General features: G+C 38.7%; 2 protein-coding genes and 1 pseudogene across 3 annotated transcripts; 2 read left to right on the forward strand and 1 right to left on the reverse strand.

Moving 5' to 3' along the window:
- The first annotated feature begins 1,870 nt into the window (after positions 1-1,870).
- Positions 1,871-17,131, forward strand: Minar2 (membrane integral NOTCH2 associated receptor 2). Of its 2 annotated transcripts, XM_059246278.1 has the most exons (4): positions 1,871-2,171; positions 5,198-5,248; positions 12,723-12,947; positions 16,458-17,131. In XM_059246278.1, the coding sequence occupies exons 1-4, from the start codon at positions 1,995-1,997 to the stop codon at positions 16,635-16,637; spliced, it is 633 nt and encodes a 210-aa protein (XP_059102261.1). In that variant the 5' UTR covers positions 1,871-1,994; the 3' UTR covers positions 16,638-17,131. The 2 variants fall into 2 exon arrangements, with proteins under 2 accessions (XP_059102261.1, XP_059102260.1); XM_059246277.1 differs by lacking the exon at positions 5,198-5,248 and having other exon boundaries at positions 1,873-2,171.
- An 89,228-nt stretch (positions 17,132-106,359) lies between these two features.
- On the forward strand, positions 106,360-337,485 carry Chsy3 (chondroitin sulfate synthase 3). Its single transcript, XM_059246531.1, has 3 exons — positions 106,360-107,167; positions 109,874-110,157; positions 335,875-337,485. The coding sequence occupies exons 1-3, from the start codon at positions 106,360-106,362 to the stop codon at positions 337,435-337,437; spliced, it is 2,655 nt and encodes an 884-aa protein (XP_059102514.1). The 3' UTR covers positions 337,438-337,485.
- On the reverse strand, positions 173,167-194,669 carry LOC131896101 (elongation factor 1-alpha 1-like; annotated as a pseudogene).
- Positions 337,486-576,716: the final 239,231 nt, after the last annotated feature.

A 576,716-nucleotide genomic window follows, 5' to 3' on the forward strand; every position in this document is an offset into this window, starting at 1 on the left:
CACAAGAGGTAGGAAAGCCAAGGGAACTCTTGGATGCAAGCAGATGCTTGGTGTGATGAGGAGAAAGAGAGTCAGTAGGTGGGGAGGGGATAGTTTTCGTGTTCACAGCATATAGCCTTCAAGAATAGTGGTAAGAAATGAGAAGTGGTGGGGTTTAGGGTAAAGATAGAATGTGAGGCAAGATGGAGACCCTGGGACTAAATTTGCAACTGAGGAGACAATATACAAGCCTCCAGTGTATGGGGCAATGCAGAGAAATCTGGAAGAAGCCTAAGAAGAACCGAATACTCATTTCACCTACCTCATACTTTGGCTAAGGGAAAGGTCTAATCAAATCTATTTGGATATAAATTCTGTGTCTCCACTTGCCAATACAGAGAGCCAAAGACAAGTTAGGCTCTTCTCAAAGTTGTGTATTTTTCCCCAAAGAATACTTTAGGAAGAGCAGCCTGAGAAATACTCGTTCATTAGATATGTTCTGGCAGCAGCCAGACTATATCAAACACATGATAAGCACATAATAAACTTGATTCTTGAAACATTAGTGGTTTGATTATTTTGTTATTAACTGTCGTTATTAAGTGCCTACTGCTGTCTCTAGCATGTTTTTCTTATAACTATGAAAAAGCTATGCCAGTCATTGTACAAAACATTCATGTAGGAAATGTTCACTTCTTAATTAAATTTATGACTTTAAGTTGGTCAGGTTTGTGTCAAATCACATACCCTCATGATCTTTTTTTTTTTTTTTTCCTATAAAAGAGGTAAGTGCTCTCCAGTGTCTTGCTTGATTCAAGACCATCTTTATTCTTGTAAGCTACATGGCACTCTTCTGAAATCTATTCCTGATCCATTCCACATGTAAACTACCCTGCCCCTGGAACAGAAGCCTTCCTGCTACATCAGAGGGGTTTATAGAGATGGTGAAATAACAAACCATTGAAGTCTCTGAGAAGCCGTTGATACATCTACCCTTAACCAGTCTTGCAAGAGGGAAGGCTGCTTTCTCCAGATGAAATCCCATACTTTCTATATGAGTGGGTCAGCCTTTTGGAGTGTCTTGTGCTTACAGAGCATGCTTACATTAAATTCATCAGTTGTTGGCTAACGAGGCTGGCCATAAAGTCATCTTGACCTTGGCTGTCTTAATAACAGATGGGTTCACTTACAACACAGCCCATCATTCAAACTCAGCAGCCTGGTTACCCTCTGGTTCCAAATGTGCCCTGGGATCTCTAAACTTCATAGGTATTGCCCTAGCTAGGGATAGAGTCAAAGGATCCTGCATATTGAGTGGTCACAGAAATGTGTTAGGGCCTTGCTTACTGCAACAACCCACAAGACTCATGCCTGCTATTTCCCTACTTAGAACAAGCTGCCAAACTCAGAGGGGTTAAGATGACCTTGAGCTTGAGTCTGGGATTCAAAACCTAAGGAGGAATGAGATCAGGGCTTATCTCATGAGAGGTTGAGTAAGCAGGGCCAGGGCCAGAGCAGCTGCTTTAAAGTAGCAATACAGAAAAGAAAATCAAACAGTGGGTCTCTTCAGGTGACGATGCTGAGCTGCAAATGATAGATTTTCATACTGAGATTGTGGCAGCTTTAATATCCAAGATAGCCTTCTTAGACTCTGAATGGGGAGAGACAGCAAGTGCAACACGTATCTAATTTTTCTCATTCTATTAATTTTAATTGATGTACCCTTTTAGTGCAATTCAAGCATCATAATATGCATGTGTGTGAGGTGTGTGTGAGGTGTGTGTGTGTGTGTGTGTGTGTGTGTGTGTGTGTGTGTGTGCGTGCGTTGTGAGGTAGGAGGGAGGGCCCTTTGCTGCTTTGTTGTTTTGTTCCTGTGTACTGACGTGGCCTTTAGAAGGTGGCTTTTGTGTGCAGCCTAGAGACCGGGTTTCAAATGCCAGCAGGAGCATCTTCAGGCTCATTAATAATGGAGGCGTCTGACAGGGGCAGCTTCGCTTGCTTTGTTTCCACTGTAGATGAAAGGGGACATGGATCTTTCTGTTTTGCCCAATAACAACCATCCTGACAAATTCCTGCAGCTTGACGTGAAGTCTTTAATGAGGAACTCAACCCTTCTGCAGGCTAGCCTCGCGAGATTTCCGGGTGGGAATTTTCCTGCTACACAACACTGGCAAAACCTTGTCTACTCCCAGGTAAGATCGAAGGACCTATAACTACAGGTGGGGAGCTTGTTTCTTTCTCATTTTATGGCATTTTCTCATTCCTGCTTAGGAGGCTTGGGGTGGGGGTTACCTAGCAGCTGCTTCTTCCATCCCAACCCCTTCCTGTAAGCTCTGTGCCAAGAAGTGCAAATTCTCCCTCCGATTCACTCCCCTCCAATCCCTGACTGCTCTGCCTGTCTGTTATCCACATGTGCGTAGTAGCTCTTCTTTACTCCTTTCCTTCAGAACATTTCAAAGCAACTGTTTTCAAATAAGATTCGGGGGCGGGGGGGGGGGGCGCGGGAGAAATACTTAAACTGTGTCTGTTGCTGTGAGCTATGCATAAATTATCAAATGCTTACAGCAAGCAAAGGTGTACCTGCCTCTGAGAAAGCCTGAGCCTAGCCTCTGCCGCCTTTAGACCCCCCTTCCTTTGATACAGAAGAGTGAAGGGTACCAATGAGTGACGGAGAAAGATTGGCTGGGCTCCATCTTGGAAAGGAAATGGCTCTCAGCTTAGACGCGCCTCTGCCACAGGTGTCCGCATGGACCAGCCGCAGGAATAAGACCTTCCAGTCTCCTGCAGATTTCACCGCTCTTGTTCTTTCACAAAAGAATGCAGCTGATGGGTTCCATCTGCGGAGAGCCACACAATGGAGGCCCCTGCTGAGGCTAATCAAACAGGGATAATCTTGTTTTAAGATGTGGAGGCCAATGGCGTTGAGGGTTTACTCTAGGTAGCAAGAGGAAAGGGCATTTCATTTCAGAAACGATGGGACTGTGCTACAAGCCCCTGTTAAGTCCTTAAATCCTTTGGAGTGTTTAAATTCCGTGGACAGAAATGCGTTTGCTTTTAAGAACAGTGGCTACTCGTGAGTCCTGGTGGACAAGGCCTATTTCGTGCTGCGGTTGTGGGCTCCTTGGAACATGCGTCATGAGTTCATTCAGAGTCAGATACACTCAAATGATTATGTAAATTGCCTCTACTTTATAAAGGGTTCAATCTATTTCCATTATAATTCAGCCTGTTATCACAACTGAATGTTGTTGTTTTTAATTTTGCATACAATCTTTGAACTCCTCAAAGCCTTGTGGCTTTCTTCGCACACCCGCTTACCATTGTTTTGTGTTTTGCTTGGTTAAATGAAATAAAGTCCCTTCTTTATCTCATTTTTTTTTATGCCAGAGAACAAAAGGATTAAAATTATTTCAGAAAATCTTGCCCCTCCTCCACCCCCCACTCTGTGAAGTACCTTGTAAGGACACATAGCCAATAGACTGTTCTGGACTGTGACACAGCAATCTTTCTAGCATGTTTTGTTCCGTGCTGTGGTTGGTCAGCTGCCTCCATTTGGAATTTCACAACTAAAACTCAAAACCTGAGGAAATGCAAATTTCTGACAGGCAGCTTTTTAACCAGGCCCTTTTGGGCCTAAATAATTATTCCAGGAACAAAGAGATGTACTTCTGCATATGTACCTTTGATAAACCGCCAATAAATGATCTTTTTTACCCTAAAAGACAATGACAAGTAACTTAGGGAAGGCCAGTTTGCTACTGAAGTAATGAATCCTGGGAAGGAATGGTAGCCAAGTGTGAAATCAGCAAATGAGGAAGGTGTGCTTCAAACTATGAGCAACTGCATCTGGTCCTCACGGTCATCAGCAAACGCCTCGGGCAGATCTAAAAACCAAGACTGACATACTTGTGGAGTAAAAAGTACATAAATATGGAGAAATGGTAATATGAAATTTTGAAATATTCAGAATGATGCTTAAAATAATTCATGCATGTACCAAGAGTATCAAATGAGGTGTTAAGCATGTCTCAAGAGGGAGTTATCAAATATTTCTTAATTAAATTCCTGGATGGGCGGTGGATTAAGCAAACAGAAATTGTGTAAACACAATTCTTGTGTATGAAATTCTCAAAAAAAAAGTTCCAGGAAAGGCGCAAAGCTACGCAGAGAAACCCTGTCTCGAAAAACCAAAAAAAAAAAAAAAATTTAGGTTCAATCCACAGGAAGAAATTTTGGGATTCAGTATGATCTCTTGAAAAATTAATGTGACACTCACTTTGGTTTCTTAAGAAGTGAAAACAAATAATGTATAAGGAGAGGACAGTGGAGTCCAGTTTCCTGTAACAGTTTAAGAAGTAGAAACAGAAGTTGATAGAGTACCTGCCTGACATGTGGGAAGGCCTGGCTTTTATCCCACGCTCTGCATAAAAGATGTGCAGTATACACCTATAATCCCAGCACTCAGTAGGCAGGACCAAGAGCATCAGGAACTCAGGGTTCAGTTGTATAAGGAGTTGGAGGCCAGCCTGGGCTACCTGCAATTTTATCTCCATTTTGTTTCGTTGTTGTTGTTGTTGTTGTATTTATCTGTTTTTGTTTTGTTTTTATTTTAAAAAGGAAAAAAATAGTATCGAGTTTGGAAAAATAATGGATAATATTGCTACTTCCCTGGTGTTTGGTTTGGTTTTAAGGCAGGATTTCATGTAGCCTGGGCTGGCCTCAAGCTCAGTCTGTGGCCATAGGTGGGTGTCCTTAAAGCTGTGATGCATCCTCCTTCATGCCCTGAGGGTTGGAATTGCAGGTATGTGCCACCATACCTGGTTATTGAAGCTTTGGATATCAAATCCAAGGTTCCTGCATGCTAGGCAAACATTCTACCAATGCACTAGCAGCAAGCAAGCATGCACACACACACACCACACACACCACACACACCACACAAAGACACACACACACTGCATACACCACACAAAGACACACACACACCACATACACCACACAAACATGCACCACACACACACACACACACACACACATACATACACACACCACACACACACACACATACATACACACACACACTAAAACCTTTTTTAATTAAGTGATAAAATATTTAAAAGCATTCTATAGGGTGTTGGTTTTTCTGGGGAGCAGCTGGACTGCTGAGTCTATTCAAGTGAGCTCTGTCTATTCCTGACTCCTTTCACATTGGTTTCAGAACCCCGAGGCTTCTCAGAGGAAATCTGTGAGCTGGAGTGAAAAGCCAGTGGTGAGAAGTGGGCATCCTCATTTCTAGACAAGCTCATTCGCTGGTTTCATGTCCTAACCTGCATTCTTCACTGCTTTTCCATCCCACACCACTGTTTTTCTTAAACACTCCATGTGTTGTCCATTTATGCGCATGCATGTGTAAATATGTTTGTATGTATGTGAGTGTTTATTCTATGTAGGTGTGTATGCATGTGCATTTGTGTGCATGTGTGTGTTTGTATGTGTGTGGGTGTATGTACATGTGTATATGAGTTTATGTGTGTGTATCTGTGCATGTATATAAATGCGTATGTTTGTACATGTATTCTGTGTAAGTGTATAAACTGTGTGTGTGCATGTGTGTGTATATGTCTATATGTATTTGTGTGTATGTGTTTATGTAGATGTATGTGTGTATGTGTATGCATGCGTTTGCGCTTCAGCCTACCATTCTGTAACACCACGATTTACTTTCACTGTATCATCACTTACAACATTTCCATTGTTTTTATTTAAAACATAGTCTAAATGATTACAAAATTTGGATTTGGGATATGTTTTGGATGGTTTCTAGATTATTAACTAAGTCGTTTGTATACTTTCCTCTAGAGTCCATCACACGATCAATGTTTTGGAAATACTCAGAAAATGGAGTATTTCCAGTGTCAATTGATTACATTTGTTAATTTTGTTGTACAAACTGCCTTTGTCTTTGGGAATCTTTTGTATGGATATACATAACTTTAATGATTACTTTACATTTTATTTTTACAATAATTTTATAACATACATAAAATTTTATAGTTATTATCCTTTGCCAATGATGTTACTTTTATTCAAAACCTTCGTAGCTACCAAAGCTTCTTGCCTTGAATCTATTTTGTTTGATATATTATATTGTGATATTATTATATTATGTTATATTTTCTGTAGTAGTTTGCGATGTTATTTTATAAAAACAAACATCCCCAAATCTAATAACCCAATAGGGTATGTAAGGCATCTGTACCCTTGAGATGTTAATGCTGCACACATCCTGAGGAGCTTATCTAAAAGCAGAATTCAAATTCTTTCTCTGGAGGTTCTTTCTACAGTATCAGGATCTGCATTATGTCTGCAGACCGAGAAGACAGAGAGGAAGACACAAATACTGTTGGGGAGGTCAGTAGTCAAGCTTGAATTTCAACCCAACTGTTGTGTGTCTTGGAAGAGGAAATGGATTTGTTGTCTGTCTAGCCAGGCACTACTTCGTTCTTATCCTTTAAAATAGATAGATGCCATGTTTAAGATACGATGCTTGAAATATGCTGTAAATAATCTAGTGTGTGTGTGTGTGTGTGTGTGTGTGTGTGTGTGTGTGTGTGTATACAGATTCCTAAACCCTTGCCCTCCCCACAGAATTAACAACCGAGATTGTCTATCAGATTGAAGATTCTATCTAATCACCCGACTTAGCAGTAGGTCCTGCAAGCCATCCTAATTCTACAAATTCCCCTTTAAAGAAACCGGATTATTGCCCTACACTAATTGCTTCCTTTCTGAGCAGTGAAGAAGTCACTGTTTGAAAATCCTTCCGAAATCTCTCCAGGAGTGCTTATGCAGACCCCTTCCCTGGAGGTGAGGCAGGATCGCTTCCACTCTCTGTGAAGACCTCCCAACTTTCACTCTGCACAGCCTCATGCTCCAGGCTTGGGAGGGTCTCCAAACTTATTTCTACTCTCTTTTTTTTTTTTTTTGGGGGGGGGGGTTTCAAGACAGGGTTTCTCTGTGTAGCTTTGCGCCTCTCCTGGAACTCACTTGGTAGCCCAGGCTGGCCTCGAACTCACAGAGATCCGCCTGGCTCTGCCTCCCGAGTGCTGGGATTAAAGGCGTGCGCCATCACCACCACCTGGCCTATTTCTACTCTTTCTTATTCATAGGAATTTGGAGACCTATGCTTATTTTTGTTTTCTCAATCTGGGGTCTGTTGTTTTTGCAGTTGTTTTCGTTTTGATGTCTAAATGACTGGAAACGCAGACAATAGTGTTTGCCCAGAATACCCACGTGATTATTTTATTTTAAAGACTCTAGTTCCCATCTTGTAGTGTTTATTTCCTATACAATCTATTTAACGATTTGTTACTATGATCCTCTTTATTTAGCCTCAGACAGTTCTTCCTGACATAAAATACTCTTAAAGGCACTGTAAAGCATGGGTCTCCAGCTGGCCTTTGGAACTCGCTTTCCTGTTTCCATTTCTCCAACTTCTGGCTTAATGGCCACCAACCGAGACTTATAAAATCAGGCTTTCAACATAATCTTTGTCTTCAGTTACTTCATACAGCGGAGATATTTTCCTTCTCTTTGTATTTTTTGTTTGTTTGTTTGTAAGTAATTTTACATCCCAGTGTTTGGGGCCTGCAGTTATTACCCTAGGAAACACCACACCTTTAGACCCTCCTTGCACACTTTTAACCATGCTGTTGAATTCCTTGACTCTACTCACATACAAATGTTCTGAGAAGGTAGATGTGACTATGTAAATTTTTACATTTGCAACAAGTATCTGCTAGTTAGTAATAATTATCTCTCAAATTACCATAGTGGCATGTATACCAAATGATTTCCAATGTTGAATAACTGTCTTCAAGCTTCCAACATCAGGGGATGGGGATATGGCTTGGATGGTGAAATGTTTGCCATGCAAGCCTGATGCTGTGTATTTGGCTCTCCAGCATTCACATGAAAAGCTGGGCTGAGGGGCAGGCTTCCATAATTCCAGTGCTGGGGTGAGGTGGTGTTGGGACAGATGGATCCCTGGGGCTCACAAGCAGCCAGTCCAGTTGAATTGGTGAGTTCCAATCTCACTAAAAGACCTTGTCTCAAAAAATAAGAAGCAGGGTGGTTAAGGAAGACACCTAGTGTCAGCCTCTGGTGTCCACTCATGCACACATGTGCACTTGCGTGTGTACACACAAGCACATGTACACGGAGAAGCATGTACATACACTACTCACATACAAAACAAGTAAGAATAAAGTTCCCAGTGTTCCTTCCCAGTTCTGGCTGCTGCACAGTGGGACACAACTGTCCATTTCCAGTGGCTCTTCAGCACTGGAGAGGGAGGTCACCGCCCGCTGCTGTGACAACTGGCAAAGTGACAGTCTCTGTCTATCACGAGAACTCTTAGGAACAGCAGACGGACAGGGGGCGCTTCTCTTTTCCAAACAGTGGTCATGGTTTTGAGTTGCTTATTTCATGGTCCTACCATCTCAGATCCCTGTCTATAGGGTCAAAAAACAAAACAAAACGGAAAAAAAAAAAAAACAAAAAAACAAACGAATAGTGACAGAAATCATGAGGAAGAGTTTGGAAACAGCTTGGATACGACCTCAAGTCACTTCTGCTGTGCTTTCTTGGTTTCGAAAAGCCTGACCCCAAACGAATTCAGGGCAGATGAAAGAAGCTGGATACCGCGTGGTGTGTGCTCAACCAAGGGAACGAAACTGGTTGTGTGCAGCCAGGCGCCATGCCTGGGTCTCTGTGTGCGTGCGTATCCACCTCCTTAAATTTGCATCCTTCCCGAGTTCTTAAAGTCGAGGCACTAGATATTGAATCACATTTTGGAATCTGATCTACCAGTCTTGCTCAACTGAAATAGGAAATGAAACTTGCTTCTGTTTAATATGCTTACTTAGGACTTTTCCTTTGTGTGCTCTTGAGATAGCCTACATTTTATACCTGCGTCCTCTTAGGGATTGGCCAACTTGCCTTTAACATTTCTTACTGCTCTGGTAATTTGGAGATAAATCAGTTTCCCTAATGTCAACATCTCTATCCTTTCCCTGCAATTAGTTCTTAATTCCTTAATTAGTAACACCTGTGTTCAACTTTTTACTTACCAATTCTTTAGTTTACTTTAAACTCAAATTGTTATATTGCTTCCAATCTCATCGATTTCTGTTTATTTTCAGCATTCCTTTGTTTCAGTCTTCCTGCCTATCACCAATTTTACTCCCTCTTGATGTATATTTTTAGAGGTTCTCATTTTAATGGCCTGTGAGCTGCTAACCTTTAGAATGTGTTTGCCTGAATATGTCTTCTAGCTCTTTTTATTAAGTGGTATTTTACTTGCACATTAAAGTATTAGGATTAAAATAAATGGACAAAGTCTGGCTTAATATTGAAAGTCTAGTTAAACTTTGAAGTGTTACTTTAAATAAATAGTTTAAATGGAACTTATTTTACGGTTCAGTTGATTGAAATCACAGAAATGCTACTGAATTTTCTTCTTAGTATTTCACCTAAGATGTAGCATGCAATGTTGGACTTTGTATATGTTCTTTATTTTCTTAAATCGATTTGGAAAAAAAATAGTAAAATACAAATGAACCACAATTTTTTTTTTTTGTAAACCTCTGTTTGAACTTGGAGATTCACTCTTGCTAGGTAAGCATTCTGCCTTTGAACTATATCTGCAGCCCCAGGATTAGTATTTACTTTTATCTTGCCATTAGATAATAATTATCATCTGTTTGGCTGTCTCAGGGATGGGACCCAAGATCTCCCATGTGCTCAGTGCCTGAGCCACATCCCCAGTAATCCTATCAAATTCTTTTTGAATAATTTAATTAAGATGTAAAATATTAAAAATAATTAATTTCTTCAGATTAGTAATGAAGCTTTATATTAAGTTTTCTTTGGTGTGTCCTTCAGACATAAGAATACTGGGCAGATCAGAGACAAAAAAATCACATTTCAGGAAAATATTTAGCATTTTTCAAGGATATGGCCTAGACACAAGGCTTAAAAACTGCTTTACAATATACCTCTGACAGTTTTGATACCTTCACATATTAATTCTTCTAAACCTCTGACAGTTTTGATACCTTCACATATTAATTCTTCTAAACCTCTATATATTTTATAGTGTATATATACTTTCCTTGAGCCACGCATTTTATTTCCCTCATTTATCAACCCTTCTTATTTATGTGAGATGAGCAGTGGAGCAGGAAAAGAACCTAACAGAGACAGCTCATGCATGTCGGAAGAGTTAGCCCGCTTCAGAAATGATCAAAGCTGTCCAGGCTTGAAGAAAACAATAGAGTTCTAATTGTGTGAAGCTCCAATAACCTTAATTTCTTGTCAGGTTGTTTTTATTTAATTTAGAACAACACTTATGAATCTACTCATCTTTGAGCTAAATGCTAAGAAGATTTATTATACGACTTAACATTATAAACTATAAATTGACTTTTTAACAGACACAAACCAAATTAAAGTTTTTTTTTTTTTAAAAAGGGTCTCCAAATTGAGCTCTAAAAGTATGAAAGATGCATTTATTAAGAACATAATGGAAGGACTAGAGAGATTGCTGCTCTTCTTGTGGACCCAGCATCCACCATGTCCATAACTCAAGTTCCAGGAGATCTGATATCTTCTCTGGCCTTGGAGTACATCAGGCCCACATGCGATGCACATACATATATACATGCACACATACACACACACACACACACAAACACACTAATACATATAAAATACAAATAAAATAAATAAATCTTTTTTTTAAGTCACAGAAACCCAATGCCCAGGAGAACACAAATGGTTTTTATCTAGATTATTTTTCCCTTTACTTATGTTATTTCAGAAGGACATGTAATGCTAGTCCACAATTTTAGTATAAGTACATGTTTAATCTGTGTTCTAAGAGAAGCTGAGGCCATTGATGGATGGCCAGAGGTTATCATACACATGACTCAAAAGGACATGATTCCTATTGGTATATCTCCAAAGTTCTTAGGTTCAGTCACCAATATTACACACACACACACACACACACACACACACACACACGGGTTTGTGGAAAAAGCACATACATTTCTCATGTGTATTTTTTCTATGTTTCAATATCATTTTTTTTATTTCAAAAAGTCAAGAATTGATTACTCTAGTGGACAGCTGGTCAGTAGACACACAGGGATGAGTCGTGTAAATTTGGCTCAGTTGCTCTATGACTTTTCCTGGAGCCATGAACCATGTGACCAAATCTTTCCACCTTGGATAGGGTGCTGATAACAGACTGGAGAAATGATTCCACCCAAGTCTAGCTTAGTGGAACAATACATTTCTTACAGTGACTTAGAGGAGCATGGGCAACTCAAAGGCCAAATTATCCAATGCAGCACGGATGTGAACTCTCAAAACTCGCATCCCTGTGGCCCGCTTGTGCCAGTGGACAGCAGCTCCACCACCAAGTCTCCTATTCCCTAGCAACTGGGTGCCGCTTTAATGTCCATGGGAAGATGGCTTGTGAATCCTGTGACCTTGGACCTTCCTGAGAATTTAAGGTTCTTAGGTTTCCTGAGCCTGGTAAAATGCATTATTAGCTTCCTAGGTTTAATGAACCTGCCCTCTTTGCCTAGCATGCAGTGTTTCAGTTTGGGAGGAGAAACTAAGCAGTATCCCTCCTCAAAACTCTCTGAAATAGGAGCTGAGGATGTGTTTATAAAAAGCCAAGACATTTAAGAATGATTTAAAAGGTTTTTTTTTTTTACTTTATTTATTTATTCGTGTGTGTGTGTGTGTGTGTGTGTGTGTGTGTGTGTGTGTGTGTGTGTGCTTGTATGCATGTATGTTTATACACTTGCATGTGCCTGCCAGGACATATGAGTGTGGAGATCAGGAAAAAGGCAGTGCCAGTTTCAGGATTCCATTCTCTTCTTGTGCTGTGAGGGCTTGGGGATCAAATCTAGGCTGGCAGGTTAGCAACAAGAACCTTTACCTGCTGAGTCATCTTGTAGTCCCAGAAAATATTTTTAATCTTAAATTTGCTGGATTCATACAACAATATTAAATACTATTTTTATGGATCTTGGAGTACACTAAAATGCATAAAATGCCATTGAACTTGAATGGGTATGAGCTGGAAAACTGGATTTCTTCAGAATTCTCCCAGATGAACTGGAGAACTGTGGTGATATTTTGTTTGTGCTCTAACAAATAAAGCTTGCCTGGAGATCAGAGAGACAAGGGAGCAAGCCACAGCCACTTCTTACCTCGACAACTCCTCAGCCTGAAAGGGGGTGAGCTCCTGTCTCCTCCCACCTTATATTCCTCTCTCAGCCCAGCCATATCACTTTCCAAGTGCTGGGATTAAAGGTGTGTGCCACCACTGCTTGGCTTCTATGGTTAACTAGTGGCTAGCTCCACACTGTGATCTCCAGGCAAGCTTTATTTGTTAGAGCACAAACAAAATATCACCACAGAAAACACTATTCTTTCTTTGTAGCTGGAAAATGTCATTGAAATGGATATTAAACTGAACATAATAAAATATAAAGAGAGAACTCAATTAATGGTAGGATTCTAGATCAAAGTAGATCCTAAAGTCATTTTTGAATCTGTTGAATTTGAGACAGAATCCACAAATCTTCAGATACAGATCTCTGCTATTTGGCTTCTGCTGTCTGCCACCAGCAAGCCCATCTCATTTTTTTTTCTCCTAACAGGGAGAAAAGAACATGGCTTCTCAGGGAGCTAAGGGATTTGGCGGGGAGAACCCAGTCCTTCCTGACAATCCTCCACCGTCCATGTCTCCAGTCATGAAGAATAACCCGTTATATGGTGACATGAGCATGGAAGAAGCTATGGAAGAGAGAAAAAAGAATCCTTCCTGGACCGTTGAGGAATATGACAAGCACTCTGCGCACACAAATCTCTCTGGACAGCTGAAGGTATGTATACTAAGAATTCCCTTCAACTCTTCAGCCAGATCAGCTAGGTGAGCCTGAGAAGGTGTTGTAGACGTGACAGGAGTTCCTCACTAAACACAAAATCTCCGGACTACAGGTCCTCTGGGTCCTTGCACTGATTTCTCTTTTCCAGCCAGTATTTGGGGTTATTTGTTTTATATTTTGCACAGCCAATGCCATCTGTGTACTGCAGAGTGAAGAAAAGCAAGGTGACGATGACAGAGGGTCTCCTGGGAAGGTGGAAGTTGTTTTTCAGATTAATTTGTAAGGTCATATATGGTTTCCCTGGTTTGTAATCTGGTGGCTGTTTATACTCTTGATCATTTAGGAATGAATTTCTTACTCTACATTTTTCTAAAACAACTTAGGAAGTGATCAGACTTAGGCACTCTGAGAGGAAGTACTTAACAATGATCACTTCATTAACATTCTAAGACCACAAAATGATTTAAGATTGAATGTTTACATTTTGGTCATTTTTCTTGTGTCTCAAAACAAAACATTTCAACAAGGAAAGATATGCACGAACTCACTCACTCACTCACCTTAAGATTTTCTTCCCCTTCTTCTTCTGATGTCACCTACACACAGAAGACCCAAATACCTGAAAACCAGAGTGGACCCTCTGTTGTCTGAAAGGACTGGATTCCTGACCAGCCTCGGCTTGCCTCCACCTGCCTTAGGCCAGAAAAGCCTGACATTTCCAAGTACCCTTCATTTAAAAATGTGTGTCTGGTGTGAATCCATACCTTAACCACCTGCAGTGAACCACATTTTTTTTTTAAAGGGGGCAGTACCGTAGACTTTTATGTGCTGCACACAGGTTTTAAGACCTCGACTGTGCATGCCTTGAAATACATAATGGTCTGGAATCACTGACAGGTCTTAATCTCCTAGCTTGAAGTTTTCCCCTTCCCCTTTAGCCTCTTTCTGAGAAGTTTCCAGAACACACATTCCATGGCAACAACAATGCATTTCTTTTCCTCTTCTTTGTTTTGGTTTAATCTCATGCTTCTTACCAAAGACTTCATATCATTAAGTCTGTTATTGGGGAAAATGCATTGATTTATTTCACATACCGTCACTTATTGCTGGGCACAAGCTAAGGCTTGTTCTCTTGCCTTTGCTGTGTGCACATGACAAGGGGGTGGTGGGGATGAATGTTGCATCCTAGCCTGCACACAGATCCATCTAACTGAGCTAATATAAACAGTTTACCTGATTCGAAGGCCGTCATTTTCATCTGCCAATTAAAAAAATAATAATTAAATTTGTTTCTCAAAAATTTTATTTATTTATTTTTTAAGTTTAGATATCAGACCAAGGAAACTGAAGATCATTGGCAATTAGTAAAAATGTTTTAAGTTACATTTTCAAAGATCAAATACAAATCTATTGGATGCGCTGTAATAAAACTGCCAGTCCTCCACCCAGCTGACACACACACACACACACACACACACACACACACACACACACACACACACATTTCTCAAAGCAGTTGTGCTCTCAGGGTTGCCTGGGTACTGGTCCCATGATGCTCCTCCTCAGTGTTAACTTCCAGAAGAAACTTCCAGGAAGCTATGCACCCTGCTCTCATCAGAACTTCGTATATTCTATGACTCCCCCTTCTTTTGTCTGCACATCTGTTCTTATCTAATAAATAGCAGACAGGCTCCTGACTTAAATTTGTAACTTTTTTTGACCTTCAGTTTTTATTTTACCTGTCTGGGTGTTTGGCCTGCTTTGCCATGCATGTGTATGTGCCATGTACATGCAGTACTCTCAGAGGCCACACGTGTGTGTCGGGTCTCCTTGAGACTGGAGTTACAGATGGTCATAAGTGTGAACAGCCATGTGGGTTCTAGGAATCTAACCCAGGTCCACCAGACGAGCAGCCTTCCCCTTTAACTGCTGAATCCTCTTTCTGGCCCCATCATTTCTGTCATTTTGATAACAATATGGACTATAAACATCCTCGGTGCCTTCATATAGTACTATTTTTTTTTTGTCTAAATGGCCTAGTTATAAGTCACAAAAGATAAAAGAAATGATACACTTAATTACCAATGCGAGCTGAGGCAGGACTTTAAGAGAGGATTGTCTCCATGAGGGAAGCCATTGGTGAAAAAAATATTAAAGCACCAAGTGTGCAAAATGCGGGACTCTGGTTGGGGCACAAGCGAGATGCTAAACAAAGGGAATGCAGACAAGGGTTTTAAAGCCAGTGTTCTTCTGCACAGGCCTTCCAAACCCAACTGCAGTTCTCATGCACTTCTAAGTAGGTGGTTTAAACCCATGTACCACAGCCCAATCCATGCCCGCTCCTTATAGGCTTGTCCATGTCCCTCCTAGCACTATAGCCCTAAGTCTGAAACTAGTTCAGAGACCCTACAGGCTCCCAGCTACCGGGAATTGGTTTTATGACACTACTAGCTGACATATGTCCACTAAAACCATTGAGGGTGATGGCCTCTTTCAAATGCTTCAAAATATCCAGGCAAGAAAAGCAGAGGCCTGCAGTTGCTATGTGAAAGTGGTAACTCAGCTATCTTTGTACATTTAATGTATGAGAGACAGGACTGATTGCACTAAACTTATTGGAGATTAGAGGAAAGTGTTTTGTTTCCAAAAAGTATACAGAATAGTAGAGTGTATAGGTGACTTATTGGGTACTTGAGAGTAGAATTCTTAAAAAGAGTTCTCTGGCCGGGTGGTGGTGGTGCACGCCTTTAATCCCAGCACTCGGGAGGCAGAGCCAGGTGGATCTCTGTGAGTTCGAGGCCGGCCTGGGCTACCAAGTGAGTACCAGGAAAGGCACAAAGCTACACAGAGAAACCCTGTCTCGAAAAAAACCAAAAAAAAAAAAAAAAAAGAGTTCTCTGGCACTCAGAAGATGGAGCCAATGAGACAGACACCATATGGATAGGAGCTAACAGGAGCAAAGAAGCATCGCGTCCCCTGAGTTTCTATGTGGAAGATGTAGCTCTGACATGGAAGTAGCTCTTAAGACTAGCTCTATTCTTCCTTCCTGGAAGTCAGTTGGGGTTTCCTGAAACTTACGAAATTCTTATCCCTGCCACAAAGATGAGGTAAAACTTCCAAGGTTCATCTAAAGCTAGGAATTGTAATTATATTTCAACTCACTTAACTGGCTTATAGCCATTATTTATAAGAGGTTAGAAACATACAATTGGCTAGAAGATGACTATGATGTTTCTGACTTGGAAGTGTCAGGAACTTGATACAGGAATTGTGCAGGCCACCTAACAAAATCTGATACAGACAGACACATTTCCTACAGGTACCTGTGCTCAGCCAGGCTGTGGCAGTGTGTCCGAGACATTTAGAGATGTCAAGCCTACTGTTTGACCCCAAACAATGTGACTACAGACTCTCAGGTCCTCTGGCAGCATCTTGTTCCCAAGTTTCCGTTTGTAATGCTGACTCACGACCTATTGGTGGCATTTTCTCTGTGTTGTTTTCTTTTAGGAAAACCCCAACGACCTGCGCTTTTGGCTGGGGGATATGTACACTCCAGGCTTTGACACTCTGTTGAAAAAGAAGAAGAAGCGCAACAAGCAATCAAAATTATGTCACATGGGTATGATCTTACTCGTTGTGGCCTCCATCTTGGTTACCGTAGTGACTCTGAGCGCCTTGTTTGCCTAAGGAAGTTGCAAATCCTTCTTTCAAGCTTTAAAACGCCTTCTGAGTACTTACAGGAAAATCTGTCTGTGCATTGTGAATGTATGCGTCCGCCTTGCTAGCTGTGTGGCTTAAAACCCTTGTCCTTTAGAGTGTGGTCATTGCTTGTGGTATGCTGGCCCCTCTGCTCTGTTCTGTGAAACCTGCGTGTGATTCCTGGTTGGTCTGGGTTTTCTCCTTTGTGAAGCAGATATTCCGGAGGATCAGAAAACCAAAAGTCACATACATGCAACCACAATCAAGCTTTATGATAGAGAGCAGAGCATCAGGCGCTGACGGCCTCTTGCCTCAGTGCTCATCATGCTCATCCGGTTTATACCACACCACTCCCACCTCCTCTGGGCACTGCGGAAGCTCCAGCCAACCTGGTCCGCTGCTAGGGAAACTGGAAGACTTCTCCTGAGCCCAGGTCAATTTAGACCTGCTTTACCCTCCTTGATCTCCATTTGTGTTACGGAAGAGGAGGGAGATGTTCTATCCTCTTCTAATTTCCCCAGTAATCCTTTATAATGACCCACATTTATGTTGCTGTTTCAGCAGAGATAAACGTGGTCCACCATTGTGGTATGTGTTCGTGGGTTGATAGAAACCGGCAACTGTGACCTCTAGTGGCAGTGGGTACATATTTACCAGACATAGTGGGTAGGGCACTGGAGAGACCCCAGGAATGCTGCCACCCCTGAGTATTCAACTGAATGACAGTTAGACCTGAAGGAGAGATTATCCGAGGAGGGAGCTGACTTAATAGAACTGGGACTAGCTTTTCCCACAGTGTCATTTCCAGCTGTCTGCTGGGTGCAGATTACCTGGGAACGAGCGCATCCTCTCCCCATCCCAAGACATTCTCCCCTACGGCCCCCAGTGCCACTCCTAACGCTATTTAGTGTGTGAAACAAGGCTTTTCTTCTTTCCCAAGAGTGCCGTCTTCTCGTGCCCTTAGATAACGCCTTACTATTTCCCTGTATTGCTCATAAAGATACTTGAAGTAAAGTGTATAAAAATGAAGGTTTACAGGACAATAAATTATCGTGTACAAAGCAAATTCTGTCTTACTGATCTTTGCACTGTCTGACTTGTTATTCCTCTTCTTGCTGTGGGTCCCAGTCCAATGCGGAAAGAATGGCAGGGGGATGGAGGTGGGGTCCTCCTCACCAGGCTCCCTCCCACTGGGGCTGCCCTTAGATCCTGCCTGTCCTCACTGCCTTCAAAGCTTGACTGCCCCTGTGTTTGCCTCTGGGGACTCAAGACATGCTCAGGGGTCACCCTGCGTGGTACTTACTCATCTGTGCTGAACTGGGTTATTTGTGTCTGTCCAAGACAGCGCCCGCGCCCAGAAAGCTTTCTAAAGACGGGGTGGGCAGCCACAGAAATGTGAAGGCCACTTGTGTAAGCTCCTAGCCTGCCCCGCCCCCACCCCGGCTTCCCTTCCTCCTTCCAGTCAAGCACATAGGATTCCTCTCCTCTCTAGCCTTCTTCCTCTCCTTATATTTATGATACCTTTGGACACTCATTTCTTCTGCGTGAGTGGATTTATTGCTTTGCTTTTAGACCAATATCCACCGCTAGCTTTCGGTGTAACTGGATTCAAACTACAATATTGTCCCTCGCTGAATTAATGGTATGTGTCTGCACGTAAGGGAAAGTCATAATGGGAATGTGTCCTTGTTCGCATGCAAATTTATAACTTGCATGCGCTTCTAATTCCCTTGTGACAACAGCTCTAGAAGAAGAAAAAAAAAAAAAAACGTGTAAGGTCATGGAAAGGACAGCACTAATGGCTCTCTCCAGGCTTATGTTCAAATCTGGGCTTGCTTGAGAGTTTCTGATCCAGGCCCACTGGTTTTTTTCTTCCTCTCTTTTAAACTTTTTAAATACAGGGTTGGCACACAGCACTAGTCAATAAATACTAAGTCCCATTGTCACCAATACTATTTTAGTCTCTTTCTTAACCCCTAAGTTGGGTTAAAAAATCTGAACATCAAAATTCTTAGTAATAATTTTTTTTCAAATAAGAAAGTTCCTTGATTATTGGAAGGCGTCTCCATGAAAGTTTGCTTTCTTGTTGGTTTGTTCTTTTGTGCTTTATTCTTGCATATTAAGTTGGTGTGTTGAAGTCCTATAAGCTAATAATGTCACAAATTCCAGGGAAAAAAATCAGAATGTTTACACTTTTGTAAAGCGCTGCTCTCAAATGTAAACAGAAAGATCTGAAGTTGGTTTTTCACCTAAAAAACGGTTTTTTTTTCTGGTTGCTGCCACCTAGTGGAGAATTTAATTAGCGGCCTATGGGGAAAGCGAGGCCCCAGGCTCCATTTAACTAGAGTGCGCTCCTGCCACCTGGAGGCCACATTTATTATGCCTGAGCTTACACCGTGAAGAAACACCGCAGGAAGAAATAAGCTTTGAGCTAGCAGGATAAAGGGCCAAGAGCTCCTGTCTGCCCTTTGTAACGCTGATTTTGACAGTCTCATCATTCTAGAAAAGAAACGTGATTGGCTGTGAGTCACGTCGACAAGACCGAGCTAGAACTTCAGAATAAGCTCTAGAGTCCGCTGCACATCACCCGTGAACGCTGGAAGACTCCTCAGACGGTGACTCCTTCCTCGGGTCCTCAAATGGGTTAAACCTTTGCTGCTTGGCTTCAGATTTCCTATGGTCTTCTGAATTTGTATATTGGTAGATCTCGGTATGGGAGGACTCTTTATATTGTGTGTGTGTGTGTGTGTGTGTGTGTGTGTGTGTGTGTGTGACTGTAATGTGTGTGTGCATACGCAGCGAGTGTACACTTGGTGTACACAGGTATTTATGCTGTGAATATGTGTGTGTGGGGTGTATTTGTATATATTTGATGAGTGCGTATATTCAGGGACTGTCTATGTGGTATACACAGGTATTCATGCTCTGGGTGCTCCTGCATGCACATGAATGCATGTAGAGTACACAGCAGTATGCCCAGGCATCCTGCTCTATCACCCTCTACCTTATCCCCACAAGGCGTCGTCTTTCACTGAACCTGGAGCTAGACAGGCAGCCAGCAGACTCCGACGATTTGTCTGTCTCCAGCCTTTACAGCACTGGGTTTGCAGGCGGGGTGAGTGGAGGTTGGGGAGTTTGAACTCCACTGCTCATATCTGCGCAGGAAACACTTTCACTCACTGAACCATCTCCTCTGTCTAAATATAGTTTTTGTAGTTCCCTTTCTTCCTAACCATAGCTTAGCACCAGTTTTCAAGTTTTCCCCTCACGTTACTGAATGAATATAATTTGGTCATAGGTAAGAGGTACTTTTTCAAACTGTAACTAGACAGGGCCATTAAGTCTCAACCTCTCTACGTTCTTACATCAACATCCATGGTTTTTTTTTTTTTGGTGTTTTTTGTTTGTTTGTTTGTTTTTTAAGACAGGGTTTTGTTCCCTTCCACATGGTCACTTAGCCCAGACTCTGGCCCAGCTTCAGGCAAGACTGTTAAGCAAGAGGGGAGAGTTTCAGAGACTGGAGCAGTTTTCTGCCAGAGTGGCTGCTCTTTTCTCATTTTATGGATGTGGTGACTCATGTACCTGATCGAATTTCTCTCGGTGCAAACAGCTGGAAAAAGTCAGGGTGGAAATACTGCTCTCTCTTCTCCAGACGGTGTGTGGGACTTTCTTGTGTGCGTTAGGTGATCAGTCCCAACCTGGCTCCATGTTTCACTCTGTCCTTACTTCCTGACTCAAATATGCTGTTCCCCTACCTGCTTGATTTTCCTCTCCAGTGTGTGTGTGTGTGTGTGTGTGTGTGTGTGTGTGTGTGTGTGTTTGTGTGTATGAGACTCCATGTAGTCCTAGCTGTCCTGAAACTCACTGTGTAGACCAGGCCCAGCCAGGTTCGAACTTAACAGAAATCTTCCTGCCTCTGCCTCCTGAGTGCCAGGATTAAAGGTAGGCATCACCATGCTTGGTCCTTTCCTCCCCCTTTCAACTTACTGACAGGAAGTGAAGTCTACAGACACACAGGGGTAGATAATTGCATGTTTGTGCTGATAACGATGCACATATTCATATATAAAAGCCAGACACAGGGCTCGAGATGTAGCTCCATGGCATAATACTTGTCCTAGCATGCATTAATTTCTGGATTGCATCCCCAGAATAAGAAAAGAAAGAAGAAAGAAATCTATTATTTGAAAATGAAATAAAACAAAGTATACTTTTAAAGAAAGAATGATAAAAGTGCATTTTAAAGTAAAGACAATATTACTTTAATTTCAATTTGAATATGAAATATTCCCCATAAAGACTCATGCATTAAGCCCATTTCTCCAGCAGGTGGAACTATTTTCAAGGCATCTGGTCTACACCCTCAGAAGGTCACTGAGGGTATGTCCTTGAGGGGTAGCCTGTCCTTGACCACACCATAAAACATTGGATGTCTTCTTCTACAGTTCTCCGCAGGGTCTCGCATTGAATATGAATGATCTAGGGAGCCTCTAGAACTTGCCCATCTCTTCCCCAGTGCCGAAGTTACCCACATACACAGCCATGCCTGGCTTTCCAAACTTGGTTTTCTTATGCTTGGCATTGACCCATCCCGTCAGCCCTGACATTTTCCTGTTTTGAAACAAATATCATGAATAAATGTAGCTGGAGTTTTCCTGCCTGGCCCACAGTCAGGACAAATCTCTGTCACCCGCCAGTCCCACAGCCCCTCAGACCCAACCAAGTAAACACAGAGACTTATATTGCTTACAAACTGTATGGCCATGGCAGGCTTCTTGCTAACTGTTCTTATATCTTAAATTAACCCATTTCTATAAATCTATGCCTTGCCACGTGGCTCGTGGCTTACCGGCATCTTCACATGCTGCTTGTCATGGCGGCGACTGGCAGTCTCTCTCCCACTCAGCCTTCCACTTCCCAGAATTCTCCTCTCTCCTTGTCCCACCTATACTTCCGGCCTGGCCACTGGCCAATCAGTGTTTTATTTATGTAGAACAATATCCACAGCAGATAAATCTTTTTCTCACACTCCTAGAAGACATTCCCCTTGGACAGCAAGGTGTCACATAGGCCCACAGCTGACGTTCCTTCACCTGAACCACTGCATCCCACCTTTACCTACAGTTTCCCACAGTTGATAAGAATTGCAACAGTCACATTCATATCTTCTACATTTCGTTGTCTCAAAAGCTCCTCCGTTCTCACAACCTCATTTCTTTTCGGTTGTCATGCTGTGAGACACATACAGAGAGCATGTCTGCAGGAGAAGAAGTTGAATTTCGGACCTGGTGAAAGCCTTGCTCGAATACAAACTGGGGACACTCAAGCCCTTCAAAGTGTTTTGAGCGCTCCTATCTAAATTCTATTTTTCTAGTGGATGTAATGAGAACTTCATATATATCAGCTGCTGATGACAAGAGAGTGCTGTGGGATGGTCTGTATGTCAAGTGTGTTGCTGATTGGTCAATAAATAAATCACTGATTGGCCAGTGGCCAGGCAGGAAGTATAGGTGGGACAAGGAGGAGAATAAACTGGGAAGTGGAAGGCTGAGTCAGAGAGACACTGCCAGCCACCACGATGACAAACAGCATGTGAAGATGCCGGTAAGCCACAAGCCACGTGGCAAGGTATAGATTTATAGAAATGGATTAATTTAAGCTGTAAGAACAGTTAGCAAGAAGCCTGCCATGGCCATACAGTTTGTAAGCAATATAAGTCTCTGTGTTTACTTGGTCGGGTCTGAGGGGCTGTGGGACTGGCGAGTGACAGAGGTTTGTCCTGAATGTGGGCAAGGCAGGAAAACTCTAGCTACACCTATCTAAATTCTATTTTTCTAGTGGATGTAATGAGAACTTCATATATATCAGCTGCTGATGACAAGAGAGATGTTTATATCTTCTCATCCCCATAATTACTTACATACAATTTCCAATTCTTTTTCAGCCCCAACTGAAAGGAATTTGTAGAGAAAATAAATGAGTTTAATAGGCAGGAACCCAGTCACATTCAGAATGATAGCGAACCCGAATTCCGGCAAAGTGTGCCACTTCTGTTTATATATACTCTTTGCAAAGTGAAAAATAAACTCCAGACCTCACCATTAAGAATGCCTTTGGGTTAATTACTCTTTCTTAATAAATGGCGTTGGCAGAATTTCTGTTGTCTATCAGAGTGTGGAAGAGCACACAATCTAATTTCTCTGACTTTCCTTTATAATAACTTGACAATTAGATGCCTCCTCCTCTAGGGTCCTGTCAGGATCCTGGATAGAGGTGAACAGACATGAAAATCAACTCGAAAGAAAATCCAACCTCCCACATCCTGCATGTCCACATCTGCATTGAAGGCTTCCCAGTTAAGATGCCAGCTCTCACTGACAGGTAAGGCTCCAAGGCACTGCATCCCAGTAGAATTTGACCATGGACTTTTCCATCCTTGTACACTGCCTTAAAAAAACCCCACCTTTCTTAATTTGGACTAGTCAAACACTCAGACTTCCATCTTTACTCCCAAGAAAGCAGAACGGATCACTTTTGATTTCCCAATATCTTGGAGTTCTTTTCTCACCACCAGGTGGCAGCCGCGCGCCAAAAAGTCACACCACTGCCCGCGCATCCTCAAGGATTGTTCTGCCATCGTGTCTGAAATCATGGCAAATGACTGGAGAACTTCTAAGAGAAGAACGATAAATCGTGCTGATTAAGTCCTGGAGTGGGGGCAGGGGCCGTCCTGGATGGTCCGATGTGCATCAGCACAAAAAGTGACAGTAATTGGGGTCCCATACTGAGAAGCTTTCAGAGTCAGGAAGTGCAACCAGGGCACCAGCTCTCATTAACCAAGTCCTCAGCAGCGCTGTCTCTGGGACCTCAAGTGATGGCTGCTTTCAAATGCTGACTCCGAGACAGCTGAAATGAACCTTCGTGTTTAGCCAACTCCTTAGCTGATTCTTTCTGTCAAATTTGAGAAAAGGTATGGAAAGGCTTCACTCCTGTCTTTCCAGGCTGAAAACCAGAGCTGAAGGGCCCATGGTGGTTCCAGGGGACATAGAGATACAAGTCGCCACCTTATTAAAGCTTTTCCCTATTCTGTTTCACTCTCTGCGAGAGTATAAAATTCATGAGCACTTAAACCCTGACAATGTTTAAAGATGATCATTATTTTCTGTGTACCGAGGGTCTAAAACGTTGAGCCACAATTAGCACTGATTTTAAACGGAATCTTAGAAGTTTCCTATTGATGAACTCCACCACGATGGAGACCACAGTGATCTTGTACATCAGCAGGACTTTCATGTGAGTCTGCCTCTAAAGCTGCGTTTTACGATACAAAGTCAATTTATTAGACTTCAAATTTGTGTCAAAGGTTGAAATTCTAGTTGCTGACTTCAGTGGCAAGAAAAACAAGTTTCCTGTTCCTAGAAATACAGTATTCTGTGTAAATTCAGTTCAATCGCCATGTCTAAAGATCACCAACTCGGGTTCAATGAAGTTCAGATTTCACTCTTTGGCTTTTACCATTTCCCCTGAAGAGGGTTTGAGTCTAGGAAGAGAATTCCATTCACATAATGAACCAGGTATCCATGGTGAAGGAGGCAAGTCTGTCTACTCACTTTGTGGCATTGGTCCCTGTACAGTATACCAAGCTTCCTGCCAGCACTTCATATCTAAAGATCTGTATGCATCATAGAAATATACAGATTTTAGTCTGTTCTGTGCTTGGCATGGTAACCTCTGGGTACAGTCATTAGCCTAGTGTCCAAGCTAATACTGATGTCTGTTTTAGAGGCCACAGAATAGTAGAGAGCCCTCCAAAGCACCCCTCCCCCGACACAGGAAATCTCAGGCAAGGTTGGGTCCCCTTTTATCCAATTTTTATTATCTTTATTGTTCTTCCTGGAACTCGTGGTATGGGATTGCATTTCTGAAGTGTCTACTCTAAAACTCTTTAAATGCCCCCCTTTTATATTATAACTTGATAATTAGATGCAGTTATCACTACCACCACTCAACTGCTTAACTGTTACTGGGAAAGAAAGACTTTCACCTTTCAAAGAAGATAGCACACGCCCCACCAATAGGTAAATCGAAGGGGCAGCATGACTGGTACAATGTGGATGATACCAATGGCAGGCACCTTGGCAGCCTGGAAGCCAATGGAAGGACCCTCTCCATTGGGGTGGGTTCTCAGGTGAACACTGAAGACCAATGAGGTCTTCAACAAGAAGATTAGGAGAATGGATGTCCTATCCAAGAATAAAATCATCAACGGCACAGAGATAAGTTGCACAAACTGGAAATGGCTTGTAAGCAGGACATGATTCTTATTTCACTAAGAAAACAAAAGCATGCATGAGAAATTCTCAAGCTTTTACTACAAATTCTCCCTCCAAGACACCTGCGTGTTTTGTTTCCCACCATTCTGAATTTGAACTCTCTCTGGTATAACCCAGATTCAGTCTCTCCATTTGTAAATGGTATCGGTTCCCTCTGCTCAAAGACTTGTCCCTGCAGCTGACCCAGACCTCTTTCTTTCCTCATTCTTGCCCTGGTGAAATCACTTTCCTTCCTGGATCCTTCTTCGTAGTAGATGAGCATATCAAAATACCTTTTATCTTAAAAAAAAAAAAAACAAAAACAAAAAAACAAAAACAAAAAATGAATCAGCTAACAACAATAGCAAAAGCAACTTCATTTGCTCTAAATCCCATACCAGATAGGGCATATATCTTTGCTTTAAAAAAAAATGTGAATTTTAGCCACATCAACCCAAATCTTTTAAAATTACATGATCTTCATATTGCCCAGTGGGGAGGTGCTCAGTCACTCAATTCATCAAGATCATTTGCTAGCATGATTCTTCTAGAAACACTTTTTGATTTCTTTTATGAAGCCGACTGTCTGGTCCTTATGTGGTTTTGCTGGGCATTTAGTTTCTTAGCCTCCAAATGTGAGCAAGTGTCCTTCTCCCTGTATTTTTAACTTCTCATTTACCCCAATTTCTATAGTAATCTCATACAACATGATTCCACTTGCTGACAATTCCTAATGGCCGTTCCAATGCCTCTCCTTCCCTCCGGACCCCAGACTAGTATATCCATCTACTTCTTTTGAAACGGGCCTTAACTAACTGGATTCTGCTAGAGAACACAGACAGACTGCACACAGGTAGGAACTGCATCAGTATTTATGGCTGACACTTCAGATGTTAGAACACAATCTGCTGACATCCTCAAAGCAGTGCAAACAAAGGGGAAAAGAATCAAGCCAGAATTCTGAACACAGAAAATATCTTGGAGATAAAAAATGTCTTACTCAAATTACACAGAGAAAATGCATTGTCTTTCATTGAGACAAATGATAGAAATAGGAATATATTATCAACAAATTTCCTTTCTACATCTGAAGTATGGATACAAATCAAATATATATATATGTATGTATATTATATATACCATAAAAACATATTGTAATTGCTAAAAAATAAAATACAAAGAAAAAGGACCTAAAAGTGATAAATCAACACAGAAGATTGAGTGAGGGCGTAAAATATTCAATTAACACACAATAAGGTAATTCCAAAACATATTTTAGATTATTTTGAGACTCAACAGCATAATACCCGTGCACACATGAATGCATGAATGTATACATGTTCGTGATTCTGGTTTGTTTGTTTTTTTTAAGTGCAGCAGGTTCTTTCTCCACACCCTTGTGCTTGACCCAAGGATCTAGGGTTCCAGAAACTCAGTGTCATGAAAGATCACCCAGTGGCCACAGAGTTAATTGTCTCCTGTCAAGGAAGATTAACAGTGTGAACATCTGTGGGAGTAAACAAAGGGAGTGACAGCTTTACTAAGGAGCAAAACAGAGAAGTGGGGAATCAAGAGAAGGTGAGAAATTAAAAGAAGGCAATAAAGAAAGGAAAAGTTAGAGAGAGTCCCCCCCCTCCCAAGAGGGAGGGGTTCCAGGGAGGAAAAGTCATTAAACTGTACTGTCTAGGGGATTTTATGAGACTACAGCAGAAAATAGACAAAGGCTGTGGTAATCTCTCTGAGTTTAGTCAGATCTGCGGCTATGTGTGTGTGTGTATGTGTGTGTGTGTGTGTGTGTGTGTGTGTGTGTGTGTGTGTGTGTGTGTGTGCTGAGCCAATGGAGGGCCCACACACTCTATGAATGTCCCCTTGGCCCAACTGGGGAGATGATGATGATTCATAGGCAGCTCATGCAGTTAGGCTGTGAAGTCTCCTCTACTAATCTCTGCTCCCAACTTCATTAGTTACTGACCTCAACTGTTAGTGGTTAGTGATTGGTTGCTGTTGCTACACCCTGTAGGTCTCTCACTTGAAGTTACTTTGACTATGCTGGCTTTGTTCTCACATCTAGTCGCAAGCTTGTAACTCACATCACAACTGCTACTGATACAGCCCCAGTCATTCTTAGGTAACTCATTATGGACAAGGTGGTAGAGAGGGGAGAAGGCATCTCTTTCCTGATACAGGTGGCAGCAGAAGCCATTATTACTTCCATTTCTGTCTGCTACACTTAGCTGCAATAGAAACAAGAATATGTAAAAGAGAAATAGTACTTAGCATACATTCCCGGGGGCAGATTTCACGGAAGCTAGCTGCTGGCCTTGCTTCTCTGAACCTGTCCTTCTCCAATCAGGCCTACTTGGGTATGTAACACCTTCCTGCAAACTTTTTGTTTCTCCTCCCCAGAACTTCTAGTCTTCCTGTTTTAACCCTAACCTTTCTTTTTAACTCCAGCATCTATTTTCACTACAGCATACGTGACCAACTTACCATGGGCCCCTTTGCCTCCCTCCCTCCAGAGAGCCAGCTCCTGCATCATTTACATATGAAATTTGCCAAATGTGTGCTTTGAAGAATCTTACTCTAGTGTTACTCAGATTACGATTCAGGAAGAGAGTTCGGCTTCCTTCGGGGCTGGACAATTTAGAACAGCACTTATGTTTGACTTCTACTCCCTTGGTGATTGCTTCTTCTCTATGCTTCAGGGGTGGTGAGGATTAGAGATTAGAGTTGATACACATTGTAGTAAGTGCGCACGCATGCAGGGTGTGTGTGTGTGTGTGTGTGTGTGTGTGTGTGTGTGTGTGTGTGTGTTTTAAGTGCTTTTGCAAACCTTATTGCAAAATATATTAGCACTTGTTGTTGCAGGATATTTGGCACTATGAACTCTGAGACTGTGTTATTTACTGAAAAAAAAAAATCTGTTTCTAGTTGTAGTGTGGCTCAGCCCTAGCACACACCTTTAATCCAGGAGCTTTCTACTTATTGTAAACAGTATTAAATACAACAACATTCCATAGGTCAAGAGGTGGAGAAAGCAATCATTTGACAGGAAGTAAACATAGAGTAAGAGGTAGTCAGGGAGACTGCTAGGGAGACAGGTAGGAAGTAGTAGGGAGGGGCAATGAGTATGGTGGCATTTTGTTTTGAGACGGCATAGGAGAAAATGCCCTCTGGGATGTCTGTGAAGGAGAAAGGTCAACCAGGTGTTTTCTCTATCAGTGCACATGAAAACTCTCCTTTGCATCATTTCTTCCAGATGTTTTCCAAGAACCACCTCACATGCCCCTTACTGTCAAATGGACTATGCTTGTCTAATTGCTTATCTGTCTACGTGAGAAATGAGGCCACCAGACAGCTGTTGCATATAATATCATGCTCTTCAGTATTTACTGATACAGTAAGTTGATTTCTTCCCTCTAGAAATTCCTAATAGAATTTTAACTTTTGGCTTCATTGTTATTTATGATACTATATTACCCTTGTGGTACCTGTAAATGCAGGCTTCTAATTACCCTATCAAATACATCATTGATCCTCTTTGATGATGATTACAATGTATACATACTCAGAGTATATGGGAAACTGTGATCAATATATCATTTTTGTTCATGTTAAATATAAAATTTAAATTTGCATAACATAAAGTGTGTAGCATCTCCCACAACATTAACGTAAGCCACACATAATGAAAGTACTTCTGGAATGTGAGTTCTTTCACTATTTGCTACCCTCCCACCTTGTACACAGCAAAAAGAATAAGAGATTCTGAGTTGAATGAGCAGACTTAAATTTCCTATATCATTTTTAAGGGTGTTTTGCATTCTTAGACATCAATTAAGAGATTACTGAGTTCTGTGAAACAGTACCAAAAGCTCCTAAGTCCTCTGAGGAAACAGCAGATGTGGTGTCTCAATGGTGAGACTGCCAAGCATGCATAAAGGGTTGGATAAAGTATGACAATCACATGCTTGCTACCCTTGTGTGCTGTAGAGCAGAGAAGCTACCATGCTTGCTTTCTTAGTGTGACTTGAGAAACCCATTCAACTGCACAATGTCCTCAAATGCAGTTTAAGACCTCATGTTCTAACCTCTTACATAGAAAACCCCACAGACTTACATGTCTGCATACTTGGTCCCCAAGTAGCTGCACTGTTTGGAAAGGGTGTAGAAGCTTCTGAACTCTGCCCCAGCTGGGGATATAGGAACAAAGTGTTGAGGTTTAATGGCTATCATCCAGCCTGTGTCTGGTGAACTCTTTGCTTCCTGATTTACCAAGATGTGACAAGTTCATTGCCAGCTCTCACCACAGATTCAGCCACCAGCTGCCACGCATTCATCACAAGGGACCATGTCTCCTCAACCATGACCCCTGCTCCCTTCAGTTGTTTATGTCAGACGTTCTGTCCCAACCAGCAGAGGAATGGGTTACTATTATATATATATATACATATATATATGCATATATATATATATATATTCATATTCTAGGCTCCATGTCCATTTGTCTTCTAGTAACAAGATAAGAATATGAAAAATGTACTGCTGGGAATAGAAAACGGAATGATCCTTTTTCTTTCCAGTGACAAAATCAGCTGAGTCAAAACTTTAGGTCTTTAACTTTTTTTTTTTGAAGCACTATCTATTCTTCCTACAGTCACAGACTTAATATCAGTCTGGCTAGGTTAAATTTTCTGTCATCCACACTGTAAAGAACAAGGAATCCCGTGTTTTACAAATAAAAGAAATGCATTAGGAATTTTCTCCTAAAGCCTTAGTGTCCACTTGCCACTCACGTCTTCTCTAGCTGAGTCATGAATTTCTGCCTTCTGATTCTGCCCACTTCCATGTTACTGTAGAAAAGCAATTCAGAGTCTCTTACTGTTTCAAGCCACAGTCATAAATATAACTGGTCTCACAATTTCCTTGTTTGTAATGTGAAGTCAGGCTTCCTTTTTAAATTGAATATAGCAAAGTTGGTAACTAAAAGGTTCGCTTTAAAGTGAATGAAATATATTCTGTTCAGGTGAGCTCAGAAGAGAAAAACCTGCCTATCTCTTCTTGGAGCTTATATCCATTGGACAGTAAAAGAAAAAGAACTAAAAAGAAAAATACAGCCATTAATCCTTAACACACATGAGTGTGTTAAATATGGTGGAAGCTCAGAGATAGTAGGAAGAGAGGAATGTCTCATCCTGTATTAACAAGCTTTTTTATCTTTCCCTTCAATTATTTAGAAGATTATGCACCAAACAGTAGTGGTATTTGCACCACCCCATGACCTTGGACTATACAGCCCAAAGGGGCGGTGCAAATACCACTACACAGAACAGTAAACATATTTTTTTCCACTACTTCACTATTTTATTTTAATTTTTTTTTGTGTGGTTAGTCATTTTTTTTAATTTTCTTTTTCTTTCTTTTCTTTTCTTTCTTTCTTTCTTTCTTTCTTTCTTTCTTTCTTTTTTTTTTTTTGGTTTTTTGAGACAGAGTTTTTCTGTGTAGCTTTGGAGCCTATCTGGGAACTCACTCTGTAGGCTGGCCTCAAACTCACAGTGATCCTCCTGCCTCTGCCTCTCGAGTGCTGGGATTAAAGGCATGCACCACTACCACCTGGTATTAAGAAATTTTTTATTCATTTTACATACCAACCACAGATCCCCTCTCATCCCTCCTCCCACTTCTCCCCCAGCTTTCCCCCATCCCACCCTCATCCCCTCCTCTGACAAGATAAGGCCTCCCATGGGGAGTCAGCAAAGCCTGGTACATTCAGTTGAGGCAGGTCCAAGCCCCTCCCCCTGCATCAAGGCTGTGCAATGTGTCCCACCATAGGTAATGGGCTCCAAAAAGCCAGCTCATGCACTAGGGATGGATCCTATTCCCACTACCAGGGTCCCCTTAAACAGACCAAGCTACACAACTGTCTCACTCGTAGAGTGCCTAGTCCAGTCGCATGCAGGCTCCACAGCTGTCAGTTCAAAGTTCATGAATTCCCACTAGCTTGGTGTAGGTTTCCCCATCATGATCTTGATGCCCCTTGTTCATAGAATGGACTCTCTCTTCTTCCACTGGACTCCTGGAGCTTGGCTTGGTACTTGGCTGTGGATCTCGGCACCTGTTTCCATCAGTTACTGGTTGAAGGCTCTACGATGACAGTTAGGGTAGTCACCCATCTGATTACCCAGGGAAGGCCAGCTCAGGCACCCTCTCCCCTATTGCTAGTAGTCTAAGCTGGGGTCATCCTTGTGGATCATGTAATGCCTATCATTTTTTTTTTCTGAAGGAGTAAGAGTCAGAGCACCCCAGATGTTCATTTTCAGCAAGTTCAGAAGTGAACCTCCCTTAGAAGCACACAAGATAAAGCAGTGAAGTCCACGTCCAGCCTGAGTTGTTAGCACTCCATGCTTTTTCTCCTTGCAAACACTAGGGAGGTATTGTACCCCAGTCACCCACCATCTGTGATAAGCTCAAAAAGGACCATTCAGGACATCTCAGTAGCTGCCTCTTCCTGGTGAGGGACGATCAGCTAGAAAAGTTGATTTTACAGGTTTATTTTGCAGAAGGTGTTTGGGAAAGGCAGTGGGGACAGGAATTCTGTACAGTGTTTTAGAAGCATGAGAGATTTAGTCTACCATTTTTGGCTTCCAGATCCTTCCATGTATATCTTCAAATTATGCCAAGATTTTTCTTGTATTTCTTGCTACTCAATGTCTATGTTTATTAGAGTTTGTATTAAGGAAGCTAGATATTTAGATCTAAATGGAGCTGTCACATTGGACACAGAAACTCTACTGAGTTCGCTTACCCATATGAAAAATAAAATCACTCTAATCCAAAATCCTTATTACCATTCTTATTTAAGAACTCACAACATCCATTTCTATATACATTCCTAGGCACCTTAAATTGATGGAATTATGTGAAATATTTTCCCTTCGTTTTTCACTTTATTACCTAAGTGGAACTGGGTTTTTAAAGCCCCACTTAAGCAATGAGCAATAATGGAAGTTTTATTTCTCAAGGAAGCACATGCTATTTCATCAAGGCAGGGACAAGGCAAAGCACATCAAAGAGACCCATCAGTTCAGGTTGTCAGTGGCTCCAAACCATGTGAGAGTTCCTTGTTTCATGCATCAAAACCTCACTGTTACTTCATCAGAGTTCTTTCACTAAAAAGACTTGGAAGGTTTATCAAGCCAAAGATTTATGTAATTCAGTGACTCAAAAATTAAAAAAACCAAAACACCACCTCCTCCAAAAAAACCAAAAACAAAGAAACAAAAAACCCAGTGTTCCTCTTTAACTTTCAGTGATCTCTGGCCAACTGCTACCCTCAGTAACTTTCTTTAATTGCTGTCCAAGGAAAGATGATAACTTTGCTGTGCATCCTGATTAAGCCTTTGCTTTTTACAATGTGAACATGTTTCATAAACTTTAACTTACCACCATGTGGTGGCATGGGAATGGGTTAAATGGACCTCTCCAAAAGGCTGCTGTTGAAGACTTTGTCCCAAGGATGGTAGAATTAGGAAATAGTAGGATCATAACAGGCATGGCCTAGTCACAGGTCATTAAGTTAGCTGTGTGGATGATCTAGAGCACAATTACTCTCCAGCCCTCATGTCACACATACATGCACTGCTGTGATACTCATCAGTGCTGAGCCAATGCTCGAGCCCTGCACTAAATCTTCATAACTGCATGTTAGATGAGCACCATTACCTTATTAAGATAGCTTGCCTAGGGTGTTTTATGATAACATGAAAAATGGACTAACACACATCAAGATGAACTATTCTACCCCACCGTCTCACACCTTTCATCCCTTTTAGGTACTCTATCCCCAGGTCCATTCCTCCAGGTGACAGACTTGACCACTAGGAGCTTCCTCTTCATTTCTCTATCCTGGAAGTCTCAGTATGCTTATGTTGCCTCATTTCAACCCACATTCAGACAACAAACATTTCCTCTAAGCTCTTTTGTCTAGAACCCAACTTTTGCTGCTGATTTTTTTTAGATAACTTTGCTGATAACTGACAATAACCAAGTTACCTAACATAATGGAAAGATAACTTATTGATAGAAAAGTATGTATCCTGCAGCATCAAAAGAAATAAAAATACCAAATCTTAAATAATAAAAAGAAATCAGATTAGTTTCAGGTACATTAATAGCCGAGATTGGCTAAGGGGGTCATGGATTCATCACTCTGTTGATGAGGTATAGACTCGTGCCCATAATTTCCCCCAAAATTAAACAAAATAGGAAAAGAGCAAGGCCCATTCCATCCATCAGGAAGGGTTGATGAGACGATTATATACATTACTACAAGCATAAGCCTGCCCACTACAAATAAAAACGACCAAGAAATTTCACTCATTTACATAGCAGCTATGTAAATGAAATTGGAGTACAAATAACTTAAATAGTAAATGTTTTTATTTCTCTGGATTATCTAGAGGAGCAGGACTGATAGAATGAATCTGTATGTAGATATAGAAAAGGGATTTATTAGAATGGCTTACAGGCTGTGGTCCAGCTAGTCCAATAATGGCTGTCTACCAATGGAAAGTCCGAAAGCCCAGTAGTTGTTCCATTCTCCAGACTGGATATCTCAGCTGGTCTTCAGCATACACTGGAATCCCTAAGAAGCAGGCTCTAATGCCAGTGAAGGAATGGACTTACCAGCAAGAGTGAAGGTAAGCAAGGAAAGAGAGAGCTTCCTTCTTTCATGTCCTTTATATAGGCCACCACCAGAAGCTGTGGCCCAGATTAAAGATGGATCATCCCACTTTAAAAGATCTAGATCAGAAGTGGTTCTTCCCACTTCAAATGATTTAATTAAGAGCAAAAACAAAAACAAAAAACCTCACAGATGTGCCTAGCTCCCTGGGTTTCAGTTAATTCCAGTTGGAGTCAAGTTGACAGCCAAGAATAGTCATAGCTGAAACTCATACTTAAGGTGCCTTAATGCACAGGGTGAATGCATTCTACCACTGAAATCGGAGCTCAGTCAACCTAGCTAAAGGCATTTGTCAACAGAACTGTTAGGCCAGTGCTGGGGAGGCTAGCCCGCCAGATGCTATAGCTATTTTACAGTTCAATACATTACTGATAGTTCCATCAACAACTGCAAGCCCTGTTGAATTTCTAGGTTGGTGATTTCTTAAGTATGTACATCAGAAAGAGATGGCAGGCTGCAACACAAACAGCTATAGAAGCTGTTTTAATCTGCCTCCAACTTCTTTTGTGCTATGCATTTTGGTTGGTTGTTTCAATATGATCATTAGATTTTTCTGTCATGGGCTTTTTGTGTACAGGAATTTTTCCTACACAGAAAGAGAGCCCTGGCCACTCAAGTAACATATTTTCAACCTTGAAAACATTTCTCTCACGCAGAGCCACGTCCTCCTACAGTCACCCACTGTAGGAAGTGCCTAGAGGAGCTATCCTACAAGTGTCCCACTTAGAAAGCAGATTAGAGACAGAGCTTTAGGTTGCCCTTACATTACAGCCAGGGCATTGTGTGACATATGACGTGGCCTTCCCAAGGGTTCTTCTCTTTAGGTCATTTAGACTAACCTGAACAAAGTGAACCCTTTCTTTGAGTTATCTGGTTGGAAACTTTAGGGAAACAGACCTGAACTTGAACTATTCTCATCCATTAGATGGCAAAATGAAGTGCACTACTTGGCTGCAGATGCTTTTTCATCCTTGCATTACACACCTTGAGATTATTTTCAAATTTCAACAATATGCCCACCATATGTGGTGGTCTGAACAAGAATGGCCCCCATAGGCTGATATATTTGAATATTTGGTTCCTAGTTAGTGGAATTGTTTGGGAAGAATTAGGAGCTGGTTGAAGGAGGCATGGACTCATCCTCTGAAACTATAAACAAGCCCCCAATTAAATGGCCTTATTTGATAAGTTGCTTTGGTCATGGTGTCTCTTCACAGCAATAGAAAAGTAACTAGTGAACCATATTTAATATGATGGCCTTTATTGATACAGTAAAAATTCTTCCATTCTTCCATTGTGTGTCTTCATTCCTTTTTTTGTGTTTCTTTCTGCTGTTGTTCATTGTGTGCCCTGGATCTTTGGCACAAATGAATTGCAACTTCATTGTCTTAGCAACTCTTTAAGCTGTGGCATTATTTCTCCATCTCAACATGGCAGAGACAGTTTGTGACAATGTTCCCACTTCATCCTGTTCCTCTACTGCCTCAACTCTGCAGTTTACCTGACATTACCACATCAATAGTTTCTGCTGGCTGACTGCCTTTTTTAGCCACTTTAGACACATCCTCGTTCATCCCAACTGCATTTAAAAATTAACCCTTAATTTTATGTATGTAGGTATATTGTTTTCATGTGTATTGCATGTGAGCAGTGCCTGTGGAGGTCAAAAAAGGGCACTGAATCCTCTGGGACTAGAGTTACAAGAGTTGTGACACATTACGACATTGCTGGGAATCAAAGGCAGGTCCTCTGCAGTCCCCGCTTCATTTTTATCAGCCTTCTAAATTTATTTTGGCCCTCAGTTGCAAACCACCAGCTGATAAGATTAACATGTATCTAACTAGTTATTCTCCCTCTTGCTTCTTGTAGCAACACCAGCTCCTCTCAGATGTAATATGGGAGTCTTGGAAGCCATTCAGGGAGTCAATGAGACAAAAAACATAATGCTTGAGTATTATTTAGCTTTTGAATATCATTTATTTATAGTAACATACAGTAGAGTTTTCTATATTGAACAGAGAAACAAATATGAGAATCAGCTTGCCTTATGTTTATCCATATATCCATAAATTGGTGAAAAAAATTGAAAGATGGTATTCTTCTTGCCAGATGTCTTTATTTTCCACATATAGTTGTTTATAATAAGCATGTTAATATGTTTATTATTTTTTAAATGAAAGAATAAATGATTTAAAATTCTCAAAGCCTTTGTGGAGGGAATATAAAAGTTAATATGTAAGAAAGTCCTGTAGTATTATTAATTATTAATATTTTAATATTATTATATACATTTAATATATATAATAATTTAATATTATTAAAATTATTAATGACTCTAAAGCTGGCCATAGACCAAAAAACTTGAAAAATTACTATTCTGCAATAGGAGTCAAACTGTGACTATTTCAAGATGATGATGGGTCTGGTGAATCTAACCCTGGACAGCAATTCCCACATGAATGGGACATGGGACTGTGGAGCTCAGGGTGTAGATGCTCAAGGATGTTTCGAGTGGGGCTTTGTGAGTTTTTTTTTGTTGTTGTTGTTGTTTGTTTGCTTTTCAAGATGGGGTTTCTCTGTGTAGTTTTGGTGCCTGTCCTGGATCTTTCTCTGTAGACCAGGCTGGTCTAGAACTCACAGAGATCCTCCTGGCTCTCCCTCCCAAGTTCTGGGATTAAACACATGTGCCACCACCGCCCGGCTGTTCTGTGAGGTTTTTGCATGTGCAGTAGGAGTAGCTCAAGGTATGTGTCCTGAGGAAGAGGAGAGGTACTGCCCTCTCTGAAAGAACTGCAGCTTGAAATGATTCCTACTAAAAGAAGAACTTGTAAAGAATGCAAAAATGAGAAGTTCAAAGACAGAGAGCAAGAGAAGAGGAAAGTACCACACAAACCAAGAGAGTGATGTTTCCAGTGGCAATTGCTAAGGGGTGTCAAATGTTTAGGAAATATCATGTGGCAACAAAGGGCTCTGTTGATGTCAGAGAGACCCCAGGGCTGTATGAGACAGGCTGGTTCAGCGTGCAGTAGAAAATGAAAAGATTGAGACAGTTGCTGTTTCATGGTGTTTATGAGAAACAGAAAAGGAGATAATATGATAACCGGGATGGAGGTGGGCAAAGGGTGTGAGAGGGTCTTGTAAAAGACAGAATATTAATATTGATCTCACAAAGAATTGTCCTTACAGGTCTGGCTTTCTTGTAAAATTACAAATATGTAGAGTTGAATAATATATTTCTATATATACTCTTAGCAGTTGTTACTTGAAAACTCACAGGAACTTCTTACATATATAATTAATTCACCAATAACCTGTTTTAGTGTTTATTAATCTAGAACAGCACTTATAGTGTCTCATTAAAATGGGCATAAAGGAATAGCTGCGTATGTTAATAAGGTCAAGGAACATTGAAATCACATGATGAGAAAACATCACAGAAATTTTATTAAAAATGTTGGTCATTTTTAATCCACAGAAGAGTGTAAGTTAGGTGTTTCCCTGTTGTGGGATAATCTTTTTGTACATCGTGAAGATATATCTTTGTCAGGGTACCTTCTGATTGGTGCCACGTGGCAGAACGTAGATTAAAAATATGTGTAAGTTAATTAAGTTATAAGAGGTAGTTGGAAACATGCCTAAGCTAAAGGCCAAGTTTTCATAATTGATACGTTTCCGTGTCATTATTTGGGAGCTGGCAATCCAAAGATAGTCAGATGAGAAAGCTTGCTACATTTTCAATTAGAAGAGTGGGTGGTGAACTAACCATTTTATTTTCAAGGTCCTGGAAGCCAATAAAGCAGAGGAGAATCACAGCCTATGAGAATTCCAAGGAAGAGTAATTTGTTTTTCACAGCTAAGATGCACTCAATTCATTTGCCTGTGTGCACTGTGTCAAAAATCCTAAGTCTAAAGTGCATGATCTGTTAAATATCTATGAAGCATTCATGAAGTAAAATCATTGGAGAAAATCCTGTGTTCTCAAGGAAAAGGAGACGAGTCTAATTTAAAAGTATGCTGATTGAAATTTAAATGTCTAATTCATAAGTCTTCAGTTATTCTCATGAGGTTACTCAAACATCTGTGAATAGGAAAAAAATCACATTCCAAACACAAAACACACAGGATCCTGTATAGGCTTGAAATAAAGCCAAATTACTCGCAACTGAGAAAATAGAAGCATGCTAATGATCATTTGTTTTATCCATTTATGAGATGGATGGTTAGCAAAGTGAATATTCATTACCATAATCTTTCATTTAAGAACCATTTTTCATCCAAACCAGCAACTTATTTTAAATGGGGAAGAGCCAGTCATGAGTCTATAAACTTGTTAGTAATGGTATCTAGCTGTTTGCTAATGACAACTATTTGAGATAAGTAAACTATTAATTCTTCCAAAGTATAGATACAAACAGCACAGAAATCAAACTTTAACCTGTTTATGGTGAACATCTCTGCATTCATTATTGCCATTAACTCCATGTGGATATTTATGGAGGGAGGGGCTGTTGCCACTGTACTCCCTGGCCCTCTAGAGTGGCAATCAGAAGCCCTATCTTCGCTAGCAGATAGGACAGAAGAGCAACTGAACATAGCGATAAGAAACTTCTGCTGGGCCTTCTATGTAGAAATGAGTCCCAGAAGCCAATCATGCAGGAGGTGGGACCATGGGCAGCATCAGCTGGACTTTCTAACGCAGTGGGTCAGTGCTGCCAGCAATGTCAGTCTGTTTCCTCAACAGTCCCATTCTACATTATGCTTTGGAGTTCTGCTGCTAAAGACTTACTCTTGTGAATATTTTCCTGTTTTTTTTTCCAGGCATCCCAGTGAAGCTATAGCCACCTGATATGCTTAGGTTCATCAATAATCTGAATAAACTAGCCAGAGTAGATGCTATTGTTTGTAACTCAGGGAGCTGACTGATAACTCAGTAAATGAAAAAAAAAAATGAAATAAATTAAGCTCTGAAAGCTTCTTTGAGATAGTAAAAATACTTACTAAAAGAAAATTCATGAGAGTTCCCTGTATGGGACATTTAATTTTGAAAGGTTAATGAACCTAAGCTGGGCCTGGCCTGAAAAGCTTTGGGTTTGCACCTCACCATCCCCATGACTGTCTATAGAGACGAACCATAACCTTTTGATACTCAGTTTACCACCTATGATAGACGATAATGCTGCTCAATGGTTATAAGGATTTAAAAGAAACCATTTATGCAATACCAGTGTGAAGCTTTATACTTCAAATTGCCTAACAAATAGTTTTTTGCTGAGCTATTGTTGGTGCCATGTAATTTGAAGAATTTTCAGTTACAAGAAATATAATCCACTCCTGCAAATTCAAGCAGAAAGAGATCTATTTGGGAGATTTAAAGCACATTCTGAATGTTTGAGCTGAGGAAACCAAATGTAGAAAATTCTGGAAGCAATCCAGGGGATATGCTAACAAAGAAGCTTCCTTGGTTCTGTCCAGGAAAGCAGAGAATCAGGGTGCTTTGGGGGTGCCAGGAATCTGCTTCTACCTTTTCCTACTTGCACTGTGCTCAGGGAGCCCCCTGCTGAGTCAGTAGATCTTTATTCTTTTTTTTTTTTTTTTTTTTTTTGGTTTTTCGAGACAGGGTTTCTCTGTGTAGCTTTGCGCCTTTCCTGGAACTCGCTTTGGAGACCAGGCTGGCCTCGAACTCACAGAGATCCACCTGGCTCTGCCTCCCGAGTGCTGGGATTAAAGGCGTGCGCTACCACCGCCCGGCCAGATCTTTATTCTAATTTCTGTCACCATACTTTATCTTGTTTCAGTTTTAATCTTATGTGAACAGACTATTCAATGTTATTTTGTTAAATCTAAGCATGATAATATGTGTGGAACTAAAATAATTTTCTTTGCTTAGTAAGTAGTAATAGCAGCCCTCAATAATATTAATATCTCAAGTCCCATAAACAATGGGTGTGTTACAATACATGGCGAGGTAGAATTCATTTGTGTTATTAATCAGCTGACCTTATAAAGAGAGTGTCTTTGGGTGATCCAGGTGAATTCAACTGTAACCATGAGAAACGTTAAGTGGGAGCTTAGTGCAGACAATAGGTAAGATGCTGTGAAAGGAAGGATCCTGGCCACTTTCCCAAGGCAAACAGGTCTAGAAAGCAAGGGATAAGTATTAAATGCAGCAATGTGAAGGGACTGTCCTCAAGATACAGGAAAACACGAGGAAACACGTGCTTTCCAAGAGTCACTAGGAAGGAACAGAGCCCAGACGACACTGGGAGTTTAATCTTACATTGGACTTCTGATCTACAGATGCTTAAGACATCGTGCTTACATTGTTTTAAACCATGAAGGTTTTGGTCATTTGTAGTGGAGTAGTGTTTCTCAACATCTTGACTTTTAAAGAAATTTTTTGCCAGGTAGTTCATGTTGTAGGTACATCCTTCATGTTGTATCAAGTTTAATAGCAAACCTGGGTTATGCTCGCTAAAGGTGTTAGTTAGCACAATCTCTCTTTTTTTTAAAAAAAATTTATTTGTTTACATCACGACTGCTGTTTCCCCTCCACCCTCTCCTCTCAGTCTCTCTCTCCACCTCCTCTCTGCCCCCGCCGCATCCACTCCTACGTTTCTATTAAGAAAAGGGCAACCCTCCCATGGAAATGAACAAAACATGGCATATCAAGTCACGGTAAGACTAAGCACCTCACTTTGTATTAAGGCTGGACAGGGCAACCCAGTATGAGGAATAGGGTCTCAAAGCCAGCCAAAGAGTCTCTCTCCTTTTCTTGCCAATCATACTTTTTTCACATCTATCTCTTCTACTTGTTTTCTCTTTCTATAGACATCGATAAGAGTGATGGTTAATAACAGTGACCCAGCCTGAATGATATCCCTGCCTTGAAATTTCCCCTAAATAAATTAATCCAAGATTTTTTTCACTTTTTTAAAAAAAATTATGTTTTATTATCAGCTTGATACAGGATAAATTCTTATCCTAATTGTGAAGTGTTTCACTGAGGCTTGCCTAGTAATTGAGGAAAACCAAAACCACAGTCATCCTAGGGTCCCCCCTGCTATATAGCTTCCCTTGTTCTGTGGGTTACAGTCTGATTGTTCTTTGCTTTATATCTAGAATCCACTTATGAGTGAGTACATACCATGTTTGTCCTTCTGGGTTTGGGTTATCTCACTCAGGATGATTTTTTTCTAGTTCCATCCATTTGCCTGCAAATTTCATGCTGTCATTGTTTTTCTCTGCTGAGTAGTACTCCATTGTGTATATGTACCACATTTTCTTAATCCATTCTTCAGTTGAAGGGCATCTGGGTTGTTTCCAGGTTCTGGCTGTTACAAATAGTGCTTCTGTGAACATAGTTGAGCATGTATCTTTGTGGTATAATTGAGCATTCCTTGGGTATATGACCAAGAGTGGTATGGCTGGGTCTTGAGGTAGATCGATTCCCAATTTTCTGAGAAACTGCCATACTGATTTCCACAGTGGTTGTACAAGTTTGCATTCCCACCAACAATGGAGGAGTGTTCCCCTTGCTCCACATCCTCTCCAACATTGACTGTCATTAGTGTTTTTGATCATAGCCATTCTGACAAGTGTAAGGTGGTATCTCAGAGTCATTTTGATTTGCATTTCTCTGATGATTAAGGATGTTGAGCATTTCTTTAAATGTCTTTCAGCCATTTGTGGTTCTTCTTTTGAGAATTCTCTGTTTAGCTCCTCAGCCCATTTTTTAATTGGATTGTTCAGTATTTTGATGTCTAGTTTTTTGAGTTCTTTATATACTTTAGAGATCAGTCCTCTGTCAGATGTGGGGCTGGTGAAGGTCTTTTCCCATTCTGTAGGCTGTCTTTTTGTCTTATTGACCGTGTCTTTTGCCCTACAAAAGCTTCTCAGTTTCAAGAAGTCCCATTTATTAATTGTTGTGCTCAGTGTCTGTGCTGCTGGTGTTATATTTAGAAAGTGGTCTCATAAATATCCAAGATTTTTTAATTGAACCACACTCACGTTTTTAGGACATGGGAAGAATGCATCCAGTAAAGCTGAAGGCACCAAGTGGAGCTGTCCCAAGAAAGCTGTCACATGTGCTGTAATCTGCAGAGCTGGAAGGACAGGGGTTCCTAAGGTCTTTGAAGAGAAAATGATTACATCACAAGCCCATATGCAAGGCATAGAGATATAGGGTGTGGTGTTTGCCCTGTTGGGATTTGGTCATGCTTAATTTGATCTGATCTTTTCTTGTCATGTTCCCATTCCTCCTTTTTGAAATGTCAATGCTTATTCTGTATCACTGCATACCAGAAATATATAATTTGGTTTTTTACTCTGTTGTCTAGGTGCTCATGGTTAAAAATCTATCGTGAGTCTCAAGGAAACTGAGATTTCGCACTCCTGAATTGTTGAGACCGTTAATGAATATGGAAAATTATCAGATATGAGCTAAATACATTTTACATTATGGGGTGAAAATGAGACTTTAGGGTCATGGAGTCAAAGTTATGACTTGGAGTGATGTGTTTGGGTGTCAAGCTGGCAAAGGGTGATGTTGTCATAGTTAATCTTCATTGTCAGCTTGAACTGATTTAGAGTCAACTCAGCAGCAAACCTGAGTGTGACTAAGACCGTGTTTTAGTATAGTTTACCTGAGAAGAGAGGACCACTCCAAATGTGGGCAGCAGCATCCCATGGACTAAGGTGGTAGAATGAGGAAAAAGAAGAAAGTGGGACACTCATGGGCCTCTCTCTGCTTGCTGTCAGTTGATACACTGTGACAAGTCTCACAAGCCTCTACCACCACACTTTCCTTTCCATGATGGCATGATGGGGTCTCTCAAACAAAACCCTCCTCCTGAATTCGCTGTTCTCAAGTATACTGTCATAGCACGAAAAGTAACTGCTTCACCTAGGATAAGTCTTGAAGTTTTCCCGGGTAACAATATGAAATGAATCACTGCTTTTTAATTCTGAAATAATGTGGCATTGTGTAGGCATAAAAAATTTTAACTTACCAATGAGCACTACGTAATATATACTTATAGGGCTGTTATGGAAAAATGCATATTTTGTATACAGACTATTTATTTGCTAGTATTTGACACACCAATGTAACTATAACTTACCAAAATATTTTTTTTCAGAGGTTGTGCCATATTACATTCCCGCCAATGATGTGTAAGAGTTCAGTGGCTCCATCTTCTTGCTAATGTTAGTTATTTTCTTGAAAATAAAACAATAACAATCAAGCCAACAATAAATAGGCAAATTACTTAATTAAAATAGGCAAAGGATTTAAACAAGTAGTTCTTCACAGAATATATAAATAACTAACAAGTTCCTGAAAAAGTGATCAACATTATTAGTAGTTACAAAAATATAATTCAAAACACAAGATTTCACTTGTAGTTCTCTTGAACTTCGGTAAAATACCCTGTAATAAAAAAAAAATACATTAAGTTGTATTTTGAGGAAATCCATTGTTTAGTCTAGGACAACTAACATTACAGAGGATGAGAACCATAGCAACCTGTGGACACCTGTGAGGCATGATGAAGATCATATTGACTTGTGGTCACCTGTGAAGCATGATGAGGACCTTAGCAACCTGTGGTCACCACCTGTGAGGCATGATGAGGACCATAGCAACCTGTGGACACCTGTGAGTCGTGATGGCCTGTTTCTTTGCAGTCATAGATAGCCATGTTTCACTTGCACAGTTTACCACTGGCTCTGCTTCTTTCTTTGCATGTATTTCTATTTCAGAGCCTCTGGAAACTATCATAGTGAGTCTATTTGCTCCCTGTGTTTCCTGAGTCTGTGAAGCTGTTTCCATTTCAAAGGAAAGCCTCACCTCTCAGTGGTATCTCACTAGGTTGCCAGTCATTCCTTAGTTCCTACTCCAGTCTGCTACCATGCCATAGCTTAATCATTAATCCTCAAATTCTTCCTGTTTAAAAAGAATATATATATATTTCTGTAACTTTTTCTGTATGCTTTCGAGAAACACTTCTAATGTAGCCCCACAGGCAGACACAGGCATACATGTTCTTAAGGAAATACCAAGTGAATTTTTCCACATCAGAAGGAGTGACCTACTTAATCTTCTCATTGTGATCTGTCATTGGCACTATAAAATTTTACAGGTGAAAGTCTGGGGTAAAAGTAATGGCAAGTCTTTAGAACAATCACTCTGTGTGAATGCTCAGTTCTGTCTCTTCATGACAAGGCATAATTAGATCATTCTTAAGTATAAACCTATGATCATTTTTGCAAGCCAATAAGAAAAAAATAGTCATATAATTGCTTTAAAAGAGGTCATTAAAAGTTAGAAATACATCTTTGCACATTTTTTAGTTTTAAAAAACTGCATCATTTCCCATTTTGGAAGAATATGCTGAAGCATGCAGATAGGTGTCTGAGAATAAATTGTGAGGGATCATATAAGCAATACTGATTTTAGAAACATATGCCACTCAGTGGAATTTTGGTGCACACCTTCAATGCACATTTCCGCATATATTTTAATTCCTCATTGACTATAGAGCTACATTTCAAGTACTGAGTTTTAAAAGCAGGCTTAAAACATTTCATTACAAGTAACAGTGTTTGTCTTATTCTAGGCATGTGTTGGACCGTAATTCTCATGCTAGTTAGATCTGTATAGGTTAATGAGAATTGTCTGAGTTGTAGCTTCACGTCTCTAAACACCCACGATTCTTATGTGGTTGGAACATGCTACCTCCTCTTCACTGGAGTTTCAGTCTCTCGGTTGTTTTCTGTGTTCTGTCACCCATTGTTTCACATCACAAGCTGGAACCTTAATCTTAGAGAGTAAAGTGTCACCTGTGAGCTAGGTGGTTGCTTGTAATCCATTCTCCACCCACCCAAATGGGTAGTCATTGCTAGTATCAGATAGTCACGACCAGTACCTATGGCTCAAATATTCAAAAGATTTTTAAAAATCAGGTTGATTTATTTCTTTAGAAAGTGTTCAAAATGATCGGGTGGTGGTGGCGCATACCTTTAATCCCAACACTTAGGAGGCAGAGCCAGGTGGATCTCTGTGTGTTTGAGGCCAGCCTGGTCTACAGAGTGAGATCCAGGACAAACATTAAAACTACAAAGAGAAACCCTGTCTCAAAAAACAACAAACAAACAAACAAACAAATAAAATAAGAGTTCAAAACATAGTTTCATGTTTGTTTTTTGTTTTTTTTTTTAGCTCAGTATGTAGTCCTCTATTCCATATTCTGACTACTGATGATCTGCATTTAAAGGGGCATACAAAATATTCCATGAATATTTTCATCTATATTCACCTCTAACAATGAGAAATGACATATGCTTTTCCTATTACTGATCTTTATTGATTTCTCTATGGAAAATGCAAATTCTTATCTCTTAATCTTTAATGTACATCTCAACATATTTCTGTTTCATTTACCCCCTTTTATAAAGGATAGCTGAAAACAGATAGGAAAAATGTGTGCATGATCTCAACAAGGGATGAGTCAGGGGACAGTCAGCTCCTCTGAAGCATATTCCATATGTATAGCCCAGTTCTCCACATTATCCTCAACCCTGGTCATCCCCTGGATCTTCCATGATGTAGCACAACTCCCACAATTTGTTTTTTCTACATGGCTTCTGCAGTATATGGAGGGAAGTAAACATAAGCTAGTATGCCTGGCGTCATGGTATTACTAAAAGCCATCTTCAAAAGGCTTCTAAACATGTTCTCTATGAGATTTTAACCACTTCACCTGAATGTTCAACTTTCTAAAAATTAGAACTGGCTAACTCTAACACTATATCAATGGGGACATTAGCTGGATCCACAAATCATAGCTTCTGATGACCAGGACTCTAACCCCCTCTAAAATCAGATTTTAAACATCGGAATTTTTTTTTAAAAAGAAGAATTTTAAAGGAGTTTACATACAACAAATCTGAATTTAATGTAAAAGGGTCAAAAATATCAAACTGAAAAAATAATTGATCACAGACTTTTACATCCTAAGTCAATTATGATTTCTAACATCCACTGAAATCTCTTTATGTGTGAGATAATGTTAACTATTGGCATAATAATTTCATTCAGTTCTTAAAAGTTGATGGAATCAACAGTATCATTATCAGCATGTTACCGGACTTAAAAAAAAAAATGAGGACAAGGCCCAAGGTCATGTGGCAAGAGATAAGAGGCACTGTGACTAAGAAAAGCCCCCTGCTAACACAATACATTGATAACACAGACCTTCTGAGGTCTGGCTCAGCCTTCTCCACTGACTCTAGGCTCTGAGCCAGTGCTCTCCTTAGTTGAGCAATTCATCTTATTCACACGTACAACCTAAATGCTCTCTCTCTACCACTACCAAAGTTTAGATAACATCTACCTATTTTATCACAAAACATTGTGACATTGTTGTACTATCTGAATAACTAATGCAAAATAGCAACTTGTAAAACATTTTTTGAAAAATGTCACGGATGTATACACTGCATCTTAATCATATCTATCTACACGCCCTTCCTCTAAGTTCCCTCTGTACCATCCCTTCTCTCTCTTCTAGCTTCATGTCATACACACACACACACACACACACACACACATCACATATATACATATATATGTCATGCATACACACACACATACACACACACACACACACATCCCACTGAGGCAAATTATTGCTGCCCATCCATACATGAGTATGGTACCATCTTGGGCATGGGCAATCTTAGTGGCCATCCCCCAGAGAAAAGTGACCCACTCTTCTTCAGCAGCCATCAGCTGTGGATTATCCTCAGGGCCTCCTCCCTTCTCCATGCTGTAATTTCTTGTTTGTCTGAGAAATACAAAATATTTTCATGAATGTATTTCTAGAATGTCAAAAAAAGTTTAACCTTAAAAATTCTTAAAATTTTTTTTCTCAAATTATATTGGCCTTAACACAATTTTATTCAATTCTACACAAAATAGCAGTGTTTGTGGAGATTAGATATATTACCAAAAAAATATAAAGCTTATTTGGAAGAATTGTATAAGGCCACAAATAAAAATGTTTTAAATAACTGGTAAAAGTGATTTTTCCGTTCAGATACTTAGAGATACTATGTAGCAAGAAAAATGTAAACTATGTAGAAATAACACAAAAACAGTAGAACAGAAACTGCCTTGATCTTGTGAAGGTTTTGTACAGGTGGAACCACATTCCCTGAGTCCGTCCATGTAACACCCATGTCATGTCGATAGGGGGCATTACACAGCACTGCTCCCCATCCTCTGGCTCCTGGATTCTGTGGACTTCCTCTAGACTCATCCGATCATCTCCTGTAAGCTTTTCGGTTTTATGAGGTCCATGTGACAAGTATTGGTCTGACTTCCTTCACTTTTGGAGCCCCATTTAAAAAGTCAGTCCCTGTGCCTCTAAGTCAAAGTGTTCTCTCTACATTTTCCTGTAACAATTTCAGGGTACCGGGTCTTATCTTGGGGTCCTTGATTCATTTGCAGCTGAGCTTTACAAGGTGAAAAGTAAGGATGTAGTTTTATTTTTCTGGGTGTTGACAACCAGGTTTTCCTGAGTCATTTACTGAAGGCTGTCTTTTCTTCAATATATATCTTTAGCATCTTTGCCAAAAAATCAAACAGGTGCAGCTACGTGGAATTATGTATATCTTCTCTGTTCTATTCCATTGATCTGTATGTCTGTTTTGGTTCAGGTTACCACACTATTTTTATTACTGTGGCACTAATAGTATGAGTTGAAACTCGGCATGAAAATTCTCCCTGCAGTATTTTTTTTATTTAGATTTCTCTGGTTACCTTTAGTCTTTCATTACTCCATATATTTTTCCTTCCTTTCTATAAAGAAATGCTCTGATAGTTTGAGTAGAATTGCATTTGAATCTGGTAATAGTGGGGTATTGAAGTCTCCCGTTACTGCTGCGCTGTGATTGATCAATGTAGTAGTCTTTGTTCTATGAAATTGGTGCTCCCATGCTTGAGATGTTCTGTTTAGAATGGTAAAATCATCTTGAGGGATTGTTTCTCTATGGGTTTTAAATGACCTCTCTTATTTCTTTGGACTCCTTCAAAGTCTACTTTGTCATATAGAAATGTTACACATTTTTTTTTCTAATTTCATTTGATTGGGATATTGTCTTCTCCATCCTCTAACTCTAATATAGTGTCTGTTGTTGATGGGGATGTGTGTGGTTCCTGGAGGCAGCATAAAAGACAGATTGTTTTCTAATCCAGTCTGCTAGTCTCTGTCTTTTTGTTGGGGGAACTGAGACTGTTAATATTCAAAGTTATTGTTGAAAGCTGTGTATTACTGTAATTTTGATGAATTTGTGGTATTTTCTTACAATTCTTTTTATTAACTGTCCTGGTATTCTTTATTATTTCCTGTGACCTTTTGGATGTATTCACACCTCTCTCCAGACTGAAGTATTCTTTTTGATTTCCTCTGTAAAGCCTGTTGAGAGGTCATAAGTCTCTTTAATCTTTTTTTAAAATGTCTTTTTTAATTTTAATAGGTAGTTTTATTTAGTATAATAGTCTCGGTTGAAAGCTGTGATCTTTCTGAACTTGGAATACGTTTTCAGTCACTTTTGACTTCAATTTTTTTTTTATTGAACGTTCAGGTGTTATTCTGATGGACCTGCCTTTATCAGTGACTTGAATATTGGTGCAGATTTGAATACCCTCTCTTTACCTTATGCTTTTGATATTTTAACTGTAATATGTCGTGAGGAGTTTCTTTTTTATTCTGTATTTTTTTGTGTGTAGAACTTTTGTATCTTGGTGGGTATCTTTTTTTTCTCTTGATTTGGGGATATTTTTTATTATTTTGTTTAAAATATATCCTTAATTCCTTTACTCATTTTTATTTTATATGTATGAAAGTTTTGCTTGTATGTATATCTGTGCCCCACATGCACATAGAGCCAGCACAGGCCAGAAGAAGGCATCTGGAACTGGAGTTATAGTGATTATAAGTTGCTATGTGGCTGCTGAGAATTGAACCTAGGACCTTTGATAAAGCAATGAGTGCTCTTAACCTGGAAGCCAACTCTTCTGTTCCTTGGAACTATTTTCTATGCATTTAGTATTCCTCTCTTTCTATATCAGTGGTTTCAAGATTAAGCTTTTTTTTAATGGTGTGTCAAAGTTGTCTTATTTTCTGTTCATATATTTTTCCAAATTTATAATTGTTCATTACAGAGTGATCTAATTAAGCTACCCTGTGTTAGCATTCAGGCCTGCCCTCAGGGTCCTCAACTGCAGCTGCTAAGAGCATTCCCCATGTGTATGAGCTTGTTAGTATGCAGGCATCTACACTGGCCTGCTATCAGGGTCCTGACAGAATACATCATCAGCTGCCGCCACTACTTAGAGCTCTCCCTTTGTGCGTGCACTACATCCTCTTATAAGATGCAAGACCCTCCAGTTTGTCTTCCTGCCACTCTCCTGCCACTCTCACTGGTAGAGACTGCTTTCCTTCCACCCCTCAATAAACCTCCCATGTGAGTTCTGTTGTATGGTGTGACTTTCTGGTGCCCCTTGACTCCAACTCCACCAAATACCTTCCGCTGTTTTAAATTCTAACACCCTGTCTTCCGGACTGTTTTTTATAATCTTTTACTTTTTGAAGATCATAATTACATCATTTCCCCCTTCCCTTTCCTCCCTCCAAAACTCCCATAAACCATTCATCACTCTCTTTCTCATGGCCTCTTTTTCATTAATTATTGTTACGTGCTTATATACATGTAATTGAATATATATCCAAATCTGTAAGAATATTCAAGTCATGAGTAATATATATATATATATATTATATATATATATATTATATATATTCCTAATATAGCCTTCTCAGTCTGCATAATGTTACTTTTATGTATGTTTTCAGGGCTAACAATTCAGCATTGGATACATACTTTTTAGCAACTCTAATTCTTCTAATCCATGAACATGCAAATTCTACTCATGTTTTTGTTTCTTCAAGTTTTGTTTTTTTTTTTTTTTTGGTTTTTTGAGACAGGGTTTCTCTGTGTAGCTTTGTGCCTTTCCTAGAACTCACTTGGTAGCCCAGGCAGGCCTCGAACTCACAGAGATCCGCCTGCCTCTGCCTCCCAAGTGTTGGGATTAAAGGCGTGCGCCACCGCTGCCCGGCTTCTTTAAGTTTTTTATCTGTACTTTACAATTTACATGGTGAAGTTCTTTAACCTTCTTGCTTAAATTCACTCCTAACTATCCACTAATCCATTACTTGGTATCAATTCAAATAAATAAAATCACCATGCTAAAAGAACCTCTGAAATTGAATGTTTATCACAACAGTATTCAATATCCAAAGCATGGAATCAGCTTGGGCATCATTGGATGTTGAGAAGAGATAGAGGTACTTATTACTCTGCTCTGATCATTTCACATTTCATGTTAAAACAATACACTGCACCTCATATACATCCACAATGACATATAAATTTAAATTTTAAATACTAACAAACAACATAATTTTTGATATTTCTTGCCACAAAGATAAAACGGTTATGATAAAAATAAGAAGATAAGAAAAACTGGACTGGTTGAAAAAGGGGGTACCTGGATGAATGGTACATGACAGAGGAGCATTTCTTCCTTCTAGGAATAAAAGATACTTATTGTGAAACAAACAATGGACACAGAAATTTTCTATTAAAACAGTCTCATGCTGGGCTGTGGTGACGCATGCCTTTAATCCCAGCACTCGGGAGGCAGAGCCAGGTAGATCTCTGTGAGTTCGAGGCCAGCCTGGTCTACAAAGTGAGTTCCAGGAAAGGCGCAAAACTACACAGAGAAACCCTGTCTCAAAAAACAAAACAAAACAAAAAAACAGTCTCTGTGCAGATAACTTGTATATATATTGTTAGACAAACTGTGGCCTAACATTGATTATCTGAAAACAACACAGTGACAGTAACATTGGAACAAAACCTCTGGGAAAAGCACAGGTGTTGGAATCAGATGTCTGCACCATTCTGGATGAGAGTCTATACTGAAAATCCACAAGAAGGACACTATGTCTTTTGACAAAGTTCTGGAACCAAGAATGAAACTATTGTGTTAGAATCTGCTATGTGCAACCAGTATGGTTTTATTCACGTAATTATTACCCCAAATTCATAAGCTAAAGAGATAAATTTTTTAGTTTGCTGTAGGTAAATATCTGGAGTTTATGGGTCCTGTATCACATCTAAAATAAAAATAAGTGATGAAAAGTAGTTATAGGCATCTTGAGAATGCCTTGATTTGAGATGACCAAGTTGGATTGTGGTAGTTATTGCCCTTGATTGAAGTAGGTTAGTTTGTTTACCTGTGAGTGGCCTTTTACCATGGTCTGCAGAAGGCTTCCTTCATTGTACTGAGATTTGGTAGGGCTGAGGTGGGAATTGGCCACCCTGCCCACATTAGCAAGGACTTAAATTAGAACACACATTTATCTTCTTCCAGTTTTCAGCAAAAAGTTCTCTGGCATTAATTCATTCTTAAGTCCATTTGTGTATTATAAGTGAGGTGAATGTGTTGGATTTGATTTTCTTGAACACCAGAAAACAAACAAACAAAAAGATCAGAGAAGGACAAAGATGGTGTCTGTTGGATGTGTGTGTGTGTGTGTGTGTGTGTGTGTGTGTTGTGTGTGTGTGTGTGTGTGTGATGTATGTGCATACCTGGCACAACCATATCTGGATGGAATGGCAGAAGTCATAAAGCCAGCACAGCTGCTTGACAAAGATCCAGCAAAACTGATCAGCATAATGGCTGCCATGTCACCTTTGGTTTTCATCTCCACCTGTTGCATACTTGGGGCATTTTTAATATTTGTACAATTTGGGGATATTAGATTGACAGAAAATTCCTTATGAATCATTTATGCCTTCTCCTAGGAATGCTGCTTCTAAGCTTTCCCAGGACAATCCTGAACATACTATTCCCCTCGCTTTTAGGGAGATATCATTATCTACTTGAAGGTCTTCCTTATGCATTGGAGGTTGTGACAATAAAGAAGCCAGAGGTCTCTTCATGAGGTTATGAGACATTCTTGAAACATTTGTCCCTGTACTTACACAGGAACAAGGTATTTTTTAAAAAGTTGCTGTGGATATTGCTCTGTATAAATAAAATGCTAATTGGCCAGTAGACAGGCAGGAAGTATAGGCGGGACAAGCAGAGAAGAGAATTTTGGGAACAGGAAGGCTGAGTCAAGAGATGCTGCCAGCCCTGCCATGAGTACCAATATGTAAGATACTGGTAAGCCACGAACCATGTGGCAAGGTATACATTTATAGAAATGGGTTAATTTAAGATAGAAGAACAAAATAACAAGAAGCCTGCCATGGCCATACAGTTTGTAAGCAATATAAATCTCAGTGTGTTTACACGGTTGGGTCTGAGCAGCTGTGGGACTGGCGGGTGAGAGAGATTTGTCCTGACCATGGGCCAGGCAGGACCAGGAAAACTCTAGCTACAAAAAGTAAACTCAAAAAAGTCAACAAGATTTGATGGGGTAGAGGAGCTGGCCAAAGGTCAGATTACAAGCCTCTTCCCACTGTATGCTCATAGAATTACATGGCATATACTTCTGCTCTGCACAGAGACATATTGATGAGCAAAGTATGGAGTGGAAAGGTGATAAAAGTATGAGATGTCAGAACCTCCCTCTCTTAGAAGTTAGCTCATGCAGAGCCACTATGATGACATATGACCAAGGAACAACAGAATGCCAGGATTAGACATATAGACAAATTCTATAAAGTTATTGCTGTGGGATCTTCTGTATGGCAAATGTGTTGCTAATTAGTCAATAAATAAAACACTGATTGGCCATTGGCTAGGCAGGAAGTGTAGGCGGGACAAGGAGGAGAATAAAGCTGGGAAGTGGAAGGCTGAGTCAGAGAGACACTGCCAGCTGCCACCATGACAAACAGCATGTGAAGATGCCGGTAAGCCACGAGCCACATGGCAAGGTATAGATTTATAGAAATGGATTAATTTAAGATATAAGAACAGTTAGCAAGAAGCCTGCCACGGCCATACAGTTTGTAACCAATATAAGTCTCTATGTTTACTTGGTTGGGTCTGAGCAGCTGTGGGACTGGCAGGTGAAAGAGATTTGTCCTGACTGTGGGCCAGGCAGGAAAACTCTAGCTACAAGTTATAGAACATAAACATTGTATTATGCCAAAATTTAAATAATGACTGCAGCAGCTTTAGCCTGAGGATTTTCCCTAGGCACTCTAATTACTACGAGTTAATAATACACTGCTTGGGATATGGCAAAATGCTCAGGGTGGCTTGAAGATTTTGTTTTGGTCTAGTGTGTTTAAAGCAACCAGAGCTACCAACCTGAGAACATATCGTTTGCCCCTAGATTCTTAAAAATTGGGTTATGGGGTTAATGAGTAAGAATGATAACTATGTTTATTAATGATGTCAAAACTTGAGGGAAAATGATTGGAAATGATAACTTTGTTCTTTCATAGTTTATCAATGATGACTAAAAGATGAGCAAAAGGAAGTGAGACACATGTCCAAAACCAAAAATGATATGATCTATGTTTTGGAACATCATGGATGTATCTCTGCTAATTAAATTCTGTATAAATAAAGAAACATTCTGGCTGCTAGTCAGTCAGGCTGCAAGATTCTCCCCACCACCATGGCCTGGCTCACTTTCTTCTCCCACTGACTCCTTACATCTTCTGCTGGGGCCTATCCACCACTGGGGATGGCTCCTGGCACATACATGTCTATCATTCTCTGTAACACAGATTGCTAAATGGTCTTATTAATAAAAAGGCCAGAGCCAGATATTCTCAGAGGAATAGAACAAGCCAGCCACAGTTCTTACCACTAGAAAATTCTCAGCCCAAGGGAGAGCTACTTTCTGTATACCCAAGCCTTGTATGCCTTTCTGTGCCCTGCCATCTTACTTCTTCTTTCCACCCAGCTACATCACTTCCTCTTTCTGCCCAACTCTATCACTTCCTGTCGGTCTCTACAGACCTCCAGACCTCTATGGTTAACTATTGCTGTAACTAAAGGAATGTTCCACCACACCTGGCTCTGTTCCCAGTGTGGCCTTAACTTGCAGAGATCCGGATGAAGTCTTTTCCTCCCAAATGCTAGGATTGATGGTGTATGCTATCATTGCCTGACATCTATTTTTAATATAGTGGCTGGCTTTTTCCTCTGATCCCCAGGAAAGCTTTATGTGTTAAATCACAAATAAAATACCACAACTCTTTGCCTTTTCCCCTTAATACTGAGTCTCTAGTTGAACTCCAGCTGGGCTGGAAGGCAGAAAACCTCAGAAATCTTTTGGTCTTCACCTCCACAATGCTGTCATTATAGGAACATGCAATGCCATACCCAGTTTTGTTCTGTTAGATTTAAAATGAAGATCAGAATGGAACTGAACTGAAGACCCTGACATTAATCCGCACACCTATGAACATATGATTTTCAACAAAGAAGCCAAAACTGTACAGTGGAAAAAAGAAAGCATCTTCAACCAATGGTGCTGGCATAACTGGATGTCAACATGTAGAAGACTGCAAATAGATCCCTATCTGTCACCGTGCACAAAACTTAAGTCCAAGTGGATCAAAGATCTCAACATAGATCCACTTACTCTGAACCTGATTGAAGAGGAAGTAGGAAGTAGTCTTGAACGCATTGGCACTGGAGATCACTTCCTAAATACAACACCAGTAGCACAGACACTGAGAGAAATAATTAATAAATGGGATCCTCTTGAAACTGAGAAGCTTTTGTAGAGCAAAGGACACAGACAGTAAGACAAAAAGATAGCCTACAGAATGGGAAAAGATCTTCACCAACCCCACATCTGACAGAGGGCTGATATCCAGAATATATAAAGAACTCAAGAAATTAGACATCAAAATACCCAACAGTCCAATTAAAAAAATGGGCTATAGAGCTAAACAGAGAATTCTCAACAGAAGAAGCTCTAATGAAAGAAAGACATTTAAGGAATTGCTCAACATCCTTAATCATCAGGGAAATGCAAATCAAAATGACTCTGAGATACTAACCTTATACCCGTCAGAATGGCTTAGATAAAAAACACTGAAGACAGTTTATGTTGGAGAGGATGTGGAGCAAGGGGAACACTCCTCCACTGTTGGTGAGAATGCAAGCTTGTACAGCCACTTTGGAAATTAATAGGGAGCTTTCTTAGAAACCTGGGAATCAACCTCCCTCAAGACCCAGCTATTCCACTCTTGGTCATATACCCAAGGAATGCCCAATCATACCACAAGGGCACATGCTCAACTATGTTCATAGCAGCATTATTTGTAATAGGCAGAACCTGGAAACAACCTAGATGCTCTTCAACTGAAGAATGGATAAACAAAATGTGGTACATATATACAATGGAGTACTACTCAGCAGAGAAACACAATGACATCATGAGGTTTTCGGGGAAATGGATGGAACTAGAAAAAAATCATCCTGAGTGAGGTAACCCAGACTCAGAAAGACAAACATAGTATGCACTCACTCATAAGTGGATACTAGATGTAAAGCAAAGGATAACCAGACTGCAACTCACAACTCCAGGGAGGCTACCTAGTATAGAGGACCCTAAGAAAGACGCAGTGATCTCCCAACGACAGACAAATAGATGAGGAGATCTACATGAGCAAACTGGGGGTGGAGGGGTTAATGAAGGGCAAGGGTCGAGAGAAAGAGAGCTTAGGGGAGAGGGAGGTCCCAGCTGGATCAGGAGCAGTATGGGAGAATGGAGAGGGAGATACCATAATGAATGAAGACCCCAAGGGAATAGGAAGAAGCAGAGTGCTAGAGAGGTCTCCAGAAATCCACAAAGATACCTACACTGTAGACTACTGGCAATGGTTGAGATAGTGCCTGAGCTGACCTGCTCTGGTGATTGGATGGCCGAACACCCAGGCTGTCATGATAGAACTCTCATCCAGTGTCAGATGGAAACAGATGCAGAGATCCATGGCTGAGCCCCAGGTAGAGCTCCGGGATTGTATGAGCGAGAGATGTTGAGACCATGGTTGAGGAAGCACAGAGACAAATAGCCAAACTAGTGGAAGCACCATGAACTGTGAACCAATAACTGAGGGGCCCCCATGGAACTGGATCAGGCCCTCTGGATAAGTGAGACAATTGATTACTTTAATTGTTTGGGAGGCCCCCAGGCAGTGGAGCGAGGACCTGTCCTTGGTGCGTGGGATGACTTTTTGGAGCCTGGGGCCTATGCTGGGACACTTTGCTCAGCCTTGGTGTAGGGAGGAGGGGACTAGACCTGCCTTGGCTGAGTCTGTCAGGCTGGGCTGACTCCCCAGGGAAGACCTTGCCTTGGAGGAGGTGGGTGTGGGGGGTGCATTGGGGGGGAGGGAGGAGGGAGGACTGGGGAATCCATGGCTGATATGTGAAATTAAGTTAATTATAAAATAAAAATACTATAACAAAATAAAATAAAATGTGGATCAGTAAGCACAAACCCCATAGTAGACTGTTGTGGAATATTTGATTGCACAGTGATACTCTGAGGCTGTTAGTAAAATTAAACCTTGAATCAATGTGCAAAGTCCATGACTAGCTGACTAGAATTAGCCATAGAGATTTTAGAGGGCCCAGATAGAGAGGCACAGGAAGAGATTGGGAGGGGCTTGGAAAGATTCACAGCCTTTTCCATCTGGTAAAGTTGAGACAGGTCAGCTAGTCATTCCTCCACTGCTTTCTTAATCTATCAGGGTTGTACCCCAAAATCTGACTCCTCAGTTTTTATTAATAATAGAACAAGTTAGGTAAACACCTTAGTAGATAGAGCACTGATCATGTGACCTTAAGGCCAAATTGCTTTGGTATCTATTCTACCTCTCTTCTGGAGGAAAGCCAGAACAGGCCTGTCACTCTAGGCATCAGCCAAGAAGAGTTGTGTTGGGAAGAATTGTAATGATTGTTCAGAATGCTGGCAAAAAGCCTGGTAGGGAAAGAGCTTGAGAAAGCCATCTTTAGCTTGCTATCATGTTTGCCCAAGGAACTGAAGAACATTGAGTTGTCTCATACATACTCAAACTCACAGGGCAAACAAACAAGACAGGTTGCCAACACCTTAAAATCTTTTCAATTTAAACAAGGCCCAAGTAGCAAACTTCAGAATGCATTGATAAAAGGAATGAAAGTTTAATGGCTGATGGACAAAAATCCAAAACTAAGACTTGTGAACCAGCTCCACCAAGATCTTATAGACAGCCATTATAGTAAATGTTAAGGCAGAGAGAGATAAATTACCAAACAGGTTAAAAGACCAGAAAATAAAACACAATAATTTGTGGAAATTTTAAGAGATTTTTAAGAAAATTTTAACTGAAATCAGTATAATGCCACCTTTGAATGGTGAGACTGTGATTTTTTTTATGCTCTTTATCTCTATAACCTATTAATTACCCACAACAAACCAGCATTTTACTGAAATTAGAAAAAAAAATGAACAGAATGACTAATGTTTAAATCCATTTTCATCGCAGGTCCTTCCTCTTGTTGTTACATTTGATATATATTTTCACTTCCTTTATTCTTACCCTGATTGGTATATAGCGACTGAATTCTTACTCCTAATGAGCACCTAGAGTTTTCTGATTCTGGCATTAGAAAATCTTCCAAATACTTAGGTGTGCAAAAGAGAAGACTTTGACTCTTATACCTTCTTATCTGATGGTCTTAGTCACTGAACTGATAAATCTACCTCTTCCTCTATAAAATGTAATATTTAGGTAGTAAGATTACTGAAAGAATAAAATCAATGTACATAAGATAGACATTTAGAGCACTTAATTATTAGTACTTTTAAAATTTCCAATTCTTTTTTGTTGTTGTTGTTTGTTTCTTTGATTTTGTTTTTTTTCAAGACAGAGTTTCTCTGTGTAGCCCTGGCTGTCTTGGAATTTGCTCTGTAGACCAGGCTGGCCTCAAACTTTCTTTTGGGGTTAAAGGCATGCACCACCACACTCAGCTAAATTTCCAATTATTGACCCCAGTGGTTTAATCATTCTTGTGTCACAGAAGAAACTGTTTTAATTAACTCCTAAAATATGGTTGCTCATGGAAATTGATTACTTGGGTCTGTGCATCTGAATTTGGTGAAGGGCAGAAGAATTTAGTAAACTATTAGAGCAGGGAAGAAGGTTTTGCCTAAGATATTCATTGGAACAAATTGGAATCCTTTGGATGGCAAAGGGCAGAAGTGGAGGAGAAGGCAGGTAGGAGGTAGTGGGAGCTAGTGGAGAGCAGTCAGTAGAGGGCAGCTAAGGTTCTATCTACCCAGAATGTGAGAGTAAAGAATCAGCCATTGGTCTTTGAACCATTATAAAGCAGAAATTAACTAGTAAGCAGAGTCAAACATCTGGTTTGATTCAGTTCTACAGTTTCTGACTTTGCAATCTTCAGTGAGTCCCAAACTTTCAGATTATCATGGTTCTTTTCTCCAAAGTTCAAAAGATATTTATTCCCATGCTGCTAGAATTCAGAATGCGTCATTATGGTCCTACAGCCTGACAGCCTGTCTCTCCTTTGACTGGGAATTCCCAGGTTGTGACCAGCAGAGGTCACAACCAAACAGATCGCATTGGCAGAGACACTCATGTATTTATTTATTGAGTTAAATGGATGGTGTATGCCATACATTCTCGAAGGCACTGGGGCATGGTGGAAAATAAAGCAGAGATGATGCAGTTCCTCAAAACAAACAAACAAACAAAACTATACATGCTCTGGTAAGTGCTATGAAAGAAATTATAAGGTACTATGCAATGGGGACCAGACCTGATCAGACAATTCTCCAGGGAAGGACATTGAGGGGCTGGAGAAATTGCTCAGTGAGTAAAGTGCTTGTCACACGAAATGGAATCAGTGAGCTCCAGGTTCAGTGAGAAACCCTTTCTCAAAAAATAAGACGGAAAGAGGCTGAGAGTGAGGAATGCACCGGACATTGACCTCTGGCCTCTACATGCACACACAACCATAAGCACAAACACATACACAAACATATGAAAAAGAAGGGGCATTGGACCCAAGCATAAATAATAAACTAGACAAAGAGTTGGGAGGACTAGTCTTCTAAAAAAGAAAAGTGTACAACTGTCCCCTAATCAAACAGAGAGTGTGTATTAGAGGATCTGAAGGCTTAGTGCAGCTCAAATAAAGAGCTGCACAGTGAGGCAGGCCTAATAATGTCAGTGTCCAGTCCACATAGTCCACTGCAGGCCACAGTAGTATTCAGTCTGATGAGAGTGTCAGTATCAAAAGAAACAGATGTACTGAAAATAAATATGTCAAGGCAATACAGTTTTCTAAAGAGTGGATAGATGTACAAGCATGATAAAGTGAGGTATTAATGGGTGACTTTCTGTGTTCCTGGTCTGGTCTGTGTCTTTTGATACATAGGAGTGTCCTTGGTTGGGTTCCAGGCTGTGGGGATAGATCGCACATTCACTTTAGTCATCCTGAGTCCAAAGTGATTTTGTAACAACGACAGAGACATGCCAACTCGGTGGCGAGGATTCTGGGTCTGACATTCAGAAGAGATCTTGACAAGAATATTTGACCCACATCGAAGGGTTCAGAAGGCTGAAGATAGAGAAATATAAATCAGACTCCATAGGATAAAGGGTACGATCAAAGGGAAGGGACAAGTGTGCTGCACCTAAGATGAATCTTGTGCTCTGATGAGATACATGGACCCTGCCTACTCTGAAGATAACAGCTGTATGATGACCAGCCACCTCAATGCAATTTTCTGAAGCAAATTGGGTCAATTGTGCTTGGTTATAGCTTAGAGAAAGCCATCCTGTCATCATGGCATTGTGTGTTTCTTCTATTCTGTTGTTCTTTGCTAACACTTTAGATGATTAAAAAGAAATAGAGCCTATTTTAGAGAGCAGACCACTTACTAAAATTGTGCTTCAGTGCCAGAAATGTCATTTGGGAGAATAAATGGAAAATAATGCAGGGTGCTTTGATGTAAGAACTTATAAGCTAGGATAGCGAGGCAATTAGGAAGTGATCTGAAATGCCTTTTCCAAGGTGAAGAATTGAATCCCAGAGCAGACTCTGTAACCATTTAACATTGGAAATCATTCCAATAAATTGGTCCTAAAATGACTGTGTGTTCGTCTCTCTCTGCTCATCTCATTGCCATCCTTTCAACAGCAATAAAACAATGCCATTAAAGGGCCATTTGTGCATTCCTCCTCCTCCTGTCTCATTAACACCCCCTTCATCACTCAATCACCTAGTGAAACATCTCTCAGCTTCTGAACATCTCTGGTTTTCTTCTCTGACCTTTAACCTTCTGACCTCTGACCTTCCCTGTGCCACATCCCCTTTAGTGTATCTCACAGTGTGTGTGGGCACCCTCCCCTGGATCTGCTGTTCTGCATCTGTATCTATCATCTTGCTCAACAAACAACAAAAATGAACTCCAAGATACAGGTTTTTAAGAAGGTTCAAGGTGATAGATGTCCTGGCTTGTCATACTTAGAGCAGCATCAAGATAAGCAGAGAGATTTACTTCTGGAGTCCACAGCTATAGCCTGTTCTTGGAGATTTCCCAACAGGCTGAGAGTAGGGTCCTTGTTTCTTCACTCTGCCCACCATTTTTAGAAAAGCTACAATACAAAGCATTACAGTTTATGTCAAGAAATTTTGGGTCTGGATGCCAGAATTCCATCTTCTCACATCTCTTCTCACAAGGAATGTGATTTGAACTGTTGCAGACTCGGCAAGGACAGGTTTCCTCATGAACAGAGACTAGAAAATAGAGTGTTTGGTGACTTTGTCCCGGTAAGACTTTATTACTGTCCATCAGTGCCTGAGTCAGTCTCATGCAGGCTCCCTGACTCTTGGTTCAGTCTGTGAGCTCCTATGTGCCCAGGTTAGTTGATTCTGTGGGTTTTCTTGTGGTGTCCTTGACCCCTCTGGCTCCTACAATCCTTTTTCTGTCTTCTGCAGGATTCCCTGAGCTCCACCTAATGTTTGGCTGTGGGTCTGCATCTGTTCCCATCGGTTGTTAGACGGAGCCTCTCTGATGATAGCTGGGCTAGACACCAATCTATGAGTACAGCAGAATATTGTTAGGCATCATTACATTGGCTTTCTTTTCGAGATTCAAAAAAATATTTATTTTATTTTTTGAGATTATAATATAAATATACCACTTCCCCCTTTCCTTCCCTCCCTCCAAGATCTCCTATATACACCTCCTTGATATCTTTCAAATTCATGGCCTCTTTTTTCATTAATTGTTGTCATATATATATATATGTATACATATATATACATATATATATGTATATATATATCCATAAATACAACCTGCTCAGGCTGTACAATCTTATTTGCAGATATGTTTTCAGCATTGATCATCTGGTATTGGATCAATTGGTCAATTGGTGTGCTCTTTCCTGGGAAAGATGATTTCTCCCACTCTCCGCATTCCTTATTAGCCTGTACCTCTCTGGATAGGATTGAGGCCTTTGTTCTCCCTCCATCCCTTTAGCGTGTCTATTGACTGTGAGACTTTATGTCTCCAGTATTGACAGTAAAATTGAGGTTTCTAAACACAGTGTAAATGAGGACCAACTTTTCCTCACTTACATTCACATGCTCTCCATTTCCAACATAGTGTCTGAGCATCCTCATCCTGGTAGGTGTAAATCACACAGAAGGCAAAACTCTCTGACCACCCACGTGCTAATCTCCAGGGGGTGCTGGGCTGTGTACAGCACTGGCGGGCCTGGAACTCACTTTGTAGAGAAGCTGGCTTTGAACCTGTGGTGACCTTCCTGTCGGTATTTCTCGTATTCTGCAGGAGTCAAGTAGCATATTCGTGTCTCCATACTTTCTGTCAGCTTTTGGGAGCAAGATTCTCTGTGTCCTCTGCCATTTCTCGAACCCATTCTTTTGCTTTTTACTCTAGTTTACCTTAGTTGAAAACAGTATTCTCTTGACAGAGAGGTGTAGCTGTTTTCTTGAATTCTCCTACAGACAGGCCCGAAGGAAATCACTGTCATATGTGTGCCTCCTTGTGACTTCCAGATCATTCTTCCCCTATAAATGTGTCCAGGCTGTCATCTCACTCTGTCCAGGTATTTTACTCCTTCTTATTGTCATCTACCACTGCTGGGATGTTGTCCTTCATTCCACAAACATTTTATTTTTATCCTTCTCTGTACACACACACACACACACACACACACACACACACACATGCAAACACACATTTATGGCTAAATAAATATGATATGTAAATATATACATGGTTGTTTACACATTGATGTGTATATTATGTAACTGGATTTCTATCAAGAGAAATACTATAACAAGTGGAGAAAATATTAATTTAGAGGTGAACTAGAACATTTTAAACTGTTTTGGCAGCTTCTCTGTGGGATTGATTCGACTAAATACAAAACAAAGCGTAAAATTCTCACTTGCTTGTCTGTAATTCATTCATTGGGTTTTCCATGAGCTTAGTATTCTTACGTCTTTGACTTTGTGCTCACCATATATTTCTGTTTGTATCTGTCTTGCACTGTACTGGTGGTAGAGTCATAGTCAGGGTGGACACCCTGATTTCTGCATGAGAAAGCTGCCATCTGTGGTCAGGCTTCTTGATTTCAATTAGGTTTGGACACTGTAGACTGCTATCCGATGATTGAAAGGTGGGTGGGATGATAGAAAGGTGGGTGGGGTGAGAGATTTATTCACCATGCTCTGTCCTTGCCAGCCTGTATGCTGATAGTCTTCTGTACATGGCCTTGACCCTGTCTCTTCCACACTCTTCTATCCCACCAGTGGCAATTCCTTCTGGACTGTAACTTGGTAACTTCCTTTCTCCTATTCAAGCCTGGACCTCCTTGGAGGCCCCATCAATCATTATTTCTCTGTTCACATTATCAGTACCACTTTCAACAAATTCTCAGTTATTCTCTGAAATTGTCCACTTACCCTTCCAGGACCTAAGTAGGTACACCCACCTAACATTGGCTCTTGTATATCCCTTTCCATCTACACTGGCCTGCATGCTGATCCTTGGACCTGCCAGGCACAACTTCATCTGGTTCTCTCTTTCTCTAAAACATTCTTGCCCCAGGTGGTTTGCTTTGTAGTTTCAAATCTAAAGTCCTCTGCTTAGTGAGACCCACAGTTTCCACCCATGGCATTTCATTCTCCATGGTACTTATTCTCCACAATACATATTTCATTTATTTGCTCTTGGTATTTTGTTTTCCGTCAGAGAACAAGCTGCAGGGTAGCAGGAATTTCTGTCTATTTTTATCCAGCTGTATTTGAAGCACCAAGAATTTTCAAAATTTGTTAGTGAATGAATTGTATCTACTAAACTGACATAAAGGTAATTGGTTGATTGTTTGATGAATGACTGATGGCCACACTGACTGACTAAAATATTTAATACATGGAATCAGAGAATTTAATAGCTGAGTGAAACTTGAGAGTTCAAAGATCATTTAATCCAACCTTCTAATTTCACAGATGAGAATATCTGAAGCCAGGTTTTAGTGCCTTATACTGAGACTCTCTCATAGCAAGGTCAAGATGAATAGCCACTCCTTAGGGATATTTCATGCTTTGTGTTAGAACAAAAGGAATTATCCTTCATATTACTCTCTCTATTTTTTATAATAGAAAGCAACCAGACCATTGGAATAAAAGAACCACTCTGTATCTTGGATTATTGTCAACCTCATCTTCAGGGTTTAGGCACAGCAGGTCTGGCTTTAGGCTGTCTTACTGTCAAAGCTGCCACAGTTCTCCGAGCTGTTCCATGTAACTGGCTGTCTGAACTACAGAAGAACTCCCAGATCTGCCCAAACTTCCTAAACTAATAAAAATGCACAGTTTTCATAAGTGACTATTAGCTGTAAAGTAAAGGATAACTATGCTACAATTCACAGACCCAGAGAGACTAGGTAACAAGGAGAGTTTGTGGGAGACACCCAGATCTCCCTGGGAAGGAGAAGTAGAAGAGATTTTGTGAGTGGATTGAGGGCTGGTGGGGATGGAGACATGAGCAATCAGGTTGTGGGGGGAATGAAGGGGAGAGTGCTGAGGGGGACTGCTGAGGGGTCATTTAGGGGTCGGGCAGGAGTCTGGTACAGGGGAATCTCCCAGAAGTCTATGGATAAGTAGCTTGAACTGGCCATCTCCTATGACCAGATTGGTGCCTAGTCCAATTGTCATCAGAGGGGCGTCATCCAGTACCTGATGAAGGCAGATGCAGAGACCCACAGCCAAACATTAGGTGGAGTTCGGGAATCCTGCAGAGGAGGAGGGGAAAGGCGTTTAGGAGACAGAGGGGTCAAAAATACCCTGGGAAGGCTCACACAATCAACTAAGCGGGGCTCATAGGGGCTTGCAGAGACTGAATCAACAACCAGGGAGCCTGCATGGGACTGACCTAGGCACTCTGCATATATGTTACAGTAGTGTAGCTAGCTTGATCCTCTTATGTGACTCCTAACAATGGGACCGGGACTGTCTCTTCTCATGCTGGATCTCCTTGCTCAGTCATAACACATGGGGAGGTGCTTGGTCTTACTGCAACTTGATATGCCATGTTTTATTGTTAACTTATAGGAGACTAGCCTTTTCCTGGATGGAGATGGAAGAGGAGGGGATTGGGGATGGGGTGGGGTGGGGTGGGGAGAGGGATTGGGAAGGATGACAGGGTGGGGTGGGGAGAGGGATTGGGAAGGATGACAGGGTGGGGTGGGGAGAGGGATTGGGAAGGATGACAGGGTGGGGTGGGGTGGGTAGAAGAGGATGCTGTGGCTGGGATGTAAAATAAATAGATGAATAAAAAATGCAGAGTATTTCTCCCTTTTTGATGCAAAAGTCCTCTTGTTTGCTAATTATCCAATGAACAAAAACCTAAATAGCATTTCTGCCCAGAACTGGGAAAAGAAAAAAAAAATCTTCAAGCTTATTTGCTTGATTTCTTCTCTCTCTCCTCTCCCTCTCTCTCCCTCCCTCTCTCTCTCTCTCTCTCTCTCTCTCTCTCTCTCTCTCTCTCTCTTCCCCCTCTCTCTTTCTCTCTTTCTCTTTCTTAGTAGAGTTAATAAACAGAAAATCTTTTAACTCTGATCTCCCTGCATGGTTTCCTATATTAATAGGACTCATAAGAAATCTTTAATTTTGGAATAAGTGAATGAGAAATTCTTGTTCTTTATTATTTAGGTTGTTTAAAACAGAATACCTGTTAGTTTTCAATCATTGCATACTTTATAACCAGCACACGCTCTGTAGGCTCTTTAATTATGGTCGCCTATCCCTCTGGGGCCTCTAAGGTCCCCAGCTGGCCCTGAATTTGTGATCCCCCAGTCTTGGCTTCCAGAGAAGCTGGGATTATGGGTATGGGCCAACACTCTCAGCTCACATTTGAACTTTGCTTTGAAAACTAAGTCTAATGAATGGTTTTAGCTCAAGAAAGCTGGAATACTGAAAGAGTTTTAGTTTCCTGGCCTTGTGATCATGCTTTAGAGAGGAGGAACCTGAGCTAGTGCAGCTTGGTTAAGGACCGTCGAGAGTCACCTGGAAAAGGGGTCTGAGTCTGGGGGTTGTCCAGATCAGGCTGGCTGTGAGCATGTTTCTGAGGGATTGTCTTGATACTTAATCGATACAGATAGGCTGAGCCCATTGTGGTTAGTGCTGTTCTCAGGGAAGGTGGATGTGCACTGTGTAGGAAAGCCAGTTGGACAAGGCAGCAAGCAGCTTTCCCCTATGGTTTCTACCTCTGAGTTTCTGTCTGAATTTTCCTCAAAGATGGACTTCGATCTGGAAACATAAGCTAAATGAACCTCTTCCTCCCCTAAGTTACTTTTAAAGTGTCTTTTTTTTTTAATTACATTTATTTATTATGTATACAGTGCTTTGTCAGCATGTATGGCTGTCGGCCAGAAGAGGGTGCTAGATCTCATTACAGATGGTGATGAGCCACCATGTGGTTGCCTGGGAATTGAACTCAGGTCCTTTGGAAGAACAGCCAGTACTCTTCACCATTGAGCCATCTCTCCAGCCCTAGATACAGTGTCTTCTTACAGCAACAGAAAGCAAACCAGGGTAATCATCTAATCTGTTCCCCTCTCCTGGCAGCCTGAGTCTCTTTCACAGTATTGGGATAACTACATACTTTGTCTCTTACTGATCAACTCAGTCAATATGAGTACATTTTACATTTCTCTAAATACTAGAACTGTGACATGCCTTTTTCATAAATATGTGTTTTAATTCCCTTAGATTATATAATGAAACCAGGAGAGGGCGAGATATAAAACTTAACATTTTGTGAGTCTAAAATTTTAAAATGAGGATGAGTCCAAAATATCGAATTTTTAAAATGTGTATGTGAAGGGATTAACTACAAAGCATAATAATTTATTAGGAAAATGCAGCAATGAAATTTATTTCATTGTGCTAACCAAAAAGCTTAACTTGAGAAGGAAAGATGGTAGTAGGTAGCCAGTCCAGCTTTGACCTGGAAGTACTACTCTTAGTGAGGCTTCCAGTAACTGTCATGCCTACCTATGGCCTGCCCCTGAGGCAGGGCTGAGATGGGAGCCCTTAGGACCCGAAATCCAGATGTGCCAGCTCTCTTGGTTCCTGATAATCCTGCATGTCGGATGGTAGACTGAGCAGAGTTCTCCAGAGAACATGGCTGGACTGCACTTCACCTCTCCCGAATCCCATAACCTTTACCTGTTGTAAGTAAAACCCCCAAATAAACCTCCCTTTTAACTACGTGGAGTTGCTTTAATACTTCTACTAATAAAAGGCAATCACAAAAACAAAACAAACAATAACAAAAATACAGGAGGGAAATTTCCAAATCATTAGATAGCCGTGATGGCAGGAGTTCAAAGGCCAAAGGTCTGTCCTGTGATCAAATCACCCCATCCCTTATCTCTGCTTTGTGTTGATGTCATCTGGTAGTAGCTGGGAGGCAGGTGCTATCATTTGTGGGTGGGATATCTAACAGGGAGATTACGTCTACTAAACAAGTGTTGTGGCAAATTCTGGTCACTTCCAAGGGAAATAGAACAGTAATAAAAATAAAATGGAATAAGAGTATTTTTATGAGCATATAACTAAAGACCACCTCTAAGAAACTAACATGGAAGACCTAGAGAATTATGGGACTCTTACATGTAATTGAGAAACAGGAAACAGCCTATAGGAACTGTAGAAACAGAAACTAAAGAGGCTGATGGGGAGTCCATTGCAAGGGAATGGGGGTGGAGAAGTAACCAAACACCTGAACTTCCAGGGTCTTGCAAAGCTTTGGGATTATCATTGTGATGGGAAGCTGTAACGGACTACCGGAGGGCGCGATGTTACCGAATTAAATCCTGGCCTTCATTGTGCCACCTTAGAAATGAGGAAAAACACTGAAGCTCTGGGTATCTGCCTTGTGTTCAGATATCAGAGAAGAGAAGGGAAAACAGGGGTATGAAGAAACATGTCTTCCTTCCCTATTCTGTCAGAGTATTTATCTAGTTTCCTCTCTGTTGTGGACAAGGAAAGTGTGCCAGATGCAGTAAATTTAAAAACTAAAAACACAGGGTCTGACATTAACTCCTGATACCTGTGTCTGCTCTACCATTTATCAGGCAGGTTACATTTGTGCTTCTGCTCTAGAGCAGCAAAGAAAATAAAAATAAAAGTGATTTCAGAGAGTTATTAGAATGATGAAATGAATCCATATCTGAAAATGTTTAGATGGTGCTTAAACATTAGCCTTTAATTTTGTGAAAATGGGTATGCTTTTTAAAATGCTTCGAGCACATTGAAATTGCCACTGATAAAAGGTTATGTATTTAGAGTGCAAATAAAATAGAGCGGTCAACATTTTCTATCGACTACCTGGAGATGAGTCATTGCTGGAAATACTTTCTCTAACTTGAACAACCAAATTACCCCAATTCAGACAAGGGTAAGATAAAGAAAGTGAACAGTCAACTGAATGAAGACTTTTGATTTCCCTCTTTATCTGTTAAGAATTTAAGGGAAAACTCTCAGTAGATGCTTATCTGTTAAGAATTTAAGAGAAAACTCTAAGTAGATGCTTGGTTTTCTTCAAAGGTGGAAGTCTGTTGGAAGAACCTTGGCACTTAGGAGCATTTTGGCGCCTGTAATCAATAACATTGCAAATATAGGAATAAAAGAAAATTCTCTCTATAATAGACTTTTCAGTGACCTAGATACTACTGAAGACATAAACATTTGGAGACCCTTATGTGCACTGTTAAAAACAGTTTATGCAGGGCAACTGCTTGGGAGTAGCTTGCAGGAGTAGTTTTTCCCAAGATGGCACTCTGACTGCTTTAAACTAGCAGACCATATTGGCAACAGCCGGAACATTCAGGAATAACTGCTAATGGCATAGCCAGATGTGTCTTAGAAAATCAACTGTCTGGCCAAACCACCAAACCCTACGAAAAAAAAAATGCAGAGTGAGCTCAGCAGGTGGAGAAAAATTCCATCATGTCTCTTTCTCCCTGAAATATTAGTGTGACTCAATGAATAGCAGACTTTATTTCCTATTGGGCTCCAAAACTCATACTGAAGGCAGTTTCTCTCAGTGTGTCAGCAGGCTAACAAATAGTCATTTGCTAAGTCCTAGGCTTCCCTAGCATCCTGAAGGTATCCATGCATGGGCCACTGCTCTTTCTGCCTTCCCTGGTACACCAGACTCAGTGGGTACTTCTGGGTCATTGTTACAGAGCAGCAGGATGTAGCCATTCAAATGTGTCAGTATCTAGTGAGAGCCAGCATACTATGGTTTGCTTATTAACAATTAATTTTCAAAACAAAATATTGTTTGGAGATGTTAGAAACATTTCTCTCTCTTCCCTCTCTCCATCCCTACCCTAATTCATTCCTTCCTTCTTTCCTCTCTCTCTCTCTCTCTCTCTCTCTCTCTCTCTCTCTCTCTCTCTCTCTCTCTCTTTCTTTCTCAACCTCCTCTTCTAGTCCTTGCTTTCTGCTCTTACCCCTCTGATTCATATTCTCTCTCTCTCTCATTTCTCCTTTCCTCCCTTTACCTCACTCTCCCTCCTTCCCACCCTTGCTCCCTCTTGACAACGGAATATTCTCAGCTGTCCCTTGTCACCCACAGGGGCTTTTCTGGCCAGTGGGTATTTTGCAATCTCATCTGCTTTCTATCATGCAGTCTTCTCTTTGGCATAGCTTGTCTCCAGAAATTGGGAGTGAAGGGTGCAAGGGCTGTGGCAGTTCATTTTGAAGAAACAAATGAATCTAGCTCATAGCGTGGGAGTTAGGTCAGTTGAACACCAGGCCTTTAATGCTCATCTATTAGGTTCATGTGTACATAATGTTCATCTATTAGGTTCATGTGTATATAATGCTCATCTATTAGCTTCATGTGTATATAATGCTCATCTATTAGCTTCATGTGTATATAATGCCCATCTATTAGCTTCATATGTACAGAAGAATCTGTCTCAGTCATTCAGAAGTCAGGGAAGCAAGGAAGGATCTTTTTACACTGATTTCATACATTTTTCAACACCATGGGTGTTAAACAGTAAAACCACAACATTTTTGTTATGAATATATGTCCAAGTTTCATGTCACACTTTTCAAGAGGGAAAAGGTTTTGAACAAACTAAGTTCTTTTGGTAAAGATATTTAATAAAAAAAAAAAAGAGAATGGTTAGATAAGAGGAGATGGAACAGAGGGACAGAGGTGGGGGAGGAAAGACACCTAGTTTCAGTTCATGATCATTAGACTTCTGATCATCACAGAGCTGCCTAGCTGGAGATGCTCATCTCACCTACAATTTAAAAAAAAAAAATCTGACATGTTTTATAAACAATTCACATCCTTCCAAGAAGGAGAATGTGAACTGCTTCCTGTAAAAAATTGTTTCTCAAACTGAACTGTCCACAAACTCTGCCTTATTCCTTTCTATGTTAAAAAAGATCAATACTGAGATATTTGACTTTTCTTCATTATGAACTTTTCAATACCCTTGGTTCACTCATATCAAAACAGACTTCAAATAACTCTCATAAGGACATGCTAGGTGATAGGAATAACAAGCAACCATGTGTTAATGATTTTAAAATATTAATGGTACTTGTCTTTATGTGTATGCATATGCATCTGTATGTGGATGTGAGTGTAGATGCCTACACAGGCCAGAAGGGGGCAGCAGATCCTCTGGAGTTGGAGGAGTAGGTGGCAGTGAGCAGCCAGTTGTAGGTGCTGGAAACCAAACTGTGGTCCTTTGCCAAAGCAGCAAGTTCTCTTAACTACTGAACTATCTCTCGCCTTGCACCATTTAATTATTTAGTTTATTTTATGAAATTAAAATGTTAATACATCATTTTCTCTTTCCTGTTCCTTCATGTATCCTTTGTCATGAAATCCCCACCTTGCTCTCCCTCAAATTCATGGCCTCTACTACCTTTGTTGTTCACACACCCATATGTATCTAAATATATAAACACAACTTGATTGGGCTGTACACTGGTCACTTGCTAACCAATCTGGGGCATCTTCCCTAGGGAAGACAGTTTCTCCTGCTCTCTGCATTCTTTAATTGTCTGTATTTCCTTTCCCAGGGTTGAGGAACTCATGGGATTCCCCACTTCATGTTAGGATTCCTAGTTTTAATCACATGTTTGCATGTCTCTATGTGGGTGTATGTACATGGGTGCAGGATATCAGGCATTTTTTATGTCTCAGGTGGTGTTATAAATGTAACTTATTTAAGCCTCTTTATACTCTAATGTAGGCAGACTTTGCATTGCAATAGAAGTTGGGTACCTTCCACCTTTATCATGTAGATCTCTTTACCTAAAACTTTTTCTTCTACATGTTCTACATGAATGCTCTCAAGAACAGAGGCCTACCTTCTTTCTAGGCATCATTTGGGACAGATGAATATCAATATGTCAGAATCCACTGACTAAGAATGACATGGGCTGTGGTTGGAAACATCCTTTCTGATGTAGACAAGAATCTTCCATTCCAGGAATCCCTTCTGGATAGATGCATGTCAGTAAGTTGAAATCCTCTGACACAAATAGTGTGGTTGGCAACCCGTGGCCCTATTCCCACCTTTGCAAATGGCAGAGTTGGTGTAAACATAATACTCTTTGAATGTAGACATCAGGTGCTTCCCTTGTTCAAACAAGGCTGGAGACCTCCTGAACCAAGGAGGGAATCAGACCCAAAGTGGACCAACGTTGGGTGAAAACAATCATGACACAGCTGAGGAAAAGAAGTTGGAGGAATAACTAACTACTGCTTTAATGGGATTTGAGTATCTGCAGTCCAAATGTCCTCTCCCTGGTGACATTGTTCACGGACTTCTGTTGTTAACCTTCTCTTTTCCTCCTCTTTCCATCTTCCTTCTAGCAACATTTGTTAAAGCACTAACGATGTTTACCTATTTTTCTGTCGGCCTCCAATAAATCATCCTGGAATTCCCTTCTGAAACTGTTTAAAATTATTTTACCTATGAGACCAGGAACCTGCAAAAGGCCTCTGAATCAACTGGTTCTCCTCAGGTTCTCATATTTGCCTTAAGTTTTCCTAGATAACAAAAGTTCCTCTGGCTTTTTGTAATATCTTTCCTTGCCAAGATAACATATAAAGTATATGTCCTGAAAAATGATACTCACCCTCATTAAAATTTTCCTCAAACCCCCTTATTGCTGCTAGACCACTAATTAGACTTAGTCTCACTACAGGCTGCTGATGAAAATTCTGCTCCTGTTGGGAGGAAATAGAGTATCCATCAAAATCATGTCAGGACCAAAACATGCTATGAATTGAAGTCATCTTGTGGTTTAAAGGCTACTATCTTCTGATGGCATCTGTAGTCATTCTAATAAACTGCTAATACAGTGTCTGAAATTCAGAGAAGATGACAGCTGACCTCTATGGATGAATATTGAGGAAAACTTGACATTTAACAATCAATTTATTATAAACACAGCAGAATAATTGACTCTGTTCTCCTTAAGGCCACAGGAGAAATGCCCCCTGCTCTAACCCAGTGAATACACAAGTTAAAAAAAAAAAAACTAAAATTGCTGAAGATTTTAACGACAGACCTTCTCTTTGGGAAAGCTGAAGATTGCAGAATTGGGCTTGTTGAATGACAGGACCCTAGAATATGAGCCAAGGCCAAATTCAATACCAAATTATCATCAAGACTGATGCAATTATTGTGATGGGAAGTGCTGTGGGACAGCCAGGAATCTCTAGTCCATAAAAGTCAAGGGTAATGACCTAAAGACCAAAATCATTCTAGGTCAAGATAGGTGGAGAGTCAACAGTTCACATCTGTAACCAAAAAATAATGACAAATTTAGAAACAGAAGCTTTATGTCAGCCATAGCAAAGAAAGCCAGGTTCTTGACTAGTTTCCAAACCGGAACTCATTCTCAAATGTGGAGCTTGCAGATTTAAGAAAGTAAAACTAGATATTAAGAAAGGATCTTGAAATATCTACAGCATGCTTACACAGTGATTTCCCACAGTCCTGAGGAACTCACCATCATTTCTTCAGATGATGTACAAGACTTGAGGAAAATGAGATATTCAAATCTCAAGCAATTTAATATAGATTTACATCTGAGATGTCACCAGTACAAGCAACAGAACACTACCATGACTTTCCTGTAATAATGCAGAGATTGGTGGAAAATACTGCCTTGCTTTAAGATGTGTCTCATAGTGAGACCAATGTGTCATTTCCTTGGTTTGTGGGTAACTAATTTTGGTAGCTGAGAGTACTCTTACACTGATTCTCCAACTTATCTATGCTTTAAGACTCTGAAGGGGCAGGGAGGCCAAGTGAATGCTTTGAACCCACTGAACGTGTCTAAGATATTTAATCAGAACAATGCACTATTGTATGGAGAACATAAGATTCTTAATCAGTTCAACACACCATAGTATGGAGAAAATAAAGATAACGACGGTTCAGTGCCACACTTAAAAGTGTAAAAGGGCACACTATTGCTCCTATTACATCCCTCTGTAACTTACCACTCTGATCTTCATAAAAACAAAAGGAATTAGGGCAGATGGTATAAACTTATTGGGTGGCACAGAAGACTGTCAATTTTAGGTTGGATTCTCCAATACATTCAGGACATTGAAGAAGACTACTGTCATTTGGGGCAAGTGTCATGGTAAATCCTGCAGTGCTAGAGGTTTCTGTGATAATCAGAATTTCTAGTATGGTTTCTTCAAGCTCTGAGGAGCGTCACGAAGAAGAAACTCATTACAGACCCTCTACAGTTTTTAAGCAAGAAAATTCCACCTGCAGAAGAAAACTTTTTCAGCAACAGAAAATCAGTTTCTATCGTATTTCTGGGCCCTAAATGGAGCTTGTCATTTGACTATAGAACATCAAGTGACCACAGGTATGCACATCATCATTTGTATGTTGTCAAAACCACCATTCAATAAGATCAAAGAGTGATGCATTGTATAAAACTGACCCAATTAACATTAGGTTACAAGAGACCAGGGGCATAAGAAATCTAAACATGACTCACATTCCCTCCCCATGTCACCTTCATTACCCTAATCTCCACTTCCCAAGACCTTGCAAGGAATTCTCCATGATGAGTTGTCACAGTGTCATAGCTTCAGCTTGTCACGATAAAATTCTGTTGCTGCTATATTACAATCCGACTCAGGGTTGGCCCTGATAGCAGCAGTGCGATGAAATCTTTCTATGCGTAAAGTTTTGAGTGGCATACCTGGCCAAGAGTTAAATGTCGGAAGAAGTGGTCTGAGGTAGGTAGGGTATACTGTACTTGGAGCTATAAAGAATTGCTTGCAGTTACCTGGGAAGGACAAGGCTGCACACACTGCAGAGGAAGCTATGAACAAATAGAACAGGGTGATCTGGGGTTTTGTAGATGGAAAGGCATCCAGGTCCTGTCCATGGCAGCACAGTGCTTGAGAAATTGGCTTTTAAATGAAGTAGTCAGAGTGTCAGGCATGAAGACTACGTATGTGTTTCCTCTTGCTGAGGCTGACATATTTACTGCCAAGGATTAATGTTCACCTTTCAATAGGCAAGATTGATGCTGAACTCTCAAAATGGAACTATTCTTCAAGAAACAGCCACTTGGTGGCAAGCTGAGTAAATCAGAACCATTTCAGCCAGGAAAAAAATTTGCATTTACTGGCATTGATAAATGTATGGGTATGACTATTTACACCTAATTCCATAGTACCTTGGCTACCAATATTATCAGGTGGCCCAGAGTTTCTGATTTATCATCCTGACATCTCACATAACATTGCCTTGGATAAAGCAGGGGTGACAATGGGTGAATGTTCATGGATCCTAAAGCATTCATCACCACTCAAGCCAATGAATGACTCCTTAAAGGCATAGCTAAAGCAGTAGCATAGGAATGTCACCCTTAACAGTGAGAAATCAACCCTATATCCTTCAGGATCCAGTGGTCTCAACCCAGTGGTGCTGTGACCCTTTAATACACTTCCTCATGTTGTGGTGACACCTCCCTCAACCATAAAATTACTTTCACTGCTATTTCATGACTGTAATTTTGCTATTGTTATGAATAATATTGTAAATATTTGTGAAGATAGAGTTTTGTCCTATCTAGCCCTTGTCATGACTCACAGGTTGAGAACCACTGCTGTATGTACTGTGTAACAGCAGTCATTATGTGTTCAGCATTTTAAGTACAAAAATGATTGTATTCAAGACCTAAGACCCAATGTGAATCCATGAATGACTCCCCTAATCCTCACTCCCAATGATCCATTCAGGGACTTTGTGCTTCCTGTCTCTGTACTTAAAAATTCTCTAGATTAGAGCCTCTGGTTCCTTAGTAAATGAGATTATGTCTATCAGAAAATAAAGTCTAGTCCTACAGCTGCAATACCAGCTTAGCCACTGTAGGTATATCATACCTACTGACCATCAGGAAAAGAAATGATTCACTACACCAGATTAGTATGATCTGCTTTTCATAAAAAGGTAAGAGTTGCTGCAACATAATTGGGGTAATGTAGACTATTTGGAATTCAAAAGGCTCACCCACAAACCAGTTATTTACTCCATGATGTGATCAGAAAGCAAACAGTGAAGGACTATGAAGATCAGGATCTAGGCTACTCAAGAAGTAAATAACCTAGGTAACCAGAGACATTGGCCAAGGTAAAAGGTCTAGCAAGGGAGGTAGAAGAAATGATGAATACCAAATTATACCTCAACAAAGCTGTTCAGGATGCCCTAACTATGAGAAAATCTACTCTCTATTAAAGGTGATATAATGGGAAAATAAACACACACAAATGGGGAACAGAGTACCTCAAAGACGATGTAAGACTAGGTTTACCTGCTTATCTGGCTAGTGTGTATCTGCAGGATGGGCTATGGAAAAATTTAAGATTGTAATGTAGACTGAGAATCACACCAGAGGAAAACAATGTGAATTAAAGGATCAGATTGAACCAGTGTGTCTGCACATCTAGAAGGCTGAGCAACATTGTCATTGCTTTCCCATGATCTCCACTCAGTCTCAAGGAAGCACAACCCATGTGGTTACTGTAGTCACATCCTTCTATTCACTGATAAAGCCAGCAGGAAAAGAATCATCCCTATGGAAAAAGGAATCTTAATCCCCTCTTTACTCTTTAACAAATAGATTAGGTTCAGAATGCAGGTGATGCCTGGAATGGTACTTAGCCCCTGAGACCTGGATCTTCTGTGAGTGGGCAGCAGAAGATGGACCAAAATATTCAGTGCTCCTTTTGGCTAATTTACAATACTGCTTTGCAAGATGGTGAAAACAAAATGTCTATGTGAGACTAAGCAATGCTTGACAGGCTCATGCTCTCCAAGATTAACTTTAAGTCAACACCCTTTTCCCTGGTAGACCAAATAGGTAATTTAATGATGCAGAAAACTTGGGAAAACTTTGCTCTAGAATTTCCAGAATGAAGAAGAGGGTGGCAATGAAGCCATTTTCTGCATGTTGGACACAGCAAAATAAAAAAGAGAAGGCAGTCACCAGAGAAGCATTTTGAGAGGGAAAGAGGGGACTATAAGTCACCTCTGATCGACAGGCAAGAAGGAAGACAAATAACACTTGGGCATTTCTGTTTGGTGATATTCTAATTTTGGTGGCCTACTATAAATTAATTTTATGACCCCAGTTCAGCCTTTTGTTCTTCTGGTAAGCTCCATGTAGTGGGTAGCTGTTCCAGCTTTGACCTGGAAGTACTACCCCCACTGAGGCTTCAGGTAACTGTCGTGCCTATGAGGTGGGGCCAAGAGGGAGACCGTAAGAGCTGAGATCTGGATGTGCTGGCTCTCTTGGTTCCTGGATCCTGGACGCTGGAGGTAAACCAAACAGAGTTCTCCAGAGAACACAGCTAGACTGCACTATACCTTTCCCGGATCCTGTAACCTATCCCTTTACTTGTAAATTACCCCACAAAATAAACCTCCCTTTTAACTACTTAAAGTTGCCTTAATACTTCCACCAATAGCTCCACACTAAAACCTTTCTTGTGGGACACAAGGTGGTTTTAGTGCCCGCTGATATCTGAAGAATATCATGCTCATGAAACAGAGGGACATGTGCGTGAATGAAGTAGTGAGAGCCGGGCAGTAATACATGAGAGTAGTTATTCTTTCTGTATTTAAAAGTGCTTATCATTATAGTGATTTCATTTTCAATCATACACACTGGATTGATCTTTATTTTTCCAATCCTTTTATTCTTAGAGTGTCTTACTTCATTAAAGCTAATTTCCTGTTGTTAGGCTTTCCTATTCTATTTCATATTTTCCAATTAATGTAGCTAATATAAATAACAATGTATTCTCCAGAAATTAGCATACACCTAAGAAATACAGAATATTATAAGAAAAATCTTTAAAAAAACCTATACCATATCCCCTTAAGTTTGAAAATTTAAAAGACATGGATTAATTTCTTGATTCAGTTGTATATTTTTTTAAAGAAAGCAAAGCCATCATCTTGGTTATTATGATTTCTAGATTGAAAAACTCAAGGAAATAATTGATTAAATAGTTCACAAGTAACAGATAATGACATATATTAATATTTTCTGAGAAATGCAATAAATACATCATTTACTAAAAATTTCCAAAGGTAGCATGTAATCAACCACAGTGAAAATCTTATTAAGTCACAGCTATGGCTTTGTACAATACAAATATAGCACAAAATTTTCTTTATTAAGAAATTTTTTTATTAATTTTACACACCAATCACAGATCCCACTCTACCCTCCTCCTGCTCCTCCAGCCTTTCCCCCTCAACCCATCCTCCATTCCCTCCTACAAGAAGGTAAGTCCTCCTGTGGGGAGTCAACAGAGGCTGGTACATTCAGTAAAGGCAGGTCCAAGCTCCTGCCCCTGCCTCAAGGCTGATAGCACAAAATTTTAGGGGATTTTATTTTAACATAATTATTGTTCTCAATGTCTTTTAAGGGAAATATGTAAGCCTCATGGATTCAAAAGCTTGCTTTTCTTTCTTATTTTGCACACACTGTGGGAGCCAACAAAGGTTTTCTAGTGAGATCTAAGCTTGCTTTACACAGCAGGACTGCATTAGAGGATGGCTTGACCATGGGCAAGGTCACCAGGTGTTTGGGATGATCTGCACTTGGCTGTGCTGGGGGAGGTCTTTTGCTCTACCCCTTGGCATTCCTTTAAAAAGCCCTTTAATAGCGACAGAAGGGGCTGGTGGGTTGAGATCCAGGCCCTCCTGAGGCTGTTCTATGTTTTCTATCTGTCTCTCTCCTCTATCCTTCTATCTACAAATTCCTCATTTCTCCCTGCTCAAGAGTACCCTGGGGGAATAAGAGGGAGCTGGTCTTCTTCAACATAGACACACACACACACACACACACACACACACACACACACACACACTCACAATACACTCAATGTCTGCCCAGTTTTTTTCTCCATTGGCACGACTCACCCAGTTCTCACTTTGATCCTTATTATTGCCGTCTAGTGGTGGTGAATGCAGAGAGCCTGTTGCATGCTGTGTGTGTTTACCCAGTGTTTCACCAACCATGGCTGTTTGTCACTAACAAGAGGAGGAAATAACAGTGAACAGGCACCAAAGCTGCTGTGACACCAAGGTATCGGAGTGGAGGAAGTATGAAGATTCAGGAGATGACAGAAAATTCACCCAATGGATTGGAAAAATTACTACGAATAAAACAGCTTCTAAATAGTGTTTTTATGCAAATTCTTAAGGCATTAGGATTGTATGAAAGAAGATCCAAGTAATAAAAAAAATATAAAGTCATTTAGTGGAAATGCATTCATTATATCCCACAGTGGGAAGATAATTGGGGTTTGGGAAGAGTTAATAAATAATGTTTGTGAATATTATAGAATTAAGAAATAATAAGGCAAGAGAAAAATTATCTCTAAAAGCAACTAATGCATAATGATAAAGGGTAAATAAAATTGTATAATGAGTATACTTCAGGCAATATACTGTCATAACCCTCCGCAATTCAGACAAAGCCAGCATTGCCGCTATGAATATCAATGTGCTTTTACTTTACCGGCACTACTGTAATAATTTAAATGTAAGGGAAAGCAGCTTTGTGGAGTAAGGTATCTTGAGAGATAGAGCTATTTATTCTTGTGAAAGAGGAAGCAATTCTTCAAAATAAAATAAATGAGTGGGGGTGTGGAGGAGGGGAAGGCTGCGTTTCAGAGAAGGATCAAGACAATGATTATAAGCATGACTGAAGGACTTTTATGAGACCAAGCATACCTAGAGAGTTTACCACATTGTTAGTAGTCCAATTTCCTCTAATCTCACCAGCCAGTTTCAGCAGATTCTTAATTGCTCACTAATGCTTTTTCGTGAATGACTGTTTCCATGGGAGACTTAAAGCTTCATGTAAGAAAATACAATATATGAAAAAAAAAATCAAAATTCCTTGGTGAGCTTAGCTTACAATCACTGCCCAAACTCTGCAAATGCTTCTTTCATTGAAGTATTGACAAAACCACTAACTTCCACCTATTGTGTTCTTTTTATTCACTCAGCTGCTAAGTTATTGGGTTTATAGCCACAGCAAAGCTTTGGGAAACACAACTGAATAATTAAGTTTACTTAAAAGGGGTTGTGAGCAGCAGCAAGCGCCTGTAGACTCAAACATTAGAATAATTTAACGGGCATGAAGTATAATGGTCATGAAACATAAACACAGTAAAGATCACACTAAGGGAAAATGGAGGAAGCCGGAGAGAAGCGAGTCCCTGCCTTGCCTTGGCTGACTCCGCTCTCCTCACCTCTTAATGCAGTTCTCAGGATCAATATGCAGTGTTCTGAGATACAAGGAACCGTCTGGTCCAGACAGATCAGTGTCCACATCCCTTCTAGAATAAGATGCCCTTGCAACACTTTTAGTTTAGCAATTATTGCGGCTACTGGGGTAGAACATCACAGAACAAAAGATTGCCCAGGTCCTCTCAAACTGTGTTGCATGGAACAAGTACTTATTAAAAGTTCTGGCACTACTTGAGCCCTATGGGGTTGCATCTGCACACATAAAGAAAGGGGTTCTGTTGTCCCTAGATGCCTATCTGTGAATGATGAAGCTACTTCATGAAATTATGGCCTGTGTCAGTGCTCTGCCTCAGCACACTTACGGAGGAGGAGATAGTCAACCGCATATAGTGAACCTTCACAAAAGAAAGAACTCAAAAAGGATGTTAGATGTGAACTATATCATAAAGGTAGGTGACATTCCATATTAAAGAGAAAGATGGGGACACATTTGAGTAACAGTCCTGGGGAAGGTAAAGCACAGCATGCTGGGGGAACTGGAGATAAAGGTCTGGTGGCAGCCGAGATGTCAGGAGAGTACGGGGCACCAGTATTGTCTGGCTGTCACAGAGTCATCTGGGGTCTTGGGGGCTTTTTGGTGAAAGTATCAGAGTCTATAGAGGAGCAGTGTCAACCTGGGGATTGGAATGCTGGGTTTAGGCTGGAATGGATCTGAGAACTTGGAAACCACCCATCTTACAGAACCCGTTTTGTCAACAGAGATAACCCCCTCCACCTGCTAAGATGTACTGGCTCAGCTTTGTTTAAGGTCCCAGTAACAAACTCCTCTAAGGTTGGGTTCTTAAATTACTGGATCAGAAAAGCAGGAGCACAGCATTAGCTGGGCCATACCATACATGTTCCTGATGTTTATATCTAAATTAACGTTCTTGCCATTTTTTTTTTTTTCAGTAAAGCTATCTCCTGGAAATGTGCACTTAGTTTTCCTGTTCCTACTATAACAGATTACCACAAACTTGGGGCTTACAACAATTCAGATTTCTTTTTTAAGAGCAACAAAGATTAGAAGTCCTAAAGTACCAGGCTTGATCCTTTTCACAGACTCTAGGGAGGCATCTCTATTTTCATGTGTTTGGATTTGTCTAGCATTCCAAGTTTGATGATCTGTTTTAGCTAGGCTTCTCTAGAGGAACAGAGCAAACAGAATGAGTGTATTTAAAGGAGATTTACTAGGTTGGCTTACATGCTGTGGGCTGGATTGTCTAATTGATGGCTTCTTCACATGGCAAAACCGAGGGTTAGGTATGCTCAGTCCGTCAAGCTGGGGGTCTCCAGCAGTCGCAATCTGGTGCAGGACTGGAACATTTTTGGAAAGCCTAGGTCTTCAGTCCATGTTGGAAGTTCTATGAAGCTGAGTTCTGATATCATTAAAGGATAACCACAGTGGGGGCAGCAGCACGCTCCAGCAAGGGGTGAAGAGGAAGGGGAAAAGAGCAACGCTTTCCCCTTCGGTGTCCTTACATCTGGCTCACTGCAGGAAGATGCTGTCCACATTAGGGTGAGTCTTCCTGCCTCATTAACCTAATAAGAAAACCCTACATGTGCATGTTAAGGGGCTTACTTAATATATGAAATTTTCTCACTGATGTGCAGAAAGGCTTATATTATGGGTGGTTCTGGGTCCTGTTTGGCTGAGGATCAGTATCAACCATAGGGCCCCATTCTCCAGTTGTAAAACCAGCAATGTAGCATCTCCTTAGCCCCGGTCCAAAGCTGACCCTGCTGTCTCCCATCTTAAGGGGACCATTTGATTGTATTGGGCTCACCCAAACAATCTAGGATAAGTTACCCAGATCATTAACCTTTATTTAATTCTATATGCAGAATTCCTTTTTTCCACATAAGAGACATTTACATGTGTTCCTAGAATTAGGATATGGGCATCTTGGTGGGAGTACTGTTTAGCTTAGCACACCTCTAGCATGAAGCTATTTCATGTTAGTTGTGAGTTTAGAGCAATAAAAATGGGAAAATATCCAGGCTGTTCATGTAGATCTCATTCCATTTCTCTGTCATTGGGAGATCCCCGTGTCTTTCTTGGGGTCCTGTTTTCCAGGTAGCCTCCCTGGTGATGTGAGTAGCAGTCCAGTCATCCTTGTTCCACGTCTAGTATCCTCCTATGAGTGAGTACATACCATGTTTGTCTTTCTGAGTCTGGGTTACCTCACTCAGGATGATTTTTTTCTAGATTCATCCATTTGTCTGCAAACCTCATGATGTCATTGTTTTTCTCTGCTGAATAGTATTCCATTGTGTATATGTACCACATTTTGTTTATCCATTCTTCAGTTGAAGGGCATCTAGGTTGTTTCCATGTTCTGGCTATTACAAACAATGCTGATATGAACATAGCTGAACAAGTGCTCTTGTGGTGTGGTTGAGCATTCCTTGGGTATATGCCCAAGAGTGGTATAGCTGGATCTTGGGGGAGATGGATTCCCAATTTTGTAAGAAAGCGCCATATTGATTTCCAAAGTGGTTGTACAAGCTTGCATTCCCACCAGCAGTGGAGGATAGTTCCCTTAGCTCCACATCCTCTCCAGCATAAGGTGTCTTCAGCCTGGACATGAGTGGGGGTAGTGAAGGGCGAGGGTCGAGGGAAAGGGAGCTTGGGGGAGCAGGAGATCCCAGCTGGATCAACAACAGAGAGGGAGAACAAGGAATAGGAGACCATGGTAAATGAAGACCACATGAGAATAGGAAGAGGCAAAATGCTACAGAGGTCCACAGAAATCCACAAAGATACCCCCACAACAGACTGCTGGCAATGGTCGAGATACAGCCCGAACTGACCTACTCTGGTGATGGGATGACCAAACAACCTAATTGTCGTGCTAGAAACTCTATCCAAAGACTCAGGGATCTGGATGCAGAGATCCATGGCTAGGCCCCGGGTGGATCTCTGGGAGTCCAATTAGTGAGAATGAGGAGGGTTTATATGAGCGAGAATTGTTAAGACCAAGGTTGGATAAAGCACAGAGACAAACAGCCAAACGAACGGAAACACATGAACTATGAACCAATGGCTGAGGGGTCACCAACTGGATCAGGCCCTCTGAGTGGGTGAGACAGTTGATTGGCTTGATCTGTTTGGGAGGCATCCAGGCAGTGGGACCAGGTCCTGTGCTCATTACATGAGTCGGCTGTTTGAAACCTGGGGCCTATGCAGGGTCGCTTGGCTCGGCCTGGGAGGAGGGGACTGGACCTGCCTGGACTGAGTCTACCAGGTTGATCTCAGTCCGTGGGGAAGGCTTTGCCCTGAAGGAGGTGGGAATGGGGGGCGGGCTGGGGGGAAGCTGATGGGGGCGGGAGGGGGAAGAACAAGGGAATCCGTGGCTGATATGTAGAACTGAATTGTATTGCAAAATAAAAATTAAAAAAAAAATTAAAAAAATGGGAAAATAACACATGGAGAGAATTATCATCCCTTTTTATAGCATCTGCTTTAAGGTGGCTTTGACAACGACAGTGACGTGGTGATGGCTATGTTTCTAGAATTATGAATGTTGCCAATGTTTGCCTGAATGCTGGATTGCAGTGTCAGGAGCAACTTCTAAGTCAAAGTTTGGTAACACCTTTGTCCTTCATCTCTACCAATGGGCTCGTAAGAACCGAGGCACCTCTAGTAAACACTTTGCTGCTTGAAATGCCTAGGCCAGTTTCCATTTTTCACATGAAATCTTCATTGCTAGGACTTTAAACTAGTATACAAACATAACCAGTTCCAGGTAAAAAGCTATATTCTGAAAGGCAATTTCAACTCTGAAAACCTAGCCCCAATATTTAATGGCCATGTCATCTTAGGAGAATTACCTATTTTTCTGTGCCTGATTTTTTTTCCCTAGAGCACTGTTACCTCTCTGCCAATGATAGGCTACTTCATTATTTTGAGGCATGGTAATTAACATGTGTATGGCTTTAGAAAAATCTGGATTATATATTGTTATATAGAATATCACACGTTAAATATCCAGCAAATACTTTCAACCCACATATATGGACAAAATAATACTATTTTCATAAGTCTAGTGCTCTAAAAGAGAAATTTCATATTTCCAAAGAGAGAATTTTACAGAAATATTTTTAACTAGCCAACCAAAAGGAACACTAATGTATGAGAAGGATGTTAACTACAGGAAGCAGCTGACACCTCAGGATTTGGAAGACAAAAGGAATTTTAAAATTAGAAGCTCAAAGGGCGACTTCATTGAGTCTATTTCCCTGTGTCAGAGCAAGACACTGCTAGGCCAGTGCCAGAAGCTTGGAACAAAGAATAAGGCTGATGGAGGAAACAGAAAGTGATGGAAAAATAATAATAATAAAGTGATGGACAAAAACTGATTCAAATACTGGTATGGGAATTGTTACAGCCTTCCTATTGGACAGGAAGTCAGTACAGGTAAATAGCATGTGACAATCCTTTCTGCTACATTCTGTGACTTTCTCTCATGTCCAATTAAAGCTTATTGAAAATGAAGCAATTCTAAAGCAGCAGGCATTTCAGCCCCAATGTCCCAAGCTGAATATGGAAGAATGGGCTTTAGGGTGCTATTACTTCGTCCTATGGGTTCATGCACTGGACCCTTGGTCCCCAGTATGATGTTGTTGAGATTGCAGAACTTTCAAAGCTTGGTCTTAGTGTACCAGGACCAGATTGTGAAGGCACCACCTGGGATATGATTAGTGCTGGTCTCGCAGCATGAGTTAGCTCTTGCAAGAGCAAGTTGTTATAAAACAAGGCCACTCCTCATATTTGGTCTCTTTTGAATGTGGCCATTTAGCTTTTATTTCTCTACCATGTTGTAAAACAAACAGGCTAGCCTTTACTAAGATAGTGGTGCCATGCTCTTGAACCTCCAGATTTGTCAACTAAATCAACTTCTTTTCTTTATAAAGTACTCCACTTCAGATAATTGGCTACAGCGACACAGAATGAGCATAACTAGGAAACTCACATTCTAATATGGAACATGTGTGTAAGACTTCATGCAAAATTTTGAAATTCAGCCGGGCGGTGGTGGCGCACGCTTTTAATCCCAGCACTCGGGAGGCAGAGCCAGGCGGATCTCTGTGAGTTCGAGGCCAGCTTGGGCTACCAAGTGAGTTCCAGGAAAGGCGCAAAGCTACACAGAGAAACCCTGTCTCGAAAAACCGAAAAAAAAAAAAAAATTGAAATTCTCCCTTTCTCAACAGCACAGTGCAACTGTCCTTTATCTACTGAAGACAGTTCCCCACCACCGCCCCCAGTAACAAGATACTACATCTGAAACCACTCTTCCCCATATCTGGAAAATAGATGCATTTATGTGTTGTGTGGACTAATTTTTCACATTTATCATAGTTTCACCTGAGTATGGTGTTACTTAAAGATAACACACAAAATTATTTGTAAAACACTAAACACAATAAGGAATGGTTCAGGGAGAAGGAAGAAATTACTCCTGGTGAGCACATACTACAAAGTAGTCACAGTTTTGCCTGATTGGTTTGGTTTTCTGGGAAGAACTCATCCCATTTGTATGCCTTACTGAGACTTACTTACAAAATAAAATGGTTTATCCCATTATTTGTGCACTTTTTTGCTAGATACATTGGATATTACATTTAAAAAACTATTTTATGGTTACCATAATGCAGTATTTTTCCTAATGGTGTCCAGAATACAAGGACATAATTTCAAACTTTCATGAATAACATCTCTCATATATTCACTCTCCTCCTTTTCTATTTTAAGGTAGTTAAGCTTATGTTACAATTTTCACTATTTTTCATACTCCTCTATAAGCCTTCATGATGGGTAAACACATTTAAGTCCATGCTCCATTAATCACAACAGGCCACATCTGACCTCTCACCTTGGCATAAATGATGGACTGTCCTGTTCTGGCTGAAACGTGAGTACAGATTTTGAAATTATTTTGTATGTTTCTTTTTAAAATTCCTTTCATCTAATTTATTGTTCTCTATTTCTCTGCACATGTTTTCCCTTAGGGTAGGTTTTTACTGTTACAGGAAAAAAAGCTGAAGGAAAAAAAGGGAACCACCATTTAATTCTCCATATTCAGAAGGCAAATCCTAGAGAAGATTTCACTAAGATACCATGGGCCAGATTTCTGGACCAGATCATAAGAATGTTAATATTATGGGTACTGCATGAGAATGATGTAAGTATGGTCAATGTTGGAGGAAAAGGAGTGAGGCAGAAGCATAATCTTCTTCATGACCTTGGACAGGGGAAGATGGCAACAAAGACTGTGGCAGTGTCATGGTCAAGTGTCTTCACACCGACTTCATTTCTCTTGCTGGTGCCTTGGGCATCATAGGGATGCATAGGAGCCATGATGAAATGAAAGAGGAAACAGGACAGTTTTGCCTTGTTCTCTACCTGGAGTCCTGGGAGGCCAGATAGGCTGGCTTCTCACCACCTTGAGATGAGTAAAGCTTTGTGGAAAGATTCATGAAGAGGATCTAGACACCTTTCCTGGTCTTCTGTGATGGGTATTGATAAAGCCTAGGTAATCTGTGGTGGTCTCCCGCGATAGTGACACAATGGCCTCCCAAGTCTGGGTGACCCTTGCTCCATGCTGACGAGCTACAGAGTCTCCTTAAGCAAGAAAATGGAACTTTGTATTCAGCTTAACTTTTAATAAGAATGTTAACGTAGTGGACAGATTTTTAAAAGTTGAAAGAAACTGCTTAAAGCCACAGAAAATGGCCAGGCGGTGGTGGCACACTCCTTTAATCCTAGTACTCGAGAGACAGAGCCAGGCAGATCTCTGTGAGTTCGAGGCCAGCCTGGTCTACAGAGTGAGATCCAGGACAGGCACCAAACACAACACAGAGAAACCCTGTTTCTAAAAAAAAAGCCACAGAAAATGTCCCATCTTTAACATTCCCCTCCAATCACCTTTCATGGAGAGTTTAGAAGAACCCCAGGAAATGAAATACCTCCGTATTCTTTAGCCATCTGTGTATATAATGTGTGACACTAATACCACAGTCAGTATCCAGGGACTGAGGCACTTGGTGCTGGCGGCTTTATGCACATAATTGAGAATAATCCAAGCCTTGCATTGGAGAAAAAAATATTCCAAACAGCTGATAAACATGAGAATTATGCTGTTCAAATACATTTAAATAATTTGCTATGTTGATACTACAAGGTAAGAAATAATTAGTAACAATGATATTCAAATAATATTCAGTCACTTTGTGTATTAACATTCATGTATTATAAAATAAGGAAACATATGGTCTGTCATGATATCTTGTCTTTCCAGTACAAACCATACTTACTGTGATTCATTTTTTTTAAAATGTCAAAAATAATTTAAGATTTAAGAACATCCAAATTTGCAGAAAAGAATACTGTACTTCTAAGTAACTAGCAGTAAAAAACGTCTATCACCTTTCGATGACTTTTTTTCTAGTTTTATTGTGTTATTTTTAATCCATTTTATAGTCTTATATTTTGACCCAAGTCTAGGAATGAACTATACTTAAAGGAAGCACCACATTTTAATATGAGTTATAATTTTAATATAATAATTTTTTGCTATGCAATCCCTTTTCTTATTTTAATGCAGATAATTTGAAATTGACATTTTATTTATCTCTTCCAGTAAATAAAAGCTCCAGACTAGAACTGCATTCCATTAAATACCTGTTACAACATGTCTGTGGAAATGTCTACTATGTGTATACAAAACTCCAAGAAAACTGGAAATTTAATGTTTGAGTATTTTATATCCTGTTAGCACTACATCTAGAAAAAAAATTAAATGAAATTTATGATCAAGGTACTGAAACTGCTAACAAAAATTCTGCCAACTTCAAATATCTGCTGGTTTGGTTCTATGCAGAGTTCTTGTTTTAGTGCCAGAATCATAGATTCCATTTAAAAAGTAAAATAAATAGAGTGTCTGGGCCAGTGGCTGACAACTTTTGATTCATAGGCTTAGTAGTGATCCTGTCTTCAGTTTTTTGTGTTACTATTCTTTGAGCTCTGTTTAAGTCTTCTAGGTCCTCCCTACCTCTCCTTTGCCTTTAAAATTAATTTTTGATGTGTTGCCTGGCCCTTTTAAATCTATTTGTTCTTAACCAGTTTTGTTAGTGTGCATATTGCTTAGTGTATAAGGAAAACAACTTCAGTATTTATCATGGATCTGATATAGTTAGCGTCCAGCCCCCCTCTTTCTCTCCCTCTCTCCCTCAATTCTTCCCTCCCCAGTCTCTCTTCCCCTCTCTGTCATCTTCTACTCCCTGTCCCCACCCACACACAGTTTCTATTAATAATCTGCAATAAATGAGATTGCTATGCTGATTATGCCAGAGAAGGAAGCAAACTGAGGTCCAAGGTATTCAAGGAACATATTCATAGATAGGAAGAGAAAGATTTGAGGTCTGATTACTTACAGCATAAATAATCTTTAAATGACTATAATGTAGCCTTTTAAAAGGAGCCATATTTAAAGCGCACTTACCCCTGTTTTCTTGAAAATCCTACTTGTAATGAATGACACAACTCTAACACAATCTAGTGTTAGATAAAATACAGCATCAACTGCCTTACATCACAAAAATTCCAAAAGTGGGTTTCCAAACACTGCTAGATTTCCAAACATCCAGCTCCTCTCATCAGCATGCCTCCATTTTCTAACTGTCATGACTGAAGAGACCCCATGTGACTGAGGCTCCAGAAGTTCATAAAGAAAGGAAAGCAATGTTCTTCCAGCAATCACTCTTGGGAGGGTCATGGGTCACATGACTGAGGCTGAATGGTGGCCAGAGCTTTGCTATGGCTAAAGATAGTCAGCTCCACCTATGTCACAGAGACTGAACAGGAATACTGCAGAAGAAAGGTCGTATGATTTCCTAAAAGGATGCTAGTCATGCAATAATTAAAAATGTAAAAGCACTGAATGCTCCCAGTGTCTGTTCACATGTACTAACGTCATGAATTACTGTAGCAACCTCAGGAAACTCAATGAGATCAATGCTATCTTTGTCATTTCAGCTATCAGCAACAGAGACAGAGAAACATTCCTTAAATTCACATCATATGTAAATCATAAGACGTTTCACAAGTTAATTACATATCCGGTTGACTGGCATTAGAGGAATAATGTAAAAAGTCACACACTCAGATCTAAAGGTGTGACACCAGAACCAAGTATCAACTTCTAAGGATAAAATACATTAAATAAATGAAATCAGACTTCTCATTTAGTACTTTAGTGTTTGATAATAATTAATCTTTTAGACAATAGTCTAATATCTTATACATACTAACTCTAACTTGAAATTTCCTGAAAGTATAAAATCAAGAAGCAGAAAATCTATGTTGGATAAATGTCAGCTTTAGTCACATTGTTGGGTTGAAGAATGTGAAATAAGTTCAGAAATTAAAAAAAAAAAACTTGAATCAACAGCAGCATTTATTAACATTTTATGTAAATAGTATTGAGAAAATAACTTAATTTTAATGAAGTTATTACTGCCTATACATGGGGAAATTGTTTATGGCATAAAGCTTGATATGCATCAACATATATGTACCATGTCTTTTTTTCTTTTCTCTCTCTCCTTCCTCCAATCTTTCCTTTTGTTTTATTTCATAGGCAGGCTCACTGTCTACCTCCCTATCTGGAATTCACCATCCTCCTGTCTCAGCCTATGGAGTGCTGGGATTAAAAGCATAAAAGCATCTCCTATTCAGCTGATATTTATTTTATTTTTTTCCATCTTCAGGTCTCCAGGTGGTAAAAAATGAAACTCAAGGCATTTCCAGCATGTACCTGGCATTAGAACTGTGTGAATTCTAGGCTTGTGCCTCTAGCACCTGGGATGTTCCTAAAGTTATGTTGTGCACAGTGGTTGCTGCTGGCACAAATGTTTTGACACCTTGACGCTCTCAAACCTCTGCTCCATGTGTCTTGAGTCTCTGTAGATAACAACATAGTGTAGGGTGCATACGTCCTGGCAATTTTTCTTGGAATGACTACAGTAGCTAATGGTCATGGGACCCACAAATCTTGGTCCCATTTATATATACTACAAATGACCTTAAATCTACCTCCTTACCTGTTGGGAATGAGCCCAAAGGATCTTATTCATGAGGCAATATTTTACAAAAGCTAAGGATGACAGTTTTTCTCAAGAGGATTTTACTTCCAACTCTGCAAAATGTCTGGGATCAAGAGAAGCAAATAGGTTGACTCTCAGCTTGAAATAAGAGGACGGAGAAATACTGAAGATAAATAAAACATTGCCACAAAAAGAAAAAAAAAGCTTTCATATTGTATTGCATAATCAAGATCTCCAGCCTGAATGGGGGCAGGTTCCATAGAGTTGCCTCCAAAGTAAAACTGCAAGTGACAGGGAAATTGTGTCAACTTTAGCCTCTTGGAAGGGTACTCATCTGCTCTGACGTGAGGATGTTGCCCAATATAGGTGCCAGCAGCATCTGCAAGCAGCAGCTAGATATGGGATGAAGAGATAATCATTAACAAGAAAAGCAGAATAAATATTAAAAAAAAAAAAAAACAACCAACCAATGAACAACTAGAGCGGTCAGGCATCAGTAGCTAGACTCTGACCCCCATGGACTATTGGAACTTCAAGTTACAGATCTCTTCTCACTCAAGAGACAAGCCTGTGTTCTGTTGGTCCATCAGAGGGTCTTGGGGGTTCTAGGAACATTTGATTGTAATTCTACTTCTCAAGTAGTGCTGTTAGCCATTTTTAATACTCAGGAAGTCAACAGACACACTTGAAAGTTCTACGTCATGAAGGGATGTTGTGTGCACGTGCGCACATGCATGTGTGTATGTCTCTCTGTGTGTAACTTCAAGTAAGAGAGCACAGCTTTCACAGAAGCTGTAACTCCATGGGGTCCATTGTTTTGCAAGAATGTGTGGAAACTTGAATGAGGTGAAGCCCTGTTCTGTTCCAGGTCTACAATGTCCCCAATACAACAAACCACACATTTTGTTGGTCATTCACAACTAGTGTGTAATCCCATGAAATAAAGTCAAGGAACTTTGGTCTGCTTTACCTAGATAAGAATTCCTAGCACCCAGTGCCTGTGGTTGATATATTGTGCACCCCAATAAACTTATCTAGGGGTCAGAGAACAGAACAGCCACTATATTAAAGATAGGTTTGGGCAGTGGTAGCACACATCTTTAATCCTAGCATTCAGGAGTTCAAAACCACACTGGAAACAGCCAGGCATGGTGACACACGCCTTTAATCCCAGGAAGTGATGGCAGGAAGCAGAAAGTTATATAAGGCGTGAGGACCAGGAACTAGAGCCCCTTTTAAGCTTTTAGCTTTTAGCAGCAGTTCAGCTGAGATCCATTTGGATGAGGACTCAGAGGCTTCCAGTCTGAGGAAACAAGATCAGCTGAGGAATTGGCAAAGTTGGATGTGGCTTGCTCTCTTTCTCTGATCTTTCAGCATTCACCCCAATACCTGGCTCTGGCTTTGTTTTTATTAATAAGACCTTTTAAGATTTGTGCTACAAGTACCATGTAGCTAGTGCTTAGGAATCTTTACTGAATAAAGGACTAGGAAAAGTAATCCCTGGCATTGAAGTGGAAGTGCCACGGTTAGATCTTTATACAAAATGGTTTGTATGCACATGCACATTTGAGTTATATTTTAATATTCTAATATAAGGAATTTGCATCAAACACTTTCTGTTCCAGATCTGTTTCATGCTGAGAGTGTTTGTCTTGTTGTATTAACTTAAATAACATGATACCTTGCAAATATAACCTAATATAACCTATTTCAACCGAAGTTAAAGTAAGAATGCAACAAGCATTTTGGAATTTCCCCCCACATTCTAGTCACTGTGAGTATATGGTGGGTGCTCTTAAGGGCAGTGTTTCTACACAGCTGAACAAATGTTTTTGTCCTAGCTGAGCTCCGAAGTCCTTAAATTTCAGTGTGATAAAATGTACGGCATAGGAATGCATATCCAAGACCATGGATAATCTACTTTACAAAAAAATACGGGATTGTCAAGGGTAAATTTTACTGGGTTTTCAGTGTATTTTCAAACCTACCCTAATCTCTTATAAAATGTAAATGCAATTTACAAAAAAAAATGTAAATTACACTAATTTTAATCCAACCATGATTTTAATAAGCTTCAACTGCTGTACTTATGCACCTATTTAGACGTTTGAAGTTAAAAACCTCAAACAGGAAGGAGTTCTTCCTACCTCTGTTCACAACTCAAGCTCTTCTTTGTCCACCAACACAAGATTGTAGTAGCAAATTCGTCACTGGGTGCCTGCTCCTCACAGCCACCAGCCAGGAGTTCCATCCCAAGCAAACACTGGGCAGGCTAGACTATGCCCAGCTTTATCTCTCACTCCAAATTGTTGGTGCTGCTTGCCTGATTGCTGCATTTTGATGATGAGAGCTGTTTCTGACATTGCGGGTAAAATCAAAAATTTCTATTTCTCGTTATAAGTATTTGAATCAGTTTAATTTCAGAAAGTCCTAAGATTGCAAGGTGAGCTGTTAAAAAAAATTGCTGCTATTTATAATCACTTATCTGCTTGAAGCAGGATTTTATTTTTGAACCACTCCAACAAAAAAATATCCACATAATAAATTGTAGGCTGATTTTTTTCCCTAATACTGTAATTATCATCTACAATCCCCAATGTCAAAATTGTCACCCCTTCCTTAGTCTACCATGCTCATCAAAGCAGCCCACTTGTTCTGGATTGAACTTTACTAGTGAGCAACTTAAAAAAAATGAAGCTCTTTTAAATAATTATACATTCATTTGTTTTAAGTCAGAGGTTAGAATGGGATGTTTCTTCCTCTCTCTTCTAATTCTGCTACTGGAAATGATTTGAAAATCACAACTGTAGTTTGTGAGTCACTGAACTTTTTCTGAAAGAGCTAAATGTCGAATATTTTATGGTTTTTTTTTCAAGGAGGCAAAATCAAGGACCTTAAGTAAATATTAAAATGCAAAAATTATTAAAGTATAAAACCTTTTTGGGAACAAAGTGGGCCAAGTTCACTTTAAACTTGTAGACTGTATCAAATGAGGCGGAAGGGTGGTTTGGCCTGTGGGATGCAGTTTGTCAACCTCTGTTCAAGCACATTTAGTACTCACCTTCTCACTGTAAAGACAGTAGAGTGGAAATTCTTGCGAAGGGATCACAGGAACCATAGGTCTAGGAGGAGAGTATGGCTGCAAGGCTGGCCTGGTGATGTCTGACATTGCTGCGCCATTAATGAGCAAGAGGAAAAGAAGCACAGGCATTAGCAGCAACAGACAACCAAGCCACAGCTGAACTGAAAAATAAAACCACCGAAAATGACCACATGGGTGTTCACCGTGTAAAAACCACATTCAGCTGAGTTCTTCCTTTTTCAAATACAACTCTACCAAACTCTTCTTAAATGCAAAATGAAATATCCTTTAATTCATAATGATCCATACCTAATGTACTAGGAATTCTGGAGGCTGAGAAACAAAGAATGTGGAGGTGCAACTCTTCACCTTGACTCAATTGCACACTTGTTTGAAAATTTTAGAATTGTAATTTAAGGAATAACAAAAGCAAAATTTACAAAAGTAAATAGCTTCTTTTGTTCTTCCCAGAGCCACAACTCTACATGTTAAGATGTAGACTTGAATATAGTCATGCAATTTTGGTTAGAACAGCAGAAAATTAGGTTGCTTTTGGTAGGAACGAATTCTGTCTAATCTTGTCTTTTAAATTCTCTAGAGCACTAACCTTGTCTTTTAAATTCTCTAGAGCATTAACAATTAAGGTTGAGAGAGCAAAAATCTACCCTTTGTACAGATGGTCTGAGTAGGTAAATTTAAAGTTAAGTTTTTCTTGACAGAAGTATTTCAATTAGTAAAGGAAGAACAGTTGGAACATGTCCACTTGGAGTTTCTAATGAGATAACCATTAGATTGGTCAAGGAATCCAATATTAATTGGTGACAGCAGCAAAGGACAGACATGCACTGCAATCCTACTGCTGAAAGAACACAAGTAAATTAGGAAGTAAATTATGCCCCAAAAGAAAAAAGAAATGAACCTGTATTTGCAATCCTCTCAAGTGTACTGTCAATTTACCATTTCACAAGGCATAGTGACTACCTAGAGAGATGTGGTAAATGACACCCCACAGTGGGGATATGTACATGTTCTCTAGTTGTGAAGAATTTCAGAGGGCAAAACATCCAGTTTGTCTTTTTAAAACAAAATATAATTTGAGAAATGCAAGAGATGTAGACAGAACCCATTACGAATATTCAAGAGCCACAGAAAACAATACTAATTCTATGGGCTTGATAGGATTATTAGAAACTTGATAGTGCTACTAAACGATTATTGGATCCAGTAATTGATGAAGTAGGAAGAGACAAAACTAAAATACCTAAAGTAAAAACTGTTGAAGCTGGATATCCAAAACAGGAAAACAAGTGTTCCTTTGTAAAAGGTTTTTAAAACAGCCAAAGGGGATTCTCAATACTAAGCCTGGTTAGATGGCCACTGTGGGCTCCTTCCTGAAAGTTTAACATTAGTTTAACAAGAATGGCATTCAGGAAACACCAAGTCAAACAGATCCATTCAGATTGCTAATATAAGATCCATTCCTCAACTAAAAGAAATCTGAATTTGCAAGCAATGTATTTGAGCTGTTACTTGGGGTATGTTTGTAGTGCTGTAGGAATTCCAACAGTTTGGTTGTAGGGGTGACTGTTATTTCTAACTCCTGGATGAAAACTGAGATTGTCAGAGCTCTGCTCACATAACCTTACCCTTTAGTGCTGCCAACATTCTGTCTTCCAACTACCAGCCCTTTAACTGTTTTTCAAGAGGCTTTCACTGACAGCTGGGATGCACTGTGAACCCTGCAAGGAAAGGCTCCAAGTGTTGTGGAGTGAATATTCCTGGAAGCAACCATTAATTAATGACTGATTTTTTTTATTAATGAACACCCAAATTCCTTTTTCCTACAGTGGAATAACCCATATTCCATGTCCTATATTGTTATCAGAATCTTCAAATGGAATTAAACTTCAGTTATCCACTGTCATAGTTACTGTTCTATTCTACTGCTAAGAGATATCATGACTAAGGCAACTTAAAAAAAGAGTATTTAATTGGGGACTTGCTTACAATTTCAGAGGGTGAGTCCATGTTCTTCATGGTGGGAGCATGGTGGCAGGCAGGCAGGTAGGCAGGCATGGCATTGGAGCAGTAGCTGAGAACTTACCTCTGATCCACAAGCAAGAGGCAGAGACAGGGGTAGGGGAGAGATGGAGACTGAGAATGGTCATGACTTTCCTCAAAGTCCATGCTCAGTGACATACCTCCTCCAACAAGGCCACACCTCCTAATCCTTCTTAAACAGTCCACCAATTGGGAACCAAACCTTCAAACATATGAGCCTATTTGAGGGCATTTTCACTCAAATGATGACATCCAGCAAGGTAGTGGGCTTCGAAATCTGTAATCATTCATTTTCTTTCCTTATCACTATGTTTCCTGTCTACATTCCTTCTACTAATGTTTCCAAATATCCATTTGCCCTGAAAGCCTGGACTCAAAACCTGTTTTCTGGGAAGCCCAAATTAAGACACACAGAGATAAAAAACATTTACTTAAAAAATAAAAAGGAACGGTTCTTCTATGTTTTGGGCCTAGAGAACCTAGTATTTAGACATGGATCTATTTTCCCCCTGAGTGCTTTTGACTTTCATATTATCTAGTTTAACTTAATGTCTCAGGGTTTTAATTACTCCAATTATTAAGGAAAATGAACACAGTGCAATACAAACTTTGGTAGCTTAAGAACCATGTAAGTGAATAATGGATTCTTGGCTCTTGCCATCAGAGTTTCTGATTCAGTAAGAATTGAGATTCATAATTAGTTTTACCAAATCCAAACTTATAAATACTTACATAGGTATTCTGAGCAACAACCTTGGTACCAAGATTTTAATTACCTGTAAGATGTCATGACCAGTCAAGTTTTATATACCCACAGACAACCTTTTGAGTTGACTTTGATAGCTATATACCATGTTCAAGAGTTTAGGAGTCCCAATTCCGTGCCACTAATACTAAAAGCTAAATTTAATTTTAATTTGATTCAGGTGGCACAGTTACTATTCCTGTCTGTGTTTCTGTAAAGGTAGATGTGGGAAATTAAGGCAGGGGTGGGGGGAATCCTGCTCAGAATGGAGGGTGTGGTGAGTAGAACACCAGCAGAGTTGGGAGTGCTGTGCTCCACACCCTCACTCATTTCTGGCTGTGCCTCAGCCATTTGTCATTTTGCATCCCTTTGTGACTAGTTAGGAGATGAAACCAGAAAGTATTCCTGCTGAGAAGTCACATAACTTCCAGGCTCATATTTGCTCTTAATCTTCACTGGAAACTTTTTTTTTTTTGCCCCCTTTCTCCAGACATAAGACTCAAAGATGAAGCCACAGATACCAATAAAAGAATTACCACCACATGCCCTCTTCTTCCCTGCCTCATAACATTTTAATTAAAATAATTGTGTATATGTGCATGGGGTGTGTGTGTGTGTGTGTGTGTGTGTGTGTGTGTGTGTGTGTGTACATGGCTACACATGTGTGGAGGAGGTTAGGGGTTGACTGTGGGTGTTTTGCTCTATTGATTTCCAGCTTATTTCTTTGGGATCACGTCTCCTACTGAATTTGGAGCTTACTGTTTGGGCTAGAGTGGTTGCTCAGTCTTCTCTGGTGTCCTTCCTGTATCTGTAACCCCTTCTGCCCCAGAGCTGGAGGTACGGAAGCTTCTGCCTTTATGTGACTGCTGGGGATTCAAACTCAGGTCTTTTTGGTGCAGTAATCACTTTACTCGTCCCCTCACATCTCCAGCCTCCTGTTTCAATCCTTACAATCCTTACATTTATGGTACCCATTTTAAATAAGTTCACACTATTTTCTTTGGATTTAGCATCCCCCTCTATCGGAGGAACATAATTACTCCTTTAATTTTATTAAGATGGTAGTATTATCTTCCATCCTCAGTAAATTTTATGACTGTGTTTACTCTTGAAATAACCAGAGATTTTTTTTCTTTGATATGACAATCTAAATTGGCCCAAATTTGAGAGTGATGTATTATTATTCTTTTGTAGAATTGAAAAGCATGTCCTCAAATCTGTGCAAGATAGTAATATGTTTTCACAGTTTAATTAGACTCTCAGAGTTTAATTAGAAAAGAATGACATGAAACTAATGCTCCTGCAAATTCATCCTTGCCATGTCCTTTCAGTAGCCATCCACACAAAAATCAAAACAGAAGCCAAGCTACAGAATCCTTGAATGCAAAAGTAAAAATCTAAAACTGTGGTGACATAATGTTTTTAAAACACTAAAAACTTCAACAAATGCTAATTCAAGGATAGACTGCCATGTCAGCCAAGATTCTGAGTGTAAAGCTAACAACAAGGAATTCTAACTCATATGTTTGTGCTTCTTTTTTTTTTCTATTTTTTTTTTTAATACTGATGAGGACAGGAAATTTAAAAAATGGGATGGGGCCTCTATTCCTGTCTTTGACCAGAAGTCAAAATGTCTTTGGTCTTGTCTTGCGTGGAGGTCAGAAATGCCATATATATGCAGGCTCTGGTTCTTAAGCAATTTTAAGCTCTCTGCTCTTGAGGAGGAAATTTATGTAGCCTTAGAGGCCATCCAGGTTTGGACCCCACCTTCCCTTCCCTTGTAACATTAAAAGATTCACCACTGCTTTGACGTCAAAAAAGGGAATACCCATGGCCCTGGGTGGTGATGGGATATGTAAAGTGCTCTAAAATTAGACCATGATATACTGTGGCCTCCTCCACTCAGGAACACTGATTCAGAGACAGGCAGGCTAATTATTCTTCAATAATTATTCCCCTAATGAGATAATATACATATCCTCCTTTCAAGAAACTGCTTCTCCATGTAGACCTTGGCAGAGCTTCTGTTAGGTGGCACATGGAGACTGTGCACTCTTCTGAGTCTTCACCCAAAGAAGTATAACTTTTCTTTTTCCTTCCTTCTGTCTCCTCTTCTTTCTGATGCTCACCCAAGCCTGGGTCTGCTGTTCTGGATTCTGGCCTTTCACACTCTTGTCTCCTGAAGCTCATCTTCCTTCTGAGATGAAAACGCTTCTCCACAATGTGGCTACCTGCACATGATGTGGTTTTTTTCTCCTCTGTTCCCATGCCAGCAGCCACTGAGAATTACAGCTTTTCCTGCCCTGTTGTTTGACTCTCAAACTCTAATAAAATTGTCCTTGAGCTTCCTCCAAGTCTGTTCCTAAATCCCTTTATTAATGAGCCTAAGAATCAGTCAAAGAGAAGGAACCTCAGTTTTCTCCATGACAACACAGGGTTTCTCACTGAAGCCTAGGCTGGCCTCACACTTAGGTCTTCACAGCTGGAGTGTTGAGATTGTTGTAGTGGCATTTGCTCTGCCTATGACCTTGGGCTATAAGGCCTGATGCTTCCTGCCATTGTAGTGATCTCTTAAAAAGAGGGGGGGGGGGGGTCACATGCCCTTTCTCCCTGCTCCTCCCTGCAAGGTGGATTCGCTCAGATTAGAGGAACACTTACTTCAGCTGTCTACTCCATTCTGTATTCGTGAGTGTATTTCCTCAATTTATATCTTAATAAATCCCCATTACCCATTAAATAGACTCACCTGGATTGACCATAATAGATTGTGGGTATGAGCTACCAACACAAGTTTAGCCAGTTCTGAACTCTCTGGAGAACTTTTTTTGGTTCTCCCAGGAGAAGGAAAACACACATGAAGGAATTTCTTTAGACTAGTGTCCTTAAGTATTGTTTTAAAAAATGCTTTTTTACATTTGTAAAACATGATGAGGGGAGCCACATAGATGGCTCAGCAGTGAAGAGTGTGGCCTGCACTTGCAGATGAAAAAACTTGATCCCCAGCATCCGTGTTTAGTAACTCCAGTTCCAGGGGAAGCCAACGTCTCTGACCTCCATGGGCACATGCACATACCTATACACACACACACACACACACTTTAAAAATAAATGTTTAAAGATTGTCTAGGATTGCAAATATTACTTGAGAAATTAAAAATTAGAAAATCCAGTTAGTCATCTATTAATATAAAACACTCATTATGTGTTAATGTGAACAAATAAAATAATTTATGATATTAAAACATTTCCAAAACCAATAAAGATGATGATGATTTTAGAAAAAAATAGCTGACATCCTAGTGCTAACATAGTCATAAAACTTTTCAGGACTAGGAGACTTTTGGGCCATTGTTAGTTTGGTATGAAGTTAAATAAGAATCATTCTGTCTGCAGCCACTTTAAATCAATTATAAACCATGCCTGCCTCACTTGAGGTGTAGAATTTTGGGCAGAATATTCAATCTGCAAGCCTAAGGCATGACTCTTGACAAGCTATTTAAAGATGCGATACCCAAGCTTGCCTGCACCCTAGTGAAGTATTCTGAAATTTAATAATACTTGTGATCAACAAGGACAGTGTCTAATCCCCCTCTTAACACTTCTTTTGCAACAATAATGTGACAATGAATACAAATAATACCCACACACTCAATACATACACACACACACACACACACACACACACACACACAGACACAGACACACCACCTTGTTATGTATTCTATCAAATATATTCATATGTGCATATTTTAGAAAGCAGCACAATAATTTCAGAAACAGTTTCAAATTAATTTCTTAAAAACTTGGTCTTAAAGGCTTGCTCCCTAGAGACAGAATTATTGAGAAGACAAAAATGCAATATTAAAATTGATTTTACTTTTTCAAACGTGGCTACAAGAAAATCTTGATGACAAAATTGGGTGTTGTTGCTGCACAGCCTTGTCCCTGCAGAACAGGAAGACAGAAGTAACCAGCAGGGACTAAATACTCAGCAGAGGAAGGTGGCATGTATATTTTTAAAATACTAAGATTAATATCTGAATTGTAGCTTATTAATATCTTAGGAGCATAGTGAAGAGAGAAAATCAAAAGTAGAAATATTTTTAAGAATAAATTCAGATTTCTGATTAAGTCCTCTCTAAAATTGTTGCAGCTCACTATATAATGAAAAAGTTCTTTCTATTTAGAAAAACAATCCTCACATCAGAAATGGTGCCTCTTTGTGAGAATTCAGTCAGGCATTTTTCTTACAGCTCAGACAAAGGCAAAGAGGAAGACAGGGATATTTCTTTCATTTGGAATGTCTCTTGACCTCTTCCTAAATGACACTGTTATATGAGTTACCATTCTGTTGCCATGAAGAAAGCATCTTGATCAAAACAACTCCAGGAAGAAAGAGTTTATTCGAACTTATGGCTCCAAAGGGATAGAGTTCATCTTGGCAGGGGGTCATGGCAACAGGCAGAGAAAGCTTGGGTGAAGAAGCAGCATCTGGCTGATCCTGATCCCATTTTCATCCACAAACAGGAAGCGAAATAAGAAAACAGGAGGTGGGGCAAGGTCATGGTCCCAGTCTGTTTTCTGTTGCTTCGATAATCACCATGACCAAAAGCAACCTCGGGAGGAACTGTTTGCTTCCATGTCGGGATCACAGTCCATCATCCCATGAAGCCAGGGCAGAAACTCAAGCTTGCTGCCATGGCTCCCTAGGTTCACTTTTTTTATACAAGCCAGGCCCACCTGCCTAGAGGCGGCACTGCCCATATTGGACTGGAGTCTCCCACAGCAACCATTAGTCAAGAAAATGTTCCCCGGATATGCCCTCAGACCAATCTGTTGGAGTCATTTTTTCAGTTGAGGTTCTTTTACCCAGGTGTCCCCAGTTTGTGTCAAACTGACAAGAAAACCTAACCAGCAAAACCATAAATTCTCAAAAGTCCTCCCCCAGTAATGCATGGAAGACAGAAGGGTCCATAACCTGGTAAGGATCCCCCAACTGGGACCAAATTTTAAATACATGAACCTTTGGGGGGACATTTCTTAGTCAAGTCAACCCAAATGACATTCTTTCTTGCCACGTGGCCTTATCAGTGATCGTTTGGGCAGATTATGTTATCTCAGTCAGGTAAATCTATTGAAAAAATGTTTAACTTGCACTATTTGTAAAGAAATGAAACATTTTCTTTAAGCTGCATATTATGGAGAATTTCAAATTTCTCCGAAGGTACCCCCCCCCCCGCAATTCCAAGCCCCACCCCTAATGCCATCAAGCTTCACATGTGTCAGGATCCTGTGTCACCTCAGTGAGTATTGTTTGAAATCATCATACCATCTCACCTGAAAATAAAGATTGTTTTGAAAAATCATACCCTAATAGCATTACCATATGTAAAAACAGAATTAACAATTAATAATATCCTTCTAAAAGTCAAATGGCCAGTCACTGTAAAAAAAATTAACCACTGCATCCTCATTTGGTTACCCAAGTATAGATTATCATCAGGTCATGACCCACACAATTTGTAATCTGCTCTAAATAATTGCTTTTTTATATTTCACTACATAAACTTTGAACATTCCCTCCTGTGCTGATTTATGACAGAATAAAAGTATAAAAAAAGGGCTTTCTTATTATCCATGGCTATAACAACCCTCAATGTCCAAAGTCCTGATGGCGTAATTTATCTCAGAAGCAAACTGTGTTACCATTATGATTACTAACCACTAGATGACACAGTTGCTTCACACACATAAAATCAATTCAGTCTTGATCTGTTAAGGAAAAAAGGTACTAATATCTGAAATAGATTAATAGAATCCCAAATCAAAGGGCCTCAGAAGTATGTGTTAAACTGTTTATTTAAATATTTACCTGGAGCATAGCAATCAGAAGTAGGTACTCTTCCCCAAACTCACTTTTACCAGCTAGTGCTAACACTTTAGGACTACTTGTATACACAAGGGAACACCTCCGGAACAGGCACACCTTTGTCACACCTGGTCTCCAGTGGTTGATGATACACTCATACAACCCTACCCTTCCATCATGAAGAAAACCCGCACCCTGAATCCAGATGACAATATATCCCAATAACTTTTTTCTCTGAGGAGTTGTGAATGAATCCATATGTTACAACAGTTACCTCTGATCACCTCTGAAATCCTTAAAAGATGAAGGGAGGCCAGGGATTCAATTTTGTGATTTCCCTTGTAAAGGAATTATGATTTTCAGACATTTCTGTTCTTACTGCCTTTCTCAAAACTGGCCATCATGCTGCTTCAGGGAGATTTTACCTGGCGGTTTGCTAGTTCACATTCTGAGACATGCTTCTCAGATAAGAATAGCAAATGTACTGGGGACCTGCAGTCAGAGACTCCATACTCCCTGTCACATGTGTGTGTACTCTTTCCATTAGTGCTGAAAAGGCACTATTCTACCTTTTTTGCAATTATGTTTCATTTCCGACACATAATCTTTTACCCTTGGGTGATAGTTTCCATGTAAATATGCTGCTATTACCTCTTGTTCAGATAGCTTTCTTTTCCTTAAATTCTTCCTAGAAATATATTGCTTTTTTTAATTTAAAAAAAATCCCAGAAAAATATTTATTCTAAAATTCACGTATTTTCAAGGTTAAAATAAGTATGAAAAAATTGTTTCACTGGCTTTGGGAAATACCAAATAAGTAACTATAGGAATCTCAGTAAACATAATACTTACTCCAGATTAATAAAATTAATAAAATCACAGTGCTCAGTGGGTAAAGGTGCCTGCAGCCAAACAGCTTGGATTCACACCCCGACACCTACTGTACTGCTTCCTCCCACTTCTACATATGCACACGGCACAAGATCCACCACCCCCCATGAAAAAAGAAAATGTAATTTAAAATATTCAAAACATTAAAAAAAGTCTCACAGCTTCTCCTTAAAAATGAGAGGTGCAGACGCTGTGGGTGAAGAGCGAAAAGGTGTTTTACCTTTCTTATTTGCTAAAAGTATTTTTTTTTTTAACTTTGGCAGGCTTGTATTTGAGCTCATGGACTCACACATGCTAACTGTGGCCCCTAGCACTGGTATATACCTCCAGATGCTAGGAGTTTTAAATGCCTTCTACAACAAATCTCCCCTTCTCTAGATTTTTCTTCCCACAGGCATTAGGGTGAACTTATATAATTTTTTTTCTTCTTGTAAAACACAAATAACAACCATAAGATTACTCTACATAGCATCTTTATTGTGACTTAGAAGAAATCCAGAGATTTTGCAAATAGTTATAAGACACTAAATATACACTATCCACTGTTAGCCACTAGCTACATGTATCTATTAAACACTGAAACTGTGGTTCATATGAATTGTTATGTGCTATAATGGCCTTAAAAAAACAGTGTCACTAAAAGGAATATAAAACATCTCACTAATAATTTTACACTGATAGCATATTATAATGACATTTTGGATATGTTAATTTGAGAGCAGGAAAAATAATCAGACTAATTTATTTTTAAAGGTGGCTGTTAAACATTTTAATCACATATCTTACATTTGGAGTTCATATTAGTTCTTTTGTACATTTCTGGATATTTTTTTTTTCAGTAGGCCAACAGCTCCCTCCCATTTCCAACCTCCCCTAGCTTCTGGTGATCTTCAGTAGGCAGTGCCTGTCCCAGAGGCTTGGTGCCAGCCAATTCTCTCTGCTCAAAAGTTCTTCCGAAGCTGTGAGAAGAGGTTTTTAATTTTTTGAATATTTGAAATTATGTTTTACTTATTCACAGGGGTGGCATATTTTGTGCTGGGGAGTGAATTCAAGTCATTTGGCTGCAACTAATCTTATGGTTGGTTCCTTTATTTTTGCCTATGTTTGATAGAATTATAAAGAACTCTGGTTATACCACTTTTAAATTGTCACATTCCCATGCACATAACCACTATGGTTCTCTATTTTGAAGACATGGGTAGACGAGCCAGCATGTTTATTTATTTACATAGTTCTTATGTAGCACTGTAGATCTTCCTTAGTAGACTAAAGCTCCATGAAGCAGGAACCTTGTCTCTTTATGTCTGTTTCTTGATAACAGCATCAGGTTTGCAAGGGATGTTAAATACTAATAAAATTAATAAAAGAAGAAACATGAAAACAATGTTTGATAAGGTGTTTCAGTGGTAAAGGCTGCCAGGCCTGATGACCTGAGATTGATTTCCTGAGACTCATACAGTTGAAGGAACATACACACACACACACACACACACACACACACACACACACACTACACAAAAGTAAATATAAACAGGAGGTGATATGGAAAATTTTGAAGAGATCAGACAGGAGCAAGAACTAACATTTCCTGGGTCTACAGTGACCTACAGGTTGTACTAAACACATTCAGTGTGCTGGTAAACTCTCATAGAAATGTGATGTTCAGGTGAGACATCTAAAGGGCAAAGGATTTGAAGCAGGTTCCCTAAATCCCTCGGGTAGCACTGGATACTGCTTCAATAATACCTTCATTTTATTACAAAAAGCTCTTTGTGTCTTCCTGATTCCCAAACTGATGTCCTAAAGTACCAGAATACTCTTATAGGACTGTGTTTCTCCATCCTCCTACCTATCAGCACTGTGATACTTTGCACTGGGGTATTATGTTCAACCTAGGGTCCACTGTCAGCACACTAAACTCCGTCTTAGGAGGCAGCAATGATCTAGCTAAGTCTCCATGTCCAAAACTGTCCACTTTGACTGGTTGGTATGTAGTAGTGTCTTATACATGCTTGCTAAGCGAACTAATCAATGGAATTAACTTTCTTCTCAATCATTCTAAACAGGCCCTGAGTAGGTTATTTGTGCCTAATGAGAATTAATGGCTTTGTAGGTCAACCCATGGACAGCACCCACTAGAATGAAGAGCAGCTGAGAGCTGTAAGGGCGTGTTTGCTGATGTGTAAGCAGACTTGGTCCTCAATCACGGACCATACGTAACTGGAAACTCTTTGTAAATGTGCTGTCCACCACGGCAGCAGCTGACCACACGGGGACATTTAAATCAGAATTAATTCAAGTTATATACAACTGAAAATACATTTCCTCAGTCATACTAGCCACATTTCAAGTGCCACAAATTCTTACGTGGACAGCGGCTACCATGAGGGATAAAGAATATTCATTATGGCCAAAGTTCCACGAGATAACACCTGCATGAAAATTAAATTTTTTTTTTGTGAAGATATATTTTTAAGTCAGGATAGTCCTGTATGCTTGGCTAGGTTTGTTTCCTAGCTGAAATTCGACATTGAGAAAGAATCTGATCGTCTTCATTCCCATGAGTCCCAGGGCAAGCCTCAGATGTGGAAAGGAAAGGAGATTCATTGTCAAACAGAAGCAACCTTTAGTCATCTGGGCTCATGTACAGCCAGTGACTGGTGTGGAAAGAACCCTCCTGCAATGGCTCCAGTCAGGCTTACTGTTCCAGGGATGCTGCCAGCACGGTGCTCTACAGAGCCATTACGCCTAATGCCATTCAATATCATCCCCGTTGAGGCTGATCTATAAAGCAGAACACCGAAACTGGACAGAAGTCAAAGGTTTGGGATGTCAGACACACCAGACCGTCTACGGTTAGACACACGAATCTGTTCAGAGAACAATTTTGAAATGTCTCCTTTGAAAAATTACTTAGTTTCAGATAATTTCTTCTCAATATTGAAGTGATTTTGGCCAATACAATTTAACCATTTTGAGATCCCTCGCCGGAGAGATGAACCGTCTTCTGTCAGTGTCTCGGAATAGGCAAGAACAAAAATCACACCTTCTATTTTATTTTATGACTAAGTTCGTCGGGGATGATCTCCTTGGTTTGCGTCTTTGAGGTTTTCTGATTTGTTCGCATTTTGTAATCATTTGCCGGTCCTACTTAGTCTTCTTCCCAGACAGAAAATGATTCATGCTTCTTATTTCCACACAAGAGACTACCAGAAGAGCGGAGGAGGGGACAATCAGGCAGCCCCACATTTCCCAAGTCAACAGGTGGAGCACAGTCTTCACAAGTTCTTTGAGGATTGAACAGCCCCCTCCCGCGCCCCCCCCCCCGCCCCCAATTCACCTTCATCTCTCCAGGCCTTCGGAACGTGTATTTACAATCTCAGATTTTTTTTTCACGCGGCACCAAGTGTTGCTGATGCTCTGGCCGGGAGAGGGAGGGGGAAAGGTGCAGGTAGGGCAGCTAGGCTGGGACTGACCGTTGGTTTCCTGGCAGTTGAGTGGAGAGAGAGGGCGCGGCACAGTGGCAAACAGTAAGCGTAGCCACTGAGAACCCAAACCGCCAAAGTAGCTCTTCCGACCCTGAACTGGGCGCAGTGGGAGAGGGTCACGCCAGGACGTCACGGTGGGAGAGGGGAGCCCACCCACAGTAGTTCGCTCTTGCTGGGGGTTCGGGGATTCTAGCTCCGCGGGTCAAGCCAGCCGGGCAGAGGCACCGGGAGGAGCGCGACAGAGGCCGGGGAAGCTGGGTCAGGAGGGCGGGGCGGGGGTGGGACGGGACCCGGAGCTGGAGCCAAAGGAGGGGAGACCAGGGGACCGCCGCGCTGGAAGCCGGAGGTGGCCGCACAGGCGGCGTTTCTTTCCGGAGGGGAGGCTGGCCGAGCCAGGCGCTGGCTGGGGGGCGTCCAAGGGCGGGGGACGGGGAAATACCACGACCCGCGCGCTTCTCCACGCCTGGCAGCCGCGACGCGGGTGGCTCCTCCTTCGGGCCGGTCCCGAGCCCGGCAGCGGGTGGGAGGGAGGCGGGGAGCGAGGGCGGAGGCTCCGGGAGGAGGAGGGACCAGGCGCGCCTGTGACAGGGTGGCAGCCGAGAAGCGGACGCGTTGCCGCCGCCGCTCCTCCTCCTGCAGCTCCTCTCGCGGCCGCCGCGGCCACCTCCGCCGCTGCCGAAGTTTCACTCCCGACCCTCGGCGGGAGCCCCAGCGCGGCGCAGAGCGGCCGGTTCGCCTGGAGCTGCAGCGCACGGCTGGCAGCTCGGCGTGTGGCTCGCCAGCCCGCGTTGGCGCCCAGGCGGCGTTCCACGGCCCCGGCTGGGGTCGCGGAGACCCAGCGGAGGCGGCAGCCAGCCTAGGGGACCCGTGGCATCGCCCACACCGCCCAATCTGCGTCCGAGCCCGGTGCTGCCGCGATGGCCGTGCGCTCCCGCCGCCCGTGGGTGAGCGTGGCGCTGGGGCTGGTCCTGGGCTTCACCGCCGCGTCCTGGCTCATCGCCCCCCGGGTGGCCGAGCTGAGCGAGAGGAGGCGACACGGCTCCAGCCTCTGCTCCTACTACGGCCGCTTGGCCACCGGGCCCCGCGCGGGCGCGCAGCAGCCGCTCCCCCAGCCCCAGTCCCGGCCGCGGCTAGAGCAGTCGCCGCCCCCTGCCAGCCAGGAGCTCTTGGGGCCGCAGCGGCCGGAGGCGGCGCCCGGAGGTCCCAGTTTTCGGAGCAGCCCCTGGCAGCAACCAGCTCCGCTGCCGCAGAGGAGGCGAGGACACAAGCCCGAAGGTGCGACGGCGCTTCCCGTCGCTCCAGCAGCCAAAGGGGAACCGGAGGAAGAGGATGGGGGCGCGGCTGGCCCTCGGAAGGGTGGCCGGCCAGGGAGCAGCCACAACGGCAGCGGAGACGGGGGCGCCGCTGCCCCGAGCCCAGGACCCGGGGACTTCCTGTACGTGGGTGTGATGACCGCGCAGAAGTACCTGGGCAGCCGCGCGCTGGCCGCGCAGAGGACCTGGGCGCGCTTCATCCCCGGCCGCGTGGAGTTCTTTTCCAGTCAGCAGCCTCCCAGTGCCGCGCTCGGCCAGCCCCCTCCACCTTTGCCTGTCATCCAGCTGCCGGGGGTCGACGATTCCTACCCTCCCCAGAAGAAGTCCTTCATGATGATCAAGTACATGCACGACCACTACCTGGACAAGTATGAGTGGTTCATGCGCGCCGACGACGATGTCTACATCAAAGGTGACCTCCCAGTGTCAGCTGTCCCCCCTGCCCACCTCCTGATTCATTTCGCTTCTGTCAACCCCAGCCCCTCCACTGCTTCTCTGCCAGCACCTGCGGGGCTTCTGCAGCCCCCGACTCGCTATCCCCACCCTTAGCATCCTCCCACCATTCTTAGCCTGCTCCTCCTCTTCTGCAGCGTGGACTCGCCTCATACCTGCTCAGCTTTATTCACTTTCCTCGCTCTTGCAGTTGCTCCTTCCGTCTGGCTCGAAAGGTGAAGAAAAGGACCTTAGAGCTAACCCAAAAGCCATTCCCGCCCCTCCCCCAAGTAGGTGATAGTTTCCCAAATCTGTCCAGAGGGGCGTGTCCTGGCTCGAGGAAAAGAGATGCAGGATGCTGGCTTGAGCAGGACTGGAGATTTCACGTTGTTGCTTTACTCCATTTCTCCTTTGTTTCAGCCTGGTCTAGAGTGGTTTTAGAACCGCTGATGTTGAGGATAGCCATCTTTTACTGTCCCAGACCCGTGTTTGAACATTCTGTTGCCTTTAGAAACTTGCCCCACACTGAGAACCTTGGATACACCCACTAGCCCAGCATGCTAGCTGTTCCCCATTCTCTGCCACACTTTAATAAAACCCAGAGGCGATGAGTGGGGCTCCCCAAGGGTCAGGTGGAGAAGAGAGGTTGAAAGAGCTTTAGATTTATTTATGCAGACCCTGATCGCTGCAAGCTACATCATGCGCGCTAATGGTAGATCCTTTCCAGTTCATCTTGGTGGCTGCAATGCATGACAGAGTCTAAAAGAACTACCTAGAACCACATCATGCAGCCACAGCACGAGGAAACTTTGTCAGGGAAGGGGCAGGTGTGTGTGTGTGTGTGTGTGTGTGTGTGTGTGTGTGTCTTTTGTTTTTTATAGATTGTCAGAGGTTGTGGTCAGAGAATGTCTAAGTGCAATGGCTCAAAGTTCCTTAGAGTACAGAAGTAAATCTTTCTGGTTCAGAGAGTGGAAAAGGTGGGAAAAGACACCAAAGGAACAGGCTTACCCTGAAGAAGCAGTCTGTGCTCCCCATGCTTTCTAACTTCTTGTGCTGTGGAGGGCAGCCCTTCCTCAGTATGTGCTGGCTACTTGGAAAACTATGGCTTCATCATGATCAAGGTTAATATTCTTCACATAACGTACGGCCAAGCAAATCCAAAGGTCTTCTTTGGGACAAGGAGTTGACGTTAGCAGTTGATGTTCTGAGTTTTGAGTTGAGAGGAGCAGAATCACTGTGCTGGTGCCGTTTGAAATGAGAGATTTTGATATTAAGTGCAAGCAAGCCTATTGTGACTGCATTCCTCAAATACGGTATTTATGGTTGATTCAGAAAAAAAAATTTGCCACTTTCAAAAGTATTGACACTTAAGCTAATTTTGCTTTCTGTTCCTTGCATTGTGGTCCTTGGACTTTAGGATAATTATCTTCCGTTTCCCATCAAAAATCACAAAAGATTTCCTGGCAAGGGGGTCATGCTTTTCAGTGTACATTGATTGTACCTACTTCGGCCATTTGTTTTAATTCTTTGAAGCATTGTGCCTCATATTTTTGAAATGGCATATTCTGTTTCTATTAAAAATGAAAAGTGTTTTTTTTTTAAATAAAGAACTCAGTCACAGCTTTAAAAAAATCCGTTTTGAGAGCTAGAGGGTGAGAGATGGGATTGAGATAGGGGCCACACATGTCCTGTTAATCAAAAATGAGAGTACCAAGGCTGATTAAGAATGTGGAGGTTGACTACTTATTCTGATATATTGTTATATAGAATATCAAATGCTTTGAACTCTTACAGCTACAGAGTTTTATTTTAAATCCTTTATTTTGATCAACTTGCCACCCACAAGTCAATTTATGGTATTATTTTTATTGTATTGGTTATAACTTTTTCCCTCTAAAGTAATGCCTTCCCAAGTTCAGTTTCAACATGAAATTTCATTTAAATGTCCCCTTAAATAATGTAGGTTGTATGTGACTGAAGTTTAACTGATGAGAATCACCCAACCAAGTCAATTATTATAAAAAACATATAGTTGAATATTGGAGCTATAGCAGTAGCTAAGTTGGCAGAGTGCTTACCTTGGAGGCATTCGACCAGAGTTGCATCCCCAAAATCCACGTGAAAAGAAAAGGTTAGATGTGGCAGAATACTTTCTGGGGCTCTCTAGCCTGCCAGTATAGTCTACTTGGTGAGCTCCAGGCAAGTTAAAATGACATTGTCTCCAAAAACAAGGTCCCTGGAACCAGAGGAAGAACACCTAAGGCTGAACTCTGACCTCCTACCTGTAAGGACATAGACACAGATATGCACACAAAGAAGAATATTTATTGGCTATCAAATGATTACCCAAACAACACAAAACACCAGCATTTGATATTGTGTTTTATTTCTGGGAACTGTTGTCGCTTCAAATGGACTAACAAATCGTCTTTATTCCCTTTATCTTTATCTCACCTCTGCTGCAAATTTGATGATTGTTAGATTTGTTAAAATTGTATTAAGATTTAAGAAATAATCATAAGTTTGCATTTTAAAAAATTGTGGAAGGGAAAAGTGTTTCTTCTTCCCAGCGGTATAAGGTGTACGAGGAGGTTAGAAGCAATGGCGGAAGTCCTTCCACTCCATCGAACACGGTAATTGCCTGTGAAATGAGGAAAGGAGGTGACTCTTGGTTTTCTCTTTGTAGGTGATAAATTAGAAGAATTCCTTAGGTCTCTAAATAGCAGCAAGCCTCTCTACCTGGGACAGACTGGCCTGGGGAATACAGAAGAACTTGGAAAGCTGGGGCTGGAGCCTGGGGAGAACTTCTGCATGGGAGGACCTGGCATGATCTTCAGCCGAGAAGTTCTCAGGAGGATGGTGCCTCACATTGGCGAATGCCTCCGAGAAATGTACACCACTCACGAGGATGTGGAGGTGGGGCGCTGTGTTCGCCGCTTTGGTGGGACTCAATGCGTCTGGTCTTATGAGGTAAGCCCGGAGATGTGGCACATATGTGTGTATTACAGGTGTATGCCACTTCATGTCCTGGACCAGAGTCTTATCTCTTCTTGACTTCATTTACTTAAAAAAAATCACAGTAGCTATCTTTATGGATTTGGGAATGATTGTGGGATTTATCCTTCTTATTAGACCCAAAGCCTCTCTGAGGTTTTGTTGTTAGCATGAGTCTTAACTTTGGGCAGCCTTTTGGTTACGTCTCTGCTGGATAAAATTCCTCCTACCCCTCTGTATTTGCTTTTTCTGGTGTTTACATGCATGTGTGTTCATTTGATGTCTCTAACAAGAGGGCTGGTTTTAGTTCCTTCCCCTATAATTTTCATTATTTGGTACTGTCTCGACACTTGTGTTTCTTCTTTATTTACATGATCACAAACCTTTGCTTTCATATGACTAAAATTTGGTTTCCTTGGGAACCTTCAAGTGGGAATTGAACACTTACTGGGAGGTCAGTGATATGTCATTCATGATAGGTTCATTTCCAACACTTTAAACACTACTTGATAGTGTGTGAGCAATCTGGGGAAATGGCTGAGGATGTCACATAAGTGTGTTTTCACTGTTCTCTGGACTTCATTTATGTCTATTTTGGTGACAATTTATCAACAGTCAGAATTATTTGAATAATCAGAGAGATAGACTGTTATGACATTGTGACCATTAGCTTTGTGAACTTTTTTTCTTTAGAATTTGACTTTGAAATCAAATGAATTGTCCTTTAAAATAGATTTCCTGAAAGATAATCTTAGTAACAATTGATTTGACGTTTAAATAATACATTGCAGTTTTAATGCAGTTTTGTTTTCGGATATTTGGAGTTTAATCTTATTTTACCGACCCAGTGGATACTTTTTAAAACTGCATTTTAACTTCCTTGTTTATCTTAAAAACATTTAGAAATTTAGTGTGGAGGACATATTTTATGAAAATACGTTTCATGTGAAATGATTGTACAACAAGTTCCATGGTTCCTTTTATTATTATTTTTTTTCTTTCAGGAGTGTAATATCACATTAGTTTATTTAGATTTCTAAACAAAATATTTTGTGATACAATTCAAGGAGGTATTTTGAATAATTATTACACACAAGGAAACTTCCTGATAATTATGTATTTAGAATATGTGTTAGGCAAATTTAGATGATTATATAAGTAGTTCCTTCTAATGATGAAGTAGCACATTTTATTTTATAAATGTGAAACTGTCCTATAGCCTTTGCAAACCATTCCCGTAGTTCTGACACTTGCAAACCTGAAGAGGAAGGACTGTGAGCTTCAGGTTAGCCTGAGATGTGACATCGGACTGTCTTACAAACAAAACAAGTGACAGTATTTAGAAGAAGATTGAGGAAGCATTAGAGCTTTTATCACTAAAGGTAACTTCAGTGAACTCAGTAAAAAAGAATTCTCTCTGCTGTAAAATTATCTGTGAAAAGGCAATAGATGCTTGGTGTATAAAATACACTCAGTTCATCTCGTGGGAAGATATGCTACAGCCATTTGGGATGAATTAGTGAGAGCAAAAAGGGAAAACATGTATTTTTTAATAATTTATTGACTTAAGTTAAAGAGAAAGTTCTAACAAACTATCTTTTATTATTTTCCACATTTTCATTGATTCTGCTATGAACGTCCAGTCTCTACTCAATACTTTATCTGTTCATGTTCCATGACAGGAAAAGGTGCTTAAGTGATGTGTAAGCTCTCTTGTAGGCTGTACATTGGTGATATTTCTAGTAACGTTTGCAGTGTGTTTTAATTTGGAATGACACTTGTCCATCACTGACTTCAAAATCTGTATTAATGGATCATTTCACCATTTTGTTCTAGCTCTGGAAAAAAAAAAGTTTCCTGAATGAAATACTGGGCACCCCAAGGCCTTTATACAGTGTTTAGCCTGTGGCAGGTTATTATCACATACTGCCTATCATTGTTTCAGAGCGGTACACTGTACCTAATAGGATCAAATCAGGAGCTGTGTAATGTAACATGGATTCATAAACTTTCCTTACATGATGGTCATTAGTGATGTTGATTCATCTGTGTCAAAAGAGTCAAACTAAAAATTACAAGCTTTAGTTGCTGAGTCCATGCTTTAACGATTTTTTTGACAAAACATTGGAAAACTGTATTCTGTTTTATTTTAGAAATTATAAAAAAAAAATCCAATGATAGTCAACTGACCGTGAAACTCAAAATGCTTCTAAATTGCATTATAATGTAACCAAATTAAAGGAGAATGTGTGGAACATAGTATTTAAATAAGCATTGTTCAAGAGTCCTAAACAGGTTAGACTCTATCTACTTAAAGAAAAATGACTCAACTAATTCCTAGGTTCATTTCTAGATCTCTGTTCCGTTTTCTGTGTTTTTCTTAAAGTCTCAACAGGGAAGGAAGTTACCGCTGTCCCATTCCGCTGTCACTCCCACAGACACCTAGGGACTCTTCTCTTTCTCTCTCCCCTTTTATTACAGAAAAACAAAACAAAACAACTTTACTCTCAGAAAATGAAAACTTACATTTACATGAAACCTTCTATGTAAATGTAATAGCAATTATATGTAATAGCCCCAAACTGTAAACAACCCAAGTGGCCTTCAGTACGTCAATCTACTTAGTTTTCAGGAACTTCTTAAGGCAGCTGGAAATTTTTCTTGCTGTATCTTGGAACTCTGAGACACTAATGTGTAACTTCAGTACCTAGTAAGCAGATTCTGGTAGTCTGGGGGCATATGTTTGCCAGTGGGCCCCTTCTTCACTCCTCCATATCTACTCTCCAAGCCCCTTGTCTTTCATGGCACAGAAAGCACCAGATGCCACTGGAAAGTGTAGATGGATACTTTCCAGCTTGGGACTGGGACATCCATTTTTCAAGTTGTTGATATTCAAGGACTTCCAGGTGGCTGTTGTCCTCATGCTTGCCTCTGGTTCTGTGTATGGATTGAAGCCTATTAGTAGGTGATTCTGTTGTACTCACTGTGTGCTATGGGCAACTCCTGCTGGCTAAGATCCCTTGTCTGGTGGAGCCTTGATTGGGCTGTTGTTGATCTCTGTTGCTTTAGGAGGCTGCATATGGCTCTCAACATTGCCTTGCCAATGGAGGTTTTCAAGTTTTGTGTTTTCAATTCTGTTTTGTGATTCCTACAGCAAAGGCAGGCAGTTTTCAGTTCCCTTCATGTCTCATTGGACACTAGGATTTTTATTTTCTATGTCTGGCCCAAGCTGACCAAAATAATACCATGTTTTTTTTTTTTTAAGCCAGACAACCCTTGGCTACAAATTTTATGAGATTATTTTCCATAAAATGAATGACTTTTGGCAGTAAGAATAAAATTTATATTTTAAATACTTTGTTGGAGGATTATACGTAGTAGTTATTAACCCCAAGTCAACAATAATGCATGGATGTCACATTAAGGAAAGAAAAGCACTTCCCTTGGAGTTGATTAAACAAGAGCAAGTCCAGAGCTGAATTGTCCACTTCATTCTCCTTGTGTTTGTCTGTTGTAGGAGTCTGAATCTGTGCTCTGTTTGTATCTGTGTTTGTTTGGGTATGTATCTATCCCTAACAAGGGGTTTTGCTCTGTTTTTATTGAGCATCATAGAAAGCATCACATGAGGAAGGGATGGGATACTTTACAGAAAGCTTTAATAGAGTTTTTACAAGGGATTAAGTCTCTGGTTTCAACTGATCCCAAGTGACCCTAATAAAAAGCAACCTTGTTTACCAACCAATATCCATAAATGGTTGCTTTCTGACTTTATGATAGATTTTAGGGAGTTTTTTTCAGCTTCTGTATCTGCTGCTTTCAGCAAATGATACACATAAATGCATTATCTGGGTTGGGATCATGGAAGAGTACATAATTTAAGATTACAGCTATACATAATTTTAGATTGTAATAGTTGTTTACATGGGAACCCCAAGGCAAGTAAGATAGGTTCTTACACTAGTCTCTTAAAAGCAAGTTAAACAAACAGTTTGAGTTCATTGTAGGCTAGCAGCCTTAAGTAACTTTAAGGTGTATTATTGACTCTGACTCTGAGGTCCAGAAAATGTTCCAGTCTCTTAAAATGTTAGTGATGCCTTCATAATATTGCACTGCTACACTTTGTAAAAGAATCAATATTTATTTTCAGAAATTTCCATTAAAATTGTGTATCATATATACTTCTATTTTTATTGTAAATTAGCTTATTTATATATTTATATTTAGTTATTAGCAGTCTTGAATATTTTTATTTGAGTACTATCAATCATATTTAAGCATTAAAATAGTTTTAACTTCAGCAATTATTCTCACCCTGTGAGTTCTGCATTTGATCACCAAAGATCAATAGAAGAGAGTTAGTTTTTCTCATTTTGAGTTTTGCAGTAAAATAAATTCAACAGAAAGATATATAATTTAACTAAATGATGTTTCAAAAGTCGGTTATATGTTGGTAAAAATAAATTCTGTGGCTTTAAAGAACCATTTCCCATGACTAAACAAAATTGTATTTGATTCTTCATAGTTAATGTTATGCCAGAAGTCTGATGTTCACTTTTGGCTCATTAATGGCTATAAAAATCATAGTGAATTATATTATTTTATGTGAAGGATATATTTTGTGAGTTGTTCCTGGGCTTTTAAGTGAAACCAGAGAGCTGAGACATTAGACTGTGTATAAAGTCTTCATAGCATCTTTTAGGTTCAAAATATCTCTGTTCTTCCCATCCGGCTGCCCCTCATACTTCTTAGCTTCTTCCTGATCTTTGTGAATTATTATGTCTCCCCCCATCTCCTGATTTTCTTTGCCTTCATCTTTGTCATCTCTCTCTCTCTCTCTCTCTCTCTCTCTCTCTCTCTCTCTCTCTCTCTCTCTCTCTCTCTTATATGCATGAGTGTGTATAGGTGTGTACACATGTGTATGCTAGCCCCCTCATTTGAATGTCCTTATGTAGAGGCCAGTGGTTGATATTGGTTGTCTTCCTCAGATGTTTGCCACTATATCTGTATCTGTATTTCTATCCGTATCTCTATCTATTGGTCTGTCTGTCTATCTATCTATCTATCTATCTATCTATCTATCTATCTATCTATCTATCTATCTTTGAGGCAGAATCTTGCACTGAACCAGAAGTTCAGCATCTAGGCCACTCTGTCCCCCAGTTTGGAACCCTGGGGTGCTACCTGCCTTGTGTGGTTTTCATTCTGTGTCTGGGTGTCTGGGGACCTGAACTCAGTTCCTCTTGGTTGCACAGCAAACACTTTACTAATGGAGCCATCTCCCCAGCCTTGACAGGTGGCTCCTTGTTTAATGATGGTTAAACTCTGTTATCTGCATGTTTGATGTCCCTGGAAGTAATTCATAGGTGTGGTAAAATCTAAGATAAGGATTTTCACATAAAATCCAGTCTTTCAGAAGTGTTTTGGGTTTGACTCCATCACTATTCGTTTCTTTCCTAGAAGCAGCAAGCTTTTCTCACCCACTCTTTCCTCCCCCACCCCACTTGACAGATGAAATCATCCCTAACTGATTTCACTTGTTGCTGCCACACTGTTTTCTTCATTGTACAAAATAAAATCACCTCCCGAAGTGATGGGAAAACACAGTGCTGCTTTCCGTGCTTTGTAAGCTCTGTTTGTTTCCACGGCTAACTGGTCCCTTATCACCTGACTTGGGATAGTTTATGCATTCTAAATAGATGCTTTCCAGCCGCTGAAGAAGCTACTAAGTTTGAAAGATGCCTCCAGACACCTGGGAATAAAATGCATGATAGCATGACATTCCCGTCGGTCTTAAATGTGTTTCTTACTTAATAAGTCACAAATATTCTAATTTCTTGAAAAATAATCAAGTCCGTTTCTGGTTCCACTTTCATTGTGTTGTTGTCTAAAACAATATGTTCTTTGAGAAACATTAGTTCAGCTGTTTTTCTACTTAGCAAGTATTAAAAATACAAAGAAATGCATCAGATACCAGAGCAGTTTATTTGCGTTATACCATGTTTTGAGACATTTTGTTCAGGAAATTGAACTGATAGAAGAATGAAAAAGTACCAAGATGTGTGAGTCATTATTAAATGATGTCAAATAGTAAAACCAGTCAAGGAAGGTGGGAACTGAGGAGCTCCAGGGCCTCACAGGCCCATTGTTGTCCCACTTTGATCTCCCAAGAAACAATACGTCAATCCAGGCCATTGTCAGCCATCATGTGCATTTAATATTTTTCTGTCCTGGAAATGTATTGGACATTAACAGTTCAGTAAGTGTGTTACAAGTTTATGAATTAACTGAATAAAAAGATTTATTTTTTTAAAACCCAACAGACACTGTTTTGGCCTCAACAGACAATGAAATTGATTTCTTAGTTGTTTGGAGATTCTCAAATCTTTATTTACTGTTTATAATTTTGACAGTTGTGTTCTTCATTCTTTGTATTCAATAGTATCTGAAGCTTTTTTACTATCCTTTTTGTTTTCATTAGTTTTTATTGGAAAGCTATTTATTTGTAAAACTCCTATATCACTAAGAGATGGTTTAACTATACATATATAAGAAAAATAGCTGTTAAAATTCAAAGTAATCAGAGAAAAGGAAACTGCAGAAAATACACAATTGGCTATTATTTTCTGAACATTAAATAACATTTCTGAACAAAAAGTATCAAGTGAGGGAAAGGAGTGTGGAGAGTTAGCAGACCACGTCCTTAACACGTCAGCTATAAGAAGGTAACATGGATGTTACATATAACTTCCCTCAACAGTAGTCAGGGCTGAAAGGCAGAAGGGTGATTCTGCAGATGGAATTCCCTGTAGAAAAAACACACCTGTCATCAATTGCATCAGTGTTTGGTGTAGGGCTTGATTTTATTTTAAAACATAAAGTGTACTTCAGAGACTTCTCCATGACTACCACAACTGTCTCAAATATTTTTTTTATTAGCCTGGCAAACAGATAGTTTGAGAAATGTATTTTTTTTTGTTGTTGTTGTTAAAAAGACCGGAGTACAGGTGTTGTGCTTTTGGTTGAGGGACTGTGTGTGGTGACTTAGAGAAACAAGGGAAGGTGGGGTACCCCTGCAAACGGAGCAGTGGGCAGCTTAAGACAGGACAGCTATCCCACCTGAGGAGCTCAGCGGAGTGGGATTCCAAACAACTGGGCCTAGAATTAAAAGCGCCATTACATAACCAAGAGCTGATTATTAGGAATGTCTCTTTGCATTAATAGTCATTTAATTTTGAGGTAAAACACAAATCAAAATATAAGAAGATAAACACTTAAATAAAAGCTGTATTTAATGAGGTAAGAACATAATACCAAGATGAATTCTTAATGAAATGAGGATATTTAATCTACATGATAAGCAGATCTCCTGAAAATACATTTGTTAAAGCACATTTAAATGTTCTGCTCATATAGCCAGCTTTTTTCACTTGCTCCATATTCCCATGGAGCCTCCTCTACAGGCAGTGTGCCGTGAATCCACCTTTCTCATCTTATGGCATGGACCAGGAGAAGGACTCAGGCTTCTAACTCACCTCTTGCCTTTGGGTCTGACATAGAGTTGGACTCCCATCTCAGATATGTTTCTCAATATTACTTTCATTTTGCACCATGAGAGCTCCAGATGACTCCAACTGGGGTAATCTGTCTCATAATAAAGATAGTATCATTATTACTCAATTTTATTAGCTGTGGCATCTCTTAGCTCACAGAAGATATAAACAGACACATTTAGTAACCCTGTTCCCTATTAATATCCTTTATTGCCATTGGACACTGCTAATGGCAAATTACTTCTAGAGCTGAACTATATCCCCCTCCAGACCCTAGTTTGCCATCCATGGGCTGTGTGGCTGTGGACAAGTTATTGTGTCTCCTGGTTCTTTCACTTTCATTTCATCACTGTCCATCACACTGAATGGTATTGCGATAATACTTCCTTCAGAGCACTTCTTGGAAGGCTAAATGGCTTAATGTGTAGTGGCTTCAGAGCAGTGGCTAGAACTATTAAGCATTCTACAATGGTTATCTGTTTTGGAAGAAGCAAAATGCCATAAAATAGTGCCGTGTTTACAGATTCATTGTGCAGAATAAAAAAGGTCAATAAATTGAAAGTCTTTAGAATTCTGCTCGGCACCCAATAAGCCATGCATGTGTTCATGTTAGCTATTTCTAATATCCAAATGGTAGTGTTCATATGCTTTATCCCCCATAGGAAGAGGGTAATGTCAATTGGAAAGAGTTTACTTGCAGTGTCTTTCAAAGGTCTGCTTTGCTATATTAGGGAAAGTCTAGATTCAGCGTTTATTTATTTATTTACTATTTATTTATTTTAGGATTTATTTCTGCGTGAGTGTATAAACATGAGTGTAGATGTCTCCAGAGGCCAGAAGAGGGCATCAGATCCCCTGGAGATGGATATATGTGGCATATATAACCCATCTGATGTTGGGGAGATAGGAACCAGACTTGGGTCTTTTGTAAGAGCAGTATTTTCTCCTAACTGATGAGCCATCTCTCCAGCCCAATTTAGTGGTTCTTTATTTTGAGTACACAATGGTATCCTCTGAGGGACTTTGAAAAGAACTATGATATTGGAACCAACTACTGGTCTAACGTATCAGAATTTCTTACAGGTGATGCCTGCACTGTGGATATTGTTTGACATTTCCTAGGTGACTAAGGTGGTCATAGTGTCTTTTCTAAGTGACTAAGGTAGATGTAGTGTTAACATCACAGTACCCATTAAAATATTTGCATGCATGTTCATGTTGGTTCTAGAGATGGAACCCATGTCCTTGCATTTGCACAAGTATTTTATCCACTGATATACCTCCCCATTTCCCTAGTATATGGATTTTAAGTTAACTTTCCTCTTTAAAAATCCAGTCAATTTTGAGTTATTGTCTATTTTCTTTTCTTTCTTGGAAACATAGAAACTAACAAAACTTCTATATCATTGTCATTTGTCTGTTTAAAACAGTTAGTCCCCAGATTTTAAGGTAATAATATAAAACTATCACTTATAGCTACATGCCTTCTCATCTAAAGCCTATGCTCAAATATTGCTTTCTGAAAAGACATCAAAGAGTATGTTTAGACATTCTTTAAACTACCTTTACATATTCAATGCTTAAGGAATTATAGCCCTTCCTAATAACTGTATCTGAGTTATTTATAATAAGGGTTCTAACATACTTGTATACTGATTCCCATGACTTTGCTTTCATAATATTGACTTATTGCATTGGGCTGGTGCTGTAAAGCCAAAAGGTATTAGAGTTATTTGTGTGATAAGTTGCAGAAATGGTAATTTTATAGATTTAAAAATCTTTAAATGTATGTTTGATGTCATCTGCTTATCATCACCAAACATTTCTTTGCCCATCACTGTACTGACTTCTCTGCCAGTGGAAATTATACGATTTGTAAGAGAAAGAAATATCCCTGGGAATTGAATAATGCAGTACTTCCCTCAAACCTGTAGAAATGTACAGGGCAGTTGGCAGATGAGGAAGAGCATAGAAAGCTGAATAACAGCGAATAGTGGGTTTGGGTTAAGCATATCTTGAGGTAAGATAAGTGAGGATTAAAAGCTATAGCAGACGCCAGTTATAAAGTACTTATACATCATACTCAATGGTCCAGATATAACTGTAGATGAGTGTGTGAGTCTTAGATTTTCATGGAGTAGTGTGGACTTAGAAGAGAGCATCAGATTGTTAAAAATGTTTCTGAGTTTGTTTTTTTTTTTAAGTGAACAACATGTATAGAAGATCAGTCCTGTGGGTAATTGAAAACTTTGATGAGTTCTGAGTGGAGAGTATCACACAGAGGTTTTTGTTAATGGCTCTAGTGTGGGGGGATGCTTTAGAGGCCCTTGTGCTTAGGGATAGTGCCTTATGAGACTTAGTTGTAGCCGTTGACCATGTGAGATGAATCTTAATAAAAGAGCCAAAGAGGAAATGAGACCAATGATCTTAAGAGATAGTGAAGACAGAGAATTGGGAGAACTAGTGACAATCCAGGGGTGCCATAGTAGACTGGGGGAAGGGTAAGATGACTCCTGGGCCTTAGGCTTGAAGATGACAATATTCCCAGAGGTAGAGTGCATGAGATGAGAAAGTATGGGTGATTAATGAGTTTCAGGAATTGGCAGAACACAGGAGAATGTCTACTTAGGGCACATCAAGTTCTATTCACTATTCATTTATTCAGCCAACAGTCATGAGCATCTAATACCCAGGCATTCTTCCAGTTGTTGGTGTTTCAGCAAACATATAACCAAGTTCTGGCCGTATTTTCTGGAATAGGAAAGAAGGTAAATGCCCATGAAAAGGTTCAGGAAGGCATAGCAGGGGGCACACAGCTCTATACACAGAGTCAAGGTGGGCTTTACTGAGAAGACACTGTGTGAGTAACGCAGGTAACGAGGGACAACACTTTCAGCAAAGGAGCAAGCCGAGAGCAAGCCGAGAACCAGCAAGAAGGCAAGGGAAGCTCAAGGGGAGTGACAGACTGGAGAGTTAAAAAATGCAAGATCAGAATGGAGAAATGAGGGAGCAGACATCATGTATGGCTTTGAAAGTCTTTGGGAGGACTTCAGAGAAAATTGAGTCTGACGTACCTTGGACAACTTTGCTGTCTAGCAAGGCAGTGCTGCCAACCCACAGGGAGCATTGTCTTCTATTGAATACATGCATTTGTCTTAATCAAACTTCACTTCTAGGTAAAGCAAGTATTGTGTAAATAATCATTTTACAGCTGACTATGAGGACAAGTGCCTGTGGGTCCCTCAGTCAACTCAAGGATCTAACAGTACTTGATATGGGAAGTCTGAGAGATTGTATTGCAGAAGAAAAAAATTACTGTGTCCATAGTGTGACTGTCCAATTTTTAATTAAAATTTTACTTTGAAAAATCAGTTGTTTTAAACTTATTTAAATAAAATTTAATTAAAGGTAATATTATAAAATTGTCAGAAACTTATGACATACAAATATATATATATATATATATATATATACATATATATATGTATACACACACACACACATATTGTGGAAAATCTTTCTATTTCTGTTCTCCATCTGACTCTAGAGTTTTTCTCCCAATAACACATTTTATTCATTTTTTTTAACAACTAGGACTCCATTCTCTATTTGCAGTTTCTCTTGAATGTCAGAAAGCTTTGGTTTAGTTTCTCTCCATGGTTATTATTTTATTTTTTTTCATGAGAAGTAGAACATGTAATATACACATTGTTATTAACATTAACTTTTTTTCAGTTATGATCATTGCTGGGAGCTGTATTTTGACAGCAAGCAGCCCTCCAAGAGGCTCGTGTATTGTGTGCCCAGCTGGTGGCGCTATTGAGAGGTGCTTGGATCAGGAGGGCACTACCTCATTAATGGGTTCTCTAATGATGGGTTTGTAGCTGAACTGCCTGGAAGAGGTGGAGCCTAGTGGAAAAGGCGGTCACTGAGGCATGCCTTTGGAGGGTATTCCTTGTGGCTGGTCCCTTCGCCCTCTCTTCCTCTGGGTTGCTACCAGTTATGTAGCTGTCTCAGCCACATGCTCATACCATTATGATATTCTGTCTTGTCCTAGGCCTGGGCCATGGACTAGAGCTTCAGAAACTGAGTGAGCCAAATTCATCTTACTTTTAAGCCGTTTCTGTTAGGTAACAGCTAAAGTTTGTTTGTTATAGTAACAAAAAAGTCTTTTTTTTAAAAATTTTTTAAAATTCATTTTACATACAACAAAAAAGTCTTAACAGAGAATCACTCACATTGGTATCAAATACCTCCACTCTTTATTTTAATACTACCTAGAATTTCAGTATCATTGGATGATTATCTTTGGCATTCTGGAAGAATACAAAGAAAATGGACTCTACAGCACTCTCAAACCATGTGCAAATCCCTACTTTTGATTCCGGGATTTGATTTGTTTTTGATTCCTGGAAATAGTGTTGACTCTCCCAACGATTAGCCTTTTTCAATATGTCTTACTCATTTTGTCAAGATTTGCCAGGTACCTCCTGGGAAGTTACTTTGCTGTGTGCTGTGAGAGGTAAATTCTGTTCATGGAATATGTGGTTTCAGGGAGGGAGATAAACAAACAAACATGGAACAAATACATGTCTTCCTTTATGAAACTGACATCTTGATTTATGAGTATACAGTACTTTTTGTGTTGGTAACTAAGTTTAGGTACTTTTGCTAAGATGACTCTGAACTAATAATTTTAGATTAATTAAAAATTAATTAAATTACACAGCCTCTTACCATTAGTCTATTCTTGATTTCCTACCCACACAGTTGCTTCGATTAATATTTAATACTCACTTGATTCCTCTGCGGCTGTTTAACATTCTGCATTTCTCATAATTGACCTTCCTCTTCTTTGGCTTCCCTTTTCATTAAATAGTCAACAGTTTATGCAGTTGTGACAAATCAGATTCCAGGGAGAATGTCTTCTGACTTGTAAGTTGACAGACAGACCTACTGTGTGCAGTCTTACAATCTTTGTTGATCAGCACTTTCTCTTGACGACATTTTGCAGTAGCATTGGTAGAGGTTTTCTTTTCCTTTGGTTGTAAACCTGCTGCCGGTGATTGTTCTTCCTAATGTTTGTTACCATAGTGTTTAGATGCAGGTATATCCAGTGCAGTAAGTGTTTTGCATGGAATATTTAACGAAGTGTCAGTGGGAAAATAATTTCAAATTCACTAACATAGATTTGTCTCATTTGGAGAACATTTAATAACAAATTAGTGTGTTCTTTTTTTTAACATAAGTAGTCTCAGAAATATCAGTGTATTACTGAAAATATATGCTCATAACTATAGGATGGTGTAATTATGGTACTTCTATAAAAACAATATTAATTGATGATGACTATAAATTTAGATATTTATGAAGTTTTTAAGACCCTAGTTTGAATATACTTTAAAATTATATATATTTTAAATTTTAACTAAGTTCTACATTTTTCATCTCTAATTCTCACTTTGAAATATTTCTCTTTTATCAACTCTTAGTTTTTAGTATTCATACGTTTAAACTCCATTATTATGTTTAATTTTGCCTCTGTGTTTTTGAACTGACTTATTTGTTGTGAAATAAAGCTGCGTTGGGCTATTCTTCATATAGCATGTTGTACACTCTGCTTGTCTTTCCTGGAAAACTTCTGACAAATGGGTACGTGATCTAGTTGCAGTGTTCAGGATGCTGAGCTGATAGGTTCAGCACTGGTGTTCATCATTCAATACGTCACTTGAAATAGCAGATAATGAGTGAAGCTCCTGTTTTCCTACTGTGGCAGAAAATGGAAGTGTGCGTCTGAGAGTTACTAAAGGGCATCACATTTCATAGTTTTATAAGTTACTGTTTAGGAGTAACTCTACAGGATCTTTGTATAAGGTTATAAGTCACGACACTGACAATTACTAATTGCGGGAGTTTCAGGAACAAGTTTAAATTTTTCAAACGACACCTGCTTTCATCTCATTTTTCACTCCAAAGGTTTTTGATTTTGAAGACTGTTCTTAATTTTTTAACGAATTGGAATGATTAATGCTTGTTTATTTCCCCTTCTCCATATTCACGTTAAATTCTAGCGTGTTACACACATACATTAGGAGAGATACTCAGCGTGTCACAAGCTCCAACAAAGTCTATGCAAAACAAATCTGGTGTAGTGTTGTTGGCAGACAATTCTTACAGGGCAATTTATATAGTTAGTAGTCACTGATTTTAGAATATTAGAAAATGATAAACAGTATATTTTTTCTTAGCTTATTTGTATCATACTTTTCCACCTATGCAATATAATTGTTGTGGCTGAATTAATACAGATCTGATTCTAAAATGGGACGTAATAAATTTTGTTATTAAAATAATTAGAATGTAATTCTATTTACTGTATAAAATAGTTGAAAATTTGTTCTTTCTGCATGCTGGAGTTACAATTAATGTAAATTGAGATGAGACTGTTTCACCATTTTGACACTTAAAGTATCATGTAACTTTTTGAGACAATAGAATCTTGAATAATAACTTATTATAGCTTACAAAGCAGTACAGACAAATTTTCTAGAAGTCAGTTTGTAGCTTGATGTGGTCACACGAAGGTCTACTGTCTTTCATTGTAGAATAAAACAATGTTATTAACTAATTGAAAAGTCTAAAATCTTATTATGCTAATGATGAGCAGTAACCTACATTTGAACATTTATGAGTGTATAAAATGGTAATTATCATAACTGTTGAACATCAGTTACGTGCCTGATTCTTAATGGGTACTCTGTATTCTGAAGGTTTCTGAGCTGTGCAGGGGTTTGGGGAGGTGTTGTTTCCTGTATCTTTTTCTACAAGTGCTGGTACAAACTAGAAGTTTCACAAGTAGCAGACATCACAGAGCTTGAGAATTGGCAGAGTCTTGCATTGAACTCTGATTTATTTGATTCCAATGGCCATTTCCCTGTCAAATTGTTACACTGCCTCATGGCTATGAATTCAAAGAATGGCTTTGGGTTTTTAGTTTGAAAGTACTGTCACAGTGGACACTGTACATGGATGCACCATTACAGGAAGTTGGGAAGACAACACATAAAGTGAGAAAGATTAAATCACAAAGATAGAGTGAAGAGCAGTATCCAATGATTGTACTGTTCTCTGCCAGACAAGTTTACCAGTTGAAGATATAAGAAATACTGTCATTCCAAGACAGATCTGTGAGATGTGGATGCATGAGATCAAAATCGCTGTTCTCTTTCCAGCCCTTAGTAGGTTTCCAGGAAAATATCTAGAAGAACAAAATTTTCATTTTCAATAGAAACAAAAAATGCCTTTATTGGGCCTCAGGGCAAAAATAAGAGTGTATGCTGTCAGTTTTATCTGAATGACCTTTATTTCCATCTGCACCCTTTATGAACAGAGTGCATGTGGGTGTGGATATCACAGGACAATCTTGCTTAATAGGATTTATTCTGAAAACTCAGCATTTTACATGTAAAGTATCTCTTTTTCTGCTGCTAAGTGTGTATTGTCATGAGAATTTCTCATTTACTTCACACACACACACACACACACACACACACATATATATGGAGAAAGGTATCAGGGCTAGGTAAATAGTACAAAATAAAACAAAAATCTAATAACAAAGATGCTATACAAACTATTGTTTCAGTCTTTAAAATGGATATCACATAATTAATAGTTTTTAAGAATGAATGCCTTCTATTTAAGCTAAACTATTATCAAATCTTTGTGAAACTCCCTAAAGATAAGTAGGGTTATTGTGACCTTTATTCCAATCATTATTGCAAGAAGACTGTTGTGTGTGCTAGACATACCCTTAGCTTCTGACATAATGCAAAAAGAGAATCCAATACATTTATGCCCTTCACATAACTGAATGAGCAGTGTAAGCACTAAGTGTAAGATCCTACACTTTGTTGAAGGCACAGAACCTCTTTAGCTGAACAGTTAGCTAGGGTAGAGGACCAGTAAACAAGAATATAAGCAACACGCCACACACAGAGCTGGGCTGTGGATGAGTCATCACTCGGGATCATGGTTGATCTAAACTTGGAAAAGTAGGGAAACCTCCCAAGCAGAGGTGGCATGTGATAAGATAGATTGACTATAAAGTCCCAGGGCAGCACAGTCAAGGTACTCTCTAGATCAAGGCTTCTTAAACTTTTCCCACTCATCCATGTATGTCTGTTTATATAGTTGCATAAAACACAAAAATCGTGATAGTAAATCACAAATTAATTTTAAAACAATTTGTATTTGTATAATATTACCATTCATTAAAGATGAAAGCAATTTTGCACATTGAGATGAATGTGATTGCCAGTTTTTCAAACAACAGTTAACTGTTGGCTGAATATTTGATAATGCAGGATGTAGAGCATGTTCAATACTTTTCAGAGTTAATCAGTATTTTGATTTTATCATCATCAATACTGCTTTTTATTTATTTATTTTATTTATTTATTTATTTTTTAATTTTTTTTTGGTTTTTCGAGACAGGGTTTCTCTGTGTAGCTTTGCGCCTTTCCTGGAACTCACTTGGTAGCCCAGGCTGGCCTTGAACTCACAGAGATCCGCCTGCCTCTGCCTCCCAAGTGCTGGGATTAAAGGCGTGCGCCACTACCGCCTGGCTCAATACTGCTTTTTATATGTTGTACAAAATAGCAGAAGTATAGTCAAGGCAATTTCAGAAATTAGTCCCAATTCTTTCTTAAGCCAAATGAGTTCAATGATTTCTTATGATACTCAAATCACCAACTCAAACAAAAATTTTCAACCCCAAAAGTTCCAACACAGTATGATCCCAAGACAATTTCATAGTTACATTTGGAAGATTAAAAGTAGGGAAATGTTAAAAAGTCTTTGTTTCCAAAGCTGATTGTATTTCTATGAGATCATTAAAACCATTGCAATTCATATCATATGATGGTCTCTGAGCTAAGGTGCTGCAGTACAAAGCGTGAATGTTGTGTTTAGCACCAAGGCTGCAGTGAATTCCTTCCATGCACTGCCAGAAGCACCTCAGGTCCTTGTATTTCATTTGAATCAACTTGGTTATTACAGGTTCAGAAACATTTTACAATGGACAAATTATTGATAACTTCCACACTCCCTTATGATCCCATGTGGGGTTATCCCCCAATTTAAGAAACTGGTGTCTAGATCAGAGCTGTATAGGAGCAGGTCTCAACAGCAACAGGGGCAGCCAAGGTTCTACCTGTACAGAGGGACAGATGTGGTGACTACAAAGACCTGGGCAGTTGAGAGAAAGCAATGGTGGTCTAGAGCAGAGATGACAGCCACAACGGGTGCAGACAGCGAATGGGTGAATGGGTGTTCATTTACACTGTTTGGGGGAAACAGCTCTCGATCAAGGCTCTTCAGTTTCCTCATCCTCTTGAGTTAAGTTGTTTGTTTCATCTACCTTGGTTTTGTTGTAAACAGCCTTTAGCAGTATTTGTAGGCATGTGTGTTAATGTAAAGAAATCTGTTCAGTACAGATTCGTAAAGGATTTAAGTCATATTTGTTGTTTTGGAGGCCAAGTATTTTGTTCTATAACAAATCTGCATCTCTGGACAGACCAGCTTTTCTATCCTTCCACTGAAAGGAAGAGTTGACTTCCTTCACATACTTCTAACACAGAATTAAATTAAGGAAATCATTAGTTGTTTGATAAGATTGCCATTCCACATTTTAAATTTAGCAATTCAGTAGCTGTTTGATAAATTCTACATAGATTTTTCGTAGTTGTGCATTCTAAAATTCGTTTTTACTAGTTTTTCTATAAAGAAGTAAGTATCTATATGGATACTATAGATATTTGTGGATTTTTTGCTGTTGACATTTGATTTATAAATATTTGGTTAGATGCTTAGAAAGCCATTTAAGAGTGTAGTTGGCTACAGAAAAGAGAGCTTGGAGACAGTGGCTGTTGGGTTTTCCAGATGTGCAGGTGGGACAGGCCACAACAGATGTGGTGTGGTGATATTGTTACCTTCTTGCTCTGCAGAGGCTTCAAGTATTAGCCTTTATTCCTGTACTTGCAGATTTAAGACATTTTAAATATCTAATTCTACCTCCAGATAAGGATGGGAAAGATTTTTCTGCTACTCTGAAGTCTTGAGTCAAAGTATTTGCTATAGACTTCTGCCTAGATATCTAGTCAGAACTACATCCTAGAGTGACCCATGGTTGTGAGAGAGGCAGGGAAATTGAACGTTTATATTCAGTCTTCATAACAACAGGGACTGGAAAAGGAGCTCAACAATAAGCAGTCATATAGTTAATCCACTGTATTAATGAGTGTTCTCTGTAGGAGTAAAACCAGTCCAAAATGTTAGCCATGTATCTCTCTCTCTCTCTCTCTCTCTCTCTCTCTCTCTCTCTCTCTCTCTCTCTCTCTCTCTCTCTGTCTCTGTGTGTGTGTGTGTGTGTGTGTGTCTGTCTCTCTGTGTGTCTCTCTATATATAATCTCTATCTATCTACTATCTACTATCTATCTATCTATCTATCTATCTATCTATCTATCTATCTATCTATCAATCAATGTCTATGTGCATTTACAAGTATATACAGTCATGAACCACTTAACAATAGGGGTACATGCTGAGGAATGTAGTATTAGGTAGTGTTGTCATTGTGTGAACATCATACACTTGCAAAAACATGAGACTAAGTAAAAAGCCAAGATAAAGTGGTACAGTGAAGAGAGGCAGTACGCACAGGATACATGAGTCTGCCACAAGTGTGGCAAGACATTGAACTTTACACTCTGAAATAATGATGGAATGTATAGTGCAGTAAACATGTTGAACAGAACATGAGGTTAGTTATTACATCAAACTTTCTGTGCTGTGCATGGCTGTGTGCTCTATGCTTCTGTGTGAATGACAGTGCAGCTTCCTTTCCAGCAGCTTCCTTACGGATGCAGGAGCCTCGTGCTAGGCTGCTTTCTTTTGGTATCAGGAGAGGTTAAGAATTTTGAGCTCCACCATAATCTCTTGAAATTATTATTTTAATACTTGGCATAAATTGTGCAATTATGAATTTCATTATGTCATTTAGAACTTATGGATATCACACACAGATTGTGTCCTCTTTCCCTTCTATCTTCTGTTGTCCTTATCAACCCATCCTTTATCCACTTCCTGGTTCCCCACATAGTTCTTCACGTTAGGCCATGGTTTGCTTCAGTTTTCATGTATAAGACATGTGACATGTGACAATTGCCTTTCTGTATTTGGCTCTTTTCACTTAACATGTCCTCCAGTTGAACCCATTCCTGGAAATGACATGATTGCATTGTTCTTTAGAGTTGAACAATATTACATTGTATACATATACATACATACTTACATACATACATACATACATACATATCATACTTTATTAACCTGATGATGGACAAGTAGGCTGATTTTATAGCTTAGCTATTACAATCAGTTGCACAGGGAACATGGCCGTGCAGGCTCAGAAATGAGCTGCTCTGTGGAATGTCCGTCATCTAATTGACAGCAGTGTGGTTCTGTGGGGAGAAGGAACATTGCAGGCAGAATGAGGCATGCTTTGGTTTGGGTCGGTACTAAAGCTCTTTCAATCCATGCTGTTTAAACTCTGTTCTTTTAAACAGTCAATCAGCAAATACTAGGGAAATACCATCTAAAAATATTTGTTTTAATGATACTTACAAGTTTAAATGGTTTTTAAAAGCACTAAATGACAATGGGAATAACAGGAATGTTTTCTGTGCACATTTATTTTTATTTAAAATTTCCGTTCATTTTTATCTTACATGTGTGAGTGTTCTACCTGCATGTATATTATGTCTATGTACTCTGTGTGTGTGTGTGTGTGTGCCTGGTGTGCACAAAGACTGGAAGAGGGCATCAGATTTCCTGGACCTGGAATTACAGATGATTGTTAGCCATCCTGTGGGTGCTAGCAATTGAACTTGGGTACTTTGGAAAGAGCAGTCAGTGCTCTTAGCCACTGAGCCCTCTCTCCAGTGCCTTATGTGTGAATTTATTAAAAAAATACTTTTATATTCTCTGAAGTGAGGAGTTGCTCAAGGTCATTTTGCTTGTATGTACAATTAAAAATCACTCACAACTCAATTCACTGAGCCACCAATTTTGACATAATAAGTCTGGCAAAACTCCCACAAAGGAGATAATGAAAAATATATCCATAGAGTTGGATTTGTGGAACCCTAAATGTTTTGAAACAATGCCTCTGAATCTTTCATAGAATTATGAACTTCTTTGGGAGACTCAATCAGAAGTTCTATCATGCAATTTAACTCTTTTAAGAAGTATTAGTTTGGAAGTTTTGGATACCAACTGTTAATTCCTCTCCTGCCCCCAGTGTGTGTGTATGTATGTGTGTGTACAGGTAGGTGCACATGCATATGTGTCCATGTACATGTGCACTGGAGGCCAAAGGTCAATGGTAGATGCCTTTCTCAGTCACCCTCTATTGCAGTTTTGAGACAGGATCTCTCCCCAAACATGGAGCTCACCCATTTGCCTAGACTCCTGGGCCAGCTGGGATCTGCCCATCTCTGCCTCCTCAGCAGTGGGATTACATTGGACTTTATTTTTTTTAAAAAGTCCGGAGTGTTAGGGATCAAATTGATATCTCCAAGCTTGCATGGCAACAACTTTATCGGTTGAGCCTTTTCCCTAGCCTTGTAACTCTTTTATTTTCTATTTACTTCCTTTCAATTTTTTAATTTTTATTTTTCAGGATTTTCATACACAAATACTACATGTCATTTCCACCCTCCCCTTTTCTCACTCCAGCATCTCTCATGTGCCCCTTTTCAAATTGATGACCTCTCCTTTATTATTTTTTACATCAGTATACTTAAGCATACATAAACGTATTTTCTACTGATTCCATTTCATGTTGCTTATATGTATATGCATTTATAGCTTGGGATTTGATAATCTATCAGGAAACTCATCCCTGGAGAAAACTGATCCTCCTTCTCCCAGAAGCCATTAATTGTCTATAGTTCTTCATCTAGGGATGAGGTCTTGTGAAATTCCCCTCATCCATGTTGGCATGTCAACTGGCTTTGTCATTATGCATATCTTGTTTAGGTAGCCATATTGTTGAGATTTTACGGTGCAGCTTCCCTGTCAAGTGTAAAAGAAGCAGGCATCCTGGTCCTGTGCCTCTTGAAATCTTTCCATTCCCTCTTTTGTGATTTTTCTTGAGCCTGCGGTGTAGTGGTTGCATTGTAGGTGTATCTATCTGTTTGCGTTTGATGCTGGAGATGGCGTAGTGAGTTCTCTGAATACAATAGCCTTTCAGGGAAATAACCCAGGCAGTATTTAGGGAACATTCTGGAGGAGTAATTTCAGGTTTCAGAAGATGGGTAGGAAGTTTCTGTCAGCAGCATAGGAGGTTTATTTGAGATGGGCTGTCTAAAAGGCCCAATTCTGGCCTCAGATAGAACTGCTAATTGAACAGAGATATCTTAAGAATACTTAGTTTAAAGTGAGCACTTCAAAATTAGACAGAAATTTTCCTCATATTATGAATGAGACCTTCATATTAAGTGAATCGCACTGAAAGCTGGGATATAAAAGGAAGAAAAACTATTAAAAAGACCATTTTAATTAGTATATGAAGAAATCTTTCCTAAAGAGAAACACGATTCTTTTGGCCACCTTTTTTCCAGTGCAGGTATTGTTTTGTATTATTGTTATAATATTTTAATTTACTGATTTAAATTTTCATTTACGATGTAATGTTTCTGACATTTAAAGTATATATTCTTGTGTGTATATGTGTGCACACACATGCATTCTTGCTGTGGCGTGTATGTATGTGTGTGTGGGGGGGTCAGAGAACAATTTCATGATGTTGGTTATCTCCTTTGCCATTTATGTGGGGTCTAGGGGTCAAAGTTAGGTTGTCACGCTTCTGTTACAAGTGCTTTTCCCCACTGAGCCTTCCCTTTGACCTCCGACCTATTTTGTTTTGAGTGTACACCTTACTCAACTTGTTTGTATTGTAGACAAGATCTCTCTGTGTAGTCCAGACTTGCCTAGACCTCAATATCCAACTCAGCCTGGTCTCAGCTCAGGATCCCACAGCCTTAACCTCTGAGATTATTGGCATGTGTACCACAACTAGCTTAAGAAGTCCCCTTGCTATTTACATAACTGATTTCTAACTATAAATGTGAGAGTATCTAATTCTTCTAGTTATCACAGAAAGCCAAATATGAGTTATGAAGTACAGAGAAGTTTTTCCTGAATTTTGGGAGGCTGAGTATTTATCATGTGTTTCTAAATTAGAGTAACTCTATAACCATATCTCAGAATGTCTGTTTTCTTGTCTGAAATAAAAGATTGGCACCTGTCTTGTGAATGCTGTCTCATTAAATTGAAAAGTTGGTTCTTGGCACTCTACCATTGTGCCAAAGTATTCATTTGACACAGTTTGCATTTTCAGAGTTCATTCACCTACAACAAAAATAACACGTAGCTACCTGCAAGAAATTATTTCCAAGTGGAACTGACTGATAAGAAGAAAGAAAAAAAATATGGAAAAATAAAAACCAAGAATTCTTTATTTAGGGCTTAAGTGGGTATACTCTCCTGATTTACTTAGCCTGTATCACATTCTGGATACTGGAGATAGTTGTTTAGCTTGAACTGTTTGCTGGGCCCCCAGACAGGAGGATCAGGATCCATCCCTGGTGCCTGAGCGGGCTTTTTGGAGCCTAGTCCCTAAGGTGTGACACCTCGCACAGCCTTGATGCAGCGGGGAGGAGTTTGGACCTGCCTCAACTGAATGTACCAGGTTCTGCTGACTCCCTGTGGGAGACCTTGACTTGGAGGAGGTGGGAATTGAGGGGAGACTTGGGAGGGAAGGCTGAGGGGCGGGAAGTGGGAGGAGAAAAGGTCTGTGGTTGGTATGTAAAATGAATAGAAAATTTCTTAATAATAAAAAAAATTTAAAAATGTTTATTTAAAAAAAATTAGGAGCCCTACATGGACCTTGTAATGGTCATTAGATGTGAAAGCAAAATAAGACTTCTGAGTCAGGCTTCCATCTAGAGAATTAAATTGCCTTAATTGGCCTTTTGTTCTCTCTATTGTACTTCGTAGCAGCTTTGTGGTTTTCACACAGCATGTAAGTTTGGATCCTTGGTGGAAAGCAAAAGGACCACCTCTGGCTGATATGCACAGAATGAGACTGACTCAAGGATCTTGGGGCAGCTCATGAATGCTTTGTGGCTCAAGAACAAGGTTGAATACCAGTTGCCAGGACAGGATCCAGGATTAGGTTGCAGCTCATATTTAGCCCAGTATTGTTGCTGCTGCTGAACACCCAGCAGACTTCAGTTACCACTGCGAGGCTACTCTCAGAAGCCCAAAGTGGCCGCCTCTGTGGTCACCCCCCGCTACCAGGAAACCGTTAACACTTCTTTTGCTTCCCTGTGTTACTATTACTAGTGCCTGAGTGGGTGGGTCTGACGTACTTTGTCAGGTGAGATTTCTATACCGGAGCAATAAGTAACGCTGTCAGCGGACCACTACTTTCCATTTATTGTTCTATGGCAGACCTAAGATGAGTATTCCTCAAATAAAAGAATGAAGAATGAAGAATGGCCATCCAGGAATATTTATGTCTGACTCACAGCTTTATCATTCACTTTGTCCTCATGCCTTGCACTCTGTCCATAGCTTATTCCTCCTCCCAATGGGATATTTTGTTTTGGTAATGCTCTGGTTTCCTTAACCTTCTTACCTTGGTCTGAAATCCTTCTCCTCCCCATTTGTACAGAGAGCCCTTCACGTATCACCCACAAAGTCATTGCTTCCCTCTCACATGAAGAAACACGTCCCTTCATTTGGGATGCTCTCCCTCTCTTCTCCTCTCCTCCCTGTTTCTGAGCTCAAAGGGGGATGAGAGTCGATATCTCGCTCATTTTCAAAAAGCCAAATGAATCCCTTGAATTCCTCTCTCCCCTCTTTCTCTCTTTAGCTTTTCCCCCTTCCCAGTCTCATCCTATCTGTCCTTGAAGGCTGTGCCTCAGTCATAATTAACAACAGGCTGAATTCAACAATGTGTGCCTAAGACTTAATTGTCACTTTCAAATACGTACACTGTATTTTCCTCAAAAAAATTATAAAAATAAGTTTTTTTTAACTATGACTCATTAAGGTTCTAAGTTTTTAAAATATCAATGAATATTTATCCTTTTGTTTTATCCAAGCATTATTTTACACAAAACACTGCTGTGCACAATAAGAAAAAGAATCTAAAGTTATTTTGATTTTTTTATTCACCAAATAATAACATTTGATATTAAAAGATAGTATTTTTGTTTACGAACCAAGATGGCTACTTGCTTTTTTAGTAGGTTATAATAGATAATTTTTCAGATTAAAAACCACAAATAATTGTTGGGTTTTTTACTAAATGAAAAGTTAGAATATAGAAAGTCTTATTGGATGGATGATGCCCTGACTTTATGCAAATGAGACCAAGTTTATTTTAAAACGTGAATAATCTTTCCAGGTTTTAACTTGATGGGTTGAAAGTAAAGGTGCTCAAAGCTTTTCCCTGCAGAGTCTGTCCTTTTAGTTAGCAGGAAATCTTTTCATAAGTGTATCCTCACGATGAGATGAAAATTTAAAGCTTGAAGACTGAAGTATAAACATCAAATACATTCTCAGTCCTGACTCTTCAATTCCGTACAGTGGGAGACACCACCACTCCCTGGGGACTGTCACATTATCTGACTTGACGGAACTGTTGGAGACTTGTGAACTGGATGCGTGATCTTAGATTCTAATTAATGGATATGCAAATCTGGCTCAAACGTGATTGAAAGAGTTCTTGAGTAGAATTTTTCAAAATTCCCCTGCGCAGTTTAGAGTCCTACTTGCTGACCGCGTGGCAGAATAGGATCCTACTGTTGTGCCCTGCTTGTGTACAAACTGTAGGGAACCTAAAGTGATTAGAGCATCTAGTCATCTTTTCAAAGGCGGTGTGAATTCCTTGTTTACTACAGTGTGAAGTTGATTTCTGATCATCAAATTATTTAAGATGTGTTGGGCCTTCTTTTTGTCCTCATTAACTGAACTCACTCTGAGCAATTGTAATGATGATTTAGATATGAATAAGAAACTAATGTTTGCCCCATGAGGTAATTAACAAAATTATGTCATTAGATATCATAACAAGGTTTGTTTCTAAAAATACAACTTTTCAACATTATGATAACCTTTAAAATATATCCAAAATAAATTCATACACTGCTGAATCTTAAACATGTAAGACTATGCTTTTTATCCTTCAGAAAATTACATAAATTTGACCTTCCTCTTTTTGTAAATGCCATTTTTAGGTTTTCATTGTTACTAAAAACAGTACATTCATTATCTTATGTTTGTGAATGTGTGTGTATATATATATATATATATATGTTATAAATAATGTGTCTGTAGATTCTATGTATATATTGTATAGTATATATAAATTTATTATCCTTAGGAGACTATATTTATGCACATAGCACATATATTTGTATATATAAATATAGACACAATGATGTGTATTTACCTATTTAAATAAATATATATATACACACACATATATATACACGCATATCCATGAATTAAATATATAACTTTTGATACTTTATTAAATTCTGTGATATAAGGCTATGATAATTTCTTTTTCTCATTTCAAAGTCTGATAAAGATGGGTGTTTGAAATTCTTATGGTTAATTATTAAACATTGTCATAAAAATTAGAAAGCATTAATTAGACATCTCCCCAGATTAGATAAATTCCCAGTAAATTGTACCAATCTGGGAGACCCACAGGTTTGAAGATTGCAGGAAGGGTACTTTTGTCAATGTCCCTTCACTTTGTCCTGTCCCTCCTCTTCTCTGGTGGTAGGTCTTTCAGTGGAGCTTATTAACATAGTAGTCCTCTCTGAAAGAGATAGTTCATGGCGCTCTCTTGTTTACTGGGCTTCAGCTGTGGGTCTACAACATCTCTTGTGGCTCTTGGGAACATTGTCGTTTAATATTAACCCAAAGAAAGGCCACTAACTCTGACCTAGAGGTCAGTTTGCTTTCTTTTTAACTCATGTGAACACCCATGATAGTTTATTGGCAGTTGAGGAAAGGAGGATACTGGTCATTCCAGACTGCTAGTGAACATCAAGAATGACTCAATTGTAGTTTTCTTAAAAAGGGGTGTGATGATGGCCTTCTCAGTTTCTATGATACCAGAATGGGTCCAAGTGTGGACTATAGGTTTAGTCACACCATCCTGTATCACCTCCAGACAGCTGCTTTTTTAGGAGGAGATATGAACCCAGAGATCCTTCCTGGCACTAACTACCAGAGGACCAAAGACAGTTCTAGAACTGCTTTTTGGGGTCCCTTCCCTGAGTCTTTACCTAACCAGTTTCTATCCCTTCTTCTCACCATTCTCCCTTTGAACAGGTAACTCTGTCATTGAGTGAATGGGGACGTGGATTTATCGGACCCCTAGAGCTGTCAGGTTTGGCAGTGGGGTGACCCTCCAATGCAGTGAATTGGGGGATCCCAAATGTGTATCAGTGTTTCCATTTGTCTGACAGCTGAGTGTAGGGAAGAAAGAAAGTCTTTGACTGGTACCTGGATAGAGGTGAGGCAGACATAAAGGCAAGAGTTGTTAACAGTACCATCCTAGGCAGAGCACCAGATGATGCCAGAAGAGTGGTTACTTTAAAAGCATTGGAAGTCCAAGCCCATTAGAATCCTGTAACAGGCTCATAAGGGCATCAGGCCACTGCATTCCTCTTCATTTCCTCTGGCTTCTAAGGATGGACTGGAGAGTGATGAGCCCAGAACCAGCTTTCATGCATGTTTACCATCCTAGCTGGCTTCTAGACACACAGAGAATAAATTTAACCATCCTTTGAAAACAGTAGTGGACCTTTGTCTTTCGACTGCAGTTAGATGCTGCAGTGTGGAATTATACCAAGTTCACGATGTCTTATATCTGGACTTCCATGGGGAAGAAGGGTTCTATTCATCACACAATGCTGTGATTTTTAGAGTTATGGCTTCCAAGTGGGGAGGGTACAGTAAAGAATGGGACCTACTTCTGGGTGGAGACACACCACTGTTTTCTTTCCTAAGAGTTAATTCAGCTCAGCAGCTCAGTCACCTAGTCCTCAGGAAAGTGGATCCACATAAAGCTTGCTAAGGAGAGATGAAGAATAATGATGCCTTTTCTGAGACAATGGACTTTTCTTCTCAGAATTCCTGCCCTCTGTGTGGTTGATACAGGGCCACTACGAGGCTCTGTTGATCTGAGTCAGGACTCAGAAAGGTCTAACGTTTCCCCCTTTTTTTCTCTTCTGTCTTTCTTTTGGATGCTAGCCAGGGCCTAAATATTCCTTTTCTGGTCTGGTACTCTTTTTCCTCATCATGTGACTGCTTGTCTGCCTTGTGGCTAGCCTCCATGCCAGCTTAACTCAAACCACATGGCCTTTTCTTTCTCTTCTCGATCGTCCTCTTCTGGTAGCAATCCACATTTACAATTTGCTATCCTGCTGCACTGGACTTTCAAAATCTAATAAAATGGTCCTTGACTGTAAAAAAAAAAAAAATCCCCAGAAACATTGCTAAGGAGAGGGGCATAAAGCTATAAAGCTTCAAGTCACTAGCTAAATTCAAGTTAAATTCAAGACAATGAATTTAACAGTTTGAACTTTTGACTACATCATTTATCTGTAATTATTTACTGTCATTTTTATGATTTAATTTTATTCATTTTTTTTTGAGGCAAGCTGTTACTATGAAACCCTGGCTGGCCTGCAACTAGCTATGTAGATCAGTCTGGCTTTGAACTTACAGAGATCTACCTCTTCTGCCTCCCAAGTGTTGGGATTAAACATGTATTACACCATGTCCTACCCTGATGTCAATTTTAGGTCAATTTCCCTTTAAAACCATTATATGAAGACAAATCTTGTTCCCTACAGACAAAAGTTTCATGTTCTGTTGTTTCTCTCCCTTTAAAAGTTTTGTTCAATAGTGATGCCTCTTCTTATAGAGCAATAGATTGATACAAATAGGTAAGTATATGAAATGTGTTGACTAACTTGGTTGTTAACTTGACACACTTGGGAAGAGAAAACCCCAAGTGAAAAGCTGCATCTATCAGTTTGGCCTGTCTGTGGGGCATTTCCTTGATTGGTAATTGTCATAGGAGGGCTCAGCCCACTTTAGGCAGTGCCAAACCAAGGCAGGTGGGCTGCGATTGTATTACAAAGCAAGTGAAAAGTAACATTTACCTTTGACCTCTGCTTTAGTTCCTACATCTAGGTTCCTGCCTTGGCTTCCCTTCATGAGGGACTATAACTTGTAAGTCAAAGAAGCCCATTCCTCCCCAAGTTGGACTGGTTGTAGTGGGTAGCTGTTCCAACTTTGACCTTGGAACACTGCCCCTAGTGTGGAGCAAGCAACTGCTGTACCTGCCTATGACCTGCCCCTCTGGCGGGCCGAGACGAGACCCCCCTTAAGACCTGAGATGTGTATGTGCTTGCTCTCTTGGCTCTTCGTGGACCTGTAGGCTGGATTGCAGACCAAGTCAGAGTTCTCCAGAGAACTATGCTGGACTGCATCTCATCTCTTCCCAGATCTTGTAGCTGACCCCTTAGTGGCTATAAGTTATCCCTGAAATAAACCTCTTTTAATTACCAGATAAATTACGTGGAATTGCCTCGCTAATTGCCATTATAACTGGTCACTGTATTTATCACAGCAACAGAAAGCAAACTAGAATACAAAGTAACAGTCTTCTTTCTTCATAACTTTCACGATGTCCACATTCGTATTTTAGTCCAGACATGAATTTTAGATTACAAATGATTTGCATGGAACAAGGGAGGGTGGCAGTTAGAGGCTAATGTGGGAATGAACATCATTGTTACCTGGGAGGTTGTTTCTGTTGTCCTATGGCATGGGCAGCTGATCATTGTTAACAGTATAGAAGTGGCTATTTCAAAATGATTTAGAGGATTATCAGTGTTATCATCACAGAAATGTTCAGTTCCATGATTTGATTATAACACAGTATCTACATGAGTTGAGACAGCACACTATACTCTATAAATAGGTAACATGTTTATGTCAGTTAAAGACAAAATGAAACTGAAAAAGTGTGTGGCCTATTTTGTCATTTCTTTGGCAAGTGATTATGTCAAATAAAGTCATACTATACGAATATTGTCTGCAAGAAAATGCATTGTTTTAAAAAAATTTTATTGACCAGAATTAATTACATTGTAAATTAAAATAATTAATAATTATTAATTAATAATTAATAATAAACCCATGTGTTAGAGCAGTGGTTCTCAACCTTCTCCTTTAATACAGTTCTGGTGAACCCCCCAACCATAAAATTATTTTCATTGCTTCTTCATAACTGTAATTTTGCTATGATTGTTAATCATAATGTAAACATCTGTGTTTTATGATGGTCTTAGGCAACTCCTATGAAAGGATTGTTCGACCCCCAAGGGGTTGTGATCCGCGTGTTGACAACCACTGTGTTAGATCCTTTCTCACTAGTAAAACTGATGCCAGTTTAAGGACTGTATTACTTCAATAGTCAAAGTCAATCATTCTGTACCCACAGTGAGCTGCTGCCCTAGTACTTTAGGAAAGAAGGATGTTGAGAGACTCTTGGGCCCGAGTGGTGTTGAAAATGTAGACAATGCAAAATGCATGGGAATTTAGAAAAAAATATATAAATTAAAAATTGCTATTCTGTTCTTTGCCAATTGGTCTGAACACACACACACATACACACACACACACACACACACACACACACACACACACACAGCTTGTAGAATGAGCACACCACTGTTTTCTCAATTGTCACCTTTGCCTGAAGTTTTGAGAAAGAAAAACAAGTCAAAACAAACCAAACAAAACTATAAGTAAGGAATACAATCCATTTCTTAATTTATGAGACTTGGAGATTTTAACCTGAAGCATGGCTCAATTTTCAGAAATTACACTCACTTAAGGCAGTCTGCGAGCATATGTGCCTTCTCTTCCATGATAGGAGACATGTAAGAAACTTCTTTCTGGAAGGACACAGAAGGGAAGGGAATAACAGACTAATGGGTGTTTTGCTTTTGAAAGTATGGGGAGGTGACATGGGCAGACACAGTTGGGACTTTGCATTCATGCTTTGCTCTTCACAGTATTTAGCATAAAACTGTGGATGGTATCATAGCTAAAACAGTTTGTTTTTTATTAAAATTTTCCTCTTTTTAAGAAAAAAAAAACAATTATGTTGTGATGGCTACCAATTCCCCACTTCCCTAGCATTTGTAGTGTCTTCGGTTCTCTCTCTCTCTCTCTCTCTCTCTCTCTCTCTCTCTCTCTCTCTCTCTCTCTCTCTTTCTCTCTCTCTCTCTCTCTCTCTGTGTATGTATGTGTGTGTTAGTTTTAGTAAAATTTTCAACTAGTAAAGCCCTTCCTCCCTCCCTTTCTTCCTTTTCTTTTATGTAGAATCTACTTCTGATTTTTCTCAGGAAAAATAAATCCATGACTTTGAGAGACATGAACCTATAAAGGTATTATTCTAACCACAGGCTTATTTTTAACAGCCTTCCCACTCTTAGCATGACTTGAATAGCATCAGAGAAGAGCAGATTGATGAGCTCAAGTGCAATGAGGGACCAGCCTGGATTTCTCACCTTTATGAATATTCCTGTTTGATTCACTACCTGTGTTTGATAGTCTTTGGGTATACGGGTATGAGTGGATTTAGGAAAAGTAGACATTTTCAGCAAATTTTCTCATTTTATAGCTGCTTCCTAGAGAAGAATTTTGAGATCAGATTAGGGAATTGTGAAAGTAATCATGTTTCCTAGAGGATTTCTCTGTAAAGAATTACTATGCAAATTTGTATCAATTTAAAATTTACAGTTAAAGAATTAAGAACTTAAAAAAACTATTATATGCTTTTATTATTTATATTTTTGTGTATGGTGTATGTTCCTTTGTATGTGGAAGACAGAGTCCACATTAGGGTTGTGTTCCTTTGTTACTCCCCACCTTAATTCTTGAGACAGGGTTTCTCACCGAACCTGGAACTCAACTGTATGGCTAGATTAGGTGGCTAGCATGCCTCAGAGATCAGAGGTTCTCCTGTCTCTGTCCCCACACCAGTTCTGGCTTTACAGGCATACCCTGCTCTGTCCAACTTTTCCATGAGTGCGTGGGGATCCAAAATCAAATCCTCATACTTGTGTTGCAAACACTTTACCCACACACCCATCTCCCTGCACCCTAAAGGTCTACCTTTTAAATGTAAAAAAAATGTAAGCACATTTAGAAAGTTATACAACCTTTTTGTTTAAGTTGAAATAGTTAAGTAGTCATGGATAATTGGTTGTAATCTAAAGTATAGTCACTATGTTGTACATTATATCTCCAGAACATATTAGTCACATACCTGATGATTCTAACCCTGATCAGCATCTCCATAACTTGGCCACTATCTAAAAATGGTAACTGTCTTTCTACTGTTTCCATCAGTGAGACAATTTTTGATTCTGTATGTAAGTGGGATTATGCAGTTGGGTCATATCTCTCTCTCTCTCTCTCTCTCTCTCTCTCTCTCTCTCTCTCTCTCTCTCTCTCTGTAGATGACAGGATTTTCTTTATTCATAAGGCTAAATAACAAGATATATTTGGGATAAATTTTCATTGTACTGATTATTTTCCTTTGCTGTGAGAAACTTCACATGAAGAATGTTCCATCCAACAGTAGAATACACACGCCTCTCAAGCACATGTAGAACCTTCTACAAGATGGATAATATGTTAGGTCACAAAAATTCATTTTTAACAACTTTGAAACAATGCAAATATTTTACCAAATACAAAAAGCATGAAACTAGAAATCAGCAATGCAAGGGAGACTGTAAAATTTGTAAATAAGTGGCTTCTGAACAACCAATGAGTTAAAGATGTAATCCCCAGGGAAGTTGGATAGCTTTAGACAAACACAAACAGAAACAGTATGCCAGATCTTACTGAAGGATCAAGAACAGCTCTGAAGGAAGTCCATAGCTATGAGTGCCTAAAGGAAGGAAACAACTTTATACCTCAACTCAGTTCCAAAAGAAGAACTAAGTAAGCCCCAAAGTTAAGTTTTCTTTGTCTTTTTATGTATTTTAATTAAAATTTAATTATACCACTTTCCCCTTTCCTCCAGCCCCTCTCAAATCTCTACTCCAGACTTCCTCATGCCCCCCCCAATTTAAAATTTTGATGGCCTGTTATTCCCTTATTACTCTTATTATGTATTTGTGTGCAAAAATACACAACTTGCTGAGTTCATTTATGTCGTTTTTGTGTATATGGTTCCAGACTGACCACTTTGTATTGATTGGACAGCTAACAGGGGGACTCATCTCTGGGAGAGGCTAACTCTTCCTCTCTCAGCAGTCATCAGTTGCCTGTTCAGACGTGTGACCCTGGGTCATTTAACCCCTTCTCCATTACCATGTCTGTTGATATTGTTATCGTTCAGGTCTTGTTTATGCAGCTCTTTCTAAGAAAAACCATGCACAGAAGACCTTCTGGTATTCCACCTCTTACAGTCTTTCTTCCCCCTGTTCCATGATGGTCCCTGAGCCATAGATGCAAGAGTTGAGATGTAGATGTATCTGTTGGGCCTGGGCTCCCCATGATCTCTTGATCTTTGCATTGTGTCCAATGGTGAATTTCTGTTATGATCTCCATTTGCTGTAAAGAGAACCTTCTTTGATGATGGGTGGTAGCTACATAAGGTTTACAATTTAGTAAGGGATAATGCTAGTATATCAAAGTGGTAGTATTGGATTTTCTTCTAAGATCCATGACCACACTAGTCTTGGGAAGGTGACTAGATTTCTAATTTCAGGAGTGATTTCCTTCCTGTTGAGTGGGCTTTACTTTTAATGAGATGGCTGTTGGTTCTTGGCAATATGTGAGTTCTACTTTCTACATTCTTACAGTATTGCCATGCTAGTCATTTTTTTTTGTTTGTTTGTTTTTGAGACAGTGTTTCTCTGTGTAGTTTTGCGCCTTTCCTGGAACTCATTCTGCAGCCCAGACTGGCCTCAGATTCACAGAGATCCACCTGCCTCTGCCTCCTGAGTGCTGGGATTAAAGGCATGCCCCACCACTGCCTGGCATGCTGGTCATTCTTGTTCATAGGTGTTACAGATAGATAGGTTTTATTAATAGCTTCCCTCCATTGGCAGCTTGCATAGTATTTTCTGGTATATGGAAGTTCTACCACAGGAAGGAAGCTTTCAAGTTGAATAAGCCCTACAAATCCTTGTGTCATAAGTGTGTGGTGTCTTCAGCAATAGGGACTCACCCTCAACCTCTGAGAGGCAACCAAGAATCCCAGAGTTATTAAAATTAAGGAAATAACAACTGTCAGAGTAGAAATAAACAAAACAGCAGCCACAAAAAGCAAGATTAATACTACACTTGGTGTTTTGAAGTGATAAACATTGGTAAATAGGCCCTAGAGAAGAAAGAGAAGATTCCCATAAATAAACTCAGAAAACAGGAGACAGCTGCAGCCATTGTCACAGAAAATAAGGAATGTTAAATATATACCAGCAAATTAGATAACATTCCTAAACCCAGCATGTCTGAGCAATGAAGAAACAAAAACCGAGGTCAGTAACTACTATGGGGATTTTGTCAATGTCATGGTTTGAATGAGAATGGCTCCCATAGGCTCATATATTGGAACGTTTGGTTCCCAGATGTTGGACTATTTAGGAAAGATTAGAAAGTTTGACATTTTTGGAGGAGGTGTGTCACTGGGGGTGGGCTTCGACAATTCAAAAGCCCACACAGCCAATCTTGGTCTTTCTCTGTTATGGGTCAGGATCAGGATGTGAGCTCTTAACTGTTGTTCTAGGGTCAGTCCTTCCTGCCTGCCACCATACTCCCTGCCATGATGATCATAGACTCACCCCCTGAAACTGAAAGTGAGCCTCCAGTTAATTGCTTTCTTCTGTAAGTTGCCTTGATCATCGTATCTCTTCACAATGATAGAACAGCAGCTAAGACAACCAGTAACAAATCCTTTCATGATGATCTCTCTATCACTAATATAACTTTCTGTGATTTAGAATCACCTTGGAGATAAGCCCCTGGGCATATGTGTGAGCGACTGGCAAGATTAGGCTAGATTGGGCATAGCTGTGAGGGATCATTTAGATTAGGTTAATCGATGGAAAAAACCATTCTAAGTGTGAACAACACCGTTCCCTGGCTTAGGTCCTGAACAAAGGATTGAGCTAAATAACAATAACTGTCTCTTTCTACCCCCTGCTTGTGAATATAGTATAATCCACAACTTTAAGCTCCTCTGCCACGACTTCCTTACCATGATAGGCTATATCTTCCACTTGTCAGGCAAAATGGATCCTCCTTCTTCTAAGTTGCTTCTTATCATTGTCAAATTTGGTCATAGCAACAAGAAAAGTGACTAATACTTCTCCCAACAAAGAAAAGCAAAGGGCCAGAGGATTTTCTGGTGCATTCTACTAAACATTTAAAGACTTCTCAAACACTTTCAAAATATTGAAGAAAAAAATACTCCCAAACACATTGTTTTGTGTTCAACATTATACTTATACCAAAGCTAGATATGAACAATCTAAGGAGGACAATCATAGACGAATATATCTGATGAATATAGATGTAAAAATCTTCAACAAAACATTTGAAAATCAAAATTTAGTTGCACATTAAGAAGAGTAAATGGGATTTATTCCTGGAGTGCAAATGGTTTAATACACACAAATCAATAAATGCTGTATTCTGTAATAGCAGACTTAGGTACGAAGGATAAATTCACCATGAATAGTGATAAGGAAAACATTTAACTAAGCAGCATACTTTCATGATAAACACTCTCAGCAATTCATATATAAAGACAGTTTACCTTCTCATATTAAAGACCATGTCTGACGGCTGACATAATGATTAATGATTGACAAAAAAGGAAGACTTTCCCTCTAAGGTTAGGAGTAGGAATGGATGTCCATTTTCTCAGCACTTAATCATATGAGTTCTGAAAGTTCTAGTCAGAGCAATTAAGCAAATAAAATAATAAATAAGTTAGAAAGGAAGAATTAAAACTGACAGATGGTGTGATCTTACATGTAAACATCTCTGCAGATTCCACATAAAAAACCTGTTAAAACATGTGTTGTAAATTAAGTAGTTTTAGCATACAAAAATCAATATACTGTACACACACACACACACACACACGCACACACACACACACACACACACACATATATATGCTGTGGGATGTTCTGTATGGCAAATGTGTTGCTGATTAGTCAATAAATAAAACACTGATTGGCCATTGGCTATGCAGGAAGTGTAGGCGGTACAAGGAGGAGAATAAAGCTGGGAAGTGGAAGGCTGAGTCAGAGAGACACTGCCAGCCACCACAATGACAAACAGCATGTGAAGATGCCGGTAAGCCACGAGCTACTTGGCAAGGTATAGATTTATAGAATGGATTAATTTAAGCTGTAAGAACAGTTAGCAAGAAGCCTGCCATGGCCATATAGTTTGTAACCAATATAAGTCTCTGTGTTTACTTGGTCGGGTCTGAGCGGCTGTGGGACTGGCAGGTGAGAGAGATTTGCCCTGACCGTGGGCCAGGCAGGAAAACTGTAGCTATATATATATATATATATATATATATATATATATATATATATATATGAGGTTAAGGAAACAACTGCATCTACAAAAACATAGAAAATAATAGTTAGGAATAGATCTTACAGGGAGTTTTGTAGACTTGCCTTCTAGAAAATATAAGGCATCGAAGAAGAGATGGTAAGCTGAGAGTGACCCTGTGCTCATGCCCTGGAGAGTTACCATGTTAAAATGGCCATTTCACCCCAAACAGTCTGAATTTAATGTACTCCTTGCTAAAGTCCCAGTGACACTTTTCATAGATACAGAAAAATTCACGTAGAACCAGAAATGATCCTGATGCTAATGCAATCTTAAGAAGAACAAAACTGCAAGCATGCCATTTCTCGAATACAAATTCTATTATAAAGTTGTGTCAATCAACACTCTACGAAACAGTCATAAATACAGGCAAGAGACCAGTGGACTGGGGATAACAGAAGTTATTCCAAACACTCATGGTCAACTGTTCCATGGCAAAGATGCCAAGACAGCATTTCTCTTCAAAATTTGATGTTGAAAATACTGGATGTATCATATGGAAAAGGATGAAATGGGATCACTGTATTTTACCATACAGAATAATCAGCCGAGAAGGGACTAAATACTTAAACAAAAGCCTTAGGCTATGAAACTCCTAGGACCTAGCATAGAGAAAGGCTTGCTATATTTGTCTTGGTACCCTGAGTTTTGGATCCTGCCTCAAGAACACAGTTATAATCAAAACAAATAACTATAGATAGCCACGTAAATTATAATGAAATGATTCTGTATTTTGTTAGTATGGTTTGTATTTGAAATTAGTATGGCAATATGTGAACATTTAATCTTACACTGAATGTGAGTTGTATTACATATCAAACACTTGTGTGTAATACTTTTAACTACTTAGTAACATGATTATCAAATGTATAATTGTATTTAACTGAAGAATGTCTATATAAATTAATGAGACTAACTCAAAAAGTAGTGCAAATGAAACAGCTACAGCGTTAAAGATTTCTCTTCCATATCTGAAGGGCTCCTGTCATTAATATTTCTCCAGTTCTTTCAAATCTCATCTAAAACTTAAACATGCAGTTTTATTGTGTTATCATGCAGTGTTTCCCCTCTGGGGACAACTTTGAGAAACAATTGGAAGGGCATAAGTAGCAAGCAGAGCAATTCCATAGCATTGAGTTGATATCCAGATAAGTTGGAGGACCTTAAAAATTTGGGGAATAATTTTTAGAGTATGTCACTGCTCAAAGATAATTGAACAGAGTATATACTTGTTATGCTCAGAATACCATTTCAAACTCACTGATGTCTGTATTCAATTCCAAACTTTCTAAGATTTTCAGATGTTTACCATGGAACAGTGAGACACCTTTCTCCCTAATGGTTCAATTTGTGTAATCTGCTGTAGCACAGCTGAGAAGGCACAACGATACTTGCTGGATGTGCCCACAAAAAGAGATTGCTTTTTAGGGCTCTCTTGACAAGGTAATTACTGTCTATACATCACAACTTGCTTTGAACTATTTTCTGCTTTACATTTGCTAGCACTGTTTTGCATGGTACATCTACATTTGCTAAGGACTGGGTAAACAAGCAGAATAGGTATACAACCAATCTGGTGCAGAAGGAGGTATCCACATAAGAAAACAGAGCACAACATACTAAGCTTAAACTGACATGCTCTATGTGTAGGCAATGCCATCCTGTAAGCATTCAGTGAAAGGAGGAAAGGCAAGGAGATGAAGCAATTGGGGTTTGTTAAGAAAGAACAATTGCTTGAGTGAAAATGGAGAAAGGTGGGGTCTGGAATATCTTTCTTGAGCAACTATAGAAAGAATGCTTACCTTAAAACAATAAACAGAGACCTCGTCCTGTAGGCTTGACAGAAGTGACCAATATTCAGTTAGAAAAACAGTTTAATCCAAATTTAATAAGAAATGATTGGGTCATGAAGACTCCTGAAATGTGTTTTGAGATCATTTAATACCAGGAGATTGAGGGTTATTTTTATTAACACATAACTGAAATAACTATCAGCATGATTATAAAGCTCAGTTAGACTCATTCTGACTTTATGTTTCAAAGTATTTCAAACTTTCAGTTCTTTCCACCATTTACATATCTTCTTGATGACTTTTTTACCTTTCCTGACAACTATCATGTATCCTCAGCTTGCAATTTGTGTCTGTGATAATCTACATTTTTCTCTTTATGCTTTAAAATCTCTCATTGGTCACATTTGATGTGTTGTGTTTTCCATCTGGTGCTTTTAATGCAAATTCCCACCTCATTCTTTAAATTCTGTAATTTCTTTTTATGGGGTATTTCAAGCTTATTTCCTGAGAGAGCATTTTATTTCTACTTTAGCTCTGATAGTGACATATCTTTTGCATCCTCTGGGAAGAGACTTTGGTATGCTGTGGTAGTTTCCTTGGATACACCAATAAAGGTAGGATAAGTGTTAAGATACGAAGAGAAGAAAAGTAACACATGTCTACTAAAGTCTGGGTCCAGGGCTGGGTTTTTGGGATATATTGTTTCATTTAGTCATCAAATCCTGGGAAGTGAATCTACTTAACTGTGGATGATCTTAGAGTTTAAATTACTTTAACATGGCAAAAACGGCTAGAAACCAAATATCAGAGGAGCTGCTCACACTCTAAGAGTATACAGTTCTTAATGAATTCAATAAAAGTGTCATTGTATACTGGGGGGCTGTGCGGGGCAGCATTGCTGTGCAATCATCATGCATTTGGCACTGCTTTAGGATGCTGTCCTTTGATTTCTTATTATAACAATAGAAACTTCCTTGGCACCTGCTTATGAAGAAGGTAAGAAGTCCTGGTATCTGAGAAGGGCCTTCTCTGTGAGTCAGAATATGGTAGATAGCAAGTGAGCATGCAGGACAGGATGGAAATCGGGCTGAATTCAAGCTTTCCTCAGGATCCAGTCACACAGTAGCCAACTCACCCCGGCACTAACACGACTAGCTCGTTTACGATGGGTGAGCCCTGTGACCTACAAGCTTCTTAAAGTTTCTGCCTCCTAAAACTGTCAGGATGTGAGGGAATGCAGACATACTTATAAGCAGTAGTACTATTACTCTGTATCAAATTATCTAGAGTACATCGTAGAACATTGAATTCTAAGCTTATTTGCACAGTATTAGATAAGCCCATGCTTCAGAAAATGTAGAATTATAAGGAATTTGGAAGGACAGGGCTTTGTTTTTAAGTGAACAGCACTTTTTAAAATTTTAACTTGAGTATTTGTCTCAATCTCATCTTAATACTCATCTAATTAATTTCTTGATCCAAGTGCCTTCTTCATTTTACAGTCAGACTTTTACCTGGTTGAACTTTTCATTTGGGGAATCTTTGCTTTTTTTCCTCTTTTTTTTTTTTTTTTTTTTTTTGTGGTGTGAGGATTGAACCTTATACCCTGATAAAGACAGGCAAGCGCTCTTCCATTGATCTACTGCCCCAGCCCTCTCTCTGATTTACATTTTTTGAAAAGTCTGTTGCAAACTTTTCTTCTTAATTTTAGCAAAAAACAATTTAGAATGACTGAAAATTATGTATTATGTCTTCTTAGATCAAAATTAAGCGGCTAGATTCTAGAACTATAATTCAAATGAAATAACTTATATTTACATGGATTTTTAACTACCTGGTACCTCTCTCCCTTTAAAAAATAGTCAAACATTTGAACATAAAGTTATATGGCAGGTAAAATGAGTGAACTTTTACAAGTCTAAAAAATACCTTTCATTTCAGAAGAAAAAATTACTTTGATTATTATTCAATAAACATTCAACAGAAATGAGATAGGACCCAATTGCAGTCTAGGTTCATATCCAGGTAATAGGCATGTGCCTCACTTTAGAAACAAGACACTGTTGTGTACTGGGACTAACCAGCTGCATCTGCACAAAGCAATTTAAAATATGTCATTAATTATTGTCAGCCATAACTTTTCCTCTTTCCTATAAAAGGTTAGAAGCTAATCTTCAAATACAGCTGTGCCATTAACCACTTTCTCTCCATCCATCCTTCCCTTATACCTGTCTTGGACCAAGTATCTCGTCTGTTCTTTACTGTGATTTCAGTGTAGTATCTGTTTTTCAGTGCCCGAGTTATTATTTCATTTAATATTTCCCAGTTCTAACCACAAAAATATTTGTTCTTTTCACATACCTGATTAACATTTTTGTTTAGCAGAGAACTTCAAGCTTAATAATAAATTTCTCGGAATGTGAAGTTATTTTCCATCTATGTCCTGTTATACCATGTGAATGACGGTCTGGTTGTTTGAAATTGTGCTTTCCCCATACTACAGGCCCTCAGGAGGGCTTGGATTGTCCTCTTCATCTTAGATGCTCTGAAACTTTGTGATCACATCTAAACATGGAGGGTTCCTATTTATTTCATTGTAAACACAGTTTTCAGATAAAGAATTTTCCCTTCTTTCTTTCGTATGTAATTTTAACATTGATAATGTTTTCACTTTCTATTTCAATGTTCATCCATTGCTTTTCCTCAGAGCATCCAATTGCCTTTACAGAAGCAATGCCTTTCTTAAGTATTGAAGGTTCATACTTCGTCGTGTGTTTAAGTTTTCTTCTCTGTCCTGGATTACCAGTGCTTCCTATTTCTTCTTCATGGTGGCTTAGATATTTGGTGGTATTTGCTTGTCTGCTCTTGTCTGAATGAAAGCCTTGTTTGGTTATCTAATTATACAGTGTGAATTTTCTCCAATGCTAGACCACTAGACCTACTTCTTCTTGGGCCCTTTCCTGGAGTAAGATCTTCCTGGGACTCTGTAGAAGGAGCTGTGGAGGAAGATCTTCCTGGGACTCTGTAGAAGGAGCTGTGGAGGAAGATCTTCCTCGGACTCTGTAGAAGGAGCTGAGTGGATTGAAAGTGTCACTTATTAAGTATCACTTAACTGCTAGTTCTTATTAACTAATTATCCCGATTATCAACAAATGAGACAATTACTTCTAATCTACAAAGAAAAAGTGTAAAGCAAACAGTAACAACATTAGCAACAAGAGTATGTGATCCTCAAGCATCTGTCTCAAAGGCCTAGAATAAAATAAGAGCTTCATTCCTATTCTCTATATAAGACTTAATTGGTTCTTATATTTCTCTGTTTTTCTATTGTGATTCTTTTCTTTTTCATTTGCTCATTTTTTTAAAAAAGGATGGGCAGAAAAAATGTGAATGAAAAGATAGTTAGATGCTGGTGATCTTTAGACAAATCAAAATAATGTCATTTAATCTCTCAGTTAACATGTGCTGGGTGCTTTTTGTTTAGGAAGTAGTTCCTTTGAGGGTGAGATTATTTTTTGAGTGCCAGAAGTTTCAAAAAAATTAATCCCTGAAGGAATGCAGTACAGGATTCGATATTTTTTCCTGCTAGCCTAAACAAATGACTAGTTACTAAAGTTTGTTAGCTAAACAGAGCAAAGATGTGCTCTTCATTCAAGTTCCAGCTTTTAATGAAGTGTTCTTGGATAAACTCCAAATGAATGTGCTCACATTTGCACAGCATAGATTAATTCCCCCCTCTCCTATGATAATTACTACGTTTTTCTTCATGTGCTGAGTTGAATGCTATTGTTAGTTATTGTTAGATGTGGCTCTTGTCCTGAAGATGGTTTTCATTTTTATTTATATTTGTTCATTTCCTGGATACCTTTCCCCTAAAGACTAGGTAAACAACATTGGCCAGTTGACTAAACCCATGTTGACTTCATCACCAAATTCCAGTTGCAATCTGTTACTTGCTATCTGAGCCAGAATTTTATTCATATGTCCAAAATATTTCTCCTCTGTCACCTTTCCAAGAGCTGTCTCTGGGGTTGAGTTTGTATTTATGTTTATGGCTTACATGTTACGATATTGATATTATGGGAAAATTGAACACAAATACTATCACCTCCTTTTTTCTCAAATTTATGTTTATTATAATACAGTATAACTAAGAAATTTACATGTGAGAATGTGGTATGTCAGTTTTAATGCTAATAGATAGAACTAACAACATATATATCATCTGGAATACTTGAACTCAGTGTTACTCATTTGAATATTTAGCTAAAGGTACCTGGGTTGTAATTTTCTTTTCTTTCTTTCTTTTTTTCTTTTTCTTTTGGTTTTTTGAGAAAGGGTTTCTCTGTGTAGCTTTGCGTCTTTCCTGGATCTCACTCTGTAGACCAGGCTGGCCTCGAACTCTCAGAGATCCGCCTGCCTCTGCCTCCCGAGTGCTGGGATTAAAGGCATGTGCCACCACCGCGTGGCTGGTATTTCTTTTCTTTATTGCACTTTTTTTTTTAGAATGTTTTCAGTTTAGTAACAGCTCTTTCAATCTTGATTGATACCATATTTGCTAATTATCAAACATTAATCATATCTCTGCTTTGAGTAGAGTTGGGAACTATTGGACAAATCTTAGAAATTCCTTAGTTCTGTGAGTTATTAGTCTTAAACAATCATTTGACAACAGATGATCATAGCATGACTGCCTCATCCTGTGAGGCTCGGTACTGGAAATCTGACTGGAGCGATGAGGGAATGAAGAAAGGAGAGTCACATAGACATACGTGCAGAAAAACTAGAATCAAGTGTGCTGTCCTGCTCTGATGGAGGGCACCAACTGCATCCCAGAAACTCTGTGATTTTGTTTTATATATCTGAATGGAGGAGGTGGGTTGGTAATATACAGCTGAACAAGGAGGTGTGTTTATGGTATACAGTTGAATCAGGAGGCAAGTTTAGCTAATTCCTGGAGGGAAGCAGTCTCTTGTCGCAGCCATCCCTGGGGAGGGAGCTGCAGTTGATAACTTCTGCATACACTGTCAGCATTGGCACTGAGACCAGAGGAAGCCTTTGCCATCCCTCTGAACCTCATTCAGGGGAGGCTTGGATGCTCCTGTAGTTCTAAGGTACTGCAGGTCCTAGACTAGACTCTGCTCATATCAACAACACACATTCACTCAAGACTTCATCTGCTCCTTACACATTCACTCACGGGTTCCTTCACTTCCTACACTTGACATTATAAGGAAATGTTTGTCTGGAACCCATCTTCCTCTGTTTGCAAAGACCCTGGCCTATCATCTCAACACAGTCCTTGAGCTGTCACTCTGACTTTGCAGGATTCTCTTGCTATTTAATCCACACACAGAAGGGGTTGGCACTTAACAGGTACTCATTAAATATAATTGAATAAATGAATAAAGGACATTTGAACATTTTTCAATTCATATTACATACCAATTCATATTACATACATACAGCAGTTCCCCCTCTCTCCTCTCATCCTGCTCCCCCTCTCCCCAACCTACCCTTACCCACTCCTCAGAAAGGGTAAGGCATCCCATGGAGAGTCAAGGTCTGGCATATTCAGTTGATGCAGGATCAAGCCCCACACCCCCCATCAAAGCTGAGCAATGTTATATGGAGGTTTTTGCTCTGTTTTACTCTTTTGGGGGGCTCATCACCCAGCTCCCAAATAAACCACATACAGAGGCTTATTCTTAATTATGAATGCCTTGCCTTAGCTTGGCTTGGTTTCTAGCCAACTTTTTTAAATTTTTTATTTTATTTTTTTTTTTTTTTTGGGGGGGGAGTTTTTGAGACAGGGTTTCTCTGTGTAGCTTTGCGCCTTTCCTGGAACTCGCTTTGGAGACCAGGCTGGCCTCGAACTCACAGAGATCCACCTGCCTCTGCCTCCCGAGTGCTGGGATTAAAGGCGTGCGCCACCACTGCCCGGCCTCTAGCCAACATTTTTAACTTAAATTATCCTGTCTACCTTTTTTGCCTCTGGGCTATTCCCATTCTCTTACTTCTGTATGTTACTCTTACTCCGTGGCTTACTGTGTGTTTAGCTGAGTGGCTGGCCCCTGGAGTCCTCCTCCTTCTCTGACTACTTCTTTCTCCTTTTCTCTCTTTCCTGGTTTCTCCCTCTATATATTTTCCCTGCCTGCCAGCCCCACCTATCCTTTCTCCTGCTTTGTTATTGGCCAGTTCTTTATTAGACAGGTACAGTAACACAGCTTCACAGAGTTAAACAAATGCAACATAAACAAAAGTAACACACCTTAAAATATTCCACTACAGAGCAAGGCATCCCACTGTGTGGAATGGGCTTCATAAAGCCAGCTCATGCACCAGGGATAGATCCTGGTCCAACTGCCAGGGGTCCTACCAACAGACCAGGCTACAAAACTGCCCCCCACATGCAGAGGTCCTAGTTTGGTTCCCATGCAGGCTCCCCAGCTGTCGGTCTAGTGTCCATGTGCTCCCACAAGTTTCGGTCATCTGTTTCTGTGGGTCTCCCTGTCATGATCTTGACTCCCCTTGCTCCTATAATCCCTCTTCCCTCTCTTTGACTGAACTCCTGTAGCATGATCTGGTGCATGGATGTGGGTCTCTGTATCTGCTTCCATCAGTTACTGGATGAAAGTTCTAGCTTCTCTGGATCTGTGGATTGTGGTCTGGTTATCCTTTGTTTTACATCTAGTATCCACTTATGAGTGAGTACATACTGTGTTTGTCTTTCTGGGTCTGAATTACATCATCCAGGATGATTTTTTTCTAGATCCATCCATTTGCCTGAAAATTTCATGATGTCATTGTTTTTTACAGCTGAGTAATATGGAAGTTTGAACTTTTTTTTAATATGGAAATTTGAAATCCATTTGAAGGTCTTTGTCTAGAAATAATAAAATGATGAAAACAATGTCTTCAAAATATTTATTTCCTGGTACACTTTAAAATGGCCTTTAATGCTGGGATTTTATCAATTGGCAAGTTTTTTTTAACAACTAAGGAAAACAAATCCAAACATGGATAAGTTTTATTATAGAATGGACTAAGACATTTATATTTGATTTTATAAAGATGTTTTATTTGTATTTCATTTGAAAAAGACAATTGTAGTGAGAAGACAAAGTATTTAAATATTTGGCAAGAGTACATTAAAAATAGAAATTATGGAAGATGTCTTAAAACTCTAGCTCAAGTTTTCATTGTATTTATTTGCTTTAAAGTAATAAAACCCTCAATGAAACAAGCCAACGATTTTGCAAATAATAAAAATTGCACTGTTAGTGTCTTAATAAGCCAATTGTTTCATATGCCAACTAATTCTTTTAAATAATAAATTTGTTTCATTATTTTAAAGACAGGTAATTTTTACAGTTTTCTAATTTATTTCACATATTTTTAGGAAATATTTTATAAATACCTTTTCCCAAATATTAGTATAGACAGGAAAGCATGCAAAAGTTCGCCTTTGTAGTTATATTACTTGTGTCTAGTATTCTGTGTTATTGCATTGTAATTTATACTTTCAAACCACTCTAAATGCTGTGTCCACCAGTGGGTATGAGCAAACAGTAGAAACTTTCCACAGCATGCTAAGTTGAAATGCTTCCCAGAGTGACTTGACTTGGAATGTTTGGTTGACTGTGGCAAAGCTGTCCTGCTTTTCACCATAAATGGTACAGACACAAGTTTTCAGAAAATAGTCAATGGAAATTTCAGCTAATGCAAGAAACACACCAAGGAGTAATTGCTTCCTTCCTTCCCTTTCCTTTTAAATTGGGTATTTCTGACAGGCCTGAAGTTGTTGAGAATGCTTGACTTCCTAATCACAACACATAAATGCAGAAAAAGATCTGAAACAGTGATAAATGGATTTGAACTGAGAGAAATAAAAAGTGTGGTCACACTGGCCTCTAAGAATAGCTTTGTTGGGCTGAGGAGATGGCTGTGTTGGTAAAGTGCTTACCATGCATTATAGATGGTTTTCATGTCACCTTGTCCCGATTAGTATCACTTGCACAGGGAGACTGACCTGAAGAATTGTTGATGAGTGCCTTAATTGATGAGTGCCCTCCCACCTTGTATGTTTGAATACTCAGTCCCCAGTTGGCGGAACTATTTGGCAAGGATTAGGGGCTTGTTGGAGGAAGTGTGTCACTGGATGGACTTTTAGGTTTCAAAAGAGAGAGGCAGGCAGATCTCTGTGAGTTCGAGGCCAGCCTGGTCTACAAACCAAGTTCCAAGACAGCTAGGGCTGTTACACAGAGAAACCCTGTCTTAAAAAGCAAAACAAAACAAAAGAAAAACCAAAATAGGCTTATGTTACTCTCAATGACTTTTTCTGCTTACAACTTCTGGATCAAGATAGGAGCTTGCAATTGTTCCTCCTGCCATATCTTTGTTTTGCCTCTTGGGACTCTTAACCAACTGAAGCCATACTCCCCAAATTAAACACTTGAAGTTGCATTAATCATGGTGTTTTACCATAGCCATAGAAATTAAGGCAGAAGTTGGTGCCAGGAATGGGGCATTGCTGTGAAAGGCCTGGCCATACTGTTCTTTGGAAGACTGTCAAGACTTGGGGAATTTGGACTCGGAAAACAATTGGACACCGGGGCTTTGCAGGCCCATCTCAATAGCAGCTTAGAAGACTGTAGTGCCAGGAACAATGTAGATTATGGGATGCCCAGGTCAAGAGGTCTCAGGGGGAAGCAATATTAGCTACTGGGCTAGAGATCATTCTTGTGATATTTTGACAAAGAATGTGGCTCATTTCTGCCCTTGTCCTGAGAATCTGCAGGTTCTATTATAGAGCATTGGATTCATTTCCTTGCCAGAGGAGGTTTCAAAAGAGCCTATTATTGGCTCTGCTGTGTGGTGATTAATACTCTTATGCAGGTCTAGATAAAAAGATCAAGGCGTGTATCCGGAAATATAAAATGTACAGTTTGAAGAGGAAAAGAGTACCAGGAAATTGAATGTTGGGGTGAAGTTTAGTGCTGAAAGAAATGAGAAGACTAAAGAAAGTCTTGTTCTAAAATGAAATAGAGGGAGGAGTGCCATCAGGGCAAGACCCCACCCAGACAACCTTCCAGCTGGTAAGGAGGAAAGGACTGAGGAGTTTTCTATTTCTAAAAAGCAAAACATAAAAGTTTATGCAAATGTAGCAAGTCAGGATCCACTTCACACACAGATACACACAAACAGACACACAAACACACACACACACACACACACACACACACACACACACACATATACACATGCACGCACACACCCCAGGCCTCAGAAGCTCTCCTTAAATGTAGAGAACCAGTACATGAGCTCTTTATTCGTGTGTTCTTCGTAGCTCTAAAATCAGACAACATTGCCAAGTTTGATTGCAAGCCTGAAGTGAAGCGATAGCAAGAGTGAGTTTATCCCTGTGTAGAGGCCCTGAGAGGCTGTAAAAGTGAAACCTGGATTGCACTGGGGATCCCAAGGTGTTGGAAATGCTAGAGTTGTGAGATATCAGCCAAGGAAATATGCACACAGGGAGTGGAACCAGTCCAAGAGAGATAAGTGTGTTGCAGCCAATAAAGCCAGGAAGGGTCATCCAAGTCCTTTGACATCAGCCACAGAGCTATAATATCTTGAGTTTGCCCTGCTGAGTTTCAGTCTCACTTTGATCTAGTATTTCCTCACTATGCCTCCATTCCTTCCTTTTGAAATGGTAACATATATTCTGTGACATTGTATACTAGAAGCATGTGATTTGCTTTTTATTTTTATTTTAGAGAGAATGAGAGTTGAGAAATTGCCTTGACCCTCAGAAGAGACCCTGGACTTTGGATTTTTAGACATGTCAAGACTGTCAAATATGATAGAGATTTTTGAAGTTAGACTAAATCAATTTTGTATTATGATATGGCTGCAAGCCTATAGAGGGGTAACATGGAGAGGAATGTGGTGGTTTGAAAGAGAATCGTCCCCATAGGCTCATATCTTTGAATACATGGTTGCAAGCAGTTGGTGGAACTGTTTGGGAAGGATTAGGTGTGGCCTTATTGAAAGAGGTTTATCACTTCGGGACAGGCTTTGATGTTCAAAAACTTGTACCATCCTCAGTGTCTCTTTTTCTCTGCCTTGTCCTTTGTGGATCCCCATGTAAGCTCTCAGCTATTCCTGTTATCACACCTTTGCTCCACCATCAGGGACACCAACCCTCTGAAACCATAAGCCCTCAAGTAAATGCTTTCCTTTATAAATTGCTTTGATCATGATGTTTTATCACAGCAGTAGAAAAGTAAAGAAGACACACTATAACATGCAAAATGGTGAGAGGGACACCAGAACATTTGAAGAGCTTTGTCATTGCCTTTCTCCTGTGCCAGATCTTGGGGTAGGAGATGCTGCTGTTCAATTGGATGAATTAAATGTAATGGATTTCGTTGAGCCTCTAAGTGGCCAGGGCTGGTTGGCAGCACTGACTCTCCAAAGGCAATGTGAATACAGTTATAATGAGAAGCACAGGTAAAGTAATATCTATAATGGTCTGACCCATAATTGTCAGCACAGGCTATGTGATTTTTATGGTGGCATGACTTGTATAGACCTTTGAGACCGGGTAATCCATCATGATGTTTTATCACAGCAATAGAAACCATAAATAAGATACCATGCAAGCTTGAAGACATGAGTTAGGATTCTCAGAACCCAAGTAAAACACCAGGTGCTACAGCAAATGGGTAATCTTTGTGCTGGGATGGCAGAGACAGGAGAATCCCAAGGGCGTGATGGTCAGCCAGCCTAGCCAATCTGTATATTCCAGGTTCAGTGAGAGAACCTGTCTCAAAAATTGGGGTGGAGAGTAATCAAGAGAGAAATCGGCCGGTGCACATGTGTACAAACATACACAAACACATTCATACATCACACATACATTAAAAAGAGTAGTATGTGAAACTGTACTAGTATAAAGAAAATGACTCCTTGATAACGTGACATTTTCAACTTAAACCCTTTTACTTGAAATGAAAACATAGACTGTATGCTGCTCCTTTTCAGGCATGATGGTTGGAATGGTCTCTTCATCTACCATCTGAGCACAACCTAGTTACATTATATTACACTCCCATGCTCTTATGTAGTATAGGCCTTATGTACCTATTATCTTAATTTCAACTACTGGCTCAGTGTGCTCGGTATCATTCATTGATACTCTAAATTTCTTATAGAAGCATAACCTGAGATCTACTTGCACAGCAGTTGTACATTTTTTTTTTCTCTTAGGGCAGCATACATTTGAATAGCTTCAACAACTGTTGCAAAGTCCCTTTACTCTTATACTTGTTATTTCCTACCTTATTATCTACAAAAGACCCTACTTCATTCATGACAATGAGAATAAAATTTATCAGTTGGAAGTTCTCAGCCTCCTTCAGTTCAAACCATGAAACGCTCCCTGTCTGCTTCTGTCCCTTCAGCACTGTCCCAGGTCCCACATGAAAGGAAGTCTGTTCCTCCCGCAGCAATGCCTGCATCTGAGTTTTGGTTTCTATGTCCTCAGTCTGTCGGGTACTCTGGCCTGTTTTTCATCTTAGATAAACCATTCAGCTGGGACTCATTTTCACCATCACAATGAATGACTGATTGCATAACCTTCAACACCAACCCTTTTCCTTGTACCTCTTATCCCACTGAATGGCTCTCCTATAGAGTCAGTTGCATGTGAAGACACCAGAGCCCTCTGGGAGATGTTTTCCTCTTCCACTCCGCAGATTCAACCCATTCCACATTTTGTTGATAAAGTCCTCTTCTGCTCTTGCTCCTCCAATTACCCTTACACCAGACAGATTTTTAAAAATCCCTTATTCAACAAGGCTGGTTTGGGAATCACAGCTTCTCTTCTGCTTAAGCTCCTTTGTTGCTTCTAGAACACACAAGATGGAGACAAAACTTCTCTCTGTATGTTGTGAGATCTACGTCTCCCTCCCCTGTGTGTATCTGAAGCTTTACCTTATTCATACTACCCTTAACCACTAATCATCCCTTCTTTTTCTATCTAGTGAAGGAAAGAAATCCTCCTGCTTTTGGGTGACACTATGTGTCTAGACTCTTGGTGATTTAATTCAAGAACTACATTCAAATGCCAATTCTTGCAGAAACTTTGGAATCATATAGAAGGGTCAAAAAAGCCTTCTGGAGCATTAGAACATATTGGTTGGTTGTGGTCATGTGGAAATACCTGCCCTGTGTGTTGGTAACTCATTCTAGGGAAGCTAGTTTCTGTGTGAGAGTCAACTTGTGTTGTACACTGCTGGTGGTAGATACTTTATAGACTTCAAGAGTGGATGTCAGGAAACTCAAGGTCACCTCCAGGATCGCAGCTCCAGTGGTGAAGCAAGAATGACTAGAATTAATTGTTATTTATGATTGATCTATCAAAATTAATGATGTGAGGAAGAGGCACAGGCTCTATGTATTCAATGATCTAAGAATGCGAATCCTACTCACTATGAAAGGGAGCTCTGACCCCTCTTTCTTTCTCAAGTTAGAGAAATAGATAATACCTTGTATGCCCACATTTGTTTTAGTGTGCATGAAACTATTTCCATCTACTATGTGGGTTGATGTTTAATATTTATGGTAGAAGTGGTCACCATTTTTCAGTTTTGTTTTTCTGTGAATTAAGAAGCAAAATGAAAGGTTATGATTTGGCTGTGGTGCCTGAGTTTCAAAGCCAAGTGAAGCAGCCACATCGTCTAATTTCTGTACTGCCCTCATGAGATCCATTTAACATTTAACACTATTCTGGTCACAATGTGTACTATTAACATATTAGTGAAGTGTGATTTAGTGGGAAAATAACTAGCATATGACATTGAGGAGTTGATTTTCAGCTGCTTTTCATAATGTAGCCCTCTGTTCAGCTGTTACAGTGACCCGTTCTTAGTTGTGTTTGGGATGCATCCCAGAGCCGTATGTACAGAGTCTACAACCTTCCTTCACTGTTATTTGCCCTTCGTCATCATCCCAGTATTTCTAATGTTATCTGGCTCAGAAAATCCACATTTTAATTTTCTGCCACAGTGCTGGCTAGGGTGTTTTGGGTCCCAAGTAGTGTCATGTTTGAAATGTTGATTTTTTAAAATTTGTTTTGTTGTTTTTTTTGGGGGGGGGGAGGGTTCCTGCTAAGAGTTAAAAAAACCCTAAGAAATGTTTGCCTGTGTGTGCTGGAGTTCATTTTTGATGATGAATGTCTGAGTCCTGGTAGCACTCACTCTCTCCATTTGCCTGTCTCACAAGTATGTGTGCCAGTCAGGAATAGACACACTGGCTTGGTGCGAATGGGTTGTGGTCTGTCTCCTTTCCTGTAGCCAAGCTTTTTGTGTGCACTAGAGGCTGTTTATTACCATGTGATCCTTGAATAGCTGAGTGATGAGCCAATTATTTTACCCAGACTTTATGTATGTGAGTAGAATGGCAGATAAACGAGGTGGAAGTCCTTCTGGCCACCATAGGGTCTTTTGTTCTTTCAGTTGGGCTCTTTCCCAGCTTGGGATGAGCAAGATAAGAGAAAGTAAAGATAGTTCAAGGAAAGAAGAGATTAATTTCAACTCATCCTTCAATTGGGGCTACTGTAGCTGAATCATATACCCACACATTAGAATCAGAAAACTCTCGAGCTACCCTGGCTGGTATTATAAAACTGCAAAGTTCATCTTCTTGTTTCAACATCCAGTGGCTAACACTCTGGGACTGAATTATTTAGGATAACCCCTACAGGTGTCTAACAAATAATATGCATAGAATACCAATTACCTTAGAAAGAACCTTAATTGGCAACACAAAGCCAGGTACTAGTAATGGATATGTTTAGAATTCAAATTAGGAAGAACTCTTAACCTCTGTAGATGCCTCCCACAGTGTAAGCCTTCTTTGTGTTTGTTTTTGGCTTTGAAGCTATGCTAAGCCTGAAAACTCGAAGGATCTTGAACTTTCCTGTTTTCCTTGATGGATTTTCTTTCATTTGGACGAAAGTATCATATTTGATATATGTTTATTCTGCTTCTACACAACGTAGGTTGAATTGTCTATAGCCGTGGTTCTTAACTTTCCTAGTGCTGTGATCCTTTAATACAGTTCCTCATGCTGTGGTGATCCCCCACCATACAATTGTTTCATTGCTACTCCATAACTCTACTTTTGCTACTGTGATGAATTGTAATGGAAATACTTGATATGAAGAATATCTGATACGTGACCCCCCCCCCCGCCCCCCCAAAGGAGTCGTGACCCAGAGGTTGAGAACCACTGGTCTGTAGTTCCTTTCATTCCTAACAATTTAGAGTTTCAAAAATAAAAAAATAAATAAATAAAGGCACTTTGTGTGCCTCACAAGTGTACTGTCCCAGTATCTGCTTCAATGCAGTGTAACCACCATGGACAGTGGTGGTACCTGTCTCCAGGACCTGCAGAGATGTTGCGCCATTGTTACACCACTGAACTTTGGGTATTTTATGGGTGCTTCAGGTATTAAAAAAATGGATGCCACTGAGATGGATGCACAAAATTGGGAGCATTTGTGTGGGGTGTGTGTGTGTGTGTGTGTGTGTGTGTATGTGTGTGTAACATGGAAAGTAGGTAGCAAAAACATTCAGGTTACTAGGCCACACAGAAGTGGGTAACCACCTTAGCTACCTGTTTCTGTTCTATATGGATCTTTTCAGCTGAAAAAAAAAAAACAGCACCCATCTCATTGGAGATATGAGAGATGAGGATTTTTGACTATCCTTTAGTATATTTATATAATATGAAGCTTTGACAAGAGTTCTTTTTTAAATATGCTCAATTTATATCTCTGTAAAGTATGAGAAATAGCAAATGATTATTGAATAACTCCTCCTAAACCATTAAGGAGTGAGAGTATACCAGAACAAAAAGAGTGGAATATGTCCCTTTTATTTGACCTGGTGATTCAAAGGAGTTTGTGTTTGGAGTAACTTGGTGTCATGTGAGCAAGTGGAGCTTAGGAAACAGTCGCTGAACTGCAGTAGTCAGTGCCCAGCAGGCAAATAAATCATCCCAGGAAGCCCACTGCCTGCCCAGGCCAGAGTCCTTATCTCTAGTAGATTGGCCAGGTAACATTCTCTTCTGTGAGCTTCTGTGTGATCATAGAATAGAGTGAGACCCAGGTCGCTAAGAAATTAGAGTAGATATTAACTTGCTTATGAATAGTCATTTTAATAAATACAAACCATACTCTTTTTTTTTCTGGCTTAACTTATGTTAGAGGTGCAGAATGGCAGTCATTACATGATTGCCCTTTCAGCCACAGTGTGGGGCTTGTAGTCTTCATGCTGCAAAGATTCTACCCTAAGTGTGGGCTTTTGCAGCTCTGTAGAAGTAGTCGGGTTTTATCCAGTGTCTACCTGAGAGAAAGAAAAACAAACAAACAAAAAACAAAACAAAACAAAACAACAACAACAAAAAAAACCCAAACTCTAACCTACTACTGGGGATTAGTTTTCTTGAAATGGTTTTATTTCTGTCCTGAAAAGGGAGATGAGAAAAAGCCTTGAGAAGTGACAATGTGGGAGCCAATTCCTGGCTTTACTCCCCTTCTCAGCGACCACACTGTCCCTCACACACTGAGGACACTGTAAGTCACTTTATACGTAAAGTCAAAGGACTCCTTGTGTAGTGTCTCAACGTGTCTAGTGTTACTGCTGCCTAAAGCAATTTAAGAAGGCACTAGATGAATGACTCTGACCATCTTCTATTTATGTAGCCAATGCAGAGTGACCGGGTTGTAATGGAAAAAGCACTCAGAGTCAAAGGCCCTTGTGTTTAAAGTCAGATTTCACTACTCAACCAACTTCAGTGTCCTCATCTATAAAATAATACCACGTAGCCTCTGAGTGTCCAGGACATATCGATAGAGGCCGAGAAAGAGCTCAAGGGAAGAAGATTGAATCAGCAAATAGTCTTATACGTTTATCTAGAAAGTTAATATGTGATCCAAGAGGAATTAAGAAACTTAGGTGAGGATCACTTCATGTAATAATGAAATACAGAGTTTTCCATAGAGTTCTTAGATATGCTTGTCTGTGTGTGTGTGTGTGTGTGTGTGTGTGTGTGTGTGTGTGTGTGTGTTGTTCTCTTTCAAATATCCTCTAAAGAAAGGAAAACAAATTTACTTCTGTACACATTGAATTGTGACTTTTGCTGTTTTGTTTTGTTTTTTTCTTTTCTGGATAATATGACATTTATTTAAAAGGTCTGCTATTTACCAGTCACTGCTGCTATTTGGTTCCATAACAACCTCACTAATTATCTGAGAAAGCCAAATGTGATCTGGGCTTTCTTGGCAAAGGGATATTGACTTTCATTAAGGCTGAATTGCAATACAGACCTTTAAGCTTTTATCTGCATCCCATTAATTGGCATGTGATTTGGGGAAGTGGCTATTAATTATACAGAAGATGATGAGTGAATAGAAAGAATCACTCAGAGACAAACCGTGCTTAAACCTGACCATGTCCTCAGGCATTATACACTTCGTCTGGCAGCCATTAATTTGCCTAAGTGTTTGGAATCAACTATGGTAAGGGGTTTTAAAGGGCACATCTAGAAATGACATTAATGTCTCGATTTTTTTTCATTTAATTGAATGCTAAGCCATTTTATTAAGTTTGTATGACTGCTTGGTTGAGGTCACAAGAAAGGAGCACATATAATGTAATATGAATAAATCTTGAGAAATTACAGATTGGTTTATATGAATTAAATCCCCTTCCATTAGTAAGATATTGGCTGCTCTTTTAAAAAATCCATTGCCGGTTAAAATAGTATGTTTCCTAAATATAATGGCTCATGAAGAATCAGTCCTCATACCTGTTGTGAGATTTCAACAAGTCAGTTGTGTCTTGTTAAATATATACTATTTGGAAATCTCCTTTCACTTTCATTTGAATGATACACTTTATTAAACCCATATATAGAAATAGCTGAAAATTTACACGCAATAAATCTGATTGAGCCCTCCTTTTTCAATTTTATCTGTATAACGAGTGCCTTTATAATTTGCCCTTTTAAAAAGCGTTCTCCAAATTTTTAATTGTCACCTAATGATCTCTGTATAAAGTATAATGTGACTTTTAAGTATAGGTACCTAATGAACAATGATCACACCCATGTAATTGTTATAGCCATTATCCACTGAAAGAATTAACGTATTCTCCCCTAGCCATTTTGAAATGCTCAATTAGTTGTTTCTGACTGTAATAATCCTGCTATGCTCTACACCATTAGAATCAGTTCTCTTTTCCAACTGGGCCTCTGTGCCTGTTAACTGTCCTCTTGTCATCATGTCCTTCCTAGAAGAGTGCTCTGGTGCCCACCATTCTACTTTCTGCTTCTATGAGACCACCTCCTTAGCTTCTCTATGTGAGTGAGATAATGTCTTCCTCTTTCTCTGTGGCCTGTTTATCTGTGCGCGTATGAATGCATGCCTGCATGTATCTGTTTGTGTGGGTGCATATTCGTGTGTGAGTATGTGTACACGTGGAAGCCAGGCAGATTTCAACTTCAAGTACCATTGCTCAGGAATCATATACCTTCTTATTCGGGGGGGGGGGGGGGGGAGTCGGGGTGGAGGGTCTCTCATGGGCATAGAATTTGTTAAGTAGAATAGGCTGGATGGCCAAGGATCCAGAGATTCCACTTTCTCCACCTCTCTACCACTGGGATTATAAATGTGTGTTACCACACCCGACTTTCTGTTTTTCGTGAGTTCCAGGGAATTGAACTCATGTCGTTGCGCTTGCAGACTGAGCCGTTTTCAACCGCAGTCTCCCTAACCCCTGTGTGGTCTATCTTTGAAGGGAAATAATTGTATGTAATTGTGTTCCATCACTGTATAATTTCCAGTGTTAAATCTCTGTTTCTTACAGCAATTCAGCAAACTGACATTGGATATTGAGTGCGAGCTGCATTGTGGTACTTTAGGCCATTTCAAAGAAGGCAAAGGGCTGCTACTCTTAAAAGTTACCCTGGGAAAGGAAGCCAGAGGATTTTCCAGCTCCATCTGTGGGATGGCAGGTGTTCAGTAATGTGGTGTGACTGTGTTCTTACTGGTTTTCTTGAAATTCCGTTACCAGTGTGTCTATGGGGGAAAGGCATTTCTCACAATTTCGTGGATCACAGCAACTGAGAAGCAAACACGGTTGTTTCTATTAATTAGTGGGCACTCTGTGACAAAAAATCCCCCAGTGAGTCGGCCACTGTGAGTTTAGAACCTTTTCTTGAGGTTTCCTAGATGTGAAGAGCAGTCAGCACTTGCCCTGTGGTAGCAGTGTTGTCCGCCTTAATCTGAAAAGTAAGGTTTGTTACTGCCCATTTCCTAGCAGTGCTCCAGACTTCATGTCAGAATCTCCAGGAGAGCCCGTGACCCTCCCTGCATTTAACTCAGTTTGGGGGATCATTAACCTTTGACTTCTCTTCCTGGCATTTTAGATAGTGAGTTATTTCTATGAATATTTTATAATGAATGGACATGAGACTAAGTCAGTGTTGGTATATACTTCTCAGCATTATTATCTGTAGGTCAATGGAAGTCAATGGATATTTTTGATAGGTCCTTTGTTTTCTACAATAATACTTCAAAAATTTATCTGTGCCTAAATACACACAAGAGACAGACAGACAGACACATATGCACGTGCAAGCACACACACACACACACACACACACACACACACACACGCACACACACAGACTTGAGATGGAGTATAGGTAGAATTAAATAAGTGGGTACAAATTTGGAACCAATTTCTGAAATCAACATAAATACTGCTTTATTTAAAGTGGTTGATACAGTTTCCATTATTAATGCAATGATTTATTCATTAATGGTTAATGATGAGGCATTACTTAGTATAATTAAATGGATCATGTTTTATAATGCATATTTTCTTCAACTAAGCATTAGCTAATTGTAGTTAAGTCATTAAATATACTGATTGCACACTACACTCATTTTCTTGCTCTTTACAGACATCTAATTTGAAATACTTCCTATGTGAATATCAGGGGATTTTTTTTTTTTTTTGCTTTTGAATGGTCTTGAGCTTAAATTAAAGTCTTTTTCCTTCTCTTCAAAAATTTAATTTATATTTTTACATAAAGAACATGTCATTTCAAAGTACATTGTAAGTAGTTTTGCAATACATGAGTAGAAAATATAATCTTCACCATCTTAAGCACTTTCATTTTTTATTCAGTTACACTCAATTTGGTAAGGTACCAGTTAGTGCTATTTCTGTAGTAGTTGAAGGTCAGCCAGAAATATAAGCTGGAGCACAATGTTCTGTTTTAATTAATGCATTAGGTCAGTTTCTCTTGAATCAAGAAGAAAATAAGAACTTTTCAACACAAACTAGGGAAACATTGTGCATATACTTACTTGTAGGCTAAACAGAATGCATACTTGACTTTCTTTGAGTTTCCCCATCACTCTGAGACATATCCTAGCAAAGGTTCTTGCCATATACTACCTGTCTGCTTGTAAGGATTCCTCAATGTTTCTCTGCAAAGATATACCTTTCTCATCCTTTAGGTTTCTGTTGAGGGAAGTCTTAGCTCATCTTGGCTTTACTAGCGTGTTTAATGTAGGGCTTCACCTCAGCATTTTGCTTACTGCTTTCAGAAGTCTTATCACAACTTCTAAATCACATGGCTGTTTAGTTACTTCTTGTCTGTCTTTACCACTGTATTGAAAGCAAGTTGAACATATCTGTCATGCAAACATTTGCATAAGCAGAACATAATGGAATACCTGGCCCTCCCATAAGATGTACTTAAAAATATGTATCCTAAGGGATGAATGGATGGAGAAATAGATAATAAATGCTCTTGAGTTGGGGGACATGGAACTTACAAGGGGTGATAATGTAAAATAATACCTTTCTGTGCTCAGTAGCAAGGAATGGATGAGTCTTAGTACCAACTTAACTTTCATTTAAGCATTATAAGCAGAATTGATGAATTGGACCAAAGGATAGTGACTTGTGTTGTTTTCTGAAATGGTTGCACTTTGCCTACACTGTATGTGACTTGGTCAAATGCCATTTTCTCTCTATAATTTTGAGTATATATATATTTTTTATTTTTACAAAATATGATTTCTGAGTTTAATTTGGTTAACAATGTCATAATCTACTTTAACTTTTAAAAATATGCTGCCAGAAAATATATCATGATTTGAATTTGGTAAATGCCAAATCTGATGAACTATTTGGTGGCATTAGGGATAAAAAGGAGTTATTGTGCTCAGTTCTAAATTATATAGTTAAATGTCAATTGAAATGCCTATATTAGATCAGTTATTCATTTTTGGTGGTGAGCCTAGCCTTTAACAGCTGAGCCATATCTCCAGTCCTAAATCCATTATTCATAATGCTAGAAGATTAAACTTGGCTAATATTTGTGCTTAGACATATCTGCTTATCAAATTCCTTAGTATTCTATTTTTAAATATAAGAAAAATATTTTTGGGAAAATTAAAATACTTTTAATGTAGAGGGCATGTAATGATTATACCCCAATAATTAAAAGTAAGAGAACCCTCAGGTATCTGTTCTCTAAAACATAATAAGATAGAAATAACTTTGCATGTATTTGAATCTTCATGACAACAATAAATTTTGTGATTGCATTTTAAATGTGGTGCAGTTTTAGAGTGAAAGAACATTATTTTTCAATATATCACTTAGCTAGTCAAAACAATATAAAGCATTCTATTATAAATATTTGAAATAATAAAATATGGACTTAATTTCTAATTTTATTGTCTCATACTATTCATTTAGTTTTGTAAGTTCTCTAGTCATTGGGTAACAAGACTAACATCATAAAACTAAATGCTGTTGATTATATTATTTATTTCATTATATTACTAAGCAATAATGTAGGCATTTTAAACATATCTATCTATACTTTGTAAAAGAGCATTATTAACCATATTTTACAAATGAGAAAATTGTGTTCTCAAGATGCTGGCCCAAAACTACATTGCTATAAAAAAAATTCTAGGTTGGGTTGATGTGTTTTTAAATCCTAAATTCTTTTTATTGAATCACATAGTTTCTAGAAAACACCATCTTCACATAAAATAATATTCAGACACATTCTTAGTATAGATTGCATTTTCCACTCAGTAAATCAGCAAGCATTTATGGGGGTTACAGGCACTATGGCTAGTTGAAAATTATCCATGAGCCTTGTCTCCAGAGACCTCATTGTGTAAAGGAAGATTGTTGCTGGCAGCTGTGAATTTCTGCACATACTTTGGTTCTACTGGGACTTCAGCCGCACTGTTTTACACATTGCTTCATCTCTAGTTAATTCAAGTGTGAATGGGTTACTTCCCCTAGAGCAATCCTCAGTGAACCTTGTTTAACCAACATTTTCCTAAACTGTTCTGGCAGGAGACACAGTTTCTCATATGAATCCGGTGGAAATTTTGACTGAGTTCAAGTAGGTGATTAGACTTTATAGAATTCAGTGTTGTCTGATACTCTCAGAATATGTCAATTATTTAAAGTGATTAAATATATCGTCTTCCGTCAACAATATTAAAACTATTTCAGATTATCTCCAGGTTTTCCACTCTGACTTTAAGTCCTAAAGATGAGTTATCTGATAGAAAGTCCTAGTGGTCCTTGATAATGTGTAGATGGAGTTCACTGTGTTTGGAGTGATTTTATTGTCTTGGCAGATCTTAATCATATTGTATGTCTGGCTCAATATGCAGTATGATCAACCTCACTGCCAAAGACATTCTCAACAATTCCTATCCCCATTAGTTATGGCTCCTATATTTTTTTTTTACAGTTCTTTGTTCTCCAAGCCTTGGTATGATCATTTGTCTTTATTATCTTTATGACTGTATTTTCATATAGATTGTAGGCATTCAATAATCAGGGTTCATATCCGACACTCATGGGTTTTCTGTAGAAATATATTTTGTCTACCCACAAGTGGTATTTTAATGTCTAATTACACTTAATAAACTCAATTCCCAGGTAAAGGTTATAGTTCCTAGGTAACATTAGTTGTAGTAATTTAACTTCTTTCAAGGTGAGAGCTTGTTAGACAAAAGAGAGAAACTACTTTTGAGAATAAGGAAGAATCCTTAATCAGAGATGCCTACTTGACAATCATAAGAAAGAGAGCTAAGGATAAAAACATTCTACTTGGAGTGAATCTTCAGTGTGAGAGTGTATCTTACACTTGATTTCATGTTTTAATATTGATAATCCACAAAACTCTATTGATTCCATTTTTTTTTAAGAAAAAGAGCTCAGATTGAAATCCATTAAAAGCTTAATTGAACATGAAATGTACATATAACACTGTTAATAAAAGCATGTGCACTGTTGTTTTTTCATTTAGCCTAATTCTCTGTTTTGGTTGTCACCACACACTGTACACTTTTGTTTTTCTTTATTACTTACTCTGAGCAATTGTAATGATGATTTAGATATGAATAAGAAACTAATGTTTACTCCATGAGGTGATTAACAAAATTATATCATTAGATATCATAACAAGATTTGTTTCTAAAAATACAACTTTTCAACATTATGATAACCTGTAGATGTAACCAACCATCTTATTAAATAAGAAACACAGAGCCAATGCAAAGAGGAAAGCCAAGCGATCAGAGCTAAGAGCCTTACCCGCCTGCTGCAGCTAGCCTCTTCAGCAAAAAGACCTCTCTGAAAGAGACCTACTTCCTGTCTGTTTGTCTTTATATAGACTTTCTGTTCTGCCTTCTCATTGGTTGTAAACCCAACCACATGACCGCCTCGTCACTGCCTGTTTGTACAGTCCTCCAGATTTTCTATGGTTGGTATTGAGATTAAAGGCATGTGTCTCCAATGCTGGCTGTATCCTTGACCACACAGAGATTTACCCAGCTCTGCCTACCAAGTTCTGGGATTAAAGGTGTGCGCCACAAATGCCCAGCTCTGCTATGGCTTGCTATTAGCTCTGACCCCCAGGCAACTTTATTTATTAACATACAAATAAAATCACATTTCAGTACAAATAAAATATCACCATACAGTACTAAGTTTTACAAATTACTCTTAGCACTAAACAATGTCTGTGGATGAAGGGATGTCTTAGTCCATGTCTGGGGTTGATAGCTGTACTTATTTGAATGAGAAATGTCCCCATAGACTCATGTATTTGAACACTTACCCCACATTTGTGGGACTCTTTGGGAGATGTTATGTAACTGTTAGGGGATTGAGTCCTGCTGTCACTGGGGAGAGCTTTGAGAGTTTATAGCCTTACCCCACTGCCTACTCCACTCTCAGCTTCTTGTTTGAGGTTGAAATTGTGACCACTCAGCTTTATGCTCTGGCCACCTGCTGCCATGCCTACCCCACCTTTATAGATTATTCCTCCTTATCTGTAAGCCGGATAAACTCTTAACCCTAGAGTTTTATCATAGTAACAAAAAGTAACTAATACAATAGTGTTTTCCTAATCTCTGCCTTTTATTTCACTTTCCAGTTGGAGTGACCATCTTTTTGATCTGTAAACAGAACTGTGCTAAAATCTGACACTCAACCTTTTCCAGAAAGGCGGAGTTGCTTCTTTGCCTAAGTATTTTCTTTGTATTTGTATTTGAGTATATGGCCACTCCACACCTCCATTTTTTGCTTCAACTGGGAATTTATTAATGATCTGGCCATTCCGAGACCAAAGCATTCTAGATAACCCCACCATCTAAACAGGTTTTTAGAGACTCAGAAAGATAAAAGGATAAAAATCCATGAGCATGGAAAGGAGCTGTCAGGAAGACATTGAATTTCTATTTCTAGAATGCTTTCCTTACTGATTTCAGTTTACAGTGTTTCAGGATCTGTGGAGGCCAATCAAAGCCCTCAAAGGGAGCAGAGACACAGAGAATCACATGACCTATTTAATCCTCTCCACCTGCATGTGTGGAAGGAAGCATCCTCGTCTCTTAATATAATCTACATATTCTTGATGATAGTGGGCCCCTCTTCCTCCTGCAAATATCCTAGTGTCTATTCCAGAAGCTCTTGTTAGAAAAATACAGATGGTGAACACAGCCCCCAATGTCATCTCTGCTGTGCATGGGTGTTTGCGTGTCTGTGTCTAGATGAATATTAAGAGATACCCAGCCCTCTCCCATCTGCTCACCCAGAGTGCTCTCAAAACCAGACTTGTAATAAGTGAACAGTGTGCAGAGAAGTGCTTCTCTGTTTGTCCAGAATGCCCTGCTCCCACACAGTGCCTCTTCCAGTACTTTCTGCTGCCTGCGTCTTGTTTCTATACCTTCTCTTAACTCACAACTGTTGCCAGCCTTCTCTGGGCTCTTCAGCGCTCTCTCTCTCTCTCTCTCTCTCTCTCTCTCTCTCTCTCTCTCTCTCTCTCTCTCTCTCTCCCTCTCTCTCTCTCTCTCTCTCTCTCGAACTTTAGCCCACTGATCAGGTCTTATGATGAGTCACTCTTATTAGTCCATCTCATGTTATGCCTCATGCCGTCTGTTGCTCTAACATCTTGGTTGTAGAGGTCATGTGATTCTCTGTGTCTCTGCTCTCTTTAATGGCTCCTTAATTGAGTGTAAGTTAATTTTTAGCTGTGGTGTTTTTGAAACCTTTATATCATACATCCTGTCTCTGCTGATTATGCCTTATTAGGAATGTAGTCCTAACAGCTATGATTTCTGAAACATATTAGTACATCACCTGGTTCTCAGAAATAACTCATTCCTCTTTTATTTATTACACTTTTTTAATAAAGTTAGAAAATCCAGAGCCTCATGAAGAGTCAAAGCTTAGCTACCTCTAACTGCATATTCAAATAAACGAACAACTTTTCCTTCTTTTTATGTCTCTGAATTATATTCCCACATAACTAGCTACTTTCTGCATGTAAAATTCTTATTCCTGTTCTAATGAATACAAAGTGTTTCTTTTTAAGTTACTGCTGAATTTTAAGGGTAATTTTAGATGCAATTTACTTCATTCATGATTTGAAAATGATTATATACATTTGTACTCCCTGATACATCCTATTGTTTGATTGCTGTTAGAAATTGTCAGTAGTCTCTGTTGTCCTTCTATAAAACCTCCTTTCCCTAGTTTTTTTATGCAGAGCCCTTATCAAGGGCCTCATTACCTCTCCTGGAAGAATGATGAGCTGGCTCTTCATGCTTATCCCCCTTGCCAAGTGAACACTTTCAGAGTTATCTTTTAAAAATATATCACTCCGGATAAGGTACTTTTATACTCATAATCATTCAGTGTCTTGAAAAATAAAGCACAATCTATTTCTGCTTACTTTCTCAAGAAAAATTACCCGACTCCCCCGTAAAACAAAAGTACTGTGCTATTCCCTAAACTGGCACTTTGTTTCACGACACGCTGATTTCTTATGCTTGTCCTTGGTCTGGAATGCTCTGATTTTGTCTATTTTGCAAAATCCTATCTGTCCTAGATTCTTTATAGATTGACCACTTTTCAATTTCCTGTATTCTTAAAATATCTTATTATCCTATATTACTTAATATGTAAAGTTCAGATTTCATCGAATGTATTTGAGGGCAAATCATAGTTCCCACTAAGTGTAGCAGCTTCTGGGAGCTCTCAATTTCTCTGGATGCCTTTGAGCAATTGAGCCCCATGATACTGAGTTACCTACACTCTGGCCCTCCTTGTGAATCACCTACAAGGAATGGAATGTACCACTCTGGGTGTGTAAATTATCACCACAGTACTGAGAAGTTAAATGGCTGTGATGTGGAATTGTCTTGGCACGGAGATGCTGTGAGTTTTCACACGAGTTTGACCTGTCAGAAGAACAGTTATTCTTTTAGCTGCTGACTTTTGAACTGGAAGAGCAAAACAGCAGAACCATTCAAATTGCATTTGGTGAAATAAAAGCATTATAACTGAGAAGCAGTGGCAAGACCCCGCCTCCCCCCACACCCACGCAATTCTTACATTTTTCCCAGGACTGTCAAATGCAGATGGATAGGTGGTACTTTTGCAAATCTGCCTTTACCAGAAGTGAGAGGTAGTTCAGAGAATGAAATTCAGGAGCAAAAAACTGTCCTCATGTTCCCTCCATTTGGTGTCAGGAAGAGCAGCAGCAGAAAGATTCACATCTTCTTTCTAGAAAGCAGGTGATCTTAGTGTACCCTGAGCTCTTTTCCTGTACCATGAATCTAAATCAGAAAATTAAACCAAGATGCACATTATCAGCACACAGAGCGGGGAAGTAATGGTACACGTGCTGAGAACTTAAACTGGATGAAAATTGTCCTGGGCTGTCTCTGTCCCAAAACTTAGCAACTATTTACCCAGTAGACATTTATCCAAAGTGGATTCTGTGGGGAAAATGATTTAGATTTATTGTGGAAGCTGTCCTCCAAAGACAGAAAAGAAAAAAAAAAACCACAAACAAACCCAAGAAGATATATTGGTAAATTATACAAAGATGTGTTGGTTACTTTAGTGGTTGTGGTGACAAAATTCCTGGCAAGAAGCAACTTGGAATTTGTTTTGAAAAGAATTTTGTTTCGACTGGGATAAGGTCTATCTAGACAGACGGCATGGTGGTAAAGACACCAACTGGCTGCTCACATTATGTCTGTACTCAGGAAACACAGAGGTGGATACTGCCTCAGCTAGCTCTCTGTTTTTGTTTTGTTTTGTTTTGTTTTTCTGCTTTATTCATTTTAAGACCCAAACTACAGGTAGATCCTTCTTCCTAACTTAAAACTATTGAAACACCCACATGTACCCACCCAGATGTACGTCTCATAGATAAGTCCAAATCCAGTCAGTTTGGTGATGCAGAGTAGCCATCATAAAAGATATTCCAAAGATGAATGATATTTTTAAATGCTAAATAACTACAATGTAATGACATATAAGCAATGTCATGTGAATGCTGTATTTGAGATCAGCTATCCTTCTGAATTTTAGCAGCTCAGAACCCAGCAGCCCTTTGTGCATATTGATGCATCTCCATTGAAGAAGGTGAATATATATTCATCTAATGTCACCCAAAGCTGATTTAGATCATCTATAATATAGTTTTTAAAATGTAGATAGGCAGTATAGGAGCATGTACACACACACACACACACACACACACACACACACACACACACACACAAATACACCCACAGAAGTGAAACATGCTTGTTAATTATAGAGACATATTTTAAAATGTTATAGTTAGTGATCAAAGTAATTAAAGAATTTACCAGGTGTATAAATTTCTGAGGTAGTTACTTCCTCTAAGCAAGTTTTGTTTTGTCTTGAAGAAATAAAAGATTTTACAATATAAAGTTTAACTATAACCATAAAAGTATTGGTAAAATGATCCAGACTACAGTTTTAAATAAAAATAAGTCTTTTAAATTAATGTGGAAATACCAAATAATTTACTTGACTTGGTTGGTCAATATGCCACTGTAGTCATAAGTAAAAGACTGAAATAGCATTCTTCAGCAGGAAAAAAAATATGATGGAGATATATTTCTGAATAGGGATTTTAATATGGCAAGATGGGAAGAATCCACCTAGAATTTCTTTCCATCAAATCTCAGGGATTTTGTTTTTGTTTTTATGTTGTTTGTTTTTTAGTTATGTGGTGTTTATTTTCATTCAAGCACAGCATTCTTCTAGAAAATTTACATGTTCATTTCTTACACAGAACTTTACTGTGCTATGAATTGATTGTTAAAGTAATTTATTCTTAGGTTTCCTTTTATTTCCAAGACTGGAATTCCAGTTACATCAATGGCTTTTAATGGTCTGTTTTGCACTGAAAAAATTGCTGTAGTTCCCTCCTGGTGACATATTTCATATATTGAACTATATTTGATCTAAAAATATTAGTAATATATTAAAATACTAAATAAAAGGATTCATTTTGGGGGAAACTGGTCTTGGTGTCATTATAATCAAGAATTTCAGAGGCTGAAGCAGGAAGATCACCAGTTTGATGCCAGCCTTAGCATTCTTTGGATGTTAAAAGCTGTCCAAATAGTATAGTGAGACTTTGTCTTCTAAAACAAAAAAAGGACTGCAAAGAATGTTTTGTTTTAGTAATAAATACATTATTTAATATGCATATATTGCTGATGAAAATAATTTTGAGTATTTTAATATTTTGATTCTTGTTTTCTTTAGCTACATACATAGAAGAACATTTTACGTATACACATGCACATATAGAATACTCTTATGACTAATATGTGATTCACAAACATTTGAGAGTCAGAAGTATTAAGAGAGGGCTCACTGCTTAATCTTACATGTGATTCCTGAGATAAAGCACTTTCTAGTGTATTCTGTTCACTTGTGTGTACATGTAGTAATGAAGGTGTTGATATTTTCTTTCTTTTGTATTCTTTAGGAGCTTTCTGCAGTAAGTACATATAATATCAATTTATGTAAATATGTTAAAGTGTTTTAGCTTATCTGGACAATGCTGAAGATGTGGAATATATCTGATAATTTATTTTAAGCTTGAAATTAGGGCTAGCTCAAGTACTACTGAAATTATTTATTTATGTGTTTACTAACCGACTAACTAACTAACTAACTAACTATATATATATATGGATTGTGGATACCTATTAGTGCTATATTATCATTAGAAAAATTATCAGTAGCAGTGTAAATAAACATTATTACATGAATGTATTTTGAGGCCACTTCTTGCTATTTTTCTTAGGGTAGTCTTGACTCATGCTATTTTTCTAACCCAATAAGATTCACACACTCATCTATCTAGGCTAGAATTAATTTAATAAGGGAAATTATATTGGAATATTAAACTCATGAATGAGCTTTTGAAAGTTAACATAAGATTTTCATAACTTCCTTATATATTATATGATACCATATAGTGTTTAAACTTTTCAATTCATAGTAAGTTGTGAAATTAAGGCGAGATTTTGACTTGCCTTTTACCATAAATAAAATAATAAAACTTTACTATTTTGTGAGAAGAATGGTATTGAGCATTTCACACACTCCCTACTCCATGCATGCTTAGGTTCCTCACTGTCAGCATCTCCTCCAAGAGAGTGTATTTTTACAATGAGTCCAAACAAACACATACTCATCTCCGGCCACCCAAAATCCATAGTTTACCTTAGTGTTCACTCTTAGTATTGTTATCCTGTGAATTTAGCCAAGTGTATAATGGCAAATTTTAGAATCTTCTGAAGCTTTTCATTACTTTAAAAACCCTCTATGTACTTGTCTTCCTCTCCTACTCCCCAGTCTGGAAACCTCTGATGAGCTTTACTGTTTTGAAGCTCTCTTTTTCTAGCCCATAGCTGTCTACAGCATGGACCTCATGGAATGATAGCGTACATATGGCCTTTTCATATTGACTTTTCTTTGTTTACTAATGTGCATTTCAGAGTTGCCCATGTGTTATGTCATTTCTTTTCTTAGATTGATAACATACTTTCATGCTTATTGAGACAGGGTCTCACATAACTCAGACTGGCCTTGGACTTTCTGTATAGGATGAGGATGATCTTGAACTCCAGTCTTCTTGCTTCTCTCTCTCCCAAGAACTGGGACAATAGGTGTGAAATACAATATGAGGCTCTAGAGCACTATACTTTTTAGCAGTTGATATGTCCCACTGCTAAGTCCCTGTTTACCCATTTGACCAATGATAGACATGGTTTCTAAGTTCAGATAATTATGCAAAGGGCTGCTTCAGTCACCAACTGTTTTATATGAATGAAAACTTTTAGCTATAACAGGTTGTGGAGAGCAGACAAAGCCCGAAGTGAGTGAAGTCCTGAGTGAATGTGTGTTGATATGAGCTGGCCATGTCAAAGACCAAAGAGCCTCAGACTCATGGAATAGTGACAAAGCCTTCCCCTATGGTGAGCTTGAGAGGCAAGACAAAGCCTTCCTTAGGGGTCCCAGTGTGAGTGTTGACAGTGTGTGCAGAATATGTCCACTTTAGTTTTCATTCTCCTCGATGTTTACAGCCTAAAGGCTGCTTCACTATAGACACTACTCCTATGAAGATTATCCAAACCTGCTTCCTCATCCAGTTGAACACCATAAGCCCTGCCTCCTTGTTTACCTGTATTTAATGACCCTGTCTTCATGTCCAGTTGTATATAATAACCCTGCTTTTCTGTTCAACTGTGTATAATAAACATGCTGAGCTGTGGTGTCTCAGAGTGTAGACCACCAGATCCTAGCTTTCTCTCTGTGTGTTAGTCTGTTCCCTTTTCTTCATTCTTCATTTGTCATCCCAGTCAGGTCTGTCCCTGGAGCCATTTTGGATACCACAAAAGGTAAATGTTAAAGAGTGTGATTGCTGGACCCTATGACAAGAATGTGTTCACCTTCTCAAGAAATCAGCAAGTTATCTCTCCTGTTTGTTTTGCCATTTTGCATCCCCACTATAAATTACAGGATGTTTTTCAGTGGTGTGCTGGATTCAAGCCTTTGGTCATACACAGTAGTGATATAACTTGATCATGTGGTAATACAGTCTTTACTCTTTTTAGGAACTCATTCTTCTGACTAATCTGTTTTTAATTTGCATTGTCTTGCTTCGTTAGTAGAGACTGCCAATACGTGTCAAAAGGCAAGTCATCTGTGACCAGATATTTGTGAGAAAGCCTTGAGTTTCTCACCATTGAATATAATGGTTGGTGTGTGTTTTCTTTTATCCTATTACCTTTATATCAGTTAATATAGAAGGTTTCATTGTGGGGTTTTCATATGTATGTATCAGACTTGGTTCTGATTTGCTTCCACACTGTCTTCTCCAGTTACCACTCTTCATTTCTGGTCCTGCTCCACCCTCCAAATTGTTCCCTTTCTGCTCTTCAGTCACTTACATTGCTACTCTTTCATATTCCCCTCCTGTCTTCCTAGCTGTCTTCCTCTCATAGCTCTGTCATCGTCCATGTCATTGGTATGAGAGAAAAATGTGATAGTGTTTCCCGAGTCTGATTTACCCTGCCTGTTGTTACGATATCTAGCTCCATTCATTTTCTGAAGATATTATAACTTCATGCTTCCTTACTTAGATTTATTATTTTTAATCATTTGTAATTAAATGTTACTTCCCACTTCCTTCTCTCTCTCTCTCTCTCTCTCTCTCTCTCTCTCTCTCTCTCTCTCTCTCTCTCTCTGTCTCTGTCTCCGTGTGTGTGTGTGTGTGTGTGTGTGTGTGTGTGTGTGTGTGTGTATGCACAGATATATAAATGCAACCTGCTGTGTTCATTTTTGTTGCTTGTGTGTATATGGTTTCAGGGATGACCACTTTGCATTGGACAAACAACAATCCCTGGGAGAGGCTAATTTTCCCTTTCCCAGCTCTCATTAGTTGCCTATAGTTCTAGGTCTAGGGGTGGGAGTCTGAAATTTTGTCCCTTCCATGTCATCATGTCTATTAATTGAGGGTTTCTAGTCTTGTTTAAGCAGCCATTTCTGGGAAATACTGGTTCACAGCCAATTTCCTAGAATTCTAGCTCTTACAATCTTTCTGCTCTAGCTACCCTTAGCTGTGAGTATAATTTAGAATGCACTAGGAGTTACGTTGGTCTAGCAAGGTGGTGGTATTCTTCTTTATGTCTAAAAGACATTTGATCTTATAGATTAACCATGTTGACTTTATACATTTATTTATTAATGGACATCTAGGCCAGTCTTCATCTTATTTATTGTGAGTAGTGTTTCAATAAGCAGGATATAACTTGAGCATACCATAATATGGTTTTCACATTTCTGAAAAGCCCTCTTACTATTTTTATATTGTCTGCAACAGTGTGCCTTCAAACCCTGTAAAGGTTTCTCTTTCCACATGATTGCTAGCACTTGCTCTTTTTTTCCTTCATGATAGTCATTTTGACTTGCATGTTATGGACTCCCAAGCAGTTTAACCTGCATTCCTTAATGGCTTAGGATGTTGAATACTTGTTGAAATATTTGTTCCAATGTATAATTCTTTCTTTGGGAACTGTTGGTTCAATCCATTACTAACTACATTTACAGATTAGATGGTGAAGTATTTGTTTTAAACATTCTACATTGAGTTAAGAAGTTTGCCTCTGATCATATCTATTTATCTATCTATCTATCTACCTATCTATCTATCATCTATCTATCTACCTATCTAACATCTATCTATCTATCTATCTATCTATCTATCTATCTATCTATCTATCATCTATGTATCTAATTCTTCTCTCATACAATACATCCCTACTGCAACTTCTTCTCCCTCCATTCCTCCCAGATTCTCCCATACTTCCCCTCTCCCCCAGATCCACTGCCCCCTTTCCATCTAAGAAAAGAGCAGGCCTCCCAGGGATATCAACTGAACATGATCCAGAAAGATACAATAAGACTAGGCATAAGCCCTCACATCATGGCTGGTTGAGGCAAGCCAGTAGGAGAAAAACGTCTCTCAAGAGTAGGTGAAAGAGTCCGAGACACCTCCACTCCCACTGTCAGGAGTCCCCACAAAATACCAAGCCAACAACCATAACATATATGCTGAGAAGCACAGACCCATGCAGGCTCCATGATTGCCACTTGGGTCTTTGTGAGACACCATGAGCCCTGCTTGATTCCATGGGCCATGTTCTCCTAGTGTCCTCAGTCCTTCTGGCTCTCATAATTCCTCATCAACCTCTTCTGAAGGGATCCCAAGCTCCCAGGTAGGGACTGTATGGAGACCTCTAACTTAGTCTCTCTCTCTCCACCTAATGTTTGACTGTGGGTCTCTGCATCTGTTCCCATCAGCTGCCGGAGTAAGCTTCTCCGATGAAGACTGAGCTAGGTAATGGTCTATGAGTATAGCAGAACATCAGTAGGAATAATTCTATTTATTTATTTATTTATTTATTTATTTATTTATTTATTTATTTATTTATATTATTTTTTTTGCCAGTCATGTTTGGTTCTACCCTAGGTCTCTGGGCTATCCTGCCTCTGGTTCCTAGTAATCCAGGTGGTGTCAGGGTAGTCTCCCTTTCATAGCATGAGCCTCAAATTAGACTACTTATTGGTTGACCACTCCCACGATTTCTGAGTCACTAGTACCCTAGAACATCTTGCAGGGTAGACAGACTGTAGGTCGAAGATTTTGTGGCTGGGTTGATGTCCCAGTCTCACCACTGTTTTGCCTGGTTACAGAAGATGGCCTGGTTTAGGCTCCTTTTCCTTCATTACTAGAGGTCTTGTCTAGGGTCATCCTTACAGATTCCAGGGAGTTTCCACTGCACTAGGTTTCCATGTTGCTCCTCAAATGCTCTCCAATTCCACTCATCTCTCTCTGTACTCTCTCCCTCTATCCCCTGGCACTGATCCCTTCTATTCCCATTCTCACCTTCTCCCAGTCCACCCAAAAAATCTATTTCTGTTTCCCAGGGTGATCCATGTATCCACTACTAGAGCTTTCCTTGTTACTGCACCTCTCTGGGGCCTCTGTTCTTCTTTAATTGAGAGCTCTTTATCATAAATGAATGTTGGAGTTTTTGTCAGTTGTTTCTTCTCCAGCTATTAATATGGTTCTATAGTTTTGTTTGTTATCTGGTTGTCTTAGATTATAGTAATGGATTCTTGAATCCTCCTTATATATCTAGGATAAATCTTACTTGGTTGTGGTGTATAAACCTTTTAGCACATTGTTAGTCTCTATTTGCTAGTATTTTGTCAAACACATTAGTATCTATGTTCAAGAAAGGTAATGATCTGTAGTTGGCTTATGTTTTTTTTTAATAGGATTTAAATGCCAAATATATTCTTCCTTTCACTGATGGGTTTAACACTTACTGTTAGTTTCTTTATTATTTATGAGGTATTCAGGAGCAGGAGATAGAAATTCACTCTTCAAAAATACCCCTCCCCCATGTCCCACTATACTTGACGATTTTTTCTGATGTGAAAACAACCCACCAATTAAGTGTTCTAAAACTGTTGTCTTAGTTTCCTTTATAATCACAAAGTGTTTAAAAGTACAGGAGAAGCAAGAAATGCGTCTTTGTTTCCCTTGTGTTCAGTGCATGCTTGGACAAAGTCCTGAAATCATTTTATCCCTTTGGTGAAAATGGAATAATGTCTTAAAAGCAATTATATATAATTTGATCAAAATTTTCATCTTGGGCTGTTTTCTTTTGGACAGTTCTGAGCTATATTTAAATTCAAAGGTCATGAATAACTACTATATTCAATACATTCAGTTCCTTTCATTCTGTCTTAGCAATGTATGTTAGCACATCATCAAATTTGGATGAATGGAAGAGAATGAAACATTCCATTCCATTTGTGATGTCCACATCAATTTAAATACAGACTCAAATTAGTGTCCACAGCCAGACCTAGAAACACCAATACAGTTAGAGTTGATCAGAGCACACATACTTTTAATTTTCTATTTAAAGTATGATTACATCATTTCCCCTCCTCTTTCTTATTAAACCCATGTCCTCCACATCCCTGCTTCCTCCCAAATCCATTGGGCTCCTTCTCTTTTAACCATTGATTTTACATATACATGTAAAATAATAAAAAAAACATATAAATACAACCTACTGAGTCCATTCATTACTACCTGCATGTATATGGTTCTAGGGTACTGGACAGCCAGTCAGATGGCTCCTTTTCCCTATCTCAGGAGTTGTTAATTGCTGTGTAGCTCTTTAAGGATGAGTCCCTGTGAGTTTTCTCTATCTCTGGTGGAATGTTGACTCCTGTTAGAATTGTTCAAGTCTTGTTTAGGCAGCCATGTTGTTGAGATCATTCATGTAGCTTCCCATCACAGTAGAATTCCTGGTCCTCTGGTTTCACCCCTACTTCCATGATATTCTGTGAGCATTAGGTGTAGGGGTTGTGTTGTAGATTTATCTATTGGAGCTGAGCATCCCATAATCAATTGATCTCTGCATTTCACAAGTTTTGGCTTTATTTAATAGTCTCAATCTGCTGCAAAAAGAAGTTTCTTTGATGAAGGCTGAGATATTATGCTTATCTGTGGGTAGAAGAATAAGTACTAGGAATGCAGTTAGGGATTATACCAGTTTAGAAAAGTAGTGAACATTGTGTGGATTTATACATGTTGCTTCTGGTTAGGCAAAGGTAATAGGTATACAATTATTTCATTAAATAGATATCATTTTTAAAGCTTCCAATGTTCTTGGAAATTATATTATTAGTTATTATTAGTTATTATTGGCATACCTTCACCAGAGTAGTTTCCTCAAGATCTAGGCTAGGGGGATAAAAATGCATATATTCTTATAATTTACATTTAAAAACTTAATCCACTAACATAACTCCATGTACAGTTTAAGAGAAACAATGAGGGTTATTTGGAATTTTGCCAGTTTTCTTTATGAAACCGATATGTAAATTACTGTTAATATTTACACCCAGGTTGTTCTAAGCCCATATTCTGCATTATTGTCGACTCATGACTTTTGCCACAGGTGAAATTTTGTTCCCTGTATATGAAGGTGGTGCTTGGTTGGCTTCCTTCTGTGTCCATATGCTGTTGCTTAGAAGAATCATAAGATTCCACTATTTATGCCTAGGAGTTCAGCATAAATACTAGGAGGCTCACAGTGGTAAGAAGTAAACTTGTTTTAATGGGTCTCAAAATTCCATGACAGATTTGAGATGTTTTCCATTTAAAATGTTGATTTAAAAAATAAATAACTTAAAACTCATATACACACACACACACCAAAGAAATACACAAATAAATAATAAATGGTCCACAAAACGTTATTTCCTTCTCAAGGTTTTATAGCATATTGCTATCATTAAACAATCTTTTACTAGTAAACCTAAGTAGCCAATGTAGGCAAATGGCTTTAATACCTTCTTCCACCATGGAGTAAGACAGGTGGCAGGTGTTGGGGTAATACTTATTAGCCTTCTGCACTTTCTGGGCAGACTTGAGGATCTTTGTAACTCCAGCAGCCTTCTTGTCCACAGCCTTGATGACACCCATAGCAACTGTCTTCCTTACGTCACATGCAGTCAAAACGACCCCATGGAGGATAGTCAGAGAAGCTATAGACACACATGGGCTTGCCTGGGACCATATCAACAATGGAGCACCACCAGATTTTAGGACTTAGAGTCATCTTTCTAGCTTCTTACCAGAATGGCAATCAGTTTGGTGTGTGTGTGTGTGTGTGTGTGTGTGTGTGTGTGTGTGTGTGTGTGTGTTTTGTTTTGTTTTGTTCCAGGACAGGGCCTTGCTATGTAGCTCTGGCTGTCCTGGAACTAACTATGTAGACCAGGCTGACCTCAAACTCACAGAGATCCACTTGCCTTTACCTACCTGGTGCTGTGATTAAAGGTGTATGTCACTGTACTCAGCAATCAATTTTTTTTCCCCAAAGCTCAACAAACTTGAAAGCTAGGTGAGATGTGTGATAATCCAGTTTAGGACCATATTCTTCACCAGTTTTGCCTGGGTGTTTCCGGATAATCATCTGTGCGGTGATACCATTGGCGGGTCATTTTTGCTGTTCCCAGCAATGTCACCACATCTAACATCTTCAACAGTCATGTTCTTTATGTTGAAGCCTAGGTTGTCCTGTGTAGCATGAATTGTTAGACAGTCTTATTAATAAAAACAAACCTGGAGCCAGGTATTGGGGTGAACGCTGAAAGATCAGAGAGACAGAACCAGCCACAGCTAACCTCACCTGGCCAATTCCTCAGCTGATCTCGTTTTCCCAAACAGGAAGCCTTTGTGTCTTCATTTGAATGGATCTCAGCTGAACTGCTGCTAAAAGCTTAAAAGCTTAACCATGCTAGTTTCCGGTCCTCATGCCTTATATACCTTTCTGCTTCCTGCCATCACTTCCTGAGATTAAAGGTGTGAGTCACCATGACTGGCTGTTTCCAATGTGGCTTTGAACTCACAGAGATCCGGATAGATCTCAGCCTTCGGAATGCTAGGATTAAAGGTGTTTGTAACACCATTTTTCTGGCCTCTTTATCTAGTGGCTGTTCTGTTCTCTGACCCCAGATAAGTTTATTAGGGTGCACAATATTTTGGGGAACACAATATCACCACAGTCCTGGAAAGAGCTTCACTCGGAACTTCATGGTGCATTTCAGCAGGTTTTATCTCAGTTGGGACAGTGGCATGGGCAAATGTAACCACCATGCCTGGTTTGAAAACACGTCTCCACTCAGCCCACAGAGACAGTGTAGGTACCATCCATATAGACACCCTAGGGGGGCGGTTGCAAAGGTTTGTCAGTTGGATGAATTGGTGGCAGGATACAGTTTAAAGCTTCCAGCAGTATGGTCCCACTAGCATGTCCGTCTCTACAGGTGACTTTCCATCCCTTGAACCAAGACATATTGACACTTGTCTCCAGCATGTTGTCAAGGTTCCAAACAGAAATGGGCACTGTGTCAGGTTTGTAGCCAGTCTTCTTGATGTAAGTGCTGACTTCCATAACCATTTCCCCTCTTTTCTGCCTGTAGGGTAGCTTGGTTGAACCTGTTTTTTTTTTTTTTTTTTTGTTTTGTTTTGTTTTGTTTGTTTTACCTTGACTCCGACCATTAGCTGTTTCACAGTCAACATGTAAGCTAGAATATGGCATGCTCACAGGTCTGCCCATTCTTGGAAATACTACCTTCAAATTCACCAGCACCAGCAAAAACATTTAGGCCATCACAGTCAAACTGAAATGTGCCTGTAATGATGTTTTCCATAAAAATCTCTGGTACTCACACAATATTTGGTAGTCTCAGATTTCCACGGGGAGATGTAATAGTGATACCATACATACTCATGCTCAACTTTAAGTTGGTCCAAGACACAGGCATACTTGAAGGAACCTTTTCCCATTTTAGCAACCTCCTTTTCAAACTTTTGATGGGATGGGCTGTTTGCCAATTCCACCACAATTGTAGATCAGATGGCCAGTTATGGTGCACTTGCCCAGATCTACAAGTCCAATGATGACAATATTGATGTCTTTTCCTTTCCCATTTTGCTGCAGAGTTAGTAATGGTTTTTATAACTCCTGTGTTCTGATGGCAAACCCATTGTCAAAAAGCAGTAGACTTCACTGGAAAAACATCTATAGAGCCAAGGATCAGCAAGAGAAGAGAATGTGTGTGTGCTACTGATCCTGCCATGATCTTACAGGGAAATTTAACATGCCCAGGATGTACAGTGGGGGAGCAGGAGCAGATTACTGAAGCTTAGTGTGGGATTAGTGGTTGGCTATGTAGATGCCTTGTTTGAAAATGTCAGCAGCTCAGCATTTGCAGAACTTATAACTCATAGGATGTTACAGTTCCCTCTGTTGGTGAGAAGAACCCTGAGAAGCTGAGCCTGGGTGGTCCCTCCTCCCAGAATACTAAGAAGTCCCTATCAGCTAGCCTTCTCTATGACAAGCAGAGTACTACCAGTTAACCTTGGAGAGACTTGTGCCTCATATTACAAAAAAAAGTGGCCATTCAGAGAAAATTAAACTATAATGAGACAGGAAATCTAAGTAAATGTAAATGTTTTTCAATAGTTGGAATATGGTATATTCGTTGCCTTTGTCAAATCACAGTCACATTTCTATACAGTTGCTGCTACGCTCCCAAATGGCTCTGACAATGTTTTCATTTCTTTGTTTGTTTGAATGACTGCTTCTGTTTGCCTTTTAGAAACCTTTATGGCCAGTGCCCAACCTTGGGGTTGCTTTGCTTTGAACCTGGATGCTGTCAGGACTTCTCAGATGATATCCCTACTAAAAATGTTCAGTCTGTGCTGTACTTCAACAGCTGACTATCAGATGTGTCAATTGTTATAAGTGTGTGCGTGTGTGTGTGTGTGTGTGTGTGTGTGTGTGTGTATGTGTTGCTTAAATGTTGTGTGCATGGTTGTTGCTAATTAGATTGTGAAGACTATGTGGGATATCAATGGCAGCATACGTTTAAAGTTCTTTTCTAGACAATTTGAACATTGGAGTCTAATTTTATCTGAATTTTCATTAATGAGCAAAATCAATGTGCAAAACTTAAGGTTGGTCTTTGGTACTTCTGAAGGACACAAAGCCTGTTTGTGTCCCTATATTTTTGGAGAGTAATCACCTCTGCAGATAGCATTAATCAATTTTAAATCTTATCATTTGGAATTGACCAAGACATTCCATTTTAGATATTAAGGTATTTTAAAAGTATCTTCATGGGTAAAACCATATTTATTTTCCTAAACTTACCTATTTGAAATCTCTATCTGGAATACTGAAAAACACCCATAAATTGGATACCTTTCAGAATTTATGTGACTTTTAAACTGGCTTTGATTATTATCCCCACGGTTTGTAAAGTGTATTCAAATTATAATTCCCAAGCAGCTAAAGTGCTGAGAAGTTCTCTCTCCTGTGCTATGGGATCCTCCATACCACACTCACACTGAAGACAATGATTTCCTTAACCACACAACATGAAGCCACCTAGTGAGTGGCAAATCTTCTACCAAATATGCTTATTTTTATAATATTTGAGACCTTTACATATCTGAATTTCAGTGATATAGTTTTATTTACTTTGAAATGTATAAATCTTTTGCAGTAGAAATGTATATTGGAACATTTTCATTAATAATGAGTAAATCATTTTAAAAGCAAATCTATGGAATATTGTTACTTGACTATTTATATTATTTTTGTTCATTAATAATATCTGTTTGAATAAAGAGACAAAATAAGGCAAAAACAGAAGGTTTGGTTAGCATAGGAATGAGAAACGAGAGCTCTGGATCTACATCCCTCTGATACTCAAGGGAAGCAAGGGGCCTTAGAATGCCTGCATTATAGAGATCAAGTTGAGCATTCATTAGACCAAAATGTTCTATTATACCTGGAATCCCAGATTTCTGTGTTCAATGAGTGCATCTGTTTAAGGCATCTGAGATACGGGTGAAGAGGGAGGTGCTGATGAAGAGAGGATGACCCCCACAGAGGGCATGGTGCAGGTGATGCTCCTGAGGATCCAAGTATGGATCTGTGTCTTTCAGGAGTCTGCTTTTATCATCCAGCCATGAGGTGAGGCCCAGGATCAAGATAGTAGTCTTGGGGGTTTAAAGAAACTCTAAAAGCTAGACACACAAAGGCTTTGCTTGATACTGGTTAGATGTGGTGCTTTGGGAATCTAAGAACATTTGGCACTTTGTCTGTTCATGTGTTTATATCCATGCTGTGCAGGTGTGGAGCGTGGGGAGTGCTCAGTGAGTGTGTAGCATGCTGCCTGTTTCCAGACATATTGGAGATCACCAGCTGCATGATGATTATCCCCCTGCTGTTTTCCCATCTCTAAACTTAGGTCCCCTAACAAGCTAGTCTCTCTACTGCCCCAGGCTTTCTCCAGTCATCAATGTTCCTACTGCCTTTCTTGTAGCTCTTTAATAGTTTGTGCCTCTTGAAGCAGGAATTGTTTTATTCCAATGGTGGTAGCAACTAATGAAAGACAAGTAACTTGCCTGAGAAATTTTTTACTCTGTTTTCTCTAATAAGAAACTTTGACAGGCTTTAACAACCTTTTTTGTTTGTTCGTTTGTATAAAATCTTACCTCATATTTCCCTCTATGAACACAGTTTATATTTGCTTGGTTTTTTTGTTGTTTCTTTTAGACAAGTTGAACATCAACAGGCTGAGATAAAATGTTTCAGATAGTCTAGGAGCTTTCTTTTGTTGTAGAACATAGGGCTTTGTACAACATTTCATTAAAACATATTTAAATGAAGTATGATGGGCTAGGAAGGTGGCTCAGTCGAGAAAGCACTTACCACACAATCATGAAGCCCTGCATAGGAGTACATGCCTGTAATCTCAGCAGAGATGGGAGAGTCCTTGAAAGCTCTAGGTCTAGCTAAGGTGGGATATGTAGGCCTGAAAAAAAGACTATAGTCTCAAATATGGTGGAAGATGAAAGCAAACACTTAATTCTCTCCATATGAGATCCATGGCACACATGTCCACATACACATATCAATACAAATACAACACAACATATACATATAAAGAGAAAGGTCTTTAAAGAAAGTGCCTTGAAGATGTGCAGCCATACTGTCAATTGGGTTTAGCACCAGAACTACAGGAAATCACAACAGTGCTGTTTCTGTTTGGTTTAGGAGATCTCTGGGATAGAAGAACTTCAAGTCAAATTCTCTTGAAATCCCTTGACCACAGAGGCTTTTCTTGGGAACAAGAGGCTGAAGGACACATGCTTCCTTTGTAGTAGGTGCTGTTTCCTGCTGGGTGGCTCCCAAATTTGGTAGTCTTAAGAGGGCATTGCTGTCCTGTCATTGAGGTATACCTTTAAGTCTTTTGATCTTCCAACTGACAATATGCCAGCCCAACTATTTTATTTTTCACCCAAAGGGAGATTATGATTGCATAACCTTATGTGTCCAAACAAAATTGTATTCATATAGGGGAAGTATAGTATGCTCTTATTTACCAAAGAAATGTCTGCCTTTCTTATTTATATCTTGCTTTTTATTAACAAGAAATCTTGACTGTTATGATTTAACTTAAAAACACCCATGCATTTCTAACCATTTAATAGACTTAACAGTAACTGTGAAAAAGTTTTCCTCCAGCACTGTGCTCCTCAGTCTCCCTAAGCTTAACATTTTGTCATTCTGAAGAATTTTGTCAGGATTATGGGTCAAACATATTTCTTGGACTTCTCTTCATGAAATGGTGTAACACCACAACTGTCCAGCTTTCTGGATATCATGGTCCCATCACCTCTGTGTGTTCTTTTCTCTTTAGATCATAGCGTTTTCCAGTGAATCTTGTGTCCTGTCTGTATCTATATCCCCATCACATACAGGAGTTTTTTTAATGTACTGTAGTCACATTTGAATTAGTATTTTGCACTTGTTGGAAACGGTCCTAATAATTACTATTATAACGGAAATACTATCAAACATTAGCATATAGTCCAAAACAGCCCATTTTTGCTTCTTCTCATGCATTCTTTATCTTTATAACTGACAGCACCAACTGTCTGTTCCATTAGCCCAGATACCTAAACAATTATCCTCTGCCTCCTCTTACTCTTTCTTCCTCATGGCTCATCTGATTGATCCGATCTCTTTACTATTTTGATCCTATCACCTCTCTGCCTCTCTCTCCACTTGTCACCCCTCATATTTCGTTCAAGATTTTATTCCCTCCTCTTTAGATCATTGCATTTTCTAATTAATCTTGTGTCTTATATCCCAGATCCTTATACGCATTTACAATATGTAACAAGTGATTTGATATCTTTGATAAAGTGTTTATTGGATACTCCATGTAAAACATCATAAAATTATTTTCTATAGGTTTTTTTAAAAAATAAATATTGTGCCATCTGTTTGCACAATGCCTAGAGTATTTGCAGTCCTGTTGTCACTAGCCCTACAAGAAATCTTGTTACTCTTCCCAAAGCTCTATGGGTTAGCAGTTAAACCATTTGAGTAGGAAAAACAGACATTTTAGATATGTACTAAAAAAACAAAACAAAACATAAGGGGTCAGGGATTGTGATTCTTTCCACTTAAAGTAATGGACAGTAAATTTAAATTAGCATTCTGCCAAAGAGCATTAGAACATTCTGTTTCTGTGAATTGTTAACATTAGCAGTATGTTGTGTATACTTTCTCTACATTGGTATTTTACAGAAATTCTTATTAAAACACAAAGTTGGCATACCTACTTCTCTGAATATTATTATTAGTGTCTTGTTCATGTACCTCCTTCTGATTAAAGTCCCAACTCTTCTTTGCTTGGAGAAAGCTTTCAGTATCCCATGTGATGTTTCATGCTGGTTCTCTGGCCTTCTCTATTCAGTATCATGTGTATCTGAACCAACCAAGATGCATATTTAAAATTTAATGACCTGAGGAGATGGCTCCTTGTATAAAATTATTGACATGTAAACATGAGAACCCAAGTTACAGTCCCCAAAATAGACATAGAATATGAATAAATAGCAACAGAATCTATAATCTAGCACTCCTACAGGGAGATGGTAGGCAGGCACAGGAGAATCCCTGGAAGTTTATGGGCCAGCTAGCCTGGCACACACAGAAGAAAAATAACAAAAGAGCTCTTGTCTTAAACAAGGTTTAAGATACCTGATATGGACCTCTGGGTTCCACACATACATGTTGTGGCATGTGTATACTCCCCACCACACACACACACACACACACCTCACACACAAATAATAAAATAGAATCCGAGATTCTTATTGGGGTGGGCAGAGTTTTGGATTCTGGACCTTCATTTGCCTAAGCTCTTAAGCATGAAATCACATTAGCAGTGGCTTACCTATTTGATGAGGTGCTTCTGTTATTGTTGGGAATCCTGTTTCCATTTCACTGTCTGCTACTCTGTCTGGTAAGATATACTCTAAATCTTGATCATATTTTTATTTTTATACCTTTATCTACTCCTCTTTATCTTACAGTGTTTCTAGTCATGTGCATAGTTTTCTTTTCATGTCTGCTGTAGATACTCAAGAGACAGAGCCATATTTACACAGTCTTAACTCTTCAGTATTTGGTTGTCATAATTACTTTTCTATGGCTATGAAGATGCATCATGGTCAAGGCAAATTATAAGACTTTCTTAAAGTTTCAGAGGATGAGTCCATGGCTATCATGGTGGGGAGCATGGCTGCAAGTTGGAGGCAGAAAGCAAGAGACTGAGCCTGGTGAGAGCTTTTGAAACCTCAAAGCCCAGCCCTAGTGACATACTTCCTCCTACAAGTTTATACCTCCTAATCCTTCCTAAAACAATTCCACCAATAAGGATCAAGAATTCAAATATATTAGCCTATGGGGGTCATTCTCATCCAAATCCCCACATCAGTAGAGAACATGTCAGTGTGTTTGTCTGGCAAATGAATAGTGGTATGTATTTCAGCCATGTTTATGTATTGTTACCTCACTGACATCTCTGTAGCACCCATTTTTAAAATGTATTAGTTATATATTTAGGATGAAATGTTGAGTAATAAGAATCTCATTCTGATTCACCAGTAAGCAGATAATAGCACAGTCTTTGCTAAGATGGGGGGTCATGCCTAATGCAGGTTTTTATGGCTACACCTGTACTTGCTTTCTGTCTTTCTACCACCATAGTTAATGCACCCTGAATCCCCAACCAGCAATGCTGGAGAGCTTTTAAAACTACTGATATTTTCATTTATACTTGAATCACTGTTTTAAGTGCATCAGTGCAATTTGATCTTTCCTCTGTAAATGTGGGGAGAAAACAGACAGGCACATGAATTGCTTTTCCTGCCAGTTTCCATGGCAATGGAGCTTTCTATTTGTTTAGCCAGGATGGAACACTAGCAGAGTCTGGTTTGTTTCCTTAGCACATGAAAGCAAATGCACACACACACACATGTATATACACATGCAAGCACACGCACATGTGTACACACATAAGGCCTTACTTTCTCAAATTTTCCCACATCTTGACTCAACCTTAGTGTTTCTTTCTGCTCCAGTTAATTTGCCCTACCTCTTATCTTTCCTTCATCAGAAACAAACACTCTGTAAACTCGTATGTTTGAGAAATCCTCACAGAATGCGAAAAGAACAAATGTGTTATGATTTCAAGATGCAATGCCGCCTTCAGGATGCTCCAGACTTTTCTAATAGCTGGGATTTCAATAAGTTTAGAAGTAAGTCAGTCTTCGTTTCTATTTTTACCGGTTGTCTTGCCTAGTTATGTAAGTGTGTGGCATCCACGGAAGAGGACAAGATCTCAGCACCTTCCTTTTATTTCAGCACCGATCCACACACAAGAGTGATGGGCTGTCAGCATGGTTTGTTATTTGGATAAACAAATTGGATCATTTACTGAGAAAACGGATTAAATCTGTCACCTGAAAAGAGGAGTTTTCTTTTCAAAATATTCCTCAATGAGAGCTGGATGGATTTGGTTCTGTGATTTACAGTATGATATAGGCAACAATTCTGTGCTCATGAGTCACAAATACCTATTTCTACCTATACCAGCTTATTATTCTCAGCAATCTTGAGTTTTCCATGACTATTCTCTGACTTCCTTTTTAAGATTTCATTTTATTATTTTTAAGTGGTGTGTGTGTGTGTGTGTGTGTGTGTGTGTGTGTGTGTGTGTGTTGCAGTTATGTATGTGTGAGTGACAGTGCCTGCAGAAGTTGCCCATGGAGATCAGAGGTGTCAGATCACCCTGCACTGGAGTTCCCGAGTCATGAACCTCCCAGCACAGTGCAGGGAACTGAACTCCAGTTTATGTTCATGACACATGAGTCATCTTCCTTGCCCGTGTTCTTTACCTATTCATGTTTGTGAGCCGCATCATTCTATAGCATGTCTACATAGTTAATGCATATTACCTTAAAATATTATGATGAGAATTTCTCTTGGATTCTATGTCCAAACCTTTGTTTTGTTCATTGATATTAACGTCAACCCTATAGATGTGCCCCAGATGGCAAATGACCAGTGATGCATCTGCTTATATTTGATCCAGCATATTGAAAATGTGAAAAAAGTCTCTGAAAGCAAAACCAGTTCTACTCTTTTTCTCTCTGCTAATAACATCTGACCTCTTCCTTCTCCTCCTCTTCTCCCTCCTCCTCCTCCTCCTCTTCCTCCTTCTTTTTACTCTGTTCAGTTAACTCTCATTTATCAGTTGCTTTGAAAAGTACATTTTACTAGAGAGTAAAGTGACAAACTTAATGAGTGACATCCTCAGTGTAGCATTTGATCCTTCCACCTTCAGGGCCATTTGTTCAAAGAAGCGTTCCACGGAGTCACATTATTTAAACATTGTTTCCTTAGCTTCCTTGTCTCCCAGCATCTGTTTAAAATGAGTGATAAATGCATTACATTGAGTTAAAGAATGAGTATTACTTTTATTTTTGCTTTTGTGTCTTTCATTTTATAGAAGGATTCTGTGAACTTCCAGTGAAATATGGAATTTTATTACTTGACATCCAATATATGAAACTGTGTTTCATATTTGGTAAAGGAGAGTTCTGAATTAAAATGGTGATGAACTTGAGAATGTCTCCTTGACTGTCATTGCACAGTTCTAGAGAAGAACTCACAAAATTACTTAAAAACATCCTTTGAAGTGTCCAGCTCAGGAGGGTTTTTGATGTTATACTCTTCCTTTAGTAACGGGAGACTCTCTACTGAAGAACATTTACATTTTGATTTTTAATTTTTGTTTTCTACACTTCTTATAGAAAACAGAACAAGTTTCAGGTACTATACGTGTTTATAAACTGAATTATAAGGAGTCTAATAAGTAGAAAGAATTTGTGTGTGTGTGTGTGTGTGTGTGTGTGTGTGTTTGCAAAATACACAAGGCAGCAGAAATCATGTGTATAATACAATTGTCAATCATGTTGTAATTGTCTTTTTTTCCCCAGAGATTTACTTCCCCATTAAAATACTGTGAAGGTGAATATAACACAATAGTACCATAAAAATAGGATGAGAAATAACTTTTGAATGAACAAGGAATGTTTATGATAGTTTCGTTACTAATTAAAAGCAGCATGATTACTATTTAGAGAAGAGGAGACCAGCCGCTATTGAGTGTGAACTAATCATTGTGCCTTATGCTTCAGACTTACACACTGTCAGTAAAATGTGTGTAGACAGTGAGCTGAGGAAGCTGAGGTCTCAAGTCATCATCACAATGTGTCTTTAGAGAGTCAGAGAGCAGCAATACAGAAATCAACACTTGAGCTTGCCTTGTGACACTCCACATCTCCCCAACTTCTTCAGCCAGTATGGTAGTAAAGTGCACAAGGACACAATGTGAGTCAGGGTAGAGATGAGTCTCTGCAGGAGGAACTATGTTTTCCCTCCTCAGCATTGGAACAGCAAATCCTATTATGTTTTGAAAATAGCTCTTTAGAGGAAATACTCTTTTGTGGGGGGTATGAGCAACTGTCTTACATTTTCCTAGTATAGTGGCATCTCAGTTTTTGAACATTGTATTCACTCCTGTGTGCCATTAAGGGTAAGGATTATAGGTGGATAGTAGAGATCTTGGCTAACCAACAGGAGATGGCCACAGACACACATATGCACACAGATGTAGTAATCAGTGTCCACTTGAGTGCTATTTATACCTCCTGTTTAACCATCCATGATGTCCCCACCCTTCTCTGACATGGTCAAATCAATTCAAATACTAGTCTTCTGTTGGCCTCTCTTTACCAGCCCCATGATTGTGCAAGTGTGTGACCCCTCCTTAAAGAACCCACAGAAATCTAAATTATTTCCACATTAGAAATAAACTGTCTTCAAGATTTTCTCCAGATTTACAATTCTAATTTAAGTGAACATGATGGTATTTTATAAAGTAATAATTTAGCAAAAGCAATTCAATACCAAAGCCTACTGGAACAGTTTTTATTGCACTGAGCCTTTACTTAATAAAACTCAGAAAAGGGATTTTTTTTTTTTGCTTTAAACATAGAGTAATTTGTTTGAAAGTGCTTTATTTGAAGGAAAAAAAATACTGTACAGATCATGAACCAGTGTTTCATGGCGTGGAACAGTGAGGCTTCACAGTGGCATCCTATCCCATTTTACCCCTTTAAAGGACCCAATAGAAGATAGTCTTAATTCAATGGTGCTCATAAAATGCTTCTTATTGACATTTGTGAATATTAATTTTCTTTTACATGCATGGAAAACTGATACAAAGTCAGAAATTCTTTGTAACAGTGGATAGTATGAACACAAAATTAAGCAAAATATCAAAGCACCATTCAGAAAGTCGCTGAGATATGAGATAAGCAACTTTGAGTGTTCCCAAGTGTTGTTTTCAGAATTACTATGACACAGAAGCTAGTAACAAAACAGTCCAACAGGTAAATACTATTAGAAAGCACAGACCTCGCCTTTCTCACCTTGAATCTGATCTTGCCTTAGACCTCTGTAGGAATTAACTGCACCAACGACTCAGACACAAAAAGTACTTAGTTGGGTAAAGAATATTTTTATCTCATTTCAGTCTGTGAAAAACACCATGAACAAGAGAAGATAGGTTTTATTTCAATTCCAACTTTACACATAAGTCATCTGAGTTGGACAACGCTGCAGAGGACCAAACTAGACTGGCAGTGCTGGCCTGAGCTCGGTGTCTAACTGCTCAAAGGTTCAGCAAACATTTGATCAATCATTCATTTGTGGCCTAGAGCAGCTTTATGTACTAGAAAATGAAGACTTCCTCCCTTGGTAAGGATTCTTATAAAACACATTTTTTTTCCCAACCATGGGATAGTCATTTCTAGAGTACTCCTCTCATAGCAGAGCCATTTCTGGCATTTTATTACCATGTGCATCTTTAGTTGTGGAGTTTCCTTTAATTTGACTTTGCATGAGACCGAATCACAGGAGGCAGCCATTTGGATATGAAGTCGGGATCAGTGAAATCCTTCCTAAGGAAATAACTTTTAGATCGAGGGCTAATGAAATTAGCGTTATTAACATTTTTGCAAAGTATCTGCCAGGGAAAGAAGGGACTATAAGGGAAATATAAGGGAATATAATATACCAGAAAGAATCCATATGAGCTAGGAGGACACAATGGAGGCAACTGGCTAAGGGAAGCAGAATAGTGTGGCTGGAGTGAAAACAAGAAGGTAGACTCAACTAGGCTACAAGCCTGTAAAATTCCCATCATGTGTGGCACTGTTGGCCTTTTAAAATTATCGCTCCATCTTGCACAGGGTTTCCTGAACCGTACCTTTAGGAGTTGCAGCATAGATGGAAAGGGTGACAGGGGAGGAGTTAGAGGAGGAAGAGGGAGGACTTGAAATAATGTAAACACGGTAATTAGGTAAAATCCTGAAAAAAAAAAAACACTTAGAATTTAAATAAAAAATGACATGATATTGGGAGGGATTGAAGGTAGATCTAGAATGATTTGGAGGGAAGTGTGATCAAAATACATTACAAGCATGTATGAAATTCTCAAATAGTTAATAAAATATGCCTTTGAAAAAGAAAAAATATCTAACCATCCAAAAAATATTTGCCTTTTAATGAAAGAAACTGAGGAGTTAAACAAACAAAAAAATGATATTATCGTAGGACATTCGTACTGCTGCAACCAAAAACCGTAAGCTACACAGGTCATAGAATTAGGCATTGGCTTAGAGTTTGAGGCCAGAAAGTCTATGCCAAAGGGCAGGGGCTCCTGCTTTTTGGTTGGTAGGCAGCAGACTTCTTGTGGCAGAGGGCAAGGAAGATCTCTGTGGTTTCCTTTGTATGGGCACCAGGTCCCTTTTAAAGATTTCTACGCCCTTATAACCTAATCTTCTTCCTGAACTTCCACCTCCAAATACCATCACTAGTGGGTGTTCAAGTTAAATGTATGAATTAGGGGAGCATTATATTTATTTATAACATATAGTGTCTGGATTATACTTTGAAAGATCATTTGGCTGACATATTGATGCCGTATTGAAAACCTGGGGTGGAAATAGCTAGAGCATTTTCATCACCATCTGTAGCCTCTTACAGACACACAGGTAAGGGATGAGTTAGCTCTGAGAACCAGGATAGTGTAGAGAACTGATGTAAAGAAAATCTTGCAGATTCATGTTCTCTCTCTCTCTCTCTCTCTCTCTCTCTCTCTCTCTCTCTCTCTCTCTCTCTCTCTCCCTCCCTCTCTCTCTCTCTCTCCCTCTCTGTCTTTTTTTTTTTTTTTTTTGAGACACGGTTTCTCTGTGTAGCTTTGGAGCCTGTCCTGGATCTCACTCTAGACCAGGTTGGCCTTGAACTCACAGAGATCCACCTGGCTCTGCATCCTGAGTGCTGGGATTAAAGGCGTGCTCCACCACTGCCCGGCTCATGATATCCCTCAACAAGGGCCAATCATATTTTATGTTTCTGCTAATTAGTTTCTGAAAGTCATGACCAGCACGGATCCTGCAAAGGTAGAAATTACTGCTTGCTCATGGCAACTCCTTTTGATTATTCATCCCCATTTTGACAAATATTGTGCTTTGTTTGGCAAAGTATTAAAAACTAGCAGTGAAGTAATTAAGATGTACAATGTACACTGCATTCACTGTGGTTAAGTACTAAGAAGATAATCATTTGTTAAATAACTTGACTGCCCACTGAAAACACTGGTAACAGGATTTCCTTCAGCTGAATTTATTGTTTCATACCAGCGACAAATGTTATTATAGACTGTCAGGTGGGGATCTATAAATAGCAGTGATATGTTTTAGTTTTATTGATGCAAATGGATTTGTGCCTCCTAATTTGTGTGCCTAATTTGCCAATTTACATTCTTACAAGGAAATTATGCTTAATAACCACGGTCTCAAACCAATCCTTTGAAAATGGGATCCGGTGCCTCTTAAAATTGGGAAACATTTTAACTAGGTTATGCTCTAAAAATTAATTCATTTTCAACAAATTTTTAAAAATTGCCTTGTTTCGGAAAATTTAGTAGATTAATCTGTTCAAATTTGAGCTAAATAATGACATGGTGAATTGAAATGCTTTTAATTTTTATTCTACTATCATCTTTTAAAAAATGCTGACAAGTTTACATTTTTTTGCTTATCATATGAAGTATGGAAAGCATTCCTTTCCCAGTGGCTGATTGTATGTACACATACACATACATGAGTGTGCGTGTAGGTAACTTTAACTGAAAACTGATAGTAGTGGGGGTAATTAGTGAACTCTTTCCTTGTGTCTATGGGCATTATTATTGGGGAATCAGGTCTCACTCCCTAGGAACACTGAGTAGATGTGTCTGTGGGTTGTATACAATGTGACCATCCTGAACATTGTTTTATCCAATATTGCTAACACATTAATGGCTAGGTCATTCAACTCCATCAAACATGTAACACTGTAAATGAGAAGAAATTACCTTCAGCTAAGGTGTAACCTGATAAATTTGTATTTGGATGGATCAGAGAGAATAGATAACCAGTGAAGCATTGGGCTAATTCAAAGCTAATATTAGCCTTGTGTTTCTTTCATGCTGACTCCTTTATTTCCAGGATAGGTGGTCAACAACAGCATGTATATAGGATTGGAATATATCTGTTGCGTCTCTGTATTCTATTCCTTTTACTTATGGTTTTTAGCTTTTTATATCACCTCCCCTCCTTCCTCAGACAAGGGTGTAAGAGAGCTCAAGATAATAAGAAGTATTTTCATTCCAAGTTGTTTATTGCTTGCATGGTAGAACCCATCACATCTAGATGTCTAAGTATTGTCACATTTTTACTAATATAATAGTATTGCATTAGACTGGTATCTGTGGAATAAGGCATTAAAGTGGGAGCATATTAAATAGGAATACTTTTTGCTTAGCTTCCTTTAAGAAGAACTCTTCTGTGATACAATACCTTTTTATTTCCAAAAGGAGGAAGTAGGGCACGAACACCCACTCTAAGCCTGGCAAGAGCATATTCCATGAGGTTTATGAGAAAATTCCACTCTGTGTTCGATCCCTGACTATCTACTCAGAAGTGATAGTCAAATAATGAGCAAGGATATTTAAAGAGCCCACTCTGAGGGCATAAGAGGGGTTCCTTAAGTTCAGCCATATGCCTGGGGAATCACAGATGGGTTGACATGAACGAGAGAGGTGGGAGTTTCTGTGAGGAATCCCAGAGATTTCAATTCATCTATAAAACCTGTGAAAGGAGAAGTGAGTGGGGCCAGGAATGTAATCTGACAACCATGCAGACCTGACAATTATTGCTAGCCCAACCAGGGGCTGGGTGCAGAGTGTGCCTTGGAAGTTGCCTGGATCTTGTGGCAGTGCTCATTCATGGACTGTGCTATCCTGAAAAATTGTGCTATTAGCCTGAAAGCCAAGGCAGACTGCAGGAGGCTGTCTGCTAGCTACACTCTGCACAGATGGGCATTCCATGCACTCCTCAGGATAATCTGCATGTGGCAAGTCCATTGAGAAATACTCCTGGCATTTCTGCTGATATGTATATAGTATTTCAAGTGCTTTTAGTCATTAAATAGTCATCTTTAACTAATTAAAATGTTCCAGTTTGGTGTAATCATTGAAATCTCTGTTTTATTCATTCCCTCTCCAACTATGGCACATACTTATTCTGTAAATTATGACATATTGCCTTATTTTGTTCTTAAGTTCATCTTTCTTTCACTTGACACAGTTCTAATTTTTCTAGTTGACACTCACAAAGCAGAAGCATTATGGGTAAGAAAAGAAATAACGGGGCCATAGATGTGCTACTACCTCAAGACCAGTGAAACCTCAAGAATAGTAAAATTGATGAGTGCTTCCTGATGTTTTTGTTAATAATAATAACCACAGTTTTTACACATACTTTCACAAGCATATGGCTTACAAACTCCAGTGATGATTCTTAAACCAGCTCTTAAACACAGGAAATAACTTCACTGGTGAATGGAGGAACTAGAATCCAGACTTTTGAGGGTCCTAGAGTTCTAGAGTCTGAATAGCTGAGGATTCTAGAGATCTAGGGCCTAGATAACCTGAAGTTCCCGGAGTTAGTTTCTAGACTGCCTCAATATATGAAGACTTGGGTTTTAGTGTGTTCTGTATTCTGTGCTTTATATTTATTTGCTTTTAGAAAATATTTTTGCCTGTGAGTTGGAAGGTAGCTCAGCATGTGAAAGTACTTGCTTTGAATACAAACAGTCACTGGGACCCATGGGTGAAGAACAGAATTGATTATTACAAGTTTTCCTCTGACCTCCACATATGAACAACCCCAAACACACAATAAATAAATAAATGTAAGGAAGAGTGAAAAAACATGTTTACTCCTCTAAAACTTGTAGCTGTGTTTACGTTTGTCTAGTACTGGTGTTACCATTAATTTAAAAATTGTGTAGATAAACAAAGCAGAACAAATGAAAGTCCAGCTTACCACTTCCTAGATGCTTTTAGTTAATGTAAATTGAAATATGAAAATGACATAAACTTCATTGTGTGCGTGAACCATATTTTCATTATCCGTTCATCAGCTGGTGGGCATCTATACTGACTACAGCTTTTGTGACTAGGATAGTGGTGAACGCTGATGTACAGGTACCTCTGTCATCCTGTGCAGAGTCCTTTGGGTGTATGCTCACTATGGTAGTTTTAGTTTTAGCTTTCTGAGCCATCTTCCCACTGATCTCTGTAGTTGAACTAGTTGTCACTACCATCAACAGTGTATAAATATTTCCCTGTTCCTACATTCTACCTAGCAGTTGTAACCATTTGTTGTCTTGACAATGGTCATTTTCACTAGAATCAGACAATAGAATCTCAAAGTAATCTTGATTTGCATTTCCCTGACAACTAAGAATATCACAGAGTTTCAAAAATGATTATTAGCCATTTGTATATGTCTTTGGGAAACATTCTATTTAAGTTGAGAGTCAATATTTTGATTGAATTGTTTATTTTCTTGGTGTTTAGTTTTTTGAGTTCTTTGTATAGTCTACAAGTTAATCCTCTATCAGATGCATGGGCTGCCAAAAATTTTCTCCTACTCTATAGGTTGCCTCTTGGTTGTAGCCACACCAATAAAATAAGCAGCTTCAAAAGCTTTCCAGCCTCCACTGACAAATTATTCCATGCTTCAAATGCTTCTTTCTCTCTTTGTTCACTATATTAAAATACTCTTGCAGAGACCTCACTCAAAAGTCATCTCTATAAGCTTTCTCTATCCCTTTTCTCCAGCCAGGCAAAAGCTTGTGATATTTTTAAAAGGTACTTCCCATACCTGTCCAGTTGCCTTCAGTAGTATGTACTAGGTAAGTGTGGATATGGCTGACTCAGATAAACCATGATTCTCTGTTAGGTACAAGACAGTGTCTTTGTTCATCTAGTCACAGATGGTGCTAAAATATTTCACTTAAGAACTTCATAAATTTTTTTGTAATATAATTCTTTGAGATAAAAAGCCACATGATTTGGAATTAGAGGCAATTTTCCCCTATCTAACTGTATAGTCTGAGTCAAGCTCCTGGAAACTTCAGTTTCTTAAGCAAATGACACAGTGGACCATGGACACTGAAGTCCCTTCTTAATTTGCATCATTATTTCATCATCATTGTATTGTTACTTGGCCTGTGCCTTGCTACTAAAGTCACTGTTGTTGATAATATCACCACTACTACCCCAATGAGCTGTTTGCATCATTGAACATAGAGATTTTGCCTTATGAAAAAACATTTTCAATGAATGTTTTACAAAGGATAGATTTACTAGAGAAACAGAAGTCAAGAACTTTGCTTTTGGCTCAAGTATACCTACAGAAAAAGGGTCACAGATGTTAACTTGCAAATCACTCTGATATTGATCATGCTTTGCTCCTGTGAGAACAGAAATGAAGATGGGGAGGTTTTTAAACCATTGTTTATGAATATCATAAAGAAAATGTAATCAGATTTCATTTCTTTACACACTGAATACTGATAGACTTTTAATGTTTAATCTGTGCTGATTTTCCCTTAGGAGACTATAAACTTCTCAAGTTACTTAGAATTCATCTTTTTCCTTCTTTGAAGAGGTACAACTTTATATTTTAACAAAGAATGATTCATTCTCCTAAATAGGAATCTGAGAACGGCCAATTTTAGCAACATTTTATTATGCCGTTGTCACCATTTTTATCAGTAACATATACTTGGTTTTCTTTCAAAGTCAGAAAAAAGAGATCCATTCAACAGGAATTTGTGGTTCAAAGATAGGTTTTTTTTTTCCCCAGCCAGGATTAAACAGTATACAAAATGAACAAACCCTTCACTCTGCAGAGATCATATTCTGGGAAGGTTAGGTAAACAAAAATGAACAAGCAAGAAACGTAACCAGCATATCCTCTCTCAGTAAGTTCTACAGTGAGTATACAAAATGAAGCAGGGTGCTAGGACAGGAAATGCTGAGGGGGCAGAAGTTCCCAATGTACTGTACTGTAATTTCATATCAGCAAGTTGTCACTAAGAAAATAACATCTGACTGAAGATCCGATGACAACTAACAAATGAGGAATAAAAGTGTCTAAGTGATGAACTTCTCCAGTAGGGAGAACAGAGAGTATGGTTGTCCTGAGGGGGCGAAAAACACTGCTCAGCATTCATGAAGAAGGTTAGTGTATATGTGGGGGGTGGAGGTAGGGACGGTTGCTATTAATATGGCAAGGTCAGGGTGAACCAAAGAAAGCAGAGAGAAGATGAGGCTAGAGGTGTAATAGAAAATTATTCTTATGGGTAGACTTAGAAGTATTTGCATTCCTAGTGGTGGTGTGACACATATTGAAAGTCCATTGTAACACAATAGGGGAAGAATCCGAGAGAGTGGAGGTGTAGGCATCTTTAATAAGAGTCCAACTGATGACAACCACCTCTACCAACATAGTTGCCAAGGTAGAGGATAGGGGCAGATTCCTTTGTGCTTGAAGACTGCCCGTGGGATGTCCCAATGGATGGGCAATGGGAATGGAAATATTCGGGATCTGTGATGTAAACAACCAAAAGGATAGAGTTAGCCTAAATTGCAAAGAATAGTTACCCTTAATTGCAGTACAATGAAAATCAGGTATACTTTTTTTTTTGTTTTCACAGTAAAAATATTTCAAAATTGTAACTCGAATTGCTAAGCGGTCTTATTAATAAAAAACCCAGAGCCAGACATTGAGGTGAAAACTGAAATACCAGAGGCTGAGCAGCAAGCCACTAGTTCTCACCTTTACAAAATCCTCCACCAAAAGAAGTGAGCTCCTCTCTCCACCCCGCCTTATCACTTCCTCTCTCCGCCCAGCTCTATCTCTTCCTGTCTATCTGTCTGTATAGACTTCCAGACCTCTATGGTTAACTAGTGGCTAGCTCCTCCTTCTGATTTTCAGGCAAGCTTTATTTGTTAGAGCACAAATAAAATAACACCACACAAAAGAGTAAAACTGCAAACAGCATTATTTCTTTAATGTAAAGCAACATGGATTTTATAGATGGCCTAGGGCTATATGTAACATTATAAGAGTAAATTGAAATGAGTGATGTGAGGCAGATGCCTCAAGACACAGGAAACAGAAAGAAGCCAAGGTCAGCAGCAGAGCAGAATTACTGTGTGACAGGAATAATCAACACTATTCATAAAAATTCTAATATTTAGGTCACATCTTCAGTCACTAGGAAAACAAACTATTGATTTCAATTTCTTACCTTTTCTAAATTCCACTGACAGCTTAAACTCTCTGCATTAAAATTAAGAGCAGGTATGTAGCTGATTGGGATATTGACATTCTCTGGAGCAAGTGCCTAAGCCTGATTGTTCATTTAGTGTTGCTTTCACAAGTAGCTCATGAACGTCACTGTGTCAGACACAATCATTCTTTTGATCCTGGACAGTAAATCTTTGGTTACACACACACTGATTGTCAGGCAAGATGGATTAGCAGCTCACAGTTGATGTACTCAAATATAACAATGACAAAAATGTGGAAACACTTTCTTTCTGGAACACGATAGAGAATGAATTAAATAATGCTTATAACATGTTCACTCTGGGGAACAGAGAGTGAAAAGTGTCACAAAAATGCTCTCAATCCTGCGGTAATTACATCTTATTTTCTCTACTCGAGACAATTAGCAAATTTAAAATGTGTGCGCATTTAAAAATATCTCAATACTTTCCTTGCATACCTTATGCATTTTTCTACTCACATATAAGTCCTCTTGTGCCTTGAATTTTAAAATATCTAAAATACACAGTTGCTTTAGAAATGTGTACTGATTGCAGAGACACTGGCAAGGTATTCACTTTACTTTGTAAACAGTGTTTTGTTTATTGTTTTAAAATCTCGTCCCCTGTTAAACTACTAAAGGTGGTTGAAAAACTCAGAAAGCCATGCACATAGACTGCCAAGATGAGAAGTCAGATCCTGGAGGCTTCAGGCTGCATCCTAGGCTGCCTGTTCTGTTGCAGATCCTTTGCCTCTATAAACTCAGCTTTCTCCTATGCACAAAACTTTATTGAGTAAATTGGTTATTACCTATCAGAGTGAAAATAGTTTTATTTTCTTCCTTGTTTTGGAACTGATTCTATACCCCCTAAAACCCATCCTACCCCCGTGTGTGTGTGTGTGTGTGTGTGTGTGTGTGTGTGTGTGTGAGAGAGACTCTCTCGCTCACTCTGTATTAGAGAACCTTCAAAATGAAACATGAAGAAATAACTCCATGCTTCCATTTTCATTGCAATAAGTGGAGAGCCATTGTCCAAACCATGGACTTGACTTCTAACTAAGTAAACTAAAAGCTAGATCAAGGAAATATACTAGAGGAGAAAAGCAGCTCACCTCCCACAGTTGGTCACTTCTTCATGAGTGGGCAGCCCCTCTGAAAGACCCAAAGCTGTCTCTTGCCAGTGGGAGACATAACGGTTGTAGATGCTATGGAAAGAGTAAAGACGTATTTACTGGGGATGTGACAATGAAGGCAAACTGAACAAGGATTCCTCCGAGCACACCATGTTTAATTTCTAGAACCCTCCTGACAATATGAGGCAAATGAACCATGGTGAACCTGACTGCCCTCCAGGCTGAGGACCTGGACAGGCAAATGCATCCAGGTTTTCTCCACTTCACTCCCCTCCTATCAAGGAAGGTGCAGAGACACTGAACATGAAGGTCAGTCAGAGGGCAGAGGCTGCTGGAGTTGGTGAGAACAGAAAGGAAAATGACAAAGCCTTAAATAAAAAGATGTGAAAAGCTTTTGGTTTCAACAAAAAATCTTTTTAAAATTGTGGATTTTTCTTTTCCATTAAAGCTTTTAAAAATGAAGAAAAGAGGTATCTGCCTAGGTACCCAGGACAGTGCTGGTTGAATTCTTGGCAAGGCAGCAGGGTCTCACCCTAAGGAGAAGAGAAAAGTAATCATTGCCTCCTTTATCTGTGCAGCTAAATTGTTTGAATCCTGTCATTCCATTCAAGAAGCCATTTTCTTGTGTATAGAGAATAGAATGTAGATTTTTTTTCACCCAGCAATCATTGTTATATTAATGATATGTTTAGTTTTAGAATTATGTATCCTTCTGAACTTTATTTTTGTTTCTGCTATCAGACCACGAAAAATAATTGTGAGAGGATATTAACTTGAATTTAATCTTCCCTGATTCTTGTGGTATACAATAAGAGTAAATCCAAAAGTCCTACGTTTCGCAGGTTGATGTTATCCCCAGGGGGCGTAGCTGAAGTTTGTATTTACTTTGTATTTCCTCATCTATAGGAAATGGCTTTAGATTCCCCTTCCCAGAAAAAGAGCAGGGTATTAACGTTTAGTAATTGTCTTCTCCTTTGTGGACAGGCTTCTCTGAGAAAGATTTAGGAACAGTGAAAAGGCGTTTTATGCTTGCACAGGAGAGCATGTGTACTTATGTGTGTATTTCCCTCTGTAAGAAGTTAAATACCAGCATTGTTCTTGGTAATTGAAGTTCTCATTCTCGGTGGGGGAAAAAAAAAATCACACCTATATCAAAGATTCTACTAAGCTTCGTGACTCATTAGAATGTCCTGGCAGCTGAGAATTGAAACATTGCATTAGAACTTCATGACAGTCGAGAATTGGAACGCTGCTGATTGAACAAAAAAATGCTTGAAAAGAAGCCATGTCTACAGAGACTGACAGATGGATTTGAACTGCAGTGTTGCAGAATGGTTGGAATGTTGCAGGTCCAAGGCCTACTTGCCTCATTTGGGGGGAGCTTTAGCACACAGAATTCCTTGCCCACCTCTGTGTCTCTACCAACATCCCCAGTGACTGATAGGTCAAGATCTTTGGAAGATACTGACTTAGCAGACCAACTGGCTTCTGCCAACCCAAAAGATAAGAATGTCATCAGATGGCATCTGAGGCCTTAAGAAAAACTACCCTCATCTTGCTATAACAGCCTTTCTTATGTACCCACCAATGTATTTGAAAGTATTTCCACATTGGAACATGAAATTTGAGGTAGCCTGTCTCTGTTCCTGGGCCATGGTCATTCAAATTGTCTCCTGTACAAGCTATCTCTTATTCCCTTTAAGATTAGAGCTGGGTTTTTTGCTTTGACAAGAACCAGAGTCTAATATGGCCATGCCTTTGTCTGCTCTAACACCCAGAGACTGGCTTGTGAGACCTGATGAGATGCATTAGAGAGCCCTCACCCAAAGCTGAGAGAGCCATCAGCATCTGAAACTTATTGCAGAGATGTTCTTGCTTTGCTGTGACCCATTACCCTGATATTCTTACCAAGATACCCAAGGAGTGCCTTGATATGACATTATTTAGTCTCTGTTTATTTAAAAAAACTTCATCAAACCATTTCAGTGTTGGAATATGGCATTTGAGGGTAACCTGGATTCATGTTTCTGGGCTGTAATCACTCATATATGGCTCAAGAATAAAATATCTCTTATTCCCTTTGAGGTGAGAGCTCTTCAGCATGGGCATTCTGTGACCCTCTTGAAATAGTAGAACTGTTGTTAAAATTAGAAGCAGAATATTTAACGTTCAGAATGTTTATACCATTTAATGTTGATCAGAGTGTCAGGTAGTATTCAGGAGTGAGTAGCTCTGGAGACCAGTGAGGACCACCCTTTTCTCATAGTCAGCGTTGGACCCCACCTCCTGTTTCTATGATAGCAGTAGAAAGGCATTGCATCTGCTCCTTCTTAAGGCTCCTAGTCAAAAGAATGGAATACCTCTGGCCCTGGGTGGAAACATGTCATTCTTTCCTGCTCTAAAGACCAGAACACTGCATAATTTTGTCTCTGCTCCTATCCCTTCATCCCCAAACACTGATTCATTGAGAGCACGCTAACAGGATGGGAGGCATAATTATGCCCTCTAATAAAATGATGTACTGTCTTTCTCAGAGGGCCCTCCCTCATTGCACTGGCTTATGGAGCTTTCCTCATGGCCTCACTGCTAAGCCTGACCACTCTGAATCTGAACTCAAAAAATATAACTTTTCATTTTCTCTTTCATTTTTGGAAACTGGGCAAAGCCTAGATGTGCTTTTCCTGACACTCAGGGCTCGTCACTTTTTTGCTGAAGCCCATTCCACCAGGCAGCTCTTTGCAGAAACCCATTGTTGAGCGTGATGGCTTCCTTGGATCATAACTCAAAAGTCTTGGCTTCCTCTCTTCCTGGTCTCCATCTCTTTCCTGCCAGCAGCTGCTGAGATCTACAGTTTGTCTGCCTTTTTTTTCCTCCTCTCAAATCCTAATGAAATTGCCTTCCATCTTCCTTCCAAGTCTGTTTCTAAATTCTTTTTACTAATGAGACTAAGAACACAAAAGGGAAACCTGTTTTTCTCTGTAGAGTCACCGCATGTTACTGAGGAAGTCAGGGTACCCGTTGGGAGCCACACGATGGATCCACACCCACCTGTCTTCATCTCTGTCCTGCATCCTGTTGGCCCCAGGATGGTGTGGTGCCTTTCAGCAAAAACAAACTCTAAGTGCCTGTTTAAATTGAATTTCTGACATTCTGTTAAAAGCTTAGATTCTTTGCATTACTACTTTATGCTCAGTAGTCTTGCTGCCAAAATTCAGATTCAGAGTGTTTTCACCTTGAGAGAAACATCCCCTGCCCCACACAACTAACAGTTGAATTAATAGGATTTTTACTCACCAGAAGGAACTTTTTAGGGTTCTTTAGCTTTTTGTAATATTTCATGTGCCAACATTCTCTTTTTGTGTGAGCTAATATAAGTTGCTCAAATGATGTCATTTTAGGGAAATGAGGTAAATTTACTTCGTTTCCATGTGGAAAGTAAGTGATGTTACAAGAAGCACTCTTGTGTCTTGAGTTCTGTGATTTTGGGCTGTTGGCCACATTCCTGGTGTTCATTAAGCATCTAGATAGTGGGGAGAGGGAGAGCTTTTGTGGGGTTTCTAAGATAGAGCCAGTTTCGAAATAAACTCATTTCAATTGCTGATCAGTGGCCATTTTCATGGAAACCTGAATCACCATGTAGTATTGAGAGTCTAGGAGACAGACTGTAGTGATGGCTTTTTGTTGTTCAACTATCAGCTTCCAGGGTACCAATTTCCATGCTGTGACAAGGTAGTCATTCTAAAATTTGCTCCCCAAATTGTTCATACCTGTAATACTATGCATTTGAAATTGCGAAGACGTTTGAAGTGTCAAAACTGTCTTGCTTTGACCATTGTTAATGCTAAGGAGATGGAGATGTCCCAGCCTACCTGGGAATTTACTCATTTAATGGTCTATGGTAAGTCTTCTGTGGCTCAGATGTTTTCAATAGTATGTCACAGAAAGCTGTGTAATATAACAGCTATACAAGGGAAAATCAGAATAGTAAGTCGTTTCAAACTTGATGGACATTCAAAATAAGCTAACAGTTAGGTTTCCAGAGGAACTGATGCTTATGCTGTTTTGTCTGCCTTCTATTGCTGTGATCAAACACTGACCGACCAAAAGAGCTAGGGAGAGAAGAGTTTGTGCTCAGAGTGCATCATGAGGGGAAATCAGGGCAGGAACTCAAAGCGGGTGGGTGCCTGGTGTCAGGAACTGAAGCAGAGGCCCTGGGGATAACAAGGCTTCCCACCTTGCTCTTTTGGCTTGCTTGGTTTGCTTTCTTACACATGCCAGGACCACTGTAGGAGGGTGGCAGCACCCACAGTGAGTTCATCCCTCCCACCCTAACCATTAATGGAAAAATGCTCCACTACAAGCCAATCGAATGGGAACATTTTTCAATCGATGTTCTCTCTTCCCAGATGACCCCAATTTTTGTGAAGTTGATTAAAAAAAAAAGTAAGCAGCACATACGCTAGATGCTTAGCACACAGTTTACAGCTTGCCCTCATTGACAGGGGTTCTTAGGGGAAGAAGAAAGGCAGCTCTTTCTGCACATTGCTGTGTCTGCTCCATATAGTGCACTCTGGAAGTCCTTTACTAGAAAAAATACAAAATGTCAATGTAGTTTTTCGAAGGAAATAATATTATGCTCAAGCAGTAAAATTGCTTGCCTGTTTCTTTACAGGAGCAATTATTATAGAACACTGGGCTATAGCAGTTAAGGAAGGTCTGTCCTGTTGTTGGAATGAATCTCAGACCCACACCTGCGTTGTCAGTGTGACCAACACCAGGCTGCTATAAGTGTTGCTTGCTAACAGCTCTGAAGCTGCCTCCTACTCTGCAGAGTTGTGCTGGGCCCAGTAGGAATTATCTTAGCCATAAAGGAAGTTTCACTCTTTCCAGTATTTCATGATTGACAGCAACCGGGAGACAGTGGGAGTCCCCTTTGTCCTTGGTGGAATAATGTCAGCTGCCAATTGCACCCAATGGTTCTCCCAAGCTATCAGGCTGACATGAGGTGAGAGGTAAAACCACACCAGAACACTACATCTGCTTTTTATCCCCTTTGTATCCTGAGAAGGATCCCTTGAGAAGACAAGAGCAGAGGACCCAGCATCCAGGCAACCCAGCCCAATACAAGTGACTGCTGCTTTCCTTTGTCTGTGCTGCTCTGCTCCTAATAACAAATGAAAGAGATAAAAGAAGCACTAGAAAGGTATGTGTGTGTGCACACGCATGTATGATAGAGAGAGTATAAAATATTAGTGTAAAATTGATTTCAATGTGAGATGGCCCCTGCAGGTACATATATTGAACACTGTGTTCTGATTCCATGGTACCCCAGCAAGTGTATGTATTGGATCCTGTGTTCTGACTGGTGGTATTAGGTTAGGAGAGAGGATCTAGAAATTATAGGTGAGGTCTAGCTGAAGGAAATAGGTCACTCAAAGAATGACTTTCAAGGTTGTACATGGTTCCAGTCCTCTTTCCCCAGTTACTGTTTCCTGTCTATTATGAGGTGACAACTTCTTCCACACCTTCCTACTGGCATGAAGTTCTGTGCAAGGGCATGAGGCCAAACAACAATGAACTGGACCCTGGAAACCATGAGCTAATATTCCTTTGGGGTTTGGTCCAGTGATACAAAAGTACCTAATGTTTAATAGGTAATTAAATATTCACTTAATGATTTTTTAAAATTTATTTTAAAAGTCATGAAGTTACATCTTAATATTGGTGAAAGATAAGCAGTGTTATATTGGTCATTAAACACAGTGATCCTATTGTTTTATGAAAGTTAAAAATATTTCTTAATATATCCATTAAAGATACTTGTCTATTCATAAATTCTAGTGCGTAGGAAGTTTGGAGAAAGGTAACAATGATAGAAGATAAAAGAGCCTCATAAAAATCTTTAAAGAAAATTTAGGTTTAATATTTAAAAATCTCTGCTAATAAGAGATACCATTTCTATCTATCTTTTACTTTACTATGAATTTATTGTACCATCTCATCTCACTAATACATGCATATCCTCCAGACAGTAATTATTCAAGCAAATCTTTAATTAGATCAAGGCAAAATAAATATTCATACACTATAATCCTGGATTATTTGCAGCTTCTTTTGCATTTTAAAAATAAAATAATTGCCATTAAAACACTAAATCCTTTTGTTGACTGCTTTTAAATTGCCAAGCCAATCATTTTGTTTGATTATATCCTGCACATATGAAGCAAGATATCAATATTTATTTGATTTTTGATTTTATGTTCTCAGCTTGATTAAAAGAAATACAAATTTATTTTTAACATCTAAAATGGTTTGTGTTTGAGATCTACTCAATCTCTTTCTTATCAGGTACAGATTCATATGAGAGTTATATATATACTATTCTAACCTTGTTCATTCTTCAGACAGCAAGTAAACATTATTTTAGTATTTTTTTCCAGTGTGGAATACTCCCAAAGAGTCTCTGTTTATTATAATTCCACCTGTTATTCAACGATCATTACAAAAAATACTCAGGAAAGTTTGACTTTCTGGTTCCTCAGTGCAGTCATGACAGGAGCTTGAAGACTTTTGTCCCATGGTCTGACATAGCCAACCTTGATTACCAGGGTATGTGACAACCTCAGGTAGTCATATTAACGCCTGAAACATGTGCAGTTACTGTCAGTTCAGTCCGAAGGCTGAGCTGCATCTTTCTGTTACATGAATTCAGTGTTTTTCCCACTCGAAGTCTGCCTTTTTGTCTTGTTTTGTTTCTTCACTGTAATGAATTACAACTTCACTAAGTGTTCCCAGTGCTAGAAGAAGTCATCCATTTGTCAATATTGTATTTTATAATACTAGATGGATGACTTCTTACTCCTTTCTCCAAGGAGAGAGCTGAGTAAAGTAATAAGAGGGATTTGAATGAGCTTGGATAGCTGGAGACCATATGCCTTGGAAATTAGAGGTGAGGTTCAGGCTTCATAGGCGTGCCTGCATAGATGCATCTATATTCCTTCTCAGCAGCTAAGAATAATGCAGATCGTGCTTTTTATTATGTGCTAGGAGATTATACTAAAGAAAGGGCATGAATAACAGCACAGCTATTCTCTCTAGTATTACTGTCCAGCATTTGCCTTGTATAGTGAAAGTAACTCGTAATTTTATTCATGTGTTGTATTTACTGTCACATCATAGATTTAGCTTAACAACTCATTAGAAAAGCATAAGAAGTGTGCACTCATTTTTGTTTCTACTAAGGATAGTAGCCGAATAACAGTTTTTAACTTCTTTGGTGACTGTTGGCTTTTTATTTTCATAACTATTTAGATATACATTCCAGAAGAGATTATTTTTTATGCTGAACAATTCCACACACCGTGCTAGACATCCATTGCCAGTGATATGGTTAGGTAACAAACGAGAACATTGAACAAAAATTGGGTTGTCTATGTATTTTTTTTTCATTTTTTATTCATTAAGTATTTATTGAGTATTCATGTTATGTGCCTCCCTTTGGTAAATGCTGAGGACACAGATGTAAAGAGGAACACAAGATGCTTCCATTGTGAAACTTAAGTCTTATTAGAGAAATTAAAAACCTAAGAAATTAAATGAAGATAATTGCAAATAATGATAAGTGTATAGGAAGGAACAAATGAAATCATGAAATAGAAATGTATTGTGGGGGTCCAGGTAAGTTGTTTAGTAAGGAACATATAGCAGCAAGGATAATGGCTGACATACTCAGGTAGAAGCAAGATGGCCATGGCCCTTGGGGTGAGCCGAGAGCTCAGAGGGAGAAGTCTGAAGCATGATGCTAAGCACATAGGCCCACATCTCACAGGGCCTTATAAGCAAATGGAAATTTTCCTGTATGAGCAGTGGGAAGCCACTTGCTGTTTTTAAAGCAAGAACATAAAAGATTTAGTTGTTTTTGAATGGCTTCTCTAGAGAATGAATTGTAGGCAAACAAACACAGTAACAATGTGATTAAAGAAAACAAGTGATTTACTGATACATTTTTGGACAGAAACGGATTAAGTTTTGGAGATAGAAACAGTAGGACTTGCTGTTTAGAAAGAGACAGATGAGAAATTGTTGAGAGTCTTTTCAGTTTTTCCTTGAGTGCAGTGGGTGGATACTGGTGTTATTTGTTGTAATGATGGAGGCCAGAAGATTAGATTAGAAAATGCAACATTCGAGTGAAATCAGGATTTAGATTTGGCCACAGTGAGGCTAACGAGCAGGTCAGACCTCGTCATGAAAATGTCAGGCACGAAGCTGAACTGAATCTGGAAACAGCATTTGCAATCTGAAAGCCTTGCCCTGAAAGGCTGTTGTTCTTAGAGCAAATGTAGATGGCACTTAAAGGCTTGAGAGTAAATACACCCTCCGAAGACAATGCTCATGAAGAGAACCTGGGCAGCCCAGGATTAATTATCAAGGCATTTCATTATTTGGAGGTCAAAAGAAAGAATGGGGAAGTGATGTTCAGGAATCAACAAGACAGTAATATAAAAACCATCAAGGTGAATGACACAGATCGAGAAAGAAAGAGTCGAGGAAGGGTGTAGGTCAGCTGCGTCAGCTGTAGAAGAAATGAAGGGAGAGGACTCATGACTGAATTGGGCAGCCAGGAGCTTGAAGGTGACCTTGATGAGAAGTTTCAGATGTTTGTTTGAGAGACATCAGATTGGCGTGTACTGAACCGTAAGAGGGAGAAGGGAAATGATTTTTAGATAAAATACACCACAAGAAACTTTTTGTAGACACTTGCTTGTCTGTGCTTGTACATATATGTGTGTTTGCATGCATGTACGTGTTTAGAAAAGCTCTTTAGCATACTTTGCATAATGAATAGAATAATTTATGTTTCATGTATAGAATTTAATAGAATAACTTTGGATTTCATGATTTAAAGATACTATCTTGTTACAGGAAAAGCTTAGAAGAGAAAAAGAAACAGAAGGTGGAATCCAGAGAATAGTGTAGAAATTGGTCTTGTTTAAAAGAAGATAATTCACCTCCATTAAGTGAGGGAACAGAGGGAAGACTGGGAGGTGGTAGATATGTGGACAGATTGACAGATTCAATAATTGGAAGGTGAGAGAATTCTGACAACTATTATATTACCTAAGTGAATTGTGAAATCATTATCTATGCACTAGTAGGGGAAAGAAATCAGTGCACTTTGGGGAGATGTGCTAAATAATTATTTGGGGAGTAGTAAACTGAGTTTATTAGGAAACATAAAACCCAATTTTGAGTGTCATGTCTAGTTTATAGTATGGGGACAGTTTACTGTATGCTTCTTCCTATGAAATTAGATACACTGATACATATATAGATAATGACAGAAACAAATATTCTGACTGGGTTAGGAGTGTCTAGGGTGACCAAGAAATTGGAAATACGTTTAAGGCAGTGACTATAACAATTTTTCATGTAATCCAAACAAGAGATAAGCAAAGCTAAGAGAATGATGATTGGTGTGCAAAAGGACACCTTCAATGAAAGCCTTTAAAAAATAGTTGATGTTATAACCTTGTGTTTGAATAAATGGAAAGGAGATGCAGGCACAGTAAGAATACAGTGTTGAAGAACACGAGGAACTACGTATAGTGAGAGTGGAGACAAAGATGAAGTGCATATTTCTGGGTGGAAGTTAGAGCTAAGCTTTTATTATAGCAGTGACAGGCTGTCAGGGAAAATTAATGGGGTTATTAGAGGTGACAAAGTCAAACAATTAAGGCACCAGCATATGACCATTTGAAGGATATGCATTGTTTAAATGAGGTTGATGTCATCCAAAAGAAGGACAGGGAAGATAGTTGTTTCTTCAGCAAATAACACAAGTTAAATAAGTGATATAAAGAATAAGTTTGAGGCAATCGTATTTGGATGACTTAAGTGGCATTGGTTTCTAGGGGAGCTAAATAAATTATGAATAAAAGTAGCAAGACAAGAAAACTTGTCCCACCTTCTAGAGCTGAGGCACATAGAGTATAATGTAAAGATACAAATGTTTTCACTAGAGTAATTAAGAATCCAGTGTGTTCAGAGTACTTTCAAATTTGGCTTATAGCTTATTAGAGGAGTGATTAAGAAAAGATTGAGTTTAGAGCAATGTTTAGTCATGTTAAGCTTAGTTGGAAGGAGACCTTCAAGTGTTTGGGATAAGTGTAAGGCAGCCTTAGATAGAGAATGTGTACAGAAAGATGCTGGTGATAAGTCTGAGAGGAACTGATGTGATCTTGGAGACCTGGTTTGTGCTGGTGACATGGATATGGGTGATGAGGAATCAAGTCCTGAGAAGATGAAAACGGAAAGAACACTAACCAGTTCTGTCTGTGTTCCTGAGAATCACAGTGATGGAATAAAACTCTTCTCCATGGGAATACTGGAGATGCCAGGGCACAGGACTGCTGTTCAGATTAAGGGGGCTGAAGCACCCTTTAATTTGTCTTAATCTGTGTCTATCCAATTTTGTGAGTCTTCTGTGATTGAATATCTATTACTGTGTCAGGAATTAAGGAGACTCAGAGTGGTTAAAAAACTCTCAGACCTTCCAAAGGGTGCTTGAAGCCTGGTTGCTCTCACGAATTCTCTGTGCTTAAGGGAATGAGTTCCTGTTGAGTGTCTCGGTGTCACTACCTCTTACTGTAACTTCATTCTCCCTTTCTTCTCACTTTTAAGTGATACTTTCCACTCTCCTAAGGCTATTAAAGCTAAATGTCAGGAAATAACTTTATTAATCATGTCATCATGTCCATACCTACAACACAGTAATGGTAAAGGGGAAAGGCACTGACCCAGGAGGCCCTCTGTTAATATTACATTGATTAAGATAGGAATGGTACATGTTTGCATTCAGATTTCTCACATCCTATTCTGTTGAAGGTTAGGAAGCAACTCAAAATACGAATGGAGGCCAATTGCTTTGTCTATGACAAAAGTTAGGCTGCTTTATAGCAAAGTGCTGTGCATTCTATAACTATGCCAAAGAAAAATGTTGGAACTCCAGGAGATGCTCAGGAGATTGTCCTCTTGAATAATCATTTAAAAACTGGCTAGTTATTAAATTGTTTCAAAACTTGACATTTTCCTAATGGTTGTTTTGATCATAAATGTGTAGAATAATAGATATAATATTCTGATTATCTCAAATATATACTTATCAGTTATTTCAGAAGAAACAGCACCTGTTGATTAATATGTCAACAACAGTTTATGGTAATAGATACAACACACTTTATAGCACTTATGATTAACAGTGAATTGGCATTTGCAATATTGTAATCATCTACATGGGAAAGACGGAAAGCTCTCTCTTGAACATGTGCACATGTGTGTGAGTGCATAGTGTGTGTACATATGTGTATACATATGTATGTGTGCATAGTATATACATACTCACACATATATATTTATGTGTATGTATATAAATATATACAGATGTTGTGTGAACGTGTGTATGTATGTTTAGGAGAAAGAGATGGGGGCAAACCTGAAAGGGGATCGTGAGAGAGGAGGAGGAGATCTTGGGAAAGAAGGGATGACAATGAATACATGTGACATAAGGGAAGGAAGGGAACTAGCTAGATTTTGTAGGGACATGGTGAAGACAGAAGGAGAGGAAATTGAATTAGAACAAAGTACAATAATGCATATTATGGAGACCAAAACAAAACCCTTCATGTATGCTGGTTTAAATTTTCTTTAAAAATTTGTGTATAGAAATCAGAATTTTACAACATGTTCAGTGGTGGCAAGTGAATTATAAATAAATTATATTCATTAAAATTTAAATGTTTTTCTCATATTCACTTTGAATGAGTGTATTTATTCACACAGCATTGGTAAATGGAAGAAAAATTATCATACAATTTAGAAGTATGTTTGATAAGTTGTAAGATCTGATCCAGTCAACCACACAGATTTTGAAACTATTCTGTCATCTAGAACAAGTCAAATACTACTTGGTAGGAAAAAAATCATCCTTAGGAATATTTTAAACTGTAGTTCATTGCCTGCCTAAGAGACCACCAAAAATCCATGCAATTTTCCCTGAACCTGATCACACTCTTACCTAATACAAAAGTTCTGTTAGATGCAGCTTGATAGCTAAGATGAATAATCAAAGAAAGCAAACGTCCTTCGTAATATGCTCTAAATAGCCTCAATAAGAACATAGTGAGCTCCCACTAAAGCCAAAACAATCATGTCTAATTCCATTTTAACTGTAAAAGTCAGGGAACAGAGATGAATATTTTACACTTTTATCACTTTTACTAATCAAACCAAACCAGATAGAGTATTACTATTGCATTCTGAGTGTAATCTGAGTACATACACTCATATTTTTGCCATATGTATTTTTGAAAATTATTCTTGACTCCAGACTTTCTCCCTAATTTCATTTAGCTAATTCTCCTTGTCTCATGACACATCTCCAATACTTATTCATCTCTGAACTTAACCTAACTATTTTCCATAGAAATCTTGAATAAAGACTAGTTATTTATGTCTTGTATTTATTGAAAGGATTTGCCCGGGGCTTTTATCTTAAGATTCATATCTTAAGACAGTTTTTAAAAATCTCACCTTAAAGAAATTTTTATAAGAATTTAAAGCCATGCTTCCTTAATAAATGAATACAAAGTTCCAAAGTATTGCTACTAAGCCATACGATATTGTAGGTCATTGTTTCTTCTACCCTTCATGGACACACACTTACACACACACATTGTTTCTTCTACACTTCATACACACACACACACACACACACACACACACACACACACACTGTTTCTTCTACCTTTCATGGACGGACACACACACACACACACACACACACACACACACACACACACAGAGGAAACTGTAAGGGGATTGTAAGTAAATAAATAATTATTTTTTTATTCAGACATTCCTTTTAGCATTCATAAGTCCTCAATGTTGTATTTTCCTCTACTATCTCTTCTTGCAGATTTTCTCAGAATAATTCATCATGACCATTTTTTTTATTTCCTGTTTAAAAATCCTCTAAATGTCATTTGAGGAATCTTCAAATAATATGTTGAATTTAAAGCAGGGGGTGGGGGATTTACAACTGACATTATCTGTTTACTAGAAGATCACACATTATCTCCACAAAGAGGATAATGTATTATGTTGTGAAATCTTGAAATAGCCATTTGTTTTTATGAATACCAATAATTCCTAAAGAAATAAAAATTCATTAGTATTAAACAATTATAACTAGTCATATACCAATAGTACTCATTAGATAAATTTAAAAAGCACCATAGTTAGTTACTAAAAATTATATTTAAAAATAAACCCAAAGAAAAATGAGCACTAGAATTAAACACTTGATTTCAAATTCTAGTTTAGGACCTGTCTTTACCATTAATATATGTCTTATGAACAATCTATGGGTAGATGATGGTAGATAGCTAGGTAACAAGGTAGGTAGGTAGGTAGGTAGATAAGTAGGTAAGTAGATAAATAGATAGATAGATAAGTAGATAGGTAACTAGATAGATAGAGAAAATGTTGCTATCTATCCAGCTGTCTCAAAAAACAACAAAAAAATTATTAGCCAAAGAAAAGTGTAGAAGAGTATTTATGAACATAAAATTTTCTTCCTCAAAGGAAAAAGGTCATTATTAGCTATATATCAGTCTTTGAAAGTGTTACAAAAAGTTTTAAAAGACCTTTTATTTCACTTCTATAGTAGTATGTGGCTATAATGTGTGAGCATTTCCATTAATAGGAGAGTATTGATTTTTTTTCTTGGCAAGCTGGAGTTTTCCTTAATGAATTTCAAGTAAGAGCTGTAAATATATGGAAAGTAACAAGAATATGTGGCTCTTCTGTACTTATTAAATATTGCAGAACATGGAAATTTTCAGCCATTGCTTACATGATCTGACTTAAATATTTTCATGGGAACAAATGACATATTTAAGGGAAGAAGATGAGAAGGCACAGGCACTCTAGAGGCGAACAGTCAATCCTTTACCCTTCAAGGCTATGGGTGCTGCTGATGAGGTAGTTACCAACCCTGGATTGAACATAGTCTAGAAATATCGCATTTACACCTCATGAACCTGTAGAAATCCTTTCCTTATCTTCCTGTAAAAAAAATCAGTATAACTTCCATTTACACAGCATTCATGTTGCTTTGGGTTTGAGGGAACTTAGACATGATGTAAACACACAGGGAAGTAGTTGGCAAACACTAGGGCATGTTAAGGGTCCTGAATATCTGAAGACTTTTTTGTGGCAGTGGGGGTTCTGGAGCCAGCCCCCATGGATTCCAGGAGATAATAGTGTACAATTCTCATAGCATCCCAAACAATACTCTGAGTAGCAGAGCTGAATGCTGGAAGTACTGTGGACTGCTTTCCAGACAGAGTGCCAGTGATGCCTGGTCATTTAGGTTAGATGACATATTCAATGTTGGAGCTCATGCAAGGTGACAGCAGTGGCACCTTGGTTCCTCTCATTGCAGGGCTGTCACTGTGTCAACTATTTCCCATCACCAAGGGACAATGTATATAGGAAATAATACTAATAGAAAGGTTTAGAAAGGGATGAAAATCTATTGTGATTTTTTTGGGGGGTTTTGTTCTTTAAATATTAACATTGCCTAGATTTTGGTAAATATTAAGTTTCTCCTGTGTGGGAGAAGGTGAATGCCTATAATGTTCCACCTAAGTACTGAAGTTTATGGAGCATTCCTTGAAAACCTCAAACTTCATTCTCTCCTCTGCACATCCAAACCTGTTTGGGTTGGATGCAATTCTTTGACCCAGAAAGCATCTGATAACATGGGTTTAGCACTTTGGCTCTCTCATTCAGCTGAGTAAAGAAAGTTCTGGTTCATCAGAAGTAGAAAATTGAAAGAAAAGAAAACAAGAAGAAGCTGACACACCCATCTGACAGTTCACTGTCCATGCCAATTTAAGACACGCCGCCCTGTTGTGGAAATGATGCCACCCTGTTTGCAATGGTCCCTGTCTTTAGAAGGATTCTGAAGTTGCAGTACTCGAGGATGTTAAGAATAGCTATGATTCATACAAAAGGAAATTTCAGAACTTACCACAATGCATCTTCACTAATCTCAGTAGAGCAAGGGTTAAAGGAAAGGCTGACTTTTCCATTTGATCTTTTTGTCTCACAGCTTCTTTGCACTTCCATGGAAAATGAAGACTTAGGAGCACTAAGTAAAGAATGCTGAATAACCTTAAATAACTCATCACCCTCTTCACAGTGGGCAGAACAGAGGGTAGTGTATTTTATGATTTGAATTATGGGTGAAATTCTGGTCCAGCCCATATTAGTTGTGTGGTCTCTGGCAGATTCTTAACAGCACTTTAAACACCGTGACTCACTATCCCCTTCTGTAGAGCTGGATTGGGGTTTTTAAGAGGACTGCATGAGTCGATACTCAAGGAGCACAGGAAGACTGCTGGCTGCATGGAAACATGATGTGTGCTGTGGCCATAGTCACCTTCTAGCGAAATCACCCAGGAGTATGGGAACCTTATGCTCTTATCGCTCCAAATGAAATTGGTTCTGAAGCTGTTTTCAGAAATATCGATTGATCCTGACATCATGCAGGGTGGTTGCTAAATAATTTCTCCAGTTACTATTAGGGGCAATGATAGTTTTTAGATACACTTTGGTTTCTAACACTGATCATATTTGTTTCACGCAGACAGCTCAATATAAAAAGTACAGATAATAGGATCTGCTACTTAGAAGACAGTGCTATCTATGTCCCCATAATACTATCAATGAAGTAGCTCGACATGTATAAATTGGACATCGATATTCATTTTCAGACCTCATATCAAAAGCATATTCTAGTGATAGACTCCTCCATAATTGTTGAACTTGTTTTCCATTTCTTCTCTAGCAGTAACATTGTGTTGATGAAAACATTTTGTTTACATGTAGATGCTTCACATCTCAAGTTCAGTAAATTCAGAACTTAGGCCTTTCTAATTTTTTTACTTACTCCTCTCTTTTTTGATCCCCATTCTTTCCCACTGTCTCTTCCTTTTACCTACAAATTATGCAAATATATACATGCTCATGTAAGCACATGCACATGTGCACATGTGTGTATACACACATGCGTGCACACACACATGCACACGCGCGCGCGCGCGCACACACACACACATACACACAAACTCACATAGTACCTCTATTCAACATTCTTCTTAGGTATATCTTTGTTTTGCTAATCACTTTATCCCCCAATTTAATTATATCTGATTCATCATTTAGCAAAGACTGAACATTAATGAATCTTTCCTTTAAGTAACTCTTACTTACCTTAATTTTCACGAAGTCTTATGACTCAGAACGAAACCCTTAATTTCAGAATTTCTCCCTCCACTATCATATCCATATTTGAGAAACTGTATCTGTTACTCAAATTACTACTTTATATCATGAAATCTAGATGCAAGGTGTTCACTGCCTTTAACATACTGCAGTAATCAGCTGTCCTTTAAGTACGGATAAGTATGGTGAAAAGCACCCATGGAAAGTTAAAAACCATATGACCATAAAACAATACAAAAGAGAAATTTAATAAAAATAACTAAAAGCAAATATATAAGATGAAGTGAACATGGATTCTTTTATCATGTATTATATCAGCTTTAGTCTATTGTTTAATTATATAATAGTTTTGTTTGTTTTTTAAACATCAGGAACACATTCTTTTATGGATCTGGAGTCCAGATGTCTGAAACCAAGGTGTCAATAGACTCCTTAGTCTCTAGGGAAGAAATGGTTCTTGATCACATCTTTCTACCTGTGGCTGTGGCTAGGTGGTTCTTGGATAGTACCGGTAGTAACCATATCAGTGTTCCACTCCTTTGTTTGCCTTTTTGTCTCTAGCAAGACACTTTGCCTGGTCTCTACTTGGTTAGGACACTTATCTTCTTAATGAAGTCTAGATGACTTGGGGACAGTATTTTGCAGAGGTGACTAATGTTATGGTAAGGTAGGTTGCTCTCTATAATCACAGTGGACCTCATGCATTTTACTGAGGACCTTAAGAGCAAAGTATGATGTTTCATGGAGAAGAAAGAACTGTTTTCACATTGCCAACCTTTTACAACTGCGTACAAACTCCAGTCTCAAAGCTGCAATATCAATTTTCAGCCAAATTGCAAGCCTGCCTCGTGGATTTCAAACTTGCCAATAACACAAGGCCAATTCAAAAAAAAATTCTGTTTAAACAAAACAAAAACTCTCTTCTCTCTTCCTCCCCATCTTTTCTTGCCCCTTTTCTCTTTCCAGTCCTCTCCCTCTCCCTCTTCTTGTGCTTCCTCCATTCCCTGTTTTGTCTAACAAGAGAACCCTGACCAATGCAGGGCCCAACCTAAGCAATCTAAGATGATTTCATCTCAAAATGCCTAACTTGGCTACATCTGAAGAAATATTTTATCCAAATAAGGTAACAATTACACATTTCTGGGATTTGAGGTACATATTTTGGGGACGGAAATGGCCATGTTTTTGCCTACCCTAACTACCTTATAAATGAGGAATTCCTGGTAGACATGGCACAGGGAATTATGAAGTATAATGAGCTGCCACAGAATTCTTAATACAGTAATCAACAACAACCATGACAGAAAAATAATGTCCTTCACAGCAGAGAATTAACATGTTGCCAGAGGGAATTTAAGACAGAAGAGCATCACAGATACAATAAATACAATGCAGCTAATTGTAATGTTTTGAATGAACCTAAAGTCTAAATCATGATTAAAAATGAAGTGAAAGCAATTTCTCAGCAAAGCTATCTTCATAGAAACCAGAAACTTAATTTTCGTTTTTTAAAAACTCGATTTCATAATTTTAAGTTATCTAATGTGTGTGTGTGTGTGTGTGTGTGTGTGTGTGTGTGTGTGTGTTGGGGGGATTGAGCGTATGATTGCCCTTACCTATGGAGTCCAGAGGTATCAGATACCTTGGACCTGGAGTTGCAGGCACCTGACGTGGATGATGGGAACCAAGCTCAGGTCTTCTGCAAGCTCAGTGCAGCTCTTAACTGCTTAACCATCTCTACAGCCCAGGAGCAATGCCTAAGCACTGGCTACAGAGGTTAGCACAGATTATATTTGTTTTAGTAATTTTCACATCTGTCAGACTGACCTCTGTAGTTTTTTCCAGTGAATAATTAATTTGTTGGAAAGTTATGTTACAACTTATAACTCAACCCTATTCTGTGGAAAATAAATAATGACTACATTTTAAGGTCTGTATTAATTCCCCCTAGTCTGTCCAAGTTTTTAAAAACACATTGTGAAAACATTTCTAGATAGAATTTCTCAAATGAAAACCAGAATCCTATTTAAAAATAATTTTGTGTTCAGTAGATAATCATTAGCTCCTGGGTTTTGTGAACTGTACCTTCTCCTGGCTTTCTTTCCTTCCTTGCATTTCAAAAAATCTCAAGATTTGGTGAATCAGCAGTATAAACTGAACTTGTATAATTAACAGCTGTATTTCTTAACTCTCCCTTGTTTATGAACAGTATAAATTTTTAAAGATGTTCTTATATGCATGCAACTTGAGGGAACATTCTGTGACTGTCTCCTTGCATCCATCTGATAAGGCACTTGATGCAGATAGAGGATGAAGAGGAAAGCTCCGGGGACAAGGAGGAAGGTGGCTCCATAGAGCTGATTACATATTTGCAGTGTGTCCACCAGACCCTACCTTTCACTTACAACCCGGGTGGGCACCAGCTGTGAGCAGGTGCCCACACCTGACCTAATGACAATGTGTACTTCCAGTAATACAGCTCCCACTGCACTAACATGTCCCTCTAATTGTTTTATGGTTGTGACAGCTCAGACATATTTTTGTAGTAGCCTGATGTCACTCATTTATCCCAACTTCATTCCTTTGGAGCTCTTCCATTGGTATTGCTGTCTTAAAACGTTGGTAGGACGTGTCCCTTTTATGAATAAAGAAAATCAATAATCTCACTTCTAAGAGGCTGGGTGATGCCTTTGTGCCCTACAACAGAACAATGCAGACTAGGTAATTTATTATAATAGAAATTCATTTGCACATCTCTGGGGGCTTAAGGGTTCAAGGTCAAGGCTTCAGCATTTGGGGAGAAGGTCTTGGTTGTCAGAGCTTGAAAGAACGTGGAAAGACCAGAAGGAAAAGTAGTTCAAGACTAAAGGAAACTTCTTTTATCTGAATTTTAATCTTGTTCACAAAGACCAAGGGTCCCAGTGGCATAATCAGTTCTTTTTTTTTTTTTAATTTTTTTTTTTTTTTTTGGTTTTTTGAGACAGGGTTTCTCTGTGTAGCTTTGTGCCTTTCCTGGGACTCACTTGGTAGCCCAGGTTGGCCTCGAACTCATAGAGATCTGCCTGGCTCTGCCTCCCGAGTCCTGGGATTAAAGGCGTGCGCCACCACCGCCCGGCGCCATAATCAGTTCTTTAAGGCCCTAATGCCATAATGCTATCAGGTTGGCTCCATCTGAATTCAGATGGAGGCATTCAAATCACAGAATACAGGAATTAAGAAGGGATGTATTGGTCACTAGGATTTCTAAAAATTAAAATCTTGTCCATATAACAGGAAAATTCTCTCTTCCTGACCTGTATGCCTCTTATTTAAAGAATAAAAAAGCAGAGTCTTTAAGAAAATGATGGTGTTGTCATTTGAGCTACAAACAATTCTAATTAAAATACTTTCATTTTTATGATATGATAGATATCTATCTAATAATAACATTACTGATTTGTTTTATATGCAAGCTCTGTGTGAGAAACATGCCTAGGGACATGGAAGCAATCTCTTGTTCCTGTGATGGCCTGGTGTGTCAATACAAGGTCCATTTTACACTGAGAAATTGAAGCTGACAGAAGTTAAGGAATTTTTACACAGTTCTATAGTGGTTGTGGCAGACTCAGAGACAAGGTCTATTTATTGCTTCAATTCTCCATTGATCATCCCTGTAGTATTTGGATAGGGAAGGTGGTTTTGAAATGATTTTCTACTTGCTTTAGGCAATTCTCTGAAGCAGGGCTATTTCTGAGGCATATGTTAAGAATTTAGAAAAGTCTAAATAATTTTGGTTAATTTGGGAAACAGATGAAAGGCTTGTCTGCTATTCACTGACTTCACATTTTGCATAATGAATCTATGATGTTTAAATCTGCATATATCTGATTCTTCATCTGGAGCCAAGTCTAAGAGAATTCCCAAGAGCCAAGGCTGTTCCCAGAATTCTTTTAAGTAAATTGCAAAGTCTAGAAAGTCCAAACAAAGTCTCTGGCCATGAGCAGAGAGAAAAGTCAGAGGGGTTACCAACTAATTGTACTGAGCATGAGACACTGTTATTGTTTCTTATATTGATGCTGCCTTTGCATGGAGTTGAAGGTTGTGGCTGAGTAGCTTCTTAGAGAGAATATTCTATTACCAATGGCCAAGGATTGAGGTATAGTTAGACTCTGCATAAGTCAGTTTGCAGAAACAGTTTCCCTCAACTCTTTTCTTTACCATGTTTGCAATGATTTCCTGCATATGATCTCAATAGAACTTTCTTCCTGTAACTCATTCATTTGGAAGAATCTTAGTCTTTTGCTACTACTTTGTCAACAGATGCAAATGCCTCTGAAAGATTGAATTTATTTGGAAATCTGTTATTATTTTGTGTGTGTGGTGTGGTTTGATTCTTGCCTTTCAAAAATCTGAACCTAGTGTTCACTGTTCTAAAAAATTGCCAGCTCATTTTGAAGCAAGAACACTTGCTAGCTAATAAAAACATTGGCATTTAGAAGCAGCTTAATAGAAGTCCTTTCCTAACAATGCTTAATTAAATATTCACGGAAGAATTAATGACAGTCCTCAATATCTGTTTACTGTACATTAAAAGGTTATTTATTATAATGTGGTCTAATGGTTTTTATCTTTCCATTTTCCTAGAAAATTCTGATTATTTGGGCTTTATGATACTTATGAGTAGGCTTGCTGATGTCCCTGTGAAGTACTTCAAGGTTTCCCCTTCTTAGGTGTTTTTTCTGTTTCCTGGAGTAGCTTCTTGCTTTTAGCTAGATCACTGTAATTGATGGGGCTCTACCCAAGACATGCTCTGAGATGATTCATAGCACATGGCAAGCTGTCTGAGTGTGAATATGTAAGATGATGCTACTGTTTTCCTAGTGTAAAAGTATCAAGAGAAAAAGATGTCCTTCTAGTCTGACATATGATCGAGTGTGTTAATATGCTCCTAAATTTGCTGTCTAACATTATTTTTTAATTGCATCCATCCATCGACTTTTGTTTGGTGAGATGCCAGCTTTCTAAACTCAACTGTCTGCATCACAGTTTCCTCTCTTGTCACATTTATTTAGCACCCACAATTTTCCTAATCCCAAACAATGTCCTTATTCATGCTGCTTTGTATTATCTCAAGATCCTCCCAATATGCTTTCACTTACATGGCATTAACACATTGTTCCATGGCTCCTACCATGGAAAATAAACCCAAACTTGGATACACATGTCTTGAGACTACACCAACAAAAGAGGCCAAGTATCTGCTCTCATTTCTCCATGCTTCTGCAGACCAGCCTTTCTTACTGTTTCCATCATATATTCTTTTCATCATAATTTTTTTAAATATTGCTAGCTGTGTTTCTCTTTAATCACATTCTCCTAAGTGACTGTTGGGTCTCTGAGCAAGGTCTTCTCTTCCTGTTGATTATATATACTAATATACTGGGTGTTTTCCAGAACATTCCAAGTCTAATCATTTGCTAGACTTCAAATAATAAAGCATGATGGGACCAGAGAAGCTCTTGGCTAGGCACTAATCTTTTGAATATTAAGAGCTACTGTGGAGCCACAATTAGTAACGGAGATGAAATCTGAACTTGCAAAGCCTTCTTGTAAGTTCAGATTTATTTCTATGCTGTAATTTTCTCCAAAAGAAACTTGAATTGGAATATTTAACATAGTAGGAGTTAACTACCCTAAGGGAATATGCTGACAAGCCGAAGCATAGCACATCTGAGAATTCCAGCTGTTAACTTTATACTTACTCTTACCCCTTTATTTTATTGTTTTCATTTAACTTCTGTAAACTTTGACATTGGGTGATTTGCATGCTACAATCCACAATTTCTATGAAGAAAATGAGGAGTCATTTTTCTAAATAGTCAAGTTCAGCTTATTCACAGTAAAAACCAGAAGTCCAGGGCAAGAGCAAACCACACTGTTCGGACACTCTCAGCATCATTTAGCACCTGATGTCTAGTATAGGCTTAGAGTGTCCTCTTTGTCCAGTTGTTGAATGAGGTTGTGCCAGATCCATTGACAGCATAACCAGGGGTGCTGAATTCCTTTTCTGGACCTGCTACCATAAAGAACTTGTTTCATTGTCTTGTGCCAGAACTTTGTGTATTAACACTTATTTATCTTCCTGCCTGCATTTCATTTTTTGTTCTGTTATCACAAGCTGTGCTGACTGTAGGTGTGAAATGATTTTTCTGTTACTTTTATTATCAGTTTATGAAAACTCACAAACAGTGCTTTCCAATAACCATTCAATAACCTCCTTCCTGAAGCCATCTCTAATTTTCCTAGCTGAATATTTTGGTTTCCTTCATGTTTTACAGTCACGGATTATTTCAGCTTCTTGATTTGCCATGTGACCATAGATTCAATACCATATTCAACAGCATATCCAATCTGCCATTCTGTTATGAATGCAGGAACTCGTCTGAGACTTTCATCACATATTCTCAGTCAGAAATGGAAATCACCTTGAAGACTGATGAGGCAGAAGTCACTAGCCGTCACTACGTACACAGGACTTTCGTTACAAGGGGACTTTTGCTTGGGAACTCACTATAGTATGAGTTTGGGACTTGTTTTATAGATTGATGTCAGTGGTTAGTCAGTTCCTTGATGAGAAATATTTTCTTTGAAAAAACTGATAATGTATATTTAAGAGAGACAAAATTTCAGCTTACAAAATGTCAGCATATACATATCATGATTAACATACTTATATTATTAAGAAGCACATTCTTTGCCTATAAGCCAAACCCCAGATTGCTGAATTATAACAATAATGGTGACATATTAAAATATGGTAAAAGAAATGCATTTTGCAAGTAATCTGGTCAGTGTCTAAATGAGTGCTTTAGGGACATCGAACATATACTGGCAGATGCTTTTATGGAAAGCGTGAATTCTGAAGTTGGAAAGCCGTGTGACTCAGACATGGAGTGCCATCTGATCTGACTCTGAAACCACTGGATCCATCTGTCTGTAAAGATGTTTCTTCTAATTAGAGAAATTTTCACAGGCATTAACATGATATTCTTCTCCCTGAATTTTTCATAGCTTTTTACATCTTACTTGGTCCTTCTGCCCCTTGTGTTTTATTCTCACTAGCTAAATAGACTGCCCACATGTACTTCCTATCTGTCACTAATTTATTGGGTCAATTTTTTTTAATTATAACAATGTAAATAACATCTGGCTTGTAATATAAACCATGTAACTTCCTAAGGATAGACATTCTAGATCAAAGAACATGTCGAATGTTATGGCTTATTCTTCTCTTATTATAAAAAACAACAAAAATGCTATTATGACTTATGGGCAAATAGCAAGAATAGTGGTAGGTGACGATATGTTGAAGATAGTGAGGACAAAGGAGGAAGGAATAGCTACCCATTAATCCTTAGGGAACATGACCATAGAGTGTGCTGGATGGATAAGTGGTAAGAAGTGGTTAACTGTGGGGGATTTGCCTTAAAGAAAGTCAGTATAATTTGCTGATGGATTGGATAAGACATGAAAGCAACAGAGAACTAAAATTCAGTTCTGGTTGGCCTGATCAACTAGAAAGATAGAACGGAAGTAAAAAGAAGATGTTGGAGTGGGGATTTGGTGTGTTTTTGTTGTTGTCTACTCTTTTATTCTCCTGTACCAGGAAGTACGTGGACAATTGGATTTAGTCACAGATATTTAATAGTGAGAAGATGAATCAAGAGATTAGATGTAGCAGGAGGGTCTAAGACAGAGACTGTAATGATGGGCCATGGGTTCTGAAACATTAATAGAGTGGTGATTAGCTTGACTGGTTGTTGATCCTAGAAAGGCTGACTGATTTTGACAAGATGGAGTGAAAGAAGTTGATGGTTGTAGGGCGGGCTAATGGAAACAGATCATGGAAAGGATACACTGACTTTAACAAGGCATAGAAAATGGCCTGGTAATGAAGAGCTGAGGTTACACAGAGGGAAAGCTTGTTAGATCATGAGAGATGGGGAGATTGAGACTTGAAAGTACAATGTTGAGAGAATGATTGGTGCGTTAATAGGTCAAGAATTGGGACTGTGTTGAAGATTCTTAGCAGCTAGGGTTTTTTTTATTGAGTCTTGAACAATACAGTCTCAGTTGACATATTGGACAGTGATATTGGAATTTTAGATATAATCATAATGATATTGGGATTTTAAATATAATTCGAGAATATAGAATTCAAAACTGAGTATTTCATGCCGGAGGGAATAAGATTAGCTAGAAGTGGCAAGAAGGATACTCATGTTTGTACTTTGTGATACTAAACTTTAGGGATAAGGAACAGCCATCCTGGAGAAGGGCCTGGGAAAATATCATCCTCAGAGGAAACAGGTTTGAACAAGAGATGCAAGGAATGGTTGGGACAAAGGGTGAAGCTAAGTGAATGTGGCTGCTTGTATATCTGATTCTTATGTCTTTTATTTGATTATGATTTCAAAGACACAGACTATATTTGACTCCTTTTTAGGTTTCACTCATATCATAATGCAACTTTATGGAATGATTTAAAGTGGCACAGGTGCCTACAAATAATACAAACCTTTGTAGAAAGTGAATTCTAGTTATAGTTTTAATCGGTGAAAGTGCAATGCTCACCACCCTACATAAATGTCCCAATAAATAACTTAATTCTCAGCACTTAATGTCCAGGCAACTATAAGAAATATATTATGTATAAATTTAAATTGTCAGCACTCATTCCTACCCCTTCCTCAACTTAACTTGTATTAATATTCAATTAAACTGAATTTGTATTTCTGTAGACAAATTTCTAAATGGTCTTATTAAATAAAAAAACGCAGAGCCAAATATAGGGGTGAAAGCCTTAGAGAGATCAGTGAAATAGGGAAAGCCACCAGCCAACCTTACCTCACCAACTCTTACCCTTCCAAATGCGAGTTACTTCCTGTCTACCCACGCACATATGCCTTGCTGTTCTGCCATCTGATTTGCTCTGTCCAGCTACATCACTTCCTTTTCCTACACAGCTCTGTCACTTTCTGTCTGTCTGTACAGACCTCCAGACCTCCATGGTTAACTAGTGTTGGAATTAAGACGTGTGCCACCACACCTGGCTGTTTCCAGTGTGGCCTTGAACATACAGAGACCCTGCCTACTAAGTGATAGGATTAAGGGTGTGTGCTACCATTGCCTGACTTCTTTACTTACTTACAATGGCTGGCCTTTTTCCTCTGATCTCCAGGCAAGCTTTATTTATTAAAGCACAAACAAAATATCACCACTTATTTCCTTATTGGTTCTTTCGCTAGGATTTGGTATGACTGTCATATACAGAGAACCTGTAGTTACTGCTAATGAACCCTGTAATTGCAAGTAAAAGAACTGAATATACTTGAATTTTCCATGAAATTTTAAAAATAAGATGGAAAATTCACTAGGTGTCTATTTTATTTTCAGAAGATATTATATTATTAAAGTGTCTCTATGATGCAACAACATGGTTCAACTGCTTGCAGGATGGGCTGCCTCTGTTCTGATACTTTCCTGTTTATCAGGAAGAACACTCAAAAAGCACACTGCACTCTTCAAGCTCAAAAAGGGCTATGTAGCAAAACTGCTACTCTATTCCTAATATGGAAGACTGTGGCAAGCTCCCTGGACATCCCTGAGTGATGCAGTGGGGCAAGGGAGTGCCAAACCACAGAAGTCTAGACAGAAAGTATGGAGCCAGTTCATAGAAAGTAAGTACCAGTGTTTCCTTATGAAGGACAGACAGCTTCTGAACAGCTTGATGCTAGACTTGCTTTCTAAAGGCCTTCATCAGCTGTGGCATTGTGGGATGCCTGCAGTCGCTTTGTTTATAAAGCACCACTCTTGTGTTCTGGCTTAAAGACCCGATCTTTCACCTACTTGCAAAACAAGTTCCAAAGCTACTATAAAACAACTCTGTTGCTGAAAGAAACTTGCGTTTGTTTCTTTGACATCTCTAGAGTCAGCTGCTAGTCTACAACTCAATTAGTTTCTTTTAATAAGTGAATAAGCAGGTGAACTATGCCAAGTATGTGTATACCTTCCTATCTGTAAACATCTTGTCATAAAAGATCCATACTTTCTATTAGTCAGTCTAGGCCTTAATTAACCTTTGGATGGAAAATGTAATTGAAGAGGCAGCAAAATCCGAGGCGAGGTTTCCCTGATGCATCTCAATAAACTTTCTGTGGATTTTGCTGACTTAAAACAATAAAACAAAAACATTTTCCAGTTGTAAAAGTTTAATTAACTATGGAGTTCATAGTTTAGCCCTGTAACAGTAAAATGAGTAAACCTAACTGATTTACTAAGAGTTCAAATGAGAAAATAACTCTAAGGCCAGTGTTTAATTATGCAACTAAATGCCTGCCTCCTGACATAGAAATAAATTCAGCTATCACTTTTTTGATAAAATTACAGATGTTCATCCTATTGAAGCATTAATAACAGTTAAATAAACCTTGGAGCTGGAGAGAGAACTCAGTGGTTCAGAACATAGTTGCTCTTCTAGGGGACTCAGGCTTAGTTACCAGCATAAATGTGTCATGGCTCACAACTACCTGTAACCCTAGCTCCATGGGATCTGACACGATCTTCTGGCCTTGGCTGGCACTGTAGTCACCACTCACTTGTACATATTCCCCCACAAACACACACTAATTAAAACGTTTTAAAAAAGACTTTTTAAAAGTAAGATAAATCTCAATAGCAGGCCAAATGAAACCGGTAAGGAATGAACATAGTTAAGTACTGCAAAACTCTGGCTGCTCTAGTTCCATTCTTAATTGCAAGGGAAATTGTCTGAAGGCTAATAGACATAAGTGCATTGCTCATTGGGTTCATTCATGTATATGTCTCTGCCATTGAACATCACAGAGAGACAAGAGGGACTTTTAAGATAATAGCTTTGCTGTGCAACGTGCAGTCTCCTGTCCGACTTTGTCAATCAATGAAAGCAATAAAGCAATATTTTGTTATAACAACTTTGAGACAGCATAGCTTTATAAAGCACATTTATTTATTAACTAATTGGGGAAGTAATAAAGGCACATTTTCACAGCTGTATTATAGAAGTCAAAATCATTGTTTAAAATATTAAGGAAGTTCTCAGTACCTATAACTTTACATTTAGAATTTTTCATACAAATGAAGGTGTTCAAATCAATTTCCAAACTTGATATTCATATTCTTAATTGAAAATAAGTGGATGCATTCTCTGAACATTTTGGACACAATAAATAAAGGAATAAAAACCCAGGTCTGTTCAAGGAAAGGTGTTTAATTTAACAATATAGAAAAGAACAAAGGATGGCTGACTAGACAAGCCTCTCCATCTTGTCTGTATACACATGCACACCACGTTTTCTTCATTTACTCATTCTCTCATGGTGGACCATGGGAGCAATGATGAATGAACTTGGTGTACAGATGGCCCTTCAGCATCACATACCTGATTCATTCTTATTGTCTGCATCCCAAAAGTCTGCCTTCTGCATCTCATGGTAAATCTACTTTAAGGTTTTTGAGCAATCCCTGTATAATTTTCTAAAACATCTATACAAATTTACAGTCCCAGAAGCACTATAAAAGTCTTTCCCTTTCCCCACATCCTTGCCAGTCCATGTTATTACTTGTGCTTTCTATAATACATTCTAAAAGATGTAACATAACATGTAATTTTGGTTTTAATTTTCATTTTACTGATGATTTGAGCTACAGAACACTTTCCAAGTGTCATTTCAGATCCTTTGGTTTCATTTTCAATCAGGTTATTTGCTTTTTTGCTGCGACTCAAGTTCCTCATGCATTAGCCTCTTGTCAATGCATTAGCATCTTTTCAGACTGTGGTTTGGACTCTTGCCTCCTGCTCCAAGGCTTGTGCCTTCACAGTGGTAGCTGTTGGCTTTCCAGAGGGGAGCTTCATAGTTACTCATGTCTTCTTTCATCAGGTTTTACATTTGTGTCTATACTTTTGGAGTTATTTTCAAGAAGCCTTTGTGTACACAGATGTCATAAAGCCTTTTCTGTATTTTTTAGTCTAACAGATTCAGGTCACACATTTGAATCAGAATCCACTGCTAATTGTTTTGGATGTGTAGTCATAGGTAATGTTCTAACTGCATCCTTCTGTGTCTGGATAACTAGATTTCCAAACACTTATACTGTAGAAAATATTGTTTTCCATAGCTTTTTCTTGGCTTTTATGTAAAACAGAATCATTTGGTTATGTATGTGTGGATTTATTTCTTGGATCATTATTTTACCTAATTGGTGTTTGTGTCTTTGTACTGTCATTAAGTTTTTAAATTGCTATGTCATTATAATATAATATAATATAATATAATATAATATAATATAATATAATATAATATAATATAATATAATATAATATATATTACTTAAAATATTAATTTCATAGTAGGTTTTAAAATCATGCAAGTTAGTATATCAACTTCACCCCCTCACAAGATTGCTTTAGTTATTTAAACTTTTGCATCTCCATAAGAATTTTTGTGATTTCTTTTTCTATTTACATAAAAATGTCATTAGAATTTTATAGGAAGCACACAAAATCTGTAACTTGTTTTGGATAGTAGAGCTATTTTAACAATATTAATCTTTTTAATCCATGAAAGTGGAATATTATACAAGTTTAAAAGTGAAGTAATAAATAAATAAATAAGTGAAGTAATAAAAACGTTTATCATTTGTGACAACATGAATAGAACAATGTGCTAAGTGAAATAAGCCAGAAACACGAAAGTAATACTGTGTGAAATCAGTTCAGTGTGGACTCTGAACTAGTCTAACGAACAGGGGGAAGGAAGATGGTTGTCTGAAGTTGATAGAAAGCAGAAGCTGTAGGGGAAAGAAGTGTCTTAAACAAGGGGTAGACGGTTTCAGGTAGACAGAAGGAATTCTGTCAATGGTGGTTTATAGTACAGTGTGAACACACTTGATAACAATGTGACATGCATTAAAAACAATATACGATATCCTTGCTAAAAGAATAATAGTAAACTATCCATCCCATCAGAAATATAAGCTGATGAAATTCCACGGCATGTGCGGGTACAGGGATTGAAACATTGTATCTTGCTCCATAAACCTTATCTATTTATTGTTTTTCTCTTTGAAATGAATACAAAAGCATGCTAGAGAGATGGCTCTGTCAGTAGTGCTTGCTGTGAAAAATGGGAGGACTAGAGTTCAATCTCCTGAACCCACTTGAAAAAGCAAGGTGTGGGCATTCACTGATAAATACGTTGGGTAGGTACTCGACAAAGCTTCTTGGCCAGCCAGCTTAGCTTAGCTACTACTAGTAACCTAGCCTGCTTAGAGAGCTTTAGGCCGAGTAAGAGACCCTTTTTCAAAATAACAAGGTAGATGACACCTGAGGACAGACACACACACACACACACACACACACACACACACACACACCCTACCCCCACCCCTGCCGCATGAATATATATATATATATATATATATATATATATATATATATATATATACACACACACACACACACACACACACACACACAAAGATTGTAAGAAAAAATACCACTCTTACCAAAATTACCAGTGAAACAAACCCTTATACTATCCCTCCAATTTTTCTTTTTTCTTCTTCCTCTTCTTTAGATAGGGTCTCATGTGGCTGATATTGTCCTCAAACTCACAATGTAGCCAAGACAGGCCTTGACCTCTTGATTCTCCAACTTATAAGTGCTGGGATTACAGGCATATACTACCATGGATTGCTTTCCTGGATTTTCATGTTAAAATATATTTTATTTAATTTTCAAGGAATTTTCACCATTATTTACTATATGACTTTCACGACACACTTCAGAGTAGAGCCCATCTCCCTGGTCAGAGACATGAGGAAGAAGACACGGAATCTAATGTAAGTTCCAGTTCTCAAGAGCTAGTTTGTCATAAACAATATTCCTTTAAGTTGGAGCTCAGACTTTTTCACTTGACCCTGTGCATTCTTGTGAAATGTTGTAATGTTGGACAATTTAACAGTTTTTTTTTTTAAGGCAAGATGTCCTATTTTGCTTTTTATTGCAGTGATAAATCACTATAACCAAAAGCAACTTGGGGAGGAAAGAGTTTATTTTGCTTACATGTCCCTATCACAGTACATTTTTGAGGGAAGTTGGGGAAAGAACTGAATCAGTGTCCGTTTAGGGACCTGCTTACGAAGTTTCTCCTCAGACACATACTCTGATATCTTTCTTATACCTCTCAAGACCACCTTCCCAGGGGTGGCACCACCCAAGTAGGCTGGACCTTCTCACATCAATCATGAATCAAGAATATGCCCCACAAATTTGTCTACAGGCCAGTCTGATGGAAGCATTTTCTCAATTTAAGTTCCTTCTTCTCAGACTCTTAGATAACTGTAGCTTGAGTCAAGCTGACACAGACACACAGAGCAAAGAATCGGCATGCAAGCATCCATACTGTAAGGCATAACTCATTGTAAAAAAAAGAAACAGTGTACTACCTACCAGAGAATATGGTATATATTCTGCTTATTTGTATGTGTACCTGTGTGCAGTGCCCTCAGCTGCCAGAAGAAGGTTGGGAGTCCCCTGGAACTGGAGCGAAAGAGAGTTGTAAGCCACCTGACTGGGTGATGGTAACTGAACCCAGGTCCTTTGCAAGAGCAGCAAGTGCTCTTAATGACTGAGCCATCTTTCCAGCCCCCAGTGTTGTAAATTCTTGTTAGGATCATATAAATTAGAATAAACCATGGGGAAGTGAGAGGATACATTTATCATTATAAAATTAGCTGGCAATATCTAGGTGATAATAAAAATAAAGTCTTGGCATTTTATAAAATATAATTTCCATGTGATGTTCACAGCACCAGAGTATCTGAAATTTAAGTATTTGCTAGTTCTAAAAATAAATATTTTCTGGTAATGCTCTCAGGAGAAAAAATAGCTTATTAAAGGTAATAAGATTGTTCTTTCTTCACTTTTCCATTAACCTCAGACTCACATAATGTACAGTGCTACTGCACAACTGTAGCATCACTATATTTAGAATTCAATACTTATTGAATGGAGCTGGAATCCTGGCTTGAATACCAAAGACAGAAGAAAGTCACGTTTCTGAAAATGGACATTTATATTTAAATAAACAGATACATGATGAAAATAATCAAGCTTTAGAAAAGTCACATGACTGTGTACATTATCTTTATTTTGATCATCTGTAAATGGAATCAGAATCTCACGCTTACTGGAATGTCATGAGGATTCATCAGAATAAAGGGTTTGGAATTGTAGAGTCTTGCACTCCTTCAGCGTGTTGCATCATTTGTTGTAAAATCACTGTTCTTTTGTTTTGTTTTCAAGGCCAGAGGAAGAAAATACTAGTCAACCTTACTATATAATGGTGCATAAAAACATTCAGCCCTTGTGATAACACTCAAGTACCTTTATTACAACCCTGAGCCAAAATCATTTTAATAGAAAATTTGTTTGTAGAACATTCATGTATTCAGAATATTTTACAACTAATTGAAATGTAGTGCTAATACAGAAGAAGCAATATGAAATTCAGAAATATTGGTGTGCTCACATGCACTTTATTTACTTCAGCTTATGCAATTGCATTCAATCTGCCAAAATTACTACTGTTCGGCCATGTCCAGCACCTTCTGCTAATGTTTCATAAACAATGTAGTTAGAGTTCTTTCCTTTTTCCACACATTCAAACTGTTGCTACTCAAGTGGCTGGTACTTAGGTGAGAAATTCTGTAGGCATTATGAAGAATACAGAGTCAGAATTCTAGAATTTTCTCTCTCCTTCTCTCTCTCTCTCTCTCTCTCTCTTTCATTTTGATTTTAATAGAATCAGACCATTCACCCCTTCCTCTTCCTCCTCCAAAACCTCACAACCTCACATGTACCCTTTCTTATTCTCTTTGAATGCCATGGATTCTTTTTTCATTAATTGTTGAAATTGCATATATATCTATATATACATATATAGATATAGATATGTATATATGTGGAAATATTCCTAAATAAATACAACCTTTTCAATCTGAGAGTCAGATTTCTTTTTAAAAATCATGACCTCAAATTGTTTAGCATTTTGTTCTATAAATAAAATTAAGATACATACTAAAATACAAATGGCTTGGGAATGATAATTAACAACATCTCCAGGAAGGAAAGGACCATGTGAGTGACATAAGATCATGCCAGGCACACACTTCCTGAGATCATTGCTGACACCTGGAATCCACTCATATTATCTGGGATAATTTCTACTGCTTATTCCAGTACTTCAAATTCATGATACACCACCAGAATTTTTTTTTTAAGATATCATTTTGTTTTACCTCATCTTCTTGCTTAAGGGCTTCATTAACTTCCCAGTTGTCAGTGCTTGACATCTTTGTAGTGGGTAAGCCTTTCCTCGTTGTTCATACAGTTACTGACTTACGACATGCATGGAGTTGTACAGTATTGTTGTCTTCCTTCCTGGAACTCACTCCCCACCTCATGCAGATCCTCTCTGCAACTCCAGCCCTTCCCACAGGCATGCCTGCTATTGTCCAGAGTTCCTTTCATCCCCAGTCATTCTGAGATCTATGAGGAGATGGCTTGGGTGCTGCCCACTGTGAGTTATTTTTCATTGTGTGCCTTCAGTCCCATTTCTGAAAACCAGCACTCCCAACCACATTCAAATCTCCTTGTGTAATCTCAGGACTCTCAGTTTTTATATTCTCTGTGTCTCTATCACACTCCAAATCACATTATAATTATTTGAGAACAAACTTGGATTCCTTTTTTAGCTTATAAATCCCCAAGGAAAAGAACTATTTCTTTTCATTTGAGTTTCCTGAACCTTGTGGGGTAAAACAGTAAGAAATGTTTGTGTATAGGCGATAATGAATACATGAATGCTTGATCTTAATTTCACACTTAAATGATTTAACATTTCTTTGAGATTAATATGCTTGGAAGTGTTCCGACATGCATACTTAAAAAGTTCTCTAAAGAAATAATATATATTTAGTTGTACAGCTATGACTTTTCTTTCTTTCTCTCAAAGTTTACACTTGGAGTTACCAAAGAAGCATATCTTACATTACTTCTGCTGGGATTTAAATGGAACTTTGTGGAGAAGTTTTTGTGGGGTGGTCAGTGTGGTCTTTTCTTGTAGTGAAGCTTTTGAAGTAGAAAAATGCTCATTAATATGGATGAAAGAAACTCATACAGAGTCCCTGCATGAGGCTGGAGTGTATCCTGAGAATATGAGAGGAAAGTCGATAAGCACAGCCATCTTCTATGTTATTAGCAGTGAGACATCATAGGATAGCTACTGGGTGGCAGAAGCAAAGATTTTTTTAAAGGATCCTCAGGACCCTCTCAGTGTGGAAAAGATGCAGTACTGGTTTCCCGCATGCCCTCTGCAAGCTGAGAGAGTGCATCCAGCGCAGTGAAATAGGGAAGACAGAAGTTGGGACGATTTTTTCAGTGCATATTTTATTTTGTTTTCTTTCTTTTCTCTATTTCCTTATACATTTTCCATTATATTATAACTGCATCACTTTCCTACTTCCCTTTCCTTCCTCCATCCCCTTCCAAGTCCCCTCCTGCTAACTCCTTCCATGTCACTCATCTCTTTCCAATGGATAGCCTCTTTTTCTTGATTATATATATATATATATATATATATATATATTATTTGATGGATCATATATATATATATGATCCATCAAATAATATGCTTACACAATATACATGATATATACATATGTTATATATGTGTGTGTGTTGTGTGTTATCCAATATATATGTATTATATATATGTAAGTATAAGTATGTACAAATATATAAATGTAAGTTGCTAAGTCCATTTTTATTGTTTGTATGTATATGGCTTCATGGCTGACTACTTTGTATTGGATAATCAATTAGGGGGCTCATCCCCGGGAGAGGCAATTCTCCCTCTCTCAACAGTCCTCAGTTGTGCATAAGTCTTTGTCTAAGGCAGGAGTGGGATCCCACAAGGTTTCCCCCGTTTGCGTTAGCATGTCTGTTGACATTTTCCTTGTTCCAATTTTGCTTATGCATCTCTTTACAAGAGAGGCAGTCACACAGCAGACTCCATGGTCCTTTGGCTCTTTTGGTCTTTCAGCTCCTGTTTGTTGATGTTCCATTAGTCATAGATGCAGGAGCTGTGATATAGACTTATCCATTGGGGCTGGGCCCCACACAATCTGTTGATGTGTATAGTGTCCAGGTGTGAATTTCTGTGATGGTCACCAGTTGCTGTAAAGAGAAGCTTCTTTAATGAGGGGTCGTAGTTACACATATCTATGGGTGTAATGAGAAAGATTTAGAATGTAGTTAGGAATTATGCTGGTGTAGAATAGTGACAGTAGTAGAATCTCTTCTAAGATCTACAGCCCCACTAACCCTTGGAAGTAGGAACTACGACCAGGGATGATTTTCCTCCCGTTGAGTGGCCACATGTTCTCTACCGTCTGCTTTTGTAGCTCCAGATGTTCAGATCTGAGTATACAATAGTGAAGTAACCACCAGGAAAGCATAAAGGGACTGTGTAGTGGGGAACTTGAGAGAGAATTAGCAGGATCTGGGTAATATGAAGGGAAAATGGAAGAATGGAGAGAAGGGTCCAACTGGGAAGAAGGGAGGAACATCAATGGAGGAAAAGAGGGATGCGGGGCAAATAACATGATACCTGATGAAGCTCCAAGTATATTTATGTATGTGCATATCAGAAAGAGTTATGTCACTTGAGCTGGCAATGACTCTCATCTGAACCATAGACTGACAAACACCCCAGGCACAAGAATCACCCTTTTAATGGTTGGTAGGAATAGTTGAAATGGTTCCCAAAACATTACAGGCTGTTCCTGTTGACCTTGTTTACCTCCAGAGGTTGAAGGTAAGTTCCTATTGCTGAATACACCACATTCCTAGGACACAGGGCTGGGATTATTTAAGCTAAATCTAACTTGAAATCCTCTATCTTGCAGTCAAGATTCCATGGTACCGGAAAATACTACCCAAGCTACCAAGAAAGGGAAGAAATTAATAGTCCTACCCAGCTGTGACACCTATGAACCACAGCAATAATCAATATGGCAAGGTATTTGTAAAGGTGCAGTAATTGGTACCTTAATATTGGTGATAACAAAGGACTGTATATTTGGACTCAACACATATTATATTTAGATATAAGGAGCTCCATACTGGTATGATGAATAACCTCAATTCTCAACTTGATATAGCATCTAGATTCTTCTGGGGAAGAGAATCTCAATAGGTGATTGTCTAAATCAGCATATGAACATGTCTTTCAGAATTATCTTGATTACCTTTTTGAGAAAGGAAGAGGCATCCATTGAGGGTGACACCATTCCCTAGATAGAGGATCCTAAACTGGTCAAGAATGGAAAAAGAAGTTGAGTGTAAGCATTCATGGATACCTTCTCTGCTCTTGACTATGGGTGTGACTAGGCTGCCATCTTAACTTTATAATGATGAACTGTAACCTGGAATCATGAGTTAAAGTAAATCCATTCTACCCTAAGTTGCTTTTGTCAGGGTACTTATCACAGTGACAGGAAAGGAAACGAAAGTAACTGGTAAGTAAAAATCAAGATTATCACAAAAGTCTCAGTACAGTGAAGATAATTCAGAAGTATCCTACTTTACTAGTTTGTGTGTGTGTGTGTGTGTGTGTGTGTGTGTGTGTGTGCAAATTTAATGCTAAAATTTACATTGGAGAAAATTTTATAAGTGCTATTGTATGTAACAAATAGAAATTTCCTAAGAAAATCATTTCTGAGGAAAGCAAAAACATATGAATACAAACTTATAACAATTATCATCTATTGACTAATTAATCTTTGTTAGTCACTAGGCCAAGCAATTTCTGTGCATTTGATCTCTACCACAATATGTTGAAATATTGTTTCCATTTATAAGTGAGAATGCTGAGATTTAGAAACCGTAAATAAGCCATAGAAGTTGAAATTGTTTGTAAGTGGTTGTGGTGGGACCTTAAATGAGGCTGTCTAACATCCCAGATATGTGATGTGGGAGGCCATCATCAACTTTTGTCTGGTGAAGAGCCCTGGGCTCCTGAATAGCCCTTAAAAAATACAAAATACAGAAGGCAGTAGACAGTGGTTCCTACTGATGCCATCTAAGCTGACATGATGCTTTTACTCGGTATCCTGGGGTTCAGAGAAGAACAGAAGACAGATGGCTGTAGAAGTCAGCTGTGTCTGTTGGGGGCCATCCAGAGGTGCAGAGGCTAAGGTGGAATCCAAGAATCCAGCAGGCTAGGGCCTGCTCCCAGTCTCTCACAGCCCACCTCATCTCTCTTTCATCATCATCCCTCTGGGCTCGCTTGTCTAATATGCTATAGTCTTCAAAGCAGAACATTAAGTGCCAAGATTTCTTTTCCTCTCAAGGTTGTTATGAGGATTGATGGGATTATGTTTGTTAAAGATTCCTGCGCACAGCAGAGAAAAGACGCTGCCTGAATATCAAGCGCTGCTGTGTCTGAGGCAAACACCATTCTTTGCTACTCTATTGTCTGCCTCAGAGACCCTTGACAATAGACCTTCTACCACATCCCCAGCCAGGATGTCAGCTGTGAGAAGCACAGGATTCAAAGCTGAGGTCACAACTGCTTTCCATAGACATTTAAGCCTGAGTGTTGCTGTCACTTCTGAGGAGAACATTTCCTTTCAAATCTAACTTCGACTCTTATGACTGCGGTTTTTCAAATGGAAATTTCCTTTTTGAAAGACTCAAAGGCAAATATCGTGACAAAAACCTTATTCCTGAGTTTGATACTTTTTGAAGTTTAAATGTTTCGTTAAGTTCCAGGATATATGTGTATGAGGAAAATAGCAGCATATTGTCTTGTCGAATTCAAAAGCAAGTATTTCATTTTCTACTTCATTTATGATTTTAGTGGTTGCATTATTAGGTTGAAGTTTGGATTTTTATAGGAAGTAGCTTTGTGGACAGTTAAAATAGAATAGACAGTTTTACAGACTTGTGATGGAATAGTGCCTGGCTCTTCCCTCTTCCCCGACCTCAGGCATATTGTACAATTTTTAAAATCTTTCTTCTTTGTCTTTAAAAGTAGAGTAACCTGATACTTTTGATGGAGCTGTTGTGAAGCATGTCGAAACTATGAAGTCCTTGACAGGTTTTAAGTGGTCTCAACTACTTAGCTTTATATATTTTTAAAATCCATAGAAAAAGCAAAGAGGTTGGTCAGTACCTTACTCTGGGCATTGGAAAGCTGACATTTGTCCCTGACCTAACAATCATCATGGTTTCATGACTTCCGAACATTTGTTTTTCTGACAAGCTTAGAGCCTTGCTCAACTAAGTACCCTTAACCCTTCAGAAATACCTCTGTGCACGTATATTCATGCATATGTGTATAAGGGTATATACGTATACCCACACATTTGTATTTCTCATGCCTATGCCTATCCTCTACCACACGCCATGCAGCTATTTCTGCAAGCCCTGTTGAATCCCATCTACTTGCTGTGTCTTCAGGTGGAATAAGGTCATTGGTTCTCAGTGTAGCTGTCTTTAAAATGAAGACAATGGAATCGGTGACCTCTCAATTTTAGGTTCTCAAGCTTGGACCTTATTTTTTTTATTTCTATCTTGACCTCTGTAGCATGATACAGTCTTATAATACGTAGCACTTGACCAAGAAAGCCTTTCCTTGCCCACGAAGTTGAACACCAACACACACTTTCATTGCAGCATGAACTCAATCCCTGTGCAACCAGGGTTTCTCAATGGGCCGGTTGAATCTGTGCTTTCCATTCTGTCCATCATTAGCACTGTATCTAGCCATAGGATACCTCCCTTCCCCCCCCATGCTCAGTGTGGGCTAGTTCAAAACTAAGGCAGTCAGAGGAAGCCCACTGGAATCTCTTTCTGTTCACAATGTATTTTTGCAAAGCACAGTGTTTAATAATAAATGTGTTATTTTTGTTCATAATACTTTTCTTGGGATATTTGTTAAAATTTAGGAATATAAATGTAATTATCTGATTCTTTAATGTAAATCATGGCCAATAACCCAATGAAAAAATCATGTTGTATTAACCTTAATGTATTTGGTTCTCTTTTTATTTTCTTAAAATTATAATTAAATGAGTTTATTAATTACTGCTAGTAGGCCAACAACAGCCTTAAAGACAAATCAAGGGCTTGTCACACAGAAGAGACTGGAGAAGGGGTGTTTAAGGTGGGCAGCACAATTATCCCATTTGTGTGGCTCTCTTTTTATAAGACACCTATAATCATTTGTCTTCTTCAGTGAAGGTGTATTTAATTATGATGATGAATTCCAATTAAAATCCAAGTAAAACTTTGGAACAGATTGATAACCTTTTACTCATATGTTCTATAAAAAGAACTTTGAATGAAGAGTAACAACTTACTGATAATTGCATATCATTCATAACTTTCCAGAAACAGGCGTTCTATATAGAAAATTAATAAAAGGGAGTCTAGATAATGACAAGTTTGAGAAAGAGTTTCTATGGCTTTTCTCACAGCCAAGAAATCCAAGTCACAGCATATAATTTGTTTCAAACAATGTATTTGAACTATGAAATATTTTAAGCTTTATCCTGCTTTGCCTTCCGTGATGAATCATCTCCTTATTGTTACAAAAGCTTATCTGGATAAATTTCATTAGTGCTAATCCCTTAGTTTAGAAAGAAAATCTGGTCAAGAGGCTGGGGAGATGGCTCAGTCAGTAAGGTAAATGGCATGCTACACAAGCACAAAGTCCTGATTCCAAATCTCCACCGCTCAGCTCACACAAATCCTGGAGAGGCAACTAGCCTTTAATCCTATCAGTGAGCAAGCAGAGACACGAGGAGGATCCCTGGGGCTTGCTGCCCAGCCAGGCTAGCTGAACCAATTTTAGTGAGAGACCTGGTCTCAAAATATAACGTGGAGAGCAATAGATGTTTGACATGGATGCCTGGCCTACACACACACACACACACACATACACACACACACACACACACACACACACACACAGACACACACACACACACAGACAAGCACATATCCCACCAAAATCTTTTCCTGGTGAGTTTTTTAAGTGGCTGTTCTCCCCATTAAGCATGTCATGTTTCATCACCGGTGCTTGATTGTATTTATAAAAATGACTTCAGGAAATATATGATAAGCAATTTCTCAGTTAAAGGAGTGGGTGTATTTAATTACTGACCCGGGGCCTGTGCAATAAGACTTCAGAGATATTGAAAAAGTTTGCCAAAAGGACTGTGTTATGATAGAAATAGAGGTGACTAGAGTAATGTTATAAGTTCCCATTGAAATCAGTGACAGGAGCAATGTCCGAACCCCCACTCCCCATTGAAGCAGTGGCATGTTCTAAGTTCCTATTGAATGTAGTATAAAAACATATCTTCCCACCTTCCCCTCAGATGAGACTTTTTTTTTTGCTTTTTTTTTTTTTAATACAAGTGACTTCTGTGGTTCAAAAATACTGCTTGGTTTCCTTTTGATTATCTGATTTTACATGCAAGAGTTACACATTTGATGAGCTGTAAAATTGACTCAGTTTTTAGTATGTGAAGGTCAGAGGACAACTTGTAACAGTCAGTTCTCTCTTTCTACCATGTCTTTTTCAGATGTCAAAATCAGGCCATCAATCTTAATGGCAAGTGCCTTTTCCTACTGAGCTATCTTGTCAGCTCCTCTTCTATAATTTAAAAATATATCTCAGCCCCGTTAACATTTTATGAAAATGTATGCATAGGAAAATGCATTCTATCTTTCCCTGTTCTCAAAACTCATTTCCACTGCCCCAAGGCTGACAATCCCATTTTATAAGCAAGTATTATTACTTAGGCATGAATACAAGAAAAATGTTAAAGCCAATTTGAGTCATTACATGTGGTAACATAAAATATATCTGTCAATAAAGAATGAAATGAGAAGTAAAAATTACTATTTTCAAAAAGACAAATTGATAATCAATGGTTAACTTCTCTATGTACATTTTTATCTTAGCAGATTTTTCCAATGTATCTTTCTAAAGGGTATTCATATTTTTATGAATTATTGAAATATATAATCCAAAAATGTATTATGGTTCAAGGTCATTATAAATAATTTCTGAATAAATAAATAAATAAATAAATAAATAAATAAATAAATAAATAAATACAAACACTAAAATAGCCTGGCGGTGGTGGTGCACACCTTTAAACCCAGCACTCAGGAGGCAGAGCCAGGCAGATCTCTGTGAGTTTGAGGCTAGCCTGGTCTACAGAGTGAGATCCAGGACCAGCACCAAAACTACACAGAGATACCTTGTTTCGAAAAAATCAAAATAAATAAATACATAAATAAATTCTGGGTTTTTGTTGTTGTTTGATTTTTTTCCCATATGGAAATACCTCAGACATCTTTAAGTATATATTTTGACCTTTTCATAAACAGATTTATGCTAAGATTTGTTTTCCTTTCTACATTGTTTTTTATTGATGGGTGGGAAGTGGCATGTCAGTGATTTTTTTCTTCCTCAAAATAGGAAGTGTGTATTTTTGTTAGCAGGTAGCCCTTTTGCTCACCCCTACAATTTCTTATTCTTTACTCTTTACTAAACAGCTAATATTAAACTAGTTAATGTAATTTATCCACAAAATCATGTCTGTGTTCAGAAGCATATTCTGTTGCTGCCTTCAGAAAGTTGATGTTATATTTAGAATATCTTCGATGAAGCATATTGTAAGGTTTGTAATTGTGATTTTAATATCTGAAACTACAGAAAATTTGCTGTCTTCAACAGATGAGAAAATTCTTATTCCAAACTTTTAAGTAGTGTCTATGATTGAGATTATTTCAAACTAGCTTAGATGTTTTAAATGTTCTTACCATAAAGACATGAAAAAATGTTTGAGGTGATAAATGTGCTAATTTACCTGATTTCATCGATTCACAAAATATACATGTGTCACAACATTACAGTATGTTCCACAAATACATATACCGATTGCTTAAGAAAATATATGATTGTTTCAATGTTTAAATAGAAAAAACTGAAACATACTGTTTTTCCCAAAAGATATGCATTTATAACCTAAAGTGTAGCCTTGAAAAATGTAACAAATAGATGAAAATTAATCAAATTGATGTCAGAAAAAGACAGTCCATGATTACGAAGTTTTTTAAAAATTGGAGTATTTTCTCTTGGTTGACATGGAGTTATTTTGTTTAACTACAAAATCTCATTTTTAATAGAGTAAACATCAATCAGGAGAGAAAAATGATACCTTTAAGTTGGTATGGCTCATTTGCTAGTCAATATTCTTTATATTTGAATGACACAGAAATATATCCATATGTTTAACTCTGACTTAAATTTGCAGCATTTGATTTACTTATGACAGCGAGTCACAAACATTTATCTAAATATCAACGGAGTTGCTGTTAGATTAGCAGGCATCTCTTAACTTTGATTTCTTTTTACGCATTATGTATTAGAAAATAAGATTCCGCATGTTTACATGCATGTGAATTGTGTATCTTTCTCTTTGTGTGGATATATGTAAACAGACAAATAAATGAAATGCATAGCTCTGTAAATTGGCACTGATGAAGTCCCAATGGCAAGGGAAATGGAGGCGCATTCATGCTGGTATATATCCAGGTAACATCTGGGGACTAATGAAGCCATTCACCCAGTGTTTACACTTCAATGTGAAAATGCAGCTGTAAGTGATTTATTGAACTACCTGAACACAGCAGGGCGAGCTCTCTCTCTCTCTCTCTCTCTCTCTCTCTCTCTCTCTCTCTCTCTCTCTCTCTCTCTCTCTCACACACACACACACACACACACACACACACAGACACACACACATTTTTGTGCTTTCATTCCATTATCTAGCCTTTGTGCTTCTGGCTAGAAATCCATTAAGTTCTCAGGACTTTTCATCTTCACTCCAAGTGTTACTATCAAAATTTCAGTGTCTTGCTAAATGGAAAGTTCTGTCTTCTGCCTAGGCAGCCTTGGATTTTCCTTCCTTCCTCTGTTCTTCTCTCTCCATGTTTCTTCTGCTTTGGGGGGGGGGGGGTGGTGGTTAGAAGAGCAGAAGAGAAGTAGCAGAAAAGAATAGCCCTGTGGTGGTCTTGGTGCCTTCTTGGATCTGGGTATTCCAGTGGATTTTCTTTCTTCTATGAGATTTTGTTGTTATCTGGGAAGAACAGTGTGCTGTGGTGCTTCCCACCCTCTGACATATGAAAGTGCATCCAGTGAACACCATACAATGTACTCCCTGGTAGTACTGGTTGCCCAACAGTATCTCTCTGTCTCTGTCATTCATGTGCATGTAGTCCCATTTAGGAAAGCAAAATTGACCATTCCTCAAGGGTCTCCATCCAGTCTCTTTCCTCCAACCACATTTTTTTGCTCTCTTGCCATGCAGGATTTTGCACAGCTCTGGAGGATTTAAATATTTATAGGCATGAGACAATACCCGTCTGCACATTCTTTAAACCCTGGGGGACTTGTAAATCACTGCATTACTCTCCTCTTTCTTTTTTGAGTTGTTATAGCCAACATACATAGATGTTAGTGTACACCATTCATTTACTCAGCACACATAGTTCTAAGTTGTTTCTGTTTAAGTATTATACTCGTTAGTGTGATAGCACCAATGGAGAGAAGGAAGAGAATACTTAATAAGAAAATACTTCCTCTTCTCAGAAGCACTTAACATCTTTGAGGTGGACTTCCACTTATTTGCCTGTGGAACAAGTGAGCAGATACGCTATTTATAGCATTCTTTGGTATAGTCTGCTCAGTGCTAGTGACACATGGGTTCTTCCTATCCTTTCAGATCTGCTTAACTTTTTTTTTCTTTATAATTGGAGATATTCTGTTTATGAAGCATTTGTAATTTCTGTTTACCAGAACTGTGTCTGGAGTAGTGCAGCATGCTTCAGATTGGCTGTTTCTGAACTTAAAAGAATCTTGCTTTTCTTATGTTTAATTATGTAAGGTTTTGCTTTTCTCCTGTCAGACCATGATTCAGCGCTTTTAAGTGTGTAATTATCCCAATGTCTTCTCTTTGAAATGAAGAATAATATCTATTTTTGTCTCAAAACAGCATCTTGTTTTTAGTCGTGCCTTTGAGATACTAAGTATAAACAAATGAATTTGAGTTCCTACTTAGTAACAAGAATTACTCTTAAAGTAAGGGAGAAACTAGACAGAATTTTAAGTATCTATTGTGTTATCTGCAAAATAGCTATGAATAGCTTAAATGTTGGTTATCAGGATCATGCCAAAGAAGATATCATTAGGTCTAAATACAATTTTGTAAAATAAGAACATGGGCATAAATTGCTGGGGAAGAAAAACACGATCACAAACAAAACAATGCTTCTTAAATTTCCATGTTCTTCATCTGTAGAATCACAGAAGATGGTTTAATTCAAAAGTTCATGAGATTATTATATGGTAAAATAGTTTCTGATACAGTATCCATGATAAATGCCCATCCTCTCTAATAAGAAGTATTTAGATACGGGAAAATAGCATTAAAAAAATTCCAAAAGAATTTTTGTGGTAAAGAGTATATTATGGGAATTTTCATAAAAATTCCATTTTCAGCAGCCAATTTGTTAGGTTAGCTGAGACATCTAGACCTCATGCATCACAAGGTTAACTAGCCTTGAGTTTAAAATGAGGTCACATTATGGTGAAAGTTTCCATTTTTGTAACTCCTTCCCATCTCAAACTGTAGAAAAGGCAATTGGTATTCTCTAGACAGGAATCTGAAGCAGTTGTTCTCCTAAATAGTCCCAGTCAGTACTGGTTCTGGACCATCAGTTTCATACTCTACTCCATCTGCATTGACAGACATCTGTCCCTTAGCCACATGAAGACCCACTGTGTTCCCTCTGGCCACTCTGTATCTGTACTCAGACCCTCAAAACACTGAAACCACACCTGATTCCTCTGGGTGATCCTAGAGAGGGCTTATCTTCCACCATGCCTTGTTGTGTCACACCACAAAAGCAATATTTTGGGAGATAAATCCAAGTTATAAATGCTAAAATGCATAAAGTGTTGGCAAGCCTGTCCTATTAGTGAGCCATAGCTGAAGAAATTCACCAAGCCCCACTGTTGATTTAACATACACTTGACCTGAGGCCTCTACTCTAGTGATGTCTGATATTCCACCTGATATGAAATTTCTAGAAAGACAGACTCAAAGAAACCACTCCTCTGTTATTCCTAAAATCAGTGTTCTGATTCCTTGAAGGACTTGAAATGTAGATATTTTCCTTTGTAGGTTCTACTTAGAGAGTCTAAGATGTGTTCAAAACAACGTATACTATTGTGGATACCCTTCTTTTCCTCCAAGAATTTGAAGGTAAGACATTTTTGCTAAAAACACCACATTCTTTAGGACTAGGGATAGAGATGGAATTGACCTGGAACCCTCATCCCAAGACGTCTATCTCTCATAGTATCAGAATAGTCTGCAAGCTGCAAGGGTAGAAAAATAATCAATAGTCCTACCCAAGTGTAAAGCCTAGGAACTGCATCAATGACCATATCAACAATATATCACCAATGCTGTGATAGTAGCACTATTATTTTGAGGGTAACCAACAACTGTCTAATGTAACTTAATGCCCACTCAATAAGAAGGGATTCATTCCTCATACCATAAACCTAGCCACTGTCCAATACTGGTGAGGTCATGGATCCTAGAAGATAATGTGCTATTGCAACTTTTCTAAACCAGTATAATTCCTAACTACATTTAAAAAACCTATTCGTCTATGCACAGATACATGTAGCTCTCACTTCTCATCTATGAAAGAGTGTGGTGATATATTATGTCCCCCAAAATGTTGTGCACCCTAATAAAGCTTATTTGAGAATCAGAGGAAAAAGACAGCCACTATATTAGTCACAGAAGTCAGGCAGTGGTAGCACACACCTTTAATCCTGGCATTTGGGAGGCAGAGATCCAGCCAGATCTCTGTGAGTTCAAGGCCACACTGGGGAACAGAGACAGGCATGGTGACACATGCCTTTAATCCCAGCACTAATCATAGAGGTCTGGAGGTCTGTACAGACAGACAGGAAGTGATGCAGCTGGGCAGAGAGAGGAAGTGAGATGCGGAACAGAAAAGCATATAGGCGTGGGTATACAGGAAGTAGGTCTCTTGGGGGGAGGACCTCCAAAGTGGTAAGAATGTTGCTGGCTTCTTTCTGCATTTCTGATCTCTCAGTTTTTACCCCAATATCTGGCTCTGGGCTTTATTAATAAGACCGTTTAGCAATTCATCTTACAAAAGAGCTTCTTTGTGTAGCAGATGGAGACTATTATAGTAATATATAATTGGCCCAAATACAGAGAACAACTGACCATGGGGTGTCCAACCCTGTGGTGATATTTTATTTGTACTCTAACAAATAAAACTTATCTAGGGATCAGAGGACAGAGCCAGCCACTAGATTAGATATAGAGACCAGACAGTGGTGGCACACATGCCTTTAATCCTAGCACTTGAACTTTGTGAGTTCAAGGCCACACTGGAAACAGAGCCACGTAGTAGTGGCACACACCTTTTTCCCAGGACTTGAGAGCTCATGTCTTTGCTTGGGAAGGACACACACCTTTAATCCCAGGAAGTGATGGCAGGAAACAGAAAAGTATATAAGTCATGAGGACCAGGAACTAGAAGTTTTTCAGCAGTTCAGCTGAGATCCCTTCTGGGTGAGAACTCAGAGGCTTTCAGTCTGAGGAAACAAGATCAGCTGAGAAGCTGATGAGGTGAGGTTGGCTGTGGCTTATTCTGTTTCTCTTATCTTCAGCTTTCACCCCAATACCTGGCTCCATTTTTTTTTAATTAATAATCACATTTAGCAATTTGTCTTACATAAACCCAGTTGATAATTCCATGGAACCCTTTCAAATAAGTCTCAGACAACATCACAGAAAAGAGGGTTGAAAGTCTGTAAGAGCCAGAGGACCAGGATGTCTGCCTCCAGATACTGATTTCTATATATGTGACAGGTGTCTGCACCCATGAAATCTCAACCACATGGTTGCCTAAAGAAGACATGCAAAATGATGCCATTCTAACATGAATGAGTGTAATCTTGCAAGGCCCCATCCCTTGGTGAATTGCTACAGGCAATTAATGGCTACCAAGTAAGGAAGAATCAGTCTTCTTCAGTGACCAGCCTTTTGAGAGGCTATCTGTCCCAAGATATCAATCCTGATCAGAAATATAAAAAAAAACACCAAATAGACTCACCAGGTTGTATAAGTGTAATGATAATAAATAAGATATCAGTAATTTGAAGAGTAGGAGACATAGGAAGAGTAAGGGGGAAGGTAAAAATGATATACAGTACTCATGTATGAAATTCTCAAAATTAAAAAAAAAAAACCTCAGATATTTCTGGCCATTTGGCACTTTAAATAGATTCTTATTTAATATATATATATACATATATATGTATATATATATATATATATATATATAATTTGGTTGACTTTGAGGATTTTCTTTCTTCTGAGATTTTAAAATGTATTTGTTATTTTATTTACCTTTGAGAATTTCATACATGAGTACGATATTTATTAATGTTTCACTCATCATCTTTCTTCCAGTTCCTCCCATGTGTCTGTTTAACTCCTTAAATTTATGGTCTTTTATTCCTTAATTATAATTGTTGTATACATATATCCACAGATGTTGAAATCCTTTTGCACTTCTCATGTGTGTTTAGTCATGTCCTCTTGGGACTGGCTAACCCATAGAGGGTGCTGGTCCCTGAAGAAGACCAGTTGTCCTTTTCTCAGCAACCAAATGCAAAATTACCTGTTGCATTTCTTCTAGGGGTGGAGCCTTGTGAGATTTTTTTTCTCTTATGCACATTGACATGTAAATTGGTGTCATTTTTAAGGTCATGTTGAGGCAACCATATTGATAAGATTTCCTGACATATGGGTGTACTTTCCTTGTCACGTGTGGAAGACACTATCTTGCAGAAAATGTCCCATCCTGGTCTTCTTGCTCTTACAGTATTTCCAAACCCCTCTTCCTCAATGTTCCCTGAGCCTTAGGTATAGGTGTTGTGTTATAGATGTATCAACTGGGGCTGAGCATCCTATAGTTAGTTGTTTTCTGTGTTTTGACTTGCTGTGCTTTCTTTAATGGTCTCCATCTATAGCAAAAAGAAGCTTCTTTTGTGAGAGTAGAGATAAGTATGAGTATAAGGATATATATTTAGAGTGCAGTTAAAATCATATTGGTGTGGTAAAGTGGTGGTAGCAGATTCTCTTCTTGTGTGCATGACCTCACCAGTCATGGATATTTGGCTAAGTTTACAGTAATAGGCATGAATACTCTTCCATTAAGGAAGGCTTCAGTTCAATTAGACTACGGATGGTTACCTCCAGGATATAAATATCATACTAGTCATTGTTGCTCAGAGGCATTACAACTAGATAGGGATATTAATTGCCTTTCCCCTTGGCAGCTTGCATCGCTCTTTCTGGTATTTTGAGAGCTAGTCCTCAGGGAGGAGGCTTCCAAATTGGGTCCAGCTCTACTTCTCTAAGTTCGGGTCCAAAGTATGTGATGTCTTCAGCAATAAAATCTTACCTTCAATTTCTTGGAGGCAACCAAAGGCAACAACAACAGCTTATATTGTTTTGAGGGTCTTTTGGATCCCCCAACCAACAACTTAAAATGAGATTTTTCTATATCTGGCACTGAGGTTTTTAAATAACACTGAGTATGGTTGAAGAATACACACAGAATACACACAGAGTCATATAATTTTATGTTTCATTAAGATTATACATATGTGAGTATATATGGATACATAGTTTAAATGAGGTTGTCCTATTTAGGGTGACAGTGATCTCTAAGTTTTACAGACTAGGATTTTCTTGTTACTGATATCTGAAATGCCTAAAACAAACAAATAAACAAACAAAAATAATATTGATGGAGACACAAATAAGCTTTGTGAAAACTTTCAAAGTCTATTAAGAGTTAGACACAAAGGAAAATGTAGACATATCAGAAGTTTGTGAGGCAAAGAACTGTTTAGTCTATATGACTATTCTGATCATGCTGTGCTCTTTGAAGTGATGGCTATTTTTATTCATGATTATAAATATTAAAACTATGATTTCTATTTTACCAGATTTTTATTGCAACCTAAGAAAATATGCATAAACATTATAACAATTGCTATGGTGATTGTTGCATACTTACTTATCTTAGGCTCTTCCTGGCTTCCTACTTTTAAAATTCCTGACTTACAGTAACTTTGATTGTTGTATATTATGTGGCCTACTTGACCTAGAAAGGAACTCATGAGAGATATAGTAGTTTACACAGAGTCACCCAGTAGTTGGCCCAACAGGACAGTAAAGCCTCTCCTTGGGTAACACCTGCTCTGGTTGGTTACTCTTTCCAGAAAGAACATCTTCTCAAAGAGGAAGTTCATATTCACCTCATGTGTTTTTGAAACCCTGGCATTAACTCTAGGAGTGCACCCTTGGGAATGACTATTTGACACAGGAAAATTTTGGATACCATTTGACCATTGAAAATCATTTTAATTTTTTAACTACCTATTTTCCTACACATCTTTTAATTTCTTCTTTTAATGTTCTGATAACCATTGTCTTCCATTCCACATAGGATTATCACTGCTAATATAATATCACTGCTAACGATAAAAATTGGCATATTGAGTACAAAAATTCAGTAGCCCTCTGCAAGAACCCTTTGTTCTTCACACCCACCAAGGTCCTGGTATGGATGCATAGTGGCAGCCCTTCTATTGGTCTTTGGGAGATTTCCAATGCATTTGTCTGAGGGATAATTGGTCACTTGTAGCACATAGGAGGGTGTGAGAGGAGGCATGTATTTCCTTTAGTTATTAAATATGTGACACTGGACTATCGATCACTTAAGAAATTCTAAATGCAAACCCTCCAAGAAAGGAACACTACAAAGAAAAATATGTACTGTCTAATTGAAAGACAATTTAGCTAAGAGAATTTTTAAAAGCCAGGTCTGAAGAATAATAAAGTTAAAAATAGTATGCACTTATAGCTCTGTTGACTGCTTTCACTATAATGACTTTGAGATACATGGTTACTGTAACATGACTAAAATATTCTGTGTTCATTTCCAAGTGCCATTCTGCGATGAATAAAACTTGGAGTCCTTGGAAAATGGTTTGATTCTAGACTCTTTGTCATCTTGTAATGTAAAATGAGGGGTGGGAAGCATGAGGACAACAGTGATGCTGAGTAAGTGTGTTCTGCATATGCCCTGCTTTAGAACACAGTTCATGTAGACGCGTGCAGTACCTGCTTGTCTCCCTCTGTGACTTGGCTTGAGTGGACCACCACAGCTGGGACCGACTTCAGAGCCTTCTGTCTGCTTCCACATCCATGAGAATTGTCATACTTGTGCTTTCGGTGGTAAAGCCACAAGCCAGGCACAAAGCTACGAAGGATTAGAGTTTTACTGAGTGTGCAATGCTCTCTGTGACCTTGGACAAATCAGCAGACTTTTCTGAAATGAAGTTTTCAGGAAAAGAGAGGGATAAATAATGATGTTTACCCCAGAGTGCTTAAGGCAGAACTAAATGAGATGATTTCATATATTAGTCAGCAGAGCATCTGGTACGTGCTGTCACCTGGTGGTCCTGTTAGGACTCAGAAGGCCTGGAAAAGTCAGCGGCTAGCTGAAGCTTCAGATTCCTAACTCTACCTTATCAGGAAATAAGAGCATCAAAGTCATATGGGATTTTTCAGCAGAAGAATGCATCAATCGTTACAACATTCTTGAAGTGTAAAATCAAAATTCAAATTAGAAAGCATTCGTTGACCATATTTTAAATCTGAGTAAGAGGGAATAGTGAATAATGAACATTTGATGTTCATTCTTGACTGTAATTTTGACTGTAGGAAATGCCTTCATGATATTGTGTGGGCATGTCTGGCAACACCTGGGCAGGTTTGAAGCCCTTGTCTACTAGACATGAAGATAGAGTGGAACAAAGCAACGTCTAATTGATAGAACATATTGGCAAATTAACACATTTATTTTCCTCATGCAGCTGTATACACCTAAAATAAACCATAATTCTGCCTCCTACAAACCAGTTTGAAGATTAACAAATAATGTTTCTTTGACAGTTGGTAAAAATGGACTAATTATGTTGGATTTGTTTTTTCTATCTGGCATTTACAGTGCTCCTTTCCAAACAGATCTTAGAGAGACCATGTGGGAGGGAGTGCTTTCTCCTTCTCCACATCACCTTGACTGCTGGCAGCAATGCAGAGGCAAGGAGATGTGTTGACTGCTAGTGATATTTTCTTTTACTAAGGCTGAGGCACATCTTAACATAGATGTCGTGGCTGTGTGAAGTCTTACAGAATTTTCAAAAATTCTTTGGTTTTAAATGGAAGTAGTCAGAATTCCCCTTGTCTTTGAGAGTGCAGTAATGCATTTGTTCATACACAAATGTGTGAAAATGGTTCTATTTTGTAAGCAATTTATCCTCTTTCTATAAAAAGTCTTTACTTACAAAGGTGATATTAAGAATTCCACTTTTTCATTTGTTTTATACCTGTGTGAAGAGGCATCAACTCCAATGATTAAATTTTTTTTAGCCCAGGATTGAGGCAAAAGTAAGATATGATATATTTCTAAAGACAATTATTGGCAAAGACCCTTAAATGAAAATCATGAAGTAAGCTATAATACAGTCCCTCAAAGTAGACATTGCCAAGCCTCAGAGTTGGCTGATGATTACTGCAGAATTTCCGGCAAGCTGGTTCAAAATCAGGCTATCGTTAATAGAGGCAGCCTCTTGTAATGAATGTGCCCCACCCATAATGGACTCTGGGCATGTTTGAATTGTGATTACTACAAGAAATAAAGTTCCACACAAAGATTTTAAAAATTTCACACTGTATTTGAAAGATATCAAAGACTGATGACGGAGGTTCTTATGAGCATAGGAACAAATCATGGGACTACAGGACTGAGAAGAAAAGAGAGTAGTATACCCCTTCCATTTGAGTAGCTAGACTTCTATTGTGTTTGTATGTTGAAGTAACAACTAATTATGGGAAACATTGCTTTGTTGTATTTAAATGGTGTGGTGGTTTTTTTTTAAAGATGTTAGTTATACATTTACAAGAATTATACTCCATAACTACTATGAGATACATCCTTACATATTCTTAACTGCCTGTGTTGACTTATTAGTGACAAATTGAATTGAGAATCTAGCAATAAAAATTCCGAGGAAGGAAGGAATTTGATACTACTCTCCTGCTATAAAAACCAAAACAAATACAAAAACAAAACACTAAAATTTCATCTGATTAAGTAGCAGCCAATCCTGCTGTGATGTGGTCCAGAGAATGAGCACAATGAAGATAACTTTCCTTCAGAAAGGCTTAATTAAAGTTTCATGTATATTCAAGCATATGCCCAATATTTCATCAGATAGGTATGATCATGTGACTAATAGAGTGTAAAAATATAATGACCACACATAGTCGTCACAACAAAACCCAAAGTTGGAATGTGATTTAGCTGACATTGAAGCTCTTAAATATTGGCTGAGTTGTGGAGAATGTAGGAATGTGTGCAAGAATTCTAGCACCTGCTGCTTTAAATCAGTATTCTGCTGCCTTGTCTATTCACCTTTTCCCCATACATTTTTCTTAGCAGCTTGTTCTTTGAGAAAAGGTTATGAGTCTAGCAGAGTATCCTACTTGAGAATAAAAATGTTTACTTGGTAGCTCAAAGGGCGAAAGAAGAACCAGTTATTTGCCTGAAAACAACATCAATGGAATCACATACCCTGTTTAAAAAAAAATAGGACTGCTTTACAGCCTTGTGCCTAGAGGTGTTGCTGTGTGGGATACAACTATAGATTCAGCCAGATGGAACATATGGCAAAGACTAATTAAAATGTTCCAACTGGGAACAAGCCATGCACTTTCAGAGCCATTTCTAGAATGTTGAAAATTTCTAGCAACACTATATTCTATGGTCGTGTTAACCCTCTGGCCAGATTTCCTAGCTGTATGAAAAACCTACTTATGTATAAGATCGGTTGCACGCATCCAGAACTGAAAGGACCTGTGAAAATCTAGAATTAACATGTCTTGAGTTTGTATTAGAGTTACTCTAAATAAGCTTTTTTCCTGAAGCGTTGTATCACATTGGGAACAGAAAGTAAGATAAATGTGTGGCTGCTATGTGTGACTTATAAGGTTTGCCTAAATGTTATCTTTGTGAGCATCCATTTCATTTTATTGTAACTATCTTCTTTTTACATTTTAGCTTATTTGAATTTCAACATTTTTATGAGTGTACTATAGATCTAAAATTTAGGTAGCATTTTCTGTATCAGATATTTTAGAGAAGAATGTAGGCATAAAAACCAGATACATGCATGTGGACGATGTATGAAATAATTTTCATTGAAAGTGGAATAATTTTTTTAGTGAATTAATTTAAAAGTGAAAAAGAATCATTTTACCACTGAAAACATTATGCACAATTTCACCTGAGGCACGGGCATTTGAAACATAGTCAAGCCATGCCTTTTCTCTGCATATGAAACTCTACCCTAACCTGACTAGCTTTCACTTTCTATATGCCTCCAGGACTATTGCCTGATTTCATGGAGATAGACTGTTTGCTCTGTAATGATTCCTTAATAATGTGTTGCCTCATGCTGTTCTACATCTTTAACATGGCTTATAATTTAAAAACAGGTGCTTATTATAGACCCAGAATAAATATGTATCAATGGACTTTGAACTTAAAGAATATTTCTTTTACATATACCTAAATGCATTTGTTGCTTGGTTGCTAAGTTTTAAAAAACCATTTTCATTATTTTAGTTTTTGGGAGACTTTCTTGTAACTTTAATTTTGTTTCAAGTTTTGTTAATTCATTAGTAGCCTATGAAACTCAATGGAAGTATATATAGCCTGATTATCCACATCGATTAAAAAATGTTTTTACAATGTTTGCCAGAGGATTAAAACTGAAGTGTTGATTAAACACATATTTCAATACTTTGAAGCTGAAATATTTTCTTAAGGGAATTCTTTTTTATTTCAAATAGCTTTCACAAATGCATGCACAACTTCAGGAATGAATTAACACTCCTGACCAAATTAATTGATGTGTTTTTAGATATCCCATTCAATCACAGTAGTGCACTTCAGTAGCACAATATAATGTAACTCAGAAAGAAAAACTGAAAGGTTGAGGGCTGGTAGAGATATGACCCATTTTAGGAGAGGTTTATTACCATAAGTCAATGACTCCTGTTCTCATAGGGTAGGATGTAGAGCAACTAAAAAGAAGGGAAGACTTTATGTGTGACTTAGGATTTCTATTTTTGCAATGAAATACCATGATCAAAAGAAACTCAGGAAGGAAAGGGTTTATTGGCTTACACTTCAACACTGTTCATTATCAGAGGAAGCCAGAACAGGAATTCAAACAGGGCAGGAATCTGGAGGCAGGAGCTGATTCAGAGGCCATGGAGGAATGCTGTGTACTGGCTTGCTTCCCCTGGCTTGCTCACCCTGCTTTCTTATAGAACCCAGGACCCCCAGCCCAGAGGTGACATCATTCAAAATAGGTTAGACCCTCTTCCATCAATCATTAATTAGGAAAATGCCCACAGGCTTGCCTATAACCTGATCATGTGAAGACATTTTCTTAACTGAGGTTCCCTCCTCTCAGATGACTATGGTTTATGTCAGGTTGACATAAAAATATCCAGCACAATGTGGAAGAGCAAAATCGTAAGGGGAATCATTTTGTAAAGTGCCATTGAGGACACTAATGTAAGACAGGTAATGTCAGGCCATCAGAGCCTCAACTGGTAGACAGAGGGGCTTGTGTGAGATTCCTCAGGTCAAGGAACATATTCTTGCTGCTTGGAGAGTGTGGCCTGAGTATTTTGGAGGTGACTAATGTGGCATCAGTGTGGCAGTAAAGTATAAATATCAGAGTAAGGAATACGAGGTGTGAGTCACTTCTGAAAGATAGCCCTGAGTGTACATCCCCTCCCTGTCCCTGTGCCCTGCTCTCCTCTTCAAAATAATATAAATATGTAGATATTAGAGCTCTGAGGTACTGCTTTATTTGAAATAGCAATTGTTTAGACTAATATTTTACTCTCACTAGGAGGGTGCAAATTTGGGATAGAAGTGACTACTGAGTGAGGAGCGCTAGCTACTAGCCTAATGCCTTGCACTGGCATTTGTACTTGATAGCAATTCTCCAAGTCACTTGAGGCCAACTATATGCAGAGATGACAGACAGACTTCTTATTTGTCTCTGAAAGGCCTGCATAAAATAGCATATTCCTGGAATAAAGTGCCATGGAGTTTAGCATAACTTCTAATCTCATGCGCTTCTATTCCGAAAATAGTTTGTAGCTATGCTGTCATATCATGCAAATTTCTGTGTAATAGCTACTAACTGGGTATTCTGAGTTATATTTACATTTAAAGCAATTGGACTCTGGTTATAATTCTGGTAGAGTTCACTAAAGTAACTTCAATCTCTTGTTTTAAGTTTTGTTAGCACCATTGTGATGATCATTGAATCATAGCCAAAATATCCCATGTAAAGATCAAACATAAAACTAGTCTTGGCCATATGTAAATTATTAAATTATTAATTCAGACACTCTGTTGATAAAGTGTCAGTAATTGCCCACATATATTTAACTGTAGGGTGACTTTTGTCCTGATAATGAGCATGTTGGGATTATTTTTTCCAGATAAACATTTAAACAAACTTTATGTCAGTATTTTCATTGTGAAACTTGTATGTAACTGAGACTCTTCTTTCTCATCTCAAAGCAAACAAGTCCAAGTGGTGTTAGCTCTGAGAGTCTTCAGGATGAGTGTCCATCTTCTGTTAGCAAAGAGCTCTTGATGATGCTGTTGTATGGCTCCGTGGGATACATGCCATCAGTTGAGTATTGTGGGATAATTTTGCATCGCACTTAGTTCTGCGATATCTTAACTAGGTGGACAGCAGCCAATTCACATAAAAGTAGTTTGTGAATATCATTTTCATTTATGTATATTCATTAGAGGTGGTACTTGGTCATATATCATTTTACAAGTATAATCCGTAAAATGAACATGTTCTCTCACTCTACCCTACCCTTCCTCAGTCCTCCTTCATTCTTACACCCCTTGTTCTACTAGCCACGTTCTTTTCTACTTTCAACTCATATATACATACACATGTAGCTAGAGTTTCCCTGCCTGGCCCACAGTCAGGACAAATCTCTCTCACCTGCCAGTCCCACAGCCACTCAGACCCGACCAAGTAAACACAGAGACTTATATTTGTTACAAACTGTATGGCCGTGGCAGGCTTCTTGCTAACTGTTCTTACAGCTTAAATTAATCCATTTCTATTAATCTATACCTTGCCACATGGCTTATGGCTTACCAGCATCTTCACATGCTGTTTCTCATTGTGGCGGCTAGCAGTGTCTCTGACTCAGCCTTCCATTTCCCAGCTTTATTCTCCTCCTTGTCCCACCTATACTTCCTGCCTGGCCACTGGCCAATCAGTGATTTATTTATTGACCAATCAGCAACACACTTGACATACAGACCATCCCACAGCATACACAAATTTATGTCTTTATATAAAATCATGAAATGACTGATGTCTCTTTATGTCTGAAAACAATTTCTGTGTGTGTGTGTGTGTGTGTGTGTGTGTGTGTGTGTGTGTGCGCGTGCGCGCACACACACGTGCGCACGTGCACGGGCTTGCACATGTTCCTTATGCATTCTTCTGTTGTTGGATACCATATGGCTATTGTGAGTAGTGCTTCAATAACCGTTGATGAGCAAATATCTCTGTGCTATGCTAATGCGGAATCCTTTGAGTATATACTCTGGAATATAGCTCAGTCATGCAGTAGCTCTGTTTTTATTTTTTAAGGAATCTCAAAACTGATAGTGGCTAGACTAGATTAGATTATGTCCTTGCCTGCAGTGTAGAAGAGTTCTCTTCAGTCTGCATTTATTTTTTGTTTTCTTATTGACTGAGATTCTCACTGAGTGAGATATGTCTGTGCACTTTTGATTTTCATTTGTCTAATGGCTATTTTTTTCATGTTTACTGACTCTTTGTACTTCGTCTTTGAGAACGGTCTTTGTGTTTCATTAGCCCGTCTATTCATTGTGTTGATTTCTCCTTATGTAGTTATTAGAATCCTGTGAATCATTAGGTATTCATCCTCTATCAGACATACAACTAACAGGGATTGTCTACTAATCCTCTATCAGACATATAACTAACAGAGATTATATACTGTTCTGTAGGTTGTCTATCTCTTCACTTGATTGTGTAGCAGCTTTTACATTTCATAAGATACCATCTGTCAGTTGTTGGTGTTCTTGAATGACTGGAGTCCTAATGAGGCAAATGATCAGTCTTATCAGTGAATCATTTTGTAGCTTTGGCATCTCATCTCCTCCAGCAAAGGAGAAGAATCCACACCATTTCAGCATGGCTTTGTTGCTATACTTGTTCGGGTCATGAAGCAGTTATGTTGGTGAGAATTTATGAGTGTATCTCCTAACATTAATAGGAGACACAATCTCACAGAAAACTCCGTGATCCTCTGGCTTTTAGAGTCTTTCTGACTTCCTTGGAGTTTCTTGAGCCTTAGTGTTACAGGATGTATCCTTTGGGACTGGGTCCCACAAGTCTGCATTTCAGTTGGCTGTAATATTAGGTCTTGGTCTCTATTTATTGCAAAGAGAAATTTCCTTCAGTGAGGGGGTGTGAAAATCACAACTGTTGGTGGATATAAAGACAAATTTTTAAAATGTAAGTAGGGATTATGCTGTTAGTAAAGTGGGGGTGGTTGTAGGTTCTCCTCTAAGATCCAAGACTTCTCTAGCCCTGGGTAGATGCTAGGCCTTCAGTACCATTGGAGAGTTGTTGGTTACAACCAAGGTATGCCTGCTACTACTGCATCCTTTGGGTTATCATGCTGGTTTTTGGTTGTTGCTGAGGGTCACAGGACTGTTGGTTGATTCCCTCCTTTGGAAGAATGGCATGGTTCCTTCTGGTACCATGAAATCTAGTCTGTTGGGAGGAAGCTTTTGGATCAGTTCCAGCACAAGGAACTCTGGGATCTGCATCTGAAATGTATGATATCTTCAGGAATAAGGACTTAACTTTCACCTTCTGCGGGCAACCAAGGGCAACAGCAATAGCCTGTAATGTTTTGGGATTCTCTTAGACAGTTCTGACGAATAACTCAAAAAGGGCTTTTCATTCTCAGTGTTGGAGTTTATGTTATATGATCTTTGGTTTTTAGAGGGAGCATTATGAGCACAGATGTGAAAATTTCACTCCTCCCTCACTCTGTGTTATAGGGTTTTTATGTGTATCATAATAGTATGATTCCTTATTACATTTTCAGACATTTTTACTGTTATTTTGCCATCCTCTTCTTAATATATATTTATCTCTCCATTTTCTAATTAGAGCACCCCTATTTTTCCCATTTCCTCAGTAATATCACTTATATCCTGCTATTCCCTTCTCTATTGCTCCCTCACTCCCACATTCTGCCAGTGGTTCCTTTTACTTTCCTGGTTTCTGAGGTTATTCTGGGATATGTACTCACATCTGAAGACTTGGAGCTAGAAGACTCCAGTGGGATCATGTGACATTTGTCTTTCTAGGTTTGGGTTACGCTACTCAATTTGGTCTTTTCTAGTTCCACCCATTTACCTGTCAAGTTGACTTCATTTTTCCTTATAGCTCAATAGTATTCCAAAGCATATATGTGCCATATCTTCATTATCCATTCATCAGTTGAAGGTCTGTTGTTGGAGAATTTCTCTCCAGCTCCCGCCATCAAGTCCCGCCAGTCCCAGAACCCATTTATAAAATAAACATACAGACTCTTACATTATTTAAACTGCTTGGCCATTAGCTCAGGCCTGTTATTGTCTAGCTCTTACTCTTATATTTAGCCCATTTCTATTAATCTTTATTTTGCCATATGGCTCATGGCTTATTGGTACATTACATCTTCCTTGTCCTGATGGCGGCTGGCAGTGTCCCTCTCTCAGCCTTCCACTTCCCCGAATTCTTTTCCTTGTCCCGCCTATACTTCCTGCCTAGCCAATGGCCAATCAGTGATTTATTTACTAACCAATCAGTAACATGCTTGACATACAGACCATCCCACAGCACTTCCCCTTTTCTTTTGGGATGGTCTGTATGTCAAGTGTGTTGCTGATTGGTCAGTAAATAAATCACTGATTGGCCATTGGCTAGGCAGGAAGTATAGGCGGGACAAGGAAAAGAATTCTGGGAAGTGGAAGGCTGAGTCAGAGAGACACGGCGAGCCGCCATCAGGACGAGGAAGATGTAAGGTACCAGTAAGCCATGAGCCATGTGGCAAAATAAAGATTAATAGAAATGGGCTAAATATAAGAGTAAGAGCTAGACAATAACAGGCCTGAGCTAATGGCCAAGCAGTTTAAATAATGTAAGAATCTATGTGTTTATTTTATAAATGGGATCTGGGACTGGCGGGACTTGGTGATGGGAGCTGGAGAAAATTTCTCCAGCAACAAAGGTCGTTTAGACTACCTCCATTTCCTGGCTATTGTGAACAGAGCAGCAATAAACATGCCTGAGCAAGTGTCTGTGCAGTAGATGTAGAGTCCTTCGGGTATATGCCAAAGAGTTGTATAGCTGGGTCATAAGGCAGATTTATTTTTAGCTTTTTGAGAATTCTGCACACTGAATTCCAGAGTGGCTGCACCAATTTGCAATCCCACCAGCAGAGAATGAGGGTTTCCTTTACCTCATATCCCCTCTATATCTGCTGCCAGTTGTCTTGTTGATCATTACCATTCTGAATAAAGTGAAATAAAATCTCAAATTCATTTTGACTTATATTTCCTTAAGTGCTAGAGATAATGAACCATTTTTGAGATATTTCTGTAATCAAACTTTATGACAGAAAACAAAGTGTCATGGAGGTGAGAAAGGGTTGGGAGAAATTGAGCACAATTCCCCATCATTGGTATGACTTAACACCATTTATTTAAATATTCACATTTTCGTGATTCATTGTTATAGTTTACCCAAGTCTAAACATGGATTTGTGATCTGTGTAGTCATTGCTCTAAACGTTATATCTACCTCTAACTGCATCATATACATTCTTTGTTAGTAAATGGGCAGGGACACCTGGAGATGAAACTGATTAAAAAAGCTCCTGGTCTGTGTACATAGTGACACATGGTTATTGTTTTAGTTCTGCTTTATAATCTCAATGAGAGATACCACGATAAATGAAGACACCGTGGGAATAGGAAGAATCAGAGTGCTAGAGAGGTTCTCTGGAATCCACAAAGATGACTCCACTGTAGAGTACTGGCAATAGTCGAGAGGATGCCTAAGCTGACCTACCCTGGTGATCAGATGGCCAAACACCCTAACTGTCATGATAGAACCCTCATCCAGTGACTGATGGAAGGAAATGCAGAGATCCATGGCCGAGTCCCAGGCAGAGCTCCAGGAGTCCAATCAACAAGAGAGAGGAGGGATCATATGAGCAAGAGATATCAAGACCATGATTGGAGAAAGCACAGGGACAAATAGCCAAAATAGTGGAAATGCATGAATTGTGAACCAATAGCTGAGGAGCCCCCATGGAACTGGACCAGGCCCTCTGGATAAGTGAGACAGTTGTTTAGCTTGAACTGTTTAGGAGACCCCCAGGCAGTGGGACCAGGACCTGTCCTTAGTGAATGAGCCGGCTTTTTGGAACCTAATGCCTATGCTGAGACACTTTGCTCAGCCTTGGCGCAGGGAGGAGGGGATTGGACCTGCCTCAGCTGAATGTACCAGGCTCTACTGACTCCCCAGGAGAGATCTTGCCTTGGAGGAGGAGGTGGGAATGGGAGTAGGTTGGGGGGAAGGCTCGGGAGGTGGGAGGCAGGAGGACAGGGGAATCCGTGGTTGCTATGTAAAACAAATAGAAAACCTCTTAATAAAAAGAAAAGAAAAAAGTAATCTCAATGAGCCTTTAAAACAGCTTATGGCAGCACATGGAGTAATAGATGTCATCCTGATATCCTCACCTGTGTACCAGATTATCTGTCAGTATACTTACTTCTCATTCATTTACCTCCCTCCTGGTCCTTGGTCCCTTCCAGATGGTTTCCTCTCTTCCTCCAGTTGCACCCCATGTTCCAGCCTCTATTTCCTACTACTTCAACATTGCTTCACTTGCATTATCCTGTTAACAGTTTTGTGACCTACAAGCATGCATGCATAAATGCATAAACACAGAGACTGACACAGCACACACACACACACACACACACACACACACTCATGCACAATTTTAGGGCTAGTTTCACATATGAGATAAAACGTGCAGCACTTGTTTTTTTGTGTCTTGTTTACCTCACTTAACATACAATATCTACTTAAATCTATTGGACTGAAAATATTATGATTTCATTTTTCTTCTGGCTGCATGAAATTCCATTGTACATATGCACCATATTTTTATTTTTTCATCCGTTTACACTGTAGTCAGGCTTTGAAAAGTTAATATTGAGTAACAGTTATGATCACTTTGTCCCCCTAAGGGTCCATTTCTGGTTTTATGCCAAGTTTATTGAAGGATCTGATACTGCTTATTAAAATATTAGTAACTAAAAACCAAAAAAAATTAGTAATTAATGTTATAAGTATGGTTCTATAACATAATCTTGATGATGGCTTTCAGTTAACATTTCACTCTCTTAAGAAACATTAGTCTCAATGGGCAGTGGTGGTGCACACCTTTAATCCCAGCACTTGGGAGGCAGAGGCAGGTGGATCTCTGAGTTTGAGGCCAGCCTGGTCTACAGAGTGAGTTTCAGGACAGCTAGGGCTGTTACACAGAGAAACCCTGTCTCAAAAAAGCACAATAAGTAAGTAAATAAATAAATTGAGTAATTAACTAAAAAAATAAGAAAGAAAGATAAGTCCCACTCATATAAATTGTGGGATCTGTATAATACCCTTGGTTATTTAATGCTCTTTCTTTAGAAACAATTATTAATCTGATCTGAATTAGCTTTACCATCCAAATATTAAATAAAAGGTAATGTCTCCTGTCCTTTTCACAATGTCATAAAAGCTGTGTTATCCTAGTAACACGCAGCTCCTCCTGGCTCATGAAAATGAATATTGTATATTTAAAAATGAAGGTGACTTACGTGGTGTCCTTTTACATCACTTAAACATTTCATAGTGGACTGCTGTGCTGCTAAATAAGCAAGTAATTGGGATATTAAAATAAAATTGAAAATGAGTTGTTTTCCTTCAGCTTTATACACATGTATTTTGCCTTTTTTTAAATGTGGGGTCAGCTTAGGCAGCCCCTGGCTTCACCCCTTACTAGTACTGCAAATGTACGGTTGAATTTCACTTTGCCATAGAGACAACAGATCTCAACTGAGGAAACAGACAAAGCCTAACACCCAAGGATATTTAGCCGGTTGAGTCAGTTCAGTTTGATCACTAGCTCTAGTTGCTGGTATTCTGCATATCAAATACAAAGCATCCCCATCTTCTACATTTTGTGCAACTGTTTCACAAAGCACTTGGCTACTTCTGTCTTACAGCTGCTTTCACTTTGCCAGATGAAGAATAGCCAAGTTATTGTGTACTTTCAGTATCCAGCCAGTATTCTACAAGGTTGGTAGGATGTTTTGGCAAATAATAAGGAAAACCATTCTTATTGTCAAAACTACTCACCATCGGACTGTAAGCATAATGACACCTGACAATTTTGTAATTATTCATAATTGATAGGGAACTTTCAGATACATCTTTGAAATTTTTGTTTTGCCCAAATAAGTAAGACATATTAAAGTAAGAAAGATGGGGCAAGAATTAATATTGTTGACTAATTTAATTATTGAATTCTTCTAGTTGATGGCAATTTACTTTAAAAATTCATGACAAACCTTTCATTTAACCAATTACACCAGGGCATATGTATCTAAATCTGTGACTAATACATTTTATGTTTCTGGTGAATACCATGTGCATTCTAAATCTCTAATCATAATTTCAGAGAACCCTTATAAATCACATTTTGCATTCATCGCTTACGTAGTTACATTACTGTGCATATGGTACATTGTACACTTTATGGAATAATCCAGAGGCTGTATAAGATATAAGCAGTTTTCTCTTTTTAAGTGGTGATTTTCCATTCATCTTAGTTTGTTCTATTTTCAGTAGCAATATTTATAATGAAAATTGAATGTGTGATAGAAAAGTACATTGATTAATTTGGTCTGTGAAACATTATTAAAAAATATATCTATATAATGTTATATAATGTATATTATAAAACGTGTATTATACTTATGTAGAGTGGTGACATATTAATAGCTGGCTTGATTAAATTTATTATTTGTTTTGTAAATGTGACAAAGCTTTATTACATTTTAAAAACTATCACTATTTAAGCTTTTGTTAGGACATTCATACACGTTATTAACTTGGAAGTGGATTCATGGAGAGATAATAATGCAGCACATTAGTATACTTAAAGCTTATTAGTGTAATAACATTTCAAGCATCAAGAATGAGCTTAGCATGCAGCATTTAATTACCATGAGGCAAATATTAATATTTCATATTTTTGTACAATTTATTATACCTATAGACCCAAATAATCCAAAGCATGGGTTTTACTCTTGTGTATTATGTGCCCAACATTTTTGGATAGAAAGAAGATCGAATCTACCACATATATATTCTATATTCTATCCTAATTACTATATTATGACCTGAAAATAAAATTTAAATATAAGGTTCTTAAGGAACTAGTTATTAACTTAAGTCCAAGGAATACTACAGTTATTAATCTCTATGTTATTAGGGACTCACTGTAGCTTAAAAATCCTTTGCTTATAAAATCATCTCTTTGTTTGCTTTGGGACATAAACATTATCTTAAGACATTTAGATCTCCATTAAACTTTGCCCAGCAGGGCACAGGAACACCCTAGTATGTATTGCATTTCCACTAGGGGGTGATCTCTTATTGAAAGTAATAAGGAGGACATTTGAAAACATAAGTTCTTGACAGTCAAAACACTTTCAACAAAGTGTTTTAAGAAAGAGAAAATTAAATCAATGCCTTTGAATCTGGATCCAGCCAAGAGGAACACTGAGATCTTTATTACAAACACTTGTAAATTTCAAAGGCAGTTATGTTGGTCAAACTTTTTTCCCCTCGATTTCCAAATTTCAGTAGTCTTATTTTTCCTCATTAATTGGAGTATAAGATGCATTTTATGGAGCAGAGATGTGCATTGGTTTCTTTAGTAAAGAACGGATTTTTCATATTCTAAAGAAAGGAATACTTTTAAAAAACACGTACATACATACTTTGTGAAACTTCCTACATGTGTGTGTTGGAAAATATTAGTTGGGGATTTGGAAGGTGCTGGACTCTGAGAGATAGTGTGTGTTCCCTCAGACTTAGGTTCTGTCCTGGCTAAGGTTCTCACATCAGCTCACTTCATAACAACAGTGTTCTTTTCAAACTATAGGTGACTTGAAAACACTACAGCGCATGCTGGATGTTCGGTATTAGGTAAGAAGCAGGGATAATATAAAAAGGGGGAAGTCTGCTTATGCTTGTAAGACTATATCTTCCAAGATGTTAGTGACAACGTACATCAATTCAAGAATTGGAGATCCCAAACAACCTGTGCCTACTCTAAGAAAGAGAAATGTGCCACCAGGTGTGGTGACACAGGCTTGGAATCCCAGAATTTAGGAATCTGAACCAGAAGGATTGTCATGAGTTCAAGGCCAGCCTGCACTATATAGTGAATTCCTGTCTCAAAATGCCAGGAAGAAGGATTGGATCGACGGCTCAGCTGGTAAAGCCAGTAAGTCTAATAACAGAACTCACATAAAGAAAGGAGAGGATCAACTCCAACAAGTTGCCCTTCAACCTCCACATGTGCTTGGCATGCTCCTGTACACACACACACACACACACACACACACACACACACACACACACACACAATTTAATTAATGCAATATTTGAAAACAGGAAGAAGGAAGGCAAGAAGGGAGGAGGGTGAGAGAGGGAAAGAGAGAGGGAAGGAAGTGTTATTGTTATTAGTGGTAAAACTAGCTGTTTTGGATTCCCCCCACACACACACACACCGTGGGATTTGCAATGACTTTGAATGTAAACCATGACTTGGGGGGGAGGGCTTTATATAGTTGTCATTATTTTTTCACTTAACTTCTTGGTACAAATTTGATTAAAGTATTGTTTCTCCTCTACTAATGGAAGTGAAGTGGGTGGGCAGATGGGTTACAAAGCATTAACAAGGACGACCAAACCCGCCTGGTTGTCTTTTCTCCTGTTATGTCCACTGTAGTACATAAGAAGAGCAACTATGGACAGCTACTGCTTCAGACATATGTGTGATTGCTGAGAAAAACGTTCTAACATTCCCCAAAAGTGAACCCACACAAACCACAGTCTAATCTGTGGCTTTCGTTTTGCCCAGGAGCTTTTACAATGACAGTCTACGAAACCTAGCTCTTAAAAGATCTGCTTTGAGCCTTTGGGAGATTATCTCCATAATGACCGTATATTTATATATGTGTTTTTCCCAGGTTAGTTGAAAGATATATTAATTTCATTGATTATATATATAATACTACTAATAATATGTATATATACATATATATTACTACTAATGACATATACTTCTTCAGCACCAGATTGGTGAATGTAAAATAGGTCATCACTGGTGTTCTATAGACTTCTTCACACTTCATTAACATGGGGAGATGTTAAACCTAGATAAAATGTACAGTATTTAAAAAAGAAGTTTAAACTTTTTATACAGTATCTTCAGTAGGAATAGTTTTCAAATCTTTCAAAGTCTCCAAGGTTAACAACAGGAAGAAATCCTAGTAATTCTGTTGTTCCTTGGGGACTGGGTTTGTGTCATGGGTACATTGATATGGCAACTGTCTCAGCTTTCACAGGAATTGAATTTCTTACATGTTGGCTGTTATTTGTATACAAACTTCCATGTTTTAAACATTGAAAAGATGATGTGTGCTGGTATAAAAGTAGGTTGCTCTGTGAGCAAGACCCACTCATCGATGTATGCTCAGATATCATTTTTGGCCCCTATGTCCTGAGTCCTTCAAATATGTGTTTCATTAAAGCACAAATCCACATAGCCATGGACCTGATGGATGAGAAACCAATGTTAACTCCTCAGTGACCAGAATCTCCCATACTTTATTTTTAACAGCATTCCCAGACTTGAAGGATCAACTGTTAAAGCCTCCAGTGATTTCAAATTTTTTACACACTACACTGTAGTGGATTGCTGATAAATGTACATTTTAAGAACCTTATTATATGGCGTAGGGATTGTCCCAAGGTCTTGGGTATGCCAAGATCCAGCTGTTGCAAAATTTGTGAACACATTTGACAATCAGCTCAGGTGTTTAAACACCTCCATATACGGTAGGAGGGCTTTGATTTATTCAATGATTCCTTGTGTTGTCTGAAAAATGAACATGTCAAGTATGACCATTATATTTTGAAAGCTGATTGTCTACTCATAGGTTAAGGTGAATAGTTTCTGTAAATTGCCTAGAAAACATTTAAAGTACTCTAACAAATAGACTTCTAGCTAGAACAAGCAAACCAAAGTGAAGAAACCAGTCATTTTTAACTACCAGGTGAATCCAATAGTCTATCATGTTCAGGACCTAATACATTATCATGATATTGTTCAGCTATCAGAAAGAAAGTGCTAAAAGATACCACGTGTGCAATGGGATTATGGTGGATAAAATACAGCATGTAATTGATTTTACACGTTTTCTTTTAATGAGCACATACATGGGATTACTAGGTATCTGGAAGCATATTAAATATTTGACTCAACTGTAGCTCACCAGTGTGCTCAGACCAGAGGACTTGGAAATGTTTCAAACCCTTAGGCCTTGCACTAAGCTACTGAAGTGCTAGGAGTCTGTGTATTTAAATCTGTATTGTAGCAATTTCCCATGTGAAACCCTTCCATGGGAAGGTGAAAGTCATTCTTGAACTTACAGTAAAATCGCTTTCTTCGGCGTTCCAACTAGACAAACTTCAAGAAAATGTTCAGAACCTCTAGGTGTGCTGTGGGCATCCAGAATCTTCCAACATGTCCCTTTCCTGAGAAGCTTGGGAGTAGCTCCATAGTTCCAGTTCTGGTACTCACAAGCCTTTTTGTTTAGGAAATCACAAGTGATGGTTTCTAAGGAATCCCATGCAGCTGATTCAAGGAGCACACTTGGAGACTCAATGGCTTGGCAGACATTCTGAGGCTCTGGTCTGCTGGAGGAAAGTATTTGGCTCAACTTTCTCTTCCTTAACTGGGGATGCGGTAGTGCAAACCTCATGAAACTACTATAAGAGTTGAGTCAATGACTGAGCACAACCCATCCTCTGTGTAAACTTGAAGAAGTTGCTACTGCATTCTGGAGGAGAAATTGAGAACATAAGAGCAAAGAAATAAATCAGAGGAAGTGATAAAATGAGATTATGGAGATACCACAATCAATTTTCACTATTATTTCAACCAAAATCCCAATTGTTTCACCTTTTAGGTCCCTTTGTTAATGTATCCTCATTGCCTTTTCCTTCGAGTAAGTCGCACAGTAGTTAGCAGCATAATGCAGGTAATTACTATCGTGGAACCATTTGTAGCTAATATTTAGAGTTAATTAGAAGTCACATTTTAAGCTAGTAGTGTTAGTCCTCCCGCAGCTGTATTGGGGTAAGAGGTATATTTAGAATTCTGTAATCATGAATCATGCTATTAAAATCTCACATACTTTATATCAGAGAATTTGGTATAAAAACATGGGGTAGAATATCAGATGGTATTCATAACAGGGGAGATAACAAGTGATGAAATCATACATTATTCTTATAGTGAATTTAAGCTTTAAAATCTATGTAAATCAAACATAATATCCTAACATATTTCTACCCCCAAATCAGATTGTTCCTACATCCTTATTAAGCACAAGTGTTTCAGCCTCTATAAGAAAATAAGCTAAGTGCTATTCTGTGTGCTTTGCAGTATCTTAGAGAATAAATAAGAATTGGCATTTAAACTGATAAGTCAAATAGATTTATTGAAATAACATTTTAAATACGGTCAACAAAAAATTGCTTTTAAAAATAAATAATAACTCAGAACGAAATAAAATCAAACACTGCCCCGGCACTTAGGAATCAGGCACACTCTTCTATATGAACCCTGGCAGAGTAGGAATCCAGTGTGTGGATCCAGTAGGAATCCAGTGTGTGGCGGAATCCATTCCTACTGCGTTACTTGTCTGGGTATGGACTAGCCTCTAGCTGAGCCATAAGTCCTGTGCATCCTGTGGGTGGGGGGTGAGGAGGAGAAGAGCCAGACCTGAAGGAGAGCCCAACCAACTCAGTGTTTCTCCAGCCGTGATTGATAGTTACTGTCTTTTTTACAGCAGGTACATATGAACACCCCATTTGTACTAAAAGTATGCCCCTGTTGGAAAGTATTTCTAAAAAACAGGGAAGTAACATCAGTTTGCTCTATTCCTTGAACCAGCATGAACCAGTATGTAACTGGTGCCACCACAAGGTTGACATTATGTATTTGGACACAGGAAATGGTCTTCTCTCTGTGTTTTATGCTGAATCATTTTATGATACCTGATTTTTATTCACATTCTTTTTTTTTCTGCAGTGAATGATTTTCCTAAAAAAAAAAAAAAAAAAAAAAAAGCTCAAACAAGCACATTTTTATTGTTGTAGGATTGTTTTTCCAAATATAGTTATTATTGTAACATACATTATCCTAAATTACTGAAATATGTTAATGAGCACTGTACTTTTTATCCAATGTGATTAGAACTACACCAGAAGATTATAGATATCCCCTGGATAAAACAATAAATATGGATTATTAAACTTAGGCGATGTATTTTTACTTTTTATTGGCCTTCTACTAGGAGACTGAAAAATGGTCTTAAAATAGTTTTCCCAGGTAGCCGAGATTGCCCTGGAACTTAAAATCCTCTTTCCTTAGTCTCCTGAGTGCTGGGATTGCCAACACACAGCAGTACAGCCAGCTTTCAGTAAATGTTTTAATTGTGATTCTTGATGCTAGCTTATATGGACAATAAAAAGCTTGAACATTTCCCAACTAGAGAATTAGAAACAAAGTCATCCAGGCGATGGTGGTAGGAATGCAGAGAAGGCATGGGAAACATTTCTAATGATGGACAGTGGAATGAAGGTCTGTTGGACATTTTTGTCCTTCTGACTTCTTAGGGAGAACAGAGCTTGTAGGGGGAATTTAGAAATGTGGAAAATAAACTTTTTATTTTTTATTTTGAATTTGCATAATAATAATAATAGTACCCATCCCATGATGAGGTTCTCAAAACTGATGAGTTAGTATGTATAAAGTAACTGGCACATATCTAACCAGAATGCCATGGAAGTGTCTGGCAAACACAATAATAAATTAACTAACCAGAAACCTATTCATTTAAAGCCTCGCCATATAATGCTCCTGAAGCAAGTGCCGCCCTCTAGATTGCCCTTGCCATTTTCAAAATGTCTACAAGTATTTGTATGAATGCCTTCTCGTCATCTGTCTGTCCCTCTCACACTTCTAGGCTTCATTACATAATCCTTTTGCTTCCTCTCTGAGCGCCTGTCTACGTTCCAGCATGTTGTTCTACAGAAACCTCTGTCCTTGGTTCACTCCTGAAGACACAGTCCTCCCTGAACTCGATCCATTAACTCTCAGCAGCTTCTGTAGATATCACTCAGGAATGTGTAACTGAGACATTTTAAAGCTCTGATAAAGAATTTCACCTTGTATGCACAGTGTTATTACAACTATGCCAAAAAAAAATGTAGAAAAGTAACAAAAGGAACATTAAGAGGGTTTGGTAGGTTTCAGTGGTTTTGTTTTTAATTATCAGTCTTACACAATGATATTGGCATATCATAATGGGAGGGCTGGTGAGAGGGCTCAGTATGTATAGTTGCTTGCCGTACATATTGGTGAGCTGAACTCCATTCCCAAGAACCCATGTAAAGATGGAAGATGTGTACTAACTCACAGAGTTTTCCTCTGTCTTTCACATATGCCCTGTGATACACACACACACACACACACACACACACACACACACACACACACACACACTAAAGACATATGTTTAAGAAGAAGAACAATTACAACAAGAGAAATAATAGAGGTTTGGTTTTTTGTTGTTTTTTTTTTAACTGAAATCTCACCTCTATTTCTAAAGCAAAGTTTAAACATTTTATTTTTGTTTTGTTTTCTTCCTTGTCTTTATTTCCATAACCAGAGAGTACATAGTTCCGGACACAGCTGAGGTTTGTTGTTTTAATTGTAATGTATTTACATTCCTGACTGTGGTGTCATATCAGAAAAGGTTCCTGAAAGGCATTGCATGGATTTTTTTCTTTTCACAATCCACACAGTGTTTCCTGCATACTTTCTGACATTCCTCTTACATCCTGTGTCTCCAGAGGACCACGATTAGAATCCCAGATTCTTCCCTTCTCATTATCTTGGGGAAGAACTCTCTCTCAGCATTGTAGCAAGGCCAGGACGTGACACCTTACTATGCTGTTGTTTACTTATCTGTCAATCAGTCCTCAGCCACCATCTCCATTCCTGTGGCAGTTCCTTCCCCAAGGCCTCTGTGCAGACTGCACTAATTTAGAGACTGACTATCCACCCTAGGTTACTGTCCATTGTCTTTTCCTACTCCCTGCCTGTGACCAGCTGTCCTAGTGAATTTCAGGTTGCCATGAACAAAGCGTAGGAAACTCCTGGTGCTAAATAACACCCGTATGGGTTTAGTCACACTATACCATGGCAGAACTACTCTTCAGAATATTATCCTTGGCTCTTCTTTGGAAGGGCAGTCTAGGGGATGGCAGCATGCCCCATCCTCCCTGAAGCATCTGGAAGAGCATCCTGTCAGCTTCCTCCTGTAATAGCTCCAAGACGCTCCTCCTCTCCTCTGTGGGCTCTAGAGCTTCTCATGTTTGGTTTAAGGGACTGTTTCCCGAGGCTTAAGTCTGTCAACATTCCTTTCTTCTCCAGAATTACTCTAATCATTCCCTTATTTGTCCCCCATGATTATTTTTGGAAATTCCTTCTCAGAAGTTTTAAGACACTTGACCCCAATGGCAAGAACATGTCTAACATTAAACAGGAGAGTTCGCTTTAATAGGTCGTAATAGTTCTCAGAAGAACTCGTACATGTGGGGCAAAGATGGAGTATGTAATGTGCCTTTTCTGACATGGTGAGGCTATAAACACTATCTTCAAAATTAGGATAAGCTCTCCCCCATTTCACAGCATATGTATTATTTTTACATCTGGTATCTCACTCTTGCGTTTTGCTCCTATAAGCTGTATAGGTGCTCAAACGTGTCAAACAGCGGGAAGATGTGTGAGTAGCGTTCATGCTACCACGTCAGCAGGATGAGCAAGAAGCTTAATAGCCTCCTGCTTTCCTGTCCTGATTCTGTACGTCAATGTACTGGCTGTGGAGAACTGTTCTAGCTCAGCGGGCAGTTGATTGATGTGAACAGGACTGATGCTTCCTGATTTCATTAGCTCATCACCTCTTGAAATGGACAGCTGGCTACTTCACAGATTTCCTGTGGCAGCCTGAGCCAGCACAAGAAGTGAAGGTCAGGGACCATGGCAGGCCTCTCCAAGCCAACACGATCTAGACGTTGAAAGGCTGGGTCAGCAGAATTCCAGGAGACTTGGCTGCTTTACTTGATCGAGAAATCACCTCTCCAGTTTAGCATAAATTATCCGAGAGTTAATGAGTTATTGTACTAAAAGTTTGACTTGTCGACTGAGTATGGCCACTTGTCTGGAAACCAGGCATCATTTTGGGGTTGGCGGGCCTAGGCAGCCTTCAAGGAAGAGAGAAGGGAGTGAAAATCATCCTAGTTCTTGTACGATGTATTGGTTTTGATGTTGAGAAGAGCTTAGAAATCTACCGCAGTCGTATGAGGCATGGGTATCTACATTGGGAGAATGTAGAAACTGAGGCCGATAGTGAAACACAAGGAACTGTTAGGAGTGGGAAAGTGGGTGCAGTGACCGGAAGGCAAGGGAACACAGGAGACACGTCGCAGGTCAGCATTCTCTAAGGGACCGTGGATGGAGAGATGATGGTGATGGAGGAAGGTTGTAAATGAAGGCTTACAGATCTCTTAGTTTATAACCCAAGGGATCCCCTTGAGATCTCATTGCCTGCCTGCTAGGAATACAAGCCCGAGTTTCTAATTCCCAATGGAGAGCCTTTCTCTTGGCTGCTTTTACTGAAATCACTGACTAATGTGCCAAGCCTTCTCTCAAGCAGCTATTTTAGCTGGTTGTTTCTCTCATAGACAAGTTATCTTGGCACATAATAAACAGTCTTGACTCTCATTCATATCTTCCGTGATTACAGAAGCTTATAAGTATATATTCTTAACTCTTATTACCAAAACTTCTGTTAATGAGGATGGATGTCTAACAAGCTACTTAGTATCAAACATAACAGACACCTGCTGAATATTGATGCTTCCAGATCATTTTTTCTTAGAGCTCAGAGAAACACTGCTGTATTCTACTGACTTCTGGTCTTAGATTACTAAGAAGTTGTAGCTTTGCTTTCAGTCTGGGTAGTTCAAAGCATGTGTAGCGTTTTTGGTAGAGGTTAGATTTATCAAAACCATTTGCCAAGATGTTTTATCAATGAACACCATTACTCTGTGTACGATCGGCTGCACCCTTGGGATCACTACTTATGCTAATTACAGCATCAACACTGACCTGAGGCTACTAGTCTATATGCAGAGGACGGAGTGGAGCATGAGCAACAGAGTATGTTCTTGTTCCGCACTCATTTCGCATATTCCCAGCAGTTTCCTTTCCTTGAATGTAAGCTTAAAACAGAGAACCATTGCTTTGCTTTAAAAGGGGGTGGCGGGCTCTTTCCTAAGTCACACTGGGTAAAGGATTTGCTAAGGAGACTCTATAGCTAAGATTTCACAAAATAGGAGTCCTGTTGTGTGCGGGACTAGGACTCCAGCTTTGTCATTAGCCAAGTCTACAGTAGCAACTCACCTCTCAGGTCCCCATGCTCCCTTCATGTGAGCATAAGAGGAAGGGAAATCAGATGACAAGCACAGTTGGTGGCCTAAACATGTCCTTAGATGTCCGGAGGACAGGATACAGACTATTTTTCACTTTCAAACTGGAACGATGTTTGGATGAAGCAGACACTTAAAAATGGCTCATGGGGAATGAAGGTTGTCCTGAGTCCACCGGGGAAAATGACCAACCCACTGGGGCCTCCTTAGAAAGGGCTTCTCATTGTTCAGATAGGAAAACTGAGGTTTCAAAGGTTATGTTTAGAAAGTGGACCCTAATGGAGCTCGGGATTGTGCAGCTGCAAGTAGACTGCTCTCTGCCACTGTGTGTTATCCCTGTGCAGCTAAGAAGTTTCTAGATCGTTGGTACAGGCAGCCGCTCCGCGGCTGGGGTTGTAAGCAGAAGACTTAGAGCTTGAAAATGGACCTGACTAAACATTAAATTAGCAGCTCTCAACCTGTGGGTCCCCACCCCTTTTGAAGGGGGGAAGATTGAACAACCCTTTGACAGTAGCAATATTACAGTTATGAAGTAGCAATGGAATCATTTTATTTATGGTTGGGGGTCACTACAACATGAGGAGTTGTATTAAAGTGTCTCAGCATTAGGAAGGTTGAGAACCACTGCTCTAATGGCTTCTTTGTGTTAGTGGTTGTTACCTGGGCATCAGTGTGTAAAATGTCTTTAGATAACTTCTGGCCTCGGGGAAATGCCTCCCTTGCCACCCCCATATCATTCCCCTTTGTAGCCCACTGTTCCCTGAGATCTCGATCTCATCTCTATCCCAGGCTTGTCCTTCTTCCATCTTCTGCCTGTGCATTTACATGGATTCTCTCAGCATTGCTTCTTATATTCCTTGTTTCCACCACTAGCTTGATACCTCTTTGTAGGTAATGCCTCAATATTCCTTTCTTTAATCTTATGTATTATTATTTATGTGTGTGTGTGTGTAAATGTGGGCCCAAATGTGCCATGGCATATGTGTGGAGGTCAGAGGAGAACTTGCAGGAGTTGATGCTCTCCTTCCACTCTGTGGGTCAGGAAGGTTAAACTGAAGTCATCAGGCTCAGTGGTATGTGCCTTTACCCACCCAGCCTTCTATCTCTCTAGTCCCTATGCAGTGTTTCTTGGTATTGCTACCAGAGTCATAGTCCTGAAAAATAAACCAGATAATAGCATAATTTTTTTTTGTGGAGTTCCTTGCCTCATAAGGTGCTACTTAGGCTTCCAGGGGTGGGGGTGAAAAGAGGGAAGTGAAGGGAAGAAGCGGGAAGAAAAGAGAGGAGATTGAAGGAGAGAGGACTGCTGGAGAGGGTGGAGATAGGGCTCGTCTTTTGACACAGTGTACAAAGCTGCCCTGGTACTGTTTTCTGTATCTGAGAATCCAGGCATGTAGATGTAACTGCTTAAAAGAAAAGGTTCCTTTCTCTATTTGGACAAAATCTCCACTTGTCACGCCATCTTGGAAAAAATACATCCATCTGTTCTGTTTGGGGTAGCCATCATAGTTAGGGATTCCTTTAATAGCCTTTGTAAATCTTAAGGGTGGGGCTGTCTTTAGAGTGATTTCCCAAACCTTAGTGCATACAAGTGAGCTTTTGGAGACTTGAAGAAATGGATTCTCAGTCAGCTGCTTCCGGTTTGCAATGCTGTTGATCTCTCCTTTAAACAGCCAGGTCCTAAAGCTAAGTGGCACTCTCAGCATACAGTAGAGGCTGCATTAATAAATATTGTCTAAGTGGAAATAGAAAGGGGAGGATGAAGCCATATTTCATAGGTAGCAAGGAACTGGAGATTCATTTATCTAACATATTTAGAGAAAAGACGCTGAATGAAGACAAAAATGATGGAAGAGAGTTGTGAACATTTTTACATAGGTAAACAGTTTTAACAGTTTAGAGCTGGACAATAAATCTCTTAAATGAGTCCTCTTCACTTTCTCCCAGAGCTTCCTGTAGCTCAAATTAAACTTTAAAAAAAATCACAGCCTCCATAGTAATGATACTAGGGGGACATCTCATGTTAAACAACCACTATTTGATGCTTATGAACCCTGAAGTTTTTTGCTAATTTTGAAGGATTTAGGGCAGTAATCTTGTTGACTAGATTTAAAATCATTTCAATGCATGGTTTCCACCAAAGAAATGAAGGAAGGTACATAATCTGTCAGTGATGATGGGCAGGTAAACACCATTATTGATTGATCTATGAATGTCTCCGGATTGCTTATCTTGCGTTAGAATTGGAGAAAGTGATGCAGCTGAGATGGATGAGGCTGGGAACAAGAGAGCCTGCTTTGAGGTTTTCATCATTAAGTAAAGAGCAGGACATTGGCTCCTGTGGCTTAGTGCCTGGCAGACCACTGGTAGTTCTCCTAGGACTTGGCGGCCCAGGCCTGTTCAACCATAAAGCAAGCCTTGATCTTCTTGAGGCCTTACTTTGGGGAAAGACTCTGTCACTGAGGGAATATGGGGTGACCACCCACACTCCTATGTTCAATTTAAATGTCAGAAAGGTTTGAGATGTGACAAAACACACATGAGTACACAAATGAATAGATAGACAAATGAATTAATGGAAAGGCTGTCTTGCCCCCACCCCACCACACACACACACACACAAACACACACACATACACAGGCAGAAAGTGAACAAGCAAATTAATAGGCAAGTGGGCGTGCCCACACAATGCACATACAGTGTGTTTGCAGAGGATGTGGGTAGTCACTGTTCTCTTTACTGTTTCCCCTTCTCTCCTATGATTTTTACACTGCACATGTTCTTGGAGTTGAATTTTACCCTTTGCAGATGTTAAGGCACTATTAGGACAAGGCAAATGGGTAATATAACCAACCAAATCTGTCCCTGTGAATGATTCTTTACTTCTTAATAACAAAGATGCTTAGGTTTTCTCATGAAGCCTTTCTAGGAAAAAAATAAATCCCAAAGCAGCCCGAGGCAAGTAGCACAGAGGAAGTACTTAGCTTTCTAATAAGACCATCTTGAAGCAAGTATTTGTGTGAGATTTCAAAAAGAGGCATTGAGACAGCCCTCTAGTCACAGGCACACAACACCCACTGTTTTCTTCAGAGTGAATGGGTGGCCTTGTGTAAGTCACTTCCAGAACCAAAGAGGATTGTTTACCTTGGACAGACCGCTACATGTTATGGACCACTTCAATTTTCAACAATGAGAAATTCATGTCCAATAAGGAAAGGGTTATTTAATGTTTTGGTTGTTTTCTTTTAGGTCATTTATAAATATTGCCTGTATGGTGTACGAAGAAAGAAAATTATTTTGAAATCCACCCAACTGGCATTTGTTTGTTTGTTTTTAATTGATAGGTGTGACCTCCACCTTTTAAAGTGCAAGGGGAAAAAGGTGTCATTGAAAAGCCAATGGGGTTGGAGAGATGGCTCAGCACTTAGGAGTACTGGCTGTGCTTTCACAGGATCTGGGTTTGATTCCAGTGCCCACATGGCAGCTCACAACTGCTTATAACTCCAGATCCAGGGAATCCAAAACCCTCTTCTGGCCTTCATGGGTACCAAGCATGCGTACAGTACAAGAACATATATGTAGGGAAAACAGCCATACAATAAAATAAAATAGTAATAATTTATTTGTAAAAAAAAAACCTTAAAATTAGAGTCATTATATAATTTTAAAATGCCATTAATTATATACAGTTGCTGCTGTGTTAAAAATACAGTTACCACAATTTGAAAACATTTATTTTTAATTCTAAGGAAGAACAATGTTTAAGATTCTAAATTCACTATTTTCAACTTCATAAATAGGCTAGGTGTTTCAAATAAAGCTGCTAGGGCACATGAACTTCTGATCATATTCTTTCCTTGTACAAATTTGCACACATGTGAGGCACAGATGCATACAGTCAGCACCCTAAAGTTTTTCTGTAATAGAGAGTGATTACTAACACAAAGGAATGAGTGACCAGCCCTAAGAGCAATGGAGTAAAAGCATAGAGTGGATTATATAAGATACAGAGGATCTTGTATGAATCCGAAGGAGGTATTTTCTGGATGGTTCTTAAGTGATGTTGTTAGACAAGTCCCAGTGGCAGAGTAGTCTTTGAACTGAAGTTGCTGTGCATTCTCTAAGCCAGTCTTGTCACAGGAGGAGCTCTTTGTGTTTCTTGTCTTCCTTCCTTTACCCCTAAATCTTCCTGGAAATGCTCCCACTGAGGATGAAACAATAGGGGGAATCTTCACAATCAGCTTGTGAGATAGAATAAGTGGTTTCTGCATCTTGAAACTGTCTCGACATTTCATTTATTCTTCAAAAGTACAGCTCAATAAGCTTGACTCCAAGCCACTTTCCTTATTTTGAAGTTACCTTTGGCATTTTGCTCTCAATACCAGTAAAAATTCAACACGGAATGTCAGTTGATTCTCCCTTTACAGCCATTCCCAGAGAATAAGACAGACTAGCAATGGAAAGTAAATGCTCAGCTAGAGATAATAAATTTCAATGGAGAAGTTGTGATGAACCTAAACTTAACCTTGAATTTAACATAAGAATATGAGGATCAAAATTGAGCACCTTGTTCCCATTCTGACCCCAGATCTTTACATCACTGTAACAATGCCTTGGAAGCAGATTTGTTGGATTTAAATCTGTTGAATCAATGGCAGGAAACAAAAACTGAAGGATGAAAATGCTTCTGGAGAAAGGCTCATGCAGGGAAATGCTGCTCAAGACCTTGTATAGGAAGCTTCACGTTTACATTTAGTGAACTGTTTTTTTTTTTAAGATTGTGCCAAGCAATGCCAAGACTTTACCTCTTCCATAGCTCATAAAATGGACATAATTATTCAGGGATTTTCACCTGAATACAACTTCCAAACTCCTGGTTGCTTCCTTCACACGTTTTATTTGGAGATGAATCTGATATTATGATAATACCTTGAATTTAAATTTTGCAGAACCTTTCATATACTTGTTTCTTTGTCTTTTGGCAAATGCTAATTAATAATGACATTTTGAGGTTGCTGAGAACAGATTTCATATCACGAGTCTAGTATGGCTGTCTCATCAGTGCTCTGTGGATATTTGATGAATATGCGTGCATTGATTTCCTGTTGAGTAGCCCCTGCTGGTCTCATTGACCTTACCTGAGGAAGAAAGGTGAACCATTGTTGTTTCACAGACTGAGGAAATCATGTGTTAAGCACTAGCAGGTCATCTTGCTGCCCCACCTCTGGATCCTTGTGTATCCAGTTGGACTTGTGTTTATAGTCATTAGGATGCCAACTCACAGTCAAGAAAAGCATAGTTACACAGATAGTATTAGTACTTTCTGGGTTAAAGGCTGTCTGTATTTTTTTTTTTTTCATAATGGTAAGATCAGCTTGTCATTTTGATGTGGAAGAGAAAGCAAAAGCAGGAATTGGGGAACTATAAGCTCTGTTTACAAACTAAGAAGTCCACATTCATCCCATAAACACAGTACTTCATAGTTTTATTCTCTGGTAGGAAACAATTTAGATAACCAAAACTTTCCTGTTTTGTTTTTGGCTCTTTAGGTCCTATAATTTAGTCATAGCAGGACAATGTAATCATGCAAAGCAGAATATGTCAAAAATTTAAAAAAAGGTAAATTTACAGCTATTCACAACAGTTCAAGAAGAGAAGTAATAAACTCAGATTGTATGACCACAACCTCATGCTTTTTATTCCCTTTAAGCTCTAATCTTACAGGGAGCTACCCATGCTATCTTTCAGAAAGGACCTCGCTGTGGTTCTGTGGTCCACAGAAGGTGACAGTGTAGCCAGTGGAGCATCTTTCAAACAGTCATGAAAGATGATGGGATCTCATGAAAGGCAGTGCCCTGTTTTCTTCTGATATATGAATGCTGTGATAGAATCTAAACCAAGCAGTAACTTTGTGTTCTGAGTTTATATTTTCAACTTACACAACGGGCAAAATGCTCTGGGAACTTGGGAGATGGCTCAGTGGTTAAGAGTGTCTGCAGTTCTTCTGGAGGACCTCAGTTTGGGTCCCAACACCCATGTCAGGCAACTCACAACTGGCAACTCAGCTTGAGAAGATCTGATGCCTTCTTATGGATTCTGTGGGTTCCTGCACTCACCAGGCATATATCCCCTCATAGACATAATTCAAAGATAAAATAAATCTCCAAGTTACTTCAGTGTAGTCTATGCTGCCTTCTCTTGGGAGCCCATCATCACAGATTTGCTTTCTCCCTTTTCTCAATTTCAATGTTTAAGTAATAACACTAATATTAACACTCCAAATCAAGCCTCTCTTTTATGTCATATGCTGTGCCAGATACTTCTTAACATTATTTCTCATTATTAAACAGCCCTGAATCTTAGTGTTATGTGGCCATGTTAAATATAAAGAGGAAACAAAGCATACTTCTTAACATTATTTCTCATTATTAAACAGCCCTGAATCTTAGTGTTATGTGGCCATGTTAAATATAAAGAGGAAACAAAGCATAGAGGTAAAAGATCTTGCCCAGTCAGTAGCATCCTAGATCTGGCTGGCTTGAAGCACATAGATCTGATAAATCCTTACGTGTCTTTAATCAGTAAATCCCTGAATACAGCAAAGCCTTTTCTCACTCAGCACCTGACAGTGGCATCTGTTACCATACAAGAATAAAAGCACTTTGGTTTGTTTGTCCTGTTTTTAGACTATTGTTAAGTCTAGAAAAACCAGACAGTCATGAAGTCTACGTATACTTGTGACTTAAAAATTTACCTATGGTGAAACATCATGTTATTGACAACTTGAGAGTTCACGTGTTTCAAGTGATTTTCTTTTCCTGTGATAATGAACGAACAAGGTTTTATACTGTTCTAAAGATTATTTCAGAGTGTGGGATGCTTTATTGTGATTATACAATATTAGTGTTCTCAATTCTATAAATACAGGCTTTAAATTATACCAGCGAGACACAATTTCAGCACTTATCAGACAAGTTAGGCTGTATGTACTGAAAATATCTCCTCACTGACAATATGTAACCTTAAGTTATTCAAAGTTTGAAAAGAAATATATACCAACCTTGCAAAAAATTTAATACAAAATAATGTTTTTAGTTAGAACCAAAAATCCTTTTCCTTTTCTGAGAGTGAACAAATACAGGAATGACAGTACTACAAATCCCATAGACAAAAAGAGTTTTTCCTCCTCACAAACCCCATTCTCAAGAGGTGAACAAAATTTTTAAATGTATTTTTAATAGTCGAGATACGGGAATAATGTAAATGTCCATTAGCAGATGAGTTAGGTGAAATCAATATTGTATGGATACACAATATTGTTTGTCTTAGCAGAAAAGGAATAACAAATTGGTGACATGATTAGAGCTGGAGAACATTAAGCCACATGAGGTCAGCTTGGAAGAGCGGGACGATATTGAATGAGTTCCTTTCTACGTAAAATTTAAAATGGAAAAACTCATGAATTCTGGAATAAAGCAGGTAATTATCAGGGTCAAAAGACAAAGAGAAGAGATAAAAGAAAGTGATGCCCCATATATTGGGAGTGTTAGTCATGCACATTAGATGTTTGTGAATTCTACTACACAGCATGATGTTTGGAGATAACACTGTGTGCTCACATTTTTCCGAGGGTAGATCTTAAGTTAAATTTTCTTAATAAATACAAATAAAACAGAGGGCTTAGTGAAAAACTTTCAATGATTATGAACATGCCAATAGCCTTGAAATTGGTGCTAGTTTTACAAGTGCACATGTTCCTATATATTAAATAGAACTTGTAAATGTAAAATCTAATATATTACAAACTATTCTTCAAGACAGTATCATGAGTACATGTATGTTGACATTATTGTGAGTTTGCATCTCTTTCTAACACCTATGTATAGAGAATGCTCAAGCAAAATGATGGTTATCGTAGTTAGCCAATAAATTGGAGAAATTCTTACAAACACACATTTTTCTATTCTCTTCTAGTTATACATGTGAACTGGGCAGGGCGAGGAGTTGCATACAGGAGCTTGCTGTGCCAAGTTTCCTCAAAACAATTGGCACCAATTTTTTTGAACAGCACATATGGTTTTTGTGTTTGGGTGCAGAAAACCCCCATTTACTAGACAAATATAACATAAAGAAATTATTAATTTAATGTATACCTTTTTTTTTAACTGAAAAGCCATGTAAAAGTAATGACTGGTGAAATTAGGATAGCTACAAAGAGCTCTGGTTCATGAGGAGCTCCGTCCATGGTGTGCATCTCATTGTACACATGTAAGAGTCCCCAAGTTGTAGTAAAGCAACTGTATCAGTTGGCTTTGTTACATGGCACAAATTAGTGGATAACACATAAGATTTCCTTATCCTGTGAATTTTTCTAACAGGCAAGACAGGAACCAAGTATCTCTTATTTAGTTAAATTCATGAAAATAATAATGTGCTCAGCCCTCCATTTTATGTGGAAAACAAAGATGTGCATGCACACAAAAGCTTCAGAATTTCATAGTAAAATATGACTTTAAATGACTAACTTTCCTCACAATACCATTGTAATGCAAAGAGCAATGGACGTTTTTGTCAAAAGCTGTACCTTGCAGCAGACCCTTCCACTTTCCAGCAGAGTAACCCTAAGAGAGAGCTACAGTGGCCACAGTTCCTTTTCTCTTTTGTTGATGTGTTTATGAAAGCACATGGGGTGATGTCTAATTCCAAAGGGATCGAGGGAACACATATAAAAACCCTATAGGGACTACAAGCAAGGTAAGTATAGACCCATCTAATGTCTTTGAGGGAGGGAGGGAGGGAGGGAGGGAGGGAGGGAGGGAACAAACACAAACTTTCAAGGGTAGGGGTGGGGAGTCTGGGAGGAGTCTGGGGAGGGGAAATAATTAAAATATATAAACATTAATAAAATTTGTATTTTGAAAATAAGTTTTTAATATAATGCTTTTTAATCTGAATCTTTAATAAAACAAAACTGACTTTCAATGGTAATATTAGGATGCCAAGAACAGTCAGTTTCACTGCCAAAACAATTTTGTAGGAAAGTGGAAACAGACCAGTTTAATTGTGTTCAATAAGATCTATTATAAACGCCTGTCAGTGTATCAGAGTTTATATACAGATTGAAGGTTCACATTTTCACTTGTGTGATTTAACTTTTTATTTCTTAGTTATACCGTATGTATCCTTAATTAAGTTTTCTCTCCCTGCCCCCCCTGCCCGCCGTTTGTCTCACCATCTCTTATCCCCTCTCTCTTGTCCTCTTTTTTTTCCCTCTAACATCAGACCTAAACCTAAGTGAGGCAGGATGATATCCTGCTAGCTGATATGTTCTCATGCACCACTTACCCCAGAATTTCGTGGCATACAATAACTGTATGGGTATCCTTCAGTCTATTATTACTTAACAGTCCTTCCCTCGCTTTTAGCTCAAAGGTGGCACCATAATTTATCCTGATGTGCTTGTTACTCCAGATAGTCTCCGGAGAATTAGGCTTGCAGCAGCCCCTCCCCCAGGCACATCATTCTTTGGTAGCAACCCTTCTCTGTCTTTGACAGTGCTCCAGAAATTATCCGACTGTTCAAGCCCACGGTCCTCACTGCTGCCTACACGTCAGCTGGTGAGAGAAATCCCATGCACATCATGCTCTCTGCCATCCTGCCCAGGCCATTGTTCAGTTCCCTCAGCATCGGAATTTTCTCCTTCTGTGTCGTCCTTAACAAACTGCAACTCCAGTCTTTACTCCTTCAAATCCATGGGCCTCCTCCATGCAGCTGCCCCTTGTCTTATAAAGTGCACATCTCCAAACCACTGCTGTCAGAAACGGTTTCTAATGAACATTACGCCCCTGTGTCATGCTCCTCTCCCTTCTGCCAATGTCACCTACAGGTTCTGTCCTTCTCTTTCTGTCTGGTACAGTTCTTCCCACTCTCAGTCCTCCTTGACCATTCTCCAGTGGTGCTCTTTGGGCCCTGATCTTCTCCATCTTTCCCAAATGACCTCTGCCACTCCATCAGCTCAGATTTCTCCTGTTGCTACCACACCAACAGAGCTTAAGAGTCCCTTCTAGAGAATCTCCCCACATCTGTTTCCTCGCAGTCTTTTTCAGTATTGGAAGTCTTTGGCAGGGTCAAATTGGAAATTCTAGAATATTCCTGGAGCTTTCTGTTTCATTTCCCAAACTCATTGTCCCTAACACCTTGTCAATTGGTGCACATTTCTGTGCCTATAGCATGATCACCCTTCACTAGAGCCTTTTAATCTGTTCCTGATGCACGAACTCAGGTTTCAATGTAGCAGCAAGAATGCCTATAAAACTGCAAATCACACCATGCCTCTTGACTACCCAAATTTTGAAAAGACTTAACTTTGAACTTAAAAGCTACTCTCTCCCAAGCTTCAAATTAAAAAATATTGTAGTTAAATGTATCATTTTATTTAATCACAGCAATATTGTTAAATAAATATTATTAATATCCCCATTCTATAGATAAGGAAATCAGCCCAAAGCCACTTGGGTAAGACTGACTGAGTCCAGGTTTAAATTCTGGCAGTGGTCTCTGAGCCTGTACTATAAAGGAGTGCAAGCTGTTGTATTAAAAGGCTCCAAAAAATTGGGCCATTGCCCATCCTGTCAACCTTACCATGTCCACTAGAACATAATGTTCACAAAGAGATGTTTGTCTGTTTGGCTCACTACTGGTCCCCAGAACTTGAGATAATGTGTTTACTAAGGAGAGGAGCTCACTTCTACCTGTGGACTTGGTGCATGCTGACCTCCTTCACCTGCATCACACTTCTAAATCCTTCTGTAGAAAGCACATCCTTGTCTTTAAAGCTTTCTTAAGCTGTCACTCCTATTGCCGATATTCCCTGACTACTCATTTAAGGCAAGGCCCACCTGAATGTTCTTACCTCATCACTGAGTTCAATTTTCCTCATAGCAATTTCCCAAATTGAACTTATTATTAACCAATTTACTCTCTTCCCATTAACTTGCCCACAAGGGCACAAGAGCTCAGACGCATTTGTTGTTGCAAATTCAGTTTCCATAGCAAACATTCAGTTAAAAAAAAAAATCTTGTTGACCGAAATAGCTTTTCATGGGGAACATTAAGCTCAGAGGCAGCTTCTTAAAAAGCAAGATTATTCCTGTTTTTTTATATAAATATTAACTCGTGTAAATATTTAGTCATTTACCTTAAGGCTAATCTTATGCTAGGAACTGTGACTACTATAGTAAAATTTAGGCTTGGCCCTGAAGTTTAGAGTTCAGTAACAAGAAGAAATAAAAAAAGTCACATCAGCAATAAACCATCATAATGTAATATGATGTGATAACCATCTACCAGCGGGGGGAAAAGCTTCTCTAATGAGTGTTAAGGATATACTAATCTATGGTTATAATGATAAATTATTAGGAATCAGTTTAATAGTATGCCAATTTAGCAGGATAGTATTTGTGCCTCTAGGGCTTAAGACCTGTCTAACCATAGTTTCCTATCTGTATAATAATACCAGGGGTGGGGTTCATCTTTTGGAGTGGGACTTAAATCCAACTAGAGAGTGGTTGGTTTTTCCCATGATGTGTATGCCACCACTGCAATCATGGGCATGTGTTTCCTGTACAGGCCAGACGTTCCTGTAGCTCAAAAGGTTTACAGCTGAATAACATTTATCTTTACTTTTCTCCTCTGATAGTATGCATAGTACTTTTCAATATTATGAAAGCTAGCCAGTAGGGATGAAGCTTCCAGGTTAGAGGTAGGTCAGTTTCTCAGTGTTCTGTGACGCATGTATGTGGTGTCTTCAGAAACAGGGTCTTATCATCAAGGTCTGGAAGGAAACCAAGCACAACAATAGCCTGTAATTTTGGGGGGCTATGGGACCCCGCTGGCCAACAACTCCAAAAGAGGTAACCATTCCTGGTACTGGTAGGCTATTTGTGAGCCTGTGTCATCTACTAGAAGTTCTTCATTTTTTTTAGTTTTTTTTTAAAATTTTATTTAAGAATTTCATAAATTGAGTACTGTATTTACACCATTTTCACACCTGTTTCTCTCCTTCAACTCCTCTCATATCCCCTCAACTCTATCTCAAATTATTGACCTTTAATAATTGTTATATACACAGACATATGCACTTTACTCAACGCATTTAGTATTGCTAGTATTTACATGGGCTGATGCTGACCAGTTGGGACTGGATGAGCTATCAGAGGACTTTCCCTGATGCTCTCTCTCATTAACACTGATTATCTATCAATCTTCTCCTAGGGGTAGGAACTTGTGAAAATTCCCTTAATCATCCTGGAATGTGGTCTAGTGTTTTCATTATCCAAGTCTTGTTTAAGCAACCATATGGTTTGGATTTCATGGGATCAGCTTCCCTATAATGCCTTGAAGACACTATCTCACCTCAGGAGGCCCATTGCTTCCATTTTCCTAAACTAATATGATTTCTAACTGTGTTCTAAATACTTTTCCTTATATCCACAGGTAAGTGTCACATTCACCCCTTGTCAAAGAAGCTTCCTTTTGCATCAGATGGAAACCATTACAGAGATCCACAAATTGTCAAAATGCAAGGAGCAGGTGCAAAGAGGTGCCCAACCCCACTTGATGTATTTGAAACACAGCCCTGATACCTAAAGCTCAGGAAGATCACAGAAGAAGGTCCAGAAAGATTGGAAGAGCCAGGGTACCAAGAAACTTGCTTCAATTAGTTTAAAGTTAGCATAAAATGTTGTGTGTTCAAATGCAACATTTTCATGCATATACTTCGTAATGCCTTAAAAAACATGTGTTACCTGTCTATGCCCCTTTTCCTCACTGGTTCCTTTCCCTTGCTCACCCCGTATAATATTCACTCCTGCTCCCAGGTCCACTATCTTGTCTTTTCTCTCCTTCCCTTAATATCTCTTCCTTCTTTCTCATGATACCCTTCATAGTTTTGTGACCTATCAACATACACACATGCATGCATGCACACAGGCACACACACACACACACACACACACACACACACACACACAATTTTTCACAATTGAGGAAAAGAGAGACAATTGAAAGTTTAATTGAAGTGAAATTATTAAAGTATTGTTCTCTTGCCCTTATCATAATGCAAAGATAATGAGTTCTTGTGTATACCAAAGGAGCTTTTAATAAACTGGCAACTAACTATAAACCCTTCACATAAAAATTCTAGGACACATCTGTCCAACAAAGCCAAGAAGAGGCTTGTGATTTCTCATACTCCTGTAACAGAACAGTGCAATATAATAGATAATATGATAGATATTTTTGACTGAATTACATAAAGTAAAGAGGTTTAGACAATATTAACTGGAGATTTTATAAGTTTGGAGAGACTACAAAAGTCTGATCCTTGGGCTATTTGAAGGTTTCTTAATCTTGATACTACTGATAATTAGGACAAGAAAAGTATTGTTTTGTAAGTGAGGATGTGCATCTTGCTCATTGGAGGACATTTGGTCACTGCTATGACTTCTTTCAACTAGATGCCCTCTTTCTTCAACTGTAGTAAATTGTGTATGGGGTAAGGGTTATGAAATTAGGGAAGGATTTTAAAAGAGGGAGGGAAACATAATATTCCCTGTCTCTCAGTAGACTGGGATGGACCTCTTGTTCAACATTGACATTCATTACCACCTGGTGGTCTGAGATACCATCCAGGGCATAACATGTGTTTCTCTCTCTCTCTCTCTCTCTCTCTCTCTCTCTCTCTCTCTCTCTCTCTCTCTCTCTCTCTCTCTCTCGTGTGTGTGTGTGTACATGTATATGCACATGTGTGCTTGCCTGTTTGACCACATGTAGAGGCCAGAAGTCAAGTCACTTGTCTTCCTTGGTCACTCTTCACCTTATAACTTCAGATAGGATTTTAATGGCCAGTGAATCGCCAGGATTCTCCTGGCTCCATTACTCTAATGCTAGGACCAAAGGTCCACACTGCCATAGGTCCTTGTACTTGCACAGCAAACACCTCACCTACAAAATCATGCCCCCTGCCCCTCAGATTTACACTTTTACCGGCACGATCTTGGTATCAATGGGAGATTATTATTTTTTTGATATTGAAAAAGTTGGCTTTCTGGAAATATGAGATCTGTTTATAATGTAAGAAGACAGTCAGTAAACACACAGTCATATAACAGAGTGTCAGCATACAAGATCATGCAATAAAATCAGATGTAGGTTTGCCCTGAGGTGTGGACTCCCCTGGCTGTGATCGCTTGTGTTCCTCATCTCACTTAGTCCTGCTTCTTAATTTTTCTCTAGCTATTTCACAAAAGCTGCATCATATTATTTTAGAAGCTAGTATCACATGTCACATATGAACATTTGAGTAACAACTATGTCATTTACATTACTTAACGTGCTATTCACACCTGAACACTAATCTTTTAAAACAATCCCTTGAGATTTATTTGCTGTTATGGAATGGGACAATGAGGCTTGAAGAAACGATGCTGCTTTTTCAGAGTTAAAGGCCTGGAAATGCAGACTTGTATCTGAACCCATGTTTGTCTAATTCTATGCAGAGTTCATCTTTGTCTCTCCATATCATTACTAGGCTAGAATGTGTGGTGCTTAATTTTAATATTTGAACAATTAAATTTACTTTTCTTCTGTTCATACTCAAATTTTATAAACTCAAAAGGGATATCTTATACAATAAAATGCATTTTACAAGTTGCATGTTTTGGTAACATGTATAGGCAAAAAATTATAGAATCCGGACTGTGTCAGTGGCAGGGTTCAAGAACATGCTGTTCTCAATCCTGCTGCACTTGCTGACTATAGTGCCACAATCCCATTACACCCAGGGAGACATGTATTCTCTCCAACAGGGGTTTTACCAGGTGATTGGAGAATTCAGCTAGTTCCATTTAAAAGCACATTTCCCAGAAACCATTGGAGAACCTTTCAATCACTAATTACTGCATGAATTTCATCAAGATGTTCTCATTGAATGTCACTTTTTGTTTTCAAGATTGTAGGCCTGTGCTTTGCTACCATCATTTGTTTGCTTGCAAAGGGATTGGATGGTTAGGAAAGCTACAGCATGAAATTTTCTTAAAGTGTATAGCTAAGTTGCACAGTCATTACTTTGATTTCATTTTTCTGTTTTACCACGTAACACCGGACTCTGAAACCTGTTCCTTCCGCGTACTGTAATGTTTCCATAGATACAGATAAATGTATAGACACTTTGCATATAAGCACACCTATGCCACATATACACATGTATAAATACTCATATATCCAAGTACCTGTTATGTGTAATGTCTTATTTTAGGTTGTCAGTGGGAATATATACATAAGTGTGTATGTATGTATGTATTATGTATGTATGTGTCTGTGTGTGTAAAAACTCTTAAAGTTTTTTGTACTCTAACAAGTACACATGTACCTTGTTTTGTGTGTTTTTTTTTTTCCTTTGAAGATGGGGCTTCTCTATGAAGCTCTGGCTGTCCTGGAACTTACTATGTAGACAAGGTTGGCCTCAAACTCACAGAAATCCTCCTGCTTCTACCTCCTAAGTGCTGGAATTAAAATGGTGCCCCATCACACCCAGCCCACTTGTTTTTTGTTTTTTTTTTTGTTTGTTTTTGTTATATTTAAATCAGATGTTGAAGTTTGAGTTTAAAAAAAAACATGAAGTATCTTAACCATGTGAAAAAATGTCAGTTCATTTGTCTTGTAGTATTTTCATTTTTTAATTTAACCTTGGAGCTGATGCCAGTCATGTTCTTTCTTGACTCTTCACACTTTTGAATTCCATTTTATTTTGTGTGAGTTTTTTTCCATCATTTTTTCCACTTCTCCATATCACTAGGAATTGATTTCCTTGAATGTCAGAACCATCACTGAAATATTGCTTAGAAATCTCTTGGGCTTTGTGTGCAATTGTGATTTCATTATTCATTTCTCTGTAAAAAGCTAGCTTTTCTCAGGAGAAATTACCTCTTGAATATATACTTCCTAATAAAAATAAGAGACAAAAGATTATTTGGACACCACAGTTAGATCTCAGGCTCACAGAACCACAAATTCAGCTGCTATGTTGCTTATATAATTATCTCAAGATTTTAGATAGCTGATAGAACAAAATTAAGGATTGTTTCTTGTTCTTTCAAATAATAATTTAAGGTTGTTCACTTCCTGAGCATTGTGCCATGTGTTTAGAATTCTTTAAGAAAACTCCCAGATCCTTTCCTTCTCTCAAACAGTCAAAAGAGAAAAACCAAGTCACTTCAGTGAGAAATTTTAGGACCAGGATAACCCAGTTGTGCATTGGATACTGTGGAGTCCAAAAGATGCTATCTGCCACAGCCAGACAGAGAGGAAGATGAAGGCTCCATAAAAAGAATAATTATTTATTAGATTCTTAGTGCTAGAGAAGATGAAGTCACACAGAGAAAGAAATGAGGTGGTGATATATCCAGCCAAGAATTGGGGAGAGATCCAGGCGGAGGAATAAGTTAATAAAGGCAAGAAGTAGCATAATATAGTTGGGAGATGTAAGTAGTTTCATTTCGTTGGAATAGACCACCCATATGCTTGCAAAGAATCTAATGATCTACGAAGCCTGATACCGAGGAATTTTGAGCAACTGTGTTTTAAGGTAGGGAAGTAATAAGTAGATTCTAACTCAGGCAATTGTATGGCAGATGGAGTTGAGAAAGATGAGAATGGGCAACTTCAGAAGCTGCTTGAAATAGTCCAGGCAACAGATGATGGAAGACAGACTCAGACACTGGCAGGGACAGTGGAAATAAAATAGAGTGAGGTTTATCGAGAAACGAAACAGACACAACCTAATTCAATGCTGAGTCATTCAACACAAGCATCCTTGGGACCTACTGACCAGCAGACTCTGTCCTAAATACACAGAATTCCTGGAAAATGTGAAGAAAGGAGACAAATTGCCAGAAAAGTTCAGTGCACAGTCTCCATATTACAAAAGAAATTGATCCAGATTCAAAGGAGGGTGTTCTGTCTGTGAACTGCCAGGTTCAATCCTGCCAGAGCCCTACATGTGAGTGGCAGGCAGAGTATCAGGGAACAGATCCCAGAGGCCTCACATGCTTCATGAAGGATTTGGACTCTGCCCACTGGGAAAGGAAAAGAATGGGCAGATTTTAAACTACATGGGCCTTTAAAACAGTTTACTGTAAAAATCATCTGGAATGTGGATCGAAGTTGTGGTAAAATATGAGACAGAAAGAATGACCAAAAGGCCATTGAGCCTTAAGAGGTTGGGATTGCTAACACAATGGCGACAGGGGAATGGAGATCCTAAGTAGGATTTGGGAGTGTGCTATATGCCATGAAAGGGATGGGTTCATGAAACACTGGCCTGGAGGATGACTCCCAGTGAACAAGGACAAGCCACAGCATGAAAGAGGCTACAGTCAGAGGAAGCAAATCCTGTTGGGTTTGAATCCTAAGTTTTAAGAACTGGTCATAGTTGATAGCTGACTATATGCGACTGGATATTGGCATTGTTGCCTGGCATGAGAAAAGAGGTAAAAGTATGAGTATGATTGTTGATATCCATGAATATTGATCTCTTTACAGGTAAAATATATTGACAGGGAATAGCAGATATTCAATAAAATTCAGAGGAACAATTCTTTATGGTGGGAAAGGCTATAATATCTCCCCCTGAAAACATATGCAGCTTTAGAGCTTCATCCTGTTGGTCTGGCTTTTGTTTTTCTTCAACGCTTCAGCCTTCCTCACATTTAGAGGCCTATCCCTGGCAGTTTCTTCTGTAGAAATGTTTTTTACTGGCTACATCCTGGGTTACCTCTTTGTGTTAGGTTCAACACATCGATACATTCCTTTCATCTTGATAGAGTTCTCTTTAGCTTATCACTTCATGGCATGCAGCACTGAGAATTTATCTGATGGATTACATAGTCCTCGTCCCTTCCCAATAGCCTTGATCTTGAAGCTCTGAGAACTGGCCTCTTGGCCATTTACCATTTTTATTTCCATCCAACCCCAGATTTGTGACTAAAGTGTCATGAATGCTTACAACACATTTGAAATTTGAAGGTGCTAAACTCAGTAGTCCAGATGTGACCTTATCGTTGCACGGCTGGGATAGAACCCAGGGCCTCATGGATGTTAGGCAAACTCTCCATCACCGACATCTGGAGCCAGATCATGATGTTGTTTACATAGCTGTAATATGTAGCTTTCTACTTTGCTTCTACTATCATAATGTAAACATATTTTCAGGAATTTTGCAAACCCCCTCTTTTATTTTGTTACATTCACATACCTCATATGTTTAGTTCAACAGCATGTATTACAACAGTACTCAACTTCAAATATCTAGAGTTATATTTAAAGTTGGTAATCCCACTTTAAAGATTTAAAGATTTTAATTATCTTTAGATTTCAGTCTGCATCTCATTATATACAATGCTCGAACAATGAATCTTTGGAGATTTTCATCAAAAATTAATTTGATTTAAAATGTTGTTTTCCCCCTCATATTACCTGCATAAAATACCTACATAATACTCCTTTAGAATATAAAATTGTATTAGTGACCATTCTGAAGGTCACCCATGAACTAGATCATCATCAGTAATCTGATCGACAGGCTAGAGATGAGGCTCAGTGGCATAGCACTTGCCTATGATGTGCAAGGCCTGCATTCTATTCTGAGTACTTGAGAGAGGAGGAGGAAGGAAGAAAAGAGAGAAAGAAGAAATAGGAGAAAGGAAGAATGGGTAAAAGCAAAAGAGGAGAGAGAGAAAAAAAAGGGGGAAAGGAACTCTACTTCTCACCTATTCTAGTCTCTGGTGCAAACATTAAAAAAGATTCATTGACCTTAAACAATATCTGTTCAAAATTGTTGTCCACCCTCATTTATTTGCCTCATGTACATCTCTCTAGTCTTCAGAAAAACACTGGAAATAAATCACTATTTTGAGTGTAGTGACTCATACCTATTTTAAAAGCATGAACATTTAAAGCTGATAGGAGTTCCCATAGGCTGTATTCACACCATCTGCAGTTAGGGAATATTTTACAACCTGTTTGCACTCACAAATAACAGTGTCTTTCCTTGCAACTCTTTTCCTTTCAGACCTGTGAAGCCACACAGAAAACAAAAGTCTTTAGAGCAGTTCGGCATATGTGAGATTATTGTGGCCAGCTAAAGTTTCCTGATGTTTTCTAGTTTAATCTTGACTTTAAATCCTTTGACATCCAACCCCACCTTCCAAGAACTCTATCATAATGTGTTAAAAATCTCAATACCGATAGAGATCAGGCAGGTAATGTGAATGCATGAGTTTATCTAGGGCTGTAGCAGACATGTACTGTAAATATCCAGTAAGAAATATGTGCCTGAGCACATATATGTTTCTTTCCCTCTCTGCCTCCCCCGCCTCTCCTCCTTTCCTCCCTGTCCTGCTCTCCCTTTCTCTCTTACCCTCTCTCCAAGTACATATATTTAACATTTGGTGATATCAATCCCTGCTTTTCTGACTCTTTTAGTGGTAACAAAAGAATGTGTTAGCTTAAATCTTAAACCTAAGGTTTAAATGTCTTCTTGTTCAATTTCATCTTCCATAATGAAAAAGTAACAATGCAAACATAATAATATGGCTCAATTTTATATGACCTTACCAAGTGGGTGAAGTCTATGATAGAACTGCATTTTCTGAAAAGATATTAGCAGCCTGAAGAGTCACAAACACTGTCCTGTGGTGACACAGACACAGTATTGCTACAGCCTCACTTTCAATCCAACCTAGTCATCCAGGTTTTATATATATATATTTCTCATTTTTAAAGTTTGATAACCAATAGAAACAAACAAACCAACCAAAAAAAAAAAATGGAGGGAGAGAAGGTAAACACTCAGTGCATCAACAGTGTGCTAACTAAGCAAAATACACAAACGCTTCTGTAGGCCAGGCAGCAGACTGATAGTACTTTCTCAATAACAGCACCTGATGCTGTTTTCAGAATTGAAGCCCCTGTGGTAGAAGAGGGGTGTGAGAGAGGCACAGCTGGGGTGAAGAGAGTGTATAAGAGCTGAGCCAGCATCAGGTGACCATGCAAGATTAGCCAAGGACAGCATCTCAGCATGAGTTTGAGGGAAGGCTGAGGCTGGAGGTAGACACACAGTCAGCTTGGAAATGCCTCAAGTAGCAGGCTTTGACTGAAAGACCGTGAAACAAACCAGAAAAGACTTTGGCCCCGAAGGAGTCATTGCACACAGGCCAAGAATTCAGAGGCAAGGCAGCCACATGGATTGAAATCTGAAGTAGAATCCAGTTCTATGGTAGGAGGTAGGCAAATAGGTAAGACAGATAGCAGACATGAAATGAGGACACCCAGCATGGCCGCCTTAATGTTGAATTCATCTACATCCTCTATGCCCATAAATAGGACTTGTTTGAGGGCCAACTTGAGGCTGAGTATGAGGAGTAGGAGGTGATACATGGTGTAGGGATGAAATGGGTGGGGTAGAGTGTGGTAAGCGATGTTATTGTAGACACAATATTATTCTTTGCCCAATAATTCTAGAGACTACTATTTGAAATACACATGTGTATCTGTATCATTTTTGTTAATGTAAAGCAATGAGCAAACTATCAAAGAAAAATATTCAAAATATTGATAAAACCAAGGCTAGGCATATGCTTATATACGCATATGTGTATAGCATATTCATATATGACATATATCTTATATCGTTTTGATCATATTTGTGCATAACACTCCTAAGGTGATATTTCCTGAAGATACTTTCATTTTTATTCCTGTTAAGTCCAGTCTTTAAAGTCTTTTCTACCTTTAAAAGTGTAGATTTTTTTGTAAGAAAATTTTGAATTCTGGAAAGGAATAAACATTAGGGAAAAGCAGTCTTACAGCAAAGATGTCTCCTGAAGCAATAATTCCAACAACTCGCCCCAACACACAGCTGTTAATTTTCTCTTAGTAAGTATACCCAATGGAGCTATTAGTATAGCTCAGTTTTGAATGGAATACACTCCAAAATTTCTACAGGGTTAATTACATGCTCTTATGTATTTTCAACAGTTAAAGACAGCAGAGATGATGGGAACTTTATAGCATTTAATCATTATTGCCATCATCCCAGATGGTTGGAAGCCAAAGGATAGCAACAAAAAAGCTAATTGATTTTATAATTATCATATTGATGACTCTGATGAGGTTCTGAAATAAACTATGAAGAAAATAGCCTAAAGAAAACTCTGGAGGACAGGAGACACATCACTGAGACACACATCACTGAGCTTGCCTCTACCTCTCTGATCTCATCTGGTGTCCAGTGTATATTGGTGGTTGATTAAGAGTTCTGGATGAATTAGTGTTTTATAATATGAAAAATAATTGTAGGCCTTCTAAGAAGATGTGAATGAACAATTTTCTGGACTTGTGCTTTATCTAAGGGTATGTTTCTCTTTAGTATTCTAATCAATATCAGGTTTAGAAGATTTTGTTTATGGTAAGCAAATAATAATAGAGCGTTTATTATTTCTACTTTTAAATCTGAAGAGCCATCCTAATTCATTGAGATGCATAGTATTAAACCATAGTTATAAATCAATTACTTTCTTAAAGTGCTCATCTTTGGAGAGTAATCATATATAATATACAAAACAGATTATTGAGCCAGTTTGGTGCCATTTTGTAAGCACTGGCATGGATAATACATATATAATAGAGACACGTAGAGAATATAGCCTTAATCTGATTTAGCCATCAACAAGAGATTGGCAAAATGATGTTGAGTGATGGGATAAGAACATATTGACCTAAAAGCTTAGACAATTCCAACAAATGGAACCCAAGTTCTTTTTTTCTTTTCTTTTTTCAAGTAGAATGATGATGAGACAAACAAAAACAAAACAAAAAAAACCAACAACAACAACAAAACAAAAAAACTTCAATTCTAATAATGAAGCTGGCCTAAGTAGTTCTTCTGGGCAAGATACTATTTAAACAACCAACCTTGAAAAGAGCAGTGATAACAGCAGGGGATGGTGTTTTCCCACCACAGGAAGCTCAGGAGCTCAGAGTGAGCTGTTCTGGCTTTGTCATGTGTGAGCAACACAGAAAGCCTCCTAGTGAGCTTGAGGTTAGAATGTGCATAACCTACACTGAAACTAAGTCTAGACAGCTGGGAAGGCACTCCCCTGCCATTCACAGTAGATGAAAGCAACACTTTCTAGAATATCAGACAAAGGCATTAAAAAAAAAAAATGGGAACTCTTTTATTTTAAAGTCAAGTTCTTTTCTTCTATGCTGCTGCAGGAACACACGGCCACCCTCTGAGTCTTCACAAAGGACTATCAGAATGACGCACCTGAACTCCCAGAATTCTAAATTTTAAATATGATAAAGAATATCCATAGGGACTGGAGAGATGGCTCAGCTATGAACACCAGTATTGCTCTTGGAGAGGATTCTAGATCAGGTGGTTCACAATTGCCTGTTACTCCAGCTCCAGGGAATCCAGTGTGTCTGCCCTCCATGGACACCTGCACTCCTGTGCACATACCTCCACCCAGCCACAAATGCACACACTTACACATAATTAAAAGTAAATCTACAAAAAGAATATTTACAGCCGGGCGGTAGTGGCGCACGCCTTTAATCCCAGCACTCGGGAGGCAGAGGCAGGCGGATCTCTGTGAGTTCGAGGCCAGCCTGATCTCCAAAGCGAGTTCCAGGAAATGCGCAAAGCTACACAGAGAAACCCTGTCTCGAAAAACAAACAACAACAACAAAAAAAGAATATTTACAAAATTCACTATAAATGTGACTCTATCCATTGAAATATTTCAGAGAGATTGAATGCATCAGTTAATATTTAAGACATCCATGTTATTATATTGCTTAAAATATAATTTTTAAAACTATTTTAAGCGTGATTTTCATAACACAGGTCTTACTTCATAAACTTATTTACTTCTTATGGCAACGTTGGTTATCAAATTAAGTACAGTGATGAGATTTTGAAGCCCATCTTTAAAATCCATAGTAATAATGTGGTTTTCATATAACTAGACTAGCAGTCATTTGTGTTAAACTGGATCAAAAGGCCAACACTTAACATCACAAATGGAAGAGGTAGATATTTTAATAGAGAACTTTAAAATTGCACATGTAAATATGGACTGACTTTTTACAGTAAGCCATAATTCTGTTTGGTGGCAATGATTTCATATGGGCCTAAGACTCTTTCTGCAATGTGAGAGGATAGGTGTTTTGTTTATAGTTTTTCTTCTCAAGTTGGAACATCAAAACCTCACTTTTATGAAAAGTTCTTAGCTAAAGAGAAAATAAAATATTCCAATATGATTGTGTTTGAGGGGACTGAGTTAAGACGTGAAACACAAGCTTTTTTCTTCACCATCATCATCATAGGTTCATAGATGTTAGTAATATAATATCAGAAAATAAATGATAGTGTAAATTTCGATTATTAAACTTTTGAGGTTATCTCTAAGCAAAAATTATCTAAGTAGTTGAAGCTGCTTTAAATGTGCAGGGAACCATACTAAAAAATCAATTCAAGGTCAAAAGAACTATGAAGGTACTACAAGAGAATCTATGGGAAGCTCTCGAGGACACTGGTCTGAGCAAAGGTTTTTCTTGGCTATGATACTGCCCCCAAGAGCCCAGGTAACAAAAACAGCTATTAACATGACACTCTTCTGCACAGCACGGAGCCAATAGATCTAAGGAAGTGACAGCCAGGGGAATGGGAAAAAATGATCAAGAACTATTATCTAACAAATGACTACAATACCGATCTATGTAGGGAACTCAAGCAATAGAACAGTAAACACATGATCTAATTAATTGACATTTCTCAAAAGAAGATATACAAATGTCCAAAACGTCCCAAGCATATGGAAAAGAAATGTTCATCATAGTGCTCAGTGACAAGATTAGTTTCACATGTGCTAGGCAATGTGAAGCTCTTACTTCATGCCCAGCTCTATTTACACACACCAAAAAAGTCACTAATCATCAGGGAATGAATAATTAAAGCCATAGTGAGATGAATATATGTGTGTGTGTGTGTATATATATATATGTGTGTGTGTGTGTGTGTGTGTGTATGTGTGTGTGTGTGTGTGTATTTGCACACACACATATCATTGGTTCCATTCACAGATGAAAAATCCACAACCTTCATCTTCACAGCAGCCTTTGTGAGGGTTCAGTTTTGATTGAAAGATCTGTATTCCAGAAACATAGGGCAGTCAGGTGAGCACACACACACACACATACACACACACACACACACACACACACACACACACACACACACATAATATTATCTCCAGTTAACTGATTATTTAGAGGGTGAGAGCTTTAGTCTATATAAAAATATCTAGTATGACAAGAGTCAGATATATTCCCCGGGAATAGACAGAGTTGTCACCTGTACATTTATTGGTAAAAAACGCTAGTATCTACATCCCAATTTATTTAATGAAATATAAAATTGAATAATTGTTAAAATATAATTTATGCCTAAAATTATTATGAAAGTGTCAAATGATGTTGATCTTATATCTGGCAGACAGCATTTTATAGGCCTTCTCTCCATCCTCTGGCAGTTCTTTCCACCTCCTATTTTATAAAGTTTCCTGAGTCTCCATGGGGTGCTGGTGATGATGGTGGTTTTGATATGGAAACCACACTTAAGACTGAGCACCTAACAGTCACATAATCTCAGCACTTTGAGCAGTTACAAATTCTGTCTTCTGGTTGTATGCGGCCATGGTCTTCATGATTTACCATACAGAGCTATGGTTACCTGCATAATATCAAGCCAGTCAACATACCAACATGTATAGGGAAAGAAAGTCCGAGGCCTGCTCCTAGCTTTTGGCATTTAATGGCCGGGGGGGGGGGGGAGGAATCATTAATCTTCAGTGGTATAGCCACTATGAAGCTGCCCACACTCTAGTAAATAACCCTGTGCCTATGTTCATGCAAACAATTCTATTTAAATTCAATGATTCATTAAGTTAACAAAAGACATGTAAGCAGGGAGAAGTTGTTAGGGAGAAGGGTCCAGAGGGAGAAAAGAGAAGTTCATAGGGAATGAATATCATCAAAATATACTATATTCATGTATGAAGTTGTCATCAAAATGGTTATCAAAAGTAGAATATGAAATTGTTTATGACTTTTAACAATAATTATGTACAAATAACATAAAAAACCTGAAAGTTAGTTCATAGAAATATTAATCATTGCTGTCAGTGGTTTTGGAACCCTGAGTATATTTTGGCATCCTTTTTATTTCTGTTTTTTTGTTTTTTTGAGACAGGGTTTCTCTGTGTAGATTTGGTGCCTGTCCTGCAACTCACTTTGTAGACCAGCCTGGCCTCAAACTCACAGAGATTCACCTGCCTCTGCCTCCCAAGTGCTGGGATTAAAAGTGTGCACCACCATCGCCTGGCCTTTGGCATCCTTTTTATATTCCCAATATTTTGTAAAATAAGTATTTATTCCTTTAAGTGAAAAAAGTTTGCAGAAACTATGTGTTAAAGAAACCATTGAAAATATTGTTGGTAATCAGAGAAGCATCTGACAAGCCCACATTAATTAGTATCACAGAACACTTGAATGTAGAGTATCAACAGATTTCTAATCACTACACAGTCCCAGTGAACTGCCTTAGGAGTTATCTTTGTCATGGTGCCCAGGGTTGTGTGAACTGTTCATTCTAATTGTGCTAGGTTGAAGAATGAATAAGGACCTCAGAACTATAAGCCACATTTTTTCCCTAGGCCAATGAAAGGCACAGTGGAAGAAGTGCTGGATTGCTACAGTAGCTAGAGCACAGGCTTTTCATCTTGTCTCCAAGTCTCTTTGGAGGAATAAAACTTAGAGTCTGAGTTTTATGTACTTTTAAATTGCCCTAAAATATTTTCATGCAATCTAGAGTTTGTGAGAAGTTTCTTCACAGAAAGCTTGTGTTTTTGTGTCTTTCTGCCCATGGCCTCTAGCTGTAGTTGAAACATCACACAGGATTGGTCTCAGAGCATGACAACTAATACAGAAGCGTTTCACAAGGTTTTGAGTTCCAGGAGTGGGACTTCTCTGTAATTCATCATGATTTGAAACTTCATGGCGTTTGAAGGGACTAACTATTGGTATCATAGTTCTTTCATGTGGTAACTTAGAGTAGATACATGAATATACCTGATTAGTCATGAGCAACTAAGATATTATAACCTCTACCAGTAGTTTCTTAGTTGTGGGTAGTAAGAGAATAAAAATCCCATCATAATGCTAACATCAAGACAGCTAACAATTTTGCATGCTATCATCATTGGAAGCCCATATGTGACATTTTTAATTAGCAGATTTTTCCATGGCTGACACATGTCCTTCACTTCCATCGAACAGAAGACCAAGTAAACTACATGAATGTCAGTAAACAAGTGCTGACATGCTCAATTCAGATTTTTTTGTTTTTTTTGTATTTATTCAACAAATACTATCTGGGTAAGCCTATGCCAGGTGTAGATGTGAGTGTAGCTGAAAGCTTTTCTGTGTTCTGCCCGGTCCACAGCTGGCTCAGACCCAAGTAAACACACAAAGGCATATATTAATTAAAACTGCTCAGTCATTAGCTCAGGCCTACCACTGACTAGCTCTTACACTTAAACTTAGCCCATTTCTGTTAATCTATATGTTGCCACATGTTCTGTAGCTTTACTTGTGTGCCATTACATGCTGCTCCCTGGACGGCGGGCTGGCATCTCCTGACTCAGCCTTCCTCTTCCCAGAATTCTCCTTGTCTGCTTATCCCACCTATACTTCCTGGCTGGCTACTGACCAATCAGTTTTATTAAACCAGTGTACAAAAACATTATTCCACAGCATGTGAGCACTGGGATCATGGCAGAGTACAAATCAGGCAAAGTTCAGCATACACGAAGCTGCATTCTCCTACATTACCATGGTGCATATATCTCACAAGTTTAATTTTCTTGAGGACATAGCTATGGTTAGTTATGGGTGTCCTTGAGTCAACCTATCATAATGTCCAGCATCATTCAAAACATAATTCAGAGACTACTCCCAATAGTATTACTTCAGATACCTTTAAAAAAACAGAAACCAGGCTTACTCTTCATAAAAAGCAGGCACACTGCAATGTAGGAAGCACCTCAGCTTCCTTTCACAAGATGGAACCACAACCATGATGAACATGGCATGTTATGCCCAAGCATGCAGTAGAGCACTTACATCTTAACCAAGAGCCATCTAATTGAACTTAAGTCTTAGTCAATAGGACAGAACCCATGCCAAATACTGTAAACCTAGCCAACTACTCACAGCTGATGAGAGCATAAACCCTAGAGGAGGACCTATTACTACCATTTTCTTAAACCAATATAATTTCAAACTGTGTTCTAAATACTTATTGTTATGCCCACAGATAAGAGTAGCTCTCGGTTCTCATTAATGAAGCTTCCTCTTACAGCAGATGGAGACCATTACTGAAATCCACAACTTGTCAAAATGTGGAGACTAGGTGGCCACACGATTCCCATCCCCAATTAGTACACCTACAGTGCAGTCCCTAGACCTAAGGCTCAAGGGGCATCACAGAAGAGGGGATAAAGGACCAGGATCTGCAAAAGAGCATCTCCTATATGTGATGTAGATGCTGCACCCATAGAATCTCAACACTGTGGGTGCCTAAACACAATCTGCACAATTGCAACAGCAGTTGATATGCCTGTGCTGATGGAGAAAATCTCACAAGGTGCCATCCCTAGGTGATAAGCTAGATACAGGCGATTGATGACTGCTGAGAGCAGGAGACTCTATTTTCTTCAGAGATGAACCCCCTGATAGGTTTGATAAACACCATGACCAAAACCTACTTGGGGGTGGGGAGAAAGGCTTTTTTTTTTTAATCTTACACTTCCACAGCCCATAATGGAAAGAAGTCAGGGCAGTTACTCAAGCAGGAGCTGAAGCATAGACCATGGTGGGATGGCCCTACTGGTTTGCTCTCAGGTTCATGATCAGCTACCTTTCTTATACCTCCCAGGCACACCTGTATAGGAATGGCACCACACACATTGAGTTGGACCCTCCCATATCAATCATTAATCAAGAAAATGCTCCACAGCCTTGCCTACAGGCCAATCTGATGGAGGCATTTTCTCAATTGTCATTCTTTCTTCCCAGATGAGCCTACCCTGTGTCAAGTTGACAAAAATTAACCAGCACAATACTGTACTCATGTATGAAATTCTCAAAACAAAACAAAACCCAACCAACAAAACAAACAAACAAACCAAAAACAACCAACAACAAAACCCTTACAATTAAAAAATTAACCCTGATGTTGAAAAAATGTCTTAATGGGTGAATGCAGTTGAGAACCTGAGTTTGAAACCTGGAACCCAGGCAAAAATCTGTGCATGCCTGTAATCCTAGCTTTAGGTTCATGGCCAGGAGAACTTGGTAGCTCACTGACCAGCCAGCCTGACTGAAACAGTTCACTTCTGGATCACTGAGGAAAGAGAGTTGATGTCAGATTTTGATCCCCACCCGTGCGTACATGGGAATGGGCATCCACTCACTCAAGTACATGCACTACACATGCGCATGTGTGTACTCACACACGGACAGATAGGCAGTCAGAGACATAGGCACCTGTGCCTAATTCTTATTATGAGGAAATAACACAAAACATTGAGATCCAAAATAATTTACATTCCTTGTGACCACAGCCAACATTGTTGGTATGACACAAAGCTTCAGTTTGCCCATCTGACACTCCGAGTTTGGAAAGAACAACTATAGATTGCATAAATGAATGACTTCCAGAACACAGATGGGAAATTTTAATAAAATATGCCTAACAGGATGTTTTAATATTCAGTTCAATTTCATCATTTCTCCCTTGCCTATAATTTTTAGAGATATTTTTGCATTGGCTATTTTTCCTTACCAAAGAACATTTAAACTTCTTTCCTGTCAGTTCCATGATGTGGAAAAGAGGTTCTTAATCAATGTTCTTTTGCTAAAGTTGGGAGTAAATAATTAAAATCACAGATGGAATACCTCCGATTAAATCTATAGATGAAGCAAGAGACACAGTTTCCTTTAAAAGCAACCCAGAAAGAGGCACAGCTGTTTTTCAAGGAAATATGAAGTCAGCTTGATTGATAATATTTAATGCCCTTTAAACATCTGTTAAATGTCTTTCATTTTTGGTAATTTCTGAAAAGTGAAGAAATTATTAGAAACTGCTTGCTAGCCTAAGCAATAGCAGTTTTACATCGGGTGAAACACAGACTTCTTACTTTGTGTTCTCCTATTTCTCTGGTCCCAGGGAAATCAAAGGCAGAGCATATGAGAACAACTATTTAAAGTGAAGTTCTCTGTTTCTCCCACCGCAGCCTGAACCTTGGTCCTTCCTAAGAAACAAGACAAATGAACAAACAAACAAACAAACAAACAATAAACAACTTTTGTCATTGACTCCTTAAAGCTCAGTCAATGATGAAGCCTTGGGCACTCTCCTAGCTGGCCCCAGCCAGGATGCTTCATCCAAGCAACACTCTCCCTCAAGCTTAGCTGGTGAGGTTTTCTCACCTGCAACACTTCCTCCCCCTTCTCTTCTTTCTCTTTTTTGCACTTCTTGAAACTGAAGTCACAGCCAATATTTCTGAGTCTGGGAACGCTCTCTCTATCATCCCAGCGGTTTGTTCTCTTCTCACCCTCAGCACCTGAGTGGAGACCCACCTCCCTGCACATCCCATTGTGACTTCTCTTACTTTCTGCCTCTGCACATCCTGAAAGCCACCAACTAGCCTCTGGGTGGCCACAAAGCTCTAGACCAGTAGTTCTCAACCTGTGAGTCATGACCCTCCTGGGGTCAAATATTGGATATCCTGCATAGTTGCCTTATAATTCATAAGAGCAGCAAAATTACAGTTTTAAAATAGCAATGAAATAGTTTTATGGTTGAGGGTCACCACAACAGGAGGAATTGTGTTAAAGGGTCATAGCATTAGGAAGGCCGAGAACCACTGCGTAGACTTTATGTTGAGGTTGTAGAGTACTTGTTCTTGGCATATTTCATCTCAGAGAGGTTTTCAGTTCTGGTTCATTCAGTTTTAAGCATGTGTGCTTGGTTATTTTTATAAGTAGTAACCTTTTCTTAGACATTAAAAGTGGCTTAAACCATAAAGATACAGAGTCTTGACTATATATAAAAGTTAGATGCGATAGCAACACTGAGCCCAATATCCTGGAATTTCAGAAATTCCTTTTAGGATAAATACTTCTCCACGAGGTCTCTGAAGTGCATTTGCTCCTGGCCCTTGTAGATATCACAATGTGTGTCCTACCCCGTGAGTTAGAACTCTACAAGCCTTACATTAGAGAACAAAACATCATTGTAACTGGGACAAGGTCACCTTTCCAGCTCAGCCCAGCCACCTGTGCCCTTAAGACTCTTCTTTCTCCCTTCCAAGACACGTGGTGCCTTCCTGAGTTCAATTTCTGTCAGTCCATCCATCCGTCAGCACGTGCATGTGTAACGAGGCACTGCAAGATCTGTGTACTCTCTTCACTTCTGAATATTATATAACACACAGAAGTTCAATAAGGAGTGACATCGTCTTCCCTAAATCTGATATAGAGGTGGCTGAGATCAAACACTTTGCCATTCAGTTTTCTTCTGTACCAGGAGGAGTGAAAGTTTCTGTGCTGGCACTGGTCAGGGTACCAGAGGTCAACCTCCAGAAGCAGAGAACTAGGCAGGAACTGTATGCAGCTCCTTGGTGATGAAACTTTAATTTACATTCACATCATCTGGGATCTTATTAAACTTCAATTGCTGATTCATTTAGTCCAAGAGAAGCCCACATCTCTCACAGGTTCTAACAAAATTCCCCAAAAGACACCTTGAAGAACAAGCCCAACCCATCCGACTCTTTGAGAGCGAGTCTGGCGTCGGTTCAGTGGTAGATTGCTTCGCTCTGGGATACATTACAATTTGAAAATGAGGTATTTCCAAGAGAGTTAACTTTGATTTTAACTATTCAGTATACCAAGAAAACGGAATAATGAACTCAGCTTGAAGAGTTTGTAACAGATCCACAAATTTCCCTTGTATAATAACCAAAGGGACGTTACATATTTAGGAAGCACCCGCTGCAAATAAAAGAAGGCCCTTTGATTTCAGTTCAAGGGCAGGCCATCTGGCCCTCTCCTTGTGCAGCAATCAGGCTAATGTTAATGCTAGTAGCTCCGCTGGAGAAAGCATAGAACGGCTCTTTAAAATCTGGCCCACAGCTATTTTTAGGTTGGCAGCACCGGAGTGGAGTGTTTATTTCATGTTTAATGCAACCCTCCACTTCAAAACTGCTTCTTTCCCTCTACCGAGTTTCTATCAAGTCTCTGAAGAAACACTGCCAGCTTTGCACATCCCTATCCTCTAAGATGATTAACTGTTGAAAATTGAAAAGCCTTGAAAATGTAAATCCTGCCACAGGCCCCTGGTGGGGTAAAAAGACAAGTGGAGTAAAACGGTTCCAGATGGTTTAGGCATTATGTTCTTTATGTCCTCAAAGCTTGGGAGGGTCCTGTGATGGACTGGTTGGTACAGGCACACAGAAGGCTATTTGGCAGGCTTTTCCCAAGCTTTGGAAAGCTAGGACAGGGTTCTTGGGATAGCATATATTAGGGAGACTCTGCTCAGCAGCTGCTGGCTCAGCTCTAGCACCAGCCGCCTTAGCACTGGGCGGGGTGGTTCTGCCTGGCTTCCGTCTCCGAATCCTTTAACAAGTCTCATCCGTGGTACAATTGAAAATGTTTTCTTCACTGGGAAGTTTGCAGGTTGAACGCAGCTTGTCTGCGTTAATCCAAATCTATCGATCTTCCTGATTGAAAAGGTTGCAATTATCCCTTTATTGGCAACATTGAGTTTTACAGAAAAGAACTGTCAGTCTTCTTACTGTAGCATGTACCACCAAAACTTATTTTTTAAACCCTAAGCAATTTAGTTACTTAGCTCTCTAACAACCATTTAAAGTATATCTCTGCCTTGTTAGAAGAGAGACATTCAAGTCATTGCTTATTTCTAGCTTTCAGTTACAAAATCCACACCAAAAAAATGTGTTGCTCAAAGTAGAGTGGGAAAGAGAGTATGAATTTCGAGCAGGTGTTAGGCTGTTTGTTTGGTTTCTACACTTCATGTAAGGCATTTCAGCATCTAGGACATGCTAATCCCAAGGTACACTTGGCATCTGTTGAATACACATATTTAGCATTTAAATGGCAATTTGTGTTTTCAAAGTGTTTTGTGAACATTAATTAGCATTTCTTCACAGCATGCTGAGGAGATGGGTCAACATCATTATCACCATTTTATAGATCAGAGGGGTGGGATGACAGAGCTGAATTATTTGAATGAAAGCAGGGCAAATCAAAAGCAGGCAGGAAGGGTCTGTGGCACCAGCCTGGACAGCAAATGTGTCCTGGTATCTGGGAATCAGCACTCAATCAGTACTCAAAGAGTCTTATATTAGTAGTTGCAACAGTTGTTTGGCTCAGCCTTCATAGGCACTAGTCATCATAGTTAATGGATTGTTGCATAGACTAATTGTCTACATGTAAGCAAAATGCACCCCACAGTAGCACTCACCTACAGAGAGCTCCTGACTAAAAATTGTAGGATTAGGTTTTTGACACCTACCTCCATGAGAACAGCCTGGAGTTGTTTTTTATCAACATGAAAAGACCTTTTATTGAATATTCTATGAGAAAATAATCATTGCTATGACAGCTATACAGACACATTGTCCTCCTTAATTTGGAGATTAAGAATTTAAGCATATGGGTTAAATCTCTTAGCTAAGCCACTTATCTGATTCAAAGTAAGATTCAGATTCAAATACAAGTTCATGAGTGACTAACTTGTTTGTGGTCTCCAAATGTGAAGGAAATGGGGTAAAGCATCAACCTGGGAACTCTATCTATTATCTGTCTGTCTGTTTGCCTATCATCTATCTATTCATCTATCATCTATCTATCTATCTATCTATCTATCTATCTATCTATCTATCATCTACCTACCTATCAGTTTATCTATCATCTAGCTAGCTAGTTAGTTACCTATCAGTCTATCTATCATCTTTCATTTGCTTCTCCCTTCATTTTAGCAATAACTTAGGTAAAGATATAGACAATGATCACACCATGTAGAGGTAAATAGTATAAATGTTGGTTAAGAGAGTAGAGTCCTTTGTTTACAAATGGCCTAAAGAATGACCCAGCTGTGCTCCTCTGGCCATATCTGAAGCACTGTTATGAATTTGGTTTTGATTATTATACACGGAGAAGACTAAAATCCTACAGAAACCTGGGAGATGAGAATCCTACCAGGATTTCACAGCAGCCAACCTAAGTGACTACAGCTGTCTCACATGAAGGGAAGTCATGAACAAATAAAATCTGAGTTTGGCACTACAACACAAAGCGTTAGAATTAGTACCAGGGGCTAAAAGTTAAAGGACTCGATATTTTAATCAAGTAGAAAGAAATAGCCTGAAGCATACCTCAGAATGAAGTCAGCTGAGCAAAAGTGCTAAATCCAACACTTTGGTGTTACTTGTCAGGTCTAGTGGATAGCCGAAGCGTGACTCTGGAGACCGGGTACATAGAATCAGAAGCCCAAGCCTGCTTCCCTCATGTTTTCCTATTCTTAAAGAACAAATGGAACTCATATTAGGATATAGTAGCCTGAGCTAAATGCCCTAGAAGACCTTGTGAAATTTCTTGATTTAAAGATATCCAGTAAAATAAATTTTATAATCAACTGGGGGACTTAGATGAGAAATACCTAAAAGTTCCTCACATTGTACCCTGGACAACCTTTGATGGAGTAGTTGCTAATTGAGGGAGTGAATTTTGTCAATGGTGACATTCTCACAGGAAGCAAGTTTGGGTGGCTTTAAAATTCATCCCAAAGTTCTTGCAGCAAGTCTGAAAGGTACTACTTAACTGTAAGGTTAAAATTTTAGCCACAAGGATTTTCTGTATAATAAAAACCATTATTCCTTAATTCTCTATTCAGATATTTAAAAGCAATTTTTATCCAGTTATACCTGAAATCATACTAAATTTAGTTAGAAGAAAAGAGTTTCTGTCTTTGCCCTTTTGTCTTTTCTAATCTTTCTGATGGAGCCATCATAGTAAGTTAAATCAGATGAATATAAACATCTAATCTAGTACATGATTATGCACTTTCTATGTAAAATGCAAATTGTGCCTAATAACTTTAAATGGTAGAATTAGCATATGTCAATTATTCCTATCTCAGTAAATTTGTACTAATGACTGGAGGTGTGAGTGGTGGGGGATTTTGGATCTTGATAATAACTGAATGGACAAAAGCAGTAATGAGCATACATGCTTGCTGTCAATCAACTACTGAACACATCAACACATCCAGTGCAATCAGCTCCACACAGTCATTTCCATGAAGCAAGCTGGGTAGCAATCCCTACCTGGCACAGACCACGTTCTGCTAAAAGTTCCTCATAGTAACATTCTTGTGTGTGGACATCAAAGGATGCATGGTGTTTCTGGAACATAGTTCTGAAACTCCTTTGCACCATTTAAAGATATCTTCATCTTAGATTATTTCTGTCAAATCTTGCATCTCTATTTGGATCTAAATTAGGAACAGATGAGTATTGTCATCCTATTTTCAGTCCGAGAAGAATTTTTAAATCAGAACCACAGATTTACACATTTCCATTTAGCAGAGTTAAACAGAGAACAGAAAATGCCTTGTCCACTGAGTTCCAACGCCTGCCTAACTTAGTAGTTACTCAGAAGTCTGAGTGTAGGAACCACCTTGTCTCCTTGCTACCAAAGCCTCAGCTCATCCACACAGGCATGCATCTCTCCTCACCCTGCCCTCCCACTGTAACAGAGGAAATACTTTTTCTCCTACCAAAGGTTCCTTGTATCCTCTGATGTTTCAGATCTTTTTCAGAGGCCTCTCTCCTTCCCTTTGTAAGTCTCCCCTTTTGCTTATGGCTTTCTACTTCCCTTTCAAATTCCATTCATCTGTTTGCTGGGCTTTTCTGCAATGTCTGTATTTAGAGGTACTTCGAGTCTCTGAATCAAAGAGCATTTTGAATCTTTTATCATCATAGAGAAGAGGTTCCTGGTAACCTCTTTTCCATTATATAAATGCAATGTCCTGTCTACCCTGAAGGGACCTGTGCAGCATTCCACTCCACACCTGCAGGAGTATGTCTCCTGTTGTCAGGAAGCTTCTGACCCATGAAATGCTGCTCACTCAACAAATGGTGAAAGAAAAGAGAGGAAGGAGGCCTGCCCAGTAGAAGGTTTTAATGATAGCCAAGGCTAGCCCTTTGGAAAGACTACCAAAGAATAGGATCACAAAGTGGCACCAAGTTCTGGTCTTTTCTTTTCCTGCCTCTCCCTCCCCTGTCTCCTTCTCTCTTTCCTCTCTCTACCTCTTTCCTTCTCTAACACTCTATAGACTCTTATTCTGCTTTCTCATCACAGCATTCATTTCTTCATCTTCACAACCCTTTAAAGACATCCCTTCTCTTCTCATGATCCCCTCAGAGAGGCTAGTCAGCTCTTGTAGTAATGATTATTTTGCCAGTTGTCTTGCTTCTCAGTAGACCATTTATAAACACTTGTACAGTATAATAAATGCCATTCACTGTTTTGTTGAGGACTTTTAACAAGTCTGTCATTTGAACTGAGATGTATTTTTGTCATTCCTTTTTTTTCAAGATGTTCATTTATATACTATATCTCATGTAAATGTATTTTAGTTGTCTCATTTAACTTTCTGTATGAATATACTACTATTTTAATTATATTTTTAAACACCAGGCATCAATTGTACACAATGATTGAGTTAATTGTAACAATTGCATTCATAGCTTACATTTGACTTTTGTTCTCCTCACTTCACAAGTAAGATGATAACAATGTCTGCTGTGTGTCCACTATCATACAGTTGATCAGTTGACTTCCAGCCTAAGGCTCTACCTTATAAAATCAACTGATGCCTAACATTCCTTCTTATAAATTCCCTAGATTCCTAACTTTATTTTTTATGTATTTGTTTTGTATGGTATGGTATTCCTCATTATCAGATACCAGTTGTCTCACAGATTACACAATGCAGATGGAATACATTTACATAGCTGCAATCTGCTCGGATCTAAACTCGGGTGATGTGAATAGAGCAATATTGTGCCTTCTCTATGTAAATGCATTACCTTCCAATTTATTTTGTCATCAAACAAGCAATTTTTCAATCAGTGCAACTTCTGCAAATCAGCACTCAGAATATGAATTAAATCACTTAGCATATATTTTAATGCCCAGCCCCTTTCCCTGGAAAAGAAAAAAAATTGGGAGAAAGATTACATGAAACTAGATTTGTCAAGAGGAAAAGTAATGGGTGAGTTGAGCTTCAGTCTAAAAAAAACCCTAAATAGGAGGAAAATAATGGCACATGTGTGTGATTCCATCTTCAGAAGGCTGAGGCAGGAAGATCCCCATTCAAGTATATCCCCAGGCTACATAATGAGACCTCCACTCAAGAAAGTGTGCAAGTATTGTGTGCACACGTGGGCGTGTGTGTGTGTGTGTGTGTGTGTGTGTGTGTTTCTGTGTGTCTGTGTAATTAGAGTAAAATAAATGTATTAGCAACATACATGATTTTGTCAAGTACAGCAAAAAAATCTGCCAAATATATAAAATTTATTTTATATTTGTTAATTATCCTAATTTGTTTAGAAACAGAACACACACACACACACACACACACACACACACACACACACACACGAAAAATAAGACATTTTAGCAAAAGAGGTCGCTTATGTTTTGCTCCCTGACAAAGGGACACAAGCCTACTAGGCTGGCTCAAGGCCAGCTTGTCAGCTTGTCATGTATCTCGCTTCAGCTTCTGGATCTTTCTCAGACTTGGAGCTCTGCAGAGCTGCTTCCATTTGTTCTAAATCCTCACCTAAAAAAACTCAATTCATTGGTTCTAAGATGACACCATGTTGTTTTTCTATGAAACCACAATCTTTTAATGGGTTCTGGCCATCCTTAATAACCTCAGCACCAGTCGGAATGAGATACATTTGCGAAAATAAGATTTTGATGTAACTATTGTGCAGGATTGAAAAGAACTAATAAACAATTAGCTAGTTAAATTGCCATTCAGTGATTAAACCTATAATTTGTTAAAGGGACACTCAGAAAGCCAAGCACTGTAGTAAACACAGGCTATGTGGTATGGCTGGCTTTACGATGCCTTACATAAAGCTAAGATGCCCTAGAATCTGGACGTTGCAACTGTGTGATAGGAAGATACATAGACTTTAGAGGACAACGGGAGAGCTGGGGATACAGCTTAGGGGTTGAGAACTTGCCTCGGGTATGTGAGTCTCTGAGTTCAATTCCCAGCACCACACACATAAATAATTTAAAGAAATGAAAGGAGGCCCTTTGAATTGTTAGAGCTTTAGAAGAAAGGATTGAGAATAATGGTTTAAAGCATGTTTTCCCCATTTACAGCTATTGCTTGGAAACTTAAACTCTATCAGCTTTTAAAACATAACCTCTTTGATGGAAGGGAAGAAGAAAATGGGATCCCAGAGTCCTATTAACATCTTTCCCAGTTTCTCATGGCCTCTGAGTTAGCTTTCTCAAAATTACCCATTCTGTTTTATTCTGTTTATCTGTATCCTCAGTGAATTCTTTGAGCATTAACATCTTAGTCCCATAGAAGAGATGTGTATAGTAATTCATGTTTGAACCAAAGTCCAGGTAATAAGAGGGAAGAAACAGATATAATTAAGGAGTAATTGGGGGGAAAAGAAATAAAGAAAAAAGAAAAGTAATAAATCAATTGTGATTCTAACAGATACAGGAACCAAGTCTGAGAGGTCATTGGACTAATGCATCAGCCTCAGGAAGAAAATGTTGTTACCTGGTTTGAATTAGGAAGCCAGAAAAAAACAATCTATAGATTTTTAAGTATATTCAGTTTTATTAAATTTTTCATTGGTTTCCATATATCACTATGTTATGGCTTATCAACGGTTCCTAAGGACGACAGTTATTCTGATTTGATCTTTGAGTATTCATCTTTCCTGAAAAGCTGGTGTCTGTTCACAGGCGTGTGGTATGCACTGATACACTACAGACACCCATTCCCGCACTTACACCATGTCAGGCTATGGGGATCGAACAGAGGAAAGAAGACACAGCGTAAGCCTTTGGAAAACACCAGTTTTTGAGACTGGAAATGGATCTGGATAAATAAAAAAAATGGAAAATTAACCCAGAATTAGTGAAGAATTAGCACCCGCTACCTAAGAGGATGTGCCATTCTTAATGAAGGCAGAACAGTACTTTTGACATAGTAGTATTTGAGCTGAATAAGAGATAAATAGAGAAGTGAGATTGAAGGAAGGAAGGACGTTCAAAGTAGAGGACAAGGCTTGTGCAGAGGCATTAAGAGGAAAAGACATAAGTGTGGCTAGAGAGAGAGAAGAGAAATCTTCATAGAAAAAAACACAGCCCAACTCTGAGTGCTGTGTTCTATGATCGTGGATGGCACAGGCAGGGAAGGAAGGCCAACCAATCACACTCACTTGTTGCCTCATGCAGAACAGATTACAGAACGTTTCCAGAAGACCCGTGACAAATAAGTGGTTATTAGAAAGAAAGGTTTTGTAATCTTGGAACATTGTATCTGCCCTGAGTATATATGAATAGTTAGTTAGAAAGGCAGGCATAGTATAATTATAGAACTTGGAAGTCTGAAGCAGAATGATTTGAGGTCAGCTTGGCCTAGACAGTGACACCCTGTGAAAGAGAGAGAGAGAGAGAGAGAGAGAGAGAGAGAGAGAGAGAGAGAGAGAGAGAGAGAGAGAGAGAGAGGAGCTGGTAATGAAGATTAAAAGAATAACTAAACTAGTGATTTAGAATGAAGTACTAAGTGTAACTTGACATAACATCTCTACTCTGCAAAAATCATTTTCATAATGTACTGATTGTGTTTTTATTTGTGGTATATTTTTTAAACGATATTTTTACTTATTCTTTGATAATTTCACTTTTGCTTGTTAATAAAACACAAATTTTTGTCTGGGTGTGGTGACAAAGGAGGATCTCTGTGAGTTTGAGGTTATCCTGGCCTATATAGTGATTCCAAGACAGCCAGTACTGCATAGTTAGACCTTGTCTTAAAAAGAAAAAAAGAAAGGAAGAAAGGGAGGGATGGAGCATGAGAGAGACAGAGACAAAGAGAGAGAGAGAGAGAGAGAGAGAGAGAGAGAGAGAGAGAGAGAAGGAGGGAGAGAGAGAGAGAGACAGAGAGAGAGAGACAGAGAGAGAGAGAGAGAGAGAGAAATCCAACCTAATGAAAATAACCAGCTATTGACTCCGGCTGATTCATTCCCAATCACACACTGCCTCAGTCCCATCAGCTTTCTCTTGAGAGTCTCCGTTTGCTTTTGATTACTAAAAGTACTTCATTTATTTCTTCTGGTCAACTGGAAATTAGAAATTCTTTCTGTGTGATTAGAAGATAATTCTGTTTACTTAAAACTAAATTACCCATTACTCTTTTACCATAGTTAATACAGAAAATTTGTGGTCAGTGTGAAACCGGCTGGGTCTCACGAAATTGTTTTATTAATCTTTGACATAAATTATGTCTTTTTGTTGTAAGAACCTTATACTTGAGAGCCTGTAAGAATAAACTACACATACTCCCTGAGTAAACATGCATCAATATAATGAGAAAGGTCAAATTCAACATGACTCAAATTGTAGTTTTACTTCCAAAAAACTTTGACACTCAGATTAGACTTCACTTATTTTTAGTTACCGCCATCTTGGAAGGGCCCACTTGTTAATTAGAGTCTCGTCGCCATCCTTTGTGGCCCTGTAGAAGTCTACAGCACCATAATTAGGACTTTTCTTCTGAGGAAAACATTATAACAGACATCCCACCATGCTTATGCTATTATAATTGCGTGTTTAGCTCTAGGGATCATTATAATTTATCATAAAACTTTAATGTTAATAAAATCAGCTGGAAGGAGGCACTACTTATATCCTTGATTACACCATAAAGAGCTGTATCTTAATTTGAGCCTTTCTTTTTTTTTATTTTATTAAGTTAATGTGTGCAAGTTTTAGGGGCATCAGGGGATTTAAACACTGTAGCTCAGTACGTCACCAACTATTGCCAATGACCTACATTAAAGAAAAATTACCAGAGCCCGTGCTAAATAGGCAAGAAAGACCTTATTCAAGGCTGTTAGAATAAGGAGAAAAATTGAACTCAACTTCACTGAAATAAAAGTCAAAAAAAGGTGTTGGGGGGTTGTTTGTTTTATTTATTTGTTTTGCTTTTTTTCCTCCCCCGTCTGGATTATGCACATTTAGAGCATACAGGATGCTTTTCTATGCATATACACAGTGAATTGTTTATGCTAATTTTACTTTTTGAAATTACAATAATATCATTTCTCCTTTCCCTCTCTTCCCTCTATCCTCTCCCATGCAACCCTCCTTGCTCTCTCAAACTCATGGCATCTTTAATTTTCAAACACACACACACACACACACACACACACACTCACTCACTCTCTCATACACACATACACACATTCATAAATACATATAAATGAATATGGCCATGCCTTCCTAAATACATAAATATCCATATCCATATCCATATATGTGTATATCCATATACATTCCTAAATACATAAATTTGTATAATGTTGCCAGTATGTATAAGATGGCAGGGCCGACCACTTGGCATTGGGTAACCAACTGGGAGGTTCTTCCCTGGGGAAGATTATTTGTGCCCTATTTTTTCATTTGCCTGCAGTTCTTTGCCCAGCTTTGAAGTGCCTAGAGCTTTCCCCTGTAGCTAGAGTTTTCCTGCCTGGCCCACAGTCAGGACAAATCTCTATCACCTGCCAGTCCCACAGCTGCTCAGACCCGACCAAGTAAACATAGAGACTTATATTGCTTACAAACTGTATGGCCGTGGCAGGCTTCTTGCTAACTGTTCTTACAGCTTAAATTAATCCATTTCTATAAATCTATACCTTGCCACATGGCTCGTGGCTTACCGGCATCTTCACATGCTGTTTCTCATCATGGTGGCTGGCAGTGTCTCTCTGACTCAGCCTTCCACTTCTCAGCTTTATTCTCCTCCTTGTCCCGCCTACACTTCCTGCCTAGCCAATGGCCAATCAGTGTTTTATTTATTGACTGATCAGCAACACATTTGCCATACAGAACATCCCACAGCATTCCCCCTTCCATATTAGCATGTCCATTGGTGTCACAGCATAGGTCTTGTTTAGGCAGCCATGCTAATGAGAGTTTATGGGTAACCTCTCTGTGTTTCTAGGAGACACAATCTCACAACAAACTTCCAGTTTCTCTGACTCTTTAACCAGCCAAGTAACAAGACTCCTAGCGTACTTCATGCCAGACAGCTTTAAGCTTGTTTCATACAGGATAGAGAACAACCTGGGAGTATTTCTGTTCCCCAAAGTAGAAAACGTGTCCAAGGCCAAAGAAGAATGAAAAAGCAGATCTCAAGACCAGACATGTGCCTCTATAGCCAGGGTCTTGGTTCAGAATAGGCATGCATAAACAAAGACTGATGAAAGAACAGGGTAATGTATGGAATTGTTGATTTTTCTTTTCCTTAAGCAGCGTAAATACTCCCCCAAAGCCAGTAATAATGCCACATCACTTTAAGTCTATCTACAGAAACCCCATTTTTCTGCTGATTCTTAAACGGAAGGTTCTTGGCATCCATGCACATGATGAAGGCCTTTCAACCAGCAGTCGTTCCCATTCAATGTGTTTTTGCAGCAGTCCTTCATTTATTTGTGCAGGGATCATTAATGTTTTGGACTTGGGCCGCATTGTAGAATCAGTTTAAATTCTGAGAAGCTAGTTCACATCGTAGTAGCACAAACTAGGAAGGACAGTGGCTCTCTAATACCTTTCTTTGCATGTGGATGGCTGCATCAGTTACAAAAAGAATAAAAATATGTACAAGTCCCATCAGCCTTGATAGAAGAGTAGTAGACGACTTAAATAAGGCATAAAAGCCTTAAAATATGTGCCATGTATTTACAGATGCATTAAGTCTAATTCTACATTTTTTTTAAACTTGAACCTTTAGAACAGCAGTTCTCAACCTGTTGGTTGCAGCATAATTACAGCTTTGAAGTATAAATTAAATAATTTTATGGTTTTGGTTACCACAACATGAAGACCTGTATTCAAGAGTCTCAGCATTAAGAAGGTTGAAAACCACTGCTTTAGAAGCCTGGAAAAATACCAAATTACGATGTTGAGAATTGTCCTTTGTGTCTGGAGATGTGGCTCAGATGGTAGAGTGCTTGACTAGCATGCCCAAAGCCCCAGGTTCAGTCTTTAGCACTGAATAAACCAAGCATGCCTTTTGATTTGTGAAGGAGTTGTCCCTGGAGCAATCACTGCATATCAGCACATCTCCAACAACTTACAAACTGGAAATTCAAAGGACTGGAGTATAGGAAAGCATGTTTTAAATAAATAACAAAGACAAAGCTTATTTCTTCTACAATTTTCTAATTTCTAATACTGCAAAAATCTATGACTTTATTGTATGGTAAAATAGAAAGTACTGAATGACTCAGTATAAGAATCTATTCTTTGTGGTAAGAAATGTATACATACATGTCAATCATGTATAAATAATGAATATAATAACATTAGGAAGAAGGATTCAAGTTCAATTAGGCCATCGAGTCCAGGGCATAGGCTAAGAACATTCCAGCATGTGATGACTGCTATAAGATTAAGTCCTATGGTGTGGAGCCATTTATTTAATGAAAAAGTAATGCAGGGCCAATTACCTTTCTACTTTAGAAGATTCTATTTTGCCTGTAGAGTTTTATTAGTATAATATGAACATAAAATGCCTTTGAAGGGTTGACTCATGATGTCAAGTTAGAAAATAGCAAATATTAAGAAAGAAAGGCTATTAAATTGGCTACGGTTTTTTTTTTTTTTTGAGACAGGGTTTCTCTGTGTAGCTTTGCGCCTTTCCTGGAACTCACTTGGTAGCCCAGGCTGGCCTCGAACTCACAGAGATCCGCCTGGCTCTGCCTCCCGAGTGCTGGGATTAAAGGCGTGCGCCACCACCGCCCGGCCTGGCTACGGTTTTTAAAACGGGTTATTGTGTTTTAGACATTCTGTTCCCTGTATTCTTTACAAATATTTTTGGAGGATATGCATTCAAACAAATTATAAGCATTTTACAAAGTATCAAGCCTGTCCTACCTTCTAGGAGCTGGTCAGCTGGAAATGCATGTGGTCATTTAAAGAAGCAAGTGAGGTTTGCTCAATGAGTAAAAGGACCACCTATCAAACATATCCAGCTGCTTAAGCATATGTGTGTGTGTTGCTGCATCTCATCCTAGAGAGTTCCACGAGGGCAGGAACCGTATTTGTGTTTTTGCTGTTTCCTTATGTGTACTAAATGACCCCTTTATAAACTAAATAACTGTAAATAAGCGAATGACTATAGCTGCAAGGGATACAGGCAAGCTGTCAGGAAGACTGTTTCAGGACAAGTTTGCAAATAAAACCACACATGCAAATCCACTAACTGTTTAAGAAGACTACCACCTCAAGAACAAGTTGTTGGTTTAAAGAAAGCTAGCAACCCAAAGAAGGGGGGCCATCAACATCAAAGACCACCTTGCTCAGTTTTGAGATGTAAGATTTATGTAGGGTGTCCTAAGAGGCATATCAGATGGGCAGGTACCAAGAATGTTGCAAAGATGGAGTGCCCTACATTTTCAATCTCATAAATCTCCATCATTAGTTTTATATTGTTATGCCTAAAGAAAGATTACTAATTAGAAAGTCATATGACTCATATCTTTCTAGTTTCATTTCCAAGAAATAGTTCTGCAGCTATTTTTTTTTAAATATAAAAGGTATCTCATTTTATAGGGTGGTATGAAAAAAGAAAGACAACTTTACCAGAGGCTTGAGGGACAGACAAAGGCAACTTTCTCCCTGGAAGTTATGAACATAACAGAAAGGCACCTCTCCTGTATCAGATAATGAAATGCAACTTTTCACAGAACATTTTTATTCTGTTAGATGGAGTGGTGGTTCGAATGAGAATGGCCCCCAGAGGCTCATATGTCTTGATACTTGCTCTGCAATTGGTGGAGTTGTTTGGGAAGGATTGGGGGGGTGTGGGCTTGTTGGAGGTGTGTCACTTGGGGCAGGCTTTGAGGTTTCAGAAACCCTCACCATTCCCAGTTAGCTCTCTCTGTCTTGTGTTTGTGGATCAAGGTGTAAGCTCTCAGCTACTAACTAATCTAACTCCATACCTACCTGCCTCCTGCAGTGTTTGCCACCATGATGGTCATGATCTCAGACACTGTAAGCTCCAAATTAAACACTTTCCTTTATATGTTGTCTTGGTCTCAGTGTTTTGTCACAGCAGTAGAAAAGTAAGCAGGAAACCAATGCTATATGCTTCTGCTGCCAGGACCAACTGAATCAGTGATGCTAAAATTTAACTAAAAGCAATTTTGAATTACAGGGTATACCCAAGTCCTCTTTCAATGATATTCAGGCAAAAGGGGCTGAAATAAATTGTGACATTATCATCAAATCTACTATTTCATCCTTTTTATGGAGTCTATATTTATGTAAATTAGATTATTTCTATTATAGCCTCATCAGCTTTATTCTCCTGCCCTCTTTCTCCTCTTTAGCCCCATCTCTTCCTCTCCCAAGCAAACCCCATCCTTCCCTCCATATTCCTACTATTCCTTTTCCTCTTCCTCATCTGAGGCACAGTTTCTCACCACGTAGCCTCACTGACCCAGATTTCTTGGGAGCTAGTATTTCAGACACACACCATCACGCCACACCCGACTTCCATCTTTGTTGACTATCTTCTGTGTACGTGGTCCTGAAGTTTATCTTCCTAGGTGGCTTATTTAATAATACTTTATGTCTGCTACTCTGTAATATATATCATGAACATAGAATATTTGCTCTAAAATCTTGAAAATATATCTTGTTTCTATTTCAGAATATATTTTAATATAAATATAAATATAAACTTTTTCTGCAGGCACAATTAGACATAAACCTGTTGCACTGAATAATGACCCTCTTTCTGCTTGGTAAGAGGTGGCTACATTTTGTTACTCTTTGTGCAGGACTCCAAGTTTCCCCTGAAGTTCACTACAGTATCACTAATGATGCTTACTAAAGACTTAGCATTTGCAGAAGCTAATAATGCAAGTAGTCTACGCCTACTCTACATATTTTCACTCTTAAAAGCCTAGTCTGGAAGTTAAAGCCACTTCCCTTCCCATTGTCTGTTACTAGTTATGGTGGGCATCAAACATTTAGAAGAAAATAAATTCACCAGTGAAGGCAGATGTTATCTTAATATTACATCAGTCACTGGTAGGTAAATGTTACAGAATGGCACCTTGAAAAACACTTTTTACCTCTTTTATTATAACTCATGGGTAGATAAGAAGTCTAAAGGACAAAGTGAATGGGAGATTTTACTTGACAATTTATGAAGAAAGAATTAAGTGTCTGCAGGCAAAGTAAAGTCAGTGGGTTTAGATAACCAATCAGTATTTCTTAACTGTGCATCAGGAAGTGTGCATATGGCATTATCTGGATGTGTGTCAGGTATGTAGGGCATAGAGACAATCAGGTAAGTTCAGTTACTAATTTTGTGACCATGGTTGGTTCTAAGTTTACGAGAGTGATAGCTCACTCCTAACAAGGATAGTTTTAATCATGGAAGGGGAAAAGTGTTTCATTAAACTAACAACAGATCATAGTAGTTGCCATATCCTTGGTAGATGCATTGGAAGAACAGTAACAGTGGCCACCAGCACTTTAGATGGCCTGAGTTCACGCTCTGATGCTGTTTTCATCATAATAAAACACTCAGCATTCACTGTGCAGTGGCAATACCTGCACACATGTCTCTTTTCCTTCTCGACAGTACCGTGTTCTTAGCATATCTCCTAACAACCTCGTCAGGTTGTCCCCTTTTAGTATAAAGTCAAAGTCATTTATCTTTTCATGTAAAGGAAGTGCTCCATGGCTGCTCTCTGTCTCATGCCATTGCCAGTATCTCTGCTCTTGTGCCCTCTGTCTGTGAAGCACAGGTGCTACTGAAGACCACCATTACAAAACCATGAGGCTTCCTCTTGTAATCCAGATAGCTGCTGAATGACTGGCAGGTCAGTAGTATGTACCGTGTGGCTCTGCTGGACAAAGGAAGGATTCTTATCCCAGAGAACGTCATGAAATCTCATCATGCTACTTAGTGTAGCCTTCCAACTAAAACTTATAAATTGTTTATTTCTTGTATTTTCCATTTAATATTTTTGAATTGTGGTTGAACACCTATGGCAATTCAAACTGTGCAAAATGAAACCATTGGCCATATGGTGGTGGCGCACTCGGGAGGCAGAGTCAGGCAAATCTCTGTGAGTTCGAGGCTAGCCTAGTCTACAGAGTGAGATCCACGACAGGCACCAAAACTACATGGAGAAACCCTGTCTCGAAAAAAAAAAGCAAAAACCAACCAAACAAACAAAAAACAAAGAAAAGAAAAAGAAGCCAATGTACCATGAATATGAGTTATTATAAACAGAAATATGATTAATTTGGTCATTCCTTTATGTTTTTAAATCTTTGTATTTGCCCAAGGTATCAGATGTCCAGAACATACCTCATTGAGGGGTCTGCATTAGTTATTGATAGTTAATAGCTGTGAGATATTTTCTGTGTGCCTAAAGTGTTTCCCTGCTGTATTGAATATATACTGTGTAGAAATCTATGTGAAAAATCTTCTAGGCATATTTATGAGCTATTTTGCTTATTACCTAACAGCTGTTTTTCTTCTAAATTCTTTTAACTTATGAAACTAAAATATCTAGCAAAATAAAATGAGATATCTGTTTTAATGGCATAAGCCACCCATGTGAGTTCACAGTTTGGATTTCAAGCAAGAATGAACTAGCTAATTAAACAAACGACATACCCCCTTTAAAATCATACAGAGTTAGCACAGTTCTCACCCTGAAATGGATCAGAGTAAATCTTTTTTAAAGGAATTCTTGGGTGCAAGTGACAAAAACATGGCTTTATAGCTGTATTGGAAGAGCCACAGCCCTGGTACCCTCAGAGCTCTGATGTAGCTGTCCAGAGGTACTGCTGTTTCACGCTCTTTAAAGCAGTTTTCTCTATCATTGCTTTGTCTGGTTGGCAAAAATCTCTTTTTCTTTCTCTGAAATATAGTGTGGAAAGCTTAACCAATGGTTGTAGAAAACCATTTCTTGTTGTTATTGTTCAGGTGAGAAATCTTACCCATATACAAAACTGACCCAAGTGTAAATACTTATGACAGAGTTATAGTCGGAGCGTGGTGTGAATTGTCTTTCAGGAAATTAGAGCATCATGCAAAATAAATGGAGCTGCTTTTCACATGTATAGTGTACAGTACGGTAATGACAAGGGCACTACACGTGTTACACCTCAGGTCTCTGGAATCCACCTTGCAAACCTGGATCACTGTATCCAATCTATATCAGCTCCCTTTCCCCTTCCTCCAGTTCCTGGCTTATACCAGGAACTTGCTGAATGTATGTGCTTAACCTGATTACTTCAGATAATTCCAGTAAGAGGAATCATCAGCTAGCTAATAGGTGTGTGTATGTGTGTGTGTGTGTGTGTGTGTGTGTGTGTGTGTGTGTATGTATAGCTTATAGCATCCAGTAAAGTGTTCTCAAATTTAATTCATGGTGTAGCAGTCACATGATTTCTAAGGGGAAAAAAGTAAGTTTTGTGACTTTAAAATAATATCTAAAAACACAAATGACTTTAAGCAAATTAGAAATATAAAACAAACATGAAGAAAGTTGACAGGCCTGAAAATGTGCTGCCCACTTAACATTTTTCAATTTAAAATTCATTCAGAGTGTTGGACTTGCCAACTAAAGTGAGACAAAACACTGGAATGATTACATGTGCAGCCTTGGGGCTATCGCTTTTCAAAATCTGCCTTTACTACACTGTATAGTGATCTCTTTCAAGAAGAGGAAAAATGTAAAACACTTTATTTCAAGTTTTGAATTGTAGTTGGTTTTTCTTAGCTTTCTGAGATAGTGATTGAGTCACACACGCTCATACAAACAAGACACAGATCCTCTGTACCCACTCTCCAGTGCCCTCCTACTGTCGCATCTGTCCTGGTTATTGGGGGCAGGGGGTTGTGTTACTGTTGTTTTCTTTTCTTTGTGTTTGTGTTGTCAACTTGACACTAGGTGGAGTCATCTGGGACTCAGAGAACCTCAATTGAGAAAATGTCTTCATCAGATTGGCCTATGGGGCATTTTCGCAACTGGCGATCTATACGAAAGAGCTAGCCTATGTGGGCAGTGGCATTTTTGGCAAGGAGTCCCAGAGTACATGAGAAAGCAAACTGAGCAAACCAGAAGAAGCAAACCAGTAAGCAATGTTTGCCTACAGCTTCTGCTTCAGTTTCTGCCTCCAGGTCCCTTCCGTGAGCTTCTGCCCTGACTTCTCTTCATGATCGCCTGTGATCTGTGAAATGAAATAAACCTTCCCCAAGTTGCTTTAGTATTTCATCACAGCAGTAGAATGCCCAACTAAGACAGCATCTTTTAGCCTATAGCTAAATTTCATAATCAGCACGGTGAAAGCCGCTCACCTGACTCAACTCTCTCATTTGGCTTGTGTGTATGTTTGTGTGGGAGGGTGGGTGTGTGGGTTCTCATGGGTTTTTTTGTTGTTATTGTTGTTCCATGCAGTCTTATTCCATATTGTACAGTGAATTTTAAAAGCATAATTCAGAGATTAATTGTGCTTATTTGCAAAGTGCTATTATTTTCCTAAATCTCTATGACAAAACAATGGCGTGTATAAAAAAACATAAATGATGTGTAAAGGGGCATATTTTGTCGTGCTTACACTAACTCATTGCTTTCAACTGCTTCTTTACTGTGTACATCCCATGACAACTTTAAATTATTTTCTGTAATTATGGAATTAAATGATTTTGTCTAAAATTACTTCTCCTTAAGATTTAAAATCAAGCTGTGCCTTCTCTGTGGTGTCTTTGTCACAGAGAAGTAGGACACACTTTCTGCACATTCCTGTTAATGTCTGAAGACAGCCCTTAAGGAAGAATAATGGTATTAATTGGAGAAACCACTGTTCCTCTTAGGACTTCTATTCTCTCTAATATTATAAAATAAAAGAAGCATCATTAGGCATTTGCATTAGGGCAGTAGCACTCTCCACTTAGTCACCAGTATTATTTAACTAAATCACAGAAAATGACACAAGTTTAAATATTCACAGGGCAAATTACGAAGTCTTTAATACATAGTCACTATTATGTTTTACACTGTGTTAATGATTCATTATTGTCTTGTAAGCCTTCGTAATCATTCTAATTGTGGAGTATCCACTTCCTAATAGAAGAACACCTCCTTGCCCCAGTTCTCCTTATTTTTATATTAAAGAAATATATGCAAATGCTTGCAACTTAGAGGATCATTTCTTTTCAGAAAAATGTGGCATCTGAGAAAAATCAGCAGAAATGAAATGCTTTCTTACACAAATAAATTAAGGAAAATTTCTCTTTACTAGAGAAAAATTAATGCCTTTGTTTCTCCTTAATGGAGAACATCAAAGATGTTCACAGCCAGCTTTCCCAGTCAAGGCCTGGTCTCTCATTTCTCCTTTATCTCACCAAAGACTTCATGATATGAATTGTTAGTTTTCTAATCTTCAGGTGATAAATCAAATGGTAAGTGAAATTTTCTAAAGAAAATTTGATGAAGGGCATTCTTATTTACTTACTCAATACTTTCATTAATAATATCACAATAAGCAAATGACTCCAGAAGTGAGTACAATAAAAATGGTGACTTCTATTGCAATTACTATGTGACATGTTCTTTTCTAAGCACTTCAGATAAACAGAGTATTCTGTGAGCTACACACTCTCAAATGCCTGCTTTGCCAGGTCCATCTCGGATGGTCCGGCTTCTGTCTTAGTGCTAACTTGCAAGGTACATCCACTGGCTAAGTTATGGTGAGACAAACAAATAGGAATCCATCTTTTCTTCAGAATATTTAAAATCTCATAGGAAAGAAGTAGCAAATGTTTCTACACTAGAGAATACTATCAAAAAATGCAGGAGGAGAATTTCTGAGTTCTTTGGGGACTGGAATTTCTTGCATGTGGTTTGCAAAGGTGACCTTATGGGTGATGTTCTTTGGTTTACTGAAGGAAAGGAAGAAAGGGAAAACAAAATTGCTAGCTGGAAAACAGAGGAAAAGATCCTTGGAAAGAAGTATGTGAGCTCCTTGTAGAGGGAATGGGTGATGGAAATAGTACATGTACATGCTAGGGCCATTTCCTAATGATAAAAACAATATAAACAGCAAAAAAACCCCACTAGTACTTCTTTCAGAATTTTATAAAAATGTGTGTTGGCAAATTCAACCCTCTCCCAACCCCACCCAGAGCCATGGCTACCCTTTCCTGCACACCCAACATTAAGTTTTGTTTTTTTGTTTTTTGTTTGTTTTTCTTTTTCTTCTCTCCCCAACATCAATTAAAACAAAATTGTTCTGCCCATATAATCTTGGATGTATGGCCTCTTGACTGGAGTGTGATCAACTCCTCAGGGCTACACTCTTATCTATCTCTTCCTCACCAGTAACTATAAGTTGCTAGTAGCTCCTTGGCTAAGGGTAGGACTTTGTGCTCACCTCCCCTTTCATGTTGGGATTTGGTCTTCTTTGAGCTTGCATAGGTCTTGCTTGTGCTGTTATAATCACTGTGAGTTCAAATGTGCAGCTACCCGTGTCTAGAGGATGTTCTTTCCTTGGAGTCATCCACGACCTCTGACCCTTACACTCTTGAAGGTACCAGAAGATGGAAAGATGCCCCATACTTGTGGATTGGCAAGATTAGTACTATAAAAATCACCACCCTATCAAAAGCAATATTCAGATTCAATGCAATCTCCATCAGCTGACTACAGGGTAACAGCATTTTCCAGACACATTGTAGAAAAGATGCCAACAAATGGTGCTGGTCAAACTGAATAACATATGTAAAAGAATGAAACTAGATCCTTATCTCTCACCCTTCACCAAAGTCAACTCCAAAAAGTTCAAGAAACTCAACATAAAACCTGATACCTTTCCTAATATGTTTTCTAACAAAGCAGGTGTAGCTAATATTTGTCAAAAACGTATATGTATACAATTAGTTATTGGTTTAAATTCACTTATACTAAACCTATATGCAAAGTGGTTGAAACATCATGTAATGCTTTGAGATTTATAATGAAAAGTGAAAGACTCCTGCCTTTTCCCAACTAACGATTTACTCAACAGCGTTTTTTATTTCTAAGAATGTTTTTTTTGTTTTACATTATCCAGTTTTTATTTCTTTATTACAACCCCTTTCTCTCACTCTCTCAATTTTATGAAGATATTGATAGGATTTTCTTTTCTCTATCTTATCCATTACCCATTGGGTTTATGTTGTTTTTTTTTTTCTCTTATTTCCCTTTCATTCAAAAGGATTTCCTCAAACATTATTGATCTTTATAAATTAATTCAAAATTAAATTATTTTACAACATCTGTATGAGCTTATTAAAATCTTTGTATGAATGGACTGGTCATCACCTTTCACAGGGAAATTGCTAAGGAAAGCCAATTTTCCTGTAACCATCCAATTGTACACTCCCAAGGATCAAGGCTTACTAAACAAGGTAGAACCTTCTCTCAGCCACTGCACAAGTACATCTTGCCCTGTGTCCGTTCATAAAGGACATATAATATTTACAATTATGTATATGTAGTTTCCTCCCACGAACTTCTCCATGATAATCAGTCTAATTTTGCTTGCTTTTCATGTCCCTGATTTTACAAATGTCTTCTTTTTTCTTGTTTTTTTTCCTCTCTGTTTGGTAAAACAGATCAGTTAACAGTTTTCTGAGAAATGTGCTAGAGATTTTTTTTTTTAAACTAAGAACTTGACCTTATTATCTCCTGCTGTTGAGACAGGCAGTTCAGGGTTGACATCCTTGTTCCACCAAATTTTGAAACAATCATGATCTTGTTTCTAGTTTTCTCTTTTTGAGAAGTCAGAAGACATTCATAAGCTTCTTCTTCCTCTTCTCCTAGCAAGCTTCTAGCACATTCTCTACCACAGGATCCTAACATTTCATTGATTTACATTCCATGAGTTGGTTCATCTTTATGGTTTTGATGAATAAGTCTTTTCAATTTGGGAAGACCAGACCTTCATCTGTTGCATCTGGAGGGAGTTTTCATGAATTATTTTGTTGATAATTCTTGGCCTGTTTCTTTGTTGACTCTTCTGAAATGACTGCCCTCCGACAGCATACAAACCTCCCAGATGGATCTGTTCATTTTCTAAACTTCTGTCCATTAATTTTTTTTAAATTTTATGTCTTTTGGTTTAACTTTCTAGATTCTTTAAATCACCTTTAATTCCTATCTCTTTTTCTTTAAATTTAAGTTTCTACTGTTTTATTTAATTTTTGCTGTGTTTGTTCTATGAGGGACCTTGGTTTATATATAGAGAGAAGTGTAACAGAGCATTTGATGATGTGTATATATCTATCAGCATGACCTTATGTCACAATAATACTTTCAATACTTTCCTTCATCCTTTTGATGACATTACTTTTTTTTCTTGTTTATTTGTTCCTAAAGTCTGTTTCTATAAAAATGGCTGGTGTCTTGAACAAAATGTTTAAAATTATGGGTAAGGAAGTCTGCAGAGATAGCTCATTCAGTACAGTGCTTGCTGAGCAACCACAAAGATTTGAGTCTGAGTCCCCAGCACTCATGGAAAATCCTAGCTGGGGTACATGTTTGCAGAACCAGAACTGTGGGGATCATAGACAAAGATTTATGAAGTTTATTGGCTAGTCAGTCTGACCAAATCTGTGAGATCCAGGTTCAATGAGAGACCCTGTCTCAAAAACTAAGTATACCCCCCCCCAATTCTGTATTCTGTTGCAGAGATATTTGCACAACTGTGTTTCTGGACACTGTATTCAAAATAGCAAGGAAATAGAACCACCCTAGATGTCGTCATCAGTAGAAGATTAATGGCCAATGAAAATGTGGTACATATACGCAATGGGATATTTTCAGCTGTAAAGAAAAATGAAATCATCAGATTTTCAGGAAAATGGATGAAACTTAAAAGTATAATATTAAGTGAGATGATCAAAATGCAGTATGATTAAAAAATGTTCTCCCACATATTCTAGCTTGTAATGTATATGTGTATTTGTGTAAACATGTGTAAGTGTGGGTAAAGTCTAATAATCTAGAAAAAAAGACCCCAAGAGTAACACTGGGTCATGAAGAAGGATGAAGAGTAGACAAAGGACACTTTTCCATGAACAAGGAAATGAATATGGGGACTGGGAGCTGTAGAAGAAGGGAGTGGAGTAGCAGAGGGTAGGAAAGGTAGGGGGAGAAGAGTTACAAAGCACACCTGTTTAGAAAAATGTCACAATGCTATCTAACACATTTTATACTGATTGGACTCAGGGGCTTATTAATGGTAATAAAAAAGATATGAAGTTAGGAGAGAAACTGGGTGAGGAACATGAAGAGACTAGAGGTAGGTACTGTTGGATATATATGTGATCAAAGTATGTTGTGTAAATGTATTTTTAAAGAATAGACAAAAGTACTATTTAAAAAATACACAAGACCAGTTAAGTAAGACACCCAGTACTGAGCTCTGTCTCCATATGCACAGGCACTCACATGTACACTCACACACACTTTAAGAGATGAGATAACTTAAGGTAAATTCTGATTAGGGTTTCTGGAAAACATGAATGGCTCTTGTCTGCTGAGACAAGAGTATCCACTCCACAGATCATATAAAATGTTTTTAAACACCTATTTTGGTACACAAAGGGGCTGTTGTCTGCTCTGTCTGATGACATTAACACTAGCTACTTTCTCTATTTTTCTACAGATTCCCATTAGGGTTCTTACTCAGGTTGATCCCAGTTCTTTCCACTGCAATTTTTGCGAGGCAGTTTTCTATGACACCCTGAACCCATTGTTCTTTATCCGTGCAGTTACGGTGTTCCTGCCTTTTATTTACCTTATATGCATATATTTGCAAAATCATCTCATTGTCAGTGTTTAGTTCAGGAAACATCGCAAGCACCGCTAAGGCTGCCATTTTCACGAGCAGCTGCCTAGAAATTTCTTCTTTCTCCCAAAGGTTTTGTTGTTTCTCTTTTTAAAACTATTCTTAGTTAATTTAATTATGAATACAGTTAAATGAATTTAGCATATAGATATACTTTTACTTCAATAGCACTGTCTCTTTTAAAATTGGTTTACTGTATTGTTTATTATATTATTATTTATAATTCTATTATTATTTATTTATCTTCCGTGTGTGTGTGTGTGTGCGTGTGTGTGTGTGTGTGTGTGTGTGTTATGGGGATTGAGAGAAGTGGTATTTTTTCACTTTAGTTTTTTAAAATGGGGCTTTGTATTTTGTTACACTATTTTTCTTTCTTAGAAAAATGACTTATCTCAGAAAGAAATACTTTTAACCAGGCAAGATATTTACCTTAGATTTATCTTGGAAGTGTGTTCAAAACTGTTGTGTACTTGCTAATTTCAACAAAGACAAGACATTGATTTTCTTTGCAGCCTAATACTAAATCTGTTCCATGGGAAAACTTGTCTTTTTGTGCTTCATACCTCCCGTAGCTCTGTATTTTCTACTTCTTAAAACAGATGTTGAATCCCTGGGGTTGATTCTACCTGAGTTTCTCATGTGAGTGTCCACATCCAAGTTATAAACTAGGGCTTTTGTGCTCAACGTTTTTAGACCATTTCTTTTCCTAGCATTTTGTGAACTATGCTGTCTGTGGGAGTTTTCACCACAGGCAATGCCCTGCATGGCCTTCTGGGACCAGTTGCCTTCAGATGGACCTTCTCATCCTCAGCAGCCCATGGAAATCCCCAACATTTTCTTAGTGACCAATATCATTTTAAATTGGAGTTGGGTGTATTTTCTTTTCAACATTATATTTTGTAAATAACTTACATTCTGGGAAATGCTTCTTTTACAGTTGTATGGCTTAATGGTATCTAGTAAAAGGATACAGTTGTATAACCATTTTAAAAATCTAATAAATCAGCTTTCTGCTATTCTTATACTGACCTTGTGTCTATTTAAATACTCAACTCCTTCCTGTATCTAAAGGATTTTAAAGTTTTTCTTTTGCATATCTATGATCATTCCATAAATTATACATACTATATTTCCATTACTAATAAATGTAAATGCAGACAGAACTTAATATAGTAAAGTGTAACAATAATTCATATTGAACCATCTCTGGACATTTGTTGTTTTCCTTTCTGACTTTTCCTAATAGGATTTTTTTATAGCCTCTCAGACACTGAGGTTGTGGGTGACTGGAGCCCTTGGCATCAGTACAGCTGTGATTTTGTTTTTGTAACATGGTGATGCCGCAAATTCAACTGATAACTCTTTGAAGAACAACAATTCAACTCTAAGTTGTAAATCACCTCAAGCAAACTCCTATAATTTCCAAGTGTAAACTTTATATTTTTTTCTCAACTTTTGCTGTACTCCATGTGAATATGATATCTACCATTTAGTTTTAACTCTTTTCTTCTTCTTAATGGACTCTTAATTAATCAACCTAACACAAATTTTAATTTGGTGAAATAGTCACAATGTTGTCTTTTTTTGTAATTTAATATGCCAATAGTACATTAAGTATCCTGAAGCATTGACTATATGTAGCCAACTTTCAAATTGCACCTTGGTAAGCATGAAAATAAAGGCATGTGTTAACTGAAGGTACAGTCTTAATTCTCTGAAGAGTCCTAATTTAAAAACAAGCACAATTATAAAATAAAGTTGCCATGTTCTTGAATAGTTATTTCAATGTAATTATTGTTTACTGAATACTGTCTACTAGATAGACCACAATACTAAAAGTCATGCATGCTTTTATCTTATTTAATGCAATTTCAATAAGCATTGGAGTTGTTGACATTTCTCCATTGTATAGAGGAAATAAAGGATTAAACAGACTGACTATAGACATGATAGAGTCCAGTGTTCAAAACCTATGTATACTTATCCTAGCTGGTTCCAAAGTATGGTTCTTAGATTAACTGTCCATCCTGTATAGATTGATCCTCTTTAAATATGAAAGTAAGAAATTTGAACAACAAGCTATATGCTTCTTAGTAAAAAATATATTGAAGATGCTATCATAATTACTATATTACCTGAAGTATATATAAATGAGATATTTTGAGAATTTTTACTATCCCCAACTAGACACCATATGCTACCAATAAAACCCCCAGTACAGGAATGTATTACCTCTTTTTGAGTCATTGACTAATAAGGTCCTATTGAATTCCCAAATACTGTGGTTACCCTCCACAACATGTTGGTCATATCCTATTCCTGAAGTCATTACACATTTTCAGTATAGAATATGGAAAAATCTAGCTTGTACTCAACAGGAAGCTTACCCCCTTTTGCTAGCATTCATAGTGCTAGAAGGTACTATACATGCTGCCAAAGGAGAAAAATAATAATCAACCTTACCTAACTATGAACCTTGTGAGCTATAATAATGACCTCGCTGCAAGATATACACACTGGTACAATCATGGCACAGACGTCAGGGGAGTGACAACCACTTTTCAATTAGATTTAAGGCCACCTCTATGAGATAGAACACATACCTGATATTGCTAATGAGATCAAGAATCTGAGACTAGATAGACAGGTTATGTGCCCAGGGGAAAACCTACTACTATTATTCTGATAAGTGAACATAACATGACTCCCAATGATATATTACTATATTCATAGATCAGTGTCTTGTTCAACCCTCACTAGAGAAGCTTCTTCTTTGATAGTTCTTATGCTGATGGGTGTGGTAGAATGCTTTTGATTCCTGTCAAAGGAAGAAGTGTGAGCTGCATTGAATGCTGAAAGAAGTTTGAATGCTGATTTTAAAACTATGTATTTTCACGTGGGTTTCAGGATTAGTAAATTTGTTATAGATGAGCTGAAAGCTTTCCTGGTTCACAGGGTATCAAGCATGTCTAACTGAATATAACTTGACATGAGCAGTCTACCTTAGCTTCTTACCAAGAACTTCCTCAGTGAAACTGGTGTGCTAGGACACTGAATGATCATCTGGCAAAGAGCCTATTCCTGCCATGCCAAGCAATAGGCTTTTTGTCTTACTTTTCAATGAACATTCTCTTAGAGATACCCATGGGATGTCCACTGTGCTTCTAAAGGGTCTACTAGGAGATTATGGAAATATTTGAAAAATCTGGGGCTAGTTTCTGGAAAAATAGAGAAACAAAATGTTTGAAAATACGTAAAACATTGGTTTACAGTATTCCTTCCTATGTTCTTGGCATTTGTTACCTGAGTCCAAGTGGAAATAAAATGTTGATGTAATTAGCAGAAAGTAAAATAGTGGTTACTAGGAGAGATGAGATAAAAAGTTTCATTGACACACTGTGGTCAAGGGCTCTTCTATATAAAATGGAGGGTGGGGTCAATAATAATGCATAATGTGCTTAAAGGATGTATTTCATGAAATGATACCTATGACATAGCAAATATGCTAGTTAGCTATGTTTAGTCACTCCACTAATTTCACATACTTCAAAACCTCATATTATACATGATAAATACAACTTTATCTGTTGGTTTTAGAAATAAAACTTGTGATTTCATATAAGTATAAATCTATGAAGCATATTAACCACAGAGTGCCAAATTGGTAAATATTTATTAAATATTTTCATTTAAATGTTTGGTGTTCGTGCTAATTTTCCTTTCAATCTTACATTCTGGTTGCCTTTACTTTTCAGATGCAACAGCTGTTCCATGAAAACTACGAACACAATCGCAAGGGTTACATCCAAGACCTTCACAACAGCAAAATCCACGCAGCCATCACACTTCATCCAAATAAAAGGCCCGCGTACCAATACAGACTGCATAATTACATGCTTAGCCGCAAGATCTCCGAGCTCCGCTACCGCACCATCCAGCTCCACAGAGAAAGTGCACTCATGAGCAAGCTCAGCAACAGTGAAGTGAGCAAAGAGGACCAGCAGCTAGGAGTGATGCCTTCTTTCAACCACTTCCAGCCCCGGGAGAGAAATGAAGTCATCGAGTGGGAGTTCCTGACTGGGAAGCTGCTTTACTCAGCCTCAGAGAACCAGCCTCCTCGACAGAGCATCAACAGCATCCTTAGGACAGCCCTGGATGACACCGTCCTGCAGGTGATGGAAATGATCAACGAGAATGCCAAGAGTAGGGGCCGGCTCATTGACTTCAAGGAAATTCAGTATGGCTACCGCAGGGTTGATCCCATGCATGGGGTGGAGTACATTTTGGATCTGCTCCTCTTGTACAAAAGGCACAAAGGAAGGAAACTGACTGTGCCTGTGAGGCGCCATGCCTATCTTCAGCAGTTGTTTAGCAAGCCTTTCTTCAGAGAAATGGAAGAACTTGATGTCAACAGCCTGGTGGAGAGTATTAACAGCGGCACTCAGTCATTCTCCTTAATATCCAATTCTCTAAAAACACTCTCTTCTCTTCAAGAGACCAAAGAAATAGGAGGGCACAAACAAAAGAAAGTACACATTCTTGTTCCCCTTATTAGAAGGTATGATACTTTCTTGAGATTCATGGAAAATTTTGAAAGTACCTGTCTTATCCCAAAGCAAAATGTAAAGCTGGTCATCATCCTTTTCAGTGGGGATTCTGGCCAAGAGTCCAACAAGCACATTGAGCTGATACAAGACTATCAGAACAGGTACCCTAATGCAGAAATGATGCTGATTCCCATGAAGGGGGAGTTTTCCAGAGGTCTTGGTCTTGAAATGGCTTCTTCTCAGTTTGACAATGACACATTGCTGCTATTTTGTGATGTTGACTTGATCTTTAGAGGAGACTTTCTCCAGCGATGTAGAGACAATACAATTCAGGGACAACAGGTATACTACCCCATCATCTTTAGCCAGTACGACCCAAAGGTGACCCACATGGGAAATCCTCCCACAGAGGATGACTTTGTGTTCTCAAAGGAAACTGGATTTTGGAGAGACTATGGCTATGGTATCACTTGTATTTACAAAAGTGATCTACTGGGTGCAGGTGGATTTGATACCTCAATACAAGGCTGGGGACTGGAAGATGTAGATCTCTACAACAAAGTTATCCTATCTGGCTTACAACCCTTCAGAAGTCAAGAAGTGGGAGTGGTGCATATTTTCCATCCAGTTCATTGTGATCCTAACTTGGACCCTAAGCAGTATAAGATGTGCTTAGGATCCAAAGCAAGTACTTTTGCCTCAACCATGCAACTGGCTGAACTCTGGTTAGAAAAACATTTGGGTATCAGGGACAATCGAACTCTCTCCTGACAGTCCAGGCAACACACATTGCCTTTTGGAAGGGGAGTTTACCTCAGTGTTGGCTGTTATTATTTTTATTTTATTGTTGTTATTTTATTGTTATTATTATTATTGTTGTTGTTGTTGTTATAATTTTATTTTGTTGTCATGGTCTTAAAGTACTCTTGGTTGTCTTCCAAAGGGTGTTTGTTGACCTCAAGCAAGAAGAGTCTGAAGTTCACTGATATTTCACAGTCAGAGTTCTACTGAAGTCAATAAATGTATTACTTTTATATAACTTTATTTGAGATTGAGTTAAATCATGGCAATCAAATGACTTTGGAAGCTCATTCATCACAAGAGACAGCTTAGAAGAATGTTCTCTTAGGGCTTAAAGATGCAATATTGACTTTTCTTTTGTTTGTCAACTTCAATGTGATACAAATATTTACTGGTGAAAGGTACCACAAAAGTGCTTTATGCTTCCTATGGGGAAGGGACTCTGTGACATAAACTTGAGTTTTGTAATTTATACAAGGACTTAAATATATAAACAATAATTTTGTTCATCGTTAGAATTTTTAAAGTAAATGAACACCTATGATTGTATGTTTATTTTTTAAGAAAAAGTTTTAAAAATTGAGGAGTACTGTTCCACAAGCAACCGGTACTGGCTACCCTGGTCTTACAATTACAAACTCCTCACAACAGTCTGCTATAAATGCGAAGGAACTTTATTTTCTCAAGGAAATATGATTTAATGAAATATTCATGTGCATTTTAGAAGCTTTATGAAACAATGTCCTTCATTTGCTGGCAAGAAGATAAAACATGACAGAACCTGTTTATTTATAATAAAACACAGGTATAACCGTATTCTTTTTCAAAAACATTGTCAAAGCTGTGTTGTTTCCTTTCTGTCTTATTTGATGTAATTTTCAGGGTGGTGTTCACCGAAAAGGCTGACTTCACTAAATGGGACAATGCCGGCTTCACTATGGGATCATGGGAAATGCATTGTGTTCTGCTTTATTCCCAGCCTTCGTAAGTGATTCATAGGAATTAATTCTAAACTCAATAATGCAACATCTGAAAGGAGACTGGTCTCAGTCTCTGAAGACTGGGGTTTGTCCAACCACAAAAGAATAGTTCAAAATCTGCCTTGGAAAGTATATAAAAATTTAACAATCCTGGGGGAAATAAAAAATAAGATTAATCTTATAATTATAAAAAAAACCTAGGGAAATATCTCATCTCTCATGATGGTTTTTCTTTTGACTGAATCTATGAGATCATTTCTAGAAAAACACTGTCATATTTAAGAAATGTAAGAGAGAATGAATACCTATATACCTATGCAAGGAAGTCTCATGAAACTTATTTAAAAAAAATTCTCCAGACAGGTAATATATTTATACAAAATTAAACAAAACATTTAAATATCTACAACTATCTGGCTGTCATGCATTCCACTCAGACCTTCTTGATACAATACAGACCACGGTTTTGGCTGAAATGTATCTTCATACCTGTCTTTACTTTCTAATGAAGAAAAGATATATCTTTTATATTTTACTCTTTACGAACAAAGTGAAGCAAATGACTTTCATTTTTCATTGAAAAAGAAAACAATTTGTGTCAGTCAATTTATCTCACAAATTATTGGCCTCATTTGGAACAGACGGCCACAAGGCCACCAAACTATGAAGGGTCCTAACCTGGTAACAACCTTTTTTTTTAACTGAAAATATTTCCAGGGCTTCAAAATAACATTACTTGGTATTGAGAAAAACAGAATGGAAATTTCCCTCTCTAAACATATAATCTTAATAATTTTGAGTCCACCAGAAAGGAATTAATGACATTTTCATTTTTAAAATGTTCATCTTGACAGGGCCATCAATTTAAAATTGAGCTCTGCTCTTACCTTGTCTTGGGCTTTCACAAATAATTATTTTAATAGCTTACTTTCTTATATTACATAACTTAGCTCTTTTGCATATTTTCTTTTCTTATAAAGAAAATGGATTAACATTTAGTCAGTCATTTTGGATAATTATTACCAAATGATCATGATTACTTTTTCTTTATTAACAGAGTCTACTCTTTTCTTTAACACAAATGAGTGATACAAAAGGTTTTTAGTAAATAATAATAATAAACATAAATGCCACATTTCAAACATTCTAAGTTGTAGAGTTAACCAAGGGACAAAGCACTGTTTTAATTTTATTATTTTGTTTCTTTTATTTTTGAGATTATAATAATATAATTTTACCATTTCCTCTTCCCTTCCTTCCCTTATAACCCTCTTTACTCTTTCAAATCCTTGCCCCCCTTTTTTATTAATTGTTGTTACAGTCATATGTCTTATATTCATATATTCCTAAATATAATCTGCTCAGTCTGTACAAGGCTACTTGCATGTATGTTTTCAGAGCTAAGCATCTGGTATTAGGTAACTAATTGGTGTTCTCTTCCCTGAGGAAGACTATTTCTGCTGCTCTCACTGTTATGTAGGTGAACATAAGTCTTTGGGTAGGCTGGAGGCTTTGTTAATTTATGGAACTGTACAGAAGGGATAAAGGGCTGCAGGGATCTCCTCTGACTGTAACTCTAAACCAGCACACCACAGTGAGCAACTAGCATAAGTGCATCTAAAATCTGTTTTGTAATTTGACATGAGTTTCCAACAATTTCTTTTCAGGGAATGCAATATTCCCTGACTGAAGATTTAAGGGTCATGGTGTTAGTAAAATTGACTTTGTCAGTCTACATGGTATCTGTTTTCTCAGTGTGTTAAGGTTTAAGGAAAACACAATGCGAATGTGGTCAGAACCAAAAGATAGGTAGTCTCACTAATACAAACACCACATTCTGTCATTTGGATAACTGTGAATTTTTTTTTTTTTTTTTTACGAACATCACCCTAAAAATGTTCCGTGTCCTTCAGCTTCACTATGGGTTTCTGATTACTCACTCAACAACATGCAATGTATTTTGCTTGAATTTTCCTAAGTACAATCCCCATAACAGCTCTCAAGATTATTCAGAATATTTTATATATTCAACAGAAGAAGAAATGGAGGTCTTCATCAACTAGGGGACTCTATAGAATGCACGTTTAAGCTAAAGGATATTTGAATGGGAAGCACCTGCCTCGCGTCTCTGCAGAACATGGCTTCTCAGGTATTGGGCAGGATATAGAAATCAAAGGAGGGCAAAGGTTAGCTGTCACCATAGATGTATTTGATCCACCCTTGAATTTGCTTCTTTTTGCCAAATGCTGTTCTGGAGAGCGCTAAGCTTGCTGTATCCTCCAACTTTCTTCATAATCCTCTCCCACTTTGTTGAATCCTTTGTACAGGGCTCTGCTGTGGGAAGAGAATCATTCTGCTATCTACCCATGTGTGTGCCACTGGACATCAGCAAAGAAAAAAATCTCAAAATTCATAATGCCAGTAGATGTCTTTGTTTCATCTTGGCCAACTAGGTGCAGAAGTATTCCACACTGATGAAAGTTGGCATGTTACCATACAGACTTGAAATAAGCACACTATCATTAACAAAATGTTTCTGGATCTAAGAGTTGAGCCCATTATAAATAATTAATAGTTTGAGAGCTAAGTACAGGAATGAAATATTCAAATATGTGCTCATAATCCAGACAAGTAAATAAATGTTCACCAGAAACTCAAATAATAAAGTAACATTTTAGTATGGGAAGGCCCAAGGCAGCAGCACCATGGCTGGAACAACTGATTAGTTGCCCAGTTTAATGAATACTTTCTTCTTCTAAGAATAGGGCTCATTGTACGAGATTCCTCTCTATCAGCTTGATTGTTCAGAAGTTCATTCATCTAGGGCTCATTACATTTTCCTGGGGAGAATACTGTAGGTAGACCTTGATCTGAAGATTTTCTGCTTTTCTTCTCTCCCACCCAACAGCAAATTGGTTCATGCAAATAAATACAGACATGCAAATCTCCAGTAGGCCATAAAATATCTGTGGCTTCATATTGGCCTTGATGATATGATTTGGATATGGAAACAAAGCTTTCTATACATTCTGCTTATGTGGCCAAGGTACCACTGCTTGGCCTGCTGTCTCTTGCTTTCTGACACTTGCCTGTGGTGCCACACACTAAAGGAAGCTAGTGTGCTTTACTCTACTAGCATCTCTACTGCTAACACTCCAGAGACTTCTACACTACCTTTCTAATTATTGCTTAATTACTAAAGGCATATCATTTTCAGAAAGTACCCTGGGTTAAGGGATGTTACAGGATAAACTGACAAGATGGTGTTCTCAAGGACAATAAAGGGATTTTTAACTGCTGAGGGCTTGCCTACTTTCCCCTGCCCCCTTCCTTTCAACATCTTAATCACTTTTAGCATGCCATATTAGAGGCTTGTGTCTGTGCTGACTAACAGTCTCTGTACCCTTCAGGGACATCAACAGGGCATGGAGAAGCCTCTGTAGCCAGTGTGGTCCAGCTTCTTTCAGCCTCACAGCCTCACTCAGATGCCAGTCATGCTGCCAAGTTTGCCATGACAGATGGTAAGGATGATGTGAGACACCAGCAATGATTCATTCCCCCAGATGGTGACGAAGCCGCATCTGGATCAAGCCAGAAACCACGCCGCCTGCCAGGACATTTTAGTGTCAACTTCAATTTCACATCCAATTGGCCATGTCCCTCTTCTTTCTACAGATCTACAAACCCACCAACTTTTGAGCCACATGCGGGATTCTACTCCATACTAAGTTTTATCTTAATAAAACTCAATCACTATATTAGTTCTACAGGTTGACAAAAACTGCTCATAGAGTTTGTTGATATATTATGTATACTTACACATTTTGGAACTCTACTGTAACATTTTAGAGAAATTGAACTGATAAAATGTTATATGAAGTGCTCCTGTTATGAAAAGAGACACTTCCAACATGAACATAAATCCACAGCAGCACCAACAAAGATGCTAACACTCATGCTACCCACCACATTAACCAATTAGCAATTATTTATTGAGAAATTATTTGGTAAAAATATTCTCCAGTCAAAACTCTAAAGCTGTGAAGACATGCAACACTAAACATTGATCAAATAAACTGAGTGCCAAAAGTTTATATAAAAATGAAAATAAATACCCTCAACCTTCAGGTCTGTTCCCACCTCCAAGAATATTCTATACCTACTCTAGTAAGCATTCCATCACCAAACCACACTAAAATTTATCCCCACTCCTCTAAATTTCTCCAACATCTGTTTCTTAAGCAAAGTTCAATTGAAGGAAAATAAAACATTAAAGATAGAGTGGTAATGAGGTATATTATTTTCATCTTTTCCACTTCCCTCATACGTCCCATGATATTTAATCATGCTCAAGGCTGCCTCCACCTTTCAGTATTTTACTTATATTTTTGTCTTTCACACTCAGGAATGACTTGATATAAGCATTATACAATTTAGAAAATAAGTTGAGGAGATAGTATTGTGTAACTCATGAGCTTGAATGATGATATTCATATGATATTTTCAACTTTCTTTATTAGCAATCCTGGTCTATTGAAAGTATGCTGGAAAGCACTTTTCCTAGGAAGCTGATTGGAATCCCAGCAGATTTTCTATACCCCGGTGAGCATTTAAACTAGAGACTGAAGGCAGAGATAGCTAGAATGCTTTGATCCCCCTCAAATACTCATCATTCCTTAATTAATCTGTTCAATATTGAATCCTGAATTTAATGGAAAAAGTATTGCATCAAAATATTTCCTGAATAAATTTTTCATTAAGAAATGAATTTCATGAATAAATCTTAGTGTGTAGTTTTAGTTATTTTGCCTTTGCAAAGCAATCATATATATATGTACTTATATATACATATATATATAATCACATATAAAATATGCTTTTTTCTGAAAAGGTACTATTGTATTGGAAATAAGGTAAAACCTTGCTTTTTATATAGTTACCACTGCTTTCTTGATTATAATGCTTATATTGTCATATATTATACAAGACAATCAGACTTCTTTTAATGAGCTTAAAACTCAAACAGGACTTGTAATAAAAAGGAAGGACATTATTATTGTTCATAAAGCATTGATATTTTCCACACCTAGTCCCCTAGCTAATGTGGAGTTAATCTAACAAAGTTACATTGTCTCCAAGTATTTCTCCCCTTTGTCATTTCATGAAAGGTCATTTTAATAAGCAGGACAAGTAAAGAAATCTGTTTATGTTATTTAGTATTATTATAATAGCAACTAATGCTTAGTGCATTTTACTTAACACTTTTATTTATGCAACACTATCTCCCTTCAGCCTCATAATATATAAAATAGGCACCACTGTTCTCATGTTACAGACAAGCAAAATTAATCAGAAACAAAAAATTCATTGTGTTATCAAAAATATAAATATCCAGGTTTCACGTGGGACTTCATCGGTTCTAAATGAATTTCATTCATCTTGCAACAATATATCCAAAGCACATCTTTCAATTTAGAACAATTCAGGTAGTAGGAGTGTCCACTTGCCCTGCTACCTTTAGTGACTCCTGCACTCCAAGCAGGATGGAGATACACTGATGCCAGTAACAGGCCAGCATTTATCCTTTCTCTCAATTCTTCCCTCCTTATTTGTTTCCTTGAGTGTGCACTCATGTCTTACTTGGGACTGTGTGCTGGGATAACATCTCATTTTGTTCAAATCATTGTGTGGATAGTGGTTAATGTTAATCTGCTGTAGAGTACTCTCATTCAAACTGATTTCTTCAGAATCTTCAGAAACAGATGACATGAGGAGAGTTTTGTGTTTTTACTCTACATTTTGAACTTCTTCCCATGGCTATTTAACATCATCTGTAATTCGTCAATTAATGATTAGTCAACACACAGCACTTAAGAGAAAAGTAGTAGATCGTGAAAAGAGTTTCAGAGATAAATTCCTGTGAGACTTAAGAGAATGCCTGTCTTTTGCAATGAAGTCCACATATTCATGGGCTTCTAAGATGCAAAATCTGCAGTCTTTACTTATTAAATATAAATAACTTTATCAAAGGTATTGCTTTATTTTTCTAAGATGTATGATTCATTGCTTTCACCCTCCTAGGCTCCTGAGTATTTCTTAAACTTATTTCATTATTATGTTTAATGAATTTTAATTTGACTGAGTCATGTGGGAAAATGTCATTGTTTTTGAAACAACAAACATTCTTAAAAAATTTACAACATCATACTTTATGCAAACGAAGTTCTTTTCTGAGTCAGTTTCTCTGAACATTCTCCACTTAAAAAGAGTTATTTTATCTTTAAATCTCTGTGGCTGCCAGATGTAATAATTACCTAATTTGTTCCAGTATAATAAAAACAGAAATTGAGATTAAGATCTGATAAATCGAAGGAAAATGGAACAATTGCCTGACCCTCTCTCCATTTTTTTCCTGAACCACCATGCCTGGAAATTCCCCAGAACTCCTCCCTCCTTTCCTCCTGTGCTCTCTAGCCACCCTCCTCAATCCTCCAAGAACTTTATGGCTAATCACAGTCAGCCAATCACTGACTCTATCCTTTGACTCAAGGTTGCTTTATTGGCACAGTAGATTGGCTGCATGAAAATTTCTCCCTCAACATTTCCCCTTTTTTATCTAAATAAAAATGAAAGGTTTTAACTCTAACAATGCAAAGCTATATGTAATAAGAATAGTTATCAAGTAAGAAATACAATCACAATGTCCAGTCCATTAGTATTTGGAAAATTCAGAGAAAAAACTCTGTTATCTATATCATCTTGGTGGGTCCAAAGTTTTACACTTAATTTACTTTCTATCATAACCAAGGAAAACTATAGTAAAACTATATAATCTTCAACACCATCAGAGACTCAAGAAAGATATAAGATTACCTCAGTAAACAGGAAGTGAACAGCAAGCAACTTCCAAAACTAAGAAATGACAGACATCTGGCTGCCTGGAAAGTCACCCCAAGGTTCCTCTTTAATATCAGGGCATCCATTTTCAGCCTATGGGCCTAGAATAACTGGCATACATTTCTGTGAAGCAGGAATTTTGTAGGACTGTCTACCTTGCCTTGGCAAAGTTTAGCAGTTGCCTTCTTTTGTGTCCTGCTTGTCTAATTTGGACAGCATACTATCAGCAGTTGAGGCAAGGGTAGTTTCTTTGCCCAGTGGCTAACTTTGCCACAAATGAAAGCAAATGGAGGTTTTTCAATTTCCATTATCCTCTTTTGAAATAAATTGGTACTGCCAGGAGCAGATGTACCTCACTGTCAAGAAAAGCCTCATGTTATTAAAACATTAAAATGCCATATTCTGTAGGTCTCTGAAGTGTTTGAAGACCATCTATTTAAATATGTCTGATTGACCTTGAAAACATACTTAATATAACTATAAATTTGATTGTTATCAATGACTAACTACTAACCTGTATTATTTTAATATCCTAAATGGCTTTCAGTGACTAGAACTTTATATTTTAAATGAGCTGAATAGGTACACTACCTTAAACAAGAAATAAAAACATATAATACAGTATAACAAAAACCTTAAATTTCTACCAATATATAAAAATATCTTAAACAAGAGTAGAAACATATATACAGTATAACAAAAATAACCTTAAATTTGTATCAATATAAAAAAATCCATACCAATATAAAATATTTGAGACTAGTAGTTGCTTTAGTTTGAAAGTAGATACAACAATCTACCCTTTTATTCTATAATTCCTATATCCCCTTTTTTCTTTTCAGAACAAGATCCCTGAATCTAATTTCCTTTGCTTAGTTTCATCTAATAACTATGACCAAGAACAACTTTTGACCAACCTCCACCCCAAATGATGACAAGCATCCATGGAATGATAAAAAACCTTCCACGCTAACTCTTGGGAATATGGGTATCCTGTTTTTAGAATTAATTCCTGTTGTCTGGAGATGATGGCATCTTTAGGGAACCCTGAAAAAAAAACTGAGATAAAGATCAAGTTCTGGGAGAGCTAGCTGTTGTCCAATCTCAGTGTGATGGGAGGGTGCAAGGTTTATTTGAAGTCCTGACTATAGTATATGAAGCTAGACCATCTTAGCTAACTGCTTTGAATTTGTCTTGAGCACTTTGTAGTCCAAAGTTGACCTTTGGCTTGTGTTTGTCAGCTTAGTGACATTACTACAATTCAGGTGGATTCAGCATTATAAGGACTCAACATTGTCAGGTCCTGCCTGACTATTGAACAGTCCTTGAAGGGAAGAGTGAGAACTGAAAAATAATAGATATGAAAAATAGAGATGTAGACTAAGAAAAAGGCAGAGACACAGAATAGCAGTGAACTTTCCCTTTTATTCAGGTTGAACTGCCAGGCTGTTTGTTGAACTATAGCTTCTGCTAATCAAAGGTCTCTTGTTTGATTCTAATATTTATCAGTGTTGGTGGTATCCATATGTGGTGATATCGTGTCCCCCAATATATTGTGCACCTTAATAAACTTATCTGGGGTCAGAGAACAGAACAGTTGCTAGATAGACATAGAGGCCAGAAAATGGTGGCACACACACCTTTAATCCTAGCATTCTGGAGGCAGAGATCCATCCAGATCTCTGTGAGTTCAAAGCCACACTGGAAACAGCCAGGCATAGTGACACATACCTTAATCCCAGGAAGTAATGGCAGGAAGCAGAAAGGTATATAAGGTGTGAAAACCTGGAACTAGAGCCTGGTTATGCTTTTAGGCTTTTGAGCAGCAATTCAGCTGAGATCCATTCAGATGAGAACTCAAAGGTTTCCAGTCTGAGGAAACAGGATCAGCTGAGGAATTGGCAAGGTGAGGTTGTATGTGGCTTGTTCTGTTTCTCTGATCTTTCAGCATTCACCCCAATACCTGGCTCTGGGTTTGTTTTTATTAGTAAGACCTTCTAACAATTCGTGCTACATCCATAGCTTTTCTTCTCCTGTGGAAACAAAAGAAAACCTCTTCCCCAATGTGACACACACCATGGTTTCCATTTTGAGGTCAACACATCCTTAAAGTATATAGGCTGATTTCATTCAGTGTTTTTTTTTTTTTTTTTTTTTTTTGTGCTCTCTGCAGCTGTTGTTCCTTTCCCATTAGCATTTAAAAAAACTTAAAGGTAATAAAGCATTGTGTAATCTATCTCTGGAGGTCTTTATTACCTCTTTCTGTTTATTAAGCATATCTTTTAAAGTGTGATTAGATCTTGCTATAACTGCTTGTCCTGTAGGATTGTGTGGCACACCCATAATATGCTTTATGTTGTAATATGCAAAAAAAAAACCAGCTTCATTTTACTAGAGACATATGCTGCAGCATTGTCAGTCTTGATTTCCACAGGTATTCCCATAATGACCATAACTACTAATAGATGTGTGATTACATAATCAGGCTTTTCAGAACTCAAAGCTGTAGACCATTGATATCCCGAACTTTTAGCTACGGTGTGGTGCACATAATTTAGTTTTCCAAACTCCGCAAAATGAAATACATCCATTTGCCAAATTTTATTTCTTTGAATACCCTCAGGATTATTTCCTGTAGGTAATAGAATATGGTTATACAAAGAACAAATAGGACATTCCCTTACAATTTCCTTGGCTTGTTGTCAAGTGATAGAAACATTTTTCTTCAAACTCTTGCTATTAATATGGTGTTTCTTATGAAATTCTGAGGCTTCTATCACATTTCCTACCAACGACTGATCAATTTAATCATTACCTAGTACTGTAGGGCCTGGTAAACCTATATGGGATCTGATATCTATTATATACAAGGGATGATTTTTATTTCTAATTATTTCTTGTAATTGAGTAAATAACAAAGTTAGTTCTGAATCATCTGGAATAATTTCAGTGGTTTCAATATGTAAAACAACTCCTTCTGCATATTGAGAGTCAGTAACTATATTAAGAGGTTCTGGAAAATCTAATAATACCATGAGAATAGCATATAATTATGACTTTTGAACAGAATCATAAGGGCTTTGAGCCACTTTACATTTTATACATTTAAGTAATCTCCTGATTTATAACCTGCCTTTCCTGATTTATTTACATCAGTACAGAATGTAGAGGCACCAGAAACTGGTATTCCTTGCACAATGTGAGGAAGAATCCAATTAGCTCTTTGTATAAACTGAAGTCTCTTGCTTTTAGGATATTTGTTGCTAATATTTCCCAGGAAATTACTGTAAGCTCTTTGCCAGTGTTCTTTTTCTGCCCATAATGAGGATATTTCAGCATTAGTAAAAGGTACTAAAATTTTGTAGGATCTATTCTAGTTGATTGATGAAGTCTCAATTTTCCTTTCAGAATCGATTCAGAAAACATTTCTACATAGGTCTTTAATTTTTTACTCTGTGTGACTAAAATATCCAATCTAAAATATTATCTTCTCCCTACATAAGAATTTTTGTAGTAGAATGTGTAGAATGTAATATGACCAGGATGCAATCAAGCTCTGGATCCAAGTGATCCACATGTGCATCCTGCAGTTTCTTTTCTACCAAAGCCAATTCTCTCTTAGCAACAGCTGGTAATTTTCTTGGACTATTTAAATCCTTATCACCTTGTAAGATTTGAAATAAATTACTTAGTTCTTATATCTCAATCCAAGTGTGGGCCATAGCTGCTTAATATCTCCCAGCAATTTTAGAAAATCATTAAGAATTTGTAATTGATTTCTCCTGAATTCTAGGTTTTGTGGTAAAATGTTTTGCAAACCTATCTTATATACTAGGTAATTAATAGAATCTCCCCTTTGTATTTTTCCAGGAGCAATTTGTAATCTCCAACAAGGCAAAATTTTCTTTGCTTTTTTAAACTTTCTTTCTAAGGTATTCACATCTAAATCACGAGCCTACGGGAGGCCCTTCAGGGTGTTTCTCAATGACAAAAGGTTACCTTGTTTGTCTCTTTTTGATCTACATTTGTTAGTTCAATGAAGACCTTTAGCACACTTTCTACATGCTCCAGAAAGCTGGAGCCCTGTGTTTTGACTATCTCTAGAAAAAGCATTGTTTCTAGGAACATCTTGTCTACAATTCCTTCTCAAATGACCTTGTTTACCACAATTAAAACATCTGACATTTTGATTTTTCTCAAAATTTCTAGAAATTACTTCTCCCATCAGAACAGAATCATAAGCATGGGATCCAATATCAGCTGTATTTCTAATCTGTTCATTTATTGGCCGATTTTGCCTTTAAAAGCCAAATCACTCGTTTGCATTCTGAATTAGCATTTTCAAAAGCCAAAGATTCAATTAATATTTGTTTACCTTCTGCATTCTGATATCATTCTATTTGCAGCTGAAGTCAATATTTGTAAAAAATCAGTGAGGGCTTCTTTTTGGGTCTTGTATAATTTTAGTAAATGACTCAGTCCTCTTTCTTGATTCTTCAGCCCTGTCCCAAGCATTCAAAGCTGCTATATGACATAGAACCAAGGTGTCATCATCAAATCTAGACTGTTTTTGCACATCAGCATACTTGCCCTCACTGAGAAACTGGTCTTGGGAAATTTCCATATCCTTATCCCTACCTCATTGTTCTATGACCCTAGCTTTCTCTCTCAACCATGTTTTCCGTTGTAACTTAGGACCAGCTTCCAATATTGCTGTAACTAAATCTTTCCAGTCTTGTGGAATAATCCTGTTCTGAATTGCCCATGATTTTAACTTAACATTTGCTTCACAAAGGGTAAATGCATACCGTATAAAGCAACTGCTTCCTTAAATCTCCTCAAATCTGTCATTTCTACAGGATCCCAATTAACTTCTGCATAGCCTTGGGGGTACCTATCATTTGGTGCTTATTCTTGTATGGTAACTAGGTGGATTAAGATTGGTTTTCTAATAAATTTAGGTCGCTCTTCTTCAGTTTCATAATGTAATGGTGTGGCAGGTTCTGCTCTAAATTCTTCTGTGTCTCAGTATTTTTCTTATTTTCATTAGTAGGTCTTTCTAAGGCTTGTATTTTATCAGTAGTAAGTCTTTCTTAAGCTTGTATCTTATCAATAATAAGTTATTCTACGGCTTGTATCTCATCAGTCAAAGTTTTCCTATTTTTATTAATAAGTTTTTCTAAGGTTTGTATCTTATCAGTAGTAAGTCTTTCTAAAGCTTGTATCTTATCAATAATAAGCTTTTTAAGGCTCGTGTCTTGTTAATAGTAAGTCTTTCTGTGTCTTGCGTCTTTTCAGTCAAATTATCATATTTGGCACAGTTGTCAAACCACTTTTTTTAAGGATAAAATATGAATTACCAAACTGACAATAATTATAACTGACGTATCAATCCCAGCTAAGTTGTTTATCCCCTCATTTATTTTTTTCCATATGCAAGCCATACATAGTAGCACTAAACAGGATCCTACCTCCCTGCATTGTGATATTACCAATTCTTAGCAGTGGCAAGATTACTTCCTCCTATATAACCTAATCTCCATTTAAAAATTCCCAAGTGTCTTATCACATCTGATGATGATGACAGCATAGGCAGAGATGTGTGGAGGTGGAGGGTAGGGGGTGGAGTATCCAGTTGTAGTGGCACCACTCTGGGGTGCAGGCACTGTGTCCAGGCAGCCAGCCTAGCCTAGTGGGCATTGGGTTCACAGCAGGCTGCAGCTGTGCTTCACAGGCCTGGCTGAGGGCACCTGCAGCTGCTTGAGTGGAGGGTATGTGGCAGAGTGCCCTAAGCTGTGCTAATTGCATGCTTGGGCTGAGGGCCAATGTGGCTGCTCATGTGCTATACAGGGAGGGGTGTAAGCTGTATGAAGAGCTAATGAAAGGAAACCAGGTGGAGAAATCTGCACAGCTGGGATGCAACATGAGATAGGATCATCCACCTGTTGATAGTGGTGGTGGGGTAGCTGACCAAAAGTATACTCCACTGGCTACCACTGTACTGCAAGGCTGGGCATGGCCAGACCCCTCAGCATTTTGAGGCAGCAACAGGAAAGCATCAGTAAAAGCCCAAGCCTTGAACTGATCTCAAGGCAGCTGAGCTGGCCTGAGTTGGCCGTCCAGGGAGAAAGACCCCGGGAGGAAGACCTATGTTGTAGGAAGTGAGCTCATGGGCCTGTGGTGAGGTGGCCAAACCCAGAGGTGTTGGAGAACCAGAGGCAGGCAGCAGCTGAAGGCTGTTGTAGAAAGAGTGCAACAGAAAAAGCCTGGACATGGAAAAACAGGTTCAGGGGCCTTTGGGAAGGGAGACAAAGCCTGCTGCTGCAGTGGCTGGCAGCGTGATGGGTTCACTGACTTGGCATGGTTTAATAATGTCACAAGTTGGGCACCAGATGAGGCTGCCACATGTAATGATTACCTAATTTGTTCCGGTATCATAAGAACTTAGGAATCAGAAATTGAGATGAAGGCCTGATAAATCCAAGGAAAGCAGAGCAATTGGCTGATCCTCCATCCATGTTTTTTCTCAAACCACCAGCCCCAGAAATTCCCTGGAACCTCTTCCTCTTCTTTCCCTGTCCTCTCTAGCCACCCTCTTAAGTCCTCCAAGAACTTTATGGCTAATCTCAGTGCAAATTGCTGACTCCATCATTTGATTCAAAGTTGCTTTAATGGCACAGTGGATTCACTGTACAGACAATTTCCCTGAAGCAAATCCCATCATACAGAAAACAGTAATAAGCATAGGAATTGCATTTCTTAAAGGAGAATTTCATAAGAATCTAGTCTCTTCCTTCTTTCTATGTATATGTATCTAGATAAATAGATAGATAGATGGAAAGAAAGGAAGAAAGAAAGAAAGAAAGAAAGAGAGAGAGAGAGAGAGAGAGAAAGAAAGAAAGAAAGAAAGAAAGAAAGAAAGAAAGAAAGAAAGAAAGAAAGAAATTATATTAGCATTTCCTTTATTTCTTAATGGCTTTTGATATTAGTACCTCTCTTTATGAGGCAAAATATTCCAAAACCAGGACTGTCACCTGTAGCTTTTTTCTTTCTCCTGTTCTGGAACCCATGTCTGATTAAGACAGACAGAATAGCTGAATTAAACTCCCGTTCACTTTGATTTCTTCAGAATCTTCAGAAACTGAAGACATTAGAAAAGTTTTATATTTTTACTCTACATTTTGAAATTCTTCTCATGGTTATTTAATGAAACATAAGTTATATATTTTTTAATTTTTAACTAAAAACAATTACCTCAAAACTAGATAAATGATGTCCCATTCTGTTATGGGAAGCCCACCAGAGCTGACCATTCAGACACAGTTTGCAGCCAATTGAAAGTCTTTGTTCCGGTTGGCTGGGACTACACTCAGGTATGCAGGACCTAAGTATGACCACAAGCATTTAGAGGGAGGGATTTTTAAAGACAAAAACCACAACCTGATAACAAACTCTGCAGCTTCAGGGGAGGTTTTGCACAAACAGGCAGTTTAACAGAAGATAAGTTGGCTGGAGCATCATGACCTCAGTCAGGTTCCTAGAATAAAGGTGGGTAATTTTCCATAGGATTTTCCATCAAGGAGATCAAATTCTAGTTAAACCAGAAATGGCCTCAGCAAGAATATAAGATGGAGGAACCTCGGCAGTGTCTCCCCCTGTCACATTCCCCACTGTTTCTATGGGCATAAGTCAAATCATTGACTTGCCCTGTCCTAGGGGAGCATAGTAGTTGCTAAGGAACAGTAGCTTGACTGAGTTTATTCTCTGTTTGATATAGGTGGCCATGCAGTTGAGGATGCAAGTTCCCACTGTTAGCCATATCAGAAAAAGAACCAACAGTCCAGCTAATGCTGACAATAAGGTGTTCAGCCATGGGGACGAGGTTAACAGAGACTAATACCAATCATCCAGTGGTTCTCATTATGTGGGTCATGACCCTTTTGGGGGTCAAATGATCAGAAAAATATCAGATATTTACATTATGATTCATAACAGTAATTTTAAAACAAAAAAATGTTTTATTGGGGTCACCACAATATGAAGAACCACTGTGAACTATCTGATCTAGGTCTCCTTTCTTTCTTCTTGTAGTTTTTAACTGACCATGCAAGGTTTTCACTAATTACTACTAATTGGTTGGCATAGAAACAGTAAATTTCTTCTAGGGAAAATTTCTCTTCCCTGTTTCATAAAAAGGAGGTCCATCTCCTCCAGTTCTATGACTACTTTTGCAAGGGAGTCAACTTGGCTCTCCAACCTGGAAATAGATTTGTTCAAATGACCTAACCTAAGTCCATCTGAGAACCGAGTTTCCTAAAGTACTGGTTCCCAACAATCAAGGCTGAGGTGCCTATGGTGTTTGCACTGACTATTCTTGCTCCTACTAGGATTGGAACCAGAATTGAGGCCCATTTGACCTTCATTAACTTCGAGTCAAGGCCAATATGAGTTCTCTCCTCTTTTCCATTATGTTCATGTACCTGGGGCATAACATAGAGCAGCATACTTAGAGTGGGGATGTGACTTCCCAGTGAGTTGGAGGAGGCACATCTAGTCAAGCCATTAGTATAAATAAGCCAGGCAATTTGAGGACATGATACAGATACCTTGTCCTTGGCAGGGAAACTCACCTTTGGCAAGGCATGCATACATTTGTAATCCCTAGAGGCCTTTTTCTCTTCAGTCTTCTCCACAACCTGATTTGCTGACCTTCATCTCTCCCCTAGACCAATATAGTTCCACCCTGGAAGGGATGTGAAAGAACAAAGGTCCATCTGAAAGACAGTTTCTCATCACTATTTTTTTTTTTTCTGAATCCTCATGGCCAGGTTTGGATTATGTAACCCAGGTTAGTAAACTCTAGTCAGTCTTATTTTTAAGGAGTCCAAGGTCCAAGTGACAGCCCATCTTCCTGAATGGTCATTTTTCCAGAGCATGATACCATCTACTTTGACAGCAGTTGGAGTGGTGAGGATGACTGAGCAGAGTCCCTTCCAGACAGTTTCAGGGTCTATGCAGGGATCCTCTTTACCTAAACCTAGTCTCTTGGCTGGAACTGGTGGATGGGTTCAGAGGTGAGAGATGAAAGGATTCCTTTCACAGACGAGTCAATGGTATGGCGAGTTTCCCTCAAAGCCTGTAAGGACATGAAAAGGTAGTAATGAGCAAACATCTTGAAGTTTGGGGAGGACTGGAGGCAGTCTCCAAACATAATTTCAAAATGAATATGCCCCTCCAAATAAGAAGTAATATCAGGTCCTGAGCAGGACAGAGGAAGGAGGGCAGTCCAATTTTTCTCCAGTTTCCAGGACCAATTTGGACAGAATCCTCTTCATCCTTACACTGACCTGAACTCAGTGGCCTTAAATGCACAATGTAATTTCCAATTAATACATAATACCTTTGTCAGATTTTGAGACACCTTGGCTGTGAAGGCCTGGCCATTGCTGGACTCCAAGCTAAGAGCAGCACAAACTTAGGAATTATTTCCTGAAGAAGTTCCTTAGAAACCATTGGTGAAGAGGGGCAGTGGTGGTGCACACCTTTAATCCAAGCACTGGGGAGGCAGGGCCAGGTGAGTCCATGTGAGTTCTAGGCCAGCCTGGTCTACTGAGTGAGATCCAGGACAGGCATCAAAGCTACACAGAGAAACCCTTTGTCAAAAGGCAAAAAAAAAAAAAAAAAAAAAAAAAATTAAAAACAAAAATTAAAAAATAAGACAAAAGAAACCATTGGTGCAGTCTCTGTTTGGGTGGGGTAGGCGTCTTCCATCTTGAGAATGTGTCTACAAATACAAGAAACAGTAGGGATGACTTCAGTAAAGTCCTACTCCCATTGCTCCCCAGGCCCATTGCCTCAAGCTCAGATGCCTTGTGGGACCTTCTTTCCCCCTTTAGGGGTTCACTGGGCACAGGTGGGATATCTAAAAGTAGGTGTCTTTAATCAGATTTTCCAAATATAATAATAAGTAATAAAATACCTGGGCTGAAGGAGTTCAGCAGTTTATCTGGCCTATGAATCAGTAGCTTGGTGGAGTTCTGTAACCAGTCTCTTTTCCAGACTTGTGGGAAGATGGGTCTGCCATCTGGCAGCATCCTTCGTCCTTGTTTAGTTTGTGTGGGTGGCCATTTCTTGTTTCACCTAGTCAGTCTCCCCTGAGATGTGTTCCATGTGGTCTGGTCAGCTGAGCTCTGGCAGGACTAACGAGACTGGAAAAGGTTTCACTGGTTCTAGGGCCACTTCCCAGGTATCCAAGTCAGCTGTTCTATTGCTTTTGGCTTCAGGGGAACCCCCCTTTTGGTGTCCTTCGCAATGGATAATGGCCACCTTCTTGGGTAACCAGATAGCTTCTAGTAGAGTTAAGATTTCTTTTCTTGCCGGGCGGTGGTGGCACATGCCTTTAATCCCAGCCCTGGGGAGGCAGAGGCAGGTGGATCTCTGTGAGTTCGAGGCCAGCCTGGGCTACCAAGTGAGTTCCAGGAAAGGCGCAAAGCTACACAGAGAAACCCTGTCTCGAAAAACCAAAAAAAAAAAAAAAAAAAAAAAGATTTCTTTTCTTCTTTTCATTTCTTTTCCTTCTGATATTAGCAATCCTCTTTCCCTGTATAGATCCCCAGGGACATGAGCCATGCTGAAAGCACATCTTCTGTCACTGTACATGGTAATAGTCTTGTCTTCCCCTAAGCAGAATGCTTAAGTCAATGATAAAAGCTCAGATCCTTGAGCTGAGATTCCCCTGCTTAAAGACTGTGCCCACATAGTCTTAATCTTGGTTCACCACCACTGGTCCTGCATACCTGATCCTGTTTTGGGCAAAACTGCTCCCAATCTGTGAGCAATACCTCCTCTGGTATCAACAATGGGACATCTATCAGCCCCAGTCAAGCAATGAGCCTGGTAGACTAGATCAGGCCAATCAATTCAAAACAATCATACAAGGGATCCACAGAGGGGATGATCTGGCAGCAGACTGGCAGAGTTGAGGACTGACTTCTTATGGAACCAAATGCAGAGTTGATAAAGTATTAGGTCAGCTAGATGTTAGACATCCATCTCTCATTTACCCCTCCTAAAGAAGACCTTAGCAGTGTCTAACAGCCTCAGGGCTGTCAGAAACAGTCTGTGTCCTAAAGTTAATTTGTTAGCTTCTTTTACCAGCAGGGCAGTGGGCAGCAACTAGGTCAAGTCTCTTGGACAGATATGCACTGTTTTTTTTTTTTTTTTTTTTGGTTTTGGTTTTGGTTTTTTTTTTTTTTTTTGTTTGTTTGTTTCTGGATCCCGTTGTTTGTAGAAGAACTCCTTACTCAATGTCTCAGGCCTCATCTGTATACAAGCGGAATGGATTAGTAATGTCTGGGAGGGCCAGGACTGCAGCAGACACTGAAGCCTTTTTCAAGGCTGTGAAGGTCCTCTGTTGAGTCTCAGTCCATTCCCAAGGCTGCATGAGTAATTCTTGCTGGCTGGTCTCATAAGAGGTGATGAAGCTCCTTCTCTTCTGGCTCTCATTTCAGGCTCCAGCAGATCCTTGTTTCTCTATCATGACATGCCTTTGTGATATTAAATGATGTTGATTTTTATCTCAGAGGTATATTTTAAGCATATTGCATTAACTTTACTAAAATGTTCTTATTTTCCAGGCAGTATGAAAAAATGAATAAAGATAAAGTTGTGATTCAGTAGACTTGAGGTGTACCAAAACCAAATCCACCTCATATTTCCCATAAGGGTAAAGGTTTTACTATGTAAACTATTCTCATGCTTTCTTTATATCGCTATGTATCTGTACTGTGGGAAAGCTTGCAGCTCCTGGCACAGAACGTAGACTAGTTACCTCCTTACCTTTCATATTGGTTTCCCACAGTCTGACCCTACTTGAAAAATGCAATGTATCCAATGTGTTCAAGACAGATGGGAGATCCACATCACAGGAAGGCCTACATGGTGACTCTTCCACTTTGTACAGGAAGTCCATCACAGTTCATTTGCCTTTCAGGAGAAAGAACTTATTTCTCTTTTACAAGGGTTGTTTGTTTTTGTTTTGTGATGAAAAGCTTCCAGAACCATTAAACTTGGTAACCCATATAACTTCAGGATAGGAAATTGTCACTATGGTTTTAGAGTATCTGAATTTAACTTTCTATATGTCTGTTGTTCATTTATCTTGAAGCTGGAGTGCTTGTCCTTTCTGCTGAAAAAGCTTAGCCATGGAAAACATACGACCTCTTCATGAAACATTCTCTGCTGACACCCCAGTGGCCTCCCCAAGGACAATGTTTAGTGACTTAATAGTGTGTGGTGCGTTATGCAACATCCAGAAATAGAGCCAGCTCAACACTAGGTAGGGACTGACTACACCCTCTCTCAGTTCCTATTGCAGACACTTTCTTTTCTCTCAGTTCCAAATTACCAGGTGGTTGTGTCTCCCCTTTCCTTACAATGTTCTATCTTTATAATGATTCAGAAAACTGAAAGTAGTAATAAAATATATGCTTTAAAAGTAAAAGTAGAAATTACATATGCTTTAGCATTTTTTTCTAGGAGACTATTGGAACATTTTTCTTATAAAGTGTGTGTGTACGTGTGTATGTGTGCATATGTGTGTATGTGTTCTTTTCTGCCTCACTTTTCAGTACACAACCATTTTTAAACTTGTATTGTTTAGGAAAAATCTGATTTTTAACTAAATATCCATGTTTATAAATTTAAGCAATTATTCGATTCCAAAATAAAGTTAACTTGATAATGCTTACTTTTAGTTTTAACAGAATTTCAGCATTAAGACTATCTTTGAATTTCTTGAAATGAAATTGTTTTCTCTACTAACAGAGAGATTAATACATCCCCAGTGACGAGTCATCTGTCATGTTTTATGACTTTGATATTTTCTCTCATCAGTTCTCAGCCAGGTGAAGAATGCACACTTTCTCTGCAGAGATGTTTAGGTATCCATAAATGCTGACACTTTCTCATTGCTTGGACAGAAATTATGGATGGGTTATGTAACAAGAGGGCTGGTTGTCACCTAGGGGATTGCTGACTCCATTCTGTGTCATAGACAAATGAATGGCCAGGAAAGACAGAAGACCAAGCCTCAGAGAAAGAGATAGTAACAACTTTCCATTTGGGGATAGGAAAAGCCTAAGGCTGGAAGTCCACTGAAAGGACATTGACTTTAGTATTTTTGGGCCTTTGGGTCTTTCTCTTTCCACTATTGGCCCTATTTCCATACCTATCCCCATGGTCTCCTTGTTTTCCTTCTCAAAATGTCTTCTGGGGAACAAGAAGCCTCCATCCAAGGAAGCTCAATTCTGCTTTCTTTGTCTTCCTATGTCCCTCAAACTAACCCTTATCTCCCCATCTCAAACAGTGACTTCAGTCAGGAAAGGCATAATGACTGCTCTAGCTGTTTTATGCTGAAAGGAAGCAGAGTCTAGAGGGTGTAGACACCAGAGAGAGGACTTACATAAGGCAGTCTCATAGGGCTGGTACGAGGGCTGCAGTAAAACTCTGGCAGGCAGTACATCTAGAACTCTATCTGTGAGAACAGAAGAGATGAGGGAATGGAGAGAATGATAGAGGTCACCACAGTATAACTTAGAGTAGGGTGGCCATTCCCCTGCAAAACCACATAGTTTTTAGTCTATAGCTGGTCATTAGAGTGATGAACTCAGGATCTGATTTCAGTCACTTTGATGGCTGTGGGAGTGGCTAGAATCACAGCATGAGGTCCTTCCCATATGACTTCTAGGCAGAGAAAGAAGAAATGTTACTTTTTTTTTTTTTTTTGGTTTTTCAAGACAGGGTTTCTCTGTGTAGCTTTGTGCCTTTCCTGGAACTTGCTTTGGAGACCAGGCTGGCCTTGAACTCACAGAGATCCACCTGCCTCTGCCTCCCGAGTGCTGGGATTAAAGGCGTGTGCCACCACCGCCCGGCATGTTACTATCATTTTATTTTTAGATTAAAATAATAATGGGCCTGTCTCTCTTGGCTGCAGGTAGATGCTGAGGTGTTGAGTTGGGCCAAGGCCACAATGATACAGATCTGGGCAACATTTTTTTCTTATCAAGAAAAGATCATTATTGAGAAGTAGTTAGCTAAATAATGTCTTATCTGGATATAAGCCTGGTGTCTAGGGAGTATGATCCCTCAGGCTTTGATTACATATTCTTGTTAGGTGCTTAAGACCATGCAGGTGGCCAGAATTAACCACGATTGTTTTTTACTGTCAAGGTAGTTATAATCTAGTTGTCTAGGGTCACTTGGGCTTGAGAGGAACTCCAAGATCCTCTAGCCTTCTCTTTACCAATTGTTCCATCTATTGAGGATAAATCAAAGACTTTGTCTGACCATGGCTTCATTTAGAAACATATGGAAATTTTTCCTGTCTTGGCCCTCCTTTTGTAGATTGAACACTGACTAGAATTTACCAGGTGAGGTCTCCATGACCTTCCTGAACAATGGGACATGTGATTTCCCACATTATTCCTCACAGTCTCTTAGTACTTAGTTGACCTCGGAGGCCAAGGTCAAGAGGGAAACTCTTTGTTTTAATGCCTTTAACCACACTAGAAAAGCCTTAAAGTGTGGTTATTGAATACCCAGGAGGACAGTTACACTAGTCTGTTACTTTTACCTACTGTGTAATAGTTAGATAAAGCTTGGGGAAAAACCAAACACTTAAATAAATTTTAATTGGGCAAATATTTTTGTTTTTCAAGCCAGACCCTGTAACTGTTATGCAGAGCAGATCAAAAGCTCTGTTAATATGATCAGAAGTTTGAATTCAGTGTATTGAGGTTTGACAGTTTGCGTACTTTACTCAGACCTTTGTAACTTGCTTTAACTTTCCACCTTTCTTTTCCATATTGGAAAAACATCCACCATTTTAAGAGAGAAACTAACATAAACAAATCTACAATCAACAAACCTAGCCTTGATGATCCATTTCTTTTTTTTTCTTTTTTTTTATTTTATAATTTAATTTAATTTTACATATCAGCCACAGATTCTATTGTTCTCCCCCCTCCTGCTGACCCCCCCTTCCCCCTAGCCCACCCCCCCATTCCCATCTCCTCCAGGGCAAAGAATCCCCTGAGGATTGAGTTCAACCTGGTAGATTCAGTCCAGGCAGGTCCAGTCCCCTCCTCCCAGGCTGAGCCAAGTGTCCCTGTATAAGCCCCAGGTTTCAAACAGCCAACTCCTGCACTGAGGACAGAACCTGGTCCCACTGCCTGGATGTCTCCCAAACAGATCAAGCTAATCAACTGTCTCACTTATCTAGAGGGCCTGATCTAGTTGGGGACTCCTCAGCTATTGGTTCATAGTTCATGTGTTTCCATTCGTTTGGCTATTTGTCCCTGTGCTTTTTCCAACCTTGGTCTCAACAATTCTCACTCATACAAACCCTCCTCTTTCTCGCCAACTGGACTCCTGGAACTCCACCTGGGGCCTGGCCGTGGATCTCTGCATCTGGTTCCCTAGTCATTGGATGGGGTTTCTAGCACGACAACGAGGGTGTTTGGCCATCCTATCCCTTTCAAGTTGGTAGAGTGGATAGCATGGCAGTTGTTTGACTTGGGAAATAGAGCTATGTAACACCACTGAATGAAAGAGAGGTGAATCCACACTGCATACGTAGTGAATTAATATTAATCATGTGTATATTGTTAACTATGGGGCTTGGAAAGTTCCCAGGTAAACCTTATAGAATACACAGGGCAGTAATTTATATAGTACACAGTGTTCAACCACAGCTCTGCTTTCGGTTCGAAATGTAAGGTTCGGGTGTAAGCAGTGAATAGAGATACAGGATAAATAACTGCTAGGCCTTTACTCTTTGCCTGTTTTATTGTTCTCCTTTCTTCCTGTCACAGAGTCATGGGGCTAGCCTAACTCTGGAAAGAGGACTTTGGAGAGCATTTTGGGACAAACGTGCTTGGGTCTAAAGTGGAAGAACCAAATTCCATTTCCAGAGTCAGCTTCTTTTTTTTTTTTTTTTTTGGTTTTTCGAGACAGGGTTTCTCTGTGTAGCTTTGCGCCTTTCCTGGAACTCGCTCTGTAGACCAGGCTGGCCTCGAACTCACAAAGATCCGCCTGGCTCTGCCTCCCGAGTGCTGGGATTAAAGGTGTGCACCACCACCGCCCGGTGAGAGTCAGCTTCTTAATAAGCTCAAAGTCCATAGAAATTTGCACAAAGGGTGTTTTCTCCCCTAAAAAACTGAACCTACTGGTTTACAATGAATAGAAAACTCACTATTGAATCCAGTGACAACTAGCTGGACCCAAAGTCCCTATCCTCCTTTAAATCAGTGTAGATTTGTCCAGATGAGTCTTACCTATTTGGCCATGCCTTGGTAAAAAGGACTGACAGGACTAACCTGTACAATTTACTTTTAGAATCTTTAAACATTAAAAGGTTAAAAACTCATCTCAAGTTAGCAGCTGAACTCACTAATGTGTAAGAGTCTCCCATGTGGTACAGGTTTTGACAGCAAGGATTGAATGGGCCAGGGAAAAAGCTGGGCCTATGTACCAGCTGGCAGGGTCCCTGAAGAGGGCAGAAAAGGCCACTGATGAAGGGGCATCCTTGGTTGCAAGTGAATACCCCACCAGATTGGAGATGTCAGGGTCATGGGATGACTGCCAGAAACAGTAGCAGGTATGGAGTGGAGCCTCCTACAAGAAATGCTGTATTTATTAGAAATGGGAGAGCCAGAGAGGTGTGGCTACCCAAACAATTTGGAGCTCAGAAGATCATGAGTGAATTCCAGATATCAGACACTATGCTGTTTACACAAGTGGACTTGGATTTACTTTGATTTGATTGTGACTGTGCCCTGGCTCTTCACTCTTGGGGTAAGAAAACATTTAACTTGCTTTTTATTTTACAGGACCCCACAGCTGATAGACTAAATTTTTAAAGAGACATTGGGTTTTAAAATGGACCTTTAAAGAGTTGAAAGTTTTAGAGACGATGGGACTCTTAAAGTTACAGTACATATTATACTATGATATTAACATGAGATGTTGGGGATAAATAAGAAAGGAAAGGTTGTGTTGTGCTTCCACGTCACATTGACAAGAGATCAATTGTACAGGTTAGTTCTGCCAATCTGAAACAAACTAGAGTCATCTTCAAAGAGAAAATGCCTCATCAGATTGTTCTGCAAGCAAATCTGCAGGGCATTTCCTTTGTTAACAATTGATGTGGATGGGCCAAGCCCACTGTGGACAGTGCTACCTTTTGGCAGGTTGTCTAAGTAGACAAGCTGAGCAAGTTAGTAAGCAGAATTCCTTCGTAGTTTATGTCTCTGCTCCTGCTTGAATTCTGCCCTGACTTCCCTCGGTAATCAAATGTGATTTGCTTATGTATTACAAATAAACCCCTTCCTCCCCACGTTAAGTTGCTGTTGGTCATAGTGTTCATCACAGCAATGGAAAGCAAATTAGGATAATTTACTAATTTTGTTTGAAATGCATTCAGATGTCCTACTTAAATGTTTGCCTGATAAAATGCTAGCGTACAAAAATAATCTAATAAATATTCAAGAATTTTCACTAGACTTTATTTTGTTCTGATTAACTCTTGATATATAACCTACTGTCTTAGTTCAGGTTTCTATTGCTGTGAAGAGACACCATGACCATGCCAACTCCTATAAAAGAAAGCATTTAATTGGGGCTAGCTTACATTTAAAGGTATAGCTCATTATCATCATGGTGGGAAGCATGTCCACAGGAAACCAGACATGGTGCTGAAGAGGTAGCTGGGAGTTCTACATCCAAATCAGCAGGGAGCGGGAACAGAGTGATACTGGGCCTGGCTTGAGCATTTAAAACCCTAAAGCCCACTCCCAGTGGCACACTGCCTCCAACAAGGCCACACCCACTCCAACAAGGCCACACTTCCTAATCCCTGTCAAGTAGCACCATTCCCTAATGACCAAGAATTCAAATATATGAGTCTGTGCGGGCCATTCCTTTTCAAACCACCACATGTATCACTCATTTGATATAAATAGAAAGTTGTTTCATCTCTTCTCCTTAACACTAGGAACTAAAGCAAATCTAGATGTACTGATTCTTGGGCTAAATGAAATGGTTCAGCAGGTAAAGGTTCTTGCTGTCAAAACTGACAACCTATGCTCAATCCTGCAACATAGAAGGAGAAAACTGATTCCTAAACGTTGTCCTTTGAGGTCCACACAAGTACCATGGTATGCACATGTGCGCACATCAAAAATAAATGAATGTAAAAAAATGCTGACTCTCTTCAAAGCTTGAAACTTCAATTCCAATATTAGACAATCCTGAAACAAAATGATACACTGAACTGTGGAAGGCAAGGACTGAGTGTTGCTTATTTATTTATTCATTCATTTTCCAGCAAAGGGCTGATGTACTCAGGGAAAGGGGTTTGAAACAGCCCTTCAAAAACTCTTTATAAAGTCACCTGTCAACCCCTCCTAGGAACAAAGGATTCCTGGCAGGCTGCAAATGCTGTGGTATGAGGATCTGCCTATCAAAATGTCTGATTACACAAAGGTTTTAAGTTAATAGAACATATAAGTCTCAAGAATGTATTTAACTAGATGCATTATGTTTCTAGCGATTGTTTAGGGAAACTGAAAAACATTAACAGTTTTACATAGAAAAACCAGCATTGTTTTTAAAATCACAGATCCCTAAAATAACCCAAAAAAGAAAACTTCAGTTTATAGTAAAGATTATTTATAACACATCCATAAGACTCTTTTCATAACCAATCAAAGTCAATGTTACTTCAGTGAATAATTCTGGAGGGTTTTTTTTTAAAAAATCTATCTTAACTTCTCTCTAGATTTTTATTTGATTTTCATAGTAAGAATAGTATTAATTTATGTGTATTTTCAAAGTTGCTGATACCTCAAATTTTAATTTTTTGTAGTAAAATTTTAGAAATAATTTGGTTTCTTTCCATTGTAGTAAAATACTGGTATTTTTTTTTTTTTTTTAAATCAGGAGCCCATGAAAGTTCATCACTGAAAGAAAATGCTGGCCGTACTTTCAGGAGGGAAGGCTAAAATCTTTTTAGATTATGGATTAGCCTACAGAAAAATGTCTGCTGTAAATCAAACAGTGAAGGGGAAGATGAATAGGAATCTCACTTACACAACTTAAGTAAAATATCGCTCTCTGAACAGATGAAGAAAGGTCTCTTCTGTATCCCAGAATCTAATCAATATTTATATGTATCATTCAGCTATCATTTGGCTTAAAAGGCCTTATTGGGAAATGTCATCATTTATACTATTTTCTACAGAGAAAATATTTTACTGTTTAAAATAAATAAATTTAAAAAAGAAAAGAAAATATAAAAAAAGGAAGTTCATTACAGTTACCTTTCCTCCGTTATGTAACCTTGGGTGAATGACTCTAAAGAGTTGCTATCACTCTGCAAATGGATACGTGAATTTGATGCTGTGTCTACTGTAGTCCACATCAACCCTCAAGCAAAGGTTGACTTCCCTTGTATTACATACTGGATTGAAGAACATATGAGGATTCCAGTTATTTCAGCCAGCTCTGCATTCTCTGATTTTTCTGTGTTCTCTTCATTCTGTACTATGAAATGATTCATCACTCTGTAAATGGCTTCAGGATGCCCACTACATTTCCTAAATCAATGCACTAATTTCTAAAACAAAGTTAGGAGAAAACTATGTGTGACATAACAGAAGTGGGAGTGGCTTGGGGACAGGAAGGGAGTCAACAAGAATGGGTCAGGAGAAATTGGGAAGAATAGTGAGAAATAAGAGACAAAAACAAGAACAAAGTATATTGATGTGTGTGCATGGAAATTCCATAATGGTACCTAGTATTCTGTATGTTAACTTAAAAACTTATCTTAAAAGGGAGCCAGGAAGATGACTCAGCAGGTAAGACACTTGCTGTGCAAGCCTGAGGACCAGTTTGGATCTCTAGCACCTGTGTAAGCTGCCTTACCCAATAATGACAGCATTATTGACATAATGACAGAGGAAGAAAATGTCCCCATCAATCTAGCAATCCATACTAGTCAAAAGGAGAGTTATTGTTATTGTTATTCAGTGGGACATCTTGCCCAAGAAAGTAAAAAGCAATCTATGAAGAAAGACACCTTAGGTCAACTTTAAGTCTCCACATGCATGCACACTTTCCTTCACACACTTGTGCCCTACTCTTTGGAACATACATATATACTGCACACAAACATTTTTAAAAAAGATTGAAAACATATTGCCCTGAAGGAGTTTGTACCCCTTCCAAAGAGGAAGAAGAGTGAATAACTATAACAAAATACTTGGTACTTCAAGCTAAACATATTACTCCAAAGCTTTGAAGCTGGATCCACATATGAAAGAGAACACGTGACATTTGTCTTTCTGGATCTGGATTACCTCATTCAGTATGATATTTTCCAGTTCCACCCATTCATCTTAGAATCTTATTTCAGTATATTTTACAGATGAATACAAGTTCATTTTGTAAGTGTACTACACTCTCATTACCTTTCATCATTTGATGGGCACCAAGGCTGTTTCCATGACTTAGCTGTTGTGTTTGATTAAATCTCAAAGTTCAATTTTAACAATAAAGACTCTGGAGCCAGATGATGGAGTGAAAGCTTGCTAGCTCAGAGGGGCAGAGAAAGCACCCAACTGCCCTTCCTCCTCCACCGACATTCGAGAAAAGGTAGACCTTTCTTCTATACCATCTCAAACAAAACTCCTCCAACTCAATGTCCCTCCCTGCTACTTCCTATATATCTCTCTATCCATTCTCCTGACTCCCTCTTACTCTCTATGTTCTTTTTTTCCTGTTCACTTCCTGTCAATTAGTTGCTTGCTCTGTCTCTTGACCTATGGTTGACTTTATTTAATCCTATTTACAATAAGGAGAAAGGTCTTGGATTAAAGGTGTGTGCTAGGGCTGAGCCATACCACAACTAGAAACAGATTTTTCCAGCGAATAATGGAATCTCAGGGTTCAAATATCCTGCAACACCTAGCTACTGTGATTAGAGCAACAATGAATATGGAGGAGTAGGCATCTCTGTAAAATATAATCTTTTGGGTATACTCCTGGGAATGGTATGACTGGGTCATTTGCTATTTCCACTCACAGGTTTGTGAGGATCCTCCACTCTTACTTCCATAGTAACTATCAGTTATACTCCCACTAAGAGTGAATAAGGATTTCCCTTCCCCCAGACCTTCGCCTTTATCCTTTGCTTCCTCATCTCAGCTATTCTGACTAGGGTGAGGTGAAATCTCAAAGTAGTCTTACTTTGCATTTCCCTGATTGCTAAGAACGCTGAATGATTTTTAAAATGCTAGCTAGTTTTTTGTATTTTTTCCTTACCTTCCACTTCACTCAGTTATAATGAATTGTGATATAAAATGTAGATAGCAGTATGGGGAGAAAAATATCCATTGGAATTTTATTTCAGATGCTCAATTTAAAAAAATTAAATTTCTAACTAAAACTATTTCATATTGCTAGTATTTGTATTAAATTCCAGTAACATATTTATTTAATGTATGTCTGTTTCTATTCAGTAACATATTTATTGACTATATGTCTGTGTCTATTCATTTTTCCTCTTAATACTAATGGCATTGTCCTGCTTCTTCATGCTTTAACATTGTTTTGTTTTGTTTTGTTTTGTTTTTCATGTTCTGTGACTTGCATACAGAAGAACACTTGGAAACAAAAACACTTACACTCTATTTATTTCCAAAGTGCAACTCATTTCCTGTATCAAGCAGCCTGATTAAAAACTAGTCATTCAGATTCCTCTTCATAGACATACCCAGAACTAAGGTGAAGCTGAAATGGATTGATTTAATCTATGATTAACTCAAACTGCAACACACCAAGGTGACATCTCTTTGAAAACTCCATTATTTGAATTAGAATTTGATTGAAGGTAATTGTCCATATTTTAGCTTCAGTTTAAATATAGTGGTAGTTGGGCTACAGTGTCGCCTTGATAATGCACGACAGATTTTTTTTTCCTCTCAGCAACCTCTCCTCTAATGTGTTTCTAAGAAACTAAAGGAATGAGGAGAATAACTGTCCCATTTATTTACCAGTTACCAGCCTGACCCATATGGGCAAAGGCTTTGAAAATTTCCCATTATTCCAAGGCCTAGGTCCTTATCATGGCTGTGTCCATATTAACAATATATATCCACTCAGGACCTCACACACTCAACATTTCTTACACTTCCTACATTCATATGGAGAATAAAGGACCCAGGAATCTGCCCTATAAGCTCTCTGCCTAGACCTCTGCCCCAGCTATTGCTTGGTGCTGATCATAGTATCTGCCCAAGACATAAGAACCTCAGACTGTACAAGACATAGAATGCACAGATTTTTTTGTCCTCAAAAGACCTATGTAAAGTTTCTTTCAGTTATTGCACCGGAAACTCAGCCCCACAAGGAACAGAAGACAGGAATTTCATGTGTGTGTTTCTCTCCTTTCTGCTTCTAGCAGATGTCTGTCTCCAAAATACCATCTCCTCCTCCAGGGATTCAGCATACGTTTCCTCCCTCCACGTTGGCAGAAGGCCTGTGCTGAGATTATCATCTGGAATGTTTTCCAACCTTATGTGTTATGTTATTGACCCTGTATTTTTAGTTCTCTTCTCTTTGGCATTTGATAAGAGAAGTTCATTTAGAATTCAGAAAAGCTCCCCCCCTCTTTTTTTTTCTGGCTCCTGAAATTAAGAATTGTACCTGTAACGGTTGTCATTTCTGCTAAGCGCTAGTTAACTTCTTTGTTCTGGTTATAATTATCTTTCATTACATGAAAGTCAGGGTAGTTTTTGGTGCAATTATATTTGAGAATATGATTAATAAAATCTCTACATGTTAGCCCTACTGGCCAGGATTCTGTCACGAAAGAGAGAGCATACTCAAAATGCAAAATAAAGTTCTGAGTTAGGGACTTGGCTCAGTTTTAACGCACTTGGTTAGCTATTATCAAGCTCTAGCTTTTATCCTCAGTAACACACACACACACACACACACACACACACACACACACACACACGCACATTTAAGGAAGAAACTGCTTATTAACCACAGACCTAGTTGAGGAAAGCTATTAGAAGTGATACAACAAGGGGAAATTGTCACTTCTAGAGAAATCATAAACTCACTTTTAAAGCAAAAAGGAGCTATATATTTTACATAATTATATAAACCACAAATCTTTCCATATTGCCATAAGGACATCCCCCAATGGGATTTGTAAATGATTGGCATCATAGCTGGCCATGAAAGAACTTACACAGAGGAAAACATAAAATGACTTATTTCAATACCCTGAGATCAGAGTATGTCTGTCTGTCTGCCTGTCTGTCTCTGTTTCTCTTTTCCTCCCTACCTATTCTTCTTCTCCTCTCTCCACAAACACTCTCTTTGACATGAGGCTGATTCTTCTGAGAAAATACCTTCTCCAAGTTCTCAAGGTAGATGGAGAATCACTGTATTATCATGGCCTGGGTTTAATTTCTATGTATTGTTCATCAGAGGAAAACAATTTTAACTAAAATACTTCAGAGATTTTCCCAGGACATTGTTACCCTGAAGGAGACAATTACCTGTGGCTTTTGAACACGTCTGCCATGGCTTGACAAATGAGTCTCTAGAAGAGGTAAACACATTATGGTTTATTTTTTTTCTTTTATTGAAAATAGGCTCTTATTTATACAATATATTCTGATTGTAGTTTCCCTCTCCAACTTCATTCTTTTCTTCCTCCTGCCCCTTCCACCCATAACCAACCTTTTCTGACTCTCATTAGAAAAACAAATAGGCTTCTAAGTAATAATAATAAAATAAAGTAAAATTAGATAAAACAAAAACAAATAAATTGGAGTAGAACAAAATGAAACAACAGAAGACAAAGAACCAAAGAAAAGCATAAGAAATCTGTATAGACATAAAGGCGCACACATTATCCATTGGCACACAGAGGAATAAAACAAACAAGCAAACAAACATGAAACCTTAATATCTATAGGCAAAGGACCTACTATAAGTTTAAGATTTAAAAAATGCTCTGACACAACATTATAATACAAAAATCCTCCATAGATGCCATTGGGTTTGTTTTGTGTTAGCTATCTGCGGCTGGGCACGGGGCCTGCCCTTAAGAGTGGTTTGTTTCTCCTAGTGAGACTCCCTTGGAGAAAACTAATTTTTTATTTGCAAGAGGTTAACAATAATAATAATAATAAAAACAACAACAACAATATTAATAATAATGTGTTCAGAAGGCCTTGTTTCCCTGGTGTTCTCTATCCCTCTGGCTCTTACACTCTTTCTGAATCCTATTCTGTAGGGTTTCCCTGAGACCTGAGGGGAGGAATTTGCTGAAGACATCTCATTTAGGACTAAATGTTGTAAGGTCTCTCACTCTTTGTATAATGTCTGATGGTGGGTCTGTATTTGTTTCCATCTGCCATAGGAGGAAGCTTCTCTGATGATGGCTGAGCAAGACACTGGTCTATGAGTATAGCAGGTGTCATTAGGAGTCATTTTATTGCTCTATTCCTTTAGCAGAACAGTAGTATTTGGTTCTCCCTTAGGTCTCTGCCCTATGGAGTCAAAGGTTCATGGTCACCCAATCAGTGTTATGTATGGGTTCCATACAATGGAGTAGACCTTAAATCAAATTAGATATTGGGTTGTTACTCCCATATCTTACAAGCAAGTCATGATTATAGATCAGTGAGTATGTAGATATTGTCTTCAGCAATGGGTACTTACTGTCAGTTTGTGGAGAGCACCAATAACTTTGGCAATAGCCTGGGTTGTTTGGGGGTTCCTACAGAACCACTTTGGCCAACATCTGGATTAGATGTAACCCACTCCCAGTACTAGAAGGTTCATTTGGTGACAAGAGATGTCCAGTCAGTGTTCTGTTTCACTCATTATTTGGCAATTTCATTTAGATTACCTTCCTATATACATATATCTTAGGAAGCTTCTATTGTGTTAGGTTTCCATATAACCCCTGAAATGGCCCTAACTTTTAGTGTACCTTCTGGCTATTGTGAATAGAGCATCAATGAACATGGTGGAACAAGTGTCTCTGTAAACGGATGTAGAGTCTTTTGAATATATGTCCAAGAGTAGGATATTAAAGTAGACCTATTCCCAGCTTCCGAAAGAACCAGCACACTGATTTCACACTGACTATAATAGTTTGCAGTTCCACCAGCAATGAATGAGTGTTTGTCTTACTCAACAACCTCACCAGCATGAGGTTTTGCTGTGGGATGTATGGCAAATGTGTTGCTTATTAATCAATAAAACACTGATTGGCCGTTGGCTAGGCAGGAAGTGTAGGCGGGGCAAGGAGAAGAATAAAGCTGGGAAGTGGAAGGCTGAGTCAGAGAGACACTGCCAGCCGCCACGATGAGAAACAGCTTGTGAAGATGCCGGTAAGCCACGAGCCATGTGGCAAGGCATAGATTAATGGAAATGGATTAATTTAAGCTATAGGAACTGTTAGCAAGAAGCCTGCCACGGCCATACAGTTTGAAAGCAACATAAGTCTCTGTGTTTACTTGGTCGGGTTTGAGAGGCTGTGGGACTGGCAGGTGAAAGAGATTTGCCCTGACTGTGGGCCAGGCAGGAAAACTCCAGCTACAAATGGCGTCCAACGTGGTGGCAAGAGTTTCCACCTAAAACCTGAAAAAAGATTCTAAAACGGAGCTAAAAACAGTTCCTAATTGTCTCTCTCAAATGAGCAGCAGCTGCCAGTTTGAGCTACTGGTGAGTTCCTAGCACGTGTGCTTGATCTGCAGTAGGGCGGAAATGAGGCCTCTGCAAGTGGCACATTAAGCTGCATGGTGGATTTAGACTTTGCTAATACAAAACAAAAAAAAAAAGAAGTTTCTGGGCTACACGCTGCTTGGATAAAAGCATAGACCCACGATAGCTCCCAGAGCTGGCGGTAAACGTAGCCATAATGGGAAGCTGAGGTGGGCGGAGCCAGCAGCCACAGCTGCTGCAGTTTAAGGCAAGAGATTCACAATAAGACAGATTCAGATGTAATAGTTTACAATGTGTGTAAAATATACGTAGGCTTGGAAGAGAGAGAAAAAGGAATATATACAGTTATATAAAGAAATAAATAGTTTTTAAAAATAAAGTCTTTAAAGAGACAGTAAAGGTAGTATAAAAAATAAGCCACGTAGAGATGGATATTACACAGAGAATCTGGATTGTATTGTCTTTGAGATTTTTAACTGCAGAAAAACATTTGATTGTAAAAGCTGTTGAGTTATGCCAATATGTATACTTTAAAGATACCTTAACTTCAAAATTTGAATATAAGGATATGTTGCTTGGGAAAGGAGACTCTGCTTTTGTTCCCACAGAAAGCCAAAGGCTATGGATTTGTTCCAGATTAAGATACATCAGGTTTGACCAACCAAGACCCCCTGAAAGGTCTCCGATGACACCATGGCCAAGATGATCCAACATCCAGAATGGTTTGAAGGCATCTGGCTCAGACGATACAGCCTCATGGACTATTCCATAATTCTAAAATTTTCTTTGTATCCCCATAAGATACAGCGCCCCCCTCCAGCAGGAAGTAGTAAGAGAAGCTACGTCCAAATTCCCAAATTATATGTAATTTTACTTTGTTAAGGTTAAAACCTTCCTTTTTGAAAAAAAAAAAAAAGGGGAAGTGCTGTGGGATGTATGGCAAATGTGTTGCTTATTAATCAATAAAACACTGATTGGCCGTTGGCTAGGCAGGAAGTGTAGGCGGGGCAAGGAGAAGAATAAAGCTGGGAAGTGGAAGGCTGAGTCAGAGAGACACTGCCAGCCGCCACGATGAGAAACAGCTTGTGAAGATGCCGGTAAGCCACGAGCCATGTGGCAAGGCATAGATTAATGGAAATGGATTAATTTAAGCTATAGGAACTGTTAGCAAGAAGCCTGCCACGGCCATACAGTTTGAAAGCAACATAAGTCTCTGTGTTTACTTGGTCGGGTCTGAGAGGCTGTGGGACTGGCAGGTGAAAGAGATTTGCCCTGACTGTGGGCCAGGCAGGAAAACTTAAGCTACAAGGTTTCATTTGTGTTATTGATCTTGGCCATTCTGACAGTTGTAAGATGAAATCTAAAAGTAATATTGATTTGAATTTCCCTGATGACTAAAGATGTTGAACATTTCTTTAAGCTTTTCTCAGCCATTTGAGTTTCTTCTTTTGTAAATTCACTGTTTGGATGTGTACACCATTTTTAAAATTGAGTTATTTGTTTTCTTGTTGTCCAGTATTTTTTTTCAGTTCTTTATACCATTTCTACAGTAGTCCCCTTTTGGATGTGTAGTTGATAAAGAGGTTTTCCCATTCTGCAGCCTGCTTTGTCAGAATGATGGTGTCCTTCACCACACAAAAGCTTTTCAGTTTCATGAGTTAACATTTATTAATTGCTGAACTTAGTCCTGTGCTTTCAGTGTTCTGTTTAGAAAGTCTTTTTCTGTGCCAATGAGTTCAAGACTATTCACCACAGGTCTTACCCTGATGTCTTTGATCCATTTGGGTCTGAGTTTTGTGCACAGTGATAGATATGGATCTATTTGCATTCTTCTACATGTAGCCATCTAGTTTGACCAGCACCATTTGTTGAAGATGCTTCCTTTCCCCTAGTGTGCACTTCTGGATTATTTGTAAAAACAAAACAAAACAAAAAAAAACAGGTGCCCATACATGTGTGTACTAATGCCTGGGTTTCAATTTGATTCCATTGACTAATGTGTCTCTTTTTGTGCCAACACCATACTGTTTTTATTACTGTAGTTCTCTAGTACAATTTGAGCTTGGGTTTGATAATACCTCCAGAAGTACTTGTACTATTTATGATTGTTTTTTTTTAGCTATCCTAGGTTCTTTTTGTATTTTGATATGAAGCTGAAAATTGTCCTTTCAAGTTCTATGAAGAATCATGTTGAAATTTTGATGGGGATTGCATTGAATCTGTAGATTGCTTTTGGTAGGATGGCCATTTTTACCATATTAATCCTACAGGTCCGTGAGCATGGGAGACCTTCCATCTTTTGATATCTTCTTCAATTCCTTTCTTAGATGGCTTCAAGGTTTTAATTATACAAGTCTTCCACTTGTTTGGTTAGAGTTACCCCAAGATATTTTATATTTTTGAGGTTATGGTATGAGATACTGTTTTTCGGATTGCATTCTTGCTCCGCTTGTTATTTGTACAGGGGAAGGCTACTAAATGTTGTGTGTTAATTTCATGTCTTCCTACTTTTCTGAAAGTGAATATCAAGAGTTTCCTGATGGGATTTTTCAAGTAATCATGTGCAAATAAAGATACATTGAATTCTTCCATTCCTATTTGTATTCCTTTGATCTCTTTCAGTTGTCTTATTGCCCTATCTAAGACTTCAAGTACTATATTAAATAGAAATGTAGAGAGTGAACAATCTTGTCTTGTTCCTGATTTTAGTAGAAATGTTTTGAGTATGTCTTCATTTATGTTGATGCTAGCTGTGAAGTTGTTCTAAACTGCCTTTATTTTATTATATTGAGAGTTCTATATAATTTATTCTATTGAGGCATGTTCCTTGTATTTCTAATCTCTCTGGGAATTGTATCATGAAGGGGTCTCAGAGTTTTTCAAAACTCTTATCTCCATTTAATGAGAGGACCATGTGCTTTTGTACTTTTGTCTGTTTATATGGTGGGTTGTATTTATTGACTTACATATGTTGAGCCATCTTTGTATCTCTTTAATGAAGCCTACTTGATCATAATGGATGATCTTTTAGATGTGTTCTTATATCTGGTATGTAAATGTTTTATTGAGACTGTTTTTGCATCGATGTTCATAGTGGGAAATTAGAATTCTCCACTAAAATCATCTGGCCCTGGGCTTTTTTTATGCAAGACATGAATTTAAATCCCTAGTGCCAAGATTATTTTTAAAGCCAGCTGCACATGTCTGTAACCCAGTGTTAGGGAGTAGAGGAAGGTAGATCCCAGGAGCGTAGCCTACCAGAGACAGTGATATTCAGGTTCAGTATGTGAACTGTCACAATAGAATAAAATGAAGAATGATAAAGCAAGACACGCAAAGTCCTCTACTGGCATCCAGAGGCACAAGAACCCATCTTCCACATACACACTCATACACATGCATACATCACACACACACACACACACACACACACACACACACACACCCTCCACAAAAAAAAAGAAATGAAAATATCACACCCCACATGTTAAAGGGTATGTTTTAAAATTTTGATCCATACTGCAATCTATCTTTGCAAATATTTCTCCTGACAAATTAAAAAGCAAAAGAATGCAGACATGTGAAGTATGTAATATTAAGCCACGATCTCTAGACAAGTAGAACATATTCTGCTAGTTAGAAGTCAAATCAATGTGTCTGGGAATGTAGTTCAATGCAGAGTGTGAAAATAATTTAGCAGCCATACATAAATAATGGGGGCTAAAAAACAAAGACAGAACACCCTGTACGCTCACACACAAGCACACCTACAATAACTGGTCAAAAAATGGCGATGTAGGTATGTTAAAATGAACAAGATCTTTTACAATTTATAGTACTGAAATTAAAATATAGAGGGAACAACTGAGCATCATTGGAAAAGCAACAGAATGTTGATGCTTTCACTTTAGATATCAACAACTATATCAAAAGTTTAATTAAACAATTGTATCATTGTCTACTATGTTAAACAAAACATTCAAACTTCTGCATTCTAATTCATGTTATTAAAAGTGTGATATACACATAATAGAAATGGCTCTTCTCCATTGTTTTCTACTGACTTTAAGGGACATCATATAGTGAAGGTTGTTAAAAGAATTTCAATAATATTATTTTCATTATTGTATCTAAGCATAACATGTTTTCATTCAAGATATATCAAAGCTATAATTTCTAGATATTAAAATTGCCCTCTGTGTAATGGGATGTACCTTCTAAATTAGTAGAAAAGGTATCTTAACCCTCTAAAGCATCTGTTCTTAACTTGTGGGTCACAATCCCTTTAGGGGCTAAATGACACTTTCACAGGGTCATCTAAGACCATTGGAAAACACAGATATTTACACTACAATTCATAACAGTAGCAAAATTACAGTTATGAAGCAGCAATGAAAATAACTTTATGGTTGTAGGTCACCACTACATGAGGAACTGTACTGTCTTAAAATGTCACCCTGTCTCAAAAAAAACAAAACAAAACAAAAAAAAGTCACAGCATTAAGCAGTTGAGAACCACTGCTCTAAGGTAAATAGAAACACAATGCTTAGTGGAATATTTGGATTTGTTATGTATCAGATAGCATATTCAATATAACAATCACCCATGAGTAACTCATAAATGAGGACTCTGTTTCATTAGCTTTATTACCCTGACAAACTAGTGCTGCCTAAAATGTCTACACCAGTTAAGGATGACAGAAATTTCTAAAGATAATTAGCTCATAAATACTTAAAGTTTTAGAGTCAGGTCATATACTCTTGGCTATCTATCTATCATCTATCTATCTATCTATCTATCATCTATCTATCTATCTATCTATCTATCTATCTATCTATCTATCTATCTAATGTATCCCTACAGCTTTCTCTCTCCTTCCCTCATCTAGCTCCTAGTTTCCAACATCGACATATGCTATTGTACTATATGTATAGTAGTGAATGACATAAAACCATATTATGTTATAAAATAATCACACATATTTAGCCGTTCTTCATGAATGTATACCAATTCATATATAGTAGCTAAATTGGGAGTAGAATGTTTATATAAATAGAAGAAACAAGACTTAAATATTAGAAACAAGATTTTACTGCATTTATATATGTTACTTTAGAATTGGCCCATAGCATAAGAAAATATGCACCCTATCCAAATGTTAGCAATGAGACTTACTAGAGACAAGACTGTCAATAATCAGGCAACAACAGGACACTATTTACTTGATGGATAGATGGGAAAAGTGGCCTCAGAAGCAAGGCTTGAAGTCATATGTAGGCTCAGCAACCTTGCTTCCCTCTACAGAAGCTGATCTCATTAGCCACACTGCTAAGTTTATTACTAGCACAGACAGAAATTCAGCTATATCATCAGTTACAAAAGCCTGCTGAGTTATCATAGATGGGAAAAACTTACACATTACTTGAGACAATCCTGACTGCTTCATATCCCATGACTAGATCCCTTGTATACCACTTTGACAAAGAAGTTTTATTGTGAAAATTAAAAACAAACAAACAACAATCACTTAGAAATTCAGCACAATTGGCTGGGAGTGGTAGAACACACCTTTAATCCCAGCACTGAGGAGGCAGAGTCAAGCAGATCTCTGTGAGCTCATAGCTAGCCCGGTCAATGTAATGAGTTACAAGATGACTAGGGCTACACAGAAAAATCTTGTATCAACATGCCTCCCCAAACAAAAGAAGAGAAATTCATCATAAATTGTGGAATTAAAAATAATTTGCACCAACTATGTGATAACAATTTGATTTGCAAATGAGCTGTTATTCATTGAGTGCTCTCTCAAGACTTCCTGCATCTGAATTTCTTCTTCCCTTAGGTAGAATATAAAACTTGGGACTTTTTGTACAAGATTTTTCTTTCATCAATTTTATTGCTTTTGGACAGTTTAAAATTCTCGCTTTCCAAAGTAACAATGCTTTCCCAAGAGCTAAAATAATGGTTAATTGCTGAGGCTGCTGATTAGCCATTGGCATTCTTCATGTCCCTGAACCAATGAGTAGAGAAGGGTTTGATAGACTTTGGTGACAAATCTCACAGTGTGACTATGACTAATACTATAGCACAGAAAGGACAGCCAGTATCTCTGAAATCCAGAGTTCTTTTATCCAACCTCCACATCCAGCTGGATATATTAATGCTGATGCTGTTTCAAAGAGTATTAGTTAAGAAAAACTACTAATATTCTGTCCCCATAGGAGGAAAAGCTTGTGTCACTCAATCTAAATAGCTGAGAAGCACATGGATTGTGCATGTCAACTTCAATCTCATGACCAATTATAGAAGCAACTGTAGCAATATTTGTTATTTGCATATTTATGTATATTAATTTCCACATTTTTCTTTCCTTTACTATTTTACCCAAATGTTTTAGTAGTGGTTATTTAGACATTAGTTGTCTGTATATTAGAGTTGAGTTATGTTTAAGTGAAAAGAATGGAAATAGTTACCTGTAGATGAAGAATGTATTTGGATGCTGAGCAAAAAGCAGAAGGGGTGAATGATTTTTTTCAGGAAAAAAATATTAAATAAAAACAATCTCATCTTTGAATTACATAACATCTGACTCAAACAAGAATAATACTTTCAAGTGACTTTGTTCTCCAACTACCACACCACAAAAATACATAAATCAAAAAAATTCTAGTGATATGTCAAAGAGCTGTAGGTGAATATAAATAAACTCTCATCAGTTCATGATTGATGAGGTAGATAAAAGTATGTAAAACTGTGTATTCCAATATATCATAAGTCAGTCTAATCAATATATTTCAAACACAACACTGACAACAGACAACATAGTTTCCTTCATATTCACATAAACCTCTTACAACTGCAAATGAATCAAGCCATCAATACATCTCTATGAGTTTAAGAGAAAAGTTAAAATCATGTAGTTCACACTGATTTCCTTTCCAATATAAATAATCTAAATATGTATCTTTACTCATAATTTATATTTTCCTTGCTTTTCTCTTCTGGAACATTCTGCTGGTAAAATACTTTATGGAAGACTTGGAGGAAAAGAATGGAAATGTTTATGAGGAAATTACTTCTGGCTTCTACAGTGGAAAGGGCAGAATCAAGTTGCTGCATATTTTTCCTCCAGGGAATAAAAGCAACACATTCTTATTTCTACTTAAAACAAACAAACCCAGTTACAGATCTTTCATTTTCTCTTAATAAGCTTTCAGATCAACTTAGGCTAGCACTAGCAAGCAGAAGTTTCCCTAAGGAGAGAGTTAGAGAAATTATGATTTCATTCTTTTTTGTTTCTGCATTATATAATCATTATGGAGCAGGTTTCTGGCTACGCTAGACAAAGTCTAACAAGTTTCCATTATAAAGATAGAACATTCCAGCTTCCAAGTCTGGGTCGATGAACTGCAAACACATCACGGTGGCTAGCAGAGTAGAGCTTAGTAGGTGATTTCATTTTGAGGTACTGATGAAGCTGTCTTGGAAAAGCAGGTAAGTTTTGGTTGAACATTGCAACATCTTGAAATCCTTGAGTATTTCTTTGCAAGTTCTTCAAAACAAGTTATACTAATGTATGTTTTATTTTTCATAAGCTTGGCAGTGTTGTAACTAATGAGTCCACTTGGCAGAACATAAATAAGCCTGTCTGTTCTCCTGAGCTGGAGTTGTTTTCAACACGAAAGCAATGTCTTTAGCCCAACACAAAAATTGGAGAATTAAAGACCAGATATTTTCTTTATTTCTTTTTTCCAAGCACCTCCCCACCCATTTTTATTGAAAATATATTCTTCTCTGATACAATATATTCTGATTGCAGTTTTCCCTCCCTCTACTCCCCCCTGTTCCTCCCTACCTCTCCCTCTATCTGTATCCACTTCCTTTCTGTCTCTCATTAGAAAAGGACAGGCTTCTAAGAGATAACAGCAAAATATAACAAATTAGAATATAATAAGATAAAACAAAAACCATCATATCAAAGTTGGGCAAGGAAAACCAAAGGAAGGAAAAAGAGGCCAAGAGAAAGCAGAAGAATCAGGGACCCACTAGTTCAGGAGTCGCACAAAAACACAAAATTGAGAGCCACAATACATACACAGAGGACCTGGTGGAGACCTGTGCAGGCCCTGTGATTGCTGCTTCAGTCTCTGTGAGTTTATACGAGCTTTGCTCAGTCGATTTAGAGGGTCTTCTTCTCCTAACGTTCTCTGTTCCCTCTGGATCTTACACTTATTGCTTTGTTTGCAGATTTGATAATGATAAACTGAAAATTTCCACTTCATGTATTTCCTAAAATATAACAGGTGAATAAAGCCTAATAGTGAATATTATTGAACTACTGAGTAAAACAATATTAGAAAGTAGAATTCTACAAATACATTAGCAATTGTTTCCTTAAAAATAAAATCAATTCAGCAAGATTGTATCCATCTTCCTGAGTACCTTTATTTGGTAATTCCAGAACTCATAAATCAAATTTTTAAAAATGTTTTTCAAAAATAAAAGATACAAAATGATGGGGTTAGGGAGATAGCTCTGTGGTTGAGACCACTTGCTCTCAGAGAGGACTTGGGTTCCATTCTCAGAACCCATATGGTGGCTTACAACTTTCTATAATTCCAATTACAGGGGATCCAATGCCCTCTTCTGAACTCTGCAGGCACCAGGCACATACATGGTGCACAGCCATACATATAAACACGCATAAATATAAAATAAAATAAATCTAAAAGAAAAAATTAAAAGATGCAAAATGAAATAATTTCTAAATTTTATCTGCTATTACTGAAACATGTTAGATCTCAGACTGCAAATAAATTGCCCGGCCCCGCGGGCCAGGTTATTTGATGAGACTCGAGGAGGCACCTCCTGAAAGATCAATGGGGGCGAGAGAGAAAGGAGACCAGGCGCGTAAAGGAAGACAGAGACATTCTGAGTTGCGTCGAGGTCTCCGTTTATTGACTGGGTGTTGAGGCTTATAAACAGGGCTTCAGGCAGGGAGGGGGAACAGGGAAAGCATGGAGAGAAGGATGGAAAATTCCTAAGGGAGGGTGAGGTCACTTTGGTCCCAGGCCCCTGCAGCTGGCTGATTAGCAGGTACTCCAGGAAGTTGTACAGCCCGCGGGTTAGGCCAGGAACTTCCTGCCTTTGTAAGGTTTGATAAAGTAAGGACACTGCTGTCCGGAATCGGTCCCCAACAGTTCCCCCTCTTTTCTCAAAAATGGACCAAGTCCATGTGATCGGGGTGGTCCGAGAGAGTCCCTGTCTTAGGCTACACAGGGGGCTTCCCACGCTCGGCAGCATGCCATGTTGAGCCGGTCTCGGGCGACCTCTGTATGCTGTTGTCTCCGGCGTGGGCCCTGTACTATTCCCGTCATTGGGTACCCTCTAGCAGGACTGTGGAGACGTTAGGGCCTTAGGACACTGAATCTGAGTCCTTGATGGGGCTCCTGGCCGGCCTCCTCGGAATCTACTCTGATAATGAATCGAGACGTGTCGTGGTAAGGCCGAATCAATCTGATTTTTGATAAACCGAGTCAACCGCTGAAAGGCCCAGGGACCAAAGGTCAAACCACCCGTGCTGATTTTCAAACTCCCTTTTTCTTTGAGCCAGCCTTTCCCTAAATTTTTCCATCAATTCCCTGACAATACCAGTATGGTCAGCATAAAAGCAGCATTCTCCCTTCAAGGCTGCACATAATCCCCCCTCCTTTAAAAATAGTAAATCCAGACCTCTTATGTTTTGTAACACAACCTCAGAGAGCGAGGTTAAAGATTTCTCCAGAGCAGAAATGGATCTTTCTATGGCCTCTAGGTCAGTAGTCATAGCCATTTGTAACTGCATAAGGTGGTTGCTCTGCACGAGGGCAGTAGTTCCTGCACCAATCCCTGCAGTGATGCCCCAATACCTAACAAGAGGGCAATAGTCATAGACACAGGTTCTCGAGTGTATCTGCCTCTCTGCTCAAAGAATTCCATATCGGAGACTAATTGGACCAGAACATAAGAGTTTTCCCATTATCAATGGCAAAGCGAGCTTCCCCTTATTCAGTTTTTGCCATCTGCAAGTGTGTCATGGGTTCAGAGGTGGATATTGGAATTCTAGCATCCTCAGTTTAGTGGTACCCAGACATGAATCATCATTTAGTTAAGACAACAGTGATATAAGAGCCAACAGTAATTAGCAGAAACACAAGGCCAAAAGCCTTATGATGGCTGACAGAGTTCCTTATCCTCAAGCAACTTGGAACTTTATCTCAGGTTCCCTATGACAAGAAATTCCCTTTTGAGCTAACATTCCAGGGTGGGGGGGAAACAGGGGCGAAGTTTTCTCTCTTCTATAATTACTTCCTGCTGAAATTGGGACGTTGTTGTCAAGGCCCTGGAAAGCCAGAATGTTAGTCAAAGACAAGAGGGAACGTTTTATTGACCAGCTGAAGAGATGGTATGCGTATCGGCTGAATTGGTCCATATCAGCTTTCAGCAAGTTCAGGGCTCATAGTCATTTGCAGTAGGTTGTCACCAGCAAATGATGCTTGGATGTATCTGTCAGCCAAGTGGAAACCTGTTGAGACAGATATAAACTAGGAACAGGAGTTAAAACTTATGAACTTATTTGGAACTTTTAGACCCATAGTCTTAGTAATTTTAGTATTATCAATTTGCCCTGAAATCCATAGTGTCTTTTCTATCTAGAGAACCAAATATAGATTGGACTGAAATTTCCTTGGCCCAATGAAAAGCATCTGTAAGTCTATATTTAAAATCTGTTTATCTTTTTTAAAGAGACTTATTAGCTTTAATTAATTAATTCATTGATCAATCAATTACTAAGCTGAGAAAGCTATAGCTAGTCCAGTCATCAATGTCATCAAAGATCTGAGAAGGATAAACTTTACCTGAGTGCAGACTTTTAAGTCTATTTAAAAAACAACATAGACTATCCATTACCCAGACTGCCATCATCCCAGGCTCCTATAGTCTTCATAGTGTTGGCAGGACAGGTGTCAGGACAGCATTGTCCACAATTCAGGTGGCATCTTCTTGTCGTTGTTCCATATCTTTTTTGGAGACCTTGGGAGTCATTGCTAGGAGCTGGGGAGCTCAGAGTCTCTGTTTGCTATAGTAAGCTTTTTATCAAATAATGTAAATGCCATATTCATCAGATCTTTCACAGGTTTGAGGACCATTATCTATTAAATGTATCTGAGCCAAACAAATCTAGGCGTAATCTTGAAAATATCTCTAAGTTTGGTAACAATAACCAGGGCAATTTGTTCTCCTATAGATATATTAGTCAAATATACCTCTCAGTTTTTTTTTATATTAAAATAAAACAGTTTATGCTTTAAACTAGTATCTGAATAGCCAGATGACTAGTATTAACTTGTATTCCTTAACACAAAGGACATGCAAACTCAGACATTCAAAACCAAACATACATGTGGCCACATTTTTCATTCATACCTGTAGAGTAGACAGACATTTTTACAACTATGACCCTTTGGAGTCTCAATGTAACAGCAGAATAGCAAGACAAAGAAATATGAAACATGTTTTTGTTTTTTTATATATATCTCAAGTCATTTTTTATAAAATATTATATTTTATCTTAACCAACAATAATTTGAAACCAATTCTCTTAAATGATGGCAAGTATTTGTAACCCATTGAACTCAAATGACCAAAACCCATGTAAATTTTTATTTTTCCTGTGGAAACAAAAGCATAATTTTCCCAGTATCTTGAACTGGTAATTTAACATTTCTTTTTAAGCAATATCAGGACAGAGAAGGGTTAACAAGAAAAGCTGCTGGCCGGCAGAAGAGACCTTGAAGTTATCACAGTAAAGGAAGGGAGGGTCAGATTCTCTCTTTAGTGTTCACACAGTTTTTGTCAATTGCAGGCAGTCCCCATTGCCCTGTCCAAAGCTCCCATCTTTGCCTGCCTGTACGGAAAGCACGCACCCCACCCTCCTGAGAGCAGCCGGCTGGCTGCAGTCCTGATAGCAAGAGAGCTAGGGAGGGACGGAGATGGCCTTTGTTATGCCTCTCTTTCCTCCTCTTCCTCTAGGAAAATAAGGGAGGTTAGTAGACAGAAACAAATAACATTTACACAGACAATCCAAGAACCGGAACATCAGCACTGAGACAAGGGCCTCATTCATAGCCAGCAAGCCCCTCTTGCAGTATGCAAGCCCCATCTGGCAGAAGCTACCTGTTTATCTCAGTTCAATCAGGGAGCGGGGGTGGGGGACCCAGTTCCCTCTATTGTGGCTCACACATCCTTCCAGTGGGCTAGGCAAAGGTCTAGTAGAGAAGAAGGGAACTGTCCCATAGCGTCCGTCACAGTCAAGTCAACAATGAGAACAATTAATACATTACACAGAAGACCAAGGGCACACGAAAAAACTTTGCCCCAACAAGACAACCAACAAAGCTCCAAGAACAATGACAGCCTGACGTGCTCTGGGGGGGGGGGGTAAACCTCCAGGCTCAATCACACCAAAAACAATCCAGACTCGAGGATCTCTGTCCTTGATCAAACAGACATCAGGGGGCTTCCACATCCCTGTCAGTCAGACATGCATCTTTTTTGTTTTGTTTTGTTTTGTTTTGTTTTGTTCATACACTTTATTATTCTGTGACAGTTCTCTCTCTACATAGCTTCTATTCTGCTCTCATGTCTACCTCCTTTCTTGACTGATTTCTCTATATTTATCTACCTCTAGGTTCTATCTTAATTCCTTCATATAGTTCTGACCCTTCTAGGTTCTCATCTATCTAGTTCTTTCCCCTATCAGCTCCTCTCCCATCTCCTTCTCTCTCATCTGGCTCTTCCTCATCTTGTTCTTCCCCATCTGGCTCTTCCTCATCTTCCATCTCATTCCTCTAGTCCTCTCTTTTAGCCCTTCGATCTAGTTCTTCCCCATCTCAGTTTGTTCCTCTCAAGTTCTTACCCATCTAGTTCTTCCATTCTCTTTTTTCTTTTTCTTTCTGTGCCCTGGAAGTCCCGGTATATAAAAGGGAGGGTCCAAGCTAAACTGTGTAAAGCTATTACTTAACATCCACCTCTCCTAGGCGGTGTCTCCTTGTGGAATTTACCTTAAGTCAGGAGACTTGTATGTGGGTGGTTATCACTGTTAGTCCTCGGAAGTTGAGCGACCACCTGGGCGGTGTCTCCTTGTGGAATTTACCTCAAGTCAGGAGACTCGCCTGTGGGTGGTTATCACTGTTAGTCCTCGGAAGTTGGGTGACCACCTGGGTGGTGTCTCCTTTAGTCCTTGAAAATGGCTAGGGGAGATATCTGATTCCAGAGAAAGCCTTTCCTGGGGCTGTTCTCCAAATGCCTGGAATGTGTATGTCTAGAGAGTGATCAGTGCACATTGTTAGCCCTTCTTAGGGAAAAATCAATTGGGAAAACTATGAAGGCACACATGATTTTTATAACAGAATACAGCTGATATATAACAAGCCAAGTAACATCAAAAACTCCTTAGGATTTGGCTTCCTCTGGAGGAATTCCCTGATTCCTCCAGGTAGTGACTTTGCCATAACCAGCTGAGTTCTTATGATATATTCCTACGGCCTGCAGCAGTTCCCCTTTTTTCATTTAGTTAAAAATTTTTTTTTTCTTTGAAGAGAAGGAGAGAGTAAAGTAACAATGATCACAACAAAACATACAAAAAAAACTTACAAAATGGCTCTGACAAATTCCCGGGACAAAATACAAAGTGGCACTTCCTCCCACTGTGGGGGAAGATACCCAAAGATGCTCCTAAACCAACGTCACCTCTGAGGTGGCCTTAGGGCTCTGGGACGTCTCCCTTCGCCGCCAGGTTCACTGTCCGGACACGTCTGCCCCAGTGAGAGCCTGCAAAGTACAAATCGATCGACCGGTACAAAACAAAAGTAACATGACAGAGACACAGACAGGACAGAGAGCGCTCTTACCGGTAGATGTCAATAAACCTCTGGACCCTTGGGTGTCAGGCAGGGGGAGTTTGAGAGAAAATCCTCTGCAAGGGCTAGTAAATGTGAAACACGCCCATCTCCCTCTGCTTTCTTTAGAACATCTCTAATCACACCATTAAAAACTAAAAAAGGCATCCGGGACATTTTCCCCATCTCTGATTAATTTGTTAATATCTTTTCCAACCTCGTTCCAAGTCAGAGGGTGAATTCCTGGTCCATTAATCACTAACCAGGGACATTTCTCCTCCGCATATTGGAAGAATTTTATCAAATCCTTTTTCTTAACTCTTATTCCTCTCTCCCTAAGATTACCTTTTCATCTCCTTTAGAAAAACAGCCTCTTTAGATAAATTTTTGCCCATGATCGATGGGACGACATACTTACCTCAAGACTCTCCCGCGTTGCACGAGTGATGCGGTCCGGGCGTCTCTACCCTGATCCTCTCCGGGGCCCCTTCCGTTGTCCGTCGTCCGGCAGGTCACCGTTCCTCGAGCCCCACGTTCGGGCGCCACTTGCCCGGCCCCGCGGGCCAGGTTATTTGATGAGACTCGAGGAGGCACCTCCTGAAAGATCAATGGGGGCGAGAGAGAAAGGAGACCAGGCGCGTAAAGGAAGACAGAGACATTCTGAGTTGCGTCGAGGTCTCCGTTTATTGACTGGGTGTTGAGGCTTATAAACAGGGCTTCAGGCAGGGAGGGGGAACAGGGAAAGCATGGAGAGAAGGATGGAAAATTCCTAAGGGAGGGTGAGGTCACTTTGGTCCCAGGCCCCTGCAGCTGGCTGATTAGCAGGTACTCCAGGAAGTTGTACAGCCCGCGGGTTAGGCCAGGAACTTCCTGCCTTTGTAAGGTTTGATAAAGTAAGGACACTGCTGTCCGGAATCGGTCCCCAACAATAAATAGGAACTTGCTTAAGAAAATTTAAAATTTAATATTTAAACTACAATGTCCAATATTACTCATGCTTTATTTTACAAAACATTTATACTGAGATTACATGTGTGGTAACTGGATTTTTTTTTGAACAAATACTCTATTTTTTGGCATTTAAGTTATGTGTCAGTGTTATTTTAATGTTTATTAGAACTAAATGAATATTTTTTTCTTAAAACTATCTAAAATTCTGTGCAGAACTATGAAATAGATTGCTTTCATTAAATATTTGTTTTGTTTTTAACATGTCTATGTGTATGTCTCTGTGTGTGACTATATGTATGTGATTGCTGGTATCCACAGAAGTCAGAAGAGGGCACCAGATCCCCTGTATCTGGAGTTTGATGCAGTTTTGATCTACTAAATGGGGGATCTGGGAGCTGAATGTGACTGCTCTGGAAGCATAGGGCACACTCTCAATCTTTTGAGCAAACTCTCCATCCCCAAGGATTCCTTTCTTAATCCTTCATTTGTGTGTGTGTGTGTGTGTGTGTGTGTGTGTGTGTGTGTGTGTGTGTGTGTTTGTATGTGTGTGTGTGTGAAGTTCTTCCTTTAGTTAGTGAGTATGAGGGCAATTTTAAATGGTCATTTGACTTACAGCACCATCCCCAGATATTGCACATTAATCTATGAGGATAATTTCTGGATGAATTGAGCATTTGAAGTTAGATTGAGTAGAACATATTCCCCTCCCCAGAATGAGTCTTATCCAAACCACTGGCTCCCTTGAAGAGCTGACTAGGACAAAAACACTGGGTAAACAGGATAATTCTCTTGCCTGGATGCTTGAGCTGGGACATCAGGTTTTAATGCCTTCAGATTGAATTGAGACTCCTGCTCTTCCTTGGGCTCAGGGTTGCCAGCTTTTAGAAAAGAACTACACTGTCAGCATCCCTGGGTCTTTTGTTTGCTGACTATAGTGCAGGGGATTTGTAAGCCTTTATAACTCATACTAACAAATCTTTCTCTTTTCATACACACACACAAAATAAAAACACACCTTAGGGGTTCTCCTCTGGGGCACACATAAATATGCTGGAATCTAGTCTTTGAAATACCCTTATGTTTAATAATATATTTATAATATATGGCACACACTCATGTAAATAAAAATTATGATATTACTTCCTTGTTTATTTTGCCTTTAACAAGACCAATATTTCTGTTTGATCTATTAGAATACTTTCTTTCACGTTTGGAGATTGTTATTAAACACATGCTGTCAGCTGATGCAGGAGCACAACATTAAACTCCATGTTCCTGGTGAGTTGTCAGCTGCTGAGGTGTGACTGCATAGGAAGGGATTTGACAGCTGTAAGGCTTTCATCCTTTGACCTTCTACTAAACTTTGATGACACACTGAGGATCACTTCTGCGGTCACTGTTCCCAGAACTGTATCATGACATTGGAATACAAAACTTATCTGTTCTTTTTAAGAACCATCTATTACTATCCAATGACAGTATATAAGCAGATTTCCACAGAGTAACTGTTATACCCTCTAAGAAAATGCTGAGAACTGTTTCCATAGATGTTTTGATCTATAAAAGATTTCAGACAATTAAAAACACTTCTACTCTGACTGTTACACATTTTTAAGATTCAGTTTTATTTTTAGTTTTTTTTTACCTGATATACACATGAGAACATATGAATTTATATGTTACTATGTGATGCTTCTGATGTTGCAATATATGTATATGTCATGCAATATTCAAGTTAGGGTATGTGTATGGGTTTCCTCAAGGATTTCTCACTCCATAATGCTGAGAAATTTCTAAATATTTTCTCCTCTCTATTTGAAACATGTAGTGAATTTTCATCATCTATACTCAACCTGCTGTGTGGTAGCACACTAGAACTACCACTGCATGAGGAAAATGAAATTAATTCTGGTTCTGGAGTCAGACACAATTTAAGAGAATAATCAAACTTCTTTGAACTTCATTTCTCATGTCTTCCAATTACATAAACTGCATAAATAGTCTTTGATTAGAAGTCCCAATTCAAAATATAGATCTGCAAAACAGAGGAGACAAGTAGTTGTCTAGTACTTGGCTTGCTCAGGAGTCCCAAACTGGCACTGGAGTCTTGGGGAAGAGCTGCTGGTCTTAGGTCTACATTGGAATCCTGAAGAAGTAGGTTCCAAATGTAAAGAGAGCTTCTTATACCTGATGTTAGGGTTCTTATTTGGTTCTTAAGGGAAGCATTGTGAACTCAAATGGGAAGATATTATTTATTCTATATATGTACACATATACACCTACTTGAATGAATTTTAGACATTTTGATTAGTTAACCCTTATGGTACTTACAGACATTCTTATTGTTATTTTACTCTCCATCTTCTGTATTTATCATGCTCTCCCATCCCTAGTAAAAGCTCCCCTACTAATTTCCTCTATTTCCCTTATCAGGTCACGTGTACCCTGCTATTCCCATCTTTATTGCTCCCCCACTGTCCCATCTCAGCAAATGATCCCTTTTTACTTTCTTTATTTCTGAAACTACTTCAAGATATGTACTCACACCTGAAGATTTGAAGCTAGGAGTCTCATATGAGAAAGAACATGAGATGTATGTATTTCTGGTTCTGGGTTACCTCATTTAATTTGATGTTTTCAAGTTCCATCTATTCACCTGAAAAATTCATTATTTAATTTATAGTATTCCACAGTGTATATGTACCACATTTTCATTCTCCATTCATCAGTTGAAGGACAGTTAGGTTGTTTTGATTTCCTAACTATTGTGAATAAAGTAGTAGAAATTTATTCTCTCACAGTCCTGAAGGTTAGAATACCAAACCCAAGGCACAGGCAGAGCCATGATTGCTGTGGGATGTTCTCTATGTCGAATGTGTTGCTCTGATTGGTTAATAAATAAAACACTGATTGGCCAGTAGCCAGGCAGGAGGAAGTATAGGCGGGACAAGCAGAGAAGAGAATTCTGGGAAGTGGAAGGCTAAGTCAGAGAGAAGCTGCCAGGCACCACCATGACAAGCAAGATGTAAGGTACCGGTAATCCATGAGCCACGTGGCAACTTATAGATTAATAGAAATGGGTTAATTTAAGATAGAAGAATTAGATAGCAAGAAGCCTGCCATGGCCGTACAGTTTGTAAGCAATATAAGTCTCTGTGTGTTTGCTCGGTCTGAGCGGCTGGGGGCTGGCGGGTGAGAGAGATTTGTCCTGACCGTGGGGCAGGCAGGACTGGAGAAAACTCCAGCAGCACATGATCCCATGGAGGTCTGGAAAAGAGTCCTTTACTTTGTTCTTGCTTCTATGACAGCTAATGATCTTAGGTGTTCCTGGCCTTACAGCTTCATCATACCAGAATCTCCTTTTTCATATGGCAGCTTCTCTGTGTGCATCTAAGTCCCCTAACTTTGTTTTATGATGTCATATGAAGACACCAGTAACTGGATTTATGATTCCAGAACACGGTCCCATTCTAAGAGCGTGTGTGTGTGTGTGTGTGTGTGTGTGTGTGTGTGTGTGTGTTCATGTTTTTGAGAGGTCCTAATTAAGCCACAATAGACACTCCACCTGCTATAAAGTTTTCTTATTTACTTAACATGTATGTTTGATCTCACTGATAACCCCAGTAAATGCTGTGTTGAGGACACACTGAGTAAAATTCCAACATGGCCCTTGTGAGGATTATGGTCAAACAAAATTTTCTTTGAAACAAAATGCAATCACAAGATGGTATGATAGAAGAATAATTAAGAGTTGAAATTCTAAAGTTTGAATTTAGATCCAACAACATGATATAGGCTAAACACCCTCTCTATAATTTATAAATCATAATAGATGAAAAATTATCCCAAACCACAGTTCTTCCTTACTATGACATTATGGGCCAGCAGTGACTTTGAATGAGTCCTTCCATATATCTCTACCCAGTATTGATGTTTTGTTACTTAGTCAGATATACACTGTAAGAGTCCATTAATCACAAGTATTTGGGAGACTGTGCTAAATGGTATCTGAATTTTGCTCTACATTTAATTTCTATGAAACCATCTGATGTTTTTTTCATTTTTCCTTTGTGTTCACCAATTCCCAGTCAAGACTTTGTTTATGCTCTGATCTAGGATGTACAGTTGACCTATGGGCATGACATGCTTGCCTAGTGACGTCTCAAAGCAGTGGCTAGCTTGTTCCAGAGGTGGAAACAGTTTCCTGTCCTCAGGGAGCAATCTGCAGAAAGGTTTCTATAATACTGTTTCTTATTCCTAAGGGGTTAGATGAAAACAGCCTTTGATTAACTTCATTTATTTCCTTTAGGCATTGGTTAGGTCCTCAGGGGTCTGGGCTTTGCAGGCTTGTGTGGTCAATGGCATGTACTATGTCAGGTTTGGGGAGCTTGATACTGAATCTTTCACTGTGGTAGTTTCTACTGTGGCAAATTAACACTCCTCTTCCAAGAATTTCATTTTACTGGTGGTTCTGAAAAGAGGTTGGCTACAGCAGCAACTGACAGATTTGGGAGGTGAAAGATTATTAACAGCCATGAGTTCCTAAGGTGATTCATAAGAAACTAGATGTAAGCATAGTTATCACACATTGCCACCAATCTAAAGACTTGCCTTAGTAGGAGGGGCCAGGGGAGAAGGAACCAGATATGCTATGACCTTGAGTACCCGGCAATGACATAATCAGTTTGCCAGCAGAGGAATTCTCTTTTTACTATCTGAGGAGTTTTTGTTCCAGGTATTGACTTTGAACAGTGTTCCTCAGAATCCATCCTTGAATGAGCCCTAAACTTACAGCCAGACTGAAGCTCCCATAAAGCATAAAGTCAAAAGCATGATCCATGAGGAATAACAATCTACATCAGATAACCTATGATCTTTACCATGTCATTTTATAACAAGGCTAGAGAAAATACACAGGAGTAAACACAAAACGATCCTGAACCCGAAGAAAGTTGGACTTGGATGGATTTGTTAATATGGATGAACTAAACAGAGACTTTGGATTTAACGTTTCAACTTGTGTATCTCAAAATTACTCTAAAAATTTGCCTGACTGGTTGACTGAGACTTAGAAACAAAGTTGACCCTGACGGAAAACAAACAAACAAAAGCATTGAGTTCCAAAAGTGCTTTAATGTATCACCAAGGAAGGCATCCAAACGTTCAAGATACCAGAATTTAAAATGAATTTATCAATGTCAATCATGTACCTATCTCCAAACTATATGATTCAGAAAGGTTCAGAGTACAGTTCTATCACCAAGTAAATAAGTGTGAGCATCCTTGATAGGCTGTCATGGCTATCACTGCTAGGCAAAAATGATAGTAAGAACAAATAGAATTACAAACGAAAAGTGGGGCATAACAGCAGACACTGAGGAAATCCAGGGAATCATAAGGACATACTTTAAAAGTCTAGACTCTACCAAATCATTGGAAAACCTAAAAGAAATGAATCAAATTCTTGATATATACTACATACCATAGTTAAATCAAGATCAGATATGCAATTTAAATACATCTTAACAGCCATGAATTCCTAAGGTGATTTGTAAAAAACTAGACGTAAGCATAGTTATCACACATTGCCACCAATCTGAGGACTTGCCTTAGTAGTGAAATAGAAGCAGTAATTAAGTCTTCCACCCAAAAGCCCAGGGTCAGATTTTCAAAGTATTATTAACACCAATACTTCTCAAAATAGAAACAGAAGGAACATTGTCTAATTCTTAATATGAGGCCAAAATTACCCTGATACCCAAACCACATAAAGACCCAACAAAAATAGAATTACAGATCAAATTCCCCTATGGACATAGATGCAAAAAACCTCAATAAAATACTTGCAAATACAAGAACACATCAAAAAACATCATCCATCATGATCAAGCAGGCTTCAACTCAGAGATGCAGAGATGGTTCACCATATGTAAATCGATAAATGTAATCCACCATAAAAACAGAAATCACATGATCATCTCATCAGATGCAGAAAAGGCCTTTGACAAAATCCAACACTGCTTCATGATTAGTGTCATGAAGAGACTAGGGATACAAAGGACACACCTTTAATAAAGACACACCTGTAATAAAGATAATTACAGTAAGCCTACAGCCAACATCACCCTATACAGAGAGAAACTCAAAGCAGTATCACTGAAATCGGGACCAAGACAAGGCTGTTCACTCTATATATACTTATGCAATACAGTTATTAGTGTCTTGGTTGAGCAATAAGACAAATGAAGGAGACCAGGATATAGAATTAAGAAAAGAAAAAGTCAAAGTATATTTATTTGCAGGTGATAAAATTGAATACATAAATGGCTCTACAAACTTCACCAGGAAACTCCTACAGTTGATAAACACTTTCAACAAAGCAGCTGTATACAAAATTCACACACAGAAATTCGTAGCCTTCCTATATATAAATGACAAACAGATTTCAAATGACAAAAAATTCTTAAGAAAAATTCAGGGAAACAATATCTTTTACAACAGTCTCAAAAACATAAAATATCTTGAGGTAACTTCAACAAAGCAAGTGAAAGCCTTATATGATTAAAAACATTTAAGACATTAAAGAGAGAAATTAAAGATGATATGACAGATCTGTGTAAGAAGAGGAAGTGATGCAGTTGAATGGAGAAAGCAAATCAGATGGCAGAAGAGCAAGGCATATAGACGGGGTTAGACAGGAAGTAACTTACACTTGGAAGCTACAGAGTTGGTGAGGTAAGGTTGGCTGGTGACTTTCCCTATTTCCCTGATCTCTCTAAGGCTTTCACCCCTATATTTGGCTCTGTGTTTTTTATTTAATAAGACCATTTAGAAATTTACCTACAATGATATCAGAAGATGAAAAGATTTCCCATGTTCACAGATAGCTAGGATTAATACAGTAAAAATGGCCCTCATACCAGAAAACAATCTATGGATTTAATGCAGTCCCCATCAAAATTCCAACACAGTTCTTTCTTCACAGTTTGCAGCTTCATATGGAAACACATAAAACCCAGCAAACTAAAGCACTTCTGAATAATAGAACTGCTGTAGGGTATGGCCACTCCCAAGCTCAACTTGTACTACAGGAGTTCCCTCTAAATCAACTGACCAAAGCTAACATGGACTCACAGAGACTGAAGCAGCATGCACCAGGCCTGCATGGGTCTGCACCATGTCCTCTGTTACATACATATATATATTATCGCTTCCATTTTAGTATTTTTGGGGGCCTCTTCAGAAGGTTAATAAGTGGGGTCACTGATTATTGTGCCTTCTATTAAGCTCTTTTCCTTCTGTTGATTTGCTTTATCCAACTTAGATGTGATAGTTTTTGTTATTAAATTTTATTTTATGTTATGCTGCTATCTCTTAGAATCCTGTTCTTTCCTAATGAGAGAGAGAAAGGGGATAGATTCAGTTAGGAGGTGAGGTGGGGAGGAACTGGGAAGAGAAGAGGGAGGGAAAACTGTAATAGGATATATTGTATGAGAGAGAGAAAGGGGATAGATTCAGTTAGGAGGTGAGGTGGGGAGGAACTGGGAAGAGAAGAGGGAGGGAAAACTGTAATAGGATATATTGTATGATAAAAGGAATCTATTTTCAATAAAAGGGGGAAATTCTTGGCATAAAAACATTCTGATCAAAGAAACCAAATTTAAGACCCATATGTAAGTTCATATACCTATGGACACCTGGTTTTTGACAAATAAGCCAGATACACACACTGGAAAAAAGGGACAGCATCTTCAATAAATGGTGCTGGTCAAACAGGAAGGCTGTATGCAGAAGAATGCAAATAGATCCATACTTATCACTCTGCACAAAACATATCTCAAAATAGATCAAAGACATCAACACAAGACCAGATACGTTGAGCGTGATAGAAGAGAAAGTTGGGAATAGTTTTGAACTCATTTACACAGGAAAAGTTTCTGAACAGTGTGGTGATATTTTATTTGTCTGAAATGTGTTTGCTATTTCTTCTGATCTCCAGGCAAACTTTATTTATTAATCTACAAATAAAATATCACCACATTTCAGACTGCTTAGAAATTTGTCTGCAGAACAGAACACCGTTATCATAGGCACTAAAATCAACAATTAATAAATAAGACCTCATGAAACTGGAAAACTTCTGTATGGCAAAGGACAAAATCATTCAGACCAAGAGGCAGGCTACAAAATGGGACAGATTGTTGCCAACTACACATCTAATAGAGGGCTAATTTCTAAAATATATCAAGAATTAAATAACTGAAATCAAGAAAACTAATCACCCAATTAAAAATTGTATACAGGTCTAAATAGAATTATCAAGACAGGAAACAAATGGCTGAGAAACCCTTAAACACATGCTAAATATGCTTAGTCATCAGAGAAATGTAAATGAAAACTACTTTGAGATTTCATTTTATACCATTCAGAATGCCCAAGACAAATAAATAACAGTTTGTGCTAGCAAAGATATGGAATAAAGAGAGCACTCATCCACTGCTGGTGGGCAATCAAACTTGTACAGCCACTATGGAAATCAATGCTGTGGTTCTTCAGGAAGCTGGATATATGTCTACTCTAAGATACAGAGACACATATTCACATACATAACTTCTGTGTTAGCTGTTTTGTCTTCTATAAGCAACCTACAATTCACAGAACTACAGAGGTTATGTAAAGAGTAAGAGACGATGGGGGCCTGCACAGGTCTAAGCCAGATGGGATCCCGGCTCTGAAAGGAAAAGTGGACCCAAGCCCTCATTCCTAACCTAGAAGCCTTCTCCAACTGAAAACCACTCACAAAGGAAATACTAGTTTTCTGCAATGGAGTCTCACAGGGTATGCAAGCCACACTTAAGGGAAGGTGTCATGCCCCGTAGTAGATGGCCAACACAAAAAGATCTCAATGCTATTTTTGGAGGGTTTTTTTTTTTTGTCTCTTAATGATTTGTTCAGACATTTCCTTTTTTTCCCATACAAATTCTTTGCTTATACATTATAGTTTCTGATTTTGTTTTTATGGGATTTCTGTGTGTGTGTGAATATGTGCATCTTTGCATCTATATGTGTTTCTTCTTTGGCTCCTGCTTTCCTATTTGTTTGTTTGTTTTTTACTATTCAGGTTTGTTTGTTTTGTCCTATTCAGCTTAAAAAATTATCTAAATTTATTTTATTTTATTAGTTTTATTCCCTGCTCCCATTAGATGCTTGTTTGTTTTCTAATAAGAGAGGGCAAGAAAGGATGTGGATTTGGGGATGGAGGAAGGAAAGGAGAACCTGGGAGGAGCTGGGGGAGGGAAAAACATAATCGGAACATATTGTATGAAAAAAGTATTTTCAACTGAAAAAAGTAAAAGGAGTGCACTTACAGTTGTGTTTCTAACATAGACGTTCTTTTCTCGGAAGTGCAGGGTGCCTTTGATTTCCTGTCTATAAAGCTTCCCAAGTGTGTCACAACAGAGTGCTGCAGACTAGCTGTCTTCAAGAAATAATATTGCTTCACCATTCTAGGGGTTTTCAAACCAAAATCGGGCCACTGGCTGGGATTCATTATTTTCTCCTTCCAAACTTACAGTGATTTGCCAGCAATATGACTTTCTTTGGCTTATGGATACATAATTCCAATCTATGACTTCATTCTCCTATGTCATTTTCTCCCGTGTGTGTGTGTGTGTGTGTGTGTGTGTGGGTGTGCGCACACGTGTGTGTTCATCTTCTTACAAAGACTCCAGACACACTAATTGCATCTGCCATAATACTGTTTCCAAATACAATCTGAGGTGCTCAGGGTCAGAACTCCATCCTTTTTTTGAGAAGGCATGGTTCAGCAGAGAGCACCCGCATTTCTAGCCTCCTCTGGCTTCACACATGTGTAAATGCTTTAAAATGTGATTGCTCTCTTTAACCAAAATAATCAAACAGGTTGGTTTTTTTTTTTTTTTTTATCAGAATATGCTCTAGGACCTGAACATGGTGCCTCGCACCTGTAATCCCAGGACTCAGGAAGCTGAAACAAGAAGATTGTAACACATTTGAGGCCAGCTTGGGCTACATACTGAGTTTAAGGCTGCCTTAACTGTAGGTTGAGCCCACACCTCAAAGAAAGTAAAAGAAGAAGAAAATGAACAGAGTCCAGTAGAACTACTACTTAGAAAGTCAAAGTGAAGGAGAATATTACTTTGGTCTGTGATCATGATTCTCTTCATTTCACCATCAAAAATATATTAATTAAGCTTCTTTTATGTGACTCACATTCTGCTTGTGATAAGGATACAGAGACAAACACTTTGTCTTTATGGAGTTTTAATTCTTATTTGGAGAGGTAGCAGTAAACACCTGCAGTGCTGATGTTATTTTAGCGACCTAAAAGGTAGAACAGAACAAGATGGAAAGAAGTGTCAGGGGGGGTTTTCAGAAGGGATTCACCGAGGGAGCAAGAGAAAAAGCTGAGGGTAGGAGAGATTCGGGTTGATTTAGAATACAGTGAGGAAGCCAGGAGTTTGGAGGAAATGAAGGTGATGTGGAATTAGGGAAGAGAACAGTCACAGCCCAGGGCAGGGTTCTGCATTTTATCCAAGGAACAAATTCAGTTGGAGATTTTAAACATCACACATTGGATAAAAGGGTGTGTTTCTGCTCTCTTAAACATAGATGTCTATGGAACATCAGCAAATAATGTGCAATGTTCTTTGGAGAAAGTAAGGTACCATCTGTGGGGGGGCCATTCCTCACCCCCACATTTCCCCAGAGTACTCTTGAGTAGAAGCAGCAGGAAATATTAGTTAGAAAAATAGAGGGGAGAGAAAAAAGATAGAAAATACAGGACAGCCTCGAGAGGGCCTGGATCCTAATCCACCGGCCTAGAACTTTATTCTAAAGGGCTATTTATAACAATGCCAAGGGGTGGAGCAAAAGACCTCCCCCTTGCTAGTTATAGCCAAGTGTAGACCCTTACAAACACTGGTACCCAGGCCTGTGGTCCAATCATCCTCTTATGCAGTCCTGCTGGGTAAAGCCACTAGGAAACCTAGTGGACTCCACCAACCATGATAGCATAAAGTAAAGATTGCAGAGGTAGGAATGGTTAGATAGAGTAAGAAATTTAGGGCAGAGATGTCCCTGATTTTATGAGGGCCAGAGAATAAAGAAGGTAGAAAGATGAGCTAAAAATATTCCAGTACTTATAAGGAAAAGTCCAGAAATGACATTGATTTGAAGTAGCCTGTGAGATAGGAGGAAGGATAGGAAGTATAAAGGTGGGGAGGGGGGCAGATAGAGGAGATGAAGATGGTAAACAAGGAAAACAGTTCAGAGAGGTTCAGTGACCAAATGGCCCAATGCTATGGCTGAATGGAGCAGGTTAGGGCAAGCTCTGACAGAGGTCATTGGTGAGGTGAATCTGAGCTCTCCCACTGGAATTTCAAGGAACAGCCTGAGCTGAGACCAAAATGTGAGGGAATATAATTCTCTTCTTTCTTCTCTCTCTCTCTCTCTCTCTCTCTCTCTCTCTCTCTCTCTCTCTCTCTCTCTGGGGGAGGGTATGCTTGTGTGTGCATATGTGCACAGGTGTTTCAGCTTGTGTGTGCATGTGTGGAGGTCAGAGGTCAAGGTTGTGATTGTTTACTGCTTTCCACCTTAATTCTCTGAGACTGGATCTCATGAGACTGTAGTTCATTGTTTCTGCTAGACTGGCTGAGCAGTGGGGCCCTGGGACTCCTCTATCTCCCATTCCCAGAACTGACTTTCAGACCCTCCATTGAGATTGGCTTTTGCACTGGTGATGGAGTGCTGAGCTCAGATCTCAGGCTGGGTAGGAGATGCGTTTACCTGCAGAGCCATCTTACTGGCCCATAGAGACAACTCTTCTTCCAGGCACTGTACAGCAAGCATCACTGAGTCACATGCTGACTATTTTCATTTCTAGAAGTCTACTCTCTTTCCAGATTCACCAGCTGGTCCTCGGGCTTTCTGGATGACCAATGTGCATGCTCCTGGGGGCGGGGGGTGGGTGGGGGGTGGGTGGGTGGGTGGGTGTGGGGGGGTGGGGGTGTGTGGGGTGGGAGTGGCACTTCAAAGGGTTGTTCACTCACTGTCGTTATCTGGTCTCTAATGTCAGTTGTAAATATTATGACAAAATCTAATTAAAACAGCTGATGTGCCATTTTCTTGGAAATTAATAGGAATTCTAATAAAAAGTAGAAAGCTCAGTTTGCCTTTGCTTTCTTTTTTTTTCAAGATCATATCATAGAGGGTAATATGTAACTCACTTTAGGAATTTCATGGTTTTGGTCATTGCTTTATAACAGTCACCAAGAGAATATTGAATTTGAGTCCTCATTACCTTATTCCCCCGGTATATGTATCTGCTAACTTTGCTTTAGAGCAGCATGTCTTATGCAAGCCTATTAAGTCTTATTTTCTTCCTTTGGTTTTGTCACTGTGATTATTTGAAACTTAGGTATATCAATAAGCTACATTTTTCTGTTTTTGTCTCAGTGTCTTAGGAAGTTTTGTTTTAACAAGTGCTTTGATAAATTAAGATAAAGCAATTAAAGTTATCATTGATTTGGATTCCTCACCCACCATAAAACTCTGAGGTGTTTGGTGATAATGTATCCTTTCCTAAAAGGTTTTAAAGCCAGCCTGTTTAGTTTTTTTAAAACAACTTCAATTAGTGACAATTTATATACTGGTCAAACACAGGGTAATATTTCAACTCATGTATACAATATATAATGATCAAACAAGGGCAATCAGCATGCCCACAATCTCAAACACTTATCCCTTTCTTGTGAAGCATCCATCTTCACTTCCAGTTACTCCAAAACACACAATAACTCTATAACCTCCCCATTCTGGTGCAGAGCACTAGAACTTAGTTTTCTAACTTGATTTCTGTATTCATATTAACCAACCCACCCCTATTCTCTTTTCTGGTCAGCTTCCTAAGCCTCTGGTCATCATTATTCTTTTTCTACTGCTGTTGAGGCTGACATTTCTTTGCTTCCAGGTAAGTGAAACATGGTAACTGTCCTTCCTTGTCTGACTTATTTCACCTAATGTAATGTCCTCCAGTCACTCAAATTGATGCATATGATGACATGGCTGATTATATTACATTTTCTATAAATACAACCGTTTAAGTATTAGTTTATCCATTGATTCCATGTTTTAGCTATTAAGACTAGTGCTGTAAGAAAGTGCCAACATCTTCTTCAACACACTTTTTTTTCCCTGGCTTTGTATATACCCAGGAGTAGGATTGCTCTATCATGTGGTAGCTCATGCTTTATTTAAATTTTTGAGGAACCTCCATACCACTTTCCATAATGACTAAGTAATTTACATCTTACCAAGAGTGTGCAAGTGTTTCTCCTCCACATCTCCATCAGAGCTTTTCATATTTGTATTTCTGAAAATATTCATTCTTATTTGAGTGAAGGAGTATCACAATTCAGTTTGGACTTGAAGTTCCACATTTTTTTAGCATACTGGACCACAAGTCAATAGCTTTTTTAAAAAAAAATATTTATTTACTTATTTTTTCTATTATCAGCTTGATACAGTACAAATTCTTTTCCTAATAGTGAAATGTTTCACTGAGGCTTGCCCAGTAACTGAGTAAAACCAAAACTTATTATAAGCCACAGTAATCCTAGGGTCCCCCCTGCTATATAGCCTCCCTGGTTCTGTGGGTTGCAGTCTGATTGTTCTTTGCTTTATATCTAGTATCCATTTATGAGTGAGTATATACCATGTTTGTCCTTCTGGGTTTGGGTTACCTCACTCAGGATGATATTTTCTAGTTCCATCCATTTGCCTGCAAATTTCATGCTGTCATTGTTTTTTCTCTGCTGAGTAGTATTCCATTGTGTATATGTACCACATTTTCTTAATCCATACTTCAGTTGATGGGCATCTAGGTTGTTTCCAGGTTCTGACTATTATGAATAGTACTGCTATGAACATAGTTGAGCATGTATCTTTGTGTTATGATAGAGCATTCCTTGGGTATATGCCCAAGAGTGGTATGGCTGTGTCTTGAGGTAGATTGATTCCCAATTTTCTGAGAAACTGCCATACTGATTTCCACAGTGGTTGTACAAGTTTGCATTCCCACCAATAGTGGAGGAGTGTTCCCTTTGCTCCACATCCTCTCCAACATAGACTGTCATTAGTGTTTTTGATCATAGTCATTCTGACAGGTGTAAGGTGGTATCTCAGAGTCATTTTGATTTGCATTTCTCTGAAGACAAAAAGACAGCCTACAGAATGGGAAAAGACCTTCACCAACCCCACTTCTGACACAGGACTGATCTCCAAAGTATATAAAGAACTCAAGAAACTAGACATCAAAATACTGAACAATCCAATTAAAAATGGGCTAAAGAGCTAAACAGAGAATTCTCAAAAGAAGAATCTCAAATCGCTGAACGACATTTAAAGAAATGCTCAACATCCTTAGTCATCGGAGAAATGCAAGTCAATAGCTTTTAATGAAGATGCCAAGGACATGTACTGAAGAAAGATGCCCCCTTGGTCACTGGAACTGTAAAGCTGGATACTCACATGCAAAAGGCTGAAATCATAACCCACCTCTCATCCTGCATAAGACTAATGTGATAGGCACACTAATTATTTGTATGTATATATAGGACTTGATGCTATGAAGCTTACTGGAAGAAAATAGGGAGGAACTGTTCAGAGCATTGGTGTGGACAATTATTATTTGCATGTGGCTCCAATAACATAGAAAATGACTACCACAAAAGGATTATGTGAAGTCGAGAAGCTTATGCCCAGCTGAAGAGACCTGGCAAAGGGAAGGGGCACTCTGCATAATGCAAGGAAGTATGAACAAACTAATCATCCAATAAGAGATTAATGCCAAGAATATATGAGGAACACAAAATTTAAAAGACAAAGCAGATTATAAAAATGAGAAAATGATCTGAACAAGCTATTTGATGTTGAATTCTAGGGTTTCATTATGAACAACATGTTGGATGAAAGTTTCTGGAAACTATTATCACAATTTAAAAACTGTAAGACTTTCTGGAACTCCATTTTTAAATATATAATGTGTGTGTGTGTGTGTGTGTGTGTGTGTGTGTGTCTCAGACTGGCCTCAACTCTGCTTTCTGGCCAAAGCTGTCCTTGAACTCCTGACCCTCCTCCTTCAGCCTTGCAAGTATTAGTATCATGTATGTGAGCCACCACACTTGGCTAACTTCCTTTATCTCAATAGGAATTTTAGAAGCAAGCAAAGATTGGTAATTACATCATCCGATTCTCCCACTGCTCTACAATAGAATTTGGAGAAAGGTCACTTTGACTCTGTAAATTCATCCCCTTTCAACGACACTTTGCTCTTTACAGCAAGTTCTCCAGCATTTGGAGGTTAAATATGGCTCTCTATGCAGAAAGGAGGAATCAAAGGGAGAATGGAAGAACTAAGTGTCACTTCTCCATCCACTGGAACACTGGTATAAGGAATTGTCGTGGATATGTGTTGGCTTCTGCCCTGTGCCGCTCACTCTTCCCTCTTCCTCCCCCATATGGAATCCCTGTGTCACAGTGCATGGCGTGCTTTCACCTTTGGCTGTATTCCCAGGGCCTGCATTAGTCTCAACCACTGCTGGGAGCTTAACAAAGAAAACAGGACAGAAATGAAAGATGTTGGAGGTATGATCTGCCAATGAGTAGCCTTCTGCAATCGTTTTCTGAATTTACTATGCATTTGGGTATACGTATTTATGCTTCTGTAGAAACATACATATGTAAGAAATTTAAGAATAATAAAATCTTAATATTTCTTTTGTTGAAATATTGAAACATTCAACTCTTACTTATACTAGTTCTATATTATAATCATTATATGTGAGTTTCTCTCTCTACTTAGTATACACTGATTTTAAAGGATAAGCATATGAGGTTATAAAATTAATCCTCTTAGATTTTTAAATGGACAATTTTAACAGGATAACAAAAATACTTCAAGTATTTAGCATTTCAAGTGAATTATATAGATCTTCACATTTCCAGTGCCTACCAATTATTTTTAAACATCACATCCATTATCTATCGGAAGCATATTTACAACATGAATCATTGTTCATGCATTCAAACTCTTTGTGAATTTAATTCTTAATCATATTAGTAGTCTATTTTATTTCTCTATGATAGACAATTTTTAAAAGTCTGGATATTGATAACTTTAACAGAGTGACCTCTATGGGAGTTAGATAACAAACGTTTGATTGATCTTAGCAATTAAACATTCTGTGTGACAGGCATGTCCAATACAGTACTGATAAATACACACAAGGTGAACGAGAGTAAATTTTCTTCAGTTTTCATGTCTTGTTGTGCAAGAGTTTTGGAATTTAAGACTGACTACATTATTCTCATTTATATCTTTGGACACTGCTGTGGATGATTGATTGATAAATGAAACGCCAACTGGCCAGTAGCCAGGCAGGAAGTATCGGCAGGACAAAGAGAGAGGAGAAGTCAGGAAAGTGGAAGGCTGAGGAGAGGAGATGCCAGCCTGCCATCCAGGGAGTGGCATGTAAAGGCAGCAGGTAAAGCCATGGAACAGGTGGCGACATATAGATTAACAGAAATGGGCTGAGTTTAAGTGTGAGAGCTAGTCAGTGGTAGGCCTGAGCTAATGGCCAAGCAGTTTAATTAATATGAGCTTCTGAGTGATTATTTTATAAGGGGTTGTGGGGTCCATGGGGCTGGGCAGGACTGGAGAAAACTCCAGCTACAGGACACTGTAGAGCTACTAACTCGTATATCCTATTAAGAGAAATTCCAAGAACATTGGGGTCCTTACCCATCTCTATATGGCAAATATTGGTAAGATACTAAAAATAATTATCTTTTTTATTTATATTGTTTTGTTAAGTGTTGTTGATCAGTGACTTTATATAGACTCCCTATTGAGAATAATGGAATCTTAAATATTTCCCCACTATTGATTTTCCCCCAAGAATGTAATTAAATGAGAATTAAAGAGAACATACAGCTAGCCTGAATATTCACAGATTTAACCAACTGTAAATCAAAAATTTATAAGAAATAATCTTATAGTGAACATTTCTTTTTCTTCTTATACCTTCTAAAACAAAGGAGCATGACAATTTTTATAGGGCATTTATTTTTATATGGTATTATACATAATACAGAGATGATTTAAAAATATAGGAGGTGAGTATGACTTAAATTCAAATAGTATGTCTTTTTTATTTTAAACTAAATTCCCTAGGATCTCAGGAATGACTACGATGGCTTCTGGGGTAGAGATAAATTTGTTTAATTTAAGGGAAGTCTTTTTACATTGGAGATATTTTGTTAGAATAGCTTGGGTTTGTAAAATTGTGACCCAAACAAAAAAGTATCCTCTTAAAAGTGGCATTAGCTTTCCTCAATAAGCAAAACCAAAAAACAGTTAAAAGCATTTGGGCATAGTAGACTGATCTGAATGTTTGAGAGAAGAATGATATGATTGCTCAATATATAGAGAGGAACAAAAAATCGTAACATATAAAAGTTTAGCTTTATGTCAAATTCCTGATCCTCAACAATGTCATGTCTATCAAGAATCTGTCATAAGAAAATGATAAATCCATTTAGCTACTTTTTAATTGCTGTGATAAGACACTGTGACCAAGGCAACCTATTGAAGAAAAATTTATTTGAGGCTTATAGTTTCAGAGGGCTAGAGTCTACGACTGTCAGGGCAGGGAGTATGGTAACAGGCAGACAGGAATGAGGTTGGAGCACAATTTCACTTGATTCACAAGGCAAAGAGAGAGCTAATTAGAACGGTGGGTACTTTTGAAACCTCAAAGTCCTCCCCCAGTGACATACCTCTTCCTACAAGGCCACATCTAGTAGATGAGGAAATGTTGGATAACTCCAGTTCAGGTTTTGCTGTGTTTTTTTCCCCTAAACCTCCCACCCATATTACTCAAAAAAAGGGGTTCACTTTGTTCAGCTTTGTCTAAAAGACCTAAAAAGAAGAACCCTTGGGAAAGCCACATCATACATTATACAAATGCCCTGGCTGTAACACAAGGGGCAACTAAAACTGTCTCTGATCTGCTTTCCAAGTGGTATGCTTGCAGGATGCTGGAGTAGTAGCTGAGATCTCATATCTTGTTCCAAAGTATGAGGCAGAAAGAGAGAGACAGAGACAGAGAAACAGGAAGAAAGAGGTTGAGAATGATACAAGTCCTTTGAAATCTTAAAGCCCACCCTCAGTAACACACATCCTCCAATGAGACTGCATCTTAAGATCCGTAATTCTTCCCAAACAATTCTATCAACTGGAGACCTAATATCCAAACATATAAGCCTCTGGGAACCATTCTCATTCAAACCACCATATCTGGGGAGAATGAGACCATATCCAGGTTCTAGCTGTGTATTTCATGTTCTCTACCAAAAATTTGTCTTCACCTCTGTTTTCTCTAAGAAGATGGAAAAAGAAAACAAATGTGCAATTTAATAAGAATTTTCAAAGTATATGCATATTCCCATAGTATTCTTCAGGCAAGAAATTATTCATCTGTTTAGATTTTGATTGTGTGCCTTCAATGATATATTATCTTAAACCCTTATCTGTGAATAAGGATTTATGGTAATGGATATTTGTGGATGTTGTTAAGATTGTATCATTAAGGGGGACCCTAACTCAAAATTACTCTCATCCTTATAAGAAGAAAGAGACAGAGAATATGCTAAGAGGACAGGATATTTTTGCAATACTGAAGCACAGATCGTGGTGATGGATCTACAAATGAAAGCATGGAAAAGTATCCTGTCAAACACCAGAAGTTATTGAAGTCAGAGAAAGATTCCCCTTTACATGGCTCAGAGGGGCAAGGCCTTAATGATACATTGATTTTAAATATCTACCATCCAGAGCCATGTAACAATTAAATTCTGTGGTTTCAAGAAAAAAAAAAATCAATATCTGTAATAATCCACAGGAAAGAAACTAAAAAATAGACATGAAACTAACAAAAACAAAATAGAATGAGCCACTTGCCCATGTTTTTAAGCATCTCATGACATTACTATGTCAAAAAAAAAAAAAAAAAAAAGAAAAGAAAACACCCAGCAGAGATTTTGTTTTAATCCAATATAGTAGCCCAGGATGTGCAGGGTCTTTAGTCAGAGTTACCTGAGAATTCTGTTTGTTTTCTAACCTGGGCTTTAACATGTTTCCAATGCTTTCCTTGTCATGTTTTTTCTCTGACAAATTTTTGTGAATCAAGTATATAACAAGCCAGTGTATTAGAGGTATTAGAGGTATACCAGTTATTTAGACCACTTATAAAAAAATCTTCAAGCCGGGCGGTGGTGGCGCACGCCTTTAATCCCAGCACTCGGGAGGCAGAGCTAGGCGGATCTCCGTGAGTTCAAGGCCAGCCTGGCTACCAAGTGAGTCCCAGGAAAGGCGCAAAGCTACACAGAGAAACCCTGTCTCGAAAAACCAAAAAAAAAAAAATAAATAAATAAAAAAATAAAAAAATCTTCAGTTTCACTGTGCAAATTCAAAAGTTTCCTCCTTTTTTACCCATTTTTTTACTCCATTTTCTGAAAATACAGAAACATGAGTAAGACATCTTTTACCTAAGTCTATACTTGATGTATAGTTTTGTATTCTTTGATTTATGTTTGTATTTGTAAATGTTTTCCTGCATCTATTTTCACACCTAGAATCCTTACTTTCTTGCTGATTCAAAAATGTAGAATCTCTGAGTTCAAACAATAAGAAAGATCTACTATGTCTTACGTGTCCTAGTAATGATTTTTCTTCATTCCAAGACACTCCAAAAACAGGATAAAGAGGAGAAAGTGAGAAGCAGGAACTAATTAGCACTTTTTGTGCATGTTTGCTTTTTGCATCTGTGTGACAGTTAACACCTTCATTATTTAAAATGAAACTTGAGAACTCTAATCATTTAGCTAGCTTTGTCTCAGCTCTCCAAAGGCCCTGATTAAAAAACTAGATTAAGGATATCGAGTCAAAAGAGGCAATACCTGTTGGTGTTGGAGCTAGCCTAATCAACCACAAGCGATGGCTTCTAGGAGTTCTCTGGGCATTAATATTAGGAAGCATTTTGTTTTCACCCAGGTTAGTTTGACATCCCATGTTTGTCTTTGTTCTTCTCCGGTGTTTGCCTCCTATCAAGCTCTCCTCTCCATTCCTCTTGTTACCAATTTCCAGATTGTTCTTACTTTCCCCACATCTGTTTTCCCCAATCCCTGCTTCCCTGTCCTCAAGTACCTGTACCTCACTTCCAGCCCAGCCACTCTTAACCTGATATCATCATGCCACCCACCAATGGCTCTGGTGGTTCTTTTCTCCTTTCCGAAGCAGAGTCAGACTTTTCTAACCAATTTCATTAGGATTTCTCAACCTCCTCACAATTTACATTTTGAACTGGAAAATTCTTTGTAGGAAGGGCCTCCTACTAGGAGGTGATGGATCTTCTTGACTTTTCCCTAGTATTAGCCTCCCATTTGAACACCCAAAACATCTCCAGGTACTGAGTAATGTTTGCTGAAATACGAATTGTACCAAGTCAAGCACTCTTGATCTGGACCTGCCCAGTTTGTGAAGCTCGACACCTCGTCTCCTGCTACCTTTGCTTCCCTAAGCTGCTGTGCCTCTTCCTTGTTTCAGATCTGGGAGTTTCATCGGGGACTCCTCTTCTCATCCTTTCCCGCATGTACACACGCTATTCATCTGTTATTTTCTCCCACTAGCACGGCAGCAAGGATTTAAACAGATACTTCCTAGCACTTGCAAATACAGTTTCCATCAGCAGCAGTTGGTTAATGCCTTTTAAATTAGTTCCCTTCCTTCACCAACTTCAATAATCGTGTCTTTTCAGTTAGAAATTTGAGCTGATGATCCAATTGTTATCAATATATTTGTTTTTTTTAAATAAATACTGATTTTTAACCAGTGATTCTGAAAAGGATCACCTATGTATTTTTATTGTTTATCCTGATTTATTTCAGAACAATAAAATGATTATCCATCTGAGCATTTCTATTCCTTCATTTCTATTCCTATTTGTATTATTTTTAATTTTATTTAAGATACTGATACAACTGTCTGGACTATTTTCTAAAATTGATTCATATAATTAAAATTGGGGTCTGAGCTGAAGTCTAAAATTTGATAAATTAATAAAAGCCATGAATACCAAATCCTTTCTTCTTGGATCTACCAATATTGCTTAAAAATTAATTTGATCACTTTTCTTGTGAATCTCTTTTGACTATCTGCAAAACAAACAAACAAAAATCAAAACATGAAAACAGCCAAAACTGTATTTTCCTTATCCTCCATCCTCTTACTGCTCTGTACCATTAAACTTTGTTGAAAGACAATGTACCCTACATCCTGTCATCTACTTACTGAAATATTTTTCACTGATATAAAAAATATGTCAAATAAAATAATTCTCCATCCACCACTACAGAATAACATCCTACATGAAACTAATTTTATAAAGATGACAAAAAACTCTTAATTGACAAATCCAGTGCTTTTTTCATAAATTCTTCTTATGCAATATAATGAGGGACAACTAACACTACAGAACTTTTGAAAAAGCCACATTAAAAATACTAATATATAGGCTTCTAAAATATGTAAATATACATTTTAAAAAGTTTAAATGGAGTTATCCTAAAATGAGGGGCAATATCTCAACTAGAGGCCATATGCAAACAAATAAAAACCTCTAGCACCAGAAATGGATTTCTTCTTTTTGAGTTGTCCAATGGGGCTCCATAAAACACCCCCACAATCACCAAACATTCCAGGATATTGCCAATGCTATTAGTTATTTGCCAAAACTTTATGGTGAGACCCTATTGCTGAAGACACCATATATTTGAGTCTTAGAACATCGAGATAGTGAGCTGGTACTCAACTGGAAGTTTCATCCCCACGGCAAGCATTCATAGCTCTGGAAAGTGCCATGCATGGTACTGGATAAGGAAAGTAATCATCAGTCTCATCCAGCTATGAACCCTGAAAACTACAATAAAGACCTCCCTTGCAAGATATGCTCATGTATACAATAGTAGCTTCAATGTTAGGGGAACAACCAACCACTTTTTAAATTATTGGATGTAATGTTCACTCCAAGAGTTAAAGTGTGGGTATCTGATACTGTCAGTGAGGCCAATAACATGTCTCCAGCTAGGTTATGGGCCCTAGCAGAAAACCCACTAAATAGACACATTATTACTAAAGCCAATCCTAACGACTTACTGTCATAATTATAGATCAATATATCCCCTAACCCTCTTCAGAAAAGATTCTTTTGACAGTGTAAAGCAATTAACACAAAGACACAAAACTAATCAATGTGAAGAAAAAAAGACACCCTGTAGTACTCATCCCTAAATAGGATATTTGTATCACATACCTCCTGTCAAGGTCATGGATCTATGTGGGAGAAAGTATGAAAAGATTGTAGTAGTCAGAGGTGGTGGATGACTTCAACAAAGACTCTAAATCATCACTTTCTTTTTCTTTTATAATAAAATTATATTTTAGTTGCCTCTACATGCCAAATTTTGAACAACCAGTTGAGATTTGCTGAAGAGATTTTTTTTTCTGTCTTTTTGGAACAAAGTAGAAACTAGGAGCTTAAATAACTTAAGGGTCTTAGGAAAGGACCTTTGTTCCTTGACTATAATTGACAATTGTCACCATCCACAGTTTTTTCATGCTTGATATTTAATACCAGAGTAGAGTTTCAATTTCAATTTTTATGCTCAGTTCATAAGAATTTACCTCAGGAACTACTGTACTTTATATCTCTATTGTGCTCTTAAATTAGGTCATTATTATCTTTTTCCTAGACTATTAAAAAGTTCTTTTATGCTCTATTTTTACCTATTCTGCCTGACCTGTGTCTCTCTTCATGCAGTTCACTTTAAACATAAGTGTATGTACTTATCCTTATCCTTGAATATTCTATGATTTTAAAAATGCAATGGTTCCTCCACCTTTTGCTTCTACTTCACAATTCACTTGATCCCTTCTGACCTTTATTTGATCACACATCTACAATAAGTTAGGATCAACAGACTGGTGCATTCTTTTATCCAAGATAGAAGAAGCATGGGATCTCAAACACCCCAGGTCTAGAAACTCTGGGAGGCACAGCAAATCTCTAAAGCCTGTGCTCTGAGGGCATCTGATATGACACTAAACAGAGTGCCTGTTTATTAAATCCTGGGCAGGTCTGAGGGCCTGTTTTGGGGGAGGGTTCATTAGTGATGGACTGATTCCAAATAGCAGCATTAGTGTAATAAAGAAAATGTATAAATAAGGGGTGCATGCCCTCCAGAAACCAAAAGGACTTTAAAGTATTGGATTTGTATGTCCTGAATGAATTCATTAAATAAAGTCCATGCAGAGGGTGTCTTCAATATAATATCACATTGTCTTAGTTATTTTCTATTGCTATGAAGAGACATAATAACATAAAACAGGTAACATAAAACAAAGCATTTAATTGGGATCTTACTATTTCAGAGGGTGAGTCCACGACCATCATGTCAGGAGCAAGGTATCAAGAAGGCAGACATAGTGTTGGAGCAGTAGGTGAGAGCTTACAGCTTATCCACAAGAATGAGGCAGACAGCTAAAGAGATTGGGCCTAGTGTGGGCTTTTTAAACTTCAAAGTCCACCTCTTCAACAAGTTCATACCTCCTACTCCTTTCCAAACAGTTCCACCAACTGGGGATCAAGCATTCAAAGATATGAGCCCATGGGTGGTGTTGTTATTCAAATCACCACACACATCTACATTTCCAGAGTAGGTTAGAGGTTAGATGCACTAAGACTATGCAAATATATCATGTGGGGTCAAAGGTGCTGAGTTCCTTATGGTATTTAGTAGATGAGTGTGTGTCCCTTCAGAGATGAAGACAAACTGTGGTTAAGAGGTTGTTGACAGCATATTAATGTGTGGAGCGTCCCCACAGGCTTTATAGCCAGCAAGGACAATGATCAGGGTAAGGTAAGAATGAAAATCACACCACCCTGATTTAGATAATCAGTTCCGGGCCAGGACTACTTGGAATCTGACATCAACTTGTATATTTTTTGCCTTATTTAAATGTAACACAATTTTGGAAAAACGTCTTTAGATAACAACTAACTGAACCATGTGAGTACAACACAGCTTAAGGCATGTTTACATTCACACACTTTGCAAGTGGATATGACTTCTTCCATTAGACGGGTTCTTCTTGATTTAAAAACAATACTCAAGATAATCATCTAGGGAGAATGACTGAGGTAAGAATAACATCTGGACGTCAGATAACATAGAAGTCACTTAGGATGTTGTAAAGTACAAATGACATTTCTCACGAGGATGGGTTTTATGGCCTAGAAACAATGCTCAAGGTTTTTGGGGAAAAGGATCTAGGCTAAGTAAAACATAAATTCTGGGAAATATGGGAGGAACCTCACTCATAAGACAGTAAAGGAAAACCAAGTTGTAAACTACATCTTTTCCTAGCATTCCAGTAGGAGGACAGGATAAATATCTCTTTCCTTTGAAGGATGCCTGCAAGTTTAACTTTCCTGGCTTCCCTAATGCTTATCTGTGTGCACAGACACTTTAAGCCCACTACATTAACAGAATCAATAACAGCAAAATACTTAGTGGTTACAGATTAGGTGGAGATAGTAATTTTAATAACACTCAATATTATAAAACAAGTCTGTGTTTTAATGAATCAGGAGCTATGATTGTTGGTTTTTATGGTGCTCTTACCCTGTGAGGAAAAGTCACAAAACACAACAGAATCTACTAAGAAGAATTTTATTAAGATGAGGAGAGAGGGATAGATGTGAACAGGCCTGTAGAAAGACACCTGTGTGAAAGGGGCCAAGGAAACATGGCACAGGCTTATAAAGGCTGAGCTGTGCCTGTGCACACAGCCTTGCTATTCCACGCATGTGCATAGATCATGTGGTTGTGCTGCACGCTTCACACAGCCACGTGGCCACGGGGTCGTGGGTCACACAGGACGTTTGACCAGAAAAATGACTAGGCAGAAAAGACTAAGTGTCCTGCTGGGCATGCGCGACCATGCCTGACTGTGGGGGCAGGTTGGGAATTTCTATCAATGATGATTAATTTAATAGTCAACCTAACATAATCTAGAGTCACCTGAAAAATGTTCCTCAATGAAGGATTGTCAGGTTGGTCTATGGGAATGTGTGTGGGGGATTGTCTTGATTATGTTAACTAATACAGGAAGACCAAAAATGCTCTTCTCTGTTGTGTGGTATTTTGTTTGTGTTCTGACAAATAAAGCTTGCCTGAAGATCAGAGCTGTCTCTTAATTATCTACCATTTGGAGCCTGATATGATTAAAATTGGTATATAGGTCTCAGAAAGTGAATGCACAGCGGTTTGAGTCTAGATGTAATCAGCTGTTCAAAAGGTGAACTGACCCATTGCTAGGTGAAAATAATACTCAAAACAAACAAAACTTTTACATTTGTTAAAAAGACTTGGTCCTAAGCTACATGCCAGTGCTCTGAAATAATTGTCTTGGGCAGCAGTCTGGGAATCAGCAGGTCTCCAGGGAAGCCTGTTTGTAGTAAGGAGTTGGGATCATAAGCTAGGCTCAGGAGTGTTTGGTTTGGAAGGATAAATCTGGCAGCTGTAACCCTGTACCCCTACATTACCTCTTACATCCCAGCCTTCTCACTGGGAAACTCGCTAGAACAATAGCATGTAGCACAAATCTTAAAAGGTCTTATTAATAAAAACAAACCCAGAGCCAGATATTGGGGTAAATACTAAATGATCAGAGAAACAGAACAAGCCACATCCAATCTCTCCTTGCCAGTTCCTCAGCTGATCCTGTTTTCTCAGACTGGAAGCCTCTGAGTCTTCGTCCCAATGGATTTCAGCTGAAGTGCTGCTAAAAGCCTAAAAGCTTAAAAAGGCCAAAAGCTTCTAGTTTCTGGTCCTCACACCTTGTATACCTTTCTGCTTCCTGCCATCACTTCCTGGGATTAAAGGCATGTGTCTTTCCTAAGTAAGACATGAGATCTCAAGTGCTGGGATTAAAGGATGTGTTTCACCTTGCCTGGATATTTCCAGTGTGGCTTTGAACTCATAGAGATCCTGATGGATCTCTGCCTCTGGAATGCTAGGATTAAAGGTGTGTGTGCCACCATTTTCTGGCCTCTATATCTAGTAGCTGTTCTGTTCTCTGACCCCCAGATAAGTTTATTGGTGTGCACAATATATCAACAATATAGCACCCCTGTCCTGAACTCTAACTAAACATTAAGTGAGATAATGTATGCAACATATATAGTATATATTGTATATAATTGTATATATATATATATATGTATATATATATATATATATATATATATATATACACAATTGCTTATTATAACCTTGGACATTCATGAGCTTTAAAATACTTTTTAAGAAGAGGATTGAAGAGAAACAAAGGCTGTCTGTGTAAGTTTGTCAAGATATTATGGCCCTGATACAAATACCAAGCCTAGGCCAAAATGGCTGATGCTGGACATCAGGTGGGCACAACATGGCTGATGTCAGATGACCAGAGAACCTAAAAGTAAACAGTGACATAATCCATTATAAATCTTTTCCTGAAAGAATGCTTTTTTTGTGTGATTTTGGAGAAGTATGACCATGCATCTGAGCTAAGTTCCTGGCCTTAGCCCTCTACCTTTGTCAGGAAGCCTGTGTAGGTCAGCGTGTGCCGACCTACATGCACCCTGTGTGTCTGTGCCTGTTTGAATACAGCCCATGTATGCCAGCATGTGCTAGGTGCCTGCCAGGATCTGACTGCTTAGCATCTCATGTGCTGGTAAATAAAGATACTTTATACAAATTCTCTGCAACATCCTGAGTGCACAAGACCCTTCTCTGTTCCTGGCTTCAGAACTTGGACATTACAAAGGGGAATCTAAAAATTAAGTATTTTAAAACAGTTCATTTAAAAAAAGGATTGTGATGTTTCATCACATTTAGAGAAATGCTGATAGTATCCAAACAAACACGTATGGCACTGGTGTTTATTTTAGCAGTCCCTGCTCAGCATGGCCATGAACAACCTGACTTCCTTTTTATTCCATTCTTATTTCAAATAAGACACTTTGATTAGGGGAGGAGGAGTGCACTTATGTCTTCTTAAAATTTTGAAAACTTCTGATAGTCCATGTTTTATAAGGTAAAAGGCTTAATCTTCATTCCATCAGGAGGGAGTGGACTGGCATCAGCCTGAAAGCTTCGACACTGAAGAGAATGTATTGGCATTTCTAAGATCTATTTTCACCTTTTCACCTCTTTGTCACAGTGAAAGAAAAAATTACCTGATTATATGTTAGTGGTCTGCAAGAAAATGTCCTTTTCCATTTACAAGAAAATTAGATTATTTTATCTTCTCATAGGATGGGGTCTTGTTGACAATTGAAAAACTGATATCCTCTTAAAATTAAATTTCTAAATTTTCTGAGTTCTTCTAAGATAAATATTAAAAACATAATTGTATACAATGAATGTGTGCAAACATGATAGTTTGATATATGTAAAAAAATTGAAGTGATTGTTGTACTCCAACTAATTGCCATGGCCATTGTCTTTCATTTCAGTGTTGAGAACATTTTCCTATACTGTTAATACAAATTAATTTTAGATGCCCTCCCCCAAGCTTCATACTAAGACCCATAGCCCCAGAAGCTGTATCAGAGGCCAGAGCAGTCCTAAGGCCCCATGGAAGACAATGCTCACTACTCACAAAACCCCTTTAAAGCCTGCCTGACAATCCCAGACTGCATGGCTCCCCACCCCAGGCTCCATATCTTGGTCTACAACTTCAGAAGAATACTTTAGCTTTATTGGTGCACAGGCCAGATTTAGGGACTCCAGCAGCTTTACTGGATTTCAGGCTGGTCCTAGGGACCCCAGAGGCCACACTAGCTCTAGGGACTCCAGTCTGCACCCCCTCCCCTGGGCTCCATATCCTGGTCTACAACTTTGGAAGAAGAATTTGACTTTACCAGAGACCAGGATGGGTCTAGGGACCCCTAACCCCAAAACCCCAAATGGGACACACTACTGGAACTGAAGACGTGTTAGTCACCAGAACACTTGGCAATTTAGGCCAGAAGACCAAAGAGGAAAGAGAAACCAAGGAACAAATTGCCCATCTAATAAAGACAAACATGGGAATCAACACCTAGATCTATAATTATCCCAAATCCAGATGCCTAAGTGCCAGTGTAAGAACACAATCAATTACAGAAAAAAGGCAATATGATATAACCAGAGCCCAGCTATCCTATAAAAGCAAGACATAAACAATCAGCAAAACTGAAGCACAAGAAAATTACCTTAAAAATTACTTTAGGAAGATGATAGAGGCCATTAAAGAGGGTATGAAAAAATCCCTTAAAGAAACTGAGGAAAAGACAAAGAAAAATTGGAAGAAATTAATAAATCTCTAAAAGAAAGCCAAGAAAAAAAACAAGTAAATAAAAAAACTGTCTAATACCTGAAAATGGAAATAGAAACAACAAAGAAAACACAAACAGAGGGAATCCTGGAAATGGAAAATCTGGATAAGCTAACAGAAAAGCAAGCATCATCAGCAAAATATAAGAGATGGAAGAGAGAATCTCAGGTGTTGAAAACATGATAGATGAAATAGATTCATCAGTCAAAGAAAATGTTAAGTCTAAAATATTCCTAACACAAACCATCCAGGAAATCTAGGACACTATGAAAAGACCAAACATAAGAAAAATAGGAATAGAAGAAGGAGAAAAAACTAAGCTAAAAAACCCAGAGAATACATTTAACAAAATCATAGAAGAAAATTTCCAAACCTAAATAAGGACATGCCTATAAATGTACAAGAAGCTTATAAAACACCAAATAAGTTGGATCAGAAAAGAAACCCCCTTGTCCATAATAATCAAACCACTAAACATACAGAACAACAACAAAAAGAGTATTAAAAGCAGCAAAGGAAAAAGGCCAAGTAGCTTATAAAGGAGACCTAGTAGAATCACACCCGACTTCTTGACAGAGACTCTAAAATCCATAAGGACCTGGACTGATATCTTACAGACTCTAAGAGACCACAAATAGCAACACAGACTGCTATACCCAGCAAATCTGTCAAGTACCATAAGTAGGGAAAACAAGATATTTTATGACAAAGTCAAATTTAAACAATATCTATTCACAAATCCAGCCCTACAGAAAGTATTAGAAGCTCCAACCCCAGGAAGTTAACTACACCCACAAAATATAGGCAATAGATAATCTCACACTAGCAAAATCCAAAGAAGGGAAACACACACACACACACACACACACACACACACACACACACACACAACAACAACATAATAACAGGAATTAAAAATCATTGGTCATTAGTGTCCCTCCATATCAATGGCTTCAATTCATCAATAAAAAAGACACAGGCTAATGGATTGTATACTAAAACAGGATCCATCATTCTGCCACATACAAGAAACAACACCTCAACATCAAAGACAGACATTACCTCAGAATAAAGGGTTGGAAAAATATTTTCTAATCAGATGGACCTAAGAAGGAAGCAGGTGTAGCTATCCTAAGATCTAACAAAATAGATTTCCAACCAAAAATAATCAAAAGAGATGGAGAAGAGCATTTCATATTCATCAAAGGACAAATTCACCAAGATGATGTCTCAGTTCTGAATATCTATTCCCCAAACGTAAGGGCACCCATATTTGCAAAAGAAACATTACTAAAGTTTAAATCACACAGAACTCCACACAATAATAGTGGGAGATTTTACCACCCCACTCACCAATGGACAGGTCATCCAGACAGAAACTAAATAGAGAAAAAATGGAACTAACATAAGTTATGATTCAAATGATCCCAACAGATCTACAGAACATTTCACTCAGCCACAAAAGAATATATCTTTTTCTCAGCACTGCATGGAACCTTCTCCAAAATTCACCATATACTGGGCCACAAAACAAGTCTCAACAGATAAAAAAAAATTGAAATACACCCTGTATCTTATCAGACCACCATGGATTAAAGCTGGATTTCAACAACAGAAACAATAGAAAGCCTACAAACTCGAGGAAACTGAACAACTCTGTACTGAGCTACCACTGGGTCAAGGAAGAAATAAAGAAAGAAGTTAAAAGGCTTCCTAGAATTCAATGAAAATGAATGCACATCATACCCAAACTTATGGGACACAATGAAAGCAGTGCTAAGAGGAAAGTTCATACCACTAAGTGCCTTCATGAAGAATTTAGAGAGATCTTATATTAGCAATAACAGTACACATGTGAGCTCTAGAACAAAAAGAAGCAGACATACCTAAGAGGAGTAGATGGCAGGAAATAATCAAACTGAGCACTGAAGTCAATAAAATAGAAACAAAGAGAACAATAAAAAAAATCAATGAAAGAAAGAAATGATTCTTTGTGGAAATCAACAAAATAGATAAACCCCTATCTAAACTAACTAAAAGGCAAAGAGATAATATCCAGATCAACAAAATTAAAAACAAAAAGGGAGTTGTAACAACAGACTCAGAGGAAATGGAGAAAATCATTAGGTCGTACTTCAAAAATCTGTATTCCACAAAATTGGAAAATCTAAAAGAAATTGACAAATTTCTTGATAGATACCACTTACCAAAATTAAACAAAGATCAGATAAACAATTTAAATAGATTGATAGCCCCTAAGTGAATAGAAACAATCATTAAAAGTCTCCCAACTGGAAAAAAAAAATAAAAGCACAGGGCCAGACAGTTTTAATGCAGAATTCTACTAGATTTTTCAAGGAAGAGCTAATACCAATATTCTTCAAATATTCCACAAAAGAGAAATAGAAGGTACATTGCCAAATTCTACAGAGCCACAGTTACTCTGATACTCAAGCAACACAAAGACTCAATTAAAAAAAAGAGAATTACAGACCAATTTCACTCATAAACATTGATGCAAAAACACTCAATAAAATACTGGCACATTGAATTCAAGAACACATAAAAAAGATCACCCACCATGACCAGGTAGGCCTCATCCCAAAGATGCAGAGATGGTTCAACGTATGAAAATCTGTCAATGCAATCCATCATATAAACAAACTGAAAGAAAAAAAAAACACATGATCATCTCATTAGATGCTGAGAAAGTCTTTGACAAAATACAACACCCCTTCATGATAAAAGTCTTGGAGAGATCAGAGATACAAGGGACATACCTAAACATAATAAAAACAATATACAACAAGTCAACAGCCAACATCAAATTAAATAGAGAGGAAACTCAAAGTAATTTCACTAAAATCAGAAATAGGCCAGAGTTGTCTACTCTCTCCATATCTATTCAATATAGACTCAAAGTTCTAGATAGAGCAATAAGACAACCAAAGGAAATCAAGGGGATACAAATTATGTTCTCATCCTCCATTCTTTGCCCTCCATTACCCCCCCCCCCACACACACCCCCACACACACACTCCCAGTTTGCTCATGTAGATCTCATTTATTTCTCCTTCACTGGGCTATCTATATATTTCTCTTAGGGTCCCTTCTTGTTAGCCAGCTTCTCTGGAGCTGTGGGTTGTAGTCTGGTTATTCTTTGCCTTACAGCTAGTATCCACTTATGAGTGAGTACATACCATGTTTGTCCTTCTGAGTCTGGGTTACCTCACTCAGAATGTAATTGTTAAGACAAAAGTACAGTTTTGTGAACTATTTTCATTGTAGTATCCACTAAATAAAGGAAACAAAAAGCTAACTGCATTCCCATCTAAATGGTTAGGTTCGAAAGAAACTTTAATAGAAACTTCTTTATATCCTTCACTAAGAAGAAGTACCTTCAGTTACCTTAATCACTGAAATAACGAAAGCAGTTGGTAATTGATTTTTATATTGTCTCTCAACTCACATAGTTGGTAAAATGCTAAAGAAATTTAAAAAAATCATCAACAATCTTTACTTTCTTCTTAGTCGTAGTTCACAAAATTTAAAAATTTAAATTTATATTTTTAAAGTGTTTGAACTGCTTCTTTAAAAGACAAAAGTTCCTTTTTAATGTTTCCATAAATATATGTCCTGAGAGTTTCCTTGAACCTGTAACACTTTCTGATATCAAATTTCCTTTTCTTAAGAAAATACAATATTTTTTACACATACAGCACAGTGCCTGGAATGCGATAATTGTCCAAAGAGTGCACTTTATACAGAATGTTCTGTTTTCTTTGGTGTTTATCATCATTGATTATCTAGTGCCTTTTGGTGTCCAGTTTACACATGCCAGTAACCACAGCAATCTGCATACATACAGCACACCTAACAGTCTTTGTCTATGGGCTATGCAGAGGCAGAAGCCTGAGGGGTTCTGTGGTGTTTATTTCATTTTGTCCCCAGAACCCACCTATGAAGAATAGCCAAGACAGTCCTATCACCATACTCAGGTCACCACTGGCTTTTCAACATTTATGGATCAATGACTTGGCTGTCTTCCAAACTGGCTTTTTGTGCATGCAGCACAGTCAGTGTTAGGCATTATGTGTGAAATATTAAGAAGAAAATTTGTTCTCAAATAACATTTTATGTGGAGATCAACAATCTGACAATTCATGTGACAATAATGTTACAGACATCTTCCTCTAGTACGAAAACTCCAGATGGCTTCACCATCCTTAGTTTATTCTTTTTGTTATGTAACATTCATTAACCTTCCCCTATCCAAAATACCAGCTCCCACAAACCATTTGAGAAATGCTGCACCACGGAATTTTGGAACTTTAATTATTAAAGATGCCTGTGATGTGATCTGTGTGACTGGCTGGAACCAATTCGAACTGAATTACATTGACTGTCATCACTTTATCATAGTCACTTCTGAGTGCCAGCATATTGGTGTTCCACATCCTTGTCTTCCTTGTTTAATTTGTAAAATCCAGTAATCTACCACTTGTACCTCTAGGGCTTAAACTTTAAAAGGCACGTATGCAAAGGTAGTAAATTTTTGAAATACTGAAGAGAATATAAAATATTTACCCTAATGACAAGTTAGTCATTTTAAAGGAAAATAGCATGCCTGATTTCCACATTATTATTATTATTATTATTATTATTATTAATTATTATTATTATTATTAATTATTATTATTATTATTAATTATTATTATTATTAATTACTATTATTATTTTACATTTTATGCCACTAACTATTGGAGTTTTATAGTCCTCAATTTTCCCTTACTTCTTTTTACCCAGAGAAATCATATCTGAATTTTAAACAAAATAATACACCATATATCAAATGTATCTGGAACAGATCCCCACACATTTCTTCATCTTACTTTGTCCTGTGACAGAGTTTTCCTGTATTGCGCAAAGGGAGCGCAATAGTGAGTTTCCTTAGGAAAAAACAATTCTTGCTCATAGGAACAGAAACTGCATGTGATTCAACTCCCAGGGGGCCTCAAACTCATGATCCTTCTGCATCAGCCTCAAAAGTGGTAAAATTAAACATATCATCATACACAGTTCCTTTTATTATTATTATTATTATTATTATTATTATTATTATTATTACTATTAAGAAATTTTCTATTCATTTTACATACCAACCACAGATCCCCTTCTCCTCCTTCCTCCTGCCTCTCAGCCTTCTTCCCCAACCCATCCCCTTTTCCCACCTCCTCCAAGGCAAGGCCTCCCATAGGGAGTCAGAAGAGCCTGATACATCCAGTTGAGGCTGGTCCAAGGCCCTCCCCACGGCATCAAGGCTGCACAAGGTGTCCCACCATAGGCACTGGGCTACAAAAAACCGGCTCATGCACCAGGGACAGATTCTGATCCTACTGCCAGAGGGCCCCCTAAACAGTTCAAGCTAAATAACTGTCTTTCCTATGCAGAGGGCCTAGTCCAGTCCCATGGGGGCTCCACAGCTATTGATTTAAATTTCATGAATTCCCACTAGTTTGGTTTGGTCATCTCTGTAGGTTTCCTCATCATGATCTTGATGCCCTTGCTCATAGAATCCCTCTTCTCTCTCTCTTCAACTGGACTCTGGAGCTCGGCCTGGTGTTTGGCTGTGGATCTCTGCATCTGCTTCCATCCGTGGTGGAAGGCTCTGTGATGATAGTTAGGGTAATCACCGACCTGATTACTGAGGTAGGCCAGTTCAGGCACCCTCTCAACTATTGCTAGTCATCTAAGGTGGGGTCATCCTTGTTACACACAGTTTCTTCCTCCTTTCCCCCTCCCTTTTTCAAGATCATCATAACCATAGCAAATTCTCCTGATTTGCTTTAGAGCTCATTCAGTGGTTATGGCACAGCGGGCTTTCAGGAAACACTTGTGAAATGTCCAAGAGTTTTGTGAGACAGTTGTTAAGCAAAGCCACAATGAAACATTAAAATGTAAAAACTAATAAATTTTATAAACCACAAGTGTAATAGGTACTAAGAAACATGGTCTAGTGATCTTAGGATACTTTGTATTATCTAAGCTGGAGATTGCTTACATGAACCACAGGCATGTGGTGGCAATGCTCTGTACTGTTGAGTCTCTGGGTAACTCTCCGTAAATCTGCTTCTAGTGACACCATGATAAGGACAGTGATAAGGGTGGAATAGTCACAGAATATAAGTCAGCAAACTCCACAAACTGGGACCTTCCACCTCGTACCTGGACAGTCACTTGTTACATCTTATTTGTGACAAGAAATTTAAAAAAAAAAAAAGTGATCTTGGAGCATCTGATCATGCTGGGGACTAAGGAACTATTATGAAAAAAAAAAGTCCCCTAAATCACAGAGTATGTGACAGTGTCATAGGAACCACTCACTAGGAGAGCTCCTAAGAGCCAAAAGCCAAAAGCCAAAGCAATTCAATAAAATCACAAAATAATAGCATAGCTTCTATTATGAAATATATACATTTTTACAATGTATTTTGATCATACTCATCCATCATTGCCTCCCTCCACCTCATCTTATTGTCCCTCACCCTTTCATCCTTCTAACTTCATGTCTTCTTTTTAAGGTAATATTAATAAGCCCTTAAATTCATTCCATGCTTTCATATGTGCATAGATGTTTGACAATCCACTGGACAATCCACTGGAGCACAGGCAACTTACCAGAGGCCAAGTCCTCAAAAAAGTATGACTCCCTCCCTCAGCAGCCCCACCCACAGCAGAGGAGCTGTGGCAGTTGATAGGGTACTCACAGTTAATTCTACATGGTACTTTGACCAGATATGAGTCTCTGCATTAACCACTTCTCACTCTAAAAGGAAGCTTCTCTGACCAAGGTTTAGAGTAGTAATAGCTCCCGGAGTAAACATGAATATTTAGAAGGCAGTTCAACAGCATGATCATTTAGTAAATTAACAACAGTAGGTTCCCCATAGGGCCTATTGTCTCTCTAGTCATGGGCTTTTGACCATATTTATTGTACCAGTTATGAAATTCCTCCTGCGTAGCAGGTCTCATCTCTAATCAGATTGTAGTTGGTTACCCTATAACCATTATGCCATGAGTGAGCCAGTAACTACCTCTTGTCAGCAGGTTATTATAGTAATATGCAGAGTGTGGTGCTAGATAAGGCCATTGATGTCTTTTATCCTCCAGCATCATGTATTGCGCTTCTGGCTCTATGAAGCTAGGAAGCAGGGAGAGAGTTTCCTGGTCAGGTTGAGATTTATTTCTCTATGGCTTGATTTTAAAAAAAGCAGTAGTTTCTGCAGTAGGGCATTACCATCTGTGCTGGTTTTATATTAACTTGACACAAGCTAGAGTCACTGGAAAGGAGTGAACATCAATCCACAAGAACTGGAAATAAGGCATTTTCTTAATTAGTGACTGATGGGAGAGGGTCCAGCCCATTGTGGGTGGTGCCATCCCTGGACTGGTGGTCCTGGGTTCTATAAGGAAGCAGGCTACACAAGCTATGAGGAGCAAGCCAGTAATAAGCAGCACCCTTCCATGGCCTCTGCATCAGCTCTTGCCTCCAAGTTCCTCTGTTTGAGTTCCTGTCCTGACTTCTTTTGATGATAAAAAGTGCTATGGATATATAAGCCAAATAAACCCTTTGCTCCCCAGCTTGCTTTTTGGTCATAGGGTTTCATCACAGCAATAGAAACCCTAGCTAAGACATCACCTGTACATGATGGGGAAACCAAGAGCAACGGCAATAGCTTGGGGTGTTTGGTGTGCCTCTGGAGCCTCCTTGACAAATAACTCACTTAGGAAGAATGCTGTGTTGGCAGGGATTATCAATGAATAACCCTTGTCTATGGGGACAGTATTGTCCAACATTGCAGAGTACTTCAGTTCAAACCCTCTATATCTCTCTTCCCACACATATAATTATATGTAATTTTAATTATTTTATTTTATTTAAAATACAGTTATATTATTTCATCCTTCTCTTTGTTCCCTTACAACCCTCCCCATGTCATCTTTCTCCAACCCCTTTATGTCCTCCCTCATATTTCCTCTCAAATTCATGGTCTCTTTTTCTTTATTATTGTTACATATGTTTATTCATACATATATAAATACTACCTGCTGAGTCTGTTTAGTATTGCTTGTGTGTGCATAACTGAAGGGCTGACAGCTGTTATTAGATAACCTATTAGGGGGCTCATTTCCTGGGTAAGACTAATTTTTCCTGTCTCAGAAATCGTTAGTTGCTGCTGGAAGTTCTTTGTTTAGGGTTGGGGTCCTGTGAGATTTCCCCCTTCCACATTAGCAAGATTTCTTGTCAGATTATCTTTGGATTGCCAGCCCTCAAATAACAGTGCAGAGACTTACTAATTATGAAAGCTTGGCCTTAGCTTAGGCTCGTCCCACTAGCTCTTATAACTTAAATTAACCTCTTTTTATTAATCTACATTTTGCCATGCAGCTTTACCTCTCTCCTATTCCATATGTCCAACTTGTTCTGCATTTTACTGGTGTCTCCCATATGCCTAGATTCATCCCCAGTTCTTCTCTTTGCCTGGAAGTCCCACCTATCCTCTCCTGCCTGGCTATTGGCCATTCACCTCTTTATTAAACAAATCACATCTTCACACAGTGTTTACAAACATTCCACAACACATGTTTATTGGTATTGTCATTTAAACATATTTTTATCTATTTTCTGAGAATTATGTACTATGGAAATAAGTGTGGAAGTTTCTCAGTGCTGAAAATAGTTCTATCACAAGATAGAGCTGCACTATTCTAAGTTAAAAGACTACATGTTACGACAGTGGTATTTTCTCATCCATGTTTATTGATGCTCTATTCCTAATAGCCAGAAATTAGAAACAGACTAGATGTCCTCTAAGTGTTGAAACATTTACACAATGAAAAACTATTCAGTTGTTAAGAAAAATGAAGTTATGATGATATTTTCTGGTAAATGGAGGCAACTGGAAACAATCACCCTGAGTGAGGTAATCCGACCCAGAAGACAAACATTGCTTCCCCTCACATGTGGATGACAGCTTTTATGCTTTAGATGTGTGTGTTTTATTTAGAGTACCCACCGAGGTTAGGGTGCTACCAAAGACCAGGGGAGAGGAAGGAATTTTCCAAGAAAGAGAAAATAGAATGTAGTGTTATAAAGGGATAAAGGGAAATAAGAACAGGAGAACTAAATGGGGTTCAGGATGGGCTGACAGGGTAGAGGAGAAAAGATGAAGAAGAACTAACAATGAGGGCCCTTTGAAAAGCCATATGGAAACTGGGAACTCAAATTCACATCTTTGTGACCAGTTTCTCTCACCCACTGAGCCGTCTCCCCAGCTTGGCACTGGGTACCTCAAAAAGACACCCACCACAGTGGCTCTCAACCTTCCTCATGCTGCGACCCTTTAATATACTTCCTCCTGCTGTGGTGACCCCAACCATAAAATTATTTTCTATAGATGCTTCCTAAAATATAGAAATATTTTATATGAGTTTAAATTGAGTCACCATATAGTGGGCGTACAATACCCAATTAGATATATGTTCCTCAGTGAAATCTCCAGTAAGAGAAAGGGATTGCCACATTTTGAGTCATTGGCTAATGGAGTCCCATAGACTCACCCTCCAAACATTACAGCATATTGCCAATGCCACTGGATACTCTCCACAACTTGACAATAATTCTGTTTTTTAGATTAGCTTGAAAGCTAGGGGACTTCCATAAGATTTACTCATACAGTCCTAGTTTTGGCTAATCTACCTCCTATACGCTCATCTCCCTAATCTCACCATGCCCAATTTAATCTCAAGCTTCTCCCTTTGCCCTTTACTTCTTCTGTGTTCTACTATCAACTTTAACTAGATTTTTTTTCTCTAGGTGTCTAAGCTATTGTTCTATTGCTGTGAATAGACAACATAACAAAGAGAACAACAGAAGAAAATGTTTAAGTAGGGGCCTGCATATAGCTTCAGAGGGTTGGTCTGTTGCCATCATGGTGGGGACCATGGTGGTGGGCAGAAAGGTATGCATAGTGCTGGAGAAGTAGCTAAGAGCTTCATTCCGATTCACAGGCAACAGGCAGAGAGAGCAGGCCTGGCATGGACTTTTGAAACCTCAAAGACCACCTCCAGTGACACACCTCCTCCAATTAGACTGTATCAATTCCAGTAAGGCCACACTCCTTAACCCTTCTTAAACAGTTTAATAACTGGGGACTACGCATGCAAACACAGGAGTCTACAGGGAGCATTCTTGTTCAAACCACCATGTGCAGGTTAGAAGATTTCAGTATAGTTTTCACATGCCCTTCATTTTGATTGACATTCTGCTCTTCTCTCACTTCCCTACACTCAACTCCAAAAGAAGAATCTTTAACTTCAGGTTTTTATTTAATTAAAAAATCTCAGGCCGGGCGGTGGTGGCGCACGCCTTTAATCCCAGCACTCGGGAGGCAGAGCCAGGCAGATCGCTGTGAGTTCGAGGCCAGCCTGGGCTACCAAGTGAGTTCCAGGTAAGGCGCAAAGCTACACAGAGAAACCCTGTCTCGAAAAACCAAAAAAAAAAAAAAATCTCAAGATATCTACATCAGCAGTTTTTGCCAATCGTTTTCTCATAGTGAAGGTGACACCTAATCTTGTGGGTCAACTTGCTGTACCTTGGAAGAAGAAACCTAAGTTGAAGAATTTCCTCCATGGATTGGACTCTGGAGGTGTCTATGTCATGTTTTCTTAATTGCAAATTAGTTCGGCAGAGCCCAGTCCACCATGGGCAATACCAACCATAGGCAGATGGGCCTGAACTCTCTAAGAACGGTAGCTGAAGAAAGCTTGGAAGCAAGCCAGCAAGCAACATTTCTCCATGTTTCCTGCTCCGTGTTCTTGCCCTATCATCCCTTACTGATGGGCTGTAACAGGTAAGATGAGATAAGCCCTTCCTTCCCCAATTTGCTTTTGATGCTGGTGTTTATCACAGCAACAGCAAAGCATACTGAGACTGCAGACTGCAGAGAAAGCCTGCTTCTCAGAGGCTGGGTGTTTTACAAGTCTTGGGAAAAAAAATCTCATTTTAAAGTATATAAAAAAGATACAAACCAAGTCCTGGCTATGTCACCAGGAGAAAAATAAGAAAAATAAGGCTCTCTTGTCTTTAACATATCTTACTAATTCTCTCCCTAAGAAGTAATAAATACCCAGAAAATCTGAAGGTAGATGAAGGTCTTCATATGAAAATTGTTACCATTCCATCTCCCCAACCATACCTTATACTGGAATTGAGACTATCTCCATCAAAGTTCAGAAAACCCTAATTCTCTGCCCACTACGAGGTCTTAAAATAGTATCTGCCTTATTAAGACAAATTTAGATATGATGATTCTGATATAAATCCATTAATGATTATCATCTGTGCTTATGCTCTCAAAGCCCAAATATTCTGCAGGAAATCTGCACATCAGATTCTCAGTCACTGTTCTACCTCCAGTACAATGCTAGAGGCTTTAAGATGCCTGTCTGTTTTTCATGGGTGTATAAAAACGCAAGCTGTTTTCACTGCTTTAAAAGCCAATCACTTCACCTTGCAAATATCCATTCTTCCTCCGCAGGTTTAGCTCATGTATCTTCTGTTGTGAAATGCTCTCTTACCTGAGCAACAATGGTAGAAAGTGTTAGTCAATCTCACTTTCTCAGTGTTCTGGGAACTCTGAAAATGAATCCATGTGTAGTTATAGTTACCATAATACAACTTATGTGCATGCCTTGTCATTAGATTCAGACAATGTCTACTGAGGAAACTGAATGATATGTGTATTCCTATCTTTAGCATCTTGTACAATTCCTGCCTTAATATGGGTGCTTGATAGACTGGTTCTGGGTACATGAGTGATGCTGACACGATAGGTGGAGTAATTTTGTTAAGTTGCTCATCAAGAGAATCTATTTTAAATAATTCTGTTGAAAGTATACCTTAGTTTGCATAAGGGTTTTCCAATACAGTTGTTTACCATTTAATAGTTCTATAATCTGTAGAACGCTGCCCCTAAATAAAGGACCAATTGTGCTTTGGTATAAATTCAACACGTGACTGTGTCCTCTGCATGGAGAAATAAAATGTGCATGCTGGTGCTTTCTCAAAACAGATAATATCTTCTCCTCCTCTCCTCATCTTTTCCTCTTCCCAATTTCCCCTCTCTTTCTTTTTAATGCTTATTATTTCTTACCAAGTGTTTTGTTTGCAAAAAAAGATCAAATGCTTAAAATTAAGAACAATTCCTTTCTTGTATTTTTGTGTCTCTTTATTGAAAATACTACGCTAGATATAAGAGTTTAGCCCCTAATGTGCTAATTACATGGATTCTATAATTTCAATTTAATAATTCTTCTGACATCAGATGAGATTGGGTGCATTTAGGTAAAGCCAAGATTCCATGTAATAATTCTATGACAAAGCCAAGTGATGACTCTTTAACTAATACTAGCTATTATTTGAAATGCTTCACATGTTGACTCCATCTGTGTCTATACTGAGGTCTGTAAATTGCAATGCCTGTGTCTTTGTGGATCCAAACCTTCCCCTGATCCTCAAGTTCTGAAATATATTGATCATATTTTTCATACTATGGTTTTCTCTGCTGTAGAATGACATATAAAAAGGATTTATACAGAATTCAGGCTTTCTCAGCATAACATGCTTTCACCAATCATATTTATTGTATCAGTGGTCAGTATACTTCCATTGTTGAGGAACAAGTTAGTTCATTAATCTATTAACCAAAGGACATTTGTATTATTTCCGAATTTCCACAGCTATGAATAAGCTTACTCATAGATTTTTCTGTGAATATACATCTCTTTTCATTTGAATACATGCTTGGGAGGCATGGATAGAGAGTTCAGTATATATTTAATTTGCAGGTTGTCAAGCTGTTTTCCATTTGCTGTCTCATCAGCAATGCTGGGCAATTCTAGTTGCTTCTTCTGAAATTTATTATGCTGGTTATACTGTACTTAGTCTAATTTGGACACAGTGGTGTGCATCACTGAATTTAATATGCATTCCCTTAGTGTTTAATTTTACACATCATCCTTGCTAGTGCTGTTTTGCCACTCTTATTTTGTCTGTTCACATAGCTTGCCTAAATTTGAGTTATTCACTTATTGAGAATTTGATAGTTGTTTGCATTTCTGCCTCAGTGTTTACTTTTTTCCAAATACATTTTCTCACATTCTGTGGCTTAAATGGTCGTTTTCCAAACTGTTTTTAAATGAGTGTATTATATCTACAAACTAAGTTTTGCTTCATCTTAGTTCATTTGAGAAATATACATTAATGATCTCTAACATTGGGGAAATAAATGGAAACATTCTGGGATCACTAAGCTACTATCATAAATGTTAACCAGATGCTGTAGATGACAATTCTATTCTTGTCTCTTGCAATGGCTTCATGAAATATATTTTAACTATTGAAACGGATGTAGTGGGTAGCCATTCCAGCTTTGATCTGGAGGTTCCAACCCCCATTGAGGCTTCAATAACTATCATGCCTACAAGGCAGGGCCAAGGGAGGACCCTGAAGACCCGAGATCAGGATGTGCTGCGCTCTCTTGCCCGGACGCTAGAGGTGGACCAAGGAGAGAGCTCCAGAGAACACCGCCGGACTATGCTGCGTCTTTCCCAGAACCCTCAACCTACCTATCCCTTCATTTGTAAGTTACGCCATTAAATAAATCTCCTTTTAACTACTTGGAGTGGCCTTAATAATTTCACCAATAAACAGATTTTTATTTTTTTCAAGTGTATCATTTTTAGTTGGTAAACTATCAAATTATCTAAAAAAATGTGATGTTTCAAATCACTACTTTGCTTTTTGAAAACATACCTTGGTATCTGCTATAAGGTTTTGCTCCCACTGTAAATGGTGATACAGAATATGGGCATACTTTTTAAATTCAATACACACCAGAACTTCTGTATAAAAATTGGAACAATAATATTTTTAAATATTTCTGTATAAAGGTTAATGGGAAATATCTACATATAAAAATCAAAATAGTGTAACTGTTCATGGTTTGTACTACAGGCTATTGAGAATACCTTTCATGTTGTTGGTGAAAATATGAAAATTGGCATGTAAATGTCATATATTGTTTTGCACCACACCAGATATATAACAGCCTTTATTAACCTTTATTTAGCATTTTGAAGCAACTTTCTTCTGCTTTAGAGAAATGTCTTCCTAGATCTGCATTTTGTGAACTTTCCTCAGAGAACTCTATAATGAAGTGGCAAAAAAAATCCCTGATGGTGCTGAATAAAGATTGCATTGTTAGGGCATTCTTTATGGCTGATTTTCAAAAGGATTAGCTTGTTCTAGAAGAGAAAACTCAAATGAATGAGATACATTTTCACTTCCTTGATTGTATTTATAAATCCTTTAAAACTATGGACATATTGTTGGCCTTGACTCCCATTGGGGGATTTGCGTACTGCATGTTAATAATGAAGTTGTCAACATTTTCTTACAAAAAGGTTTTTTGCTCCAAGAATCCTCTGCAATGCTGTTGAGCATCTTTAGTATTATCTCTTAAGTCTTTTCCTCTACATTGTGTACAGAAGAGTCTTTTGGATGTTTTGCTCACGAGAAGTGCCATATTTACACTGTGAAGTTGGAGCATTGGAGTGGGCATACAAAGAAATGCACTTATTCTTTTTTTTTAAATGAGCCCTAAGATTTATCTGTTCATTTCTTGCATTTGAAGGAGTCTTTGGTGACTTTCTTGGCCTAAGATTCTTTGATTTGTCCCACACAAATATACCTACTTTACTGGAATCTCCCTCCCTATTACTTTTACAGAGGCCTACCCATTCTCCTCAGTTCTTGTCATCAAACCTTAGTTAGGTTGGTTTGCTACTTATCACAAAGTGGCTCCACCAACTTGACATTTACAGGCTTATCACAATTGGACGCCAGCACATACAGATTGGCTTGGCACTTGTTTAAGGCTTTGGCAACTGTGTGAACTCCACATGCTGGGCTCCAGTGGATGAGGACTGTCTTCGGCACTTTTTAAAAGCAGAGTTAAAGTCCATTACACTTCCAGCAGTAACACCCTCCTCTACTGTGGTGGTGGGTTATTGCTGTAGCTGAAATCTTGAATGCACCTGAGCCTCTGACTCCATTGACTGGGCAGAGGCCAAGAGGAAAAGCATTTCTTGTCATTGCTCTTCATTTTATTACTAGCCTTCATTTGTCTAAATACTATAGGAAAGTTCTTAATTATATGACGCTTATTCTGAAAACCAGTCTATGTCTAAACATGAGCTGTTAGGGACAACAATAGTAGGTATGTCAAAGTGGATGGCTTAACCCTACACAAAGAATTATAGGCAACTACAAAATGCTGAGGAATGGATTTATGCGTTCATATCTGTTTCTTGTGCCTTTTCTTGGGCTCTTTTCCTTCTATTTGTTTTGTCCTATTCTGATATGTTTGTTTTTGTCTTATTTTATTATATTTTATTATCATTAGGTATCTGTTTTCCAAGGAAAGACAGAATAGGGAGTGGATCCAGATGGGAAGGGAGGTAGGGAGGGCCTGGGAGGAGTAGAGGGAGGAGAAACCATATTCAGAATATAGTGTATAAAAAATCTATTTCCAATAAAAAATAAAAACCTATTTTCAATAAAAAATAATAAATAATAATTTTTAAAATGTGGTTTGGACCTCCTACAGAAGGTATTGTATGAGACTCCATCTTTCTAAATGATTAGACTTTTAGGAGATGGCTTCCAGAACCTTGACAGAAAAATATTCCTGCACTATAAGGGCAAAGCTCTGAAAAGCTTTGTATCTCAAAGACACAGCAGGAAGAATTTACAGTTGCAAGCATTTTACAGGGAGCAAACTGTCTAAAGTTTAGACAGGTCAAGAAAAATAATAATGAAACTGAACTGTGCTTACAAAGTATATTAATAGTTATGTCTGTTGAGTAACTAATGGTATGAAATCCTATTAATATTTTATAATAGTATTTTTGGCTAAAATTAGCTAATATAAAATAATCCTCACTTTAAATTTACTGAAATTATATAAAAGTTGACTAACAACTGCTCTTCTATTTGTGGTGTTTTTTGTTGTTGTTGTTGTTGTTGTTTTTTGATTGCCTACTAAAAAGTTGTGTGCCTATAAATATTCTACAATTAAAATCATATTTAACATTAAAAAAGAATTGCTGAGAATGGGATGTTGTGGAATATTAGTTGAAGATGTGTTATATTCATTTATGCTGTGGAATATTTGTTTAATGATGCAAAGATGTGCTGCATTCTTTTATGTTGCATTTGTTTAACTCTGTGAAGCTGTGTTACTTTCCCTGTCTAAAACAACTGATTGGTCTAATAAAGAGCTGAAAGGCCAATAGCTAGTTGGGAAAGAGATAGGTGGGGCTGCCAGGCAGAGAAAATCAATAGAAGGAGAAGAAGAGTGGTGAGAAAGGAGGAGGAGAGGAGATTGCCAGGGGCCAGCCATCCAGCCACACAGCCACATAGCCAGATAGAGTAAGAAGGAAAGCAAGATATATATAATAAAGAGAGCTAAAAAGCCCAGTGGCAAAAGGTAGATGGGATAATTTAAGTTAAGAAAAGCTGACTAGAAATAAGCCAAGCTAATGCCAGACATTCATAAGAAAGAATAAGTCTCTGCGTATTTATTTGGCAGCTGGGTGGTGGTACCCCAAAGAGCAATGAGTAAAAAAAATCCAACTAAAGGGGGAGAAATAGTCTTCTCCAGGAAAGAGCACACCAATTGGGTGTCTAATCACAAATGATCAACCCTAAGAATATGCATGGGAGTGGTATTATTCAAAAAGAGCAAGTTATGTTTAGGAATATATGTGTACATATATATATATATATATATATATATATATATATATATATATATATATATAACACAAAAATCAAAAGAATGAGAGGTCATAAATTTGAAAGAGAACAAAGAAGGGTATATAGAAGGATTTGGAGGGAGGAACTTTGAGGGGAAAAATGACGTAATTATATTATAATCTCAAAAGCAAAAGAAGAAAACCATAAAAAATAAATCCAGTCTAATTTTTTCCATTTAAATATTTTTATCTTCTCCAAGTTTGCAAAGCTTAATGAGAAAAAATTGGTGATAAGTGTCATTAATATTCATTGTATTATTGTCATTTGCATATCTAATTATGTTATTTACTAGGTAAGCAATCAGTAAGTGATTAGTAACAGAATAAACGAAATGATGAAAAGCAATAGCTTGGAATAGCACCGGTATTAACTCAATTTCACAGGTGGGTAAACATCCACAGCGGTGATAAAAACCCAGGCATTTGTTGTGTATGGCTTTCAGTTTATCTTTTGTTACTTTATTCTGGTCATATTTTGACTTTGGTGTTGTTTCAAAGTTGGAAGACTGTTCAAGCCTGGCATCACCATCCCTTGATTGTCAATCTGTGTTAATTTTGACTGATTGTCTTCCCCAGGGACATTGTCACAGGGGTAAGTAATTCCAGGAATGTCACAGGGAAAAATTGAAATCATGCTGATTCCTTTTAAAATGAATGTTTATTAATTAATATATGAAAATCCCTGTAGCAAACCCATGTAGGCTACAGAATTGAGTAGATATACAACCTACTTAATAGGTATGCATTTATGGAAATATGGAAACACATGAAATAAAGTCTATTTAAGATTCATCTACATGAGAGGATGGAGAGAGCTGTGAAGAGCACAGAACATCTCACTGAGATTGGTTGATGATTAAAAATATGTAATATAACATGTGTGTATACACCTATATTGGTACACTTCATCTTCTCTCTGGATGTAGAACCAGTTTTACAAACCTTTTTGCTAGTACACTGGTTTTTTTTTTTTTTATAGAACTACCAAATACATGGAGTGTGTTCCCATCAGGCATGTTTACTCTTTCTACCCACTTCCTACCATACTTGTTGTTCATCAGGCCTGAATAGAGTAGTGTAGTAAAAATGTCTTTAAAATAACAAGACAATTTGTATTTGAAATCAATATGCATCAAAGGCATCAGCCCTCTTTACTCCATTCAGCTTTAGCAAACTATCTTAACATTTTATAAAAATGAAAAAAACAACCAGATCATGATCCCCAAAACGTTTAAATATTTTAAATTGCATTGAAATATATTTTGAGGGGAAAACAGTCTGTTGGAACACTGACAATTGTGCCCTCCTCCAATAAAGACTATCAGTAATTGCCGTCAGCATAATTCATTTTATGTAACATTTTCAATGAACTTAAAAAAAGAAAAATATCCATTCTTCAGTTGAAGGGCATCTAGGTTGTTTCCATGTTCTGGCTATTACAAACAACGCTGATATGAACATAGCTGAACAAGTGCTCTTGTGGTGTGGTTGAGCATTCCTTGGGTATATGCCCAAGAGTGGTATAGCTGGATCTTGGGGGAGATGGATTCCCAATTTTCTAAGAAATCGCCATATTGATTTCCAAAGTGGTTGTACAAGCTTGCATTCCCACCAGCAGTGGAGGAGAGTTCCCCTAGCTCCACATCCTCTCCAGCATAAGGTGTCTTCAGTGTTTTTGATCTTAGCCATTCTGACAGGCGTAAGGTGGTATCTCAGAGTTGTTTTGATTTGCATTTCCCTGATGATTAGGGATGTTGAGCAATTCCTTAAATGTCTTTCAGCCATTTGAGTTTCCTCTGTTGAGAATTCTCTGTTTAGTTCTATAGCCCATTTCTTAATTGGACTGTTGGGCATTTTGATGTCTAATTTCTTGAGTTCCTTATATATTCTGGATATCAGTCCTCTGTCAGATGTGGGGTTGGTGAAGATCCTTTCCCATTCTGTAGGCTGTCGCTTTGCCTTGTTGACCGTATCCTTTGCCCTACAAAAGCTTCTCAGTTTCAAGAGGTCCCATTGATTGATTGTTTCTCTCAGTGTCTGTGCGCAGAGAAAAACAATGACATCATGAGGTTTGCAGACAAATGGATGGATCTAGAAAAAATCATCCTGAGTGAGGTATCCCAGACTCAGAAAGACAAACATGGTATGTACTCACTCATAACAGGATACTAGATGTGGAACAAGGATGACTGGACTGCTACTCACATCACCAGGCAGGCTACCTGGAAAACAGGACCCCAAGAAAGACACAGGGATCGCCCAACGACAGAGAAATGGAATGAGATCTACATGAACAGCCTGGACATGAGTGGGGGTAGTGAAGGTCGAGGGTTGAGGGAAAGAGAGCTTGGGTGAGTGGGAGATCCCAGCTGGATCAAAAACAGAGAGGGAGAACAAGGAATAGGAGACCATGGTAAATGAAGACCACATGAGAATAGGAAGAAACAAAGTGCTAGAGAGGCCCACAGAAATCCACAAAGATACCCCCACAACAGACTGCTGGCAATGGTCGAGAGACAGTCCGAACTGACCTACTCTGGTGATGGGATGGCCAAACACCCTAATTGTCGTGCTAGAAACCTCATCCAACTACTGATGGATCTGGATGCAGAGATCCATGACTAGGCCCCAGGTGGATCTCTGGGAGTCCAATTAGCGAGAATGAGGAGGGTTTATATGAGAGAGAATTGTTGAGACCAAGGTCGGATAAAGCACAGAGACAAATAGCCAAACAAACGGAAACACATGAAATATGAACCAATGGCTGAGGGGTCACCAACTGGATCAGGCCCTCTGAGTGGGTGAGACAGTTGATTGGCCTGATCTGTTTGGGAGGCATCCAGGCAGTGGGACCGGGTCCTGTGCTCATTGCATGAGTTGGCTGTTTGAAACCTGGGGCCTATGCAGGGTCCCTTGGCTCGGCATGGGAGGAGGGGACTGGACCTACCTGGACTGAGTCCACCAGGTTGATCTCAGTCTGTGGGGAAGGCTTTGCACTGGAGGAGATTGGAATGGGGGGCGGGCTGGGGGGAAGGTGAGGGGGGCGGGAGGGGGGAGAACAAGGGAATCTGTGGCTGATATGTAGAACTGAATTGTATTGCAAAATAAAAATTAAAAAAAAAAAAGAAAAATAATAACAAGGTATTCAAGGAGGCTTTTCATTGTGTCGAAAAGGCTTTCAAGAACACTGAACAATTACAACTTTTTGAATAATGTACATTATCAAATACACTCAAAGCGATTCTAAAAATATCATTAACATATTACTTAGTGCTCCAAAGTTGTAAAATACTGTACAAAAAACTTTATCCATGGCATTTATTTTTATTATGATATCTATATATAAATTAATAGCCAAATTCTGTCAGCCAATATCAAACACCCATATGTTTATTTTCCTCAACAATTAAAAGAAACAGGAAAATGTCAATAAAGTACAAAATAACAAAATTTGAAAACTGAGCAAGACTGTTTTTATATATGCATGTTTTAAAATAAACTCTTGTTTTGGAATAGTTTGAGATTTATAAGAAAGTTCTAAAAGTAATGTGGCAAAGCTGGACACACCCCTCAGTCCATTTCCCTTCATGTTAACATCTTATAACCATATCATATTTGTTCAAATTAAAACATTTTCATTTATACCTCGCTAGTAACTGAAGAGATGTTTAAATGTTGACGGTTTCCCTAGAGGCATTCAATCTAAACTCAAGACCAACTCCAGATGTCCACACTCACTGTGCCTTTTACATCTCCTCGGTCGTCTCTGGTTAGTACCAGTCTCTCACGTAGTTGCTTTAGGTATACCCAACAGTTCTGAAGTGCCCGTGTTTAGATGAGCTTGACGGTTGTAGAGTCAGCATTGTAGACTGTATTTTAACTTGACTTTGTATGGCATATTTCTATGATTTGCCTGGCTTATCACATTTTTGGAAGAATATCAAACATCTAAAGTGTCCTTCTCAAGCCTACTAGGAGATATATGATGTATCTGATATACCATTGGTCTTTTGGATAAACAGTTTTCTGCTCTGCATCATGAAGTATCTTTTCCTCTCTCATAATCTAGTTTTTGGAAGTAATCTACTACTGTTAACTTACAAAATATATTTGAAATATGGCCACCAGGAGTAAACAAAGAACCTCACAAATATTGGGTAGATAGGATGATTATATAGGATGAACTAATACAAATTCATTAGTTAATTTTTTATGTTGTTTGCTATTTTCATATATTTTATGAAACTTTTATTAATTTAAATACAAACTGTGTTTATTTAGTCAGGCAAAACACATTAATGTGCAGTAAGATTTCCCCACTGAAAATTCCATCAATATTTCAAGGGACACTGTGAGCAAACTGGAGTCAGTGATTACATGTGTGACTAATGATGATCATTTATTTCTATATTATGATAAATCACAGTTGTCCATGAGCATTGAATTATAGCTGGCCAAATAGATGTCCTTCCTTAATCAAGGAATACAAGAAAACCCAATGAGAAAGTTGCTAGGATATTTTAATTCTTAGTCTCCTTGATAATTGACATATGTTATAAATACCGTATTATGACACAGTCTAATGTTTCCTCAAGTGAAACAGTTGTACACTAGAAAGAAGAGTTCTGATCAACATACACTGCTTTAAATATTTAATTTCCATGAGATTAAAAAAAAGTCAAACTTGTTGAGTTTATACTGTATGCTTTTCTGTGAAATATTACACCTTCATATTATAAGGTGTCCTGATATCAAGTTCTTGTAATAGGACCTCAATGAATAGATTGAATCACTAGACACTAAATTATACTAACCTAAGATAATCATATACTTCTCAGAGAATTTGAAGCGAGGGTACAAAGGCTTACCTATTTATTAATTAGTTGTATGTGAAGGGCATGTAGGGTGGAATGAGGTAGGGAGTGTGTTAACCTTGCCAATCTCTGAGTAGGAACCACAGAAATCAACTCCATAAGAATTATTCCAAAGTAAATTGTGGGGTAATCGTAAATGGTATTTTCACATTATGTCATAGATGGATAAAAAAAAAAAAGCAAACATCAGGTGGAAGTATCATTAAAAATCAGGCTGCATAAATTAGAGATACATGTTTTTAAAATCATGAAAATATATGATCACTGGTAAAACGGAAAAGGCTTTGTTGTCTGAAGATTTGTTTCTCACTGGGAGTCTTTCAGAAAGGGATAAGCACATTTACTTTGCAGTGTTTTCTCTTCCAAATGTACTGTGATTTAAATGAAAATGGAATTATGAACCTGCTTTGTACTTCCTAAAGGATGTTGCAGAGTGAACATCACGATTCTATAAAAATGAAGGAGGAATTGTCTTCTTTCCAAAAGCACACCTTCTGTAGTACCTGTGCTGAGAAAACACCCCAACTATAGTGAAAATAGCTCAAGACATAGATCTGAGGCTTGGGAGTCAGAACTGAAAGGTGGCATGGTCATTTCAAATGTGAGCAAGCAAATTTTCAAATACCATGACCCTCTCCCTATGAATTATCAGACATCTGACAACTGTGAAGATGATCCACCTGTTTCATGCACATCTACATTTTATACAGCATGACCATGTAGAGAGAATCCACTTTGTGTAGTGATTTCTTTTAAGGATTTCCTTATGTTTTTTAGAATGCATAAATGCTGGCATTAAAATCCATGGAGTACTTTTTAATAGCTCTAGCTCATTAGTATTGTAAAACCTAGGTAGTCCTTCTTCCATAAATGAAATTTGTACATCTGATTAACTCTTCATAGAATCTTAAATCAATGAGCCATATAAGAAAATCTTATTTTAAATGTTATCTGTGCTGGAGGAAACAGATCTGCCAGAAACAATGTGTGTTCTTCAAGCCTAATCATGAAACATCCCTTTGGGACCTTTGATTCTGTTGCCTAAAACTAAAGAATGCTTTTAAAACCTTTACTAAGACAATTTTTTTTAAGTGAGTGGGATATAGTGGAGGTTTAATTAACACTAAAGAAGACATTTCCAACATTACTGCTCTTGAAGATGCTATTTCCATCCTTAGGCAAATCTACCATTGAGAATTGGTCTTTAAATAAATTCCGGTGAAACAGGCTCAATTTTTCTTATGTTTTATTTAAATACTTTGATGATAACACTAATACCATTTCTCAAATTTAATGGTGAAGTATGCTACATATGTCAGGAAAATTTAAAATCACTAAGAGGTGACTAAATTCATGTTCCTGTACTAGTAGTATAGATACATACATAGATGTGTTTATACATGTGCCCTTGTACATGCACACCCATGCACACGCACATGCATGTGCACATATATTTTACAGGAGAGGTGCTCAGCTAAAAACAATTATAATGTGAAAGAAAGAGTAGCTTCTAAAGTCTTTGAGTGAATGAGTCAGAGGAAAGAAGGCAATTCTGAATGTGCTGTCTGTAGATAGCAAACTACATATAGATAGCAAACTAGACCTAGTTTGTCCTGAAAAGAAGGGACTAAGTGATATAATGCCTCCTAGACAAAAATCACCATTTACACAACTCCAAGGGATCCTGATGCTGATACCAGTCTGTGTTCTGCTCAAAGTTACAATATGTTGTATAAAAGAGTGCTTTTTCTTTCTTTACTTTTTTCAGTTTCTGAGAGACTCCGTGCTACACACGGAATCTGACTCCATTTTGAGTGCAAACAGTGGCAACATGACTGCAACTTGGTAGGCATGTAAATAAACACTACCATCTGTCCATCACCACCCATGAAACATAACCAGATAAACATCTCTAATGGAGAGAGAATACAGCCCTGCAAATTGATCAAAGTAAACTGGAACCATATGAGTATAAGGATGTGTTAAACTCATACCAGAGAAACCAGGCTGAAGAACTTTTTGAGTGCACTGGACCAAGGAAGGGCTTGGTACCTTCATCTGGACCCCATAAAGACAAGGACATGCAACGTTGTGATAACAATGGCTTCCACTGACCTGTGGTCTGAGAACCTGGTATGTACATGTGACTGAGTAGCAGAGAGCTCTCAACTATCCCAGAAGCTTCTGTACCCATTGTGTCATGACCAATTCAAGTTGTCATCCATCAATCTACCACTTGTCTATCGATACTCACTTTAGTACTTTCCCTCTCTGGGTATCCTTGATGTAAGCCCCCACTTCTGCAGCTAGACTTGAACCAAAGGCTCAACTCAAGCTTTGACCCTGGTGCCTGGCTCTGGAGCCATGTTTCCAGCATGGTGCGTGACCTAATGCCCACAGAGGTTCCCTTTGTATCCTTCTCTGCTGTCTGTTCCCCTGAGGTTTGGCTTCCTTGCAATACCTTGAAGTCTGCTTTGGCCAATTAAAACCTTTGTAGTCATCCTGTAACCTGCCTATGCAGAGATATGCTTCCCGGGTGGCATGTCACGGGACACCCGAACATTATCATTAGTCCTCAAGTTTGGAATAAGTGGACCTGGATTTGTCTCAGCCAGATATCAAGGGAAGCAGGATGACTTGACAACTTCTAGTCAAGAGAATTGACACAGCTTGTGAATTTGTTGTTGTTCAACCCATTCTGACATTGCAGAAAAACACAAATATGTCTGTTTCTAATATAGTGTTCACTGCACCTTGTGACTCCTCCAGCTTGGAGCCCTGCTTTCCTGCTTTCTCCACTTTTCCTTTCTCAGCATTTTCTGAGAACTTTCAGGTGGCACAGCTAATTGCTTTTCTTTCTAACCAAAATTTGACTTCCTTGGGCACTTGATGACAGCTCTGGATAACAAAGAAGAAGCCTGGCAAGAAACAAGGGCTTGTTAATTCTTGCTCTAGGCCGTACCTTAGGCACAGGATTTTAGAATCACCTTTGCAAGGTAATAAAGACTTCAGCTCTCAGGAGTTCAAAGTAAATTAACTTAGAGTTACCAGCTTTAACTTAATAGTGCTGCTTCTTTGTGCAACTGGCTTTAAAACACTGGTAAGTATTTCTTCTTAATTGAAAACAACAACAAAAGAAACCCATGACCATTTAGTGTGTTATTCATAGTATTACTACTTTACATACATTCATTGACATAAAATAAATGTTTCACAATCTCTACACATCATCAATATTTATATGCCTCTAAAAATTACCGTCTTATGTTGGATTGAAGGTGAACATGAGTGGGAGGAAACACATCTGGAAATATATTGATAAATAGCTTAGAAGTAAACTTTTAACGTCTTTGTTTCTTCGTTTCCTTAGAACCAGGCTGAATTCATAGGACAGACAAACAAGTCCATCATGAATCCTGTTAATGAATATAGCGCCAATAACTCCTGTTGTCATTTCATTTCAAACAGAAAAGGCATCAAACTGCTCATTTTTATGGAATTTTGAAATTCTTCCTCTCTTCTCAACCGTTGGAACTACGTCTTATGATTTCCTTATTCTTGGACAGCAGTGGGTGAAGAAATGGAAGCAAAACCTCAGGCATAGACACAGTCGCTAGCTGAGAAAATGACAAAGCAGTATGTTGTCAAGTCAATAAACAAAAGGAGAGCTGAGAGAAAGCATCGCACCCGTGGAAGAGCTGGTGAAGCAGACACATACACGTGGAGACTCCAGCCAGTTACCCAGTCTCTGACCAAGAACAAGAGCTAACACCATCCTGATGTCAAAGAAGGACCCCCGCTGCAGAGTGACAATGGCAGCTCCTGCCAGCCCCTGACTGGTGAACAGATTGGTGAGTTCTCTTAAAGAAAGTGTGTTTATGACATGAGCGGGAGCCATATCTTGACGATTGTGACTGTTGGGACTCAGAAAACAAGTCCCGGTGCATGGCATCTTGGTGTGCTGAATGCTTTACATTAAATAAGAATCAAGGTCTCTCTGACCTTCTGTGGCCTTTCTGGCTCTAGTTTCTTTTTCTCCCCCAAAGTGCAGGCAGGAGAGTTTTTGTTTCTTTTTCTGAATTCCCTTTATTTCTTTTGAGATCCTTCAGCAAAGAATATCTGTAGTTTATAATTTGGAAACCATCATAGGAGCGTAAAGCTAAGAGAAAGTTTGATTGTGTACTAAAATAAACACATAGCTTTAAGGCACCCATAAAATAAACCTTGGTTCCTTCATAAAATGAAGTCAAACAAAACCACTATATTGCTTTAACCTTTAAAGAGGAGATGGTTTAAGGATAGAGAACGTGTGGTCTTTTCTATTGCTCAGAAGTAGCTGCAGATATGGATTTACCTTATTCTTCCTGTGAAAGATTGACTAGAGGGATTAAAATGACATGATCATGGTGTCTCCAGAGGTGGGAACAGAGGGGGATAGGAGGGAGAGAATGAGAGGCAAAGAGGAAGGGGAAACTACGGCGGGGGTGTAAAATCAATCAATCAATCAATCAATCAATACATTTATTTAAAAAATAAATAAAATAAAATAAAATATTTAAAAATAAAAAAAGGATTAAAATGACACTTAGAAGATAGGGCCAACTAGTCCCCCAAAGCAAAGACTCAAGAAGAAATATAGAGATAAGCATAAAAACCAGTCGCTAGCTTTGTGCTGTGCATGCTAAAGTTGAGACACCCTTGACTGTAAAGGGAAAAGTATTAGAGCAGAAACAGACCCAGCAGCATTTGAAGATGGGAGTTACTCAGTTGTTCATGCCTTATGAGTTTACTTTCCTAGCTGTGAACTCATGGATGAGGAGTTGGGATAAATAGTAACTGTTTCACCTCATTCTTTTTTGCTTGTTTTGTTTTTCTGGGAAAGTAATCCTGCTGTGTAGCCCAGGCTGGCCTGAAACCCATAGTCTCCCTGCTTTGGCCTTCCATGTGCTGGATGGAATCACCAACATCTGTCACAAAATCTGGCTTCATGAAAATTTGGGCATTAGGTAAAAGAATACTATTTAGCCAGTGCAAGAATTCACTTACAACTGACTATTTTTTGAACTGCTATCAATATACCCAATTATGTCCTTCCCCTTGCCTGTACTTGATGCCTTGGGAAAAGCCTTGAAGAAGTTGGTTTGTAGTTGTGATTTAGAGTTAAATGTTAGGAATATGTACTGAACATGTACGGTATGTTATAAAGAAGAATGTTTGGAAGAAGTTTATCTTCTTTGTCTCCATCAGCAAAAGATGTGAAACACAGAATGCATGCATGATTAGGAGAAAATGAAGGAGTAAGATAGTGGTCATTGTGACATATGATAAATGCATGCATGATTAGGAGAAAATGAAGGAGCAGGATAGTGGTCATTGTGACATATGACATAGACTAGAATTTGTGAACTGGAAGGTGCTGGACTTTCTCCCATTGCAGTTCCAACACTCAAGTGTATGTCTAGTTAACACATCTCTAGTAGTCAATGGTGAGCTGAACTATCTTCAAGTATTCATCTTTTGTCGGGCGGTGGTGGTGCACGCCTTTAATCCCAGAACTCAGGAGGCAGAGCTAGGCAGATCTCTGTGAGTTTGAGGCCAGCCTGGTCTACAGAGTAAGATCCAGGACAGGCACCAAAACTACACAGAGAAACCCTGTCTCAAAAAACAAACAAACAAACAAACAAACAAAGTATTCGTCTTTTAATTATTTTTAAAAAAGCCTTTACTCATCTCCATAACCGTCCTTATCAAATATGTTCTTCGCCTCTAAAACTGCAAATAGAATTTTAAAATCTGTATAGTTTTAAAGCTTATTTGATATTCAGAACTTTTAAATAAAACATAGCTCTTTAAAATACAACAAAATCTGCCTTTGACATTTTGAAGATTTTACTGTGTTCGTGTCCTTTTCAAAACAATTACCCTTTTGGAAAATGTCTTGCTGAGGGTAGGGATAGACTCTTGTATAATACACCCTGTGTTTAATGAAGAAAACTTGGGAGTCTGCATTTGGATGACAACACTAAAAGGAAAGGCTGTAGCATGCAAGCATGTCTGAGTTGCAGGGAAATCACACAGTCTGAGATGTACTACATGACTCCTCATTTTATTATTTCTCTGGGGACATGAAAGAATTTCCCTGATTATAAAATGGAAAAAAAAATACAGTCAGAGCCTATTCTTCAAAGGAAGAAAGATAGGAAAAAGGAGGAATTAGTTTTCTGTGGACAACTCACGTCTGGGTACTATGGCTGATCCTCTAATGTGCAAGCTAATGGTGGCCAGCATGGCTGTGTCCCAAGGCAGCAGTTGGCAGGACACACATTTAAGGCTAGGACAACTAAAATTAGAGTACCGCGGAAATTTATCTGATTTAGGCCATCTTCCAAAAAAAAAAAAAAAGGAAAACAGGCAGTTTAGTATGCTTGTTATTCTCTTTTCTAAATTTTTCTTTTGGATCAAAACAATTTGGTTAAGGACTACTATAGACTAAATATTTATGTTCCCTTACAAATCCATGCATTACTAACTTGTTCTTAATGCAGAGATAATTAGAGATGGTGCCTTCAGGAAGGGAATAGGGCTCGAGGATGAAACCTCATGAGCCCAATGAGCCTTTTTAAAAGTGACTCTATACCCCTTGTCTGATAATTCTGTCCTACGATTAAATTGGGAAAACATCCCTCTGTAAGCCAGGAAGCCAGGAATCAACCCATCAGACATCAAATCTGCTAGCAGCACTTTAGTCTCGGACTTTCCAGGGGTACAGAAACAGGAGAAGTAAATTTTTGCTGTTTATGCACTAGCAAATCTGGGTTATTACACTGTAGCCACCTACATGCACCAAGACAGAGGAAATAAATGCAAACGCACAGACTCCCCCCTCTTCTTTAAATTAAATGCAATCACATTTGTGTTTTACACAATAGGTTTATCTCTAAAGTTGTTTTTATAAATTATGGCTACAAAAGTCCTTTATAACAGAGCAGCTGGTAGGCACACACTAAGGACATATCCAGAGGCATGTTACTCTGAGTCAGAATCTTGTCTTTGTTATGTTTTACCAGAATCTCTATTTCTAATTTCTTTCTCTGGCAAATTTACTTAGCATTTCTAAGTACCGGTCAAATCATATTACTATCCAGACATGGTGGCTTAGGTCTAGAATCTCAGGACTCTCAAGGTTTGAGGCAAGAGGATTTCTGTGAGTTGGAAGCCAGCTTGGGCTACATAGTGACTTCAAGGCTATCCTGTGCTCTGGAACAATACCACACCTCACAAAATGAAAGAAATCCAAAATTAAGTAAATACATACGCAACGATAATAGTATCTGCCTCAAGATTCTCTTGTGAGACTGCAAGGAATATTTTAATTGAACATTTAATATATCACTTGATAACTTCTGACAGTTGTCGTGGTATTATTATATACTTCCACACATACATTCATAAATGCCAATAATAAATACTTACTTTAAGACTTTAGAAATTAAAAAAAAATAAAACTAACTTCTCCCTAAATGGTACACAATTACATAAATTAAAATATATAAAATAAGAAGGTATTGGGCCAACTCTTAGCTGTTCAACATTTATGAAGTACACATATGATTTTAGCCTCTAGAGCTCTCTTCTGTATATGAATTTCTCATTCAAGTATTTAAGAAATTTTTCTAGGTTATAGGTTACTAAGCAGGCAAGACATTATTCAAAGCATGATATGAAAACACAAACTAACTTGTGGGTATTTTGAAGTGTCCCTTATTAACAAACCTTGGTTGTATATAATCAGCCAATTAAATCCTTCCTACCACAATGACACTTGCTCACGTATGTTCATAGTGGCTTTATTCATAATAGCCAGATACTGGAAGCAACCTAGATGTCCCTCAACCAAAGAATGGATAAAGAAAGTGTGGTACATTTACACAGTGGAATATTACTCAGCTGTTAAAAAAATGACATCATGAAATTTGCAGGCAAATGGATGGAACTAGGAAAAAAATCATCTTGAATGAGGTAACCCAGATCCAGAAAGACAAATATGGTATGTACTCACTAAGGATAATTATGCTACAATTCACCGACCCAGAGAAGCTAAGTAACAAAGAGAGCTCTAGATGGGGTGCATGGATCTCCCTGGGAAGGAGAAACAGAATAGATTTCATAGGTGGACTGGGGACTGGTGGAGATGGGAACAAAAAAAGAAAAAAAAGAAGAAGAAATAGTGTGTAGTGAACTTCAATTAGTCAAAATATTGTAGACTTTTGGTTGTTATTAGTTTCTGTTCCATTACAGAATTTTTATAAAACCAGAGATAGTCACAAGCAGCAGCTTTTCTCCTGTTCTTGGTTATTGGTCTTCACTGTTGCTCCTTCTTACCTTCCCCAGACTTATCTCTAGCTCAGCCAGGAACAGTGAACAGGAGCAGCTCCCTCAGTGTCACCTTCAGGGTGAAATATAAGACACACACGGAAACCACCAGTTGTTGGACAGATGAGGAGAAAGAGCAAAGGGTCCATCCCATCCGGAGGTGGCCTTGTTCATCTTTGTGAATCTGCATGGTCATCAGACATTAGCAGGTTGGAAAGTGACTGTAGATCCACACTCTCCCTTTTGCTGCTGGGAACATTTCGACCACCATATACCATAGCCTAGGCTAGCTTCCCAGAAGCCAAGAGACTACAAGAAATGAGGCCACCCCAGCCTCTTGGATGAAATCTAGTAGACAGAGTAGCATGCTAACTATGGGACAAGTGAGTGAGGCCATTTTAGATTCTTAGCTGAGATGGAGCATCAGGACAGTGCACAGAATTGTGAGAAATAGGTATCTATTGTCTTAGCCTCTATGTGTTGTAGAGACTGGGCATTGTGGTGACTTGATAAATCAGTACACATATGCTGGACACTGCACATGGCTCTAGAGTGTCTGAATGAGTTCTTATCACTCTCTTGTCAGCTTTACCAAGATAGTAGTTGAGAGAAGTCAGGACATAAAAACTGTATGAAACTGTTATAAGAACAAATGTTCATGGTTCTGGGAAGATGGCCAATGGTTAAGTGTAGTGATATTTTGTTCATGCTCTAAAAAAATAAAGCTTTGCTGCAGATCAGAGTGTGGAGATAGCCACTAGTTAACCATAGAAGCCAGGCAGTGGTGGCACACATCTTTAATCCCAGCACTTGGGATCTCATGCCTTTGATCCTAGTACTTGGGAAGCACATTGCTTTAATCCCAGCACCAGAGAGGGGGAGAAAGGAAATGATATGACTGGGCTGAGAGAGGATTATAAAGCAGGAGGAGATAAGAGCTCACCCCTTTTCAGCCAAGGAGTTGGCAAAGTCAGAGGTGGCTGTGGCTTGCTCCTTTGTCTCTCTGGCCTTTCAGCATTTACACAGATATCTGGCTCTGGGTTTTTATTATTAAGACCAGTTAGAATTTGTGCTACAGTTAAGAGCACTTGTTGCCTCTTCCAGAGGGACAAGGTCCAATTCCCAGTACCCATCTGATGACTCACAGATATCTGTAATTCCAATTCGAGAGGATCTGATGCCCTCGTTTTCCTTTGCTGGTACTAGGCACAGAGGTGATGCACAGACATATGCAGGCTAAACACACACCCCCATACACACAAAATTTAAAATAAAAATGAAAAAGAACAAATGATTGTGCAATATTGAATCATTTGTTGAAGGAAAAAAACATACTAAAATAACTTCCAGAGGCTAGGCTCTATAGAAAATCTTACAATCAACCCCCAATTCAGTATAATCAAGAGAGAATATCTTCAAATAAATTTGTAGGTGAATTTTAGAGCAGTGGCTCTCAGCTTTCCTAATGCTATAACCTTTTAATGTAGTTCCTCATGTTGTGGTGATGCACAACCACAAATTTATTTCATTGCTACTTTATAACTGTAATTTTGCTAATGTTATGAATTGTAATGTAAATATCTGATATACAGATATATGATATGTGACCCCTGTGAAAGGGTAGTTTGACCCCAAAAGGGTCATGACCCACAGATTGAGAATCACTGTTTTAAAGGCATAACTAATAGAAAATTCCATCTCACATTTTAAAAATATCTTATTAATTGTTTGCTAATTTCATATGATATTCTTTGATCATATTCACTTCTCGGTTATCCCCCTAACTCGTCACAGATCCATACTGACTTCCCTACTCCAACTTCATGCCACCTTCTTTGTTTTTAAATAATCCATAAACTTCAATATGTGCAAGCCATGCATTCCTGGACTTGGGTCCTTCACTAGAGCATGGTCAATCTGCCAGGTCATTCTTAAAGAAAACGTAATTATCTTTCCCATAGAAACCATCAGTCAATAGCTCTTCAATTAAAGGCAGTGGCTCAGGAAAATCCCCAGCACATGCACAGCACACTCCATATGAGGATGTTGTCTGGTGTGATGATGTCTGGTGTGATGTTGTGCCATTAACTACAGCTTCTGTGGGTTCATGAGTCTAGCAGTCCTGTATGATGTCCAGGAGACACGGTTTTGTTCTGGTCTCCACTGACCTCTGGCTCTTACAGTCTTTCTATCTCCTCTTCTGTGATGGTCTCTAAGCCAGAGAAAAGGGGTAAAAATCTACTCTTCATGACTGTGTAGTCCATGAACACTTACTCTTTGCACATCAGTTGTGATTTTCTTCATTCACTGGTACCCACTGCCCAGAGAAGCTCCTTTGACAATGAGAGATGCTTGCACAGAGATATGAAATTTGATCAATTTGATATTATGTCCATTTAGCAAAGCAATAGTGGTAGGTTTACCCCTGGCACAGGTGAGCCCCCAAACCTTGGGTATTTACTCTGATTTCCGGTGCCAGGCATGTGACTCTCCATGTGGAGCTGGTTCTAAAGCCAATCAGAAAGCAGTTGGTTACCTCAGCAACATTTGTGTCACAATTGCAGCCATGGGATTATCCGGCGATGCCAGTCATTACTGAAGTTTACGGGGTTCACAGCTGGATAAGACTCAGATTATTTTTAACATGAAAAAACTGAGAGGCAAAATAGACCCCCGCCCCCTCTCCAAGTCTTCAGTGTGTTGGTATTTGCTATTTCCTCCACATGGCACATATTTCTCACCTCATCCTAACGTAAGCTACATCTGTACAACTGGCATACCAAAAACTTGCAACCTTAAGATACAATGTCATTCACCTGTACAGATCTATTTCAAGTAATTATGCATTTTTATTTTTATTTATAATTCTGTCTTTGTTTTATGAAAGATGTCCCCCAGAAGTGCTGAGGCAATGTGGCTCCTGCATGCACTTCATGTCTGAGAGAAACAGAAGGCTATGAGGTAGGGCATAGCCTGGGCCAAGGGCGTCCCATCATAGGTAGTGGGCTCCAATAAGCCAGCTGATGCACCAGGGATGGATCCTGATCCTACTGCCAGAGGCCCCTTAAGCAGATCAAGCTACACAACTGCTTCAGTTACGCAGAGGGCCTAGCCCAATCCCATGGAGGCTCCACAGGTATGGCTCTAAATGTCACGAGTTCCCACTAGCTTGGTTTGGTTGTCTCTGTAGGTTTCCCCATCATGATCTTGATGCCCTTGCTCAAAGAACTCCTCTTCTCTCTCTTCAACTGGACTCCTGGAGCTCAGCCTGGTGTTTGGCTGTGGATCTCTGCATCTGCTTCCATCAGTTACTGGAGAAAGGCTCTATGATGACAGTTAGGGTATTCACTGATCTGATTACTGGGGCAAGCCAGTTCAGTCAGGCACCCTCTCCACTATTGCTGAGCTAGCATATCTTGACAGCAGTATAAAAAACAAACAAACACATACATTTCGTGTAAAAAGAATATAGTACTTTTGTTTCTCAGTAATGCTGATTTTTATATCTTAACTTAAAATATATACAGACATTTGCCATCCACCAAAGACACAACAGAAAGAATGTTGACAGTACAACACCCAGAGAAACAATCCTGTTTTAAAAGCTTTACATTTTAGAATTTATTTGTTATTATAGGTCTTTGATCAAAGACAGTGAATGAACACAGAGATACAGAGGTTAATTTGAGATCACTATAGAAGCATAACTTTACATTAAGATTAAAAAACCATTTGTCTATACTAATCTTCTTCATGATTGCAGTTTTCCGTGTATATGTACAAACAATAAAATACGGGCTAACTATGCATTGGCAAAATAGAATTGATTAATTATGCTCATTTATGTCAGTATCTTCAACTGTTTGAAGTAGTTAATTATAGTCATGATTTAATTGTTTTCACCCAGTTAATGAAAGAGAACAGAACTTCTAAATGTTAGTTCTACCAAAATAACATTGTCAGAAAAGATAGATAGAGATAGAGAGAGATAGAGAGAGAGAAAGAGAGAGAGAGAGAGAGAGAGAGAGAGAGAGAGAGAGAGAGAGAGAAACCAGACTTCAAAATGTTTCTTAATAAAATCTGATGAATCAAAACCATGCTTCACCTGTTCGTGTATTGATGGACATAGGTTAACTTCCTGCCTTTGCAATGTCTACCAATGTTTCATTAAGCACAGAAGTGTAGACACCAGCAAACTTATTTCCCTTGGGTCACACCCATTTCTTTTATATTATACTCAGGATGAATTATTGCTAGAGCACAAGGTATTTCTGTTTTCTGTAAGAGTATAATTTCTTACATTCTCCCAATGGTATACAAGCATGACCTTCTCTGCATGTCTTCCTTGACTGAAAGTACTGCTGCAGATTATTTGGAAATGTGGTATGGAATGGAATTTAGAGATTTAATAAAGTTGATCACCCAGCAATATGTTTCTGAAAGAATTTGGTCTGTGGTATGAAAGATAAACTACATCTGACAGAGTCAAATAAGCAGGAAATATTTTATTCAAATCTATAGCAGCAAAGTTCAAGAGACTGACCTCAACTCCTACTGAGGAAAAGATGAGGATGTTTTTAAATGTTGAAGTGAATTGGGGGGAAAGGACTACAGGATCCTGATGGGGAGCCATTTGTGTTCACTATTTGATACTTTCAAGAGTTATATGGATACTATCCACCCAAATTGGAAGATGGGGAACTATTTTTCTTGATAATACATCTCAAAGATATAACCACCAGGTCCCCTTGGAGGTATAAAGCTGAAAATAAGCTAAGTTATTTGTATCTTAGAAGGGAAGAAAAAGAATTTACAACTGCAACTTTCTCTTTCTTGTTTTTGAGGATATCATGCATGTATTTAATATATTATACTCAAAATTTTCCATTTACGTTTCTCTTCCCTCCTACTCCCACTGAACTCATTTCTCCCAACAAGCTACCTTCCTGCTTTCATATCTCTCTTATTTGTGTGAAACCCACTTAGTTCAGGTATGGTTGTTTGTGCAAGCATGGGTGGGGTGTTATTCATTGGCTACACCACTGAAGAAATTGATTCCCATCCCCAGTAGCCGTTAATTGTCAATGGTTTCTCATGGTGGGTGAAGCCTCATGAGCATCTTTCCCATCCAGGACAGATGCCGATTGACATGTTCCAGCTTGTAGAGATAACCGTAGCTGCTATGAATGTGGTGATATATTGTGTGTCAAATAAAGCTTGCCTAAAGATCAGAGGCCAGAGCTAGCCACAGAGTTAGTCATAGAGGTCAGGCAGTGGTGGCACACATCTTTTACTCTAGAACTCCAGAAGCAAAGGCAGAGATCCATCTGGATTTCTGTCAGTTCAAGGCCACACTGGGCTACACAAGACTAATCCAGTCTAAAAGAGAAACAGAGCCAGGCAGTGAGGGCACACACATTTAATTCCAGCACTTAGGATCACACACCTTTAATCCCAGCACCAGGATGGTTGAGACAGGAAGTGATATGCCTGGGCAGAGAAAGGAATATAAGGGGGAAAGAGACAGGAACTGGCTTGCCTTCAGGTCCTTTCAGGCTGAGGCATTGGGGAGGTAAGAGGTGGTGGCTGTGGCTTGCTCTGCTTCTCTGATCTTTCAGCTTTCACCCTGATATTTGGCTCTGGGTTTTTATTATAAGACCATTTAGAATTCGTGCAACAGCTCTAAGTTCATGATGCATCAGCTCTGTCCTGTACAGAAGATATTTCACAGCACACCTCTTTTCCCCATTTTTTTCTCTTCAAGCAATGTTCCTCAGTCCTTGGAGAACATGATATGAATGTCTTGTTTAATGGAGAACATGCATAGTCCTTTATGAACCTTTGCATTAATCACTGACCACTGCAAAAAGAAACATCTCTAGGTAAGGTTGAGAGCACAACTAATCTATAGCTATACACATACATGTTTAGAAGGGAGTTTGATTGCTTTCTAGCCTTTGTGTTAAAGTAAAATAAAGACGGGAGTTTGGGAACATATCCATTTAATAAAACAACAGAAGTAGCTTTCCTACTAGAGCTTATGGTATCCCCAGCCATGGGATGTTGACCAGGTTTGTTACCAGACATGAATTCTCTCCTGTGAAGTGTTCAATCCAAGCAGAAGTTGGTTAGCAAGCACCATAATGCCAATTATGTACTAATGGATACATCTTGCCTCAAAGGTCTGCATGCAGGGTTCACAGCTGGGTAAGATCAATGCAACTGAAGCCTTTTTCAAGTAAATACTCTGAGAAAATGGTGGTCAGGGGCTTGTAGTCATGAATGAGTCTGTACATTGTAGTCAAGCTAAAGGAAACCACAGACCACCTTGGTCAGTTCATTGGTCAGCACCCCTGCATACTTGACTGATTTAGAAGAAATAAGGACAATTCAGCATTTTGTGGTTTTCATTCACTTTTCCACTTAGAATGTGGGGTGTGGGGTGTGTGTGTGTGTGTGTGTGTGTGTGTGTGTGTGTGTGTGTGTATGTGCACACACACACACACACACACACACACACACTGCTACATGGAAGGCCAGAGGTTTAAATTGGAATGTCCTTCTCAATTGCTTTTCTACCTTATTTTTTGAGACAAAATCTCTCATTCAACCTGAAGCTCATCATTTCAGGTGGTCTATTAGCTAGCAAGCCTCAGGGATCTGCCTGTCTCCATCACCTAGCATTAAGGATAAAGGCTCAAGGTACTATGCCCAGCTCTGTGCTTTTTTAAAATATAGTCTGGAGGTTCTTTGAATGCAAGCCTAAGTGCTTGCACAGAAAGCTCTTTACCCACTGAGTGGACTTCTGAGACCTGATGCAGTTTACTCTTACCTGTCAGAATTGAATTCTGACGGTGTTTGAGTCACCATTTGACCCTGTCTTGAAACTTTAAGCTTCATTTAGGCTTTCTGTTTGTTTCAACTTTATTGTATGTGTAAAAGGTTTATATATATATATTTCCAAATACATGCAATGACTTTGGAAGCCAGAAGAGTACAGGCAGTCCCTTGTATCTGAAGTTGTAGTGGTTAGCTGACAAGTGGGTGTTAAGCATTTAATTGAGGTCCTCAGGAAGAGCAAGCGGCTAATGCTCATAATGAAACCACAGAAGATATTAGGATAACTCAGATAGTTGAACACTTCACCAATTCTTTTGTTCGTGCATACATGCATTTATTAAAAAGTAATAGTGTATTGCTTAGCACCCACTATGGCAGGTGTCAGTAACTGGTAAACATAATAGTTAGCTAATAATTAAGTAACTAATAATAGTAGCTAATGATTAAGTCTTGTTGCCACTAGGAAAGTTTAAATAGATTATTTTTCTTTTACTCATTTAATGTTCAATGACTTCATGAAATAAATACTATTATTATTCTTATTGTATAGCAAGTTGAGACAGTAAGAAAAGTTAAGTAATACATCCACAATAACATAAAATTGGGAAGCCAGAATGTTTGAACTACTCAGTACTTTCACTTCTCGAATAATTTTGAGTCAATTAGACATGGTAACTGGTCTTGCCATGAGAGAGAAAAAGAAACTGAAATCAAATAACCACAGTAAGTATTTCATTACAGACTGTTACCATGGTCAGAATATTGTAGAGAGAGCATGATGTATGAGGGCACCAAAAGAGAAACAGAAAATACGTGAAGGCAAGTGACTGGGGTGCAGAGGATCAGGAGTGGTGCAGTAAGTGGACAGACAGGCAAGCTGATTCCAGTGTGTTTCGAGTTAAGCAGTCTAGTATCCTAAACCCATCCCTGTTATGCTTCAAGCAGGGATTTCACTTTCCTGAGTTTAAGTTTTTATCTTAAAAGTAAGGACAATGCAATAATCTACCGCACAAAGTTCTGAAACAGACAAATGAGCTGTTGGATACATGCCACTTAGTAAGTGACACATGTATATGTAGATAAAATCTAGTTAGTATCATAATTATCTTAAAGGCTAAAAATATTTAGAACAAGTTTTCACACTGAGTCTAATTATTTCTTCAGTTGATTTAATGTTCTACAGTTTATAACTTATATATGGAACAATACATGTGATAAAATGTTCAGTCATTTTCAGCAGAATTTGGACTCAAAATGTTTATGAAATAATATGAAGGGCTGGAAAGAAGATGACTTGGTGGTTAAGAGCACTTGTTACTCTTTTAGAGGATCCAGGTTCTGCTCCTAGCACCCATTTGGCAACTAAGAACCATCTGTAACTCCAATTCCAGAGGATCAAATACCCTCTTAATGGCTTTCTCAGCACTTCACAATCATGGTACACAGATTGCATGCATGTAAAACATGCATACACATAAATAAAGAAGTCTCTAAAAAATGTTAAAATGAAAAAATGTGGCAGTTATTACACACAAAACTCATAACCACTGCTTGAATGCATGTGCACAGACCCATCCCAGAGCAAGTATACCTTTGTACAGATAGCTTTTCTTATACTGCAACCAGACTGAGCTGACATAGTCCAGGCCACAAAAAATATTCCCCATTGCACGTTCTGTTGAAACACTGAATCACTTGCTCCACTGCATCTAAGTTATTAAAACAACCAAGGAAAATTAGACAAATGAATGCATTTCTAAATTTGGCCTCAGTAATTTCTGAGAGCTGTGACATTGGTTCTAAGACAAGTGGTAGTCAGTGCAATGGACTGTGGTCAATGTAATGGACTGTGGTCAGTGCGATGGACTGTGGTCAATGTAATGGACTGTGATCAATGGGATGGACTATGGTCAGTGTGATGACTGTGGTCAGTGTGGTGGACTGTGGTCAGTGTGATGGACTGTGGTCAGTGTGATGGACTGTGGTCAGTGTGATGGACTGTCACACCAAGTGATGGGTTTCCTTCTTAGACAGATGAAGGTAGTTAGAAGATTTGTTTAAAAAATCAGCGAGGTTGCAATCTTCATTTATTTTGTTCTCTGTGACTAGAAAACAGAAGTATTTCTCTTTCCTTCTTTGGGATGAGGAGAAAGACAGCAATTAAGCTGGAGTCACCTCAAAAAGACAAATGGGCTGAGCTGGTGCAGAGCCAGAGGTAGCAGATGCCAACTTGTAAAATCCAGACTGCTGGACCTTTGTGGATGGAAGATCAGACAAGGACTTTCTGTGGAGCTTTACCTCTCAATGGGGCTACTGTAAGGAACACCTTAGGAAGCCTTCATGGGCAATTAGCTGAAAGGAAGGCAAGAGCCCGCTTGAGTAGGTGAGGAAAGAGCTTGAGGAAATAGGATCTACTCAAGAAGGGAGGGTGCTAGCCAATGAGGAACCTGGAATGTGCCATAACATGATTTTCCCAGGGCTGTATCATTAAAAGTACTTTGGCAAAAGTCCTTTTGTTTCCAGATCCCTGCAATAATCCAGGCTTGGTTATTGCTGAGACTGATGCCATATGGCAGTTATTTCATCTGACGAGCCACCAGGAAATCAGAAGAGAAACAAAACCAAATGTAAAATCGTGTGGAAATTACGTCTAATTGCACATGCAGTCTAATTAACAAACCCTTGTATGTCCAAGCCCTTCAGAATGCTGCTGGGAAGGACTGTGTGCAGGTGAAGCTTGTTTCCCCCTCTCTATCAACATCTCTGGTTTAGCAGATGGTTGTCCACAGCTGTTTGCCCCTTTCAGCTGCCAACCCAGCCCTCATGAAGAGTATACAGCAAAGCAAAGAACATGGCCCCAGGCTCTTCAGAACTACCTCCAGGTACTAGCAAGCTACTTGGAACAAGCAATCAGAAATTCATGAAAGCACCTCTAAATAAGTACCTACTATAAGGAAATGACATAGTTTCAAGGAAAAGGACACTATCATATATTTTATTAGAGGTAAAACTCTTTTAAACCAATGTATCTTCAAAAATATCTGATTGTTATGTTTAGCTTATCACGTGAACTAACTAAATCAGCATTTTGCTATAGCCACTAATAGTGGGGTAATAGAAAACACTTTTACAAATTTTAAGAACTACTTGCTTAGCCAATCATTTTTAAAAAGATAATTTTAGCAGACAAAGTATTCTGTTGCTGATACTTGATGTTCCATTAAACTGCAGAAAATGAACAGCCTTGGTGTAAGAAAGGGTTCTAAATCTTGAAGACCTAAACTATATTCTTTCTCAGATGTGTGCTTACTGATGGATTGAAATTCAAATCAGAGTAATTTATCACTTTTGCAAATTAAATGACTTCCCTCTTCCTCTCACACAATGAAGCTGTTAATCTAATGGTGTTGCAATCTAATGATCCCTCTCGAAAGAACTATCGGGACAATTTTATTCTGATATCCTGTTAGTGCTTAGGAAATTTAATTAATTTACAATATTCACAGAAATGATATGTAAAATGATGAGGAAAAATGTACCCTAATCTGCCAGTGTGAATTGGCTATTCTATTCAGAGGATCATTTCAGGAGTCTAGATATTATAAAAAGTTTTGTCTTTTAGATTGCCATCATGATACACTACACCTGATGCTTTGTCTGCTGTTGTTGAAAACGTTAGTGTCAACTGGCGGCAGCTCTTCAGCTAGTGGTGTGACTTCATGAGCCTCTCGTCCACGCTGGTGCTTTTGACTGGCTTGATTTGCACATGTCGTTCCAGCTGCTTTGAGTTCGTTTGTGCAATGACACCGTCGTGTCCTGAAAATCCTGTCAACATGCACACTTGACTCCCTTCGGCTCTCACAGTCTTTCTGCTTCCTCTTCTGTGATGAACCCTGAGACTTCTGGGTGGGGGGTGTTGACAGCTCCCGGGGGAGGGAAAGTTTGTTTTCTTCAGAGATGGGGACCACGAGAGGAAGCTACCTTTGTCCTTGTTAGATGGTCCCAAGTGCACATACAGGCAACAGTGAATGAAACTCAGTGGGTATTAAATCAAGGCTGTGGTGAGAGGAAGCAAGGTGTGTTACTGTTAAAAGTGATGTCCTTGGAGGAAGTGTGGTGGGTTACGAGGGAGTAGGACTCTTCCAACATCTGAAGAACTGACAATGTCAATATAATTTTCATCTTGTCAGAGAATGATTAAAGACATGAAAAAGGAAAACAAAAGACAACCAGGAACAGAACCCATGGAGTGGGAAGGAAAAAGTGGAGGAAAGGAGAGGGGAAGGATATGGAAGGAAGGGAAGGGGTTGAATTTGATCAAAATCAAAATATATTATATGCATGTATGAATATTAAATAATATATTTTAAGTGTTAGTATCAGAGAAGTAGAATCACAAAAGACCCAAAATATCATAGTAATACTATGCAAAAAGAAATGCTAAATATCAAAATATAACACAGAACCATAATGAAAAAACAACATGGTGCTGGCATAAAATGAAGCATATAGAAGCCAGAGATGAATCCATGCACAAAGGGTTTCCATTAATACCAGCTGAGGAAAAAGGGTTACTTCAGGGAGAGCTCTTAGGACAAAAGGACACACATCCAAAAGACTGGAAAGTAGATGTTGATCTCATACCACATAAAAACCGACTAGATTGGATTAAAGCTTAAACATAAAATGTGAAACCATGTATCTACGGGAAAACTTGAGTGTATTGACATAGACTTGAAGCCTTTACTCTGGAGCAAGAGGATGACTTGGGCCCAGGAATTTTATGATAACCTGGACAACAAAGAGAGATCTCATCTTAAAAGCACCAGTGACAACAACAAGAAGGAAGTGGCCTATTAGAAAAATAGAAATGACTATTAGGTGGAAATTCCACAGCATTGGGTTGCATGATTTTCATTGATGTGGCTCTAAAACAATGAGGTTCCAAAAGCAAGAATAGAGAGCTTAAAATATATCAACTAAAGCAACTCTACATAACAAATGAACTAATTGAGAGAATGAAAAGACACATACTTAAAGACTGAAATATCTTTAAATCATATGTGTAGCTAGAGTTTTCCTGCCTGGCCCACAGTCAGGACAAATCTCTCTCACCTGCCAGTCCCACAGCCACTCAGACCCGACCAAGTAAACACAGAGACTTATATTGGTTACAAACTGTATGGCCGTGGCAGGCTTCTTGCTAACTGTTCTTATATCTTAAATTAATCCATTTCTATAAATCTACACCTTGCCACATTGGCTCGTGGCTTACCGGCATCTTCACATGCTGTTTATCATCGTGGTGGCTGGCAGTGTCTCTCTGACTCAGCCTTCCACTTCCCAGCTTTATTCTCCTCCTTGTCCTGCCTACACTTCCTGCCTAGCCAATGGCCAATCAGTGTTTTATTTATTGACTAATCAGCAACACATTTGGCATACAGAACATCCCACAGCACATATGTGTCATAAAGGGTCAACATCAAAGGCATACAAATTATTCAAATAACTCAAACCAGAAAAGATAAGTTTTAAAGTGGGCAAAGAAGTTGAATGCACACATATCTATAGGACATAGAAAACATTAAGCAGAATATGAAAAATAGCACAATGTCACTAATTAAAATTAAGACTGTGGTGAGCTTCACCTGGTATGGGTTACAAAGGCAATTCACCTGTAATCTCAGAATTTAGGAAGTTAGGACAAGAAGACTGTTAAAAGTTCAAGGTCAGCCTGGGCTGCATTGTAAGGACCAGGCCAACGAGAGCACACATCAATATCTTGTCTCAAGAAAAGAAAGAGAGGGACAGAGGGACCAAAGAGGGGAGGAGGAAAGAGAAGACAGGCATTGAAGAAGGGAAAGAAGGGAGAGCAAAGGGAGAAGGAAGGAAGAAAAGAAGGAAGGATAAATGTTAGTGAGGACAGAGAGAAAAGAAAATTATTTTTAAATTTTAATTATAAAAAATTTGTTGACCATTTCATAGGTATATAGGCTGAATATTTGGTCACTTTGAAGCCTATCACCCCTTCTAACCACTGCCCCCTTCCATAGAAACACTTCTTCCCAACAAATCCCTTCCTTCTTTGATGTCTTTTTTTTTTAACTCACAGAATTTAAATATTGTCGCTTGTATGAACAAGAGTATTGTGGAGTGGAGGTAGGGTCAGTTAAAGAGAAGTCTTGACCACTATTGTTGGGAAAATAAATTAGAGTAGACCATTGTAAAACAATACAGAGTTTCCAAACACTTAAAAATAGAATACCATATAAGACAGCATTCTCAGGTCTGTTGTGTATCAAAATAAAATAATATAAAATAAAATTAGTATGTCTAAGTGACATCTGCCTTCCTGTGTCTAATGTAGCCTTATCACAACAGCCAAGATTTGAATAAACCTTGATATTCATCATCAAATAAATGGGGAAAGCAAATGTGATATGTATATATGCATAATAGAATGCCATTCAGCCTTAGAAAGAACTAAGTCAAGTCTGTTGTAGAACATGAGTGAATATGAAAGACATTGTGTTATATAAAATAAACCATACAATAAAATAATAATCTTGTGTGCATAGCAAATATAAAATTGTTAAATTCATAGAGGCAAAGATTTTAAAGTGTCATTCCCAAGGGGTCAGATACAACAGGTAGTGAAATGGGAGTAGTTGGGTGCAACTTCAGGACAAGTCAATTCTAGAGATCTATCATAAAGTATCCTATAATAATGTATTATGGGCATGATAAAGACCCAACCAATAAAAGATAATGATGAACACGTTGCAAAATTTCTCAGTAAAATACTTACAAGCCAAATTCAAGATCACATCAAAAATACCACCCACCATGATTAAATTGGTCTTGTCTCAGAGATGGTTCCAAATACATAAATCAATAGATGATACCCACTACATAAATAGATTCAAGTACAGACACTACATCTTCTAAAGATCCTCTCCTTTAATGATAACCAATATTGTCTCATGATATAAAGTTCCTAGGGAATCTAGGTATATGGAGACATACTTCAACAAGCCAACCTCATGCCAAATGGAGAAAACTTGAAGGATTTTCATTAAAATTAAGAAAAAAAAACAAGGATTTCCAGTGCCTCTAATTTTCTTTAACATGATGCTTAAAATTTTTGTTAGAATAGTATTTAAGGGAAAGAGATAAGGGGATGCAAATAGGAGAGGAAAAAGTCAAAGTTTCCCAATTTGCACATGATATGCTTCTATATATTAAAGACCTTAGACAGGCCACCAGAAAACTCCTACAGCTGGTAAAATTATTTATCAACATAGCAGAATACAAAATAAACAGACATTAATAACTAGTCTTTCTATAAATAAATGGCAAGCATACAGAGAAAGACATCAGATAAATAATCCCATTCAGAATAGCACTAAAAAATGTTGGTAGTGAAAGTACAATGAAAATTTTAAGACACTGAAAAAATAATTTGAAGATAATATAAAAGGATAGAAAGACCCCATGCTTATGAATTGGCAAGATTAATATTGTGAAAATGGTCATCCTACTAAAAGTAATCTGCAGACTCTATACAATCTGTATCAAAATTCCAGTATAATTATTTACAGAAATGGAAAAATTGATCTTAAATTTCATATGGAAACACAAACGATCCAACAAACTGTTTCCTACTACATAGATACATGGTCATTCATATTTATAGCTCTATTCAGAATAGCCAGGACATGGACACAGCCTAGACAGTCATCAACTGATGAACAGATAATAGAAATGCGATACTTATAGAAGGTGGAGTTTTATTCAGCTATAAAGAAAAATGAAATTGTGAAATTTGCAAGTAAACAAATGGAGCTCAATAACATTAATCTGAGCAAAGTAACTTAGACTCCGACAGACAAACATCACATCCTCACTCATATGTAGATCTTAGCAATGAATTTTTAGAGTTCATTTCTGTGTTTAATTTGGAGTACCTGTGATCCAGAAAAGTAGAAATGGGCCATTGGTGGCACAGAGAAGGAGCTTGGGGAGGGGATAACTAATTCTAAAGGTAATTGAAAAACCCATATAGAAATCTACTATTTTATGTAGTCACATAAAAAAGTAAATCGGAGTTAGCCCATACAAGGAATTATGTTAACTTCCAAAGCTGAAACCGTTATCAGGATATATTATATGAGAAAAGAAATCTGTTTTTAATACAAAGGGGTTAAAAAAAAAAAAAACTCAATACCTGGTCTGGGATACCTCTCCTCAAGTTATTGGTTACAGGTGTCCCAGAGGCCCCCAATATAATGAAGGCTATCAATATTACTCTTGGACGCTCACCAGGATTTGATGGTAAGACCTGACTGCTTAAGATACCACACTTGCTGGTCACACGGTGTGGAAAAGGTGCTATGAAGACTGCTGAGGAAATAAAACAAAAAGATCAAACAGTCTTACTTATCTATGAACTCTGTGAACTGCAAAAATGACCCATGTGGCAAGATATGCATGTGGGTCATAGTGGCATGAATGTTATAGGGTAACCAACTACTTTCTGGTTGGATTCAATTTTGGCTCCACAGAGGAAAACACATGCTGGTCACAAATCTGGCCCTGAACCCGTGGTTGTGGAGCTCATAGACCCAAAGGTTTAACCTAACTAACCAAATATTAGTTTGCTAAATGAATATAATATACCAGGCTGGCCTTGAACTCACAGAGATCTGCCTGCCTCTGCCTCCCAAGTGCTGGGATTAAAGGCATGTGCCACCTACCAGTAGATCGTAATAATGATATTTGTTGAGCTACTTCCATGTCCCATGCCTCTAAGTTCCATTCAGTTCAATGCTTAGTCAGTGTGAGTTGGTGTTCCCTTCTTTGCTAGATAATCAAATTCTCCTGTCATACAGTCAAATCATCCCATTTTCCTTCCCTGAGACATAAAGTAGAGGCCATCAGTTTGAGTCTTCCTATCACTTATGTTTTAGTTACCCCATTCTCAATTATTTTTAGAAGAATAAAATCCACCTACAGGAGAAATACTTGTATTTAAACACCCTTTCAATTTTTTCCATTTCTATCTTTGGAATTTTTTGTTTGCCCCCTTTGACTGAGATACACCATTAAGAGATGAGAGGAACAGCCCTTTTGCTTCTGAAAAGTCTGAAAATGATGGGTTCTAGGAACAATTGCCAAGGTGCCTTTCAAATAAATAGTATGCTGGAGTAGAGGAACTTCAGCAGAAAGCAGCTGCATACCACATGTCAGCATAGGAAACAGGCGTCTCAGTCCAATGGCAGCTAAAATTGAACTGTACCAAAGGCATCAGTGGCACCAGTGGCACTTCCTCAGGCTGCTCTGTAGGGTACGGGGTGTCTGCAGCACAGATTGCTAGTTTTAATTTGTTCAAATGTGTTTTTTGTGACAGCTGGCTACAGAGGTGGCCGAGGGACACAGTATCTCAGGGCATTAAAAAAGGACAAAAGTGTTCTGAGGCCTTCCGGTGGCTGGTAGTTCAATGTCCTCAAGGAAATGCTTCCTGACAATAATTATAAGAAAAACACCAATGTTTGATTTCCAAACTTTGACAAAATGGAAAGTCTTTGCTATTTGCCAGGAAAAGGGAACCAGTGGATGCCTTGATCTTATGGTTTAATGGAGTCTTAAGAGACAGTTAGGAGGGAGAGAAACTATGAACTGTGCCCCAAATAGGCTGCCAAGTCCTAACTAACAGACACTGTATTTATCAGGACATACTGTTTGTCAAGGGGTATGTGGTTAATCTTGCCTTTTATGGATTCAATGAGTTTTCTGTTTGCTTTTTACTCTAGTTTGGAAATCGTTCCTTTAAAATATTCTATTAGAAGAAGTGAACACAAAGTCCCATCCCTAACCAAGAAGCTATTTACAATTGACCCCTTCTGGGGAAGGGAAAATCAGTTTTCTCCAGTGAAGTGACATTGGATATATCAATCACACTCCAGGGCAGGCCCCTTACCCTGGAGAAGTTGAGCACCACAAACAAACTCCATGGTACAATGCATATGTGGTTTTTGTTTTGGTAATTTTTGTTGTACTGACTTTTTCAAAATCTGCTCTTAGTGTTTTAAATTTCTCTTATTTTGTGATTCATTTTTTTATTGCTTCTTTGTTGCTTTTTTTCCTGTTTGCTTATTTGTTTGTTTGTTTTTGAAAGAGAAAGATGTTGGGTGGGAGAAATCTGGGAAATGGAAAAGAATATGATCAAAATATATTGTATGAAAGCAAAAATTTAATAAAAACATTTTACAATGTCCTCTTCATCCCTATACTTTTTAATATATTCAATTTTGATATCTAGTCAATTTTCAAACTTCCAAACATTTCAATAAAAATAAATATAACACATGGAAATAAACGTACTGTTGCCAATTCTTACTTTGAATTTATATTTTTTCCCATGTAAATGTTAGCAAGAAAAGTGTCAGTAAAGAAGCGACCACAACAATTGACAGACATGTTGAATTTTAGCTTCTAAAGTTTATTTAAACACAAAAGACAGACATCTGTGCCCTCAAAAAGTACTGAGTGACCAATCAATCACATTTTAAAAACTTCAGGCAGCACATCCTCTCTACTTTCTTTCCTCCATCCCTTCACTCTTTGTTTGGTGCTCTGTTCTCCATGTATAGTTGATAATGAATGATACTCAAGGGGAGAGTTCCTTCACGAATCCCAAGTCCTATAGCATCACATGCAACCCCCCTTCGGGTGCTTTATCCAGTGAATATCTGTCTGAGATAGATTTCAATATTTATGTTATAATATTGAAAACCAGAAAAGCTTGGCTCTAATCCTATATTGATCAGAAACTAGGAGATCAGCATTTATCGAGACAATCCATGCTTACTTAGTTCAGCTCACATTAGAAATACTGTGCAGGAACTGGAAAGCTGGCTCAGCATGGAAGGGCATTTCCTCCTAACCTTTACAACGTCAATTCCCATAATCCACATGGGGGAAAGAAAGGATCAACTCCCACAGTTTCTCCTCGCCCCTCCACACATAAACATGGGCACCCTCTCACACACATGCACAAATAAATAAGAACAGTTTAAAATATTTCTTAAAAAAGAAATCTTATGTAAGATGATCACAAGCCTTGGCTCTGTTCAACAGTTTCTTAACTAGCCATCCAGGTGACCACCCTGTTAAGCTTTGCTGTCAGTGTCTTAATGCAATTCAGTCACAGCTTCCTTTGTTTTCAAACCCATGTTGGGTAATAGTTATGTGTGGTAAGGAGAGCCCATTACAAAAAAAAAAAAAAAAAAAAAAAAAAAAGCAAATAGAACATGTGAAGATGTCACTACTAATTTCACATGATGACTGTTACTGTAATTTCCATTCAGACGTCTCAGAGGGCATCTAAACTCATTGGGTTTCACATAGGAGACTAATAAACAGCATCATTAGGCTGGGAGGAAAAAGAAAACTCTGGCTAAAATAACTGAAAATAACACAAGCCAGAAGGGGACAGATAGGGTAACATTCTCTCACAAACTTTTTTTGGGAATTCTATAAAACATATTCCAACTATTAGTAAGCATGGCAATGTTTGTCAGAATTTTTCTTTTTGGATTCTTTTAAATTCACCCAATAAACTCACACTTTATTATTTTTTAATGATACACAGTGGCAGATAATGTTGCTAGCAGAAATGTTTCCTGATGTCCTTGTTCCACCTCTTGGTACTCCATTTATAATTATCCAAGAAATTCTGAATAAATAGTATGACTTAAAATTTTTCAGTTCTGTGGAATCAAATTTGGACATTTTGAAACTGTAGATTAATTGGCAGGACCATGTTTTAGCCTATCTTATATTTCTATGGCAAAATACCTGACACTGGATATTAATAAAGAAATGAGATTTATCTGCAGTAACAGTCACATTTCTGAAGACTGGAAACCAAAGATCAAGTGGCTTTTGCTGAGGCCACCTGCTGCTCCATGCATGGCCCAAGAGCCCAAGGTAAAGGTCCAAAGTGAGATGAAAGTGAGGGAAAGTTAACATTCCTGAATTGGTTTGTAACAACCCAGTCTTGGAGTTGTTATCAACTAGGGTGAAAAAGCACTTCTGTACTCCTAAGGGCTCAGCCTCTTGCTGTCCACCTTCCCAGGCTCCATCTCATATAGGAAGTAAGCCTCTCCATGAGTGTTGGTCAGAGCAAGTCCTATCAAACCATAGAAGGCAATGAACATGGAAGGCCTATCTCTCCTACCTCTCATTTCCTTTGGATACATACTCAGGAGTGGGAATCCTGGATCACATGTAGTTCTAGTCTTAAATTTCTTAGGAACGTCCACCCCATGCTGTTTTTCATAATAACTGTACTAACTTACATTCAAACCAATGGTGTGCACAGTTCCCTTCCCTCCAAATCTTCTCTGGTAATTGCTATTGTTTGTGTTTTCAATAGTAGCCATTGTTCCTGGAATGAGGGTATATCTTATTGTAGTTTTAATTTGCATTTCTCTTGTAATTAGTGATGATGAACATTTTTTTATACACTCGTTGGTCATTTCATTATATGTATTCTCTTGTGGGAAGAAGGGGATCTATTGCTTAGATTTAATCAGATATTATAAGTTTCTGTATGTGATGAATGCTTATTGCAGCACTCTTCACAAAACCAAGAACTAGAAATTATACATGGACTGGAAAACTGGTTAAAAAACATGTCCTATAAAGACAATAAAAAGCTATTCTGTCACATACAAAAACATAACAGGGTAAGTTTCTGAGACTGTCAACAGAGACAGAACTGTTTATCACTGTCCTTAGTACTGTCACCAAAAAGACTCAGCAAGTGTCAAGACCAGCCATGTTCATTGGGGAAAAACTTAAGTACTCATATCTGTTACCTATAGCACAAATCTTAAAAGGTTTTATTAATAAAAACAAACCTAGAGCCAGGTATTGGGGTGAACGCTGAAAGATCAGAGAAACAGAACAAGCCACATCCAGCCTCACATTGCCAACTTCTCAGCTGATCCTGTTTCCTCAAACTGGAAGCCTCTGAGTCCTCATCTGAATGGATCTCAGCTGTACTTCTGCTAAAAGCTATAAGCTTAAAAAGGCTCTAGTTCCTAGTCCTCACACTTTATATACCATACTGCTTCCTGCCATCACTTCCTGGGATTAAAGGCATGTGTCACCATGCCTGGCTGTTTCCAGTGTGGCTTTGAACTCACAGAGATCCAGATGAATCTCTGCCTCCTGAATGCTAGGATTAAAGGTATGTGCTACCACTGCCTAAACCTATGTTTGATATAGTGGCTCTTCTGTTCTCTGACCCCTAGACAAGTTTATTGGGGTACACAATATATCAACCACAGTTACCTACATTTTTAAAATTTTTCAAAGTTAAAATCTAATTAAATCATTTCTCTACTTCACTTTCCTCCTTTTAACACCTCACATGTTCCCTCTCAAATGATGGCCTCTTTTTTTAATTGTCATTGTCACACACAACACACACACACATATACATATGCAAAAAAAAAAATACAACCTGCTCGGTCCATACAACGTTACTGATCTGTATATGATTTCAGGGCTGATCGTTTGGTATTGGATAACCAACTAAGGAGCTCATCCCAGAGGTAGACTATTTCCTCCCACTCTCATTAGTCCTTAGTTGCCTGTAGTTCTTTCTTTATGGTTGGCACCCTGTGAGATTTCCTCGTCTCATGCTAGCATGTCTGTTGGTGTTGTCCTAATTCAGGTCTTCTTTTTACAGTCACATGGTTGACGTAACATTGGTGAAGCTTCCTGTGAAGACACCCTATCACAGCAGATTTCCTGGTCCTCCTGCTCTTCAAGTCTTTCCACTCCCTCTTCTGCAATGTTTCCTGAGCCTTAGGCACAAGAGTTGTGTTGTAGATGTATCCATTGGGGCTGGTGATGCAAATATTTTAAACTATGTTGCATTCTCTCTTTTTGAAGAGTAGCTGATCCATGTTTATGGCTAAGTAAGTGTTAAAAGTAAAAGTATTTGAGATATTTTATTGATGAAAGCAAAGTGCCCTAAGAATGTCTGGTGTGGTGAGAAAAGAAGCCAGTGTGAGAGCATTTCCATTAACTAATTTGATATAACGTAAGACTCAAAAGGAAAATAATTATAGCTAATTGAAACAAATTTAAGTGCCTGAAGATCCCCTACATCTTAACGAAACCATGCAGAAATATTAAAATGAAGTGTATATTGCTTGCTTGTAATATGAATGGGTCACTAAATATTCTAAAGAGATGAGCTGCATTCATCTGTCTGATCTGTCAGCAAAACTTCTAAAGGAAACTTAATATTATTAACACCATTATCATTATTATTTTGCTTTATAGGTGCTTTACCATGCTATCAAGAACATGGCTCATCTTCTCAGTCTCATAGCTTCTCTTGGAATTATCTGTTGTCTGCAGAGCAGTAGCCTGGAGTGCTGACATGCCTTCTGGGGACTCTTCCTCTTGTTGAATATTGATCACATGATTCTGCACTTGCAAATTATGTAGCCCAGCTTCCAAGAAACCCACAAACATTAGAAATAAGTCAAATGATTTCTGATTGCTTATTCTTCTAGCTACTCATCAAACACACTGGTCATTGTAATATGCTAATATCTAAGTAGCAAGTATGTTACTTGAGAGCTTCTAATGTTGCTGACTGTTAACTCAAATATATGTTAATGTGGAACAGTGGCCTATGTCAGACAAATTAAAAGCTATGTGAAGAGTTTGCTAATTAGAAAGACTACACAATTTAAAAAAATTAAAACACTCCCTGTTAACCCAAGGGTCGTAGCTTCCAGGGAATCAAGTAGGCTGACAGTAGATCCTCATCTCTCCTTCTGCTTCTCCAGATCCAATACCCCCAGTCTCATCCCCAGTTGTGTCTCAGAAAACCTGCTGTGGGTCTCCTTCTCCTCTCTGACCCCATCCTCAAGGAATCACAAAGACCTTCTCCCCCAACCTTCCTTTCCATAATTCATCCCATTACCCCAGCCTCCAATACCAGGAGTCATTCTTTGGGAACACACTGGCCTACCTGCCAAATAATTGGCCAGGGAAAGAGGTAAGCCTACTGAGGACCTTCACCACTCCACCCTCTCTTCCAAATTCAATCCCTCATTCTCATCCCTAGCTCTGCAACAGAATACCAGCTGCAGCCTTCCTCTCCCAACACTTGCCCATACCTCCTGTATATCCCATAAGCCATCTCCTCCTAACCTTCCTCCCCTAACTTGTCACTTTATCTCAGATCCCAACTCCAGTAAGCACTCTCTGCTAACCCACATGCAACACTTGCAACAAAATGAAGTAGGGTGCCTGCAGATCTTCTCTCTGTGTTCTTCCCGGTCCAATAACGCAGTCTCATGCCCAGCTCTGCTGCAGAATACCTGTAGCAGCCTTCTCTGCCCCCCTGCTACCATCTCCTGTGGATCCTACAGATCTTCCCCTTCTAACTTCTTTCCCTTTACTAGTTGCTTTTTCTCAGTGCCCAACCCCACCAAGCACCCCCTCCTAAACCAAGGGATGTTCCTCTCAGAGAAACAAGTAGGCTGATATTGGATCCTTACCTTTCTTTCTGCTCCTCATGAGATCCAATCCCCTAGTCTCATGCCCAGCTCTGTAGCAGAAATCCTGCTATCGTCTCTCTCTGTGGTGATATTTTATTTGTATGTTAATAAATAAAGTTTGCCTGGAGATCAGAGGTCATAGCCAGCCATAAACAGAAGTCAGGCAGTGGTAGCACACGTCCTTAATCACTCTGCCCATGATCATATGGCAGGCGGAGTCTCTGTGTGTTCTAGGACACAGCCAAGCATGGTGACACACACCTTTAATACCAGTACCAACCATAGAGACCTAGAGGTCTGTATAAATGGGCAGTGATGAGGAAGTGATGTGGCTGGGCTCAGAGCCAATGAGAAGGCAGAACAGCAAGCCAATAAAGATGCAAGTTAGACAGGAAGAAGCTGGTTCGGTTCTCTTGGGAAATGATGCTGGTATGGTGAGCTAAAGTTAGTTGGTGGTTATCACTCTGATCTCTATGGCTACCCTCACCCTGCTTTTGGCTCTGTGTTTCTTATTTAATCAGACTGTTTAGAAATTCATCTACATCTCTCCTTTTTCACTTCATTGTCAATGGATCACAGGTCCACACAAAAATTTCCTACATGCAACACATGGCCATCATCTACCACAGCCATGCTTTAATGTAGGGTCCTGCCCCACCAGGAACTTAGGTCTCCCTGAGAAGGGATGACCTGGAACCAAGGAAAGGTAAGTGTGCCTCTCAGCTTGCCTTTTCCCCAGCCTCCCTTTTTCCTGGGAGACAATCAGAAGCAGTGGGGAGCCAAGTCAGGCAAGGACTCTTTTATTTAAAAACAACAAGCTCTTTTAAAGCATAAAAAAAAAAAAAAAAAAAAAACAAGACTGGGTTTATGTGTGTGTAAATGCCCCGTTGGGCCAATCAGCTTAAAAGTTATCCAATCATGTGTCTAGTCTACAGTATTTATAGTGTTGTCCATGAGGAAATCATGTACTAACATCATCCTTTATGACCTGAAGCTCTAATCATATCTTTTCATAAACAACTTGGGTTCCACCCTCTACAGTTTTCTTGGGGCCACCTTTACTAGCACCTGGCTCACACACACACACACACACACACACACACACACACACACACTTTAAGTTTGGGATGAGTGCAAGTAGTAGATAGAGACAAAAGTCTAAATATGACATTTAAACAATGTGAGCTCAGAAAGGACCGGAAGCCCCCATTTAGTAAGTTCACTGAGTATAGACAGTGTAATGGTCACTTCTCTGCTCCAGCCTCATTGATCCCACATCCAAGTTCACAGATCTAGAGACAGGGACAGATACAGCAAGGACAGATATGACATGTACACATGGCCAAGGGCCTACTATGAGATCTCAATATAGATGGTTGTGAGACACCATGTGGTTGCTGGGAATTGAACTCAGGACCTCTGGAAGAGCAGTCAGTGCTCTTAACCTCTGAGCCATCTCACCAAAATTCCTGAGTCTGTTCTGTCTCATTCTGGGACCCATTAGTCACTTGAAGAAGTCTCAGGGAAACAGTTAAAATTGCTAGCCAGTTATCAGACATAGATGACAGTTGTGATTGCTTCTCCCTTACAAATTTGTCTCTGGGGCCCATCACATTCCTATCTGCTTCCCAGATGAGCAAGTTCAAGGCCTTTTGTGGAGACAATTGCTGGTTATACAAGCTTCACATTGTGACCTAGCCTTGAGTCTAGTGTCACCCAGATGAAACAGGCTATGTACAACTCAGAGGTCCTTTCAGACTGGGCTGGAATGCTGGGCCTGCATTCAGCCACTGCTATAGGTCTACTACTCTGCTCATTTTATAATAAGTTTAGTAATTCATATCCACCTTCCCTATTACATTTCACTGCACAACAGTGAAACCAAGCATTTAAAATTGCAACAAGTAACACCTGTGACATAGGAATCAGTCACATGAGTGTGGGTCCTCAACAGGAAGAGACCTAAGGCCATTGCTGGTGGAATAAGGGTTATCTAAGTGGGAGGAAAAGTGGTCACAGTTACAAGGATCATAAGATTAGCAGAGTTCATAGCCCAACTGATGGATGTCCTGGCCACTAAATAACAATATCCTCTAAGTTCTGGTGATACCCTGGCAGTAGCAACCAGGCCAGGAGCAGACTGAGGGGCTGGTGCCTGGAGTGGGAAAGTAGCATCAGGGTAGGCTTTGAAAGTATATTCTTCACACACTCCCTTAACCATGGGAAGCAATAAGCAATATGCTAGAAGGAGAATCTCCCCAGGTGCTCAGAACACAGCAGTCCCATTTCAGAGCCCCAGAGCTTAAGACTTTTTTCTTCTCCTGACCCTACAGCAGTGAATAGTTTCAGATATTCCCAGTATGCCCCTCTGTTGTTTGTAGTAGCTTTCCCAAAGGTGCTTCCATTAATTACAAGACTTGGAAGGAATTGTGACATACATAGAAAACACAGGGGTCTACAACAACCTCTCAAGTGTCACCCATTAAGAAACCAGTCCATCCAGCTTTCTGTTTGCCAGGATCTGCCCACATCTGTGGAGAATTTCTATACTTGTTGAGTTTTACAATCCCACTGGAGGCCACCTTTTCATCTTCCAGTGTATATTTAGACCAAGCCCTGTGCAGAGATATATCTGGCATTTCTTCCTTAATGCTTATGGGTCAAAGAGATCCCAATGGGTTAGAGATGAGGTCTAGTGGAGCCTTTGCTAACAACTATCCATCTTCGAGGTAAAAAAAGATATATGGAACAGATTCCAGATTTACTTTGTCTTCCTCTCCAGAGTATCCTCTGGAGATTTAGTCGCTTCTTTACTGATGTGGGCATGGGTACCTGCACTTTGTCCTTCCTAATTAGAGATCATGATAGAAGGGGGATCATGTTCAGGTTATTTGTCCTTATTGTGACTATTTAATATACTTGAGACCTTAATGAATTCCCATTCTTAGCTTGTCTTTGTAAGATCTAACTGATCAACATAAACCTCTAGAGTAAAGTTTCCTTTGATCTTTTTTTTCTTAACTTTATAAACCATAAGCAAGCATAATAAGCACTCTGGGTGAATAATTTACCACATGTTCCTGTAATCCAGGGAATATGAAATACTCACTTTCCTGAGCCTGTTTGCATCACAGCAGCTGGGAAATAAAAACCAAAGAGGGGCTGCCCAGGGCTCAGTGGGGAAAGGAGAAAAGCAGGCCATAAAGAAAGAGAGACTATTGTATCTCAATTAGAGAAAAAGAAGTCTTGGAGATACATGCTAGGCAGAAATATCAGACATTAAGAGCAGTGGAGCCCTTATCTCAAGCCCCAATCCAAGCAGGCTGACCCTTCTTTGCCTCTTTCTGTTGCTGGCAGCAGCTTGTCTAGCACCTACCTGGACCTGGGCTGTTGCAAATTCACATGAATATCTCAAGTATAACAATATTAGGGCTAGAGGCACATGGTGGGGAAAACTCTTAAGACACCATTAAATCAATATGCTCTCTCCATGAGTGGATGCTTGGATGTTTGCACTGCTGGGGAAAAAATCCAGGGTGTCATGCAAACTTAAGCAAGTCTTTTACTGCTGAGCCCCACCTGTAGTCCCAAGCTCAATGCACCTACCACCATCCTCTGGATTCCACCCTCAGCCTGGGTACCTCTACAGCTCAGTATATCTTGCAAAGCCAGCACACACGAAGGGACACAGGGGGAGCCTGGCCTACAGAAAGGGGCATGTGTGTGGAGGAGGGCATTTGTTCTGCCAACCCAGAATTAGCCAAATGGGTTCCAGACAAAGAGATAAAGTCCCTTGGCACTCACTCTCTCTGTCTCTGTCTCTCTGTCTCTGTCTCTCTGTCTTTCTCTGTGTGTGTGTGTGTGTGTCTGTGTGTGCGCGTGCATGCATGCACACACACAAGTGCCAGTATCCAACTAATCTTTCCTACACGAAACAGAACATCCTCCTTGTTGCTCAATTATAGCTGTCTCCTTTTGAATTTCACGTACCTCCCACTTCAAACAAAGTACTCTTGGTAAATACTCAGGACAACTTCAAGTTTTGCGAACATGCTCAATAGCTCAAGAAACACTAGAAAACATTAAGCAAGTCTTCCTCCCCCACAGCTGTCTACTCTTAGCCATTTACTGTTCAAGGGCCCAAGAGCTGACCATGATGTAGAAAATTGGTTGAGCAGAGGGATGGCGTGCCCATGGACCATTTCCAAGTGTATAAAATGAGGAATATGCCCTCTCTCACATTTCCTCTCCTAGAAGATGAGTGGTTTTGGGGGAGTCTGGTTTGTAGTGTCTCATGCCTTAGAAGTGGCTGCATAAGACTCCACTCTGGTTCTCCATGGAGAACTCTACGTTCAGTCATATGAGGTTCGAGAACCAGGTTCCAGATCACCTACTAATCTTACTTTTGGTGGAGGTGGGGGTCTAATTCGGAGTTCCCACCATGCTAGTAGTGGTGGTGGCGGGGTTTCTTTTTTGGAAGAGGCCCTGGAGTTACCAATTTTTAAGGCCACTTCTGAGTTCTTCTCCAGGATTTAGTCAGGAATATAACCTTGAGTAAAGATCTTCTCAAATCTTGGATGAGAGCCCACAAGAAATGTAAGAGTATGTTGGGAAACTAGGGGATCAAAGAGCTTGTTCTCTGAGGCAAAGAATGGAATGTCTGGAAAGACTAAGTCATATAAAATGCAAAATTAATGGCTTTATCCCTTTGGGATGGGAAGGCCCTAAGTCTGGGAGTCCATAAAAAGGATTCTGGGTTGAGTGTTTTATGGGCCCCTGGGTCCTCCATTTCTCCTGTTGTTTCTGTTTAGATAGTCACTCCCATGCCTTCCCATCACTTCTCCTCACAATATCTTCCAGGAAGAAGAAGATATCATCTCAGGGATCCCAGATTTACTTTCCTTGTCTACCTACATCCTTCTAACAGTCCTTCAGTGAGAGATCCTGTTTCAGATATTAAGTTAGAGAGCAGTTAAGGAAGACACCTGACATCCACCCCTTACCTCCATGTGCATATGCACACTTGTGCACCTCTACACACACAGTCACTCACAAATGCAAGAAAGTAGGATGAGAAGAAATAGGTCAGTGGCATAGTAATTGAACTCCAAGACTATTTTCTTCACACATATTTCATCAGCACGTCACACTGGCCAGTTTAGTTATAGAAGTTCAGTTCTCACATTCTTAAGGTGGACAGTCAACATTTTTATAGAAAGATAAAGAATGCAGGTTTGTAATTAGAATGAATATAATATACATTATTGATGAATATTTACAGGTGACTTTATGGAAGCATCACGTTCACATGCTAAGACAGAATTTAGAACAAAAGTCATTTCCACAGTGGCTGTCAGCCTGATATGTTTCAGAGAGACAGCTTGTTGGTTCCAAACTAGATTTAGACTATGAATTTTTAACTACAGAATCATTATTTTTACAAGGCTTTATATATGACATCATGCCACATCAGAATGTTAGAATGTATTTGTCAATCAACAATGAATACACATTTGTGAACTTATAACTGATGTATATGAAGAAAACTATGTATTCTGTCTTTCTAGAATGTTTCCTCAGGTTTCATAACATTTTTGCTAGTACTCATTTAAAAGATCTTTGTTTTTACTGTTGTTTTAAATGTGTCCTCAAAATGACAAATATTATTGCGGTGTGTTTGTAGCTAAACAAACTCTTGCAGAACTATGAAGTGTGAATCAAAGGCTAACCCACAGGTTAGTCAAGCTATTTGTATTGTCCTACTGCTACATGCAAATGCTATATATATATATATATATATATATATATATATATATATATATATATGTATATCCATTGTGGAATGAAAATTTAATCTAAAATGTGAAAATTAAACCCTTTTGAAAAATTAACCACTCTATCACTTCAGGACTGGGAATATAGCTCAGTGGTGGAGTCTGTGTCAATCATGCATAAGCATCATGACAATCAGGGTGGGGGAATCATCTCCAGCATAGTAAAAAATAAAGTAGCTACTCCATTTTATTCTTTTATTTGTAAAACAGTGCTAAAGAAAAAATACTTTAAGTGTGCTTTTAATCTAGAAATATGCCATACATTTTAATTGGAATCTTGATTTTCAGTTTTCAGAAACTGCTCCTTAATATCAGTTCTGCAGAATAAGAAACATTCCTGTGTGTCCCAGGTAGACTAATATCAGAGAAATTTGGTAAGAACAGAATAGTTCTGCTAGATGTCGTTTGTTGTTGACTCTTTCCCCAGAGAAATGCAGTTTCCTAAGGATAGAAAGGAAAAGGGCAATACTTTCTGACAATCTTAACGTCTGGTTCTGTCTCTGAGCCAGTATTTCAATGTTTCTGACTTAGTAGTCATTTAACACAGTAAATCCTCCTCACCCACAGAGGTTTCTTTGTTGTTGTTTTGTTTTGTTTTTCAAGATAGGATTTCTCTGTGTAGTTTTAGTGCCTGACCTGGATCTCCGTCTGTAGACCAGGCTGGCCTTGAACTCACAGAGATCGACCTGGCACTGCCTCCCGAGTGCTGGGATTAAAGGTGTGTGCCACTGCCACCTAGCTAAGATCATCAATTTTTTTTTTCATTTTTTTTAATTAAGAAAATTTGTTTTCATTTTACATACCAATCAGAGATCCCTCTCTCCCCTCCTCCCACCCCCAGCCTTTCCCCCTAACCGACCCCCCATTCTCCCCACAAGAAGGCAAGGCCTCCCAGGGTGAGGCACATCCAGTAGAGGCAAGTCCAAGCCCTCTCCCTTGCCTCAAGGCTGCACAAGTTATCCCATTATAGGTAGTGGGCTCCCAAAAGCCCCCTGATTCACCAGGGATGGATTCTGATTCTACTACCAGGGGAGCCCCCAAGCCAATCAATCTAGACAATTGTCTCGCCATGCAGAGGGCCTAGTCCAGGCCCATGCAGGCTCCACAGCCATTGATCCAACTTTCATGAGTTCCCACTAGTTTGGTTTGGTTGTCTCTCAAGGTTTCCCCAGCATGATCTAGATACACTTGATCATAGAATTCCTCTTCCTGGTGTTTGGCCATGGATCTCTGCATCTGCTTCCATCAGTCACTGGAGAAAAGCTCTGTGATGACAGGGTGTGGGATGCATGGATCACCCTGGGAAGGGGAAATAGATGAGATCTCCATGAGCAAAATGGGCGTAAGGGGTGGGCAATGGAGGGATGAGAACATAAGGGAATGGGATAGTCCAGCTGGAACAGAGATGGAGTGGGAAAGCAATGAGAAAAATCAAGTTTTAAAGAGGAGTTTCTCACTAAAACTGTTTTACAGTGAAACATGGACACAATGGTAAAAAAAAAAAAAAAAAAAAAAAAAATGTCCCTTCTGGATTTCAGAGTGCAAAGCCTGCATCTTCACCAAATGATGCTGGTCATACTGGAGGTCTGCATGTAGACAAAAGCAAAAAGTTCCATGCTTATCACCTTGGACAAAACTCAACTCCAAATGGACCGAGGACTTCAATTTAACACCAGATATTCTGAATCTGATATAGGAGAAAGCTGGAAATAGTCTTGAACCCGTTGACCCAGGAAAAGACTTTCTGAACAGAACACTGACAGCAGAGGCACTAAGATCAACTAAGATTAATAAATGGGACCTCATGAAAATGAAAAGCTTCTACATGGTAAAGGACACAGTCATTCAGAAAAAAAGAGCAGGCTACATAAAAAAAGTTTTCTTTTTTACCAACTACACATCTGATAGAGGGTTAATACCTGAAATATATAAAGAACTGAAACAATAACAACAACAAAATGCATAAACAAACAAAAATCTCTTTGACATCAAGAAAACAAATAACCCAGTTGAAAAATGGAGTACAGATCCAAACAGAAAGTTCTTTTTTTAATTTGTTCTTTTTTTAATTTAATTTTATTTTATTTTACAATACAATTCAGTTCTACATATCAGCCACAGATTCCTTTGTTCTCCCCCCTCCCACCCTGCTCCCCTTCCCCCCAGCCTACCCCCTATTCCCACCTAATCCAGGGCAAAGCCTCCCCTGAAAGTTCTTAATAGAGGAAACACAAATGGGTGAGAAAAACATTTTTAAAACTTTCAACATCTCAGTCATCAGGGAAATGTAATAAAAGTTCCCTTGAGATTTCATCTTACAGTAGTGAGTATGTCATAAAAGAAATGACAGCTTATGGTGGCAAGGATATGGAGGAGAACACTCATCTGTTGCTGTATAGCCACTATGGGAATCAGTATGGTGGTTCCTCAAAAAGTTGGGAATCCATCTACCACTAGATCTAACTATACCACTTTTGGTATACCCAAAGGATGCCTCATCCTGCTACAGAGACTCTTGTTCAACCATGTTCATCGCTGCTCTATTCACAATAGCCAGAAATTGGGAAGACCTTGTATTTCCATCAACAGAAAAATGAATGAAGAAAATATGATACATTGCACAATGAATATTACTCAGCTTCCAAATAAGAAACAAAAAAAAACTCATGAAATTTCCAGGTAAATGAATGAAGATGAAAAAAAAATCCTTAGTGAGGAAACTCAGACCCCAAATGACAAATGGGATATATATTCCCTTATATATGGATGTTAGCTGTTAAAGTCTTTGAAAAGCAGACTATAATCCATATAACCACAGAGGTTAGATATACCATAGGGAGGAAGAAGGGATGGAAGGATTTCCATAGGAAGGGAAAATAGAATATATATTTATGGATAGGCAGGGATTGGAAGGAGATTAACATGGGGGGATTAAACAGGATGAGGAATGAAGAGGCAGTAAGAAAGGGAATGCAGGAAGGGACATCTAAAACTAAGGGCCATTTGAGGGGTCATACGGATATCTACTATAGTAGAATCTTCTTAAAACATATGCATATATGAAAGAAATCTAAAGGGAATCATCAAAGAACAGGGGAGGCAGAGCCCCAACTAGACACATCTTAGTACCAAATGAAACCTCCAGTTTCTGGGATGAGTTGCATCTAATTGAATTGCTAGCCAAAGAGGCCCTGTGGAAACCCCTTAAACAACCTAAGATATTACCAAAGATATTGGTTGCTCTCCACAAACTAAGGCCCTGTTGCTGAAGACAATACCTACATAACTCATGGAACATGGAGATCTGTATTAGAAAGTTTTTCTGTGTTCCAGCCTGCCAGCGGTTGGGACAAATCTCTACCACTCATGTCCCCTAAGTAAATACACAAGAGCTTATATTAATTAAAACTGCTCAGCCATTAGCTCAGGCTTACAACTGACTAGCTGTTACACTTAAACCCAGCCCATTTCTGTTAATCTATATGTTGCCAACTGTTCTATGGCCTTACCTGTGTGTCATTACATGCTGCTCCCTGGACCGTGGGCTGACGTCTCTTGACTCAGCCTTCCTCTTCCCGGAATTCTCCTTGTCTGCTTATCCCACCAATACTTCCTGTCTGGCTACTGGCCAATCAATGTTTTATTAAACAGTGTACAAGAGCATTATCCTACAGCAGAGCTCTCAAGCAGGTTCCTACCTGGAGCTTTTGCTCTTACTGACTAATGTCCATAGTACTAAAAGCTACTCTGCCTGCCATCAAAAGGAAAAGGTAAACACCAACCCAGTTAGAAACCCTTCAATGCCAAACAACCATCTTCCTTATCCAGAGGGTCTAGTCCAGTCCCATAGGGGCTCCACAGCCACCAGTCATCAGTTCATAGGCTTCCACTAGTGTGGCCGGTCATCTCTGCACGTCCTCCCATCATGATCTCGACCTGCCTCACCTGCAGTATCTCTCCTCTCTCTCATCAATTGGATTCCTGGAACTCAGCCTGGTGCAGGGCCGTGGATCTCTGTATCTGCCTCCATCAGTCACTGGACAAAGGCTCTATGATGACAGCTAGGTTATTTGCTAGGCTGGTCACCAGAGTAGACCGGTCCAGGCACCCTCTGGACAACTGCCAGCAGACCAAGGTGGGATCAACATTGTGGATTCTTGAGAGCCTCCCCAGCACCCTCCCTTTTCTTATTCCCATGATGTCCTTGAACTGTTTGGGGGGGCACCCAGACAGGGAGGGGGATTGGAATCTGTCCTTGGTCTATGGGCAGGCTTCTGGAATCCAGTGCCTGTGGTGTGACACCTTGTACAGCCTTGGTGCAGTGAGAAGGGGCTTGGACCTGCCTAGGCTCAGTGTGCTGGGCTCTTCTGACTCCCCATGGGAGACCTCGATTTGGGGGATGTGGGAATGCAGAGTAGCTTGGGAAAGAGGGCTGGGGGTGGGAGGAGTGAGGAGGGGGATCTGTGGATAGTATGTGTAGTGAGTAGAAAATTTCTTAATAAAGAAAAATAAAAAAAGAAAAAAAAACCCTTAAATGTACAGTAGTGACTTGCTTGTAAGACATTTTGGTGCAATAGTAGCACAAAAGTTGTTAGAGTAACCAACCAATATCTAATTGGATGTAAGGTCCATTCCATGAGCTGGAACCCACCATTGACACTGTTCTTGTGGCAAAGAACCTGGGACCAGATAGTCCAGGGACCTAAGGAAAAACAAATACTACTGTTCTACTAAAGGTACATAGCCAATAAAGATTTCTAAAGACATTCTGTTGTATTCATAGATAAGTGTCTTGCTCAACCATTATCTTGAGGAGCTTCCTCCTGAAGTAGATGGGAAGAAATGTAGAGACCCACAACTGGGCAATGTGTAGAGAGTGAGAAACCTTGGAATACACAGTCCTAAATCAGAGTTCTCCATCAAATCCCTCCCTTCAGGGATCAGGGAACCCTGTGGAAGAGAAGGCAGAAAGATTATAAGAGTAAGTGGGGATGGAAGACATCAAGGAAACAAGCCTTGCTGGACATAAACATGTTGCTGCACACATCAACTGACAGACACTGTGGTCAAATGAGCAGGGCCTGCATAAGTCTAAGCCAGATGGGGTACCAATATTGAGAGAGGAAGTGGACACAAGCCCCCATCCCTATCCTCAAAGCTATCTCCAATTGATCACTGCTGGTAAGGGAAAAATTAATTTTTTTCTCTAAGGGAGTCTCAAGGTATACAAACCACACTTGAGGGCAGGCCCCATGCCCATCAGTAGATGGCTAACACAAAATGAACTCAATGATATTTTTGGAGGGTTTTGTTTTTAATCTCATAATGCTTTGTCTAGGCATTTTTTAAACCCTACCTGTCTTTTGCTTATATATTATGGTTTTTTGATTATATATTATGGTATTTTATCTGACTTTGAAATGTGTGAATGTGTGTTTCTGCATCTCTATATTTCTTATGCTTTTTGTTTGGCTCTTTTTTTTCCATTGGTTTGTTTTGTCCTATTCTGATTTGTCTTTATTTTACCTATTTTCTTTTTGTTAAGATATCGTTAATTTTCTAATGAGAGAGAGAATGAGAGGGTATGCATTTTGGTAGGTGGGGTATGGGGAGGACCTGGAAGGAGTTGGAAGAGAAAGTACAGGGATTAGAATACATTGTACGGAAATCTATTTTCAACTGAAAAAAAGAATGAAAAGTCCAGAGGGTGCATCTGTAAAATGTGTAGTTTAGCTAATTAGATTATTTATAAACCTCTCTATTGTCCCTGTTCCTTCTTCCAAATCATTGAAATCTCTGTTGGTCTTGTCCTTAGACACTAAACTACATGTTTTGGTGACTCTCAAAAGCTGTCCAATAGCTGCAATAATCAGAAATATGTGAATGGGTGGTTTATTGATATGACAATTTTATTTAACCTTACAAGATAGCATTGAAACCTATTTCAACCTTAAATTGCAATCCAGGCAGAGGCCTTTGAAGTAAATTGTTTACATTGATTTGAAAGCCCATAAACCTTTATGGTAAAGTCTGCTCTTTGAATTTACAGCCTTGCTTAATTCAGCAGTAAATTGCTTTCTGTTTCAGGAATCCCTTTGGATGACTTGAGAAGAACTAAAAGAATTTGTCTTGTGGTGAGATAAAGGACTGACTGCCTGAGAATCTCTTTGATGTCTATTGAACAGATAGAGCTGACTCCCCATGGAACAGCTTCTTCCTACTGAGACAGAGATGCCAGCACCACGCCTCTGCCTTTGGTGAGATTTGGAAGTAAGGAAGTGCCTACCACTCGGCCTCAAGCATGGGACCCCCAAATGATTGTGCCTCATAAACATCAGCAAGTGGACATTCACCTCCTCAAGAACTGTCCTCTCCAGTAAGTGGTTATGGAAAACAGTGTCTGCCTGTGCCTAAGGAAGTCTTGAGCAGCACTGTGAATGCTTTCAAAGGATTAATTGCATCCAAACGGATAAAGCTTGAGAGAGTAAAAGAGGGAAATGAACAATATCTGAAGTATGGCTGTCAGATAAGAGACATTGTCCTACCGAAGACAAATAGGCTAATGGAAATTTTTAAAAGAATTAAAATTCTTTTTTCAAACGCACCCCAAAACAGACATTAAGTTTTTTATTATTAAGAAAATATGCAAGGCTCCTTTTTCAAAGTTGTATTTTCTGTTACATTCATATTTCTGATGGGTTGTTTGAAAAGACATGCTGCATAAAGACAGCAAAACCCGCACAATATCAATCGGTATGTCTGAGGTTATACCCCAGATTTGCTGTTATATCTCTTGACCATGGGAAGTTTTCCAATCTCTTTGCCTCATATTTTTTTTTTTAGTCTTTTAAAGGAGAAAATTAAAAATTACATCCTAGGGTTCTTGAAAGGATTGAGAGACTTAACATATGCTAAGTCCCTAGAATAGAGTTCGACAAATAATGCATCAACACTGTGCTGAGTTATTAATATTTTAAGCATGATTGTCCTATAATCAAAGACAGGAAGAGATAAGGGGAGAAGCTTTGATGTTTGAACAAGGGTTGACTTGAATTTATCTGATGGTTTTCCTACCAAATGTAGGAGGTGAGGAAGGACATTGTCAGTGTGGTAAACACAAAAGTAATAACTGGCTTGCATCAGGCAATGTCAAACATTGATTTGGTTACTTTCAAAGCCCTTTCTTTCTGATCATAGGCATTTACTGTTTCAACTGCTAAAGATTTTTTTCTACAGGTTTCTTGTTAACTTTGCAAAGCTTCCTTTGAAAATTGCCCTTCATGACAAGGCTGCCAACCATATTCCACAAACATGGCTATGGTTATTGAACTGGGTCAGATCAAGAAGCCAAATGGCCAAATGTTACAAAAGAAGTCTGCTGATTTTTCTGTGGAGGATTTTAGTGTTTAAATACTAGAGGACACTATATTTGGAGATCAGTGAGCTTGGGTCATGTAAAGCTAAGACTGCAAATTTCCCTTCCCATAATCTGAACCTATGTCTTCCAATAATAGGAAATAAAACAGTTCTGATGATCTCATCTGAGTCTGGATTCTTAAAGCCTGTCCTGCCTGTGGATACTCCATGTACATATGCTAATTAACTTGCTTAATATGTCTCTAAATACAGGTATTTGCATTTTTCTTTCCACTGTCATTGATAGAATGATGACTACCACAATAACATTATATAGAGAAGATATTAAAATGTATATTCACCTAAATAGACCGCATGTCAACTACCATGGGAGTTTATGAGCTTGGTGGAGAAACATCACATGGTAGATTATATTTATTATCTCTTCTAACTTTCAGATACAAATGAGAAGGGCTAAAATTCAATCTAAATTGGACTATCTAAGGGCATGTAGAAAATAATATAATGTAAAAACAAAACAAAACAAAAAAAAAACAGTGACTGGTGGAAAGCAAGGTTAGAAAACTTAAATTCCCCACTGTAGACTGACTTGAAGTCTCCATTTGAAATGAAGATAAGCAACCTTAAGTGGAAAAGAATGAGAACTAGGGACAGAATTGGGAGGACTTGGAATCATGAGGCAGGGAGCCATGGTGCTGGATCCTCCAGGACTCTTCAAATACTAAGTGCTTTGTGATCCTCATGCAATGCCAGCATAATTTCTTCCATTAAAGTCTGTTTTTCTTAAAACTAGGATGAAAATTGAAAGTAAACGGTAGACAAGTTCTCCACTATTCTTGCTTATGATTTTTTGTGGCTATTTGGAAAAATCAACATAGGCTTTTCAGTTGAAAACTAAGGACAGAGTAAAATTCGGGAGCTGACTGTTTAAGAACAGGAAGTTCTCAGATACCACCTCAACTTAGAGGTTTTATTGATAAAAATTCTGACCTTAATTACTAGCTAATTGAATCTGTAAGAGTCAGCTGTTTGGAGCTTTATGGAAGTTGAGCTGTCAAGTAAAATCCAGGATCCAGAAGACTCTTTCAGATTGTGTAACACCTCTGTCAACTTTAAGCCATAAAGTCTCACATGGGCAGCCATTGGCTTGATGAATTAATTAATAGTCACCAATGTGGGAATCTTCCTAGCATACTTTACAAGTACTGTACGTTGAAGGTAGCAAGGAGGAGGGAGATCTCCTATAGTAGGCTAACCCCTTAGACCCTAGTGAGGCAGAAGAAAAAGCTTAGGCTATTCTCGGCGTGGGGAAATAATGCTGCTTCTGCCTATCTGGAAAGAATACGAGGTCTGGGATGAAAACTGCTCTCGTCATTACTGTTGCTTCTACTTCTAAATGAAGAGCACACAGTCCCTCAACTGTGTTTTTGTGAATTAATCATAGTGCATAAGATTCTGAGAAGACTTTGCCAAATCTGGTCACCCAGAGATCCTAAGGTTTGAATAGACATTATTGCATAGTAACTAGATGTTATTGGAACTTAGCTGGTATTTTTTTTTTTTTTTTTTTTTTTTTTTTTTTTTTTTTTTTTTTTTTTTTTTTTTTAGGGAAAGGGTGATTCCAATTTTCCTCTAGACTTAGTACTGTTAGCTTGGGGCACTTTTGAAATTTAAGGTGTAGACACAAGATTCCAAGATTAAAGACATAGAAAATGGTAAGACCACAATCTTACACAATTAGACTAGCTCAGAAGTAATCAAGGCTCACAGAGAACAAAATTTAAGTCACAAAATACCAGTTCCTTCTACATTTTGCCACAGACCAATGGAATTCAAGATTAAACTCTGGTAGGGGTTACAGTGAGATATGACAATGTGACTCTAAAAACGTACAAGAGAAAAATGTGCAAGAATTCCCAAAAGAATTTTTATCTAAAGAATTAATGGTTTTATTGAAATAATAATCGGTATGTAATGAGTAGCACATAGGTAGTCCACAGATGAATCAGTTTTGTCATACATGTTTTATCTCACTACAGCCAAAACAATAACATACTCATCATTCCCAAATTTCATGTTCTTGGTAGTCCATTCTTTCTGACCTTTGGTGTCCCTGATGGGAATAGATTCTAATAATATTTTTCTCTAATATTTTGTTGCAAAGCCTTTAGGTTTGTGTTGCTTCTGGTGAGAAATCCGATGTCATTCTTATCCTTATTCCTCACATTATGGAGTGTGTCTTTTCTTCTCTGGATTTTGTCGTTAGCACTGATTTTTAGAGTTAATCACAGTATAGTTTGTTGAACTTTTTAAACTGTGTCTTCTGTGGCCTTTCAGTTTGCTGAACTTTGCATAATACTTTTCTAGGTACTGTAAAATTTTATTCACAATTTCTTCCCTTGACTTCTGTTGTCTAATTAGCTGACTTGATTGAAGTGGCTCCATAGCTTACCATTTACTTCAGTAATAGTTGTAGTTTTTATCCACTCTGGTTCATACCTTATAGCTTCTCAGGCTATATCTTCAAGTTCAATATCTTTTGTTATATTTTTTAATCAGCTATCAATTCCATCTGGAGTAGTTTTCATTTCTCATTTTAATATTCAGTTTAGGAGTGAGATCCTTTTCCTGTTTTTAAATCTCTGGCCACCATGCTCAATCTTTCCTTTAACTTTGTGAAATGTAACTATAAGAAATGTTTTTATCAGTGTTGTTAATGATGAAATGTATTTAGTTCTACACCAATGATGCTGACTGATTTTTCTCCTGTTTTCAGGCTGCAGTTTTCTGGTGTGTGTGTGTGTGTGTGTGTGTGTGTGTGTGTGTGTGTTATCTGCTTTTCTCATAGACAGACAGTGTGAATTATATCTTCTTAGGTCCTTGACATTTTGTCTTAACTATAAACTTTCTTGTTCTTTTTTAAAGTTAACACATCTTTAAAAATATTTGTATTTATTCTTTGAGAATTTCATACAGTATATTTTTTATCATATTTACCCTCCTCCCCAACTCCTCAAATATCGAACCTCTCCACCCTCCCTCTCTAGCACTCATCCACTTTTTTACTTCTTTTATCTATTCATTATGTCCAGTCTGAGTTGTCTAACTAGTCTTTGAGAGTAGAGTCTGCTCTGGCATGTGGTCCACCTCCCATGGTCACATCGATAGGTCTCCCTCTCCCAACAGCTATCAAATGCCAATAACTCCTTGGCCCATGGTGGGATTTTGTGGTCACCTTTCCAGCTTTATGCTGAGATTTTTTGTCTTGCTTGAGCTTGCACAGGTCTTTTGCATCCAATATATTTTTATGATAAAAATCCTGAAGAAACTAGGGTTACAGGCAACACAATAGTCTATGTCCAACAAACAGAGATCATTGTGCCAAAAGAATGCTATGCTGTGTGCTTATAAGGTTTCTTTATGCCATTACAATGTTCCATTATGACATCACATTACTCCATGATGATGTTGACTTACAACATCATAATCCTATATTGTGTCCTTAGAAGCTTGCTTTGTGTCATCACAGCACCCATTGAATAATCAGAGTGCTTCATTATACCATTTAAACAGGAGATTCTATCATTGCAATGCTCCTTGTCCCATAACATCAAATGCTTTATTGTCATCACCTGCTGCATCATGTTATCATAATGATGATTATACATTGTGGCATCATAGTGCTGTGAATATTGCTCTGTCTGCTGTGAATGTGTGTTGCTCTGATTTGGTTGATAAATAAAATGCTGATTGGCCAGTAGCCAGGCAGGAAGTATAGTATAGGTGGGATAAATAGGGAGGAGAATTCTGGGAACAGGAAGGCTGAGTCAGGAGTCACCAGCCAGACACAGAGGAAGCAACATGTGAAGGCAGAACTGAGAAAAGGTAACAAGCCACGTGGCTAAACATAGATAAGAATTATGGGTTAGTTTAAATGTAAGAGCTAGTCAGCGGTAGGCCTGAGCTAATGGCCGAGCAGTTTAATTAATATAAGCCTCTGTGTATTTACTTGGGTCAAAGTGGCTGCAGGGCCATGGGAGCCAGGCAGGACCAGGAAAACTTCAGCTACAATCATAGTACTTTACTGTGCAATACAATGCCACACAATGATGTCACAGTAACCCATTGCACCACCAAATGTTCCATTCAGCATCACAATCTTCATTGTCACATCACAATGCTATATTGTATCTTCATAATACTTCACTGTATCAGCACACTGCTGAATTGTGACACCAAAATATGACATTATTTACTCTTGAATTTTGCCTGACAATGCTCAATTGTTTCATGACAGTACTTCATTGTTTCATTACAATAGTATATTGTGTCATCACAGTGCTGAACTGTGATATCAGGATATTTCATTGTATAATAATAATTGTATAATAATAATGGTTCATTCTAATGTCACAACAGTCTATTTTACTACCACAATATATATTGTGCCATTACAATGTTGAACTGTGACATCACAACACTATGTTGTGTCATAACAATGCTTCATGATGATATCACAGTAGTACATTATGACACCATGATGTTCCATTGCTTCATCACAGTGCTCCAGGCTCACAACAATATTGTCTTGCACCACAGTTATATATTGTGCCATCTCAGCATTCTTGTTGTGCTCCAAATGCTGAATTATGACACCACAATATTTCACTCTGCCAAAACAATTTTGCACTGTGCCATAACAATGCTCTATTTTACCATAACAAACTACATTTGAATGTCACAAACCTACAATGTGACACTGCAACTCCCCCTCATGTCATCATGGTGCTAAACTGTGATGTCACAGTGTTGTTTTATCATAATGCTGCATTGTTTTGAAAAGGCTCCATTTTACCATCACACTGATCCATTGTTTCATCAGAATTGTCCACTGAGTTGCCACAATAATGTGTCACCCCAATTCTCCATTTTTGCTATCCAAGTGCTCTACAATATTATCACAGTGCTGGATTTTCACATCACAGTAATACCCTGTGATATGATACTCCTCCATTATACTAGCACAATATTCCATTGCCTGTGGTGGTATTGTGTTCTCCAAAATATTGTGCACCCTAATAAACTTACCTGGGGTCAGAGACAGAACAGCCACTAGATACAAAGGCTAGAAAATGGTGGCACTCACATCTTTAATCCTAGTACTCCAGAGGTAGAAATCCCTCTGGATCTCTGTGAGTTCAAGGCCACAATGGAAATGGCCAGGCATGGTGACACATGCCTTTAATCCTAGAAAGCAAGCCTTTAATCCCAGGGAGTGGTGGTAGAAAGCAGAAAAGTACATAAGGCGTGAGGACCAGAAACTAGAAGCATTTGGCTGGTTAAGCTTTCAGGCTTCTAGCAGCACAGTTCAGCTGAGAGCCATTTGGAAATGAGGACACAGAGGCTTCTAGTCTGAGGAAACAAGACCAGTTGAGAAGTTGGCCAACTCTGACATTACCATGCTTTATTATATTACAAGAGCATTGTATTGTGCCATCAGAATGCTCTATTTTAACATAGCAAGCAACACTGCAATATCACATTGCTCTACTGTGTCATCATGCTGCTGTATTGTGATATTGAAATACTGAACTGTGACATCATATGGCTTTATTGTGTCAAAATAACGTTGCAATATGATGTTACAATTCTTTATTTCACCAACACAAGCTATGCTGTGACAGCACAGTGTTCCTCTGTGATATCACAACTCCATGTCCTGCTGACACACTGCTATACTATTTTATTATGATGTTGATTGTGTCAACACAAAGCTGGATTATAGCATCACCATGCTTCATTGTGATATTACAGTGCCTCATTCTATCATAACAGTTCTGCATTATGCCATTACAATATTGAAGTGTGATGTCACAGTTCTCCATATTTTCCACCAGAGTAGTACTTTGTGTCGTCACATCGTTTTTTTTCCTGTAATGTAGTTACACTCTTTGGGAGGAGTTCTCATGTTGAGGTTGGTTAAGCAGAGCCAAGGCAGCATGGTTACAGGACCATGGAAAGCTGTTGTGAATTTCTAAGACCCCTGCTTCATCGTTTTTCTGAGGACGCCTGCCAGCCTGAGCTGGTATTCTTCCTCTGTGGCTTGGAACAGCCAGGCAATAAGCTGTGATGTTGTAGAACTAATCTTGTTTACTTATTGCTCTTCAGTGACCTTTTTCTTCTCTCTTGTCTTGAAAGTCTCAAAAACTACTGTTCCAAGTATTTTGTTGAGTTTTGTAGCCGTGCTTGACATAAGGGCAAGTTCCCATTGTTCTGTGACAGCTGAGCGTAGAAATTAACAAGTTATTTCAGTGAAAACCGTCAAATAATTTGTTCTACAAGAAAATAATTACTTGACATGTAGTTTTAACACTTATCTATTATGAAAATCAGTGCTCAATAATTATAATTCTTTTGAACTAATAAAGAACTTATTAGCTGTTTAAACACATTATTAAGAACATTGATAAGCATTTGATTTCAGTCATACACAGAGATTCATATTGGAGCAAAGTTCTAAAGCAGGCTAGTTATAAACTTCTTAATGAAGAGACATAATCTTATGTCTACAGGTAAGAAAAATACCCTGTAAACCAAAATTATATACCATAAAACTTCATTGATAAATCAAGATTATATTAAAAATTAAAAAATACATATCATCAAAAACTTTCATTGCCACCAGAATTGAACAGTAAGTAACCAGCAGTGTCAAACATATACATATAGGCATATAAATTGAATACTAAAATATTCAAAGATTTTACTAAGTAATAAGAATAATAGCTTGATGAAAAGAGGGTAGGAAGTAAAAATAACAATTGTCACAGCAAAAGTACATACAGCCTAGGAACACACGAAGGTGGAAAAACGTTTTCTAAATTTTATATTGTTAAAAGTTAGTTCGTTAATATCAGAGAGTTATGAGAAATAAATATTGCTTCATATCTCTCTAAATTTTAAGAGTATTTACATGTGCGTTTAAAGTATAACAATCTAGGAAATGTAGTTATTAATATGATAATCTTGATGAAAAATGAGTATTACCTAATAATCAAAGTGGTCTTCTTTTATAATTTCAACTTTGAACAATTCTGAGTTCTTTATAGAACTGTGTAAAAATATCAATGTTATCTGTGTAAATGATGAACCTACACGCTAGAAAACAAATTGTGCCCATGGGGAGAAGCATGTATGCAGAGTTCTCAGTGCGCATGCTATAAGGCAAATCAGTGGAGTATTCTGGGTCCTAGACATTTATATAAAGAGCATCCCTGCTTTCCCTGTTGATAAAGCCAGTAAGTCTCTTTGTGTGGCTTTGTCATTTGCTTCCTTAAACAAGGTCAAGTTGAGTTTGTATTATTTGCAACTGGGTATGTCCTTATTTTCTTACTAGGACATTTTGTGCTCTACTGCCTATTATATTTTAAAAATATAAAACAGCACATCACTACATATTTTCTTGCTTCTTCTCAAAATAATGAGTCAGTAACCAAGTATGGAGCATGGGTTTAATCTCATGGGGGCAGAAAGGAAAGCAGGCTAGGGAAAAAAATGATGTTTTAAGTTTTACTCTGAGAAATGTCCATATGATTAATCTGAACAAGGTTTTCATTTATATATTCTTCCTGTGAGGCTATCAGTCTCAACCATGAAGGATTACAAACGTAGACTAATAAATTAAAAGGCAACGGATATGGGACTAGATAGTGTATAAGGTTCTGACAGTGGGGATTTTGATGAAAGCTTGATGATTCCTATTTCCCATCCGTTAAAATCAAGTCTCTAGAATCCAGGTCTGGAACCCTGGGACCTGGCAGGCTCCCATGGTAGCCTGCTTTGGTTTCCAGCATGCTGCTGCAGATTGCAAAACAGACATAATTTTTGTCTGCAGAAGCACAGGTCTTAAGGCTTAACGGCAATTGCCTTTACCTACTGACCTGTCTGCCTAACTCTAGATTATCATTTTTGACAAATATTTTTTGGGGTGTGCTGGTTAGATTTTGTCAACTTGATATATACTACAAAGAAGGAACCTCAACTGAGAAAATGCCTCTATCAAATTGGCCTGTTGGAAAGTCTGTGGGACTTAAATTAAATTAAAAAAATTAATGATGCCCATTTTGGGCAGTGCTGTTCCTGGGCAGTTGGTCCTGGATTGTATAAGAAAGCAAGCTGAGTAAGTAGCATTCCTCCATGGTCTCTGTTCAGGCTTCTGCCTCCAGGTTGCTGGCCTGTTTGGGTTCCTGCCTTGGCTGCCCCCTCCCCCAATGATCATAACATGTAAGCACACACACACAGAGAGAGAGAGAAGAGAGAGAGAGAGAGAGAGAGAGAGAGAGAGAGAGAGAGAGAGAGAGAGAGAGAGAGGAAAAAAGATACCCCCCAAAACAAAAAACTCTTCCCTCCCCAGGGTACTTTCTGCCTTTGTGCTTCAACACAGCAATAGAAACCAAACTACTACAGGAGGTATCAAACAATTTGCCACCATTTGTGATTACTTTTAATATTTCATCAAATGCTAAGTGTTCACATGTGTAATAGAAAATTCATGTGACAACAGGTCAGAAGTTATAAATGCTGCAAGGATGTAAGAATGTAAGAATTCCCAACATTGCGCCGGGCAGTGGTGGCGCACGCCTTTAATCCCAGCACTCGGGAGGCAGAGCCAGGCGGATCTCTGTGAGTTTGAGGCCAGCCTGGGCTACCAAGTGAGTCCCAGGAAAGGTGCAAAGCTACACAGAGAAACCCTGTCTCGAAAAACAAAAAAAATAAAAAATAAAAAAAATAAAGAATTCCCAACATTGCCAATCCACTCCAGTGTGGGGATAAACGGATCCAAAATATGTGAGAGCTCCACTGTTTTCATAAGTCAAGATATTCCAAGGTGCATTTGAAATTCAATTTAAAGTTACCATACTACTTAAGGTATTGTCTACTTTGTCTCATTTCTGAATGGTTTCTGAACATGAGCTTCTCTTTGGTTGGCATACCTACTGTAAAGTGGATAGTCTCTAAGTTGTATATCTTGGTACAATTTCAGTACATTTTAACACCATGTAGCCACCATGCAGAATAAACAATACATTATCAAGTCCCGAAGAGTTCCCTCTACCATCATCAGTTGTTAGGTGTCCATGGTTGTTGTGATCATTTCAGCTGAGAAAAATAACTGTCAATTTAATATACATTAAAATATTTAAATAGTTCAGTGGATGTGTGTGTGTGTGTGTGTGTGTGTGTGTGTGTGTGTGTGTGTGTGTAGATGGCTCTATGGGTAGATATGCTCGTTACCAAACCCAAGGACCCTAGTTTGATCACTAGGCCTCATATGATGGAACAAGAGAATCAACTCCCTCAAAGTTCTCTGCCCTGCAGCATGGCATGTCAATCCTTACCTAATAATTAAGCATATGAATTTAATATTTTTAAATTAAAAAATGGGGAGACTTCTGCTGTGATACCACAGAAAGTAATAGCAGGAGTAATGAATATCTTTTAACTTTTAACTCTTCATGAACTTGGGCTTTAATTTAAGTGTGTTAGTTAAGTGACTCTGCCTCAATATGTTCATTTGTAAGGGTGAGTAATGTAAGAACTCAATGCTAGTATATGTGTGCCCCCTTCCTTCAGCGCTCAGAATAACCACAGCCACCTACTCCTAGAGCATGTAAAGAAGTGGGGTCTTCTAGGTAGAAGGTGCCATGGTAGCAGCTGTCAGGAAATCTCAACAAGAGTCAAGAAAAGAAGCAGATGGTAATGCTGCCATGTGTGTGGGAAAATCAACAGAACACTTTGGGTACTGTCCTAAATTTAGACTTATTTAAGAAATAAGAGCTGGATGGTAGACTGTTAGTGAGCCGATACAGATACTTTAGCATCAATAAAGCTGATCAGACTGAGGCTTAGTTTGCCAGTCAGAACGCTTGCTGAAAGTCCACCAGGTGAAACCACATCTGCTAATACCCCGACCTGGGAGAACGGCCTTGCCTGCACAGAGGCAAAGTAAAGGAAAATTATCCCCCAGTGCTTGCAGATGTTTAATTAATGATCTTTGGTAATTAAACAGCATGAGTCAATGGCTTTCAGACAGTTGTCAGACAACAACAGATACTTCACTTCTACATGGAGAGGAATAAAGAAGGGATATAAAGAGGCCTGGACACTGCAGGGCGATTGTCATTCTACTCAAGAAACAAAACAAAGGGATTGTAGTTCCTCCTAACATTAGACATCCCTTCTAGCCTCTCTACAGTGGCCAAGTGTGTATATAAATACCACTTTGCACCACGATCAAGATATGTTTAATTTAATGATGAAAAGCCCTAAGGTAATCACATAAGTCTACATGGAGATTAACTTAATCATCCATAGGACATAATAATGATTTGTAAGAATTAACCAGCACCATTGATCATTTAGCCTTTTAAATAAATAGATAGACCTTGATGAATAAGGTAATCCTGATTTCTAGGAATTATACATTCTTTCCATTATTTTTACAAAGCAAAGGACAAAAAAAATGTTTCTCTAGTATGCACATTCTGTAAACATGAAAAGTTAACTTTTATTCCAAACTATAATTTAAAAGACATTATTAAAAGTTTGATACCTATGCAACACTAAGGCCAGGAAGACATCACTAAAAACAAGTCATGGCAGAAAGGCAACATTATTTTTCTGATAAAATTAGAAGATTGGTAGGCTCTGAAAAATCTAGGAATGGTAATAATAAATTGAAATAAAAATTTTGGAATAATAAGAGTGGCTGCATTTGTATCTTGAGCTCATTGTGTTCAACTCAAGAGGCTTGTTAATCCTGAGGTTCATGAGAGAAAAACCAGTTCTACAGTTTTGAGCCAAATTTGAAACAAGCTTTAGTTAAATACTGACCAGGTAAAAGAACTCTGGTCAAGTCTACCTCTGGGTTCCCAGGAGATAGCCCCCACTTTTACTTTGCAGTGCTTAAAAAAGTAAAACCCACAATTGATTGCATTTCCCATCAGGACCAATCATGGGCAAGTATGCATCCTGATGTGTTTCCTGTCCACATAGTTCCCACCCACATGTGATCAAGCACATCCAGTGCAGGTGGATCAAAAAAACTTGCTATTTCCCAAGAACTACAACTCCCAGCATTCCAGGAAGTTACCTTGTCCTTGGGCAGGTGGAGCTACAAGGTAACTTGTATTTTACAGGCCCAAAGCAACTGCTGTGCTTCTGATGTGTAGCAAGATCTCAGAAAAATACACTATTTTTATGGTTGGTCATGTGTTACTAATATTATTTTTAAAGTTTGTTTTATTTTGAATTATGTGTAAGTGTGTGTGTCTGTGTGAGTATGTACATATGAGTACTGCCCATGGAAACCAGAAATGATAGTTGATTCCTCTGGACAGGAATTACAGACTGTTGGAAGCTGCCCAAAATGGGTGCTGGGAACAGCATTGGGTCCCCCACAAAAGTAATGTGAGCTCTAACCTGCTGAGCCATCTTTCCAAGCCTTTGTGTTATTATATTATAAGACAATGTAGATAGATTAAAATTTACAGGGTATTCATTAAAATCCTTAGGACAGTTATTGATATTATTTAAATCTATAAGTTGGGACAGATATTATAAAGATAAGACCGTATATTGTAAGTGCATAATATACCTTTTAAAGCATAAACAAAGGATAAGTTGAACGGTTTGGTGGATTTATCCTAAATGAGCAACACAAATGTAGCTACAACTCAGAATATAAACTAGGGTTATGAGTTATCAGAAGTCCCCTTAATATAGCATCAGTAGCAGCTAAGGGTTCACAGTTGTTTCAGCTAAGAAAAATATTCCCAGTGACTCCAGACTTTTACAAGTAATAAAAGGTTTCCCAAGAACTTAATACCTAGTTGAAGTCTGTGCCATAAATACATGGAGAGTGATTTTAAGTGCAGTTTTTAACACCAACAAAGAATAGCTTGGGCCGCAGAGAAGTGGCAAGCCAGGAATCCAGTGTTTTCTGATTTTAGAGATATATGAATAATGTTTTCGTTAGGGTTTCTATTTCTGTGATAAAATACCATGAAGTAGATAAATAGATAGATAGATAGATAGATAGATAGATAGATAGATAGATAGATAGATAGATAGACAGACAGGTAGGTGATAGATAGATAGATAGATAGATAGATAGATAGATAGATAGATAGATAGATAAACAAGCTCAGAGAGAAAATGGTTTATTTTATTTTACACTTTCATATCAGTCTACCATGAAGCAAATCAGTATAGGAACTCAAGGCAGCAACCTGGAGGCAGGAACTGATGCAGAAAAACTACTTACTGGCTTGCTCCTCATGATTTGTTTTGCCTGTTCTCTCTCTTTTTTAAATTGATTATTTTATTTTTTTGATATTATAATATAATTACATCATTTACCTATTTCTTTTCCTCCCTCCAAGCCCTGCTATATATTCCTTGTTCTCTTTCAAATTCATGGGCTCTTTTTTCAGTCATTGTTTTACACATATACACACACAAATATATATATATATATATATATATATATATATATGAACATGTTATGAATATATATGTATACTATATACATATTCCTAAATACACAAATACTATCTGCTCAGTCTGTATCATGTTACTTAAGTATATGTGTTTTGGGGGATGAACAAGAACTATACCAATAGCCATGCTAACATGGAGTTAGGAGAAGCTCATAATGCCTCAACCTATATAAAGAACTAAGGAATGCTGAGATATTTGGGATAAATAATCTTCCCAAGAAAACAGCCTGTTTTCTTAAACAGTTCAGGGCCACCTCCCCAGGGGTAGCACCACCCACCTTGAGCTGGGCCTTCCCACATCAATCATTAATCAAGAAATACCCTACAGGCCTGGAAATGGAATTTTCTCAGTTGAGAATCCTTCTTCTCAAATGACTCTGAATTGTGTTAAATTAACAAAAAAAAAAAAAAAAAAAAAAAAAAAAACTAACCAGGGCAAATAATATACATAACTAAGCTACAAAAAAAAGCTGTTCATATTCATTGGTGTGATTTGAAAGAAAATGGCCCCAAAGAGAGTGGGAGTGGCACTATTAGGAGGTGTGGCCTTATTGTAGTAGATGTGGCCTTTTGGAGGAAGTATGTCGCTGTAGGGGTAGGCTTTGAGGTCTCCTATGCTCAAGTTATACCCAGTGTCACAATTTACTTCCTATTACCTATGGATTAAGATATAGAACTCTCAGCTCCTTCTCCAGCACCATGTCTACCTGCATGCCACCATGTTTCCCACCATGATGATAATGGACTAAACCTCTGAAATTGAAAGCAGCCCTAATTAAATGTTTTCCTTTATAAAGTTTACTGTGGTCATGGTGTCTCTTCACAGCAATTGAAGCCCTAACTAAGACATTCATTAAGATGAAGGGCGTTATATAGCACCAATATTAGTTGTGAGAAATGTTTAAGTACTAATCGAAAAGGAGCCTCATTATGAATCAAATGTGTGAAACTGCTTTTCAATATTAATCAAAGTAGTTCTGAGCTTCATCAAAGTCTAATGTGTTCAATATGCCAAATGGATAGGTATCACTTGGATGAAAATGGGGAAAAGCCATTATTTGCGCCATCCCTATGGATGATGATCAATAGAAAGCCTTGGAAAATACAACTCTTATTCAACACTAAAGTTATACTATCCAAAGATCACTTGAAGTTACTCAAAGCTGGTGGAGAAGCTGTGGGAAGCAGCTTAGCTGCAGTGCTTGGAGATTTTCAGCAGTATCTGAGGACCTTTTGAGTCAATTTTTTAATCTCTGGTTAGAAACAAATAAAAAAAAACTTGTTTAGAAAACATGTGTAACTAAACTCTCTTTCTGTCCCTGATATCATGAGCCAAGAAGTCTGGGGGAAATGCAGTTTCTTGTCTGGTTTATCTTTCCCTTATTGTTTTTCTCTCTGAAATTTTCCTGCTGATTATTTAGGTACAAACCATAATAGTATGAGCAGTTAAGAGTGGCCAGATAGGAACATGAGAGAGGAAACTGATGAGGTATATGGTAATCCAATATGGGGCCTTATGGTTCATGGTCACAACTTTGATCTTTGTCTAAGAGCAATGGAGGTAAAGAAACAATACAAATTAGGAAGCTGACCTGATCAGAAGATCAGGTTATATCCTTAAAAGTATCACCCTATCTGGCTGGAGTGGGGGTATACACCTTTATTCTCAGCACTTGGGAGACAGAGACAGGTACGATCTCTGTGAGTTCAAGGCCATCCTGGTCTATATGGTGATTTCCAGGAATATGGCTACATACAGAATAAAGAATCAACCATTCTTGTGTGACTCTTTCCCTGGGGTGGGGGAACATAAAAAAATATGTCTTTTCCTAGGACCCCAATAAGGCATGATTCTGCAACAGTGTACTCTGAGGAACCAATGAGTTTGCTAGGGTTCCTTAGAGAGCATAGGAAAGAGGTTATTTGTAGTGATGTGTGTGGTTCCATCCCCAACAGACTTCACCTGGAAAACCTTTACCCAACAAGAATGTGGACTTCCTTGTAGCCACATAGATGAAACTTCCCTCCCCTAGTCTTCCCCAGCTTATGCACTTTAACCCTACCCCTGAGACCATGTGCAATTAAGGCCGAATTATCATACCACCTGGATACTCAGGTGAGGATCTCATATCTGTTCCCACCTCTCCATAAGTGAGTATAAACAGTTAACAAGCCCAACTGAGATGGTACTTTCTTTTGTAAATGGACACACCTGAACTCCCTAAGATGGCAGTTGCGTGGCACAAGGACAATCACTCACTAAGTGGTTAATACATTATGCATCAGTGTCATATTAAGAAATGAAACAGAAACTTCCTCTTGGATTAGTCTGATGAAGATTGGACCCAAATTTGGATTTATCCACTGTACTCCCTAAGTCTTCCAACTGTTTTTAGTTTGTGATTACTAGTCTACAAGTGAAGAAGTTACTGTACTGACCCCAAATGACCCAGGATAGCACTCAAAACCACATACTGAGTATATTAATTTATATCCACACATTGTTTCCAACATTTGTGGGATATTTATTTTGTTTAAAGTTGTTTCCAACCTGTGGGCTGGTTTCGGCAAATGATTACCGTTAATGTCACAGAGCAGGTCCCAAAACGGCAGTGCTGCTGACAATGTCCTAAGATGGTGACCTGGTCCCAACATGGGTCAGATTCTTACTGGGTAAACAGAAGGACTCTTACAGGGTAAACATATCCTAAAATTAGCATTCCTCTGAAACCTTGCAGTGCAGGTTTCTGTTTGTTAGGAAAGTCACTATTTCCATTTTCTACCCTCAATGGTCAGTATCCATAGGCAAAGTGTGTCTGTCTAGTTCCTGATTAACCTGAACACCCTGTATTAACTCAAAGAACCTCCCCATTCCACTCTGCTGACTATCATATAAAATCAAATAGTTTTTTCTGCCTAGCTACCATTCTATATACTCTTGTGAGACAGCCTGCCAGTTTGTCCCCAATAAACTTTTTCTACCCATAAAGTAGCCCGGTTTGGTGGTTTCATTGTACTTGCCTATAATCACCACAACACACACATACACACATACTTTATTTGGGGCCAGGAACATGGAAGAATACATTATTAAGATTAAAGCTATGATGTTATCTTAGTTTTTAAAAGCTGATGGTGTGGGAAATTCAAGGCAGAGTAGAGTTGGTTGCATAGCTCTCTTGAAGGGAGGTTAAACTTAGCAGACTGAGTACACAGTAGGAGATCAGGTTAATACATAGTCTTGAGTGATCTCCAGCACTGTGCTAACTTGACTGTGAGGCTGACAATATTTCAATATCTCTGAAGGCAAGAGATATGCAACACCACAAGGTCAGAAACAGATGAAAGGCTCACAGCAGAATTTCATATAGGAGTCTAGTATTATGGTCCAATTAAGAGATTAGTAGCAATTCATTCTGGGAAGAGACATGAAAGATAGCGGAAAGTTGATGAATCCAAAAGATACCTGTATATCAATACCCCAAGACTCAATGATAGGTCAAATATGCAGTTGGAATAGGAGGAGATGCTAAGAATCTGCTTCTTCAGTGAATAGTTGTGCAACACTGTGGCATGAGCTGAGGGTAGAGCAAGAAAAATAAGCTTCCCTGTTTTTTGGGAATCCTACACATTGGCAGGAGAACACATGAAAAGTAAATGAAGTAATGTAGAAATGGCAATATCTTGAAGAAATAAAATACAATAAGATAGGAAGGAGCTGAAGAAACCTGTTACTTAGGAGTAAGAGAAGTCAAAAAGTACAAGAATAAGTAAGAGTTAATTTGAAATCTACATGATGAAAGGAGCTGGCTACAAAAGCTAGTGTTAGACTCCTCTGGACCAAACAATGTAGATGTCACAAACAAGAACACATCTAGGGCTGAAGAGATGGCTCGGTTGTTAAGAGTGCTTGTTACTCTTTCAGAAGATGGAGTTCAATTTTCCTGACTTCCTGTAACTCGAGTTTCCAGTTTGTCTCATCTAAATGATCTCACTTGTTAAGATATATTTAGCATTCTCTGTAATCAATTTTTATTTCTATAGAGTCAGTATTAAGGACCCTCTTTTACCTATGATTCTGAATGTTTGAGACTTTCTTCTTTTCCCTTGATCAAAAGATTGAGCTATCTCAATTTGTCAATTTTATTGACCCTCTCAAAGACTAGGCTTTCGTTTCATTGATTGCAACTTTTCCTTTTGTAGATTCTCAGTCTTTGATCTGACCTTTATTTCCTCCTTCTCCAGTCTGCTTCATTTTTTCTTTTCCATTGTCTTAAGGTATATAACAAATGCCAGCTGAGCCCTGAAACTAATGGACATGTGTGTCTGTGTTAGGCGATTTATCTGTTATTTTTTTTTTCTTGCTATAACATCTACATTTACTTCTGAGCAATGCTTTTCCTGGAATCCATGGGTTGTATATGTTGTGTTTATGTTCTCATTCATTTAAAACAATTTTGATTGCCTATTTGATTTCTTTTTTTAACTCATTGGTTTCTGGTAATGTGTTTTTAAATTTGCACATTTATAAGTTTCTCAGTTTTTCCCTTGGTATTCATTTGCTCTACTTCATTGTGATAAGAGTTATTCTTTGCATAGTTTATATCCTTTTAAATATATTAAACCCTGATTTATAGCCTAGCTTACATACTCTTTCCAAGGCAACATCTCATGTATAATTAAAAAATGCATTTTCTGCTACTTTGTGTTGAGTGTTCAATTCTATTGGGTCTAGTTGGTTTGTAATGTTGATCAACTCTGCTATTACTAATCACTGGCCTGGTTGATCTCTATGTATAGAGCTGCCTGTCCTACTAGCCTACACATCTTTGAATCCCTGGCCAGCACCCTCTTATACAGCCTACACTGCTTTATTTAAACCTCAAAGTTTTTCAAAGTTTTATTTAAAAATTGTACAATATATTTTAATCATATTCTTTCCCCTTTCGCAACTCTTCTCAGATCGTCTTTCCTATCCACTCAATCTCATGTTCTTTTTCTTTCTCTGTGCTGTTTTTGAGTCCTATTTGGTTTGACTGACTGTGCTGTTTGTTGTGAATGAAATAAATTCCTTTGGGAAGAAAAGAGGAGCTTTCCCCACCCTGCAAGGCAAATCATCCAAAGGGACATGGAGCTATGGATGGAAACAGCAGGTTCTCTAGGAGTGAGTACCGTTCTCTAGGGGCTGAATGCTCCTAGGAGTTGGGGTGGGGATGGGGGACAGCCGGTGTCATCCCTTCACTTCTCCTGGCATGGGACTACTGATGAACAACTACTGGTGACCAACAGAGATTATCAGGGCCACAGTCATTACTCTTTTCTGTGCCTTATGTGGACCCTTTGTTTTATGAGTAGAGTCTCAGAGGGAGGCTTTTAATGACACCAAGCACTCAGCTAAAACAACAGGTAGTAGGGATGGAATGAGAAATACATGGGTCTACTCCTCCAGAGAAGATGCTTCTCTATACTGACCCTTTGTAACTAGAAACCAAGAGGAAGGGCATCCTGTGCTCTTGGTTTCATCAACCTGGAGTGGAGGCTCCACTTACTGACTTAGAATGATGAGCACAGTAGAGTCCTCTGGAGAGCTGAGATTTTATCCTAAATTTTCCATTAATTAACTTGGGACCTTGAGAAAATCAATGACTCCTGATCTCAGTTTGTTCACCTGTAGTATGAGTGCTGGGTGACATGATGCTTTCCAGCCCTGTGTTCTGTGTCTTCCTGGGACTCTAACACCCTGGTGAGACACAGGAAAGTAGAACTAGTGGTCTCTAACCATAAACTTGTCAAATGGTAGATAATTATAACATCTCATATGTTCAAAATACTTAAACATATAAAAGCATTTCTTTAAACATCCATTGCAAAACGTTAAATGAGCAACTTAGGATATGATTCATGTATGGTCCAATAAAGGTATTCCTGAGATATAATATCACTATAAATTTCAGTTATCATTTCCTGTCTTAGAATGAGCCAACCCTGAGAGGAGAAGTTATTTATTTCCTCAAGGCAAAGTGTGATGTCTGAGGAAAGCTCCAGAATAAATGGACAGATTCATGGCAAACAATATTTCAGATATACCAGATCCATAAACGAAGAGAATTTTGAAGCAGAGTTTTAATTCAAGAATGATCTGAGTGCAGTAGGAAACCTAGGTAGCGTGTAACTCAGTGGCGGCACTTCAGCCAACAATTGCTTAAAGGGAACAGCAGAGAAATCGTTTCTTAGCTGCAACTCTGTCGGCTTTTCTTACATTGCCGTAATCATACAGGTATAACGGAATCAAATGAGTAATTGCTGACAGCCCCTACTGCCTCCTACCTCTGTCTCCAAGCTGTTATAAGGGGAAATGGCTGCTTTTAGGGTAATGACAGACATGGAGCCATTTGCCTACTTCTGAAGGCTTCACGAATCATTTTCCAATGATTTCCCTTGACACGTTATAATTTCTGCCGTGCTGGCCCGCTTTTGCTTCTCTTTGTTAATTTGTACCTCTGTGTGCTCCTGTCTTACTCATTTACAACACAGTGTCCTATCATAAGTCACTTCCTGTGCTTAGCTAGGTGATGGAGATGGCTTTCATTTTAGTACCTTTCCTGATAATACATGTTCCGAGTAGTAGGAGAAGGCAACCTGGTTGTGCTACAAAAGTTGTATATGTTAAAGCTGCTTCAGTGACTTACATAGTCAGAAAAAATAAGTTAAAACCTGATAGGTTTATAGGACCTGCACTATGATTTCTTTAAAAATAACTTTTTGTTGAGCTGCAATATAATATCCCCTGGGCCTAAGGGAAACTAGACTAGAGCCAAGAAAACTGAGCTAGAAACAATGATGTAATCTCTCCTTTAGTAAAACCTTGCCTACAGCAGATGTGGCACAGTTCCAGAGAGTGGTAGAGTCCATGAGCATCATGGCAGTGAGCATGGCACCCATGCTCTGGGTTTATGTCACAGATACTATCGTGGTTTGAATGAGCATGGCCCCCATAGGCTCATATATTTGAATGCTTATTTCCTAGTTGATGGAACTATTTGGGAAATATTAGGAGCTGTGGCCTTGTTGGAGAAGGTTTGCCACAGGGAACAGGCTTTGAGGCTTCAAAAGCCCATGTCATCGTCAGCTTTCTGCCTTTCTCTGTCTGTCTGCCTCATGCTTGTAGATCAGATGTAAGCTCTCAGCTACTGCTCCAGCATGCTCTCTGTCAGGATAGGCATGGGCTCTGCTGCCTTCTAGAATTGTGAGACTCCAAGTTAAATGCTTTTTTTTTTTAACAAATTGCCTTGGTCATGTTACTTTGTCAGGCCTGTGGAAAATTAACTAAGGTAGAATTTTAAATGGGGAGGGGAATCGGTGGCCAGAATAAAGGAAAGAATGAATGTGGGGAAGAATGACGAACATCAAAGGCCTTTTGAAAAGCCATATGGAAACCTACTATTTCAGAAGCTTACTAAAATAGATATAAATGTAAAGAATTTAAATGAGGTCACTGTCAAGTCATTGTCAATAGAAACTCCAAATTCTGGTGGTTAGACAAAAGCCAGCATTCCTCAAGAACTTGCAAAGCCAGTTCCCTCTACCAAAAGGAGCCAATTCCCTTATCACGGACAAAGGGACAAATGGCTGTCTGTGATGCCTCTTAGCACACCAAAGCACATACTGGTCTCCAGGCGTTCTCAGTATCTTAATTACCTGCTACACATTTAGAGTCCATGCTGGAATTCTGGCTCTTCTCAGCTCTTCTCACCTCCCCATCACCCTAATCTTCCTCCAGCCTAGGAGCTTCTCTCCCCTCAGCTGCTCATCCTTCTTATAATCTTGCTATGTCAACCATGTTATCTTTTTGCTCAATCTTCTGTCATCTACTGAGTCTGCACTCTCTTTGTCTTGCTTACACTCTCCCCCTAACTACTCCCCTGCCCTACACCTGCTTCTCTCATGGCCAGGTCCAGTCGGATAGCCGTGTTCAATCTACTGCTTTCTCTCTTAGCTCTGTCTCTTCCAGTTGTCTCTGACTGTTCTCTCTCTTAAATAAGAGCCCTACCCTTATCTATACCTATATCTATAGTTTCTGTTTATACAGTCACAATATAATGGAGAAGATAGTACCCAAGGTAGACATCTTATGCCACTAAGAATGTACTACATCTTGATAAATCAAAGAGGTCCTATACAGGCCATTGCTATTGTTATTGGTTACCCTCTAAAACCTAAGGCCCTGTTGCTGAAGACATCACTTAATCTATGCCATCAAATGTGGAGAAATTGATCAGGTGCCTAACTAGAAGCTTCATGCATACTGATTAGCACTCATGGTGCTGGGTGGCACTATTCCTAGTTATTCTAATGGAGGATAAAAGTAATCAATAGTATCACCCAGCTATATACCCTATGACTTACAACATAAACCTGCCAGCAATATTTACACGATGTTATGGGAGTAACCAAACACTTTCTGATTAAATTTAAGATCCACTGCATGAGATAGAACCCAAAGATGTCACTGGTAAAGTGGCTAGGTATACAAATATAGGTCATATGCCCTAGGGAAAATACTACTATTATCTGGTAATCCTGAGACAATGATGGGTCAGGAGTAGGTAGAACCATCCCTTGTTCTGCTTGTTCATGGGCCATTTAGGATTTGGTTTCTGAAGTTGCCTTACCTGTAGCAAAATCTAATATAAACAGATTTTTATGAGGTTTGTTTTGATTGTGTCAAATATTCTATATGTAACTGTTAAATTTTTGCATTTATCTAATTGCTTTTCAAAAAGAAGAGAAAGTAAAAGGTCACAGGAAACAGCTCCCATCATAAGTTTGCAAAGGACAGGCAAGGAAATACTCCCTAGAGGACACTAAGATGGTAAACTTAATATTTTTTATTGTTTCAAAATCATGATGAAATTCTCCTCAACAATCTTGTTATTCTGTCTAACATGTTTCAATGGAACCCCAGTGGCTCAGAAGAGCTTCAAAGCTTTCCTTGTCATATGATTGATAATCAAATAATTCAAAGTTTTTCATACAGTATAGTATAATAGTCCAAGTAGTTCAACCGAACCAAACAACTCAATTCCAAAAGACAAAGCCAGGCACAAAATGGCAGTTGTCTAGAAAATTTAGAAAATGAAAAATGAACTATCTTACTTATTTTTCTTTTGCTGTGGTAAGATACCATAACCAAGACAACTTATAAAATAAAGCATTTAATGAACGTTTAGTTTCAAAGGGTGAGTCCATGACCATCATGACAGGAAGCAGGGCAGCAGGCAATCAGTCATGGCTCTAGAGCAATAGTTGAGAGTTCATATCTTGAGACACAACCATGAGGCAACAAAAGTTAACTGAGTATACAGTCTGGGCTTTTGAAACCTCAAAGCCTGCCACCATTGACACACCTCCTCCAAAAAGGCCACGCCTTTCAATCCTACTCAAGAAGTTCTACCAACCGAGGATCAAGTATTCAAACATATGAGCCTATGAGGGGCCATTCTCATTTAAAGGATCACGACAAGTAACTCAAAGGAGGCCCCCCACCAATGGAAAAATAAGACTAAGCGAGGTGTGGCAACAGTGGACAACCTTTCAGTGACAGGACTTTCTTTACAGTTTAAAAGACAGTCTAAGTTCTGGTTTCTGTCCTGCTAAATAGAGGCTAAGACAACAATATGCAGTCGATACTTGCTGAGGTATGAAGACAAGAAAACATTCCTGGAACTAAATGATTTTAATAGATATGTGGGATCATTCCCCCTTTCCTTTCTATATGGGGTCAACTTGTTGCAAGTGGCTAACACCAAAAATAGATTGTGTCTTCTGGCTACCTCCCCAAAATCATTACTGGGTATGTTAGCACCAGAGCCTGTGTCCTTGCCATTCTAGCAGGCTAGGCTGGGTCCCCTGTCCTCTGGCCTGTTAAAGAAACAACACATGGAAAGAGGCAGAAAAAGGAAATTTAGTCAATGTAACCATATTAGAGGAAAAACCAAGAGGGAGTCAGTGCTCCCTTCTCTGCAAGTCCATCTTTGGGGTCATGCCATATTATAGTTAGGTTTAAATAGGCAGAAATATGCATATCTTAGTGGCCCTAGTCAAGGTGTTTTCTGGCTCATCATTGACCATTTAGACAATGATGATCTTTTTTCCACTACAAGGTAGCTTGATAGGTGTTCAGAACTGGGTGAAATATCTTCCCAGTAGATGTTTCTCTTGTGGTTGGCACCAAGCTTCAGTCTTTCCTTGTTCAGTCATGAGGTTTCTAAGGAAATTCCAATTTCTTGAGATCTATTGTTTCAGTAGTTTGACAGTCAAAAGGAAGAGCATGTGAATCTCTTCAGAATATCTCCATTCTTGTTTCCAGTTACACTTCCTACTTTGTTTTTATGTTTCACTCTCGTGGTTTAATAGGCCTGTGGTTTGAATCAAGTATCATTAGCAGAACAGCCCCAGTGGCCAAGACCAGAACACAGTTGGTTAGTGTCAAATGTGTGGAGGATCCATTTCTCTATAGCTTTTTGTCTTTACTTTTGGAAGGGCTGGAGCAAGTGACTCCATTTGGTTGTTAGCTGTGAGACAAAGGACCTCTTTGAAGCCTAAGGCTGATCTCAAATTTGTGGTCCTCCTGTTTCAGTCTCCTATATGTTGGGGTGACAGGCAAGCTCCACCATGCCACTGTGATTTATTTAAACTGTGACTGCTTTTCACTTGTCTCTGCATGGAGTTCTCTGTTGACATCACCGATGAACCACCTGGTTAATTTCTTTATTGTTCCTCATCTGCAGGGTAACATCTGTACTAGTCAAGCTGACCCCCTTTTTGGAGGGGAACAGATGTCAAGGAGTTATTTGGTGACAATAAAATCCTTTATAACTAATTTTAAGCTGCAAAGACATCTAGAAGGAATGAATCTCAGGTCAGACTCTTGCCACTACAACTCCGAGCAGAAAATTACTTAGGACAGGCAAGTTTGTCTTGTTTCTGGTGTCAAGAGGAATGCACAGAGTGTGTGAGCCTAGGGTAAGGTCCTTTGCAGAAGGCATTTATCAACAGAGAAGTTCTCTATCTGTTATAGGATATCTGTGATACTCTAGTTTATCAAGTGTTTTTAATTATACAGAAATTTTTCTATGATTTTCTTTTATGTCTGTGATTTATAATATATGGATTTTGATTGGTAAGCTTACTTTAATGATGGGGGTAAACTCCTTTAAAGCATCTCTGGCTTTACTTTGATAAGATTTGGTTTTCCTGAGAAATTTGGTTTATTAAAAATATACTAAAAGTAGCTGGGCAGTGGTAACACACACTTTTAATCCCAGCACTTGGGAGGCAGAGGCAGGTGGATTTCTGTGAGTTCGAGGCCAACCAGGTCTACAGAGTGAGTTCCAGGACAGGCTCCAAAGCTACACAGAGAAACCCTGTTTCAAAAAACCAAATGTGTATATACATGTATATATACTAAAAGTAGATACTAGCCTGTACTTTAGGTGCTTTGTTCTGTTTTGTTGAGTAGTTTGTGTTAGTGATGATAACCAAACTAAAATGAGGTGAGGAATAGTGCTTTCTATTTTATACCTAGGAGAGTTTGTGAAGTCATTGGATTAATTTGCCAATTAAGTGATCTACACCTTGACTTTCTCTGGGGGACTATGGAATTACTAATGCTCTCTCTTTGTCTATTATGTATTTAGATTTTTAAGTTCCTTTCTGCGTGAATTCTTGAATGTTTTCATTTCACTGAATTTATCTAATGGGTCAGCACACATTTCTTCATAGGATTCCCCAGGAGTCTTGGATTTCTTTAAGGTAGTTTCTTATGGTATTGATTTCATTTTTAACTTAACAATATGAATGTTTAATTATGTTTTCTCATAAGGTTTTATTTCCTACTATTTTTATATGATTTGGACAGTATTCCCTCAATATCTGCTCTGATTTTTAATGTTTTCTTTGGTACTTTCCTCATATTTAGTTTCTTTTCTTTCTCTAGTGTACTAAGGTGGTTAACTAGGTCATTACTTAGGTATCTTTCTTCTTTTAATAATGCTTTCAGATATAAATCCCTTTCTATATACTGCTTTGATTGGGTCCAACAAGCTGTGCTATGCTGTGTTTTCATTTTATTCAAATTACCCTTTGGAAATATTTTAATATATTTTCTAATTTTCTTTGTGAAAATTTTCTCTTATTCTCATTTTTTATGAAAAATAGATTTTTTATGCAATATATTCTGGTTACGGTTTTCCTCCCCTCTCCCCCTTGCAGTTCCTCCTCTCCCATACAAATCCACCACCTTCCTGCTTCTCCTTAGAAAATAAATAGGCATTTATGGGATAATAATAAAATACAATGAGATAAAACAAAACAAACAAACTAGTCAAAACAAGCAAGAGAAGGGAAAGAGCTCAAGAAACACACACACACAAAAAAAGATATAGATGCAGAAACATACTCGTTTGCACATGCAGGAATCCCATAAAAACACAAAACTGGAAGCAATACTATGTATAGATAGATAGATAGATAGATAGATAGATAGATAGATAGATAGATAGGTAGATGTATAAAAAAGCTCAGACAAGACATTTTGAGACACTTCCAAAGATGTCTTTTGTTTTCTGTTAGCCATCTACTGCTGAGACTGGAGCTAAGCCTCAAGGGTAGTGTGCTTCCCCAGTGAGCTCCCTTGGAGAAAACTAAGTTTTCATTTGCAATTGGAGATAGCTTTGGGTTAGAGATGGGGCATGTGTCCACTTCTTTCAGCTCTAGGACCCCCTCTGGTGTAGCCTTCTGCAGGCTCTGTGCATGCCGCCTCAGTCTCTGTGTGATGATCATATGTGCATGGGTCTTGCTGTGTTTAGAAGGTCTGATCTTCTTAGTATCCTCCATCCCCTCTGGCTCTTTGCTATCTTGATGTACTGTTTTCTACAGTTGCCTGATTGACTGGTTTTTCTCTCTCTCTCAACTTAAGTGTGTTGTTCATGGAAGGTATTTATACTTATGCTATCTTAGAAAGAATTCCATCTCTGTTTTAATCCTGACATTTATTACCTAGAAATCCTCTAGCTCCATCGAAGGCAAGATGAGTTCTTTTGATCTTTTTTTTCTGATTAGGTTTTGCTCTAAACACATTTTAATTCATTTTATGTGCACTCAGTCTTTGTTCCTTATTTACTTTTAAAAAGTCTTGCCAGCAAAGCTTGCAGTTTAGGCCAGTCATGGGACTACCTAGCAAGTTAGTGGTCTGTTAACGGGTTCATGAAACCCTATTACAAAACAGAAAAAATAAATCCCCAAACTTCGTCATTCAGATTTAGATAAGCATGGAGGAATGGGCAGATAAGCACAGGGGAACCTTGATGAAGACTGTAGGCCTGAAGCAATCAGGTGAACCAATGAGTATAATTGAAGTTACATAGATAAGCTTGGATGGGGCATTATTTATAGAAGCTCTTACCAGTGGCTACAACACTGAAAAATTGTCTCTCCTTTCTCCATCAGATATTAACTTCCTATAGATCCTCAGTGAGTGTAGGCAATCATCATCTTCTGCTCCTGGCAGAATGTTGGCAGCCCAGTCTTGTGCAGATAATCACAGCTGATCAGGTTTCAATATAGCAACAGCCATGTCATACATTATGTGATGCATACAACATGCAAATGGCCTTCAGGAGTCTGCACAAGATGGGGTCCTAGAGCTGAAAGAAGTGGACACATGCTCCCATTCCTGAATGCAAAGATTAATATTAGGCTATTTGATGAATTTTTACTTGAACTTAGATTCTTACCAATGTAATTCTAGGACATTGAAGACTTGGTTTAGGACATTAGGGTTTAGCAAGTGATTCTTAAAAATCAGCCTCTACATCTCACAGAGATTCTTTCTCAGGAGATACAGTCTCTATTCTTCCACATAGTTTGGGCCTTCATTCAGACTTTTATTGACATAGTATCCAATTCTAGGACAGAAAACCAAATGGAGGGTTTAAACACTCAAAGAAATACAGACTTACACAAATTAAATAACACCACAGAACACAGGTGTAGCATGAATCTTAAATGGTCTTATTAATAAAAACAAACACAGAGCCAGATATTGGGGTGAATGCTGGAAGATCAGAGAAGCAGAACAAGCCACAGCCACCTCATCTTGCCAGTTCCTCAGCTGATCCTGTTTCCTCAGACTGGAAGCCTCTGAGTCCTCATTCAGAATGAATCTCAGCTGAACTGTTGCCCAAAAGGCTAAAAGCTTAACCGACTCTATTTCCTGGTTTTCACGCCTTATATACCTTTCTGCTTTCTGCCATCACTTCCTGGGATTAAAGGCATGAGTCACCATGCCTGGCTGTTTCCAGTGTGGCTTTGAACTCATAGAGATCCGCATGGATCTCTGCCTCCCAAGTGATAGGATTAAAGGAGTGTGTGCCACCATTTTCTGGCCTCTGTGTCTATCTAGTGGCTGTTCTGTCCTCTGACCCCAGATAAGTTTATTAGGATGCACAATATATTGAGGGACACAATATATCACCACACAGGGGCATGTACATGGAAGTTTCTAATGATGCCTGATCATACACAAAGAGTAAAACCACAGGTATATGCCTATGTGTTAAGTGGGTGCTGTTTCTATGTACTATAGAATAACTGCTCTCTGTCCTTCATACACAGTACACAAGGTTTGGAGGTATACGGTGTTTACTGTGATCTTCAAGTGAAAGTTGAGATGTAAATATCAAGTTAAACGTGAAAATTTGGCAACATTTAACTTTACAGTCCAGTAACTCAAGTGCTGTTGTCTCTCATTGGTAAATGCAGAACAAGAAAGTCTGCTGGGTAACTTGAGGGTTGACTGTAACTTTCAGAGGACCATGGCAGCAGGAAGAACAAAGAAGAGGGCCAAAGACTGCTCATTCCTTTCAATAGAGTCCATTTAAGGCAATAGCACACCCTATAGGGAATTAGTACTACCAGCATGTAGACTCTGCATGTACATGCACGTTGTAGAAGGTGACTAGATGCAAAATCAGGTGATGAGTATAGTTGCAGCTGTTTCTTTACTGAGTAACTTTAACAGGTTGTTTTCAATACCAATAGAATCAAGCCAGCTGTGATTCCATAAATTTAATCGACTAAGCTTCATCATTTTGCAATACTATTGATGGCATGCTGTGATGCTCCCAGTATTGATAGCAGAACGTCATATGGACCTAGGTGGGCAAGAAGTAATTGCTTCTCTAGGTGTCTCATCAAAATACACATGTCAAGGTAAATTGGTTCAAACTCCAGATGCCCACTGCTTCAATGAAATAGTCAGGCATCCATCAATGTACCTATTACACAACAAAAGACCCACTGATACTAGAGTTTCTAGATTTGGAGGACAGTACACACAATATTTAAGAATGTTCTTTGGCTATTTAGTAAGTAACCTATGAGGCTCCTGAATTAGAATGGTGATTAAAGCAGCTGGTTTAAGATGCAGATCAAGTAAGTATAACAATCTTCATGGTCAAGTATTTACATTCAATCTGGATCCGTCTCTCTCTCTCTCTCTCTCTCTCTCTCTCTCTCTCTCTCTCTCTCTCTCTCTCTCTCTCTCCCTTTCTTATGCATGTGCATGTGAGTGTCTCACCATGTGTGTTATATGTGTGCATGTCCACATATGTATTCATTTATGAATGAATGAAAATGGGGTAGCCAGAGATTGATGTTGCATGTCTTCCTCTGTTGATCTCCACCTTATATTTTTAAACAGGGCCTATCAGTGAACCTGATGTCTAATGATGGGATAGACTGGCTGGCCAGTGAGCCTGTCTCCACTTCCCCAGTGTTGGGATTACAGGCAAACACCTCCACCGTACCCAGCTGGTTAGGTAGGTGCTGGGGAACTGAACTCAGGTCCTCCTGCTTGCAGGGCAAGCATTTTACCTACTGAGATGTCTCCCCAGAACCCACTCTGGATGTTTCTGTGGTTAATCAGGATGTTGTATAAGAGAAATCTTCAACAAGAAAAATCCCAGAACAAGCTTCTTTAATTTTAGAACTAAGCCATTTTCTTTGGAAAATCTAGCTCCTGGCCTATTAGTGAACCTCAGCATTAGAAACATGTTAGTCAGTTTTTATTATTCTGGCAGCCATTCTTGTAGGCTGAGTATGCAGCCAGCTTCCTTGGTGCTTTTGATGATGTTGTTTCTTATATTACAAATCACATATTGTTAGAGCAATTACTTACATATGAAATAACTGGCCAGAAAACTGTCAGAGAACTTTAATAAATTCAAATTACCTGCGTGGGAAGAACACATCTTTAGAAACCAGCCTGTAAAAATCCTCCTATGATTACAGCTCTCCCTATGCCACCTTAACCTACCCCCAGCTGTCTGGATAAAGTGGGGTAGCATACATGCCTGTATTCCCAGTACTTAGGGGGTAGAGGCAGGAAGATCAGGAGTTCAAGATCATCTCCAAAAGAAATTACAACTGCAAGACCAGCAACATGTATTCCCAAAGTGACTTTTCTGACCTGTCTCCTCCTTCTCATAACAGACTTCTGAAATGCAGTGTGTTAGCCACTTTTCCTCTGATAATTCTGCTTTAGTCTAACAACATTTACTCTCTTTTCTGCCTTTGGACATTCAGTGAAGTCTTTCTCATGGGATCCAGAGAGAAGATCTTCAGCCACCGTCCTCACATGCAGCTGCTCTCCTCAGGCCTTATTTCTTCTTCTCAAGATTTGTTTTTCTAATAAATACAAAATTTCTGCAGTCCTTCCAGCCTGTCACCTTGAACTCCAGTTTATCTGACATGATTGTATTTCGTTGGCCTGTGCCTGATGTATTTTTGTATATCTTTTCTTTTAGCTCCCTTTATGCCACTTTATTTAGAATTAGTCTTCAGGTAGAATATTGTTTAGATAATAGTGTTGTATAATTTGATGGCTTTAAAAATATTCAAAACTGTCTATAATTTAGACACAGTGCAGATTTAGTCCCAGACCACTTCAATAAAGCAAATATACCAATCAGGCATGTTGCATACAATTTTGGGAAGGCTTCTCAGTTTGTATAAAAGTAATGCTTACAAATTGCTGTGGTCTTGTGTGTAATAGTATTAAGCACAAAATATGTAAATTCTTAATAGACTATACTTTATTTCTTAAAAATGCTAAGGTTCATGTGAACTTCCAGTGAGTCACACTCTATTCCTTGACGCTGACGGCTGCAGACTTATCAAGGCAGTGGTTGCTAAAAGCTGGAGTGGCTGCTGCAATTTCTTAAGATAATGTAACAATGGAGTTTTCCACATTAATTGGCTCCCTTTCATCACAGATTTCTCTGCGCAGGTGATGACATTTGTAAGCACTTTAGTCACACTAACACTCTGAAAATTAGAGTCAGGTCTCCCAAACTCTGCTATTGCATTATCAATTGACTTTATGTTCTCACTTACTTATTAGCACTTCAGCTGTGTTCACAGTATCTTCACCAAAATGAAGTCCATCTCAGTCCACTTTCTCTGGCCATCCTTAAAAAGCAACACCTCGGTAATTAAAGCTTTATCACGGTCTGCAGCAATAGTCACATCCTCGGGTTCACTTCTAATTTTAGTTTTTTGACTATTTCCACCAATTGTGTCTCTGCACTCGTTAACATCTCAAAATCATTCAAATGGACTCAAACGAACTTCCAAAAATCCTATGAATGCTGGTATCGTGGGCTCTTCACACGGATTGTTAATGTTCCTGCAGCCTTCAGAACCATGATCATTTCAGGAATTTCAACTTATTTTTCCTCAGATCTATCAGAGGGGTAACTATCTATAGTATATTGTCCTGAAATATAGTTCCTGAATAAAAATTTTAAAGTTCGAAGTTTTTCATTGATGCAAGGGCACAAGAATGAGTCTTGTGTTAGGTTTGAAACAATATCCTTCTCATCATCTGGTTGCATCAGAGCCCCTGGTGCATTGCCAGCAACATTTGAAGGAGAACTTTGTTTCCCCAGACAGTAAGTAATTCCCCAAAGTGGACTGCAGATATTTAGCAAACCAAAGAAAAATATGTGTTACCATCTAGACTTTGTTATTCTATTTTTAAAGTAGAGCTCACATGGAATAGATTTCATATAATATCAACCCTGAAATGTGTAACTGTGTCTCTTTTTTTCTTATTTTTAAATTTTTATTTTAAAATTTTATACACTCTATTTTGATCATAATTTTTACCTTCCCCTAACTCCTCTGAGATCTTCCCTACCCACCCAACTAAATATTCTTGTCTCTCCTATCAAAAACAAAACAAAACAACAAAAAAGAGAAAAACGGAAAAAGAAAAAGAAAATCTGTAAATCAAAATAACAAAACAAAACAACCCAGCTTCCCTCCCCATTCCCACACATGCAATGGAGTTTGTTTTATGTTGGCAACTGCTCCTGATCATGGGGCCTACCCTGGAGTGAGGCTGATATACCCAATATTACTCTATTGGAGAAAACAACTGACTTCCCCTTTCTAGAAGCTATAAATTGCAAATAGTTCTTAGTTCAGCATGGACTTCAGTCTACTTCCCCTTTCAGTATTGGAGTTTTGTTTGTTTTGAACCTGTATAGGTCTTGGCATAGTTTCTGTGAATTCATGTGCACATCAGTCCTGTTTGTTACTGGAAGATACTGTTTCCTTGAGCTCATACACCATGCATGGATCTTACAATCTCTTTGCTTCATCTTCTTCAAAGATCTCTAAGCCTGGAGGGGAAAGAATTGATAAAGATATTTCATTTATAGCTGAGTGCTCCAAAGTTTCTCACTTTTTTGCACATTGTCCATTTGGGAATCTTTTGTTAATTTCAATTTACTGCAAGAAAAATTTTCTCTGATGAGGGTTGACTATTGGGGAAATTATTAAGGCCATTCCACGTAGTTAAAAGGGAGATTTATTCAATGGCGTAACTTACAAATGAAGGGATAGGTAGGTTGAGGGTTCAGGGAAAGACGCAGCGCAGTCCAGCGGTGTTCTCTGGAGAACTCTCCTCGGTACACCTCTAGTGTCCGGGCTCCCAGCAGGAAGAGAGCATGGCCCATTCCGATCTCGAGTCTTCAGGGCCCTCCCTTGGCCCGCCTTGTAGGCGTGATAGTTACTGAAGCCTCATTGGGGGTTGGAACTTCCAGACCAAAGCTGGAATGGCTACCCACTACATCTCCCCCTTTTTGTCTAAATAAGAAGGTTCTAACTTGATACAAGACTATATACAAAGGAATGGTTATCAAATATTGTCCAGGAGTAATGAACGATAGTGACCTAGATAAGATGGAACTACAATCAATGTGAACAATATCAATCAAGAAACACATACTAAAATCCAGAGAAGTCTAGAGTGTAGGTAAATGGTATGTTACAAAGATCATTCCAAAACATGTCCTATCCTAAAGAACCTGAATCTAATACTTAATATGTTCTATCTAAGATTATATATATACTAAGTTGTAACTATAACTGCTAGTCTTCAAACCCATCAAAGACCTGAGAAGGAATATAATGGTACCTGAGATATGGTAGATGGATGCCAGCAACTTTCGGGAATCTTGCAAGAGCAGACCGAGACAGCTGGCAGCCTGGACAGTCACCTAATGTTTCTCAGCATTGTTGGTGCATTCATATTGGCTACAGGCCAAGAGTATCTGACAGACCATTTTCAGAAGCAGGAATTCTGAAAGACCATCTTACCCTGTCTTGGCAGAGTACAGTGGTCACTTTCCTTGTGTCCCACTTGTCCAGAATGGACAGCATTTGTACTGTCAGCAGTCATGGCAAGGGCAGACTGATCTACAGGTAAAGTAGTATGCCATTAAGAGTTGTTTCATTGCTATTTTCCTTTAGCAGAATAGTAGTAGTAGATTTTCTCCTGTACATATGACAAGGTTCCATCTTATGGGGTGAGTCTTAAATCTAATTTTAAAAATCAGTTGGTTATTTCCATAACATTTGTGCCACTATTGTAACAGTGTATCTTGCGGGCAGTGTTTCTGTTGTAGGGTGCAGAGATTGTAGCTAGATGATATTGATTATTAATTTTGTCCTCAGTAGCATGCAAAGAACCTTCCAGCACCATGAACGCTGCTCAGCTGGGGTGAAGCTTCTAGCTGGCACCAGCTCAATTTCTTTATGTTTCATAATACAAGTAAGTTGTGTCTTTATCAAGAGGGGCTTACCATCAGGTTATTGAGAGTAACCAATGGCCTTGGCAATAGCCTGTAGTATTTGAGGGGGAAGATCTATGGTCAATGACTTTGGTCAATGACTCAATAATAATATGGAAACTATTCCTGCCACTGGATGTTATACTTGGTGGCATAAGATGTCTAGTTGGGGTATTACCTCCCCCCTTTATATAATGACTCTATTTAATTTTCTTTCATATATATATATGAAATATATATATATATATATATATATATATATATATATATATATATATAGAGAGAGAGAGAGAGAGAGAGAGAGTGAGTTTGGGAAGCTTCTACAGCACGAGGTTTCTCCATGTTTTTTCAAAAGACCTTTAGTGTTAGTTGTCTCTCTCCATATTCCCTTACTTCCTTTAGTTCCCCCATTTAGTTCTCCTTTTATAGTTTCCCCTTTATCTTTTTATAAGCCCACATTTTATTTCCCCTTTCTTGAAGGACCCTCCCATCCCCAGTCCATTATCAGCTACCAAATTTATGCAATTATTTTTATTGAAATGTATATATCTAAAGATAAAATGCTAACATCCACATCTAAAAGAAAACAACACTTGATTACCTCGCTCAGGATGGTTGTTTCTGGCTCCATCCATTTACCTGCAAATTTCATCTCCCCTCCCCATTTTTTTTTTTTTTGGTGAAAAGAATTCATCTTATTCTTAATGTAGTTGACCATCTTTACCTTTTTGTTGTTGTTGTTGTTGTTATTGCTGTTTTTGGTGGAAAGTGCACTTTCTTCCAAAGGACATTATTCTGGGAATCCTAAAATAACCTTATTGTGATTTCTTTTATTGTTTACTATAAAATAAAGCTTGTGGACAAATATCAAAGACAGAAACCTGAGACTACCATAAGGACCGCTACACACACTGTCACCCTTGGCTTCCTGGCTTGAAAGGGGCGTTCATCCTTCTGTCCCCGCCTACTCTTCACAGGGGCCTCTCTTTCTCCAGTTCCCTGGGGAACTCTTATGATCCATTCTGATCAGCTGAATGTGAACCCTATCTCTTGGACCAACAGCTGACTCCACTGAATGTCAGACTACAACACAGACAAAATTCTGGCAGCATAACCTCTTCATTTTGGACAAGTTAATCTCCATGCTTGCTGCTCAGCTCTCCTCTCTCTTCTTCACATTTATCCCATCTGTTCCTTTAGTTGAATTGCCGTGATTCTTTTACTCTATGCATTTATTTCTTATTTCTTTTGTGTTTATGGGATATACTCTTGGTTTTCCCAGAAATAATGCCTAGGAAGAAAATTTTTTATTTTTTTTATTCCTGAAAATTACTTAAAATTTAATCACATACAGAATTTAAAATTTAATGTTATGTTCCCTCATAGCTATGAGGATATTGATCCCTTTTACGTAACTAGTTGCTAATATATTAACTGTGCTTATCATATTAATTATGATAATTCTCATAGGGTAAGTAGGCAATAGCAATATTGGTTATCAAGGTATAAAAACTGGAAAAGTAGAATTATACTGGGTGTGAGGAAAATTTATGATGATAGATAAATTTAAATTACCAAGCTCTTCTGCTGATGAATATGTTGGTTTTACTTCATTGACGAGAGAGAGAGAGAGAGGAATTCACATGTTTTGTTTCGTTCTTTTATCATATACAATGATAGAGAACCCTTGCTATTCTATAGCTACATCCAGGGCTTTGCTAATAATTCTTCATCACTAGGGATTTAACAAGAGAAAAAGAACCAGTAAGTGACTATATATACACATACACAGAAGCCTAAGAGTACACATATTTGACATTGGTAGTTGACTTACACATCCTGAGGATCAAAGAAACCGACCTCTGAAGCTGTGTCTCCACAGCCAGACAAGCAGGCAAGCACATAATCAGGCACTAGGAGCCCCAAGAAATGCCCTGAATGAAAAGGATAGCCTGAAGAAGTCTTTTTCCCAACTTTAAGCACACTCCTAAGGCAGAGGTCACAAAAAAAGAAGATGCAAGTAAGCAGAGTAGAATAGCTACAGGTATAGACACCATCTCAGACCACTGACATGAACTAGTGGATCTGTAACAACATGGGGCAGCTGCACTTGTCTGCTTCCTGCCCCAGAGCCTGTTTTCCTCCCTCTTTTTCTTCCTTGTTTTCATCGTGTGCGTGTGTATATGTGTGTGTGTGTGTGTGTGTGTGTGTGTGTGTGTGTGTGTGTGTGTGTTGTATCCATGTGTTAGCATAGGTATACGCACATGTGGGTGAGTGTGCCTGTGGAGGCTAGGGTTTGATGTCAGATGTTTTTTGTTTGTTTGTTTGTTTTATAATGCTTTCCATCTTAATTCTTAAGACAAGAGCTCTCACTGAACATGGAGTTTGTGGAGTTGGCTAACTGGCCAATGAGTTCCCATCCATCTACAGTCTACCCTCTCCCAGCACTGAGCTTACAAACACACACTGGCAGTCCCAGCTTTGCACCTGGGTACTGGGAATCTGAAGTCAGGTCGTCATGCTTGTAAGGCAAGCGCTTCACTGACTGAACCATCTCCCCAGACTTCCTGCTTCTTTCAAACCTTGCAAAAATCATCTTTTTTGTTGTTGTTGTTTTTGTTTTTTTTCAAGACAGGGTTTCTCTATGTAGTTTTGGTGCCTATCCTGGATCTTGCTCTGTAGACCAGGCTGGCCTCTGCCTCCTGAGTGCTGGGGTTAAAGGCATGTGCCAGCACCGCCCAGCACAAAAATCATCTTAAGACCCACACTAATGAGAAACATATGGCAAAAATTCATGGAAATACAGTTCAAATTGGTCAAATGATGCATCATTAGGTCTTACTGTTTTCAAAATGATAAAAACTGGTTTTTATTCTGAAACTTTATCAAAACTAAGGGAAAAAAATCTTGAGAAATTCAGGAATTACTGGTCAACAGGAATATAATCTCTCCTTATGTCTAATATATTGAATTAAATGAATCTCATAGTGATTAAGAGTTAATATTTTTGTATGGGTTTATTAATACCAGCTGCTTAAATGCATTGCAAAGAAAATAATATATTGTGGGTTAATCCTAGGTTCATATTAGTAACTTCTGAATTATGTATGCCACCATGAGCAAAGCTGTGATATCAACATATACAATGTTTATCTCCTTGTTATTCACTCTGGCAGACATATTATCCTTGGACTATTCTAAAGGTGGAGCCACACTATTGTTAGATAACTTAAGTCACTTAAATTATAATCTGTTTAGTTAAGATACAAGTTGTGATTCCTCTGGCCCTAAAACCATGGTTAGCAGCAAGCCTTTGTAGAAGCATTATTAATTAAACTCACAGCTGGGGCTCATCAACACAATCAATGTGAAAAAAAGCTGGAAGTCGTGGCTGGACCAGCTCTGGAACCATCCTACCACTGCTCAGGCAGCCAAGGGCATTTAAGGGTGCTCCAAATGCATAACTCAAAAGGAAAGGGAAGTGGGATTCAGCTGATCTCCAAGAGATCAGTGGGGTGGGTAGAAGTGCAGCCCACTGCCCATTTACCAGAAATTGTCAGCCAAGTTCTTATTAAAACAAAGAACCTGGCAAAGAATTTGCCAAAATGGTGCAATTCAATAGTAATACAAGACTGATGGTTTATTCAGTTATACATCTATTTGTCTGGAAGTTTTTGTTGAGAGGCAAACATGTCTGAATGCTGATCACTTTTTACTGAACATTTGCCAGTCAAAGTATACTATAAAGACGAAAATGTTCATATGCCATAGATATTGAATTGGTAGGAAAGGATTTGGAAAATTGAAATATACTTTGGGGATAAATCTGGAGTTCATTAAATCAGAAATGTTCTAGGTATAAACGATCTCTTTAAGCTGTGTCTTATGATAACTTGCATGATTTTAGTATATCATACAAAAGAGGGAGTGTGGATGGTTCAGGGGGTAAGAGGGGTTGCAATGCAAGATTGAGAGCCTGAAACCAAATCCCCAGCACCCGCATGAAAAGCTAGGTGTGGCAAAACGTGCCTGTAACTCCATCTCTGTGCAGGGTGGAGACAGGAGAATCACTGGGGCTTGCTGGCCACCAACCTAGCTCCAGGTGTAGTGTGAGTCCTTTCCTCAAGGGAATAAGGCGGGGAGTTACAGGGCAGGAACACCCTACCTTGTCTTGGATTCTACCCGTGCATCCTGCACGAGCACCTAAACCTGCACACATGTACACATACATGCACACACACACACAAAACACACATACACACGTGTGTACACATACATGCACACACATACACAATGACACACATACATACACATACACATGTACTTACACACATGCACACACATATACATAAGCACACACAATTGCATATACATTATTGTTCAATTTTTTTTCTGTTTCAAGTAAGGCCTGCTTCCCCAAAATTTAATTTTACAGATTTCTCCCACCTTGCTATCAAGCTCAAGCTCTTGAAAGACAATTAATTCAGTTGGCAACATTGGGCCTTAGTTCTTGGAAATCCCCTTTGAAGTATTCTAAAATTGTAACTATTGCATCAAGTTAAAAGAAAGTAAAAGAGTAAATGGGTATTGAACCTCATTTAAAATATCTGGATGGGAGTTGAAGTTAATGTGTTTGTATTCATCAGACTAGTTGTCAACTACGTTATTCTATTTCCATGCTTTTTATGAATTATTATCTTATAAACAATGACTTTTTAAAAAAAATCTTAGGTTTCTAGGTATGAAATACAGCTTCACAAAATATACTTTAACTGAGCTAAGAAGTTTTAGTATTAAACTGTTCCCTAAGTTCTTACCTTTGTACCCATAGATCAGTACTTCTCTCATCCCTCACCAGAGAACCTTCTCTTTGAAATAGATAGTGTTTAATGCTGAGACCCATAGCTGGTCAATGTGAAGAGAATAAGAAACTGTAGATGTGGAGTGTTCACATACAGATGTCACATCTCTGTCACACTTCTCCCCCTGACACTCAGAGTCCTTGTAAAAGAGAAAGCAGAAAGACTATATGAGCCAGATGTGGTCAATATCTGCAGTTACACTCTATTTGCTGGACGTGACAGGACTATCATACATATGAACTCACAGAAGCTGTGACACTATGCTCAAAGCCTTCACAAAACCAAACCAGACAACATCATGGGTGGAGAAGGGGCTAGAAAGTTCTCTTGGCTGAGGCACTGTTTGTAGTTGATAGCTGCTGGGAGAGAAAGAATCAAGGTTGTTTGTTTTTTCTGAAGTTAAAAGAAAATTTGGCCTATCTTAAAAAAAATATAAACACAATAGGGAGAAGTCAGTTACTTTCCTATTAGTCACACACAAAAAACTGTCAATTTAAAGGATAAAGAGAAAAATACACATTTAAATGTTATATAACAACATTAAATCATTTTTTGTATAATGGTAAAGTTAATGAGAAGTAAAATGTATTTGCTGATAACAACATCCTGACACTCCCCCAAATTTTGTATTCTAAGTCAGACTCTGAATTTTAGGTAGTATTGTGGTTTATTTTAAACGTCAACTTGACACAGTCTAGGATCACCTGGTAAAGAAATCTCAGTAAGGGCCTGTCTTAATCAGGTAGTCCTGTGAACCCTTTGGGAGATTATCTTAATGACCTTAATCAAGGTGGGAAGACCCGGTAACTGTGGGTGACACCATTCCCTATGCTAGGGTTCCTGAACTATTTAAGAGTGAAGAAAACAAGCTGAACACAAGTGTGTATACATGCATTCATTCTTAGCTTGCTCTTGACTGTAGATGTCACTAGCTTGCTCAAGCCCCCACCACCCACCTTCCTGGAAGTGATGGATTTTATCCTGGAACTGTGAGCAAAAATAAACCCTTTCTCCCTTAAGTTGTTTTTTGTCAGAGTATTTTACCATGGGAACAGGAAGTGAAATTAAGACACGCAGTTTTAATAATCAGTTTTCATTAGCTACATAAATGATGGCAATCTTTGGCTCTATGTCCCTGCGCTCTTCCCCTAGAAACATCATAAAGAGTCCTCTACAATATGATATGCCAAATTATTCTTGATAATTCTAAGGGTTATTTTATTATATTCACATATTTCACTATAACCCTGCAGTATGCTTACTGTCTGTGTCTCCTCAGGATAAATATGCTAACACCTAATCACTGATGTGACGCATAGACAGTAGAGCCTTTGTGAAGTGGCTAGGTTGTGTGAACAGAGCTCTCTTGGGTGGAATGGTTGGACTTCATTAAAGTTTCCTAGTCCCTTTCATCTATGAGGAAAAAGGCAAGAACCAGAGAGTGAGCTTCCATCAAGAATCAACATTGGACTTCTTGACCTCAAAACTAATAGCATCTGCTATTAGACCCTGCTAGTTTTGTTAAAGCAGCCTGCAAAAACTAAGACAGACAAGGAGGGAAATGAAGTCCTGAGAACATTTTATGTTTGAATTCAGCTCTGCTGGAATCCTGATTCTCCTAGATGATTCTAAATTTTAAGAACAAATAAATTTCTGTCTCTTGTTTAAACTAGCTTAAGGAGTGTTTCCATTGGTAACAATATCAGCTAGTGGAGTTTGGCCTTGAACCAAGCTCTGCATGACTTCAGAGTTGATGTGGTGTAGACCACATAGCAAACTGTCACTCAATAGCCATAATTATGGGGGTTTTCAAAAGTGCCCTCATCTGTATTGTGACTTACATGTAAAGATAATCTGTAATTTCCTTCCTCTATTAACAATGAGAAAATTGTATTAATCCAAATGTGTCTGGTGTGGCAATCTACTAAGGAGGAGCAAAGCCATAGCCTGTATTATGAATGAGCTTTTCATTACATATGCCATTATGAATGGTCTGCAGGCTCCAGGCATATTATACTTGAAAGTATTCAGTAAAGAGACATTTCAGCGTGATTCTCTTCTCTCTTCCAAAAACAATCCACTGATATGTGACTTTTCATGCCCTAGGTCAAGTTGTGCAAATATTTTTAATGAGAGTCACACACATGGCCCATTTGTTCCACTTCTTCCAAGCTCCCTTTCAATATATTCTGGTGATGGGTTGAATGAGTGCCTTCCTACCTCCCTAACTAAAAAGGAAATCACTTCACCTGACTCAGACTCTTTGGACCTGACCACACATTTAACCCGTCGGAATGAATTAGAATCAGAAGAAAAATGGTTGTTCTCAAACACGCAGCCCTTGGCAGGTCCGATGAAAGATTTCTTTTTCATTTTAACATATGGAGAATCTGCTAGTCCTTGTGCTGCCTGGAAAGAGCATTGTTGATTTTTTGACTAATGTCTATACCCACTGGCTCTGAAATGAATAAATCCCCTGGGATTGTTTGTCAAGTGGCCATTTAAAGACATACATTCTTCAATGCCCTTGGCACAGAAAAATCTCACCAGCAAATGTGATGCTGCCTGCGCTTGCGCTATACCTAACTTGGAGGCACTCCTGGATCATTTCAGCATATTGCTTGTCTGAAGGTACTGCCAACACTCAGTGAATGATGTATAAATATGGGAAGAGTTCTGTCTCAAACCAAGACAGCAACATATAGCAACTGCTGCAAAAACTCGAAAGTCTTCAAATATAGAACTGCCTGATGGAGTTGAGGTGACTTAGCAATAAGCTCTGATTTCATTTAAGTTCCTCATTTTTCAAGCTTCCAAATGTTTCCCCAATGGCTGGTCTCAGCACTACTTCTGCCTCTAGGGATGGGGAAGCTAAACAGTGCATACTACATATATTAAAGACTCCATTGTATGTTGAAGTCGTTCGAACACAACATCAGTTTTCTGTTTAGCCAATACAAAGAAAGAACATTGGGAAAGGGTGAAGGGAAGCTACAGAAAGTCTGGAGAATTTGGAAAAGATCAAGAGGCAAAGATGTGTGTACCTCAGTGTCCCCTGGTCATTCAACTAGCCAGAGGTTTGTGCTTCAACTTTGTATTTTTACCTAGAGGAAAGGGAGAATAGCATTCATTCACTGGCCCGTTTATTGAACACCTGCAGTTAACAATCACCATGGCTGGCAATACTACAGTGAAGATTCAAGGGGGTAAAATATGAAGAAAAAGTAAGAGCCATGAAATGTAGTCTCTAACTTAAAGGAAATGACAGTGGAGTACAAAACTGAAACATAAAAATGTTTTGAAAGCCAATAGATCAGAAAATGCCCAGTGGAATTAAAAGCTCAAATGGAGTTTTCCTTGTCTTCAGTTCAGTTCCATTACACACACGCACATGCACACACACACACACACAGGCACACACACACACAGGCACACACACACACAGGCACACACACACACAGGCACACACACATACACACATACACATACACACATATAATACATACACACACATACACACTTCCACCCTATGATACTTTCTGTAAGGGTTGCAGTTCTACCTGCTGAGTCATCTCCTTTTTTTTGACATACTGTTCCCCAATGACTGTATTGACTTTGAAGGCTCTGTCTTCACCTTTCCCCAGCAAGGTTTCCAATATTCAAGAAATATAAATATAAAATATAAAATCATGTCACTCAACATCTTCATTGCATAAATTCATTATGGAGACTCTGAACCATAAAGATTCAATTAAGATTGAGCACCTAGGGTGAAGATATTTTTATAATTTAATTAATTTACTTATGTGTGTGCATGAGTGCACATCAGTCACAGTGCACATATGGAAATCAGGAGACAATGTGCAGGAGTTGATTCTCTCCTTCCAATCATATGATCCCTGGAGATCAAACCAGGCTTGGCAGCTGACACATTGACCCAGTGTTTTAGTTGGGATTTCTACTGCTGTAATGAAACACTATGACCAAAAGCAAGTTGGGAAAGGAAAGGGTTAATTTGGCTTAGACTTCCAAGTCCATCATTTGAGGAAGTCAGGACAATAGCTCAATCAGGACTGAAACCTGGAGGCAGGAGCTGTTGCAGAGGCCATGGAGGGGTGATGTTTACTGGCTTGCTTCCCATGGCTTGCTCAGCCTGCTTTCTTATAGAACCTGGGACCACATGTCCAGGGGTATCCCCACCCACAACGGGCTAAGCCCTCCCACATCAATCACTAATTAAGAAAATGCCCTACAGACTTGCCCATAGCCCAATCTTATTGAGACATTTTCTCAATTGAGGCCTCCCTCCTTTCCAGTGACTCTGGCTTGTATCAAGTTGACATAAAACTAGTTAGCACACCAGGGGAACCATCTCCAGCCTCTAGAATGAAGACTTTAATTCCGATGTTTTTGTTCATGAACCTAGTCACTCCAACCTGTCTAATGCCTTTATAACATAGAACTTGACTCTGGGTGCCCTTAGTTGTAAAATTCTGCTCCAAGAAAAATGTGTACTTTGTAACACTTTGGTCAACATCTTACTTTTCTGGTGCTATGATAAAATATCCTGTCAAAAGCAACTTACGGAAGAAGGTCCTTATTTTTGTCTTATAGCTGCAGAAGTGTACAGTCTATCATGGTGGGGAACCCCTGGAAGGCATGGTAGCTGAAGCAGGAAGCTGACTGATGCGTCCATACTCAGGAATCAGAGAGTGAACAGGAAGTGGTGCCTGGCTATAAAGCCTCAAGGCCCTTCCTCAATGAATCACTTCCTCCAGCAAGATATATATACTCCAAATTTCAAGCAGGGCAGGGGAGAAGGAGAGGGACATAGTATTACTGTTTAGCCCAGAATAACCCAGAGCTCACTAGGCAGTGAAGCCTGTCCTGAAGCTTGCAGTAGTCTTCTTCCTTACCTCTGAAGTGCAGGGATGATAAACATGAGTCACCCTGACCAGGTAATTTCAAATGAATTGATTACTTAAAAGCAGTTTCAAACTGTGGGAGTAAATGGAAGAATACTTTCAATGCAAACTCATTATGATCATAAGAGAAATGCTGATTTAGTTCAAGTATTCTCCAAGTCTCATATACCTCACTTTCTTCTGCTTTGCATTACTACATGCTTCAGTTAAATCTATTCAGCAAAACAAATCTGATCTAATAAATGTAACTACTTTATAAAACATACTTGCTCTTAAAAATTTTTACAACCATAAATCACCTGAATCATGTGAATTCATGAAAAAGTCAAGTCCTTCAAAATTTGTCCTTCTTTTCTCCATTTATATATGGTATCCAGCCATGTGATAAATTCAAAACTATATATATATATATGATTAAAATTATATATATAGCTTAAATTTTTAATTAATGTTTTCTTGTCATTTTCATGAAAATTAATGGGTTTTTTATGGCATCTTCATTCATACTTTGTTGTTTTGGCTTCCACACTTACCCTCCCTGATCAGACTGATCCCCTATCTTCCCTACCAATAACACACACATCTGTTTTCACAACACTTTTATTCTATTACCTTCTTTCTGCCTCTTAAACTCTTTCAGTGTGTGACTATCTTTATCAGTGAAGTGTGGTTCTTGGTGTTAATAGTAAGTGGATCTTGATTTTTAGCTTACTGTGTTAGTTTGGGTCTTTCAAATAGTGATTAGAAGCTATTTTTGTTTAAGGTTGTTTTATGAAGGATTTGGTACTTCCTGTTGATTGTTCTTTGTTGTCCTGGCTAGATGAATTGTTGCTAGTACTTTTCTCTCATGCCTAATGGTTTTAGGAGGTACTGATTTTCTGTGTTGGCTATGATGGATTCTTCCCGAGTCTTCATTTTTCATTCATTCCTCTCATGAAATATATTTTTGTCCAATATTTTCCTGGATGGGATTTTCTTCTTACACTGCATATAGTATTCTGTTAAATTCTTTTGGGGGGGCTGATTTAGTTGGCATGAATTGCCTTAGTTTGCACTTGTCTTGAAATGTCTTATTTTGTCTGTATAGTGTCCACATCCACATTAGTTGTGTGTGCACAGAGTGTGCTGGTGTGTATGCACATGTGTGTATGTGGGCGCATGTGGAAGCCAGATGTCATTGTAGGATGTCTTCCTCAATTGCTGTTCACCTTCTTTTTTTTGAGACAGAGTCTCTCACTGAATTTGGAGATCACTGACTCAGATAGACTAGATGTTCAGGAAGCCCCAGGGATCCTCCTGTCTCTGCCTTCCCAGGACTGGGATTATGGGTATGTGCTGCTGTACCCAACATTTTTACATGAGTGCTAGGGATCAAACATGAGCGCACAGCAAGCCTTTTACCTCTCAAGTGAGCCATCTTCCTAGCCTCTTGAAATGTTCCTATTTTTCCAAGTTTAGAAAATAACATCACTATGCATAGCATTGTTGGTTGGCAATTATTTTATTTAGTCTTGCTTTTCTGGCTTCTAGTGTTGCTGATGGGAAATCTGATATGTCCTCAGCAGTTAGCCTTTACTGATGAGCTGGCACATTCCTCTTATAGATATTAGTGTTTCTGTTTGGTGGATGTCCATCTCTTTAGGTTCTAGAATATTGTTTGTGTATTTAATTGAGCAAATAACCTATAATTAGACTTTATCTCAGCTCTTTTTTTTCACCAAGGGATTATTAAGTTTGTTCTACTAAGAATGTGTCTAAGAGTTCATGGACATTCTGGGGTATATTCATCTTTATGATTGTTTGTTTCTATGTGTCTAAATGTATTGTTGTCTTGACCTTGCTCTCTGCTATACTTTTCTCTGACAGTCTTTCTTCTGCTTAGTCTTGTTATTGATGGTGTATTCTGTTAGGGTCCTCAAATTGCTCCAAAGACCACTAGACATGTATGTAATCAGCAAGAGCATTGTTTCTTAGAAGCAAAAATTTCAGCATGTGAGGGTCAACCGTTCATACAAAATGGTGACCCCAAGAGAAGTACACTGGTTCTTTTTAAGCATGAAGAGGGAAATACCAGGGTGGGTAAATTGATCTTTGACATGATTGGTGGGGAAGGCTCTGAGGGATACAGGTTGTTATGGGATTGGTTGGTGGTTTTGGTGGTTAGGAACTTCCCAGCAGCAGGGTGGGGGAAGCCATCTTTGGCAAGCATAAAGCTAAGGGGCACCTTCTGATTAAGTGCCCCTGGGTTGTGGATTTTCCAAGAACTGCTTGTTCAGTTCTAGTAAACTGAAACTGAGGCCTGGCCTCTGACAGGCTATTAAGAGTCTGTCATGGCATTAGCTAGGCTTTCTCATTTTTTTCTACTGTATGTTGTTTTCTTCTCTTTCTTTCTTTTGACTTTCTTTCTTCCTTTTTTTAAATAATTACTACCATTTCTGTTTGGTTCTTTTTCAGGGATTTAGTTCATTACTGAGTCTTCCCTCTATGTTTTTGTTTTTCCCTTCCAAATTCCTGACTATTTTGTGCACTTTGGTACCTTTCTCCTCTAGGTCCTCTATTGATTTCCTTACTTAACTGTTTATTTGGGTCATCCATGCTGTCATTAATCCTTTTTTAAAAGTAGTACTCTGAAGTCATTTCCTGTGTTTCCTCTATCTCATTATCTTTATTTCCAGCACAGAGAAGCTGTGAGTCTGTGGAGGTGGCATAGCTAAATACTATCTCATATTTTTATATCATTTGTTGTGTTTTGCACATATGTTGGAATGAAGATGTCCTCTAGGTTTGACTTTTTCCCTTTTTGCACTGTCTAAAACAAATATTTGAGTCCTCATGGTTAGCTGTCTTTACTTGGATTTACGTTCCCTGTTGCATTTACAGGGAAGCTGATTGAAGTAACAAATCCAATGATATGATATTAGTCCTGGAAGATGCTGCAAACTCCATTTTAATCTCCAATAAGGTTATGAGATAGTAGCATTAGGGTAAATGCAGTTTATAGTGTTTTTAAAGGTAAGGCACCAATAATTAAGTAGTGAAATGTCTAAGAATGGGCACAGGATATGAATGAAATGGAAAGTATACAGGTTAGAAGTATGAGAGAGAGTAAAGAAAATATAAAGTACGTTCAGAGAAGCACACCCACAAAAGTCCATTCAGATGAGATGCAAGCTGAAACAAAGTATCTGGGAAATTGAAGTTCAGGGTTGTAAATAATGAATACATAAAAATTCAAACAAAAGAACCAAAGTAAAACAGAAGCTTTCTGACATCATTTGGTATTTCTTCCTGGCAGGGATGCATGTGATTTCTGCTCTCCCTCAACTGTCTTTTGTGCTGATCTCTGCAGGTGGGATGGGGCCTGTTATTCTCAATAATTCATAAAAGTTAAGTCAGTGTGTCCTTCATTTTGAGAACAGTTTTCATTTGGAAATTTTTCTGCTTGAATTCCATGATTTGAGAGCCCCTGTCTGGCCATTATAATGTCATCTTTGGAGCCTGGAGAACATTCTTTCCTTTTATGGTAGGTGCTCTCTGTGAGTGAGAATCTATGTAGGTTGGGACAACCCACCAGTGTTATTTCCTATTACTGGACGATGTCTTCCTAGACACAGTCATCAGGAGACTGCACCTCTAGCAGTGTGCTTCTCATGCTAAGGTCTTGCTTGTCTAGGTAGAGCAATTAGCTGTGGGGTGTCAGTGGAGAGTCTCAGCTTCAGGCTCCTGCTACATATTTCTGCCTTTCTCCACAGTCTGTGATGCCTCAGTCTTTTCTTATTCTGCAATACTAATCCAGTCTTTGTATCTCTGCAGCACAATGTACATTTCCAGCATAATGTTAACACACACACACACACACACACACACACACACACACACACACACATTACAACTCTCACCTCAACAGGGAAAGGATATGAGATAGTTTATTCTGGAGCCAAATATGAGTAACCATAGCCTGGGAACTCAGATTCACCTCAATTTCCATGTTATGATGTTTTAACACTCAGGAAGTTTCAAAGCCACAGAGCAAAGAAAGTCACAAATCAGGGCACTTTTCGAATACATTGCTGGAAATATCAGGTAGGCAGGCTATAGGAGAATGGAAAAATATAAGCTCTAAGCTTATAGTATGGTATCTGATGGCATGATTATTCTTCCAGTTGGCAGAAACTACAGGATTGTTTGTAAATTCCAACAGATTTACCCAATGGTCACAACAATGTTAGTTTGCATACATAGGAGGTCAATAAATGGCTATTAAGGGGTTGGAAAATGGCCCAAGATTATTTTGTTATGACTTGCAACAATCTAACTTTGTCACGTTGAAATTCTAATCAGTTAATCAGCCCTTGGAGTCACAGCTTTGTAGACGAATTTCTAAACAGTCTTGTTAAATAAGAAACACAGAGCCAAATACAGGGGTGAAAGCCATAGAGATCAGAGAAATAAGAATAGCCACCAACTAACCTTAGCTCACCATGCTGCTGTAGCTTCCCGAGAACAAGCTCTTCCTGTCTAACCTGCACCTTTATTGACTTGCTGTTCTGCCTTCTCATTGGCTCTTAGCCCAGCCACCTCACTTCCTCGTCACTGCCTGTCTGTACAGACCTCCAGGTCTCTATGGTTGGTACTGGGATTAAAGGCATATGTCACCATGCTTGACTGTGTCCTTGAACATACAGATACTCTGCCTGTTATGTGATTGGATTAAGGGCGTGTGCTACCACCGCCTGAGTTTTGTTTATGGCTAGCTATCTATATCCTCTGATCTCCAGGCAAACTTTATTTATTAACATACAAACACAAATAAAATATCACCACACAGCTTCTCTCCAGAAATTCTCTTTCACAATGGTCTTGGGAACCTGTGTCTTGGCTGCTATTACTGCCACTGCATAAATGGCTGGAGGACAGTGCAGCAGCTGGAGGCAGTTTGTTGCCTTCTTTATGGAGAAAAATAACACCTAAGTTTATGACTCTGTCTGAGTTATGGTTTCCATTACTGTGAAGAGACACCATGACCATGCCAACTCTTATAAAGCAAACATTTAATTGGGTTGGCTTACAGTTTCAGAGGTTCAGATCATTATCATCATGACAGGGAGCAGAATGGCAGTGTTGTGCAGGCAGAGGTGATGATGCTGGCTACATCTTGGGGATCAGGAAGTTGACTGTGATACACTGAGCAGTATCCTAAGTGTAAGAAACCTCAAAGCCTGCCCCACAGTCACACACTTCCTCCAACAAGGCTATGCCCACTCCAACAACGCCACACCTCCTAATAACACTGTGCCTTATGAGCTTATGGGGACCAATTACATTCAACCTACCACAGCTTGTTTCTTCAGCCTTTTCTCTTGTGGGGCTTATTTCTCATTATTTTGACTTTTACTTTTCAAGAGGTGACAGTGAGGAGGCTTTTAATCTGCCACCTTACCTGGAAAGCTGATTTTAATATTCATACAGTTGGCATGTGTCAACTAACATATGCTTTCGATATGTCAGAACAGTAAAAGATAAAACTCAATGTGGAGTAAACAGAGACCAGATAATGTCTTGCCTCAGCTTGCCTTTATAGCTCGTGTTTCTGAAGGATATTTTTAAAGGGAAGATATCTTCATATCTTGCCCTTCCACATAATATTTTTTTCATTCTTAAAGGAGAAGAGGATACTTTTAAAATTTATAAACAGTGTTGTAAATTGAGTTTCCACTTTTCTTTTAAAATATGAACCAGTGTGCATTGAGAAAAATTAGCCACCATGGACAAATAGCTCCTGGATTTAAGTTTTAAGCTCAGGAGCACAACAATAATTCTATATAAATCCACTTGGGAAAAGTCTACTCCTTTATCTGGAACATAAGAGATTTTGTAGCAAACAATAATTTAATAGTAGGTGAGTTGCACAATCTGCATCATGTCTGACTTCTGTAGTTTGCGATTGGACTATCACATTCTTTTCAAGTGTCCAGGCCAACTGAGACTGTGTTTTGCTACACTCCAATCTGTCCACCTCTGGCTTATCCAAATGGCAGCATTTGAGATACAATAATGCAAAATCCATGAAATTTGCCACTTCTAAGTAGAGGTGGTGGAGACCATGGTGAATCATGACTGGATATGGATCACACATTCCTTTTAACAAAAACTGAAAAACAAAGCAAAACAACAATATTAAAAAAAAAACCTTTGAAATCCTTCTATTACTCTCTTGAAATGTTTAACTCATAAAAACTGAAAAAGTCACTGTGAGATCTGTGCTTGAGGTTAGGAGTTGCTGCAGAACAAAACAAACTCAAAACTCAAAATGCATATCTCGCAGTAATATAGTTCATCATGAATGCCACTTCTCTCACAGGAATACACTTGTTCACTAATGTTCTACAGGAGACAGAAAATGCATTTACTAATGTTAAGATTGATCCCATTTCATGCCCATCTAACATAATTTATTTTCAAATTATTACTAACATAATCTTTCTTGCTGTGTTCTTTCCCAGGGAATTGAACTGAAGAGTTATAGGGGAAACAATGATTGCTAGGAATTTACATTTTCTAAACTAAAGTATGACTTTTGGGATATTATAACAATGATGAAAAACTCTTTCTACAAAAACAACACAGCACTGCAATCTCATGGCTATTCAGAGCTAACAAACACTTTGTCTTTTGATGGTCCTAACATTCTGCCAAAATGAGAATTTTATTAAGGTTGGAGCTAACTCTTGTTTCATTTGGTAATCTGCCAATATCTTTGTCATTTCATTTATTCCATTAGATACAGATTTTGTTTGTGTGAATATGGAAAATTTATGATCTTCTTAAAATATTAAAATAATGACCTTTATATCACAAAACAGTTTAACTTACCCAAAATCAGACTATAAAATGTAAGAATGTCTAAAGCAGCATTTTTTCTCCTAAGAAAATTGATTATTACTTTCATAAGACTGTAAGTATTTTCTCATACTTATTTCACTCATGTAAAAGTAGACACTGGTCAAAGTACTGAGAATCAGTGGCTCTGAGTGCTCAGCCAAGATGAGTCATCTGCATACACCAGCTCCCATCCAAGGCTCCTAAAGCATTGTGGAAGAATGGGGGGAAAGACCGTGAGAGCTGGAGAATGGAGAAGCAAACAGTAGAATTCTGTCTTTTAGACACCACGTGGCTGATGTAAACTTTAACTCACAGCAGCCATGCCTGTCAGCATAGGGAGGACACAAGATAAAGCCATCAGAAAAGCATCACATAATGAGAGGGCCCATCTCTGGGAACCACATATTCTCCATCTCTCAGCAGTCATGAGTTGGTTATAGTCCTTTGGATAATGGTGGGGCCTCTTGAGATTTCTTTCTTCCACATCTGCATGCCTGTCATAGACAGTGTTCAGGTCTTGTTTACATAGGCATATCATTGTGGTATCTGAGTAGAGAAGTAATGATACCATGGGGAAAAATGATAAAAACAAAAGGTCTGCTGCAGAAGTTCAGATGAGAGATGACAGGAAGGACAAATATGATGATGGCTGTAGTCATAGGAAGCCAGAGAGTTTTGTAGTGTAGCTCATGGGTAGATTTTTAAAAACTAGAATCACTGAAATATTAAGAAGCCATATGCAGTGATAAGTAGGAGATAAGAACAAACTGAAAGGAAATAGAAATTTGAAATGTATCAATATCTACATATATGAATCCATTTATGTGTCTATCTACACATACATAAATATATTGATTTCATTTATGGAAATCATCCTTTGTACTGATAATCTGATCATGTGTTCAGTACTAGTCTTAGCCTCATTGGTGTACATGCTCCTTTCAACCTAACATTTGTTTTCTTTGTCTTAGTCATTTCTTGAACGACTCTTATTGGGATATATATTACTGATTAGTACAGAATCGCTAGTCTCACATGAACCACTTGACGGTTATCACCTTTCCTCCTCCCACATCCATATAGGCGTGCCCTTCCATCTCAGGCCCCTATTTTGGTAGCTCTTAACAGGCTCTACATGTAGATCACTCCGTGCTTACTTTTCATTACTATCTTGGTTTAAATGAAATATTTGACATAGCAATGAATAAGTCACACCTTCAGAATTAGGTGCAACTTTGTTTCCAAACCTGATTACTGACTTCTGTGCCCCATGCTGAAATGAGCTAACAGTTAATGCTTCATTTTATGAAAGAGCTACTTGCTCTGATCTTGGCCCAGTGGTGTCCTCCTTCAGAAGGACCATCATCTACCTCTTGTCCTCAGTCCCCACAAGTTTGCTTTTAATGTTACTTAAACCCTAGTACTCCTTTGGGACCAAGACAAAACTCTCTAGTTCGTGAAGTCCCTTCAATCTTCAGTTTGCATTCCTGTCATCCTTCTAAAATGCCCAAGATCCTTCTGAGTATTTATTTCATTATTTCCATTTCATTTTCCAAAATGTGATGAATTTTATTTTTCAAGTCATCTTCATGATTCAAAGTATAACCTATTTCATTTTTATCATCATTATTTCTCTTGAAATTATAAAACAGTTTTTTTTTAATTTTTGTTTTTATTTGTTTTTTATTTTATTTTTTTTCATTTTCTTAAGAAAATTTTTGCTCACTGTACATACCACCCACAGATCCCACCTCCTCCCTCCTCCCACCCCTAAGCCCTCTCTCCCAAGCTAACCCACATCCTCACATCTCCCAAATCAAGGTCTCCCATGGGGAGCCCAGCACACTGAGCCTAGGCAGGTCCAAGCCCCTTTCCACTGCACCAAGGCAAGGCATCACACCACAGGCACCAGATTCCGAAAAGCCTGCCCATGCGCTAGGGACAGATCCCAATCCCCCTGTCTGGGTGCCCTCCAAACAGTTCGAGCCAAAGAACCATCTTCTGTATCCAGAGGGCCTAGTCCAGTCCCATGGGGGCTCCACAGCCACCAGTCCACAGTTCATTTATTTGCTTTTTTTAAAGTTCTGCTGAAATTGTTCATGTGAAAAAGTTGTCAGTGACCATAAATATAATTTCACTGAGTGTCAAGAAGCTTATTGACCTGCATACATTCATCTCCACTAGTTCCAATGATCTGGAGTCCCCACATAGACAACACTCCATTGAGTATTCCAGGAAAAACCTGTTAAAATTGCTTTCAATTACCACTTTTCACACAAATTAAGAAGATACACCTGGGAAAGGGGTAGTATTGCTCATATGGTCTTGACAGCACATGAGTAGGAAAGGTTCTTAGGGCATAGTCAGAGGAGAAGCAGAAGAGAGTCCATTAAAGCCCCTTGGCTATACAGATGGTACTTATTGCCCATGTCTGAGGCTGCTTATAATTGCTCTCATTTTTTTCTCTGCTTATGAATGAATCCATGTAAATGTAACTCCTTGATTTTCAAGAAATGTTTCAAGATTTCAATAGCCATTACACTGTTGTCTAAAGTACAGTGGTCAGTGGCACCAGTTCTCTGAGATAATGAATTGTATCATTAAAAGCTAAGTGAAAATTTTATCTTTACTTATTAATTATACTGAGTTTCCCCTTGGGAATTAACAAAGCCAAACACAGTAGGATGTGTTTCCTGACTATTTAGCTAGAGTATTGCAACTTACATTTCTGATAGTTGATATTGTCATGACCTTCTGTAGATAGAACAGTTCAATTAACTGCTGCTAAAAAGTCATTTTGTGACTCCATCTAATTTTCATAGTCCTTTGAAACACTTCACACATAATGGAGAACAATTAAACCAGACAGGTGGTCTATGGAGTTACATAGCAGCTTGCCCCCTTTCCTTTCTTACTTGAATATTTGATCTTCTGGGGAAATGCTATATTTTTTAATTATGTTTATGAAAGCTCAATAGAGGTAGGAATAATCCAGTTAAAAATAGTCTTCTTCCTGCGGTTTTGTTACCCATTGTAGAAATTTAATTCTTACTATAACTTTGGTTGATAAATGTGGTAGTAAGATATTTCAATGAAAATTAATAAAGCTTAACAAAAAGATATTCCCAAACACAATAGTGTCCTCAACAAATGAAAATTTACTTTTTATTTATTTTTTTACAAATGATAATTTTTAGCATTTTTTCAGTGAAAAACTTGTATCTCTACTTATTAATTACTATTGTTCCACGGTACATTATGCTATCCTTACTCTCAGAGGAATAACCAGAAAGTCCTACTAAATGTGTTATACCTACAGAGTTTGGGGCTCAGTTTTTGGTTTTAGACCCATAAATTAACATTTACTTTTCAGACAATGGTGTTTGGGCCTATTTTAAGTATCTAATCACTATTAAGTATTAATTATTTAATTACTAATAATTAGAAACATTTTTCTAGGTAAAATTGATATTTTATGTGTCAATTAGCTTTTTGTTTTTGGCAAAATTTATAATGCAGATAAAGTTACAAAAAATTCGCAATTATTCTAATATATTTGGATTTTAAATATTGACAGGAAACACAGACATATACAATTTCACACATACATAGAAGGCAAGGACACTAAAGCTAAGACTTTTAACTTATTCACATTATTCACCTTTCACATTATTTTTCTTGCCTTCTTTATAACTACTAATTTGAAATGCTGAGAATTCCTGGCAATAAAATGCTGTCCATAGTTGCCTTCTAGTAAAGGAGTTGACAAATATGCATTATGTCCTTGCAAAACTACAAAAGGATGTAATACTGCTTACTTTTCTTTGGGTTCATCCCCACATTGTTGGTAGAGATTCTCTTGTAATTTCTAAATCCATTGTGTGTGTATAAGTGCATGGAGGCTTAAGGGGGACATTGGGTACCCTGCTATATCATTCTTCCCCTTATTTCTGTGAGACAGGATCTCTCACTGAACCTGAATATAGGCTGGCAGCCAGCAAGCCCCAGTGATGCTCTTGTCTCTGCATCCAACAGCATTGGGTTGCAGGCATGTGACCATTGCTGCTTTTTAATGTGAGTGCTGGCAACTGAATTCAGATCTTCACGCTCTCAACAAAGACTTTTATCCATTGAGATATCTCTTGGTCCCAGACTCTGATTTCTCTAAGGTTGGTACCAATTCTAGATGATAGCGAGATAGCTAGAAAGATAGATAGATAGATAGATAGATAGATAGATAGATAGATAGATAGATGATAGGCAGCTAGATAGTTATATGTGTATATAAAAGAAAGATTGTGTACAAATGTACCAAGACTGTGTCTATACATATTATAAACATAACATATACAATTATATATGGTAAGAATGTATATGTATATACACAACATATGCCTTTGTAGGCCTGCATTTCTGTGATATTATATATCATCTCTAAGATATAGATTCTGCTACCTGCATATACTGTAGTTTACGTAAAGAGATCATGATATTTTTTATTGTTCATTTCTAGATAATAGCAACCAATCATTTTGAGAACTCAAATCTTTGATATTTAGGAGGGTTTAACTGTTTAATGAGAATGATGACAAGTCATTGTTTAGAAAAATGTATGCACTTGTGCATGCATGTGTGTGTATATGTGTGCTCTTCACGTACTTCAAAAGCAATTAGTATTTAAGTGATATTGTTCCTAGTGTTCTCATTTGAACAGATTTCTGGCTTTTCTATATGATATGCTAGCTCTTCAAAAGCCTTTGCTCTGCATAAAGAGAGTTCATCGTAGATAATGTCTGAAAGAGTTAATTGGTTATCAAAACACAGCTGTCTAGTGGTAAAGTTCACATCATTTCCTGAACTTGACACAATATATTCAATGCAAACAAGTAGTTTTCATATTTGATATAAAGAGCATAATGAAAGTATTTGTACTAAATATGGGTACAAATGCTTTGCTCCCAAGGATGCTTGAGGGGTCAGCAGATGGGAATATATATATGAATTTCTCTAGAGTTTACCCTAGCTTCAGATTGTGGAACAACTCCTTATGGTGGGATATGTCTAATTTTACCACCCCAGACCCAGTTTTAATTTCTTCTTTTTATCTTTTGTATCTCTTAAGTGCTAGATGTGAATGAAAAAATATTAATCACTCCTGTAAAAATACTTCATCTCATCATAGTACTATTGGTTGACTGCCTAGGGCTTCTAACTTACCCAGGAAACCTGGGTCATGGTGGAGATGTAATTAACTATGTTCATTTAAAGGCTTTTATAAACAGAATGCCTTGCTAAGCAGCAATATCCATACTCAGTCTCAAAGAAATAGTCTCTATGGGCTGGAGAGATGGTTCAGTGGTTAAGAGTACTGGTTGCTGTTGCAGAGGTAAGCTCAATTCCCACCATCTACATGTTGGCTCACAATCATCTGTAACTCCAGTTCCAGAGAAGCCAATCCTTCTTCTAACTTCCGTGGTCCCGTGGTACACATACATACATGCAGGCAAAACATTTAGACAAATAAAATAAATAAATTTAAAAAACCCCAACAACAATCTACATAATAAACCATGGTGCAAAAATCTTCCTGGCAAAACAAAACAGGAACTTGGACTCATGTATTTGAAGAAAAGACACTTTGTGATAGTCCAGGGAATGTTTCTTGTTTTTGCTATGTTATAATGGTTCCCTTTGACCTTCTCTCAGCTTATGGTGGTTAAGCACTTTGTGTTCCCAGAGATAATCTATAGCCCCAAGTTTTAAATCAAGATATTTTGCCTTTTAAACAATACTATTTTCAACTGAGCTTTATTCATTCTGTTATTGGAGGTGTATCAGAAAGAAATTAGAAAACAGATTATTATTTTACAGAGAGGAGTTGCTCTGTATTTTCTTTAAAGTTGGAGGAAGGAAAAAAAAAGACAATGAAATTTAAGAGTAAATTCAGTAACAATTTATCTTAAAGGTAATCTGTCACTTTAAAACACTGCCATTGACAACAATGTGTCTATCTGAGGAATGACATTTACAGAGAAAAGACACTCATCCTTCCCTTGGAGCTTTGCTGTTTCCCTCCCACCCCTTCCATGATGGCTCATCCATGTCTCCTGAGACACCCGGTAGTTACAGGTGTGTCTGGACCATCACTTTCCTTTTCCACTGGAGTGTTCATGCAAATACACAGGTGAGGCTCCACTTAGCAGAGCTCGAAAAGCTCAGGTTAGATTTAATTCAATGAAAACAATAAGCGAAAGACAAAAAAAATACAACTATTCAATAATCAACTTTCAAAGAGTCGCAGTCCAACCACAGAGAGAAACTGGAAATCTATAAATCTATAGCCAGAAGTTTTCTCTGGTCCTGCCCAGCCCTCGTGGTCCCACAGCTGCTTATAAAATAATCACTCAGAGGCTTAATACTATTTAAAAACTGTATGGTCTATGGCAGGCCTCTCACTAGCTACTTCTTAAAGTTTAAATTAAACCATTTCTATTAATCTATGTTTTGCAACATGTTCTGTGGCTTTACCTGTGTCCCATTACATGTTGCTCCTTGGGTGGCTGACTGGCATCTCTTTAGACTCTGCCTTTCTCCTTCTTTTATCTCTCTCTCTTTCAATTTATTGTCTGACTCTAAGCTTCCTTGCCATAGGCCAATGCAGCCTTATTTATCAACCATTCAGAGCAACACATATTCACAGCATACAGAAAAATCCCACAGCAAAAATCCTTTCACTATTTCCAAGAAAGAGCTGGCTGTCAAAAATAATGTCAGAATAATGTCCTTTCAGATGGGATTCTGACAGTGATCAGTAACAAAACAAATAAAAACCTGGTAATGAAACAGAACAAACAAAAATTTAATCTAGGTAATTATTGCACATATATTCATAAAATGTAGTATAAACTTCAGAGGTTTTACTAAAACGTTGAATGTAATAGTTGTTGAAGGAAGTATGATCTTTAACTTTGAATTTTATTTAAACAAAATACAAGTAAATCATTTTTTGTTTACTGTATTTATTGGTGAGGATACAAGGTTGTTTTTAAGGCCAATTACCAGGGATTAAATGACAAGTATATTTTCTAAATTCTCTGAGAGATTACTATTTAGATTATCTATTATTTATAAACAAAAATAGTTTATAAAAAGTAAAAAATATCAAAAATTAAGCATTATAAAAATGTTTAAAAATCCAGCATAATGATGAATTTAAATTAATTAAATACATAAAGGCATATATGAGATCTAATAATAGGTTGTGAAGACATATTAGATTACACATCCCTGTACAGATTTGTATACACATGTACACATGCACACGCAACTTAGATTTGAATTGAAAGTGAATCTTGGTAAATCTTGTTTCTTGAGAAAACGCTAGTATAGAAAGAACAATTAAATGTCAAAGCTATATAGGAGGAGGAAGAAATGAGTTTTTAAAAATACCTCCTGTTAAAAAGCATACTCAAGCCAGGTGATGGTGGCACATAACTTTAAACCCAGCACTCAGGAGGCAGAGGCAGGTGGATCTCTGTGAGTTCAAGGACAGCCTGGTCTACAGAGCAAGTTCCAGGACAGCTAGGGTGGTTACACAGAGAAAGTAGGTCTCAAAAAACAAAATAAAAACAAAACAATAACAACATTAATATAATTCATACTCAAATCTCTAAAACTTCATTTTAAATGTCTAATATTTCACCACTGTCTCCCACTGAGAAGAATTTTATCATTTGATTTTTACCATTAAGAGTTGGGATTTCACCCAAATTCAAGACACTTAGTATGGACATGCTGCACTTTTGATGTTTACAAACACAGATTACAATGATAACATACACTTTGATCACAAATCCTTCAGCACGATTTCTTCTCCCACAGAAACCTGGCACTTTAACTGACTACCCTGACATATGGGATGTGCCTGAACAATTTACTAAACAGATAAATTTCTTATGGAAAAAGTTTGGTGACATTTGTCTTATATTATCCACTGGATTGTAAAAGGAAGTTTTTGGTAGATGTTCACCTTCTGAAGACATTTGGAAATATAAACAGGGCACATAAATCATATAATCATAAGCACACATTTTCCAAACATTGCTTTTTACTTGTTGATGATAATATAGACATGGCTGCTTAGCTTTTGATTTCTCCTTACATTTAAATATATTTGTAACTCTCTTCCTTAGACATTAAATTTATCTAGAAATAGTCTCTTTTCCCATGGCTTTAAATGGCTATTGATTTTCCTTTTATTTTAAAAACTATCAATTTAGTTCCTAAATGTGTCAGCGACAATTATGAGAATTAAATAGTTCAAGTAAAATGGCCTATTTAAATCATATAACTCACTGGCTAGTGAGTTGCTCTTTTGCCTTACAGAAATTCAGCTCCTTTATTTACTCTAGAGATATGTTTTCAGGGCATAGAGTGTACTGGGCTAGAGTAGACTGTCTCCATGAAGAGCTGATATGTTCATCATGTGAGTGGTCATTTCAAGTGTTAATAAATGAAAGGAAGACTGAAGACCGAGAAATGGCCTTAATGGGTAGTGGTGGTGCACCCCTTTAATCCCAGCACTCGGGAGGCAGAGGCAGGCAGATCTCTGTGAGTTCGAGGCCAGTCTGGTCTCCAACGCCAGTTCCAGGAAAGGCGCAAAGCTACACAGAGAGAAACCCTGTCTCGAAAAATCAAAAGAAAAAAAAATAATTTATAACTCCAGAGTTTTTTTAAAAAAATTAGTTTATTCATCTTCCCATTAAAGTAGTTCTACATTTAAAAGCAAAAAAATAAAATGTAACCAGTCATTTATGAATTATTGCCATTTAAAAAATGAAACAAAATATACAATTAAATTTACTCTAATTTCTATTCTGACTTCTTTTTTTGAAGATTAAAAAATAGAACGTTGTTGAGCATTCCTTGGGTATATGCCCAAGAGTGGTATAGCTGGATCTTGGGGGAGATGGATTCCCAATTTTCTAAGAAAGCACCATATTGATTTCCAAAGTGGTTGTACAAGCTTGCATTCCCACCAGCAGTGGACGAGAGGTCCCCTAGCTCCACATCCTCTCCAGCATAAGGTGTCTTCAGTGTTTTTGATCTTAGCCATTCTGACAGGTGTAAGGTGGTATCTCAGAGTTGTTTTGATTTGCATTTCCCTGATGATTAGGGATGTTGAGCAATTCCTTAAATGTCTTTCAGCCATTTGAGTTTCCTCTGTTGAGAATTCTCTGTTTAGTTCTATAGCCCATTTCTTAATTGGACTGTTGGGCATTTTGATGTCTAATTTCTTGAGTTCCTTATATATTCTGGATATCAGTCCTCTGTCAGATGTGGGGTTGGTGAAGATCCTTTCCCATTCTGTAGGCTGTCACTTTGCCTTGTTGACTGTATCCTTTGCTCTACAAAAGCTTCTCAGTTTCAAGAGGTCCCATTGATTGATTGTTTCTCTCAGTGTCTGTGCTACTGGTGTTCTATTTAGGAAGTGGTCTCCTATGCCAATGCATTCAAGACTACTTCCTACTTTCTCTTCTAGCAGGTTCAGAGTAGCTGGATTTATGTTGAGGTCTTTGATCCACTTGGACTTAAGTTTTGTGCACGGTGATAGATATGGATCTATTTGCAGCCTTCTACATGTTGATATCCAGTTATGCCAGCACCCCCACAACAGGCTGCTGGCAATGGTCCAGATACAGCCCAAACTGACCTACTCTGGTGATGGGATGACCAAACACCCTAATTGTCGTGCTAGAAACCTCATCCAACTACTGAGAGATCTGGATGCAGAGATCCATGGCTAGGCCCCGGGTGGATCTCTGGGAATCCAATTAGCAAGAATGAGGAGGGTTTATATGAGCTAGAATTGTTGAGACCAAGGTTGGATAAAGCACAGGGACAAATAGCCAAACAAACGGAAACACATGAACTATGAACCAATGGCTGAGGGGTCACTAACTGGATGAGGCCCTCTGAGTGGGTGAGACAGTTGATTGGCTTGATCCGTTTGGGAGGCATCCAGGCAGTGGGACCGGGTCCTGTGCTCATTGTATGAGTCGGCTGTTTGAAACCTGGGGCCTATGCAGGATCGCTTGGCTCGGCCTCGGAGGAGGGGACTGGACCTACCTGGACTGAGTCTACCAGGTTGATCTCAGTCCGCAGGGAAGGCTTTGCCCTGGAGGAGGTGGGAATGGGGGGCAGGCTGGGGGGAAGGTGAGGGGGGCAGGAGGGGGGAGAACAAGGGAATCCATGGCTGATATGTAGAAGTGAATTGTATTGCAAAATAAAAATAAAAAAAAATAAAAAAATAGAATGTATTTTTGTCCAATTTTATATAATTCTGAACAACCATGTTTCTTTTCTATAATTTTTTTATTCCTTTTACATACCAACCACAGATCCCCCTCTCGCCCCTCCTCCTACTCCCCCCTTCCCTATTTTCCCTCCCCCTCATCTCCTCCTCCAACAGGTTACTTTCTCCCATGGGGGCACAGCTAAGCCTGGTACATTAAGTCTGGGCAGGACCAAGCCCTGCCTCACTGCATCAAGGGTGAGCAAGGTGTCTGACCATAGGTAATGGGATCCTGCTGTAGGATGGTCTGTATGTCAAATGTGTTGCTGATTGGTCAATAAATAAATCACTGATTGGCCAGTGGCCAGGCAGGAAGTATAGGCGGGACTAACAGAGAGGAGAATTGAGAGAACAGGAAGCTGGGTGAGGAGACACTGCCAGCAGCCATGATGACAAGCCGCATGTGAAGATCCTGGTAAGCCACGAGCCACGTGGCAAGGTATAGATTTATAAAAATGGATTAATTTAAGCTGTAAGAACAGTTAGCAAGAAGCCTGCCACGGCCATATAGTTTGTAACCAAATTAAGTCTCTGTGTTTACTTGGTCGGGTCTGAGAGGCTGTGGGACTGGCAGGTGAGAGAGATTTGCCCTGACTGTGGGCCAGGCAGGAAAACTCTAGATACAGGATCCAGAAAGTCAGCTCATGTACCAGGGATAGATCATGATCACACTGCCAGGAACCACTGAAACAGATGCAGCTATACAACTGTCTCCCATATGCAGAGGGTCTAGTCTGGTCCTATGCAGGTTCCACATCAGTCAGTCTAAAGTTTGTGAATTCCTTTGAGCTTGATTCAGTTGTCTCTGTAGATTTCCCGATCATAAAGAAAATGTGGTACATATACACAATGGAGGTTACTCAGATGTAAAAACAATGACATCATGAAATTTGCAGGCAAATGGATGGAACTAGAAAATATCATCCTGAGTGAGGTAACCCAGACTCAGAAAGACAAACATAGTATGTACTCACTCACAAGTAGATACTAGATGTAAAGTAAAGGATAATCAAACTAAACCCTACAGCTCCAAAGAAGCTAGGAAATAACGAGGACCCTATTTTGACTTCTATATTGATGTATTCAAATATTTACTGCTACTTAGCATGAAAAGTTGTCTGTCTTAGTTAGGGTTTCTTTGTTGTGAAATGACATACTACCTCCAATAAGACCACACCTACTCCAACAAGGCCATATTTCCTAATATCCCCACTCCTTTTGGGGGTCATTTTCTTTCAAACCACCACATTCTATTTCCTGGCCCCCAAAGACTTGTAGTCCTATCATAATGAAAAAATGCATTCGGCCCAACTTCAAAAGTCCCCACAGTCTATCACAGTTTTAAAGTTCCTTAAAAATCTAAAGTTCAAAGTCTCTTTTGAGATTCATGCACCCTCTTAACGAATTCCCTATAAAATCAACATAAAAAAAACAGATCACCACCACCGCCTTTTTTGTTTTGTTTTGTTTTGTTTTTTGAGACAGGGTTTTTCTGTGTAGCTTTGTGCCTTTCCTGGATCTCGCTCCATAGACCAGGCTGGCCTCGAACTCACAAAGATCCTGCAGCACACAGAGTCCACAGGAAAGCTAGTAATGACCTGACACTCACAGTGACCCCAGCTGAGTGTGGGGTTCTGAGTCCAGCTTAATGTTTACAGTTCCAATAGCCATTTACAGTAGGTAACGTTCCTTCTCAGATTTCCCCATTACTTGTGAGTGCAAACTTACTTTGAAGGTTTGTGTACAACTGACTGCTGTAAATATATATATATTTGGGTCCATTCTTTCCCTTCTTTAACTTGGTGGTAGAAAACCATATATACTTAGAAGCCCTTAAGTTAAAGCCGTGTTTTCTGTGCAAGTCAGGTGATGTTGGTGTGAAGGTCACGTGAGCAGCCCACAGCCCTTCCTCTGCAGGAGACACTGGCTCCCTGGTTACTGCATTGAACTTGTGTTTGAGGTGACCTCAACTTGTTTTTAAAAAATTTTGTCTGTGAGTTTGTATATTTGAGTAGCTGTCTCTTGTTTTATTTAAATTTCTTACCATGTACCATGTACATGTCATTGCTGTATCTCAGTGCATCATGCTTGTAACAGGCATTTCGTTGATAAGAATGAGGTACTCCTTTGTAAGCTGTTCAGTAATTTATCTACTATTCCTAAATTGGCATAATGTTAGATCCCTATTTTGAATCACCTTTAATTACATGTCAGAATGCCTTAACTACCCTAACCTAACAACACTGAGTTCTTTGGTGAGGAGATACAAGGGCCGGGTATGGAAGGAGACTGGGATAGGGAAATGTCATGCTCTGTTGACCATGGAGCATGAGGGGCAAGCAGTGGGTATTTATTTTGCACAAACTCTTTGCAATGTCTATGTTTAAAACAGTAAGGTTGCATCCAGATGGGGTGTGTGACCCTAGGACCAACTACTTCAACTCTCCTGTGTGGTCTGTAATTAGTTTCTGGTCAGAAGTATTGTAGCCTTACAATCTGGATATATTTTGCATTAATTTTCTGATGCCAACATTTAATTCCTGCTAAGAGCAGAGCTGGTCAAGTCATTGGCTTTTTTTTTTGCTCTAATTTAGTCCATCAAGCAATCTTTATAAAAGTAGATTGGTGTATTTTATACAACTTAGTCAACCCACTTTTCTGAGCAGTAATTGTTAGAAATGGACAGTGGACTGTTCTAGTACACTGAAACCCATGGGACAGGCATTGAGATTCAGAATGAAGATTACTTTGGGCCTGGCACGTGGACTAGTGACATTATATATTCCATTTGCTTCTCCCCTGTCCTTTTTGTTATACACTTAGTTTGATGACTGTCGGAGGTCAGGTGGAGTGTGCCGCCTCACACTCGCCATGGCCAGGGGCTGTCACACACCCCTTGCTAGGTCTGATTTGGAACCTGGTGTGTGCATGCATTGTATTTTAAATCAAGCAATGTAGCACTGATATTTGTCTCATGGAATGAACTTTTATAACAAAAGAGAAATTTGGGTTTTAATTTACAAATGGCTGTAGCATGAATCTTAGAGAGTCTTATTAATAAAATCAAACCCGAGGCCAATTATTGGGGTCAATGCTGGTAGATCAGAGAGACAGAACAAGCCACAGCTATCTGACCTTGCCAATTCCTCAGCTGGTCCTGTTTCCTCAGACTGGAAGCCTCTGAGTCCTCATCCAGAATGAATCTCAGCTCAACTGTGTTGCTCCAAAGCCTGAAAGCTTAACCAGACAAATGCTTCTAGTTTCTAGTCCTCACGCCTTATATATCTTTCTGCTTTCTGCCTCACTCCCTGGGATTAAAGGCTTGCTTTCTGGGATTAAAGGCATGAGTCACCATGCTTGGCTGTATCCTTGAACACATGGATTTCTGCCTCTGGAATGCTAGGATTAAAGGCGTGTGCTACCACTGCCTAACTTCTATGTTTAATATTGTGGCTGTTCTGCCTCTGACCCCAGATAAGTTTATTAGGGTTCACAATATTTTGGGGAACACAATACCACCACAAATGGCAAATTATTTATCCCTCTCTAGATGCACCAAAGACCAGTAAAGTTTATAGCTTTTCCATCTATATTTATAAAGCAATACTGTATTATAAAAAAATCACTATTTTTATCATATGCTTGAAATTTTTATTTTGTTCTGTTTTAAAAATGTGCACTCTAAATATATCAGAACCTTATTTCTTCCTATGAACTTAAGCGCACAAAAAATAAAAAAGATTACCAAGTGGGGGAAAAAAAAGCAGATCACATATTTCTAACATATAATGGCATAGGATATACATTTTTCATTCCAAAATGTAGGTAAGGGAGTATAGTGAGGAAACACTGGACCAAAGCAAGACCAAAAAACCAGCGGGGTAAACTCCAAACTCTGATTCTCCATGTGTGATGTCAAAGCAGACCTTCAATTCCTTTCAGCTTTGTTGACTGCAAGATACTTCTTTCTCTTGGGCTGGCTCCACTCTCTGTTAAACAGCTCCCTTTGGCAGGTATCCCACAGCTCTAGCATCTCCAACATCTTGGGTTCTCCAAGGCAATCCAGGTTTCCCCTTCACAGCTTAACTCAATGGCCTCTCTAGGCCTCCGTTCTGGGATACCCCTGCTGCTGCCTGGCCTCAGCAGTCACAGAGGAAGGTTCCATAAATCCTTTCTTCTATACTTTACTCCAAAGCCAACCATGTGGCCCAAACTGCCAAATTTCTGCTGCTTGCTGGGGCTGAAACATGCCCCCCTTGTTCAATTACATCTTCACCAGCTTTCTGTTTTCCATGTTACCTTCACTGCCTAAGTGTGGCTGTTCTGGAACTTGCTCTATAGACCAGGCTGGCCCCAAACTCAGAGAGCTGCCTGCCTCTGCCTTTCGAGTGCTAGGATTAATGGTGTGCACCATTACACCCAGCTCTAAGCTTTTCTTTAACTCATTTTAACAAGTTTGAAATTTAGCTGGGTGGGATTGTGTCATGAGGTTACCACTCCATTTAATCCATTTCTTAATACATTTATCTCCTTGAACACAAGCCTTAGTTCCATTTCAATTCCTGGTGCTCTTTTTCTCCTCATCTTGCTCCTTTTCATTGTAAATATTTATAAGCATGAACATTAGTAAGTACATAACAGAGTCCATCCTAGGCTGCTTTGAGATTTCCTCTGCCAATGGAGTTAATCTAAAACTTTTAAATTTAGACTCAGGCAGACCCTTCAGACAAGGGCAAAGGATAGCAACATTCTTCACCAAAATATCACAAGAATGACCTCTAGACTACATACTAATATTCTTCTCCTCTGGAACCTCTTGATCCAGGCACCCACAGTTCATTCTCAGCACCATTATCTTCCATGTTCCTATGAGTATGGCCCATTAAACAGTACTTAAAGCATTCCACTGCTTTCCTAAGCCAAAGTACCAAAGTCCAAGTTCCTCCAAACAAAAACATGATCCACCCTATCACAGTAATATCCCCTAGTCCCTGGTACCAACTTCTGTCTTAGTTAGGGTTTCCATTGCCATGAAGAGATACCATGACCACAGCAACTTTTATAAAGGAAAACATTTAGTTGTGGTGGCTTGCTTATAGTTCAGAGGTTCAGTCCAAAATCATAAAGGTGGGACATGGCAGCATGTATGAAGACATGATGCTGAGGAGGTAGCTGAGAGAACTATATCTTGTGTGGGCAACAGGAAGAGGTCTGAGACACTGGGTATGACTTGAGCATATATGAGTCCTCGAAACACACCCCCACAGTGACACACTTCCTTCAACATAACCACACCTACTCTAACAAGGCCACACCTCCTAATGGTATTGTTCCCTTTGGGGGTCATTTTCTTTCAAACTATCACATCATCTTTTCTTGCTTTTTCTCTTTGTTTAACCACTAGCATTTTTTTAAGTTATGTATTCTTCCATGCCGCTGAACCAGACAACACATGTGAATTATCTCTGAAAACCCCAAATATAGAGGTGGACAACAATTTTCTAACACCGACCACAAACATTGAAAGCAAACATTTATATATTGGTTGATAAACAATGTTTTCTTATTTTCTGGATCAGGTGGAGCCAGTGCTTTAATTTTTTGTAAAACTCTGTTAAAGATTTCTGTGAAGTGTCTCATTCCTTCCCATGTAATTCTTTCTGTGCCATTAAATAAAAACAGAGCAAAGTCCTTGGTATGAAGAGACATACACAGTCATACAACAGACATAGACACAGATAAGAGCAGGGTCACAGGACAGCTTTCAGGGAAGCACAGATTCAGATTCATAAAACATTTAGAGGAAGAAGACATGGGGGGGGGGGAGCATGAACTAGGTTTTCTGTGCTTAAGTGGTAGCCCAAGTTTCTGGGCCATGGTCACTCAAAAATGGCTACATAATAAACTATCCTTTATTTCCTTTAAGATAAAAGCTGTGAGTATTTTCTCCAACAGTGGGTTATCAACATAAAGTTAGTAAAGGGGTTTTAGGAGGTATAAGCACAGTTGGGAGGTAAGAGGGATGTGCAGATGTTGATACTTAACCACATACATGTGGAAAACTCTCAATGAACAAATCTGTAAGTTGAAAAAATAAAAAGAAATTATTTTAATTTTACTTGAAAATTGACATGCTATTACGGAATTATGCTATAATCCTTTCCTGGTTAAAATATTCTCTTCTATAAAAGGGCCCCAGTGCCACGATTTACATGTCTTAATTATTAGACATGAAGAAACTATTTTTTAAATGCCTTTTAATTTTTGTCCTCTTTTATCATCTTTTCTCCCTCCATGAAGGAAAACATTCACACAAGTAAATGCATTTCATTTTCTCTGGAGCCTTTTAGGTGGTGTGGGTACCCACAGGCCTCACCAGCAGCTTAGTTTCCCCTTCCCCAGGAGCATCTGTATGGGACAACTTTTTTTCCTTCTCATTTGATGTGTCTTCCATGATATGTACATACTGTAGAACTTAGAGTCAGCACAAGTTCTAATGGTCCTTGCCATTTGCTAATATAGATCTTGTCAAGTAAAAATAAAGCTCAATGGTGTTCTGTAGTTTTTAAAAGACAATTCCCTAATGGATACATTTCCACAAGTCCCCTATGTATGAGAATACAGCCAGAATGAATGGGATCTTATTGCACATGATGTGGAATCTTAACTCAAATGAACAATGGTTCTGGAGCTCACAAGAAGATGCAGCCCCTGAAGGAGACATTGCTACAATTGCCCAGGGCATGGAATCATCTATGGGATACCTTCCAAAGATACAGTTGAAGATAATTTTACTTCTCATAAGTTTAGTTCACTACATCATTAGTATGCATTCACATCATTTTCTAACTTCGGGGTAAATTAGTAATATTCTCCTCAACTTTTCTAGTTTAATTTACAATAAGTACATTAAATTAACATGAAGAAGCTGTAATCTTAGTCACAATGTGAAAAGATTTATACAGCTGTTTTTAATATATTTTGCTCTTCTCCTACTACGAGCTTTTTAAAAATTTATTCTTTTATAATTTCCTATATTTACGCAGTGAATGTTAGTCATTTTCTACCCAATTACCTTCTCCCACAGCCCTCTACCAAAAGCCTTCTTCCACTTCCTACTGCCATATCTTTCTTGTGCATATGCCCACTAGACTTGATTGGGGATGCTTCCTTGAGCATGCATGGAAAGTTATTTACTGGAGCAATTATCAGCAGTAACATCAGGAAGCAACCAGTAACCACCAATAGTTGCTTCTGGAAGGGTGGGCTCTCACAAGCCCCTCCCTCAACTCTGATGAAAAGTTGACAGGCCTCATTTTCTGCAGGTCTTGTGCAGCTAGCCACAGAGACTGTGAGTTTAGGAATGCAGTAGCCGCATCATAACCAGAAGACCTTTTTATTTTTCCTTTCTTTTTCTTTTTGTACACTTTCTTATCCTCTACCTAGTAAATGCTTACTACTTCCTCTTCTGAGACACTGCAAAAGCTTGAGAGTCAGTGATTCAGATGTACCTTCTAGGGCCTGCCACGCTTATTCAACATTGAATTCACCAACAGTACATAGTAGGTCCTTAAAATGCTTTCACCAAAAACATGAATGAATGAATAAATGAATTTGAAGGCACATTTACAAGGTGATTATGAATATATACATTGAAAAATCCTGAGTAAGAAAAGCAATGCTGGATGTAGTGTAGTGCCAATTTTAATTATGTTAGAGATCCGGAAGTAGTAAAGCAGATACCGTGCTGGTACAAAAACAGACCAAAGGGATAGAATAGAGGACTCCAAAATAAACCCACACAGCCACAGCCACCTGATGCTGATACATATGCCCAAGCCATACACAGGAGGAGAAACATCCTATCAAGGGGTCTGTGGAAAACAAGATGAATGCTTGTTGAATAACTGAAACCAGACTCCTACCTTCCCCCCTACCTGAAAGTAAATTAAAAGTGGATCACAGACCTTAGTGTAAGACCTGTAACTTCAAAGCCAATAGAGGACTATATAGGGGGAAAATTCAAGATAAAAGCAAAGGCAATAACTTTCTTTAAAAAGCACTCCAAGGGCTCAGGAAATAATAAGAATTGGCCTAGAGGACTATATGAGATTAAAAAAAAAGCTTCTGTGCAGCAAAAGAATCAAGAGTAAACAACCTATAGAATGAAATACGGGTATCTAATATCCTGAATATACAAACTACTTGGAACACTAGATATCAAACACCTTTACAAGTAAGCCAGCCAGTAAATGGATAAATGAATAAAGTGGATGGTTCTCAACAGAGGAATCATAAATGACCCATAAGTGAGGGTGGAGTGTTCCACCTCCTCAGCCTTCATGGAAGTCGAAATCAAAACTGCAATGAGTTTCCAGCTCACCCCAGTCAAAATGGATATCATCAGGAAAACAAAGCAAACCCCTCAATACACACATGAAGTGCTGGTGAGACCCAGAGGAGTGGCACATGCCTGGTTAAGAATGGGCACTGCTCTTGCAGAGGACCAGAGCTCTGATACCAGCATCCATGGTGACACATACAGATGACTCAACCATCTGTAACTCCATCTCCATGGGATGTGACATCCCTTTGGGGCCTCTGCTGGCACTACACTCACAAGTGCATAGCTACCCCACATACACATTATTATAAAATAGAAATAAATTTTGAAAGAAACATTCAATGTTGATGAATATGTACTGCTGTCTGGAATATAGCTTCATTCAAGCACCATGAAAATCAGAGTGTAGTTTCCCAGAAAAACTAAAAATAGAGTAAACACAATATAGCTATAGCACTCCTGGGCACCTATCTGAAGAAATCCAACAGTAAAGACACCTATACAGGCACTTATCACAGAGCTATTCCCAACTGTATGTTGTGGATTTAGTGTTGTTGCACCTCACTTGATGAGGAAAATGTGGATAATACCCAAGGGAATATTACCTGTGCATGAAAAATAAAGCCATGTCATTTGCAGAGAAATGAATTGAACTGAAAATAATCATGTTAAAAGAAATCAGTTAGATTCAGAGAGACAAATATTTATCTTTTTCCATTATATATGGAATCTAGATTAAAACAAGGCCTGAAACTGGAAGGGAGGCTGTTTGGAAAAGGATAGGGACCAGAGGAAGGAGAGAGAGTGGACAAGAAAAGATATGAGTAGTGCATATGATCAAAGATCATTACATACATTTGTAAAAATGTCACAATTAAACATTTTGCACAGGTCGTATATATGACCCACATAATATCATATCACACCATACCATACCACACACATACACACATGTATGAAGATACACACTACACCACACACACATATACACATACACAACACACCACATAAACATACAAACACCCCACACATCAGACATTTCATATGCATACACCGCTGCACACCCCAAACACTACATGCATGACACATCACATACACACACAGACACACACCACACTGCACACCATATACAATCTAGACAGACACAGACACCACACACACACACACACACACACACACACACACACACACACACACAAGTACTTTAGAGTTCGAAATAATCCAAAATCTGATTCAAATCTTGGTTCTATTAATAGCCATGTGAATTTATAAAATTCTATATCTTTTATTTGCTCAGTAAAAAGAAGATAATAATCACAGCTCTCATGAGTTGTGGTGATAACATGTGTGTGAAGTACTTGACGAGACCTCTTGAAGACTTGATGATACTCAATTAAAATAATTTATTATAACATCTAAAACTTAGTGAGTTCGTTATATTCATGAAATTACTAAGACTAAGATATCATTAAGCCTTTATTAGCATTGAAAGAGTTTCATTATAGCAATGATCTGTATCATTCAAAAGGTTGTATAAACACCACCTTCAGTTTTTCATTCTAAATAAGGAATGTTGACTACAGAAAAAAATGTATATAGTTTATCTCTTTTTTAACACAACAGATTAGGCCACTTTTCTGATAAACTGCACAAACTGAGGGCTTTCTAAAATCCTCTATTGCAAAATGGTTTCTGTGCTTTTCAGAAACTTCTTATTAACCTTTGGAGAAGAACTCTCCAGAACCCTGATAACAGTGCCAGTCAGAGAAACACGAAAAATATCTTTCTTGGATGTGGTGATAAGGAAGAGCCAGTGGGACACAGGATACTTGAGACAAGAGTCAGTGGTGGCCTGACAGTGCCATCCTCAGGCTTACAAGGAAGGTGACTGTGACAAGGAGCATGGTTGTCAGTACAGCCATAGCATCCATCCCTAAACCCTGATGAAATGCACTCCAGACAGCCTGCCATGTGAGGACAGCAGTAGATACTGAAGGCCGTTAAACTACTAAGTACGAGGCTGATTTTTAATATTCTCTAGTTTATGTCAAATTTCAAAAACAGTAGACAAATCCATGCCCATGAAACTTATGCAAATGGAGAAAGTGGTGAATGATAAAATCGGAGAGTGGTCAGGGTCAGCACCAGGTAGAAAAGGCCTGATAGAAAGGTCCCATCCTCTGCTCTGAAAAGTAAAGGAGAAGCAAGAGTGGGAAACTATATATATAGTTAATTGTAATTACTCAAAGTGGGAATAATTCTCCACCAACAACCATAGCCTATCAAACAGAAAGATCAGAGCCACATATGAGAGATGTCTCATCAAGCTGTTGGCCAGTGGGGTTCAAGAGACTCCCCTAAACAATACAGGCTATTGCTGTTGCTCCTGATTATCTGCCAGAATCTCAGGTTAAGAACATATTGCTGAAAACACCAACCACTTTGGTTACTGGACTTGGAGAAATCAAACTTCTACTGACCCAGAAGCCTCCTTCCTGATGGCTAGCTCTTCCAGTGTTAAGTTAGAAGGTGCTATGCAAGTTGCCAGGGAAAGAAAAGTAACGAAAATCCTATCCAGCTATAAACCCAGTGAACTACAATAACAACAGACCCAGTGGTACAATAGTGTCACTAATATCTTGGGGATAACAAACAGCTGTATGATTGGACCCAAGGCTTGCTGAATAGCAGGTAACTAATACCTGGTATTTTATAGCTATGATTACTCACACAGAAGTCATGAACAAGACCACACCAGTCAACCTTTTGGCAGGAATGGGGTAAAGGATCAATAGGTCATATCCATACTGAGGAGCAATAGGCATTCAAGGACTGTTGAGGAAGGGTGAGCCAGTTTTATTCAGGGACAAACCCCCTGATAGGTTGTGTATGCCCAAGGGATCATTTCTACACTCATATAAGAACATGATTGGATTCAGTAGGATAGTAATCTATATATATGAATTTGGGAAATATATATTACATTTGGGAACACAGAAGGAGTTGTAGAGGTAGCAGTGAATATTATCAAAATCCATTTTACTCCTGTGTGCTGGATGGTTTTATGTAAACTCAACACAAGCAAAGCCATCTGAGGGGAAGGAACGTTAATTAAGAAAATGTCCTAGTTGTGAGGCATTTTCTAATTATTCATAGACAGGGGATGGCCCAACCCATTGTGATATTTTATTTGTATTAAAATGTTATTTGTATGTTAATAAATAAAGTTGCCCGGGGGTCAGAGCTATTAGCAAGCCATAGGAAAGCAGGGCAGTGGTGGCGTACACTTGTAATCCCAGCACTTGGTATGCAGACCTGGGTAAGTCTCTGTGTGTTCAGGGATACAGCCATTATTGGACACACATGCCTTTAATCTCAATACCAAGCAAGGAAAACCTGGAGGCCTATACAGACAGGCCGTGACGAGGCGGTCATGTGGTTGGGTTTACAACCAATGAGAAGGCAGAACAGGAACACTATATAAAGACATTAACACAGGGGTAGTGAGTTCGGAGAGGTAGGACCACTGCAGGAGGAAGGGTAAGGTTTTAGCTCTTAGCTCTGACCTCTTGGCTTTCTTCTTTGCATTGGTTCTGTGTTTCTTATTTAATAAGAAGGTTGGTTACATCTACAGTAAACTCAACACAAGCAAAGCCATCTGAGGGGAAGGAACGTTAATTAAGAAAATGTCCTAGTTGTGAGGCATTTTCTAATTATTCATAGACAGGGGATGGCCCAACCCATTGTGGGTGTGGTACCACCTCTAGACTGGTAGTCCTGGGTTCTATAAGAAAGCAGGCTATGTAATCTTTGATGAGCAAAACAGTAAGCAGCACCCCTCCATAGCCTCTGCATCAGCTCCTGCTGCTTGGTTCCTGCCCTGTTTGAGTTCCTGTCTTCTCTCAATGGAAGCCAAATAAAATCCTTTCTCCCCGAGTTGCTTTGGTCATGATGTTTCATCATAGCAATAGAAATTCTAAGTCATCATGTATGAAGTTTTCAAAATTAAATTATAAGATTAAAATTTTAAAGTTTTAATTTTAAAATATTTTTATTTTAATTAAAATACAATTTTATCACTTTCCAACTTCCCTTTCCTTCCCCCAAACTTCTCATGTCTCCTTCTTCCTACCCTCCCATGTCCCCTCCCACCCTTTCTCAAATTAATAGCCCCTTTGTCTTTGATTATTATTGTTATATGCACTCACATAAATGTATAAATACAACTTCCCATGTTTTGCTTTGTGGGGTTTTTTTTGCATATAATTTTCAGGGCTGGCCATTTTGTATTGGATAACTAATAGAGGGCTCATCTCTGAGACTAATCTCCCTCTTCAACATTCATTAGTTTCCTGTAGTTTTTTTCTTGTGTTGGGGCCCCAATAGATTTTCCCCCTTCCTCCTTCACATGTCTATTGGTTCGGGTCTTGATTATGCAGCAATATTGTTGAGGTATTAGAGATACAGCTAACTTATCATTGCTAGAAGACACAATATCACAGCAGATTTCTTGGTCCACTGATTTTTTACAATATTTATGGTCCCTTTTCTTTGATATTCACTGTGCCTTCCTTAGGTGGAGGAGCAGAATTTGTTGGCACTGGGAACCTTGTGTTCAGTTGATCTCTACATTTTAAACGGTTGAGGTTTTCTTTAATGGTCTCTGTTTTATGCAAAGGGAAGGTTCTCTGATGCAGGATGAGAGCTACACTTATCTGTGAGTATAAATGGTAAGTTTTAGAACTCAAGAATTGTGCTGGTCTAGTAACGTGGTAGTGATATGTTCTCCTCTAAGATCCATGACTTCACTAACCCTGGGCATGTGGCTAAGTTTTTAGTGCCAGGCATAATTAGCCTCACAACCAAGATTAATTTGTTCAAAGCCACACTTTTTATCTGAGATAAGCTGTAAACATTATATAACAGCTGTGAAAGGTATTTTGAGTATCCAATTTTCTGAGTTTAAAAGACATTCATCCCCAATTTATCTTCCTTACAACAAATAAGGAACATTTATGTTATGCCTGGAAGTTCCCCTGAGCCCTTTTCCAGACAATGCCCACCTGCTTAAATATAACTATTTTGTTTGCTATTGACATTGATTAGTTTTGCCTGTTTTGAAGATGATACAAATAGGTTGTATTCAAGATTAACAATATATGCCACTTCATATACAGTTTCTTTCTTGCAGCCTCTTGCTTTGCAGATTCATACACATTGCAATGGTCAGAATTCTCTAGAGGAACAAAAACAATGGGAATGTATATTATATAACTATTAATATTATGTTTAAATAGTAACTGTAGTTGAATCACAACTGAGAGTTGAGAACCCAGTAGGTGTTTAGTCCTTGATGCTGAGACCCTCAACAGTTAGAGTAATCTGACAATTCCTTTCTCTCGCTGGGAAGATGGACAGCATGTACGTCACTCAGTCCATAAGACTGGGTGCCTCAACACTCCTAAGTTGGGTGGGTGTTCCTGGAAACGGTTGGTCTTAGTCCATGACGGAAGCCTGGAAACACTGGTTCTGATATTGGATTAAGGCAATCAGGGCAAGGCAAATTAGAACAGTTCTTCACGTGTGGCTCCACACTGGTGGCTCTACTTTGTGGCTCTTTGCCGCTAAAACCAACTCCAATACCTACAGTTGCTCACAATGGCAGCTTGCTCTTGTATTTTTTAGTGTGTTTGTTTTTTTCTGGAAGGAGGGTGTCGAGTTGTTCATCATATATCCTATGGAAGAGTATTTGGATTGTTTACAGTTTGGTCCTGGCATGACTAAAGCTACTACACACATGATTTTAGAGGTCCCTGTGGGATGTATATTTTCACTTCTCTGTGTAAATATTCAAGAGTGAACTTTTGGGCTCACAAAGCTACAGACCTGAATTTATAAGAAATTATCCAACAATTTTCCAAAGTTCTCCTGCACATTCCCACCAAGAATCCCTTAGAGTTTAAATTACCACACAGTCTTAAAACCTTGTTTTATTATGGTTATTCTAGTGCATTTGAAATAACATCTCAGTGTATTTTTAAATTTTAATTGCCCTGAAATTCAATAATGATGGGCTGATTTGAGTAAATCTATTAGGTGTGTAAAATGACTATTAAAGGAAAATTAACATCATAAAATCTTAAATTATCTGATTCATGAAAACAGTGTATTTTTGTCCTTACATAAGTTTTCTTACTTAACTAAACAATATTTTAGTGTTGCAGTGCATGCTTATGTTTTGTCAAACATTTTATAATTTTGTCCAGTTGTCAATGGTATTTTTTTTTTACTGGCTAAAGCCATAGATTAATTCTTGTAATTTTCAAGTAGAGTCAATCAAGTCTTCCATGTATGCTCGGAGTCATTCATACATAAAGACAAATTTAATTCTTTTGCAACTTAGATGTACTTAATAACTGTTTCTTGATATATTACGCTAATAATCCTCTAATAAAACTATGAACAAAAGCCATATAACTGGGTCTCCTTGCCATTTTCCTGATAAGAAAAATAATCAAATATCTTACTTTAAAATATCATTCTAACTGTAGTGATTGCCCTTTATTTGTAAATGAAACACAGCTCTAGTTAAAGTTTGCTGAAGGTTATGCTGGTGTGTGTGTAAATTATCAGAAATGGCTACTGGTTTATGAAACACTGTCTTTTGAGATGATTATGTTATTCACACTTTTTAGTTTGCTATGTTAAATTGATAATTATGTGTATTATGTTAACCTCTTACTCACGGAGTAACCACCACAGATGGTATATTAAAATTGTTTTCTACTTTATTAAGTTTGCTAGAAGATTATGTAATAATTATGCCTATGATCATGAGGGATATTAATCTTCATTTTTTTTCTTTCAACAGCTTATCTGGCTTTAGTTTGTACTAACTTCTTGGTTGGCCATCTGAATGAGCTGGACAATCTTCCTTCCTCTTTAATTTTCTGGATTTTTTTTGTGTGAAATCAATATTATTTCTACCTGAAAATTTTGATAGAACTATCCAGTGAGGGCATCTGACCCAAGAAGAGGCATGCTTATAAATACAAATTCTCCTTTATAGATATATCACCATGTTAATTACCCTCTGAATATATTTCATCTGTTTCCAAAAAAAAAAAAAAAAAAAAGTCAATCCTTGCTATTTAAGCTATCAGTTGTTAACATACAAGCACCTGGGATAACGTTCCAGGGAGAGATGAATTGTGTGCACTCATGTCTTCAGTCCATGTTAGGAGGGCTCCATTGCTTTGGGGGTCCCAGATCGGGCAGGCCATCCTGACTGGGAGCCTGTGGTAGAACAAAACTGCCTCTTTCTTGGCAGCCAGAAAAAGAGGGAGGGAGAGCGAGTGAGCGCAGGAAAGAGGGAGGGAGAGAATGGAGGACTGGAGACTGGGGACAAGACACATTTTGTTCAAAGTCACATCCCTACTGACTACTTCCTGTATCCAGGCCTGATCTTTGCGTAGTCAGCTTATGTCACCTCTCAGAAGCATGCAAATGTATGGATTGTGAATTTGGTTACGGACATGCACACGCACTCATACAATGGAGACATTATGAGGAGTGGTTTATTGTTATTTAATAACATAGCTATCCTAAGCAATTCATTAGTTACTGTGAGCCATTCCTTTCTGATCCTTTATAGTAATTACAACACTATCTATGGTCATTTATTTAGTTCACAAGAAAGAAAGAGAGAGAGAGAGAGAGAGAGAGAGAGAGAGAGAGAGAGAGAGAGAGAGAGAGAATGAGAGAGAGAAAGGAAGAAAGAAAGGAAGAAAGAAAGGAAGAAAGAAAGGAAGGAAGAAAAAGTAAATTGACTAAGTCGTATGCCCATTTTAGGAAATTTAGCAGGCTTTTTGTGCCAAGAGTAAAATTCCACTTATTTATCCTGTGGGAGATGGAATGTGATTATATAACTCATGCTTCAGAGAGGCCTCTGCTAAAGTTGCTCCTGTTCATTGGCTGTAGAATTTTGTGGATTGCAGTGGACAACTCTCCTTTAGTTTAAACATGTCTTTCCAAACTTCACGTACTAGAACTCTAAGTGCTCAATGCGGCTTTGCTGCATCCAGTGGAAGATGTTTTACTCCTGTGTCAGAGCACTCATGAATAGATTAATGCCTTTCTTTACAAAATCTCTTCATCTCTATTAATGTTTAAAAATCGCACTTAATGTATGTGTGCATGTGGGTTTGTGTGCTACAGAGAGAGCTACTGCACTTGTGTTGAGATCAGAAGACAAATGTCCTGAGTCTATTCTCTTCTCCCACCTCAAGTTCCATGGATCAAACTCAGGTTGTCAAGTCTTCGAGACAAGTGTCCTACCCACTGAGCCATTTGCCAGCCCAGTTAACACCCTTCTTGTGTTGTTAGATTAGCACTTGAGCAGTGAGAAGTTCTAAGTCTCCTTGACTAGATAGAGACTGCATGGCTGGGGAGGAAGCAGGCTGTCACTCGTGTCCTGTCCCTTCTGCACACCACCACTTGATCTTCTGACTGCCACATCAGGAAGTTACATGGGTCCTTCATTTTGGACTTCTGGCTTCCAGAGATGTAAGCCTAAATGGATTTCTTTCCTTTATCAATTATCCAAATTTAGGAATTCTTTTACACATTTATTATACATTATGTATACATATTACAATAGAAAGTAGAAGACTGAAACAGCCTCATCAAGCTTATTTTCCTCATTTGCCAAGAGGCTAGGAAATGAGAAATTTGTTGTAAAAATAAAATAATGTAAATTAAACGGTGTCTACCATCCATTAGGCATTTGCATTAACTGTTTTGCAATAATTATTATGGTTGGTACTTGGATATTTCTATTCCTGTCACTGGTGGTACAACAATCAGAGCATACCATCTTTCTAGCTTCTCTTACTTGGTGCTTCTATGGCTAATAGTCTCCAAAGATGCTACAAATTTAGATATTTAAAAAAAGGAACACGGTAATGTTGGATATTTGAAGTTAAAATTGAGTTTTACTTAACTTGTATGAAGTTGGGATTTGATGGTTGTCGCTTTACTGTCCTTTTTATTTGTTTGTTTGGTTTTTGGCTTCATACCTGATGGCCCCTGGGTATGCTCATGGCAGAAACTATCATAGGCTGCAACAAGCCCTCTGCTATTCTAATGAGTTGTGAAATCTGAATGTAAAGGTCACAACAGCTGGCGACATTCAGTGAAGTCAGTTCTTGAGGTAGTGCTCATTCTCCTTCATCTTAATCAGTACCATGCAGCCCTCATCCCCACTGTACTGTTTCAAACTGTGAAGGAGAAGGTAGGTGTTGAAGAACTGGAATGATGTCATCTCAAGGTCATCATTGTGCTTCATCAGGATCTTTTTAATACCATTGATGGTAGAGGTGAGCCAGGAGTGTACCTTAAAGTTAGTATAATCCACATGCCTGATGCACATGTAGAAGGTATGTGCTGGCAGGCAGGGCATGGTGTCTGACAGTATCTGAGGCATTAGCTCTGTCGCCAGGTTTAGGATGAGGAGGCCCTTGTCCCGTGTATCACCCCAGCAAGCTTTGGAAGTCCTTCTCCCTCTGCTGGATTGTGATATGTTTTGTGTTCTCAGGTCCTTCTGTCACTCTTTGGCATCTGTACCAATGCCTAGGCTGCTTCAAAGTCTTGAAACTCCTTCATGCCTATCTTCAGTTGCTTTTCAGCTTCCACTCCTTCTCTTCCAGCTTTCTCATCAGTTCCCTGAAGTCTAGATTCTCATTGGTCTGATGAGATAGCCCCTACTAGTCAACAACATCCACCTGAGCCTCTGGAGAGAGCAGCAGTGTCTGTGAGAGGTCTTTGCCTGTTTGTCCTTCTCCTTTCAGGGCCTCCACCTGGGCTGGAGACTCTCCATCTCTCCTCATGCTCCAGGCTCTGAGCCTGCAGTTATACCACAGCAACCTGTCTGGAAAACAACACGATAGGTCTTGATGGCATCTTCCTGGTTCAGGAGACTTTTCATTGCTGACAGTATTGGCATTAACTCTTTTTCAAGTCTGGTAGAACTCTGCACTAAAACCATTTGGTCCTGGGCTTTTATTGTTATTGTTGGGAGAATTTTAACAACTGCTTCTATTTCACTAGGGGTTAGAGATCTGTTTAAATTGCTTATCTGATTTTGATTTATCTTTGGTAAGTGGCACCTATTGAGAAAATAATCCATTTCTTTTAGATTTTGCTATTTAGCAGAGTAGAGGTTTTTAAAGTGTGTCCTTATGATTCTCTATAATCCCTCGGTGTCTGTTATGTCCAACTTTTCATTTCTAATTTTGTTAAATTAGATATTATCTCCCCACCTTTTAGTTAATTTGATTAAGGGTTTGTTAATTATCGATTATCTCAAAAAACCGACTCTTGGTTTCATTGATTTTTTGTATTGTTCTCTTTTAGATTTTATTGATTTCATGCCTGAGTTTGCTTATTTCTTGCTGTCTACTTTTGGGTGTGGCTTTCTCTTTTTTCTAAAGCTTTCAGGTATAATGCTAAGTTATTAATATGAGACTTCTCTTTTATTTTATTTTATTTATTTATTTGTTTATTTGCAATACAGTTCAGTTCTACATATCAGCCACGAATTCCCTTGTTCTCCCCCCTCCCACCCTCCTCACCTTCTCACCTACTCCAGGGCAAAGCCTCCCCCGCAGACTGAGATCAACCTGGTAGACTCAGTCCAGGTAGGTCCAGTCCCCTCCTCCCAGGCCAAGCCAAGCGAACCTGCATAGGCCCCAGGTTTCAAACAGCCAACTCATGCAATGAGCACAGGACCTGGTCCCACTGCCTGGATGCCTCCCAATTATTTTATGTAGGAAATTAGTGTTATGATCCTGGCTCTTAGAACCACCCTCATTTTGTCCCATAAGTTTGGGATATTGTGTATTTGTTTTTATTCAATTCAGGAAAGGCTTTAATTTCTTTCTTGACTTATTTTTCATTCAGTGATGAGCTGTTCAGCTTCCACAAGTTTGTAAGCTTTCTGTTGTTGATATGCATGGTGGTCAGATAAGATGCAGGATGTTTTTTCAGTTTTCTTGTACCCGTTGAGACTTGCCTTGTGTCTGAGAATATGATCAAATTTGAACAAAGTTCTGTGAGGTGCTGAGAAGAAGGCATACTCTTCTGTTTGTGTGAAATGATCTGTAAATATGTGAGGTCCATTTGGTTTATAATGTCAGCTCCAGCATGTCTTTGTTTAATTTTGTCTGGATGTCCTGTCTATTGGTGACAATGGTATATTAATATCACCTACTATCAATGTATGAGGGTCAATATGTGATTTTAGCTGTAGTAGTATATCTTTTACAAGCTTGGGTGCCCTTGTGATTGGTGCATAGATATTAAGAACTGCAATGTTCCTTTGGTGGATGTTTCCTTGATGAGTATGTAGTGTCCTTCCCTATCTCTTCTGATTAGTTTTGGTTTGAAGTCTATTTTGTCAGATATAAAAATGGCTATACCAGCTTGCTTCTGGGGTCCATTTACTTAGAATATCTTTTTTTATCCGTTTTTACCTTTAAGTGCTATTTATCCTTAATATTAAGATGTGTTTCTTGGATGCAACAGAAGGATGGATCCTGTTTGCATATTCATTCTGTTAGTCTGTGTTTTATAAAACACTCATAGGCTGCTGAGAAAAGCGTGTTTTCTGCAGTATTTGGGTGGGATATCATGTGAATGTCTTTTAGATCTATGTGATTTTGATCTCACTGAACTTAGATATTTCTCCCCCTATTTCTTATTGTGTGAGCTGTATATCAGTAGAGTGTGGTACTGAAATGTCTATTATTTTTTGTGTCTTTTTGTTTAGTAGTGTGCACTTTATGAAATCGGATGCACTTGTTTATGGTGCATATATATTTAAAATTCTGATGAATTTTCTTATTTAGTGTAAAGTAACTTTAGCTTTTCTCACTAGTTACAATTTGATGTTTGTCTGGCACCATCTTAATTCCTAGTTCCATTTGATAGTAGTACTTATTCCATCCATTGACTACAAAACAGCCTCGGAGTTTGATGCTGAGGAACAGTTCTTGGAGGCAACAAACAGAAGGATCCTATTTTAAGTCCAGTCTGCTATTCTTGGTCTTTTGATTGGGGAACTGAGATAATTTATAGTCAAAGTTGTTATTGAAAGGTATTGTTTAATGTTGGGTCAAAGGTGCCATAGTAGAAAGAGAAGTTCACCAAGATGCTAAGCCTTCATTTTCCAAAGGAGCAGAGAGGTTCAGCCTTCTTGTAAAAGACCAACACCCATCTAGCTCACTCAAGTTACTTTATTGAAATATATACAATGTTAATTGGGGTTTAGAAAGGTTCCAGCTACCAAAGTCATCTTGCTCTTGCTTCCTGTGAGAGCAGACAACTCACACAATTCTCATTCCCTTTTAATTATGGAAAGTCAAAATTAAGAACTTGAGATTTGCCATGAATGTCTTAGGACCCAAGGTCAGTACACCTACAAGCTCTCACATAGCACCACGTGCAGATTCTCCAGAGAAACATTTCCTTAAGGATTAAACAGTCTCAAAACAACTTCTCAGTCTCTACTGATCAACCCAAACATAGCAAAGGCTTCGCTGAAACATTTCACTCAATGCCTGAAATAGGCTTTACTATATACATTTCACTGAAAGACATACATAAAGACTTTACTTTACATATCACAAAAGAAAGGCATATATTATTTCCTGTCTTTTTGTTGATTGTATAGTGTTTGGTGGTTTCCTATTCATTATTCACATAACTACTATTCTAGCATGATTTCCTTTTTCCTGTAGCCTCATGGATATAACTTTCTGTTTTAGGATATACTTTTTGTACACTGTGAAGATGTATCTCTGCCAAGGCAACTTCCACTTGGTTTAATAAAGAGCTGAATAGCCAATAGCTATGCAGGAGAGAATTGGCAGGACTTCGGGGAGCGAGAGGCACTCAGGGGAAGATCCTTTGCTCGTCTTATCTGTTTGATGTTCAAAATGTTTTCTGGGCCTGTATGGGTATCCCTTTCCCTATATTTGGGACATTTTACTATGGTCTTGTGAAAATACTTTTGTGGTTGTTTGAATTAGAAATGCCCCCCATAGGCTGATGTATTTGGTGGTGGTGTTGGAAAGATTGTGGAACTTTTCTAGGGTGAAGCCTTGCTGGAGGAAGCATGCCACTGGTAGCAGGCTTTGCTTCCTGTGCATAGATGAAATGATTTCTCTGCTTCCTGCTCCTGCAACATGCCAAGCTTCCCTACCACAAATGGACTCTTATCTCTCTTGCACTATAAACCCAAATAAACTCTTTCTTATTGAAGTTTCCTTAGGTAATGATATTGTATCACAGAAATAGAAAAGTAACTAATTTGGTTTTTAACACCTTTAGCATGAAAATTTTCTACTTCTTCCATGCCCATAAATCAATCATAGGTTCGGCATTTTTGTAGCATCTAATGGATCTCAAGTGTTCTCTTTATACATTTATTAACTTATTAATAATTTCAATTTGTCATTGTCATTTTATTCTTCCCTTTTATTCATTTTTTTAAAGTAGAAAGTACATTTTTTTCCAAAGGATTTTTGTAGTGTTTCAATAACCTTGAATGTTCTGTTCTTACTTTCTATTACTTTATAAAAATTTATTAATTTATGTTACTATATCTTTGTCATTCCCTCTCTGTTCTCTCCTTAACCTTTTGATGAGGCTGAAAGTCCTTGTTTTAGAGAATTCACAGACACATGTACATACAACAGAAAGCCTCAAGGAAGCACAACTCTTCTGCATGAATGGCTTTACTCTAGGAGGGTGAAGAGAGATGATGGCTGTCAGTACCCACTCAAAAGTTGCTATTGTTCGTTGAGCAAGCTCGTTCTATTTTCCCCAACATTTAATGTTTGTTAAAATAGGCAAGATTTTTCTTCTTTATTAAAATTCCTAGTTTTTGTCTGTTTGTTGTTTACTTGTTTGATTTGTTTTTCCTCAGATAGGATCTTGCTATATATTTCTGACTGGTCTAGCATTTGTTATATGGCCCAACTGGTTTTGAATTTATGGCAATCCTCCTGCCTCATCCTCTGTAGTATTGGGATTATAGTTTTGTGCTACTGGGTGTTGCTAGCTTTCCAGATTTTAAATTGTCTTCCCTTTATCTATTTTTCATATTTGTTTCCCCCCCAAAAAATCCTCCTTCTGCTTATTCTCATGTGAATTCATCCCTTCATCATGTTACTCGTGACTGGTCAGGTATCTCTACTTTGTGATTATATAGAAGAGGCTTCGCTGTCCTACTGTGGCATCTGTATCTTTCTCAAATGAATTCTTTGGGTTTAGTTTGGAGTTAACCCCAATTATATAAGGGGAGATTTGGAAATGATAAACAATTAATGTGAAAATAACTTTGCATATCTTTACTTAGAAACTCCAGTCAAGATGTTTTCTAAGGAAAACTGTAAATGTGCCACCTTAACCAGTGACCAAACTCTTCAAGTTATGCATCTGTCGAAGGATTTTCTGTCAGGCGTTTCCCTCTTTCCCTAAAGTAACTGAGGTTATTAAGTCTTTTAATAAATCAATGTGAGTAACTTACAAATGTTAAAGTGGGTATGCCCGTGTGATCAGCTCAGAAATTTCTTAACTGTATCATCTATAAATTGAAGCTATGACAGGCATGCCAACCTCCAAATAGAAAGATGCAAATCTTGTATTGTTTCCCGCTGTTTGAATGTGTGGGCTCATATTCTTAGCATTTTATAAATCTAAGTAAAAGTATAAAAATATTTTATAAAAATGAAGTCTGAGTATAAGACTTAACAGAAAGGAAAATATAAGTTCAATCTTCAGTATTTGCCCCTGGGTGGTGGTAGTGGGGTGTGTGTGTGTGTGTGTGTGTGTGTGTGTGTGTGTGTGTGTGTGTTTCCATTCTTTTGGTTTTGCTGATGTGAAATTACTTACTTCTTGTGTTTTCTTGGGGCTTGGAGATGTTTAATCTCTTTAGATTGGAGTTTTCTTCTAGAGCCTTCTGTAGGGCTTGGTTTGTAGATAGATAGTGCTAGAATTTGTTTTTATAATGGAATGTTTTATTTTCTCTATCTATGGTGATTGGAAGTCTTGCTGGGCTAGCATCTGTGATCACTTAGAGTCTGCAACACATGTGTACCGGCCCTTCTGTCTCCATTGTGTCTCCATTGTGAAGTCAGATGTAATTCTAATAGGTCCGCCTTTATGTTATTTAGTCTGTTTGTTGTATTGTTGTCTGTTTTTGGTTTTGTTTTTGCTTTTGTTTGATGCAGAGTTTCTCTGTGTGGCCTTGGCTGTCCTGGAACTCACTTTGTAGACCAGGCTGGCCTCGAACTCACAGAGATTTGCCTAACTCTGCCTCCTGAGTGCTGAGATTAAAGGCATGCACCTCCACCTGGCTTTCCTTGCAGCTTTTGATATTCTTTCTTTGTTCTGTACATTTAGTGTTTTCATTACTATGTGCTGAGGGGAATTTCTTTTTCTGGTACAGTCTACTTGGTGTTCTGTATGCTCACTGTACCTCCATAGGCACCTCCTTCTTTAGGTAGGGGAATTTTTTTTCTACACTTTCGTTGAAAGTATTTTCTGTGCCTTTGACCTGGGTTTATTCTCTTTCCTCTATTCCTGTTATTCTTAGATTTGGTCATTTTTATAGTGTCTCAGATTTCCTGGGTGTTTTGTGCCAGGGTGTTTTTAGATTTAACATTTTTTGACTGACTTATCCATTTCTCCTACAATGTCTTCAACATCTGAGACTCTCTCTTCCATCTCTTGAATTCTGTTGTTGAGGCTTGCCTCTGAGGCTCCTATTTGTAACCCTAAATTTTCATTTACAGACTTCTCCCACGTTAGGCTTTTTATGTTGATTCTATTTTACTTTCAGGTTTTGAGCTAATTTTTTTTTCAATTTCTTCCACTATTTGTGTTTTCATAGATTTCTTAAGGGATTCATTCATTTCTTCTTTATGAACCTCTGTCATGTTCATAAATGCTTTTTAAGGTATTTGTCTTGTGCTTCAATTGTGTTGCAATTCTCAGAGTCTACTGTGGTTGTGTTGCTGGACTCTAGTGGAGACTTATTGACCATTATTGTGATTTTAGACTGGCTTCTAGGCATCTGGGTTTGAGATCATTGTAATTCTAGGTGCTGGTATCTGGTCTTGTGTTTGTTAAGTAGGTATTTTGTTCCTTGGTTTCTGCTGCCCTCTCTGGTTCTTAGAGAGGTTTGATGTCTGTGTGTTGTCTAGTAGGAAATTCTGGGATTCTGCCAGGTGTGGCCACTGAGGGTTCTAAGACAAATGTGTTTCTGGGTATTGGGAGCTGACACTTAGGAATGGGGATGAGCTAGGGAGAGGTTAAGGGAGTCCACAGAAGGGAGGAAATCAGGGTGTTCCACCAGTATCTGCTTAGTCCCCTTGGGATTGGGGCAAAGAAGGTTGAGTTGACAGGAAGGAACATTAGAGGAGAAGATCTATGTGAGTCACTGGAGATGAGGGTAGAGGGAGTAGAGGCCACAGCAGGTGATATGCTATAGAGCTAGGATGAGACTGGGGGATTGGATTTGAAGGAAAGGAGGGAGAGGTAAAGATCTGCTGTTAGCCTAGCTGACTTCCTGGCCAGAGTCAAAGATGGCTTTTTATAATCAATAAGAAAATCCCGAGTGTCTAGAAAAATTATGGATACTGTCTGCAGCTACAGGGCTCAATTCTCCTTTGTGTTGTTCAAGTGTCAAAGGATGAGACAAGTGATATTCTTTCCTTATTTTGGAGCCTCGTAACTACTGTGAATAGCCTGTAAATTGAATTTAGATTCTTGAGCGGCCTGGAGTTGGTTGTTTGTTTCTTCTATATCATCTGGAGAAGTCATTGTGCATACTAGTGTTGGGTTCTAGTTTCAAATTGGTCTCTGAAACTCAGAGCTGTGAAGATTTAGGTGACAAACTCCTTCTGGAAGAATTTTGTTAATGTACCAAAATCTACATCCTTAAGACTGTTAGAGTCAATGCCATTGGACCTTTAAATAGATACCCCATGACGGCTACTCTTTGTTGTCAACTTGACTACATCTGGAATTAGCTGAAGTCCAAAACTGGGGGACACACATGCAAGGGGGTATTGCTTAATTTGAAGTAGGAAAATCTGCTTCTGATCTGGATCTCTGAAGTAGTAAGACATGCCTTTAATCCCAGATCTTGAGGTGGGAAGACATACCTTTAATGTGGGCCATCTCTTCTTCTAGAAGCCTATATAAGGACATGGGAGAAGAAAGCCTTTGCTCTTTGTCTGCTTGTCCATGCCTTGGTAGCAAATCTATTCCTTCACTGGTAGTAGAACCTACTTCTTTAGGATTCCAGTGTGTAATAAACATCAGCTGAGACATACAGCCTCATGGGCTGAGCAACTACTGGATTCTTGGATTTCCCATTCACACACAGCCATTATTGGATTAGCTGGGCCCCACCCTTCATCTGCCATATGGTAGAGTGGGAAAAGGAGAGATAACTGCCCCCTCCCTGCTCTGGTGCCCGTCACTGCCTGTGGGGAGTTGGAGAGCTGGCCCTGAGAACAGGAGAGCAGGAGAATTGTCGCTGGCTCCCACTGGCAGTAGCACTGGGGAGAGCTGGCCCTGCACCTCACCCCAGCAGCACAAGAGAGCCTACCTTGTTGGTAGGATACAGGTGAGCTGGCCCAGGGGACAGGACAGCAGGAGGATTGATCCCACCCCCTCATCTGCATGTGGTGGATGGGTAAGGAAAATTAGCCCTTCCTCCCCTTGCCCTTTGCCACTTGCAGCGGGTGAGAGAGCTGGCCCAGAGGCCACAAGAGTGGGAGAGCTGGCCCTGCCTCTCACCAGTTGCAGCACATAGGACAAAGGGCACAGCACCTCACCTGGGAAGCACACTAAAGCTGACCCTGTTAGCAGGGGCACAGGTGAGGCAGGCCTGTGGGTGTGAGAGCAGAGCTTTACCCCTTTACTTCTCCCTTGTATGCCATGAGGTGGCAAGAATAAGGGGAATATGCCCCACTACCCCTTGCCACCTGCAACAGAAAGAAGAGCTGGCCTCGGGGGCATGAGAATGGAAGAGCTACCCATGCCCCTCACCAAGGGTAACAATCCAGAGAGCAGGCCCTGCGCCTCACCTGGGCAAACCAGTAGAGCTGGCCCTGGTTGTGTGACTTCTGGTGAGCCAGATCCCGAGGGTGTGAGAGCAGGAGAACTGGTTCCACTCCTCGCTGTCTGTTGCAGCGGGTGAGCTAGCCAGGGCAGTGCGGGAGAGCTCGGCCACAGGAGGTGACAATGAGGGAAAGCTGGCAGGCTGACCATCCCAACTACCACCCAGGCCCAGAACTAGGACTATGAGGTAGCCCACCCCAATATCCACCTCATCTATGAACTGCTGGAGCATGTGAAGGGGCCAGACCTGCAGATCTAAAGCTACAGGGTCTCTGTGATACAGGACAACAACACGATATCCAGGAGGAGTCCCAGTGAGGGCCCAGTATCGAGGTGTAGCAGAAGCCAGAGGCCTCAAACCTTGTTAGTGCAATGAACACTTACAAGTAAAGATGTATGGACTAAAGGGTATACTGTGTGACTCACTGGGCCACACTACAGCATCCATGCTGAGAGTTTTTTGTTTTTGTTTGCTTTTTTTTGGTTTTTGGTTTTTTTGTTTGTTTGTTTTTACTTTGAAATTTTATTTTATTTTTTGTGGGAGGTTGCAAGTGCAGAGGGCAGAAGGGAGGGGGCAGGGAGATGAGTGACACTGGGATGTATGATGTGAAATCCATAAAGAATCAATAGAAAGTTAAAAAAAAACTCACTCTGGGTTATCTTGATGTGCATTGCTCCCCAATGCCAGTTAGATAATTCATTTTTAATTACTGCAGCCAATTCCATCAGGATACTTTAAGTTTGGGAGATTTCTATAGAGTGTAAGTGGCTCTAGGTGCCTTATTCTGTCCTCTTCACTGCTGTCTTTAGAACATGGGCTGATAGTATAGAGTAAGTGATAAAAAGTACAAGCAGAATGAAGGAATGGATACAGATTGTAATTTCCTAACTTGATTGTATGTACATTAAAAATGGCTATATTTTTATTTTGTGGCTTCACGTCCTGAGGATATAAAATCTCACAGAAGGGTGAGGAGCACCCTTCTAGAGCAGGAATGACTCCCCTTCTGTCCTCTACTTGTGTCCGTGGCACCAGCCAGTGAATTTATTACAACCCCGAGAAACACTCCTCATCTGTCCAGATGAATAGGTAATGTAGCTTTTCCAGGGATATTTATCTTGGAGCATTTGAGGTTATCTGAATCAGCTGTGGAGAATTTGAAAGGAGGTGCCCACCGCCACAGGGGAAATGATTGTTCCCACGGTACTTTGGTGTTCTCTTTTGCCCAAGAACATAGTCTATCTTTACACAGATGTGCAGTCCTTTCTTACTTACGTATTTCCCCTTGCTGCCTTCCAGGATACTCTTACCAAACAGATCTGTTAATTTTTTTTATGGTGGCCTAGTTCTGCTCAGGCATAACCAGTGTTTATGGAAGCAGGATGATTTTGGTGAGTTTGAAGCTAGCCTGGTCTACAGAGCAAGTTCCAGGGTACCCAGGATGACATAGAAAGTCCTTGTCTCAAACAACCTAGATAGATAGATAGATAGATAGATAGATAGATAGATAGATAGATAGATAGACAGATAGATAGATGAATGGAAAGAAAAGTGCTCTGCTTCCTGTTTTTCTCCCCTTTGGCCAAGCCATACTCTGTTTCATCATTTTCCTGTTATGCACAAACCAGTTTGAAATTTTTCCTTCTTCCACACTGAACTCTTCCTGAATTTGGACAACACATCATTAATTTTTTTGTTGCATTTATTTGTCTCATTGGCATTTTCAGAGGGTATACTCTGAAGATGTTTTTAATTTAGATGTGGGCATGTTTGACTAGGGGAAAGGGGGAAATGTGTGCTTTTAGTAGCCTGGTATCCCACAGAGCAATCATAGAAGCAATATTTCTCTCTGACTCTGATGTGATAAGAAACACAATCTGTGCTTCTGTGCAGCTATTCACTAAGCAGGTACCTCTGAAAATGTACATTTCTTATATACATCTTTGTGTGTTATCTACCTCAGAATACAAGCAGTCATTAACCAGTCCTAAATTTAGCCTGTTCCAATTTCAGGCAAAAAAAATTTGTTTTCAATATTCTGTTTTATATTCTTGACACAAGTCCTTTTAATTTTGTCAAGATAATGGATATTTTAAAAATAGTTATTATTAGCACTTCATTACTGTTATCTCCTCCAGCAATGCATTTCTAAAAAACTTTTCCAGGATCTGCTATTTTGTTCACATTTTCAAAGGGGATTTCCTTTTGTTCCTTCTATTTTGAAAGAAGGCAGAGGTGCTTGGCAATGTGCTTTTTGTCTAGTTCATCCTCTGCTAAGGGTTCAGATCTCTAGTGACCAATTTTAGTTAGGATGTCTTCAATTCTCCACCTTAAAGAATTAAGGTTAGTCTCTGTCCCACTTTCCCAGTATAACCTGAAATGAGAACTCAAAGTTACAAGGAGACAGTAGCTATACCCAGGTGGAACCAGCTGGTAATAGTTCTTTATAAATTCTCCCCTCACATCATCATGTGTTACTATGTATGTGTATATTGGCATGCATATGTGTGTGTGTGTGTGTGTGTGTGTGTGTGTGTGTGTGTTTACATGTCTGCACAGGTCTTATCTGACCTAACCCACGGTGACATGGACAGATGTCTACTTACCACAGATAGGGAACCAATGACAGACATAGTACAGATCTCTACCAAAGCACCACTTGGTGAAGAAATGATTTGCTTTGCTGTTACTTGAATAGTATGTATGAGAGGCTGTATGGGGAACAGAAATGACTCAAAGACAGGTACATCACCAAAAGCCACCCCAAAACTGGTGACAGCTCATGAAAGCTGGAAACATGGAGCGCCCTGCACACCCTGTGGACAGCTGAACGGAGTGGAGAATGTCCTTTCTTGGCTTTACAGTTGATCTGAGCCTCTTCCAGGCAGCTTTGCTAGTTTTTGCCTCTTCTAGGAAGGTGAGAAGGTCCCAGAGTGTCTCCTAGGTATCTTTACTTGCAAAATGGAAGGGCCTAATGAACTGGTAAGCTTCAGTGGCTCCTTAAGCTAGTTTAAGTTGTTTAGGTCCTGCCTTAATAAGCTTCCCTGCAGTATGAATTACACCTTTTTGTGGAACATCCAATCATTTCTCCTTTGTGTAAAAATCCTATGTCTTAAAGAGCTTCTATTCAAGATGAGAAGTTTTAACTTTAGGGGAACTTCTACACAACAGTAGATAGGCATGCCCTGTGTGCCAGAAGTGACTCTCTGTTTTCATCCACTGGGACTCATCCATTTTGGGTTTTTGAGACAGGGTCTCACATTGTTCTGAAACTTTTCATTACTGTGGATAGCCAGCAAGCCTTACTAATCTACCAGACTCTCTTAAAAGCCTTGAGATTGCAAGCATTAGCCATCATGCCCAGCTTCTACATGAGTTCTAGGGTTCAAATTCAAATCCTCATTATGTGGGACAAGTAATTTAGGGACTTTCTCCCCAGACCACTTCAGGCTTTATGCTCTTAGTTATACTTAGCTTCCTGACAATTGGGGGAAAATATAGATATATAGATAGATATAGATATATGTATATATATAGATAGATAGATATAAAGATATCTAGTGTGTTTCCTATAATTTATCTTTATCTATTTATTTATTTATTGCTGTCAGTGAATCTAATGTTTGAGGTACAGGATTCCATACACTAGACCTAGAAGCCTAAGTATATTTTCTTACTGTGCTGCTTTAGATAACTTCTACAGATGAATGATGGTAGCTAGACCACGGTCTTTGGATAAAGATGGAAATTGTGCTTAATGACAGAAGACAACTTTTTCCTTCTGTGTAGTATTTGTGCAAGGGTGAAATAAGGCTTAGAAAATTGGGGAAAACCCCACTGTGCAAAATTAAATATATAAAGTAAAGACGAGGGAAAAGAATCTTCGCCTTTGTGTGAGAACCTCTGTCAGATCCGTCTTTACTGGTTTTGAAATCTCTGTACTCCTACTCAAATGGGAGATGATTTTTTTCATAAATGTGAATTGTCATGAAATTTCAATCTCTCTCTTTATTGAACTTAATTTTTTTTAATTTAATTTCGTCCTGTGTGCAGCTGTCCTCGGCACACGTCTCATGCTGACAGCTCCAACATCTTGGGGTCTTCAGTGCAATCCAGGTTTTATCTTCACAGCCTCACACAGTGACTTCTCTCTGCCTCCCTCCGTGCAGGACTCTCCTGCCACATGCCTGTCCTCAGTAGCTTTCTTTTACCTTGGAATACAATTCCCCAACCCCTCTATTCATGTATCCTTCATGGCTCTAAATCCAGAATCATTTCATCAACACTGCCTAGTCCTGTTGACTACTTGGGATAAAGCCTGGTCCCATTGAATTACATTTGCAGAAACTTCCTTTGTTTTTTACTTTTCAGAGCAGAAAATTTCTCAGATCTTTCCTTTTGGTAAGTTGGAGGCTTAGCTGGGAGGGGTTTTGCCCTAAAGATCATTCCCTCCCTTTATTCCGTTTCTGAGAAGTCTATCTTTAATCTTTCAACACAAGTCTTGACTCCAACATTAAACTTCCTGATGCTTTTTTCTCTTCCAATTGTACTTTGTATTTCTTTTTGTCTGTCTTGTGTTTTGTTCTTTATTATATACTGCATGAAAAATGTTTACTAAAAATCATGTGATAGAGTCAATATTAGGCTGATTGAAATCTCCTCTACCAATGAAAATGTAAAATGATAAAGATTATAATTTATAATTGAATTGTGAAAAAAGTCTGGGCTGCGAAATGAATAATTTTGACAATAAGGGTTTCTTCTATGAAGGGTGTCTATAAGAAAAACAGCATTTGTCCTATTTTGTCTTAAGAACATTTTGCTTCCTCACCTCCAGCTTCACAGTCTGATAGTTCTACTGTGACCAATAAAGTAATTAGCACTGGGACCCAGAGCCAGGTAGGCAAAATCCCACAGGAAGGACTGTTACAAACAAGAGCAACTCAAAAGCCAACCAGAGAAGCCTGTGGGGAAACACATCACTGAATATATCTTTGAAGTGTTTCTGGAAAGGTGTAACTGAGGATGGAAGACTCACCTGAATATGAGCAGTAACATCTCACAGTCTGGAGTCTCAAACCGAATAAACTGGAAAAAGCTAGCTGGGAACCATCATTAAATATTCTCTGCTTCCTGCCTATGCTTGCAACATGACTATCTGCTATGTGCTCCCAGCACCATGCCCTCCCTGCTATCATACATAGTAACTCCTCAAACTACAAGCCAAAATACAAACTCATCCTTTCTCAAGTTGCTTATTGTTCAGTGTTTAGGTCACAGTAATAAAAAAGTAACTAATACAAGAGAACTAACCCCGTTTTATCAATATTGGTTGGCCAATCAGCAGATTGAAAGACAAGCAATAAATTTAACAGGGAAATTGAAACAGAAAAGCTCACTGGGTTTAACAAGCTCTCTGATACATACACACACGCGCGCTCAGTGGTCTAGAAAGGACCAGTACACATCACTATAAGCATGCTCAGAAAACACTGAAGAAGCCTTTAGTTATGTATTACTTTATGACTGTATGTAGCTATAAAACATTGTGTAGCTATAAAACAAAATCCAAGAAAATCTTAAAATGCTCAAATCAATATTTAAATATTTATTTTATTGGTAATGATGTGGGTATGTGTGGGAGTATGTACACATGAGTGCAAATGTTCATGAAAGTCAGAAGGACTGGATCCGCTGAGACTTGCCTGATGTGGGTGATGAAAACTGAACTCAGGTTCTCTGAAAAAGCAATACTCATTCTTAACTGCTGATCCATCTCTCCCACCCTTAAATGTTCAAACTTTGAATGAATTTCATACATCTACATCTATTAGAAAATGTAGGAATACTTATTTGCACAAGGCATTGAAACACAATCACCCTCCCATCATTATTGGGCATTTAATGTATGTTGATCCATGGATAACCTCTAAACTTTAAGACAACAAAAAATAAATTTGAGTAGAACATCAGTATCTCCACCATATTACTCAAGGCAAACCAGAAAAAAACAAGCTATGTGGTAAGAGCCACCCTGGGAAAGGTGCATAAGATACAAAGTTGTGGGGCTGTCAAGATTATTCAGCTAGTAAAGATTCTAAAGCCTGATGACCTGAGAATGATCTACGGGACTCAGAAGATGGAAAAAGAGAACTGACCCCTGGAAATTATTGATGTCCACAAACATGTTGTGGCATACCTGTGACCTCCAATAAATAAAAAATAAATAAAATGAAGTAAAGAGCTTCTATAATATATTACCAAAAATATCCATTTTAACCATAATTTATAAAACAAAAACATAAAAAACTATGATTTTTACAGAAGAAGATATGGATTCAAGATATATGATGTCTGAGGACTTTGTCATATTGAATTTAGGACTCAAAACTTGCATAATTCTGTCTTAATTATGTTCAGAGAACCAATGGAAATCATATGTGAATAATTATTTGAAATATAAAGATAATGATTTATATTATTTGAAATATAAAGATATAGAAAATGCCAAGAAACACATTGTTTGAAAAGAACCAAATGGAAACTCTAAATATTTGAAATATAATAATTAAAATAAAAATTCAACCTTGGGCTGTGCCAAGTGGATTGAATTAGAAGAACAAATCTATTGACCTTGAATCAATGGATATTACCTAACCTAGAGACAAAATGAAAAGCATTAAATATAATTAATAGAACCTTAGAAAACATCAGTACACTACAACATACACAAATGGAAATAGAAACCCCCAAAGGAAACAAAATAGACAGAATGAAGCAGAATAAAAGCTATGTAAAGAAGAAAACAAACCACTGAAAAAAATAAAAGTTTAAAATCAGAAACAGCATTATTAAAAAGCAAAACATCTTCATCAGATGAGGAAACAGTACAATTAATGTCTGCCATCTCAGCTAAAGCAAAGAAACTATAAGGCATTGGATTATTTTCAAAACGCTTAAGTGGAAAAAATCTGACTACGAAGTCTCCTATATCCAAAAAAACTATTATTCAAATTTAATGGCTTTCCAAGATAAACAAAATTTAAGAACTCATTGGTAGATATCCCAGAGCCTGGCCTTGCATTCTTAGATCCAACTCCACAGTCCATGATCCTTTCTGTTCCAGATTAGATGAATGCTCAGTGCCTAGAGTGGTTTCACTCTAGGATGAACTCAGACATCTCACTGTTTCATTACAAGAGTAGCATTGGGCCACAGCTTAATTTTCCAGCAGTGAATTACCTGTACCTGTCCTAGGGAAGAAGTAGGTAGTAAAGGGGTAACCTCTTTGGATGCATCCTATTTGAAGACATTTCAATTACTAAAGATTATAAAGTGGATGTTGTAAATTGAAGCAGCAAAGCTATAGAACTGAGATGTATGAATTGCATCATAATGAATCAAAGCCAGACTCATACACCAAAGTTAGGAACACCACCTTCATGACTTATATTTCCCCTAAATGCCAGTACTGTAGATATAGTAGCTGGGATTCCAAAATTACAACTCTACTAGCATCCTGAATGATTTCAGTCTGCAATTAGGCAAAATAACTGAATGAGAAGACAGAGTATATGGCTCTGCTCAACCCGTGGCAGTAATGAGATTATTTCTCACATAAATCACATGACAGTTTCTTCATTAGGAACCAGAAAATCAATATTTAAAGCTCTTTAATTTTCAGGCAAACAGAGATAACAATGCCCATTTTTATGATGCTGAATGCATGGGAAGTGGATACCGGTATTTCAATCTACACTGCAAGGTAGGTTATAACAAGTGCCTGCCAAACATGGGAAAGAAAATTCCTCATACGTCCAATTGAGAAAGTTCATTGCAAAAGAGACACAAAAACTGAGATAAAACTCCATTACCTCGTAAAAGCAGGAGACAGGCATACTTTCAAAGAATAGCCTGTAAAGCACCTTTGGAAAAAGAATGCAAGCAAAAGTTGGAGGAGCTGGGGTACCTGCCCCTGGAGATAAAATATGGTGTAGAATTTCCTGAGAGGCGAGAGTGCAATCTATGGATCCATGTCCGTGATTATTATCTAAAGGCATAGGCAAAACACACCTTTACTAATATGAGCTAGGTCTTAAACACTCACACAAACACTCATGCAGACATTTAAATTTTCCCTAATCAGAGGGTCAGGATAGTTTGATGACATGAAAGTGGAAAAACAGCTACTAGCTTTGCCATTCAAGTTGGTCAGCTGAGCATAAGCATCCAAAGACCCCATTGTAGCCAGAAGGTTTTTCCAGTATCACTCAGGCGCACTGTCCCGGTAATTAATATAAGTCTCTGAGTAATTCTTTTATAAGAGACTTCGGAATCTTGGTGCTGAGCAGACAGGAGAAACCTTCCAGCTACACTCCATGAAGACCGCATGATATACAATTAGCGCCTGAGGCCAGGATGACTTGATTCTACATCTTGGAAGACCATGCATGCAAGGTAGAGTATTAGTGAAACAGACTAACTGTAATAACCCCAAGCTATCTGCCTCATGGACTTGATCCCCAGTTGTATGAGGAAACAAATCTCTAGTAAAACAGCTACTCCCCCAAACAGAGCTTGTTGGATCCAGTCCTAGAAAAACACTGTAGCCAATGAAATGGATATCTAGCTCTGGAGTCAAAGTTTTTGGATTGAATCAGTGTGGTCCCTGTCTACTGCTTAATCTACTGTTTGATGTTCTGTTCATAATTCAAATTTAATTACTTCTGATGCTTCTGTAGTTTTCTGAGTTTGAAGAGGACATTGCCATTAGAATGGGTAGCTCTCCTAAAGGCAAAGAGGCTGTGAGTAATATCACTCTGACAATGTAACATAGAAATAATTTGGATTTATTTGCCAATTAGCTTTTTCATGTCATTTATTTCTATTGCCTCGGGATCCATACTCCCCATTCAAGCTCATTCTCTCTTTTCTAATTGGAACATTGTCTTCCTAGACTTCTCTTGGGATCCCATATTAGTTTTCTATGACAATTGTAACAAATAAGCACACACTGAATGGTATAAAACAATATTAATATTGTTTACATTACTATTCTGGAGGTAGGAAGTCCAAAACTAGCTCCACTGTGCTGAAATCAGGTATTAACAGAACACTTTCCTTCTGTCAATAAGCCTTAGGAGAGAACCCATTTATTGATTCTTCTATTTTCCATGACTGACAGCAATTCTTGGTACATAATCATTTCATTTCAATATATGCCTTTGTCTTCATATAAATTTTGTATCTGTGTCAATATCCCTTGACCTCCTTCTTATCATGTTTCATGTGTTGAGGCTTAGCACACAACACAATAATTCAGAATAATTACTCTGTAGTTGAAAGTTTTCCTGTGTCCTGCCCTCCTGCAGCCACTCAGACCCAAGAAAACACACATAGGCTTATATCAATTACAAACTGCACAGCCATGGCCTATGACTCATTTCTCTTTCTAGCTAGCTCTTATAACTAAACTCGGCCCATTTCTATTAATCTATATGTCACCATGTGTTCCATGGCTTTACCTGTGTTTCATTACAAGCTGCTCCCTGGATGACAGGATGGCATCTCTCTCCTCTCCTTTCTTCTTTCTATCTGCTTGTATTTCCCACCCACCTCTAAGAGGCCTTGCCATAGGCCAAACAGCTTTATTTATTAACCAATCAGAGCAACACATATTCACAGCATACAGAAAGATATCCCACAGCTCTTCCCCCTTTCCTTCTAATCAAAAAGGAAGGTTTTAATTTTAACATAGTAAAATTACATATAATAGAACAGTTATCAAGCAGAAATTACAATTACAGTATCTAGTCCATTTGTATTTGGCAAAATTAAAAAATATTCTATCTATACTATATTTATGAGTCTAAATTTCATATCTAATTTATCTTTTATCATAACCAAGAAAAATTCTAATTAAAATTA

The sequence above is a fragment of the Peromyscus eremicus genome, chromosome 19, assembly GCF_949786415.1.
Source record: "Peromyscus eremicus chromosome 19, PerEre_H2_v1, whole genome shotgun sequence".
Taxonomy (NCBI): domain Eukaryota; kingdom Metazoa; phylum Chordata; class Mammalia; order Rodentia; family Cricetidae; genus Peromyscus; species Peromyscus eremicus.

What these genes read in the sequence shown, in the direction of transcription:
- Minar2 (XM_059246278.1), top strand. Translation starts at nt 1,995, where the DNA reads ATGAAAGGGGACATGGATCTTTCTGTTTTGCCCAATAACAACCATCCT. An exon ending in AAAACCTTGTCTACTCCCAG is followed by an intron (nt 2,172 to 5,197) that starts GTAAGATCGAAG and finishes CATTGGTTTCAG; the next exon opens with AACCCCGAGGCTTCTCAGAG. An exon ending in ATCTCTCTGGACAGCTGAAG is followed by an intron (nt 12,948 to 16,457) that starts GTATGTATACTA and finishes GTTTTCTTTTAG; the next exon opens with GAAAACCCCAACGACCTGCG.
- Chsy3 (XM_059246531.1), top strand. Translation starts at nt 106,360, where the DNA reads ATGGCCGTGCGCTCCCGCCGCCCGTGGGTGAGCGTGGCGCTGGGGCTG. An exon ending in CGACGATGTCTACATCAAAG is followed by an intron (nt 107,168 to 109,873) that starts GTGACCTCCCAG and finishes TTCTCTTTGTAG; the next exon opens with GTGATAAATTAGAAGAATTC. An exon ending in AATGCGTCTGGTCTTATGAG is followed by an intron (nt 110,158 to 335,874) that starts GTAAGCCCGGAG and finishes TTTACTTTTCAG; the next exon opens with ATGCAACAGCTGTTCCATGA.